The sequence below is a fragment of the Rhineura floridana genome, chromosome 20 (assembly GCF_030035675.1).
Source record: "Rhineura floridana isolate rRhiFlo1 chromosome 20, rRhiFlo1.hap2, whole genome shotgun sequence".
In the NCBI taxonomy this organism is placed as follows: domain Eukaryota; kingdom Metazoa; phylum Chordata; class Lepidosauria; order Squamata; family Rhineuridae; genus Rhineura; species Rhineura floridana.
Window position 1 is genome coordinate 7258579 of NC_084499.1, and position 481869 is coordinate 7740447.

Sequence of the window (481869 nt, forward strand, 5' to 3'; positions counted from 1 at the left end):
GATCTTCAGATATTAAATGGTCTTAGCCATATATCAGGTAGTGAGGAATTCACTTACATTTCAAAAAATGGATGCAGTGCAATCGATTATGTTATTATATCAAAAAAACTACTAAGAACAAATAATATCTTTAAAGTGGGAAATAAGCACAATAGTGATCATCTACCTCTCATTTTTCTACATTATATGCCAGAGAAGTTTAGATTAAAAGCTGAGTATAATTCAATTTTAAATTCCAATTATTTAATTCATAAAAAGACAATCTGGACCCCGAGCCTAACCACAAAGATGGGAAAATTTTTTAATACGCCCTGGGCTCTTAATATTCGTGACCAGATAATAAAAGAAGAGAATGTAAGCACACTTTTTAAAGATTATGATTTATTATTGTTGCATACAAATTCTATCTTACTGCCCAAAACTACGAAAAGTAAACCTAATTTAAATCTAAGAGGTAAAGTCAACTGGTTCGATAAAGAGTGTTTTGAATTAAAACATCAATTACGAGAAATTTACCAGCATTATTGGTATAAAAATTGTAAATCTCTTCCTGCAGAATATTATGATATAAAAAACAAATATAAGTTGACCTTGGCCAATAAGAAAAGACTGGCTATACAGGAGGACTGGAAAGCACTTATCGTGGCGGCTAGGTCACAAAATTCAAAAAATTTCTGGCAAATCATATCTAAGTCACGTCAAGTTATAGCCCATGTACTATTACTCCCCAAAAGTGGGAACAGTTTTTTATGGAACTTTATTCAACTGACTGTCCCAACTATTATAATACCAATCTACCATCTGACTTCTCTGATTTGCCTCAATGGTCCCCAGTTACCCATGATGAAATTAGAGAACTAATAGCAGCTTTAAAACCTGCTAAGGCACCTGGTCCGGATAATTTACCTCCTGAGCTTCTAAAAAAATTTCCCGATTGGTGGGCCCCTCTGCTAGCGAATGTTTTCACTAAAATTAACAACACTGGCCACATCCCTGATGTCTGGCGGAAAGCAATAGTGGTCCCAATTTTTAAAAAAGGAGCAAAAGAGGATCCATCTAATTATCGACCAATTAGTTTACTTTCTATAATTGGAAAACTCTATTCATCCCATCTAAAATCAAAATTATATAAATGGATGGAAGATAAAAACATACTTGGAGACGAACAGGCTGGTTTTAGAGTAGGGCGCTCCGTTCTGGACCATAGTTTGCTGCTAAGTTTTCTCGCGGAAAAATACAGAAATTGTAGAGGTAACGGACTGTACGTAGCATTTGTGGACTTAAGGGCCGCGTTCGACTCCATTTCAAGAGAACATCTATGGAGAAAACTTGAAAAAATCCAAATAGATAAACGGTTACTTTTCTTAATTTACAATTTACATTGCCAAAACTCAATGCAGGTGCGTTGTGGTCTGGATGGCAGTTTAACAACTTCAATTCCTATAACTAAAGGGGTAAGAGAGGGATGCATTTTAGCTCCCCTGTTGTTTACACTCTACCTCAACGATTTAAATGCGTCATGTTTAGCCGCCGAGTTTCATCCCCCCAAAATTGGGGAACAACCCTGTCCTCTTCTTTTATATGCCGATGGCGCTGTTCTTTTATCTCTCTCCAAGGTTGGACTCAAACGCTTAATAAGAGCCTTTATGACCTATTGCACACATAATTTTTTAACAATTAATTATTCTAAAACAAATATTTTAGTGTTTTCAACTAAGAAAACCACAGGTTTTTGGAAAGTAAATGGCCAACAAATAGCCCTGGTTTCCCAATATAAGTATTTGGGCATAATTTTTAATTCGTCCCTGAGTTGGACTGCGCATATAAAAGCCATGGTAGCTAAGGCAAGGATCTCAGTAAATCATCTACTTCCCTATTTCTTTTATAAAGGGGGAAAATTTGTTCCAGCAGCCATTAAGGTTTTTAAATTAAAAATTATTTCCCAGCTGTTATATGGCATACCAATATGGATCCATGCGTTTAACGCTACAGTGGAGGCAGTACTCACCATCTTCCTTCGCCGCCTGCTGGGTGTGCTAAGATGTGTACCGGCGGCAGCTCTCAGGTTGGAGGCGGGCATTCCGTCCATTGAATCCCAGGCGTGGTTGATAGCTTCAAATTTCTGGATTAGAATATCTTATGACCAGCCTCCGGGTTATTTAAATCAAATGTGGAGTGACTCATATGCGGCAAGCTGGAATAAAAATATTGGGTTAAAATTTTCCTCCATAGGGCTATCAACAGTTTATCTATCTTCTCAAACCCCTACTATGGCCAAACTAGAAATTGGAACACGCCTCAAAGATATTGATTTTCAAAATAACATCTCAATGGCTACAAAAACCTGTTCACCATTATATTTTAATTTAAATCCAGTGCCGTTCCGTTATGCTTCATACTTAGATTTTCTTATACTCCCAAAATTGCGTCTGGCTTTCACGAAAGCGAGATTCAATTCTCTTTATTCATCGCTTCTCTTAGGGAGATATCAAGGTATATCATATGAAAAGCGTATATGCCCCTGTGGGTCTGGAAAAACTGAAACGCTTTACCATGTAATATTTGACTGTTCTTTATATGATATTATACGTGTTGAAATTTTATCAAGAACTATAGAAAATACATTTACAATGTCTCCTAGAAACAAGTTACGTTATTTATTATCTGGTTGGAACAAACAAATTACCTTGACAGTGGCAAAATTCATATATATGGCCCAATTACAACGTTAGGAAGCTTAAACGTTTTAGATTATTTGAAAGAACATCACTTATGAACTATTTTAACTCTGTTTTAATGTAATTGTTTTGTATAAGGATTTGTAACATTGTTTGCCTGTAACAGATTGGGTCTACGACCGTAAATAAACTGATGATGATGATGATACCATAGCCACTAGGAGGATATTTCTGTCTGTGAATCAAATAATCTAGTGACCTAATTTCCCCCTTCTTCTTTTTAAAAATTTGTCCTTTCTAAGGATCATGTTATTTATTAACTATGATGTAAATCCCACCAGTGCTAGAAGGAACCTCAGGGTTCTAAACTGCTACTATTTTTGGAAGATCCAGATTCCCCCCCCCCGGAGCTATTAATCACCTTACAGATGGTTTAAAGCCACCAGTGTATTCAGATTCAAATAAAAACAAACATGAGCATTGCAGGAACAAATTAAATGGGGCCCAGCTGAGTTGTCAGCAAGAACACTGATCCATCATGATTGTCTGCATGAGGTCCACTTGGCAAGAATTTGGACAATGATTTCAAGTGCCATGAATGTCAGTGCCTTATCCTGGCACCTACTATGCAGATCATATGGCTGAGAGGAGAAACCTGTTGCCTTCCAGAGATACTGTTGGGCTCCAACTCCCATCAGCCCCAGACAGCATGGCCAACGGTCAGGGATGATGGAAGATGTGGTCCAACAACATCTGGGGGACCCCCACAAGTTTCCCACCCGTGTCATATAGACTCTAACTTGGTGTATGAAAAAACATCACACAAATGCACGCAGACCCCCCACTGTTGCCAGCAGTTTCCAGAATTACTGTGTAAGACTCTTAGAATGTTGTAAATGTTGTTTATTAATTAGAGCTGTCTTATTTCAATTATATAAAAGGTCCTCTTCTTAATGAGAACAAGGGGCAATGTCGTTTTCTGAACAAATAAGGCATGATTGTTGCAGGGCCAAGGGGATGCTTGATTTGCCACATGGTATTCACTTGTAATCATGGTATGTGGCAATCATATTCCTGGTTTCAGAATCCAAAAATATATAGGGCTCAAACGGCAATTTTGTCCGACCACCCGCTGCAAGCACCGCCATGCACACCTCACAGTCCTCACTCTAGCAGCAGGAGGCCAGAAAAAATTGCCATTTGAGCTCTATGTATGGCAGGAGCTCCATAACTTGGAGGCCACCATGGAAAATGCTGTCTCTCTCATGGCCACCAACCAAACTGTGTTTACAGACAGGCCTACAACCAGGGTCTCTAAAGTAGAGCTTAATGCCTCAGCATGTTTGTATGGATGTAGGCAGGGAAGGGTGGTCACTAGGGCAAAGTAGGGTAGAATCCTACCATGATTTTTTTCTGCATACCAAAATCCAAAGCTGTGCTCCATAGAATCATATGCACACATTTCTTATCATTCAGACTGTCTCTCTCTCTCTCTCATTCTCTCTCTCTCAGCACAACTGAAAAATCATAGGTATATCTAAGTATTTCATGTTGACCTCTAGAACTGTAAAAGTTCTAGATGACCAACCTTTCTCTTCTCTTCTCTTAAAATATCTGATGCTTGATGTTGTGTCTGAGAATTGCTTAAGCGTCCGCTGTATTTTGGCAGGGAAGGAGGATGGGTAGAAAACCAGAATAAGATGACTCCTCCTCCAGTGACCCCTGACTCTGCCTCCCGTTAGCTGCCCTGCCCACTGCCTCCCCAGCTCCATTAGTTTCCAGCCACCACTGGATGGAGGCAAGGGGAACTTTTGGCCATGCAGATGTTAGACTCCAACTCCCATCAGCCCTGACTATTGGTCATGTTTGCTGAGGCTGATGGGAATGAGTCCAGCATTAACTGGCGGGCTATAGGCTCCTCACCCCAGTTTAAAAACCCTGTGATCACATCAGGGAGGGGTAGGTCCTATTTTCAGGGACCTTCCCCTGGTAAATTGGTACCTCCTAAATTAAGTGCGTGCTAGGGATGGGCAAAACTGCCAGTTTTAGTTTCTGTCTGTTTCTTATTTTCCCAAACAGCTCTTCACATTTCCACATCACTTTAAAGAAAAATTTGATTTCATGAAAATTCATCAGCATTTATGCTGATTTTCTGCAAATATACACATTTTTGCATGCAGTTTGGCTTAACATATATAGTTTTGCAAACCTATTCTCCCTAATATAATGCATTTAAAAGATTATTTTCACTAATATGTAATTTATATGCAACTTAACCCTAGTACATGCATTTTTGAACACAGTACTTAGCTAGAGGATTACATTGCAAACTTGGGAGAAGTGTGAATGTTGAAGGCTGGCTGCATTTCAGTTTGCATCTTGATTTGGACAGTGTGAAGTGATGATGATTATGAGATAGGTTGACCTTTAAATCTGAACTGAATTTCTCCCCTGTCCCTATAGTGTGCCCCCTGCTGGATTTCTAGATCCCTCTTTACCCTCCCCTTTAAGAAACACCAAGTTAAAATTGGTCCTCTTAGTTCCTCACGTTTCCAATCTTAAATTCAGTTCTCCACATTTCTGCATTTTGTGCCATTTTCAAAAAGATGTTATAATTCTTCAGCATTGTAGTTCAAATTTCTCTGAACCCACACATTTTTTTCTGTGCAGTTTTGACGAATGTACACCTTTTTGCAAGCAATTTCTCCTAATATTTTTGTATGCTACTTTCACTAGTACAGAGGTTCTCAAACGGAGGTCTGGAGACTGCTTGTGGTCCATGAACTTCATTCAGGCGGTCTGCGGGATATCTGTGGAGAATGGTGGGAGCAGAGCCTGTGAACCACAAGTGCAGCCGCTTCTCCATCCTCAGAACCCGGCAGTCTGCCCAGAAGGTGAGCAGGACGGACCGGAAGTGATGGGGGAAGAGGCACTTGAAAGGAGTGGAGAGGATTAGCAGCGAAGGTAATGGGAGGCTAGAATAAAAAGGGTTATTACTGATGGAATTAAAAATCATACAGCATCTAGCACAGCGCATTACGATTGCTACAATGGGCAGAAAAACTATGAAGTGGTCAGCCAAGACCTTCAGCAGTTTTGAAGTGGTCTGTGGGGGAAAAAGTTGGGGAACCTCTGCATTACTATATTCATTTCCCCTGACATATGCATTTTCAGTCGGTGCAGCTTGAGGAAGTTGACAAGATGCTTGGACTGGTGCGTGCAACCACATCGGTACTAGACCCTTGCCCCTCTTGGCTAGTTAAAGCTAGCCGGGCTGGAACTGCCGGCTGGGCCAAGGAGGTGATCAATGCCTCCTTAAGTGAGGGAGTTGTCCCTTGCTGTCTTAAGGAGGCTGTAGTGAGACCTCTCTTGAAGAGGTCGTCCTTGGACCCAGATAATTTGAACAACTATCGACCGGTAGCGAATGTTCCATTTCTGGGCAAGGTCTTGGAACGGGTGGTTGCCAGCCAGCTCCAGGCGCTCTTGGATGAAACCGATTATCTAGATCCATTTCAATCTGGTTTTAGGCCCGGTTTTGGCACAGAAACAGCCTTGGTCGCCCAGTATGATGACCTCTGTCGGGAGAGGGACAGGGGGAGTGTAACTCTATTGATTCTCCTTGATCTCTCAGCGGCTTTTGATACCATCGACCATGGTATCCTTCTGGAGAGACTTGCGGAGTTGGGAGTTGGGGGTACTGCTTGGCAGTGGCTTCGCTCCTACTTGGCGGATCGTCTCCAGAAGGTAGTGCTTGGGGAGCATTGCCCGATACCCTGGACTCTCCATTGTGGAGTCCCACAGGGATTGGTTCTGTCCCCCATGCTTTTCAACATCTACATGAAGCCTCTGGGTACGGTCATCCGGAGTTTTGGAGTGCGCTGCCACCAGTACGCTGATGACACGCAGCTCTACTACTCCTTTTCATCTTCCTCAGGTGAGGCTGTTGATGTGCTGAACCGTTGCCTAGCCGCGATAATGGACTGGATGGGAGCTAATAAACTGAAACTCAATCCAGATAAGACTGAGACGCTGTTGGTGAGTGCCTTTTCCACACAGATGGAGGATGTTCATCCTGTTCTAGATGGGGTTACACTCCCCCTGAAGGAACAGGTTCGTAGTTTGGGGGTTCTTTTCGATCCTTCCTTGTCACTCGAGGCTCAGGTAGCCTCGGTGGCTCGGAATGCGTTCTACCATCTTCGTCTGGTAGCTCAACTACGCCCCTATCTTGGCGGTGACGACCTCGCCTCAGTTGTTCATGCTCTAGTGACCTCTAGATTGGACTGCTGTAATGCACTCTACGTGGGGCTGCCCTTGAAGACAGTTCGGAAGCTGCAGCTAGTGCAAAACGCAGCAGCCAGATTATTGACAAGGACCAGTCGGTCCTCACATATTACACCTGTTCTGGCCCATTTGCACTGGCTGCCAATTTGTTTCCGGGCCAGATTCAAGGTGCTGGTACTGACCTATAAAGCCCTACACGGTGTGGGCCCGCAATACCTGATGGAACGCCTCTCCCGCTATGAACCTACCCGTGCACTTCGTTCGACATCTAAGGCCCTCCTCCGAGTACCGAGTCATCGAGAAGCTCGGAGGGTAATGACAAGATCCAGGGCCTTTTCTGTGGTGGCCCCCGAATTGTGGAACAGTCTCCCCGAGGAGGTACGCCTGGCGCCTACGTTGTTATCTTTTCGGCGCCAGGCTAAAACCTTCCTATTTTCCCAGGCATTTTAAATGCATTTTAAATACATTTTAAATATATTTAATATATTTTTAAGTATTTTGATGTGTTAATTGCTTTAGTTGTTTTTGATATTGTTTAACGCACTTGTATTTTATATTGTACTTTTATATGTTGTACACCGCCCAGGGAGCCATTGGTTATGGGCGGTCTATAAATGAAACTAAATAAATAAATAAATAAATAAATAAATAATTTTTGGAAACATTGGTTGGTTGGAGAACTGCATCGCACCATTCGGGTAAGTGCAAATTTCAAAGCTGTGAAAAAGGCAAACTCCGTGCTAGGGATAATTAGGAAAGGTATTGAAAACAAAACAGCCGATATCACAGTGCCGTTGTATAAATCTATGGTGCGGCCGCATTTGGAATACTGTGTACAGTTCTGGTCGCCTCATCTCAAAAAGGATATTATAGAGTTGGAAAAGGTTCAGAAGAGGGCAACCAGAATGATCAAGGGGATGGAGCGACTCCCTTACGAGGAAAGGTTGCAGCATTTGGGGCTTTTTAGTTTAGAGAAAATGCGGGTCAGAGGAGACATGATAGAAGTGTATAAAATTATGCATGGCATTGAGAAAGTGGATAGAGAAAAGTTCTTCTCCCTCTCATAATTCTAGAACTCGTGGACATTCAAAGAAGCTGAATGTTGGAAGATTCAGGACAGACAAAAGGAAGTACTTCTTTACTCAGCGCATAGTTAAACTATGGAATTTGCTCCCACAAGATGCAGTAATGGCCACCAGCTTGGACGGCTTTAAAAGAAGATTAGACAAATTCATGGAGGACAGGGCTATCAATGGCTACTAGCCATGATGGCTGTGCTCTGCCCACCCTTGTCAGAGGCTTCTGAAAACCAGTTGCTGGAAGCCTCAGGAGGGGAGAGTGTTCTTGCACTCAGGCCCTGCTTGCGGGCTTCCCCCAGGCACCCGGTTGGCCACTGTGAGAACAGGATGCTGGACTAGATGGGCCACTGGCCTGATCCAGCAGGCTCTTCTTGTGTTCTTTTTATGTTCAAAGGATGGCTGTGTTTTGGTTCTCATATTATTTCGGAAAGGACGAATTTAATAAATTCGTCTTGAAATGCGAACCAAATTGAATTTCTCCTCGATGTTATCCACCAGACAGCAACACCTGTCCTCTCCACCCAAGGTAGGGAGTGGGACAGTTTTAGTGCTATGAGTGTCTGGGGCCTCTTTATTTGACAAATCACACTTGTGATTATTGTGAGTGATTTGTGATCACTTGTGAGTAAAATCATTTTAGTCTTTAGCGATGCCATAATGTTGAATTCGACCAACATTGATCCAAGAAAGCTAACGGGAGGTTTTCACAAATGTGTGTGGTTATTCCTGCAATTGGATATATATAACGCGTACAGCAAGAATGGATCATTCAAATTCTGGGCTCATTAGAGCAGGGGCCACCAATGTAATGCCTGTGGGCGATCAGGAAAAATCCCATAAAAATCCTCAATGCACAAGAAGCTGTGTGCCCTTCCTGTTTGCTCCTACATTGAACACTCTGTCTTAGACATGGCCACATTTCATTGCATCCCAGAACTGGACACCAGCCTTCCCTTCTGTTCTGAAGAGAGGAGAGGTGCAAAGAGTTTTTCTGTGACTGAGCATGGCAACTGCTGATGCAGGTAGCCACCTCTCATATTTTAGGTGTGGCAGCCATTTTATATGTTATGCCACACACGCAGCCATTTTGTGACTGATGCTCATGGCATTTTCTCAAAATTCCACAAGTGTCCACTGGCCCTAAAACATTGGTGATCCCTATAAAGAGTTGCCTGGAATTCCTTGGAGTCTTTTCCATCTCTTCTTTCGTCAGAATCTGTGCTTGTTAATGTTCCAAACAGGCATAGGGTGGCCTAGCCAGAATCCATTACAGCCAGGCCATGAGAGGACAACCCTAACTGCTGGGTTTCAGTTTTCATACATCAGTTTTGTTGGTCCCAGGAGCACTTTAAAAAATCTAAACAAAGATCAGGGTCTTTGAGCATGCACAGATCACTTTTCTTTCACTTCTGAAGACCTACAGTCAGCTTCTCCCACCCCGCAAAAATCTAGTACTAGAACAGTCTGCTGCAGCTGAAGGTGTGACATTTAGAATGGTTTGACTTAGAATAATAGAATAGTAGTGGGCTCTCCGACACTGGAGGCATTCAAGAGGCATCTGTCGGGAATGCTTTGATTTGGATTCCTGCATTGCGCATGGGGTTGGACTTGATGGCCTTATAGGCTCCTTCCAACTCTACTATTCTATGATTCTAAGTACTCAAGAAAAAGAAGAAAAAATAGCCACTATGACTGTGAGTATAGCGAGTGCTTTAAAAGAGTAAAGGGTAACATAGGGAAGATATTTTTTCAGATCACTTTCTTTATTTCACCCTTTAGCAATAAGCACCCAATCCTGCTGACTGCAGCATAAATGAACTCCTACTTCTTACTGCCGGCAAAAACAAACAACAAGCAAAGCATGCTTCTTTATCGCTGGCTGGATAGAAAATACAATTGGAACTGAAACTGAAAATAGAGCAAAGGGAAACCCAAAGTTCCAATATTTAACTCTTCAGGGGTCATGTTACTATGTGTTTTTTTCAGGATCACTTAAGTAATTATACGGTGAGCATGAAAAATCCACCCTCTGTCAGGGAAAGTCTTGAGCGAGCAGACTTTGGCGGACTCTTTCAGATGAGGCTTTTGTTGTGCACTCACCCTGCCTTATTCAGTGAAATTTTCAGAGGGTCCTATTCTTGAATTGCTCCTTTTTTATGGTGATAAGCTGTCGTTCTTTAAGTGGAGACTATCATTGATTAGCCACATTCACATCAAACATTTATTCCACTGTCACAGACCTGCTATTCCATTCCTGGGAAGAGGGATGTTTTTTTACACGTCAGACCATTTAATTATTTATTTATTTATTATTTAATTTGTATCCCGCCCTTCCTCCCAGCAGGAGCCCAGGGCGACAAACAAAGTGCGAAAAACACTTTCAAACATCATAAAAACAGATCTTAAAATACATTAAAACAAAACAGCGTTAAAAACATTTTTTAAAAAAAACTTTGAAAAAGGGTTAAAACATTATTAAAAAACATATTAAGCAATTCTAACACAAATGCAAACTAATAAGAATAAATTGCCGCCCTTGGCTCCTACTGGGAGGAAGGGCAGGATATAATAATAATAATAATAATAATAATAATAATAAATGTATGGTGTGAATGTGGCCATTATCTGTCATGTCACAAATTAATTTTTCCCTAAAAACATCTGGGGGGGGGAGCTTGGGGGGTGCACCCATCCCTCCCGGCTGTAGGTCTGTCCAACCCCCCACTGGCATGTGGCCCTCAGAAAGTTGCCCAGAAGGCAGTATCGCCTTTGAGCTGAAAAAGAATTTGATAACATGGGCCCCTGAGCATATGATGAGTGGTGGCAACACCTGCAATCAGCCCAAATAACAGAAACAAGACATGTGCTGTGCTGATCTTGTTTTAGCAGGGAGAAAGCAACAGCCTTAAGACAATTGATATAGTTAGATAATCATTTTAAATATGCTTGATTTACTTTGCAATCTTAGTGAAGTTTCCTATAATAAATCATTTTCTTTCGCTTATGTTTCTGTGAATATGTGAAATACCGCAACACTTTGCAACACTAAAAAAACTCCAAAAACAATTGTGGAATAATGGTACTGACTATTCTGCAGAATAGTTCCCAATGGACAGGAGGAGCATCTCATTTTGCACAAGATAAAACAGTGGGAGGTGAAATATATTCTAGCAAAATTGTAGGTGTGCTTTTAATTGACCATGCCCACCTTTCCTTAAGTGGAATGATTTAAGCATAGCAGGCTGAAAACATACATCTTGGGCAGGCCACGTTCATTGTTTCCAGCAGCTAGGGTCATTGCTTAAGTAGCAACATAATGTAATCAGTCTGATTTTACATCAAACTGCAGTTTCAGAGTCGCTGTTAATGCACCCAAAATAGAAATATAACATAACCTCCAGTTTGAAACACAAAAGGCTGTCTTCATCATCATATGACACTGACCAATAAAAAGGCTTTGAAATTAATAAAAATAAATTTGACACATATCTAGGATGAATAATGAGAGAAATATATTTTTCTAGGTTAGATTCTCTGTAATAGTAGTAACACAGGAAAGAAGCAAAATAAGAAGAACATCAACAAACATACAAAAATGTAATTCTCCGTCTTTGGAGATGGCAGGTGTTGCCACCACTCACCATATGCTCAGAGACACATGTTACCAAATTCTTCCAAGCTACACAGGAAATGGCTTGGACTGTGAAAGACCAACCTAAATTGTGTTTGCATTTTTACAAATTTATAGAGCAGTATAATATCTCAGAGAGGAGGTCAGGTCTCCTGCTGTCCTGGTGCATTCACTATAGCTGCCCAATTTCCCTGCTTTTTAAAGTTTGATAGAAATATCTGTGGGCTATAGATACATTCTTAAACTGCAGGGTTTTTTTTGCCTATTAGTGAATAAGGCCCAGATCTCAACAGACACATTTATAAGGCCAGTTCTGTGTGTGTGTGTGTGTGTATGTGATTGAGATAAGTAACAATGCTGTTTTCTCTCGGAGAGGGAAGCTTTCTGTATACACAAGTCAGGGATGCAAATCAACCAAAACAGCAAGGATTGGAGGGCCCTGAGAGGGCATTTTTGTGTGGCAGTAGGGAAAAAAAAGAATCCTCTTTGCAGCACCTCCTCTCTACCCAGTTTCTTTCCCCTTCTGTTTTGGTTGTGGACGTTTCAACCTAACCACCCATTAATGTTCTGTGGCAGTGAGAATCAATCCTCCATTGATTGAAGCTTATCTACAAAAGAGGACTCTGTGACCCAGCAAAAGGCCTCACAGAATCACACCTGCCTGACGGATCTCGCAGGCAAATGGTACCTTGATGCCACCTCGCTGCTCTGGGCCTCCTGGAAAGATGGCATGACTTGGGTGGCCAAGTGTCCTACTTCACAGAGGACAGTCCTCCGTTTAAAGAGTCTTCTACTTGGAGGGTTGTCGGATGACAAGGTTGCTTGGTCAAAATCAACATAACCCTGAGAGGGTCAGAGTCTTGAAGTTGCCTCTCAACAGTTCGCACCCAGAGCAGCCTTCACCAGCTGGCTGCCCTCCAGGTGTTTGGACGAGCTGTGCTGGCTGGAGGTGAGGGGAGTTGTTGTCAAAAACAGAAAGGGGGCACCTTTGTCAGCCAAAGGGCTGCATTTCCTCCTGGGCAGCCTTCCAGGGCAACGTGCCCGTGGTGGGCCAGAGGCAAAAGCAGGCAGGAGACTGAATGCTAACTTTACCTTTGTACAGTAGGGCATTTTGTACATTTGTACACACGCTGACAGACCCCTCTCTGTCCTCCATCCAGGCAAGCAAGAAGCATGACCAGAGTTCAAGGACATATTCTGGCCAGGCTAAGAGGCTCAAGGAGGGGGTGAAGCAGGGTTGGTGAGGGGCGTCACCTGAGGAGAGTCCCAAGGGCCAAACAGACCTGGAGGGCCGCATTCAGCCCCTTGGCTTGAGGCTCCTCTGTCCTGCACTCAATCCACACATCAGAGCAGAACCTGGATAAGTTGGCAACGGTTGCCAAATGGTCCCTCTGAAAATTAAGTGGTGTTCTTCAGTACAAAAACTCATCAGGTGACCTTGAGCTAGTCACTATCTCTCAGTGCAACCCACCTCACAGGGCTGTTGTTAGGGTGGCCATGTGTCTTACTTTACAGAGGACGGTCCTCTGTTTAAAGAGCTATTCCATCCAAGTTCAGTTTAAAGATAACAAACCTCAAGAAGAGGCCTTTAAGCTGTCCGTCACTAATTAGCTCCCGGACAGTAAACTGAGGTCATCTGGTCACAGCTTTCCCCACCAGGGTAAGACATATTTCTATTTAATCATTGTAGCAATGATTTCTATATGCACATCTATGCACATGCATTATGTAAATGTACTGCCTTCAAGTCGATTCCGACTTATGGCGACCCTATGAATAGGGTTTTCATGTGGCTGAGAGGCAGTGACTGGCCCAAGGTCACTCAGTGAGCTTCATGGCTATGTGGGGATTTGAACCCTGGTCTCCCAGGTCATAGTCCAACACCTTAACCACTACACCACACTTCAAATCGATCCCCTCTTTTTGAGGGGTGACGCACAAGTGGCCACCCTAATGAGAGCTGTCTTAAAATATCTGAGGGCCGTCATGCGGAATACGGAGAAGACTCTGGCTCAGGAGGGCAGGCCTAAGACCAATGGGTAGAAACGGCAGGGAAGTCAATTTCCATTAAAAGTTAGGAGAGGCTCCCTGAGAGCAAGGAATGTTTGGCAAAGGAGGTGGTGGGCAATCCTTTGCTGGAGGCATTTAACCAGAGGCTTGGACGGTCATCTGTCAGGGATGCTGTTGCCGTGTCCTGCATTGTAGATCCTGCATTGAACAGCGGTGGGACTAGATAATGTCTAGGGTCCCAAGATAAAAAAAAAAAAGCTTCAAATGGCCTGACCTTTCTGCATCAGAATCTGTTAGCCACACACTCCATCTCTCTGTCTTCCTGTGCCTCTTTTCCTCTTTCGTGAATAGAGGATTTCATCCATCTAAAGGCAGCAACACAACACCGCCTCTCACATGCACCTTCACGGCAAGATCCTCAGTAATACTTTCTTTAAAAAAATTGTTGTTGCTTTTCTCGGTGGTGGCTGAGGGAGTAAACATGTGAATTTTCAAACGTTTTTCTGTGTGTAGAATCTGTTTGGATTTGAACAGGAAGCCATGGAGAAAAGGCGTGTAGGTCCAAATATTAATGAAGGGTTTTTCTTTCAGTTATAAAGGCCTCCATTCAAAGGATTTCAAAGGAGAAAAAATATTACTCCTATGGGACCCGGTGTTTTATCTGCCAAGACCAAGGATCTCATATGAACTTTATATATATATATTTAAAGTGTCGGGCCGAAAGGCAGAACCTGAGGTGGCAAAGAAAGTTTCTGAAATGGAAATACACTGTGAATTTAGGCCCCAGTTATTATATTTTTTTGAACAGAAGAAATTTAGAAGTGCCTAAGGCAAGTCTTTTGGGCCAGGGATGGCTAACCTGTGGCCCTCCAGATGTTGTTGGACTCCAGCTTCCATCAGCCCCAGCCAGGATGGCCAGTGTTGAGGGATGCTGGGAGCTGTAGTCCTGCAATGTCTGGAAGGTAGGGGGGGGGTTGATTCAGTTTGCATTTAAAACCGAGTCTATCAAATTCACACTGCCTGAAAGAATATGAGAACCAAAACACAGTCATCCTTCAAAATTCTCATTTATCTGAATTTTGCGATGCAGTTCTCCAACCAATGTTTACAAAAATGCATTATATTAGGGGAAAGTATAGTTTTTATCGTTTGTATTGTATTATTATGATGTATTTTATTGTAACCGAGATGTACGTCGCCTAGAGTGGCCATTGGCCAGATAGGCGACACATAAATTAAAGTATTAGTATTAGTATTATTAAAGTGTACATAAAAATGCATATATTAGTGAGCATATCATACAGACATGCATTCTATTAGGAAAAAATGGTTGCAAAGAAGTGTGCATTATACAAAAATGTGTTTATTAGGAATTTGCACTAAAAGGCTCAAGAATTTTCATGAGGATTTTTTGAAAACAAACTCACAAATTGCTGCAGGAATGTGGAGAACTGGATTTAAGGCTCGATGGAGCCTCTGTAAGTGAGGTGGGGTGGGGCATTGCATTGGCAGTAGCAACAGCAAACAGAAAAATCCCACCCCCGAAAATGTCTGGGGGTGTAACGCCACCACCTGTTTTCCATACAACAAGCATCCCAGGCCAGGCCACAAAAATCTGGAACAATATGCTTCTAAGTCTGGAGACCATTCCTTGACTGGCACTCTGAGTTTCTTCATATGACAGTTAGTGCCTGTCAGACCCGACCAAGTGAAGCTAAGAGTTTTGCCAAGGGACCACGCCAGGAGTCTCAGAAGCAAACCAGAACACGCTACAGCCAGGAAGAATAGTTTTGCTCAGACAAAGCCCTAGACCAAACGGGAAGCCCTTCATAGCCCTTCCTGTCCAGAAGGGCCCAATGGCTGTCAGTCAGGGTAGGTGGGGCCAATCCAGAACCCCTGAATGCTTCAGAGCCCAGACAGACGCTCCACACTGGTGACTCATCACATGTGTAATATTTGCAAGATTTGAAATGAACCAGAAATGCTGGTTAGAAGGAACAAACTTTACTTCACAGCGTGTTGCTGCAGAACCAAGAGCTCTACTTTCGTTTTCCTACTGGTTCCACCCCCAACTGATTCCCCATACAACTACTTCTAATTCAAACCATTGGTCTATCTAGCTCAGTATAGTCCACACTGACTGGCAGTGTTTCAGGCACAGTTTTCCTCCAGCCCTACCTGGCGATGCCGGGGATTGAACCCAGGACCTTCTGCATGCAGAGCAGATGCTCTACCACTGAGCTACAGCCCTTTGAACTGCTTGGTAATGGTGTGGTATGGGTGCAACAGTTTTTGATGTGCTATGTTAACAGTAGAATATATACAATAGAATACATTCACCTACAATGGTAAATGCACAAGATCTATGCACATTTTACACTGAACGCCTAGAGCAGGGGGCCCAATGTGGTGCCCTCCAGTTGTTGTTGGACTCCACTTCCCATCAGCCTCACCCAGCATGGCCAATGGTCAGGGAAGAGGGTAACTGTAGTCCAGCAATGTTTGGAGGACACCACATTGGTTGCCCCTTGCATATAGGCTGGGAGTGGGGACAGCACACACTATCCTGCCCCCTCATCCATAAGTTTAATGTAAAATATGAACGGTTCCTATCCAATATACTATTCTGAAATAGTGGTATGGGGACTCTTTGACCCTCCTGATGTTGCTGAACTATAACTCCCATCAGTTCTAGTAAGCATGGTCAATGGCCAGGGATGATGGGAGTTGTAGTTCAGCAACATAAGGAGGGCCAAAGGTTCCCCACACCTGTTCTAGAGCAGGGGTTCCGAAACTGGGGTACATGGATCACCAATGGTCCACAAGTTTAATCCAGGTGGTCCATGGCGTGTCTGCGGATATGACTGAAGAGGGGAGACAGCACATCCATCACACTGAATATTCATATTGATTTTTAATTGTATTGGTATTAGTTCCTTTATTTCTTATGTTGTATAACAATGTGAATTACAATTGTTACAACAGGCAGAAAAATCATGAAGTGGTCTGCCAAGAACCTTAGCAATTTTCAAGTGGTCTGCGGGGAAATAAAATTTGGGGACCTCTGATCTAAAGAATGCCTACCTCCACTGCAGCTCATACATTGGCAAGAGCTCACACATGGGTATGTTGGACGCAGCTCCATATTGAGGCCTCCCATTGGTCCACCTAGTTCAGTTTAGTCTACACTGACTGGCGGTGGATCTCCAGAAAACAAGGGTCTCTCCCAGCCTTTCCTGGATAAAGGGATGGAAAGATCTATTAATTTCGGTTCTCTCAGTTTCTAATTTTTCCAATCTTAAATTCAGTTCTCCACATTTCTGCAGCAATTTGGGCTGCTACTCAGGGCTGGATTAAGCTGAGGAGGGCCCCTAGGCTGATTGGTGTTTGGGGGCCCCTTCTCCTCATAGGCAGGTCCGCCGAAACAGCCACAGGAGGGATTGCAGGACAGGAGCTTCTGAGCTGCCTGCCGTCCCGTCCCATCCCTTCCCCCCGATTCACCTACCTTTCTGCTTTTTTTGCGGCTGTGCGCATTGTGTACACAGGTTTGCCATCAATCAAGATGGCGGCCGAGGTTTCCCTAAGGGGCTGAAGCCTCTGCCGCCATCTTGGTTGATGGCAGCAATGCGCGCGTGTAGCACACATGCGTGCCATCAACCAAGATGGCGGCAGAGGATTCAGCCCCTTAGGGAAACCTCGGCCGCCACCTTGATTGATGGCAAACCGCAAAAAACAGTGGAGAAAAAGGTAAGTGAAGCGTGGGGATGGCGGGTGATTCGGAAGCTCTTGCACGGGCCCCCAAGAGCTCCGGGCCCCTAGGCTTCAGCCTACTAAGCCTAATGGATAATCCGGCTCTGCTGCTACTGGGAGAAAGGGTGGGATATAAATAAATAAATGTGTGATTTTTTTAAAAATCCTCATGAAAATTCTCCAGCATTTTAGTGTGAATTTCTCCTAATAAGCACATTTTTGTAGGCAGTATTGAGAAATGTATACATTTTTGCAAGCAATTTCTTGTCCTATAATGCATTTTTGTATGTTATTTTCACTCATATGTTCATTTTGATGCACATGTTCCCCTAACATTGTAAACACTGTTTGATTGGAGAACTGCACTGAAAATTTGAACAAGTGCAAATTTTTAAGGATGGCTGTGTCGCAGTTCTCATATCGTTTCAGAAAGTGCAAATTTGATAGATTTTGCTTGAAATGCAGTTACTGTAAACCGCTTTGGCTATGGGGCAGTATATAAGTACAATGAATAAATACATAAACCTGAATCGAATTTCTTCCACATCCCTGCCTGGAGATGCCAGGGACTGAACCTGGCACCTTCTGCATGCAAAGCAGATGCTCTTTCACTGAGCTGTGGCTCTGCAGCTATGCTTCTCCAGATCTCTTGGGGGAAACCATGACAGCTGACCAGTTTCAGTTCAAACAGATACATGTTTGCCTTTACACGACTCTCGCCAGGAATCCTGAGTCAGAAAGTGGCTACCGTCATCTACACACTACATCCTTGTTTGTCAGGTAGGGGAAAGATTGGACAAACTGCTGTTTCCTGAAGAAAAATAACAAAAATGCAAGTGCCGTCTTGGCCCTTTTCATGCCTGACTCAAGAGACTTGTTAGAAATGCAGGCTAGCATTTAAAATTTAAATTTAAATTTAAAACTAGCAACTTGTTCTAGTGAGGGTTTTTTCCTTCTTGTTTTAAGAGAAAATTTAAAGAGTTGACTTTGGGAAATGTTGATTTTTATTTTCAGACCAAAGAAGGGGTATGAAAATTTATGTATTTATTTATTTATTTATTAAATTTATTAGTCGCCCATCTGGCTGGTTGTCCAGCCACTCTGGGCGACGTACAAAATAAAAACATACAAATAGATTAAAACATTAAAAATCTCAACAATAATAATAAAACCTAACCCACCCCAAAAGCTTGCCTGAACAGCCAGGTCTTCAAGGCCCGGTGGAAGCTCATTATAGAGGGGGCATGGCAGAGATCATTTGGGAGGGAATTCCACAAAGTGGGGGCCACAATTGAAAAATGGCCACCTTTGTCAAGCAAGCTTTTTTTTTTTGCTGACCCACCCGACAGAGGCAACTGACTTTGCTCATTGCTGTCCTGGGCTCCTACTGGGAGGAAAGGCGAGATATAAATTTAGTAAATAAATAAATTTAATGTTATACATATGCAGACTAACTCAGCGTTCTGATCTGTGTGCTCCAGTGTGTGTATTTACCTAAGAAGCAGGCTTTTACCCTGTGTTTAAATCACTGAGACGTAAGACGTAGTAAAATAAGAAAAAGCTATTTTATTTATAGAAATACATACCTAGTTCTTACTAACTAAGTTGGAGGTGCAATGCCCAGACTTGCGTATTGCCCTCATGGTTCAGGAAAGAGAACAAAGACAGAGAAGTCTCCTCTCTCCTCGGACAGTCAAAGAAGAAGACAAAGGAAGAAGGGGCAGGTCAGCTTTCCTGAGCGGCATTTAAGTTTACAAGGGAAGGAAGTTAGGCAGAGAAGAGCACAGATAAAGGTAGGCCAGCCTAGCCAGCTGGAGGACTCTCACTCCATCTTCCCTCTGGAAAAAAACAAAAGAACCCAAACAGGAGCCCACTTCCAACACTAAAGAAATGCTTCTTAACACAACTGGCAATTTTTGACACCTTCCTAGAATAATTCATCCTGTTTGTGTTTTTTTAATGGAAAGGCCTCCACAGTCAAAACTAGATTAATCAGAGGTAAGGGTCAGATGAGCTACAGTGACAAGGCAGCTTGTCTGGCTGGGAGTCCAGATGTCCAGACAGAACAGCGAAGACGTTTGGTACTACAGCTGTGCCAAACATCTAAAATAAAAATAAAAATATTTAGTCCATTTATTAAGTGAGTGAGGGTGAAATTATTACCAATTAATTAATTAATATTATTAATGTATGAATCCCCTTTCACACAAATATCAAAGTGCTTTACAAACTAGCCATAAAAACAACTGAAAACAGTTTTTAAAACAGTACACCCTTCCCCTTCCCCAAGGCAGAGACCTTTTCACCCAACTGGAAAAAAATTGTTGACACTTGTTGAAACAAAGGACTGTATCCAATATTAATCCTGCTCAGGGTAGACCCATTGAAATTAATGGACATGACTAACTTGGGTCCATTTACCAATTTAATTTAAATTGATCTACTCTAAATAGAGCCTAGTAGGATATAACCCACTGTTTTCAGTTGTCTCTGGAAAGTAAAAATAGTGGGCACCTATTATGTCACTTCCTGAAATGATACACTCTGTTATGAGGTCCCTTGACCTAGGGATGGAAGGATCTGTCAGTTTTGGTTCTTTCAGTTCCTCTGTTTGGACATATGAACAGCCTGTATTCATTTATACCAGCGATATTCAACGCTAGTCCTACTCAGAGTAGGCCCATTGAAGTTAATGAGCATGACTAACTTAAGTTCATTAATTTCAATGGGTCTGGACTAGGGTCTTGTTGGAGGCTGGGCCTGGCAACCAAGAGGTCTTTTGTATCTTTAAAAGTTGTGCAGGGGGAAGGATGAATTCCACCTTGTGGTTTTTCCCATTACAGGGTTGCAAGAACACCTGCACTTGGCTGACTTTCTCTTCTCCTAAAGATACAGGATCAGTCTCAGGCCCTGAACCTGGCAACCCTAGTCTGGACTTAGTTGAATAACACCCTACATTACGTCAGAATTAATAGAATACTCCTATTGTCAATGGCAGCTGGCAAAGTTTCTCCCCCCCCCCGTTATATTTGACCAAAAGAAAAGAAAAGAGAGAAAACGAAAATAAAAGGAATACTTCCAGAGGGTGTCTACGGCCAGCTAGCAAGGAAGAAAGGATGGTGTGCTGCACCCCATTGCTCAAGAAATTGGGGAAGGGCCCATAGCTCATTAGTAGAGCCTCTGCTTTGCATGCAGAAGGTCCCAGGTTCAATCGCCGGCATCTCCAGGCAGGGCTGGGAGAGACTCTTTGCCTGAAGCCCTAGAGAGCCCCTGCCAGTCAATGTAGACCAGTGGTTCTCAATCTTTTTTGGTTCACGGCGCACTGTAAAACATATAAAAAATTTCTGGTGCACTTCTTGTACAAAATTAAAAAATATATCAATATATTTTAAACTATGAATAAAAATAACTTAATAATAATATACTTTTTTCATAATATTTGCGGCACACCTAGCCACCTCTTGCGGCGCACCGGTGTGCCCCAGCGCACCGTTTGAGCATCACTGGTATAGACGATACTGAGCTAGACGGACCAATGGTCTGACTCAGTATAAGGCAGCTTCCCATGTTCCTAAAGAGTTTGCCGTTCAGACTGCACCTATAATGTATGTGCCACTCTCCTTTACCGATGCATGGGTATGGGCACACGCACATCTACTGAGGCTGCCCCCCCCCAGGCCCCAGTTGGGTTTTGGAGTCCAACTGGGAACAAAAATATTATTTGCAACCACCTTGGTGGGGGAGATTTGCAGACAAGGATCATTAGGCAGAGAAAGGGTTAAGGGAGGAACCTCCCCCTTGGCTGACTCTCCAGGGGTTGCAGGCCAGCGGTGGGAATGGCCAAAGGTGCCAATGGGGCGGGCCCCACACACTCTCATGAGCACACTTGCAGGACTGAGACTCACAGACAGGCAGGCACACAGCCAGTCCCTTCCTCTGCTGATCAGCCGTGATATGGGAATGAAAACTGTCCCCTCCCTGCCCAATGGATGATCAATATGAAGAAGGGGGAAGGGGTGATTTTCATCCCCAGCCCCTTCCACATGTTCCCTAGTAAATCCCCTCCTGCATACCATGATTACAGTTCTTTGAGAAATGCTTGACTGGGAGTTCTCACCTTTCCCTTCTCACATCTTCTTCCTCTCTCAGGTGTTTGTTTATATAGCTCAGGGGTGGGGAAACGCAAGCCCAAGGGCCAAGTACAGACCTCTAGCCCTCTTTCTCTGGCCCTTGGGACTCTCCCAAGGCCACATCTGTATACATCTCCCTCACCAGCCCTGCTTCACCCTCCTTGAGTGTTTTTGTCTGGCTGGCAGTAGTGTAGCGGCAAATTCAGAAGTGCTGGGTCCCTTCATCTTAGCCACAGCCACACCCCCTTCTCCCCCTTTTTTGTTGCTGAGTTGAGAATGAGATCCTTGTTAATGTGTTATCCCATAGCAACAGACCTTCCTAGGAGAGGAAAAAATACTTTAGGGTGTGTTTGTTAACTTCTTCTTGTGGGTCTCTCCTTCTACTCTTGTTCCAGACCTTTATATTATCCTTCCAGTTGTACAATGAAGGGAAAACTTTTTAACTGGTTGCTATATAAATGATTAATTAAGCAACTACATACTAATTTTGGAAAGCAATTGGCTTTTTTTTTTTACTGGTGTGGAGCTTAGAATACTGTAACCATTTATATTTCTGCAACCATTCTTGTCAGAAATTACATCTCTCACTCTTCAGGTATGAATGAAGTTTAACCTGTTGAATCATCTGACCCTTTTTTGAGAGATTCCCCAAAATACAAGACTCAAATGCTTGACTTTACCTATTGCTACAGTTCTCTTTTACCTGTGGACTGTGTTCTGATTCTTCATGAATGTTCATCGCATTCATTACTTTGATAATGACAGTGAGCTCCTGAGCTTGGCTTCGATGCTGGCTTAGGCATCTCAGTTTTAGAGTCCACCCGAAAAAAACAAACTTACAAACATAATACAATACGGGTTTAGAGAAAAACAGAGAGAAAATAAATTATTTTCGCCGGGCCTGGCAACCAAGAGGTCTTCTGTATCTTTAAAAGTTGTGCAAGGGGAAGGGAGAATTCCACCTTCTGGTTTTTCCCATTACAGTGTTGCAAGAACACCTGCACTTGGCTGACTCTCTCTTCTCCTAAAGATACAGGATCAGTCTCAGGCCCTGAGCCTGGCAACCCTAGCTCATGTCACTATACAGGCTGTTTTTACCCTGGATCACTCAAGTAACTATAGGGTGATTGTGATCATTAAAAAGTCACCCTCAGTCAGAAGTTTGCTCTTGAGTGAGTGAACTTTTGGGGGCTCTTCCAGATGAGACACTTGTTGCACACTCGCTCTACCTTATTCACTGAGTTTTTGGATGGTCCTGTTGTTAGATTGCTCCTGTTTTATAAAACAAGCTGTCATTCTTTGAATGGAGGCGGTCATTGTCTACCATGCCAAAAATTAAAAAGATAATTAAAAAAAAAAATCCTAGTGGAGGGCGAAGCACAATTCTGGGGGGGTGCGGTGCACCTATTTGCCTCACCCTGCCTACAGGTCTGGCCTGCCCTTCCACTGCCATGTGACCTCCAGAAGGTTGCCCCAATGGAAATGCAGCCCCTGGTCTGAAAAAAGGTCTCCCTACAGCTGGTATAGCACAGTGGGGAGGAGAGCCCGGCTGGGAGTCCAGAGTCTGTGAGTTCAAATCCCCACTTGTTTCTCCTGGGTGTCAAGGGCCAGCTAAAGATCACCACCTCAGGGGTTACGTGCCCTGCCACCAGTGCAGCTGTGGGCAAGCTCCAGAGTCCCAAGGGAGCCCAGTTGCCCCCTAGCTGGCAGTTGTGGACAAGGAAGGGGCTGGCTTGTGCAGCTGGGGCAAGCTGAGCAGGCCCTCGCCAGCTGGGGAGGACTAGCCTCAGAGGGAGGCAATGGTAAACCCCCTCTGAATACCGCTTTCCATGAACACCCTATTCACAGGGTCGCCATAAGTTGGGATCAACTTGAAGGCAGTCCATTTCCATTTCACCCTAATGTAGTGCTAACCAAACCAGTGTGAAAAGCCGCAAAAACCCAAGCCTCCATTGGACGGAGCCACAGAGAAGCTGCTTTTCCTTGAATGCCAACCCTGTGCCCCCTCCTATCCCCAGTGTCCACATCCATAATTCCCAGCCACACAGTATCACACTACTGAACAGCCATTCTTCAGCCTGCTTCTGAAGCAGCTCTTGCTGGGTGTTGCTTGTGCTATTACAACCTTCATTTGGCTCATCACACAAGGTTATTTTGGAAGGGACCAATATCCTCTGTTTATATGGCCCTTAATTCTCTGTTGTTAAAGCCAAAACACATTCATTCACATTTACAAGCATAATTGGAAAGCTCAGCAGCACTGCGATGGGGGTGGGTAATATTCAAAGAAGAATGGAAAAGAGCAGACTTCAGGGTTGGGTATGGAGACCTTTTCTCAAAAAAGAGTTTTCAAAGTCCCCATTTATTATAAGAGTGTCAGTTGTGCTTCCAAAAGCTTCTCCCCCCTCTGCCTCTTGAACAATAGCCAGAGCATCGGAGGAAGAAACTGTTTCAGAAAAGCAGGCTGCTGGCATGCAAATGGGTTCAAACAAAGCTGCTTCTTTCAGAGACCAGATGTTGACCCATTCATACCGGGGTAGTCAAGCTGTGTCTCTGGTCAATACCACTTCAGACTGCAGGTGGGGAAGCGGGCAATCCATGCTAGGTGGTGGGCAAAATAGTTTGGAGGGAGCCAGGGGGGCAGAGGAAGTTTCTTATCCTGCCCAGAGCTGGCTGGCACCCACAGATGGGTACATCCGGCTTCTCTCATAGGAACTTAGGACGCTCAGCTGTCTTCTCCATTGGCCCATCTAGCTCAGGACTGGCCCACGCTGATGGCAGCGTCCCTCCCGGGTTTCAGGCAGTCTCTCCCAGCCCTATCTGGAAATGTTGGGAATCGGGAACTGACCCTGGGACCTTCTGCATGCAGGGCAGATGCTCTACCCCTGAGCTACGGCCCTTCCCTTCAGGTTCTCATTTTTCCAATTTTCCATTCAGTTCTGCACATTTTAACTTCACTTTGCATTTTTTTAAAAAAAAAAGTCCATGAAAATCCATCAGTATTTCAGTGCCGTTTTCTCCTAATAGACATATTTTTGTATGCAGTTTTGTCTAATATACACAATTTTGCAAAGCTGTTTTCCCAATATAATGCTTTTTTATGTCATTTTCATTTATGTATGTGTCACCCCAGCATATGCATTTTTGTACGCTTTACTCGGTTGGAGAACTGCATTGCAAAATTTGGAGACATGCAAATTTTGAAGGGTGGCCATGTTTCGGTTTGTGTATTGTTGTGAGAAGCACCAATTAGGTAGATGCACCTTTAAATGCAACCTGAATCAAATGTCTCCCCAAACCTGACTGGCACCAAATGCTGCCCCCCCGTCCCATCCAAAGTGGTGCACAGTTGAGCTTGGCTGCCATTATAAAGCAATACTGCTGCCAAAAGACATCTGGAGGCCCAGCAGGGAGGACGATGAATGGTGGCATGGCTAGGTCAGGCTGGAAAGGCCCTTCCAAGCCTCAGGGATCCTCATGCCCAGCTAGCCAAGTGCTAGCACTGGACCATTGGTCCACTTGGCTCAGTAGCCATTGACTGACATCACCTCTCCAGAGTTTCACATCATTTCCAGATGACTTGTTTGTTGAGCATTTCTTTCTGCACAGTTTGCAGGACGGTCAGATGACACTGGCTATTTATTGAGAATTTGTTCAGATTTGTTTGCAGGGAACTTATACAACGTTGCATCAAGCAATGAACATAAGAACATAAGAACATAAGAAGAGCCTGCTGGATCAGGCCAGTGGCCCATCTAGTCCAGCATCCTGTTCTCACAGTGGCCTACCGGGTGTCTGGGGGAAGCCCGCAAGCAGGACCCGAGTGCAAGAACACTCTCCCCTCCTGAGGCTTCCGGCAACTGGTTTTCAGAAGCATGCTGCCTCTGACTAGGGTGGCAGACCACAGCCATCATGGCTAGTAGCCATTGATAGCCCTGTCCTCCATGAATTTGTCTAATCTTCTTTTAAAGCCATCCAAGCTGGTGGCCATCACTGCATCTTGTGGGAGCAAATTCCATAGTTTAACTATGCGCTGAGTAAAGAAGTCCTTCCTTTTGTCTGTCCTGAATCTTCCAACATTCAGCTTCTTTGAATGTCCACGAGTTCTAGTATTATGAGAGAGGGAGAAGAACTTTTCTCTATCCACTTTCTCAATGCCATGCATAATTTTATACACTTCTATCATGTCTCCTCTGACCCGCCTTTTCTCTAAACTAAAAAGCCCCAAATGCTGCAACCTTTCCTCGTAAGGGAGTCGCTCCATCCCCTTGATCATTCTGGTTGCCCTCTTCTGAACCTTTTCCAACTCTATAATATCCTTTCTAAGATGAGGCGACCAGAACTGTACACAGTATTCCAAATGCGGCCACACCATAGATTTATACAACGGCATTATGATATCGGCTGTTTTATTTTCAATACCTTTCCTAATTATTGCTAGCATGGAATTTGCCTTTTTCACAGCTGCCGCACACTGGGTCGACATTTTCATCGTGCTGTCCACCACAACCCGAGGTCTCTCTCCTGGTCGGTCACCGCCAGTTCAGACCCCATGAGCGTATATGTGAAATTAAGATTTTTTGCTCCAATATGCATAATTTTACACTTGTTTATATTGAATTGCATTTGCCATTTTTCTGCCCATTCACTCAGTTTGGAGAGATCTTTTTGGAGCTCTTCGCAATCCCTTTTTGTTTTAACAACCCTGAACAATTTAGTGTCGTCAGCAAACTTGGCCACTTCACTGCTCACTCCTAATTCTAGGTCATTAATGAACAAGTTGAAAAGTACAGGTCCCAATACCGATCCTTGAGGGACTCCACTTTCTATAGCCCTCCATTGGGAGAACTGTCCGTTTATTCCTACTCTCTGCTTTCTGCTTCTTAACCAATTCCTCATCCACAAGAGGACCTCTCCTCTTATTCCATGACTGCTAAGCTTCCTCAGAAGCCTTTGGTGAGGTACCTTGTCAAACGCTTTTTGAAAGTCTAAGTACACTATGTCCACTGGATCACCTCTATCTATATGCTTGTTGACACTCTCAAAGAATTCTAATAGGTTACTGAGACAGGACTTTCCCTTGCAGAAGCCATGCTGGCTCTGCTTCAGCAAGGCTTGTTCTTCTATGTGCTTAGTTAATCTAGCTTTAATAATACTTTCTACCAGTTTTCCAGGGACAGAAGTTAAGCTAACTGGCCTGTAATTTCCGGGATCCCCTCTGGATCCCTTTTTGAAGATTGGCGTTACATTTGCCACTTTCCAGTCCTCAGGCACGGAGGAGGACCCGAGGGACAAGTTACATATTTTAGTTAGCAGATCAGCAATTTCACCTTTGAGTTCTTTTAGAACTCTCGGGTGGATGCCATCCGGGCCTGGTGATTTGTCAGTTTTTATATTGTCCATTAAGCTTAGAACTTCCTCTCTCGTTACCACTATTTGTCTTAGTTCCTCAGAATCCCTTCCTGCAAATGTTAGTTCAGGTTCAGGGATCTGCCCTATATCTTCCACTGTGAAGACAGATGCAAAGAATTCATTTAGCTTCTCTGCAATCTCCTTATCGTTCTTTAGGACACCTTTGACTCCCTTATCATCCAAGGGTCCAATTGTCTCCCTAGATGGTCTCCTGCTTTGAATGTATTTATAGAATTTTTTGTTGTTGGTTTTTATGTTCTTAGCAATGTGCTCCTCAAATTCTTTTTTAGCATCCCTTATTGTCTTCTTGCATTTCTTTTGCCAGAGTTTGTGTTCTTTTTTATTTTCTTCATTCGGACAAGACTTCCATTTTCTGAAGGAAGACTTTTTGCCTCTAAGAGCTTCCTTGACTTTGCTCGTTAACCATGCTGGCATCTTCTTGGCCCTGGCAGTACCTTTTCTGATCTGTGGTATGCACTCCAGTTGAGCTTCTAATATAGTGTTTTTAAACAACTTCCAAGCATTTTCGAGTGATGTGACCCCCTGGACTTTGTTTTTCAGCTTTCTTTTTACCAATCCCCTCATTTTTGTGAAGTTTCCTCTTTTGAAGTCAAATGTGACCGTGTTGGATTTTCGTGGCAATTGGCCAGTTACATGTATGTTTAATTTAATAGCACTGTGGTCACTGCTCCCAATCGGTTCAACAACACTTACATCTCGCACCAGGTCCCGGTCCCCACTGAGGATTAAATCCAGGGTTGCCGTCCCTCTGGTCGGTTCCATGACCAACTGATCTAGGGAATAGTCATTTAGAATATCTAGAAACTTTGCTTCTTTGTCATGACTGGAACACATATGCAGCCAGTCTATGTCCGGGTAGTTGAAGTCACCCATTACTACCACATTTCCTAGTTTGGATGCTTCCTCAATTTCATATCTCATCTCAAGGTCTCCCTGAGCATTTTGATCAGGGGGACGATAGATCGTTCCCAGTATTAAGTCCCTCCTGGGGCACGGTATCACCACCCACAACGATTCTGTGGAGGAGTCTGCCTCTTTTGGGGTTTCGAGCTTGCTGGATTCAATGCCTTCTTTCACGTATAGAGCGACTCCGCCACCAATACGTCCTTCCCTGTCCTTCCAATATAGTTTATATCCAGGGATAACTGTATCCCACTGGTTTTCTCCATTCCACCAGGTCTCCGTTATGCTCACTATATCAATGCTCTCCTCTAAGACCAAGCACTCCAGTTCTCCCATCTTGGTTCGCAGGCTCCTAGCATTAGCGTACAGGCACTTGTAAGCAGTGTCTCTCTTCAAGTGTCTTTGGCACTTGTGGTTAGGCCTGTGGTAATTTTGCTCTTCTGAATTTATATCCTGTGCCCCTGCTCTCACAATGCCTACTTCTAGGCCTACCCCTTTTAAAATTTCATCAATGGTTATCTCACAATTTCCAATACATTTTCCCCATCATTGCAAAAAGTCACATATGGCACGAGGGAGGGAGGAGATGTCAGGGACTGAACCTGAGACATTCTGCATACAAAGCATGTGTTCTGCCACAGAACTACAGCCCTTCTCAGTCAGGACCAAAAAGTAAGTCAGAACTGGAGGCAAACAGGACCAAAGAACAGAGCCAGAATATAACGCAGAAGTCAGAATTAAAAAATAACTCCAAGACTACAATAACTTGCTAGAGTCCAAGAAGACTCAAGCATGGCTCAGCTGGAATAGGAAGCCCTCCTGTGCAAGGGAGATCAAGTAGCCCTCTTGGATGAGCTGAGTCAGTCCAGAGCTTGAAGGTACTTTACTGACAAGGCTGCCAACTGCAGTTCTGTGGTGCACCACATGGGACAGCTGCACACAGCTCCACTGGCTCCAGACAGGCTCATATGATGGAATGTTTTTCATACGATCCCTGCACATAGAAAACTAGCACATCAGGGAGGAGGGTTCTACCCTAGTTCTATCAACATGTTACTTTTTTATGCATTCTTTTTGATATCAAGAAGCATTTGTTCATGGTGAATCACCACTTGCAGTTTGAATTGGTATAGCTCAGACAGGTGATGGTTCATATCACTGAATGCTCTTCCATAAAACAATCCCTGCACACAGAGGTCTAGCACACTACCACATGGCACTTGAGCCACTAGCTAAGCTAGAGAGGTCTCAAAGACGGCACCATGTTTCTACTTGTTTTATCCTTTTACTTAAAGTTCTTGTGAACTTTATGGCAAGTTGGCTGCATTTTCATTTTCTGGTATTATATGTTTTTATCTGATCCCTTGTTCATCTCTTTAGAGCAAGGGTGGAGAGTCTGTGGCCTGCAAACTGTTGCTGGACTTCAACTTCCATCACCTCTGTCTATTGGCCATGATGTCCAGGGCTAATAGGAGTTGAAGTCCTGCAAATTGCTTAGAGGGTTTTTGTTAAATAAATAAAAAAATAAACAAACAAACAAATAAATAAAACCCATCCTTCTTTAGAGCCATAGTAAGTCCTCTCAAATGGTTTCCACACTATGGGTTGTATCCAGGGATGGGGAAGAAATTCAGTTCACATTTAAAGCTGAATCTATCAAATTCACATTTTCTGAAATAATATGCGAACCAAAACATGGCCATCCTTTGAAATTTGCACTTTTCTGAATTTTGCAAAGCAGTTCTCCAACCAGTGTTTCCAGAAATGCATATATTAGGGGAAATGTGCATAAAAATGAAAATATTAGTGAAAATAACTTGCAAAATGCATTCTGTTAGAAATTGCTTGCAAAAATGTGAACATTAGTCAAAACTGCATATGTAAATGTGTTAGAAGAAATTGGCACTAAAATGCTGAAGAATTTTCATGATTTGTTTTAAATAAATCGCAAATTGATGCCGAAATGTGGAGAACTGAATTTCAGCTTGGAAAAATGAGAAACTGAGAGAACTGAAAGTGACAGATCTTCTCATCCCTGAAATGGAAATGGGCTGCCTTCAAGTCGATCCCGACTTATGGAGCCCCTATGAATACGGTTTTCATGGTAAGTGGTGTTCAGAGGGGTTTACCATTGCCTTCCTCTGAGGCTGAGAGGCAGTGACTGGCCCAAGGTCTCCCAGTGAGCTTCATGGCTGTGTGGGGATTTGAACCCTGGTCTCCCAGGTCGTAGTCCAACACTCTAACCACTATACCACACTGGCTCTCTTCCCATCCCTAGTTGTAGCCAATTAAGTTCTACTCAGAGCAGACCCACTGACCTAAGTTAACCATGTTCATTCATTTCAATGAGTCTCGTCTAACACTGGAAACAATCCTATGAGTGAGCGGGAGGAGTGGAGTTGGGAAGATATCATGATTTATAGTGTTTTGCTATTCAGCTTCTCCATTCACCATTTGCTATTTCATAAACTGCTAGATTGGTACACTTGGGTCCTGAATGGGTCCTCTTGAGGAGGAAGCAATGGTCTAAAACTTAGACTCTAAAATCTTGCAAGCTTTTTCCTAGAGTCCTGGTCCTCAATTCTGCAAAGACTAGCTCTACTCATTTGCAGGGAAGGGCCATAGCTTGGTGGTAGTTTCCATCTTTTGTATGCAGAAGATCCCAAGTTATCTCTCTAGCATGGGGTGGGGAATCTTTTCCCTTTTAGGGCCACATGGCAGTGGTGGGTGCGGCCGGAGGCAAAAGCAACAGCTGGAGCAACGAATACAAATTCTGCCTTTATACAGTAGGCTATTTTCCACACATACTCACAAACCCCTTTCTATCCTCCATCCAGGCAAGCATGGTCATAGTTCAAGGACATGTTCCAGCCAGGCAAAAACGGTTGGCTGTGAAGCAGGATTGTTCAGGGGTGTGGCTTGGGCCGACAGAGGGCCAGACAGAGAGGTCTGGAGGGCCACATTCAGTTGCTGGGCCTAAGGTTCCCTACCCCTGCTCTAGCAGATCTGAGGAATACTTCTACCAGGGGAGCTAGAGCACCACTGTGAGTAGACAAACTAATGGTCCAACTTGCTATAAAGCAGCAAATTACAGGATGTCAGGAACGAAACTTTGGAAACATGTTGCTTTCCAACCTATTTTCCGTGAAGCGAACAATTCTTCCACATAACATTTCATATCCCCCCTCAAACAGCCTTTTTCCCCCTCAAGACTTCCAGAAGCCTAGAGCAGCTGGAAAACAGACGCTTGCAACTTGTTTATTCACCATCCATCCGAATTTGCTTGCACAAGGCTTACTTGGAGGTTAGACTATGTTTAGTCTTTATGGAGAATTTGTTCTGATTTGGTTACGGGGCAATTATATTGGAGAAAGTGGACAGAGAAAAGTTCTTCTCCCTCTTTCTTAACACTAGAACTTGAGGACATCCAATGAGGCTGAATGTTGGAAGATTCAGGACAGACAAAAGGAAGTCCTTCACGCAGTGCGTAGTTATATAGTCACTCCCACAGGAGGCAGAGATGGCCACCAATGTGGATGGCATTAAAAGAGGATTAGACAAGTTCATGGAGGAGAAGGCTATAGATGGCCACTACCCCACGGTCAGAGGCATGATGCTTCTGAATACCAGCGGCTGGAAACCACAGGAGGGAGAGTGCTCTGGCTTGCAGGCTTCCCACAGGGCATCTGGTTGCCCACGGTGAGAATAGGATGCTGGATTAAGTGGACCATATTTGGCATGATGCATCAGGATCTGCTTGTGTCCTTACTATATTGAGTATTCATCCTGATTTGCTTGTGGGGTGTCTGCATCTCTCTGCATTAAGCATTTGTTCACCTCACACTTTCCAAACGTCTGAAAAATCTGATTCTTTTTTCAGAGGGGATTCCTTGTGCTAAGACAACAGAGGGCTTGAATCCACGTTAATGTCACAAACCTAAAGTTCCAGTAGGCACTTAGATCCCTCCCACAAAATACTGACGGTCTGAAGGCGCCCTCAGATTTAAATTTTTTTTTTTAAACAGTGCAATTTGGAATCTGGAGCCATTTGAGTGTAAGCCGAAAGCCTCCCTTGTAATGGAATGCTGTTTGAGACTGTTAAGATCCCGTTACCCCTCATCATGGCACACGGCCAAGTCAAACTTCTGGGTCCAGGCTAGCTCATTCTCACTGCAGCACGTTTAAAGAGTCTTTCTTTCTTTTCTCTTCCCCCCTCCTCCGTTTCCTCTTAGGCGCTCTTTTAGTTTAATATGTTAATTTGGCACGTAAGAGCCTCTGCCCATGATATCCTCTTCCTTAGGAGAGACGCCAGGCCAGCACACTGTAGACTTTCTGTTCCAGCCTTGGTCCGGCTTGCTTTAATTAAAAAGCTCCCTTGTTGAGCCCTTCAATTAATTGGGTGAAGCTGCACCTATTGCAAAGGAGTGGAAGTGCCTACCATGATGGAGGGAATGCCGCCGTGGGGTGGGGGTGGGGGAGAGGAAGGATCCAAGGCAACAGAGACTACATGCTCCTAGTACAGTATTGGAGTTGGGGCTTGTAGATGTGGGTCTGTTTAAAAAATTGAACTGTGAATGTTTGCCTCTAAATCTGCAAGCCACGCTTGGCCTGGTACATAGGAAGCTGCCTTATGCCAAGTCAGTTCAGACTGGCAGCAGCTCTTCAGGGCTTTAGGCAGGGTCTCTCCCAGCCCTCCATCTGGGATTGAACCTGGGACCTTCTGCATGCAAGCAGGGCCAGCCACAGGCATGCTGGGGCCCTTGGGCTCCAGCCTGCCCTGGGTCCTGGCACCCGCACGCATGCACACACGCATGCCCCACCTATCTACCTATTTACCAGGTGGGTGGAGGAGTGGAAGGTCAGGCGGGTGAGCGAGTGAGCGGGTAGGGGACAGGATGGTGGGGGTGGGTGAGCAGTGGCGTGAGCGAGCAGGGGGAGAGGGTGAGCAAGCAAGCAGGCAGAGGGAGGGCGAGCGGGCAGAGGGAGGGCAAGCGAGCGAGTGGGCAGGGGTGGAGGGTGAACGAGCAAGCCGGTAGGCAGAAGAGCGAGCGAGAGGGCGTGGGTGTGCCGGCAAGCAGGCGGGCAGCTTCCTCTCTGCAATCCACAGCAGTGGAAGAGGAGCGCTACTCCCCCACCATAATTTGGGGGCCTTCAGGGGTCCCTGTGAACCACGGGGCCCTCAGCTAGGGCCCCACCTGGCCACCCTTTGAAGCCGGCCCTGCATGGTTTACTGAAGGCCTGATCCTTGGCTGGGGTTTCACAGACCAGAAGGGAGGGTAAGGTAATAACCAAGGCTGAAGGGAAACAGTAACAAGTGGTGGCAGCGGTGAAGAGGAGAAGATAACATTGTAAGTATCCAGAGCAACCCCGAGTTATGAGTTATCTGCATTGATACAAGGGGTTGGGAACAGCATAGGCACGCAGTCACGAATGTAACCAGATAGAGAGACTCAGGCAAGGTCTCTGGGAACATTGGTTGTAGAACGTGACTGGTGGTGCTGCCTAGCAGGGAGATCTATTGAGATCTGTGCTAGAGCGGGGAGAGAAACCATAAAAAAGGACAGTCCGGACTGGTGGAGTCCCTGGTGGTGCCTAAGGAAAGGTGGTAGCCATGAGCAGGTAGGAACCTGACAGGGAGAGCCAGGGAAGGACGTCACAGCCCCCGAATTATGGAATAGTCTCCCCGATGAGGTTCGCCTGGCGCCTATACTTTTATCTTTTCGGCGCCAGGTGAAAACCTTTTCTCCCAGGCATTTTAATCTATCTTCTAAGCTTTTAATGTATATTTGGTTGTTTATTGTTTTAATATTTACGCTCTACTGTTTTTGTGATTTTATTGTATTTTATCCTATGTTGTGCACCGCTCTGAGAGCCTTCGGGCTGTGGGCGGTATATAAATCGAATAAAATAATAATAATAAATAATAATAATAATAATTTATTTATTTATTTATTTAATTAAGCTTATATACCGCCCGACTAGCAACAGCTCTCTGGGCGGTGAACATTAAAAATACAATAAAAATAACACAAAACTGTACACAAAACTGTACAGTCTAAAATCAGAATATAATAATTTAGAATTAACAGGAATTAAAATGCCTCAGAGAAGAGAAAGGTTTTAACCTGGCGCCGAAAAGATGATAGTGTCGGCGCCAGGCGCACCTCCTCGAGGAAACCATTCCATAGTTCGGGGGCCACCACTGAGAAGGCCCTAGATCTTGTCACCACTCTCCGGGCTTCCCTATGAGTCAGAACCCGGAGGAGGGCCTTCGTAGTAGACCGTAGTGTACGGGCCGGTTCATATCGGGAGAGGCGTTCCGACAGATATCGTGGTCCCGCACCATATAAGGCTTTATAGGTAAGTACCAACACTTTGAATCTGGCCCGGAAGCATATTGGAAGCCAGTGCAAACGGGCTAGCACAGGTGTTATATGCTCAGACCGCTTAGTTCTTGTTAGCAGTCTGGCCGCCGCATTTTGCACTAGCTGTAGCTTCCGAATCGTCTTCAAAGGTAGCCCTACGTAAAGCGCATTGCAGTAGTCCAGACGCGAGGTTACCATAGCATGTACCACTGATGAGAGGTCCTCCTTACTCAGATAGGGACGTAGCTGGGCTACCAACCGAAGTTGGTAGAACGCATTCCGGGCCACCGAGGCTACATGAGCCTCAAGTGTGAGGGAAGAGTCTAAGATGACTCCCAGACTACGCACCTGTTCCTTTAGGGGGAGTGTAACCCCATCCAGGACAGGGTATATATCCACCATAATAATAATAATAATAATAATAATAATAATAATAGGAACATAAGCAGCTGCCTTATACTGAGTCAGACCATAGGTCCATCTAGCTGAGTATTGTCAGCATGGGCTGAGAGTAGCTCTCCAGAGCTTCAGGCAGGAGTGTTTACCAGCTTTACCAGGAGATGCCAGGAACTGAACCCTGGGACTTCCTGCATGCAAAGCAGAAGCTGTACCACTGAGCTACAGCTAGGGGTGGGGGAGAAATTCAAGATTGGAAAAATTAGAAACTGAGAGAACCGAAATTGTCAGATCCTTCCATCTATGCTATGGCCCTTTCCCAAATTTGGAATAATTTGGAACTGGTATAACTGTAGCGGACTAGGAGTTAAGAATTGCCATATTCCACTTCTCCAAATCTGGGCAGCATAATTGCACTGTTTATGCCGATCTTAAAATGATTTTTTTGTTTTAGTTTTCAACAGGCGCAACTCATCTGCATTCCAATCCATGGAGCACAAGTCTTACACATGCTGTTGGGAAGAGAAGGGAATCTAGGGTGGCAGTTGAACTTCTGCTACAACACAGCAGGGGGTGTTCTGTATGGCCAATTATTGGCTGGAAATCCAAACCAGTCTCCACCCCGCCTCTAACTTGCAATAGTGGACTATGCTGCAGGGCTATTGAGAGCCAGTTTTTTCCCTCAGCCATAGTGCTCCCCATCCTACCTGCAATATAGTGTTAATGGACCGCCTTAGCATTGGCAGGGCAACTTTTACATGTTTAAAAAGTAATGCAAAAACACACATTTTCACACAAACGTAGGCCTAAATTAGAATGAACAGGAATACCTGCCATTCTTCCTGTTGTTGTTTTGGCAAAGGGCTTCTTAAGGGGAAGGGGTTGCTTTCTATGGATAGCTCATCCTTATCCCTGGGGGAGAAGGCGGAGGGGAAGCTTCAAATGGAACCCACAGTTCCGTCTCTGAACAATTTATTTATTATTTACTCTACCCTTTTCCTGTCTATAGAGATCAAAGCTTCTCTTACATATCAATCCTAGCTGTGAAACCCCTCACTGGCTATGACAAGAGAGAAGTGGGGGGGAGGCCCTCATTTCTTATAAAATGATTGGGCAGAATACTGCCTGTGCATTTTACCCTGTATCTCTAGTTCTAGAAGGGCTAGACTTGCCTTTCAAAAAATCCAAAGCTGGGAATCTGTGTCCTCTGCTAGAAACAAAGACTGAAAGAACTGGGCATATTTAGCCTTGAGAAGACTATGATAGCACTCTTCAAGTACTTGGAAGGTTGCCACACAGAGGAGGGCCAGGATATCTTCTCGATCGTCCCAGAGTGCAGGACATGGAATAATGGGCTCAAGTTAGAGGAAGCCAGATTTCAGGTGAATATCAGGAAAACCTCATAATTGTTAGAGTGGTACCACAATGGCACCAATGACCTAGGGAGGTGGTGGGCTCTCAAACCCTGGAGGCCTTCGAGGGGCAGCTGGACAACCACGTGTTGGGAATGCTTTAAGTTGGATTCCTTCATTGAGCAGGGGGTTGGACTGGATGGCCTCATAGGCACCTTCCAAGTCTACTATTCTATGATTTTATGACCAATGGACATTCAGTATCATTGCCAGATGCCAGACAAAACCTGGCCAACTGAACCTTATGGCAAACTACAGATTATGTTAAAATCCCTGTTTTGGAGACCTTTTTAAAAAAGAAAGAAAAGAAAAGCAGCTTTGAGGAGGGGACCAAGCCAGAGACCTTTAATCTCTTTCATCTTAAAGAGGCTTTAAAGCCTTCATAGAATCATAGAATAGTAGAGTTGGAAGGGGCCTATAAGGTCATTGAGTCCAACCCTCTGCCTAATGCAGAAATCCAAATCAAGCCAAGGAAGGGGTGGAGTCTGGGATAAGTGATCTGGCCTTGGGAGTATAAATGCCTTCAGTCTACTCTACGACCTTCCTGCAACTTGTTGCTCATGTTTGGAGAACTCTTATCAAGCATTCCTCCTGATTAGCTTGCACAAAGCTTACAGGGAGGTTAGATTTATATCTGGTCTCTATTAAGCATTTGTTCTGGTTTGTTGGGTGTCTTCCTGTTAGTAATTTATTCATTCCATATTTTACAATGCACTTCCCTGTCACTTTCCTAACAGCAAAAAAGCCACTTTCTTTTTTAAACACATTTGTTGCGCTAGGACAACCGAGCATTTAATTGCACAAACCTCAGTTTCGTGGTATGCATGAATCCCTCCAGAAAAATAATGAAAGTCTAGGGATGGAAGGAGCTGTCAATTGTTGTTCTCTCTATGTCTCATTTTCCAGTATTAAATTCAGTTCTCCACGTTTTACAGCAATTTGCAATATATTTTTAAATCCTCATGAAAACTGGTCAGCATTTTAGTCCAAATTTCTACTGCTAAACACATTTTATACAGTTTTGACTAATGTAAACATTTTTGCAAGTTTTTCCTAATATAATGCATTTTGTGTGTGATTTTAACCAATATATTCATTTTTATGCACACTTTCCCCTAATTTATGCATTTTTGTAAACCTTGGTTGGCAAACTGTATAGCAAAATTTGGATAAGTGCAAATTTTGTAGAATATCTGTGTTTCAATTTGCATATTGTTTCAGAAAGTGCAAATTTGATAGATTCGGTTTAAATGAGACATGAATTTAATTCCCCCATCCCTTCTTGCACTCCTACGTTCAGTTTTCCACATTTCCGCACCACTTCATGTTTTTCTTTTTTAAAAAACTCTCATCAAAATCATCAGCATTTTAGTGCAAATTTCTTCTAAAAGACACATTTTTGTGTGCAGTTTTGCCTAATATATACATTTTTGCAAAGTAATTTCCCCTAACGCATTTTTGTATATTTTCACCCTATGCATTTTTATGTGCATTATTTGTACACATTACTTGCATTGCAAAAATTGGGAAATGCAACTTGCAAAGGATGGCTGTGTTTCGGCCTGCATATTGCTTCATAAAGTGCAAATTAGGTAAATTCACCCTTAAATGTGAACTGAATCAAATTTCCCCTCCATCCCTCCTGACTATTCCAGGTGGGGGGCAGGATAGAAACGAGGGGAGTGGGGGGAATGGAACAGGAGAAGCCCTTCACACTGCAGCATTTTGTTGCAGATCCCACTTGTCTATTGTATTGCAGATCCAACAGAGATGGTTAGTACATCTCATGTTGTGGGAAATATGGGTTTCTGTACATTTAGCTCTGTAGTGACCTGAGCTGGCAAATGATGGCTGCTGAGACCTGAAGTAGGTTTTGTGTTTTCATGAAAGCATCTTTCATCCTGGATTCTAGATTTGGCAGGGCAGGGGCCACTCGTTGGCACCAGTGGCTTGGAAGCCAAAACTGATCTGGGGTTAGGTTAGCATCACCTGAGGTTACTTATAACACATGTGATTTGTCTGCCTCGTACCAAGAGAGTCCATCAGGGTTGTTTCTGGAGTTTACTTGGTGAATAAAATTAACCGAGGCTGCGGTGTGTGGGGGGGAAGATGCCAGCTGTAGCCTCCCTTCTTCTCTCTTCCCCCACTCCCCCCAAGTTTGCAAATGGTGCTGAGATGACCTGGTGATTCTAGCCTGATTTTTTTTTTTTTTGGAAACATGTTTTAATCTACAAGGTGGGGAACAATTTTCAGCCCAAGGGCTGTGTTCCCTTATGGGCCACTTTCTGGGGGACACTTGCCCATGGTAGGCAGGACCAGATCTTTGTCTCCCTCACATTCTGCAGGCCACGTTTGTCAGATGTCACAATGGCATAAGGTGACCTGTTCTTGCCTACGTGGTTTGAAATCAAACTGTGAAGGCAAAGATAAAGCTCTGTGCTTGGTAAGCACTGACAATCAGCTGAAGGTTAGGGCTTGCAAATCAGCTTGCAAGGCCCCATGAACAGGACCCAGACCAGTGGGGTGTAGTGGTTAGAGTGATAGACCTCAGAGACCCAGGTTCAGATCCCTGCTTAGCCATGAAGCTCACTGGGTGACCATGGGCCAGTCTCTCAGCCTAACCTACCTCATGGGGTTGTTGTGAGGTTGAAATGGGGAGAACAATGCACACCACTGTAACCTCCTTGGAGGAGGTAAAAAGTGGGATGAAATAAATAAGTAAATAAATAAGATTTCTGAATGGCTAGCAATGAGTTCCCTTAGGAACACATCACTGGACTTAGGGATAGAAAGATCTGTCAAGTCTGATTATCTCATGTTCTCATTTTTTCCAGTCTCAAATTTGTTTCTCTAAATTTTTGCAATATGTGGGTTTAAAAAAAAAAAACTACTAGGGGCTCTGCCTCTGCTTGCTTTGCTTGCCAACCCCACCTACAGTTGCCAAAGCCTCCCTTCCCCCCAGGTCATCAAAGCCTCACTTCCCACTTCCCCCTCATGGGTCACTGTTGTGAGACAGTCAACTCAGAAGGAACAGGGAAGGGGGAGGCATGAGTTTCAAGCACCTCCGCAGTCAGAAGGAGCAGAGTTGGAGATTGTTGTGTCTGAGCGGGATAGTGGAGGAGGGGAACAGCCTGCTTTTCAGCCAGTTCCCATGAGTAACGTTCTTGCAGAGGAGCAGAGCGCGCCGCCCCCAGTCGATGCACAGGATCAGTGGGAGGAAGCTTCAGAGTTGGAACCAGCTCCTCCTTTCCCAAGCAGTTCCCATGAGGAATCCAGTGTGGCACCGCCCGCTGACCTCGAGCCTGTTGCTCGAGAGCAGGTGTCTTCCGATGAGCAGTTGGAGGCGCGCCCCCTATCCCCCCGTTCCCACCGCCGCGAGAAACGGACAGGGCAGAGACAGGAATTACGAAGGAGTCAGAGATTACGTTCAAAGACATGTCCTATATAAGCCAGCCGTCTTCAGTGGGGGGTGGTTGCGTCAACTTCCTTCACATGTTGCAGAGCATGTCTAAAGTATAGTTAGGGACTTTAGTGAGTTAGTGTAGGTCTTCCTATGAAGCGCAATGCTTTTGATGTATCTATTACTCTAATAAAACGAGATTTACTCGCACACACGCAACCGCCTCATTCTTTCGGCTCTGGATGGGACAGTCACCAAAACTACTCCATTCCTGCCATGGGTTGCTGACGCTCCCCCTCCCCGCCACAGGTCTCTGAAGCTGCCCCCTCCCTATATGGGTCACCAAACATCCCCCCTCCCCACACAGGACACCAAACATCCCTGCTCACCCCACAGGTTGTCAAACGGCCCCCTCCCCCAGTGGGTTGCCAATGTTCCCCCTCCCCCCATGGATCTCCAACACTCACCTGCCCCCTGTGGGTCATCAATGCTCTCCTGCCCCCCACAGGCTGCCAACACTCCCCCATCTAACACCCCACGGGTCGCCACACTCTGCTGTTTCTGTGGGTCACCAAGTCTTCCCCATCCCCCCACGGGTCACCAAAGCTCCCTAAACTACCCCCCAGGCACTAAACTGCCCCTCACCACTTACCTTGTTGCTGCTGCTGCCCTGACACCCCTCTTGCCACCACTGATTACGTCACCATCTGGTTTTTTTGTAAGAAGCTTTCCCAGCATGCCTGCATGTCACACTGCGTCATGTCGTGATGGTGTGCCATCTTACAAAAATATAGTATATAGAGACAAATATAAGATATAAGGTTTTTTTTAATCCTCACGAAAACTGAATCTCTCCCCCCCCCATCTGGGCTATTGATACTTGTTTTGTCTTGCCCAAGGCTCTGGCCTGGTATCGTCTCAGGGCAACTCATACTGATGGCCCAACTCACAGGAATCTGATTGGAAATCTACAACACTCCCCCCCCCAATAATACATTCAATTTGCACCTGTTGGTCTTCACCTCACATTTCAGTCAGCCATCATCATGTGGGAGGTCAGATCAAGGTAGGGTCGGGCAAGAAATTTGATTCAGTTTGCATTTAAAGCTGAATTTATCAAATTTGCACTTTCCAGAGCATTATGAGAACCAAAACATAGCCAATCCTTCAAAATTCACACTTATCTGACTTTTGCAATGCTGTTTGCCAACCAATCAGTGTTTACAAAAATGCATATGTTAGGGGGAAAAGGTAATGGTGAAGGTGTCCCCGCACTTGTAGTGCAAGTCGTTTCCGCCTCTTAGGGTGACGTCTTGCAACGTTTACTAGGCAGACCATATATATGGGGTGGGATTGCCAGTTCCTTCCCCGGCCTTTCTTTACCCCCCAGCATATGCCGGGTACTCATTTTACCGACCACGGATGGATGGAAGGCTGAGTGGACCTCGACCCCTTTTACCAGAGATTCGACTTCCTCCTTCCATTGGAATCGAACTCCGGCCGTGAGCAGAGCTTCGGCTGCGTTATCGCCGCTTACCACTCTGCGCCATGGAGGATCATGTTAGGGGAAGGTGTGCATAAAAATAAATATATTTAGTGAAAATAACATACAAAAATGCATTGTATTAGGATAAATTGCTTGCAAAAATGTGTACATTAGTCAAAACTTGATAAAATGTGTTTATCAGGATAAATTCACACTAAAATGCTGAAGAATTTTCATGAGGATTTTTTTTTAAAAAAATTGAAATTACTGCAGAAATATGGAGAAGTGAATATCAGTTTGGAAAAATTAAAAACCTTCCAGCCCTAATAGTTACCAGCCACGATAGCTATGTTCTACCTCCAGTGTCAGAGGCAGTATACCCCTGAATGCTGGGAAGTGGGGAGAGTTGCTGTTGTGCTCAGGTCCTGCTTGCTGGCTTCCCTTTAAGTATTTGGTTGGCCACTGTGAGGACACAATGCTGGACTAGATGGGCCCCCTTTGGCCTGACCCAGTAGTTCTTATGTCCTTATGCATAATTTTATGAACAGATTGACAATTGCTTTCCAGCAGAGATATTTTGTGCTTCTGCCATCTTAGATCCTTGTAGATGAAGATGCCAGGAGTTGAACCTTTGGGCTGTTGCCTGCAAAGCATGTGCTCTACCAGTGAGCTCTGGTTCAATACCAAACGAAGAAACTACACTGAGAATGAACATTCAAAACCCACCCATTTGTTCAATTAAGGGTTTATTTTTGAACAGAGGAGCCTGTGGCCTCCAGATTTTGTTGAACTCCAGCCGGGATGGCCAATGATGATGGGCGCTGAAGTTCAACAACATCTGGGGGGCACCGGGTTCTTGGTCCCTGTTTCCAAAGGTCTGTTAGAACAGAGGTGTAAGGGAAATTATATACATTTGAGGAAAATAATCATAGCTGATGGTAAAAAAAAATCCAAAAGATGTATAAAATATTGTTGAAATTTCAATAGCAGATGGAACAAGTTAAACCATCCATGATAAAGTGGGATTCTGGAAAGTATATCTCATGTGATATATGGCAAGATATTATCTGGAAGAAACAACAAATCCTTTTTCATGAAGTAGAATTATTAGAGAAGAGTCATAAAATTGTGACGTGGTGGTGCTTGACACACACACACACACACAGACATTGACATACAGAGACACACACAAAGAACAGCAAAATGTGCCATAGTACACAGAGTTCAAAGATGCTGGAAGTGCCAAGAAGATACTAGCATTTTTCCCATATGTGCATTCACGGCAGAGGTAAGATTTGAACCAATGACTTCCTGATTCATAGCCTTCTCTCTAGAGTTACTGAGTTACACTGTGTGATACCTCAGACAGCCACTGACAGTCAGAGCAGAACAGACAAATCTGAACTTGTGTGTATGTGTAAGAGTCTTTATACAACTGGTCTAACTGTAGACCTTCCAGGAATAATCAATATGGTGCTCTTCAGATGCTGCTGGGATGTAACTGCCATCAGCCCCAGCCAGCATGGCCAATGGTCAGAGATGATGGGAGACATAGTGTAAGAACATCTGGAGGGGGCACAATACAGGCTATCCCCTGGAATAGCCTATCCTTTTGCGACCATTTTTTATTTTACTTGGTATATTTGGATGATCTGGCTCAGAAAGAATGCCATGAATTGATCTGGAATTGACTAACTGCAGCAAACAGTTTAGTTGCGAAGGAACTGCATGATTCAACTGTTCCTCTGCTGAAATAATGGCTAGTGAAGGTTGGGTGTCTGGCTAAAATGGCAAAGCTAACTGAATACATCTGTCTGAGAGACAATAGACAACAATTAGAGATTTTTTGGTAAAAACAGTCCCCTGTCATTAAGTCCCCTCTGGAAGCGGGATCTAATCTGGATATTAATGTATGTAAGAGCGTTTCTCTGATCTGAGTACAGGTTGATACTGGTTTGATTTGTACATTTCAATATTTATCCTTTTTTTTTTGTTTGAAGGCCAAGTTTGTACTTTGAATTTTTGAGTAATTATTTTTTGTAAAGCATTGATACCCCATCTTTCCACCAGAAGCTCTTCAAGGTGGCTTAGAATCCCAGAGTCAACGAATTCAAATGATCAATCTAAAACCACGCACAATAACAAGCAGGCAAGAAATGACTAAACAACAGCAGTAATAACGGAACACAGAAGTTGCCTTCTACAGAGTCTGACCGTTGGTCCATCTAGCTCAATATTGTGTACACTGACTCCATGTATGGAGATGCCAGGGACTGACCCCAGACTTTCTGCATGCTCTGCCATTGAACGACGACCCTTTTCCTGTAAGTGACACAGGAAGCTACCTTCCTATGGTACACCGAACTCAGAATTTTCTACGTCGACTGCAGTGGCTCTCCAGGATTTCAGCCAGGGAGTCTTTCCCAGTTGTATCTGGAGATGCCAGGGAATGAACCATGGACTGTCTTCATGCAAGGCAGATGCTCTACCACTGAGCTCTGGTCATGATGCGATTCACTAAATGCTGGAGAGAATAAGAACGGTTTAACTGGGTGCCTAAAGGATGCAAGGGCAGGTGCTAGAGATGTATCTTTGAGGAGGGTCTGTAATCAGGGCACTGCCACAGGGCAGGCCCTGTCTTTGATGGCCACCCAGAGTTGGAAGGAACCTCAGATGTAATCTAATGCAACTCCCTGCCATTGCAGGAAATGCTGTTCTCCAGGATCCTGGATATGTTGCCATCCAGCCTCTGCTTAAAAACATCCAATGAAGGAGGATCTACTGCTTTCCATTCCCAAACATCTCCTCCCATCAGGGAGTTCTTCTTGATGGTCAATCTCTGCCTTGTTTGACAGGCAGAGTGGACAAAGTCAGTGGGCGGTCCAAAGCAGAGTTGATGGAAGGGTACTTTAAGACACAGGTAGAGACACTTGTGGGATCTATTTTGTTCTTTGACCAGAAGCTCCACCAACTGGGCCCAGGAAAATAATAATAATAATAATAAATTTAATTTCTTCGTCGCCTATCTGGCCAATGGCCACTCTAGGCGACTTACAAAATTGTTAAAATACAATTGATAAAATACAGTAATACAATATAAAAACAACACATCTGCAGCAACAATATTAAAACTGGGCAGGAGGCATTTCAGTTATAACAATTAACCCTCCCCAGATACCCCGAAGGCCTGCTGAAAGAGCCAGGTCTTTAAGGCTTTCCGAAACACATTTAAAGAAGAGGCGTGCCGGAGATCTTGTGGGAGGGAGTTCCAAAGAGTGGGGGCCGCCACTGATAATGCCCTCTCTCTTGTACCCGCCAATCTGGCTGTTTTTGTTGGCCAGACTTCTTCACACAGTGCACGGTTAAACTATGGAATTGGCACCCACAAGATGTTGTGATGGTAACCAACTTGGATGGCTTTAACAGCGATTAGACAAATTCATGGAGGATAATGAGGGGATCAGTGGCTACCAGTCATGATGGCTATATGTTCCCTCCAGGATGTGTCTCTGAATGCCAGTTGCTGGGGATCACAAGGGGAAGAGTGGTATTCCACTCATTTCCTGGCTGTGTGCTTCCCATTGGCATTTGGTTAGGAACTATGAGAACAGAATGCTGGATTAGACAGACCCCCTGGGAAAACAACCACACTCCAGTAGAACTGCCTGAAGCGAGGGTGCATTGTCCTATTCACCCTAATGGAGCAACCTTCCCTGGATACAGGAACATGCCAGAGCTCAAGAAGACAATATTGCTCAAGCAAGCCTTAACTTGAACAAAGAGTACTCTTGCAGGAGGAGCCAATGTCCAGCTTACCTGGGTAGACCTGAAGGTACTTCACAGAGAAGCTGCCATCTGCAATTCTATGTCTCACCACATGGGGGAGCAGCATATAGATCCAGCAGCTCCTGACATGCACCATTTCAGACTGCAGGTGGGGGAATCACATGAGTGAGTGTTCCTCCTCTTCCTCTACTCACTCAGTCCTTCTGCCATGTGAGGAAGGAGGGCTCTAGCCAAAACATCTTGCTGACATGTTCGTTTGCTGTGTGCTTTTTATTTTATATTTGCATGGAGGGGCATTCACTTATGTAGGGCCCTACCTGCCATTGGAAGAGATATAGCCCTGAGACAGGTTTACTGTGTTAGCTGAGCACTACGCCTGAGAGAAAGAGAGAGCTCTTGTTACTCATCCCACAGTTGAATTTGTCCAACTGTTTTTTTTTTCCACAAAAAAGAATCTGGGTTTTGGTGGCAGCAACAGCCAGTGTTTTAATAACAAAGTCTCTCTCTCTGACTTCTGTCCTAGAAATAGCATACTGTGATTAATCTATTCCTGGCTTTGTTCTCTTCATGACAAGGGGAGTTTGTCTACGGAGCTGTTTGTTTCCTGCCTTGGAAGAGGTTCCTGCAGCCAACATAACAAAAAAAGCCACACAAAGAGATCCGATTGTGGAAAGCGAGAGAGCTGAGAGGGCTGCCTTGCCCAAACTGCGTGCAAATGGTGGTCAGCTGCAATGAGTTGCGCTCACATCTCCTGCCCGTTCTGCAACGCCAAACTGCATTCCCTGTCAATCACAGGTCTGCTTCATTCAGCTGCTGCCCCAGAGGGTAGGACTAGGTCTAATGGTTTTAAGTTGCAGGAGCGTAGATTCAGATTGGACATTAGAAGGAACTTCTTGACAGTAAGGGCAGTTCGGCAATGGAACCGACTGCCTAGGGAGGTGGTGGGATCCCCTTCGCTGGATGTCTTCAAGCAGAGGCTGGACAGCTATCTGCGGGAGATGCTCTAGCTGTGGATTTCCTGCTGTGAGCAGGGGGTTGGACTCGATGGCCTACAAGGCCCCTTCCAACTCTATGATTCTATGATTCTAGGAAAGGTTTGATGCAGCATAAGAGATCACAGGCTTCCTCCATTCTTTGGCCCTCCCCCTTCTGCCTCTGTTTCTGTGATACAATCCCCGCCGAGGTGACTAGATATGGTGCTGGCCACACAACTCTGTTGCCTGTGCTTGGCCAGACAAGATCATCGACACGGCTGTTGGCGGTAGATGCAGAGCGGACAGTCTTCCCCAGCCTGGTGCTTTTCCAGATGCTGTTGGGCTCCAGCTCGCCTCGTCCCTGACCATCGGCCATGCTGGCTGGGTCTGATGGAAGTTGGAGGCCAACAGCATCTGGAGGGCTCCCACAGGTTCCTCACACCTGCCTTACGCTTTGTCTTCCAGAGCTACCTGGAAGCTGTGTTCAAGCCTGTGTTGAGTTTGGAAACTTAACAAAGGTTCTCAAAGTCAGCAACAGCTATGAAACTTTTGCATGTCTTGGCAGTTTTTGTGATCAAGCGAATTCTAACGGGAGTCCTGCTGAAGCCATTGCTTCTCTGTGTTGAAAGAGCACTCGGCCCTACCAGATTTACACACTACTTGTCATGTGGTGTCATCCAGTGCTTGGAATGAACTAGCTCATGTTAACTAATTCACTGAATTAATTCAAAAATCTCTGAATTAATTTCTGGGTGAACTGAATGTGAATTAAATTCCTTTTGCAGTGGAACTTCGGGTGATAATTAAATTTAATTTTAATTTAATAATTTATATATAATGGGATTTCATCACACTTAACTCTGTGTTTGATGTGGCTATTACATTTACCATTTATATACCTCTCTGAAAAATGATGCTGCTATTTAAGCTTAAAGACCATAATTGTTGAGAAAAATAAATAAAACAATTGTTCACGTCACTGTGTGTGTGCTTTGATATTTTCTTAGTCTTCTTAAGTATATTGTATAATATACTTAAGAGCAGCGTATAACATTGTATAGGCTGAGAAAAATGCTGAGGACCACATGAATAAATTGTGAACTGAACTAGAACAGAATTAGTTCTTTTTTTGGGGGGGGAACTGGAACTAGAACTAATTTCTTTTTAAAACAAACTTTCTGAGCACTGATATCATCATATTAAAATACTTGTTTTGAACATCTACACCAGGGTTGTGGAACCCCCTCGATCTTTGGTGCTCCTTGTGGGAAATCCAGGGCAAATCAGTGCATTAACCATGGTTAGGCACAGCAAAATTAAATTGAGATGCGATTTAGGGCATGGATAACACACACACACACACAGGTTTATTGTTAGGAAATCAGATCAGGTGGAATTCAGAACATTAAAAAACGTTCTAAATGTTGCTGACGTAAAAAGAAAGAAACAACCTTTATTTGTCACGTAAAAGGACAAAGCCCATACTATGCTCTGAGCAAAAATAAACAGGCCTAACTAGGCCATCATCCTGTTCTCACAGTAGCCAACCAATGGGAAGCCTGAAAGCAGGACCTGAGCGCAAGAGCACTCTTCCTACTTGTGATTCTCAGCAATTAGTATTCAGAGGCACACTCCCTCCGACATGGGAGATATACAAAACAAACATAAACATCCCCTCCCCAGACCAGGTATGCAAGATTAACAACTGCAACCGCTGTAGGATCACAAGATATAACTGAGAAATGAAAGTAAGGGCTTATCCACATAACGAATACACTGCTTTTACCTTCGTAATAGACTTGCACCATCCACGCTTCATGGTCGGTGATAGCTTCAAATCCTTTGTTTTCTAATCACACAAGTAAGCTGGGAAGGATTAATGACGTTGTTTCCTTGTGGCCCTGCCCTCTAATTTTACATTTTTACTCCCTCAGGTTGCTCAATTACTGGGCATGTGCAAATATTTTTGACCTTGGCAGTATTTCCATCTTCTCCTGCACCCACCGCTTCCTAAAGTTTGGCAGTTGAAAAGAAGTGGAGTCATCTGCCTCTTCCTTTTCCGGCTCGCCATCACAGTCGCCCAAACAGCTCTCCCTCCCCTCTTTATCCTAATTTGCTAGGAGGAGAGAATGTATTTTGGGAATTGATGAGAAGTGGGGTTACTGGCCACCACCTCTTCTTCCTGGTCTGTAATAGGGATTTCATCCTCTCCTTTTTTTACATTTAGTTTTTAAGTGTGGCTCCCTGGTGGTCATTAATGATCCAATTCCTTTTCTCTTTGCTATCTAGGATATCCTCCATATAATTATGTTTTGCTTTGCAGAGAATTATCAGTATTATAATCGATATTTATTCATGAATCTCCACTGGTATAGAAGTTTATTCTCAACTCTGTAATGATAGAAAGCACATTGATAAAAGTATTGATCACATTATCGATGATTTCAAAATGAATTTTTTAGAAAAAGTAATCCGAAAAATTTAAAAAAACCTGGAAACCAGGCACAGAGAGATGTTACTTCAAAATTCTCTCTGCAAAGATAGAGAATATGAGAAAGAATGATAAAATCCAATGGCAATTCTGATTAGATTACTGTGAAAACGGAGCTCATCTCTAGTCTTACTCTAGGGAACAAGTTTCAAGTTTATTAATTACAAGGCCGGAGGCCTATAACATTACAACGACCGGTACAAACAAGACAATAATTATATAAAAAAACACTGAAATATAATATGAGATTGACTATAAGCGGACTCAGTTATTATTTGGGGATAAAGCATTGAGCATTTGTAATTTTTTAAAATTAACCCTTAAGTTACGAGCAGCTATAGTAAACAACGATACGTTATAAGTTACCTCAGGGTTAGAATCAGACATTAAAATTTTTATTTTTTCCTCAGTTGTACTCATCCAATGATTATTAATCCAATTCCTGAGGAATCTATATCGAGGGTTATTATAGATTGGGCAAAAGAGCAATATGTGGGGGAGGTCTTCTGGCACAAGAGATCCACAAATACATAGCCTTTGGTCTTTAGGAACTTCTGAGAACCTGCCCTCTCTGTCAGCATTAGGCAGGGAGAAAAAGCGTAACGCTGTAAAAGCGTGTCGCAAGGCCAATGGAAAAGGAGATATAAGATAAAGTGAACATTGAGAGTCTAACTTCAATCTCCAATACCAGGGGGCTAGCTTTGAGTTGATAAGGGATAATCTATCAACTTTTTGGGAATGAAGAACGATTGTTTCTCGGAGACTATTATTATTATTAGAATTAGAAAGCAAGTTGAATTCCCCGAGAGAGATGTGGTAGTTATGGATCAAATCCCCTAAGTTGCTTTTCCACAATTTAGAGGCCAAGGGATGGTCAGAACATAATTTTAAGAGTTTTCTATCCTGAAGTACCTCTAAAGATTTCAGAAACTTCATAAGTACTAAGTGTATATGAGCAGAGAGTGGGAGAAGTCCAGTCTCTGAATGTAACATAGCAGCAGATGTTCCTTTTGGCAAGAACAGAATACGCCTGAGAAAATCATTTTGTGTAGATTCTAATAGCTTTATATTATTATTGTCCCAACCCCATACCGAAGCCCCAAATAAAATCTGTGGTACCACTTTAGCCTTAAATTTTTTTAGGGCAGGTAGGATCTGATTACCTCCAGAGGTACGGTAAAATTTTAAAATGGCTCCAATTGTTCTAGCGGCTAAGGATTTAATGTATTGTAAGTGAGTCTTCCAAGACAGAGTGTCCGAGAAGAATATTCCCAGATATTTGTAAGCTCGGATCTGGGCTAGCTGTTTACCTGCCATCTGCCAACGGTGTCCTTTATATCTCTTGCCAAAAACTAAAATGTTTGTTTTATCATAATTTATTTTTAAATTTTCTTTAGTACAATAAGATTGTAAATTGCTTAATAGCCTCCGAAGGCCAAGAGGGACTAGGGAAAGAAGGACCATGTCGTCTGCATAAAGTAAAATTGATACTTTCCTGGAGCCAATTGACGGAGAATAAAATTGCGGGCCAGAGAGGGTAGGAATAACATTATTCAAAAACAAATTGAAAAGAAGGGGGGCTAATAGACAGCCTTGTTTAACTCCCTTCTCCACCTTTATTGGTTCTGATAGGACTCCAGAGCGGCCGTCTTTTACATAAGCAAAAGTGTTGGTATGGAGAGCTCTAATAAGATGAAGCAAACGCGGGTCAATGTTCAGATCATACAGCTTAGACCACAGAAGGGTCCGGTCAACCGAATCAAATGCAGCAGCAAGATCTACAAAGGCCACATATAAATGTTTTGTAGGACCGGTAATACTCTGTCTCGCTAGAAAATAGAGAGTCAGACAGTGGTCCGTGGGTGAGGACCCTTTTCGAAAGCCAATTTGTTCAGGGTAAATTATTTGATGAAAATCAGCCCAGTCATTTAATTTATTAAGGAGAAATTTACTGTATAGTTTAGAAATTACATTCAATAAACTAATTGGGCGGTGGTTTGTGGGAGCCGATGGATCACCCTTCTTGTAAATAGGGATAATAATATTATTCCTCCAACCTTCTGGGATAACCCCCGAATCATTGATTTTAGTAAATAGGCGCGCTAGGAGTAAATAGTAAATAGGCGCGCTAGTCTTACTCGGGGAGGAAGAGAGGAAAGGAGGGCTGCAGCAAACTGTGAAAGATGGAGGACAGAGCAGTCGGACGTTGCTGGATAAACCACCAGAAACAAAATGGAATTCATGGGAGAGTTAGTGGGTGGAGAAAGGGAAGTAGCTGAAAGTGACGATTCACCCGCCCACTAAAAAGCATAGAAGCAAACCATCTGCAAAGTCATGTGGAGCAGAGTGGAGCTACATTGTTCTAAGCTTTTTGTATTATCAGTGAATTGGGTTAGTACAGATTTACAGGGGGGAAACTGTGTGATAGCTTCCGTTTGCCAGTAATGTCACGTGAATGATGTGAATTAAAAGGAGATGTGACTAGCATCAAACCTACAGTAAACCACCATGTAGATGAGCCCTAAAAGGCATGAAAAGACTAGTCAAATGGTAAAGGCAACAGGATATATTCCCCACTGTAATTCTCATTCTATTCCTAACAGGTCCCATCCCTTCTGTTGTCAGGGATGCCATGCGATGGAGAGGCAAGCTGGTACATACATAAATGGGTATGTGCTGCTGCTGAAGAGCTATCACGTTCCACAACATTAACAACATTAATAAGCATCCACCAAACTGAATCAAAAGTGCCCTTTTTCTTCCATCCTTGTGTTAGTAGTAGCCATTGATAATCTTAATCTCTAATCCTCTTTAAAGCCATCCAAAGTGGTGAGCATCACTACACCATGGGAGAGTGGCTTCCACAGTTTAACTATGCAGTGTGTAAAAAAGTGAGGCAGAAGGCAGGGAGCCCAAACAGTAGGTGGAGCCAGAGCCAATGACAGACAGAGCCAACTCATTCTAGTTCTGACCCCATCCTTCTAGTCCCTGTTGAGTTCTTCAAAGGCACACTGAGACCAAGGAAGATAAAGCTGACAGGCAGTGGCTCCCCCTGGACTGGTTGTAAGGAAGAAGGCAGGCAGGAGGGGGCTGGCTGAGGGCAGACTGAGGCTGATGGGCAGAGCTTGGAAAAGTTACTTTTTTGAACTACAACTCCCATCAGCCCAGCCCAGTGGCCATGCTGGCTGGGGCTGATGGGAGTTGTAGTTCAAAAAAGTAACTTTTCCAAGCTCTGCTGATGGGGCAGCGTCCCACTTGCTTGAGTGGACCAGCCTGCGCTGCCGCACCCTCTTTTACAAGCATCCAAGTTGGTGGCCATTGCATCATCTTTTGGAAGTGAATCCTGTAGTTTAACTATGTGCTGTGTGAAGAAGTACTTCTTATGGGGAGTTGTTCCACTGCCTTGATCATTGTGGTTGCCCTTTTCTGAACCTTTTCCAGCTCTATCATACCCTTCCTGAGGTGAGGCAACTAGAACTGTACACAATATTCCAAGTGTGGTCTCACCATAGATTTGTATAACAGCATTATGATACTGGCAGGTTTATTTTCAATTCCTTTTCTAATGATCCCTAAAATGGAATTTGCCTTTTTCACAGCTGCCGCCGCTGTGTCAATATCTTCATCAAGCAATCCATTGCAACCCCAAGGTCTTACTCTTGACCACTCACTGCCACTTCAGACTCCATGAGTGTATATGTGAAATTAGGGATTTTTTTTAGCCCTGTGTACATTACTTTACACTTGCTTACACTGAATTGCATTTGCCATTTTATGGCCCATTCACCCATTTTGGAGAGATCCTTTTGGAGCTCCATGCAATCCCTTTTTGTTTTAACCATTCTGAATGATTTGGTAACGTCAGCAATCTTGGCTACCTCGCAGCTTACCCCTAATGGGAGATCATTTATGAACAACTTAAAAAGCAAAGGTGCTAATTAGTGGAGACTGGTGGCTCTGATATCAGTGGGGTGGTGAATCTGTGCCGGGTTTTAGTCCAAACTTTCAAGGAGCTATCCAAGGTGCTGAGCAAAAGGACAACTCCTTGAAAGTTCGGACCAAAATTTGGAGTGGATTTACTGCCCCACTGACATTGGAATCACCAGCCTCCACTGGTTCCAATACCGATCCTTGGGGAAACTACTGTACTTTCTACATCCCTCCATTGCATTTATGGCTGGTGCTCATTGGGACTGGTAGGGCAGAAAGCAGGGAGGCCGACAGGAGGCGGAGTCAAAGCCAACGGCAGGCAGAGAGAGCTAATGCTAGTTTGGTCCCTATCCTCTTCCCGGCTGAGTTCTGCATGGGCAGCACAGACTGCGGAGAAGGAAGCTGACAGGCGGTGCAACCCCCTGGCCTGGTTGAAAGTAAGGTGGTGGGCAAATGGGGCTGAAGGCAGTTTGATGCTGGTGGGGCGGTGCTCCTTTCACCCAAATGGACCAGCCTCCCATTGGGAGAATGGTCCATTTATTTCTATGTGGTGATCCATAGATCAAAAAGGTGTTGCAGACAAGTGTCTACTGAAATCAAAAGTAATGCCTCTGGGTTTACCGTAACTCCAGGATGGGATGATGCAGGTGGGGGAGAGCAAAGACCAGACTGGGAAGAGGGCAGAGGAAGAGCTCCATTGACTGACAGGTCAAGTTTGTAATCAGAGGGAATGGTTTTACCCAGAAAGCAAATCCTTTTTAGTTTTCCCCAACCTGAAAATCAACTTGAAGTTGCTTAGTATAAAAGCTCCTGGATCTGTTTGTCTGCAACTGGGCAGGTTTCTTACCCAGAGGCACCAATTTCATATCTGCAATTTTCTGACCAATTCCCCATAAAATACTAGGGAAGATTGTTTTTTTACTAACTTTAAGACTGTAACAGCTGCCCTTGTGGGAAACCCACTCAGCTCCCCTTTTTGAAATTTGTCCAGATTCATGCGCTCAGAGCATCAGAAGAGCTCTTCTGGATCAGGCCAGTGCCCCATCTAATCCAGCATCGTGGCCACCAGATGCCTCTGGGAAGCTTGCAAGCAGGACCTGAGTGCGAGAGTACACTCTCTCTCTTCCTGTGGTTTCCAGCAACTGGTATTCAGAAGCATAGTGTCTCTGACAGTAGAGGTATAAGGGGCAAGCTTCCCTGCAAATATCATCCATTTCCGTACAGAAAAGTTACAGATGTTTCCTTTAAAAGCAAACATTCTTCAAATATGTCAAACACAAAAGCCATGGACCTATTATTTTTTTGTCACGTGGCTTGCTTCTTTAACTCTGGAGGGGCTAGGGTGACGGTAAATTTCATCCACTTCTGTCCAAAGGAGAAAATAAATCTCAATAGTGAAAGGAGGTTGGGTGGGAATGAAGCAGACTTGGATGAAACTGAGTCGAACTGGGCAGCCTATTCCAGAATGAGGCCACTGTTTTCCAAAGTGCTGCATCAGGCTCTGAGCCAAATCTTATGGTTGGCGCACACCCCTAGTGGAAAGAGCTGGGTATGATTAGCCTGGAGATGTTTAAGGGGAGATATTGGAGCCATCTTCCTAGGGATGCCATGCAGAAGATGAAGCAATCTTGTTATTTTTTGTTCCAGAGTGCAGGAACAGAAGCAACAGGTGGAAATGGTAAGGAAGCAGATTTCAGTGAAACTTTAGGACAGGGGTTTCCAAACTGTAGTCTGTGAGCCACCAATGGTTCACAAGCTTCATTCAGGTTGTCCATGGCATGTCTGCATTAAATATTCATATTGATGATAATGATATTACAGACCAGTGAGCCTAACATCAATCCCTGGAAAAGACTCGGCAGCAGATTATAAAGCAGTCAGTCTGTAAGCACCTTGAAAACAATGCAGTGATTGTTAGGAGCCAACATGGATTTATGAAGAACAGATTGGGGGGCATAGCTAATACCATGGAAGACAGAAACAAAATTCAAAGGGACCTTGATAGGCTGAAACATTGGGCTGAAAACAACAGAATGAAATTCAACAGGGATAAATGCAAAGTTCTACACCTAGGAAAAAGAAACCAAATGCACAGTTGTAAGATGGGGGATACTTGGCTCAGCAATATGACATGTGAGAAGGATCTTGGAATTGCCGTTGATCACAAACTGGATATGAGCCAACAGTGCGATGTGGCTGCAAAAAAGGCAAATGCTTTATTAGACTACATTAACAGAAGTATTGTTTCCAAATCACATGAAGTATTAGTTCCCCTCTATTCAGCACTGGTTAGGCCTCATCTTGAGTACTGCGTCCAGTTCTGGTCTTCGCACTTCAAGAAGGATGCAGACAAACTGGAACAGGTTCAGAGGAGGGCAACAAGGATGACCAGGAGATTAGAAACAAAGCCCTATGAAGAGAGACTGAAAGAACTAGGCATGCTTAGTCTGGAGAATAGAAGACTGAGGGGAGATATGATAGCACTCTTCAAGTACATGAAAAGTTGCCACACAGAGGAGGGCTGGGATCTCGATCGTCTCAGGGTGCAGGACACAAAATAATGGGCTCAAGTTGCAGGAAGCCAGATTTCAGCTGAACATCAGGAAAAACCTCCTAACTGTTAGAGCCATATGACAGTGGAACCAATTACCTAGAGAGGTAGTGGGCTCTCAGACACTGGAGGCATTCAAGAGGAAGCTGGACAGCCATCTGTTGGGAATGCTTTGATTTGGATTCCTGCATTGATAAGGGGGTTCGACTTGATGGCCTTATAGGCCTCTTCCAACTCTGCTATTCTATGATTCTATTATTTTTAATTAAATTTTTATAGCTTCTTTTATTGCTTTAATTTATTTTATTGTATTACAATTTAAAGTCTTTGGAATGTAAATTGTAATACAATAAAATACAACATAAGAAATAAAAGAAGCAAAAAATACAATTAAAAACCATGTAACAAAGCACATGACAATTGCTACAACAGGCAGAAAAATCATGGTGGTCTACCAAAACTGTCAGCAATTTTCAAGTGGTCTGTGGGGGAAAAAGTTTGTTTTAGGAGAAACTTCCTAACGGTAGGTGCTATTCCAACTATGGAACAATGTTCCTTGGAAGGTGACAGTTTCTCTTTCATTGGGGGTGTTTAAGCAGTAGCTGGGCAACCATCTGGCAGGGATGCTATAGTTGCATCCTGAACTGCAGGTCCTGCATTGATCAGCAGGTTGGACTGGATGACCTCCAGGAACCCTTCCAACTTTAAAATTCTATTGTTTTTCTGTTTGAAGTAAGCTACATTTGGCTGAAATCATGGAGGCTTTATTCTCGATGTGCATGTAGGTAAAAACTGCACAGGTAAAAAGCATGTCAATAAAAGCAGCATTGAAAAAACAGGCCTGTAAAGAGATGGTCGCTTGTCTCCTCAGTGCGCCAGGTAGTGGGCAGGCTGGGGAGAGCCTCCTGCCCTGGTGTTTAATGAGCAGTTCCCAGTTCTGGTTTGTTTAATGTTGGTTTTTCTGCTACCTTTACTTTGCACGGTTATTTCTGGCAGAGGGGAGACGAACCCTTCCGTGGGCATTTGGTGTGTCAATAGCTATAATTAAGGTTTCTGCGGCTCCTCCTCAGCTTGGTGATCTGTAATTTTCAGCCAACACTCCCACCTTTGTCTCCCCAATGCCTAGAGGGTGGTCTTTGTTGGGCTGGAAAAAAATACACACACAGAACAAGCACAAACCAATTCAGAAAGGTGAGCTCAAAGAAAGTTGATCAATGCATGAGTGATAAATTGGGAGTCCCCTTGCCCTTCTTGGCATCGTTGTTAATGACGCATTTTGCTGAAAATGCTTGCACCATGACTGGCTTGCTTTCTTTGCCAACTTCCACCATTTCCCCACAACTTTCCATTATTTTAACAAGTCAGGATGGAGGGGGTGGCGAGGCCAGAGAGGAGTGTGCATAAGCTGTTTATTCTTTTCACCATTAGCCTTCAGCAGAAGCACAGCATGTGGTGTTGATGTTTGCATTCCACACGGTGGAGAATTTTTTAAAACACACACACGCACGCACACGCACACATTCTGCATCCCCCCCCCTGGAAATTTACAGAAAACTGGTTGTTTAGGAATTTGAGGTGAGGATCAGCCTCCTGTGACATGTTTCAAATTCCCTTTTCTTCCCACAAAGTGGCCATAAAGAAGCAAGTGCCATTAACCATATGCCGTTTCTTTCCCTCGCTATTGAGTAACTGTCAAAGGGGGGAAAGCGTGATCGTAAGAGAACCTTGGTCACAGCTAAATGAAACAAAACCTCCCCTCCAATTGCAACAACACTCACTTGGATATTTTTCATAAAATTTCATGCACATTTTGAAATGTTTGCATTCCTATAGGAGCGGGCCCTGATTTGAAGAATATTGGCCCATGGCCCCCAAATCTCTCAGCAATACCTTCTTGAGGACCGTCCACAGCTCAGTGGAAGCTCACACACTTTGGACAACTCCAAAAGTTCTTTTTAGTGTGCGTTCACAATGGTTTGTGTTCGTGATGGTAGCAGGGCAGTTATACACAATCCCCTTTCCAACACTGTTTGCTCCTGCAAAAGTTTCAGTCATACTGCTTTCTGTTGAAATCCTGTAATTTTTCATATCTTAAATGTTCAAGGTATGTGTGTTGTCCTCTTTTGTCATGTTATAGTGCAACAGCGCCCTATCCAGATGGCAAATAATGCAGTAACATTGGGAAAGCATTGCAGAACAACTAAAAGGTAAAGGTGTCCCCGCACTTGTTCGAGTCGTTTCCGACTCTTAGGGTGACGTCTTGCAACGTTTACCAGGCAGACCGTATATATGGGGTGGGATTGCCAGTTCCGTCCCCAGCCTTTCTTTACCCCCCAGCATATGCCGGGTACTCATTTTACCGACCACGGATAGATGGAAGGCTGAGTGGACCTCAACCCCTTTTACCGGAGATTCGACTTCCTCCTTCTGTTGGAATCGAACTCCGGCCATGAGCAGAGCTTCGGCTGCGTTACCGTCGCTTACCACTCTGCGCCACTAATGAAGTGGAATTATGTGTGGATGGTCCAGCATAAATCTACCACTAACATGCACTATTCTTGCATCAATGACTTGTCGCAGAAAGAGCTTGGAAAAGTTACTTTTTTGAACTACAACTCCCATCAGCCCAATCCAGTGGCCATGCTTGCTGGGACTGATGGGAGCTGTAGTTCAAAAAAGTAACTTTTCCAAGCTAACACCTGCAAAAAACCTCACCAGTCTGGAGGGACACTTTGCATGTTGGCAGTACCAGGGTCAGTCCCTGGCATTACTAGTTTTTGAAAAAAAGGATCAGGTGGCAGGTAATGGGAAAGACCTTTGCCTGAGGCCTTGGACAGCCAGTCCTAGGGATAAATGGGCAGACAGTCTGACCTAGTCAGGCCTGGGTTAAAGGTAGGAGGGGTCTAAGGCTAATAGGAGGGAAAGATGAAAGTCGCATACACTACATATTGCAAAAATAAATAAAGGTAATCAGACAAACGATCTAAAATTAGAGATGGAAGGCTCTTCAGTTTCAGATCTCTTTCTCATTTTTCCAGTCTTTAATTCAGTTCTCCACATTTCTGCAGCAATTTGCAAATTTTTAAAAAGGCCTCAGGAAAATAGTGTGAATTTCTCCTACTAAACACATTTTTATGCAGTTTTGACTAATGTACACATTTTTGCAAGCAATTTCTCCTTATAATGCATTTTTGTATGTTGTTTTCACTAATATATTCATTTTATACACACTTTTCCATTTTGTAAACACTGTTTCATTAGAGAACTGAATCGCAAAATTCAGATAAGTATGAATTTCAATGAATGGCTGTGTTTTGGTTGTCATACTGTTTCAGAAAGTGCAAATTTAGGTTTAAATGTGAACTAAATTGACTCTTCCCCCCCAACTCTATATAGGGATATGGAATCTGTTGTCCTCCTGATGTTGCTTCTAAGGGGCCGCAGGCTCACCATCTCTGGGTATAATCCTACTATCTCTATTGGGATTGTTACTCTAGAAATCCTAATGAGCAGTGGGATAAAGGATAAGCTCATCCTTTAGCCCAAACAAGTAAACAAACAAAGATGCATAAGGAGGTAAAATAACATGTGTCTGCAGATAACAATGCAGATGAAGCAAAAGAAGGGGACAAAATCTTTCTAGCTGTATTTCAAACTACCCTTGACGTATACTCTGCCCCTATTCACCAGCACCTTGTCCCTGGCAAACCCATTACCCTATTTTCCACTCTTGGAGGTGACTCTTTGAAATGTCCACAGGGTTTTTGGGGCACCTTAAAAGCCAACAGATTTGTTGTGGCATAATCATAATAATCTTCGGGGGTAATCTGGGGGGGGGCTGCTTGCTGGTGGTCAGAGGGGCTGAAACCAGAGGTGGGCAGGACCAGAGTCAAAATTATCTGATACCACCTTCTCTCTCTCTCTCTCTCTCTCTCTCTCTCTCCTCTTACTTCCTGCACAGTGACTGAGGAGAGTCGGAGAGATCACACTTGCCAGAGGTCTCAACTTTAGAAATTAGGTCGAGGGCCACATGTGTCTCTTGGGCCTAATGTTCTCCACTCCTGCTGTAAACGGAGTATAACACTTCATGTATCTGATGGTGTGGAATCTAGTCCACAAAAATGTCTGACCCAACAAATAGTGTGTTTAAGAGTCCTCAAAATTCTCTGCTTATCTGTCTAGATGACGTTCATAACGTGTGAATTGCCACCATTGTCATTCTCCAGCTTCAGCCAGCTCCCCTTATCTCTCTAGAAGTTCAGCCTGGGACTGGAGTGGAAAGGGGGAGCATTGTGTCTTTAATGCAGATATGGCGGAGTGAAGGCATATGGACACTAATGCCTGCCACTTCACACCTTTTAAGCTCCTGAGATAGATTTTAAAGTGCTCCTCATCTTTTTGAAATCTACCCTCCTTGTAACTTAAGCCTATTAAATCTAGTCCAGCCCTCTAGGGCATCAGAAAAGAAGTCTTTGGCCTCTTCAGTGTGTCCAGTTTCCTTTGGAAGGAGTTGCTGGAGGCTCATGGTGTTTTCTCATGTTTTTCTTTAGTTACAAATATACAGGTTGAACATAGATGGAGGAGCACAGCTTAAAAGACAGTCAGGTTCTACTGCCCCATATCAAGTCTCCAGAATGCTGTTAGATGATGATTTATTATGTTCATTTGTCACTTTTTAAGCTAAGGTGTCTCAAAACAACTTACAAAAACAAGACAACAGAAATAACATAAAACCTTAAAAATCAAATTATAAAAACACAGATTAAACAAAAAGTTAAAAATGGTCATCCATAAATCTAAATATAAAGGACAACTCCTACCTACCCCACTGAAAAGATGGGCACAGTAAAGAGACCACAAACATAACTAATGACCATCCAAATAAACAAAATCTTGTTGGATAAACAAAACCTTTTTTGCTTAGGGTCTAACGATAGACAATCATGGTGCCAGGCATGTTTCCATGGGCACAGCATTCCACAAATGGGGAGCCACCACTGAAAATGCCCATCCTCACGTTGCCACCCTCTGAAGGTTCCAGGGAGGGGGCACATAGAGAAGGGCCTCAGATGATGAGTGCAGTGTCCTGGTTGGATCGTGTGGGGAAAGGTAATACTTGAGGTATTGGGGTCCTACATAAGGCTTTATAGGTTAAAATCAGCACATTGAATTGAGCATGAAACAAATTGGTAGCCAGTGCAGTTGTGTCAAGATTGCTGTTACATGCTCAGACCATCTGTCCCCATCAACAATCAAACCAATGCATTTTGTACCAGCTGCAGCCTCTGAACCGTCTTCAAAGGCAGCCCACATATAATGCATTGCAGTAATCTAACCCCGAGATTATCAGAGTGTAGACAACAGAAGTAAGACCAACTCTTCTATACAGATCCCAGATGTTCAGCCGTCTGTTACTTAACATTCAGATAGCTTCTGAACATGTCATTGTTTTTTTCAAACAATAAGCTTCTAGTCCTTACTGTTGCAGAGGAAAAATCATAATTTACACAAATCGATTTAGAGAGACTCTTGGTTTTGTGACTTTAGCATGTGTATTGAGTTCCAAATGTGTTATTCCTGCCAGAGCATTTCAACAATTCTGGCTTCAAGATGGTTACCCCAAACCCAAACGAAATTGACAACAACCATCCCTTGTCATGGTGGATACTGTAGATTCATCATGACTGGTTCTTTCTGCTCAACCAGTCCAGCGAAACCATTTCTTTCACCAAGAACCAATAAACATTTCTTCATTCAGGGCACCTCTGACTGTGAGGTCACTTCTCTGCCATGACCGTCACGCTATATTATTATTTTTAGGGTATACATTTTATATATAGCTTTTTAAATGTCTGTTTCATTCACATATTTTCCTCTGGGGAGGAAAGGTTTCCTTCACTGTAGGGTATCTAAATCTGATGGGAATTTTTTTCCATAAAAGGAAGAGACACAAATCCAGCATCTTATTTCCAATCTAAACACCAAGAAAACACACCCCTTGCACCCTGATCCCCTTTATGGCAATAGCCCCAGTTTAGTCAGGCTTGCAAAAATATTGTTCAAGCTCCTTGTTTCCTGGGAGGGGGAGGGGTGAGAGACACTCTAGGGGAAATGTAGCAGCAGGAATGGCCTACCTGTGGCCAGACGTTGGTGAACTACAACTCCTATCAGTCCCAGCCAACATGGCCAATGGTCATAAGAATACAGGAAGCTGCCGGGCTATTGGTGCTTCTCGCTCAGTATTGTCCACAGTGGCTGGCAGTGGCTCTCCAGGGTTTCAGGCAGCAGCCATTCCAAGCCTTGCCTGGAATTGCCAAGGTTTGAACCCTAAGGTCTTCTGCATGCAAAACAGATGCTCTACCACTGAGCTACGGCCCTTTCCCAAAGGTCAGGGGTGATAGGGATTGTCGTTTAGTAGGAGGGTTGCAGATTAGCCACTTCTGCTCTGCAGAGTCAATAGAGTAATCTTAAGGATGTCTACTCAGGACTTAGCCCCACTGATTTCAGTGATGCTTACTCTCAGGTAGGGATGGGGAGAAATTCAATTCAGTTCACATTTAAAACCAAATCCATCCAATTTTCAAAACGATATGAGGAAAGACACACAACCGTCCTTTGAATGTCACACTTATCCAAATGTTGTGATGCAGTTCTTCCACCAAGGAACGCTCACAAAAATGCACAGGGGAAAGCATGCATAAAAATGAATATATGTGTGAGAATAACATAAAATTATATTAGGAAAATTGCTTGTTAAAATGTGTTAATTAGTCAAACCTGCATACAAGAATTGTGTTTATTCAGAGAAATTTGCACTAAAATGCTGAGGAATTGTCATGAGGATTTTTTTTGTTTTAGGGGAAAAAAAGTAAATTGCTGCAGAAATATGATGTGATAAGTGTGAATTCCAAAGGACAGCCATTCCTAGCCACTGAGGCCACCCGGGCCTCATAGAATCATAGAATAGTAGAGTTGGAAGGGGCCTATAAGGCCATCAAGTCCAACCCCCTGCTCAGTGCAGGAATCCAAATCAAAGCATTCCCGACAGATGGCTGTCCAGCTGCCTCTTGAAGACCTCCAATGTCGGAGAGCCCATCACCTCCCTAGGTAATTGGTTCCATTGTCGTACAGCTCTAAGAGTTAGGAAGTTTCTCTTGATGTTGAGTTGAAATCTGGCTTCCTGCAACTTGAGCCCATTATTCCATGTCCTGCACTCTGGGACGATCGTGAAGAGATCATGGCCCTCCTCTGTGTGGCAACCTTTCATGTACTTGAAGAGTGCTATCATATCTCCCCTCAGTCTTCTCTTCTCCAGGCTAAACATGCCCAGTTCTTTCAGTCTCTCCTCATAGGACTTTGTTTCCAGTCCCCTGATCACCCTTGTTGTCCTCCTCTGAACCTGTTCCAGTTTGTCTGCATCCTTTGTCTGCCTCTAGTGACAGAGATGGATCCAGGCGCACCCAGACCATGAACCTGCTCCTTCAGAGGGAGCACAGCCCTATCCCAAACAGGCAATTGGCCCGTGTGTTATGACTGTTGTTTATGATGGAACTGGAAAATTCAGTAAAAGGTAGATAGTACATTTGGGGAAGGGCTGTAGCTACCTGGCATGGAGAAGGTCCCTGGTTCAGTCCTTGCAGCATCTCCAGGTAGAGCTGGGAACGACGCCGTCTGAAAACCGGAGAGCTGCTGCCAGTCACTGTAGACAATACTGAGCTAGATAGACCAATGGTCTGACTCAGTATAAGGCAGCTTCCTATGTGCCTGTGTATAAAAAAATAAGCTTTTCTAGATTCTCCCAGCGAAGTGCATTATTCAGGCTGCTGTGAGGAAAGCACCCTTAGCAGGAACCCAAAGGCACCCCTGTGTTTACCATGCATGGTGTCTCCTGGCAGAGGTGGTCAAGGAACAATGGTCCTGAGTGTTCTGGGAAAGAATGTAAAACATCTGACATCAAACGGTGGCAGGAGTTTAAACATGTCACGGCGGGCAAAGCACAAAATGGACTGCATAATTTGTCAAAAGCCTGTTGAAGGTTTCAGAGGTGGTGGGGAAGGGGCAGAGTAAGGACAAGAGGGGAGGCAAAAGCCGGCTGCTCTCTGATCTTTGCCTCCCCCCACAATCTTCTTACTCTGTAATAAGGGTCCAACGCTGGGAAGAGGCATCAACTCTGCAGAATGTGGGACAATTCCAGTTTCAAGCACAGCACCAAAAGGGAATTAGATGTTGACTTTATTATTTGTCCATAAAAAGATGAGTCTGTTGCCTTTTGTGCCTGCATAGGCATCCATGGCAATTTGAGAGGTCATAGAAGATCAGGACACCCCCACCCCCAATGCAGCCCTTCATTATACTGAAGTAACTCCAACCCTTTGATCACTGTTTTGGGTGCCTTTTTTCCGGCTCTGCAATAAACCTTTTGGGATAGGGTGTCAATCTGTGTGCATGGATGGATTATTTATTTACTTATTGCAAATGCATTTTCATAGATGCCCCAAAGACAAGGCAGCAAAGATTAATGCTTTACTAATCTGTGCTGGGTTTGAAGCCTCACCCAAGAGGTCATGAAAGGCTTCTTTTGACCAGAGCATCTCACCACCCTTTGTGGTCTGACCCCAGAATGCCACAAGCCTTTCCTGAGGAAACCGCCCCCTCAAATTTGCACTTTTTGTTTACACTGAAACTGAAAAATATGAATGGAGCGTTTATCTGATTTTGACCAAACCGTGCCAGTGTCACCTTTTTTTTGAGTGAGGGAAGAGAAGATCAATTTAGTCTCAATTCAAAGCCAAATCTATCAAATTTGCCCTTTCCAAAACAATATGAGAACACAAACACAGCCATTCTTTGAAATTTTGACATCCAAATTTTGCAGTGCAGTTTTCCAACCAAATACTATTTACAAACATGTGTATATTAGGGGAAAGTGTGCCTAAAAATGAAAACAAGAATGCATTATATTAGGAGAAAGTACTTGCAGAAATGTGTAAGTCAAAACTGCATACAAAAAGTGTGTTTAGTAATTCACACTAAAATGCTGAAGAGTTTTCATGAGGACTTTAAAACAATATTCCCAAAGTTCTGGAGGAATGTCGAGAACTGAATTTAAGATTGGAAAAATGAGACACTGAGAGAACCGAAATGGACAGATTGTTCCATCCCTAGTGAGGGTTTAGGGGCCATTAAGTGAATCTTAGCTTTTGGGGCATCTTCTGGAGCTACTTCTTGAGATGACTGGCAACTGTGATTTTCTAAGAGGGCACCCTGATGAGCCCTGATGTCACAGTACATGTTGAAGTGCAGGAGTTTTTTGTGGTGGCCCCCACAGCCACACCCCCAAGGAGAGTCCAAAGTTGCAGACAGCTATATTGTAATATAAATAATAATAAACTTTAATTTATAGGCCGCCTATCTGGCCAATGGCCACTCTAGGCGGCATACAATAAAGCACGATAAAATACATGGTAAAATATGATACAATAAAAACAATTGATCCATTATTACACACACACTCCAAAAGAGCCGCTGTGCATAGCATAATATCCAGTTTATTAGTATCAGCAAGGACTACAATCCTATACCCAGTAAGTATTATGGGAGTCAGATCCACTGAACTCACTGTTACTGACTTCTGACTAGGGATGGAAAGATCTCTCAGTTTTGGTTCTCCCAGTTTCTCATTTTTCCAATCATAGATTAATTTCCCCATCTTTCTGCAGCAATTTGCATTTTAAAAAAATATTTGAAAATTCTCATGAAAATTCTTCAGCGCTTTAATACAAACTTTTATGATTTTGACTAATGTACACATTTTTGCAAGCAATTTTCCTAATGCAATGTGTTTTATGTTATTTTCACTAATATACTCATTTTTATGCACGTTTCCCCCTGATATATGCTCTGGTAACTTCTAGGTTGGATTACTGTAATGCGCTCTACGTTGGGCTGCCCCTGAAGACAGTTCGGAAACTTCAGCTAGTGCAAAATGCAGCAGCCAGACTGCTGACAAGGACCAGCCGGTCAGCACATATAACACCTGTTCTGGCCCATTTGCACTGGCTATCCATCTGTTTCCGAGCCAGATTCAAGGTGCTGGTCATGACCTATAAAGCCTTACACGGCGTGGGACCGCAATATCTTGTGGAACGCCTCTCCCACTATGAACCTACCCGGTCACTTCACTCAGCAGCTAAGGCCCTCCTCCGGGTACCAACACATCAGGAAGCCCGGAGGACAGTTACTCAATCTAGGGCCTTTTCTGTAGTGGCCCCTGAATTGTGGAATAGCCTCCCTGAAGAAATACGCCTGGCGCCTACGCTGCTATCTTTTCACGGCCAGGTTAAGACCTGGCTATGCTCCCAGGCATTTTAATGTGTTTACTTTTATATTTCTGTGGTTTCTGTTTGTGTTTATTATTGTTCGGCTGTTTTTATTATGATATTTGTATTTTAATCTTTTTGTACACCGCCCAGAGAGCTATTCGCTATGGGCGGTTTAAAAATGGAACAAATAAATAAATAAATAAATAAATATATGCATTTTGTAAACATTGTTTGGTTTGGCACTGCAAAATTTGGATAAGTGCAGATTTCAGTAAAAGCCAACTGAACTGAATTTATCCTTCATCCCTATTTCTGATTGCATAGCTTTAACTTGTAAAACATATTGAACTTTGACAAAACATCTTCAGACCCCCTGAAATTCAACCTTTTAATATTTTAATATTAAAGAGAATTCACTATTTTAATTAGAAATACTAATGATCTTGCAAAAAAGTTTTACCATTTTAACTGCTGCTGGATGTAGAGACTCCGCCAGAGGCAAGAAGTTTCCAGCCTTAGCTTATTTCATCATTCCTTAACATCATCTCTGCTAATCTGTAACAAACATTATTTTCCTCATTCTTTGTCTTCAGGTCATACCTTGAGATCTTCTAACATATCCTTCTAATAGTGAACTCATTTGTTGAGTGCTGAACAAGTAGCATTCTGTGGCTACTAAGTGTAGTGGTTAGAGTGTTGGACTAGGACTTGGGAGACCAGGGTTCAAATCCCGACTTGGTCATGAAGTTCACTGGGTGACCTTGGGCCAGTCACTCAGCCTGTCAGCCTAACCCACCTCACTGGGTTGTTGTGAGGATAAAATGGGGAGGGGAATCATAGAATAGTAGTAGGGTTGGAAGGGGCCTACAAGGCCATCAACACTTATGTCACCTTGAGCTCCTTGAAGGAAAGGTGGGATAAAAATGCAATAATAAATCAATACATAAATAAGCATGCTCAGTCCTCATTGGGTTGTTTCCCTCCTTAGTTTTTTTAAAATATATATATTATTTATGTCTTTATTTTAGACACGTATAATGCACTATTCTTCAACCTTGGGTCCCCTAGGTGTTCTTGGACTATAACTCCCATCATCCCCAACCAGCTTAGCCAATGTCCAAGGGAGTCATGAAGGGCTCTCTGGTTCAAATCTGGTTTAAAAATAAGGAACCCTAAGTAGGGAGAGCAGAAGGGGGCCTTCAAGTTGCCCACCCACAGCAAGCACCAAGACAGCAGACAGCACAGGTCACCTGATCTCCGTGTTCCCTACTAGGGTGAGATGTGCTGTTGTATTTCTATCAAAATAGTAATTATTTTTCTCCAGATATGCATAAGAACATAAGAGCCCTGCTTGATCAGGCCAAAGGCCCATCTAGTCCAGCATCCTCTTTTCACAGTGGCCAACCAGATGCCTATGGAAAGCACCCATGGGCACAACATGAGTGCAACAGCGCTTTCCCCACCTGGCATTCCAAGGTATCCTGTCTCTGACAGTGGAGGTAAAACAGCTGGTAGCCATTGATAACCTTATCCATCATGAATTTGTCTCATTTTCTTTTAAAGCCATCCAAGTTGGTGGCCACCACTTTCCCTTGTGGGAACGAATGCCATTGTTAAGCTATATGCTACGTGAAGAAGCAATTGCACATATAAATGGTACAAGTTTCATGCAAATCAGGGCCCACATTTTTGGTGATGTATAAGTGGCCACCCTGTCCATCTGAGGGATGTTCCTGAGCTCAGAGAGATTCCAAACGGATGCAGTTTTGAGGTTGCTCAAAAAAAGGTGTGTATTTGTGGAGGTAGGGAGGGGGTGCCACCTTTCCTTGGAAATTGACTTCAGGTAGTAGAATTCCACAGCCCTTCCCAAGGAAGTCAAGGGGATCTCTCATCTCCAGCACCAGAGCAAGGACACAGCAATGTCTGTGCACAGCTTCCAAAAGAGCAATAAAAACTATCAGGAATGCAGAACGATTTCTATACAAGGAAAGGCTGAAAGGAGCGGGGCTCCTTGCTTATGAGAGTGGTGGTTATGCAGCATTTCAGAGCAAGAAAATAAAGAGTCTGAGCGGAGTTTGATTTTTTTTTACTGACTCCTGTGTTAGTCTTTTCCATCCTAAGAGAATAACATTTTTGTAAAGTTTTTCTGTTTGCTTATCTTTTTTTAAAAGTTGAATAACTGTTTACAGTGCTCTTCATAAGGCAGGTGTGGGGAATTGGATCTGGCCAGTAGATGGTGGGCCAAAGTGGGCCAATCAAGTCCAATCCTCTGCTGAATGCAGGAATCCAAATTAAAGCATCCCCGACAGGTGGCTGCACAGCTGCCTCTTTGGGCCTTAATGCTTTGATTTGGATTCCTGCATTGTGCGGGGGGTTGGACTTGATGGCCTTATAAGCCCCTTCCAACTCTACCATTCTAAGAAGGCCTACAGTGTTGGAGAGCCACCACCTCCCTAGGTCATGGGTTCCATTGTCGGACCTCTCTAAAAGTTACATAGTTTTTCCTGATGTTCAGTTGAAATCTGGCTTCCTGTAATTTGAGCCCATTATTCCGTGTCCTGCACTCTGGGATGATCGGGAAGAGATCCTGTGTGACAACCGTACTTGAAGAGTGCTATCCTATCTCCCCTCAGTGTTCTCTTCTCAAGGCTAAACATGCCCAGTTCTTCCAGTCTGTCTTCATTGGGCTTTGTTTCCAGTCCGCTGATCATCCTTGTTTCCCTCCTCTGAACCTGTTCAAGTTTGTCTTAACGTGTGGTGCTTAGAACTGGATGCAATACTCAAGATGATGCCTAACCTGTGCCAAATAGAGGGGAACTAATACTTCACGCAATTTGGAAACTATTCTTGTGTTAATGCAGCCTAAAATAGCATTTGCCTATTTTACAGCGACATTGCATTGTTGGCTCATATTCAGCAGTCATCTACTGGGAGTCTTTAGTTTTTACCAGACCTCCTCTACATAGGACTAAGTTTGTTGATTGCATGTACTGGAGGTTGGGCCCGAAGGGCAGTTTGGGGATCCTGCTGGTGTACCGCCCACTCCGCTGCACAGCAGACTCCCTGGCCGAGGTGCTGGAGGTGGTCTCGGCTGTACGGGCGTTGTCCCCAGAATTATTGGTGCTGGGTGACTTCAACGTGCATGCCGAGACCACTCTCACTGGGGCCCCTCGGGATTTCCTGGAAACCATGGCTTCCTGGGAACTGCACCTTAGTAATACTGGGCCCACCCATGTAGCCGGTCATGCTCTCGACCTTATGTTTGTCCTGAGAGGGGAGGGAAGTGCTCTGAAGTTGGGGGTTGCTTCTTCCACCCCTGTGTCATGGTCAGATCACTACCTGGTAAATATAGACTTCTCGATGCCTCACACCCTCCGCAGGGGAAAAGGACCTATTAGAATGGTCCGCCCCAGACGCCTGATGGATCCAGAAGGATTCCTGACTGCGCTTGGGGAATTGGAACCTGCTGAAGGCTGCTTGGTTGACTCCCTGGTGTTAGAGTGGAATGAAGGGATCACCAGGGCTCTGGACCGGGTGGCACCGAAACGTCCTCTCCCCCTGAACAGAACTCAGTTAGCACCATGGTACACACCACGGTTGCGTAATCTGAGACAGGAGGTGAGACGACTAGAGCGCCGGTGGCGGAAATCCCGTTCCGAAGATGTCCGGACACAGGTTAGAGCAGCAGTAACTGCCTACCAAGTGGCAATAAAGGCAGAAAAGAAGAAGTTCTTTGCTGCCTCTATTGCGTCAGCAGAGTGCTGTCCCAGGAGGTTGTTCCAGGTGGTCCGAAGCCTGGTCGGTCCAGTTGCTCAGGAACCCTTGGAGCAGTCCAAGACCTCCTGTGACAAGTTAGCAAAGCACTTTGCTGACAAAATCGAACATTTACGGAGCTCGATCCCGTACGCCGTGGATGCAGTGAGTGAATCAGAGTTGGCCAATTGCAAGCCAGTCAAGTGGGATCGGTTTCGGCCTCTCCCTTCTGAGGATGTGGACAAGGTGCTCTCGACTGTGAAGCCTACCACCTGTCTAAATGATCCTTGTCCATCGTGGCTCCTGGTGAGCTGCAAAGAGAAACTGGGCGAGGGGATCAAGACGGTGGTCAATGCATCCTTGAAGGAGGGTGTAATGCCATTAGCCCTCAAGGAGGCAATTGTAAAGCCCATCTTAAAGAAGCCCTCCTTGGATCCCCAGGTTTTGAATAACTTTCGCCCAATTTCGAATTTACCATTCTTGGGCAAGGTCATTGAGCGAGTGGTGGCTAATCAGTTGTCGACACACTTGGATGAAACGGATTATTTGGATCCATACCAATTGGGTTTCAGGACTGGACATGGAACTGAAACAGCCTTGGTCGCTCTGGTTGATGATATGAGGAGGGCATTAGATAGGGGAGAATCCACCTTTCTTGTCCTCCTTGATCTTTCAGCGGCTTTTGATACTGTTGACCACAGTATTCTTTTACATCGCCTGGAGGGATTGGGAATAGGAGGCACTGTATTACGGTGGTTCCATTCCTTTCTCTCCGATAGGCATCAACAGGTAGCATTGGGGGAGGAGGTTTCAGACCCTTGGCCTCTCAATTGTGGTGTGCCACAGGGCTCTATCCTCTCTCCCATGCTATTTAATATCTATATGAAGCCGCTGGGGACAATCATTAGGAGATTTGGGCTACAGTGTCACCAATATGTGGATGACACTCAGCTCTATCTCTCGTTTAAATCTTCGCCAGAGTTGGCTGTGGAGACCATGTCCAAGTACCTGGAATCCGTGAGTGGATGGATGGGAAGGAACAGGTTGAAGTTGAATCCCGATAAGACTGAGGTGCTGCTTGTGGGAGACAAGGGAAGGTTGGGAGATGTTGACCTGATGTTCAATGGGGTAAAATTGCCCCTAAAGGACCAGGTCCGCAGCCTTGGGGTTGTTCTTGATTCCAGGCTGTCCATGGAGCCTCAGATTTTGGCAGTGAGCCGGGCAGCCTGGTATCAATTACACCTCATTCGTAGGCTGCAACCCTACCTCCCTGTTCATCAGCTCCCACTGGTAGTGCATGCCCTGGTCACCTCTCGTTTAGACTACTGCAATGTGCTCTACGTGGGGTTACCCTTGAAAACGGTCCGGAAATTACAACTTATACAAAATGCTGCGGCTCGACTACTTACAAATTGTCGCCGCCGGGAACACATCACTCCAGTGTTATTCGATCTACACTGGCTTCCAGTTATTTTCCGGGCTCAATTCAAGGTGTTGGTACTAACCTTTAAATCCCTACACGGTTTCGGACCAGTTTACCTGATGGAGCGCCTCCAGCATCACCAATTATGCCGCCCGACAAGACCAGCCACTCAGGGCCTTCTCTCAGTCCCACCAACTAAAACAGCTAGGTTGGTGGGGACTAGAGAGAGGGCATTTTCAGTGGCGGCCCCCACTCTCTGGAACTTCCTCCCGTACGATCTTCGGCATGCCCCTTCCCTGAATGTATTCCGCAAAGCCTTGAAGACCTGGCTTTTCAGACAGGCCTTTGGGACTTCCGGGGAGGGTTAATTTTCAGGACCAACTGCCTAGTACTCTGAACTGTTATCATTCCTATTTATAGTTTCCTTGTTATATTGTATTTTATGTGTATTTTATTGTGCTGCATTTACTGCAACTGATTTGTACGTTGCCTAGAGTGGCCATTGGCCAGATAGGCGACACATAAATTAAATTATTATTATTATTATTATTATTATTATTATTATTATTATTATTATTATTATTATTATTATTATTATTATTATTATAGTATTGCTGAGCCAAGTATCCTCCATCTTATAACTGTGCACTTGGTTTCTTTTTCCTAGGTGCAGAACTTTGCACTTATCCCTGTTAAATTTCATTCTGTTGTTTTCAGCCAAATGCTCCAGTCTACCAAGATCCCTTTGAATTTTGTTCTGTCTTCCAAGGTATTAGCTATGCCTCCCAATTTTGTATCATCTGCAAATTTGATAAGTATTCCCTGCACCTCCTCATCCAAATCATTAATAAAATTGTTGAAGAGCACTGGGCCCAGAACTGAGCCTTGTGGTACCTTGCTCATTACCTCCCTCCAGTATGAGAAACACTGATAAGCATTCTTTGAGTACTGTTCTCTAGCCAACTGTGGATCCATCTGATAGTTGTGCCATCCAGACCACATTTAGCTAGCTTGCTAATCAGAATATCATGGGGCACTTTGTCAAAAGCTTTGCTGAAGTCGAGATATATTATGTCCACAGCATTCCCACAGTCTACCAGGGAGGTTACCCAATCTAAAATGAGATAAAATTAGTCTGGCAGGATTTTTTCTTGATAAATCCATGTTGTCTCCTAGTAATCACTGCATTGTTTTCAAGGTGCTTACGGACTGACTGCTTTATAATCTGCTCCAGAATTTTCCCAGTGATGAATGTCAATCTGACTGGTCTGTAGTTCCCAGCTTCCTCCTTTCTACTCGTTTTAAAGATAGGGACAACATTAGCCCTCTTTCAGTTATCTGGAACTTCACCCATCCTCCATGATTGATGATCGTGGCTGATCAGGGGATTAGAATCAAAGCCCTATGAGAAGAGACTGAAAGAACTGGCCATGTTTAGCCTTGAGAAGAGAAGACTGAGGGGATATATGATAGCGCTCTTCAAGTACTTGAAAGGTTGTCACACAGAGGAGGGCCAGGATCTTTTCTCAATCGTCCCAAAGTACAAGAAATGGAATGATGGGCTCAAGTTACAGGAAGCCACATTTCGATGGAATATCAGGAAAAACATGCTAACAGAGCGGTACGACAATGGAACCAATTACCTACAGAGGTTTTGGGCTCTCCAACAGTGGAGGCATTCAAGAGGCAGTTGGAGAGACACATGTTGGGCATTTGGATTCTTGCATTGAGCAGAGGATTGGACTTGATGGCCTTATAGGCCCCTTCCAACTCTACAATTCTGTGATTCTATGATTTTGCCAAGATAATAGACAGTGGTGCTGAGAGTTCTTCAATACTCAATACTCAAGGATGCAGTTCATCAGGCCCTGGAGATTTGAACTCATTCAAAGTGATTAGGTATTTCTTGACCGTTTGTCTATCAATCTCAAGCTCCAATCCTGCCCCTACTACATGTTTGCCAGGAGGGTCACAGCTCATTCTCAGCTTTAGCCTTCCTGATGTCATCCCTGCAATTCTGTGCTACCTGTCTGTACTCTTTCTTTGCGGTCTGGCCTTCCTTCCACTTCCTGTATGTGTCCTTTTTGTTTCAGGTCATCTCAAAGCTTTTTGTGAAGCCACATTGGCTTCTTCTACTGTCTTCCACCTTTTTTCCTTGATAAAATTGTTTGCCATTGTGCCTGTTGAATTTCCTTTTTTAGAAATATTTATATTTATTTATTATCATTATTTTTACCCCGCCCTTTTTCCAAAACTGGAACTCACGGCAGCTTCCATATAAAAGCACACATATAATTAAAAACATACAAAAGTCTAGATTAAAATCAAATCAAACAATTTACAGTATTAAAACCATTCAGAAACTCCCACCCATCTTGGACTCTTTTCCTCATTAGGGTTGCTTGCCGTGGAACCTTTCATTCCGAGTTTATTAAAACCGACTTTCCTGAAGTCCAGTGTATGTGTATGGCTACTCTCAGCTTTTGCTTCCTTTAAAATCAAGAACTCAGGTATAACATGGTCACTTTCCCCCAGAATTCCCATAATTGCCATTTCATCTACTAAGTCATCTCTGTTGGTTAGAATCAAGTCAAGGATAGCTGATCCTCTAGTTGCTTCCTCCACTTTCTGTTGGAGATACTTATCTCCAACACAAGTCAGGAATTTCTTGGAGGGACCATCTTTGGCAGAGCATACCATCATGGCTGCAGGATGTAGTCGTCCAGGGTCTCAGAGGATCTTAGACCCATTACGTTTTTGGGAATAAGATGCCAGCAGGGTCTCTATGTCTCCAACATCCTACGAACCAATCAGCATGAAAGGGGAGTGTGTTAGCCACTAAGAAGAGTCTTCTAACATACTTCCTTGTCTTTTCCTGCTGATTAGAGCTAATCAGAGTGAAAGGAGGTGAGTCAGCCATTGAGAAGACTAGGGATGTCTGTTGTTGTGGAAGAAGGCATTAATCAGGATCTAATTCTCAACCCAGCAGCAAAAAAAGGGGTAGGGCGTGGCTGTGACTATTATGAAGGGACCCTGCACTTCTGAATTTGCCACTACACTACTGCAGCATGCAGAAGGTCCCAGGTTCAATTCCTGGCATCTTCAGGTAGGGCTGGGAAAGATACTCTCTCTGAATCCCTGGAGAGCTGCTGTCAGTCAATGTAGACAATGTATTAGGAGAAATTTGCACTAAAATGCTGAAGAATTCTTATCAGGATTTTTTAAATTTAAAAATAGCAAATTGCTGCAGAAATGTGCAGAACTGAATCTAAGATTGGAAAAAGGAGAAGCTGAGAAACAGAAACTGGCAGATCCTTCCATCCCCAGTTATATGTCCCATTATTTCTTACCTGCCCTTCTCCATAAGGTCCCAGGGTGGGTTGCTGCCATATAATATTCAGTTATGAAAACAGATAAAATTATAAAAAGTAAAAGAAATAAAACCATTCCAACTAGACCAGAACAGTCTAAATTCAACAAAAGAGTTGGGCCCTACAAAACAAAATACGTTAAGTGTCAAAGGCCAGGGTGAAGAGGTGCATCTTCCACATGCAGTGAAAGCTGTACAGTTAAGATGCTAGACACACCTCTGTTGAATCCCACAGTTTTGGGGCTGCCCCAGAGAAAGCCCTCTCCCAGGTCACTACTCCCTGCACTTCTGAGAGTGGCAGACCTACCAAGAGAGCCCACTCTGATATCTTAACATCTGGAAGGGTATTTATGGAAGGAGGAGGTCATTCAGATGTTTGGGGTGCACATCATTTAGGGCTTTAAACACTAACGTGAACACCTTGAATTGGGCCTGGACACAATCTAGCAACCAGTGCCAGTTGCAGCTTGTAACTCCCTGGGATGGACCCTTCCTGCTTTTACATTTTGGACATTGTGTGGGCAAAACTGTCTGGGACCCATACAGACATGTCAGGGATCCCAGGAGGACTTCTCCAATACAGATGACATGTTTTTAATCCCACTTTTCTGTCCCAGAGACACACAGGCTGGTTTACAAAAATATGAAAGATTTTTTTAAAAAAATAAAAAGCACCAAGATGTATTCATCAAAAAATCAAAGCAATTAGAAATGGTAGGATGATAAAAAGCAAATCCATAGCTGCAGATTACAAGTTAATCATGATAGGAAAGAATTTCATAAACCAAAGAGATGAGGGAAGCATCTAAAAGCAGAATGGTGGGAGATTCAGGATGGACAAAAGGAAGAAGTTCAGCTCATCGTTGAATGGTGGAACACATTGCCACAAGTTGTGGTGATGGACACCATCTTGGTCAGCTTTGAAATAGGGTTAGACAAATTCATGGAGGAGGATAAAGCTGTCAATGACTGCCAGCCATGATGGCTATGTACTAAGTCTAGTGTCAGAGAGGAACACCATCCGGAGGGAGCTCTGGTCCTCATCATGTGAACATCCCATAAGGATGTATGCTTTGGCTTGCTTTCCCCCTCCTCCATCCCATTCCTCTTTCCTCGTGTGTCATATTGACACTGGAGGAACTAAAACTAATTTTTGTGAGATGCTCTGAGAGTCTTTTTTGATAAAGGGCATGGTATAAATGACATAAATAAATGAATAAATATAAATATCTATTTGGCCCTTGTGGGCAACAGGATGCTGAACTATAGGCCTTTTGTCTGATCCAGCAGGGCTCTTCTTCTCCTCTTTTATCCCACAGCCCTCCAAGGTGGGGAAATTCCACAATCTCAGTGTCACCACTGAAAAGGCCCTGTAAGGGCTGGTCCACAAGCAGAGTTTCAGATGTCAGTCTTCTTTACTGGTGGACAGAGGCATATAGGAATAGACATAACTTGGCTGCAGGCCTGGGAGGTCTTTAAAAGTTAAAACTAGTGCTTTTTCTGGGGGGGGGAGTAAAGAGTACTATTTAGTATTAATAAATACTAATCCCTGCCTCCATCCCCCCCCTTTCCTCTATTGCAGGTGTGGGGAACCTTTGGCCTTCCTGATGATTTGGGCTGCTGGGACTGAGCTGTAGTCCAGCACATCTGGAGAGCAGCAGGTTGGCCAAGGCTGCTCTATTGTCTCTCCACTATGAATTTTAGAGGCTAACTCCTCGTGGAAGGGGCCTTTGTACCACACCACGCACACTGAAACAACAACAACACAATGTCAAAGCCATCCCAAGATTCATATGATACCACAGCGGGTCAGTGATTTGCTATCATTTAATTTTGGAAATTTTGAAATACAATATACCCCTCTCTGCTGAAAAAATAAGTGGGATGTCATTTTTCTGGATTAGGAATCTATGTAGGTGACATTTCTGCTCCATGAACCTTTGGTACCAGTGGAGACTGGTGGCTCTAATGTCAGTGGGGCAGTGGAATCTGCTCTGAGTTTTAGTCTGAAGTTGCAAGGAGTTTTAGCACTTTGGACAGCTCCCTGAAAGTTCAGACTAAAACTCAGAGCAGATTCCACTGCCCTACTGACATGGAGCCACCTATTGCCACTGCTGGTTGGCCAATGTAAGAACAGGATGCTGGACTAAATGGGCCATTGGCCTGATCCAGCAGGGTTTTTCTTATGTTCTTATTCTTCTAATATTCCTCTCTCTCTCTCTCTCTCTCTCTCTCTCTCTCTCTCCATGTACAAGACGGCATGATGGCCACCAACTTGGATGGCTTTAAAAGAGAATTAGACAAGGATAATGGAGGATAATGGCTACTAGCCTTGATGGCTATGTTCTCCCTCCACTGTCAGAGGCCGCAGGCCTGGGAATCATCAGTTGCTGGGAATCACAAGCAGTGCTGTTGCACTCAGGTCCTGCTTGTGGACTTCCCATTGGGGCATCTGGTTGGTCACTGTCAGAACAGAATGATGGATTAGATGGACAGCTGGCCTGATCCAGCTTCAGGGTCTTCTTTTGTTCTTCCTTAGCGTCAGTAAGTATGCCTTTCTTCTGAGCCCCACCTCTGCCCTCCTCTTCTTTTTGGGGAGGTTTGTGTATGTGTCAATTTCTGACAAGGCAGGATGAGAAGCGCAGGCGTCTGCATCTCTCTTGCACATGTTGTAGTTTTTCAGAGCAGCTGTGGGCCCTGCCCTCTGCAGGCTGGACCGGATACTCATTAGCTGATTTGCTCACTGAAACTAGACACCTGGCTCCATCCGGCCAAAAAAGAGAGTCCCTGCAGCTATTTAAAAAGGACAAGGACAGTCTTGTAAGGGACACCTCTCTCGCCAGCACTGTCTCTGCCCCCTTCCCTTCTCCAGCACATTTCCCTATCACTCCAAGCATATAATCTCCTAATCCGTCTTCCCCATGGAGTGACCCATTCCAGCATCACTTGAATCTTTTTTGGGGGAGAGAACAAGCCGCTTGCAGGAATCGAATCCAGAGGACAAGACTATCTTGAGATGGGCCAAGGGTGCCTGAGCCTGCAGGGGCAATTGAGATATCTCAAGGCTTGGGTATCCTTAGGGTTTCTGTAGTTCAGGAATCGAATTCCTTTGTGAAAAAAGAAGGCAGCAGCAGCAGCGGCAGCAGCAACCACAACATACAAGAACAGGGTTGTGGTTTTGTTTTTTTAAAAAAACGCCTGTTGAGAGACCAATGACTGCACTATGATTCACCTGGATGTAGAGTAAGTGTCCATTGCAAATATGGGGATAACGAACTGTGTACAGCTATACAGGTCTACTCAGAAGTAAGTTGTATTGCGTTCAAGAGGGGGCTTACATCTCAGGTAGGAGGGTATAGGATTGCAGCCTGAGGGGTGTTTGATCAAATGGGAGAAATGTTCCAAGGCTTAAGGATTCTGAATGTCTCTTGAATGCCTGCCTAATATTCCATGATTACAGATTTAACCTAAGGCCGTTCTAGGCTGTTTGTGTGTGTTTCAAACCCTAATGGAGACAGGGGAAGAATGCTTTCCCTTGGGCAGTTCCTGCTACTTTGCCTGTATTCTTCCCCCCCACCCCAAAAGCATCACTGATTTCTTGATTGACACAGACAAGCCGATCCTGTGCCACATGCTTCATTAAGAGCTCACTCAGGACTACAGCCTTTAAAGTGATGTAAACTGATGAGCCCAATGCTTTTGACATAGGAAGCTACCTCATGCCAAATCAGGCCGGGGCTTCTTCTACCTCAGCATGTAAGTATAGCCAGCAGTGGCTGGCATTGGCTTTCTAGGCTTTCCCCAGCCCTACCTGGAGATGCCAGGAATTGAATTTAGGACTTCCTGCATGCAACAGATGCTCTGCCTACCACTCAGATATGGCCCTTCCCTGTTTACTCCCATGAGTGCTCGTGCATGTAGTTTGCTTTAGTATTTCTGGAAACTCAGAAGGAGGGCTTTCCCCTGTTTGCTTTAGACATCCGGAGGAGGGAGCAGAGAATTCATTTCCGTTGCCTGTTGTTCAAACAGTGAAATGTCCTTCTCAGGGAGGCCAAGGTGGAATGAGTGGTCTTGGTTTCTCTCTTTAGAGGGGATGAAAAACTTGCTATGCCCTGCTTTTCCCTTCTCATTACTCTTAACACAATCCATGGTGCTTAGTTTGAAATTCAAGGAGAACTAAGCATTGCATGCTCTCTCTGTCTCTTTCATTTAGCTACCTGTGTAGCTATTTCCCACCCACCCCCACAAATTCTGGGAGGTAACTGTGCAAGTGGAAGGAAAGAAAGCCATCTTTGTGGCACCTTCAGGGCTGTGGCTGCAATCATGTACAGCACACTTACCCAAAGCAAGACCCATTGAACAAACATGTCCATCATTGTGCATAGTTGTTTAGGTTGTTTTCAATTGTTTTAATTATGTTTTTTAACCTGCCCTGGGAACTCTGGGTGAAGGGCTGGTAACAACAACAACAATAAAATTTATTTCAGGATAGGATTGCAAGGAACACAGCCCATTTCATCAGATGCATGATGCATTTTTTCTAGAGTTGCAGCCTATTTCTGCACAGTGTTTATTTAAAGGGAACATTTGTGTGTATGAAAACTCTGTTCCACAACTCCTGTGCAGCTCCTCAAGTACAATCAAGCAGTTTTCAGTTGATTATGCAACTGGATGAGGATTTTTTTAAAAACGAACAAGCATGCAAGGAAGCAAACAGCAAAACCTTAAACATATCTACTCAGATGAAAGTCCCACTGGGTTCAACGAGATGTACAGTGCAATCCTATACACGTCTACTCAGAAAGAAGTCCCATTGGGTTCAGTGAATGGGTTTTAGAGGAGGGGGCTGTGCAAGGGTGGTTTGTGTGTGTGTGTGTGTGCTCGATGAGATGCCCAGGTAAGTGGCCCATCATCCTCAGTGGCGCTCTTTTTCATAATATTTCGAGATTGCAAGATGATTTGCTATATATATATATATATATATAGCTGCAATCAAGGAACGATTTTAAAGGTTATCTATATAACTTTTAAAATCTTTCCCACTTCCCCAAGAAGCGGTCAAGCGTTCTTCCTCCGTATCCACACTAGAGGGCAGCAAAGAAGAGCAGCTGTACGGAGCGACTTTTTGTTCTCCCCCCCCCTAAAAAAACGAGCTCCCCCCCCCATTACTCCAAATCTTCCTTTTTCCTCTTTCCAAAGTCCAGAAGCGAGTTCCTTGTGGCGGAAGAAACAGCAGCATCTGTAGCTGCAAAAAAGGCAGCGCGTCCAACTCAGGGGAGCCACCGGTCCCTGCATGAGCAAGGAAGGGGAGGTCGCCCTTCCCCTCCGAACTAAGGACCCCCTTTAAAAAAAAAGAGGGTTGGGGGTGGGTGGAGAAAGGCGAGGCGCGCGAGGGCTCATCCTGGGCAGGCGACCCGAGCCGAGCCAGCCCGGCCGTCCGGCGATCATGCGGGGGGCGCTTCGGTTCCCAACGTGCCGCTTCTCCGCTCTCCCCTCCCCTCTTTTCTCCTCAAGGCACCCGCCGCGCTCGGAGACTTAATGGGCTTCAGCCGTCCTCCGCCAGCGACCAGGGCACTCCGGCGAAGAAGAGCGGCGCGAGGGCGCGAGGAGGAGCGGAGAGGCGAGGACGCGCCGCCGGCGGCGCAGCTGCGGAACTGAAGAGCCCCTCTCGGAGGGAAGCGAGCGGGCCGGCGGGATCGAGGGCGAAGGATGCGCCCGCAAGGCAGCTTTCTGAGGGATCAGGGCGAAAGCATGCACTAGAACGTGATGAAGCTGGACTTGAGAGCCCTCTCCAGACTCAGAGCAGCGGCCGCAGCAGCGAGGAGCCGGCGGTGAGCAGGAAGCCCCCAAGTGGAGCTGGGAAGGGCAGCGGCCGGCGGGCGGACGAGTGTGTGTGTGTGAGAGAGACCGTGTGTGTGTGTGTGTGAGAGAGAGAGAGAGACAGAGAGAGAAAGTGTGTGAGAGAAAGAGGAAGTGACTGTGTGAGAGTGTGAAAGAAAAAGTGTGTGTGAGTGTTTTTGTGTCTGTGACAGAGAGGTGTTGTGTGTGTGTGTGTGTGTGTATGAGAGAGAGAGAGAGAGAGAGATTACAGACAGGGGTGCCATCAGGGTAAGACTTTGGGACAGAACATGTTGCCATCTAAAGAGGGTGGGCAGGCAGCGAGGCCTGGAAGACCCCCAGTCCTGGAGTCTAACATTAGCTCACTTCATCTTTGAGAACAGGTAGAGATGCAAGGTCTGAAGATGGGGAGATCTTTGTCTGTGTGCATGTGATACTGGAATTGAGCTCCCTCCTTTTGAATAGAGCAGCTTCTGGGGGTGGGCGGGGCAAGGGCTGGAAGAGTTGCTCCTCTTTGATGCTTCTGCCTCTTTTCTAGACTTAAAATTGGAATAGTCAAATCTATAGATGTAGAACCACCCAATGAAGGTGCCCCTCTTGGAATATTAAGTAGATAGACTTAAAAATTAATTAAACTTGGAACTCTCCCCACCCCTCATCATGTTAATTTATCTAATATATATATATATATATAGTTTTGAAAGCAACACACACACATATTATATATATATGTGTGTGTGTGTGTCATATAGGAGAATTTTTTAGGCACCTTGATCTGCCTTCAGGAGGAGAGGAGGGGGAGGTAGCGAAGGATTAAGCCTGCTGGCTTGTGTTTTTGGAGATGGATAGTGATTTGTTGGAGCTGAGCTTTGGGGCTTCTTCATTGTTGCTGGAAGGGGTGAGGAGAGGGACAGCAATCCTAAACGGGGATCCTGCTGCAGAGGCATCAGACAAGGTCAGCCTGTGAAGAAGGGGGCGTGGTGGAGGGGAAGGGATAAGTGGGTAAGAAAATCCTAGCTTGCAAAACCTAAAACTTCTCTCCCCCATGTGCGACTCTTGTTGGGAAGGGACAGAGTGGTTCCGTGGAGAGCATCTGCTCTGAAAGTCCCAGGTTCAGTCTGCAGGCGCGGCTGGGAATGTCCTGGAGAGCTGCTGCTAGTGAGAGTCCTGTACTCAGTACTGAGTCTGATGGACTGACTCAGTGTAAGGCGTCATTAGGAGTATCTGTAGCTCAGTGGTAGAGTGCAGAAGTCAACGTTTGGCTTTTCCTATTAAAGAGTCTGATTGGCAGGCTGGGGAAAACCTCTGCTGCCAGTCAGAGTAGGGGGCAATGCGGGATTAGATGGAACAAAACTCAGTGGTAGAGCATTTGCTTTGCATGCGGAAGGTCTCAAGTTAAATCTCCAGAAGTTGTAAGATCCTCTGCATTGGAGAGCTGTCAGTCAGAGTAGACTAAGCTCCATCAGCACCCTCCAGATGTTTTGAACTACAGCTCCCATCTTCCTTGACCATTGGCCATGCTGGACAGATTTGATGGGAGTTGTAGTCTGGCAACATCTGGATATCACCAGGTTGAAGATGTCTGCAATAGACCATAGTGGGCAGGCTGGATAGATCATGTGTTAGGTTGAAGCTGGGACCTTCTGCATGCAAAGCAGATGCTCTACTGCTAAACTATGGCCCTTCTGCTAAACATAAAGTAAGATTCCAGTCCTCATGGTCCTGAATAAAGGGCTGAATTAGGAACTTAGGAAGCTGCATTATACCGAGTCAGACCATTGGCCTGTTGAGTTCAGTATTATCTGCATGGACAGAAACACTCCAGGGCTTCAGAGAGGAGTCTTTACCCATCCCTACCTAGAGATGCTGGGATTGAATCTGGGACTTTCTGCATGCAAAGCAGGTGCTCTGCTACTGAGTGATAGCCCTTCTGTTTTGAGGGAGTGCACCTGGGAAAGACCTCTGTGTGAGACAGAGAGCACCTCTAGTTAAAGAGATCAGGTCACAGGAAAAACGTCTATCCGAGATCTTGGAGAGCAGCTGATAGTCAGAGCAGACAATGCTTGGCTTGATGCATGAGTCGTCTGACCTGGTGTAAGGCAGCTTCCAGTGGACTGTGTCCAATGTCAGAGTGGATCCATTGAAATTAGAGGACATGGCTAACTGGGGTACTTTGATTTGAATGGATCTACTCTGAGCAGGACTGACATTGGATACAACATCACGTCCACATGCGCTAGTGACATCAGCATAAGCTTCTCTTTCTTTTTATGATTGGATTTCATTTTATTTTATTCATTTTACATCTTTTATTATTCTTCCAGTTCTCCAGTAACACAAATATAATACATTAGAAATGAACAAACCATAAAATCAACGTATCTATAACATCAGTATCTAATTTTGACATACCAAACCAGGATCTTCACCTTCTGGTGTCTTGGTTCCTGTGCCACCAATGCTCTGGTGCCCTGTCGAACCAGGCTGATTAAACTCTGTGAGCCAAGGCTGCACTTGGGCTTTTAGTACTGGCCTGAAAACTGTTAGCTGACCCCACAAGCCAATCAGGGTTCACCAAGCACTATCCTATATACTAGCGGGTGGTGGGGAATCTTCTTTTTTTAAATGCCCATTTGACACATTAAGTGAGCCTGTCTGTGACCGACTAACTCTACATTAAGGTACCCGTGTGTGTGTGTGTGTTAGTTGAAAGGAAAATAAAAATACATGCACGCTGCAACATTTCCGTTTGCCCAGGCTTGGCTTCAGCATGTCTGGAAGCCTTGATAATTACTTGCCCAGCCTTTTTGCCCAGGCCTAGCTGCCGCCTTCTTTTTTCAGGAGATGGGCGTCAGCTTTTTGCAGGGGAAACACCTGCCCGGCTCTTGAGCCGGCTCTGGCAGCTGTCAAGAGAGGGGGGCAGGGAGGGGATTGAACTGGAAAAGGCATCTTAAGATTTAGCAGGGAAGGGGGCAGGGAGGGGGAACAGGTGGATGGCTGGCATTAGAGAAAACACACACACACACACAGACCATTGGCCCCTCTAGCTCAGTAATGTCCACACTGACTGACAGCGGCTCTCCAGGGATCTTCCCCAGCCCTATCTGGAGCTGCTGGGGACTGAGCCTGGGACCTTCCACATGCAAGGCAGATGCTCTGCCACTGATCTACGGCTCTTCCCCATCTTCAGAACCAGAGCTTGGAAAAGTTACTTTTTTGAACTGCAACTCCCATCAGCCCAATCCAGTGGCCATGCTGGCTGGGGCTGATGGGAGTTGTAGTTCAAAAAAACTAACTTTTCCAAGCTCTGTTCAAAACTATGTGGGCAGGTCCTCTTTGGGTGGCTGTGGTGCACCTGCATGGGGGAGGGGGACAAAGTATCAGGGAGGGATATAGGATCCACCCATTTGTGGAGAATGCTACATATATTTACATCTATTCCTCTTGATAAAGAAATAGGATCCTGAAGTTTCAAGGGGAGTCTCCTTCTGAATACAAAAGAGCCAGTGTGGTGCAGTGGTCAGAGTGTCAGGCTAGACGCTGGGAGACCGGGGGTCAATCCTCACTCAGCGTGAAGGCCACTGGATGGCCTCGGGCCGGTCACTATCTCTCAGCTTAGCCTACCTCACAGAAGAGGATAAAATGAGGGAAGAAGAACTATGCCATCTTGAGCTCCTTGGAGGAAAGGCAAGAGTGAAATGTAATAAAGTCACACTGTGTGCGTGTAGTTTTCTATGCAGAGGGAGTGTGTTTTGTTAGAAAATGCACTAAATTGTGTGTGTTTGTGTGTGTGTACCACAAACCTGTAATCTGTAGTCTTTCAGGCCAGCCATAGGTTGACCACCTCAGTGAAAACTAAGCCTTGATAAATGTGGAACAGGAACAGCAGCAAAGAGTTTATTTTTATTAAAAACCACAACAAGACCCTTGGGAGTGGAGTTCTATCTTAAGCCCCTCTCTTCATGATGTCATAAACATTCATTGGTTTCTGAAATTATATCGCTTATGAACATTTGCCCATCTTTCATCATTTTGTTGAGTCGACTCTTTGGAAAGTTTGTTCCAGTTGTGCAGGAGGGTGTCTAGACAGATGGCTAAGAATATCCGAAGGAGCCATATGGCCCATCTTGTCCAACATCCTGTTCTTGCAATGGCCAATCAGATGCCTTAATGCAGATGGCCTCCCAGCCTCTGTTTAAATTTCAATCATAAGAGTTCACGGGTTCCTTGTAGGTCATCTAGCCAACCCCTTGCTTTATGCAGGATATCCAGAGCTGGAGGATCACCAGCAGATGTTTATTTATTCCATATATTTATATGCTGCCTAATGCCAAGACAGTCTGTAATGGTTTACAAAAATAACAGATACAGTAGATACAGATACAACAAACTATGTAATATGAAAATTAAAATACCAAATTAAACAATAGGTTCCCCCCACTCCCAAAAAAACATAGCAGCATGTTTTGAAAACAACTTTAAGAGTCTGGGAACTGTTACCACTGCGCCCTCCTTCTTGCCAAGGCACATCCTGACACTAACCTATCACAGCAGAGTGAAATTTCTGGTCAAGGTAGGCACAACACAGGAAATACATGAAACATCTCCCAACAGTTTGTGTCTTTATTTTAATGTGGCTCTGGGAGACCCTGAATTTGATACAACCATCTTGGAATTTCACTGGTGGTGAAGGAGAGGATGTGCTTGGCCCTTTCCGTGACTGCTGTTTTCAGGGTCAAAACTACACCCCAGCAGCTTTTCTCCTTGGAGCAAAGGAAATGGAAAGTCTGCTCCTTTTCTCTATGGAAGGGAAAGTCACTTGGGGAACAGCAGGGGAAATGGGATGAAGATAGAATAATTTTTATTGAAAAAGTAATAATTTCCCACCTGGGCTATACGCCTGCACTTGCAGTTGCTCTGATCAAATTTGGAACCAGCCATGGATGTATTAATGCAAAAGCAGGAACTGTTGGGAGATGCACCACCTGTCTCCTGCATCGCATCTAGCTTAGTCCTTGAATGAGCTCTTGTAGACGTGCTGATCGCTCGAACCTCCAGTTGCATGGCTGTGAGTGGGTTGAAGTGTGCAGGTGGAGGATAAACCACGGGTAGGGAACCTCCAGCCTATGGGCCTAATTAGGCCTACCAGGCTTCCCCATTTGGCCTGCAAGACCATTCTGGTCAAGCCACACCCACCTGTTCCTACATGTGGTGCCATATATGAAATCAAGCATGGGGCAGGAAAGACATGGAAGGACCAAAAAGAGGGTTTGCAGGCAGCACTGATCAGCTTTGGAAGTGCCAAGAATCAGCTGATAACCACTTGTCAAGCTTGGTACACGGGGTGGTTGTGGGGAAAATAAGGATCTGGCCTGCTGCCTGTGTCTGATTCCCCACCCCTGGGATGGAAAGTTAACATCTCTCATAAAGCAGGCCTTCCAGATGTCATTGGACTTCAACTCCCATCAGCCCCAGCCAGCATGCCTAGCGGTCAGGGATGATGGGAACTGTGGTACAGCAACATCTGGAAGGTCGCAGGTTCCCCATCCCTGCTGCAAGGAGTAGTATCCCCTACTGCATGGAAGAATGTTTCTGTTTAGAAGAGGCATTCCCTCCAGAGAATGGGGGATGCTTCTTCTTAGGAGGGGGAAATCTCCAGACGTTCTTGGACTCCAACTCCCATCACGCCCAGCCAGCATGGCCAATGGTCAGGGATGAAGGGAGCTGATATGAGATAAAAATAACTTAAACACCATTGTAATAATTTGCCCCTGCTAGCTACAGGTTTGATAATTGGAAGCCATATTTGTCTTTTCCATGAAAATGGGATGAGGGTTTTTGTTTTGCCAGAGTTTCTCCCAAGCATTTCCCCCCCTTTCCTCTGAAGTTTTGGCTCTCATTCCTGTTTCAGTCTCATCTGGTACTGGCTGCCTACAACAGCAGCAACAAGGAAATGCCAGTTGGAATCTGTTCGGCATCCCCCTTTCTTACTGCCTGTTTTATTTCTGCAGAACTCAAGTCATGTTGAAACTTCCCTGAAGTGTGTTTTGTTGGCTAGAAGAGAATTTGGGAAGCAGCCCGCTTGGCAGCCTCCTTCAAATTGGGGCCTTCCCAATGTCTTGCACTACAACTCCCATCAACATCCAGCTGCCATAGCCAATGGTTGGGGATGATGGGAACTGTAGTCCCATGATATCTGGAGGGAGCTATGTTGGCTACCCCTAAGTAGACAATGCTAGACTAGACAGACCAGTGGTGTAAGGCAGCTTCCATTTGCTCACCTGATGCATCAGTGTTGCTGAAGATAAACTGATCTGGACCGGATTAGTCCTTTGGGTGGGGAGTGGATGGAGGCTCCTGGAAGAGAGGTCTGCAGCTTTTGGAAAGGGTGAACAAAGGGAGGGTATCCCAGAACAACCCACACAGGCTGCATCCATATCATACATTTAAAGTATACCACTTTAAACAGTCACGGCTTCCCCCAAAGAATCTTGGGAAGTGCAGTTTGTGAAGGGTGCTAAGAGTTGTTAGGAGACTCCCTATTCCCCTCACAGATTTACAATTCCCTCAGTGGTTCTCAGAGGGCTGTAAAACTGTAGATCTGTGAGGGGAAATAGGGGTCTCCTAGTACAATCAGCTCATTTCTACACACATTCACACATCCCTCTCTGTCCTCCCTCCATGCAAGCAAGAGGCATGATCAGAGCTGAATAGGGTTGCCAGGTTCATGGCCTGAAACTGATCCTGTATCTTTAGGAGAAGAGAGAGTCAGCCAAGTGCAGGTGTTCTTGCAACACTATAATGGGAAAAAACACAAGGTGGAATTCTCCCCTCCCCCTGCACAACTTTTAAAGATATAGAAGACCTGTTGGAGGCTGGGCCTGGCAGCCAAGAGGTCTTCTGTATCTTTAAAAGTTGTGCAGGGGGAAGGGAGAATTCCACCTTGTGGTTTTTCTCATTACACTGTTGCAAGAACACCTGCACTTGGCTGACTTTCTCTTCTCCTAAAGATACAGGATCAGTCTCAGGCCCTGAACTTGGCAATCCTACCTGATAGTGGGAGAATCCAGTCCACCAATGGCTGATTTCTGACCATTTATGTTACAGGTTTCACTTGTTAACCTTTTTTCCCTTGTCTGTAGCTGGTGGCCTATTGTTGCAAATGTCTGTTTTTATATATTTTGAAACTGAAGTAATTTTTATTTTTCTCTTTTTTAGGGGATTCCCTTGTCTCTGGACCATTTTCTATCTTACCTGTTTCCTAGGATTCACACAGGGAAGTCCTGAAGGTAAATTTCACTTGTGAGGGTCCTTCCCCCACCCCTGCCATGTCCCCTGTCCTTGGTAGGGGATGGAGAGTGAGCATTGGGGAGGGAAAGCTTAGTCTGGTCTCTTTACCACTGATTTATAAAACAAATTGTTGGTTGCCTTTCTGCTGGAAGCACTCAAGGGAAATACAAAACTGTAAAGGAGAGGTAAACACAATGTGACCCTCCAGATGTCTTGCACTACAACTCCCATCAGTTCCCAGCCACCGTAGCCAATGGCCAGGGATGATGGCAGCTGTAGTTCAACAAATACCCGGAAGGCCACAGGTTAGCCGTCCTTGCCTAATTATTTAATACAGGAGCCACCAACCTTTCTAGGCCCCTGGGCACATTTGGATTTTTGAGCACATGCCATGGACTCCATCCCCTCCTCCAGATCAACCCTCCCCGCTGAGAGACGGAAAGAGAGAAAGAACAACCAGAAAAGCTTTGATTGCTATAAATGTCAGATCCCATAGAATTCACCTACGAATTTTTAATTTTTTTTTTTAAAATTGTGTTTTTAAATTGTTTTTTTGTATTTTAAAAGTTGTATGTTTGTTTTTAATGTTTTTAAAGAGAGCTTTGGCTATGGGGCGGTATATCATTGTAATAAATAAATAAATAAGCGTTGAAAAACATGCAGCTGAAAGAGGAAGCGGGAAACAGCACCGCTCTTCCAACTTCATCCTTCGGCTCTATGTACTTTTCAAGGGAGAAAAAAGGCGGCCACTCTTATCCCCTCATGACGAAGGGGGCAGTGAGTAAGGGAGGAGCTCAGACGCTTCTTGGGTACCAGGTGAAGACCTCAGGGGTCCCTTGGTGCTCGTGGGCACCATTTTGGCAGCCCCTGATCTAATGGAATGTCTAATCTCATAATGGATCTTGTTGTGCTGCTATTTACCACGGAATAGCTGCTACTCAAAAGCACTGCTTGTGCCTTACTCATGTGTAGAAGAATATGTGTGTAGAGAATGGAGCATGGCCACCCTTTTAGCTTTGCCCTGATATCATATGTCAGTTTCTCCCACACCCATTTATTGCACACGAAGAAAATCCAGGATGCGAGTTCCTGTTTGTGAGTAGCGGCTCCGCGTTATCAGGGCGCTTGCACGATCAGGTGTCCCAGTAACATGGACCTCCTGCTCATGTGTTGATCTTCTTTCCCGCATAACTGCAGTCAACACGCCAGCACCTGTGTGTAAAGATGTGACATCAGGGGCAGGACTTGAAGTGCCGCCATGCTCCTTTCTCACGTGACTCATAGAATCGTAGGACAGTAGAGTTGGAAGAGGCCTACAAGGTCACTGAGTCCAGCCCCCTGGACTTGGGCAAAAGAAAATGTGTATCATCGCTATACATGGTTGTGGGTGAAGTGGCCGTTTGTGCATGGCCAAAACAGAGGAGATGCTTCACCCCAAAAGAGGGTGAACGAGAGCACACATTTGCATACAATTTGTATATGCTAATTATTTTATTATTATATTTATTTATTTCCTGCTCTTCACCAGCAGGTCCAGGGGTGGATTACAACCATTTGAAATTCAATATTAAAAGTAGTTAAAACAAATTACAGTCACTGGAATAGGGTGGGTCCTGAAAACACATATCTCAGGTATCATAATGTGTATGGGTTGCACTCAGTGTTAGTTCTATTGAGAGTAGACTTGTTGAAATTAATATACATGACCAACTTAGGTTCATTAATTTCTGTGGGCTTACTCTGAGTAGAACTTAATTGAATACAACCATATCACACATTCTCTATAGATGTGTGTGTATGCGAATCTCTTTATGGGTAAACTGGAACAGGAGATCCTCAAAAAGGCCATCAACAAACCACTTACATGGTGGCGATACATTGACGACGTCTTTATGGTCTGGACGAATGGTAAAGAGAGTTTAGAACAATTTTAAAATTACATCGACTCTATCCATCCATCTATTAAGTTTACATTTAATAGTACAAATGACAATCTGCACATCCCTTTTCTGGATGTCCTTCTCACCATTGAAAACAACAAGATAGCCACTGATCTCTACAGCAAACCCACTGATGTCCACAGCTATTTAAATTGGAAATCCTGCCATCCTAGGCATATAAAGAAGAACATGGTGTATAGCTTAGCTCTAAGAATCAAACTTATTTGCAACACTGAAGATAAATACCAGAGAAGGATCAGTGAACTTAAAGAACACCTTCTTCTGAGAGGATATCCTCCACATATTATTGATTGCAACATCCACCAAGCCTCCATTTTGTCCAGATAAAACCTCCTCCATCATACTGAGGTGTCAAAGAGCAGAGAGCAACGGATTCCATTTGTGGTAGATTTCCATCCAGCATCTCCTAACTACCACCAAGCAATCAGGGATAGCTACCCATTGCTGGCAAACTCTGAACATCTTGCTAGAACCGTCAGCAGGCCTCCTGTTGTAGCATTTCGCCAGCCTCCTAATTAGCACAGACTATTGGTGAGAGCAGTGCTTAAGCCACCTGTCACCAATCCAGGGTCTCATCCTTGTCACTCCAAATGCTGTATCACCTGTGTGTACCTCAGGGAGACAGCCACTTTCACAAGCACTAGGTCAGGCAGGACCTATTACATCAAACAGAACATCACCTGCAGGTCCTGCAATATAACTTATGTCATTGAATGCAAAAGAGCAGGATGTCATATCCAATACGTAGGAAAAACCACAACTGACCTACGCATGCGCTTCAGGAACCACAAGTCGGCAATCTTGACAAAAAAAGTGGAGCAACCAGTTGCAAAACATTTCAACATTGAGGACCACAGCCTGTTGGACTTTTCTATAACAGCTCTAGAGATGCCAACAGATCCAGCAGCATTGACCAAAAGGGAGAACTCTTGGATATACTCTCTGGACGCATTGGCACCACATGGCCTGAACCTGGAGGACAGTACCAGCATCACTTAGCTTCTGCAAATGAAGCCCCTCTGAGCATTCCATCCTCAAAGCTCTATAACTGCCACCTTGGTACTATAACAGCATTTGTATGTTAGCAGTTGATGAAGGCAGAAGCTGAAACATTTTGTTAGTAAAATAAAAACCTCTGTTTTGTTATCAAACTTACGTGCATATATTTTGAGGTGATTAAGGGATCCAGAGCAAGCTTGGGTGTGGTTTTGTTTGTTGCTTTCAAAACTGTATATATGTGTGTATGTGTGTGTGTATGGATAGACAGACAGACAGACAGATAGATATGGTTGAGCCGGTGAAGGACCGGGCGGGGAGTTGGACTCAGAAGGTCCCCCAGCTCTGGACTCTGACAGCTCAACCCCAGCAGCTCCAGATATCCCTGTGGAGAGTCAACCTGACCAGCCAGTTGTTTCCCAGCCAGACTTTCTCCTCTCCCTGTGCCCACGTCACCCACAGGCAGCCCTCCTCCCTCTAGGGTGAAGGTGCAATGATGATGGGGGCTCCGCCTTTGCCTTGCGCCAGGAGGGAAATGCAGCAGGAAATTCAATAGACATAATTGAGATGGAGTCTTTGTCTGCACGTGTGTTCCCAACAGTGACAGTTAGCACAATCAAGTAAGGTGCCCACCCAGCCTTAATTAAGCCGAGAGAGGGGAGCAAGTAGGTGCTGAGTCAATGTCTTAATGCAGCGAAGTTGTGTCTAGGTAGACCAAGAGAAATGCTGAATTCTGAGTAAGCCATAGAGTCATGAAGTGCACTGAATTGAAACTTTCTTTTACTACAATAAAAGAAAAAAAATTCAGCCATGTCTGAGTTCTTCGAGTTCAGGCAGGACAGTTGACTCAGCCACCACCTCCTCCACCCGGCGACCCCATGACTGACATGGAAGCGAGCAGCGGGCCAGGAGCGGACTATCAAAGAGCCTTTGAGACTGTGCTAGATGATGTCCAGAAACACTGAGCTGAGACCCAGACCCTCTGAACGGAGAATCAGACCTTGCATCTGCACGTGACTCAGCTTGGGAATCAAGTGTCAGCCTTGAAGCAGAGGGATACCCCAGCCCTGCCAGTGTCTGCACCCCGTGTCAAGATGCCCGTGGGTTTGCCCCTGCGTTACAGTGGGAAGAAAGAGCAGCTTGCCACATTCGTTGTTCAGTGTGAGCTTTACATCTGCGTGTGGCAGTTGGATTTCCCCAATGACTCCTTGAAAGTGGCCTTTGTCATCAGCCTCCTGGAAGAGGAGGCTGCCCAGTGGGCAACACCTCTGTTGCTTTGGAATGACCCCATGCTAGCCCAGTATGATAACTTTGTTGAGGCCATGGTGGAAATCGTTCGGGACTCCCAACGGAAGGCCACTGTGGCCCGCCAACTGGGAACCCTGCGTCAGGGCAAGAACTCTGTCAGGACTTATACCAACACTTTTTGCATCCTGGCCCAAGAGATGGACTGGAATGAGTCCACTTTGATGTACCAATATACCATATTGTACCATAACAGCCTCAGCAGCAAGTTCTTCTATGAATTGGCACAAACTCTGCTACCAGACACATTATCAGAGCTCGTCCAGCTGTGCCTGCAGATAGACAGCAGACTGGAAGGTCGTCATCTAGAACACAAGGCTGAGGTGGCCCTCGCCTTGCCTCACACTCCACTCCCTTGCACGTGCTTCTCACCCAGCATGGGAACCTCCACCCAGTCAGGGGTGGAATCTATGCAGATAGGGAGAGTGTAGCTGCACTGACAGAGGCAGAGAAAGAGAAGCATTGCAGAGAGGGGTTGTGTCTCTATTGTGGGAAGGCAGGACACCTCGCAATGGTAAGTCAGGGACCCCAAGTTGGCTCTATCCTGCCAAAGTCCGCTTTATACCTGCCAATCCATCTAGGCTTGTCCTCAGTCCAAAGCGTCCAAGTGTTTGCCATGGTTGATTCAGGGGCATCCAGTAACTTTATGGACTTGGACTTTTCTGAATGACACGGCATCCCAGTCACCATGTTCGAGACTCCCATGTCCATGGAAACCATAGACAGACAGTCCCTGATGTCAGGAGCAGTCACCCAGGCAACTGCAGGTTGTGGGTCGAGCTACCTGGGCATGTAGAGTGACTGTCCTTCTACCTGGCTGCCCTGTGCAATTCCTGGTGATTCTGGGGATGATCTGGTTGATGCAACATGTTCCTACAATCTCTTGAGGGGAATCAACTATGATGTTGCAGTCTGACTATTGCAAACGGCACTGCCAGCCTACTGAGGCAGCAGTGACAGCATCAGTGGCTGTCCTGCCCTCACCCAAAGGGGCTCCCCTGCCTGCAAATTACCAAGATTATCAGGATGTCTTTGAGAAGAAGGAGGCTGACCAGTTGCCACCCCACAAGTCCTACGACTGTGCCATAGACTTGCTCCCTGGGGCCCAAGTTCCCTCTGGGTGCATATATTCATTGTCCAAGCCAGAGTTGGCTGCTTTAAGAGACTTCCTGGATGCAAGGGTTCATTCAACTCTCAAAGTCTCCTGCTGGGGCTCCTTTACTATTTGTAAAAAAAAAAAACTGGGGAATTTCATCCTTGTCATGACTACTGGGAGCTGAAGAAAATCACTTTCCCCAACAGCTATCCCCTCCCCCTTATCAACGAGATGCTAGAGTGGCTATGCATGACAAAGATCTACACTAAGCTGGGCCTTCGCGGAGCCTCTAACCTGGTCCGGATCTGGGAAGGGGATGAGTGGAAAATAGCTTTTAAGATGGGGTATGGTCATTTTGAGTACCAGGTCATGCCTTTCAGACTATCACATGCTCCAGCGGTCTTCTAGCATTTTATGAACGACATCTTTTGGGAGTACCTAGATCGCTTCATGATTGTTTATCTGGATGACATCCTCATTTACTTGGACTCTCCAGTGCAGCAGGAGATGCACGTGAGAGCTATGTTGCAGTGGCTAAGGGAGCATCACCTGTATGCTAAGCTGGAGAAGTGTGGGTTTGACCTAACTACTTTGGACTTCCTAGGTTATTGTATCAGCCGGCAGAGGTGGAGATGGACCCAGGAAAGGTGTGCTGCATCCTCTCCTGGCACCTCCCCCAGACTATAAAGGACTTGCAGCGGTTCCTTGGGTTTGCCAACTACTATAGATGGTTCATTGCAGCTTTCTCTAACTTGACAGCCCCCCTGACGGACTGCTTCAAGGGCCCTGGGCTGTTTCAGTGGTCCAAGGCAGCCCAGCTAGCCTTCGAGTGCCTGAAAGAGTTATTCTCCCCAGAACCAATATTGCAGCATGCCAATGCCCACGACCTTTCGTGGTGAAATCAGATGCCTCAGACATGGGCATCAGAGCAGTGTTGTTACAACCCACTGAAAAAGGGGATGGACTGCTGCCCTGTGCCTATTTTGCCTGAAAACTGACTAGCTTGGAGAAGGAGCTATAGCCATTCGAGACCCGTTCGAGACCTGCTGAAACCACTTGGAAGGAGCCCGCCACGAGGTGGAAGTTGCACTGACCATCAGAACCTTGAGAACCTACAAACGGCGTGTAAGCTGAACCAACGGAAAATGCACTGGGCCCACTTCTTTGCCAGGTTTCATTTCCACATCAATTACGTCCCCCAGGCTCAAGACCGCAGGGCAGGGCCGATGCCCTTTCATGCGAGTCTGAGTACAGTGAAACCCCACCTGAGCTCCCACTACACCACATCAGACCCCTAGACAAGCTGGTGGTGGTGGCCTGTCCTGATCTGGGGATCGAGGAGCTGCACGCTGCTCAGGAGCAAGACCCTTTCACTCAGAAGCGGATGTGTGAGCTATAGCAGGCCCCTCAGGACTGCACTCTGGGCTTCTCCAAGAGGGAGGTTGCTCTACCATTATGAAGCCCTGTACATGCCCTCCGGGGAGATTGGAGCCAAAGTCCTACAGCAATGCCACGGTGCCATGACCATGGGGCATTTTGGGATATTCAAAACACTGCAGGCCATCACATGCCATTTTTGGTACTCAAGAATAAAGCATGATGTCGAGAGATACGTTCAATCCTGTCCCACTTGCATAAGAGCCAAGCACGTCCCTGGGTGACTGGCCGAGCTGCTGGAGCCACTCCCCATGCTGAAGGAACTCTGGCAGATGGTAACCCTGGACTTTATCACGGATCTACCTGCCTCTTGGAAAAACTACTGTTCTGGTGGTCGTGGACACCTTCAACAAGATGGCCCATTTCATTCTATGTGCTGGTGTACCAACAGTCCAAGAGAGTGCACAGTTGTTTATTCAACACATTTTCTGGTTTCGCGGTCTCCCAACCAGTCCGGTCTCAGATTATAGCCCCTAGTTCACGGCCCGGTTCTGGCGCATCCTGTTGCAGTTGCTACAGATTGAATTACAACTGCCTTTATCACACCACCCCCAGACGTATGGGCAAACAGAGAAAGTGAACGCCACCCATGAGCAGTATCTCCACTGTTAATGTCAATTATCATCAGGATAATTGGGTGCCTTTATTGCCCCTGGCTGAGTTTGCCTATAATAATTCTGTGCATGCCTCTACCCAGCAGACTCCCTTTTTTGCCACGTTTGGCTACCACCCTCGCACTTTCCCCACTCCTAACTCCACCTTGGCAGTACTTGCAGTGGCAGAGTTTGTGCAAGAGTTGCAGGTGATGCAGCAGCTGTTGCAAGAGCAATTGGCAAGGGCTAAAGCCACCTGTAAGAGAGTTGCCAACCAGCACCATCAGCCTGGCCCCGAGATACAGGTGGGAGACAGAGTATGGCTATCTACACGTTATTTGCCAATGAATGCACCTTGTCACAAAGTAGAGGCTAGGAGGGTAGGGCCGTCTGAAGCAGAGGCACAGATTAACCCTGTCGCATTCCATCTGTGCTTGCCCACCTCCATGAAGATTCACCCAGTGTTTGACCATTTGTTGCTAACACCAGAAGAGCCACCGAATCCCTACTGGGCACCCAATGCCACCAGTAATGGTCGACGGGCAAGAGGAATATATGGTGGAGCAGATCCTCAGCTCCTGTTGGCTTTGGGGAAAGTTGCAGTATTTGATCCACTGGAGGAGTTTTAGACCAGAGGAAAGATCTTGGGAGGTGGCGTCAGACGTCCATGTGCCTGAGGTGGAGAGAGAGTTCCATGAAGGATACACTGGCAAATCCAAGCCTCCGTGGTGGGGGGAGAGTTGGCACTGAGGGTTGGATGATGTTGTGAGCCCTGCTGGGAGGGGATGGACAGATGAGAACGAAGCGAAGGAGGAGGACCTAGATTGCGATGTTCAAAGCCGCCAAAGGGCCGAGTGAGGAGTGGGACCCAGAAGGCACCCCAGCTCTGGACGTGGACAGTTCAACCCCGGCAAGCCCAGATACCCCTGTGGAGAGTCAACCTGACCAGCCGGTTGTTTCCCAGGCTTACGCTTCTGTTCTCCCTGCACCCGCATCACCAGCAGACAGCCCCCCTCCCTCAGAGGGAGAAGGCAGGACGGTGACGGAGCTTCTGCCTTGCGCCAGGAGGCAAATGTGGTGGGAGATTCAAGAGACACAGTTGAGGCGGCGTCTTTGCTTGTGATAGTTGGCACACGAAAGTAGGGTGCCCACCCAGCCTTACTTAAGCTGAGGCAGGGAAGTAGTTGCTGAGTGAACGACTTAATGCCGTAAAGTAGTGCCCAGTTAGTCCTAGAGAGATGCTGAGGTCATGAAGCACACTGAATTGAAACTGTCTCTTATTAGAATATAAGAAAAAAACACAGCCGTGTCTGAGTCTGAGTTCTTCAAGTTCGGGCAGGACAAGACTAAGGAGGAGGAAGTGGACAGGCAGGGCTGCCTCCTGGACTGGATGTAAGGTGGGGGGCTGGGTGAGGACGGACCAAGGTTCGTCAGGCCATGCCCCACTTGCCCAAAAAGACCAGCCTCCACTGCCTCAAGGAGATCTCCACACTCCCAATGACCATTGGTTCTGAGTACCCTGCCCCAGGCCTGGAAGGTCGTCCCCGCCACTAGCTGCCTGGATTCCTGGCTGGCTTTCAGACAGTCCCCCTCATCTCTCCGAAGGGCCACAAGGGCAGAGGAGCCCCAGAGGCAGATAGGAGCTTCAGAGCCACCACCAAAGTGCCCAGCTAGCTGCATGTGAGGCTACTCAAGAGGACGGGGAAGCGCATGGAAGGACCCAGATCAGGGCCTGATGGAGAGCCAGGAAGGGGTGGACCCTCCACCTATTTAAGATCCAGCCTGAGGTGTTTCATGGTTAAGCAACAGTTCCCTTTTAAGCTGTTCTTTCTCCACGTTTCTCCACATTTCTGCAGAGATTTGTCATTTTAAAAAAATTAATGAAAATTCTCCAGCATTTTAGAGCCAACATCTACTAATGAACACATTTTTGCAGGCAGTTTCGACTAATATACACATTTTTGCAAGGATGGCATGGCTTGTTCTACGAGAACATGCTCCACTGTGCCATGTTGTTCTGTGTGCTTGCTAGTCTTCCCTTATTGTTGATGACGATGCCATTGAGAGCTTTCCACTTGGCTGACAGCCCAGCGATGTCATAACGGGTTTCATCTGTTGTTGGCAGTTCCCTGGTGCCAGAGAATAGTTGACCTTCTGGATGGCAGTGAAGCCATTTGTGGGCCTAGGTTGTTGTTGTTAAGAACATAAGAACATAAGAAGAGCCTGCTGGATCAGGCCAGTGGCCCATTTAGTCCAGCATCCTGTTCTCACAGTGGCCAACCAGGTGCCTGGGGGAAGCCCGCAAGCAGGACCCGAGTGCAAGAACACTCTCCCCTCCTGAGGCTTCCAGCAACTGGTTTTCAGAAGCATGCTGCCTCTGACTAGGGGGGCAGAGCACAGCCATCACGGCTAGTAGCCATTGATAGCCCTGTCCTCCATGAATTTGTCTAATCTTCTTTTAAAGCCATCCAAGCTGGTGGCCATTACTGCATCTTGTGGGAGCAAATTCCATAGTTTAACTATGCGCTGAGTAAAGAAGTACTTCCTTTTGTCTGTCCTGAATCTTCCAACATTCAGCTTCTTTGAATGTCCACGAGTTCTAGTATTATGAGAGCGGGAGAAGAACTTTTCTCTATCCACTTTCTCAATGCCATGCATAATTTTATACACTTCTATCATGTCTCCTCTGACCCGCCTTTTCTCTAAACTAAAAAGCCCCAAATGCTGCAACCTTTCCTCGTAAGGGAGTCGCTCCATCCCCTTGATCATTCTGGTTGCCCTCTTCTGAACCTTTTCCAACTCTATAATATCCTTTTTGAGATGAGGCGACCAGAACTGTACACAGTATTCCAAATGCTGCCTCACTATAGATTTATACAACGGCATTATGATATCGGCTGTTTTATTTTCAATACCTTTCCTAATTATCCCTAGCATGGAATTTGCTGTTGTTGTTTTTTAAAAAAACACCCCTCCCCCAACCACACTACACTGACACAATTAACTTCGGTTGGCTTATGTATTTTCCCGGGGTAGGGAAACTGCAAAGATTTTGCAAGGCATGGGGTTTAGGCTGGGGGTCCCACCCACAGAACCAGTCAGGTGCAAGATTGGCAGCCAGGTGGACCACTTGTGAGATAATGACAGAGGCTACAGAGATGAGAGAGATCAAAGTTGATTGACCAGTGAGGACACATAGTGAGCTTCATGGCCGAGGGTAGAAGGGACTTCTCCAATAAAATAAAACCCAGATTTGCATAAAATTTGCACATGCGGATCTATACGCATAGATGCAAATTTAGAAATAATTGTTATCATTTAAACAGAAATACAGAACAGATCTGATGATCTTCCTGTGCAAGGAGAGTTTTAAGCCTCTTGATAGGTTGCTCGAGCCTCTGAAACAGGCCTGCTGATTTGAGTCTCCCCCCTTCTCCTCCTCAGGGCTGGCTCCAGCTTTAAGAGGGCCCTTGGTAGACAGTCTTGCAGTGGGCCATCTGTTACACCAGTGGGCCCTGGTGGGATTATCTAGTACTGGTAGGCAGCAGCGCTGGGATTTGATCTGGGTGCCTGGGTCTGAGCTGCTTTTTTATTTCCCATAACACCCCTGCCATAGTGTTGCTCTGGTGCATTGTGGGAAATATAAGTGGTGGCTGAGAGACACAGGTGCCTGGTGTGGTGGGGGTATCTAGGTAAGCATTGCCACAATGGTGGACCTTGCCTGGGTAATGGAGCCTTAGTAGTTACCCAAGGGTGCTCTAGACTGATGCTGGACTTCCCTGACTATTTCTGGCAACTTGGAGAACTAACACTGATTTATTAATTTTAGTTTTGTCCGTCCTCCAAGTAGTCGGGATAGCCTACACCTCCCCCCCGAATATTTTCCTCACAACATCCCTGTGAAGTAAATTAGGGTGAGAGAAAGAGTGTTTCCCAACAGGAGCGTACTGTGAGGTTGTCCTTATGCATGCAAATTTTTTGCAGCAGCCACTCAACATCGTTATCTTGAAAATGCCAGCCCATATTGTTTCTCAATTTACCTTTTCTGGGGGAGAATCAAATAAGTTTTTTTTTTAAAAAACCCTGTTGCTGTTGACCTGTTTGTGATATCTCAGTGGGTTGCTGACAATATTAAGCCCTGTCTAGATGCACCCAAAGTGTGTTGCCCAAGCGAGCATTGTGGTTTGAAGCCAGGTTTCAACCCCAAGCCTTGCTCCGCCTAGGATGACATTCTAATCAAGGGGGTTGCCAAAGGTTTTGGGTCTGTGAGCAGATTTGCCATCCAGAGAATACGCATATGCCACAACCAAGCATAACACTGCGAACTATTTTGGGGTGGGGAGCCTCAGGCCCAGGGGCCAAATGCGGCCCCCCCAGGCTTCTTTTTTTGGCCCTTGGGAATCTCCCCAGGCTATACCCCCTCTCAGCCTTGCTTCACATCAGCCTTGAATGTTTTTGCCTGACTAGAATGTATCCTTGGACTCTGATAATGCTTCTTGGTTGCCTGGATGGAGAACAGGGAGGAGTGTATGTGAGTGTGTGAAGAAACTACCCTACTGTAGAAAGGTAAAATTTATATGAATTGCTCCGCCCACTTGTGCCTCTGGCCCCACCCCCCTGCTGCATGTGGCCCCAGGAAGGTTGCCCAGAGGTGAATGTGGGCCTTTAGCAGAAAAAGGTTCCCAATCCCTGAATTATTCTTTTGGCTACAATAATTCTTTCAAGCCTGATCTCAGCAGGGGAAGGGGACCAGGTAAAGCCTCTGTGGAACATGCTCTAACCCTTAGGCCATACTACATCCGTTGTATGTGGCTTTATTCTGCATCTTTTCCATCAAAAGTGTATGTGAGGGGTAATGACACCGTTGTTGCTCCTTATCTCCCTGGAGATTTTTTCCATCTATAGTTTTTAGGGTTTTCACATTATTACAATAAAAGAGTAAAATCCCTTATTCCCTCCCCACCCACCCCTCCCAGCTCCCCTCCCTCCCTCGGTGCTCATGCCCCCTCCTTTTGGTTACACCATTTTCATTTCTGATGTTCAGTTGTTTGGCATGTTATGCAGCGTTTGGTAAAATAAATGAGTGTCAATGTTCTTCTGGGGTCCCAGATTAACAACAGCTAAGATGGAGAAGTGTCCATCCCTGCATTGCATTGTGCCTCCCACTTCACAGAGTAAAATCCCTGGAGTTAATAAAAGTGTGACAGTGGCCTTTGAAGTGTTTTGAGATCCATACTCCTGCTTCCAAACACGTAGAAAACAAGAGGTGCAGAGACAGAAAGTGAGAGTTCCTTGAAGCTGAGTCTGCTTATCAATTTTTGCAAAGGAGAGAGAATGGCAGAACCTGTGCCGTTAGCAATTTTTTAAAAAAATGTCATTTCCCTCCTCCTTGTCCAATTTATTACTTCCCTCACGTAAGAGATGAACATCTGGCGGAGTCGCTGAAGCAAACTTTTTTTTTTAGTCTGCGTTGTATGCAAAAGTTGCCAAAGGGAAAACCAAATATTTAGCAGTCGCTTGCTTGCTTGCTCTTTTTTTGGGGGATAGCCATGTTAATTTACTGTAGTTTTCACTGATGTTTCCCCAACAGAACTATAGAATGCTGACAAGTTTCTAGTTTGGCATTAGGCCTGTGAAACAAATGCTCAGCCTCACATGAGAGTAATAATAATAGTAATAATCATGATCAACATCATCCCACTCCTCTTCTTGTAGAGAACTTGGGGTGGTTCATGTCAATGAAAAACACAATACAACAAATGTGGCAATAACCCATGGTGGCTGATGGCTCCATGTCAGTGGGACAGTGAAATCCTCTCTGGGTTTTAGTCCAAATGTTCAACAAGATGTCCAAGATGCTTCAAGAAGCAAGGGCCACCAACACAATGCTCATGGGCACCACTGTGCTTGCCAGTACCTTTTATGATGTGCATGAAAGGTCTCCATAAATATTGCCTCAAAAATCCATAATGCATGAGAGATTGTTTGCTGTTCCTGCTCTGTGAGTGTTTGCACTGGCTTAATCTATTCTACACCCCCTCCAATGGCAGCTATTTTGAGTATGCCACCCCCCCCCCTTGTGGCTATTTTGTGACTGGCACCTACAGAGCTTTCTCAAAATTCCAAATGTGCTCTCTGGCCCAAAAAGGTTGGTGACCTGTATTATAAAACATAACCAATTAAAATGATTTAATCTAACACAGCAATGAATCAAAGTTATTTTTTTAAAGAAATCACCAGTTAAAAGCCCACTTGAAATTAAAACACACACACACCATAGTTTAATTTCTGTTTAAAAGGCAGTAACAAGGGAGCCAGATGACTCTCAGCTGGGTGGGTTGTCTAGAGCTGTAGAGCCACCATGGAGAAGTCCCTGCCTCTTGTGTGTGCCTGCCTCAGAGCTAGGATGAAGATACAGTGAGTTGGGCCTCTGTAGCCAATGCCAAAGCTTATGGAGTTCTATGTTAGGAGGGGGGCATTCCTTAACCTAACCAGATTTAAAATTGTTTAGGGCAGGGGTAGGCAAACTTTTATTTATTGAGGGCTGCATTCCTTTGGGGTAATTGGTCCGGGGTAATGCCTTAGTTGGTATGGCCAGAGATAAAATTGGGTGGACCCCCTGACTGCTTGCAGAGGGCTTTGGAAATTTAGTCCGAGGGCCACATTTTGCCCAGCCTTGGTTTAGGGCTTAAGGACAAGGCCAGCACTTTTGATTTCAAACAGGCAGCTGATTCAGTCTCCTCCTTTTTTTGGGGGGGGGGTTATGTTTGGAAGTGATGTGAGGGAGATGGAAGGGGATGTGTGGAAAGGATTGCTGGCTGTTAATATAGTTTTGTCTGCAATATTATTTATGTTTGTGGGAAGTTATATGGGTAAGGTGCCATAGGTCAGTAGCAGAGCATCTGCTTTGCGTGCAGAAGGTCCCATGTTCAACCCCCTGCCTGAAACCTTGAAGAGCTGCTGCCAGTCAGTGTAAACAATGCTGGGCTAGATGGACCAGTGGTTCTGGATCAGTATTAGGTAGCTTCCTATGTTCCTATGCAACAAAAAGAAAGAAGCTAAAACAAAAAAGGCCTCCAAGCAACTGGCACCGTATTTAAGAGCACAAGCATATGTAAAAATGTTTTATAACAAAGGCACATGAAATTTATAACAATCCACAAAGCAACCCTCGAAACAGCAGCAAAAAGCTTTGGCAGCACAACTGACAGCAAACAGCATCCTTCTAGCTGAATAAATAGGTAGCTGATACAGCTGGAGGAAGATCGATGTTCCTACTGTTAAGCTCCAGAAAAAATTCTGGCTGCCTCATTTTGGACCAGCTGAAGTCTCCAAGCTGTTTGTAAAGGCAAACGTGCAGGAACCCTTCCATGTTACATGCTGTTGTAGCACAGCGATGGGAATCTATGGCCCTCCAGGTGTTGCAGGACTCCCATCAGCCCCACCCAGCACGGCCAATGGCTACGGATGATGGGATTTGTAGTCTAGCAATGTCTGGAGGGCCACTGCAGCAGAACACCGTCTCCATAGGACAAATACGAGCGGCTGCCTTTTTTTAAGAGAGAGGTTGGCAGATCACTGCATTCTCTGAGGGAACAATACTCTCAAGGAGAGAGTCACTGATCCATGAGCAAACACGCCTATTAATAAATCACACTGGTGGCAGCCATCAGTCATATCCTCTTCAGCGTAAGCAGATGAGTGAAGATTTTCATGCTCCTTCCACTTGACCCTGAAACGGATCTGCAATTTTCTCCGCTGTGGAGTCTGTTTTTCTTGGAAGGAAATGAAAGCTTACAACTCCCAACTGTTCCCTTTGTGAGTGGGAGGTAGTGGGAATCTAATTGCCTTTTGCCTGCTTTTGAAAAAAAAGCACTGCAACAGTTTTGCAAAATTAGGGAATGGTGCTCTTTCCTCTCTCTTCTCTGGCCCGAGGAGATGACAAGATGTCAGCCTGACTGAAATTGGCGGCTTCTTCTCATTTGTGCTTGTAGCTTTTTCTTGCTGGCTCTGGAAATATAGAAGATTTAATGAAATATGTAAGAGTGGGGGAGCTCTCTTTTTGGAAAAGCCCATAAAAATAGCCTTTTCCACTTTCGTTTCATAAGCTGTAACGTCAACCTGTGCAAATGCAGTGGCTTAGGTGCTAGTGGAGGGGGGAGGAAGAGATTGGAACATGTGACACCAATATTATACTACTTGCACTGGAGAGTGGGAGAGATCAGGCACTGATAATTCAGGTGCAATGCCAAGCACATTTAGGATCAGAAGTAAACTTCGAATCAGAATGGGACCTTGGAGGTCATCTAGTCCAGGAGCAGGGAACCTGTGGCTCTCCAGAAGTTGTTGGACTCCATCTCCCATCATCCCTGAGCATTGGCCATGTTGGCTGGGGGCTGATGCAAGCTGGACTCCAACATCATCTGGAGAGCCACAGGTTCCTCACCTTGATCTGGCCAACCCCTTGTTCAATGGCCATGGTAGATAGGACTGATTGGAGACGGAGTCCAAGGGTTTTAGCCAAATACTCAGAGTAGACCCATTGAAATTGATGGTCTTAAGTTAGTCATGCCCATTAATTTCAGTGGGTCTACACTGAGGTGGACTAGCACTGGATACAATTGTAAGAACAACATCTGGAGGGTAGCGTGTTGCCTTCCTCTGCTATAAATGTTGTGTGTAGAACTTGCCTTGATCCTGACCACTTTATGTTCACGTTGTCCTTCCTCCATTTTTTTCCAGATGTGGACGTTCTTCAGAGACTCGGCATGGGACCAAGGCTGCCGGGCTCTTCATCACGCTCTGTTCCTCAGGGAATTATTCCCTTCAAGTCAGGGGTCATCCTCACCCAGCGAGTGCGCATTGAAGTGCCCGTCAGCACAGTTATTCCTGCTGCCTTTGGCACAGACCTGGCTTTCGTACTGAGTTTGTGCTCCCATCGAGTCAACAGTGCTTTTTTGTTCACTGTCAAGGGCAAGAAGAAAAAACTGCAACTGGGGGTGCAGTTCATCCCTGGGAAGGTTATAGTTTATGTTGGCCACAAGCACTCTGTCTATTTTGATTATAATATCCATGATGGACGATGGCACCATTTGGCCATCAACCTCCAAGGCCAGGCGGTCACCCTATTTACATCTTGTGGGAAGCAAAGTATGTATGCGGATTTGCATCACAAAAAAGTTGAGGCATTGGATCCGGAAGGGTCCTTCCTCTTAGGGAAGCTCAATCAGCGCTCAGTACAGTTTGAAGGTGCCCTTTGCCAATTCGATATTTATCCTTCCGCCAAGGCAGCTCATAATTACTGTAAGTACCTGAAAAAACAATGCAGGCAAGCGGATACTTACCGGCCGAATCTTCCACCTCTGGTCCCACTACTGCCCAAAGACCCAAGAGCTTCTGAAATGACACCATCACAGCTGGACCTTTTGCTCGTGGGTTTGAAGAACATGACCACTGTGCTTCCTCCATCATCACTCTTGAAGGCCACCACACCTCAGAGGAACAGGAGACTAGTGGCAGCATCCACCACCATTGTGCCATCAAAGCCACCAGCTCTGTCGCTGACCACCAAAGCTGCCATGACCATTGTGGCATCGTCTCCCACTCTGCCCAACACTGAAGCACAGCTGCCAGCCCACACACTCCATCAGGCTACCACAGAAGGCCGTCTGCTCTCCAGAGTAGCTCATCGGACTACTACCTTAGCCCTTGGGGTGTCTCGCTCTGCTTCCAGTTTGGGTTTGGAGAAATCTCATTCGCTTACCAGGAAGAATGTTCTTCCCACCTTTCCAAACCAAACCACGAGCTCCACTGTAGTGGTGAATAAGAAGGAGGTGAGGAAAGAGACCAAAAAGGTGACCAGCCAAACCCAAACCATCAAGTCCTCTCCAGCAGTGAGCACCACAAAGCCAACGATGAACAAGGCAAAGAGTTCACCGAATAGACTCCATCCTGTTACCCTAAAGCGCAAGATGGAAAGTGTCACCAAGAGCCCTGCACCAAAGAAGTTAACAACTCTGCCTGCACTGAAGAAACTGGATTTGACCACTGCTACTGTCCCATACACCAAGCCAACTCTTGGAGTTCTTTATCCTGTTCTCAGAGCAAATGTGCAGCATGTTAATTTAACAATGCTGGCTGTCACAGACGGGTATCAGTTGTTTGACTCAGTTGGGCCCACTCTCTTTCCATTTGTTATGGGGCTTCCTGGATTGAAAGGAGACCAAGGTCTTCCGGTAAGTCAAATGTTTTTGATTATGCAGTTTGTTTGGGAAGGGCTGTAGCTCAGTGGTAGAGTATTTGTCTTGCATGCAGAATAGAGATGGACAAATCTGTCAGTTTCAATTTCTCTGCAACCAATAATATAATTTGGTTGGAGAATTGCATCACAAAATTCAGAATATCAAAGGTTGATTGTGTTTTGGTTTCCGAACAGCCCCAGGAAGCATGGCCAGGCCAGAGATGATGGGAGTTGTAGTTTGGCAACATCTGGAGTACCAAAGGTCTCCATACCGGGTGTATTGGTTTGAGAAATAGTTTCCTATTAAAATGCAAATAAAATAAAATTTATTTATTTATTTATTTAATATATTTGTATGCCGCTTTTCATCACCAGGTGATCTCAAAGAGGCTTCCATATAAAGAACAAAATAATATAATATAAACAATTCAGAACATAATAATAAAAAAACTACAACAGTAATAACACCACCAGAAAATATCATAAAACAGGCTGAAATCACAAATCAGTGTCTTCACTCAGTTGGATATTGCTGAACAGAATATCCACACCACTGAGTTTACGTGTTTGTCCAAAAGTCTTCTCTGAAATCACAATCTGATTAACAAATCCAATCAAAGGTAGTTATTCCTTCCACATTTCATTGCAATAAAACACTATGTATCCCTGCTGTAGAAGATCCCAGATTCAATTCCTGGCATTTCAGGTAGTGCAGGGAGAGAACCTTGCCTGAACCGCTGAAGAGCCATGGCCAGTCAGTGTATCCAGTACTGAGGTAGCTCAACCAATGATCTCCCTCAGTATAAGGCAGCTTTCTATGTTTGTATAGCTTCTTTGAGCCACAGAGCGCATGCCTTACATGCAGAAGGCCCCAGTTCCAATCCCTGCCTGACACCCTGGACAGCTGCTGCTAGTCAGAGTACACAATACTAAGTTAGAGGGACCAATGGTCTCACTTGGTATAAGGCAGCTTCCTATGTCTGGGCAATGAGGTGCTGGAGAACAGGTGTGATGTCTATGTTCATCTTTGCTATAAAATTGCCACTTCTTCCTGGTTATATATGTCTCCAAAATGAGAATAATGTTTTAGACACTGAGCCAGTCTGCACACGACCAGCAGATTGCATGGTAATACTGTTCCTGGCCTGTACCACTTCAGATAGATAGTGCGTGCGCATATGTGTATGCACATTTGAATGCTCCCTCAGAGAAGAAATCTTTGCAAAGTGGGGGGGTGGGGGAGCTCAGTAGCAGTGCACATGCTTTACGTGCAAAAGGTCTCTGGTTCAACCGTAACATCTCTGGATAGAGCTGAGAAAGATCCCTGCCTGACGCCTTGGAACAGGGATAGGAAAACTTGCCTTATACCAAGTCAGACTGCTGGTCAATCTAGCTTAGCACTGGTGATATTGACTGCCAGGGGTTCTCCAGGGTTTCAGACAGAAGCCTTTCCCAGCCCTACCAGGAGATGCTGGGGATTGAACCGGAGACCTTTTGCATACAAATCATGTGCACTGCTACTGAGCTCTCGTCCTTCCCCTAAAAATAAAGTAAGATTTCAGTCCTCAAGGTTCCAAATAAAGGGTTGAATTAAATAGGAATTTAGGAAGCTGCTTTATGTCAAGTAATACCATTGGTCTGTTGAGGTCAGTATTGCCTACAGTACACTGACCAGCAGTGGCTCTCCAGGGTTTCAGATGCGGAGTATCTTCCAGCCTGACCTGGAGATGCCAGGCATTGAACCCGGGACCTTCTGAATGCAAAGGTGGTTCTCTACCCCTGAGTTCTAGCCTTTCCAGAGGGTACAGATATACTGAGCAAGCGCTGCATCAGTTTGGTCTACTGTTAGTAAAAGTTTGCCTGTCTGTAAGGCACATCCATTAAAAGCATTCTCTAAATGGTTAATATTCCTCTTTTTTTATGAGGGAACCTGCCTTCCCATTTCATTATTTCATCTCTTTTCTTTTTTGCACGGCCAGGGCTTTTCCATGTGTTCTGTTCTGGGCTTAGCAAAGTAAATCATGCTTCTGTTTCAGTAACTAACAACGGGTTGTTGTTTTTTTTAAAAAAAACCTCCTTAAAATAACTGCGTTCTGAGGAATTTTATGGCATCCCTGGTTTTCTCAGGGCAGAAATGAATGGCTTTGCCAAGACCTTCTTGGTTGTCTGTGATATGCTAGGGCTGAGGTTCTGTCTAGGAGAGGCTGAAGTATCATCTGGATGGAAGGGAGCCAATGTGACAAACCCATTTTCCTAGATCTAAAACAGGGATGGGGGACCTTGAGCCTAGGGACCAAATGTGGCCCTGCAAACCTCAGTGTCTGGCCCTTAAGACTCTCCCCAGCCACATACCTTCACTCCAAGCCACACTGCCTCACTGGCCTTACTTTATACCCTCCTTGAGTGTATAGGAACGAGCCTACTGGACAAAAGTCAAATTCACTGGTCACTTTTGCCTCTAGCCTCATCTACCACTGGCATGTGGCCCCTAGAAGATTTCCCAGAAAGGAATGTGCCCCCCCAGCCTGAAAAGGTTCCCCACCTCTGAGCTAAAAGCTAGTGTAGTAGTGTGACCCACAGTGGGAGATTTTGGACAAATAGGCTTACTAGTGACTACAATACTGCTGTTGACTTGTCCTTTGTGAGTAGTATAGAGGGGTATTCCTCCAATTGTGAGTAGGAAAATTGACCCCAAGTGTCAGGGGTGGGATGTAGAAGGAAATGTGTGGGAAATCATCTAGTCCAGCCCTTGGCTTGATGCAGGGAATCCAGAGGTAGAGCTCCTCCAAGATATAGTGCCTTTCCTATAGCTGCCTGATGACCTCCAGTGAGAGGAGAGTCAATCACCTTTCTAGGTAATTGGTTCCATTATCAAACTGATTTAACTGTCAAAAAGTTCTTCCTCCTGTTAAAGTATGAGATGGATCATGCTGTAACTTAAACACACTAGATCTAGCTGGCCTCTGTCAGTGACAGGGAACAAAACTTTGCCCTTTTTTGTGTGATGGGAAATGGTGTTAATCCAAGCTGATCTCTTCAAGGTTTGCTGCAAGGTTGGCAAGTGCCATCTCCCCCTTTGTTTTTTGTGTGGGGGGGTGTTTTTTGGAGAAAGGTAGGGTGCTGGCTGTACTTACGAGTGGGGAAGGGCCATAGCTCAGTGACCTCTGTCTTGCACAGAGGTCTTTCTCAGTCATGCTTGCTCAGAACAGGACCATAACTCAGTAGCAGAGGCTCTGCTTTGCATGCAGAAGTCTTCACGTTCAATCCTTGACATCTCCAGGTAGGACTGGGAATGTGGCCTGTCTGAGCCACTGCCAGTCAGTGAAGACAGTACTGAGCTAGATGGATCATAGGTTTTGCTCGGTACAAGGAACCACTCTCTCTCTCTCTCTCTCTCTCTCTGTCTCTCTCTGTCTCTCTCTCTCTATCCCCGTTACTTTCGATCTGTGTTGTGTTCTGAACCTAATCCTCCCCCAATCTCAAAGCTACTATTTGTGTGATTGGAAAAACAATACATGTTTATGTACCATTCCTATATTTTTCCTTGCAACAAAGCTAATAGCAGTTAAGTGTGTCTGTGTGTTCATGCATGTGTGTGTGAAATTTCAGGGCAGAAGAAGGTATGTGTATGTATATTAACTCCCTCATCTAGCATCATTGCTTAGTGGAGACTGGTTTGTTAGGGGGTTTGCCCCACCAACCTCAGCCTGCCCTTAGCCAACCCCAGCCGGCCTGCCTTCTTACTTACAACCACCCTAGGGGATGGCAGCGCTGTCTGTCAGCTTCTTCCCCCTTAGTCTCAGTGCTGCCCCTTGTAGAAGTCAGCAGGGAGGAGGCAGAGGAAGGCAAAAGTACAGTCAGTTGGCTCCGCCTGTAATTGACTCTGACTCTGCCCACTCTTGGCTTCTCCAATATCTGCTGGCCAACACAAGACTGGTCTGATTATAATATTGGGGGGCAGGATATGAACAAAGTGTTGACCCCACTTACTGACAGAGCTTGGAAAAGTTACTTTTTTGAACTACAACTCCCATCAGCCCAATCCAGTGGCCATGCTGGCTGGGGCTGATGGGAGATGTAGTTCAAGAAAGTAACTTTTCCAAGCTCTGCTTACTGATGATAGTGGCAGCACTCCCTGCGCCCTTGGAGCTACTTTGAAACAAGCCCAAGCATTTGGAAGAGCTGTTTGTAGATCTCCAACATTGCACCAATTCTTGCCCGCACTGACTACACCGTCCAAGTCAGATATTCTCCAAAAGTTCACTGATGGTTCCATTTAATTATTTAATTTATTCAAAGCATTTATATCCTGCTGTCCAGTCAGAAAAGCCCCCAGAATGGTTTGCACATGAATAAAAACCACACCGTCCCTGCCCTCAGGCTTGTGATCTAAAAATATGCAACACCAAAGGAAAAAGGGATGGGGAGGGGAGAGGAAAACAAGGAAATGCAGACAACAAATTCTTGATGTTATGCTTTACCTAAGGAAGTCCTTTTGGAGACCTCCCTCCTTTCTCTGAATGAAGGTTGATTCTGACTGCTGCTTCAATGTGAAATTTTAGGCAAAACGATGAGTGCGAGGGGTTCTCTGAGACTGTGCTGGTGGACCAGGATATGGCCTATGAATCATGGATATTTTTTTAATTGAATTGTGGCAATTTCTCCATAGCTTGTGGAAAGTTCAGGCTCTGCATCTTGAGCAGAGAGAGAGTGCAATGCAGCCCCCATCTAGCAGATCGTAAAATGAGCCCAGTGGTGAGGAAAAGGTTATACAGTCATGTCTGAGTGGCTTCCTTGACCTCTGTGGTGACTAATTTTGTGAGATCTCTCTCTCTGTAGTACTTTGTTGGACGTGCGCAGAACAGACAGCAAGATGACATCTTGAGAAATGTAACTTCTTAACATTTATGCAGCCAGACAAATGCATTTTCAGAATACAGATGCTGATAATAAATAGCCCTCCAGTCGAGTAACCGCTCTGGCATGGCTTTCAGGCTCTCGGGCGGGCATTTCTGATGAGATCAGGCTCACTGCAGCCTAAGCCATTCCCCCAATCCTTATGTGCTCTTATCTCATCCTGCCCATCTCTCTTTGATCAAGTAAAATTCAGGCTGAGAATTTGTGCTCTCCATAATAAACCCTCCCAGTTGTGGTTTATTTTTGAAAATGGCAGCTAGCAAAGCCAGAGGAGAAAATAGTGAGTGAAGCTGAAAGTGGCTTAGAAAATGGTGGTTAAAGGAGAGTATGCTTTTGGTTGCACAAGGACCCAAGCTCCATTCCCAGCATTTCCTAGGAAGGCTGCGAATGTCCCCTATCCGAAACCTCAGAGAACTGCTGCCCATCAGTGTAGACAATACTGTGCTAAATGATCTGACTCGGTAAGTGGCAGCTCTCTGTGCTCGTCTTTAAATCAGCTCTTTATTAGAACCACGAGGAGCACAACCTTAGTTTATTGTTGGAGGGAAAGCATCTGCTTTGTATGCAGAATGTCCTAAGTTCAGTCCTTGGCACCTCTAGTTAGGGCTGGGTGAAAACCATCCCTGAAACCCTGGAGAACTGCTACCAGTCAGTGTAGACAATACTGAGCTATATGGACCTAAGTTTCTACCAGCTGCAGCCTCTGGATTGTCTTCATGGCTAGCCCTATGCCGAGTGCTTTGCAGTAGTCCAAATGAGAGGCTGTCAGAGCATGGATCAATGAAGCCAGGCCATCCCAATTAAATAATGTCCATAGCTAACGAACTAGCCAGAGTTGGGCATATATGCTCCTTGGCACTGAAGCCACCTGGGCTTCAAGTCACAGCTTGCAACTGAGGAGTATCCTCCAAGCTACATATCTCTTTCTTCAGGAGGAATGCAATTCCATCAAGGACAGATTGTCTTCCTAGTTCCCAAACCTGGAAACTGCCTATCCACAGGCTCTCCATCTTACCAGCTTAGTTTACTGGCCTTCGTCCAGCCCATCACTGCCTCCAGACACTGGTCCGGCACTTGTATAGATTCTCCTGTTTCAGGTGGAATGGAAAGACAGAGCTTGGTCTCATCCACACATTGGTGACACTGCACTCCAGATCCCTGGATGATACCTCCTAGTGGTTTCATATAGATATTAAATAGCATGGGGAACAAGATGGAGCCCCGAAGGACCCCAAAGCATAAATGTTATGGGGCCACTGATTTACAGCTCCTTGGTTCACCCTTAAGAGAGTCTTTAAAAAAAAAAAGAGTGTATAGCCTGGAAGACCAAGAATCTGGTGTCTATACTGATTATTTAGAACCACTACCCTTTCTGTTTCCTGGCCTTCAGCGCACGCTGTCCTAGCTCCCCTCTCCCCTCCTGGGCCATCCCTGAACAGCTCCAAGACCCTTTTGTCTTTGGGGCATATGAGGCTTTCCTCCCAGCCAAACCAACCTCTCACTTCCCTTACAGTCGATGGGCAGATTATCAACATTCTATGACTAAAGGTTCCTTCTCATAAATGAAAATGTTTATGAGAATTCTGTGACATCGCAGCAGCTAATCCAGCGGCTACAGGGAGGCTCAGCAGGTGATACGCAGCCTAGTTTTTTTTTTTTTAATGTAGTGTATCAAAGATCTTTAGGGTGGTTCCTTTAGAGTGCATGCCTTTTTCGGTTTCCTTCCTGCTCTACAGTACCCAAACTCATTCAATTAGAAGAGTGGAATCTGTTTTGGACAAGCACATCTCCCAGCGGCAAAATACATTTTAGAATAATTTGGTGGAAGTAATCATTTGCTAATCCCACAGAGGGAAACAATGAGAAGTGTGTGTGTGTGTGTGTTTGTGAGAGAGAGAGAGTTTGTTGAACATATATTAAAACACTTTTTCCTGGCATTGCCTTCAACTTTGAGGTTGTCAAGGCAGGTTGCTTTTCTCTGGCCTGGAGATGGAAAACAGATCAAGAATGCCATTGCTTCTGACCAGTTCTCTCCCCCCCTCATTTCCCCCCCCACTCCCTTTTCCCCTTTTAGATAGTGATCAGGGATTGTAAACTTCCCCCCTTTGAATTGCACATGCTCTCCTCCTGACATGAGACATCACACGTGCTCTTTACTCCGAGTAAGCTGTCCTCAAAGTTGAGCTGTGGGTGTTGTGAGTCAGTTTCAGATTTCTTAAAAGATATTTATGTATTGCATTTCTGAGCGGTGTACGTAAAAACAAAACAAACAGAAAATGAAAATCATCATAAAATCAAACACTACCTTAAAATGCCTGCTGGAAAAAAGGAGGACCTTGTGGTGAGCCTGAAGTTCAACAAGGAGATGATAGATATGTGGCTTCTTGAAAGTTCTATGTTAAAAGTCTCTAGCTTTCATGGCTCCAGACAACAACACGGAAACATCTCCCATCTCCAACCCATGATTCCCCACCATCTTTTTAAATCCTAATAATATCAAACGCAGGTATCAGTTGCCAATCACTTTGGAAATGAAGGAGAGCCACCTTAAATAAAGTAGTGACTTTCACATATTTAGGGGACTCCTGCAGTAGGCAGTGGAATAGAAAATCGTAAATTAAACGTTTTTTTTTAAAAAAGAATAAAATATGAATGAAAAAACCATACAAGGTTTGCAGAAGTAGGAAAAACTCCTGGAAGTCTCCCCTTCTCTCTGAAAAGGCCAGAACAGCACCGCTAGGCTCTAGTTTCAAGCAGTTGACTTAGCCTCTGCTGTGATGCTCATCTTTTAGTGGTAACTTGTCTTTCTTAATGTGCTATTGGGACAGCATTTAGGAAATTTGCATTGTACATTGGTTGTTTTTTATCTTTTTACATTTTTTGACTTTTAATTTTAATTTATTTTGTCCGTATTTTATCTTGTTAAGTTGCTTGGAGACTTCTTGTGTATGTATAAAGTGACTAACATATGTAATAAATAAAAATAATGAGCTTTAGTGCACTTTTAGGGCAGTTTCCAAATGAAGTCATATTTAGAGTGCTAATTGAAAGGGTCTGTTCTGAGTATGAATTAATTGAATATCACCCTGAGCTTTTTTTTTTTATAAGCCACTCTGGCAATCTGTTGAAGGTGTGTGTGTGTATATATAAAATGAATAAATATGTTGTCAGTGGCTGTTTTGCTCCATATGGTGGTTCATATGGTGGCAGGATTACTCCATAAGGTGGCAGGATTACTGTCCTTGTCTCTTGAGTTATTTGATGGTGCCGCCACCCGTCTCAGTTAGGATGAGGTGTTTGGATCTTGCAGTGCAATTATGTAACCACTTCTGTATTTCGCTGTTTTTGTTTTCAATTTTTTAAAAAAATCCTAATTATACAGTGGCTATTGGTGCAGTTGCATAATAATCATGTTATTTATGGGGCTGTGATTTGACATAACAGTCAGCTGAAATAATGCCAAGGTCAGTTGTTTTTGTCGGGAACTGAGTCTTTATAGAAGTATACAGGTGGTTCTGTAATGCTGATAAAGGAGAGTTCATTCATCTCAGGTGGAGAAGCAATAAAGCAAAAAGGTTTTGGTGAATGGCAATTACTGCACTTCATGAAATCTTTGGGCATGAAATTCCATCAGACCCTCTTTTGAATTATGTAAGAGACCAGATAAGATCAAACCATCAAAATGAAGTATCATACCAGCCTCCGCCTTCCCTCAGCCAGCCCCCATCTGCTTGCCTCCTTACTCACAGAGCACTGGCCAACAGCTCCCTCCTCCTCCTCCTCTTCCTCCTCCTGAGTCTCAATGTTGCCCTTGTAAAATTCAGCAGGGAGGAGAGGGTGAGAAGGAAACTAGCATGGGCTCTGCCTGTCATTGCCTGTGGTTGCACAGCTTTGGCTCCACCTACTGTTGGCCTCCCTGCCTTCTGCCCTCCCAGTCTCAATAGGCACCAGCCACCACCGAGTAAAAAGATATTCAGCTGTGAGCCCAGCAGATGAACAGGAAGTGGAAGAGCTGGCAGTGAGGATATCAGCCTCTCAGTATTGACTGGGCCCTTGCTTGGGATAACAGCTCCCTAGAGAGCTTCAGCTTCTTCCAGGGGTGTAGTCATCTGGGGTCTTGGGGTGTCTTAGACCCTTTACTTTTTTGAGAGCGGGGTCCCAGTAGGGTCCCTATGTCTCCAGTGTCCTATGAGCCAATTGGCATGGAAGGGGAGTGTGTTAGCCACTGAGAAGAGTATTCTAACATGTGCTTCCTTAGTTTTTCCTGCGGATTGGAGCCAATCAGAGTGAAAGGGTGTGAGTCAGCCGCTGAGAAGATTCTTCTCAGTAGCTAACACTCTCCCCTTTCATGCTTAATTGGCTTCTAGGGATGTCTGCTGTTGTGGGAGAAGGCATGAACAGGGATCTCATTCTCAACCCAGCAGCAACAAAAAGGGTGTGGGGTTGTGACTATTATGAAGGGACCCTGCACTTCTGAATTTGCCACTTCACTACTGGCTTCTTCTAGATTAGGGGCAGGGAACATTTCTCAGACCAAGGGCCACATTTCCACCTGAATAATCTTCTGGGGGCCACATGCCAGTGATGGCTGGGGTCAGAGGCTAAAGTGGGCAGAGTAACAGATTTAAAATTTACCTTTGTACAGTAGTCTAGTTTCTACACACACTCACACACTTTTCTGTATCTTCCATTCTGGGAAGCAAGAAGCGTTGCCAGACTTCCAGGACACATCCCAGCCAGGCAAAAGCACTCAAGGAGGGGGTGAAGCAGACCAGTAGGGGGTGTGAAGCGTTCCAAGGGCCACATGCTGGGAGGGGCGCAATTGGCCCCTGGGCCTGAGGTTCCTTGTCCCTCTTCTATATCTCTTTTGCTCCACATTTTCTCCAGTACAAGCACTAGATGTTGGTTATGTGCAGGCCTATAGAATCAAGGAGGCTAGTAGTGCAACCCAAAGAGGTTCTGGAGCTGGACCTTGATACCACTTAGCCCAGGTCCAGCATCCAAGGGCTTTCCAAAAGCATGCCCTGCTGAACCATGCCCCCCAGGGACTCCACCCCATGCTGTTGAGTCTGTGCAAGACTGCCCAGCAAGAGAGAGAGAGAGAGAGCAGAATGTTGATGGAGCACAAGGCTGTAGGCCAGAGGAGTGCCTCATTAAGGATCTCCATTTTTCCAACAAGGGGCTGGAGCCTGGAAGGGCAGGGATCACTAATCCTTTTAGGCCCCTGGGAGCATTTGGATTTTTGAGTGAGTTCTGACCACTCCCCCCTCGCCAGATCAGCCCCCCTTGAAATAAAGAAAGAAACAACAACAACAACACACAAACACAAACACAAACTGCTTTTGCAAGGGAATTGTATAAAAGTCAAATCCTGTAGAATCATTTGGAGCCTTGGAAAGCACATAGAGCTGAAAGAGGAAATTGGAATGAGTGTCAGTCTTCTAACTTTCTTCTTCAACCCTATGTACTTTTCAAGGGAGAAAAAGGCAAGCATCATCACCACCTCATGATCAAGGGGACAGTGAGTGGAGGGGGCTCGGAGGCTTTGTGGATGCCATGGGGGAAAATGGCAACCCCTAATATAAGAGCCCAGTGATCTGCTAGCTCATATTGGGACAAGTTGTCTCTACCATGGGATCTGTCCAGGGTTCTGAAGGACCATTCTTGTTGCTTGACTCAGTTTCTTGACCTGTTAAGATGATACTATAACCATCTCTGCCTTTTGGTCCCTTGCTTCAGCCTGACTCTACCATGGGGCCATCTTTGCTTGGAGGCCCAAGGTGCAGGGCCTTTTTTGCTGTGGCCATGGCACTGTGGTGTGCCTTCCCATGGCTCCCCCCGATTTCTCCAGAAGTGGTGTCTGGTACCCATTCAGACTGGTAGGGAGGAAGGCAAGGATTCCCTATCTGCCTTTCAGAGCAAATTATAGGCAGAGCCAATGAATTCTAGTTTTGCCCCCATCCTGATCCTTGCTGAGTTCTAACAGGGTAACACTGGGATGGAGGAGGAGGAGGACAGCCAGGGCCATCCTCTGGACTGGTTGTAAATAGGAATGCAGGCAGGTGGGGGTGGCTAAGGGCAGACCGAGATTGGCGGGGCAGTGTCCCATTTGCCCGAACAGACCAGCATCCACTGCTGTCTGGAGGTATGTCCTTTTGTTGTGTGCTTTCAGAAGCTGAGTGGGCTAGCACTCTTCTCTTACATCACTGTTTGCTTATTTATTGGCTTTCCTTTTGATGTAGTTCTGGTTTCTAATCACTTAGCAATATTTATGATCAGCTGTGACTTGATGGTTGCCATGTTAATGTTGTCCAACACTTTGGAAATTTATTTTGAAAGGTAGTATAGAATGTTTGCTAGAATGTAAACTAATTATAAGCAATATGTTTTGTTTTGATGATACTGCTTGATTTGGTTTGTATACTTTTACTTTTTAAGTTGCTGAAAAGCTTAATAGCATGAAGTGGTATATAAACAAAATGAATAATTAGCAATGATGATTTGGATTCTGACTTAGTCATGCTTAGAGTAGACCCATTGGTTTGCTCTAAGCATGACTAAGTCTGGATCCAACCTGTAATTAGTCTGCCTTCCTATCACTTTCTTTCAGTTTCATTTAAAATCATGATGGAAATGTATCTTGGCCTACCAGTACGCAGTGGAGGCTGGTCTATTGGGACAAGTGGGGAACTGCCCACTAATCTCGGTCTGCCCTCAGCCAGCCCACACTTGCCTGTGCTTCATCAGTCCAGGTTTGTGGCACTGCCTGTCAGCTTCCTCCCTTTTAGGGCTTATCCACATCAGAACTTGACTTTGTACTAAATACACTATTTTTATCTCCATTTTCTATTTGCATCATCCACAGTAAGGGCCCAATGCCAACTGTAAACATGGTTTTTTCTATTCACACTGAGGGGAACGATCAATCATGCAGTTTCCTAATGACCACACCCTCTAATTTAACATTTCCACTCACTCTGGTTACCTAGCAACCGAGCATGCTCAGTTTGTTCTACCAGCTAGTTTCATTAAAAAAAAAACAACAACCCAGAAGTGCGATTATTTGTATTTTCACTGGTACTTTTGCACACAAGTTACGGGGAAAAGAAAAATAAGGCACTGTTTGCAACAATATAAAAAAGGCTTGCAGAATGGAAGGGAGCAGCTGTAAGTTGCTGTTCAGCACACAGGAAATGAAATGAAGGAAGGGAGGAGGAGGAGGGAGTGGGCATGGAGAGGGGAACGTTTGACACACCCATCTAAAAGCATCAGAACACAGTGTCTGCAAGCACTAGAGATACAGAGTGAAGATCTTTTTTCCTTCCCTTTTTGTATTATCAGAGGATTGGGTTGGTACGGATTTACAGGGGGAAACTGTGTGTTAGCTTGTGTTTACCAGTAACGTCATGTGAACCATACAAATTAAAAGAGGATGTGAGTAGCACCAAATACACACTAAGCCACCATGTATATGAGCCCTTAGGTCTGCCCTTGTAGAACTCAGTAGGGAGGAGTATGGGGACAAAACCGGAATGAGTCAGCTCGGCCTGTCATTGGCTCCAGTGCCACCTACTGTGGGACTCCCTGCCTTCCACATTACCAGTCTCAATGGGCACCAGCTGCCGTGAATAACAGTATCTAGAATTTCCCAAAGAAGCGAATGGCTGCATGTGAAACACATTTGATGACCTGTATATATTTCATTAAAGAAATATTCACAGCATCTTTTGTTTCCTGCAGTTTAATGATGTAGCCTTTCCTCCATCTCCTTTTCATGACATACAGTCAAATACCTGCAAATTAAGCATCTAAATGTGTGGCTAACTAAACCTTCTTAAAATTCAGCCCTCTCACAACAAGCCGGCAACACCCCACCCTTGCTGCTGCCACAACGAGAGAGTAGATTTTTGCAACAATAAAAAGCGAAAATTGCCAAGTTGGACAAAGGTGGGTTTCACTGAGCATCTGGTTCCAAAGACCTGGGGTCACCACAGAGTATTATAGATACTGTTCCATATGCTTGGTGGCTTGTATTTATAGACAGGAAGCTGCACAGCTTTGCTCTGACTGAGGTTTCCTAAATAATGTTATTGGCAAGTGAGTGAGCTTTTCTAAGAGTGGAATTTACCAGGTTTGGAAATGGGGCTTGGGGTCCAGATCCCATTCCTCTAAGGAGTGCTACCTACTCCTCCCAAGTTGCCACACATCTCTCCCTGCCTCTTTACTCTGGGCTCTGGAGTTGCAAAAGCATTTATATATATGCAGTGGGTGTTATTTAAGCTCTTCAGACACGATACAGCAAGCGAATATATACAACATGTGATTGTATGACTATATGTGGAGATGATGGCTGTCTTGGAAGTATATACATTTTCCAAGCTGTGAATTTTCTGCTGTGTATATAGAGAGTTACTGGATGCACACATAGTTGACTAGCTTCAGTCCTGCTTAGTTTTGAACAATTCCATTTGTATTGTAAGGAAGGCACATGTGTCAGGAGAAATGGGCATGTATCCAGGTTCCTAACCTTGCATTTTAGCAATACAAGGTGTGTGCATGTGTGTGAAGGTTTGTGACAAGCTCAGTTTAATCCTTTTCAGTTGATACAATCTTCCCTTCTCTAGTGCATGCTGGAGGTGGGGCTGGTAAGTAGGCAGTGTGGAGAAAAGAAAAGGCTGAAATCCTAGCTCTGCTTACCTGGGACTAAGACCTAGAGGAACCCAGGGAGCGGCCTTATACTGAGTCAGGCTATTGGTACCTCTGGCTCACTGTTGCCTACGCTGACTCTCTGGCAGTGGCTCTCCCATCTCTACCAGGAAATGCCAGGGGTTGAATCTGGGACCTTCTGCATGAAAAGCAGGTGCTCCACCACTGAGTTAGGGCCCCTCTTCTATTTAATTCAATAGAACAGGGATAGGGAACCTCAGTCCAAGGGCTAAATGTGGCCCTTCCTGCCACTCTTTCTGGCCCTTGGAACTCTCCCCAGGCCACGCCCCTCACTGGCTCTGTTTCACCCCCTCCTTGAGAGTTTTTGCCTGGCTGGAATGTCTCCTTGAACTCTGATCATGCGTCTTGCTTCTCTAGATGGAGGATAGAGAGGGGCATGTGAGTGTTAGAAACCAGCCTACTGGACAATATTAAACATTTACATTTGCTGCTCCACCCACCTTTGCCTCTGGCCCCTCCCACCATTGGTATGTAGCCCCTTGAAGGTTGCTGAGATGGAAATGTGGTCCTTGGCCTGAGAAAGGTTCCCCACCCCTGGTGTAGAAGACGCTGGGGCTTGACAGTGAGCTGTTATGCCAAGTAAGGGATACTGAGAGGCTGATGTCCTTGCTGGCCCTTGGGATTCTTCTCAGGCCACTTGCCCTCTCCAGCCACACCCCCTCCTGACCCTGCTGCGCACCTTCCTTGAGTGTTTTTGCCTGGCTGGAATGTGCCCTTGAACTCTGCTCATGGCTCTGGCTTCCCTGGATGGAGGATATAAAGGGGCGAGGGAGTGTGTGTGGAAAAGAGCCAACTGGACAAAGGTCAAGCTGGCATCTGTTGCTCTGCCCACTTTTGCCTCTGGGTAGATCACAGGAATATAACCCAAATGTGAGGTAAACGTTGGGGGTTCCGTCCTGAAAAGGCCACCGTGTGCAACAGTTTTAACAGAGGGAGAAGAAAAAGTCCATAAAAGCGACCTCAAAAGAAACCTTAATCCTTTCATTTTTATCCCAAGAACCAGACTGTGATTTGTTCTGCTTTGTTTGACTTCCTGAATCAGGGGCTGAAAATGGCCCTCCAGACCTCTCTGTCTGGCCCATGGGGCTCTGCTCAGGCCATGCGCTTTACCAGCTCTGCTCCACATCATCCTTGAGTGCTTTTTGCCTGGCTGGAACCTGTCCTTGAACTGTGAGAATGCCTCTTGCTTGCCAGGATGGAGGGTGGAGAGGGGTATGTGCATGGTGTGTGGAAATCTGTGGTGTCTGTGTGGTTGGACTGTCACCTGCATCAGAAAGGTACAAGTTGCATCTGTTAAGGTAAAGGTAAAGGTGTCCCCACACTTGTAGTGCGAGTCGTTTCCGACTCTTAGGGTGACGTCTTGCGACATTTACAAGGCAGACCGTATATATGGGGTGGGATTGCCAGTTCCTTCCCCGGCCTTTCTTTACCCCCCAGCATATGCCGGGTACTCATTTTACCAACCACGGATGGATGGAAGGCTGAGTGGACCTTGACTCTTTTTACCAGAGATTCGACTTCCTCCTTCCGTTGGAATCTAACTCCCGCCGTGAGCAGATCTTCGGCCCTGGAATGGTGCCCAGAGAGGAATATGGTCCTTGAGCTGAAAAAAAAAAGCTTTCCCAGGAGCCCTGTTCTCCTGCTTTTCAACTACTCTAGGATGGATGAGTCTTTAGCTTCGGAAGGCGCTGAAGACCTGAGTTTTGGCCCTGTGTCATGAGAATGACAGCTTTCCTTTCCTGGGAAAGACTGTCATGGCTGCTCAGAGCATTGGCCTATGGCCAGCTAAGCCCTCTTGTTAATATTTGGCCCCATATACACCTGCTGTCTTGCTGGAGCTTCATCCGCATTTAGAGCCGAGGTCTACTTTTGGTAAAAGCTGTGCGGTCTCCAGAGCTCTTGAGGAGTCAGGGCCGGCTTCCAAGCATTCTTCAGCCTTCTGGTCTCTCTCATTCCCATTTCTCCCATACAAAGCAGGCAAAAAACATCATTCATAACAAACTACTAGAACATAAATCCTCAAGGAGACACCTTCGTTTATTCTTAAATGTTGCTGCTGCCAAAAGGGAATGGGGGAAATGGAAGAATAATTAGAAAGTCTGGTAATTTTCTGAAGATGTTAGATATGCTGGTCCAGCTGGAAACACTCAATTGGAAGAATGTAACAGTTTCAGCTCTGCATCCTTAGACACTTAGATGTGTAATATTTTTTTTTTAAAAAACTTCCTTTGAACTGCCTTCACAGCTTGGGACCGGTTTGGGGAAAGTGCTCAGAGGCAGAACACTTTTTCCATGCAGAAGATCCCGGATTCAACCCCTGGTATCTCCAGGAAGGGCTGAGAATGTCCCTTGCCTGAATTCCTGGAGGGTCACTGCCAGACCGTGTAGACACTAGTGAGCTCCAGTGGTCTGACTTTGCATAAGGCAGCTTCCTAAGTACTTCAAAGGTTGCCTTACCCCAAATATGCCCACTGGATCACTTCAGTCTGTGGAACCGGCACTTTTATAAGTGCCACATTTAGTTTATTCTGCACTTGCAAGGAATTGATACTTCAGTGGGGCAGTGCCTAACCTTTGGAACTCCCTGCCCATTGATATTAGACTGGTGACTTTGCAGTATTGCGTTCAGCACCTGCTAACAACTTTATTGTTTGGGCCACCCTACCCAGACATGTAAATTTGACATGTATTTTAATTTGTTGTTGTTATGTGCCTTCCAGTCGATTACGACTTATGGTGACCCTATGAATCAGCAGCCTCCAGTAGCATCTGTCATAAACCGCCCTGTTCAGATCGTGTAAGTTCAGGTCTGTGGCTTCCTTTATGGAATCAATCCATCTCTTGTTTGGCCTTCCTCTTTTTCTACTCCCTTCTGTTTTTCCCAGCATTATTGTCTTTCCTAGTGAATCATAACTGCTGGTTTTGTTTATATTTTTTTAAAATATCAACATTTATTTGCTATTGTTAATGTTTGATTTTATTGTTATTGTTAATGTGTATTTTATATAACCTGTTTAGAGGCCTTGATGATTAAGTGGCATATAAATAATTTTTAATAAATAGGATTTATAAATAGATAGTTACCCAGGAAATGAATGTTGTGTTGAGATGGATGGAAGTGGGGAGAGTGCTGTTGTGCTCAGGTGCTGTTTTTGGGTTTCACATAGACATCTGTTTGGCCACTGTGAGAACAGGATACTGGACTAGATAGGCCTTGGGCCTGATCCAGCAGGGATGTGCTTATGGATTGTTCCCCAATAACATAAATCACAAAAGTATCTGTTCTCACATTTCATTTCTCTGCATGCTTTGTATGGGGACAGAAACAGAGACAGCTCTGTGTGTGTGTGTGATTGTGTGTGTGTGAGAGAGGTATGTGCAACGTATTGAAAGTCTGAAGGTATCCTAGCAATTCTTTTTTGCTATAGCACAATAAATTTGTTCACCTTTAAGGTGCCACTTCGTTGTTCTTTGTTGCAACAGATTAACATAGCTGTGTGTGTGCGTTACGTGCCTTCAAGTCGATTACGACATATGGCGACCCTATGAATCAGCAGCCTCCAGTAGCATCTGTTACAAACCACCCTGTTCAGATCTTGTAAGTTCAGGTCTGTGGCTTCCTTTATGGAGTTAATCCATCTCCTGCTTGGCCTTCCTCTTTTTCTACTCCCTTCTGTTTTTCCCAGCATTATTGTCTTTTCTAGTGAATTGTGTCTTCTCATGATCTGTCCAAAGTTTCATCATTTTAGCTTCTAGTGATAGTTCTAGTTTAATTTGTTCTAACACCCAATTATTTGTCTTTTTCGCGGTCCATGGTATCTGCAAAGCTCTCCTCCAACACATTTCAAATGAGTTGATTTTCCCTCTATCCACTTTTTTCACTGTTCAACTTTCACATTCATACATATTCTGTCCATATTCTGTCCTTACAGTAGCCTCTTGTCATAGGTTGTGCATCAGAACAATCAGATGCTGTGGCACTCCCATTTCTTTTAAAGCATTCCATGGTTTTTTGTGATCTACTCAGTCAAAAGCTTTGCTGTAATCTATAAAGCACAGGGTGATTTTCTTCTGAAATTCCTTGGTCCGTTCCATTATCCAACGTATGTTTGTAATATGATCTCTGGTACCTCTTCCCTTTCTAAATCCAGCTTGGACGTCTGGCATTTCTCGCTCCATATATGGTAAGAGCCTTTGTTGTAGAATCTTGGGCATTACTTTACTTGCATGGGATATTAAGGCAATAGTTCAGTAATTACTGCATTCCCTGGGATCCCCTTTCTTTGAAATTGGGATGTACATTGAATGCTTCCAGTCTGTGGGCCACTGTTTTATTTGTGTTTTTGTCAAAATCTGGACAGATTCAGTCTCAGTAACTTGTAGCAACTCTGTTGGTGTGCTATCTATTCCTGGTGACTTGTTTCTGCCAAATATTTTAAGAGTAGCTTCCACCTCACCTTTTAAAATGTCTGGTTCTTCATCATACGGTTCCTCCATGAATGAATCTGTCATCCTTGCATCTCTTTTATATAGTTCCTCAGTGTATTGCTTCCATCTTCCTTTTATTTTATCTCAGTCAGTGTGTTCCCCTGTTGATTATTCAACATCCCTACTCTTAGTTTAAATTTCCCTTTAATTTCTCTAATCTTTTGTGATAGGGCTCTTGTTCTACCCTTTTTGTTGTCCTCTTCTATTTATATATAATAACTATTGTAATAGTTCTCTTTGTCCCTACGTACTAGTTGCTGTATTATTGCACTTAGGGTTCTAACCATGTTTCCATCTTCTTTTGCTGTTGCTTTCCTTCTCTCTTTAACCATTTTAAGAGTTTCATCAGTCATCCATTGAGGTCCTTCTCTGTTTTTAACTAGAGTATTGTCTTTTTGCATTCTTCCCTGAAAATGTCTCTAACTTCACTCCATAGTTCTTCTGGTTCTCTATCAACTAAGTTTAAAGCCTCAAATCTGTTCCTTATTTGATCTTTATATTCTTCTAGGATGTTATTTAAATTGTATTTTGGCATTATGATTGCTTTGTTGTTCTTCTTTAGCTTTACTCTAAAATAAAGATATGTGGGTTGTGTGTGTGTGAAGAAACTACCCTACTGTAGAAAGGTAAATTTTAAATTTGTTGCTCCATAGACTTTTGCTTCTGGGTCCTCCCACCACTGCCTTGTGCCCTTGGAAGGCTGCCCAGAAAGGGAATGCGGCCCTCAGGATGAATAAGTGAATGTTTGTATGTTGATACAATGTTTTAGTGTATCAAGTTTATTTATAACTTTCCTAGCCTAAAGGAGTCTCAACGCAACTTACAAGAAAAATAAAATACAAAATTGTGTATTAAAATATCCACCAGAACATACAAATATACTAAAAATGTTCATCCAAAATCATCAAAACAAGAATACCCCCCTGCCCCCCCCCAACACTAGGTACAGGGAAGAAATTTGATTCAGTTTGCATTTACAGCTGAATTTATCAGATCTACACTTTCTGAAACAATGTGTGAGAATCGAATCACAGCCATCCTTAATTTATTATTACAAAAACTAGAAAGCGAGAGAATCGAAATTGACAGATCTTTCCATCCCTCCCCAACACCAGAATCAATGTCAGAAACAGCCACTGAAAGACAGGCCATGAGGTACTGCCCAAATGCCTGGGACATTTAAAAACATTAAAATGTGAATTCTCTGTTTCTTTTTAGGGCCCTCCCGGTCTACCCGGTTTACTAGGACCACCTGGCAAGCGAGGCCCACGGGTAAGTCAAGGGTCTATGGAAGTGGGGGAGGACTGCGGGTGAATTTGTAATGAACCGTCAAGGTCAAGAGGACTTTACAATTTTCAGTTACAGAGCACATTTTGTACGGTTGAATACTGTACATCAGAAGGGGAGAACCTCTGGCCCATGGGCCAAACTTGATCCACAAGTTTGGGGAAGCCACACCCACCTGCCCTACACCTGAAGACATGCAGGGGCAGGTCAGGGCAGAGCTTCAAAGGAACAATTAGGAGCCTAAAATGGGTTCCTGATTGTTCCTTTGCTGGAGCAAGGCACACTTCTGACCATCCATAAGCCCATCAACAGAACTGCTTCTGCCTCCCAGCATTGCTCTTTGAAGTCTGTCGCGAACTTCAAAGCCCACTCCTAGCCTCCTTGAACTTCTCCTTTTGACCTCTGAAATTTGAGCTGGAAAGTGCAGGATCACAAAATATAGGGCTAGCAACACTCTTGCGCAGAGGTTCACAAGCTTGGGAACCCTGCGCAAGGGATCTGACAGGGGGGTGGGACAATTTACCTGACAATTGTGTGATGTCATATGATTGCCAGGTGAGTTGCCCTGCCTACATATCATGATTGGCCTGCAGGGTGGGGCCAGATAAAGATCTGGCTTCTGGAGCCAAAAGGTTCCTCACCTCTACTGTACAGCAAGGCTGAGGAACTGATCGCCTCCAGATGTTGATGGCCTCCAACTTCCATTATGCCTGGTCATTGGCTAGGCTGGCTGGGGGCTGATGGGAGTTGGAGTTCAAGAGCATCTGGAAAGCCACTGGCTCCTCAGGCCAGCTGTGTATGGTCAGAAAGGACAAGAGCAGGCTGGAGAGGTGTTGGGGCAGGCCACTTGGGAGCGGGTGGGTGATTTCAGGTTGGTTTAGTCTTTGCCATCCTAGTGCCCACTGGATGTTTTGGACTATAGCTCTCATCAGTCCTAGCCAGCACAGCTGGTGGTAGCTGTAGTCCAAAACATTTGAAAAGCCCCAGGTTGTTTAGGAACATCAGAACATTGGAAACTGCCTTATACTGAGTCAGACCATTGTTTCATCTAGCTTAGTATTGACTACACTGACTGGCAGGAGCTCTCCAGGGATTTAGACTAGAGGCCTCTCCCAGCTCTACCTGAGGATTGAACTTGAGACGTTCTGCATGCATGCAAACCAGTTGCTCTACCACTGAGCTATGACCCTTCCTGAGGCATAAATTCATCAGGCATGGCTCATGCTTTAAACCAGTGGGTCACAAATCTTTCCCTCATGGACCACCTGGAAATTGCTGAGGGTCTTGGCAGACCACTTAATGATTTTTTTCTGCCTGTTGCAGCAATTGTAATGGGCTGTGCTAAGATGCTATGATTTTTAATTGTATTTTAGCTGCTTTTTTATTCAAACTGTAAAAGCAATACAAATACAATTTAAAATCAATATGAATATTTAATGTGGACATGCTGTGGACCACCTGATTGAAAAGTCTGGACCACTGGTGGCCCATGGAACACAGTTTAGGAACCCTTGCTTTAAACAGTATGGAGTATTTTTCTGGTTCTGGAATTGCAAGTCACAGCAATCCTTCTGTTGCCATAGACAGGATATCCAAATGCCTTGGATCCAAAGATTCCATGATGTGAGATTCTGCTTATGAGGAGTGTGGCTGTGTGTATGCTGATCTTCCCCTAATCATTACTTGCCCACACCCTGAAAAGCTGGTTGGGGGGATCCCCAAAGCCAGACTGTGAAGGGAACTGAGGACAGAGGTGGCAGGAGTTGGTAATATCCCAACACCCTTCATATGAACAGACGTTTAGAACAAACTTTGAACCCAAGCCAGTAATGATTAGCGATGACCGATGACAAAACATAACAGCAGTTTTACATGACCGAGCTACACACAGGGAGCTGCCTTATACTGACTTGAAGCACAAAGGTAAAGTTTACATCCACTGCTCCACCCACTTTTTCTCTGGCCCTGCCCACCACTGGCATGTGGCTCCCAGAAGGTTGCCCAGAAGGGAATGTGGCCCCGTAGGTTGAAAAAGTTTCCCCACCCTGATGTATAAGAATTGGGGAATCCTTGCGCAGCAGTTTTACAGTCAAAATGAAGCCACTGAAATTCTCTGAAGGAATCCTTTCTTTGGGGAGACATAATCTTGCTCGCCTTAATATGGCTTGGGGCTGTTTTCAGTTCTGGAAATGTGTGGAGCAATCTGACAGGTGAGTTTGAGCATGTGCAAAGTGACTTCCACACATCTAATTAGGCCCCTGTAAAGCGTTTTTCAGGCAGTCTTGTGCCAAGATTCTCCTGTTCTTTGTAAAACTTAGCCAGTGTTGATGGATTTGTGATTTCCAATCTACACCTGCAAAATCCATATAGAAACATGTGCAGAAGTTGAAAAATCTCCAAAGCCTTTTTAGGACAGTCCCCTAAGAGTTGAAAACATCTGCTGTACAAGTCCTGTACGGAGCAAGACCATGTTGTGCCTACTTCTCACAAATAACAGAATTGCAGAGTAGGAAGGGACCTTCGAGATAATCTAGTCCAGAGGTGGGGAACCTCCAGCCTGTGGGCCAATTTTGGCTTATCGGGACATTTCCCTTAAACCATACCTACCAGCTGACATCCCTTGTGATATCAACTGCTAGGTGGGAGGGTACAGCTAAAACTTGCCTTGGCTGTGCATGCCTGTTCCTAGCAGGGGCCAGGGGCATGCAGCCAAAGCAGCAGGATTTAACCCCCTCCCTGTCATCAGCTGATGAGCAGGCATTAAATCCTGCTCAGTTTGGGTGATTCAGGAAGAGGTATGCATGGAACGCCCTAAACTTTCATTTTAGCAGCACTTTACAGCTTCGGGATTTCAGAGCACCTTGTACCTGAGGCAATTGCGATGTCAGGTGACTGACAGCTGGATGGCTGAACCCACCTGTCTAATTTGGCACACAAGGCCAATCCTGATAAGGATGTGGCCCATGAAGCCAAAAAAGTTCCCCACCCCTGATCTAGGCCAACCCCTTCATCAGTGCAGGATCTATAGTGCAGGATGCAGCTGCAGCGTCCCTACAGATAATCGTCCAACCATTGTTTAAATATCTGCAGTCATGGAGACCCCACCATCTCCTGAGGCGGGCTGTTCCACTGACAAGTAACTCTTGTCGCTAGTATGAAGCACTTCAGCTCTCAGAGAGATAGAATCCATTGCTCAGTGTCAGAGTAGGTTTGTTTGTTTATTATTTCATTTATAAACCCCCTTTTCTCCAAGGAACTCAGAGTGCCATACATCTTTCTCACTTAATCACTCGTTAGCAAATTATTTAGACTTTCTTGACAGAGCCCACATTAGAAGAGCCTTTACTTCTCTGCGCTTTCAAGTTACGCCGTCGGCCTATTTGGAAGGCAGATATTGAGGCATACCAGGGGCTCAGCGTCTATGCATCTTTGGATACATGGCAATACAGGACATTACACACTATATACTCCATTGCCCACTCTATGACAATCCTAGGCAGACATTTTTATCCCCTTTTTTAAACCTTTTAATGTCTTATTCAGATAGGGAAAAGATAATTATGCTTTTATTGGATGAATGTAATTATGTATCACTAGCGGTTGCCAATTTCGCCATGGCAGCACAAAAAACGAGAGATTCCTTGTTGAGAGAATCTCCCCCATGAATGAGTCATCCAAAGAAATGTAAATTATAAGGTGGTTTGTATCAATGTATGTACGTATGTTTTGACATGTATTCTTGCACATGGCCCATGGCTAAGCATGCAATAAAGATCATTATTATTATACATCTTTCTCCCCCTCCTCATTTTATCCTACAACAAGCCTATGAGGTAAGTTAGGCTGAGAGGTAGCGACTGGCCCAAGGTCACCTAGTGAGCTTCATGGCCAAGTGGGGATCTGAACCTGGTCTCCCAGGTCGTAGTTCAACACCCTAAAGAGTGGCTTACGTCGCCTAGAGTGGCTATCTGCCAGATAGGTGACACACAAATTAAATATTATTATTATTATTATAAACCAGGGATTCCTAAACTGTGGTCTGTGCACCACCTGTGGTCCATCAGTTTCATTCAGGTGCTCAGTGTCATGTATGTGTGACGTGTGAAGTATTAGTTCCCCTCTATTCAGCACTGGTTAGGCCTCATCTTGAGTACTGCGTCCAGTTCTGGTCTCCACACTTCAAGGAGGATGTAGACAAACAGGAATAGGTTCAGAGGAGGGCAACAAGGATGATCAGGGGATTGGAAACCAAGCCCTATGAGGAGAGACTGAAAGAACTGGGCATGTTTAGCCTGGAGAAGAGAAGAGTGAGGGGAGATATGATAGCACTCTTCAAGTACATGAAAGGTTGTCGCACAGCGGATGGCTGGGATCTCTTCTCGATCGTCCCAGAGTGCAGGACACGGAATAATGGGCTCAAGTTGCAGGAAGCCAGTTTTCGACTGGATATCAGGAAAAAACTTCCTAACTGTTAGAGCCATACGACAGAGAGGTGGTAGGCTCTCCAACACTGGAGGCCTTCGAGAGGCAGCTGGACAGCCATCTGTCGGGAATGCTTTGATTTGGATTCCTGCATTGAACAGGGGGTTGGACTTGATGGCCTTATAGGCCCCTTCCAACTCTACTGTTCTCTGATTCTCTGATTCTGTGCATTAAATATTTAATGTTTAATTGTATTTTTATTGCTTCTTTTATTTCTTATATTGTATTTTATTATATTATAATTTGAATTCTATGGAATGCAAATTGCAATACAATATAAGAAATAAAAGAAACAATAAAATGTCGTTAACAATCATACAGTGCCTGGCACAGTACATTGCAGCTGCTACAACAGGCAGAAAAAAATAATTAAGAGTCCACAAAGACAATCAGCAATTTTCAAGCAGTCTGTGGAGGAAAAATGAGAGCTGCTGCTCTAACCACTTCACCACACTGCCTCTCAAAGATGCATGTTTTACATGCAGAAATTCATTGGCTTGATCCCTCACATCTCCAGTTAAAGGCCCTCAGTCTGGGAAAGACTCTGTGTACAACTCTGGAGCTGCCTGCCCCAACTTGACGCTCTCTAGATCTTATTGGATGGCAGCTCCCTTCATCCCTGACCATTGGTCATCCTGGCCATTGGGGCTGATGAGAGGTCTCCATCCAAAACGCCTAGAGGCACCACATCAGGGAAGACTTCTGTAAAGAAAAAATGTTCTTAAACCTTTAAAAAATGTTTTTAAAGATGTTTTGTTTTATATATTTTAAAGTCTGTTTTTATGATTTTTGAAAGTGTTTTGGTGCTTTTGTTTGCTGCCCTGAGCTACTGGGAGGAAGGGTGGGATATAAATCTAATAATTGCTGCCCTGGGCTCCTGCTGGGAGGAAGGACGGGATATTTATATATCAGAGCTTTGAAAAGTTACTTTTTTGAACTACAACTCCCAATCCAGTGGCCATGCTGGCTGGGGCTGATGGGAGTTGTAGTTCAAAAAAGTAACTTTTCAAAGCTCTGATATATATGTATATATGTGTGTGTGTGTGTGTGTGCAGAACTTCGAAAAGTTACTTTTTTGAACTACAACTCCCATCAGGCCAATCCACTGGCCATGCTGGTTGGTACTGATGGCAGTTGTAGTTCAAAAAAAGTAACTTTTCGAAACTCTGATATATATGTATATATGTGTGTGTGTGTGTGCAGAGCTTTGAAAAGTTACTTTTTTGAACTACAACTCCCATCAGGCCAATCCACTGGCCATGCTGGTTGGTACTGATGGCAGTTGTAGTTCAAAAAAAGTAACTTTTCAAAGCTCTGATATATATGTATATATGTGTGTGTGTGTGTGTGCAGAGCTTCGAAAAGTTACTTTTTTGAACTACAACTCCCGTCAGGCCAATCCACTGGCCATGCTGGTTGGTACTGATGGCAGTTGTAGTTCAAAAAAAGTAAGTTTTTGAAGCTCTGGATAGATAGATAGATAGATAGATAGATAGATAGACAGATAGACAGATAGAAATAAATAAAAGAGCTGACACTGCCTGTCAGGACAGGAGTAGGCCAAGGGGGCCTGGGGGATGAATGTGGCCCTCCAGCCTTCTCTGTATGGCCCTTAGAACTCTTTCCAGGCCACTCCCCCATCCGAAGGCTACACCCCTCAATAGCCTGCCCTTAAATGCTTTTGCTTGGCTGGAATGTGACCATGAACGGTGATAATGCCTCTTGCTTGCCTGGATGAGAGAGAGGTGTGGGGGATGTAGGTGTACGTAGAAACCTCTGGGTTCTTCTATACCAGGGTAAGTGTCGCACCCAGTGGTGGCTGGTCCACTTGGGCAAATAGGGTGCTGTCTCACCAGCCTCAGTCTGCCTCCACCAGCCCTCACCTGCCTGCCTTCTTTCTTACATCCAGCCCAGGGAGTGACCTTGGCTACCAGCTTCCTCCTCCTTAGTTTCAGTGTTGCCCCTTGTAGCACTCAGGATGGGGAGAAAACTAGGATTGGTTGGCTCCGCCTGTCATTGGCTCTGGCTCCACCTATTGTTGGGCTCCCTGCCTTGCGCCCTACCAGTCCCAATGGGCACCAACCAGCACTGGTTGCTCCTGTTGCTTGACCCACCTTTGCTTGTGGCACAGTCCTGGGAAGGCTCCCCATACGGGATTGTGGCCCTTGGGCTGAAAACGGTTCCTCACCTAGGGTACATGAAGGTTGGCAAGATGGATTTTGTCTCCATGGAAGAGCTCAGGAGTTGCATGCAAATGGTCCTGCATTTTCCTTCCAGGACAAAGGCTCACAGGGAGTGACACTTTCTTGTTTAAAATACTCGGACGTGGCATCTTTCCCCCTCACTGCTTCTACATCTTTTAAATGGAAACACATCTTAGGAACATAGGAAGCTGCCTTGGACCGGGTCAGACCACTGGTCCATCGAGCTCAGTACTGTATATCCTGAATGGCAGCAGCTCTCTGGGGTTTCAGGCAGGAGCTTTCCCAGCTCTGTCAGGAGACGCCGGGACTGGACCTGGGATTTTTCTACCACTCTCTACAGCCCTTCCCCTAGCAACAAAGTAAGACTCCAGTCCTCGTGGTTCCAAATGAAGAGTTGATTTAAATAAGAACATAGAGAGTTGCCTTCTACTGAGACAGACCATCTAGCTTAGTACTGCCAACGCTGACTTTGAGCAGCTCTGTTTCTCTCCCAGCCTTGCCTGGAGATGCCAAGCTAAGAAACAGGAAGCCAAGTACAGGGAGATAGGATAGCACTCTCCAAGTACTTGAAAGATCATCACACAGAGGAGGGCCGGGATCTCTTCTCGATCGTCCCAGAGTGCAGGACATGGAATAATGGGCTCAAGTGACAGGAAGCCAGATTTCGACTGGACTTCAGGAAAAACTTCCTAACTGTTTGAGCAGTGTGACAATGGAACCAATTCCCTAGGGAGGTGATGCGCTCTCCAACATTGGAGGCATTCAAGAGACAGCTGGACAGCCACCTGTCAGGTATGCTTTAATTTGGATTCCTGCATTGAGCAGGGGGTTGGACTTGATGGTCTTAGAGGCCCCTTCCAGCTCTACTTGTCTATGATTCTATGATTCAAGGCTGCAATCCTAATCCCACTTACCTGGGGTAAGACTCATAGGAATATAAGGAGCTACCTTATACTGAGTCGGACTATTGGTCCATCTAACTCAACATTGTCTAAACTAGCTGTCAGCAGCTCTCCAAGGTTTCAGATGGGGTTCTATCCCAGCCCTACCTGGAGATGCCAGTTGATTGAACCTGGGACCTTCTGCATGCCAAGCAGATGCTCTGCCGCTGAGCTATGTCCCTTCCTCAAGCCTCTTCTATCAAGGCTTAATTGAGGGAGGGAAGACTCAAGCTGCGGGTCACCCCTTTCTCCCCCCCTACCTTTTGGGGCCAGGAAGCCAAGGCTCTTGATTATTTCTCAGGGGATGCATATATGGAGACTGGAGCTTGCTCCCTTTTGCAAGTGAAACTGGAAAGGCCTTTCTCTGAGTGGCCGGCGGAGTGGGGAGAGGGGGCAAGGAAAGAAAGTGTTTAAAGAAACAATTTGTTTGGCTTCCCTTCAAATGTGTTGCTCCTACTCCAGCAAACCAAAGGTCAGAGTGGAATCTATAGGTCAAGAGCAGAAAAGCTGCTGTTTGCTTCTCTCCTCCTCCTCCCCTCCCCTCCCCTCACTAGCCCTGTCCACCCCCAAAATCCCCAGACATGAGTTGCAAATGATCATCTGAACATTTCTTGACTAAGAATTCAGCATGCGTTGCGGAAAGCAAATTGCATGCAGTTAACATTTCTTTTTTCATGTAAGGAAAAACGCAGCAAGCTATATATATTAAGAAGGTATGCTGGTGGCAAAGGAGAAGAGGGGATTTTGGGGAGGGGGAGGGGTGTCCTGCAGCTCCTGCTGCTGTGCACATTTGCCGGCTGGTGCCCTCTGGGTTTCCCACAGAAGTGGCTTCCCTCCCCCGCCTCACGTGAATGACATTCCATCCAGATTCCGAGACCGGCCACCTTTGGGAACTCCCCTCCTGCTGCCCCCCCGTTTCGAGAACACATTGCAGGATTGTTCTCAGGGTTTATTGTTGTTGGTTCTCTGGCATGAAACGGCATCCCAAGGGAAAAACTTTCCGTGGTAGCCGAGAGGACGTGAATGGGGAGACTATTTTTCTGGCTTAGCTTATTTTCTTTAGGCAGTAGGACCTCTGTGTGTGTGTCTGCCTTTAAACATCATGGCTTCCCCCCCGAAATCCCGGGAAGTGTAGTTTGTTAAGGGTGCTGGGAGTTGCTATTCCCCATCATAGAGCTACAACTGCCAGAGTTCCCTGGGAAGAGGAGGAGGAGAAGAGGGCTTCCTGAACCACTTGAGCCTTTCTTGAGCACTAGGGCTTCCTCAGCTCTGGGGTGTTTCTGTGTCCTTGGTCATAGCTGCTTCTGCACTTGTTCTTAGTTCTTTTGCTTGTTGTACAGTTTTTGGTTCCCAGCTCCTGGATCACCTTAGACAGCCCAGCCCTGTCAGCCTGTGGTTTTATCTACACTGTGGAGGAATCATTTTCACTCCAAGGGCCACATGCCCTTCCAGGGGCCACATGCCAGTGATGGGTCAGGGTCAGGAAGAAAAATGAGTAGAGCAACACATGTTAATTTCTCCATCCAGGCAAGCAAGAGTTCAAGGCCACCTTCTGGTCAGGCGAAAATACATAAGGAGCTTGCAAAGTAGGGCCTGTGAGGGGGTGTGGCTTGGAGAAAAAGGGCATGGCTGCATAGGGTGTGTGACCTGGAGAGTCCTGAGGGCCAGATAGAGAGGCCTTGAGGGCCACATTTGGCCTCAAGGCCTGAGATTCCCTATCCTCAATGTACAGATTCTGTAGAATGAAGTGGCAGAGTACTGAAGTGGTAGAATTAGACTGCAGATGATGGGAGGTCACATTTCCTTTCAATGGCACTCTTACTTTAAAAAAAGTTCCTTTCAGGGACAAGCTTAATACAGGGAGAGCTAGAATGTGTATCTCTGATATGCTAAGGTTTCATTTGCAAGGAGGATTCTCTTTCTCCATTTAAAAAAGTGGGGGTACATTAAAAAAATGTACCCCTTGATCTACAGTCTGAAATGGTACATTCCCTTGTACAGTCTCGGGAAAGAGCTGCAGCTTAACAACAGAGCTCCTGCCTTGCATGCAAAAGGCCCCAAGTTCATCTCCCAGCATCTCCAGGTAGGGCTGAGAGAGACTCCTGCCTGAAACCCTGGAGATTTACTGCCAGTCAGTTTAGGTAATACTGAGCTAGATGGACCAAGGGACTCGGCAGCTTCCTGTGTTCCGCTGCATACGTAGAACAGGCCATGCTTGAGTGTGGTGAACTGAGGGCGGAGCTATACTGAACAAAGGCGGAGTTATGCAAATAGGACTGAGTGTGATTTTCAGTGGCTCCCACTGGAGAGCCAGTGTGGTGTAGTGGACCATTAGAGTGTCAGACTGAGACCTGGGAGACCAGGGTTCAAATCCCTGCTAAGCCATGCAACTCACTGGGTGACCTTGGGCCAGTCACTGTCTCTCAGCCTAGCCTCCAGGGTTGTTGTGAGGATAAAATCAGGAGGGGGGGAATGATACCATGTTTGTATGCCACCTTGAGCTCCTTGGACGAAAGGTGGGATATAAATGCTTCAATGTGACCAAGAAATGGAATTAAGGGTGGAGCTAAATGATAGCTTGTAGTTATGCAAATCACTATGTGAATGCCTATAAACAAATGACCATCTTTCACTTCTGTGGGGAAAAAATTAAATGTTGAATTTGAACACTGACTATGTTTGGATAAACATATCTTGGCTTAATTAGCTGAGATGTAAAGAGATACTGACTGGCTTCTCCCTTTGCATGAGCCAGGAAAAGTCAGGAACTCTTCAGTCAACCATAGCTTCCTGGCATGTCCAAATTGGGAAACTATGGTTAATGACTTCTGAACAAGCCAGGACATTAAACCAGTTTTAAACTGTGACTTGGACCCAGAGCTTGGAAGATTACTTTTCAAAAGTAATAAATTACCGTTACAATTACATGGCCCAAAAAAGTAGTAATTACCGTTACAATTACAATTGCTCTGAAAGTAACTTGATTACTTAATTTTTTCGCAAAAGTAATCACTACAATTACATTTCAGTTACTTAAAAAATGCCTACAAGGTGCTGGCCTTGGCTGCTGCACATCTAAGTAGCCTAAAACAACATTAAAAATAAACACACACATACAGAGGTAGTAGAATAATTCTTTTTATCCGTAAGATAGCAACGGTGGTCTCTCCGCTGGTAAGGGAGGTGGGGAGGGAGGCAGAGGCCACTACTCAGATATTTGCATGTCAAACCAAGTGCAACCCCCCCTCCTCAGCCAGCAAGCATTATCTCTCACTTAACCACCTCCCGGACCCTGCCCTGCCACCAACTAAGGGATACTCACCCAAGCAAACATATTCCCCTGAGATGCAAAAAAGTTAAAATACTGCAAATGCAGCACAGTAGCCCAGTTTGAGGCACATGATTTTCATCCACAAATCAGAGGAGCAGAAGACTTCCCCTGCTTCCTCTCCCCAAGGAATGCCTAAAGTAATGCTGGAAATATTACAATTACTTCACAAAAGTAATAAAATTACTCCTAGTTTTATTACAATCAAAATGTAAAGGAATTACCCACTCATTCCTCAAAAAGTAATGAATTACAAGTAATTCGTTACTTATAACGAATTACTTCCAACCTCTGCTTGGACCCAACCTTAAACTTTAGCGAATGGAAGATTTCCTAGCTTCACTTGCTAGCCAGAAGGAAAGACCAACAGCAGGGGCTGTAAGACTTGTACATATCTTGGTTTATTAAGCTGCAATATGATCTTCTGAGTGCAGCCTCTCTTTGCAGTGTATGTGAGCGTATGTGTGTCTGTATGTGTGTATCCCAGAACTTTCGTAAAGCTCAGGTCCTTTAGCAGGCAGCTAGCATTATATTCTGATCCAGAACAGGATTGCTTCTGGGGAAAACGGAAGGCAGGACTATGCCAATGTAGTGGTGTTGAAAATTGAAAAAGGGTGCAGGGCGAATTTTAATGTTGACTTCCTTATTTTTTCAGGGTCCTCCTGGCCCCCATGGGAATCCTGGTCAGCCTGGTCCACCTGGCCCTAAGGTAAGGAAGATGTGGCTATGGGTATGGGCTATTAGGCATTTTGACTAATGGCAGATACTATGTCTGGCTACCAGACACTAGAGGGTCACAGCAGGGGAGATTTATCACCATCCTGTTGAGCTTGTGTGGTCTCAGCCTGGCTGCTATCAGAAAGGCAGAATCCATTCTAGATGGACTAATGGTCTTAGCCAGCTCTGCAATTGCAATATTTATTCCAAGGGTGATTATGTGACAAAAGATCAGGGAAGGTGTTAAAACACCTGGAAGGACTGCAAATTCTGCACAAGTTGCAGAGAAATTAGAAGCAATTAATTTCCTTTCTCCTTACAGACCAGTTGATGTCTTCAACACTCTTGCTGTTCTGGGGAGGGGGGAAGAGATTTCCACTAAACTGGCCTGTTGCCTCTGTCTGATTAAGAATTAGGTGCGAGAGATGTGTTGGCAGGCGACAGCTGTTCTGAATTTAAAAGTGCTGTTATGCAGTCTGAAAGAGTGAGGCCGTAAAACAAAACAAAACAATCTCAACCCCAACCACTACATTGTAGCCCGTTCTGTAATGTATGTTCTTGATGATGACTTCCAGATTGTGCTCCTTTGAGCAGTTTTTTAAAATTATTATTTTAAAAAGCTCCACCTGAGATCTCTAGAAATCAAGATGAGTGCGTGTTAACCTGCTTGGTATCAGTAAGTCAGCTGAGACTGGGCTAATGGGACACTGTCCCACCAACCTCAGTCTGCCCTCAGCCAGTCCCCACTTGCCTACCTTCGTAGTTACAACTATCCCAGGTGGGGGCACTGGCTGTTTTATCAGTTCCTCCTCCTTAGTCTCAGTGTTGCCCTTGTAGAACTCAGCAGAAGACAAAACTAGGACTAGTTGGCTCTGCCTGTCATTGGCTCTGGCGCCATCTTCCATTGGCCTCCCTGCCTTCTGCCTTACTGGTCCCAATGGACACCAGCCTCCACTGTTGGTAATCGTTCTCAGAAGTAAGAGAGCTAGCATGAGAACCGTATTCTCTCTCATGGCTGATATAATTACCTGTGTGTGTGTATATGTGGACAATTTGTATTGCCTTTTTTTATTCCATGTGGACTAGAGGTATGCAGACTAGCCAAGAGGGCACCACCCACATAGAAGAGAGAGGTATCAGCAGGTTTAGGGAAACCCATAGGTTTGCAGATGAACAACAAAATTTTTTTGAAGAGGGGAACCCCCAAAACTTTCTAATGAGAAATGAACATGCTCAGTGGTCATGGAATGCTGACTGACTGTTGTGGGGGAGCAGAAAACTGAGGAGTAGGGGAAATGGAATAGCATATCCTGGAAGAGGGCATGGCTGGCTGAACCTCTGAACAGGAGCACGCTACACTGCAGCATTGTATTGCAAGTCCCACTTGTTTTGACTTAGTAATAAACAAATCAACAAAGAAGGAAGACAGCCCTGTTTTAGACAAAGTTTTATTATTTAAAAAATTAGCAAACACATTTCGAAGAAAGAGAGGAAGTAAGGAAACATAAAAGAGGGGGAATAGAGAAGCCACACTTTAAACTAGGGTTGCCAGGTTCAGGGCCTGAGACTGATCCTGTATCTTTAGGAGAAGAGAAAGTCAGCCAAGTACAGGTGTTCTTGCAACATTGTAATAGGAAAAACCACAAGGTGGAATTCTCCTTTCCCCCTGCACAACTTTTAAAAATACAGAAGACCTCTTGGTTGCCAGGGCCAGCCTCCAAGAGGTCTTCTGTATCTTTAAAAGTTGTGCAGCGGGAAGGGAGAACTCCACCTTGTGGTTTTTCCCATTACACTGTTGCTGACTTTCTCTTCTCCTAAAGATACAGGATCAGTCTCAGGCCCTGAGCCTGGCAACCCTACTTTAAACACATACAGGCCCCATCTGCACTATACATTTAAAGCAGTGTTGTACCACTTTAAACAGGCATGCCTTCTCTCAAGGAATCCTGTGAGCTGTAGTTTCTTAAGGGTGCTGAGAGTTGTTAGGAGACTCCTATTTTGCTCAGACAGCTGCAGTTCTCAGAGAGTCAGTCCCTCTGCCCAGAGAGCTCTGGGAATTGTAGCTCTGGAAGGGGAAGAGGGTCTCTTAACAACTTTCAGCACCCTTATCAAACTACAGTTCCTGGGTGTTCTGTGGGGAAAGCCATGACTGTTTAAAGTGGTATAATACTGTTTTAAATGATAGTGTAGATGGGGCGAAATACAAACACACATGCAATTTCTAAATCAGATAGTTTGGGGGAAAGGACTGATTTAAATTAATTTTTCTCCATTAGATGTGGATGAATAGTGGTTGAGGAGAAGCATACATATAACCTGCTGAATTAAGAAGGTGCGGTTCAGTGCTTAATTGAGAATGTGTGCTTAATTAGTTTTGATAGCAAGTGAGAGGGGCATGGCTGCCATGGATGTGCTTCCAGGCTGAAATTCTCCGGAATGTCTAGTCACACTTGGGTGGTTTTGTGAATTTGTTGCTGCATCGTTGTGGGCATCTTAGGTGATGGACCATGGAACAGACAGGTCAAACTATTGATTTTTGGAGCCTTCTTTTTACTTTTTTTTTTGAGCAGGGTCTGAATTGTGTAGCACTGTCTGCAGGGGCTCTGAATGTGAAGGGCTATGGCTCAGTAGCAGTCCCAGATTCAATCCCCAGAATCTCCAAGCAGGGAAAACAGTCCCTGCTAGAAACCCTTTAGACCTGCTGCCAGTCAGTGTAAGCAATTCTGAGCTTTGAATCAGTGGTCTTCAAAGGTTTGCAGAGGGACCAAAAAGGTTTCCAGACTCGAGACCCACCTCTGACTCCCAACCCGCAACATGGGACCCACTTTCACATGTTCACGTGTGATGTGATGTAACATGGTGTCATATGGTTGACAGGAGGGTTGCCCTACCCGCTTGTCAACGTTGGCCTACAGGGTGGGAGCAAAAAATGAGCTAGTGGGAGAGGTATTAGGTATGCTTCTAACTGGATAGTTCCCAGGAAACCAGTTTTGTATTAGGCCAAGGGTGTGGACGTGTATATTTTGTTTCTGTTTTTGTTAGGTAGCTTGTATCCTGTTTTTCTGTGCAAAATGAACCTGAAGTGGCTCAGGTAGGGTAGGGATGTGGGATAAATGCAATTCAGTCCAAATTTAAAGGTGAACCTACTTAATTTGCATTTTCCGGAACACAATGTGTAAATTGAAATGCAGCCATCCTTTGAAATTTGCACTTCTCTGAATTTTGCAATGCAGTTCTCCCACCAAGTAATGTGTGCAAAAATGCACATACTGGGGTGAAGTATGCATAAATATATATATATTTGTGAAAATAACATACAAAAATGAATTATGTTCAGGGAAATTGCTTTGCAAAAATGTATATACTAGGCAAAATTGCTTACAAAAATATTTGGATAAATTTGCACTAAAATGCTGATAAATTGTCATGAGGATGTTTTTTTTAAAGCAAAGTGATTTGGAAATGTAGAGAACTGAACTTAAGACTGGAAATATGAGAAGGTAGCATATGAAGAACCCTGCTGGATCGAGCCAACAGCCCATCCAGTCCAGTACCCTGTTCTTACAGTAGCCAAACAGATGCCTATACCTGAGTAAAACAGCGCTCTCCCCACAGGTGATTCTCATCAACTGATATTTAGAATCATACTGCCTCCAACAATGAAGGTAGAACACAGACATCAGGGCTACAGCCTTAGCCTCCATGAATCTGCCTAATCTTCTTTTAAAGCCATCCTAGTTGGTGACCATCACTACTTCATAAGAGAGCGAATTCCATAGTTTAACTATGTCCGCTTTTTAAAGAATTATTCATGGATTGTAGGAATTTCGGTAGTATTGCTTTTTAAATGTTTTAATCTTTCTTGCTGTTTTCTTTTTAATATCTGGTCTGTGACCGTAATAAAACCATTCATTCAGTTTAACTATGTGCTGTCACGGTGTGAAGAAGTACCGCCTTTTGTTTGTCCAGAATCTTCCAACATTCAGCTTCATTGATTGCCCATGAGTTCTAGTATTCTGAGAGAAGAAAAGCTTTTTTGTATGCATTTTCTCCACACTGTGCATAATTTTATGCACCTGTTATGTCTCCTCTTACTCACCTTTTCTCTAAACTAAAAAGCCCCAAATATTGTAACCTTTCCTCATAGGGGAGTTGGTTCTCTCCTTGATCATGTTAGTTGCACTTTTTTGAACCCTTTTCATCTCTACTGAGAGAAACCAAAATTGACAGATTTGTCCATCCCTAGTCGTGGTTCTATGGAACTACAAACACACCCAGCCTTTACATCAATTTTCACTTTTATATAAGCTCTCTTTAAAGGAGAGGAATGTTCAGGATCGCTACCCAGTGTCAGTACTTGAGATAAAGGAACTTTCTCCCAGTGTAAAAAATAATAAAGCATCAGGAATAGACTTCATCCCGTCAGAATTTTTGAAATCTAATATTCGCTTGTGGGCTTCTCTGCTGAACAGTTGTCTTTACTTATGTTGGTTCCTCGGGGAGAGTGCCTGAGGGCTGGTGTACTGTGGAAATTGTGGTACAGTTTTCCAACCAACCAACATTTACAAAAATGCATGCATTGGGGAAAAGCGTGCATAAAAAGGAATATATTTGTGAAAATAAGAGACAAAATTATAGTAGGGACAATTGCTTGCAAAGCTTTGCACATTAGTCAAAACAGTATACAAAATATGTTTATTATGAGCAATTTGCATTAAATTGCTGATGAATTTGCACGAGGAATAAAAAATAGGAAATTTCTGCAGAGATGTGGATGACTGAATTTAAGATAGGAAAAATGAAAATGGAGAGAACCGAAATTGACAGATCCTCCCCTCCCCAGTCCATGTCTTTAAAAAAGGTTCCAAAGATGATCCTGTAATCTATGCTAATTACAGATAGCAAGATGATTGGGCAAAGTTTATGCAATAACATCTTAATAATAATTATATAAACTGACTGTTTAGAAGCTACTTTGTCGAACAGACAAGCAGGGTTTGGACAGGGTAGATCCATGTCCCATTCAGAGTGGGATCCACGAGGCTGAGACGCAGGTGTAATTAATTCTTGTTTTATTAGAGTAACAGATACGTCAAAAGCAGTACGTTTCATAGAGAGCACTCACTAGAATTCCCTAGCTGCACTCTGGACATGCTCTGCAACGTATAAAGAAAGTTGACTCAGCAGCTCCTTCCCTGGAGCCGCATGTTTAAGTAGGGAAAGTCCTTGATCTTAATCTCTGACTCCTTCTCAAGTCCTGCCTCTGACCAGTCTGTTTTTCACGATGACGAGCACGGGGTGATGGGGGGTGGGCGTCCAATGGCTCGTCCGAAAGGGCCTCGGCAACAGGCTCGATGTCAGGGGGAGGTTGCTCTCCTGGCACCTCCCGAGAACCACTAAGCAGAGGGGGAGGGTGCGCACCCTCCGGAGCAACTTCCAACAGCTCCTCGTCTTGGTCTAGGGGTGGGGCACGCTCGTCTTCAGAGAGAGCACCATCCATGGGAACTGACCCTGGCTCCAACTCACACTCACATCCCCTATCCTGCGGAGACTCAACAACTCCTGGATCTACCGCTCCTTCTGACAGCTGGGGACCCTGAAACTCATGCCTTCCCTCTTCCTGGCCCCCGTGGAGGAGCTGAGTTCCAACAATCCACCACAAATCAATTGATTTTGTTCTAAATTGTGTGGCTGACAAATGTGAGTGTATATATATGTGTGTGTGAATCTGGAAGTCTTCTTGAGTTTGCTTTTGTGAGATGTGCCTCACCTCCTAGAGTTTAAGGACATTTCGGTGCCACTCCCCGCTCTTAAATGGATCTGGCAATTTGCTCCGTCCTAGGCCTGAAGTGAGGATGCCTCAGAAAGGAACTATGATAACAGCTGCATGCAAAGTGGAATTATCTGCATGACTTCATTTTCCTGCTTGGCAAAGTTGGTTGGTCTTCATTCAAAATTTGGGCAGTGATACCTGTATTGAATCAAAAGTGCTCTCTGCAGTCTTTCTCCAAGAATTCTTCCCCAGCTAACAGATCTCCACTTGGCCTGGATTTTGTGTGTGTGTGGCTATTACTGAGAAAAATTGGAGCATTGTGGGAATTGGAAGGAAGTGTGAAGAAGCTCCCCCAAATTTTATAACATTTTTGTTCTCCCGTGTGGTTAGGTAGTTGAGGATACAATTTCCACTTTGCCAAGGGGGCCAGAGGTGAAATTGAGTTACAGAAACATAGCGTTGGCACTATAGGCATTCCTCAGTGTGCTTGCTTGATGGAAGCAGTGATTAATTAATTAACTTTAAAAAGGAGGGAAATAGGGCAGCTATAGTGAATGCACCAGGGGAGCAAGAGACCTGACCTCCTTTCTGAAATATTGTACTGCCCTACAAATTTGTCAAAATGCAAACACAATTTGGGTTGGTCTTTCACAGTCCAATCCAATTCCTGTGTAGGTTGGAAGAATTTGGTAACATGTGTCTCCACTGCTGGGGGCAGTATATGCCTCTGAATGCCAGTTCATTCCCCCAATCACTGCCCATATTATCAGTGGCTACTAGTCATGACTACGACTCCCAACAGCCCTAACCAGCACATGGGAATGGTAGTCCAAAACATCTGGAGGGCACCAGGTTGGAGAAGGGTAGCATAGCACTTCTTGCGAGCCTCCCCAGCTGGGCAGGGTCTGCATCATTTCTGTGCCCTAAACGACAGAGCTTACCCAAGAGTAGTGAAGGATGGATCAGAATGTTTTTGGTCTGTGTCAATTTCACATGTGTTTATCTGCAATTCCATTCCACCCAGTTCCTGCATTAATCTGCAATTTAAATAAAATAAAATAAAATTTCATATGTACAAATTAATTTGTATTTCTTTATTGTAAAGTACATATTTATTTATTTAATTAATTAATTTATATCCCACCCTTCCTCCCAGCAGGAGCCCAGGGCGGCAAACAAAAGCACTAAAAACACTTTAAAACATCATAAAGTCAGACTTTAAAATACATTAAAACAATACATCTTTAAAAACATTTTTAAAAAGGTTTTGAAGACATCTTAATAAAAAAAAAGGTTAAAACATATTAAAAAGCAATTCCAACACAAACTCAGCCTGGGATAAGGTCTCGACTTAAAAGGCATGTTGAAAGAGGAAGGTCCTCAACAGGCTCCGAAAAGATAACAGAGGTGGTGCCTGTCTAATATTTAAGGGTAGGGAGTTCCACAGGGTAGGTGCCGCCACACTAAAGGTCCATTTCCTATGTTGTGCAGAATGGACCTCCTGATAAGATGGTATCTGCAGGAGGCCCTCACCTGTAGAGCACAGTGATTTACTGGGCATATAAGGGATAAGACGGTCTTTCAGGTATCCTGGTCCCAAGCTATATAGGGCTTTGTACACCAAAACTAGAACCTTGAACTTGGTCCAGTAGCAAATGGGCAGCCAGTGCAATTCAGTAGCAGGGTGACATGTTGGCGATACCTTGCTCTAGTCTCGTCGCTGCATTTTGCACCAGCTGCAGCTTCCAGACCAACCTCAAGGACAACCCCACATAGAGCGCATTACAGTAATCCAGTCTGGAGGTTACCAGTGTGTGGACAACAGTGATCAGGCTGTCCTGGTCCAGAAACGGCCGCAGCTGTCTTACCAGCCGAAGCTGGTAAAAGGCACTCCTAGCCACTGAGGTCACCTGGGCCTTTAGCGACAAAGATGGATGTAGGAGCACCCCCAGACTACGGACCTGCTCTTTCAGAGGGAGTACGACCTCATCCAAAGCAGGCAACTGACCAATTATCTGAACTTGAGAACCACCAATCCACAGCGCCTCCGTCTTGCTAGGATTCAGACTCAGTTTATTGGCCCTCATCCAGCCCGCCACTGAGTCTAGACAGCGGTCCAGGGCTTGCACGGCCTCTCTCAATTCAGATATTACAGAGAAATAGAGCTGGGTATCATCAGAGTGCTGCTAATACCTTGCCCCAAATCTCCTGATGACCACTCCCAAGGGCTTCATATAGATGTTAAACAGCATGGAGGACAAGATGGTACCCTGTGGCACCCCACAGCACAACTGCCAGGGGGCTGAAAGACAATCACCAAATGCTATTCTCTAAAAATGACCCTGGAGATAGGATCAGAACCACTGTAAAACAGTTCCTCCAATACCTATCTCACCAAGTCGGCCCAGAAGGATACCATGGTCAACAGTATCAAAAGCCGCTGAGAGATCAAGTAAGAATAACAGGGTCGCACTCCCCCTGCCCTCCCAATAAAGGTCAACCAAGGTCAATTCAGTCCCATAAGCAGGCCTGAACCCAGACTGGAATGGGTCAAGATAATCTGTTTCATCCAAGAGTACTTGCAATTGCTGCACCACAACAGATATTTGAATTAGGGATGGCTGAACTTACCCCATGAGAAATTGTAATTCTCTCATTAATCAATTAATCCCTTGGCAGAAACTAGGGTAAAACCTCTCTGTTTTTCTGAGATCTTGTAATTGTATGATTTTTGTGCATGCAATACTGCAAGTGAAAAAGACATTGAACAAGGGAAGGAGAGGACAGAGTGGATCCTAATCGACATCTCATGACTGTTTTTACTGTTGGTGTCTCTATCTTTGCCTCCTCCCCATTGCTATTTCTTATATAATAGGGTAGCTTCATTTAAGATTGATCTCTGTTCTTGGCTGCAAGACTGCAGAGGCCACCCGTCTTGAAAGTACACCAAGGAATGAATCTTTCTGAGAGAGAGGGGGGAAGGCGTGAAGCCACAGGAAGGTCAGTGTGGTGCAAACTCACCAGCAGGAGTGCCCAATTAGCTCTGTTGGTGGATTTTCACCGTGCCACCTTGCCCCTCCCCCTTTGAGCTGTTGATTTTTAAAAAATTGTGTGGCAACCATTTCCCCACCTCCCCCCTACATTTTCTCTCTTCTGTCCATCTCATCTGCTTAAATTTGTTGGAAGCAAACTGATCTAAATAGCAGTAAGAACTCAACAAATGTGGTCCTGCTATTGCTGTGCTTTTGGACCTATCCTGACCTCCAGCTGAAGAACAGTGTTGGGGAAGAAGCATCTCCTTTGCGATAGTCTTGTTGATCTCTACTCAGCAAACGAGTTCTGTTGATGTTGTGCTAAACTTCATTCCTTGTGTTTCAGGGCCGAAAAGGTGATCCTGGATTGTCTCCTGGAAAAGCATGGAACGGTCAGAAGGTAAAGCTGCATGTATTATTGAACTTTGTAAATAACTCACAGGCCTTTTTAAATATATACCTGTATATTTATTTGTTGCTTACTACAAAAAAGGGTTTCTTTTGGTCTCAAAGCGACTTACGGTACTGTTTTTTTTTTAAAACAGGTTTCAATACCAAAATTTAAAATACATCAAAAGATTTTTTAAAAATTATTAACAAATAGTGCTCATCCTGCAGTAATATCACAAGGACACATTCTATCCCAAACAACAAAGAAGATGGACACCAATTAAGAGCAAAATACCTGAGTGAATAGGAACATTTTCACCTGGCGCCTAAAGATTGATACTGATGGCGCATCTCTCTGGGGAGAGCATTCCATAGTCAAGAAGCCACTGCTGAAAAGGCCTGTTTATGTGTTGGCACCTCTGCATTTCCCTCAGGGGAAGAAGGGCCTTTTGTTCTAGTAAGCGGTATATACATTTAAAAAAAATAAAATAATTGTCACTCAGACCAATGGTGGGAAACATTTTTTCCTTTTCCTTTTAGAATAATTTATAAACATTCATTTTGGAATAATTTATGTATTTTAGTTACTTAGCAAGATTTATATGCCGCATAATAATAATAATAATAGTGATGATATTTCTTAACCAATTTATAAAAAATGGCATAAAATATTCATTAAAGAATAGCAATAAAAGCAGACATTAAAAACAGAAGACATCATAAAATGACCAAAATCAGAGCTCGGAAAAGTTACTTTTTTGAACTACAACTCCCATCAGCCCAATCCAGTGGCCATGCTGGCTGGGGCTGATGGGAGTTGTAGTTTAAAAAAGTAACTTTTCCAAGCTTTGACAAAATATAGATAAAAATAATCAGATTTTAAGAACAAACGTACATAATAAAATGACGTTGGGTAAGTTTTTAGCAGGTGCCAAAAGACATACTATGAAGGTGCCTGCCTAATATCAATAGGGAGGGAGTTCCAGGTAACAGATGCTGCCATACTGAAAGATTGATTTCTCACAAGTGTTGGATAAACATTATGTGGCACTTGTAAAAGGGCCAGTTACGTAGATCCACATAATGTACTCTGCTGGGGCTGCATGCTGGCAGTGGTCAGGGCTATCCTTTCTCCCTTTTTCTCCCTCTCTCTTTCCAACAGTTTTATTTCTTTCCCTTTTCACCCCCTTTCCTGCTTCCCAGGCAGAGAGGTGACCTCCCTTGGTATTCAACCCCAAGTCTCTCCTTAGAGGAAAGTTGATCCCCCCATTTCCCTCTCCCTCTCTTTCTTTTTCTGGCACACTTTCCTCAGATACTATTTCCAGACTAACCCTTCTGTTCCTCCAAGGACCATCCCTCCACTTCCCCCTTTCCAGGCTCACATTATCCTGTCGTCCTTCCTATCCTTCTCTCTGTGTCATCCAGCAATCAGGGCTGGATTTACGTACAAGCTAAGCAAGCTACAGCTTAGGGCCTCACATTACGAGGGGCCTTGCATTAGAAAGAAAGAGAGAAAGAAAAAAGTTTGCAACGTTGCCACCGGGAAATCATAAACATCATACAAAATGAAGATAATTTTTGGTAGGTATCGAATATCATTGTTGCAGCTTGCTTGCTGACAACAGTAAACAATTCTATAGAACGTTGTACACATGCGGGATTTTGGATTCTTGCAGAAAACAGCCCGCGTGTCGGTGTCAACTGAGCTAACCCTATAAGTAATGCACATGCTTGCTTAAGAGGGACGGTCCTCACTCATGTTATAGCTTAGGGCCACAACAAGTTTAAATCCGGCCCTGCCAGCGATCTCTTTCAATGGCCCACTCTGTGGTCATCTAGAGAGCCAGATGATGCTTTCTGTCTCCTGAAATTAGGCCATGTGTTCCCCACCCGAGACTGAAACACAGATGGTCTCCAAACATCCACTCACTGGCTTGCCAGGGTCAAACTATGCCCAGCAGCAGCCTACAGATTCTGCACCCCCTCCAGTTCTCAGGGAATTGAAGAGAAGATAAAAAACAGCAGTAGTCTTTGGAATTGATTTGAACAGATTCCTGTTTTTTCTTGCAATATCCAAACCTCCATGCAAGCTAATGAAGACTCTGCCTCCCTCCTGAGCCCTCCGAATGTGTTAGAGCAGTCTTCCTCAACTTGGTGCTCTCCAGATGTTATTGGACTACAGCTCCCATCATCCTTAACCATTGACTGGGGCTGATGGGAGTTGGATTCCAGCAACATCTGGAGGGCACCAGGTTGGGGAAGGCTGTGCTGCAAAGGGAGAAGGAGTTGGTGGCAACTTGGACTAGTGGCTGGCTGGTATGATATTTATAGACTCCAGCTTAAACTATTGCTTTGGGTTGTGCATGGGATGGAATTCTCCTGACAATCTCTTGGGTTAATTTACAATTAGCTCTGCATGCAGAATTCCTCCCTCTCCATTATGGGCGCAACCACACCATACATTTAAAACACTCTTATCCCACTTTTATGACTTCTCCCAAAGAATCCTGGGAATTGTACTTTGGTAAGGGGGCTGGGAACGGTAGCTCTGCGACGGGTCTACTAACCACTCGCAGCACCCTTAACAAGTTCCTGGGATACAGTGAGGGAAGCCATGACTGCTTAAAGTGGTATGATCCGGCTTTAAAGGTATGGTGTGAATGTAACATATGTCTTCATGTTTGTCTTCACAACCATGAGACCCAGAGACATTTGTTTTTAAAATGAAAACTCACATTCTAAAGGTCTCTGAAGGCCAGGCCAAAAAAACCCAGTTATACTTCTGGTTACAGGGTGATGGGGGTTTGCCTGGATTGACGGGGCTTCCTGGACCACGTGGTAGGAAGGTAAGAGCTTTTTATTCTTAATATTGGGCACAATCCACAGAGAGCGTCTCACAAGATAAACCCATGGTGAGGTACATGGTGTTTTGGCACTAAGGTCCACTCCAGTTAGATGCCAGAAAGTGGCTGCAGGAAAGTGGTCATTCGATGGCTTACCAACAGTGTTGGTTCCAGATCTGGAAGAACCCCTGGGCAAGACACCATCCGAGGGTTCTCCTACCTCCCTGAGTCTACATCCTCCCTGCCTTTATCATCAGTTCCTCCTACTCCTCTTCTCTACCACAGATTCCACCTTGTAGCTCATCAGTAGGGATGTGCTAGAATTCTGCCCAATTTGGATTTGGTATCATATTTTCCATTAATTTGCTTATTCTCTTATCATTGTGGATTGGATTTTGATGTAGTGATTTTCTGCTGCAATTTTTTTAAAAAATCTGCCTCCAAAATTTCAGTATTTCCTTTAAAATTATCAATACTTCCTTACGAAAGTTGATATTAATATTCTTTGTGAGGGGAAAATGGATTGATAAAATCAGCAGCTAGCAGACAAAGAACAAAATCAATTAACTTATAGGCAAAACCCCCTTGCGTTCAAGAATGTACCTAACAGATATTTCTATCAAACTTCAAAAAGCAGGGGAATTGGGCAGCTATATTGAATGCACCAGGGGAGCAGAAGACCTGGACTCCTCTCTGAGATATTGTACTGCCCTACAAATTTGTCAAAATGCAAACACAATTTAGGTTAGTCTTTCACAGTCCAATCCACTTCCTGTGTAGTTTGGAAGAATTTGGTAACATGTGCCTCTGAGCATATGGTGAGTGGTGGCAACACCTGCAATCACCCCAAACAACAGAAACAAGACATGTGCTATTTTGTTTTAGCAGGGAGGAAGCATCAATATTAAGACAGTTGATACAGTTCAGATAGTCACTTTGAATATGTTTGATTTACTTTGCAATTTTAGTCAAAGTTTCCTGTAGTAAATCATTTTCTTTTGCTTCTGTTTCTGTGAATATGTGACGTACAGCAACACTTTGCATAATTTACACTAAAAAAACCTCCAAAAACAATTGTGGAATAATGGCACTGACTGTTCTGCAGAATAGTCTCTAGTGGACATGAGGAGTATGTCAATTTGCACAAGATGCAAATGGCACAACACATGCCTGTGGGACTCTCCTGTTTACCCTAAAGGAGGACAGGACAAAGCACAGGTCGTTCCAATACAAGTAGAAAGAAAGAAGCAAAAAGCAGTAGAGACTATGGACTGGAAGGACACTCCAGTGGTTGTGACCTGCAAGGTGAGTGCAGTGTTTGTTTTCTTGCCTAAGAACAACGTGGTGTCATGTGCAACAAGTGCAAGTTGGGGGGGAAAATGAGAAGCCTGGAACCGTGGGTGGCCACACTGTAGAGCAGCCTTTCGCAATCAGTGTGCCTCCAGATGTTGTTGGACCACAATTCCCATCTTTCCTGACCATTGGCAATGACGCTGAGGCTGATGGGAGTTGTGGTCCAACAACATCTGGAGGCACACTGGTTGGGAAAGTCTGCTGTAGAGTATAAGAGAAGAGAAAGAGTTCTTAGATAGAACACTGGAACAGCAACAGCAAAGAGAAGTACAGGAGATGGAAGAACATCAGCATGTCAAAGCAGAAGAGGAGACTGTTGTGGAGAGCAACAATGAAGTGGAGGAAACTCCGTGGAAAAGGGTGACAGGAGCAGAAGAGTTAGGAGACACAGTTCACGGGTGGAACTATGGAACCGCTTTCAGGCACTTGAGGATGAGACTGGAGGACAGCCTGCAGGGGAAGAATTACAGGAGACCCACACGACAGCGAGCGAGAGGCTGAAGCTCAATCAAGCAGAGGCAATGAAACCACACCCCACAACAATAAGAAGAGAAGAGTAGTAGTAGTGGGAGGCTCCCTACTGTGTGGGACTGTATGCCAAGAAGATCCATGGACTTACCAGGTGTGCTGTCTACCAGGAGGATGGATTAGAAATGTGACGGAAGGGTTGCCATCGCTTATAAAGCCCACCGACAGGGAACAAATGACACTGCCAAACGGAGCTATGAAGAAATTACATCAGACTTTGAAGCTCTGGGAAGGAAACTCAAGGACTTTGGGGACCAGATAGTTTTTTCATCCATCCTTCCAGTAGTTAGAAGAGGAGTAGAAAGAGAAAGAAAAATATTCTGTGTGAATGAATGGCTACGAAGGTGGTGCCGATGTGAGAGATTTGGATTCAGGGACCATGAGCTATGCTTCCTAGAAGATGGACTGCTGGCAAGTGATGGATTACACCTCACAAGGACTGGGAAGAATGTGTTTGGCCACAGCATGGAGAAATTCATCAGGAGAGCTTTAAACTGAATCCTAAGGGGGAGGGAGATGTAAACTTGGCAGTAACAACTAACATAGGCTTGTGCACAGTAAAAGGAACTGAGGGAACGGCTCTAATGGGGCCCAGTAATAGTCTTCATAAAAATGTAGTAAGGAAGCCAGGCTATAAATCACATGGTCTTCAATGTCTGTATACTAATGCCCAGAATATGGGAAACAAATAGGACGAACTTGAACTCTTAATACACGAGAATAAACATGACTTGACTGAAATAGAGCAATTGAATGATATAACATGTTCAAAAAGAACAGAAGGAATAGAAAGGGAGGCAGAGTCAAGCTATATGTTAAAAATATATATCCCTGCACAGAAATATAGGAGAATGAGCTTGGTAGCTGCACTTAGTGTATCTGCACTAATGGGGGAAGGAATAAAAGGAACATGGTGGTTGGATTCTACTACTGATCACCCAATCAAGGAGAAGACAAGGACGAAACCTTTGAAAAGCAAATAGCCAATGTTTCGAGGAGGTAAGATGTAGTAGTAATGGGGGACTTCTATTACCCCAATATCTGTTGGGAGACAAATTCTGCCAAACACAGCCCCTCAAAGAAAATGGAGGAAGCAACTAGAGGATCAGCTATCCTGGACTTGATTCTAACCAATAGAGATGACTTGGTGGATGAAGTGGTAGTTATAGGAACTCTGGGGGAAAGTGACCAAGCTATACTTGAGTTCTTGATTGTAAAGGAAGCAAAAGCTGAGAGTAGCCTTACATGTAACCTGGACTTCAGGAAAGCCGATTTTAATAAACTCAGAACAATGGTAAGTAAGGTTCTGTGGCAGGCAACCCTAATGAGAAAAGGAGTCTAAGATAGGTGAGAGTTTCTAAAAGGAAATTCTAAAGGCACAATGGCAAACAATTCCATCAAGGAAAAAGGGAGGAAGACAGAAGAAGCCAATGTGGCTTCACAGAAAGCTTAGAGATTATATGAAAAAAAAAGGACACATACAGGAAGTGGAAAGAAGGCCAGGCCACAAAGGAAGAGTATAGACAGGTAGCACGGAATTGCAGGGATGGTGTCAGGAAGGCTAAAGCTGAGAATGAGCTGAGGTTAGGAAGAGATGTCAAAAGCAACAAAAAAGCTTTCTTCAGCTACATCCATAGTAAAAGACAGAGACAGGAAATTGTGATGCAGCTACTCAGTGAGGATGGCAACATGGTAACAGTTGACAAATAAAAGGCAGAAGTGCTCAATTCCTACTTTGACTCAGTCTTCTCCCAAAAGAGGGTCTATGACCATCCTGGCAAACTTGAAGTTGAAGGTGCAGGATTTCAGCTTGAAAGTGATAAACAAATGGTCAAGGAATACCTAATCACTTTGAACGAGTTCAATTCTGCAGGTCCCGATGAACTGCATCCTAGAATATTGAAGAAATGTCCGAAGAACTCTCGGAACCACTAAATGTAAACTTTTAGTCACAGACCAGTACATAGACATCATAAATAAATCAAAACCATATCAAATACATAAAATCAGGGTTGAATAAAAGATTAAAAGATTGCAATCAGTACAGGCTTCCTATATAAAATCATTTATCATTGATTTCCGGCATACAATGGAGCAGCATAGAAACTAGCCGCTCTTGCTGTAACCTGTGGTTTCATGTCTGCCAACAAATGCTTAAGATGAAACTCATCAGATTTACCCAGAATGTAAAATTGGAGTGGTAAAAAATAAGGAAGATCCCTATAAAAAGTATCATACAGTAAAATGGGACCCAAAGTTTCTGCTTCTCCCATTCCATTCATGGTGGGGTATCCTTCTGTACCTTTCATCCAGGAGGGTGCAGATTGGCAGAACATTGAACCCGGCTGCTGTGAAAGCTCTTCTGTATTTAGGGATACTCAGATTTGTCAAGTAATGCATGGGCACCAATGCTTTCCCGTTGTCACTGAACTTGGGGTGCCTCACAGCAAGGCTCAAACGATTTTGTAATTCTGTATTCCAGATTTGCTGTTGGATAGGTTTTGCTTTTACATGCCCAAGAGCAAGAAGAGCACATGGAGTAAATCCCAGATTTTGCAGTTTCTCAAATAGCAAACTTTTCCATCTTGACTGGTATATGGCGATTAATGTCAGTGGGGCCAAGCCCACAGGAGAAAAAAAAATCAGCTTCAACCAATAGCGAATCCTGAGAATCCATGCATGGGCTTTGATAGAAATTAGCCCTGCTTCTAAATGAAGCAATACACTGGGCATACAGCTTGGAACTCCAAGCACAGCTCTCAGAAACTTAGTCTGTGTGACTTCAAAGGGAGCAAAACTATCATATGCTCATAACTGGGCGCCATATAACATCTTTGAGATAGCCTTTGCTATGAATACCTGAAAGGCTGAAGGGGCATATTGGCCCCCCTTCATGTAGAAAAAGCGGAGCAGAGCCTTAACACTCCTCTGAGCATTCCAGTAGCATTTTTTAACTGTGCTCTCCAGGAGCCCGATGCATGGAAGGTTACACCCAGATAAGTGTAGGATGTAACCTGTTCAGTAAGATGATTGTTAATCTGCCATTTATGCTTTATCCTCTTCCTGGTGAAGACTGTACTTGGACTTCATGTAATTAATCACCAGACATTCCTTATTGCAATAAGAGTCCAAAGCTTTTAGAAGGCATCTTAGACCTATACTTGTCAGGGAAAGAAGCACCACGTCATCAGCATACAGGAGAGTTGACAGGCATTTATTTGTCAATCTCGGTGGATGGGAATTAACTTCCCCATAACTTTTAAATAAAGTGGAGACAAGTATACACCCTTGTTTAACTCCATTAAAAGTTGGAATAGCATTAGATAACTGGCCAGCATGATTGCAACTAATCAGCAGAGGAGTATTTTCATATAATTTGCGAATGTTAACAAGCGTCTATCAATGTTGGTATCCTGAAATTTTCCCCATAATCTATCCCTCTGAATTAAATCAAAAGCTGGTTTGAAATCAATGAAAGCTGCATAGAGATCTTCCTCCTTGGATAATGCATATTTTCCAATAAGATCATAGAATCATAGAATAGTAGAGTTGGAAGGGGCCTATAAGGCCATCAAGTCCAACCCCCTGCTCAATGCAGGAATCCAAATCAAAGCCTTCCCGACAGATGGCTGTCCAGCTGCCTCTTGAACATCCTCCAGATGTTGGAGGACAAGGCTCTGATCTATAGTAGATCATCCTGGCCTGAAACTAGCCTGTTAGTCTTCCAGTATATTTTCTTGTTTCAGCCAATTTAATAACTTCTCATGTAAATGGCTAGCATATAGTTTACTGATAATACTTAACAGGCTGATGGGTCTGTAGTTTGCAGGGTCCACTCTTCTCCCTTTTTTGTATATTGGGATGATAATAGCAATCCCAAATCTGCAAGCCTCGCTGAGCGATCAATGCAAGTGAACAGGGTCGCTAGAACTGGAGCCCACCACTCTATATTGGCTTTAAGCAGCTCAGGTGAGATATTATCCCTTCCAGGAGCTTTGCCAAGTTTAAGGCTAGAAATAAGGTTGGTGATTTCAGGTATAGAAACTGGGGGCCACTCAGGCAAGCTGTTAAAAGAAATCAGCGATGTTTGTTGGGAGGCCTGTCCATATGGATAGCACGGAAGTGCGACTCTCAAGCCTAAACAGGAATATGGTACTCCAAGCCAATTGATGTATTTTGCCAGCCCCTCAATCTCACTCTCCAAAACGATGCTGAATCATTTGACCTTGATGCCTCTATTAGGCATAGCCATGATTCTCTTTGGGCTTGTTTCTTTCTTTTTCTTAACCAGGGCTTTAGTCCTCCTTTTTAAAAAAATAATATTTGTATACCGCTTAATATACAAAATCCCTAAGCAGTTTACATAAAATACCATAACATCATAAAAAAGAATATACATACAACATTATACACAGAAACATATCAGTAAAGACAGAGAATCCATCAATAAAAATGGTTAAACATCAATAAATAATAAACCAGCAGTGTGATTAATCTTAGGAGCCTATGTAACTGCATAGCAATAATGTACAAGGCTGATGGGGACTTCATGCAGAGGGAGCTTTTACACTGCAGGGGCCAGTCAAATGACACAGTTGTTTGATGTCATAGTGAATGAGATATTCCCTGCGCCACTGTCACTTGAAAAGGTTGGCACATAGATGGTCTCCATGCTGGCGGCTTCACTGAACCCAATGAAGGATGATCATCATTGGGACCTGGTTCAGGCATTGGTCGATTTTCCCGGCGCAAGTCGCCAGCTTTGTGAACCATCACCGACAGGTTCGTGTTGTCGGCTCCAGCTGCCATTGCCGCCTGCTTCTTTGTCCGTTGAGATGATGTGCCTCAAAACGCTGTGACTGCTGCTTCGCCTCATGAAGCCGCCTGGGAACTGTGCACAGAGACATGCTACTCAAACGCTTCCTTGGGCTTTTTTGTACAAACCATTCCATTGGGGGAGCTGTCAGATTCATTTTCCTATAAAGCCTGTGTTTTTCGGTTAGGAAATTTTTCAATATAATGCATTCTTGGTCAAACCAACTTTTAGATTTATTTAGAGAGGGACGCTGTCTTACTGTCTGTTTAACGCTTCAGACAATTTTGGAAAGAGAGAATCAGTTCTTAGAATAAAGCTACAACTATTTCAGGGAAATCCGCAGCTAACGTAGCATCACGGCGACAAAAACTTCTCTCCAAGTGCAACATCTCGGCTAATAGACCATCTGATGAATTGCATCCTAGAGTATTGAAGGAACTGGCTGAAGAAATCTTGGAGCCACTGTATATTTGCGAAATCATGGTGGATGGGTGAAGTGCCGGAGGACTGGAGGAGGGCTAATGTTGTCCCTATCTTCAAAAAAGGCAAAAGGGGAGGAACCTGGGAACTACAGATCAGTCAGCTGACATCAATTCCTAGGAAAATTCTGGAGCAGATTATAAAGTGGTCAGTCTGTACGCACCTTGAAAACAATGCAGTGATTAGTAGAGGCCAACATGGATTTATGAAGAACAAATCCTGTCAGACTAATCATCTCATTTTTTGATCGGGTAACCTCCCTGGTAGACTGTGGGAATGCTGTGGACATATATCTCAACTTCAGCAAAGCATTTGACAAAGTGCCCCATAATATTCTGATTAGCAAGCTAGCTGAATGTGGGCTGGATGGAACAACTATCAGGTGGATCCACAGTTGGCTCCAGAATTGTACTCTACTTATCAATGGTTCCTTCTCAAACTGGGTGGAGGTAACTAGTGGGGTACCGCAGGGCTCTGTCCTGGGCCCAGTGCTCTTCAACATTTTTATTAATGACTTGGATGAGGAGGTACAAGGAGTGCTTATCAAATCTGCAGATGATACAAAATTGGGAAGGATAGCTAATACCTTTGAAGACAAACAAAATTCAAAGGGATCTTGATAGTAAGGAGCATTGGGCTGAAAACAACAGAATGAAATTTTAACAGGGATAAATGCAAAGTTCTACAACTAGGCAAAAAAACCCCCAAATGCACAGTTATAAGATGAGGGATACTTGGCTCAGCAAATACTACATGTGAGAAGAATATTAGAATTGTTGTTGATCACAAGTTGAATATGAGCCAACGGAGTGATGTGGCTGCAAAAAAGGCAAAAGCTATTTTAGGCTGCATTAACAGCAGTATAGTTTCCAAACTGCATGAAGTATTAGTTTCCCTCTATTCGGCAGTGGTTAATTCTAATCTTGAGTACTGCATCCAGTTCTGGACACTGCACTTTAAGAAGGATGCAGGCAAACTGGAACAGGTTCAAAGGAGGGCCAAAAAGAAGAACAGGGGACTGGAAACAAAGCCCTATGAGGAGAGACTGAAAGAACTGGGCATGTTTAGCCTGGAAAAGACAAGACTGAGGAGAGATCTGATAGCACTCTTTAAGTACTTGAAAGGTTGCCACAAAGAAGAGGGCCAGGGTCTCTTCTAGATCATCCCAGAATGTAGGACACGGAATAATGGGCTCAAGCTGCAGGCAGCCAGATTTTGACTGAACATCAGGAAAAACTCCTAATTGTTAGAGTGATCTGGCAATGGAACCAATTACCTAGGGTGGTGGTGGGCTCTCCAACATTGGAGGTATTCAAGAGGCAGCTGGACAGGCACCTGTCGGGTATGCTTTAATTTGGATTCCTGCATTGAGTAGGGGGTTGGACTTGATAGCCTTATAGACCTCTTCCAACTCTATGATTCTAAGATAAAACAGTGGGAGGTGAAATATATTCTAGAAAATTTCTGTGTTTTTAATAGACCATGCCCACCCTTCCTTAAATGGAGTGGTTTAAGTATAGCAGCCTGAACACATGCATCTTGGTCAGGCCACATTTGTTGTTTCCAACAGCTAGAGGCATTGCTTAAGTAGTAACATAGTGTAATCAGTCTGATTTTACATCAAACTGCAGTTTCAGATTCAACTGTTAATGTGCCCAAAATAGAAACAGAATATAACCCCCAGTTTAAAACACAAAAGACTGTCTTCACTATCATATCACATTGATCAATAAAAAGGCTTTGAAATAAATGAAAATAAATTTGACACAGGTTTCTAGGATGAATAATGAGTGAAATATAATTATCTAGGTTAGATTTTCTGTAGAAACAGTAGTAACACAGGAAAGAACCAAAGTAAGAAGAGCACCAACAAACATATAAGTAATATAATTCTCTGTTTTTGGAGATGTAGTCCTGATTGCAGGTGTTGCCACCACTCACCATACACTGAGAGGCACATGTTACCAAATTCTTCCAAGCTACACAGGAAGTGGATTGGACTGTGAAAGACCAACCCAAATGGTGTTTGCATTTTGATCAATTTGTAGGGCAGTCCAATATCTCAGAGAGGAGGTCAGGTTTCCTGCTCCCCTGGTGCATTTACTATAGCTGCCCAATTTCCCTCCTTTTTAATTTTTGGTAGAAATATCTGTTGACTATAGGTATGTTTTTAAACCACAAGGATTTTGTTTGCCTATTAGTGAATTTATCTGCTTTTTAATCCAGGAGGTAAGAAATGGGATCTTGTGCAAGTTTGCTGAGAATGGATTGATCATTTGCATGTTTATTGAATTCAATGGAATTTACTCCCCTGCAATCATGCTTAGCATAGGTGAAACTGTCCATGAGGGAGGAGGAGAAGGGGGAGGGAGGGCTGGAATGGGCAGGGGAGGAGGAAGAAGGAAGAGGGGACAGGAGGAAGGGAGGAGGAGGAGAGAGGAGAGGGGGAGGGGAAAGGAGGGGAGGGAGGGGAGAGAGATGGAGGGGAGGGGAAGGAGGGGGAGAGGGAGAGGAATGGCAGGTTTGATCATTTGCATGCTTATTGAGTTCAGTGGGATTTACTCTTGTGCAATCATGCTTAGGACAGGTGAAACTAACTTGGGGGAGGGGATAGGAGGGGAAAGGGGGAGAGAAGAGGAGGGGTAGTTGGGAAGGGGGAGAGGAGAAGTGGGAGGAGATTGCTTGGGTGGGCACTGGGCAGAGGGAAATCCCCTTTCCTTTCCAAAAGGAAAACATTGTTAACAGTATCATTAGTTTTGGGCTTTCCCCCATCTTTTTATTCTACAGCAGAAATGTGTAGTCTCCCACTCAAATTTGAACCAAATTGTCCCTGGCCACATCCACACCAGGCCTTTATTTCACTTTAGACAGCCATGGCTTCCCCCAAAGAATCCTGGGAAGTGTAGTTTGTAAAGGGTGCTGAGAGTTTTTAGGAGATGCCCTCACAGAGCTACAATCCCCAGAAGAGGGGCTGACTGTTAAACCACTCTGCCCACTGGAGCTCTGTCAGGGGAATAGGAGTCTCCTAACTACTGTTAGCACCCTTCATAAACTACACTTCCCAGGGTTCTTTGGGGAAAGCCATAACTATTTAAAGTGGAATAAATGTCTGGTGTGGGTGTGGCCCCCAGATTAACCAAGCAAAACAGCTGGCTTTTATAATGCTGACGGTTCTATCATGCCTGTGCTATCATAGACTCCAATGTTAAATTTCTTAAATTAATTAAAAATTTGCCATGCATTTTTTAAACTTCTAAACTGCAGAAGATGAAGGTCAGAGTTTAGTGATAGGATTACAGGTACTCTGTGAACATGGCTGCTTTTCAATTAATTTCAACAAATTATGAGACTATTGACAGAAAAAAGTCCAACAGATTTCTGCCTTTCCCCCCTCTTGTTTTGCACTTTGAACTCTGGATTCTCTCAGAGTTTTTTGTGTATCACCATGAACACTTAGAGGGTTGTTAAGCAAGCATTTCTGAGTTCAGGACTATAAGTTTTATAAGATTTTGTTTTGAAATGAACTTTTGGAAAGCAGCAAAATGGCATGGGGGTATTTTCAATTTAACATGGTAAAATGTGAAAAATCCATGCAGGCTATAGTAATACTGACCTATTAGGTTGATGGAATGCTTTTGAACCGTAGCGGTTCAACCGTAGCACATTTCTGCTGTAATTTGCCTTTAAAAAAAAACTTCATCTGCATTTTAGTGCAGATTTCCCCTATTAAACACATTTTTTGTGTGAAGCTTTGACTCATGTATGGAGTTTTGCAAGCGATTTCTTCTAATATAATTGGTAATGTAGTGGCAAATTCAGAAGTGCATGGTCCCTTCATGCTAGTTACAGCCACACCCCCTTTCCACCTTCCCTCTCCTCCCTTGCTCTCCAACTTGTCTCTGAGTCCACACTCCACTACAACAGACATCCCTAAGAGCCAATCAGCATGAAGGAGAGGCTGTGTGTTAGCTTCTGGCAGAGCGTTACTTTTTTGAACTACAACTCCCATCAGCCCAATCCAGTGGCTGTGCTGGCTGGGGCTGATGGGAGTTGTAGTTCAAAAAAGTAACTTTTCCAAGCTCTGCTTCTGAGAAGAGACTTCTCAGTGGCTGACTCACAAAGAACGAACTTGAATCCATACTGACCTGTTAGTTGACAGAATGCTTTTGAACCAGCACCGGCCAATGGATTCCATTGCTACTTACCAGGCAGATAGAATTTAAGAACTTAAGAAGAGCCCTGCTGGATCAGGCCAAAGGAAGCCCATCTAGTCCAGCATCCTCTCCTCACAGTGTCCAAGTAGATGGCTCTTCTGGGAAGCCAACAAGTAGGACCTGGGTGCCACAGCACTTCCCCCACTCGTGATTCCCAGCAACTGGCATTCAGAGGCATACTGCCTCTGATGATGGAAGCAGAATACAGCCACTGTGGCCAGTATATAGCTTTATACTCCAGATCCACCTTCAAAGCAACCGTAACGCAAGGAAAAACAAGATGAAGGTTCCAGCTTCATGTTAAGGGCAAAAACTGGCATTCCCATTTCAGCTGAACACTCATAAGGATATCAGAAGAGGCCTGCTGCGTCAGGCCCGTGGCCCATCTAGTCTAGCTTCCTGGTCTCCTAGTGGCCAACCAGATGCCCCAATGGGAAGCCTGCAAGTGGGATCTGAGTGCAACGGCACTCTTTCCAATTGTGATTCCCAGCAATATTATTTGGGGCATGGGGCATGTGGCCCTTGGGCTGCAAAAGGTTCCCTGCTCCTGTCTTATGGGAAGTCCACAAACAGGACATGAGGTTATAATTTTTAATTTGTCAATAAGGCCTAGATTGAACTTCATCTGTTATTACCACCACGGGTATTTGCCCTTCATCTTCTGCAGTGAAGATAGACCAAAAAAAATATATTCTCTGCTATCTCCCTCTTCTCCTTTTGTCCTGGCTCCTAACCAGAAAAGCAGACTCAGGACTCAAAGGCTGGGTTTTTTAATGAGCTTTATTCCAGAAGTCAGTACAGGAAAACAGCATCAGGCATTCTAGGCATTCATCAGGATACAGAACACTAACAGACTAGGCATCTCTCTGAAACAGGCTAGGCATCTCTCCTGATACAAACTACGCAAATGGAAGCATCAGCACACTACATATATCAGGATACAAACTTGCAGAGGCAATGGCAGACTGTTGTTGCTAAGACTTAATTTTATCCATCCATCCTAAACATAAGAGAGGTGAGCAGGCACATTCTTGTCTGAGCATTCTCTGGTACTTTCTTGCTTTTGCTGCAAGGCTTGGGCTTTTCCTAGAAGCAGAGAGCATTTTCTGAAGCTGACTCTTCTAATCTCCTGGACCTTGGCGAAGTGTAAATTCAGGCTCTGACACACTGCTTTCATTTTCCTCTCTCTGGAAGACTCTAGGTTGTTTGTTAAGTGTTATCTGTTCAAATGCTAAGTCTGGGTTGGGTGCCAGTAACCTCGTCAGTCGTCAGAGACAATGGTGGTGGTGATGGGCTACATTAACTTCACTGAACTCAGAGTTGCCAGATGCCTCTCAAACTTTCTTCCCCAGGATTTCCCTCACCCCTTTTCCCAACATCTGCAACCCACTCTTTATCCTCCCAATTTTGCCATAGGTTCTCCTTGGGGCCCATGACACCTTTAGCATACCTTTAATTCCTTGTGCCCAGTGATCCAACCACTTTCCTAGTCTATTTTCTGCTTCTGATTCATTTGAAGCATTTGTGGATCTTGGTGGTTTAAGTGATACGCTCCTCAAATTCCTTTTTGCACCCCTTATTGTCTGCTTGCATTTCTTTTTCCAAAGTTTGCTTTCCATTTAATTCTCCTCATTTGGGCAAGGCTTCCATTTTTTTTTTGAAGGAATCCTTCTTGTCTTTAATAGCAGTCTTGATGCTGCTCATTAGCCATGCTGACATCCTCATAAAATAAAAGACCAATCTAACAGTTACTAAAGTTGGGTAAGTTTAGCCCAATCCATCCCTAGAAGAGCCCACGGCTGATGCCTGCCCTCGTTCCTTCTCTCCCTCCCCCCCTTTAAAAAAACACCACACTCCTATTAGTTAGTTCCAGGCTGCTGCAGTCTTTGTTTTTGCCTCAAGTTTCAGGGAGTTTTGAGGATAAAATGATCATTGCCACAAAAACCTGGCACGCTATACCCCCTACTGCAGATTTCCATGCACTGGGTTATATCCAGTGTTAGTCATCCTCAGAGTAAACCCATTGAAATTAATGGACATTTCTAATTTACGTTCATTAATTTAAGTGGGTGTATTCTGAGTAAAACTTAGTTGGCTACAACTCAATGTATTGATTACAAGAGCAAATGTGCATTTGGAACCCCACAGTGGAAGAAGCTGCTTGGGGGTGGAATTTGAAGAGAAGGAGCTGGCAGGGAGTGTATTAAGCTGACTCCTCCCCTCCATTGCAGTTTCTCTGTTGCACACTACTCCCTTTTGATGTGGCAAAGGAGCAGATTGTGTTACTCTTATCCACTTTTCTTATAGATTTGCCTTTTATTTTATTAGCTTATTTGTTACAAGAAGCAAGAAGGTGCCAACATGGCTAATGAGCAGAGTCAAGGTCTCTATTAGAGGCAAGGAGACTTTCTTCAGAAAATGGAAGTCCTGCCCAAATTTTATTTATTCCATTTATATCCTACCCTTCCTCCCAAAGAAGTACAGGGTGACAAATACATAAGTGATAAAACAACACAATTAAAAAAATAAAAATAAAACATATTTAAAACATTAAACATCTGAAGATGCTAAAATCAATTAAGCATCTACAAACATGCAGAACAGTCAGATAATCTCACAGCTAATAATTTCAAGTTTGCTAGGAACAGTATCTTTCAAACATCAAATACCTTCATGAACAGGAACATTTAAAAATTCCTCCTGAATGTCAATAATAAGGGAAACATGACACACCTCACCAAGAAGGGCATTCCACAAATGGGAAGCCACCACTGAGGAGGCCTTGTCATGGGTCAGTGCCAACTGGGCAGCTCCCAGGAGGACAATAAAAAGGAAGGCAAACTTTGGCAAAGGAAATTCAAGGCGACAATAAGGGGTTTATGTGCAACATGTCCTTTTGCTCACAATTCTGTGATTTCAAAGCTATGTCAGGACCAATGGTGCAGGCTCAATAAAACACTGCTTCCCCAACTTTAGAAGGCAGAATGTAGAATCTGTGTATACACCGTACCTTTGAAGCCTATTCAAAGCACACCCCCTCCCAAGAATTCTGGGATCTGTAGTTTGCCCTTCACAAATATACAATTCGCAGAACCCTTAACAAATTATGGATCCCAGGATTCTTTGAGGGGAAACAATGTACTTTGAATGTGCTTTAATGTGTGTACGCAACCTTGTTCCTGTAGAAACACAAGCCAGAACAAGTTTTATTTTAAGACTGGGGGGCGAGAGAGGTTATTAAACAGATGCTTTCGATGGAGGCTGTATTTTGTTAGCCTCCTAAATTTAAAAAGAGGGAGAGAGAGAGAGAGAAAGCTGTTGGAAAAATATTTGGAAAATAAAAAATAAGGCTGCAGATCCTCCATTGGCAAAACCCCATTGAAAACACCTTGGGCTGCAGACAAGCTGCTCTGTTTGCCTGCTTGTTTTTAGGAGAACAGCCAATATCCTGGAAGCCACTTTGAGTGAAGGATATAGACACAGAGAAAAGAAAGATATAAAGAAAGAGAAAGTCCTTCAGTAGAGGGGTGAAGGAGGACCTAATCCACCACAGAGAGTTTGGGAAGAACCGAGATGACTAGTAACAGAGCTGGCATCTTCGGCTGGCATTGTAGCTCAGTGGCAGAGCATCTGCCTTATCATAGAGTAATAGAATAGTAGAGTTGGAAGGGGCCTATAAGGCCATCAAGTCCAACCCCCAGCTCAATGCAGGAATCCAAATCAAAGCCTTTCCGACAGATGGCTGTCCAGCTGCCTCTTGAATGCCTCCAGTGTCAGAGAGCCCACTATTTCTCTAGGTAATTGGTTCCATTGTCATATGGCTGTAGCGGTTAGGATGTTTTTCCTGATGTTCAGTGGAAATCGGGCTTCCTGCAACTTGAGCCCATTATTCCGTGTCCTGCACTCTGGGACGATCGAGAAGAGATCATGGCCCTCCTCTTTGTGGCAACCTTCCATGTACTTGAAGAGTGCTATCATATCTCCCCTCAGTCTTCTCTTCTCCAGGCTAAACATGCCCAGTTCTTTCAGTCTCTCCTCATAGGGCTTTGTTTCCAGTCCTCTGATCATCGTTGCCCTCCTAACCTGTTCCAGTTTGTCTGTATCATTCTTGAAGTGTGGAGACCAGAACTGGGCACAGGCCTAACCAGTGCTGAATAGAGGGGAACTAATACTTCACGCAGTTTGGAAACTATACCTCTGTTAATGCAGCCTAAAATAGCATTTGCCTTTTTTGCAGCCACATCACACTGTTGGCTCATATTCAGCTTGTGATCAACAACAATTCCAAGATCCTTCTCACATGTCGTATTGCTGAGCCAAGTATCCCCCATCTTATAACTATGCATTTGGTTTCTTTTTCCTAGGTGTAGAACTTTGCATTTATCCCTGTTGAATTTCATTCTGTTGTTTTCAGCCCAATGCTCCAGTCTATCAAGGTCCCTTTGAATTTTGTTTCCGTCTTCCACGGTATTAGCTGTCCCCCCCAATTTTGTATCATCTGCAAATTTGTTGAGCATGCTCTGTACCTCTTCATCCAAGACGTTAATAAAAATATTGAAGAGCACTGGGCCCAGGACTGAACCCTGTGTTACCCCACTCATTACTTCTGCCCAGTTTGAGAAGGAACCATTGATAAGCACTCTTTGAGTACGATTCTGCAGCCAACTGTGCATCCACCTGATAGTTGTTCCATCCAGCCCACATTTAGCTAACTTGCTAATCAGAATATCATGGGGCACTTTGTCAAAAGCTTTGCTGAAGTTGAGATATATTATGTCCACAGCATTCCCACAGTCTACAAGGGAGGTTACCTGATCAAAAAATGTGATAAGATTAGTTTGGCAGGATTTGTTCTTCATAAATCCATGTTGGTTTCTACTAATCACTGCATTGTTTTCAAGGTTCTTACAGATTGACTGCTTTATAATCTGCTCCAGAGTTTTTCCAGGGATTGATGTTAGGCTGACTGGTCTGTAGTTCCCTGGTTCCTCCTTTTTGCCCTTTTTGAAGATAGGGACAGCATTAGCTCCCCTCCAGTCATGTAGCACCTCACCAGTCCTCCACAATTTCGCAAAGATAATAGACAGTGGTTCTGAGAGTTGTTCACCCAGTTCCTTCAGTACTCTAGGATGCAGTTTATAGGGCCCTGCCGATTTGAACTCATTCAAAGTAATTAGGTATTTGTTGACCGTTTGTCTATCAGTCTCAAGCTCCAATCCTGCCCCTTCCACTTCATGTTTCCCGGGAGGGTCATAGACCCTTTTTTGGGAGAAGACTGAGTCAAAGTAGGAACTGAGCACTTCTGCCTTTTCTTTGTCATCTTTTGTCATATTGCCATCCTCATTGAGTAGCTGTGCCACCATTTCTTTTCTCTGTCTTTTAGTATGGATGTACCGAAGAAAGCTTTTTTGTTGCTTTTAGCATCTCTCGCTAACCTCAGCTCATGCTCAGCTTTAGCCTTCCTGACACCATCCTTGCAATTCCATGACACCTCTCCTTTGTGGCCTGGCCTTCTTTCCATTCTCTGTATGTGTTCTTTTTTGTTGAGGTCATCTCTAAGCTTTTTGTGAAGCCACATTGGCTTCTTCTGCTGTTTCCCCCCTTTTTTCCTTGTTGGAATTGCTTGCCATTGCCCTTTTAGAATTTCCTTTTTTAGAAACTCCCACCCATCTTGGTCTCCTTCTCTCATTAGGGTGGCTTGCCATGGAACTGTACTTACAATTGTTCTGAGTTTATTAAAATCAGCTTTCCTGAAGTCCAGGGTGCGCGTATGGCTACTTGTTTTTCTGGGATTGTTTTGTGTGATTGCTGATGTTTTTGGATTGTAAATCTGTACTGGCCTTGGGTAGGTTTTTTTTTCAACTCCAATTTCTTTTATTAACTATTTTGAGATTTCTGATTGTCCTGTGTTGTTCTTCTGTAAGCCACCTTTGAGAGAGACCTTTGCCCTTAAAGGCAGTCTGAAAGTATTCTTAAACACATTAATAAAATATGATTCCCTAGTGGTAAGAGCATGTGGTGGACTTGTATCTGGGTTTTGCCATCTCTTATCTCTTTTGTGTTGTCAGAACTGTAAAGCACTTTTTTGGACCTTGAACAGCAGCTGGACGGTTTTCAACTCCCGATTAAACAGGGCTGCATTTGGTAGTTGCCTTTTGTGTTTGGCAGGTGTGCAGAACTTGCCGTTGTTGTTCTCCTTTTGTTTGCTGTCCTTTTGTTTGCCATCCTTTTCCATTTTCTCTGCAAAGCCTGCTAGCCTGTGGCTCTGACTGTTGATGGGCTGTATTAGACTGCCACTGCAGTTGACTTGAGCACTCTGACCAAAGTGACAGGAGATTTCAGCTTCAAACGATGGCCCCACTTGTGATTTAAGGCCCTGGAATTGTCCAGCAGCATCTGGAGAGGAGAACAAACTCAGACGCTTGTTTTCCTCCTGCCATTTCAGTTCTGTTTGAAGAGGCTTGCGGTAGAGGAGACCCTTGTGGATACCTATCAGCACGGCCTAAAGCCTGATTATTTTTTCCTGCCCCTTCCTGACAGGGTTTCTCCTCCGCAGCAGTAACTGCGGGCTACTATGGAATGTTTTACATTGATAATGCAAGCAGATTGTAGAGTAGGCAGGTTTGTGCTAAGCCACAGTGGGAGACAGGAAAGAAAAAAGGATAAAAGCTAGGTTTGCCACTAAATTCCTATACAATTCAGAGTTCAACGTGGGGTTCTATTAAGACAGAATCATGCTCCACAAGAAGGATGGGGGATGGGAGTTGGAGTTCAACAACATCTGGTGGGCCAGAGGTGCACTAAGATCCCTGCTCTAAAATATAGGTTTCTGTCAAGGCAGAATTGTGCTCTGAAATTTGGTGACAGGTTTGGCAGACTCTATGTTGCTTGAATGCATTTATGTATGTTATTTTTACTAATATATTAATTTTAATGCACACATTCCCCCAATTTATACACTTCTGTCAACATTCTTTGATTGGAGAACTGCATTGCAAAATTTGGATAAGTGCAAATTTCAAGGGATGACTGTGTTTTGGTTTTGATATTGTTTCAGAAAGTGCCAGTTTTATAGATTCAGCTTTAAATGTGAGCTGAATTGAATTTCTCTCCCATCCCTAGCCACAGGCTACCGATCCTTGGTCTACTTGCTAGCATTTTAAAAGCATAATTTTTAAAAAATAATAATTTACCTGTATTTTTAATCTTTTGTACAGGGACAGAAAGGATACCCAGGCCCAGCAGGTCATCCCGGAGACCAGGTGAGTGTCTTTCTTTCTTTCTTTCTTTCTTTCTTTCTTTCTTTCTTTCTTTCTTTCTTTCTTTCTTTCTTTCTTTCTTTCTTTCTTTCTTTCTTTCTTTCTTTCTTTCTTTCTTTCTTTCTTTCTTTCTTTCTTTCTTTCTTTCTTTCTTTCTTTCTTTCTTTCTTTCTTTCTTTCTTTCTTTCTTGAGTGACCTAAAAACTTGTGATGGCTGCCTATCCTGTGGCATCCAATGGATTGGCTCAGAAATAAGCCAAGTGCCTTTTCCATAAATCAGAAAATAGCTCAGCTTATTTTTGAGCCCAGCCCAGCTACCTGTTGAAATGATCGATTAATCTGAGGTGGGAGATTTAAAAAGGCTGCAACCCTGAAAGCAGCCGACTGAGGGCAAAGACCCTCTTGCCTCAAGGATTTTGATTTGAGCAGAGAACAATTTGGGAGGCTTCTGAAGTTCATTGTTCCTTTGAACAGTGGCAGCTGGTGGCTTCATGTCAGTGGTGCAGTGGAATCCACTCTGGGTTTTATTCCATACTTTTACAGAGCTGTCCAGGGTGCTTGAAAGGTCAGACTAAAACCTCTAGGAGATTCCATTGCCCCACTTACAGAGGCATGACTGGCTTTGAGGAAAACATTACTGAGCCCCCAAAACCTCTTCCTAGGAGTGTGCCCTGCAAACTTTACTGACATGTCTACTCAAAACCCATCTTTCTTTAGAAGCTTGTGTCCTTCCATCTGAAGGTCATTTGAAAACCACTCCAATATCCAACAATTTGTTGTGATAGCACTGATTTCTTTTGTTTGGTTTAGTACGATTTATATTCCCTTTTTAAATCATCAGGTCATCAAAGCAGTTTTGCAACTTTTCAAAATGCATGTTTAATAACTTCTTAAATCTGCCTCCTTCAAATTCTCAATACCTTAGTCCTCACTATAAGGTATAGTTTTGCTATAGCTTGCTCCTCTCCTGCATCTGATCACTATCACTAGCATTTTGTAATGGATTTAAAGAGAAAGCCACACTGTTAGCTGTCTTGGCCCCAAATCACTATTCCCAAACATAATTGCCCAACCTCAAAGGGTTGTCTCCCTTAGGCATTGCCCTTTGGCAGTTGCCTTGAAGCAACTGTTTTCCAGGGCTGCAGAGCTCTTTTAGTGATCCAGGGACCAAAGCAAAGAGGAGCCACAAGCTGTCCACTGGGAGGTGTGGTATGGCAATTGCCTGGATCACATGCTGGTTTGGTGGCCCTCTAGATGTTGCTGGGCTACAACTCTCATCATTCCTGTGTATTGGCCAGGGCTGATGGGAGCTGGAGTCTAAAAAATTCTGAAAGGCTTCAGTTTCTTTGTCCCTGATGTATGCATATCATGTATATATTCACTGAACGTCTTTGCAACTGGATTCCATGTACACTCCTGTGCTAGCTCACTGGATTGATCAAAGCGCTTGGGGAATCTGCCTTGAATGCAGAAGGTTCCCTGTTCATTCCCCAGCATCTCCAGCTAGGGTTGGGAGAGAACCTCATTTGAAACCCTGGAGAGCTGCTGCCAGTCAGTGGAGACAGTACTGAGCTATATGGACTGTTGGTCTGACTTGGTATAAGGCTGCCTACTGTGACCCTTTTGTCCCTATCAGCTTGGCATTCACCATGTTGAGAAAGATGAATTAAACTGCATTGTTAAAATTCCACAAGTTGTGAAGCTAGATTTAATTCTTCCCATTCCTTGCCTCCCTGTCCCTTCCTTTTTCTATTTTTTTACAGGGTGGACGAGGCTCCGACGGGAACCCAGGTGCCAAAGGTTATCCTGGCAGGCAGGTGCAGTAAATCTTACCATGCTGTGTACAGCATAGGGGCTTGGTGGGCAGGCAGCTAGATGACCATGGTGTCCTGCAATTAATAAGGGATTCAGGCACAGTCACACTGGGTTTGCATACTAGTGGTGCAGTTAGGTAATTCCAGACTCTGGACCTCTTCCAGGGTCCCCCCTCTGTAGGTCAGGGATGTGAAATCCATGATCCTCAGATGATGATGTTGGCCCAAGGTGTGGTCTGAAGGCACATGAGGCCACCGCCTTTCTGAAGCTACGCAGGTCTGCATCTGGTCAGTCCCTGGATGGGAGACCACTTGGGAACTACATGTGTGCTGCCTTGGGTTCTATGATGAAAGAAAGGAGGGATATAAATGTAATAAATAAATAAATGTTGGACTCTGACTGCCATCAGCTCCAGGCAGCGTGGTCAGTGGTCAGGGATTTTGGCAGTTGTAGCCCACCTATCATTGGGGGATAAATTTAACTCTATTTGCCTTTGGAACCTACTTTCCAAAACACTGCCATCTTTCAAAACTACATTTTTTTCTGAATTTAGCAGTGTAGTTCTTCAGCCAAATGTGTATAAAATGCATATATTGGGGTAAAGTGTCCATAAAAATGCACATTTCAGTGAAAATGACCGCTGATCACCTCTGTGAAAACTAGGTGGAGGAAACATGTCTAAGCAAGATTTTTGTTAAGGCAGGGATGCATAGCCTGTAGTTCTCCAGATGTTGGTGGACTGCAACTTCCATTATCCCTGATCGTTGGTCATGGTGGCTCAGGCTGATGGAAGTTGGAATTCAACGACATCTGGAGGGCTACAGGTTCTCCATCCTCCTGTGGAGACTTGCATAGTCACATCTAACATGATGTAGACACTTTTCTTTCTTTTTTTATTGGAGAAATTCTGATACGTGCCACAAGACTTTGTTGTTTTGGCATGTTGAACCATCTTGCAAATAAATAATGCTAAATGTACATAAGGAAAGGAATAAATGTACGAAGATGACCCCTTATCCCTGTATGGCTCAACATTTTTTTTACAAAATACAGCAACATAAGCCATGATATGACAGGGCATTCAATAGGGATGCTTCCTCCTTGTAGGTCTCCACCTTTCCCATTTGTTGGAGGAGACATTCTGTCTAAGTTGAAGGTGTGCATACCTTTTTTCACCAACAAAAGTTTATTCATAGGGGGAAAATAGCTCTATTTCTTAATCTCTGGGACCAATATAGTACAGCTATTCACACCAGTTTTGGGTATGTTTACTTTCCTGATTTGGTGTTTTCATTACTAGTCACTTCTCTTGGCTACTCTTGGCTTTGCAGCGCAATGGAAAAGGTGGAGGCACTGTCTTTTCTTGGGTTCATGCCTCGAGGCAAACTTGTTAACTTTGGCCTGATGGAACAAACAAACAGCTTCAGACAATTCTGCTTCAGCCAGAAGGAGCACAATTTGTTGGGATCCGGGTTTCTCTTTCAGAACTTCCTGAATTCGAGGTGATGGAACATAAGAACATAAGAAGAGCCTGCTGGATCAGGCCAGTGGCCCATCTAGTCCAGCATCCTGTCCTCACAGTGGCCAACCAGGTGCCTGGGGGAAGCCCACGAGCAGGACCCGAGTGCAAGAACACTCTCCCCTCCTGAGGCTTCCGGCAACTGGTTTTCAGAAGCATGCTGCCTCTGACTAGGGTGGCACAGCACAGCCATCATGGCTAGTAGCCATTGATAGCCCTGTCCTCCATGAATTTGGGGATGGAGGGAGACTGTTCAGCTTTGTTTGTGCAGCAAATAAATTTAATCTGGCAACTATTAGAATTCTTTGAGAGTGTCAACAAGCATATAGATAGAGGTGATCCAGTGGACATAGTGTACTTAGACTTTCAAAAAGCGTTTGACAAGGTACCTCACCAAAGGCTTCTGAGGAAGCTTAGCAGTCATGGAATAAGAGGAGAGGTCCTCTTGTGGATAAGAAATTGGTTAAGAAGCAGAAAGCAGAGAGTAGGAATAAACGGACAGTTCTCCCAGTGGAGGGCTGTAGAAAGTGGAGTCCCTCAAGGATCGGTATTGGGACCTGTACTTTTCAACTTGTTCATTAATGACCTAGAATTAGGAGTGAGCAGTGAAGTGGCCAAGTTTGCTGATGACACTAAATTGTTCAGGGTTGTTAAAACAAAAAGGGATTGTGAAGAGCTCCAAAAAGACCTCTCCAAACTGAGTAAATGGGCAGAAAAATGGCAAATGCAATTCAATATAAACAAGTGTAAAATTATGCATATTGGAGCAAAAAATCTTAATTTCACATATACGCTCATGGGGTCTGAACTGGCGGTGACCGACCAGGAGAGAGACCTCGGGGTTGTAGTGGACAGCACGATGAAAATGTCGACCCAGTGTGCGGCAGCTGTGAAAAAGGCAAATTCCATGCTAGCGATAATTAGGAAAGGTATTGAAAATAAAACAGCCGATATCATAATGCCATTGTATAAATCTATGGTGCGGCCGCATTTGGAATACTGTGTACAGTTCTGGTCGCCTCATCTCAAAAAGGATATTCTAGAGTTGGAAAAGGTTCAGAAGAGGGCAACCAGAATGATCAAGGGGATGGAGCGACTCCCTTACGAGGAAAGTTTGCAGCATTTGGGGCTTTTTAGTTTAGAGAAAAGGCGGGTCAGAGGAGACATGATAGAAGTGTATAAAATGATGCATGGCATTGAGAAAGTGGATAGAGAAAAGTTCTTCTCCCTCTCTCATAATACTAGAACTCGTGGACATTCAAAGAAGCTGAATGTTGGAAGATTCAGGACAGACAAAAGGAAGTACTTCTTTACTCAGCGCATAGTTAAACTATGGAATTTGCTCCCACAAGATGCAGTAATGGCCACCAGCTTGGATGGCTTTAAAAGAAGATTAGACAAATTCATGGAGGACAGGGCTATCAATGGCTACTAGCCATGATGGCTGTGCTCTGCCCCCCTAGTCAGAGGCAGCATGCTTCTGAAACCCAGTTGCCGGAAGCCTCAGGAGGGGAGAGTGTTCTTGCACTCGGGTCCTGCTTGCGGGCTTCCCCCAGGCACCTGGTTGGCCACTGTGAGAACAGGATGCTGGACTAGATGGGCCACTGGCCTGATCCAGCAGGCTTTTCTTATGTTCTTATGTTCTTTAACTGGCAAAGAATGAATAACCACGGAAGTCTATTACAGGGATAGGGGAGAAATTAGTTTCAGTTTGCATTTTAATGCAAACCCATCTAATTCACATGTCATGAGCGCAAGCACAAAGTGAAACAGAACTATCCTTTCTAATTTGCTATTCTCCAAATATTGCAATGCAGTTTGCCACTAAAAAATGTGTATATAAAGGGAAAGTGTGCACATGTGTGTATTTATTAATTAACTTTATATCCCACTCTTCGTTCGAAAGGAGCCCAGGGTGACAGTAATTGCCGCCCTGGACTCCTGCTGGGAGGAAGGGCAGGATATAAATCTAATAATAATAATAATAATAATAATAATAGCATTGGAGGCAATATGAGTGACAGTAATATGCAAAGGAAATTGCATTAAATAAGGGAGTGGCTTGCAGAAATGTGCCTGTTACTCAAAATTGTGTACATTAGGAGAAATATGCACAGAAATGCCTACACTCATTCATAATTTCTTTAAAAAACACAAATATTCACAAACTGATGCAGAACTTATTGGTGGGAAAAGTAGAAACAGAGACATTGAAATTAATAGAATTTCCGATTCCTCAGATTCAAATATGAATATTTTTTTCCAACAACGAGGACTGACAACTTTAAAGTTGCCAAACTAGTGGCCCTTGATTCTTATTCATCTTTTCAGTTTCTTTTCCTTACCCAACCCCCCAAAGAACACAAAGTCTGAGATTCTCAAAAGTTTCTAGTCCTAATGAATTCTGTGAGTCAAACTACATGTTAATTCAGAATGTATAGTGTGCAATGTATAGTGTGCAATTTTTAATTGATTACAAGTGCAGGGGAATGGATGGCTGGTTCTTATAAGGAAGATGAGGTTTATTCCCTTACTCTACAGCTCTAATTGGGTCTAAAATCACCCCCAACATGTCTGTGAAGCTAAGGTCACCACCATGATGCTCTCTATATGTTGTTGCTCTATGACTCCCCTCCGCCGCAGCCAACTTGGCCAGGGATGAGGGGATGATGGGAGTTGTAGTCCAGCAACATCTAGAAGGCACCACAATTTTGTAACCCACAAACATGTCCAATAAAAGAGTATTACTAAAAGCCATTTGAAGGAGAGAGGTTTTAAAATAATTGCTATGTTTGGTTTTATTTATTTATTTATTCTGTTATTATGTTATGTATATTGTTGAGATTTATTGTTTACTTATGTTTATTTAAAATGTGATGTATTGTTTTTCCTTTTAATTGTACCAAATATGAATTGTATATTATATGTTGTATATTGATTTTTATGTTGTAAACTGCCCAGAGAGCTTCGGCTATGGGGCGGTATAGAAATTTAATAAATAACAACAACAACAACAATAATAAAAGCCATTCAGAATGCCAAGACTGTGCCTGGAAATACACTGGTAGCCAGTGTAACTGGTACAGCAGTGATAGCCAACCTGGTGCCCTCCAGTTGTTCTGGACAACTATTCCCATCATTCCTGTCCATTGGCTATGCTGGCTGGGGTGGATGGCAGTTGTAGTCCATAATACCTGTACTGATGGTACAGAATCGGTGTACTGTGTTTAGACCACCTAGCCTATATTGGGGCCCTGGTAGCTGTCACTCATGTTCTGCATCAGCTGAATGCTGGTTCTTCCAGCTTAGGGTCAGTCAATAGGAAGCTATGTGGGTGAAGCCATGCCAGAGCCTTGGAACCCTTTACTGTCCAGAGAACACTCTCACCATGTTTGTTTATTTGATTTATATCCCGTTCTCCCTCCCAGCAGGAGCCCAGGGCTGCTGTTGAACAGCCTTATCTAACCTGGTGCCCTTCTGATGTTTTGGACTACAACTCCTATCAGTCCCAGGCAGATATCGGGCAACAACACACAGGCCTCTGGTTTCGTGGTTCTAATCTTGTTAATTCCCATCACCCCCAAGTCCTGTGTGAAGACAGCTGCCCTCCTCCACTGCCTCGCTCACAGCAGCTGGCTTTCATAAGTAGTCTGCCTCTGAACCTGGAGGTTCCATTCTACTATCACAGCTAATCCCAGTCCATGGAACTAGCCTACCTCAATCATCCATTTGTTCTGACTTATCTTCAAGGGGATGCCCACCTTGTTCAATCCTCGCATAGGTTTGAAGGTTTAGTTCTTGCTTGCCTGGTATTCCTGTGATCAGGAAAGCCTCCTCATCCCTCAGAAAAAAATAATCTGTTAGAACAGGGCTGAAAGTTGCTAGTACTGAAAATCCAGGTTGGTCCAGGGATGGGACTGGGAGGGACCAAATTTAAGTCTGGGTTTCAGTTACTTGATGATAAATGCATCTGACCACTTCTTAATGTATTAGCCAAGAGGTCAAAATGTTGCGTGTGCTTGTGTGATTTATTACAATCTGATGTCAGCCAGCCTTTGCTGCCATTTCCCAATTCATCCCCCCCCTCTGTTGCAGCTGAATTGTTTGAGAATGGAGTTGGAATTATTTCCTGGTCCTGTTTTAAAATACAAATACAAATTTCTGTGGAGTCATCTCCCTATAACAATAAGGGCATTTGTTTCTGAAAGCTTATTGTGATGATTCTTCTCTAAATTCCTTTCTAGCTATCTCTTGGACTGGTTCCTAAATCGCAACAGAAGCCTCTGCTTTGGCACTGTTTGCCAAAGTTTTTTAAAAAAGAAAGTTCTAACTTCTCCACATTTATCTGTCTTGTTTTTGTTTTCCCCTCTTGTGTTTCAGGGTTTACCTGGACCTATAGGGGAGCCTGGTCCAAAAGGCAGCCGGGTAAGTGAGAGAGAATTACTTGTTTCTACATTTCTGTTGGCTAGGACAAAGAGGGAACTGACCACCAGAGGTGGCTGGGGCCCACTGGGATTGGCAGGGCAGTTGGCAGAAAGGCATCTTGGCAGAAATGGTAGGCAGAGGCTGAGCCAACGATAGGCAGAGCCAGCTAATTGTAGTTTTGTCACCATCCTTCCCTCCTGGCTGAGTTCTGCAATGGCAACACTGAGGTTGAAGAGTAGGAAGCTGACAGGCAGGATCATCCGCCGGACTGGCTGTAAGTAAGAAGGTGGGCAGGTGAGGGGTTGGCTGAGAGCAGGCTGAGGTTTGTGGGGCAGTGCCCCATTCATTCTAATGGACTTGCCTCCATTCCTATAACTTTTGAAAATAATGAAAAACAAATGCTAAGGAGCTCCTTCTGTAAAGTGGGCCAGATTGCAATGGATCCACTGCACTACTTAGGCCAGCAGCCCTGGGGGCGAAGTACAGAGAGTGCAGGCTAAAAGGCTCTGGGTTTAAAAGTCTGGGTAAGAAAAGTTCCAAATCAGAAATGTTTGGATACCAATCTTTGTTCCTTACACTGACCTTTGCCAACCTGGTGTCCTCCAGATGTTTCTAACTGCAACTCTCATCAGCCCCAGCTAGCAGAGGCCATGATCAAAGATGTCGGGAGTTGTCCATTAACTTCTGGAGGGCTGCATGTTCCCCACTCCTGGCCTAACTGCATGCTGTGCATGCATAAACTTCTCACTGATGTCCTGTTGCTTTTTTTTTTTTAATAGAAAAGCAGTGTTGGGAGGTGACAATCCAGAATTAAGGGTTGAGGGGTGCTTAATCCTTTCCCTACATGTTTCTGCTCTGGATCACCATCTCCTTTCTAAGCTACTTTTCCCCTCTGCGGCTCCAGGTGCCTGCTTTTTATCTTTGCAGAAACACACCTAGAATCCCTCGGGTGGGAGAGTGTAATATAGAGCAAAGGAGCTGGTGGCAAGAAAAGGAATAAACACATTTCCTTTTCTGTTTTGTCTAAGTTTCTAGGCCTCATGACACCAGAGAGAATTTTTTAAAAGGGCAAAGAGAATGTGTTGGAAATGCCCAAGCTATTTCTGCATTTTTTATGTTTTTATCCTACCAAACCTTCAAAGAGCTCAGGCAGCACATTTGCCCTTCCTTTAATCCTTTCAGCAACCCTGCAAGGTAGGTTAGTCAGAGAGTGATGTCACCAGGATTAACGAGGAACATTCATGGCTGAGTGGAAATTTGAACTCTGATCTCCTAGTCAGAGCCCCATTCTGTAACCACTATGCCATCAGCCAGGCAAAAAAGGTGCTTCGTTCTTCAGAGCTGTGCATCCCTCCTGACTGCTGTCCTGCAATGAGGAACAGCTGGAACTGATCTGCTTGCCCTGGCCCCAGCCTGCCAGCAGTTGCTGCAAAAGGAAGCAGTCAAAGGCTGCTTGCCAGGCTTGTGTGCCGTGAGCGATTGGTCTGTGTCTCAGCAGCAAACTTTGTCTTTCCCCAAGCCAGCCGTGCCTGTCCCGTCTGGGGACCTTCTGCTTCCAGGCATCCATGGACCATTGCGAGGGTGTTTGTCTGCTTTGAATTCCATATGTCAGGGGTTGATCCAGACCTGGTCTGCCCTGCAGCTGGTGCCTTCCTAGTCCTGGCCTGTCTTTGACTCCCTGTCCTTGGGTTTTTGCAAATGTAGTGCCACAGCAATTGCTCATGGTTGAACTCTGGCTTCTGGGCAGACTGGAATGCACTGGCTGGGTCCCTCGGGAGGTGCAGGAAGGAAGGTCACACAGCAGACGCTTCTCCTCTCCTCCTGCCCTCCCCGGCTCTGTCTAATCAACTCCTCCAACAGTGTGGCTTTGAGGTAGTCGTGTGGCCACCATCTTCAGCAGAGACAGGTCTTCATGCAACACGTAACTGACTTGCAGAATAAGTGGATGGCTGTTGGCTTTGGCCTACAACTAAGCAGCAAATGAGGTGACAGAATGCTGGGGTTAAGAGAGAACATTTGTGAGCACTCCACAGTGGACCCCTCCTCACCCCGCACATAGAAAATGAGCATAGTAGGGACAAAGGTTCTGCCCGCCTGCTCCCTACTGTGCTAGTTTTCTATTTACAGAAAGTTTTTTTTAAAAAAACCCTAACATAGTCAAACATTCAAAAATGTGACCCCCCTACTCACCTGTGGTAGCATTAGTCACGTATTATGCAATATTAATAGCAGCAGTAGTAATAATATTAAATAAAGTATTATACTAATTAGGATGTGCTAAAATTTCTGCCCTTTTTGGATTTGGTACCGAATTTTCCATTAATTCACTTATTCTCTCTTGTTATGGATCAGATTTGTATGTACCGATTTTCCTTGGTTATTTTCAAAAATGGTGTTTTTTTAAAAAATCTGCCTCTAAAATATTGATATAAAGAACACTTTTATCAATATTTCCTTTGAAATTATAGATATTTTCTTTTAAAAATAAATATTAATATCAATATTTTTTGTGAGGGGAATAAACAGATTGGTAAAAGCCGAGGCTGGTGGACAAAGAATAAACCTGAATTGATACAAGCCTGTTAGGTTGATGGAATGCTTTCGAACTGGTCAATGGATCCCATCCTTAATGCTAGTATTATTTATTATTTAATAAATCTATAAAATGATGGAACTCTTTACAAAGCAGCGCACAAAATGCAGAGTCAAACAATACAAAACTCATTGAAAACGTTCTAAAAAATTCAAAATTTAACATAACGTTAAGGAGCCTGCACAAAGATGACACCAAGAGCCCAGCATAAAACTAAATTACATTATAAACAAATAATGTAGAATGCAGTCTTTATAGCTCAATTTATATCATCTGTTAGGGAAGAAGTGGGACTTCGAGGCCCGTTTCAAACCATCCAGAAGGAGCTTGCCTAATCTCAAGTGGAACTGAATTCTGCAACTGTGGGGCAACCTCCAAGAAGACCTTGTTTTGTGAAACAGCCAGCCTGATTGTCCTCATAGGCGAGCATTTAAGCAGAGTCTCTGAAGAAGATTGCAAAGCAGGGATGGGGAACCTCAGGTCTGGGGTCAAATATGGCCTTCCAGCCCTCTCTCTATGGCCCTTGGGACTCTCCCGAGGCCACACCCCTCACCAGCCCTTCTTCACACCCTCCTTGAGCATTTTTGCCAGGCTGGAATGTATCCTTAAACTCTTGCTTGTCTGAATGGAGACTAGTGAGGGGTGTGCAAGCGTGTGTAGAAAGTAGCCTACTGTACAAAGGCAACATTCACATTTGTTGCTCTGCCCAGTTTTACCTGTTGCCCTGCCCTCTACTAGCATGTGACCCCATGAAGATTGACCAGAAGGTCAATGTGGCCCTTGAGCTGAAAAAGATTTCCCACCCCTGTTTTAAAGTATGGGCAGGCTGTCCTAAGTGAAGGCTGTCCTTCAAGTACAGTCTCCATTCTATTATGTATGTAGGATCTAGTTTTTAGATGGTTTGAAGGGGTTAGACAAATTCATGGATCTATCACAGGGGTGGGGAATCTTTTTCATCTTGGGGACCACGTTCCTTTGTGAGGAGCCTTCGGGGGGCCTCCGGCCAGTATCGGGTGGGGCTAGAAGCAAAGGTTGGGGGATACAAATTTTGCCTTTGCGCAGTCCAGCCATGCAAAAACCAGAGGTTTCTACACATGCACCTCTCTATCCACCATAAAGGTACACAACATGCATTATCACTGTTGAGGGATGCATTTGAGCCACTCAAAAGCACTTGAGGAGGGCACAGAGCAGGGCCAGTGAAGAGTGAAGCCTGAGGAGAGTCCAGAGGGCCAGGCAGTGAGGCCTAGAGGTCTGTATTGGGACCCTGGGCCTGAGGCTCCCCACCCTGGTTTATCAGGATAATGTGATGGAACCTCCATGTGCAAAGGCAGTCTACCCCTCAATGCCAGTTGCTGGGGGCAAACAATGCAGGGAAGGCGGTTGTCTTGGTGCCCTGCTTTTGGGCTTTGGCCATTGCTGGGAAAAGGATCCTGGGCTGGATGGACTTTCCTCTAGCAGAATGCTATGTTTTATAAGCAGGGAGCTACCCTAGGGCTGGTTTTTGACATTTCCACTTCTAGCAGCCAGCCAACATCATGAAGCCACATGCAAAGGTGGAGCATTGGTGTTGGAACAGGGCTTTGCTCTCTCGCTTGGGTTGGCTTGTCTAGCTGAGCGTTGAGATTTTGAGAAGTCAGGCGGTGGCTGCTGATGTTGCCGCTTCTTTGCTCTTCTGTCCTCCTCTCTTTTTATTTGAAAGAAGCAAGCTCCAGTTAACCACCTCCTACTCTCCCCTGCAATTATAAATCATTGTGACGCTGCGAGCCAATAAATCCGCCCCCCTGACTTGTCATGTGCTCTTGCAGTAAATGCTACCAGCTGGCTCCCATCACCAGGAAAATTGCATGCGATAAACAAAAGTTGACCCCGTCGGCAGTTTTCATTCTTGTAGGAGGGAGGGAGGTGGGGGAAGGGGTTGATCAGCTGTTTAATATCCTATAATGATGGGCTGTTCTGTAACAGAGCCCACTTTCCCAGCTGTCCTTTTTTTTGGTCAAGTCTGATGGGGAAAATGAACACATTTCCACACTGAAGGAGTGAGAGGGAGTTGTTTCAGCAGTTAGTTTCTAAAACAGAGAGGTGAGTTTAATGGGAGGCTGCCGGGAAACCTAGTGTATTCTGCACCATGCCATTGACACAATACTAGTGAGTTCATGATAGATTTATTCTGTACTGTCCACACATCATTCAGCATTCTTCTGCGATGCTTCCCCAAAGTTACTGCATTATATTGCCATCTAGATTGGCACTCTTGTGATCTAGCGCACCAATAGTGGTACAAAAGCCCCTAACTTCCCAGAACATTTGTGACATAAAAAGTTACTGGATTTCAGCAGATAGTTACAGGACATCTACTGATTGGAGGTTTTGCAGGTGGATTCAGTATTGAAAGTGGGATTGTGTATAACTGCCCCAATACCATCATAAGCACAAATTGTCATGAATGCACAATAAATAGGACATTTGTAGTGGCCCTCAGTGGTGATGGAAGGTGAATCTGTGCATGCCCAGAAGCACCTTTGCTTTATTTATTCATCCCTCCCTCTAATACCAGACTTGAGTGCTGAGTGTCAACTATCAGAGCCAAAAATGGGGCCCCTGAGAAACAAGGGGGGTATTAGCTTGCTTGAGGGGGACCCTGGGGTTTGTCATAGTAAAACAAATGTTTATAAAACTTACGGGGGCAACCCACTCCCCAAATTAGCCCAATGAGCATGCTCAGTTGACACTAAATGTAATATGACAGTAGGTAAAGAGAAACAAAATGGGCAGAGTGGGGAGGAGTAGAATGCTCAGTTTGCAGGGATGCTTGGCTGAAACCCTAAATAGGAGCACTCCCCTCCCCCCCCTTTTTAGGAAGGAGAACACTACAACATTTTGCTGCAGCTTCCACTTGTATTCATATAACTGTCACAGTATTTTTTAAAAAAAATCAAACAGCAATGTTGAACAAAAAATGGCACACAAACAACAACAATAAAAGCAGCTTAGCACTCCCCAAGCCCACCTGCCCTCCCTCAAATGTCCCAAACCCAAAATAGCTCAAAATGGAAGATCAGTAATCAAAAGCTTTCTGGGAAATGGAAGGCTTTAGCTTTCAGAAAGACAGCAAGGAGGAAACTGTGCATGTATGGCCCTTGGAAGGGAATTCCTGGTCTCAGGGGCTGTGACTGAGAAGGCCTAGTTTCCTTGTGGAGGCTAAACTCATCTCCTTGTAAAATCTAATATAATCTAGAGCAGGGTGTCACAAAGAGGTTTATATGAAAGCTAATCCCTCAAATATATGGTATCTAGGTTATGTGGGTCTTTGAAGGTCAAAACCACAACTTTGAATTGGTCCCAGAAAGAGATTCATAGCCAGTACATATGTCTCAAACTTTGGGCAGCTGTGACTGGTGCTAGTGGATGTTTTCAAAGGTAGCTCCATGTAGAGCTCATTACAGTACTCTTAGTCTATAAAGTTATCATTGGCACGTCTTCTGGAATGGTGCTGCAATTCACATTTAGCCTTGCATGCCCAAAAAGCTTGTGGACCTTTCCTGTCCTAGGATCAGGATTCTGAATGGCATATGGAGGTTTTAATCTTCTTTCAGAATATGTGAATAAGGTCGAGGTTCGGTGAAAGAGAAGGCCCTGGGATGGTTGGCAGGTCTGGAAGAGGGCAAAGATCAAGGCTGAGGAGCCAAGCAGGAATCCATAACCCAGCAAGAAGATCAGATCTGAAATTAACACAGGCATGGGGGGGGTGGAGGGTAGGAGTCAGCCTGCAACTTTGGAGGGGAGAGAAGGTGAGGCATAGGGTTATAGGGCCCCTGGAATCCCAGGATTGCATGTGCTATAATAATAATGATAATAATTTTATTATTATTTATTAAATTTATATCCCGCCCTTTCCCCCAGAAGGAACTCATAATGAGAGATGCACCTAACTGCAGAGCAAAAAAGGCATCTAAACCTCTGTCCAGCTCAGGGATGGGAAATGAGCCCTATGGGGAGGTTTAATCCTCAGTGTCTCCAGGGGAGGGCTGAGAATGTCCCATGTCTGATACCCAAGAGGGCTGCTACCTGGCTGTGTAGATGATACTGAACAAGATGAGCCAGGGGTCCGACTTGGTATAAGGCAGCTTTATATATTCCTAATATGTACCCGTCCAGATGTTTTTGGACTGCAGTTCCCATAATCTCTGGGTTGTAGCCGACTAAGCCCTACTCAGAATAGACCCATTGAAATTAATGGACCTTAGGGGTCATCTACATGATGGTTTACTGTGTGTTCGGTGCTGCTCATAACTCCTTTAAATTTGCATGGTTCACTTACCATTACTGGTAAACAGAAACTATCATGCAGTTCTTCCTGCCCCCCCCCATCAGTACCGTATATTCCGGCGTATAAGACGACTGGGCGTATAAGACGACCCCCAACTTTTCCAGTTAAAATATAGAGTTTGGGATATACTCGCCGTATAAGACTACTCCTGCTTAACCAAACAAAAAGCAGAGCTTTGCTTAACTCAAAATTTCTTCTCCCTTTGATAACCACATCTACACAGTTCCACCTCCATACTCAAAATGAAACTGAGCCTGGAAGTGTGCAACAACCCCACACATACCTTGCTAATTCGATTATCAATGCCAGGATGTCTGTCTTATCGACTACTCTCCTGCTCCCCCCCCCCCCACACACACACCAGGCATCATGAAAGACCCAGTCCTGGGCTCAGAAAGAAAATAAATATCTGGTCCTCTTCAAAGTATTGATAAGCCTCTTGTTTTAATTGAAATAATAATTATAAATTCTTGTTCTTATCACTAATGGGAGTTAATTATCTTGCATATGCTGCTGTTGCTTCTATGGCTGTAACGGAGTGAGGTTAAAGATAAGTGAAATGCAAATAGGAAAACAACAACACAAAAGGCAGTAACACTTTCCTAAATGTAATACCATACCAACCACAACAAGATTCCTATAAGGCAAAAAACTAAGCATCTCACAACCAGTCAGGATTCCTAACCAAAAACCAAAAATATGATAAATGAAGAAATATTTATATAAGCATAACTATCAAATATATTTATTATTTACACAAACTGCAAAGATATTTATAGTGCAATCCTAAATTTATTTATTCAGAAGCAAGTCCCAGCGTATTCAATGGGGCTTACTCAAACAGGGACAGAAATGCAACCTCAAGTGATAAGCAACTTCATTCACACAACCCAAAATTCCAAATCATGCCACTTTACACTGTTTTGCAACTGTTTATACTTGTTTTTATGGTTATTGGATTTTAAATGGCTTTATTTCTTGTTGTGAGCTGCCTTGGTTTGCAACCCTACCTCACAGGGGTGTTGGAAAGACTCCATACACACACGCACACACTGCAGATGTATAAATACATACAGCCCATATAATAGTTTATTGTCAAACCAATTGGTCATTGCAGAAAAATCAGTATTAGTTTTTTAAAAATCAGTATTAGTTTCCTACAGAATAAAAACTGCAATACCTAAGTAAGCCCTGCCTACTTGCTTTAAAATAGGACTGGGGGGGGGGCAGAAAGAGAACACAAACACAATTCTTTTTTACATTCACTCCAAAGTCCCATTGATTTTCAGCACATTCATAATCATGTCTACTCAAAAGTAATTCCTACTGAATTCAATAGGATTTACTCTGGACATATGGGATTAGCACTGTTTTTACCCCCAAAAGCAACTATTGGGAAGGTTTTCAAAACACTGCCCAGGATCTGACTCCTACACACAACAGGGGGAAAAACTGAAATGTATATACCTACCCAATTTATGAGATTTTCAGATAAACAGGAGGGGAAACCACAATTTTCTGGCCTCGCAATGAGGTTTTGCAGACACTGCCACCAAACAAACACTTCACTGATTGGCTGAAATCCTGAACGGGCGGGGTTAAAGCTACGAAGTGCTATACAGTAGTTTAAAAAAAGATTTAACCGGGGGGTGGGTGCCTGACGTTTTTATATATATCTCGAGAACCGCACCACCTAGAAACTTAAATTTTTTTTTAAATGAAAGCTGAGAATCCGGGCCACCTAAGGGGCTAGCCGGGCGCCGGGTGGCATGCTTAGAATCCGGGTAAAACCTGGCTATCCGGGCAATATGGCAACCCTAATAAGACGACACCCGGCGTATAAGACGACCCCCAACTTTGGAGAAGATTTTCCAGGGTTAAAAAGTCGTCTTATACGCCGGAATATACGGTACTAATATGATAATATGAAAAGTGGAGAAAAAAAGTCTCCACTCTGTTTCTCTAGTGATTGCAGACGCTTTGCTCCTATGCTTTCAGGTGGGTGTGTTAATCTTCTCCACACCCACTCTCTCATTTTGTTTCCTGTGGGCTGACAAGCAACTTCTGGCTGCTCTCCTCCATACTACTGGCCTTTTTATGTAGCTGCAAACTGCTTTTATTTTATTTTCCCCCTAACTTGTGTGCAAACACATAACACTGCTCAAACAAAGATTTGTATTTCAGCTGTATTCTACCAACCATAGGCAGGGAAAACACAGATATTCATAATTCCAGGGTTTTTTTTAAAGGAACCTACTGCAGCTGATAGAACAGACTGAACATGCTCAGTCATCTAGCAACCAGAAGGAGTGGAAATGTATAATTAGAGGGCGGGGCCACAAGGAAACAACAAAACTAACCCTTCCCAGAGGAATGTCTACTTGTGTGAATGGGAAAAACCAATTGGCAGCTACCCTTGAGCAGGAACTGTGGATGCTGCAAATCCATAATGAAGGTAAAAGTGGTGTATTTGCTATGAAGAAATGCTTCCACGTAGATGAGCCCTTAGTTAGTCATGTCCATTAATTTCAGTGGGTCTACTCTGAATAAGGCTAATGTCGGATACAACCCCCTGACCATTGGCCATGCTGGCTGGGGCTGATGGATGTTGGAGTCCAACAACCTCTGAAGGGCCACAGGGTTTCCCTTTTCTGTTCTAAGAAGAGGCATTCCCTGCTCTCTGAAGGGAATACCTCTTCTAAACAGCTCCATTCTTCCATTTTTTGCATGTAGTGGGAAATGCTGGGAAAACCTGTGGCCCTCCGGAGGTTGTTGAACTCCAGCTCCCATCATCCCTATGACTATTGACCATGCTGCCTGGGGTTGATGGGTTTTGGAGTCGACTAACATCTGGAGGGCCATAGATGTTCCCCATCCTTGCTCTAGCTGCTAGTTTTCCTAGGTTCCTTAAGGTCCTTAGATATTTTTCCTTGATGATGTTGTGACACAAATGCTACCAGCAATATATATATATATTTAAAAGCTGTCTTTGCTAACCTGGATCCAAGCTCCGTTTCTCCCAGGTGCACTCTGAACCAGCACAGGGAAGGTCCCAGCAGGCTGGCGCCTCCTTCCCCGGAGTCCTCGCGATCCCTGGTGTGAGGGTATGTGCCCTTGGACTACATCGTGGAAGCCAGCACCATGCAGTCCATGGGCATATACACTTGCCTCAAGGTTTATTTCATCACGACTGCCCTGGACCAGCGCTGGAGGATGCTCTACTTGTTCCCAAAGGAGAGGACTTGACCTCCACCCCACTCCTTCAGAGGAGACAAAATGCTCTTTTTTCTCTCCTTCCATAGGGGTACATTGGCTCTCCAGGATTATTTGGGCTGCCTGGTGCCGATGGAGAACGAGTGAGTCTTTGCCTCCTTTGTGCGGTAACTGTTGTATGTGTCTTCTTTCTCACATAATCCTTGCTAGCTGTCTGTCTCATTGGCTGTCTTAGTCTTTTCTTTGAGCCCCTGCAGGGCTGGCCCAAGACATTTTTCTGTTTCCCCCCTCCCCCCTGGAAGTTAAGGTGCATTGTACCCAAGATCAGCCATACTCTTGTAGCATCCAAGGCCAGAAATCACACAAGCACCTTTCCCCTTCTCTGGCATTTAATAATACTAATTTAGCAATAATCTATTTATGTTTTATATTTTGCTTTATGTTTTGTAAGTCACCTAGAGGCTCTTTAGTAAGAGGCAACTAATAAATTGGATTAATAATAATAATATTTATTATTGTTAATATCTATTATTTATTTATTTTAATTATATAGTTTTAAAAAATCAAATAAATCAAACAACCCTTTCATGACACCCAAAAGCAGCTGCCTGAGGCAGCTACCTCCCTCTGTCTAATAGTAGGGCTGGCCCTGTTGCCTCCTGCTCTCACCCTCCCCTAGTATCTCATCCTCTGTTTTCTCAGCTATAAAGAAAATGAGGAAGAGTCAATTGTCCTGTCTCATTTGCTCCTTAATACAGTAGTTTGTTTTTTTTAATGATAATGACACAGCAGACCGATAGGCAGCCGAACCACAGCAGGAAATGTTTCTTAATGGGAGCTTTCTGTTGTTGTTAATTGCAATGCACATGCTGTGGTGTGTGTGTGTGTGAGAGAGAGAGAGAGAGAGAGAGTGTTTTGGAGATGGGATTAAAACATTTCTTTTTGGGTGGGGGGAGAAACTTATTAGTCATGGCAGCTGCCATTTCCCTCTTACAAACCCCATAGACCTCTGGCCCAATTGGGAATTCCCTTTTGCAGCTAAGCCCAGCCCAAAGCAGGACTTGATGTTAGCACGATCAGCTGATTGGTGCTGATAGCAAGCCCCACTGGAATTGGCAGCACAACAGAATTTCCGATCAGAAACTCCCTAGTGCAGCCAGTCCCTGCTTGGAGATGGGTTTACCTTTGAAGTCTAGCTTCTCATGTACAAGATATGGCACTGTGTAGCACTTCACTTTCTTTGAAAGCCCCCCACTTCAGCCCTAAAGTTCTGCCATTGTGGCACCCCGAACAGACTATCTTCTTCCAAAGAAGGCTCTTGTTTTCCATCCTGGCGTTCTGTTTTTAACCTGCCCTCTTTCAGAGAAGGATAAAACCACATGTGTATATTACATTAAGAGAATTGGGTGGGCCCTCAAATATATATATCTTGGGTGTCAAAAGCCAGCTTAAAGAAGTGCGTCTTCAACATACAATGATACAACTATGCTAGACAATGAAGCTGCCAGATGCAGCTCTGTGGGAGGGAATTCCACAACTGTCACCTTTAAACCTTGGAGGGCTGCGCTACCAAGAGCCCACCCCCACCGATATTAACACTCGAGGGGATCTGTAAGGAAGGAGGCAGTTAGCAACTGACTTGAGTTGTATGGCCAAACAGGGATTTATGAAATTTAGTCTCCCAAGTCCTAGGCCACATCCACACCATACATTTAAAGCATAGCAAATGATGAGAAATTATGGGAGTTGTAGTCGAACAACGTCTGGAGGGCCACAGGTTACTTGTCCTTGCTCTAGTTCCTATCTCCTGGACTGCTCACCAGAGCTTTCAAACCCATGTCTAACATGAGTCACGCCCATACCATAAATTTAAAGCACTGCCATTTAAACAGTCATGGCTTCCCTCAAATAATTTTGGGAACTGTAGTTTGTTGAGGGTGCTGAGAGTTCACAGGAGACCCCTCTTCCCTTCACAGAGCTACAATTCCCAGATTGGTTTTCACAATAAACCCATCTTTCCAGGGAATCTAGTCTTAGCAGCTCTTAATCAACAAGATTGCGTTGGCCCAGAATGGGGGAGAAATTCAATTCAGCTTACATTTAAAGCCAAATCTATCCAATTCACAGTTTGAAAACTGAAACACAGCTATTCTTTGAAATCACACTTACCCGTATTTTACAATGTACTTTGCCAATCAGAAATTGTTTACAAAAAGCATCAAGGGGAAAGTGTGCATAAAAATGAATATATTAGTGAAAATAACACAAAAATGCATTATATTAGGATAAATTTTGCAAAACTGTGTACATTAAACTGCCTATTAGGAGAACATCACTAAAATGCTGAGGAAATTTTATGGGGATTTTAAAAAAGAAATGTACAGATTGCTGCAGAAATGTGGAGAACTCAATTTAAGATTGGAAAGGTGAGAAACGGAGGGAACTGAAATTGACACATCCTTATGTACTAGTTTTGGCATTCCTAAATGAAGCCTCCTGTTCACCCTTCATGTCATTAGCAAAATTGTACATCTCAGCGAGAAGGAGGCAGATCCTGCAAGTGTTTGTGTGTCAGCATGGATGAGGAGGAATTTGCAAACGCCTTGGAGCCACTGATTTAATGCTTGTGTAACTAAATAAGAAACATAAACAGAATTTCTTGAATGAGCGTCTTGGCTTCAGCCTTCATTTGGTTCCAGACCAGTAGCTTAATTATTCGTTCTGCAAAGCTGTGCCTCTGCTTCCTGGCCCTGGGTGGGGATGGGGCCTTGTGTGCATGTGCGTCTGTTTCTGTCTGTATGTTCCGCAGCTGAGGCAGGAAGGGTTAGTGGGCTAAACTCACACCTTCCCCACATTCCCTTGCTCTCGCAGCTGATGACGAGCGGTGGATGTTTTGGCCTGCAACAATCATGCAGTTGTTATAGATGTCTTTTTTTAAAAAACCCACATTATCTCCTTTTTTCTATTTTAATTAGGACTTCTTCCAGCCTCCACCAGACTTTAATAATTTATCTCCCTCTCTTGTTTGTTTTCCAGGGAATCCCCGGAGTTCCTGGGAAGAAGGGCAAGATGGGTAGGCCGGTAAAGTTTTTCTTCGTCTATTATGCAGACTTTGTTTAAAAAATAAGAAAAAGATGGGAGCAGGGCAGGGAAGGTTGGGGGTGGGAATTTTAAACTATTGAATATAGCTTTTTTGGGGGGAGGTTGTGTGTGTGTGTTTGATACCTCATTTAATGGCCAGGGGGAGGGGGGAATGTAACATCTTGTATGCTTTTATAAAGGGTCTCTCAATACTCTCCAACTGTGAAGGCTGATCCATTAGGGCAAGTGGGGCAGTGCCAGCACCTGTCTGCTTCCTCCCTCATAGTCTCAGTGTTTCCCTCGTAGAACTCAGCAGGGAGGAGGATGGGGGCAAAACTAGGATTGGTTGGCTGTGCCTGTCATTGGCTCTGGCCCCACCTACTGTTGGACTTCCTTGTCTTCCACCCTACCAGTCCCAATGGGCACCAGCCAGCACTATCCAGCTATCCGTATTTAGTTGGGACAGTCCAACGTTTCTGGTCCCTGTTGCAAGTTAAGCAGTGTTCCTGATTTGTCCCTATTTTGCCTCTTGCAATGATTTTAGGAATGTCTGTTTTTAAAAAAATGGTTCCTGAGCAGTGTGTACACACATGTGGTTTCCTTCAAGTTTACAGCCCCATTACAAGTCTCAAGAGCAGTAGACGGTACTTCTGAATCTGGCCTGTGGGCCTAATTAGTCCTGCCCTAAGAAATCAGGCTCTGGACAGGTAAAGTTGCGGCAACAGATTTGATAGGAAGACTCGAGAGTGCACTTAGCCTCAGCTTGAATTCAAGATGCTACGTCAGTATGATTTATGACCTGTGTTCAGTACTCATCTCTATGTGGGGTGGGATAGGATTTCTTATTCTTGTTGTTAGCTAAAGCCTTTAGAATCTTCTGTTTTATTGTATTCTAATTCTGTGTATTTGGTTTTAAATTGTCGGATGAGCTGTTTAATATTTGAATAGTTATTATGAAATAATGATGGTGATTATGATGTTGGGTTTGTGTAGATAGAACTGGGAGCACATTTAAATTGTGCTCCTGAATCTTCTTTTGGAGCATGGCTTGCATCATGTGATTGACACATGGGTGGCCCCATCCACCAATCAAAATGGCCCACAGAGGATTGGCCACTTCCAGCCGGTCTTCAGGCCCCAGGTGTTATTGGACTACAACTCCCATCATCCCCAGCCTGCATGGCCATTGATCAGAGATGATGAAAGTAATTGTCCTGCCAGAAGCCAAGAGGTGCAGATGTATACAGTTCCGTGAGGTTTTCTCTTTTTATTAAGGCTACAGTTATGTCAAAAGCTTTCCGACTCATTCACCTAACTGTGCTTTCTAGGAACTAATCTCCTCTCTAACTCTGACTAAGCATGCCTTTGCAGCCATAGACGATGACGCAGCAACTTCCCCCCCTTCAGCGTCCACTTAAATAGGTTTCTCTTTTGTGCAAAGACGATGGCTCCTCCTTAACCCCAACTGTTGCTCTTTGTGCCTCAGAAGCCGGCAGGAACAGGTTGAAGGGGGCTGGACTTCAGCTTCCCCCTCCGAATGATCTGTTCAGGCGTGGGAAGCAGCTGGGCGCCTGACTGGGGATCAGCAAGTTGTCAAGGCGGCGCTTCAGGGGTGGGCGAGGGGGGAGTGTTCAAAGGAGCAGCCTCTGACTGCCCAGGCTGCGCTTCTGTGGGGGGGGGTGGCAGGTTACTGGGTGCGCTGCAAGCCCTCTTCCCTCAAGTCATTCTCCCCAGTCCTCAAAGCCAGAATCCCTCTCCTCGAAGCCCTCCCCCCAGTCCTGGGTCCTAACCGTAATAGTCCAACAACATATGGGGACCCAAGGTTGCGGAAGGGTGCACTAGAAGTTGCATCTCGATTCTAGATGCAAATGCAGGTGCATAAAGTGTCAGTTTATTTATTACATATATTTATATATTGCTATGCAGCATTTTTACCATCATGGCCCTCAAAGTGTTCAACGTGTGAGTTTGAGTTATATTTTTGCTTAAGATGAGATACGAACAGGGGTGGTTAGTGGCTCCATGTCAGTGGGGCAGTGGAATCCACTCTGGGTTTTAATCAGCACCTTGGGCAGCTCTTTAAACTTCGGACTAAAACCCAGAATGGATTTCACTGCTTCACTGACATGGAGCCACCAGCTGCCACTGGATACAGACGAGCCTTTTTGCCATGCATGCAGCCCCTTCATTCCTCTCTTTGTGGCAGGAGCAAACAAGTTAGGACATCTTCAGATAGCTATAGTTTCCCCTGTCATCCCAACCAGGAAACCCAGGTCAAAAGCTTCAGAACAAGCCATGTCCTGCTCTCTGTCCTGTTGTAGAGTTGTAGATTAGCAGGTACCCAAGACAGGACTTTTTCAGTGCAGGCCTTGCACGTTTGTAACTCCTTCCTTCAGAAATAGGTATGTCCCCATAGCTTCTGGTCTTTAAAAGATCTTTAAAGTTGCTATTCTTCCATTTGACATTTGGTTGATTTTAAGAACTTGGTTGCTTGAGCAAAATCCCCAGTCCAGGAATGGGCACCTTGTGGCTTTCCAGTTGGTGGACTACAACTCCTATAATCCCTGACAGAGATGTAAGAAGGCATTGTTTTCTGTTCCACCCTGTGTTTGTCACAGGCAGCACTGTTTCCGTTCTGCTGCAGTTGGTCTTCCACCAAAAATTACATTATTCATCTCATTGTCGGCTGGGGCAAAGTTATACAATTTATGTAATTATGTAATTCATTTCAGCGCAAAGGAGAAGTAATGTCGGGGGGAAATGTACTCCATTACATATCATTTGCAGATGGAAAGCAACAACAACAGCAAATACTGATTGTATTTGCTAAATTGATTTCTGTTCCAGACATGGGACAAAAAAGCGAACATGGACAGTTTCCAATGTTTCTGTTTTTCGCGGCAATTCTTAATCCTTGACCATCAGCCATGGTGGCTGACGCTGATGGGAGCTAGAGTCCAACAACATCTGCATGGCCATAGGACAGCCATATTCCTGAACTAGAGGTTGGTTCAGCTGCCCTTCTGTCAGGTTGCAGAAGAGGAGATGGGATTTTGCTACCCATAGGAAAATCCCACTGGGAAGTGAATAATACATTCTGAGATCTGTTGTGAGATCCTCCCTCCCCACCATTAGAACACTTGATGGAGAGACAGTTGTCCAGAATGAAAGGTTGACCTGATTACATAATCTGATCAACTTTTTGGGGTTCTGTGTTCAGTATGGGGTTGCGCACTTTCATCTGCCGTGCTTGCATTTTGCTGTTGTGACAACTGTGCTGACTGAATGCATCCTTTCCTGAAATTTGAGAAATTCTGCACAGTCCCTTGTCGTGATTTCAGTGTATTTTTTCTTTTCTTTAAAAGGCCACTACCCATTGGTTGTATTGCTCAGCCTTCAGCTCTTCTGTCTTCGTTTCCACATAGCACACTTTTTTGTATGGTTTTCCAAGCCCATGAAGCATCTTCCTTTACAAAAGGTTCACTTGTTGAATAATGCATCCTTCTTTCCTCTCCATTTACTTCCTCCTTCTGTTCCTCCCCACTCTATTGCACCACTCTGCCATGCTGCAGAAATATGTGCTACATAGAATCGTAGAGTTGGAAGGGGCCTGTAAGGCCATCGAGTCCAACCCCCTGCTCAATGCAGGAATCCAGCTGAAAACACCCGACAGGTGCCTATCCAGCTGCCTCTTGAATGCCTCCAATGTTGGAGAGCCCACCACCTCCCTCGTTGGTAATTGGTTCCATTGTCGTACTGCTCTTAACAGTTAGGAAGTTTTTCCTGACGTTCAGTTGAAATCTGGCTACCTTGGATTTAGGGCAACGGAGCACAATTGCCAGTCCTCATGTGCTTCATAATCTATAGCAGAGATGGGGGGGCTTCAGGCCTAGGGGCCAAATGCACCCCTCCAAGCCTCTCTGGCCCACACCACACTCCTACCCCAGCCACATCCCCTCTCCACAGGCCACGCCCCTCACAATCCCTGCTTCTCACCCCCTTGAGTGTTTTTGCCCAGCTGGAATGTGTCTTTAAACTCTGATCATTCCTCTTGCTTCCATGGATGGAGACTAGAGAGGAGCGTGAGTGTGTGTTCAAGCTAGCCTATGGTCTAAAGGCAAAATTTACCTTAATTGCTCTGTCCACCTTTGCCTCTGTCCCCTACCTACCACTTGCATGTGGCTCTCGGAAGGTTGCGCAGAAGAGAATGCGGCCCTCAGGCTGAAAAGTGCCCCCCATCCCTGTTCTATGGAATTAAAAAAAATGCATTGGGGCTGTAGACGAGCCAGGAAAATAATTGCATCTGCCAGAGTTAGTGACTCCTGGTTACATCAGAGGCGATCATAACTGTAAAGGAAAGGAAAGGAAAAAAATGGAGAAAAATTCTGACTCAAAAGTAAACTAAACAAAGCAATGGTTGTTAGGTATGGGGGTCTGGTCAGAGTTTTTGACAGAGTTTCACATACAGTGTGCCTGCACGCTCAATGTTTTCCAGCTGTGGTTTTGGCTTGTGCAATCTTTGATTGAAAAGCGTCTTTTCTTCTTCCTCTCCCTCCCCCTTTCAATAGCATTCATTTTTATTTTTACAAACGGGCTTGTGTTTTTGCTCTGGGAATGGTGGGAGTCTCTTTTGCAAATGTATATTCTTGCTTAGGTCAGGATCTTCCCTTTTTTTTAAATTTCCGTTTATTAAACCATCCACGATTGCAGTGTAAAGTCATAGCATGCAATTACAGTAATCCGTGACAAATATTTTAAATTGGTCTTAAGTATGCTTGATCTTACTTAATTTCAGCAGTGAGCCTTCTGTGGAAGAGCACACAATACATGTGCTCTTTTTCTCCCCTGGGTTGAGCTTAGGAGGAAGCCCATTTTTCTCTCTCCTGATTTGTAGCAGAAGCCAGATTCCCACAGCACTGATTGGCCAGTACTTGTGTCAGTCATGAATGCTGACTTGCCCCCTTTGGGAGCAGTTATTAAAATGTAAAACAAATAAACACTCAATGGAAAAATAAAACAAAATATGAAACAACTCTGTGAGCAGATAATCATGCCAGGTGTTTGATGGCGGTGGTGAATTTTGGGGAAGGGCTGGAGCTCAGTAGTAGAGCATCTAGTTTGCATGCAGGTCCTAAGTTCAATCCCTGGGATCTCCAGGTAGGCCTGGGAGAGATTCCTGCCAGTCAGTGTTGACAGTACTGAGCTAGACGGACCGTTAACCTGACTCGGTATAAGGCAGCTCCTTGTGTTCCCAAACTGTACATGTAATCTGATCCTTATTTAATTCTCTGAGGAGCTCAGTGTGATGAATGTGGTACCCTTCAACAATCCTGTGAGGTAGGGCAGGCTGAGACAACAAGTCTTTGTCCTCTTTTATGTGACAGGGATTTGGTGCTGTCTTGTCCCACCTCAGTCTTCTTCAAGGAAAACATAGCAGAGGTCTCTTCAATGCATTCTTGATAGGGAAGGGCCATAACTCTGTGGCAGAGCATCTGCTTTGCACATAGAAGATCCCAGGTGAAATTCCCAGCATCTCCAGGTAGGACTGGGAATGTCCCGTCTGAAATCATAGAGAGCCACTGCTAGTCAGTGTCGACAGTACTGAGCTGATCAATAGTCTGTCTTAGTGTAAGGCATCTTATATTTGGGAGCACTGGGTCAGAGGTTGTCTTCATGGGAGCAAATATCAGAGGAAAGAGAGTTTACCCCAGCAAAATTATTTGCCCCTTTCCTGCTTGAAAGTAGCTTGGTTTGAGAAGGAAAGGGCCTTAGCTCAGTACCAGAGCACTTGCTTTGCATGCGAAGGTCCAAGATTCTGTCCCTGGCATCTCTAGTTAATAGGATCAGAACAAGGGTGTGTGTATTAAAGTTCTTAAAAGACTCAGGGCACCGGCACATAGAATGCAAATCTGCATTATATTTGTATATGCTAATTTATATGTATATATGCATATGCCTATAAGGACAGCCATTATATTTTTTGTACTGTGACTACTCTGCTGAAACAAAGAGCTTCCCAGGGTAGAGATGGGTGAGAAATTCAATTCAGTTTGCATTTAAAGGCAAACTTCCCTAATTCATGCTTTCCAAAGCAATGCAGAAACCAAAACACAGCCATACTTTGAAATTTGCAGGTATCTGAATTTTGCAATGCACTGCTCTAGCCAAGTAGTATGTACAAAAATGCATCTCCTGGAGTGTGCATAAAAATGCATATATTGTTGAAAATAACATACAAAAATGTATTAATTATCGGAAATAGATATGCAAAATATTAAGCTAAATTGCATACAAACTTGTGTATATTAGGAGAAGACACTACAATGCAGGTGAATTCAGGAGGACTTAAAAAAAATCAAACTGACATGGAAATGTGGAAACTGAACTGAAAATTGGACAATTGAGAAATGGAGGGAATCAGAAATTGACAGATTTGCCCATCCCTGCTTATCTTTGGGGGGGAGCATCTTTTTCTTAAGATGGCAGGGTTCGAAACTTCCTGTTTTTGGAGAAATTCAGAGTAAAATGCTGATAAAGTTTCTGATGTGGAAATGTGAAGAACTGAACTTAAGATTGGAAGAATGAGAAATTGAGAGACCGAAATGGACAGGTTTGCCCCTCCCTGTCTCAGGGTGAGGGCAGCATTTGACTATACCTGTAGCTTTCCCCCACTACCAAACAGCTATTTGGCAGTGCTCTGTGCTGCCTCACCCCTATAACTGCCCACCGCACCACTGGTGTGACACCAGACTCGGCAGTGAGACCCAGGGCTGGGCAGAGAGGATCCAGGGCATGGGCCCTTGGCTAGATGGATTAATGCTCTGCAGCCTTCCTAACTTCATAAATCTTTGAGGGTTTTTTTTTTTTTAAAAACACCTCAGTCTGATGCAAATGTGGAGTAAAACCGTTTAGAATGTCAAGGTTCTTATATACCCAGCAAGTACAAAAAAAAAAAGGACCATAGGTAAAGAAAGAAAACGAAGGATGTTTATAATTTTACCTCCCCTATTGGAGCCCAGAGCTTGGAAGATTACTTTTAAAAAGTAATAAGTTACAGTTACATGGCTCCAAAAAGTAGTAATTACCGTTATAATTACAATTGCTCTGAAAGTAACTGATTACTTTACTTTTACTCAAAAGTAATTGCTACAATTACATATTAGTTACTTTTTAAAAACAAAATTGCCTACAAGGTGCTGGCCTTGGCTGCTGCACATCTAAGTAGCCTAAAACAATATTAGAAATAAGCACACACACAGAGAGGGTAGTAGAATAATTTTTTTATCCGTAAGATTAACAGAATGGCATAATAGAATCTCACATCCCCTCACTCCACCCTCAGCAATGATACCCCAACACACATATTTTTTGTATATATATATTGCCTCTAGCTCTTTTCTCCTTCCACTCCTGTCAATTTTTAAACAATTGTTTTTTCCATGCCGTCTTGCTCTCCACCTCCTCCCTCGTCGCCTCCTAAGCACCCACAGAGCATGAAGGAAGAACAATGCTGCACAGAAGCCCAATTTGAAGCACATGATTTTTATTCACAAATCAGAGGAGCAGAAGACTTCCCCTGCTCCCCCCCCAAGTAATGCGCAAAAGTAATGCTGGAAACATTACAATTACTCCACAAAAGTAATGAAGTTACTACTCGTTCTATTACCGGCAAAATGTAATGAAGTTACCCACTCATTACTCAAAGAGTAATAAGTTACAAGTAATTCGTTACTTGTAACTAGTTACTTCCAAGCTCTGTTGGAGACAGTGCACCTTTGACCAGGGAGTCAAATGTGGAGAAGGCCCTGGACTAGATGAGCCTTTGGCCTGATCTTCTTCTGTCTTAAATTGGAAACTGAGCCTTGCCTTTGGGTTGGCATCTGCGGTGGGATACATCACCATCCTCAGTGCCACTCCTAGGGATTATTTATTCCATTTCGGCTTATCAGTATTTTTGCTTTGCAACAGATCTCTTGAAATGCTGTCGAACATCTCTTTCTTTCTCTGGAGCCATGTATACACAAGCAAAGGGAAGGATCTGAAGGCCAGATGTTTATATGTCCTGTCTCTTCATTGCTGTAAAGCCTCAATAGATGGAGGAGCGGGCTCTTTGTTTGTTTCATTGTACGTTGGGCCTCCTGGAATGATGTAAGAATGTAAAAAGATTAAAATAGACATGCTGGACATGAGTCAGAGCTTGAAACTTTTCCAGGACAGTTCAGCTCAGCAGGGACGTGAGAGGAACATGATGACTTGGTCTTGGAAATGGGACTTTGACGAGGGTTCCCCCCACCACACCACACCCGCCCGCCCCCCCGGTCTCATGCTCCGCTGTTTCCCAATGCACCAGAACCACAGCAGATAGGAAAAATGTGTGGGCAAAGCAGCGGGGGTGGGGCAGCAGTAGCAACAGCGTGTCAGTGTGAATACTATTTATCTTCCCATTTCTTGTGCAATAGGAAATCCTGGGTGATCTTCAACAGTTTCATTTGGGATAGTGCTAGACTCTTAGGATATCATCGTAAAACAAGAGAAGTACTGTCAACAACAACCAGAAACAAGCCATTAAAAAAAAAGATCATGTACAAAAAAGGCCTGGAGAGAAGCAATAGCCCACATAGGCTCACCACTTTAGCAGAATCACTGCAGGCTCCAAAACTCAATAAACTCTGAGCACATTATTCTGTAAACTGTATAGTGAAGTTGCCAAATGCATCTCTGTGGGGAGGGAGTTCCACAACTTAGGGGCTGTCCTCTCCCAGACCACCACCCCTTGAATTTCTGAGGGTAGTGGAACTACTAAGAGGGCACCCTCTGCTGATCTTAATACCCAAGAGGGTCTGTAGGGTCTAGTAGAATATATGCCTTGCATGCAGAGGGTCCTAGATTCTACCCTCAGCAGCTCCAGATAAGGCTGGGAGAGAGACCCCTGCCTGAATACCTGGAGATTCCCTGCCAGCCAGTGTAGACAGTACTGAGCTAGGTGGACCAGGCAGGGGTCTGACTGGTATAGGTCTTCATAAGACTTATGTGTTCTGTGTAGGGTAGGGATGTGTTAGTATTGCCCCCAATTCAGGTTTGGTGCTGAATTTTCCAGTAATTTGTTTATTCTCTGTTGCTGCAAATTGGATTTTTATATAGCGATTTTCTGTGGCTATTTTCAAAAATGGATTTTTTTAAAAAAAAAACCCACCTTGCCTCTAAAATAACAATATTAAGAACAATAATTTTATTGATATTTCCTTTAAAAATATTATTTCCTTTAAAAATATTGAAGTTATCAATTTTTTTGTGAGGGGAAATAATTGGATCAGTGGAAACAGCAGTTAGCAGACAAAGAACAAACCCGAATTGATACCGGCCTGTTAGATCAACGGAATGCTTTTGAGCTGGCGTCAGCCAATGGATCCCATCCCTAATGGAGGGTGACCATGTGTCTGCTTTACAGAAGACCATCTTCTATTTGAAGGGCTGTCTGATCCAAGTCTGGTATGAAAATAAAGAATCCTAAAAAGGTTACAATGTTTGGGGCTTTTTAGTTTAGAAAAAAGGTAAGGAGATGCATGATAGATTTGCACAAAACAGTGCATGGCGTGGAGAAAGTGGACAGAGGAAAGTTTTTCTCCCTATCTCATAACCCTAGAACTTATAGACATCCAATGAAGCTGAGTGTTGGAAGATTCAGGACAAGCAAAAGAAAGTACGTCACACCGTACATAGTTATACTATGGAATTTGTTCCCACAAGAGGCAATGATGACCACCAACTTGAATGGCTTTAAAATAAGATTAGACAAAATAATGGAGGAGAAGTCTAGCAGTAGCTACTAGCCACAGTGACTGTGCTGTCTCTCCATCGTTGGAGGCAGCAGGCCTCTGAATACCAGTTGTTGGAAATCACAAGTGGGGAGAGTCCTGTTGTGCTCAGGTCCTGCTTGCAGGTTTCCCATGGGCATCTGCTTGGCCGCTGTGAAAGCAGGATCCTGGACTAGGTGGGCCTCTGGAGAGCTCTTCTTACGGACTTAAGAGCGGAGGGCAGGAGAGAAGTGTCCCATCTGCATCAGCGCAGCTGCATAGCAAGCGGAGAAGGCATGTGGGTCATCTAATCACAGGGTTCCCCACCAGGGCAAGAGGCATCGCATTTCTATTTAAATAACAGACATTATTTGTCTAAATTTGCATCTAGATGCATATATTAACATATGCAGAATTTATGCAAATCTCAGTCCTCTTTGCTCCTCTTTTATTTTTGATGGTTCTTCTTTTGTTTTGGAGATTGTAAGTCGTCACCGGAGTTCTGTGTGGGCAGCAAAACAGTTTTGAGGGTTCATGAAGGTGTTTATTTCATCACTTTGGCTCATTCCCACTAATCTGAGGATACCAACCTGAACACCTAGAGCAGTAGAGGGAATTTGGGAAGATGCCATGAGATCCGTGGCATAGAGAACCTAACTGGTGCTGTATGGATTAGCTTTGACATCTGTGATGATGAAAAGCGGGGGGGGGACTCAGGACCAGGGGCCAATTATGGCCCTCTGGGCCCGTCTATATGAACTTTGGGGCTTTCCCCAGGCCACATCTCCCTTGCTAGAACTCCTTTCTCCAAGCCACACCTGGGGGATGTTTGTATATGTGCATGTATGCCTGACTTCCTATATGCAGCAGTGAGTGCTTTTAAATCTTCCACTGATCATTTAGGAATTTAGATCTGTGAAGCATCAGCCCTTAAGTGAGAATCATGTTGCATGCCAAGTTAAGCCATATAAACAAATGATTACAAAGATGAATTGGGAGGAAACAGTCCCCAACTCTGCAAGTCCGTAGCTCTGGGGAGGCCAAACTTGTAATAGTAAACTGAACCAAGCACCTTTAATTTCTCTTCCAATTCTGAAAAGGCTTTGTTTCGTTTATATGTTAAGCAGCTGGTCTCTAGCCCTGGTGAGGGGAACCTTTTTCAGCCCAAGGGCCACATTCTCTCATTGGGAACCTTCTGGGGGCCACATTCAAGTGATAGGTGGGCCCAGAGACAAAGATGGATGGAGCAATGGATGTGATTCTTACTTTTATACAGTAGGCTGCATCCTGAAATTCATTCATACAAAAGTCAAGAGACTTCTGTGCAGCCACCCACACATCCCTCCATCCAGGCATGCAAGAGGCATTGTCACAGTTCAAAGACATGTTCCACCTAGGCAGAAGTACTTGAGGAGGGCAGGGAGTGGGGCTGGTGAGGGGTGTGGCATAGAGAGAGTGCTGAATGCCAGACATAGGAGCCTCAAGGGCCATATTTGGCCCCTTGGCCTGAGGGGAGATTTTATTTTGGACAGAGTGAAAGAGGATCTCTCTTCCAACTTCCTCCTTCAGCTCTATGTTCTTTTCAAGGGAGAAAAAGGTAACCACCCTCACCACCTCATGAGCAAAGGGTCTGTGTGTGTGTGCGTGCGCACATGCGCGCACTTGAAGAGGACAGGGCTTGGAGGCTTTGTAGGTGGCAAGGGGAGACCTCAAGGGTGCCATGGTGCTCATGGCTGCCATAATGGCAATCTCTGTTTACCGGAGGCCGAGGAGAAAGCCATCAGAGCAATCTCTAGGGCAAACTATACAATACATTAGCTGCATATGTTGAAGCAAATGGAAAGTTCTTTCCCCTCCCTTTGCCAAATGCAAATTGTAGATGTCCCGATCCATGCTGGGACCTTGGTAGAGGGGAAAGGGTTAAAGACCCTCTAACCCAATGCTAAGGTCCTGATCTGCACTGGCAGTGATGTAGCTGGGGCTGGACACAAGGGCCAAAGCGCAGCCCCCCTGACCACCCAGAGAGCAGGGGATGATGTGGGCTGCCGTAAACAGACCTGGTGTCAGCAGCTGGCATATGCCAGGGCTGACTGAGGCTGATGTAGGTCACTGCAGCAACCGCTCATTTTTCTTTCTTTTTTTTTTAAACATCTTGCACATGGGGTGGCCACTTGGGCCTCTGCTAGAGATGGAAAGACCTGTCAGTTTCAGTTATCTCACTTTCTCATTTTTTAAATCTTAAATTCACTTCTCCTCATTTCTTGCTTTTTTTTAAAAAAAATCCTCATGAAAATTCTTCAGCATTTTAGTGCAAATTTCTTCTAATTTTTAGCAAGTAGTTTATCCTGTTATAATGCATTTTTGTATGTTATTTTTACCAATGTTTTCATTTTGTGCACACTTTCCACTAATATATGCATTTTTGTAAACATTGCTTGGTTGAACAACTGCATCACAAAATTCAGATAAATGTGAATGTTGAAGGATGGCTGTGTTTTGGTTCTCATATTGTTGCAGAAAGTGCAAATCTGATTGATTCGACTTTAAATGTGAACAGAATCAAATTTCTCTCCCATCCCTAGCCTGTGCGTAGTTAAAGATGATCATTTCATTCTATTTTTCCTTTAAAAACATACTATCCTTTTGGACAACAAAATGGTGCTTATTCCCAAGTACAGTAGGGCCCCGCTTATACGGCGGGTTAGGGACCAGGCTCCTGCCGTAAAGCGGAAATCGCTGTAAAGTGGAACCCCATTGATTATAATGGGGCGCGTTGCACGAAAATGACGCAAAATGCCACAAAATCACAAAAACGGCTTTAAAACGGGGAATTTCCCACAGCCGCATTAGCGGAATGGTGGAATGCAAAGTGCTGGTAAGCGGGGCCCTACTGTAAATGGTTTTAGTCTCATGGCAGCCGAAGCATAAAGTGAGTTTAAAATAAAAAACTGCATGTGTTCAGATGATCTCTCTCTCTTTAAATCAGGGTTGGCAAACTTTTTGTTTCTTTTTTATCCTTAGCATATCAGAAATGTAGAAGCAGTTGTAAAACTTGCCTGCCACTAAATCTGGCTTTACCCACAAACGCTAGGATAGATGGACCACTGTTCTGACCCAGAATAAGATAGCTTAATTTGAATGTGTTCATATTAATTCCCTCTATTTAGACTGAGTGCCGAACTCTTACAAGTTTTAAAAACAAAGAAATGTGATAAATAGCTGTGTTTGGGGCAAGAGGACGTGAATTGATCTTGTGTATGGCCACTGTTGGTTTCAGCTTGGGCAAAATCTCCTTTGAGCTTTTGTCCCACTCCCAAACCCCATCTGGCTGTGTACCATTCCATCCTGACTGTCCCCATTCAGTCTGGTGAGGAGAATGAGACTTCTACTCACAGAGAAGGCAGTCCAAGATTTATATGGCCAACATAAGCTTTGGGAGCTGGTTGTTTATTTTATTCATTCCCTCTCTCTCTTGATTTCTGAACTTGATTTCTCTCCCCCCCCCCAGTTAAAAATTGGTTTGAATTGCAAATTCTGTGCCTGTGGGGAGTGTTCGTTGGGCACTGACTCACCTGGCTGGAGCCAGCTGGCCCAGCTGAGGCTTTCTCAGACAAGACGAGAGGGTTGGGTGGCTCAAACAGCACCAGGACAGAGCCAAAAGGAAAATAAAAATCCTATTTTTGGAAAAGGAGCCAAATGGATGGAAGGTCTTGCCAGGATTTTTGAAGGTATCTGCCAGATAACTCTTTTTTACTCTAGCGGAGAAAAGAGTTTTAACTAGACCTGGATAGCTGGGGCTCTGCCACATGTTTTAGTGGAAGATCATAGCCCATATTTATTTATTTATTTATTTATTACACTTGTATACCGCCCCATAGCCGAAGCTTTCTGGGCGGTTTACAGCAATCAAAAACATTAAAACAAATATACAATTTAAAACACATATTTTAAAAACAATTTAAAACACAATTTTAAAATTTAGAACAATATAAAAACAATTTAAAACACATGCTAAAATGCCTGGGAGAAGAGGAAAGTCTTGACCTGGCACCAAAAAGATAACAGTGTTGGCGCCAGGCGCACCTCGTCAGAATGATCATTCCATAATTTGGGGGCCACCACTGAGAAGGCCCTCTCCCTTGTTGCCACCCTCTGAGCTTCCCTTGGAATAGGCACCCGGAGGAGGGCCTTTGATCTTGAACGTAGTTGTTGTCATTCGTGTGGTGTTTTTGCATTGGACACACAGGGTCCACACCACAAATTGTGGTCGTCCACGTGCACCCCTACTTGATGAAAAACAGGCAGTATTTTGCATGGATGCCAAGTTTATCTATGGCTGTTGCTTATGGAAGCTAAGTGGAACCTCCGTGTTTAGAGGTAGTCAACCTCTGCTAACCACATATTGGAAACAAGCAACAGGAATTGTCCTACTCCATGATGTGCTGTTTTGTATATGCTTCTGCATCACAGAGTGCTGGATTACAGGCGGGTCCCGCTTATATGGCAGGTTCCGTTCCGGACCCCCACCGTAAAGCGGAAATCGCCATAAAGCAGAACTCCATTGAGTATAATGGGGCGCGTTGTGCGAAACTAACGTGAAAATGCAGCAAAATGCCGCAAAAGTGGCAAAATCGGCTTTAAAACCGGGAATGAAAGCCGCCGCATTAGCGGAACGCTGGGAAGCGAAGTGCTGGAAAGGGGGGCGCTACTGTATTTTGGCCTTTGCTTTTGAAATTTAAACTGTGAGAGATCATTTCAAGAAATGGCAAAACTTGCATTTGAATTGAAACATAGTGCCCAGATCATGTGACGGAATAGTTCCATTCCATTCTGCACTATTCTCTGCTGGTCAGACCACATTTGGAGTCATATGTCCTTTTCTGGGCACCACATTTTAAGAAGGCCACTGATCAAGTGGGGCATGTCCAGAGGTGGGCGGCGGGTACAAATGTCTGAGAATTTTGATGAAAACAGAAAAGGAAGTGAAAATTGCTGCAGTTCGTCTGGGGTCAGGAATGTAAATCAGTCAAGTGAATACAGTAGGTCATCAATCACATAGCAGCTGTTTTTTAAGTCTGCAAATGATATGTAATTCATTACTTTTGTCATTGTTGTGAGGTTTCCTTTACATTGAAATGAATGTAAGTTACATAAATAGTTACATAAGATACATAACTTACATAACGTATGTAAATTAGTGAACAGCTAGACTAATAACATAGTATTTGATGGAAACTAAACTGCAGCAGAACGGACACAGTGCTGACTTGTGATGAATACAGGTCAGAACAGAAATCGCTGCTGTCTTGCATCCCTTCCGGCTGGAATAGCGAGACATCTGGAGACTGTCCTGTGAGGAATGGTTGGAAGAGTTGGGTATGTTTAGCTGGGATTAAAAAAAAAAATCAAAGGGAAACCTGATAGTAGTCTTCATCTGGAGGCACATAAAGGGCTCCCTCCCCCGAGAGAAGAATGGTGCGCTGTCTTGGGAAGCTTCTCCAGTTCTCACACCCTCTCCTAAGCGAAAAGGTCTTGCTCTTGAGCACAATGCAGTTCTTCGAACCATGGATCTGGACAGGCGGCCGCCACCATTTTCTCCAGGGGTATAATGAAACATAGTGGGGACCAAGGTTGGACTTCTTTATACTTTGGCTTGCGGGATAAGGCGTCAGCTGGGCAGTTCTGCACCTGTGGAATGTAGTTAATGTGGACATTGAAGCTAGCGAAGAACTGGGCCCGGTGCACTTGCCGCTGGTTCATCTTGCGGGCCGTCTGGAGGCTCTCTAAGTTCTGATGGTTGGTGCAGACCTCCACTTTGTGCCGAGCTCCGTCCAGGAGGTGCCGCCAGGTCTCGAATGCATTGTAGATGGCGAGTAACTCCTTCTACCAGACGGTGTAGTTTCTTTCCGCAATAGTTAGCTTTCAAGAGAAGTGAGCTTAGGGTCATAACCCCTTTTTGGTCTGGTTGTAATAACATCGCTCCTATGGCTACGTCCGATGCATCATTCTCCACCACAAAAGGGCATTGGGGGTCTGCATGCTGGAGTATTGGCTCTGAGGAGAACAGCAGCTTTAAATCCTCAAACACTCATTGAGCCACTTCGGTCCATCGGAAGGGGCCAGGTCCTTTTAGGCAGTCAGTGAGTGGGGCAGTCAAGTTGGAGAAGGCTGTGATGAAGTGTCGATAATAGTTAGCAAACCCCAGAAACTGCTGCAGGTCTTTCTTGGGTTTGGGGGGGGTGCCAGGAGAGCACGCAGTGCACCTTCCCCAGATCCATTTTGACTCCTGTGGGGGTGATATGGTAACCCAGAAAGTCCAGGGTGGTCAAGCTGAAAGCACACTTCTCCAGCTTGGCATACAGGTGATGCTCTCTCAGTCTCTGCAGCACTGTCAGCACATGCAACTCATGCTGTTCTGAGGAGTCACAGTAAATAAGGATGTCATCTAAATAAACTATCATAAAGCAGTCCAGGTAGTCCTGGAAGATGTCATTAATGAAATTTTGGAAGACAGCTGGGGTGTTCGATAACCTGAACGGCATGACCAGGTACTCAAAGTGGCCATACCAGGTCTTGAAGGCAGTTTTCCACTCATCCTCCCCTCTGATTCTGACAAGGTTGTAAACTCCACGTAGGTCTAGCTTACTATAGATCTTAGCCGCACGCAGGCGCTCCAGCATCTTGTTGATGAGAGTCAAGGGGTAGCTGTTAAGGTTGGTGATCTTGTTAAGCTCCCTGTAGTCATGACAAGGATGCAGCTCCCCACTTTTCTTCTTGACAAACAGCAGTGGGGCCCCGGTGGGTGACTTGGATGGTCGAATGAACTCTCGCTGCAAGTTGGTGTCCAGGAACTCCCACAGCGCCGCCAACTCCAGCTCTGACAGGGAATAAATGTGCCCTGAGGAGATGCTAGTCTCCAGGACCGAGTCTATAGCACAGTTGTAAGGAGGGGGGCAGCGGGTCCGCTTCCTTTTTATCAAAAACTTCCTGAAAGTCTTTGTATTTGTTAGGCAGGTGGGTCTCCTCGAGCAGGGATATAGCAGCCAGTGTTGCTGGAACTGCCGCTCACAGCAATCTGACTGGAAGGTCACCGTAGCCTTTCTCCAAGAGTTGACAGGATTGTGCTGGGCCAGCCCATATCATATCAGGCCCAGGTTTCTGCGGTGGCCAGGAATGCTTTTGCACAGTTAAGACTAGTGCACCAACTGCGCCCATTCCTGGAGCCGTCTGATCTGGCTATGGTGATACATGCCTTAGTTGCATCCCGCTTAGACTACTGTAATGCGCTCTACGTGGGGCTGCCTTTGAAGACTGTTCGGAAACTTCAGCTGGTGCAACGAGCTGCAGCCAGAATGTTAACTGGGGCTGGTTACAGGGACCATACAACTCCCCTGCTGCAACAGCTCCACTGGGTGCCAGTCTGTTTCCGGACACAATTCAAAGTGCTGGTTATGACCTATAAAGCCCTATACGGCTTAGGTCCAAGCTATTTGTCAGACCGTATCTCCCTATATGAACCTGCCCGGGCCCTGAGATCTTCAGGAGAGACCCTTCTCACGATCCCAACACCTTCACAAGTGCGACTGGTGGGGACACGAGATAGGGCGTTTTCGGTGGCTGCCCCTAGGCTCTGGAACTCCCTCCCTAGGGAGGCAAGAATGGCCTCCTCTGTGCAGTCTTTCCGCCGACAGCTAAAGACTTTTTTCTTCCGGCAGGCCTTTGGAACTGAAGGTTTTAAGGGTAGTGACTGAAGAGGATGCTGTATGTTATTGTTTTACTTGTATGCTTCTAAACTGGGTTGCAGTATTTTAAGAGTATATCTAATTGGTTTTAACATCTTAATAGTTTAATCCTGTTTTAATGCTGATTTTATATGTTTATATGTTTTATATTTTTATAGGCTCTTAATGATATGTACTTATTTTTATCTGGAAGCCGCCTTGAGTTCCAGTTTGGAAAAAGGGCGGGGTATAAATAAAGATAATAATAATAATAATAATATCATTCCCAGTACCACTGGGAATTGAGGCAAATCAGCTAGGTAGAATGACACCCTTTCTGGTATCTCCACTGCCAGCTGAGTTACCGCCCTTGACGTCAGGGGCCACCCAGCGTCTCGAGCTTAATGATTGGCATGCTGTGCCTCTTGGCAAAGCTCAAGTCCATAAAGTTGCTGGATGCGCCTGAATCTACCATAGCAAACACCTGAACATATTGCCCAGTGGGCAAGCCTAGGTGGACTGGCAAATGTAGGGCAGACTTCAGTGGGAGAGGCTTAACTTGAGGTCACTGAATCACGTTCGATCCCAGCTTGTGGACCTCTACAAGAGCTGGGATTTGATTTCCTCCACTGGGCCCTTTTCCAATTTGGAGGGGCATGCCTTAGCCAGGTACAATATAGACATAGCCCCTCCCTCCGATGCTTCTCTTTCTCCGCCTCTGTCAGGTGTGGCCACGCCCCTATCTGCAAGGGCTCTACCTCTGGTGGCGTCGAGGTTCCCGTGCTGGGGGAGATGTGGGTGCAGGGGAGTGGTAAGGGAGGCAAGGATCAAACCGTCTGAGCTTTGCGCTCCTGGTGTTGACCTTCAGATTAGTGGCTGGCTCGGCATTACTTACAACTAAATTCTGCCAAAGTTCAGTTGATCCCTATGTAATGGGTTGGGGGCTTGGCTGTGTGCTGATTTATGGCCTGCAGATGATGTTATGTTAGTGGCCTTCAATTTTAGGGCTTTTATTCATGATTTTTAGATTTGATTGATCGATTTCATTTTACAATTATGGCAGGTGCATATTATATGGTCTTTTTTTGTTCTGACCAGTGGTCAATACAAAATAAATTTCAACTATGATTTCATCAGTAGAGGATTGGGAAGAATCCAAACTGTTGTAATCCAACAACAACAACAATAATAGTAAAACCATTTGCACAAATATTTAAACATCCATAATTAAAATAAGCTATAAAGCAGTCCCACTAAAACAACACAACAATTACAACAGGAGACTAGGGATGGGATCTGTTGGCTGGTGCTGGTTTGAAAGCATTCCAACAACCTAACAGGCTGGCATCGATTTGAGTTTGCTTTTTGTCTGACCCGTATGTTTTTTCACTTGGAAAAAATATTGACATTAGTATCAATATTCTTAAAGCAAATATCAATATTTTTAAAGGAAAGATTGATAAATTATCATTCTTACAATCAATGTTTTAGAGGCAGGTTTTTGTTAAAAAAGTCCATTTTCAAAAATAGCTGCACAATTTCTGTACATTAAAATCTGATCCTCAATGATTGAGAATAAGCAAATTAATGGAAAATTTGGTACCAAACCCGAATTGGGTGGAATTCTAGCACATCCCTACAGGAGACTCAGTTCTGCTCTCCTAACTATCTTGCCAACTTCAGGTCTGTATCAAACAAATCAGTTTTGACCCTCTTATCAGCCTTTCCCAACCTGTGTGCCTCCAGATGTTGTTGGACCACAACTCCCATCAGCTTCAGCCAGCATTGCCAATGGCTGAGGCTGATGGGAGTTGTGGTCCAACAACATCTGGAGGCACACCGGTTGGGAAAGGCTGCTCTATATCAAGGGTGGGGATCCTCAGGCCTGGGCTGAATGCAGCCCTCCAGGCCGTTCTACATGGCCGTCACAATTCCTGTTCTGTGCCCCTCTCAAGGTGCTTTTTTCTAGCTGGAACATGTCATTGAACTATGATAATGACCTTTTTTTTGGAGGTGTTTGTATGTAGAAATCCCTGATTTTTGCATGGCTGGAATGTAGTTACTGTATGAAGGCAACAGCCACACCCATTACTCCACTAGTTTTGCCTCTGCCCCCCCCACCACAGGTATGTGGCCCCTGGAAGGTTGACCATGAAAGCCTTTGGACTGAAAAAGGCTACCCACCCCTGCTGTATATTAACAACAATACAGCCAGAGAATTACCCCCCCCCCAATTCTCTTAACACCTCCCCAATGCCTCAGATGGGGACATGTGGTATTGCTTTTTTCTAGATGAGAGGGAAAAAATCTGTTTGGTTATTGGATGAAAATTGGAGTTGGAACTGAAACATGTGGCTGGACAACCAGCCAGATGGGCGACTAAAAAATTTAATAAATAAATAAATAAAAATGTCAACTATGATGTGTTTTAGAAAGAAGAAGGATGTCTTATGTTGCAAACTGGTACCTTAATGTTACACCCTTAAATTCATCCTGATGGAAAAATTATCCCACAAAGTCTAAATTTAAAAATAATAATTGATGTGTGTGTGAGAGAGAGACAGTGAGTTTAAAATTCAGAACTGGATGTGAAATGAAGGCTGTAGGTGTTCATACAGACATTAGGGATGGAACAATCTTTAAATTTTGGTTCAGATTCTCTCAGATTCTCATTTTTCCAGTGTTAAATTCGGTTCTCAACATTTCTGCAAGTTTGCAATTAAAAAAAAATCCTCATGAAAATTTTTCAGTATTTTCATGTGACTTTCCCCTAATAAACACATTCTTGTATACAGTTTTGACTAATGGACATATTTTTGCAAGCGATTTCTCCTAATATATTTTTGTTATTTTCACTAATATATTCATTTTTATGCACACATTCTCCGAATATATGCATTTTTGTAAACTTTGGCTGGAGAAATGTAAAATTCAGAGAAATGTGAATTTCAAAGGATGGCTGTGTTTCAGTTCTCCTATTGTTTCAGAAAGTGCGAATTTGATAGATTCAGCTTTAAACGTAAACTGCATTGAATTTCTCCCCCATTCCTAGTTGGAGTTTCCCTCCCTCTCTTCTTTTAACACTGAAAGTGTTCTTTCTTTAAAGATGCTTTTTCAAAAACCAATGTTTCTTCTTGCACATTAGAGAAGCTGTTCCTTCCGTTATTTTTTTTTCTTTTTAAAAAGAAGCCTTCTGTAGGGGGAGTAGGATGAATAGATATTTGTGTGCAGATGCCAACTAGCGGCTTATTACCATCTCTCCCTGCAACTCCTTGGCCACTGCTGTCTTGGAACACACCCGTGCCCAGTCGGGAAGCTGCATAACTTTCCTGTTTGTGATGTTGCTCAGAAATCTGAAGAAGCCAAATACAAAAGATCAGCGGTGGGTGTCTTCTCCCTAGTATGCATTACACTCTGCAGGAGAAGGGCAAACGTTACTTAACTGAAATGTCAGGAATGTTAGCTGCATGGATTATAATTTTTATAGAAAAGCTGGCCATAAATACTGTAAATAAACAAGAGATGAGTTTGGGGCATAGAGATGGGGGAGAAATTGTATTTATTTATTTATTTGATTTATACCCCACCCTTCCAGCAGGAGCCCAGGGCAGCATTCTGCGGTTGTTTGCATTTTAATGCAAAGCAACCTGATTTGTGCTTCCTGAAACAGTATAGGCAACTGTCCTTCAAAATGCGCACTTCTCCAGATTTTGCAATCCACCTTCCCAACCAAACAATGTGTACAGAAATGAGTATATTAAGGGAAGTGTGCATAAAATATGTTTTTAATAATGTTTTTAACCCTTTTTAAACTTTTTTAAAATGTTTTTCACGCTGTTTTGTTTTAATGTATTTTAAGATCTGTTTTTATGATGTTTTAAAGTGTTTTTAGCACTTTGTTTGCCACCCTGGGCTCCTGCTGGGAGGAAGGGCGGGATACAAATTAAATAAAAAATAAATAAAATAAAATAAAAATGCATGAATTTGTGAAAATAACATTAAAAAGCATCATATTAGGGGAAATTGCTTGCAGTAATGCACATATTAAGCAAAACTGTACAAAAATGTGTATATTAGATGAAATACATATTAAAATACTGTTGCTCACTAATGCAGAAACGTGGAGAACTGGACTTATTAGAAAAATAGAGAGAAACCAATACTGATATTTTGTCCATCCCTATTTGTCCATTTTTATATGCAGTTTTGACTAATGTACACATTTTTGCCAGCAGTGTTCTCTAATGTAGTGGATATTATATGCACTTTTTACTAATATATTAATTTTTATGCACATGTATTTTTGTAAACATAGTTTGGCTAGAGAACTGCATCACAAAATTCAGAAAAGTGCAAATTTTGAAGGATGGCTGTGTTTTGGTCCTCATATTATGTTTCAGAAAGTGTGAATTTGATAGATTTGGATTTAAATGCGAACTGAACCAAATCTTTTCCTCATTCTTAATTCTCATATGTGGAGGAAATTGGTTTCTCATCTGCAGGATTTGTTAGGGGACTTCAATCTTGTCTTGAGGAAAATGTTAAGGCTTTAGAGCTACTGATCAAACTGGGGGAAACTGGGTTTATTCTCTCCTGAAAAGTCGAGGGACTGGAAATGAGTTTGTTCTTCAGGTTTAATTTTTACATTCTTGGTGGGAAAGACCGCAAGGATTCACATTGAAATTGTGTATTTGTTTCATCTAACGGGGTTAACTTGTGTGCCCATTCATACTACTGGGTGCTAACTATTGATAGGCGTCTTCAAGACTCTTAGGCTCCATCTCCTGCCCTATACTTTTAAAGTAGTGTCATACCACTTTAACCAGTCATGGCTTCTCCCAAAAGAATCTTGGGAAATGTAGTTTGTTAAGGGTGCTAAGAATTATTAGAAGATCCCTCTGCTGCTAGCAGGGCTACAATTTCAGAGTGGCTTTACAGTAAAACCTTCTCAGGAAGTCTGTGAATTATAGCTCTGTGAGTTCTAACAACTCTCAGCACCTTTAACAAACTACAGGTCCCAGGTATTCTGTGGGGAAAACCATGACTGGTTAAAGTGGTATGATACTGGTTTAAAGGTATAGTGAGGATGGGGCCTTACTCTCCTTTCTTAGATTATTTGGACAAGACAGTGCTTCAAACAGAGGATGCCTTCAAATAAAACTCTGGGAGAGGGCTGTAGCTTAGTTGTAGAGCATCTGGTTTGCATGCAGAAGGACCCTGGTTCAATCCCTGGCATCTTCATGTAGGGCTGGGAGAGAACCTCACCAGAAATGCTGGGGAGCTGCTGCCAGTCAATGTGGACATTATGGAGCTAGATGAACCCAAGATCTGATTTGGAATAAGGCAGCTTTCTCTGTAGAGGACTGGCCTCTATGAAGTAGGACACACAGCCACCCTGTTCACTCATGATGATCATTTAGCTTATGAATGTTGAATTTGTAGCCTCTTTTGGAAAGAATAAGATACTTTCACTCCTTGTGATCTGGAACTTGCAGTTAAAGCAGCATGGATGAGGCTAGTCAGGAAAAAACCCAAGAACCATTGATTATAGAATGATTTTGTAGCTCCTTGAAAGGTTGGACTAAAACCTGGACCAGATTCCCTGCCCCACTGACATCGGAGTCACCGTTCTCCACTGGTCCCAGGTGCCACAATGCTAAAAGCTTGAGTCGCAATTAATGAATTAATTACAGTTGCCATACATTAATCTCTTCACCTATAATGCTTTTAATGTTGCCAGAGGAAATCACTTCTATAAGGCCTTTAACGAAAAAACTTGCCGGGTAGTTTTATTGAATTTTAAACCAAGGCTCTGTGGCTCCTTGTAAATGGAAAAAAGAGGTAGGAGGTTTAATTGGCTTTTTGGCAGGAACTAAGGTCATTGGCAAAGATGGCATCCCATCTGAACACTTAATAAATACATTGGATCCAATTGCCAAGCCTTTTGATGCTGTAAGTCTCACTACTAAAATCCCAACCAGCTAGACTGTGAGTGTTCATTTCTTAGAAAGGGGACTAAATCCAGTCCAGCAATTAGATGGGCTATCAGTTTGATAGACACTGCAGATACAATTATATGCCAACTGTCTGCTTGGTAAATGTGAGGACTGGGCTCTGGCAACTGATATCATCCTTGAGGAACAAGCGGGATTTAGGACAGGTTTGTTCAACAATGGATAGTGCATTTACTCTTGCCCATCTGATTAACAAATATGAAAAAGCAAGAAGAAAAGGTTTCTTGTATACAGCCTGCGTCAGCTCTTGAAGGTTGCATTTGGTGCTATAGAGGGGGACAAGTTATATGGGCAAAATGTCAGCAGCCATCAGAGTTTGGCTAGAACTCTGCATACGGATCCCCGTTTTGAAGATTTGAACTGCCCTCTCTGGCCTACTGTTCAATGTTTTACTCATTTAGAGTATTTTTACCCACTTTTAAGCCAAAAAGCATCCCAGAGTGGCTTATAGAGATCAATTGAAATGACACATTCCCTGCCCACATGCTTGCAATTTTTAAAAAAAACCCAGCTCAAAAGGAAAATAGCACAGGCAGGGAAAAGGAGGAAAAAACAAACTCAGGCACCAATTTCATAAGCAGTAGTTCTTCTAATGTTTTTAAAGCCCTTAACAATGTAGGCGCCAAATGTCTGAAAGACCCCCTCCTTCCCTACAGACCTTCTCAGGTGTTGAGATCAGCATGGAGGCTGATCTTGGTAGTTCTGTCACCCTCACAAGCTTGGAGGTGGTGGCCTGGGAGAGGGCATTCTTTGTGGCAGCCCCTAAGTTGTGGAACACCCTCTCCACAGAGACGTGCCTGGCAACTTCACTATACAGTTTGCCGAAATGCATTTCATTTCGCCTGGTCTTCGACACCTGAGATGTATATTTTTCAGACGCACGCTATTTTTGTGATTGTAAGTTGTTTTAAAATTGTTTTTAAGGATATATTTCAAATTGGTGTGACCTGCCCTGGGACCTCAGGGTGAAAGGCAGGTAATAAATTATATTAATAATAATAATGAACAGCTTAAATTAAAAAAACACACACAGAAGGAACCCAATGGAACTGGTCTTTTAGCAGAGCTGATTAGGGTTGCCAGGTCCATGGCCTGAGACTGATCGTGTATCTTTAGGAGAAGAGAAAGTCAGCCAAGTGCAGGTGTTCTTGCAACCCTGTAATGGGAAAAACCACAAGGTGGAATTCTCCCTCCCCCCTCCACAACTTTTAAAGATATAGAAGACCTGTTGGAGGCTGGGCCTGGCAACCACTTATGTATCTTTAAAAGTTGTGCAGGGGGGAGGGAGAATTCTACCTTGTGGTTTTTCCCATTACAGGGTTGCAAGGACACCTGCACTTGGCTGACTTTCTCTTCTCCTAAAGATACAGGATCAGTCTCAGGCCAAGAACCTGGCAATCCTAGAGCTGATGGAATGGCCTGCTTCCCTTCTTTTTGACTCTTGCAGAAGTATTTATGACAGCAGATAACTTTGCAGGGCAGCTGTGTCTTTTTTAAAAAAATCTTTAGCTAAAAGACCAAAGGTCACCTTTTGCTTTTAAACTAGTGCAGGGCAGCCTTTTAGCAGAGTAAACGAATACAGAACGCAGAATACAGCCTTCTTGTGCAGCTGAGAGCTTGTAGAGTCATCCTCCATACAACAATAGGGACGTTACAACACACCTGTACCTCTTTTTTACTCTGGGAAACAGGTTTGCTGTCTTCTGTGGAGGATTTAATGTCTAGTGAGGTCAAGACATCTCTAAATGGCAGCATTCTTTCCTCGCAACCTAGAGATGCAAAATTCTTCTCTGCTTTGCAAACATTTGGGGAAACTTTCTTTCCGTCCTGACTTTTCCCAAAGAAAAGTTCTCTTGATGAGCTGAAGCATCGGCTTCTTGGGCTGCCTGAATGGAGTCTCCTTCATGGGAACATAGGAAGCTGCTTTATACTGAGTCAGACCATCAGTCCAACTTGCTAAGTATTTTCTACACTGACTGGCAACAACTCTACAGGGTTTGAGACAGGAGTATTTCCAAGCCATACCTGGAAATGCTGGCAATTGAAGCTGGGATCTTCTGTGTACAAATGTGCTCTGTCATTGAGCTATGCATCTTCTCCTAGAAATAAAGTAAGATGCCAGTCCTCATGGTCTTGAATAAATGGTTGAATTAAATAGGAATACAGGAAGCTGTTTCATTTCGAGTCAGACCCTTTGCTTGGTGAGACTCAGGCTGCATCTGCACCATACTTTTCATAGAATCATAGAATAGTTGAGTTGGAAGGAGCCTATAAGGTCATCGAGTCCAACTCCCTGCTCACTGCATGAATCCGAATTAAAATATACCTGTCCAGCTGCCTCTTGAATGGCTCCAGTGTTGGAGAGCCCACCACCTCCCTACGTAATTGGTTCCATTGTCATACTGCTCTGTTAGGAGGTTTTTCCTGATTTTCGGTCAAAATCTGGCTTCCTATAACTTGAGCCCATTATTCCGCGTTCTGCACTCTGGGATAATTGAGAGAACACTATTATACCACTTTAAACAGTCATGGCTTTCCCTAAAGAATCTTGGGGAGTGTAGTTTGTTAAAAGAGCTGAGTGTTGGGAGACCCCATTTCCCTCACAGAGAATAATAATGAACAGCTCACAGTTTTCAGGGTTCCCTACCAAACTGACAGATCTTTCTTTCCTTATTCATAGATCATCAGTGGTAACTGGTGAACACAGAATGGTTCCTTCTCTTGACAGCTTTCCTGGCTTGCTATACTGAGCAAAAAGAGACAAGACGTTTTTACATCTTGTGTTTATCACCTACCAGGGCCGGCCCCAGACATGCCAGGACCCTTGGGCACCAGTCTGCCCTGGGCCCTGGCACATGCACGCACGCCCCACCTACCTACCTACCTACCTACCAGGCAGGCGGAGGAGTGGAAGGTCGGATGGGAGGTTGGGTGAGCAAGGGAGCTGGCGGGGGCAGAGGGCGAGGGAGGGAGCGAGCAGGGGGGGAGCGAGCAGGGGGGAGTGGGAGGGAGTGGGCAAGGGAGCGAGCGGGCGGGCAGTTCCCTTCCTGAGATCCACGGGAGGCTCCCACCATAACGAGGGGCCCTTGGGATGGTGGGCAAGTGAGCAGGCAGCTCCCTCCCTGCGATCCACTGTAGCCTGCCGCGGAAGGGGTGTGCTATTCCCCCATCATAACGAGGGGCCTTTGGGACAGCTGGCGGGATGGCGAGTGGGCGGGCCATTCCCTCCCTGCAATTCATGGCAGGCTGCCATGGAAGGGGTGTTCTACTCCCCCACCAAAATGGGGGCCCTCCAGGGGCCCCTGTGGTCTGCGGGACCCTGGCCAGGGCCCCACCTGGCCGCCCTTTAGAGCCCTCCCTGCCACCTACATATCCATGGCATTGTCCTGCTTTGTAACCAAAGGGTTTTTTCTCTCTCTCTCCTGTACCCCCACCCCCCTCTCCTCAGGGCTTTCCTGGTGATTTTGGAGAACGAGGACCTCCGGGCATTGATGGCAACCCAGTAAGTTCACCAAAATTCTTTTCTGCTTTTTTTCTTTTTGGTAAGCCTTGGCCGGCTTGCTGGTTGGATTGGCCACTTGGAAGTGGCTGGCCTCCCTGGTTGTTTTAAGTTTCCTGTTGAAACTATTACCATTTTATACAGTGTGCTAAATGCTTCAGTCAAACATCTAAAAGTGAGAGGTCAATGAGGGTCGCTATCCTCCCACTCTCTCCTCCTTTTCTGTAGTCCTGTGCCGTGCTTTGCTTGCTGGAGTAAGGATGAACAATAGCCAATGGTAATTGGGGGGGGGTGTTGTTGTTTTTTAACACCCTCCTTCCTGCTGCTTGCTTCTTATGACCCTTAATGGTAAACTTTATTCTTTTGATTGTAAGTTGTTTTAACTGATTTTAATATTGTGGATTGTTTCCAGCGCTAGCCTCCTTAGAGTAGTGAGTAGACCCCTTGAAAATCATGGACCTAAGTTAGTCATGGTCATTAACTGCAGTAGGTATACTCTGAGTAAGACTTATTTGGACACAACTTTGTATTTTAACACTAGGAAAATAGGAAGCCTCCTTATACTGAGTCAGACTGTTGGTCTATCATGCTCAGGACTGCCTACACTGACTGGCAGTAGCTGTCCACGATTTCAACCATGGAGTCTCTCCCAGCCCTACCTGGAGATATCAGGGATTGAACCAGGGACCTTCTGCATGCAAGGCAGATGCTCTGTCACTGAGCGATGTTCCTTCCCCATTTTTTTTCCTGTGGAGGGCAGAAATCAACATTGCTGTAACCTACCATGAGGAACCTGCTGGAACCTTAGGGTGTGGTCATGTAAGAAATCTAAATAACAACAGCAACAGTAATCATCTCTTGCATCATATTGGTACAGTGAGAAGCTAGCCATGTCACGCTATTTTTTGGCACACTCAGAGGGGAGCCCCAGAGAAAGGGCTGTAGCTTGCTGACAGACCATATGTTTGGCGTACAAAAGGTCCTCAGCAACTCCAGTTAAAGCAGAGGTAGACCAGTGTGGCGCCCTCCAGGTATTGTTGGACTATAACCAGGGCTGGCCCCAGGTATGCTGGGGCCCTTGGGCACCAGCCTGCCCCAGGCCCCTCCGCTCCCCCTCTGTGATCTGCGGCAGCAGCTGCGGATCACAGGACAGGAGCTTCCGAGCCGCCCGCCGTCCCCCCGCTTCACCTACCTTTCTCTCTGTTTTTTGCGGCTAGTTGCACTGCATGCGCAGGGCTACCATCAGTCAAGATGGCGGCCGAGGTTTCTCTAAGGGGCTGAAGCCTCTGCCGCCATCTTGGTTGATGGCACGCACGCGCGTGCATTGCTACCATCAATCAAGATGGCGGCAGAGGCTTCAGCCCCTTAGGGAAACCTCGGCCATTATCTTGATTGATGGCAACCCTGTGCAAACAGTGCGCGCAGCCGCAAAAAACAGCAGAGAGAAAGGTAGGTGAAGCGGGGGGATGGCGGGCGGCTCGGAAGCTCCTCCTGTCCTGCGATCTGCGGCTGCTGCCGCGGATCGCGGAAGGGGAGCGGAGGGGCCCCTCAGGGGCCCCTATAGCTCCAGGGGCCCTTGGGCCAGTGCCCCACCTGGCTGCCCTTTAGAACCGGCCCTGACTATAACTCCCATCCTTCCTCATCATTGGTCATGTGGGTTGAGGCTAAAGGGAGCTGTATGTATATATTGATTGACTGATGGATTCATTTATTTATTTTTTACTGCATTTCTATGCAGAAGTGCTATAGCTCACTAGCTCTGCACAGAGAAGGTTCCAGGTTCAATCCTTGGCATCTCCAGGTAGGGCTGGGAGAGACTCTGAAATCCTGGAGAATTGCTGCCTGTCAGTGTAGATCAGGGATCAAATCCTGTATACTAATACTGACTTCATTCTCGAGTGTAGATCCTTATATAGCTAAAACTGCACCATCTGCACACAAGTGGAAGATATTAGCAGGCTTGGGGGAATCCAAGGTTTGCAGAAGTACATTTTTTTATTTTAAGGAAAAAAATCTTAAGCGGGCCAAACCCCCAAATTAGGGATGTGGTAGAATTCTGCCCAATTCGTATCTGGCACAGAATTTCCCATTAATTTGATTATTCTCAATAGTTGACGGTTGCATTTTAATGTAGTGAATTTCCGTGGCTATTTTTAAAAACTGACTTTAAAAAAAAAATCCACCTCTAAAACATTGATCATAAGAATGACAATTCATCGATATTTCCATTAAAAATATTAATGTTTCCATCAAAATGTCAATATTTTTAAAGGAAAAATATTGATATCTCCTTTACAAATATCAATATTTTTTTCTGAGTGAAAAAAAATACACAGATCAGTAAAAGCAATGGCTATCAGATAAAGAACAAACTCAAATTGATGCCAGCCTGTTAGTGGATGGAATGCTTTAAAACTGGCACCCGCCAACGGATCCCATCCCTACCCTGAACAGATCAATCAAATGCTAAGCATGCTCAGTCAGCACAGAATACTGAGAGTCTCAAAACGTGGTGGTAAGGAGGGCCGGGAGGAGGAATGGAATGGGGTACATTGGAAGAGGGAATGGCTTGGTTGACTGGACTGGAACCTTGAACAGGAGCATGCCACAGCACTTTGTTGCAGGCCCCTCTTATTGCTGATTGGCATCTGGTTGGTGGCCACTGAGAATAGGATGCTGGACTAGATGGGTCTTCAGTGTGGTCCAGCAAGGGCTCTTCTTATGTTCTCACTGAGAAGTAAATTTGTTCAGGCAAAGGAGTGGAAAGATATTGTGGTACCTGGCAGCAACTGGGTATTTAAAAAAAAAAAAAACCCTTATACAATTAAAATGTATTATATTATTATTGAAATACAACTAAATAGCTTTCACACATGATATTAGGCTACCTGTACATTTGTAGTGATTCCCCACCTTATGATCTGGTTGTTTTGCAATGTTTCCCCACTCCCTTTGATTGATTGATTGATTGATTTAAAAAGTTTATATCCCGCTTCAGTTCCAAGGAATTCTAAGCAGCAAACAATAGCATAATAAAACAACATAGTACAGTATAACATACCAAACAAGTTATAAAACATTATAAGAAATATACAGTATATCACACATTACAATTCAAAAGCTAACCGAAATAAAAAGGTCTTAACTTGGCGACGGAAGCTAAACAGAGAAGGGGAAGAACGAATTTCCTGCAGAAGAGCATTCCAAAGAGTTGGTGCCCCCACTGAGAACAATGTTGATCCCATTACAACACAGTTTCTGGCTACAGAGCTGACCCTTACGTAGTGTATCCACCTTTATAGAAGCAGGCTTAGAATGCCCCTTTCATTTTTTTTCCTTTTTCTTTTAAACTAAACTGCATTATCACCTGAAAACATGTCTTGGACCGACAGATTGAGTTTTGCAGCCCGTCCTAATGTTTGCTGTTAACTCTCCTTAACCTCAGAATTGTCCATTTGGGTTGGTTTTGCTTGGTGTACAAATGTGCGTGTGTATATTTTAAGTGGAACAGCTGCCTGGCAGTTGTTAAGGTTTTCAGAGCAGAGATAAAGTGCAGAAAGAACGCCTGCTTTAGACACAGCAGAGGCCTGTCATTCTGGCTGCTTGTGTGAGAATTAAAGGGTAGGAGTTGAGAACAATTAGAAGGGCTCTCATGGATCAGAGCAAAGGTCCGTCTACTCTGGGATCTTCTTTCCCACAGTGGCCAGCCACCAGCTGCCTCTGGGAAACCCACAAGGAGGACATGAAGGCTTTCAACACGAGGATTGTGTGGCCTGCCTCTGCTATGTGTGTGGCACTTGTTCAGAATCCTTACGTCTTAAGTAGGGATGGAGGAAAAATTGCATTTGGTTGAAACTGAAATAGAATTGAAACTTTATTTTTACCCCGCCCTTTTTCCAAACTGGAACTCAGGGCAGCTTACAAATAGAACTACATGTAGTTAACAACATAGAAAAACATACAGTTAAAATACAATTAAACTATGCACAACCTTAAAACCGTAAAAGGCACTTAAAAATCTAAAAACAATTTAAAATAATACAAATAATAATATAAAACAATAAAACAAGCCTTGTAAAGTCCAATCCTAAACACCTTCTATCCCAAAAGCCTGTTGGAATAAAAAAGTCTTTACTTGCCGACGGAAGGATGGCAAGGAGGGGGCCATTCGTGCCTCCCTAGGAAGGGAGTTCCAGAACCTAGGAGCAGCCACTGAGAAGGCCCTATCTCGTGTCCCCACCAATCGCACTTGCGAGGGTGTTGGCACTGAGAGAAGGGCCTCTCCTGAAGATCTCAGGACCCGGGCAGGGAGATACGGTCTGACAAATAGCCTGGACCTGGGCCGTATAGGTATTTGGTTCATGTTTGATGCTGAATTTATCAAATTTGCACTTTCTAAACCAAAACACAGCCATCTTCAAAATCACACTTGCCCAAATATTGTAATAAAGTTCTAACCAAATAATGTATACCAAAATGCATACACTAGGGCGAAACGTGCTTAAAAATGTATTCGTGAAAATAACATGCAAGATGCATTGTATTAAGGGAAATGGTTTGCAAAAATGCGTACATTAGTCAAAACTGCATGCAACAACGTGTTTATTAGGAGAAATCTGCCCTAAAATGCTGAAGAATTTTAATGAGGATTTTTTTAAAAATTCACAAATTGCAGCAGAAATGTAGAGAACTGAATCTAAGACTGGAAAATGAGAAACTGAGAGGACCGAAACTGACAAGAGCTTTCCATTCCTGTTCTTAATTAATTAATTACAGTAGGATGGGAAACCTTTTTCAGCTGGAGGGCCGCATTCCCTTCAGGGCAACCTTTTGAGGACTACATGAAAATGATGGGCAGGGCCAGAGACAAAAGGGGAAGAGCAATAAATGCAAATTTTGGTTTTCTACAGTAGCCTGGTTGCCACACCCACTCGTACACCGTTCTCTATCTTCCATCAAGGCAAGCAAGAGGCGTTATCAGAGTTCAAGGCTCATTTTCCAGCCAAGCAAAGATAGCCAAGAAAGGCATGAAGGAAGGTCTGGTGAGGAGCATGGCTTGGGGAAGAGGAGATGTGGCTAGGGAGAGTCCTGAGGGCCAGATATAGTTGTATGGAGGGGTTCAGTTCACCCCCAGGCTTGAGGTTCCGCATCCCTGATTTAAGGAATTTCTATACTGCCTTCCATCAATATAGATTCCAGGGAATTTTTGCAAGGGGGTACCAGGGTTGAGCTGTAGGCAGCTGGTGGAACCAGAAATTGTGCCATGGATCAGAGCCAAGGAGGTCACACCAGAAGTCTGGCTGGGAAACAAAACCAAGCATCAGAGTGAGCCAGTGTCAGGGCAGAGAGTGGACAGGAGTCTGAGATGAGTCATGGAACGGATCACCAGCCAGTGGTCAGGACTATAAGGCGAATCAGCAGACAGGGCTGAGGAACGAGCAAGAAAGTCAAGACTGAAGATTACAGGAACATACCAAAGCTCAGGAAGACCATTTTGTTCAAGAGAGGCTCTACTGGAACAGGAAGCCCTTTTGTCCAGGAGGATCCAGTGGCCAGTCTGGTGGGCGGAGGCCATTCTGGATCTGAAGGTCCTTCCCTGAGAAGTTGCTAACTGTAGTTCAAAGGTTCACCACATGAGTTGCACACGGAACTGGGAAAGGCTACTGAGTGTCTAGGGTAGGGATGAGGAATGTTTTTCAGCCCAAGGGCCTCATGTCCTCGTGAGCAGCCTTCTGGGACCCTGCATACCTCTGGTGGGTGTGGCCAGAAGTAAAGCTGGGTAGGGCAATGGATGGGACACTTCTCTTTACATCACAGGCTACATTCGAGCCATGCAAAAGTCCACACACATGTACACACTTGCATCCTTCATTCTGGCAAGCAATAGGCATAATCACAGTTTAAGGACACATTCCAGCCAGGCAGAGAAGGCACAAAGCAGGGCTGGTGAGAGATGTGGCCTGGAGGGGGGGCATCAACTGGGGAGAGTCCCAAGGGCCAGACAGAGAGGCCCAGAGGGCCATAGTTGGCCTCCAGGCCTAAGGTTCACCACTCCTGGTTTAGGCCCATTCCCAGCCTAAACTGGAAGCAGTTATAGCCATTCCTATTAAAGAGAGACTATGGAACCACTCCAATACCCAGGGGTCCCTAACTGCTCAGGGAGATGCTCTGGTGGATCACCATGCCCAGGACAACATTGCATGGAGCAATGGGTTCTTGGTTCTAGTACTGCCAGTTCAATTTAAAATGTCAGCTCCCAAACACCCACTCCAGGGGATGGGGCTGCCTGGTGCTAGGGTGGCCGGGGGGGAAAAGATAACAGAGTTCCTGCATCTTAGATAATTGTGTAGAAGAGGTTCAAAAGGTTTGAGCTTCTCACGCGCATCCATGTCAGAATTCTTAAACAATTGTCTGTGAGTTTGTATGCTGTACTCAGTTCATTATAAAATAAGATGCATTAATTTTCTCACATTCCTGGAATTTATGTAAGTAGTTGGCGTGTGGTTGTCCACACTGCCAACATTTATCTTGTGATATTTAATTTTGCAAGGGGATAAATGCTGCTAGAATCTTAAACTGGGGTAGGGCAGCCATCCCTGACCTGGTGCTTTTCAAATGTTGTTGGACTCCCAACTCCCATCAGCCCCAGCCAGCACAGCCAATGGTCAGGGATTATGAGAGTTGTAGGCCAGAATATCTGGAGGGCATCAGGATGGGAATTTGATGCTTAGCCACTCCATAGGAAGTAGCAATTAAGTGTCTCTTTGAAATGTCTCCAGTCATCTGGTCTAGTTGTCTATAGGTCCTGTTTGTTTCCTAAGGGCCTCATTCTAAAATGGGGGGGGGATCTGTGGCCCTCCAGATGTTGCTGGACTCCAGCTCCCATCATCCCTGAGCATGGGTTGTGCTGGCCAGGGGTGAGGGGATCTGGGGGTGCAACAACATTTAGACTGTAATGCACTACACACTTCCCTGGGAGTGAGTTCCATTGAACCCAATGGAGCTTACTTCTGAGTAGACATGTATTGGATTGCAACCTTAGAGGGCCATAGGTTCCCCATCCATGTTCTAAAAGATGAATCTAAAAGGAGCTCTAGGTCACTTTTTGAAAGCTGTCTGGGATAACTGGAGAATCCAGTGTCCTGCAGTGTTAATTCCCCAGCAGAAGAGATTCTTTTCCTTTAATCTTTTTAGATCCTGTCCCCCGGGCCCTGCTCATGGCGCTTAGTGTTCAAAATGAAAAGAGGAACTTGGTGGGGTCAAGGAAAGTGTCACAGACGGAACAAATACCAGCAAAGGAGGCTCATGGAACATATTCTGAGTCTGCTGGGAGGAATGTATACCAAAACCACATTCGTGGATCCCAGGTTTCTGTCCTACCACCCCCTTACAGAATTCAGTATGCACATTGGGATCTCTTCTTCAGCCACTGTATGTGTGGCTTGTATCCATCTCAGATTGGCTTGTGGGAATCTCCTTTCTTTTTTCTTTTCTTTTTTGGTCAGCATCATGAGAACTGTTTAGACAGCTTTTATAAGTTGCGCCTTCAACAAAATGGAGCAGTGTGGAGGTCCTCTCGTTCCCTGTGCCAGCCAGCCAGCTGTTTTGGATTGCAGCCTTAGTCAGCATTCTGTGGCCACTGAGCATAGGTTTAACCAATTCCTTCATGGGGAAAGGTTGCAACATTTGGGCCTTTTTAGTTTAGGGGTTTAGTTTAGTTTTAGTTTAGTTTAGAGGTGTATAACATTTTGCAGGATGTTAAGGAAGAGAGTAGGGAGAAGTGGATAAGAATACCCTCCCACACATAGTTTGCAGTTTTTTTCTCTAAACTTTGGGTTTTCCAAAAACCTCTTGATGCCTCCCTCTTGTCCATGGAGGGTGTCATTTTTGGCTGTATAGGGACTCTGACTTGAAGAACTGAATTCACTGTTAGGGCTTATCCGCATGGGAGCATAACTTAATGCTAAAGACACTGTTTTTACCTCTGTCTTCTGTTTGCACTGTTCACAGTAAGGGCTCAGTGCCAGCTGCAAACACGGTGTTTTCTAGTCACACTTGAGGGGAAGCATCACTCATGCAGTTTCCTAAAGACCACACCCTCTAATTCAACATTTCCATTCCCTCTGGTTTCCTGGCAACCGAGCATGCTCTATTTGTTCTACCAGTAAGTTTCATTTAAAACAACAACAACCTGGAAGTGCAATTTTTTTTAATTTTCACTAGTACAATACAGCTGAAATACAAATTTTGTTTGAGCAGTGTTATGCTTTTGTGCACCAGTTAGGAGGAAAAAGAAAATAAAGGCACCATTTGCAGCTATATAAAATGCATTGCAGAATGGGGTGTTGTGCCCCAGGCGCACCAGGAGTTAGTCCAGGGAGAAGAGTCAGATGAGGACGAAGTCCCTGGGAGCGTTGAAGGAAGGGAGAGCACAGTCAGCCAGCAGACTCCATCAGCCAGTCCCCCATCGAGGCAATTCCTGCTCTGCCTGCGAGCCCCTCGCCTGAACTGTTGGGAAGCGGCCCCTCATGCGCGCCAACCACGTCCCCACAGGAATCCCTGCCTGGCACTTCAAATGCTTCCTAGCCAACCAGCTTCCTGCTTCCTGAGGTCGAGCCATCGCCTGTTGAAGCCCCGCTGTCAGACAGGCTGGCGGAGGCTCGCCCCCTCTCACCCCATGTGAGATGGCATGAGAAAAGGGTCCTTGAGAGGGTGGAACTTTGGAGGAGCCAGTTAAGGGCGAAGAACTTCCCTACTTAAGCAGGTGCCCGCCCAGGCTCCAGTGCTGATTCAACTGCACACACTGCAGACTATCCAGGTAGCTTAGCTAGGGAAAGCAGTGAGTTAGAGTAGACAGGTTTATGAAGTGCACTGCTTTGGACGTAAGCATCACTCTAATAAAATGAGAATTAAATCAAGCCTCATCTCCGTCTCGTGTCTCAAGCTCTGGGCAGGCAGGGGGAGAGCAGCTCTAAGTTGCAGGAAATAAAATGAAGGAAGGAGTGGGCATGGAGAAGGGAACAATTGATACACCCACCCAAAAGCATTGGAGCAAAGCATCTGCAAGCCCTAGAGATATGGAGTGAAGACATTTTTTTCCTTCGCTTTTCGGATTATCAGAGGATTGGGTTAGTACAGATTTACAGGGGGGAAACTGTGATAGCTTCTGTTTGCCTGTAACATCATGTGAACCATGCAGACTTAAAGGTGATTTGAGCAGGACCAAACACACAGCAAAACCCTGTGTAGATGAGCCCTGAGTGTGTATCAGCCTTTGTCATGGCTGGAGCTGATGGGAGATGTGGTCCAAAATATCTGGAGGATACCACCAGGTTGGCAAAAACTGGTATGTATGATGATTTCCTATCGTTATACTAAAATAGAACCCCAATGAGTCAGTGTAGACCCACTGAAATGAATGTACCTAAATGAGCTGTGTCCATCAATTTCAGTGGGTCTTCTCTGAGTAGGACTGACATTGAATATTTCCTGTTGAACTTATATATAAGTTAGCCATGTCCATCAGTATCAATGGGTCTACTCTGAATACAACTGACACTGGAATCAACCCATGGTCTTAGGGAGGCCCCTTTTCATGAATGGCCTTCTGACGTGGAAACCCACAAGCTTCATGCAAAACGTGGGCCTGTTTATGGTACCATCTTTTCTTCGAAGCAAGACGATGTTATTTGATTCAATATTATCATCAGAGAGACAGCACACACGCAGCACTGTTCTGCAAAAGAGGGGAGCAGTCAGGAGTCTCACAAGGAATGTGTGTGTGGTCGTGTTGGTGGTGGGGCTGCTACTGCTGCTTCCGCACGCAACCCAGCATTTGCCACTTGAGATGGCAACCTCACTCTGATTAATGCCAGGGCTAGCCCTCATGGCCACAATGTGGTACATGACCATGCTGAAGAGCAAGAGATGGGGAACCTCAGGTCTGGGGACCTAATGTGCCCCCCAGGACTCTCCCCAGGCTGCATACCCTCCTGAGCCACTCTTTTCTGCAGCCCTGCTCTGCACTCTCCTTGAGTGTTTTTGCCTGGCTGGAACGTGTCCTTGAACTCTGGCCACGCTTGCTTTCCTGGATGGAGGACAGAGTGAGATGTGTGAGTGAGTGCAGAAACGAGCCTGGTATACAAAGGTAAAATTTACATTCTTTGCTCCATTTGCTTTTCACTTTGAACACAGCCACTTTTGCCTGCCCACCACTGGCATGGTGGTGGTCCAGAAGGGAATGTGGCCCTCAGGCTGAAAAAGATTTCCCACTTCTGTCACTCCAGTGGGCCCCTCCTAAGCCCCATCTGGCTCCTTATTATCTGTTTCTGAGCATGGGGGGGAGCATTCAGTTCCCTAGCCCATCCTGCACTCCATTCCTTCACTCTCAGATGTGAATCTGTCACAATTGCTCCAGCTGGGATGTCTCTGTTTGTCACAGAGCTTCTTTTGGCCAGGCTGAGTTGTACATTGGGCCTAAACTCACTGACCAAAACTCAGGTCTGTAGTCTTTGGCTATTTGTCCTCTCTCCGCCTCAGTTCTGCCTTCTGTAAAATGGGAGCGGTAGTGATAAGGCTGTTTTTGAGGTGGGCAAGATGCTGCGCTCTGAGTGTTGGTTTTGCAGTCAGAAAAGAGTAACGGGTCTGTGGAAATTTTTCTTTCTGTCCCACTACTCTCCTCCTGCTTCCCTTCCCCCTTCCAAAAGTGCACAGTGAAATACTTCTTCTCTCCTGCCTTGGGAGGGGAAACTGGTCTCGTTTGCCCTCAGCTGCATGAGAAGAACAAGCAGCCTTGTGTCTTGGGTGGAGCTCCTTTTCATTTACAAGCTAGCTGAAGATGGAAGATCTAGATTGCCCAGTGAGGGCGCAAGTGGGGGCGCCTCTCGCCCCTTTCCCTCAAGCCCTTGCCACACAGAGGCGCTTCTTCCTCTCCCTTTTTTCCGAGGAGGGGAGTCTCCATTTTGTCGACAGAGGCCAATAACTGTCTTGCTCTTTCTTTCCTTTAGGGAGACGTGGGAGCCCTGGGCCCTCCTGGAGTCGACGGGCTGATCGTAAGTACAGAAAAGACAGGAGGGCTTTTCCTTTGGCGCTCTGGGCGCCTTGTTGTTTATTTATTTATTTATTTATATGATTCTTACTACGGCTATATTTAACTCCTTCCAAGGCACCGTTCAGCACACGTAAATGTATGTGTTGATTTAATCTGCTGCCTTCGGGAGGGTTTTGTTCAAGGGGGAAGGAAGTATGAAAGTTCCAATGTCAACACAACAGGAGAAACAGCTCTACTGGGTTACACTTTTTGAGATTCCAACTTTTCTAAGGCTTAGGTTTCACCGGTCAATCTGTGCCTGGGTCCTAGCACATCAGACTGAAGGTTGGCAGGTGGTGGTAGGGAGCCTCACATGACTGAATTTTCCTCCATTCACAACAATTCCCTCCATGCAGAAAATAACTTGACAGGAGTCTTGTCTGCCTGATGTGATCATTTTCTACATGCAGGGATTTAATATTCTTTTATTCGGGGGTCTCTATGGAAGATAATTCTGACATACAATTCACTACTGGCTGAAAATGCTCCATCTCAGACACAAATACAGTATCATGAGCTCTTTTGGTGAATGGTGAGATGGAAATCTGATAGTTAGGATATAAGATCCCAGGTTCAGTCTTTCACAGCTCCAGCTGAGGGATCAGTTAAAGATAGCAGGTCTAAGAGATCAGGAAAGGGCCGTAGCTCAGTGGCAGAGCATCTGCTTTGCAGGCAGAAAGTCCCAGGTTCAATCCCTGGCATGTTTTTTTAAAAAAGGTATCACGTAGTAATTTAATGGGAAAGCTGCTGCCAGTCAGAGTAGATAATCCTGGGCTGGGGGACCAAACAGTGTTACCTGGTGTAAGGGGTCTTCCTTATCCTAAATGGCAATCTAATCTTTGTTTGGGTCTTGGAGAACCATTGCTAGTCTGAGCAGACAACACAGGCTGGATGGAGCAATGGTTTGACTCAGACCACATTGACACCATACATTTATTCCATTATGATTCCATTTTAAACAGTCATGGCTTTCCCCACAGAATCCTGGAAGTGTAGTTTGCTGGGGTGCTGAGAGTTGTTAGGAGACCCCTATTTCCCTCATGGAGCTACAATTCCCTGAGTTCTGTGTGAAGAAAGACTGTTTGTTAAACTGCTTTGGCAATTGTAGCTCTGTGAGGAGAGTCAAGTCTTCTCTCAGCACCCTTCACAAACTACTCTTCTCGGGATTCTCTGGGGGAGCGGAATAATAGTGGAACACATGTATGATGTCAATGTGGCCTCAGTACATGGTAACTTCACATGTTCAACTTGTAAGTACCAGTTGCTGGGGATTCACAAATGAGAGAGTGCTGTTGTGCTCATAGTGTATTATTGGCTTCCCACAAGCATCTGGTTGGCCACTGTGAGGAAAGGATGCTGGACTAGATGTCTATATTCTAGCATGGATCTTATTCCCTGATATGGGGAACCAGATAATGTGGGGCAGCTTTTTCTATCATGCCCTGTTTCTGAGCTTCCATGGACCATTTGACTGGCCAGTGATAGTGTCAGACTATATGAACCTAGTTTTGATGCAGCCATGTGGGTTCCAAAAGGTCATCAACTCTACTCCCTTTTCCTCAAGGAAGAACCATCCAAGATACCACCAAACGTAATCTAGGCCAGAGATGGGGGAACTTGTGGCCCTCCAGATGTTAGTGAACTGCATTGCCCATAATTCATGACTGCTGACCACACTGGCTGGGGCTGATAGTAGTTCATTTATTTTATTTAATTTATAAAATTATTTATATACTCACCCTCTCTCAAAACATCAGGGGAAATTTTTTTTAAAAGCAATACAAAGTAATCATTAAAATGAGTGGCTCCTGGAGTCCCAGCACCAGCTGAAGGGCTTCAGGTTCCTTGTTGACAGATAACAGCAGTGGTAGCCAACCTGGTGACCTCCAGACTACTGTTCCCACCATTACTGACCATTGGCTATGCTGGCTGAGGCTGATGGGAGTTGGGAATCCAACATCAGCTGGAGGGTACCATGTTAGCTGCTCCTGGTTTACAGGGTGCCTCAAGTTGAAGAGTCAGTGCATGGCAGAAGAGCTGCCTGCAGAGTAATAATTCAACCTTGCAAGTAATTTTTTTAAAGTTGCTAGTCCACAACCTCCCCCACTCTCATCTATCACTCTATAAAAGCTACCTTTACCTGGCTGTGAACTGAACTACCCAGAGGTGACTGAAAACTGGTGATTGAGTGGCGTAGTGCTTCTACAGGTGGAGGTTCTTTATAGCCATCACGACTTGTCTGTTGACAAGAGTTCTCCTCCTCCTCCTCCACAAATGTGTCTAAAGCTAAGCTAGAGACACGGAACCTGTAGCCCTACAGATGTCGCTGGACTGAACCTCCCATCATACCCTGACCATTGGCCATGCTGCCTGGGACTGATGAAAGTTGGAGTCCAAGGACACCTGGAGGACCCCAGCTTACCCATCCCTACAATAATGTCTTCTAAGCCTGTGGCCACTGTCTCCTCTTCTTCTGCCAGTCAATTTCATGGGATGGCCCCTGGTTTCTGATATTATGAGAAAGGCATGAAAACGTCTCTCAATTTGCTTTCTCTCCACACATCCATATTTTTTTGTAAACCTCTGTTATGCCTCCTCCACCATAACCTTATTTAAAAAAGAAAAGCCCTCAAATGTTATGGTTTTTCTTTTTAGGGGAAAGGGCTCCAGATTCTTGATCCCTTGGATTGCCCCTTTCTGCACATTTTCCAGCTTTTTTGAGATAAGCAGCATCCTCCCCGGCCCAAACAAGCATAGTGACTGTGAGCAGTGATGTTCCATTTGTAGCTGTTCACACGCAGTGGCCATGGGAAAGGCGTCTTCTCTGTGTCCCAGCTCCCATCAGCCCCACCCAACAGGGCCAATGGACAGGGATGAGGGGAGTTGCAGTTCAGCTACATCCAGAGGGGACCAGATTCTGTTTCCCAGATCTAAACCTTTTTTAGAGTTTTTTTTTAATACTATTGCATTTACACCCCACCTTTCTTCCAAGGAGCTCAGGATGATATGATAGCGCTCTTGTCACATAGAGGAGGGACGAGATCTCTTCTCGATCGTCCCAGAGTGCAGGACATGGAATAATGGGCTCAAGTTGCAGGAAGCCAGATTTCGACTGGACATCAGGAAAAAACTTCCTAACTGTTAGAGCCATACGACAATGGAACCAATTACCTAGAGTGGTAGCGGGCTCTCCGACACTGGAGGCCTTCAAGAGGCAGCTGGACAGCCATCTGTCGCGAATGCTTTGATTTGGATTCCTTAACTGAGCAGGAAGTTGGACTTGATGGCCTTATAGGCCCCTTCCAACTCTACTATTCTATGATTCTATGAAGTGCATGGCTCTCCCCCTCCCCATTTCATCCTCACAACCACCCTGTGAGGTGGGTTAGGCTGAGAGGTGCCAACTGGCCCAGATCACCCAGTGAGCTTCATGGCTGAGTGAGGACTTGAACCCAGGTCTCCAGGGCCCTAGTCTGACACACTACTACACCATCTTGGATTATGGAGAGACATTTGTGCTGATGCTCATCACAACACCCCTTTTGGTTGACTTTGCCCATTTCCTCCTCTTGATTCTGGGCATCCCGGGGACCAAGGATCCTGATTATCTCTTTTCCATGCTGGCATTCAGGGTCACTCCTTGAAGTCCAGAGCAAGCCGCGAGTGGTAACCAGAGCTGGCTACATCCGTCCTAGCTAAGTGATCCAGGCCTGCTTCATGAAGCGAACCTTTTCTTGCAAGAAGCCTCTATGAGGCTGCACGGCATGAAAAGGGGATCTGTTCTTGTGAAGCCACAGCTCAAAGCTCACACGATGCTTTTGGCCACATGACCTCTTGGTACATAAATATGCCATTAGCGGAACCAGTGGCTCCTCTGTTTGTTTATCCAGGGCAGATGAGAGCTCAGACACAGAGTTAACTTGCTCCCTTCTAAGGGGGAAACGCAATAAGGAGATTGCTTTGACACAGACCTGTTTAAAAGCCTCTGTTGAACTCTGGCACTTATCCACAACAATGGGGAGAACCCATAGCTCAGTGGCAAATCACATGTTTTGTGTGCAGAAGGTCCCTGGTTCAGTCTCCAGCATCTCCAGGTAGATTGGCAAAGTCCCCCATCTGAAGCCCTAGAGTGCTTCTGCCTGTCAGTGTAGGCAATACTGAAGTAGATAGTCCACTGTATGTATTCTGATTTAAATCAGCCTTTTATTCAGAACCATGAGGACTGGAACCTTACTTCATTGTTAAGGAAAGGTCTATAGCTCAGTGGCAGAGCATGTGCTTCACATACAGAATGTCCCAGGTTCAGTCTCTGACATCTCCAGGTACAGCTGTGAAGAATGCCTGCCAGAAACCCTGGAGAGCCACTGCCAGTCAGTGTAGACAATACTGAGCTAGGTTCACCAATGGTTTGACTCAGTATAAGGCCACTTCCTATATTCCATGAAAAATTCTTGACATCTCTGCATAAAACAGGAACCTGCGGCCTCCAGGTCTTGATGGACACCAGCTCCTATCAGCCCCAGCCAGCCTGGCCCATGGGTCAGAGATGATGCAAGCTGTAAATTCAGCAACATCTGCCAGTCAGAGTTGGCACTAAATGGAGCAATTGTCTGTCTCAGTAGAGGTGTTCAGATGAAACCCCTTTTATGTGTAAATAAAATTGTACAGGAGACAGGGATTGCCAGCCCTGCCCCAGCTAACACCCCCAAGCCCCAACATTCAAATGTTCGTTGCAGCACTTGAAGGGGGGCACCTATTTGCACACAGCTATATGATTGTAGGCTCTCGCAAGAATCCCAGCTGCACAGGGATATTGACTGCGTGCAGAGCCTATCTGTGTACAACTATATGTTTCTTTCAGATGTCAGCGCTTAGGTTGGAAGAAGGCATGGAGGTCAATTGAGATGGGATTCCCAGAAGTCCCAAGTCTAATTCCCGGCATCTCCATCCAGGGCTGGGAAGGGCTTCTCTGTCCTGAAACCCTGAAGAGTTGCTGCCAGTCAGTGTAGACCAGTTTTCTTCAACCTCGGGTCGCCAGAAGTCTTTGGACTACAACTCCCATCATCCCTGCTCACTGGCCATGCTGCCTGAGGCTGATGGGAGTAGATAACACTAAGCTAGATGAGCCAAGCCAGCATAATGTAACAGTCAGAATGTTGAACCAGGGAGACCAGGGTTCAAATCTCCACTTGGCCCTGAAGCTCACTGGGTGATCTTGGGTGAGTCATCAGCCTACTCTACCTCATAGGGTTGTTGTGAGGATAAAAGGAGGGGGAGGACTATGTACACCAAGCTTGAGCTCCTTGGCAGAAAGGTGGGATATAAATGTTGTTGTTGTGTAGTACAATAATAATAATAATTATTATTATAATTTGACTCATTGTAAGGCAATTGCATGTATCCCTGTGGAATAAATATCAAATGCACCAGTACATTCAGACATTAAGCTAAACATCTTTTAACATATTATTCTAGATTTTTAGCCTGAATCCAGGCTGAATTAAATTGCTGTTTGAGCCAAGTCTCCTATTCCACTCCTCCTTCCAACCATGAGTTTTTGCCATTTAAATAAAGAGGGATTAAATATCAAAGGCATAGGATAGGTAAATGTGGGTTGAGTTGAATGCCAGATGCGTTATCATCATCAAATGAAGATTTCACCGTGGATTGATTCAGAACACATTCTCAATACACTCTAGTTTAGTTCTGTGAACTGTACATTTTTTTAAAGTAAGTTTCTAGTGCTCATTGCTTGACTGTTCCTATTCCATTAAACTGCTTAGCAGCAAAGCTTGGAGAGCCTTCGGAGGAGGCAGAGGGCTTTTTTGTCCACATTCATTCCTCAGCTTAACCTCTCTCTCCCTCCCTCCCTCCCTCCCTCTCTCTCTCTCTCTCTCTCTCTCTCTCTCTCTCTCTCTCTTTTACCAGGGTGATATGGGTGCTGTTGGACCAATAGGTTTTCCAGGACCAAATGGATTAAAGGTGAGTGTCTTCTGACAGGGAAGGCCCAAAGCTCAGTGGTGCAGAACGCATGCTTTGAATGCAGAAGGTCCCAGCTTCAATCTTTGGCATCGCTATTTAAAAACCGTCTTGGATAGCTGAGCTGGTAAAAATGCTGGAGAGCCACAATCAGTCAGAGTAGACTAGCCTTGCCAAACTGGGCTGCATTCAGCTGTGGGGTTGATTCTGTTATTTTTCTGATTATAATGCTAGCACTTCTGTTCCTTTCACACTGCAGTACCTGTTGTATTAGGGAACTGTGTTTTTTCTCATCAATATACCTCCATGTCATGCTAAATTTAATTCACACCAGTGAGTGTAGTGTGACACAACAAAAGCATACATCATTGGATGTGTTATCCCCTCCACCCTTTACGTGCATGCAGTCTTCTCTATGCCGAAATACTGCCCCAATTATATTAGATGAATGGAGGTGGCGTAATCCCAAGAAAACCACAGGAAAAATTAAAAAGCCAAACTCCCACAATTTTCCAGGTTAATAGAGTTGCAAATGGGTTTTTTTCTAGAAGCACTTACCAGATAAATAAGTGCTAAACTTCTACTAAATTTCCAGAAGTGGCTTTTAAGTCATGTGAAGGATCACATAAAATGTGAAAACTAACAGGTAAGGACATGTCGGGAAAATGGAATAAAGTGCTGTCTGAATGCAGCCCTAGTGCCCTCCAGAAGTTTTGGCTGGGGCTGATGGGAGGTGTAGGTCAAAACCTCTGGAGGGCACCAGATTGGGGAAGGCTGGAGTAGAAAATGCTAGATAAGGTGGATCATAGCTGAGCAGTAGAACACTAGCTTTGCGTGCAGACGTTCCCTGGAATCTCCAGGTGCAGGTGATGGGGAAATGTTTGGAGAGCGGTTGTTGGTCAGAGTAGACAATATAAAGTTGCCTGCCAAAGTATAAGGCAGCGTCATATGTCCCCTCCCCCTCCAAATCATTTGAGCTTTGTTTTCCTTTATGAAGTTCTTCTTTCTTTGAGGCTCCCCTGAACCCAGCATGAAGAATTTGTTCTGTAACAGAAGTGTGTGGTAGGAGCTGCAAGTTGAAGCACAAATCTTTATACTGGAGATAAAAAGAATAGAATAGGGCATATGTCTCCCACTTGCAAGAGCCACATGTAGGGAAGCATAATTAAAGCAGTGCCAGTCTAAATGACGCAGCACAAAAGGAAAAAAAAGGAAGAGGAGGGAAGAGGAAAATGAGCAAAGTCAAGCACCAGTACTAGAGGTTACATAATAGTTCTTATAATAACCTGCTGGAATGGAAACAGCTTAGGGAGAGGAGGAGCCAAATGGAGCTGGTCTTTCAGTAAAGTCAATAGAGTGGGCTGTTTCCCATCTTTTTGGTACAAACTGATGGTATGGCTGCTGCCAAATGACAGCTCGAGGAGGGGTTCGGCCTGATGGACCAACTAGTGTTTTGCTTAGTGGCCCTCACTGGGAAAGACATTCCATAACATTAGTGTCACAACTGAAAAGGCCCTGCTCACAGCCTTGATTTGAACCCAAATTGCTGTTATATGCATTGTTGGCAGTTGGTAAGGGTCTAACTAAACCCACGTTGTTGGGGTTATATTAAGTTCTGCTCATAGTAGATCCATTGAAATCAATGTACTTAAGTTAGTCATGTCTATAAATTTCAATGGGTCTCCCCTGAGTAGGACTAACATGGAATGTCTCCAACTTAGTTTTGCTCAGAGTAGACCCACTGACATTAATGTATCTAAATTTGTCATGTCTGTGCATTGCAACTCTTGAGTAGGACTAACACTAGTTACAACCCTATGTTTTTGCCATATGTGTGGCGAAGGGCTGTAGTTCAGTGGCAGAGCATCTTCTTTGAAGGTCCCAGGTTCAGTCTCCAGCATCTCCAGGTAGAGAGATGCTTGAACTTTGGAGAGCCACTGCCAGTCAGTGTAGACAATACTGAGCTAGATGGACCAATAGCCTGACTCAGTATAAGGCAGCTTCCTATGTCCCCTACGTGTGCCTTTGTCTGAATATCCCAAAGCAAATGGGTTCCCGGGGTGGGCTGGGGTGCAAAGAGCCTCCTTAGATTCCAGAAGGGCCCAGGTTCAGCCTCCTTCTCTTCCATGCAGTTAGTGGTCGTAACAGTTGGAAAAAAGGACTATGCTCCAGTTCACTCCGATCTTTCTTTCCGTCTCTTTCTCTCTCTCTCTTTGTTAGGGGCTGATGGGAAATCCTGGAGAGCGTGGACTGAAAGGTGATAAGGTGATCTGAATATTCCCTTATTGCACTGTTGTTATCTCTTTGCATGCAAGACCCCATTTTCTCCACACATGTATCCCTTGTTTCTTAGAGTTCCCTTTGTTTTCTCTTCACTCCTTACCCGCCTCGCTGTTCTAGGGGTGGTATTCAATGCTAGTCTTACTCAGAGTGGACCCATTGAAGGTAATAGACATGACTCACTTAGGTTCATTCATGTCAGTGGATCTACTCTGAGTAGGGTTTAATTGGACACAACCCTGTAAGCCTGGTTCTATAACGTACTGAAAAACATCCATTCCCACAGATTTAAATCTCTCCAGATTGGTCCCATCTTGTTTCCTGAGAAATTCCCAGAGTTAAGGGGATGGATCTGTAGCACTTACAATCTAATATGGTCTAGGCTGTTTGGGAATTTTGGGTGGCAAAAACCGGTACAGTTGTCTAGGGGAGAAACTAGGGGTTGTATCCAGAATAGGCCCATGGGCAGCTGATGGCTCTGTGTCAGTGGAGCAGTAGTTTTAGTCTCAACTTTCAAGGAGTTTTAGTTTGAACTAAAACCCAGAACAGATCCCACTCCCCACTGACATAGACACCGGCTGCCACTGGGCATGTTATGTTATGTTATGTTAATGTTTATTTGTACCCCGCCTTTTGGCCAAAAGGCCCTCAAGGCGGCTTACAGAAAAAGTAAACACAAATATAAAAATACATCCACAAGGCAATGCATCAATAAAGCAATACATCAATAAGCAATACATTGTACAAACAATTAAATTAAATAGCAAATAACATTATATTAAGAAACAAAAATATCCAGGAAAGGCATTCTGTCTCGCCTGAACTTACACCTATTTCAAGGGGCGGTACACTTACTTAGGTCTACTCTGAGTATAAGTTAGTTGAATATTGTTTTTTGTTGGTGAATGAAGTGGCAGTTCCAGGAACTCTGGAGGAAACTGACAACACTGTACTTCAGTTCCTGATTTTAAAGGAAGCAAAAGCTGAGAGTAGCCGTATGCATACCCCGGACTTCAGGAAAGCCAATTTTAATAAACTCAGAACAATGGTAAGTAAGGTTCTGTTGCAAGTAACCCTAAAGAGAAAAGGAGTCCAAGATGGGTGGGAGTTTCTAAAAGGAAATTCTAAAGGCACAATGGAAGCAATTCCAACAAGGAAAAAAGGGGGGAAACAGCAGAAGAAGCCAATGTGGCTTCACAAAAAGCTTAGAGATGACCTGAAACCAAAAAGGACACATACAGGAAGTGGAAGCAAGGCCAGACTACAAAGGAAAAGTATAGACAGGTAGCATGGAATTGCAGGAAGGCTAAAGCTGAGAATGAGCTGAGGTTAGCGAGAGATGCCAAAAGCAACAAAACAAGCTTTCTTCAGGTACATCCATAGTAAAAGACACTGAAAAGAAATGGTGCTAGAGCTACTCAGTGAGGATGGCAAAATGATAACAGATGACAAAGAAAAGGCAGAAGTCCTCAATTCCTACTTTGGCTCAGTCTTCTCCCAAAGAGGGTCTGTGACCCTCCTGGGAAACATGAAGTGGAAGAGGCAGGATTACAGATTGATAGACAAATGGCCAAGGAATGCCTAATCACTTTGAACAAGTTCAGATCTGCAGGGCCCGATGAACTGAATCCTAGAGTATCGCAGGAACTGGCTGAAGAACTCTCGGAACCACTGTCTATTATCTTTGCAAAATGGTTAAGGATGGGTGAAGTGCCAGATGACTGGAGAAGGGCTAACGTCCCTATCTTCAAAAAAGACAAATAGGAGGAACCTGGGAACTACAGAGCTGTCAGCCCGACATCAATCCCAAGGAAAATTCTGGAGCAGATTATAAAGTGGTCAGTCTGTAAGCACCTTGAAAACAATGCAGTGATTACTGGAAGCCAACGTGGATTTATCAAGAACAAATCCTACCAGACTAATCATTTTTTGATCGGGTAATCTCCCTGGTAGACTGTGGGAATGCTGTGGACATAGTATATGTTGACTTCAGCAAAGCTTTTGACAAAGTGCGCTGTGATATTCTGATTAGCAAGCTAGCTAAATGTGGGCTGGATGGAACAACTATCAGATAGATCCACAGTTGTCTACAGAATCGTACTGAAAGAGTACTTATTAATGGTTCCTTCTCAAACTGGGGGGAGGTAACGAGCGAGGTACCTCAGGGCTCTGTCCTGGGCCCAGTGCTCTTCAACATTCTTATTAATGACTTGGATGAGCAGGGAATGCTTATCAAATTTGCAGAAGATACAAAATTGGAAGGGATACCTAGTACCTTGGAAGACAGAAACAAAATTCAAAGGGATCTTGATAGGCTGGAGCATTGGACTGAAAACAACAGAATGAAATTTAACAGGGATAAGTGCAAAGTTCTACACCTAGGAAAAAGAAACCAAATGCACAGTTAAAAGATGGGGGATACATGGCTTAGCAATACTACATGTGAGAAGGATCTTTGGATTGCTGTTGATCACAAGCTGAATATGAGCCAACAGTGTGATGTGGCTGCAAAAAAGGCTAATGCTATTTTAGGCTGCATTAACAGAAGTATAGTTTCCAAATCACGTGAAGTGTTGGTTCCCCTCTATTTGACAATGGTTAGGCCTCATTTTGAGTACAGCATCCAGTTCTGGACACAACACCAGAAGAAGGATGCAGACAAACTGGAACGGATTCAACAATCAGGGGACTGGAAACAAAGCCCTATGATGAGAGACTGAAAAAACTGGGCATGTTTAGCCTTGAGAAGAGAAGACTGAGGGGAGATATGATAGCACTCTTCAAGTACTTGAAAGGTTGTCCCATAGAGGAGGTCGGGGACCTCTTCTCAATTGTCCCAGAGTGCAGGACATGGAATAATTGGATCCAGGAAGCCAGATTTCAACTGAACATCAGGAAAAACTTCCTAACTGTTAGAGCTGTACGACAATGGAACCAATTACCTAGGAAAGTGTTGGGCTCTCCGACACTGGAGGCATTCAAGAGGCAGTTGTACAGCCACCTTTTGGTTATGCTTTAATTTGGATTCCAGGTGGTTGTACTCAGTGCTCTCACAGGCCACTTCCAACTTTATGATTCCATAAATACAACCCTTGGGGTTTATCTCCACAGCTAGATCTCTTGTGATCAAGCAAACTTGTTATCTGCCAAGAGTAGAGATGTCAGAGAATTCCTTCGGCAATGGGATCGGAAATTGCCACAGTTTGCATGTTTGTCGGAGGTCAAGAATGGAAATCACGCAAGCATATATCAGTGGTATTTGCTGTCATTGGTAGTTTTAGTGTACGAACATTATGTAAATAATTACATCATTTTCTGCATAGTGAGACAAACAACATAGGCTTTAGCGGAAGCTGAACTGCAGTGGAATGGAAACAGGGCTGATTGCGATGAATAGAGGATGGGGCAGAAATCGCTGCCTTGTTACATCTCCTAGTAAATAGCTTTAGTGTTGTACAGGAGGGGTTCCTACACTGTGGTCTGCGGACTCAGATGGTCTGTGGTATGTCTGTAAAAATACAATTATAAATCATACATCTAGCAGAGTGCATTACATTTATTACAGCAGGCAGAAAAATAATTTTCAAGTGGTCCATGAGGGGAAAAAAGTATGGGAGCCACTGTTGCATATTTCACTATATAGACTGCCCTTTGCAAGTCTAATTTTGATTACCTCTTCCCAGTGAAATATACACTGGATGAGATCCAATGTTAGTCACATTCAGAATAGACCCATTGGAATCAATGGACTTAAGTCTATTAATTTCAATGGGTCTACTTTAAGTATGATCTAGTTGCCACTCATTGTTTTTAAGCTATGGTCGAGCTCATATTTGTTTTAACTTTTTTGTTGGAATGGATGTTTTATTTCTTTCTTTACTCAAGTAGTTGTGTATTGCTTTTCATTGAGGAGATCACAAAGTGGTTTCCTAAAATCCAACAATTAAAATTAAATAATGCAGCTTAAAAATAGCAGAATTTGTACATTTTAAATAACAAACACTGAAATATAACAAAATATCCTATAATATCAAAACATCAAAAAACTTACAGAAAGGGATAGCATTAAAATTTAAAAATCAATAGTTCAGAGCAACTAATCAGATCCTCTGTAACAGGCATGGGGAACTGTTGGCCCTCCAGATGTTGCTGAACTGCAACTCCCATCATTCCTAGCCGTTGGCCGTGCTTGCTGGGACTCATAGGAGTTGTAGTTCAGCAACATTTGGAGGGCCATAGATACCATACACCAGGAGGGGATGATGCCCACAGCACTCTCTCAAAAATCCAGATGTGCCTGTGGACCTAAAAAGGTTGGAGACCCCTTGGTTAGCTTAGACAGTCTGCAGCAGAGGTGCGACGCCCCAATTTAGAGAACAAATGTGGCCCTTTAGGATGTTCCTTAGGTGACACCCCTCTCCAGGCCACATCGAGCTGTGCTCAGTTGCTTCCGTTCGTGCTTTTGCTTGGCTGGACTGTGTCCTTGCACTAAGATCATGCCACATGTTTGCATGGATGGCGGGTGGTGAGGTATGCTTGTGCATTCAGAAATCTCTGACTTTTGTGTGGCTGGAATGTACCTTCTGTACAAAAATAAGAATCCCATCTGGGGATGAAGGAGAAATTTGATTCATTTCACATTTAGAGCCAAATTTATCAACTTCTGAAACTGAGCACCCAAACAGAGCCATCCTTCAAAATTCACACTTAATCTGAATTTTTAAAGCCATTCTCCAACCAGTATTTACAAAAATGCATATATTAGGGGGAAATGTGCATAAAGATGAATATATTAGTAAAAATAGTAATAAAATGCGTTATATTTCAAGTAATTGCTTGCAAAAATGTGTACATTAGCCAAAACTGCCTTCAAAAATGTGTTTAGTAGGAAAAAATTACACTGAAAAGCTGGAGAATTTTCATGAGGATTTAAAAAAATTGCAGATTGCTGCAAAACTGAATTTCAGATTGGAAAAACGAGAAATTGGGAGAACTGAAATATGTCCATCCCTACTCCCATCTGTTCTTTTGCCCATTTCAGCTTCTAGCTCCACCCACCACAGGCATGTGGCCCCTTCCTCCCCCCGAAGGAATCCTCCATGCCCTGGGTTTTCTACCTGAATGATCTGAATCATTGAAATGGAAATTCTAAGTTTGCTGAGTTCCAGACATTTCCATGGGAAAAAAGGATCCCAGGGGCAAAACAGTATCTGAAGCCCAAAATGCTGGCTCAGAAGGAGCAACGGCATGGCAATCAAAGCTTCCTCTCTGCTGCCAGGAGCCGGCAACCTTTTCTGAATTATTCACTCAAATCAGATGAGAGCAGCATCGCTGGACCTAACTGATTCCATCTGCTGCTTCTTGCTGAGTTGCAAAGGTCTGCAAGAAGGAATTACGGGTTTTGAGGGCATCCCACATCCTGCTTGGCACGAGTTGATGTCTCTCCTTCCATTGGACCACTGTAGATGCAGTGCTTTGCTTCGGTGTGTCTGCTGCGTCTTGGCTCTGCAGAGAATCTCTTGCTTTTCCCTGTTGTGCACATTTCCAATTCATTTTATTCCAATTTATCCCCTTGTGCAAGAGACTGTAAGACTGAACTCGTGTTTTAGAATGGCAGGCTTTTCGGATCTCTATGTTCACCCAGAGAGTTACTTGACACATATGTTTGTATAGGAGCTGCTGCAGGGTGGAGCAACCTGTGGCCCTTCAGTTTTTGATGGACCCCAGTTGCCATCAGCCCCAGCCAGTATGGCCAATGATCAAGGATGATGGGAAGTTGTAGCCCAACAACATCTGGAGGGCCACAAGTTTCCCACCCCTGCTGTCTTGATATTATTATTGTTACTATTATTGTTGTTGTTTAATAATAATAATAATAATAGTAATAATAATAATAATAATATCCCACCCTTCCTCCCAGCAGGAGCTCTTGTATGCAAGAGATGGAGGGTTGCCTCTATTTAGAAGAGGCATTCCTTCCAAGAGAGGGGAATCCCTCTTATAGCAGGGATAGGGAACATGTGGCTTTCCAGATGTTGTTGGATCTGCATCACCCAGCATGGCCATTGGCCAGGGATGATGGAGAGTTGTAGTCCAGCAACATTTGGAGGGCTGCAGGTTCCTGATCCTTGGTTTAAATGTAATTAATAGTAAATAGTATTAATATTGTTATTAATAAGTTGCAATGTGAAGCTAAATAAAATAATTTTATTTTATTATTACATTGCTATCCCACCTTTCCTTTCCTCCAAGGAGCTCAAGGTAGCATACAAACATGGTTCTCCCTCTCCTCACAATAACCCTGTGAGGCAGGTTAGGCTGAGAGAGTGTGACTGCCCCAAGGTCACCCAGTAAGCTTCATGGCCAATCAGGGATTTGAACCCTGGTCTCCCAGGTCCCAGTCTAACCACACTGGCTTTTATAAGTTAGTATGTTACTAAAAAGGAGAAGGGGACAGTAAAGAAGCACTCTGTAGGGGTGTATGTACACATACAGTACACACACACACACTTGAATTTCCACATGGATTTTACAGGGTTTCCCCTTAACAATCTGTGAATGCTCTGTCCTCCAGTGCTTTGCCCAGCCTCATGTCCCCCTCAGCATCTGTGCCTAAGGCCCTCTGACTAATGGTAGGGCCAGCCATGAGGCCACCATTTGATGCTGCGCTTATCCAGTGGTCCACAGGAATGTATGAACAGCTTCTTTTAGCAGGGTTAGCTTTGGGTGGCAGAGCTAACAGGTGTGAGCTTTCATTATGCATTTTTGTTTAATCAGGCTTTATTGGCTATTTTACGAGGTTATTAAATCGCAACCCATCTTGCACACCAGGGTTGGGGTGGCCTAGCAATCCTAATAAAAATAATAAGTTGTCAGCAGAGTAACTATTTCCTTCCGTTGTGTATATTTTTTAGAATAATTTCCAGTACGTTGCCTAATTCTTTTGAAATAGCTGATCCAAAAATAATCATAAAAATATGCTTTGTGAGGGAGGGATACATACATTTACACAGAATAAGCACCTTTCATGGGGATATTCTAAAGCCTAGTCTATGTAGCCTACACATGCAGCCCAGGGCTCCTTTCTGGAGGAATAATAAATAAATAAAACAAATTCAGCAAAATGTGAGCTGATCAAATCCCAAGATGGTAAATGGGAGGCACCAATTCAGGTTGCAGGTGGGGGAAGCCCTTTTTGAATTCTCCGCCATAGGAACCCCCCTCCCCACAAACTCTCCCTGCAAGTAAAAAATCAGAATTTTTGGTCCAAGCCACCCCCTGTTATGCTTTCTACTTGCAAGGAAGAGCGTTCTGGTCTTTTCATCAGGGAGGATCCCACTATATATCAAGGGTTCCCAAATTGTGGTCCGTGGACCACCAGTGGTCCATGGGCTTCATTCCGGTGGTCTGTGGTGTTCTGTAAAAAATACAATTAAAGACTATGGTGCATCTAGCATGGCACATTATAATTGCTACAACAGGCAGAAAAATAATTAAGTGGTCTGCCAAGACTCAGCAATTTTCATGTAGTCTTTGAGAAAGAAAGTTTGGGAACCCCTATTATATACTAGCAGCAAACTCATTCTCCATACATAGCCAAGATGCCACCTGTTCTCACAGTGGTCATCCAGATGCCCCAATAGGACGCCCGCAAGCAGAACCTGGATGCAACAGCACTTCAGCTGCCTGTGATACTGGAGGTAATGCAGCTATCATGACTAGTAGCAACTGATAAACTTATCCTTCATGGAAGCTGAGGAATATCTCCTCTTATTTCCCCAGCAGTCAGACACCAACTTGGATGGTAGCAGTTTCGACAAATTCACAAAGAATAAAGCTACCAATGGCTACTAGCCATGATGGCTATGTCCTGTCACCACGCTCAGAGGCAGTATATCTCTGAATCACAAGCAGGGTGAGTGCTGCTGTTGCACTCAGGTCCTGCTTACAGGCTTTCCATTGGGGCATCTGGTTGGCCACTGTGAGAGCAGGAAGCTGCACGAGACAGAACTTTGGTCTGATCCAGCAAGGTTCTTCTTATGTTCTGTATCTCATGTCCATCAAGCACACCCAGTATTTGGGGTTTTCCCCTCCATGTACGGTTCTCTGCAGAGGTTTATTGTACTTCTGAAAACCTTGAGGTTCATCTAATCCTGACACCTTTTCCCTATTTGCCCTGGCTTTTAGAAGTGTTTCCCGTTCTTTCTAGGAAGCTTCAGAACAAGTGGAAATGCTTTTTTATTTTATTTTTTGCTTTCTTTCCTGCTTTTCTGTGTCTAGGGGAATATCAGTTTTCCCCTCAGCTATCTGAAAACAAAACGGTCAGCTTTTGTCTAAAAGATTGTTTCTCCTGTTATATAACCAACCAATCATTGCAGTTTTCAGGAGAGGACCTTCTACAGATACAATCTCATCAGGAGGTCCATACCATACTATATAGGAATCAGATTTTAGTGTGGTAGCACCTACCCTTTGGAATGCCATCCTGTTACAGATTGTCTCTATTGACTTTTTTGCTCCTGTTGAAGAACTTCCTTTTTTCAATAGAGCCTTTTAAGTGGAGACTTTTATCCCAGTTGAGATAATATAATGCACTTGAATTTTTTAAAAAAAAAATATTGTTAAGATGCTATGACATTTTTATGGGAAGCAATAGTTGAATCAATCAGTCATGAGTTGGATTTGGCACATTAGTCAGAAAGAAATTATATTCAATCGCTTTCCGGAACGGTTGCTGCACACGGTTGGATCTGTTGCGCTTAAAACTCCTCTCTATACTTATCTGAGAGTAACTCCATCAAACCAAGTGGGGCATACTTCTGAGTAGACCTGTGTAGGAGTGGGAATTCTAATCTGAGGTAGCCATGGGGAAGAAAATTGAAGTAGGGTGGCCTGTATTCCCGATTATTTATTAGTTGATTTATATATTGCTTAAATACCCAATTACAATTCAATCATAACATTAAAACATCCTTAATTAAAACATATAATGCAACAAACCAGTTTAAAATGACAAGACAGTGAAAAACAAACCAACGAACAATGAAATCAGATGTTCAAGTGCATGGGAATGCTTGCTAAACAAGTATGTCTTCAGGAGCCAGCGGAATGCCAATACTGAAGGAGCCTCTCTTATTTCAGTAGGGAGGACATTCCAGAACACTGGTGCCACCACAGAAAAATCCCACCTTCGCTTTTCTTTCTGGCCCTGCCCACTGCTGGTATGATGATTCCTGAGGGAATGCAACCCTTAACGGAAGAAAGATTCCCCACTGCTGTGCTAAACCATAACTTACTTATGACATCCAAATACATCCAGTGTGTCCCATCAGCACATTGTTAAACACATCTCATTTTTCTCTGTTTTGAGTTCTTTCCTCTTCCAATTAAGATTTTGAAACTACCCACCCACTCAAACATTCTTCTCAACAATGAATGGGAGCAAGCACCCCTCTGCAGCTGCCATTCCTTGACTTGGAGGTTGTAAGGGGAGAATCTTGTGATGAGTTGTGGCCTTTTGTTGGTGTTGAAAAATGCCCGTCTCAGAAATCCCATATTCTGCTCTGATCTTTTGCCCCCAATCCTGTCTCTAACACAGCCTGAAAAGTGACATTTCCTCTGTTGCAATGAAACCTAACACTTTTCCACTAACCTGGGCACATGTTTTGCCCTTGATATGAGGCCTGTTGTAACTCTTTGGTGATGTGTATTCAGGGTGATCAGGGAGTGTCAGGTGTACCAGGAGATGTTGGATTCCAAGGAGACAAGGTAACTGATTTTTCTTTTATAAATCATGAGGTAGTTGATATGCCAGACTTTTCCTTGGTGCTACAAACCCACTTTCCTTCAAATTAATTTTTGATTATTTCTTTAATTGCTGAAAACCCTCCTTTATTCCCTATTGGCCATGCCAAAGCTATGAACTGTACTGTTCCACAATTGATACTATGATTATTTCAAATTGTTTCTAATATGTTTTCCTGAATTGTTACCCCCATACCATAAATTTAAAGCACTGCCATTTAAAGAGTCATGGCTTCCCCCAAAGAATTTTGGGAACTGTAGTTTGTTGAGGGTGCTGAGAGTTCACAGGAGACCCCTCTTCCCTTCACAGAGCTACAATTCCCAGATTGGTTTTCACAATAAATCCATCTTCCCAGGGAATCTAGTCTTAGCAGCTCTTAATCAACAAGATTGCGTTGGCCCAGAATGGGGGAGAAATTCAATTCAGCTTACATTTAAAGCCAAATCTATCCAATTCACAGTTTGAAAACTGAAACACAGCTATTCTTTGAAATCACACTTACCCGTATTTTACAATGTACTTTGCCAATCAGAAATTGTTTACAAAAAGCATCAAGGGGAAAGTGTGCATAAAAATGAATATATTAGTGAAAATAACACAAAAATGCATTATATTAGGATAAATTTTGCAAAACTATGTACATTAAACTGCCTACAAAAATGTGTTTATTAGGAGAACATCACTAAAATTTTAGCATGTGTTTTTATTTTTATTTTTTTTAAAGTGTTTTTAAATTTGTATATTGGTTTTTAATGTTTTTAATTGTTGTAAACTGCCCAGAGAGCTTCGGCTATGGGGCGGTATACAAATGTAGTAAATAATAATAATAATAATAATAATAATAATAATAATAATAATAATAATAATAATAAATTGTCCATCTGATATGTCATGAGCCACTTTGGGCACAATTATGTGGGAAAGTGGCATACAAATATAGATGCTCTTCATCAATAAGAATGCTGCACATTGATCACTGAGAACTTTTTGTAGTCCCCCATATCCAGGGAACAAGCCTTTAGTGCGGCAGGCCCTGTCCTTTGGAACTCCCTGCCAATAGACATTTGACAGGAGTCATCCCTGTTTTCTTACAGATGTATTTTAAAAACATTTTTTTCAGATAGGCCATTGGAATGTGATCTTTTTTTACCAACCAGTATTTATTGATATCATTGATGTTTTTACTGTTGTTATTGTAAGCATTGCATTTTTCTGTTGTACATCACCTTGTTATATTATACTGCTTTTCATTCAGTGAATACAAAGCAGTTGCCAATCAAAATTACAATGATAAAACATTATAAAACATTCAGCAAACGTTTTAACACCAACCACATACTGAAGGTACTGAAGAACTGATATTAGTGGCTGGGGATCATCATGGCCAAGATGTCTGGAACTGGAAAACTACCTGGTGCCCAAGGCTGTTCCAGAAGGATCTGCTGTGCTTGTCAGGCTGAGCATGTCAGGCTGAGCATGTAAAGAGGCAAGCACGAATGTGCAAGCCCCACCCATTGATAGTGCTGCACATGTTGGGCATCCTCACTAGCCAATGCATGATCACCTTTGATCTGAAGGGAATTGCCTTATTTACACGTAGGACTAGGGCAGCCAATGTGGTACCCTCCAGATGTTGCTGGACTATGACTCCCATCAATCCTGACCACTGGACAGACTGCCTTGGGCTGTCCTCTAAAAACTTCGTTTGTTTTTCAGGGTAGCCAAGGTTTGCCTGGGATGCCAGGTGCCCGAGGAAAGCCAGGATCTGCTGTAAGTAACTGCTCCTGTTGCTACTTCTCCCTGTAAAGGTTTCTGTCAATTGTTTGCTGTTCAGAATCAGTGTGGTGTAATGGTTAGAGCGTCCTTCCCCAGCCTTGGGTTCCCAGTTGTTTTGGGACTACAACTCCCATCATCTCTGAGCATTGGCCATTCTGGCCGGGGGTGATGTAGTCCAGCAACACCTGGGACCCAACATTGGGAAAGGCTGGTTTAGTCCATTAGACTAATTGAGGTCCTCGGAGGAAAGGTAAGGCTATAAATGTAATTTGATTAATAATAAAGCAGGGCACAATCATTACATGAAGTTTAGAATTGCAGTGACAGGCTCCACCTGCAACTTGTACAACTTGATTGCTCCTTGTGTGTAAATATGCTCTGTAAGTGCAATTTACACACTCCAGAAATGCCAGGTATAAGTTGTATAACAAGCTCTGTGCACAAGGAATCATCTTGTTTAGGGGTAGAGAACCTCAGGACCAGGGGGCAAATATGGCCCTCCAGGCTATATCTGGCCCTTGGGACACTCCCCATGCCATACTTCCAATACTCCACCCCTCACCAGCCCAGCTTTGCCCTCTCCTTGAGTGCTTTTGCCTGGCTGGAATGTGTCCTTGAATTATAGTAATGCCTCATAGTTGCCTAGGTGGAAAAATGTGTCTGTAGAAATGTCTGAATTTTGCATGGCTTGAAAGTAGCTTACTGTACAAAGGCAAAAGTCACATCTGTCGCTCCACCCATTTTTTTGCCTTTGGCCACACCCACCACTGGTATTTGGCCCCCCAGAAGATTGCCCATGAGGCAACGTGGCCCACAGGCTGAACATTTTTCCCCACACCTGATCAATGTGGGTCGCAGGCCAGCAATTATTGCAGTCTCAACTCCTCCCCCCAAGATGGAATCTTGTGGAATTTGATCCTTGTGAATATTGACATGAGTTGAGCCAATCTGAAACTCCCAAGTGTTAATATGCAGACTGTAGCTTAGTTACCCACCAGCTTGTGATCTTCCTGAATGCTTCAGAAATGTTATCAGCTGTATAATATATGTCTAAAGAAAATGCATCTTAAAAATACTATTCTGAATACATGTGCATTTGAGAAAAATGCTTATTTGAAGTGTGTATTGAAAGACACATTTTTTATTTTAAAATAAATAAATAATGTTCAGATTCATGTGGCAATGGGATGGAATGGATTTAAGAGTGGACCCACGTTAAAGTGACACAGACTAGAAACAGACTGAGTCACTCATCCCTTTCCCCCATGTGTTGATAGCCCCCTTTTTAAAGAAATTCTGAACTGGACTAATACCTTGATGAGAGGAAAAAAGTTTGCAGGGCTGATGCTGTCCTTAACCAGGTGTGGGGAACTTTTGGCTTTCCAGATATTGCTGAACTACAACTCCCATCATCCCTGGCCATTGGCCATGCTTGCTGGGGCTGATGGGAGTTGTAGTAGCAATTTCTGGAGGGCCAAAGATTCTCCACTCCTGCCCTTAACAGAGACGTCAGCAATCCACCATCCAGCTTTCTTAAGGCCCAGTCATCACTGAGGTAGTCCAAGTTCAATCTGAGCTACATGGCATCAGACTGCAAGTTGGGACTCATGTCCTTACATGAACTCAGGTCTGAAAGCATGAGAAGCCGTCACCTTGCTGAAGCTAAGCAGGTCTGGATCTGGTCAGTCCCTGGATGGGAGACTAGAGATGGAGCAAAAATTTGATTCAGTTTACATTTAAAGGTGAAGCTACTAAATTTGCACTTTCCAAAACAATATGTGAACGGAAACATTGCCATCCTTTGAAATGTGCACTTCTCAGAATTTTGCAATGCAGCTCTCTAGCCAAGTAACATGTACAAAAATGCATATACCGGGATAAAGTGTGCATAAAATGCATATATTGAGTGAAAATAATTTACGAGAAATGCATTATATATGGGGAAATTGTTTTGAAAAAAATTGCAAGGCGAAATTTGCATTAAAATGCTGATGAATTTTCTTGAGAACTTTTTAAAAATGCAAACTGATGGGGAAGTGAGAAGATCTGAAAAGACTGAAAAAATGAAAAACCAAGAGAAACTGAAATGGCTAGATTCACCCATCCCTAAGGGAAACCACGTGGGAACCAGATGAATGCCACTTTGGATTCCATGATGGAAGAAAGGCGGGATATAAATGTTAGAAAAGAAAAATAAAGTAAAATGTGATAAAATACTTCCTCATGAAAAACATATTTTCTCAGCAAGCCAGGCAGAAAGCTGGCCTAGCCTGACATGCTAGTTTTCTAGAAGAAGGGATACATTGTGGTTTTTTTGTATGATGGAACATTCAAATAGGTGAGCCACACACCCTTTCCCCACATTCTGGTGCGATACAGCCTAAGCACAGGTTGGCTACCTCACCCTTACATGGCCCTCTTGTGAGTCACTTTGTTCTTTTTGGTTTTCTTCAGGGGAAGGTCGGAGAGAAAGGTCCAGTTGGTATTCCAGGACCTCCTGGCCCCGAGGTATGAGTTCAAAGCAACTTCTTCCTTTGGAAGCCCATTGACATTTTTTGTCGGGTTGTTCTTAAACCTTCTTCTGTTATAAGTTGGTCTTCTTTCTCTTCCTGTAGACTCACGGTTGCTTGGCAAAGTGCTTCATATCTCAAAATTTGGCCACTTCTTTGAATCCCATAATTAAAATAAAACTAAATAACAACAGAACATACGAAGAGACCTGGAGCTGGCCAATGGCTCATCGAGTCCATTATCCTGTTCTCACAGTGAACCACCAGATGCCCATATGGGAAGTCTGCAAGCAGGACTTACATGCAATAGCGCTGTCTCCACATTTGGCTCCCAGCACCTGTCTCCAATGGTGCAGGGAGAACATAGCCATAGCGGCTAGTAACCCTTGATAGCCTTATCCTCCATGAATCCAGGTATTCCCAAACTGTGGTCTGTGGACCACTAGTGGTTGCGAACTTCCTTCAGGGGGTCGACGACACATCCACATTAAATACGCACATATGATTTTTAACTGTATATTTATTGCTTCTTTATAAAAATAAAATAAAAATCATATAGCATCTAGCACAGTGCATTACAGTTGGTACAACAGGCAGAAAAATTTTTAAGTGCTCTGCCAAGACCTTCAGCAATGTTCAAGTGATCTGTGGAGAAAAGAGTTTGGGAACCATTGGTCTAATGCTTTTTTAAAGACATCTAAGTTAGTTGCCATTAAGACCTCTTGTGGGAGTGAATTCCACAGTTTAACTATGTGCTGTGTAAAAAGTGGTTTAATTTAGCGAATATCTGAAATAACTTACCATCTAGACAGTGTTGCAGGGGAAAAGGGAATGCAACCAAGATTTCTTTCACAGCAGGAGCAATGACATCATCTGCTGGAATGCATGGGTAATTGAGGGACTCTCCTTGCTCTGGCAAAAGAATGAGGTAACGATGAGGCTTTCAAGTTTGTTTGTGAATGGTTAACAAAGAGGAAGCCCGAGAATGCGGAACATAATCAAGCAGAGACAAGAAATTCCTTTCCTTTTCTTTGATGGGGTCCCTTGCTTTATGCTAGCAATTTAAATGGTAGCACTATTTTGCGCAATTGTTTGCATTTCTGATTAAAAGCTTAAAAGGTTGCATTTCCGCTGGCTAAAGATCTTTTGTTAAAGCTCAATGGATTTTACAAGGCCTTTTGTATCTCAGTGGTAGAGCATCTGCTTTGTATGGAGAAGGTCCTAGGTTCAGCCCTCAGCGTCTACAGGTGGACTGGAAAAGACTCATCCCTGAAACACAGGAGAGCCACAGCCAGTCAGTAGACAATACTGAGCTAGATAGCTGTCAGAAGTAAGCACTTCTGAGTTCAATGGGCCTAATTCCCTGGAAACTGTGTATAAAACTGCAGAATGCAGTTAGGTATTAGGTATTGCTGCTCTTTTTGGGGGGTGGGGGAAGGTTTATAGACCCACATACATACATTGCATTTTTGGACTCTTCTTGGGGGCAATAGAGGCTGGTCCATTTGGGCGCACAGCCAGCCCCCACCTGCCCACCCTCCTAGTTAAAACGAGCCCATGGGGTGGCACTGCCTGTCCGCTTCCTGCTCCTTAGTTTTAATGTTACCCTTGTTGGACTCAGCAGGGAGGTTTGGGACAGAACTAGCACTAGCTGGCTCTACCTATCATTGGTTCTGGCTCTACCTGCTGTTGGTAACCTTTTTCCCACTCCCACCAGCCCCGATAGGCACCAGCCACTGCTGCTTGGGGGTGTGGCTTTGGTGGCTGTCATGATGAGCTCCTGCCTTTCAAAATATGCTACTAAACCACTGTTCTGGATTGAATGAGTAAATTGGTATCTCGTAGCACCTTAAGAAGACTAATACCGTTTATTGTAGCATAAGGTTTCATGAGCTAGGGCCTTCTTTGCCCAATGAAATTGGCAGCATTCCATGGAATACTTCTGCCATGAGCCCCCCTTTTGGATTTGCTGTCAGAGATATGGCATTGCTGCCCCTCTTGAACATGTATGAGGGGCATCAGAGGAGTCTGGTGGAGGACTTTAGCGACTCATTTAGCAAGAAGGAGTGCAAGATAGGCAAGGCTGGTGCACAGAAGAAGAAGGAAAGGGGTTTACCCAGGAAAGCTGCCATTACATCATGACCCGCCATATTAGTCAGCCCTCAGTTAGTTCTTAATATGGTCGTATCAAGAATAGTCTGATAGATACCAGAAGTCCATTAGAAATCCAACAAGGGAGGAAAAATAAAGGTTATTTAAGTAACAGGACACAGTCTTGGTGGCTATATTAGCATCCCATAAACATGTCAGAGAGGAAAGGCAGAAAATGGAGATGTTTAAAAGAGAAGTGGTTTATATTATAAAATTATGTGCAGTAAAACAGTTTGTGCCCTAGTCAAAATAAGGGTTTTAAAAACTTGTGGCAAGGTTCTAGATGAGTTTCAATTAATTATAGTTTTTGAACTATTGTCATGTGAAGTTTACTACATTTTCTCTTTCTCATCCACAGACTCTCTGTAATTTGTAGCCATATGCAGTGGTGCAGTGGTTGAGAATTGTCTGGTCTTCTTTAATTTAAGGACCATATGCGTATCTAGCGCTTTTTTGGTAAAAAAATAAGGTCCTGGTACTCATATATAGATAAAAGTGCAGTAGGTGCCAGCACAGAATGGTTGTCATAGGCAGCCAAAAAAGAGGTGCTGGTACTCTGTACCGGTGAGTACAGTCACAAAAAAATCACTGTGTGAGCACTATCTCCTTAAAGAAGGCTAAGTTAAGCCCAGCTCCTTTTGTTATTTTTGCAATATGCTTGCCGGTGCAAAGGCCCTTTCCCTCCCATGGCTACTTGCTACATTGCACCAGTAATACTCAAGATTAGGGAAGAGGCCATGCCTCAGTGGTAGAGCATCTGCTTTGCATTCAGACCCTCCCAGGTTCAATCCGTGGCATCTCTAGGTAAGGTGGAGAGAAAACCCTTGTATGAAATCCTATAGAGTATAGATAATGGCGGGCTAGATGGATCATTAGTCTCACCCAATGTAAAGCAGCTTCCTATGGATAGTCTGGATGTTTCCCATGTCAGAGTTCTGGTGGCAATGGAGCTCTGGTGTAGGAAGAGCTCATGCGATCTGGGCTACATACATGGCCATACGATATTTATGTTCCTGGTGCAATGATGCTTCCTGTGGCAAGCATCACCTTAATGGCAATGTAAGGAATGAGATATACAGTCTGATCCTATGCATATTTATTTTAGGAGTAAGGAACCAGCAGAGCTTGGAAAAGTTACTTTTTTGAACTACAACTCCCATCAGCCTAATCCAGTGGCCATGTTGACTGGGGCTGATGGGAGTTGTAGTTCAAAAAAGTAACTTTTCCAAGCGCTGGACCAGTGGCCCTCTAGATATTGCTGGACTCCCATCTCCCATTATCCACGCTAGCTGGAGGGCCGTAGGTTCTCTACCCCTACTTTAAAGTAAGCCCCACTGGGTTCAGTGTAGGGATGGGGAAGAAATTAGATGCTGTTCATTTCGGAAGCCACATCAGTCAAATTTGCACTTTCATAAAAAATATGAGAACCAAAACACAGCCGTTCTTTGAAATCCGCACTTTTCTGAACTTTGCGATGGAGTTCTCCAACCAATGTTTACAAAAACGCATATATTAGGGGGAAAGTGTGCATGAAATTAATATATTAGTGAAACTTAGATATAAAATGCATTATATTAGGTGAAATTGCTTGCAAAAATGTGTACATTAGTCAAAACTACGCATGAAAATGTGTTTGTTGGGAGAAATTTGCACTAAAATGCTGAAAAACTTTCATGTGGATTTTTTTTTAAAAAATCACAAATTGCAGAACTGAATTTAAGGCTGGAAAAATGGAGGTTGGTCAATAAAGATGAATGGCCCTCTGCCCTAGTGCCCCCATTTTGCCCTCCGCCAGTCCCCCCACTCCTGCTTTGTTACTTACAGCCAGACCAGAGAGTGGCACTAGCTGTTTGCTTCCTCCCCCTTAGTCTCCGTATTGCCCTTGTGGAACTCAGCAGGGAGGTAGAAGATCGGGACAAAACTAGCATGAGTTGGCCCTGCCTGTCATTTGCTCTGTTGGGCTCCCTGCCTTCTGATCTACCAGTTCCAATCGGCACCATCCACCACTGATGCTTTTGAATACCCATTGCTGGGAATTACAGATGGAAGAGAGTGCTGTTGCCCTCAGGTCCTGTTTATGGGCTTCCCAGAGGCATCTTCTTATCCACTGTGAGAGTCGGCTACTGAACTGGATGGGGCTTTGGCCTCATCCAGCAGGCCTCTTACGTTCTTATGCCTTTGTGCCTTTGATGGAGAGCAGATCTGCCATTAGCCTGGGTGGGTTTGCAGTTGCTGGAGGGCAGATCTGGTAACAGTTATTAGCCCAGATTAAACCTCTGCATTCAAAGGCAGAATGCAACTGAATGCCAGGTGCTGGTATATGTGACAAAGACAGCGGGACAGCTGTTGCTTTCAGACAGTGCTTATAGGCTTCCCAGATACATACAGTATTTTCGGCCACAGTGGGATGCAGGATGGTGAACTAGGCGAACCCTCAGTCTGATTTGGCTGTGCTCTTAGTACGTTCTTGAAGAATGGTTTGAAATATTGGCCGATACCAGTCTTTCCACCCTCATCAATGTTCTGGTATTTTGCTGGGGCTGGAACAGCTCTCCATTGAGTTGTATCGCTTTGTAATCTCTCTTCTTTGTTAATATTGGACTGGACTATAGTTTTCTTTGTTTCCTTAGCTGAATGAATTGTGGGCGGGAAACGGGTTGGTATTAAAAGTCAAGTGCTCCAGCTAATGAGCATGTCGTCACCTCTTCTTTCGCAATGCCAAGTCCACTTCCCTCCCTTTCTTTTTTGGGGGTCAGGCTTCCAATGCCTTGATTTATTTCCTCAAGGAAACACGACTAGCTGCTGACTCTAAATTCAGAAAGAATTAAATGGAGGCTGACTTACTCGTGTTGTGCCAAAGAAACTTTTGCTGACATAAGCACATCTTCTGCTTAGAGAAAGGGGAAAGTGAGTTTTGATGACTAACAAGGATGCTTAATGTTAAGGAACAACTTTCACAAGATATCATTCACACAATTAGCAGTTTTTAAAAGTAAATTGCAGGGGTGGGAGTGGGGGTGGGAGGTCTGGTCTCATTTGGGTTTGTGGTGGTGGGGGTAGGGTTTTTTTTAGCCCTTTCCCCCTTACTGTGATCCTGATGTGGATCAGGCCCTGAACCTGCTATTTGTTCCAGGGGAAAGGTTCTTCCTTCCCCCACAATGCAAACAGGAACATAAGAGTTAGACCCTTGGTTCATCTATTTTAGTATTGTCCACACTGATCGGCAGCAGTTCTCCACAGTTTCAGACAGAGGACATTCTCAGCCCTACCTGGAAATGCCATTGGGGATTGAACCAGGGATCCTGCAAGCACAGCAAATGCTCTACCGCTAAACCACAGCCCTTCTCCAATTAGCTGGTGTGCCCCTCCCTAATCCAGTTGTGACCGCAGTAGGGGACAAAGGATTAAATCCCCTCTATCACCTGTGTGCCAATCTGAATAAGCACTCCATGCCCGTAATTTCCTTTTTAAAAGCCATTCTTGAAATGGTGCATTGTGTGAATAGTATTGCGTCTAGTTTGGACCTAAGAGGACTGTCCTGGCTGTGGACCAGAGAAGCAGACTCAGAACTTGGAGACTGGGTTTTGCACAGGGTTTTATTCCAGATGTTAGCACAGGAAGGTAGCATCAAACCATACTAGACATACATCAGGATACAGAACACCAGCAGGCGCATCTAGGCTTATGGAACAACAGAAAGTTATTGTAACAAAGCTCTCACCCGAAGACACTCCATATAAAAGAGAGGAGGATGGGCATTCTACTTGCATGAACTAAACCTAGCCCTTTCCAATATTTGAAGCAGGACGGGGGCTTCTCCTGGGAAAAGAGGATGGTTTCTCAAGTTGTCTTCTCCTGTCTATATGACCTTTGGGAAACTGTCAGCTCTCACTCTGTGAGAGATTCCCCTTCCTTATCTGTTTGGAATTGTCCAGCAGATTCATTAAGGTCGGCTGCTCATTGAATAAGTCTGGGCTAGGTGCCAGCAATGAAGACAGACTACATTCCTCACCCTATGTCACAGACAAGGGGGTGGTGCTAAGGCCTTCCTTAGTAGAAACACTAACAGGACCACGGCACAGGGCTGACAAGGGTTTGAGGAAGCCTTTCTTCTGTGCTCTCACCCAACCCTTCTCCAGCATCTGCAATCCCCGCCCCATTCTCCCAATCCTGCCAAATGTTCTCCATGAGGTCCATGACAAGGACTGTCCTAGTAAATTTTGCTAACAATATGTATACAGGCCCCATCAGCACTATACTGTTAAAGCAGTATCATAGCACTTTAAACAGTCATGGCTTCTCCCAAAGCATCCTGGGAACTGTAGTTTGTTAAGGGTGCTAAGAGTTGCTAGGAGACCCCTTTTCCCTTCTCAGAGCTCCCACTCTGGAATTGTAGCTTTTGTGAGAGGAATAGGGATTTCCTAACAACTTTCAGCACCCTTAACATACTACAGTTCCCAGGATGCTTTGGGGGAAACTGGCTTTTTAAAGTGCTTTAAATGTATAGTGCAGGTGTGGCCACGATAAGTAAAAGATTCTTTTGATTAGCTATTAGGTTCAGGGCTACTGTGTAGCAACTGCATGCAGCCACCTAGGGCAAGTATGGACCTGCAGCAATCCTGACTTGGTTCAGGCCTGAGGCAGCCTAGAGGCTCAGTTTGGACCTATAATAGAACTGATAATTTTAACCTGAGGCTCGGTTTGGTCCTGTAGTAAATCTGACTCAGTTTGGTCCTGAGTCTCAGTTCGGTCCTGTAGTAGACCTGATTCAGTTTGGGCCTGAGACTCAAGTTGGCTCAGCGTGGACCTTCAGTAATCCTGACTCAATTTGGTCAAAGCAGATGTGAACCCTGGCCTAGCACACATGAAACCCTTCTTGCTTTTGAAAATCAAATCTTCCTTTGGATATTTTGGTCCCCCAGATTTCAAGCAGGCAACAGGATGACTCCCTACTCCAAAGGCCTGGCATGTGAAGCTTTGGCTCAGGGACCTCCTCACTTACATCCTTTCTGTCTGATGCTCTTTAGGGCTTTCCAGGTGACATTGGCCCACCAGGACAGAATGGCCCTGAAGGCATGAAGGTGAGCGGTGCTGAAAAAACCCAGACATTGTCTTTTCTTGGCAAGACCCAATGAAAACAAAACAACTAAAAAAATAGGTGGCCGGTGGGGAGGGGAGAGAAAAACCCTAGAGATCCCTGTGGACGATAGTTCTGGCCAAAGCTCTGATTTTTAGGGCTTGTTTATATTGAGATGGCTCCAAGAGGAATGGAGTAAATTTCTTTTCCTCTCTCTGTCTCCCCCCCCCCCATCTGCGGCAGAATTGACATTGGATGCCGTCCCATGGCAACATGTGCTGGCAAACAACTTTCACTCTGTGCTTCAATGGGCCCTCAATAGTTTGTGTGTTTCAGTTTTCTGAGCTTTTCCTCCCACCCTCTTCTTATCTGTTGCAGGGAAAACCGGGAGCGCGGGGATTGCCTGGTCCCAGGGGACTACCTGGCCAAGAGGTAAGAAATGAGCAAAAGACGCTAATGCAGAACTAGTGGACATCCAACGAAGCTGAATGCTGGAAGATTCAGGACAGATAAAAGAAAGGACTTCTTCATACAACACATAGTTAAGCTATGGAACTCACTCCCAGAGGAGGCCACCAGCTTGGAGGGCTTTAAAAGATCATTAGACAAATTCATGGAGGATAAATGTATCAAAGGCTACCAGCCACGATGGGTATGTACTGCCTGCACAGTCAGAGGCAGTATGCTTCTGAATGCCAGCTGCGGGAAACTGCAGGAGGGGAGAGTGCTCTTGTCCTGCTTGTGGGTTTCCCACAGGCATCTGGTTGGCCATTATAAGAACAGGATGCTAGACTAGATGGCCCATTGGCCTGATCCAGCAGGCTCTTTTTATGTTCTTCTGTTCTTATGTTAACTCTGTCTGAAACCTTGAGAGCACTGCCAGTCAGTGTAGGCGGTACTGAGCAGGGCCTCTGAGAGGAATTTTATCAGGGGGTACAAAGTTTCTTTTGGGCCCCTTCCCTTCTCCATTAGTCATTCTGTTTTTATCCACTACGGTTTTATGCCATGAGCCTGTAAGGTCAAAAAGGGTATGGAAGACGAGAGAGGGGTGGAGTGGAGCGCTCTGTTGATTTTCTGCATTTAAGGCCTTATGCTGTTATACTCCCTCCACGATAAATATAAATAAATATAAATAAAATAAAAGAGGATCAGAGATAAGAAAGCACATTTGATTTGAACATTTTTGTTTATGCTACAATACAGATAAGGAGAAAGAATTCACATTGAAATAAGTTAGATAAACTTACTACTTACTTAAAAAAAAGCTTTCCTAGCCTTTTTTTGTGAAAAATTTTGAATCACAGCATGAAAATTAATTGTTCTGGCAATGTTTGATTCAATACTTAGCCTGGCCAAATCCACAAGACCTTCCTGAGACATTGTAGACCTTAAATAATTCTTAATTAGCTTAAGTTTGCTAATTGACCTCTCTCCAGAAGCTACTGTTGCTGGAATTGTTAATAGTATTCTTAAGCTAACACAAACATTTGGAAACAGGTCACCAAGTCTGTACTCTGTTAACAAGTTCAACGGATCTAATGGCTTTAACTGTGCATTTACAAAATTTGCTTTATGTACTGAGGGTAAATGTTGCATCTCTTTTCCAAAATCATCACCATTAAGGTCAGCAGGATATTGCTCTGATAAAGATAAAGCTTTTCTCTCCACATCACTTTCGGACATGCTGAGATGTTTCCACAAGAAATCAAATTTTTCTGCCAACTGCTTAACAGCATTGAAGCGGACAGTTAATCCTGCTATAACATTGTCTATCAAAACGTAAAACACACACTTTCTGAAGTAGGCCTCTTCTGGAGTATCATCTGTGTCATTCATTTCTTCCAAGTTAGCATCAGGTGTGCTGTCGTCATGCGGCCTTGCCCTCTTGCGCCTAACTCCATCACATCTATGGGAGAGTTTTATTTCTATATTTAGGTTTGACGCAATCAATTTGGCTTCATTCCACATGCATTTCCAGTTCTTTAGAAGTTTTGTCAGCTGTATAAGGAGAGTTTCTATGTTTGCTACTTCAACATCCAGTGTGGCATCTCTAGCTTGGATGATCTTGTTGCAAATATCTATGCCAGCTAATATTTTGCACCACACGGCTGACATTAACACACAGGCAAAAGATGTCACATATAATAAAACTCCATGGACTTCATTTCTTGTTTTGGCCGTCAAATTTAGTTTTACGAGGTCTTCCAGTGCTAATTTAACGCCAGGCAAGTGAGCTGCAAAAGGCTTTATACATTCAACACGATCTGACCATCTTGTTTCAGACATACCATGAAGAGAACAACCAATACGGTTTTGTAGTAATTCCCACCGCTTAGCACTGGAACTGAACAGGTGGTACACAGTTTGAATTGTTCTGAAAAAGGTTATTGCTTCAGGTATGCATTCAGCATAATCATTTCCACATAAGTTGAGTGTGTGACAACCGCAAGGTGAAAAAATTGCTGTTGAGCATTGTTCTTGTATTTTTGCTTGTGCGCCGTTGTATTTTCCAGCCATATTTGCCCCATTATCGTAGCCTTGAGCTCTACAATCACTGAGAGGAATAGCATGTTCTTTCAATGTATCAGTTATCAACTGAGCAATTTCTTCCCCTCTTTTGTTGCTACAATCTGCAAATTTGAGAAATCTTTCTTGAATCTCATACTGCATTTCTTTTAAAAGTACGTATCTCAAAATAAATGTTGTTTGTTCAATATGGGAAGAATCTCGTGTGGAATCTACTATTATTGCAAAGTACTTTGCAGATTGCCTCTCAAGCAAAATGTGTTGTTTCACAAGATTCGAGCATTCTGCAATACATTCATTTTGTGAGTCGGGACAGATTTATTTATTTATTTATTTATTTCATTTTTAAACCGCCCATAGCGAATAGCTCTCTGGGCGCTGAACAAAACAAGATTAAAATACAATATTACAATAAAATTACAATAAAATCAGCAACAAGTTAAACGGAAAAAAAATTAAATGGAACACATTGAACATTAAAATGCCTGGGAGTATAGCCAGGTCTTAACCTGGCGCCTAAAAGAAAGTACCGAAGGCGCCAGGCGTATTTCCACAGGTAGGCTGTTCCACAGTTCGGGGGCCACCACAGAAAAGGCCCTAGATCTAATAACAATCCTCCGGGCATCCTGATGAGTTGGTACCCGGAGGAGGGCCTTCGATATTGAACGAAGTGAACGGGTAGGTTCATAGCGGGAGAGGCGTTCCACAAGGTATTGTGGTCCCACACCGTGTAAGGCTTTATAGGTCAAAACCAGCACCTTGAATCTGGCTCGGAAACAAATAGGCAGCCAGTGCAGGCGGGCCAGGACAGGTGTTATATGCGCAGACCAGCGGGTCCTCGTTAACAACCTGGCTGCCGCATTTTGCACTAGCTGAAGTTTCCGAACAGTCTTCAAGGGCAGCCCTACGTAGAGCGCATTACAGTAGTCCAGTCTAGAGGTTACCAGAGCGTGAACAACTGAGGCGAGATCGTCACTGTCCAGATAGGGGCGTAGTTGGGCTACTAAGCGAAGATGGTAAAACGCATTCCGTGCCACCGAGGCCACTTGAGCCTCAAGCGACAAGGAAGGATCAAAAAGGACCCCCAAGCTACGAACCTGTTCCTTCAAGGGGAGTGTAACCTCATCTAGAACAGGATGAACATCCACCATCTGGGCAGGTAAAGAGCTCACCAACAGTGTCTCAGTCTTGTCTGGATTAAGTTTCAGTTTATTAGCTCTCATCCAGTCCATTATCGCGGTCAGGCAACGGTTCAGCACATCAACAGCCTCACCTGAAGAAGGTGAAAAGGAGAAGTAGAGTTGCGTGTCATCAGCGTACTGATGGCAACGCACTCCAAAACTCCTGATGACGTCACCCAGAGGCTACATGTAGATGTTAAAGAGCATGGGGGACAAGACCGACCCTTGAGGGACTCCACAATGGAGAGTCCAGGGTGTCGAGCAATGTTCCCCAAACACTACCTTCTGGCGACGATCCGCTAAGTAGGAGCAGAGCCACTGCCAAGCAGTGCCCCCAACTCCCAACTCCGTGAGCCTCCCCAGAAGCATACCATGGTCGATGGTATCAAACGCCGCTGAGAGATCAAGGAGAATCAACAGGGTCACACTCCCCCTGTCCCTCTCCCGACAAAGGTCATCATACAGGGCGACCAAGGCTGTTTCAGTGCCAAAACCAGGCCTAAAACCGGATTGAAACGGATCCAGATAATTGGTTTCATCCAAGAGCGCCTGGAGCTGGCCGGCGACCACCCGCTCCAGGACCTTGCCCAAAAAAGGGACATTCGCCACCGGTCTATAGTTGTTCAAAATATCTGGGTCCAAAGAAGGTTTCTTTAGAAGGGGTCTCACTACTGCCTCCTTGAGACTACCAGGGACTACTCCCTCTCTCAAGGAGGCGTTTATCACCTCTTTGGCCCAGCCGGTGGTTACAGCCCTGCTGGCCTTCACCAGCCAAGATGGGCAAGGATCAAGGGCAGACGTGGTCGCCCGCACCATTCCAAGCACCTTGTCCACTTCCTCGAGCTGCACCAACTGAAACTCATCCAACAATGAAGGACAAGACCGCGCTCTGGACACTTCAATGGAGTCATCTGTCATAATCTGTTATAAAGATAATGAACTTGAAGCCGCTCACTCCTTTTCTGTGACTCCTCTACACTTAGCACATGCTCCTGAAGGATGGGGTCCCACCTGGAGAGCAGTTCAATGAGTCCTAAAAAGTTTCCATTGTTTGAATCACCAATTCGATGGGATGAACCAGCAAATGCTAGACCACGTTCTCCCAAGAAGAGTACAACATTGATGATGCGCTTTAAAAGGTTGTACCATTTCACAGCTTCAGTTTTGATTGACGCTTCTAAGATGATGTCAACTCCTGTCTCAGACAGCAGGCGCCTTTCTAGTTCTCGCCAAGCTAGGTAACATTCTCTGTGACTATTGCCTTTTTCATGTTTTGGGATCCTGTAGGAAAGTTTCCGCCACTTCCTATTAGAATCCCAGCCTTCAGCAGATACCAGTGCAGACTTAGATGCAGAAATGCTAGTCTTGACTGTCTTGTGCCAAAATAATCGACATGGAAAGCAATATAAAGCTTGTTTCTGTTGACTCCAGACAAGCCAGTCTCTTACATGTGGTTCCCCATTAGTGCTTTGAAATTTCAGTATGCTTTCTGGGAACACTTGATTGCAGGTGTCTTTTGGGAATGTTTTAGGCAGAGGGATGTGACCATTCGTAACATACTTTTCTATTTCCTTTTGAGATGGAAATTCGGTTGTGATACATCCAATGTCAAGGCCTACATTATGATCTCTCATCTTCCAAATTCACTTCCACATGCGTCTGTATGTCTGTTTCTTTCTGTTTTCCGTTTTCATTTTCTGCATCTGCCCCTTCATCAAAATACTGTGCATGATTACCCAGATCAACTGCTCCTTGTTTGGGGATGAGGTTTCCAACAGTTTCTTCTCGCTCCAGTTCTGTAGGTGAGTTCAATGAAAGTTTTTTTGAAGCCGCACTTAATCCAAATTGAAAGAGTGTTTGTTGACCCCCTTTTTCATTTTCCTCTCGTTCTTTCTTGTCTTTTCTTTTCTGGGCTCCTGATTTGTGAGAATACATTTTGGAGAGATGATTTTCTCATCGTGATAGGGTTTAAAGGTTCACACAGCTTACCTTATATGAGCCATCAAACTGCATTTTTCCTTTCATACTAAAGGGGAAGGGTTAATCTAGCTTCCTAATGACCACGCCCTCTTAAGGTCAAAGTATCTCTTCCTCTTGTTACCTTGGCCACTGAGCATGCTCAGTTTCTTCCAGAGTAAGTTTCATAAAAAATGAAAAAAATCTTCACGTTTGATTATTTGTATTTTCAGAATCCAACAGAAATACAAATATTTGTTTGAACAATGTTATGCTTTTTTGCACAAGTTAGGGGGGGAAGAAAAAAAAGCACCATTTGTAGCAGGCTTGCAGAATGGGAGCCAGCATGAAATGACATAACAAAGGGAGGAAAAGGGAGCTCCCCTCCTTTGGCTCCTGGGCCCCCTTTTTGACCCCGGGCCCAGGTAAGATGTACCCCCTGCACCCCCCTCTCATGGGCCCTGGTACTGAGTAAGATAGACCCAATATTCTGACTTGGTATAAGGCAGCTTCCTATGTCCCTATGAAAATAAAACTGCTGATACCATAATGCCATTATACAAATCTATGGTGCAAACACATTTGGGATACCGTGTACAGTTCTGGTTGCCTCATCTCAAAAAGGATATTGTAGAGTTAGAAAGGGTGCAGAAAAGGGCAACCAAAATGATCAAGAAGATGGAGTAAATCCTCTGTGAAGAAAAGTTACAACATTTGGGGCTTTTTAGCTTAGAGAAAAGGTGAGTAAGAGGCTACATGATAGAAATGTATAAAATTAGACATGGAATGCAGAAAGTGAACAGAGAAAAGTTTTTCTCCCTCTCATAACACTACAGTTTAATGAATCTGAATGTTGGGAGATTCAGGACAAACAAAGTACTTCTTCACACAATGCACAGTTAAACTACGGAATTCGCTCCCACAAGAGGCAGTGATGGCCACCAAGTTGGATGGCTTTAAAGATTAGACAAATTCATGTCTACTAGCCTTGATGGCTATGCTCTGAATGCTAATTGCTAGAAACTGAAGGAGAGGAGAGTGATCTTGCACTCAGGCCTTCTTGCGGGCTTCCCACAAGCATCTGGTTGGCCACTGTGAGGACAGGATGCTAGACTCGATGGGCCACTGGCCTGATCCAGCAAGCTGTTTTTGTTCTGATGGACTATAACTCCCAAAATATCTGGAAGGCATTGGGTTGGTGATGGCTGTGCTGATGCCTTTCCTCCTAGGACTCCAACTTCAAGCAAACCCCTTTATTTCATAGAGTTGTAGAGCTGGATTGTCAGCTTTGTAGGTCGTCTAGTCTAATCCCCCTCACTTCCCACTCAATGCAAGAAATCAAGAACTAGAGCATCCCCGAAAGGCAGCCAACCCATGGCCAGCCTCTGTTTAAAGATCTCCAGTGTGAGAGAGAGCCTAACAGAAATCTACTGTAACTGAAACCCATTATATCCAGTCCTGCTCCCTGGGTCAGCAAACAAGTCTTGGCTCTCTTCTACATGCCAGCGCTTCAGATTTTGGAAGAGTGCTGTCATGTCCCCCTTCAGGGCCCTTCAGACCACTTATTTATTAAGCATTCATCCTGATTTGCTTGCATAAAGCTTACATGGAGGCTACATGGAGGTCTGGTCTTCGTTGAACATTCTGCTTTGGTTGCATAACAATGAGCATTCAGCCTGATTTGCTGGCAGGGTCTAGATTTGTCAAATTCGGTTCTCTCAGGTTCTCATTTTTTCTAATCTTAAATTCAGTTCACAGTAATTTGCAATTTTTTAAAAAAATCCTAGTGCTTTCTCATAATATAATGTATTCTTGTATGTTATTTTAGTGATAATCATTTTTATGCACATTTTCCCTAATATAATGCATTTGTGAGGCCATCGTTTCGTTGGACAACTGCATTGCAAAATCTGGATAAAAGCTAATTTAGCTTTAAATGAGAACCGAATCAAATTTCTCCCCCAAACCTAATATTCATTCATCCTACACTTTCCATTGCATTTCCTTGTTGCTTTCCAAACCACAAAAAGTTTGTATTCTTTTTAAGAAAAGTAGATAGGTTGTGCTACGGTGATAGAGCCCATTAGTCCACTTTAAATGTGCAAAGCTAAAGTTCTGATATGTGCTTGAACCCCTCCCGCAAAAATACTGAAGGACTGGAGAAGCACCCCAGTCTTCTCTTCTTGAGGTCAAACATCCCCAGGAAACAAGCTAGCTAATTGTGGGCTGGATGGAACAACTATCAGGTGGATCGACAGTTGACTACAAAATTGTACTCAGATAGTGCTTTCTGAATGGTTCCTTCTCAAACTGGGGGGAGGTAACGAGTGGGGTACTACAGGGCTCGGTCCTGAGCCCAGTGCTCTTCAATATTTTTATTAATGACTTGGATGAGGAGGTGCAGGGAATGCTTATCAAATCTGCAGATGATATCAAATTGTGAGGGATAGCTTAATACCTTGGAAGACAGAAACAAAATTCAAAGGGATCTTGGTAGGCTGGAGCATTGGACTGAAAAGAACAGAATGAAATTTAAGAGGGATCATTTCATTCATCATTGGCGATCACTTGTGGCTGAGTAAGATTGTTTTCCAAGATAAGGTCTTTAACAGTGGGTCTGTAAGCGACTGGAGGCCAATTCTGGATCCACACAGCCTCCCACAGTGAGGACATAGGTTTCCAGATGGAAGGTGGTTGCGATGAGGATTTGTTTGACGTGCCTTCTGCTTAGCTCGTTTGTCCCGTTCGCCCTGTATTCGTGCTTCTTCAAAGTCCACAGCACCTTTGATAATAGCCGACCTCCATTTGGGACATTCATGGGCCAAGACTTCCCAGTTGTCGATGTTCATGTTACATTTTTTAAGATTTACTTTAAGAACATCTTTAAACCTCTTTTGCTGTCCACGGATGTTCCTTTTTCCATCCTTAAGTTGGGAGTAAAGTAGCTGCTTTAGAAGATGGTGATTAGGCTTTCGAACAACATGGCCGGTCCAGCGAAGTTGATGTTGAAGGATCATTGTTTCAAGACTGGTAGTCTTTGGGTCTTCTAAAATGCTAACATTAGTCTGTCTGTCTTCCCAAGTAATTTGCAGAATTTCCGGAGGCAGCGTTGGTGGAATCTTTCAAGAAGTTGGGAGTGGCGTTTATAAATGGTCCATGTTTCACAGGCATACAGTAAGGTCGGTAGTACAATGGCTTTGTAAATAAGCATTTTGGTCTCCCTGCGAGTATCCTGATCCTCGAACACTTCGGGAGAATGCAGCACTTGCAGAGCTCAGACAATGTTGAATTTCAGCATCGATGTCAGCTTTTACAGAGAGATGGCTGCCAAGATAGGGGAAGTGATCAACGTTCTCCAGTGTCACACCATTAAGCTGGATTGATGATGCTACAGAGGGACTAGTTCACACCTGTTGATAAATCACTTTGGTTTTTTTAATATTAAGTGAGAGTCCAAGTTTTCCATATGCTTCTGCAAAGACATTTAGGATAGTTTGAAGATCTTTCTCTGAATGTGCAAAGACTATCATCGGCATATTGAAGTTCTACGACAGAGGTTGACATCACCTTACTTTTTGCTTTTAGCCTACTGAGATTAAAAAGTGTTGCATCTGTTCGATATATGATTTCCACACCAGTAGGAAGTTTCTCCTCAATAAGGTGTAGAATCATAGCAATGAAAATAGCAAATAAGGTAGGAGCAATGACGTATCCCTGTTTACGCCTGATCCGACTCTGAATAGATCGCTCTGAAAGCAATTGTTCAAAATTGTTGCTGTCATGTTGTCATGAAGGAGTTGCAAAATATTCACAAACGTATCAGGGCAGTTTTCAGAAGGATGGTCCAGAGAGTGGTTCAATTCACACTGTCAAAGGCCTTAGTCAGATCAATGAATGCCGTATATAAAGGTCGATTCTGCTCCCTGCATTTTTCTTGAAGCTGTCATGCAGTGAAGATCATGTCCACTGTCCCCCTGAAAAGGCGGAAACCATTTTGGGATTCGAGGAAGACATCCTCTGAGATCGGCAGGAGGCGATTTGCGAGGATCCTTACAAGGATTTTACCTGCAGTAGCAAGAAGAGAGATACCTTGATAGTTCCTGCAATCTGTTGTATCACCCTTCTTAAAACGGGTGATAATTATGGTGTCCCTAAAGTCTTCTGGGATCTCCTCCCTCATCCAGATTTTTTCGATGAGCTTATGAAGTTGTTGTGTAAATTCAGGCCCACCTTCTTTAAAGACTTCAGCAGGAATCCCATCAGGTCTACTAGCTTTGTTGTTCTTCGTTTGATTGATGGCTTTACTGACTTCATCCAAATTAGGGGATGCTGCATGCTCGTCTCTAGTTAGTTGTTGAATTTGCGAGAAGACCTCATCAGCCACGATAGAGTTATGATTGAGGTCGTGGTAATGCTCTTTCCAGCACAGTAATAGACTCTTTATCCTTAAGACGTTGGTACCATCCATTGAACGTAAGGGATTTGTACTGTAATTTGTTGGAATGTAGATGGCATTTGTGGCATTAAAAAAGCCCCATGCATCGTGAGCATCTGCAAAGTGCTGGATTTCTTGAGCTTTCTTTATCCACCAGGCATTGTTAAGTCCTCTAGTTCTTCTTTGGACCTCAGCCTTTGCACTGGCATAGATGTTTTTCTTAGCAGCACAGTTAATGTCTTTCTGCCATATCTGGAAGGCTTTCCTTTTCTTGTCAATGATATGTTCAATCTCACTATCATTTTCATCAAACCAATCCTGATGTTTCTTAGTTTGGTATCCAATAGTTTGTTCACATGCTGCAATAATGGATGTCTTCAGTTTAATCCAGTGTTCCTCAACATTTTCAGGGAATTCCGTATGTAGATGTTTCTTGAGAGTTGTTTGAAAGCAGGCTCGCTTAACAGGATTTTGAAGGGCATGGATGTTCATTTTACGCCTTGGTTTTCTTCCGTGGAGCCTACTTTGAGGAACAATATTAATGGCCATAGTGGATCAAATTAATCGGTGATCTATCCAGCAGTCATCAGCACTTGTCATGGCCCTAGTGAGGAGTACATCAAGGCAATCTCTGGCACGGACAATTATGTAATCCAGGAGATGCCAGTGCTTCGACCGAGGGTGCTTCCATGATGTTTTAAATTTATTTTTCTGATGGAAGAGTGTGTTTGTAATAACCAGATTATGCTCTGCACATTTAGTCAGAAGTAGAATTCCATTCAGGTTGCTATTGCCAACACCTTCTTTCCCACTGGTTTCTGGCCATAAATCGAAATCACTCCCAACTCTTGCATTGAAATCACCCAAGAGGATAATTTTATCCTCCTTAGGTATCTCTGATAAGATGGTGTCCAGCTGGTTATAAAAATTTTCCTGGATGTCTTCATCAGTATCTAATGTTGGTGCATAAGCACAATAGTTTGCTGAAAAGAACAGAATGAAATTTAAGAGGGATAAGTGCAAAGGTCTACACCTAGTAAAAAGAAACGAAATGCACAATTTTAAGATGGGGGATACTTGGCTCAGCAATACTACATGTGAGAAGGATCTTGGGATTGTTGTTGGATGAATATGAGTCAATATGAGCCAACAGTGTGATGTGGCTGCAAAAAAGGCAAATGCTATTTCAAGCTGCATTAATAGATGTATAGTTTCCAAATCACTTGAAGTATTAGTTCCCCTCTACTCAGCACTGGTTAGGCCTCATCTTGAGTACTGTGTCCAGTTCTGGACACCACACTTGAAGAAGGATGCAGACAAACTGGAACAAGTTCAGAGGAGGGCAACAAGGATGATCAGGGGACTGGAAACAAAGCCCTATGAAGAGAGTGAAAGAACTGGGCATGTTCAGCTGTGAGAAAAGAACTGAGGGAAAATATAGCACTGATCAAGTATTTGAAAGGTTGCCACACAGAGGAGGGCAAGGATCTCTTCTGTATTGTCCCAGAGGGCAGGACACGGAATAATGGGCTTGAGTTACAGGAAGCCATATTTCGACTGAACATAGGAAAAACTTCATAACTGTTAGAGTGGTACAACAATTGGAACCAAAGGCAGGTGGTGGGCTCTCCAACACTAGAGGCCTTCATGAGCTAGCTGCATAGCCACCTGTCGGGTATGCTTTAATTTGGATTCCTGCATTGAGCAGGGGGTGGACTCAATGGTCTTATATGCCCCTTCCAACTCTACATTTCTATAATTCTATGATTCCTTCAACCTTTCCTCATAGGACTGGCTTTTCCATACAGCTGGCCATCTTCCTTGTCTTCCTTTGATTGCATTCCATTTTCATTACACCCCTATGGTTCTATTAATGCAGCTTAAAACTGCATTTACCTTTTAAAAATTTCCATCTGCATCACATTGCTGGCTCGTATTCAGCTGGTGATAGACCACAATTCCAAGATCCTGCTCGTGTGTGCTGCTGTTCTCCCCCAGGTAAACACTTTGCAATCATTGCAAGTGACTTGCATCTGGGCGGTTGGTGCAACATTTCCATGTATCATTTAAAACAACAAAGAGAGGATTTTCCCCCATCTAGAACAATTCCTTTACTTTTATCCCCTGCAACGTATTAACAAACTGATGACTAAAACCCATGTTTTGACATGTCTGCCATATTTCTTTTGTGTCCCAGGGTGATGAAGGGCCAGTGGGACCACCTGGCATCCCAGGGGCAGAGGTAAGAGGGATGAAGGGGGTTGTGCTTGTTTTGGTGAGTATGAAGAGGTTTTCTGTTTCCTTTTGCTTTGCTAACCTCTAATCAGGGCTCAATTTCGGTTAGTGTTCCACCACCAGGGCTTAGCATCCAGAATATACTTTTAATGGCTCAGGCCTGGAACATGTGGAGAAATAATAAAAAGAGGACCCTAAGCATGAGCAGATGCCTTTAACTTACCACCTCACCAAGCAGGTTTGAGTCCTTCCTTTGTTTAGGTACCCAGTAGCCCTATTCAGGTGACCAGTGAGCGTGGAGAGAGATTGGGATTCCATAGTTTGGTTACCAAACCAAAACTTGTGGATGCCGAGACCCTACCTCTTCCCCTGTCCCTGACCTCACACTGCACCTCTGCCTGATATTGGGGCCAATCTCATCCTTCCCATCTACAAGTTTGGAGCTAGAGGGAGGTGAAAACATAGCTGAAGGCTCCCCTGGCAAGTGTAGGAATGATTCCCCACCCAGTACCACCGCTGCCTCCCTCAAACATGGATAGCTTAGTCAAAACTAGGCTCTTATGATATGTCAGTCTAAAGGACCATCACCTCCCTTTAGAGTCCAATCTCATGCTTGGCTTCCCAGTGGTATCTCTACAGTGGGTATGTGAGACAGGACCTTCTCAGTCGTGGAGCCCACTTTGTGGAATTCCTGATCCCAGAATATTCACTTGGCTTCCCCCTGTTTTCCTTCAGAGGCCAGGTCAAGATCCGATTATTTCAGTGTGCTCAGGTGGTAACTATCTGTTTGATGTTTATTTTTTGCTCATTTTTAATATTTTTAATATTTAATATTTTTAAATATTTTAAATTTAACATTTTAAACTTAATATGATCTTAATTTATAAATCTCAATGGCAATTTTATTAATGTTTTATAATTGTACTATATATATATATATTTTCCACACTTGCTCATATTTTAATTGTGATTTTATTTGTTGTACACCGCCCTGAGAGCTTTCTGCTATAGGGCGGTCTAGAAATGTAATTAAATAAATAAATAAAATAAATTGATGTTTTATTTGTAATTATATCAAATTTTTAAAAAACTTTTAATGTATTTCATAACTGATTGTTAAATTGCCTTGAGAGTCAACATGAATGGAAAGATGGGGTCAAATTAAGTAGTACAGTAGATCCTCGCTATAATGCAGCTCACTGAACCACAATTCAGATATACTGCAGGTATAACAATGAATAAAATACTGTTAATAGAATGTGGCTTTTGTTGTAATGTGGAAGCCCCATAATGCGGTCTAGTCCTGTCTCCTCCGACCCCTGCATTATAGCAAGGGTTCTATGGTACATAAACCTTCATGAGGGAGATATTTTAATTCCCTTGAGTCAGGTCCCTTGCTTTTGTGGCCTTCCCTCAGTTCCTGACTGATCTTAAGGGTTTCACAAAGGCGTCTTTAAGGCCATGCAGACCAATGTTGAATTTGGTGATCTGGTTTTCCACTTACAACGCTATCTTGAATTCTCTCCAACTCAAGTTAAGGCAGCTATGGAGGTTCTAGCCCAGATGATGATGATGATGATGTTGATACTGTTTTTGTTAGCATTTGTTAATCACTTTTTTTCACAAAAAGTGAAACAAAGCGACTTACAAAGTCCAAAGCAAATTTCACACCATACATTTAAAGTGCATGACTTGTCCCAAATAATCTGGGAACTGGTTTTCTCCTCACAGAACTACAAATTCTCAGCACCCTTAACAAAATACAGTTCCCATGATTCTTTGAGGTAAATCATGTGCTTTAAATGTGTGGTGTGGCCCTTCCCCTGTAAAAAGAACAATTGTGTTTATACTGATTTCTGTCCTCCTTCCTTAGGCTTCATTCATTGTTGTTTTTCCCCCCGCTCTTGACAGCGTTTTCTGCACTTGTGTCTTTTTTTTCAGGGTCCACTTGGCAGGAAAGGATTTCCTGGTAAACCAGGCCCTGATGGCTTAAAGGTAAAAAGAAAAGGCTTTACTTTAAATGTAAAAAAGGAGATGCTGGGGTAAAATGTGGCTGTTAAAATTCAGGCAGTCCAATTGCTTCGGTTTTGACATACAGTGGATGTGGAAAGTCTCCCCCCCCAATCCTTTTTACTGTTCTTTCCTCTTTTGCTCTGGAAATTCCAATTCAGTGTGGTTTCTGTGGCAGAAAGAATGATGGTGCATGTTTTTGGAAACCACAGAGTTTTATTATTAACCAACATAGTCCTCTTTAAAATCTCTCCCCCCTTTCCCCCCTTCCCCCCTTCCCCCCCTCCCCCCCTCCCCCCTTCCCCCCTTCTTTTTCTTTTTGTTTCCATAAACCCCTCTTGGAGTTTCTGTTTGAAAACAGCAAGAACCACCCATCTCTCTCTCTCTCTCTCTTCTCTGCCTAATTGGCTGCAGAATAGTTCCAGGGCATGCTTCTCTCCCTTCTCTTCCCATTCCTTCTAGAGATTAAAAAATGTAACTCTTGAAACTGAAGAACAAGGCATCCCCTCTGTAGCCATGTAATCTGGCATCTGAGAGAATGCAGCTGCTTTGCCCCAACACTTTTTCCTTCCCTCCCCCTGCAACATCCTGTGTAAATGCTGTGCTAATTGGATGCTTTTCTGCAGCCAGGGCATCCATTCCCTTTTCACCTTTTCTTGCTTATGTGCAGCTCTTTCTCTTCCTCTTCATTGTTTTTGTTAGTGGAAACTGGGTGCGAGGTGCTGTTACAGGAGCAAGACTGAACCTGCCCAGAAGCGTCTATTTTGCTGAGCCTTAAAGCTCTTTTATGCTGTATGGCTCAGTTCGGACATCGCATCAAGGCATGATGGAGGAAGCTTCACAGTGGTTTAGTTTGGTGTCTGAATTGACAGACCATTGTTTGTGATCAGCCAACAAACAGAATTAAGAAACTATGGTCTGCAGAGTTAGTATACGATTTGTGCTGAGTAAGTTTCAGTGGGAAGTCTGAACTGGCAAACCAGAGTTAACAGCTTTTGCTTTGCCTCCAGGGGAAAACGAGAGAAGCCAAGCAGCATTCTCCATATAATGGGAAGCTCAAACCATGTTTCGTTGTGATGCCCGAAATTGAACCTCTCATATTTTTGTGTGGCAGTGAAAATTGTAATTTGCGAAAAGAAAATGCATGTCCTTTACCCCTGTGGTGTGTGCAATTTGCTGTGGATCCCTGGCACTCATCCATCACTGTTTTGCAAAGGCAAGGGTCAGCCTGAGGCCACATTCCCTCTTTGGGAACCTTCCAGAGGCCACATGCTAGTGCTGGTGTGGCCAGAACCAGAAGTGGGCAGAGCAATGGGTATGATAGTAGATGGCATCCAAGCCACTCAGAAGCTAGAGGTTTCTACAGCAACTGCCCACCTCTCCATCTTCTATCCAGGGAAACAAGAGGCATTCTTGAATGAGAGGGCAGGGCTCACAGAGATTACAGTATAGACAGTGTCAAAAGGGAAGCGACAGAGCAAGGGTGGGAAATGAAGGGAAGGGATGGAGAAACAGTGGAAGAATATTATTGCAACTGAATGTTCTTATCATAGAATCATAGAATAGTACAGTTGGAAGGGGCCTATAAGGCCATCAAGTCCAACCCCCTGCTCAATGCAGGAATCCAAATCAAAGCATTCCTGACAGATGGCTGTCCAGCTGCCTCTTGAACGCCTCCAGTGTCGAAGAGCCCACTACCTCTCTAGGTAATTGGTTCCATTGTCATATGGCTCTAACAGTTAGGAAGTTTTTCCTGATGTCCAGCAACTTGAGCCCATTATTCCGTGTCCTGCACTCTGGGAATATTGAGAAGAGATCCTGGCCCTCCTCTGCAACCTTTCATATACTTGAACAGTGCTATCATATCTCCCCTCCGTCTTCTCTTCTCCAGGCTAAACATGCCGAGCTCTTTCAGTCTCTCCTCATAGGGCTTTGTTTCCAATCCCCTGATCATCCTTGTTGCACTCCTTTGAATTTGTTTGTTTGTCTGCATCCTTCTTGAAGCGCGGAGATCAGAGCTGGACGCAGTACTCAAGATGAGGCCTAACCAGTGCTGAATAGAGGGGAACTAATACTTCACATGATTTGGAAACTATACTTCTGTTAATGCAGCCTAATATAGCATTTGCCTATTTTGAAGCCACATTGCACTGTTGGCTCATATTCAGCTTGTGATCAACGACAATTCCAAGATCCTTCTCACATGTTGTATGGCTGAGCCAAGTATCCCCCATCTGATAACTGTGCATTTGGTTTCTTTTTCCTAGGTGTAGAACTTTGCATTTATCCCTGCTGAATTTCATTCTTTTGTTTGCAGCCCAATGTTCCAGCCTATCAAGGTCCCTTTGAATTTGTCTTCCACGGTATTAGCTGTGCCCCCCAATTTTGTATCATCTGCAAATTTGATAAGCATGCTCTGTACCTCTTCATCCAAGTCGTTAATACAAATATCGAAGAGTACTGGGCCCAGGACCGAGCCCTGTGGTACCCCACTCGTTACTTCCGCCCAGTTTGAGAAGGAACCATTGATAAGCACTCTTTGAGTACGATTCTGGAGCCAACTGTGGATCCACCTGATAGTTGTTCCATTTAGCCCACATTTAGCTAGCTTGCTAATCAGAATATCATGGGGCACTTTGTCAAAAGCTTTGCTGAAGTTTAGATATATTATGTCCACAGCATTCCCACAGTCTACAACACAGGTTACCCAATCAAAAAACAAGATAAGATTAGTTTGGCAGGATTTGTTCTTCAAAAATCCATGTTGGCTCCTAGTAATCACTTTATTGTTTTCAAGGTGCTTACAGATTGACTGCTTTATAATCTGCTCCAGAGTTTTTCCAGGGATTGATGTTAGGCTGACTGGTCTGTAGTTCCCCGGTTCCTCCTTTTTGCCCTTTTTGAAGATAGGAACAACATTCTTAGAGTTAGTTACAGTTGAGAAGCCTTCCCCAGCCTGCTACCCTCCAGATGTTTTGGCCTAATGATTAGGGATGATGGGAGCCATAGTCCAACAACATCTGGAAGGCACCAGGTTGGGAAATGTTGCAATAGAGTATGGGGAAGTAGGAAGTCTAGTGAATGAAGAATTCTACTTTGAGTGGGTCCATCAGCAAGCCTCTCTGTCATAAGAGTCTTGGGCATGTCACTGCTTCATGGCTTCATTTTTCTCAGAGAATTATTTTGAGGGCAGGCTAATAAGTTTGGCAAACACTTTGCAAAATTGCATGTGCTCTGTGAATGGCAGGTGTAATCATATTCCGGTACTTCTCTTTGTCTTGATTCAGGGTGAACCAGGGAATCTAGGTCGCCCAGGAAAAGTTGGTGATCAGGTAAATACTTTCTGTTTGGTTTGCTTACTTCCGTGTCTCTCTTGTGTGATGTTGTCATCCTCATGGTCTGATATTGTGTTGTTTGCTAGTAATAGCTTTGATGGCTGCAGCTGTGGCTTTCTAGGGTACCTGCCTTTCTGGATTTGAAAACATCTTGTTAGAGCAGCTACTCCCAAGGTATACAAGACAGAATTATAAAAGTGCATTTGCCTGAACAGCACACTGTGGTCACTCATGATGCAGTGTGGCCATGAGTAAAACATGTATGCGCAAAGTTACCCAAGGCCTTTAATGAGAAATTTAAAATATCGAAGGAACAGCAACACAAAAGGTACCATGTGAAGTCCGAATAGGCAGGTGGGTTTTTTTTTAGTGATCCCATTAAAGGCTCAGAAGATGAAATTCCTTTTGTAGGTTCTGTGCATCTCTAGTTATAATTGCAGTCATTGTGTTTTAACCTAACAGGCTTTAAACATTAGGATTTTTCTGCGTGGGTCTGCCTTTTGAGGTTGTTTGAAAGGGTCAGCTAGTGCCAAAGAAGGTAGTGGCTGCATTCAGACATCGTGCTAAACCATAGTTTATGATAATGAGAAGTCGCAGCTCCCCTTTCCTCCTTTTGCTTTTCCTTCTAACCACAGTTTAGCATGTCGTCTGAATCCTAAACCATGGCTGTTAACTATGGCTTGTCTCAGCAAGCCAGTGTCAGGTAGTGATGTGCATAATTGCTGCTTTGCAGTGAAGTGTCAGGAAGCAGCTGCCTCGTGTGGTGAATTCCTGAACTGTGGGTGGTAGCTTCTAGTAAAGAACCTGCCACATCTGGACTGACTCCACTCACACCCAGGCTGGCCATTGGATCCTTCTAGGCAGGAAGGAATAGAAAGAGTTTTCTGTTGCAACAGAACTTTGGTTCAGCCATAAAGTCTGCCAAACCTCTAGTCGGTCTTCCATTTCTGGTGTTGCTTTTTGGTCCTGCCTCCTGTCTTGCCCTCCGACCCTGTCTCCTGGTATGTCTTCTGACCTTGACTGCTATATAGTCCAGACTCCTAGTTTGCACTCTCATACTTATTGCTTGTTGATCCTGACTCCTGGCTTGCTTTCCGGTCCTGCCTTCTGGATTGCCCTTTAGCAGGGGTTGGAGAACTTCAGGGCCAGGAGCCAGATGTGGCCCTCCACCCACCTTTATCTGGCCCTTAGAACTCTTCCCAGGCCACACCCTTCACTAGGAATGGGGGAGACATTCAATTCAGTTTGAATGTAAAGATGAACTTACATAATTTGCAGTCTTCAAAACAAGAACAAGACGTCATATACAGTCGTCATTCTGAATTTGCACTTCTCCAAATTTTGCAATACATTTATCCCACCAAGTTATGTGTACAAAAATGCATAAGACTAGTGTAAAGTGTGCACGTAAACCCGTTTTCATGAACATAACATACAAAAATAGTGTATATTAGGCAAAACTGCGTACAAAAAGGTGTATGTTAGGAGAAAATAGTACTAAAATGCTGATGAATAACTTTTTTTAAAAATTGCAAATTGATGTGGAACTGTAGAGAATTGAACTTAAGATTGGATAAATGAGAAACCAAAATTGACGTATTCGGCCATCTCTACCCTTCTCTGGCCCTGTTTCACACCCCACGTGTTTCTCCTTGGTTAGAATATGTCCTTGAACTCTGATAATGTCTCTCATCTGAATGGATGATAGACAGTGGTGTGCGAGAGTGTGTAGGAACTATGCTACTGTACAAACTACTGTGCAGAGATAAAGTTGACATTTGTTGCTCCACCCACCACTAGCATCTGGCCCTTGGAAGGTTGCCCAGATAGCACCTTCATTTTTTTATAAGTTCTCTTGAGGCTTCCAATCCTGAACTTGAAAGCCTACGATAAGCCCCCTCTGTCCTCAAAATTCACGGTGGGAAACACCAAGAGGTGAATAAATTAAAGCCAACAGTTGTGATCTCCTTCTGCCATTGGAAGTAAAAACGGGGAGATTGGATTATTTCCCAGACAGATTCAGATCAAATTGGCATGCAGCTCTCTGGCAGAGAATGTAAATATTGACTGATACCAGCCTGCCCAAATGAAATCAAGTACCCAGACAATATTTTAAGAGGAGGAAAGCATAGTTCTCTGTAGGCCTGAGGGAGAACCACAGACATAAAAGCCATCAAGCTCACATCTTCATGCATGTTTGACATCACCAGTCTGACCAATTGCCGTGTAGCCTCAGAGCCTCCAACATGTTCATCTTGTTCTTGTGTGACCACAAGGAGCGGCCTGTGGTGGCTTTGGTGAGACCAACTGTAGGTGACTCAGTCATTGGTTGAAAGATCTGTGGCCTGTCCTGCAAGCCTTCTTTCTCAGCCATTTTTTTCTTAGCTGTACAACTATTTCATTGGCTTTCACATTTTTTCCGTACTTATGGGGAAAAAACTTTCCTCCATCGATCTGCAGAGAGCCAAAAGCCTGCACTTTTGTGTAGGATGATTCTCTAGCTGAGGCCATGTGTTTATTAATTTTATTCATTTATGGAAGATGAGGCTATCAGTGGCTACTAACTCTGATAGCTGTGTTCTATCTCCACTGTAGGAAGCAGTGTGCTTCTGAATTCTAGTTGCTGGAAACTATAGAAGGGGAAAGTGCTGGTCCGCTCAAGTCCTGCTTGGGACATCTGGTTGGCCACTGTGAGAGTAGGATGCTAGACTAGATGGGCCATTGGCCTGATCCAGCAGGTTTCTTTTTATGTTCTTATGAGCTCAAGGCAGTAGACATAGGGTTTTTCAGATGGTTTCCTATCCAGGTACCCACATCTGTTTGTTCCAGCAACGGTGGCAAGATCACATACCTGGCAGCCTCGAGTGGTGCTGGGAGAAGAGAGGAAGCTTATACAAGGCCAAGCTATGGGCACCTCCAGATTGTCAGCATTTTGTGGGAGGGATTGCCAGGAAGGAAGTGCTGTTCCGCCCAAGCACAACAAATCCACTTCAAAAAAAGAAAATGACCTTTTGTGGTTAGGAAAACGATGGGGAAAAGTGTGGAAGGAAGACATGAGTAATGGCCAATGCTAGCCACACTCAGAGTAGATCTGTTGAAATTAATGGACCTAAGCTAGCCATGCCCATTCATTTCAGTGGGTCTTTTCTGTGTAATACTGGCATTGGATACAAGCCCAATGATTAATGGGAAGACGTATAAACACCCCAGAAACAAATCAGAATGAATGCTCAATTTGTCCATTTGCTCCAAGTTGTTTGCTTTGATTGGCAACCACTCTGCAGGGTCTTAGGACAAGAGGTCTAACATTGGCTCTTAGTCATGATGACTACATGGAGTTTCCATGTTCAGGAGCAGTCCTGCTTTGCAGATTTTATTTATTTATTTATTTATTGTGCTTTTATACCGCCCTTTAGCAATAAGCTCTCAGGGCGGTCTACAACAATAAAAACAGGTTAAAATACAAGTGAGTATAAATAAAATGCACTATAAAACATATGTGAAAACAAGATTGCAACAAAAAAAATTAAAATTAACATTTGAAATTTAAAATTTAAATTTAAAAAGCCTGGGCAAAGAGGTAGGTCTTTACCTGGCGCCGAAAAGATAACAAAGAAGGCGCCAGGCGTATCTTGTGAGGGAGGTCATTCCATAATTCAGGGGCCACTGATCCCAGATCAGTTGCTGGGATGGGGAAAGAGCAATAACAGGAGATAGCGATTGCCATCATGTGTTCCTTGGGATTTCCCCAGTGATATTTAAGCAGAGACAGCCCGCCAAACTGGCGGGGATGCTGTGGTTGCGTCCTGCGTCATAGATCCTGTGTTAGACAGTGGGTTGGACTAGATGTCCTGCAAGACCCCTTCCAGTTCTGTAACTACAGTTCTATGATCTGTTCAACCCCTGTACTCAGAGTACACCCACTGAAATTAATGTACCTATGTCCATCAATTTCAGTGTGTCTGCTTTGAGTAGGGATGGGAGAGAAATTTGATTCAGTTTGCATTTAAAGTCAAATCTATCAAATTTGCACTTTCTGAAACATCACGTGAACCAAACACAGCCAACCTTTGAAATTCACACATCCAAATTTTGCAATGCAGTTCTCCAACCAAGCAACGTTTGCAAAAAAATGCATTATGCTGTGAGAAATTGCTTGCAAACATGTGCATTATTGAAAACTGCATACAAAAGTGTATTTATTGGGAGAAATTCGCACTAAAATGCAGAAGCATTTTTGTGAGAATTTGTTTTTGAACAATTGCATAGTTCTGCAGAAATGTAGAGAACAGAATTTAAGATTGGAAAAATGAGAAACTGAAAGAATCGAAACGGACAGATCCTTCCCTCCCTGACACGGGGTAAGATTAATAACATTGGATAGAGTACGTCCCAAGATGCTGCACCAGGTGGACACTTAGCCTGATCCAGAAGGCTTCTCTTCTCTTATGTTCACTTGACTCACAGGCCTCAACCCTCCACAGATAGCATTGCGTTGCAAATAAGAATACTTAAGCACCACCTGGTTAAACCTTGAATGAAAGACACAATGGAAGATGCAACACCATTTGTGCCTGTTACTCCTCCCCCCCAGCCCACTCCAGATATGCTCTGAGTAAGAAACGTAGGTCCCCTGTGTACTTCAGAAAACACAGCTGGCTTCTGCTGATTGCCACTGGCCCAGAACATGAAAGCCAGGCTGTATTATTTCAGGGCCCAATTCTGAACGCGGCAGACTTAAATAGGGAAGGTCTTCGAGCGTAACCTCTCACTCCTGCGCACACACGCCCTCTGGCCCCGTCCGCTTCTCCAGACGTCGTGTGCGAGGTGAAGGGGGGCGAACATCCAAAGCCTCGTCGGACAGAAGAGGTTCCTTATCGGCAGGTTGGGGAGCAGCGGGCGGGAAAGCGTCGGGCGTCTCTAGGACCCTGCTTGTTGAAGGAGGAGTTACTGCTTTCTCAGGAGCATCCTTTAATGGTCCCGGGGGTGTGCTTGGAGGCTGAGGGCTGTCTCCTCGGAGGGCAGGGCTATCCGTGGGAACTGACGGGGCGGCAATCTCGCTCTCCTCCTCAAGGTCGGGACTAGCCTCAACAACAACTGGAACGTCCAGGCTTTCTAACTGCTGTGGCACCTGAAACTCATGCCTTCTTCCTCCCCCTCCTCATGAGAGGGCCTGGGCTCAACAGCCATAGAGACAGATGGAGGGACTCCAGGAGGCGGCCAGCAGGGGGCCAGTTGCAAAAAAAGTAATGGGGATGCATCCCAGAGTGTCCCCCCAGGAAAACATACCTGGCTTTGACTAATGTTCATAGTTTTGTAAGCCATTTCTCATCATATAATGCTTTGCATGTTTTTTAACTCATATTTTCATTTTTATGCACACTTTCCTCTAATACATACATTTTTGTAAACATTGGTTGGCAAACTGCATCTCAAAATTCGGATAAGTGCAAATGTCAAAGGATGGCTGTGTTTCGGTTCTCATATTGTTTCAGAAAGTGTCAGTTTGAGAAATTCAGCTTGAAATCGAAATACTCATCCCTACTCAGTATACACATTTCTTTAAAAGTGTTGTATGCTAAAATAACAATTTTCATACCTTTTTATCCTTTTTTTCAGAAGAAGTGGTATCACAAAATTTGGAAGTCTACAAGCTCAGTAGCCCTCTTCTGCTGTTGTTCCCCAGCAACTGGTATTCAGAGGCAGGTTGCCCCTCATCTTTGGGGTAGCATATAGCTATAATAACTATTTATATATTTAAAAGCATTTATAAACCACTTAATACTTAAAGATCTCTGAGCAGTTTACTTCATAAAATAATCAACAATTGCATTAGAAACAAAAATACAATATAAAACCAGTAAAACGGTAGTATGAAAGCATATAAAAAGAGGAATTCAAGGAATTCAAATTAATAAAAAAAAGATACAATCGAATGGGTCTGTGAAAGTCTGGGGCAAAAAGATATGTCTTTCCAAGATATCTGAAGCAACTGGTGGTTACAACAGAACCATTGATTGTTCTGTTTTCCATGAATTCATCTAATCCCATTTTAAAGTTGTCTTAAGTTTGTAGCTGTTACTTCATCTTATGGCAGTGAATGCCAGAGTTTAACTGTGCACTCTGTGAAGAAGAACCTCCCTTTGTCTTTCAGTTTCATTGGATGACCCCATTGGCTTTTGGTATTAGGAAAGAGAGAGAACAACTTTGTCTTCTCCACTTTCTCTACAATACTCACAATGTTATACATGTCCCCCCTTGCCCATTTTTTTAAATGAACTAAATAGCTTCGAATGTTGTAACCTTTCTTGATGGTGGAGTTTCTCCAATCTCCTGATCATCTTGGTTGCCTTTTTCTGCCCCTTTCCTGGCTCTACAATATTCTGTTTGCAGTGTGGTGATCAGAATGATACACAACATTCCAAGTTGCACCACAGATTTGTATAAAGGCATCATTACATTGTCAGTTTTATTTTTGATCTCTTTCCTAGTGACCCCTAGCATGGAATAGCATGTAGAAAAGGAACAGGGAATATCTGTGCCTCCAGATGTTGTTAGACTCCAATTCCTATCAGCCCAAACAAGCATGACCAATGGTCAAGGATGATAGGGATTGTGGTCCACTGACATCTGGAGGTGTCCCAATCCCAGATGAAAATCCCAAATTCAATCCCTGCGATCTCCAGTATACAAATAAGAATGATTTGTGGTAAGAGCAAAATTGGGAATGACTTCTATCTAAGACCTTGGAAAATAGATAACCCTTTGGTTTGGTTCAGTATAAGCCTGCTCCTTCCGCCTTCCTTTGATAAAGACTGTTGGAAAAATCAAGCATCTGTGTATGACCAGTACTGGAATAAGGCAATTTACGGATATTGATGGGTTCAGTGGAAGAGCATCTGCTTTGCAGAAGGTCCCAAATTCAATCCATGGCATTGCCTAAGACTGGGAGAGATCCCTGTCTGAAATCCTGAAGACAATACTGAGCTAGATGGACCAATGGTCTGACTTGATATATAGCAGCCTCCTCTGTTCTTTTGGGGAAGAGACATTACTCAGTGCTAGAGCATCTGTTTTGTATGCAGAAGGTACCAGCTCAGTCTTTGGTACCTGGGGAAGACTACTGTGTGAAACTTTGGAGAGCTGCTGCCAATCACTGTAGACAATATTGGGCTAGATGGACCAATGGTCTCACTTGGTATAAGGCATCTTCCTCTTTTCATATAGCTTCTATGAGCAATGGCCCAGTGACAGAACACATGCTGTGCATGCAGAAGGTCCCACATTCAATCCCTGGTATCTCCTGGAAAGACTCCTGTACAAAGTCCTGGAGAACTGCTGCCAGTCAGTGTAGACAATACTGAGCTAGATAGACCAGTGATCTGACTTAATATAAGGCAGTTTCCTGTGCCCTTCTTTCTGAATGACTGCTGAAGGCATACCTAATATTTTCTTCTCCTGCCTATCAGTGTGACTTTGAAGATGGGCCTAAGAACATGACAGCAGCATCTTTCCCTGCACCATGTTTTATATTGCAGCCCTTAGCTCAGATTGAACAGAAGAAAGATGTAGCAGAGGAAAATCATAAACATAGCCCTCTCTCCCTCTCCCTTTGTCCTACTGTCGTGGCAGTGCCTGTAATTTGTTCCTGGTCTGTTGTGTGTTGTGGCTCCTGCAGGCGCCAACCTTCAAAGCCCCAACTGTGGTTTTAAAGCAGGACCAGCTGGTTGAGTTGCAGAGGACATAGTCTGGGAGCAATTGTGTCCCTGCTGGTAGCCAGTAAGAGGTTCTGGGCAGTTTCTAAGGGATCCTGGGCTAATTCATCCCGCAAGGAACTTTCTCTCTCTCTGTTTATGGGTGTGAAGGAAGCAAACCAGAAAACCAATTTGGCTGTTTTTCTTTTTTCTTCTCTTCAGGGTCTGATGGGGTTCATTGGTCCAGTAGGGGAGCCTGGAATAGTCGGGGAGAAGGTAAGAATGGGCTACTAGATGGATCAGTTGGTAATATGGATGTTTAGGGTACCTGCTGTCAAAAGGCATTTTAAAAAAGTAGTTTGCCCTCTGCATGGAGGTGAAGTCCAAATCCTACAACCGTATGCCGCTGAATACCAGTAGCTGGGGAACATGACTAGTGAGAGTGCTGTTGTGCTCAAGTCCTGCTTGTGGGCTTCTCAGAAGAGGAATCTGGTTGACCACTATAAGAACAGGATGCTGGACAAGGTGGGCTCTTCTTATGTTTACTCAAGCTTTCACTGCTGGCTTTTGGCTTGCGGGGAGTGGGGACATAGGCCAAGATGCCCTCAGTTGGCCCAGCTCCTCCTTACCCCTCTCTCTGGGTTTATCCAGTGCAGCACTAAGTAACATGTTCTGTTATTGCAAGGATTTATGCTTGCATGACGGAACTTTCCTGCTCTCCTCTCCCCCCCCCCCATGAAAATGGAAATGGACTGCCTTCAAGTCGATCCCTACTCATGGCGACCCTATGACTAGGGTTTTCATGGTAAGCAGTATTCAGAGGGGGTTTACCATTTTATTTATTTATTCGACTTATTAGTCGCTTATCTGGCTAAATTGTCAGCCACTCTAAGCGACGTACAAAGCAGAACATGCAAACATCAAAACATTAAGAGACTAACAATAAAAACTAACAATAACGGAAAAGCTAAAAAAACAGGAACAGCAAACCAAAACCCAAAAAGCCTCCCTCTGAGGCTGAGAGGCAGTGACTGGGCCACGGTCACCCAGTGAGCTTCATGGCTGTGTGGGTATTTGAACCCTGGTCTCCCAGGTCGTACTCGAATGCTCAAACCACTACACCACACTGGCTCTCCCCCATACATCCCCTAAATCTGTTCTGAGAGTTCCCCCAACCCTCTGGAGCAGATTTGGGGAAGGGTGCAGGGCAAACACAGAAGGGGGACTTCTGTTGCACAAGTGTAAATCTTTGTGCTAATGGAACAAGTTACTTAGAGTAAGGATGCTACATGTTGTTATACTCCACCTTTCCTTCAGTGATCTCAAGGTCATGTACATCTCCCTCCGCATTTTATCCTCACAACAACTCTGTGAGAATGACTAGGATGAGTGACTGTGACTGGTCCAAGATCACCTAGTAAGCTTTCATGGCTAAGTGGTGATTTGAAACCTGGTGTTGCAGGTCCTAGTCCAACACCTTCACCACTACACCACATTCACTCATTGGGTGTCAGTGTTCCACCTTCAGTTTTTCCCCATCATTCCTCATTTGTTACACTTGGGCCGGACAGAGAGTGCAGGTGAGTGAGCAGGCAGTGGTGGGAAAGGGGAGCAGCAGCAGGGACCAGGGGCTTCTGGTCAACAGTGAATCCCTTCTGCTGGAACATAGGCCTCAAGAGGTGCCCAGCTTTGCTGACTCCTGACTCCAGTCCTGTGAGCTTATTATCCAGAAAATCCAATTGAAGGGACCTCTGCAGAATGTAAACTTAAGATCTGTTGATGCAATAAGGAAGGCATTTGCAGCTTTAAGATTTCAAAGTAGGCCCACAGCATATTTAGATGGGAGATATGTTAAAATCTGTAAAATGTCATTAATGCATTTCTGGCAAAGGAGAGATGGAAAGTACTGTTTGTTATGTCCTTCATAGTTTCCTTTATAATTCTCTTAGAGAGAGATTTCTCAAAGGGATTCTTCAGAGAGATTCCTTCTTGAACAATAGGGAGAAAATTTGTTATTTGCTAATGGGATGGGAATAAATATATTAAGTTGTATCCAGCTTTGCTCAGAATAGACCCACTGAAATCAGTGGACTTAAGTTAGTTGTGTTCATTAATTGCAGTGGATCTACTCTGAATAAGTCTAGCATTGGATACGATCCAAGACATATAATGTGTCTGTGTTTGCTGTAGTAGCTCAACAGATCAGACAAAACTGTATTGCTCAAAATGGGGTTCAGCATGTTGGGGACCACCTATGCTAAAAAGTACCTAAACCTAAATGTTTGTATACTTGTGATGACCAATGTTTATAGCAAATAAATTAGACTGATGCAAAGTTAAGCAATTCAGTCAAATGGAAGTGCATTTAAGTCTCATTGATATTAGGGGTTTGTGGCAGTATTATGCAGATGCATACTTGGACCTGTTGGAATAAATGGGACTTGAAAATATTTTTGGCGTTGGGGAGCAGAATACGTTTACACATATTCAGTTCTCAACCATGACCAGATCCATTTAGTGAAAAGAATACTGGAGTGTGTGGGTGACATCTCAGCGTTACCACAGATTGGGGATAACTTAACATTTTTTCTAGCTGTGCCAATGCTCAGAGGATGTTTCCCATTTCTCCAGCCCCCCATCTTAGAGCCTAACCAGGACTGTAATGTAGGGATGGGTGTTTAAAGCCAAATCTATCAAATTTACACCTTCTGAAACAATATGAGAACCAAAACACAACCATACTTCAAAATTCGTATGTATCCAAATTTTGCAATTTAGTTCTCTAATCAGATAATGTTTACAAAAATGCATATATTTGGGGAAGGTATGCATAAAAATGAATATATTAGTGAAAACAACATACAATGCATTATATTAGGAGACATTGATTGCAAAAATGTGTACATTAGTCAAAACTGCATACAAAAAGGTGTATTAGGAGAGATTCATACTAAAATGCTCATGAATTTTCATGAGCTTTTTTTACAATAAATTTGCAAATTGCCACAGAAATGTGGAAAATTGAATTTAAGTTTGGAAAAGAGAAACTGAGAGAATAAAAATTGACAAATCCTGCCCTCCCTACTCTCAAGAAAACTTGCAATGGAATGTATAAAAGGTTGACAACTAAATTTAAAAGACACATGCACATATCAAATATTAGAATTGTAGAACCGTACCTCCCTTTTTTGTTTATTACATTGATGTTTTATGGCTGAGATCCAGTGTAGCATGAGCAGGCATCCACTTGCACAACAGGGCTGCCCTTGTCCCATCCCCTGCAGATCTGCTCCAGAGAGTTGGGAAACCTTTCAGATAAGATTTTGGCAGGGGGGCTGTAGTGGGTAGAAGACCAGTCACAAGGCCCATTGCACAAAGTGAGTAGACATCACTGGATGTCCCACTTTGTTTGTATTTAGTGGGTTGTAATGGACCAAAGTTGGAATTAACAGACCTAAGTTAGTCATGTGCGTTCATTTCAATGGATTTACTCTGAGCAGGACTAACATTGGATATAATGCATTATATTTTATATCCTGCCTTTCTTCCAAAGAGCTCTTGGTGGTATTATATGGATTTCCTTCTATTGTCACCATTTTTATCTTCACAACTCCTCCTTGTGAGGTAGGTCAGGTTGAGAAGGAGCAACTAGGGTCCCATGTTACCCAGCCTTTCTTCCAGTGGGTTTCCCAAGTGTCTCCCATCCAGACCCTGACCAGATCTGGACCTGCTTAGCTTCAACTAGGTTGCTGCACCCATGTGTTGACCTTTGCAACCTCCTCTGCTGTTCCTTGCTGCATCGTTTCTTAACAGAGTGACTCATTTTTCCTTCTGTGTTCAACTGTGTCTCCCTTAGGGGGATCGGGGTACAGTCGGACCTCCAGGACCACCAGGCATCAAGGGGTCGATGGTAAGGAGTAAGTCTGCATTCTCTCGTGCCTTTTCTGCCTGAGAAACCACAATCGTCCCCTGTCTCTTGCTGCCACTTGGCCAGCATTTTCTGCTCCCTGACTAACCTCAGCTGTGCATTTTTCTCTCCTCTCCCCACCCCAGCTTGGGGTCACAGAGGATGCTTGACCTATGCCAAGATATAATATCTTAGCACTCATGTCCCTGAGCAGGATTAAGTGTGCTGACCACCCAGAATTCCCTGCCTTCTTTAAAAATTTTTTTTAAAAGCTTGTGAAAACCATTCCCCTGATTTGCCAAGCAGCCTTTGAGGCTTTCACAGCAAAGATGACCTTTAAGGCCATTAACCATTTAGGGCCTGTAGAGACCCCAAAGTGATCAAGCGTCCAGACTGAGGTTTTCTCTGAGGTGGCCAACATGTGTCTGGGCTTGTATGCTAACCTCTGTATGTTCATGTTCATTGAAAGGGACTTTTCCACTTCTCTTCTTAAAATTTGTTCATGTGGATTGGGGGAACATAGGAAATGGCCTTATCTTGAGTCACACCATTGCTCCATCTAGGTCAGTAGTATCTACACTGACAGGCAGCAGCTCTCCAGGATTTCAGACGGGATATTCTCAGCCGTACCTGAAGATGCTGGGGATTGAATAGTGGGACCTTTCTGCATGCAACGCAGGTGCTCTCCCACTGAGCTGTGGCCCTTTCCCTAAAAGTAAAATAAGATTCCAGTATCATGGTTCTGAATAAGGGGACTGAATTAAATAGGAACATAGAGAGTTGCCTTATACTGAAACAAAACCATTGGCCAGTGTAGCTCAGTATTATCTACACTGACTAGCAACAGCTGTCTAGGACTGCCTTTTCCAACATTTGGGTCCCCAGATGTTGCTCCACTGCTGCTCCCATCAGCCCCAGCCAGCATGGCCAATGGCCAGGAATTATGGGAATTGTAGTCCAGCAACATCTGGGGATCCAAAGGTTGGGAAAGGCTGCTCTAGGATTTAAGATCAGAGTCCCTCCTGGCTCTACCTGGAGATGCTGGGGACTGAACCTGAAACATTCTGCCACTGAGATATGGTTCCTTCCTCAAACCCTTGCAAATGATGTAGAATCTGTTGCAGGATGGGCTACACATGGAGAGGGAGAGTTAGCAGAAATCACCCCATTAAATTAACAGAGAAGCAACTTAGGATCCAAGTCTACAGCAGAACCCTATGCATGGCTACTCAGATGTAAGTTTCACTGTGTTCAGTAGTGCTTACTCTTACAGATAAGTAGGTATAGAATTACAGTCTGATGGATTTATTGTGCCATGGGACTCTTTGTTGTTTTTGCTCTAACAACTCCCCCTCCAGAAGTTGCCTTCGTGCAAAATAAATAAACTGGAAAATCCCTGCATATAGAAAGTACTGTAAGCATATCAAGGAGAGGACTAGGCTGAAATCTGTTTCCATGGCATGCTAGTTTTCTATGTACAGGGGGGAAATTTTGTGAAGAAGCATTCAGTGATGCAAGCTACCGGTGTTACCATACAAATACAGGTTTAGCACTTTAGTGAGACTTAGGTCAAATATTTGAAATTAACAACAATAAAAACTATGCTGTTGTTAATTATCCAGCATTATTGATTACTTATTCACACTTCTCAATACAGAAATGGCCTCAAGGATAGTTTCTAAACCATGGGCTTTTAGGGGAAGGGTTGTAGCTCAGTGATACAGCACCTGGTTTTCATCTTAAAGGCCCCCGCTTCAATCCCCATCATCTCCAGGTAGTTCTGGGAAAGGCGCCAGTCTGAAACTCTGAACAGCTATTGCTGATCAGTGTTCTGAGCGCTATGGACCAGTGACCTGTCTCTGTATAAAGCAACTTCCAATGTTCCTATGTAACAAGGGCCCAAAGGGTGATGCTTAAAACGTCTGCCTATAGTACCAGAGCATTCAGCACTAAGGGTGTTTTGAAATTTCTTCCAGGTACATTGTTTCACATGTCCCACTTAAAAATGGTGTGCAGTGGGGGGTTGGTGGGGTGGAGTGATACCCATTTTATTGCCAGTTCACATATCAGGCTATCACAAAAACCAAGAGCTGGGATTGACTGTTGCTGAATATGTATATTAGTCAAACACCTGGGCTCCTGCCACCCTGGCCTCCTGCTGGGAGGAGGGGCGGGATATAAATCAACTAAATAAATAAATAAATAAAAACACATACAAAAATGTCACACATTCACCACTCTATAAAGCAGCATGAAGATGACTGAATTGCATTTGGATATGAAAGTGGCTAAATTTTGCAGGGTTTCATACATGCTCTTCTTTGTTCTGTAGGGGCATCCTGGAATACCAGGAGGAATGGGTGAGCTGGGACCCTCTGGACAGTCAGTAAGTAAGGCCTGTGTTTCTTGCAGCTACACAAAGTCCCCATATGTCTTTTATAATCCTACACATTTTGTTCAAGGGAGAAGAAGTTGTCTTCCAGTAAGAATGTTGGAGAAATTTGATTCTGTTTGCATCTTATGGAGAAACTACCTAATTCACACTTCTCAAGCCAATACACAAACCAAAACACAGCTATCCTTTGAAATTTACATTTCTCTGAATTTTGTGATGCAGATCTCCAACCAAAAAAGTGTTCAAAAATGCTTATATTAGGGGAACCTTTGCATAAAAGTGCATATATTGATGAAAAAAGCATACAAAAATGTGTTATATTAGAGACAATTGCTTGGGAAAATGTGTATGTTAGAACTGCATACAAAAATGTGCTTATTGGGAGAAATTTACATCAAAATGTTAATGAATTTTCATGAGGATTTTTAAAAAAGAACATAGCAAATTGCTGCAGAAATATGGAAAACAATTTAAACTTGGAACAATGAGAAATTGAGAGAACTGAAACTGACAGAGTAGTACAACTGTATGAACGGAGCAAAAGATAGACCTGTTACATCTGACTAGTAGTTTACATTCCAGCTGTGCAAGAGCTGAAGGTTTCTACATCCACTCCACACACTCACTGATCTCTCCATCCAGGCAGATGGAGAAACTATCACACTTGAAAGGCACATTCCAGCCAGATAAAAGCACTCAAGCAGGATGCAGATTAGGGACAGTAAGGGGAGTGGCCTGGGGAGCATCCCTAGAGCCAGATAGAGAGGCCTGGAGGGCCACATTCAGCCCATGGGCCATAGGGCCCCCACCCCTACTTTATTTTATAGTGAATTTCCAATTTAATTTAATTTAATTAATTTAATTTATTGGATTTCTTAGTCGCCCATCTGGCTGGCCATCCAGCCACTCTGGGCGATGTACAAAATGAACAAAATAACACAAAATGGCACACCAATACAATAACATTAAAATCTAAAAGCGATAATGATAAAATCTAACCCACCCCAAAGGCCTGCCTGAAGAGCCAGGTCTTCACAGCCCGGCGGAAACTCATTGTAGAGGGGGCCTGGTGGGGATCATTTGGAAGGGAGTTCCATAGGGTGGGGGCCACAATTGAAAAAGCCCAAATTCAAATACCTGTATATTCATGCAAATTAGGTCTTGCTTCTTTCTTTTTTTTTAATGGATCTCAAGCCACTTGGGGTCCTGATGTGAGTTTATGTTGAGTAAGTAATATTTTTATCATTTTTACAAGGGTCCTGCTGGAGTTCGTGGACCCCCAGGAACGAGAGGGTCAAAAGGTCGTCGGGTAAGTTCTTGCTAAATTTGTAAAGTTTTCTATTGAGAATGTTTCTGCTTAACATTCCAAAGAATTGAAATGCGACATCGTGTGCAGTAAAAACAATACTAATAATGGCCAAAAATGGCACTATGGGCTTTTTATGTGTGTGTACGTGGCAGTTGGGTGGAACTGCTGATTTGTTTGTTCATTCATAAAATTGTTTGTATCCTGTCTTTTAGCCCTCAAAAGCCCCTCCCCCCATAGCAACTTACAACGTTAAAATCATAGGGCAGGTGTGGGGAACATTTAACCCTCCAGATGTTGCTGAACTACAATTTTCATCAGCTCTAGCAAGCATAGCCAATTGCCAGGGATGATGGGAGTTGTAGTTCAGCAATATCTGGAGACCAAAGGTTCCCCGCACTTCATGTTTCAAGGTGAACCTTTTGTAGAGATTTCCTCACAGGTTTTATTTTAAATGGGGCATCCCCTTGTTGATGTCCTTTAGCAATCATCATGTGCCTTCATCCATTTTTTTTCTGGTAATGCAGAACATTTGATTTTTTATGAAAGGTCTGGAACAACAACACATAAAACTAAGGTGTCGGTTTGCCTTTGAGCTTCTTTGTGCTTTTAACGCTGATGTTTTAGGTGGCTGTGGTTTTTAATTGGATGATAATATTCTTAGGGGCTATCCTTTAACCAAACCTCCCCTCTTCTGCTTACGCCTCATCTGATTGCACCTGTTACATCTTGTTTCAGTTCACCATGACGACCAGGTGTGTTTTTACTTTCATTTATACACTTAGTGGTGCACAAAGAGCTCTTTGCTCAGGATCTCCAAACAGTGAATGTGGACAAGTTCCTGCATCACCTCTTTTTTTGCTGCCCATGGTAATTATTTTCTGCTGGCACCCACAACACTTTTATCAAGATATAATTACTGACACCTCATTTTTTTACCATAGAAAGCATATATATGGAGTTATGGAGGGATCCTGGTATATCTTTTTAACAAACAATCATAATAAACAGTTCAAGAAACATTACATGTAGGTCATTTTATACGTTTGTTGTTGTTATGTGCCTCCAAGTTGATTACGACTTATGGTGACCCTATTAATCAGTGACCTCCAAGAGCATCTGTCACAAACCACCCTGTTTAGATCTTGTAAGTTCAGGTCTGTGGCTTCCTTTATGGAGTCAATCCATCTCTTGTTTGGCCTTCCTCTTTTTCTACTCCCTTCTGTTTTTTTCCAGCATTACTGTCTTTTCTAGTGAATCACATCTTCTCATTATGTGTCCAAAGTATGATAACCTCAGTTTCATTGTTTTAGCTTCTAATGATAGTTCTGATTTAGTTTCTTCTAACACCCAATTATTTGTCTTTTTCGCAGCCCATGGTATCTGCAACACTCTCCTCCAACACCACATTTCAAATGAGTTGATTTTTCTCTTATCCACTTTTTTCACTGTCCAACTTTCACATCCATACACAGAGATCGGAAATACCATGGTCTGAATGATCTTGACTTTAGTGTTCAGTGATACATCTTTGGATTTGAAGACCTTTTCTAGTTCTCTCATAGCTGCCCTCCTCCGTTAGCCTTCTTCTAATTTTTTGACTATTGTCTCCATTTTGGTTAATGATTGTGCCAAGGTATTGATAATCCTTGACAAGTTCAATGTCCTCATTGTCAACTTTACTTTAGTCTTCTTAACATTTAGCTGTAGTCCTGCTTTTGTGCTTTCCTCTTTAACTTTCAACAGCATTCATTTCAAATCATGGTTTCTGCTAGTAGTATGGTATTATCTGCATATCTTAAATTATTGATATTTCTCCCTACAGTTTTCACACCTCCTTCATCTTGGTCCAATCCCACTTTCTGTATGATACGTTCTGTGTATAGATTAAACAAATAGGGTGATAAGATACACCCCTGTCTCACACCTTTTCCAATGGGGAACCAATCTGTTTCTCCATATTCTGTCCTTATAGTAGCCTCTTGTCCAGAGTATAGGTTGCACCTCAGGACAATCAGATGCTGTGGCACCCCTATGTCTTTTAAAGCATTCCATAGTTTTTCATGTTCTACACAATCCAAGGCTTTGCTGTAATCTATGAAGCACAGGGTGATTTTCTTCTGAAATTCCTTGATCCTTTCCATTTTCCAACGTATGCTTGCGATATGATCTCTGGTACCTCTTCCTTTTCTAAATCCAGCTTGGACATCTGGCATTTCTCGCTCCATATGGTAAGAGCCTTTGCTGTAGAAACTTGAGCATTACTTACTTGCATGGGATATTACGGCAATTGTTCAATAATTACTACATAGGAATTGGGATATATATTGAACGCTTCCAGTCTTTCGGCCATTGTTTAGTTTTCCATATTTGTTGACAAATTTTTGTCAAAATTTGGATAGATTCAGTCTCAGTAACTTGTAGCAATTTTACTGGTATGAACTAGTAATATTGAAAATCAGAGTAAAGCTCAAGAACAACAACAAAGCAATCATAATGCCAAAATACAATTTTGATAACATCCCAGAAGAATATAAAGATCAAATAAGGAACAGGTTTGAGGCTTTAAATTTAGTTGATAGAGAGCCAGAAGAACAATGGATTGAAGTCAGAGACATTATCAGGAAGAATACAAAAAGACAATCCCTCTAATTAAAAAGAGAGAAAGACCTCAATGGATGACTGATGAAACTCTTAAAATGGTTAAAGAGAGAAGGAAGGCAAAAGCAAAAGGAGACAGAAACACAGTCAGAACCCTAAATGAAAGAATATGGCAACTAGTACATAGGGACAAAGAGAACTATTATAATAGTTATTGTACAGAAATAGAAGAGAACAACAAAAAAGGTAGAACAAGAGGCCTATTCAAAAAGATTAGAGAAATGAAAGGGAAATTTAAACCAAGTGTAGGGATGTTGAATAATCAACAGGGGAACACACTGACTGAGTGAGATAAAGTAAAAGGAAGATGGAAGCAATACACTGAATAACTCTATAAAAGAGATGCAAGGATGACAGATTTATTCACAGAGGAACCGTATGATGAAGAACCAGAAATTTTAGAATGTGAGGTGAAAGCTGCTCTTAAAATATTTGGAAGAAACAAATCACCAGATAGGCCGTGGTTTTCCATTGTGTGATGCAAATTACAGTGTGTATGTATCACCTGTATGTCCCTGTACTGCAAGGGTAGTCAATACGATGTCGTTCATGTTGGATTACGACTTCCATCAGCTCCAGCCAACATGGCCAATGATTACGGATGGTGGAAGATGTAGTCCAACAACATCTGAATGGCACAACATTTGGTATCCTTGCAATACAGGAACAGAAATTAGATTTATTTCATACGAAATCAGGATTATTCTGGCTGCATTTCCTGCTTGTTCTTCCCTGATGTTGTACCAGGCAACAGCTCCCACCAAAATCCTCTGAGGCAAGAGAGTAGAGATGAGCAGCTGGATCTCAGCCTGTGAGGGAAGCAGTCTTTCTTAAAATGTTTATAACAGTAGCTGGGTTTCAGGGACAAATTGCAGAAACAATCACAGCAAGACCCAAACCAGGAGAGCAAGGAACAAGTTGAGGTGGATTATACAGTATAAACTAGGACTGGAGAATCTGTGGACGTCTAGATGTTGCTGCAGTACAGTTGTCATCATTCTTGACATTTGGCAATGCTGGTTGAAGCTGATGAGAATTGGAGTCCAACAATGTCTGGAAGACCACATTGTTCCCCAGCTTTGGTATAAATGGATTGGCCCTGAAAACAGCTAGCAGCTTGATGTTACAGTTAATTGGGCAGGCTAGGCAAATTGACTGACAGGTACAGGATCAGCCATTAATGGGACATGTGAGTGGAAGTCAGGTGATCATGCCAACTAGTCAGCCAGTCTGAATATAGGTTGTCCCTAGGAGTTGAGCTCATATAATTGCACCAGCCTCACACTTTACGGATGACAAAGCCTTCTTACGGATGATTCACCTGCTTACATTCAGGGTGGGGAATCTGTATAAGTTCATGATCATCCAGAACCACACACAGCAGTGGAGTGGGTGATGGTGGTTCTCAGAGTGATGAATCACTGGTTGTAAGGGCTACAAGAGCTTCTATAAAAACACACACAAATAATATAACAGATTGCAAGGCCTTAGCTCCTTTGCCATTAAAATATGCCTTACAAGAGATCAGTTGCAGATTAGAAGTGCCAACAGAATTTTAGGCTGTAAGCCTATCCATACTTCCTTGAGCTCAATAGGATATATTTCCAAGTAAACATGCACAGGATTGGGCTTGTTGTTTGAGCAGTTGTCTGGCTTGTCAATGAATTAAGTAAATTATATTAAAATTAATTTGCAAGGGCTCGGTATACATGGCACTCTGAACAGGTACAGATCCAAGTTTTGGAGGGGCCTTGAGCAAGACACCTCCATGGGCTCCCTCAGTGAACCTACCTCCTCACCACTATTATCACCTCCTCCTCCTCATTGTTACCCCCTGCTTGCTTGCTAAGCAGAGAGCAGGTGAGCAGGCAGTGGCATCTACTGACCCTTCTTCTTACAGCCATTCTTGCCTGGACCAGAGTAGAGACAGGTGCAGTTAGGTTGCAGTGATGAAGAGCAGGTCCAGGCTCATGTCAGTGGGCCCCCTGCTGGGGGTAGGCTTTTGGCAGATGTCAACCATGCCAACCCTTGATGCCAGTGCCTATTTCTGTGGATACTGTAGGAAAGGGCATGGTTTCTCTTAGGGTGCTCAGTAACTTTGTTTGGAAATCTGGAATAGAGATCTACATTACATTAGCACATCAGGGCCAATGTGGCTTCTAAGTGAACAATTTCCAAATGTCATGAAGGATTGTGGGAAGATCCAGACTGAAAAGATTCAGACCTTGAATTCAGCTGAGCACTGCCTTTTTTTCAATTGCCTGTGGTTCTTGTTGTGTGAGAGAGCAAGCCACAGTGGTTTCAGCCCTCAGTGCCAAATATCTGCTAGTTTTGGATACCAACTAGTAGGAAAGTCATCTTTAGGTTTCCCATTTATCAGATTTGGCACAAAGGGAGGAAGGGGCTGGCTTGCATGTCCCAAAGCAGTCATGCCTTCAAATTGCAGCCTGAGCTGTTAAATCTGCAAGCGGAGCTTTTGTTGATATCAGTCTATCCATTTTAACATTGATATGAGCGTCCAGCCCTTCCGTGAGTCAATAAAGATTAGAATTTAGAAACAGAGCATTATATTACAGATTTCTATTCACCCTTAAAAGATGACAGAATGAAGCATATTTATAGCTTTCATTTTAAGTCTGTATTTAAGAGTTTGATTGGAACAAATGCAAATCTGCCATGGCTTTTCTGTCATCCTGGATCTGAAAATAGAGATGAAAAGGAGCGGATATGCAAGGTCAGATGGGTGTGTGTTGTGGAATAGGTACAAAAATCCTGAGATGCTTAAGTAGCTGCACAAACAACAGCTGGGAACTTTTTGATTTTAAGACAAGATGTTAAAGAATTACCTGGAATTACAGGAAGGAATTATGTAAAATATTTCTGTCCTGTTCTTTAGCCAAAAAGACTCCAAGAGTGACTTCTAAAAATCACTAGTAAGACAGTCCCTCAGTCTTTCAATTTAAGAAGACATGACACACATGAAAAAAGGGATGGGAAGCGGGGAGGGGGATAAACAAACTCAGGCACAGTTCTTAAAGTTATAGTTCTTACAGCATAGCGATATAGTTGTCTTCACAGATTCTGGCTGTGAAGGAGAGCAACCCGTCGCTGGAAGACCTCTCCACCCACAATCAGAACTAGGAGCAGAGTAGATAATTGTGTCCAGGCCAACAAGGCAGGGCTGCTCCTCCTACACAGTTTTTTTCATCAGACAACTGACTTGATGGCGGTTGGACTCCTCTCATTTGTTTATGTGCAGTGAATCAAATTTATAGTCCATCTTTCAGTCTCAACGGCTGCCAAGGCAGTCTATAAAACACTTAACAACTCTCAAGGCTATATATAATGAACATGTATTAAAAGCAACTCACAAAAAAACAATTCAGTGTCAAAACAGCAGAAAGTTGTGATGGTGCATCCTTCTCCCCCCCCCCCCAAGATGTTCCATTTCTGCTGTATCCCCTTTATATGAGGGAACTTTAGTACAGTCTCTGGCTCTTCCTCATTTCCTTTAAAGTGCTGCTAGTGCAGCTGTGAAGAACCTTTGGCCCTCCAGATATTGCTGCCATCATTCTTGGCCACTGGACATGCTTGCTAGGGATGATGGGAGTTGTAGTTCAGCAACATCTAGAGAGCAAAAGGTGCCCCACACCAGTGCTAGAGTAACCAAACAGGAAGTGGCAATTAGAACAGTAAAAGTGACAGATGCGGCTCCCTGCAGCTTCCTCCTCTTCCCTCAGCCAATCCGGGAGGGAGCAGGTCAGCTTTGAGAACTTTAAGTAGCCAATCAGAGCACTGCTCATCCTCAGCTAGTTGGAAATTGAGCAAGTTATTGGATTTCTGGTATGGCATAACTAGGGACGGGCAAATCTCTCTAGTTCAGTTTCTTGCAGTTACTCATATTTCCACATCAGCTTGAGATTTTTTTTTAAAAGAAGTTCTCATGAAAGTTAATGAATATTTACATACAATTTTCTCCTAATATATACATTGCAATTTTGCCCAATATACAATTTTTTGCAACCAGTTCCACCTAATATTATGCATTTTTGTATATTATTTCCACAATTATCCACATTTTATGCAAATGTTACCCTAGTGAATGCATTTTTGTACACGTTACTTGACTAGAGAACTGCACCAGAATTTGCAAATTTCAAAGTACGGCTGCATTTCGGTTTGCATATTGTTTCAGGAATTGTGAACTAAGTAAGTTTGCTTTTAAATGCAAACTGAACCGAATTTCTTTACCACCCTTACTCATAAGCAAGTTGCCCTGTTTATAGATTTATAGGAAAGATGGATGCCTTTAAGCTTGGCTGTTGGAGGGTCTTATTCCCTATCACAGTTTTTAGCACAGCGAAGCTGCTAGTGGGTTTTGTCTCCTTATTTCTAAAGGCTGCGGAGAGCAACTGACATCCATTTTTTGCATGAGGAGAGCAAATGACACCCAGACAGCTGTCACCGTTGAGTGAAAATGAACTGAAAATAATTTTAGAGCAGTCTGCCCTAGGCTAGAACCAGAACTAATCTCCACTTATTGGTGTGTACCTTTTCGGCGCTCTGTGTCACACAGGAGCCACTGAGCCAAAAGGAAGCATCTCCCAGAACAGGATGCTGAAAGGAAGAGCTGGGAACAGCAGCCTGCCCCCCCTCAATTCCCGCCCCCCTCGAAGCCAAGCCTGTGCTTACAGCAGCTAGTTTCTCTGCAACTGTGGCATTTGGCTATTCCTTTGCCAAAAGGCTCAAGATTGTGCTGGATTCCCCATGTTCATCTTCCATTCCAACTAAACCCAAGCAAAGCAGGCAGCTGGAGAGGGATGGTGCCAGTGGCGGAGCTTTTTGGCTGCCCTCACCCCTGCCAGACCCACATAATTTTAGAAAGCTGCTCCCCCCCCCCACAATTCTATTTTAATGAGGTGGAAATTAGACAGTTAAAGACTTTAGAAAGAACAGTGGGAGTTTTCACTTTAGGAGAGTGAAAAACTGGGATCCTAAATGAGTTAGCTCTTTTCATACTCTGCTCTGAGTGGTCAGATCCACTTTGGTTGGAGCAGATAGAAGCATTTTTGGAGGCTCTGCAGCTAAACATAAGGTCACTGCTTATGAAAATCAAGGGCGAATGGATGTATGAAGGACCAAATGACAGGTGACATTATTCCCATGTTTCAACAATCATCCTTAACCTGATTTTCAGTGTAACAGTCTCTTGGTCTTCCCATCATGCTTAACCTGCCTTTTGGTCAGTCATTTAAATAAGCCCACAGCAGTTACTAGCCTGCCAAGAAATTATACTAGCCAGCTAGGGAGGGAGGAAGGCCTCTGCCACTCTTCCATAGGAACATAGGACACTGCCAACCTGGAGATGCCAGGGATTGAATTTTGGACTTTCTGCATGCAAAGCAGAGCCTCTACCAGTGAGCTACAGCCCTTCCTCACTTTTATTGTGGCTGCTTGTATTGTGGGAATTGGAAGTCCTAATCTGGAATGTGATCCTGGTGTGGATATGGGTTCCTGCACTGATTTTCTGGTTGCTTCCCTGCCCCCCCAAGTGCTGATGATTACAGCTCCCATCATCCCCAGCCACAGGCATTTTCTGACCAACCTTTCTTACATTACACTCTATAAGCATTGCTCAGTAGCTTTTCATTACTAGTCTTGGTGTCTGTATGACCATTGCAGCTCCCATAGAGCCAGGGAAGGATGCCACAGAGACAGTATGCCACTAAATGCCAGCTTTTGGGATCAACAACAGGAGTTTGTGGGCTTCCCAGAGGCCATCATGGGAAGCAGGATGCTGGATTAGGGGTGCTTCCAGACATGGGGTTAATTTGCAAATAGGTTGTTGAGATATCACAAACGGTTTATTGGCAATCAGTTTTTTTAAAAAAATTATTGGACTTCCCCTGGAAAGGGTTAAAAGGGTGGAAAATAGATATTGGCTTTCCATAGGCATCTGGTTGACCACTAGGAGGATGCTGTACTAGATGGGCCATTGGCCTGTGTCAGGTCCCTTCCTGTCAGGACCCCACCTTTGGCGCCACCTGCTAGGATCCCGCTTGTGGTCACCGCCTTGTCACGGTCCCACCTCAGGGTCCTGGTCTTTAAATGGTTCTCACTGGCTCTAGCAAAGATCTCTCAAGATCCCACATCTAGGCAGCACCACCAGACACTCCCTGTAATTCAATATTGCCTTGAGACTGTGCCTTAGTCTCCTCCTGCCCATTGCTACTTTGTGCCAGGGTTCACTTGCAGGCCACAACCCCCCTGTATCTTTGTGCCTATAAAGAATACAGCCCTGGGTTGCTCTGGATACCTGATGATGTTACACTATCTCTTCACCGCTGCCACCATTGATACTGTTTCCCAACCTTGGTATAAGCCCTGCCCACCCTTCTGGTCTGTGTAAACCCAACCAAGGGTCAGGCGTTAGGTAAACCAAGAAATATTTATTTATATACACAGGAATAACAAGATTACTTAAAGGTATAGTTAACAAGCATATGGTTTCATCAGATGCGTTTCTCTTTATGTTTCTAGTTGTCAATAACCTGCCTCACTACCCGCCTAATCCAATCCAACCCACAAAACCAACTCCAACCTCCCTCAGAACTCCCACCAACAGAATCCCGACAGCTCTGTCTTCTTATTTATACCTTCAGACACTCAAACGCTCAGCCAATCATAATACAACATTCTCCAGCCTTCCAGTCCATGTACTCCCCCCTCTCACTCAGTCTACATACCATATATACTCTAATAAACCCATACTTACAATATTTACAGTATTATAAATACAAGGGCATTACAGCCTGATCCAGCAGGGCTCTTCTTAAAAGTCTGCATGTATAAAGAGCAACAATCAAACAATAAACACCAGCCTGGAAGCAGCCTAGTTAGGCTAGTTGGGTCTTTGATATGATCCAGTAAGGCTTTTGTATTCTTATGATGAACCATAAGCTGGGGTGGGGAACATTTTTCAGTCTGAGGGCCACATTCCCTTCTGGGTAACTTTCCAAGGGCCGTATGCCAGTGGTCCGTGTGGCCACAGGCAAAAGTGGGTGTAGCAACACAGATAAATTTTACCTTTGTACAATAGGCTAGTTTCTGCATGCATTCACACACTCTACCTTCTATGACCACATCTCCTGGTAATGAAAGGTACTGTGGTGAAACTGGGGTGTGTGTGTCCAGGTTTGAAGTGACCCCCCTGGGAAAGTCCCTTCTGGTCAGCCCTTCAATATATGCATGAGTTTCCCATGGGCTGGCCTGCTGGTGGCAGTGGCAGCAGTACTGTGATTTGTGTTTATTTTCATTACCCACAATGTCTTGTCCAGTTGTAATTACGGTGATTAGAATGGCAGCAGGTGGCTTTGAGACCCATCAGCCTGGTGAAGGGGATGGGCCAGTAGGAACCCATCCAAGGAGTTGGGGTCTGGGCAGCTACCTGAGGTTTCTAGGTGCTGATGCTGACCTGGGTCACAGCCATTCGCTTTGAGCAGCAGATACGAAGTTTTGTAGACTATCATGACAGGGCAATTGTATTCTAAAAGACAGGGTGTGTCTGTATGTGTGTGCACGTATATATGTGTGTGAAATATGCAGGGTTAGTGCCAGAAAATCAAGGATCAAGACATGGTCTATCTATTTTTATTATTATTGTAATTAATTAATTACTATACTGCTTAATGCTAAAATAGGCTTCCAATTGGTTTACAGGTATAAATTAAAATATAAGCACCCATAATTAAAAGACACAATATAACAAACTGTTACTAATGACAACAATAATATTTGTTAGTTGCTTTTTTTCCAGAAAGATTAAAAGCAACTTGCAAAAACAACATTCAAAACTAGTGTAAAAACAAGAGGAAAGCAACCAAAGGTGAACACTTGGATGAAACGCCTCACTGTGGAGAGCATTGCATAAGCAGTGAATCGCCACTGAGAAGGCTTGTTGTTGGGTCGCCTCACTTCGCTCAGAGGGGGCACGTGGAAAAGGAGTCCAGGTTGGCTCCTGTGGGGAACATATTGGTTCATGTTTAAAACATTAAAATATAAACATCCATAGTTAATTCACATATACATAAAACAATTCCATTAAAACAAGACAGTAATTAAACAGGAGGGTCTGATTGAAAGATTAAGGGAATGCGTGCGTAAACAGGCGCATATTCAAACATTGGCAGAATGACAGTGCAGGTGGGGCCCCTTGTTTTTCAGCAAGGAGTGAATGCACTGGTGCCACCAGTGCAAAGCCCCGCCAAGCCAGTAGACTTTAATTAATAGTACCCCACGACGGTGGCAAAATCATTCCTGGACGAGCAACATGTATTGAACACCCAAACAGCTCCTCCCTAATCATCCTCGCTCCAATCACCTCATGTGAACAAGCCTTTAATTTTATTGTCATTCCTTTCTCTTTTTTTGGTTTTGTTAAATTTCTGAGGAGTGGCAATGAGCCCCTAGCAGTAATTTCAGATCCTGTCCTTCTCAGCATGCCCTGTGTTTCTGATCCCACATCCAAGAGCATAATTTAAATCAGAATGGAAAGACATTAATGCAGCTTTTTGCCAGATGCTTGTGGATTCTGTCAATCCATGTTTAGGTGCTTCGTTCGTAATTTTAGTTTTGAAAGCGAAACTAATGGCTAATCTGGTTTTGATTGAGAAGAACAATAGAGATTTATGGGGGTCTCCTTGGACTGAGAAAACACCATGTCAACTTCGGGGGGGGGAGACCTTGTAGATAAATATTCTTCCTGTTACAAATATACAATTTTGTTCCCAATTTTTTGAGCCTCCCCCACCAAAAAATAGTTTTTTTTAAACTGAGATAGAAAGCCTGCTTTTTGTTCCGTTCTTCACAAAAAAAATATTTTGAGTCCCAGATTTTCAGCAAAATGATTTAAACTAAGGATTAATTTTAAACACATGCCAAAGACTGGTCATGCCATCTACTTGTGCATCAAAGTCTCTGTGAAATTAAGTCCATGTGCTTGAAGAATGTCACCAGCCATGCTAGGTTGCCGGATCAGGTTCCCCATTTGGATTTAAATCTGGGCCACTGCAGGATCTAGGTCACAGAACTTGTGGCCTCCATATGAAGAATGTCTGGACCTCCATTTGTTCTTGGGCTGCAGCTGCCATGATCATCCCTGACTGTCATTGGCTGTACTGCCTAGGGCTGATGACAGTTGGAGTCCAATAACATCTGGAGGGCCACAGGTTCCCCACCCCTGGGCTAGGTGATGCTGGAATATGTGTGCACGTTTGTTGTAGAACTGGTACAGGCCAAATCCAGGAATTGAGAGACTTTTGTAGTTCCCTACCCTGATAACTCCATTTGGCCTCCTTTCTTGTGGTCTTTTGGCAGACCCTATTTTTTTTTTAAATCTACTAAGCATTTTATTGACTGTAGTGTTGGCTCCCATTTTTATAATTTGATAGTTTGAATCAGATGTGGGTTTTAATACATGCTATTTATCCCACAGTTGTATTATGCTTTTGATGTTTTCATTTTGAGCCTTTTCGTGTGATGGATAGGATGGCCTGGTGTTCTACTTTACAGAGGAAAGTCCTTTATTTGCAGAAAGGTCAGAGGACAATCCTCTCTTTGGAAGATCTCTCTGACTGGCTGTCCAGTCCAATTCTGGTTTGAAGATAAAGGGTTGTAGCCAACTAAGTTCTACTCAGAGTAGACTCATTGAAATTAAGAAACATACGTTAGTCATGTTCACAATTTTTCATTGGGTTTCCTCTGGGTAGGACTAAAGATACTATCCAGTATGTTTTAGCTATCAAATGTCTGGATAAACAGGAATAGTGGGGGTTTTTTAAAGTTCCTTCTGGGCATTAAGAATGAGGAAGACAGATGTACCTCACCAAGGAGGACATTCCACAAATGGGGAACGACCACTGAGAAGACCTTGTCACTGGTCAAGGCTAACTGGGCAGGACCCAGTGATGGCACCACTGGCAGGGCCTCACTTGCCAACTGTAGGGCCTGAGATATTTGAAACTGGTGAAAGTGATGTTTCAGGTACTTGGATCCCAAGCCATTTAGAGTTTTGTACATTAGTACTAACACCTTGAATTGGGCCTGGTAGCTCACTGGAAGCCAGTGCATTGCTTTAGGACCAGAGTCCTATCGGATTGCCTCAGTTATCAACCTAGCATGAGCTGCAGCCCCCAGACCATTTTCAAGGGCAGACCCACGTCGAGTGCATTACAGTAGAGATCACCAGAGCATGGACAACTGAGTCCACGCTATCCCGGCCCAGGAATGGCCATAGCTGGTGAACCATCCAAAGCTGGGCATATGCACTCCTAGGGTTTCCAGGTCCATGGCCTCAGACTGATCCTGTATCTTTAGGAGAAGAGAAGGTCAGCCAAGTGCAGGTGTTCTTGCAACTCTGTAATGGGAAAAACCACAAGGTGGAATTCTCCCTCCCTCCTCCACAACTTTTAAAGATACAGAAGACCTCTTGGAGGCTGGGCCTGGCAACCAAGACTACTTATGTATCTTTAAAAGTTGTGCAGGGGGGAGGGAGGATTCCATCTTGTGGTTTTTCCCATTACAGAGTTGCAAGAACACCTGCACTTGGCTGACTTTCTCTTCTCCTAAAGATACAGGATCAGTCTCAGGCCAAGAAGCTGGCAACCCTAACTCCTAGTCACTGAAGATGGAAACCAGAATGATGTGACTATCCCTAGCTCCAGCTACTATAATCCTAAGAAGGGAGAGCAGGAAGTCACTACAATCCTCAGCAGGAAGTGCTGTGAGCACCTGGAGAGGACACTGCACAGGCCCAAAAGGCACCCAACCACAGTCTTCCCCAATATGATGAAATGCATTTCTATAATAATGATGATGATGATGATGATATATTGCTCAATGCCAAAATAGGCTTCTTGGCTTTTTACAAAGTCAAATAAAATATGCTGCTTCTTCCAGTTGTTCTGAAACTACGTAGAAAGAGAGAAAGAAAACATTTCTAAAAGGCAGGAAAAATATGGAGGAAAAGAACAAGGAAGGAACTCTGATGGGACGGAGGAATGCAGCAGCTACAGGAGGTGTTGGGAGGAGTTTTACAAAGCTTTGACTGATTGGTCCAAATTGGCCTGCCTCTGGAATATTCTACCTGGGAGAGGGGAACAGACTGTGATTGGATTAGCTTGGTTGAATCTGTGAGGTGGGCTGCCCTGCTGGGCCACTGATGGCAAAGTGCTGCTGTGTAGAAGTTGCAGTGTTCCGAAAGCAGCTGCTGTAGCCAAGTTGGCATCAGTAGACCTCCTCAGGGTGTTTGACCTCTTGTGTTGTGTGGTTTCACCAGTATCCTTTACTACAGATTACTCAATATTTGAACTAAGGCTGAGCCAAAATTCTCCCCTACTTTTCTTTTTTTTTTTTTTTCAATAATTTTTATTCAGATTTTCATAAAACATACAAGACAAAATCATAAAACATTCAAAGACAAAAAACAAAATCAAAAATAGTTAAACAAAAAGAAAAAAAGAAAAAAAAAACAAAAATAAAAAATAAAGAGTAAAATATTGACTTCCCATTTGTCAAAGATCAAATCAGTTATAAGTCTATAATATATAACAATCCTGTCTCTTAAGTCATATTATAAAATCACTTTCCTCCAGTAGTTATCTTACTTAATCATCAAATCTCATAAACATTACTTTATTCTTTCCACAAAAAGTCAAAGAGAGGTTTCAATTCTTTAAGAAATATATCTATCAATTTTTTTTCCAGATAAGCATATCGATTAATCCATCTCATTACTAATTATGATAATCTTATTGTCATAACCATAGTCAAAATAAACATTTCAATTAATCCATCACATCAGAATCTGTTAGGTTCAGTAATTTCAGTAGCCATTGTTCTATTATCTCTAGTAGTTCCATTTTCCATCTTCCATCTTCAGTAGTCTTGTTAAGTCCAGTAATTTCAATATCCAATCTTCCATTATCAGTATTCCATAATAATCTTGCTGTCAAAGCCATAGTCATATAGTAAGAGTCTGATGGGAATTACCTCTATCCCAAATATTTTCTTGCCATCCATTCTGAATAGGTTGCTGAAATACTGCTGTATAATCATATCTCTGTTCTTTTTTTCAAAATACACTGGGTCATCTCTTAAAATTTTTTCCATTGTCACATGGCTGCAGTTAATTCCATAGATTTTCTCTATATTGGGCTCCATCACATCATTCCAGTCCAAAAGATAATCCATGCCATTGATAACTTTATCTCTAGAATCTTCATTAATTTCTTCAGAGATAACATTGAGTTCCAAACAATAGATTTTATTTCTAAAGTCCATAGACTCCAAATCTTGTTCCTGTTCCACGTTTGTTCCAATCTCCGGGATCTCCTCTCTCACAGGGACCCCTATTCCAGTCTCCAGGGTCTCCTCTCTCACAGGGACCCCTGTTCCAATCTCCGGGGTCTCCTCTCTCACAGGGACCCCTTCCAGGGTCACCTCTCTCACAGGGACCCTTATATCTTTAATCTCCTGCTTCATTTTACTCAATTCAATTTTCGTTATCTCAATCTCATCCATTATTTTCTGAAACATAGTTATTTCCAGATTCTCAGCCACTTTCTTAATTGCCATTTTAAAAGAAAAATATAGGAAAACCACTTCTTATTTCAGCAACAATTGGGTTAATACTCCAAACTTGGTGACATCACAGTATAAACAGAGCAGACAGCCTTATCTCTCCAATAGTTAAGTAAACAAAATGCAGTTCCCAGGATCGAAACAATTAATGGCAATCGTCAAGAAACAGATTCGTCAAAATAAAATAGACCAAAAAGAGAGTAGTCTCAAAACAGTATAATATTTTTCAAAATAAAAATCTGGAATAGAAATCCCTCTTCTGTGTATATCTTTAGAATGCAAATCCAGGACAGCTTTTTGCAACAAAAACAGAGATAAGCTATTAATTAGTGCGTAGCAGAGAGAAGTTATGGCTCCCCAGTGAGATGTCAAAAACTGATCAATCTGGCAAATCTCTTTTAAACAGCAACAATTTAAGTCAAGTAAAAGAAAAATATAGAAAGAAGGGTGCTTGCCTGTTAGTGCGTTCTCTCTTAGAAGATAAGATGAACGTTCGCTTTAACAGATAGAGCTTGCTGTTGAAAATCCGTCCCACCTTCGTCGGCTGGACCTCGTCCCATAAATTAATGAGATCTGGTCGTCCCAACAAAAATAGGCTTTGAGGTTAATCTCTTCGTTTCTCCCTACCCGGGAGAAGTTTAATCAGTCAAAAAAAAAAGAAAAAACTGACTGATATATCTGAATAAGCTTCTTTTGAGGCAGGAGCCCGTCTCAAAAGCAGGCACAGGCTAAGTCACCCTTCCCGGAAGTCAATTCTCCCCTACTTTTCTCAAAAATATTCTTCCGCTGCAAAAATGGCAGGTTAGCTTTCTGCTGCCTTCTTACGGAGGGATATGTGTTAGGAGGAGAATTTCTTCAACATTTTTTGAGAGGGGTTGCCACTTACCCTATGGGATCTTGCCAGGACGTGTGGCTGATGAGAAGCTGTGGAAAGACCGCTGTACTGCTTCCCATGAGCCATACTTCCCAGACTGCCATGAGAGTGACACAATGCAATCAGATGTGACGTCACTCCTAGGACATAGTCGGAAGCTACCTAGAGAGCCTTGCGCTGCTTGTGAGCAGAGTGTGATCCAAAATTATCTTGAATATATACTCCTAGTTACAGATGGTGCTTCCTGATTGGCTTCCATTCTGAACACGAGACTTTTCAAAGGAAGACTGGCCACATGGCTTTAGATCTAGGATAACTAGTCTAAGGCTGGACTAGATTACTCATATGGACCTTTTGGTGTCTAGTATTCTATCCATGTGAAACAGGTCTCCATGTTGGGCTTCCTTGTAGGATAGATTCAGGCACCACTTGGCTTCGGACAAGCCTCAGAACTCATAGTGCAGAAATCATAGTTGCACCTGTGACCTGATCTACAACAGAGATGAGAGCTGCTGACACTCTGTGTCACTCTTCCTTGCAACTTGAATACAAACAGTGTATGACATGACACCAACACACTTTGTGTCACCTTACTAGCTTATGCTGTGAGTAGGGATGCAAGAAGGCATAATTTTCCATTCTGCCACATAATTTATTGCATGCAACATTGTTCCATTTGCTGCAGTTCATCTTCCACCAAAGCCTACATTATTCATTTCACTGTCTGCTATGGAGAAATTATGTAAATTACATAATTTATGTAATTAATTACATACATTACATTGTCTTTATGTTATTCCACCCCATTCCTTTCAATGCAAAGGAAGTTCATTGCAAATGAGGGGGGGGGACATAATCAATCACATATTGTTCGTGGATGGGCAACAGCAACAACAGTGAATAGCAATTGTATCTGCTGGATTGATTTCCATTCTCGACATGGGATGAATTAGTGCACATCTGCAATTTCTGCTCCTGTTTCCACTTTTGTTGGCATTCTCCAGCATCTCTAGCTGTGAAGGTGTGAAGCATGATAGCATCGCTCATTGTTTGTACCAAACATTGCAAAGGAGAGGTTGATTGCGGGCATCCCATGGTGGCATTTTGTTGGCCATAGTGAGAACAGATTGTTGGACTAGATGGTCTTTAGACCTGAGCTAGTAGGGCTCTTTCTGATACTCTTAGAAATACAGAATGGGATGGTGGATCCATGTCTGTTTTGGACCTTAGTGTACGATAGACCACTTCCTGATTGCAGATTTGGCTCTTGGCGTATCATTTCCTGATAGCAACATTCTTTGTGCATCCCACTGCGTGGTAATAATGCCTGGAACTTGTTGTGGAATAAGAGGAAAGGGGTCATCTGAATCTGACTGGAGGGAATTGAAATGGCTGTGTTGTTTGCTTGGAAAGGCAAATAATGCATTCCTAATAAATATATGAAAAAGATCATGAATAGGGCAGGGGAAAGGATGGTGGGAACTACGCGTATCATATGTACGATGAATACATTCCATCGGAGTTCAGTACCATAGTTATGCCAATTCCCAACACGGAGTTGCACTGGGACCTGCAGGCTCTTTCTTACCCTGTATGACAAATTGCTGGATTCCATAATATGTGAGAAGCAGCTTTTTGTCAGTCTCCTAGGGATGGCTCTTCACCCTGAAACACAAGTCCTGTTCCCAAAGCACTACGAAGGGGTAAAAAAGGTAAAGGTGTCCCCGCACTTGTAGTGCGAGTCGTTTCCGACTCTTAGGGTGACGTCTTGTGATGTTTACTAGGCAGACCGTATATATGGGGTGGGATTGCCAGTTCCGTCCCTGTCCTTTCTTTACCCCCCAGCCTATGCCGGGTACTCATTTTATCGACCACGGATGGATGGAAGGCCGAGTGGACCTCGACTGCTAAATGAAGGCACCGCTTTGTGCTCCACTTTTCAGGACTGTGTGTGTTGTGGAGCAGTACCTTTTGTGGCACAGGAGACAGACATTCTGCCGTTCAACAGCTGAAGCCCATTCATTAGAACTGTCTGTCAGTTAAACAAACAATAAATAAAGCGATGGATCTCTACATTTATAACTGCCTCCTGCCCACCAGGATGGAGCCTGCAATCTTTCAGCTATTTGGGCTCCTGCTGTGATCTGCCACCACAGATTGGCAAAGCATAACAGCAGTTCCTGCCTTGCTTTTTGTTAAAAGAAAAAGTTGACAGGCTTTTGCTTGCTTTAGTAATTGGCTGCCTTTCCCTCTGCACATCTCATGCAATTACTGCTGCTTTGTGTAGTTTCTCTCTCTCTCATACTGTATTTGCTTTGGTCAGTGTTGGCTCACAGTCCTGCTGGCTCTAAGTCTGCATCTTGATGATCAAGTTTGGCCCTGATTTTCTTTCCTCATTCCCCCATTCCATTTCCTTGCCAGGCCAACTCTCTTCTTCACTCCTTCTCTCTGTATGTTACAATCAACCACTAGAAAAGTAAAGAGCTGGCAAAAAGATATATAGGACTTTATATGGCTGGATATGAGATCAAGGATAGATTCTTCTACAGTGCAGACTATGAGGAAAAAAGGAGGGATGGCAATCTCAAATCTAATGCTATATTATGAAGCAGCATATCTGGCATGGATAAAGTTATGGTTTGATAAACAGGAACAGCATTTGTATTACTTCGAACAACTTCACAATGAATATCCCTTAGCAAATAAGATGTGGTCCTAGAGGAGTGAGAGAGGAAATAGGATAAAAGAGCATTTGATTCAAATTCAGTTATTAAAGACATGGGATAAATATAAAAATAAATTGAGTCCTGGAATATCTAAATTCTCTTCAGTATTAAGACACCACAACTTTAAGGGGACTTTCCAGAGTACGAACTATCCTAATTGGGAACATAACAGTATTTTTACTTTTGGTCAACTAATTCAAAATAGTCAAATTATATCTCAGTTGGAGATCTCGGATATATCAGGGAGGTGGTACCCATCCTGGATTCAGCATTTTCAAGTGAGACTTTTTTAGAGTTCATCCTGTTAGGCTCAAGACTGGAACTGAGGCAGGATACTAAATGGGAAAGTATAATTCAAAAAACTAAGGGACTACTCTCAGAGATCTATAAACTATTACTAGATATGAAAACTATCAGCATTAAAAGTTAAAGAAAGATGGGAGAGAGAACTAGGACTAAATATTTCCCAGCAATTGTGGTGTAAACCTTTAATATTGAACTAGTCTCCTTAAGTCTTAGCATTCAAGAGCCACAATGTAAACTGTTATTTAGATGGTATTTAATACCAGCCAGGTTAAACAAGATATACGCTGGGAATCATTTCAAATGTTGGAAATGTAAATCGGTTAATGCTAATTTAATACATATGTGATAGGATTGTGTTTTTGCTAAAGATTACTGGAAGCAAATATTATATTGTATATCAGAAATTATTGGTATTGTAGTTAGGTCCACTCCAGTGCTGGTAATACTTAATTGTCTAGAGTTGGATATTAGTAGCAATTTAAAATTGATGACTTTTAATCTCTTGATTGCTGCAAAAATAGTTTGGACTAGGAAATGGAAAGCACAAATCAGACTCTCAGTTTGGGAATGGAAATTCAATTGCTTGGATATTGCTGGTATGGACAAACTCACAAGCTTGATTTGGACAAGACAGGAAAGGGTAATCCTACAGCATTATTGAACCAATGGACCCCATTTGTAAATTATTGGAACAGATATACAAATTTGAGGTTGGATCATTATTTCTGTAAACTTTTCTTTCTTGCTTTTATTTTTTTTTATGATGTTACAAAAATGAGAATGGATCATTGTTTTCTGTCTTTAGAAGAATAGCAATTTAAAAACAAACAATCAAGCAAAAAACAATCACTGAACTGCCTACTTAAGAGCTTGCGTGAGTGGTTAGCTTGAATCGCGGTGCTGTGTATGGGAGGAGGAAGTGGTACCAGGGATTTATGTTCCCAAGTGCCCATACCCCACTGTTCATAGAAGTTGTGACCAGCAGTGACATCACCAGCTGTCAAAACAAATGCCATGTGCTCAATCACGTGACTGGAACTGACATGTTTTGTGCAAGGCCAGAAGTGACATGTATTGCAATGGCTAGAAGTGACATATTTTGCCCATGGCCAGATACGATGTGTATTATCAATGGCCAGATATGACAGGACAGGAAATGAACCCTGTTAGAAAAACCATTTCCAACCCCCATGATTGGCTGAAGAGTATCATGCGACCGCTCTGTGAAAACATCAGGCCGCTGTGGACCAATAGGAAGATGCTTAATTTTTCCCGAGACTGTCTATGCACAGTTACTATGGGGGTTGAGGGGCCATCCTTGCTCTTCCAGACAGTCTGGAGGATGGGATGGCTCCTATCCCTGGGTGAGGTAATCAGAAGTTTAGACCCTGCCTGTCGCACCAATGGGAGGTACCAACCCAAGAAGCTGAATGACCTTCAAGAACCCCTGGGAAGAGAAATTCACAGTAAGAATTTCCATTTATTTTATTCAGAGGTTTCATTGAGAGATGAAAGAAAATTTTTATAACTTCTGTTTCTTATGACACTTACAATGTGACTTACATATGGCAGGTCAGTGTCTCTCAGTATCTTTTCAACAACTTTAACAGATTTCTGTTAACAGCCTACTTTGGTTACCTGATTTAATGTATTTAATCTATTAATGTTAGAACAAGACAATTCAAACTGTAAGCTGTTAAGATAACAGTGTGAAGCACACTTTTAACAGATTTTCCCACATATAATTCTCAGCTTTCTACAGAGGACAGACTTTGTCCAGATCAGACATTCATGTGATGCTTGTGCTGGAGCTTGAATTGTACATCTGATACAAGTTCATACATATTTTGCATTAAACAGTGCTTCAAAATGTCATAGACAGCTGCTCTGACGATGCATCTCATTGCTGCCCTCTGTTTTCTTGATAAAATATTGTCCATTTCACCACCAAGAACGCTTCTAAGAATGAGATGGCTAGGCTGATTAGTTGTCAGATCTGCAAAATCCTAAAAAGAGTTAGGAAAAAACTAAACACATACTTTTTTTTTGTTTAATTGATTACACTGTGGTCCACAAATAACCACCCCCAAATACCTGTATTTGAATGTTTCTTATTGATGCCATCTTCCACAGGGATTTGGTGCTGGCTGGTAACTAGTTTCTTGAGTGGATACAGATCCCTAGAAAAGTAAGGGCATGTTTTAATTTTTTCCCCTTTGAGCAGTCCTTCCTTATTTTGCAGCCCAAACAGCTTCCCCAGTTAACTTACCTCATTACAGAGTTATCTGCTGAAATTGCATCCATCATGTTATTCCACATTTGGCTGAGCTCATTCTCTTCCTCTTTTAACAGCTTAGTTGGTGAGAAACATTCATCATTAGAACTGGTGCTAATATAGCATTTTCTGGGGTTTGGTCTTGGCAACGGTAGTGGGGTAGTCACCTCTGTAGGCCTCAAAGGCTTGCTGTCTGTCTCCATGTTCTCTCCATAGAATGTGTCTGGGCATGCAAAATGGATTCCCATGCAAAATCTGCCAGTCCTCTCCCGACTAGTAGGCTCAATATAGGGCAGGGGTCTTCTGATTGTCCAGCAGTAGGGTGATGTGTCCATAGAGCGGTCACATGACTCTGTCGGGGCAATCCAGAGAGAGGGTGGGAATGGACCCCTTTGGGCTCCATTTTTGGCACACTATTTAAAGTTGACAATGAGGACATTGAACTTGTCAAGGATTATCAATACCTCAGCACAGTCATTAACCAAAATGGAGACAATGGTCAAGAAATTAGAAGAAGGCTAGAACTGGGGAGGGCAGGTATGAGAGAACTAGAAAAGGTCCTCATATGCAAAGATGTAAAGTCAGGATCATTCAGACCATGATATTCCTAATCTCTATGTATGGATATGAAAGTTGGACAGTGAAAAAAACTGATAAGAGAAAAATCAACTCATTTGAAATGTAATGTTGGAGGAGAGCTTTGCCAGATACCATGGACCTAGAAAAAGACCAATAATTGGGTGTTAGAACAAATTAAACCAGAACTATCACTAGAAGCTAAAATGATGAAATTAAGGTTATCATACTTTGGACACATAATGAGAAGATGTGATTCGCTTGAAAAGACAACAATGCTGGGGAAAACAGAAGGGAGTAGAAAAAGAGGAAGACCAAACGAGATGCATTGATTCCATAAAAGAAGCCACAGACCTGAACTTAAAAAATCTGAACAGGGTGGTTTATAGCAGCTTCAGCCCCTTAGGGAACCCTCGGCCACCATCTTGGTCAATGGGAGCCCTGTGTGCACAGTGCGCACAGCCACAAAAGACAGGAGAGACAGGTAGGTGGGGTTTGTGTGTGTGTGCCGGGGCCCAGGACAGGCTGGTGCCCAAGGGCCCTGGTATGCCTGCTGCCGGCTGTGAATGTCAGGGTCCATTTCCGACACTCCATTTTGCTACGGGTACTAAAACCTCTTCCTATTGGTCCACAGCTGCCTGATGTTTTCATAGAGGAGTCGCATGATAATCTTCAGCCAATCACAGGGGTTCGGAAATGGTTCCCTAACAGGTTCATATCCAGCCATGTCATATCCAGCCATTTGCAATACACATCATATTCAGCCACAGGCAAAATACGTCACTTCCGGCTATGCACAAAGCACATCACTTCCAGTCACGTGACATTTGTTTTGGCATTTGTTTTGACAGCTGGTGATGTCATTGCCGGTCACATGGTGTTTGCTTTGATGATGTAATCAAGCACATGATGCTCATGTGACCATATTTGGACAGCAACTAGGGCTGCCCTACTACCAGTGGTGTGCTGGAGCCGACTGTTAAATTTTCAGGAATTTTGCGAGCCTGTTGTTGGTGGAAATACAGACCACAGTTTGGGAGCCCTGATGTATAGGTTGCGCTGTAAGGGGATATACAGCACGGTAGCGTGTCGAGGCGGCAAGAACAATAAAGGGTAGCGGCTGCGCTTCCGCAATGTACCATCTCTTCAGATATCTGGGAGCACCATTTCTCCCTTCAGTTTGCAAAATATAGGGATAATTCCTGTTGGTTTTCACCCTTGTCTGATTTTAATACTCTACCAGATTGGCCCCCGGTAGAGCAAGCAGAGGTTACTCTCCTGATTAGAAATCTTAAAAGCGGAAAGGCCCCAGGAATTGATACAATACTACCAGAAATGTTAAAATCTAATATTGAATGGTGGGCACCATTGCTTTCATCTCTTTTCACTGAGATAAATTTGACTGGAAAAATTCCTGCATCTTGGCTAGAGGCGGTGGTTACTCCTCTATACAAAAAAGGGGATAGGGGTGACCCAGCCAATTATAGGCCCATTAGTCTTCTATCTGTTGTGGGTAAGATCTATGCGAGTCTCTTAAATGTTAGACTTCAATCCTGGTTAGAAGAGGAAGAAATCTTGGGCCACGAACAGGCAGGCTTCCGTAAAAAGAGATCCACCATTGACCACTGCCTAGTACTAAGGTTCTTGGCGGAAAAATACATGAGTGGCACCAACAGGGGCCTCTTTGTTGCCTTTATGGATCTCAAGACGGCGTTCGACTCAGTTCCAAGAGATCTATTATGGGCTAAACTAAATAAGACCTCGATAGATAAGCGTCTCTTATTTTTAATCAGTCGGCTCTACCAATGTACTTCGCTCCGGGTGCGATATGGGACAAATGGTAGTTTGACTAGACCTATCTCAGCAAATATCGGAGTACGACAAGGGTGTGTCTTGGTCCCTGCCCTATTCAATCTCTTTCTTAATGACCTGAGTACCCAGTGTTGTACTGGAAATTTACATTCCCCTAAAATTGCAGAGGTGAGATGTCCTCTGTTGCTGTACTCAGATGATAAGGTTTTGTTGTCCTTCTCGGAAATTGGTCTTAAATGCCTTCTCCGTGTTTTTATGATTTATTGTGAAAAAAATCTCCTTACCATTAACTTTATAAAATCCAAGATAATGGTCTTCTCTCGTAGGCAGTCGAAACAACATTGGAAAATAAAAGGTCAATTGATTGAACAGGTTAGGCAATTTAAATATCTAGGTATTACATTCTGCTCTTCCCTTTTTTGGTCTCCCCATATTCGGGCCGCAGTCCTTGCAGCACATAACATCTCTAAAGCCACCACTAGATTTTTTCATACCAGAGGTGGCCGATATATTCCTGCTGCCTTAAAAATTTTCAAAGTTAAAATACTTCCACAACTTTTATATGGCATTCCGATCTGGGTAACAAACTTCAACGTAAAAGTTGAATTGGTGCTCTCGAACTTTTTACGGGCCATATTCGGTTTGCCAAGTTGTCCCTCTCCAGCTGGACTTCGTCTCGAAGCGGGAATCACCTCAGTTGAGTGTACAGCTTGGCTACAAGCATTTAGATTTTGGGTCAAGATGGCTTACACTGGTCCCTCTTTGGAGTACCCTCATTTAATATGGAAGGATCCTTTTGAAAGTTCTTGGTCCACAATCTTTAATGAAAAGTTAAATTGTCTAGGTATGTCACTAGAGCTTTTGGCTACCTGGGATTCCGAGGTAGCCAAATATATTATTGCCCAACGGATAGAAGATCTAGATCGCTAGTACCTACAGTCCAAGGCGCGTACATCTTGTTCTCCTTTGTATTTCGGCCTGAGTTTTCGTTTTCCATTTCAAGCGACATATTTAGAAGACTTAACCTTTCCGCAGTATAGATTTCTGTTCTCCCGAGCGAGATTTAATTGTCTACCTTCTGCACTTTTAACGGGTCAATTTCAAGGTATCCCTTTGGAAAACCGCTATTGTATTTGTAAGGTGAAACTGCCCGAAACTATTGGTCATGTGTTCCTTGTATGCGAGTTATATCGAGATGCAAGAGCAAAATTTATTCTGCCACTTATTACAGAGTTTCTTGACAGACCCACAGAATGGATAATACAACATCTTTTGTCAGATAAAGTTAAAGCTACAACTGAACAAGTTGCAAAATTTCTTTATATAGCCCAGTCCATACGAAAAAGGCAGGTTTCCATCCTTGGATTTTAGCAAGTAAATTTTGTAAATAATGTATTGCTCTTAAAATGTATAAAAGTGACGATTTTATTTGTTCTATTTTAATTTGTATTGTGGGTCTATGACTGTATAATAAAGAGTTGAAAAAGTTGGGTAGCGGCTGAAGGGGGCTAGGTTTGAATGTTGTGGGCTGCGGATGGAGGCGGTGGGAATTGCATTATGGAATGGGTTTTTTTTAATCATTCTGTTCTGAAGACTTGAAAGGGAGATTGTAACCTGCTAAGTATGTACATGTTTTTATCTTAAAAGATAAAAAAGCATATTATGTGGAGAGCAGAACTTACTAGATGTGGGCTGAAAAGCCTCTGGTCTCTGCCATAGACTTACAGGGTTTTGACAAGTCCCTATCCGTACTTGCTTAGTTCAAATCAAAACGCCCTCAACTGCTAATTTCTCCTCACACTGAGAGGGAGAAGCTCGAGCAGCAGGAGGAGACGCTGCGAGCACTACTCTCAGCCTCATTCGAAGCGCGCACTCGCTGGCTGTTGACCTGACACACATGCATGCAGGTACACAGATGCATGCATGCACTGTCTCTTGTGGGTGCGCAAATGATGGGTGCTGGAGGAGGAGGAGAGCTGTGTTTGTGACGCCCTGGTGGTAGAACTGCTGAGCTGCTCTCTCTCTCTCTGTCTCTCTCTCTCTCTGTCTCTCTCTCTCTCTCTCTCTCTTTCTCTCTCTCTGTGAGAGAAAAGGCAGGGAGAAAGAAAAGGAGACAACCGGGGTGGGAAAGGTGGTGGCAGCAGCGACTGTGTTCCATGAGGCGGAGGAGAGATGCTACTGAACAGGAAGTGGTGCCACTGAACGAAGAGCCACTCCATGCCTGCAGAGAAGCGAAAGGGCAAAACTTCGGGTTTTGGTCATTGAGAGGTGGCACCAGTGATCTAATTTCCCACTTTACCCCCCTTCCCATCTTACAATCCACCGGGAACTGCGCGCAGAAGCCGTATCTCCGTTAATGTAAAGCTTCTTCCCGCATCCGGCCATTTCCACCTTGTGAGGAAGAGACATGGCTCTCATTTTATCCTTCTTTACCCCTTCTCACTGAAAAACTCCCTCTCCCTTGATTCCCCACCCCCCTTTCCTGTCTTTGGAAGCGACACCCTTCCCGGTACAGATCTCGCCCACCCCGCCCCCTCCAATTCTCAGTGCAGCCTAGCCGTTCCTTGTGGTGATTACTCAGTGTTTGCCGACCCCCTTCTCCGCATCCTCACTAGTACTCCTGGACGATCCCCATCATAACTCCTTTGCTTCTAAGCCATCCCGTGAGTTACTAGCTTGTATGGAAACGGATTGCCCCTTTCCCATGCCTTTAAGCATTGTGTCTTGGGTTTGGAGTAAGTGCCGCTGGGCAACATTTGGTTTTTTGGGAAACCACTGAAGTGTCTCCAATAAGGATAGACTTATTTGTAGGTATCCGGGATGGAAGGAGGAGGGGAATTGAGGCGTTCCTGTTGGTTGAAAGGGGTGGTGGTGTAGAGATGAAGGCATGGGAAACAGGTGTGATTTTTTTATTTCATCCACCCTAAGTAACAACAAAGCAATCATAATGCCAAAATACAATTTTGATAACATCCCAGAAGAATATAAAGATCAAATAAGGAACAGGTTTGAGGCTTTAAACTTAGTTGACAGAGAACCAGAAGAATTATGGACTGAAGTCAGAGACATTATCAGGGAAGAATACAAAAAGACAATACCTCTTGTTAAAAAGAGAGAAAGACCTCAATGGATGACTGAAGAAACTCTTAAAATGGTTAAAGAGAGAAGGAAAGCAAAAGCAAAAGGAGATAGAAACACAGTCAGAACCCTAAATGCAATTATACAACGACTAGTACATAGGGACAAAGAAAACTATTACAATAGTTATTGTATAGAAATAGAAAAGGACAACAAAATGGGAAGAACAAGAGCCAAAAGATTAGAGAAATGAAAGGGAAATTTAACTATGAGTAGGGATGTTGAATAATCAACAGGGGAACACAGTGACTGACTGAGATAAAATAAAAGGAAGATGGAAGCAATACACTGAAGAACTCTATAAAAGAGATACCCGGATGACAGATTCATTCACGGAGGAACCATATGATGAAGAACCAGAAATTTTAGAATGTGAGGTGAAAGCTGCTCTTAAAATTCTTGGAAGAAACAAATCACCAGGAATAGATGGCATACCAATAGAGTTGCTACAAGCTACTGAGACTGAATCTGTCCAAATTTTGACAAAAATCTGTCAAGAAATATGGAAAACTAAGCATGGCCCACAGACTGGAAGCGTTCAATATGTATCCCACTTCCAAAGAAAGGGGATCCCAGAGAATGCAGTAATTACCGAACTATTGCCTTAATATCCCATGCAAGTAAAGTAATGCTCAAGATTCTACAAGAAAGGCTCTTACCATATATGGAGCGAGAAATGCCAGACGTCCAAGCTGGATTTAGAAAGGGAAGAGGCACCAGAGATCATATCACAAACATATGTTGGATAATGGAACGGACCAAGGAATTTCAGAAGAAAATCACGCTGTGCTTTATAGACTACAGCAAAGCCTTTGACTGTGTAGATCATGAAAAACTATGGAATGCTTTAGAAGAAATGCGGGTGCCACAGCATCTGATTGTCTTGATGCGCAACCTATACTCTAGACAAGAGGCTACTGTAAGGACAGAATATGGAGAAACCAATTGGTTCCCCTTCGGAAAGGGTGTGAGACAGGGTTATATTTTATCACCCTATTTGTTTAATCTGTACGCAGAACATATCATACGGAAAGCGGCATTGGACCAAGATGAAGGAGGTGTGAAAACTGGAGGGAGAAACATCAATAATTTAAGATATGCAGACTATACCATACTCTTAGCAGAAACCAGTAATGATTTGAAACGAATGCTGATGAAAGTTAAAGAGGAAAGCACAAAAGCAGGACTATAGCTGAACATCAAGAAGACTAAATTAAAGACAACAGAGGATTTATGTAACTTTACAGTTGACAATGAGGACATTGAATTTGTCAAGGATTATCAATACCTCAGCATAGTCATTAACCAAAATGGAGACAATAGTCAAGAAATCAGAAGAAGGGTAGGACTGGGTAGGGCAGCTGTGAGAGAACTAGAAAAGGTCCTCAAATGCAAAGATGGATCGCTGAACACCAAAGTCAGGATCATTCAGACCATGGTGTTCCCGATCTCTATGTATGGATGTGAAAGTTGGACAGTGAAAAAGGCAGATAAGAGAAAAATCAACTCATTTGAAATGTGGTGCTGGAGGAGAGCTTTGCGCATACCATGGACTGCGAAGAAGACAAATAATTGGGTGTTAGAACAAATTAAACCAGAACTATCACTAGAAGCTAAAATGATGAAACTGAGGTTATCATACTTTGGACACATCATGAGAAGACCTGATTCACTAGAAAAAACATTAATGCTGGGGAAAACAGCAGGGAGTAGAAGAAGAGGAAGGCCAAACAAGAGATGGATTGATTCCATAAAGGAAGCCACAGACCTGAACTTACAAGATCTGAGCAGGGTGGTTCATGACAGATGCTCTTAGAGGTCGCTGATTCATAGGGTCGCCATAAGTCATAATCGATTTGAAGGCACATAACAACAACAACAACAACAAGTAACCAGTACAAGAATCACCTGGTTTCTCCAAACCCATTTGAAAGCTAACCTGTAAAAAAGTGGTGCATTTGTCCACAATACTTTTCACGAAATGAGCTCCTAAGTTTTAAAAGAGGAAGGAAGCTTTGCTTTCATAGAATGTAACAAAATATTGGCAGAATGGTTCTGAATATGCTCTTAAAATAAATATTATGAGCAAGCTCCATAATCAGGAAGCAAGTTCTACTGGAAAAACTCAGCAGATTTCTCATTAAAACTTTTTTAAAATGAAAAGAGGGTAGGAGAGTTTAAAGAAAAACATTCAGGCCACACCCCTGTCAAGTTGTTGTCACATTCTTTTCTGCTGGCCAGTCTATACGCTTGAGTCAGGAATTAAAGGTGATGTGGCAAAATGTTTTGATAGGTAGATTGTTCTCTCCTGGTCAAAACAAGGCTTTACTCTTAGCTTATTAGATGGAGGCTGATCATGTGCCCCTTCCCAAGGAAAATTATGAAATTTACACTTGCTTTTGGCTCCTGGTGGTTTTTGGTCATTAACAAAAGCCCAGTTATAAATAATAGATTTGTTTTCTTTAGTTTTAAATAGTTACTATCTAGATGGAATTCTTTCAGACTTATTTTCTAGGATGCTGAGTTCACTTGAAAAGAAACATGTTCCTATCCACATGATTTGTGTAGTACTGGCTGTTCAGTCGGCCAGATAGGCAACTCACAAATAAAATTTTATTATTATTATTATTATTAAGTTTACGTTGTATGTAATACTAAGCCTTGTAAAATACAAATGTATGTGATTGATCTCTTTTTTTAAAAAAAGTGTTGGCACTAATATTATTGGAAGTGGCTTATTTGAGGGACGTAGTCTGCCAGTTTAGAACTTTTCCACACTTGATCGTAGGATTAATAACAATGTTTGTGTATAATTTTAAATTTGCCTTTTCTCTAGCCCTCCTTATTCTGTGACAGGTTAAAGTTGTGCATGTTGTTAGTGGCTGTGAACATAAGAGATGAAAATCCAGTTGTCTTAGATCAGCTATTCAAACCTGTTGTGATACAACTCATTCCAAATCTGTTTCAGATAATAGGACTGGTACAACTAGAAAACTAACCTGTCAAATTGTCTGGCCAGGGCTCCGTCATTTGAGAACTTACTTTGATGGTTATCTTACCACATGTAGTTCTAAAATATCTGCATTTCTGATTTGAACATTGGAAACTTCAGCTTCCTTGGATGGCTTCTCAAAATAATCCCATAGTTTATTACTATGGAGCTTGATTTAAGTTTTGTCTTTAATGAAGTATAATGCCTTTAATTCCTCTCTTTAGGCACCTTATACATTTGAATCAACATACCTTATTCTGAGTGCAGGTAGAACATATGTTGTGGTTGTTGGGTATGCTATGGAAGTAATTCTGGTGACCTAACTACCTTTGTACCATGTTTGTGCATATTTGAACCATTAAAAAAAAGTTTTGCTTTGGCAACACAAAAATTGTTTCTTGGAGGAAGTCTTGGAGGAGAGTGTCCAATTGAGCTTCTGTCTACCTGAACCATGCTGTGACTTTCTTTCCATTAGTGCCAGAGTGGAAAAGGACTTCAACTGGCATTGACACACAAACTCATTCACTTGCACTGTCTCTCAGTGCTCAGTTGTTTATGCTGTACAACTCATAACCTTCACATGACTTGGTGATATAATTGCCTGTGCTACAGACAAGCATCATATATCCAGTTAAAGGGACATATGTTGTGAAAATGAACATTATGTAGTGAAAAGTTTAGTGTAGCTGAAGTGATCCGGATAGGCATTAGAAAAGTGTTTCAAAGGAGATTTTACAATTACATCAAATTATAAAATTAATTAACAATATAGTGATCCAGATTGCATGTCATGGTAAGCCATGATTAATGGTTTACCATGATTGTACCTAAATGGTCTGAACTGGGCATCATGGCTTGTTTCATTCCTAAAAAACATGATCTGTGGCAAGATTTGTTCTTGACTCACTGATTGTGCTCTGTTGAAGTGAAACAAACCATGATCTCTGGTTCAAATGTAGGGTAAAGCCAGGGATTGTTTGTGTCCTCTGCATGCTAGCAGGGAGGACTGAAAGACTCCTCTTAGGTGTGAGCAGAGTGTAAACCATTAACCATGGTTTACTGTGATGTGTGATCTTGTGTAGTGTTTTTCAAGTGTTCAGAGAGTCTTACAACAATATGAAAAGGCTAAAGGCATAATTATCTGTATATTGTAGGTGGGCTGATACTGAGGGTGGCTTGCCTAATTTTTCTTAATAAGTTCACATATGAAATGAGTATATGGTTTGATGCTACTAGTGATAGGAAGTACATTCGACTTAGAATAATAACTAGATAACATATAATAATAATAATAATAATAATAATATTTAATTTGTTTGTCGCCTATCTGGCAATTAGCCACTCTAGGCAACGTACATTAAAAAAGATAAAATACAATAATTTCAGATGCAATCACATTAAAACAATAGATAGAAATACTGGACAGTCATCAATACATATAAAAGCAATTAAATTAACAACATACGATAGATGACAGACTCATGACTATTTACCCATCCCAAGGACCTCAAAGGCTTGTTGGAATAGCCACGTCTTCAGGGCCTTGCGGAATACATCTAGGGAAGGGGCATGTCGAAGATCACATGGGAGGGAGTTCCAGAGAGTGGGGGCCACCACAGAAAAGGCCTTCTCCCTAGTACCCACCAACCTAGCTGTTTTGGTTGGCAGGATTGAGAGAAGGCCTTGTGTGGCTGATCTAGTTGGGCGGCATAATTGGTGGTGGTGGAGGCGCTCTTTCAGGTAAGCTGGGCCGAAACCGTACAGGGTTTTAAAGGTTAAAACCAACACCTTGAATCGGGCCCGGAAAACAACCGGCAGCCAGTGTAGATCAGATAATACTGGCGTGATGTGGTCCCATTGGCGGCTGTTGGTAAGTAAGCGTGCCGCTGCATTCTGTATAAGTTGTAATTTCTGGGTCGTTTTCAAGGGTAACCCCACGTAGAACGCATTACAGTAGTCCAATCGAGAGGTGACCAGGGCATGCACCACAAGCGGGAGCTGTTGAACAGGGAGGTAGGGTTGCAGCCTACATATAAGGTGTAATTGATACCAAGCTGCCCGGCTCACAGCCGAAATCTGAGCCTCCATGGACAGCTTGGAATCAAGAACAACCCCGAGGCTGCGGACCTGGTCCTGTAGGGGCAACTTCACCCCACCAAACACCAGGTCAACATCTCCTAACCCTCCCTTGTCTCCCACAAGTAGTACCTCGGTCTTATCAGGGTTCAACTTCAGCCTGTTCCTGCCCATCCATCCACTCACGGATTCCAGGCACTTGGACATGGTCTCCACAGCCCTCTCCGGTGAAGATTTAAATGAGAGATAGAGCTGAGTGTCATCCGCATATTGGTGACACTGCAGCCCAAATCTCCTGATGATCTCTCCCAGCGGCTTTACATAGATGTTAAATAGCATGGGAGAGAAGATAGAACCCTGTGGCACACCACAATTGAGAGGCCAAGGGTCTGAAACCTCATCACCCAATGCTACCTGTTGGCGCCTATCAGAGAGAAAGGATTGGAACCACCGTAAAACCGTGCCTCGCAATCCCAAACTCTCCAGGCGATCTAAAAGGATACCGTGGTCGACGGTATCAAAAGCCGCTGAGAGATCCAGGAGGACAAGGAAGGTGAATTCTCCCCTATCCAGTGCCCTCCTCATATCATCAACCAGAGCGACCAAGGCTGTTTCAGTTCCATGTCCAGTCCTGAAACCCGATTGGTATGGATCTAGATAATCCGTTTCATCCAGGTGTGTCTGCAACTGATTTGCCACCACTCTCTCAATGACCTTGCCCAAGAATTGTAAGTTCGAAATTGGGCGGAAGTTGTTTAAGATCTGGGGATCCAAGGAGGACTTCTTTAAGATGGGTTTAATAATAGCCTCCTTGAGGGCTAGTGGCATAACACCCTCTTGCAAGGATGCATTAACCATTGCCTTGATCCCCTCACCCAATCTCTCTTTGCAGCTCATAAGGAGCCACGATGGGCAAGGATCATTTAGACAGGTGGTAGGCCTTACAGATGAGAGCACCTTGTCCACATCCTCAGCAGGAAGAGGCCGAAATCGATCCCATTTGACCGGTTTGCAACTGGTTAACTCTAGCTCACTCACTGTATCCACGGCGCACGGAATTGAGCTCCTCAGGTGTTCGATTTTATCAGCAAAGTGCTTTGCCAATTTGTCACAGGAGGCCTTAGACTGTTCCAAGGGTTCCAGAGCAACTGGACCGACCAGGCTTCGGACCACCTGGAACAACCTCCTGGGACAGCACTCAGCTGATGATTCCTTTTAAGGGGATCACTTTTGCAATATACAGTTTGTAGGAGCCAGCATTTTGTATCGTTCTCTCCAAACATTCAGTCATGGATTTGCTTGAGAGAATTATTCTGTGACTGAAATTATTGTGTGGCTGGAAAATGCAATGTGTGAATTATATCAGTATGGAGCAGAAAACTACAGTCCAAGCTAAGACTGTGTTAAGTAAGACTGTGTTTCTGAAGCCCATACTAAAATTCAAGATTTAAAAAATGGGGGGAAAAGTATCATTTAAGTGAAATTTTAAAACATTGAATTGATTTGAACGATTTTGGGGATTTTGTAGATAATAATGTAGAATCAAACAATGTTCCAATCCCTGCAACTATACAAAAAGCTAAAAAGATAGTTAGCACTATTGCATCAGTAGTGCTGAAGCTGAAAGAGGTTTCATTTTAATGAATATAATTTGTACGAGGGTGAAAAATAGTTTCACAGTAGATCATATATCAGATTTAATGACAATAAATTTATTGAGAAAAGAGTTAGCGGATTGGGATGCAACTCCCAATCACGGTTGAATTGCAACCATAGATTGGCTATGGATACAAGAGTTCGGCAAAAATCAACGAAAGCGTTCTGTGAGAATCAATTGGCCATATGGAATTTACAATAAAGAGTATTGTATATTTTATTATAATTTGTAAATTGTGTGCTACACATCCTTTATATCAGTAAAATTTATAATAAACTTATGTACGTATATATGCATACTTTTCCCCCCCGGAGAGCCAGTTGTTAAACATTTACCAGCACACCACTGCCTAATGCTCCATTAAGACCAGATACAATCTAGCCACTCTATAAGCTTTGTGTAAGCAAACCAGGATGATGGTTATCTGGAGGAGAACATAAGAAGAAAATGCTGGGACAAGCCAGAGGCCCATCTACTCTAGCATCCTGTGATCACAGAGGCCAGCCAGAGATGCCTGTAGGAAGCCCACATGGAGGACCTGAGCAGAAGGGCACTCCCCCACCCCCCACGGTTTCTACCAAATGGTATTCAGAAGCAACTGCCTCAGACTGTGGAGGCAGAGCACAGGCATTTTGTCTATTAGGCTCTGATACTGTTAACCTCCGTGAATTTGTTTAATCCTCTTTAAAGGCCCTCTGCAGCTTAACTAGGTGCTGTGTGAAGAAATACTTTCTTTTATTCGTCCTGAATCTTCGAGCATTCAGTTTCATTGGATGTCCACAAGTTCTAATGTTATGAGAGAGGAAGAAAACTTCTCTCCATTCTCTCCATGCCGTGCATAATTTTATTAACTTGTCTCATGTCGCCTCTTACTTGCCTGTTCTCTAAACTGAAAAGCCTCAATTGCTGCAACCTTTCCTCATAGGGGAGTTGACCTTATATAAAGTATAATATAAATAATATAATATATATATATTATATAATTATATAATAATATAATATAAAATATATAAAAGTCATTTTGAAAGATTCTTGCAACAAGCATATTTTAATGCTCCTAAGCCCTCCTCTCCTTTAAGATGTCCAATTGAAGGGTTAGACTGCTTCTATCATTCGTAGCATGAGGGAGACACCTGCTGTTCATTCCTCATGTACTGTACATATTTACTCTTCTCCCTCCCCCCTTTTTATTGTATATTTATATACAGTATGTTCATGTGTGTTTGTGGTTTTTTTCCCCCAGGGTGCTCGAGGTTCTGATGGACCAGTGGGTGAACCAGGATCACGAGGTGCCAAGGTGAGCCCTCCCCCCCATAGCTCTAGTTATGATCAGATTGTTCTTGTGCAAACTCTGAACTTTGTCCATTGCAGTGTGGAATAACAGAAAGCAGGCATTTTTTTCTTTAAATGTCTTATATCTATGCAAGGCAGATATTCAGCCAGGTTTAGTTGGATTTGTGTGACTCATTCAGTTCATGACATGCATTATGAGTTGTAAGATCTCAGGTTCTGCCTGCTAATATTAATGGTTCCTTAGTGGTGAAAACCAGTGTGGTGTAGTGGTTAAGGTGTTGAAGTATGACATGGGAGACCAGGGATCAAATCCCCACACAGCCTTGAAGCGCAGTGGGTGACCTTGGGCCAGTCACTGCCTCTCAGCCTCAGACGAAGGCAATGGTAAACCACCTCTGAATACCGCTTACTATGAAAACCCTATTCCTAGGGGCACCATAAGTCAGAATTGACTTGAAGGCAGTCCATTTCCATTTCAGTGGTGAAAGAAATATAGCTTACAGATACTGAAAAGATACTGAAAAGCACTCCCTACTGTTCGATACTTCACTAATATTCACTAACAGGCAAAAAGTCCTTGCGGTTTAAGAATATACCTATAGCCAACATATTTCTATCAAACTTTAAAAAGCAGGGAAATTGGGCAAGCTATAGTGAATGCACTAGGGGAACAGGAGACCTGACCTCCTCTCTGAGGCATTGTACTGCCCCACAAATTTGTAAAAATGCAGACACAATTTCACAGTCCAATCCACATCCTGTGTAGCTTGGAAGAATTTGGTAACATGTGCTTCTTTTTAATCCAGGAGATAAGAAATGGGATTCTGTGCAAGTTTGCTGAGCGTGATCATTTGCATGATGGTATATTGCTTTTATGTTGTAAACCGCCCAGAGCGCTTCGGCTATGGGGCGGTATAAAAGTGTAATAAATAAATAAATAATATTGAGTTCAATGGGATTTACTCCCCTGCAGTCATGCTTAGGATACATGAAACTGATCACGGAGGAGGAGGAGTTGAGGGAGGGAGGGCTGGAGTGGGCAGAGGAGAAGGAAGAAGGGAGGAGGCAGGGAGGGGAGGGGGAAGGAGGAAGGGAAAAGCACATCTGATTATTTACATCCTTATTGAGTTCAATGGGATTTTCTACTGTGTAATCATGCTTTGTTAGACAAAACTGACCATGGCGGAGGAGAAGGTGGGAGGGGAGGGAGAGGGGAGGGGATTGGAAGGGGAGGGAAGAGGGGTGGGAGGAGCAAAGGAAGGGGGAGAGAAGGGGCAAGAGGGATGGGATAGAAGGGAGGAGGGAGGGAGGGCAAGTTTGATCATTTGCATGCTTTTTGAATTCAATGGGTTTTTTTCCTGTACAATCATGCTTAAGATAGGTGAAACTGACCTGGGGGAGGGGGAGGGGGAGAAAAGGGGAGGAAGGGGAAGGGGACAGGAGGGAGGGGGGAGATTGGGTGGGCAGGCACTGAGCAGAGGAAAAGCCCCTTTCCTTTCCAAAAGGAAAACATTGTGAACAGTATCGTTGTTTTTCAGGGTTTTCCCTACCTTTTTATTCTACAGCAGGGACATGTAGCGTCCCAACCAAATTTAAACTAAAGCTGTCACTGGCCACATCCACACCAGACATTTATTCCACTTTAAACAGTCATGGCATCCCCCAAAGAATCCTGGGAAGTGTAGTTTGTGAAGGGTGCTGAGAGTTGCTAGGAGATGCCCTATTCCTCTCATAGAGCTACAATCCCCAGTAGAGGGGCTGACTGTTAAACCACTCTGCCCACTGCAGCTCTGTTGGGAATAGGAGTCTCCTAACAAGTCTCAGCACCCTTCACAAACTACACTTCCCAGAATTATTTGGGAGAAGCTATGACTGTTTAAAATGGAATAAATATCTGGGGTGGGTGTGGCCCCCTGATTAGCCAAGCCAAACAGCTGTGAGTCTGGCTTTTAGAACCCTGACCATTGGTTCTTACTGAGCATGCCTGTGCTATCATAGACTCCAATGTTAAATTTCTTAAATTAATTAAAAATCAGCAAGGCATTTTTTAAAACTTTTAAACTGCAGAAGATGAAGATCAGGAGCATGGGGTAAGGTCAGGAATAGGTTTACAGGTACTCTGTGAACATGGTTGATTTTTAATTAATTTCAACAAATTATGAGAACACTGAAAGAAAAAGTCCAACAGGAGTCTGGATTTTTTTCTCTTGTTTTACAGTTTGAACTCTCGATTCTCTCTGAGTGTTTTGTGTATAGCCATGAAAACTTAGAGGGTTGTTCAGCAAGCATTTCTGAGTTCAGGACTATAAGTATTGTAAGGTTTTGTTTTGAAATGAGCTTATGGGAAGCAGCAGCATGGGGGTATTTTCAATTTAACATTGCGGAATGTAAAAAATCGGTGGTAGCTATATTATACAGCCACTCTCATGGCTGTATAATTTGTCAAAGTGCATAATTACATAGTTCAGAATATGAATTTGTCCAGCTCTTAATGCTCAGAAGAATAAAAATTTGAGCTTCATTTCTCAGATAAATTCTTTTTCTGTTGCTCAGAATGTATGTTTGTGTTCTCAATGAAGTCGTGGACACTTTACCACAGCTCAGACAGACAAGCATTTTCTAAGAGTCTTCTAAGAGTCTTCCAAGCAAATTTGAAGATTCTGACCCAATTCGGAATGAGGCTGAAGGGGGTTCACCCATCGCTACTTCAAATATTTCAGAGCACTTTTTTATGCTGTGTATGATTACATTTATATCCCACTTTTTCTCCAAGGTGACTTTCAAGGTTCTTCGCCCTCTCCATTCTATCCTCACAGCAACTTTGTGAGGTAGGTTACGATGAGACAGGGTCACCCCAGGAGCTTCATGACTGAGAGGGGATTTGAACCCTGGTCTCCTAAGTCCTAGTCTGACACTGTAACCACTACACCATACTGGATCACATGCGGTTTATATGTGGTGCTATATTTGGACAATGAATATAACTTCTGATGGGTAACTGATTATGAGTAGGGATGGAAGGATCTGTGTTGGTTCTCTTAGTTTCTCATTCTTAAGTTCAGTTCTCCACACTTCTGCACCAATTTGTGTGAGTTGCTTTTTAAATCCTCATGAAAATTCTTCAGCATTTTAGCGCGAATTTCTTCCAAAAAACACATTTTTGTGTGCAGCTTTGATTCATGTACACATTTTTGCAAGCAATTCCTCCTAAAATAGGGCATTTTTGTATGTTAGTTTCACTGTTACATTCCTTTTTATGCACACTTTCCCCTAATAGATGCACGTTTGTAACCATTGGTTGGAGAACTGCATTGCAAAATTCTGAGAAGCGCAAATTTGGAAGGATGGCTGAGTTTCAGTTCTCATGTTGTTTCTGGAAGTCCGGATTTGATAGGTTCAGCTTCAAACACAAACTGAATCAAGTTTCTCCACCATCCCTCATTGTGCGTAGTCCTGGTCATGAGGCTGAAAGACTATGCCCATGAAAAAACTAGAAGTTAAAGGCAACCAACCTCTTGTGATCTGGGGAGTTGGCCAAAAACCTGGACCAGTGCTTATGCACCAAGGCTGGCAAAAATAGGTTTGCCAAATCTCCAGGCTTGACCTGACACTTGCAGGTTTTGGCATCCTCCTTAAATCAGGGGAAATCTCAAACTGAGGAGCCAGAAACATGAAAGAACATGATTTTCCACAGGACCCTTCAGATCAGAAATACAGGGTTGTACCGAACTAAGTTCCTCAGAGTAGACCCATTAAAATTAATGGTCCTAAGTTAGTCGGTCCATTCCCTTCAATGGGTCTACTCTGAGTATTATTTTTTATTAAATATCCTGTCTTTCCTCCCAGAAAGAGCTCGGCGTAACAACCCCCCCCAAATAAAATCTTAAAAACAAAAAGTCTCTAAAAACATCTTTAAAAATAAATCTTTAAAACATCTTTTTAAAAAAATCTAAAAACAGTTCCAACACAGATGTAGACTGGGATAAAGTCTGTACTTAAAAGGCTTGTTGAAAGAGGAAAGTCTTCAATAGGCTCTGAAAAGATAACAGAGATGGCGCCTGTCTAATATTTAAGGGGAGGGAATTCCAAAGGGTAGGTGCCATAACACTAAAGGTTCACTTCCTAGGTTGTGTGGAGCAGACCTCCTGATGAGATGGTATCTGCTGGAAGCTCTCACCTGCAGAGTGCAGTGATCAACTGGGTATATGAGGGGTAAGACGATCTTTCAGATATCCTGGTCCCAAGCTCTATAGGGCTTTATACACCAAAACCAGCACCTTGAACTCAACCCAGTAGCTATTGGGCAGCCAGTGCAATTCTTTCAACACAGGGTAACATATTGGCGATATCCTGTACCAGTGAGCAGTTGCACTGCTGCATTTTCAGACTCCATGGACGTGTATGGTCAGAGAAAGCTGTGGGAGGCTCTGGACCAGCTGGAGGACGCGACCTGCTATCTCTGGCTGTAACATTGGCAGGAGTGGGTGCGGGAGGAGAGGAGGTGGCAGTTCTTCGGCAAACTCCTCCTGGAGATTCTGCTTTTGAAAAGGTCGAGCTATGCTTCCTTGACCGTGACGGAGTACATCGAAGCAGCACTCCAAAAGTATCCAAGCGTCGACTGGCTGCTGATGACAATCCAGGAGAAGGCCCTAGTTCCAGAAAGCGAGTGGGACTTGGCAGCGGCCCTCCAACACCCGAGAGCTCCATCTACACCCCCTCCGACTACGCTCTAGAGTTTGAAATCAAGAGCGAATCTGGATGCGCAGAGGTGGGAGAAGGATTGCTGGAAGAGGAGGAAATCTAAGTATTATCCCGTTCCTGGTTTCTGCAACATGGATGCTCACAAAGAGATCGTCGACCGGATTGCCAGACTAACCTCCAGGGCAGCCCCACATAGAGCACAGTACAGTACAGTACACATTCCCATTTAAAGGGGGGGTCCCTTGTAAGACCATGAAGCCCAGAGTCTACAATTACCCAATCACACGTCTGTTTTATGCATTTATTTAAAAACGATTTGTATTGTGCCTTTCTGCTACCAAACCTTTGAGACAATTGACAAAACAAGAATAAAATAATGATACAATTCAAATGAATCCCATCTTCTAAAAAAAATCAAATGTTCCATCCAGTTTAAAGAAGTAGCAGCGATGTTAGGATAACAATGACAGAAAAATCTATTGACTTTACCAGGAGGATCCTCTTTGCCATTCTTTTGCCAAAGTGAGGAACAATAGAGTGCCCAGAGCTTGGAAGTAATTCATTACGAGTAACGAATTTTAAAGAATTATTCACCCTTTTTATGGTAGCTGCCAGACAGGTCTTAACTCAAAATTGGAAGACAGCTGCTGCCCTGACACTGGAGGCTTGGTATGAAAAAATATGGACCACTGCACTTATGGAAAAACTCTCTAAGCAACTTAAGGCTCTAAAATACAGATGACTTTGAGGGAACTTGGTACACTTTTATTCAACATATTAGAAGCAACGTGTCTAGGACACCTCCATCAACTCATGGCTATCTCTGGAGTAACCTGATGAGTCAATGAACATGACAATAACTAAAGCCTGCAATTCACCACAATACTTACACATAACTTGTTAAATATCTTACCTCTTTGTGAATGGTATATATATATATATACATGGAATGTCTGGGGGGAGGGGAAAAGTTATGGTTTTTTTGAGTAAGATTGTATTTATTATTAAAATACACAAATAAAACTATTAAAATAAATAAAAAAGAACTTAAGAGACATAACGTATGTAAACAGAAAATGCACATATCAAAAGTAATCCACCGGAATAAATGTTATCACTTCTCCTGCAATTAAAAATGTAGTCTTGCCCAGCATATAGTGAAACTATGGAATTTGCTACCACAAGAAGGAGTGATGGGCACCAACTTGAATGGCTTTAAAAGAGCATTAGACAAATTCCCTCTAGGATGCACACCTTAACGTGGTGAGGGGGTTTGAGAGCGTTGAAGAAGCTGAGAGCAATGCCGTCAGGAGTCTAGACCAAGAGGCTAGACTCCTAGCAGGAGCACCCAAGGCGGAATGGTCAAAGCTGAGACACCAGACTAAGGTGCATCCAAACTCAGAGGAAGGCAATGGTAAACCACCTCTGAATATCTCTTACCATGAAAACCCTATGAACAGAGTATCCAAAATGGAACACGAGGTAGTGCTGAAAGATGAGACCCCCAGGTCAGAAGGCCGGGCCTGGCAACCAAGAGGTCTTCTGTATCTTTAAAAGTTGTGCAGAGGGGAGGGAGAATTCCACCTTGTGGTTTTTCCCATTACAGTGTTGCAAGAACACCTGCACTTGGCTGACTTTCTCTTCTCCTAAAGATACAGGATCAGTCTCAGGCCAAGAACCTGGCAACCCTAAGTCCAATACATGTCTACTCAGAAGTAATCTTTATTGGATTCAATGGGACTTACTTCCAGTTACTCAAGTACACACTCGCCTGGGAGTAAGTCCCATTAAACCCAATGGAATGTACTTCTGAGTAGACATGTCTTGGATTGCAGGTTAGTCCTTGTATTATAGGCATCAGATTTTACTTGCCTTAACCAGATTGATGCATCTTTGTACTATAAAGTGTCATTTTTCTCTCTCCTCCCCCCCCAAATTAGTACAGCTTCAAGGCTTCAACCAGTCCTTATCTTGCCTAATTAGTGAAATCCTCTACCCAATTTGATTTACCTGGGAGTAAGCACCATTAAACATAAAGAGACTTACTTCTGAATAGACCTGTATATATTGTACTGCATGTTAACTAGACAATCATTTTTAATGTGCCTTTTGGAACTCTGTATTTGCCATGGGAAAGGGGATTTTGTAATTTGCGCAAAAGAACTTCCAGGGAGTACCTCCCTCAGAAGATGAAGATGCATCCTGGTTATTAGGAAGAAAGGAGGGGCAGGAAAGAAAACTGGAATCAGCTGCTCTTGGACCCTGACTGCTTGCTCCTGCAACTTCTGCCTGCCCCTTGCTCACCCCGAAGCTGCAGCTGTGGGGAGGCTTTTGGCTCTTGTCTCTGCTGGTAAAAGAGGGGAGGTGGGGAGGGAGGCAAAGGCCACCGCTCAGAGCTTTGTGTGCCAAACACACACACACACCGTCATCTCTCACCTTCACAGTTCTTCATGTCCATTCTGCCTCTGCCTCCTTGCCCTCCAGCTCCTGACAGTACGTGTGGTACTCCAGATGTGGCTGGACTCCAACTCTCATCAGTCCCAGCCAGCATGGCCAATGCTTAGGGATCATGGGAGCTGTATTCCAGCAACTTCTGGAGGGCCAATCTTGCTTAAGGAAGAGCAGGCAGGAGTTTCTGGTTCTGTTGACCAGGCCAAGGCTAGAAGGCCCAGCTCCAGGTATGTATAAGGAGAGCAAGGGGCTGGACTCGATGGACCTATAGGGCCCTTCAAACTCTATGATTCCGTGCAAGGTTTAATCAATCAGGAAGCCTCTTACTGCCTATGTACCATAAAGATTGATGTTGGGCATCCCTGTTTCCTGCTGTGTAAGAAGAGAACTCTGATAACTGAACATGTTTGGCTTGTGAACTTCCTAGAGGCATCTTGTTGGCCACTGTGGGGATGCTGGACTGATCCAGCAAGACGCTTCTTATGCTCACGCACAGTCCCAGATAGCTCACCAGGAAGCCCAGCTTCAGATTCCAGGTCACAAGCCTTCTCCCAAACTTACATTTTTCTCTATGGAGGGATCCCCCATACAGTTATGGAGGAGCATCTGTAATCTGTGGTACAGCTCATGGCTCTCTAGACCTTTTTGGTCCAATTTCCATCATCCCTAGCCAGAATGCTTGGCTGGGGCTGATGAGATCTGGAGTCCAATAAAACCTTATTGGCCCCAAGTGCCCACCTCTTACTGATTTAATATCTCAGTAAGTCTGTGTCAGGATCTTTAGACACAGATATGCTATATGCATATGACTAATGAAACTGGCATTTACCAGATGATTAAGGAGTTTAGTAGGAGTACCTGCGGTTGTGCCCAGTGATGGAACATTTGATTAATCTGCAGATGCTTTAGGATGGATGCATTCCTTTTAGAACTCATATAACCCGTTTTAAAACGGCTGCATTTGTTGCCAATTTGTTTCCAACCCCAATTCAAGGTGTTCTTGGTAGTGTTTTAAGCCCTCCACAACTTAGGCCCCATGTATCTGCAAGACTTCCTCGTTCCCTACACATCCTCTTGGGTGTTAAGATCAGCAGAGGGGGCCCTCTTAGTAGTTCTATGGCACTCAGAATTTCGGGGTGGTGGTGGCCCAGGAGAGAGCATTATCTGTGGCAGCTCCTAAGTTGTGGAACTCCCCACAGAGGTACATCTGGCACCTTCCCTATACAGCTTTCGTCATATGCTGAAGATGCACCTCTTTAACCTCACCTTTGACATTTGAGATATCTATATTTTGGAACCCACTTCAGTTGTGATTGTGATTTATTTTAAACTGTTTTTAATGTATTTTACATTGTTGTGACCCGCCCTGGGACCTTATGGTCAAGGGCAGTTAATAAATCTGACGATGATGATGGATTCAGGCAATTCCCAAGACTGCCTTTTTTATTTGCAGCCAAATAAAGCATAAACTGGTTCATTTGAAGAGATTTTATGTGCAATTGATTTCACAGGCACCGCTTGACTGAACAATCTAGGGCTTTTCATCATTGCACAGATGGTGACATCTGTACCCATCCCTTGGCATTAGGATCAGATCAAATAGCTAGGATTAAGCAAAAGTGGGTGAAAAGAGGGATGAGAGTGGATTCAGTTCAGTTTCTCCTCTCCTTTCCAGGTCTTCTGCTCTCCTCAATATTTTGTGTCTCCCTCACCCCCTAGAATGCTTGGCAGTATTTAGGAATATTTGGCAATCAGTTCACTTCAAATGAAAGAATATTGCACACTTTCTAGATGAACTAAAGGCCACTTCTGCTACAGTGGGGAAAAATGAGGGGCCCAAGGAGCAGAGTTATTTAGGCCTATTTTCCACAAATTACAGGAGACAACTGGTAAATCTGTTTCTGGGTAGTAGAATCCAAGACTGTAAGTAGAAGTTACCATAGGAAGCTGCCTTCTACCCAGTCACCCCATTGGTCCATCTAGGACAGTATTGTTGATACTGGCTGGCAGCAGCTCTCTAGGCTTTCAGACAGGAGTCCTTTCCAGCACTACCAAGAACTGAACCTGGGATCTTTTGTATGCAAAACATGTGCTCTACTACTGAGCTAGAGTCCATTCCTAGGTTTGGGTGGGGGGTTCACATGGTTGAATGCTCCTGTGTACAATTTTTAAAAATCCCTCCACAAAGGAAAGCGAAGGACAAAAATTGTAGCTTAGCCTTCTCCAAGATGCTTGTGCACAGGGAACGTTTGTATATGGTATGAGTAGTGATGTTGTTGGAGTACAACTCTAATAATCTCTGACCATTGGCTGTGTTGGCTGGGACTGATGAGAGTTGTCCAAAACCTCTGAAGGTTGACCAACCCTCCAGATTCCATCACATCAGCACCCCCACCTGTAGGCTGAAGTAGTTTAGGGACAGGCATAAGCTGACAATTTCATTTGCTGTTTGTGAGAATTAAGCCTTAAATTTAAACGTCTTTGGTGCAAGCTTCTTGTTCTCACCTTCAAAGCCCTTCCCTGTCTCTGCCCTCGTTTCCTGACATTTCCTTTCTTATGACCTTTGCTGATCAATCTCTACCACCCTCAGCTGACCAGAGGCCTCCTGCTCCTGGAAACAACTCTGCCCATTTCCCCTTGCTGACGCTTACTCCAGGAACTGTCTCTCAAATCACCTCTGTGCATTCGTCTCTCCCCTCGTTTCCTTTGTCCTCAAAACACACATTTTTCAGGAAGCATTGGACCATCTCTTTAGACTCTATTGTAACCAAGCCAAAGTATGTGCACTTGAAGTAATCACATGTTACTGCCTACCCATGCCTCCATTTCCCTGTTCTTCTGATTCCCTGTGTCTGTTTTAGATGGTAAGCCTCGTGGGAGCACAGACTTGCCTGTTCTCTCATAAGTCACCATGAATGTATATAGCACTGAAAGATCATCTCACCCCTTATATACCAGTCAGTATGCTCTACAAGTGAGGCCCTGTTGCAGATACCATCTTATTAGAAGGTCCATCTGACACAATATAGGAATCAAGCCTTTAGTGTTCTGGTACTTACCATTTGGAATTCCCTCCCATTAAATGTCAGACAGGCACTATTTCTGTTGTCTTTTTGGTGCTTGCTGAAGACGTTCAACAAGCCTTTTAAGTAGAAACCTTATCCCAGTCTGAATTGGTATTGGAATTGTTTTTAGGTGGTGTTAGATATTTTAAAGATCCTCCGTGGCGCAGAGTGGTAAGCAGTGGTAACGCAGCCGAAAGCTCTCCTCACGGCCGGAGTTCGATTCCAACGGAAGGAGGAAGTCGAATCTCCGGTAAAAGGGGTCGAGATCCACTCAGCCTTCCATCCATCCATGGTCGGTAAAATGAGTACCCGGCATATGCTGGGGGGTAAAGAAAGGCTGGGGAAGGAACTGGCAATCTCACCCCATATATACGGTCTGCCTAGTAAACGTCGCAAGACGTCACCCTAAGAGTCGGAAACGACTCGCACTGCAAGTGTGGAGACACCTTTACCTTTTAGATATTTTAATTGTTTTATTGCTTGTGGATGTGCCACACTGGGTTCCTTTAAGGTGAAGTGCAGGATATTATTATCATCATCATGGCAGAATGTTAACCCTGTTTTCACACTTTTTTTTCTTAACAGGGCCTTCCAGGGCATCCAGGGAAACAGGGACCAGATGGGCAGCAGGTGTGTCAGTTATCATTTGAAGTGATCTGAAAGAGACGTGCACATTAATTTTATTAGCATTTCTGCAAAATGGGATTTGGGCTGTATGCAAAGTCTTCACAGAACCCAGGCATAGTTTTACTGGAGCTCCCTGAACTATACTGTCACTGAAAAAGAAAATTAGCAATAGCAACAAAATGATTTCACTTCACACTGCATTTGACAATAATTTATGGGCCACAATCCAAAGCAGATTTAGTCCTGTTGATTTTCTTGGGCTTAAATGCTTGAAAGGTACACAGACAACTTAAGCAGAGTAGTCATGCCACAGTGGAACTGTACTCCTCCGACTGAGACAGACATTCAAACTTCCCTGTAAGGTCATACTTGGGAGAAAATGATCCGGCCAGTTTTCAGCATAATCCATCTGTACACGGTGCTGATTGGCAACATATTATTATCCCCGTTCCCTGTAAAAAATTCATCAGTGTTTTTGTACTTTGAAACCAGCTCTGAAAGAGGTGCTCTGTGATGTCACAAGTGTCAGCTGAACACACTTTTACTTGGATAAACTTGTAAGAAGCTGGGGGGTGAAGCAGACAGCTCATCAGAATCTGGAGGGGGATTGAAAAGGAGGAGATGAGGCCTGGATTTGGAGACAAGCACTTGTTATTTGGGGCTCTTCTGGACTGTTGCTATTTTTGAATGGGATTCAGACACATACCGGCCAATCCAGGTTGTGCAATTATAGCTGATTAGGGAGTCTCTGCAACAAACTTGGTTCCTCTGAAAGATTAGACTTTTTGCTATAAGGAAAGTGATGGGCAAATGTGGGATGCTACTTGCTTTGACACAACATTATTTAACCTCTCCACAAACAAATCAGAATGACTGCTTCTAGGGACCACAAAATGTACTTGTGATAAAAATATGTGCATATTCTGGGAGGCACTAGGTACTTAAAATATAGGGGTGGGGGTATAGGCCTAAGACACAAAGTTGCCTCTAGGCAAATTAAAATGGCAGGTGGCTGGGGTCCCATCAGCGATGTGTTTTGCATGACACCCAACCACTTCGTAAGCCAGCCTTCACCATCTTGGTGCCCTCTAGCTGTTTTGAACTATAACTCCCATCAGCCCTGGCTATAAGCAAATGGGTGTGGGGTCTTGTTATTTTGTGTGGTTTTTTAAAAAAAAAATAATGGTTTTTAAAAAGGGAGGGACAGGCAGTTTGCTTCTGAACTCCGCTGTCAGAGGCAGTGTGAGTCCCAAATTCCAGTTTGCTGAAAACCACAGGAGGAAAGAGCACTATTGCACTCAGATCATGCTTTTGTGCTTTCCAGAAGAGGCATCTGGCTGGCCACTGAAAACAGGATGTTAGACTAGATGAGCCTTTGCCATGATCCATCAGGGCTGTTACTATGTTCTTAGGAGATCCACAGCCCAATGCAAAACAGTCAGGGCTCTGGCCCCATGGGCCAGCCTCTAACACAAGGATGAGGAACCTGTAGTCTGCCAGCTGTAGCTGGACTGCAACTCTGCTCATCCCTGACCATTTGCCATGTTGGTGAGGCTGATGGTGAGCAACATCTGGAGGGCCACAGATGTTCCCCAGCCCTGCCTTAACAACAACCCACCTGGTATAGCATCTCCCCCCTTGTGCTTTTCCCTACCAGCCTACTGGGACATGCTTTATTTGGATTTAAGTTCATGACTGTAACTGTGTGTTTGCAGGGAAAGATTGGAGAGATGGGAGAGGCAGGATCTCGTGGCTTTCCTGTAAGTTCTTACTGAATCCTGCTGCTTTATAGCCAACTTTTTTCCTTATTGTTTTTAATTGCTGTTTTTTAATGCATACGTAAGAAAAAATTGCACTAAAATGCTGATTAATTTTCATGAGCTTTTTTTTTTAATCGCAAATTGCTACAGAAATGTGGAGAACTGAATTTAAGATTGTAAAAATGAAAAATTGAGAGAACTGAAACTGATAAAATTCTTCCATCCCTATTTTATGGTAGGTGGACAGTAAGGGGAGTCCCATTTTAATGCCTTCAGACAATGCATAATTAATTTATGGAAATTTGATGTGGTGGTGGCCACTAGCTTAGACAGCTTTAAAATGGGCTTATCAGTGGCTACTCATCGTCATGGTTATATTTCTTACCTTTTATTTATCGTAAATTTACTACCTGCCTTTCACCCAATTGGCGTAGGGTGGGTTACATAAAAATACCAGAATCTAAAATCACGGTAAGAGAAGTAGCACATATGTTTAAATATGGAAACTCCAAGTTCAGAGGCAGTGTACCTCTGAATACCAGTTGCTGGGGTAAACATCAGGAGAGTGCTATTGTTTTCGTGCCCTGATTGTGGGCTTCCCAGAGGTATCCGATTGGCCAGTACAAGAAACAAGGATGGTGCTGGAAACACAAATGATGAAACAAATTTGTTTTCTGTTGCTCCAGATGATAGGGCCCAGACCAGTGGGTTCAGTGGCAGCTGATGGCTCCATGTGAGTGGGGCAGTGGAGTCTGCTCCGGGTTTTAGTCGACTTTCAAGGAGTTGTCTAAGGAGCATCTTGGACAGCTCCTTGAAAATTTAGACTAAAACCTGGAGCAGATTCCACAGCCCCACTGACATGGAGCCATCAGCCGCCACTGAGTGGGTTCAAATTACAAGAAAGGGGTTTTCAGCTAAAAGGTAGGAAGAGCTCCTTATTGTACGAGCTGCTTGACAGCCCTTGCAGCCACTAAATTGAGGTGGGGAACCTTTGGCCCTCCAGATGTTGTTTTACTCCAGCTCTCATTAGCTCCAGCCAACCTTTCTAATGGTCAGGGATGAAGGGAGTTGTTGTCTAACAACATCTGGAGGGCCACAGATTCCATATCCTTGCACTAGAGGATTCTGGGTTATTTATTTATTTACTTAGTAATAGAACTATCTACGTGCCCTAGGAGAATATTTAATAAGTTAAATGAAATGGCTTTATTGGTCAACCCTTTTCACTGGATTCTGTCGGTTGGTTGCCATTCTAAGAAGTGAAACACTGGGGCAATCTCTCATTTCCAGTTTTGAATCACCTTCCTGCTCCTTTTATGACGTATTTGCAAGGTGCCAATGATGCACTAGGGAGGTGTTAAAAGTCGCACTCCAGCTTGGAACTCTGAACTCTTCATTGTCTTGTTTTATTCCAGGGTATCCAAGGACCTTCCGGACCTCAAGGAGCAAAAGGGCCTCCCGGAGACCCGGCAAGTACCCAGTACAACCCCTTTCATCCTGTTATCCTAGTCAGTCCCCTTCTGGACCCCATTTGCCCTTCTTTCTCTGTCCTTAATCTCTTTCTTTTGGAACAACTTTGGAGAGAGGCCATAGTTAGGAATATAGGAAGCTGTCTTATGCCAAATCAGACTATTAGTCCATCTAGTTCAATACTGCCTACACTGACTGGCAGTGGCTGTCCAGGATTTCAGGTGGGTCTTTTCCAGGCTTACCTGGAGATGCTGAGGACTGAACCAGGGACTTTCTGCTAGTGCTCTGCCACTGAAGTTAATGTTCTTTCTGTAGAAATAGATTCCAGTCCTCATGGTTCCAAATAAAGGGCTGAATTAAACAGGATCATTGGAAGTTTTCATGTTGTCTACACTGACTGGCAGGGGCTCTCCAGGATTTCAGATAGCGTGTTTTCCAGGTCTACCTGGACATGCCACTAATTGAACATGAGGACTTTTGCATGCAAAGCATGTGCTCTGGCACTGAGCTGCAGCCCCTCCCATTTCAGTAGTCAAGCACACTTTGTGTGAAGGAGAGATCTTGTTAAAATTCCCAGAATCTCCGCTTAAAAGATCTGAGGTTGTAGTGCCAGGATAGACCCTGCCCAGGAGCTGCAGCTCATCAGAGTAGACAATATTGAGCCAGATGGATGAATAGTCTGACTCACAATAAGACTAGTAGCCGCTGGACTTTGTAGAATGTAGTTGGATACAACAGATCCCAGAAGCTTAAAGGTTTTTTTCTTATCTGTCCCAATTTAGAAGGCTGTAATTTAGGGCACACATAGACCCAAACACTTTGGCTCCTACTAACATATTTTTCTGTCTCTTAAAACTTGTGGTGTGAACTTTACTTATTCATAGTGTCTTGCTTCCAGAAGAAAGGAACCCCTCCTCAGACATACTTAGAGGTGGGTGGAGTGAGCTGAGAGGTGTGGAGTTCCTTTGAGATCCAATTTAATATAATTATTTCTGGAAGAGGAACTGTTTGCAACTTCCAAAAGGGAATAGAACAAGTCACGCAAGCAGCAGAAAGAAGTCTGTGAGCATTCCTACAAGAGGGCTTTTTCAATTGTGGCCCCCACCCTGTGGAACTCCCTCCCAAATGATCTCCGCCATGCCCCTTCTGTGATGAGTTTCCACCGGGCCTTGAAGACCTGGCTCTTCAGGCAGGCTTTTGGGGTGGGCTAGATTTTATCTTCATTGTTTTTAGATTTTCAGTGTCTAGGTATTATATTTATTTTATTTTTTTTATTTTATTCAATTTCTATACCACCCGCAGCCAACGGCTCTCTGGGTGGTGTACAACATACATATAAAAATACAGTAATATAATAAAATCACGTAGTAAATACAAACATACCACAAGAATATGTCTATGGTGTACGTCGCCCAGAGTGGCTGGACAGCCAGCCAGATGGGCGACTAATAAATTCTATAAATAAATAAATAAATGTATAGAATTTCCACCAGCAGCCAGCAATGTGTATCTACACATCAGGTGTGGGGAACCTTCAGCCCTCCAGGTGTTGCTGAGCTACAACTCCCATCAGCCCAAGTGAGCACGGCCAGTAGCCAGGGATGATGGGAGTTGTAGTTCCTGTAGACAGGCTCTGGCGTGCTTTTGGGGAGAGAGTTGTATAACAGCAAAGCTACCAACACAATGCTCTGTTTAGAACATCCATGTTCAGAGGCAGTCTCCCTCTGAATACCAGTTGCTGGGATGTGGGGGAGGGAGATGAAACAGTGGGCGATAGCTGCTGCCTTTGTGTTCTGCTTGCGAGGAACAGAATGCTCAAGTAGATGAACCTTTGTTCTAATCCAGCAGGGCTCTTCGGAATGGTCTTATGACAGCCAAGCTGCTGATCTACCTAACGTGGCTTTCCTACATACAAAATATAATATTAACTACAGCAGACTAAGATATGATGATGGCCACTTTAAAAAGGAGGTTGCCATTATTATTTGTGTGCCACTTTTGCATATACTGTAAATACGCTCAAAGCAGCTCACAGCAGAACAAAAATACAAATCACTACATCAGTATCAAATACTAAATCATTTCAAAGCATAACAATCAAATAGCTCTGTTTGATTACATCAACGTTATAGTATTTACAATCATAATAAAACAAACTGTCAATGAATCAAAACATATCAATTAATGACAAACATAATAAGCATTCCAATACAAAAATGCAAGAAAATAAGTCTGCCATCCCAGCTCAGAAGTTACAGTCTCTGCTAGTTGCTGTTGCTGCCAGGAAAAGGTTCACAGAGGCGCCTCCTTTTATCCCTGTTCCCAAACACCAGCGAGAGCCTTCCTAAGGAACTGCCCAGAGCTGGCTCAGGTGTTGGTGGCCTAGAAATCAGGATTAGCATCATTAGACACATCCATGCAGGAGAAATGGCTATTCACCATGGTAGCTAGATGGAACCTCCATATTCAAAGGCAGTCTACCTCTGCATACTAGTTGCTGGGGGGCAAAAGAGGAGGAGAGCTGTTGCCTGCACACCTGGTTTATGGTCATTCCAGGGAGCATGGGCTGGTCTTTGTTGGGAACAGGATGCTGGTCTACTCTAGATGGACCTTTCATCTGATCCAACAGGACATCTTTTGTATGTTCTTACCTTTATGTGTCTGTCTTTCAGGGACCTCAGGGAGTGCAAGGCCTACCTGGACCTTTGGGAGAAATTGGACATAAGGTAGAGTGTAATCCTCACCACCACCACCTCTTTCATCTTTGCAGGTCCTTTTGTGTCCTCTGCCATCCAGCAAGGCTTTTCATAATCAGAGAAGGAAACCAGAGAAACTTCAGATAGAAGCACTTGCTGGGTATGGGAAGAGAACTGCATTTTCTCAGCAATAGACATCATTGTGGTTTATTGCTGGGAAAATGCAATCTCCTTGCACTGGAGATATCTGCTGGGGAAATCTCATTTGGGCCTCCACAATGATTCTTACAACATATTAATTGACTGAAAAGGCACTATAAATTATTAGGGTGACTGCATTAAACTAAAGGGACAGCGATGGAAGAGAGGAGGACTGGGCTTGATAAAGGCAGGGCTCAAAAAGTACATTGTTGTTGTTATGTGCCTTCAAGTTGATTACGACTTATGGCGAGGCGACCCTATGAATCGGTGACCTCCAATAGCATCTATTATAAACCACCCTGTTCAGATCTTGTAAGTTCAGTCCTATGGCTTCCTTTATGGAATCAATCTATCTCTTGTTTGGCCTTCCTCTTTTTCTACTCCCTTCTGTTTTTCCCAGCATTATTGTCTTTTCTAGTGAATCACGTCTTCTCATTATGTGTCCAAAGTATGATAACCTTAGTTTCATCATTTTAGCTTCTAATTTGTTCTAACACCCAATTATTTGTCTTTTTCATGGTCCATGATATCTGCAAAGCTCTCCTGCAACACCACATTTCAAATGAGTTGATTTTTCTCTTATTCGCTTTTTTCACTGTCCAACTTTCACATCCATACATAGAGATCAGGAATAGCATGTTCTGAATGATCCTGACTTTAGTGTTCAGTGACATATCTTTGTATTTGAGGACCTTTTCTAGTTCTCTCATAGCTGCCCTCCCTAGTGCTAGCCGCCTTCTGATTTCTTGACTGTTGTCTTCATTTTGGTTAATGACTGTACCGAGGTATTGATAATCCTTGACAAGTTCAATGTCCTCATTGTCAACTTTAAAGTTACATAAATCTTCTGTTGTCATAACTTTAGTCTTCTTGACTTTAAGCTGTACTCCTGCTTTTGTGCTTTCCTTTTTAACTTTCAACATCATTTGTTTCAAATCATTACTGGTTTCTGCTAGTAGTATGGTATCATCTGCATATCTTAAATTATTGATATCTCTCCCTCCAGTTTTCACACTTCCTTTGTCTTGGTCCAGTCCTGTTTTCCGTATGATATGTTCTGCACCCTTTCCAATGGGGAACCGATCGGTTTCTCCATATTCTGTCCTTACAGCAGCCTCTTGTCTAGAGTATAGGTTGCACATCAGGACAATCAGATGCTGTGGCACCCCCATTTCTTTTAAAAAGTACATTGCTAGTGAGTAATTCATTTTATAATTGCATTTTCATTTGCTACACATACATGGGTCCTTGATTCTTCAGTCTTCTGGTGTTGGGTTTGCACCATGTAAGTAGAGAGCTTTTGTTTGGATCCTGTTGAATCATTGCAGAAAGAGAGTGAGTTATTTTGCTCAACCCAGATGCTGGGAGAGAATGCCTGCATGATTTCACTGGGAAAAGATGGTGATTTGTTTGCGTCCTGCCAATGGTATGTGTCTGAATTATCTCACCCTCACTGATAGGGGTGAAACAGATGACATCAAATTGTGTTACAATGATCTTGAGGCAATCTAGTTCTGTTTTGTCAAGATGAACTGACAAAAGCCTTAACTCATATGTGAACAGACATCTCATGTCTGCTTCCTGTCTCGGAAAAAAAGTTTAACACCTCATGTAGGAGTCATAAAGCAAATGATTAAGGAGAAAGATGGCACCAACCGACATGCAAATGAGTTGAGTTCGTGGTGACTCAGATTTACTGAAGAAATTGGTCTGGAAGCAGTAATGAGAGAGGTTTATAAAATTATGCATGAGGTAAAGAAAGTGGATAGAGTGAAGTTATTTTCCCTTTCTTGTTATACTAAAAGCCAGAGGACATGCAGTGAAACTGATTGGCAAGAGTTTCAGGACTATACCAAATCAGACCATTGTCCATGTAGCTCAGTATTGTCTACACACTCGCTGGTAGTGGCTCTCCAGGATTTCAGGCGTGGACTCTCTCAGCCCTTCCTGGCGACACCAGAGATTGAATCTGGGGCCTTCTGAATGCAAAGCAGATGCTTCACTACTGAGCTGCAGTCCTTTGCCTTGATTAATTTATGAAATTTGCCGCCCCAGGATGTGGTGATGACCTCAGGCTAGATGGATTTGAAAGAGGCTTGCACAAAGTCTGTGTGCTACCTCCAGGATCAGAGGCATCATGCTTCTGAATACCAGAAACTGGAGAACAACAGTGGGAACAGGCTGCAGGCCTTTGGTCTGGTCCATCCGGGCTCTTCTTACAGTAATCAGAAGGGTAAAAGTTATGATGGAATAGAGGAGGAGTGGGGAACCTGTGGCTCTCCAGATGTTGTTGGACTGTAGCTCTCACTAGCCCCAGCCAGCACAGCCCATGGTCAGGAGTCCAGCAATGTTTGAAGGGTCACGGGTTCCCTCTCCCTGGATAACAGAGAAGGAGGCTTCTCTCCAGGCACAGAAAGCAAAAAAATCAGGAGGGAAAGGTTTCAAAAGGGGTTGACAGGTGAATATGCCCAGGACAGGAAGGCAGTATGTAATGGAGAAAAAAGACCTGCTCTTTAGCTCTGTTACTTCTACAGCCAATTTAGGGGGAAGTAATTACACCATCACTCCTCTTTCCCGCAGCTACTCTGTTATAGAAACTCTTATCTTTGATCTAGTTCTCCATTTAGTTAAAAATGGCTTTTTACTTCTTTTTTCCCCTCCCCCAGGGACCTCCTGGCTCAGTGGGACAGCATGGACTTCTGGGTGAACCAGGCATGAAGGTAAACGGGAGGGAAATGCACACCTCTTTATGCAAAGTCTGTGTTGGATCAAAGAGAGAATGGTGGGGTTTTGTTTCTGTGTGTTGGGTTTTCTTGTTGACAAAATAGATGAAGGCAAAAGATGGGGGAGATGGAGAGGGCCAGCTATAAGTGGCAATGTTGGCCCACCAAATGTCTGGTTCTGAATCTGGGCTGGTACTAATTAAGGGCCCCTCCAGACTGGTGTTTTGTTGCAGGTGATACTGTAATATTACATTAGCAGTGGATTTATTCTGCTTTATTAGCTGTTCTACAATGGTTTCTCTTGTGCTACAGCACAACAAAAGCAGAACGTGTGTGGTATAAAAAGTTACATGATTTCAGCTGGAAGTTACAGGATATGCACCAACTGGAAGCAAGACAGTGTGTCTTCCCTCCAATTTTTGCAGGCACAAATAGTATTGAAAGTGGGGTCCCATATAACTGCCTTGGTAGCATCATGGGCGCAAATAATGTCTGTCTGTCTGTTTTATATCCTGCCCTTCTTCCCAAAGGAGCCCAAGGTGGCAAACAACAACTGATAAAACAAAAAAAACCCTTCAAAATAAACATGAATGCACAATAAAATGGACACCTGGAGGGCTCTTGGCCTGCATCTGCCATGTGGGAAGGGTTTGCTCATTAACAAGGAAAAAAAGAAACCATGCTTTGCTCCCTTAAAACACATCTTGCTCCCAAGCTTTTTGTTAGGCTCAAGGTTGGGAGAGAACCTTAGACGACAAGCAGGCTCTCAGGGTACTGGTAGCTAGCAGAGAGGAGAAACTGGCCTTTCTGAACAGTAAGATTACTGGCCAGATAGAGGGACAGCAGGAGCTCTGGGAGCTTTTCAGATTTGCCGGCAGTATCCAATTGGCCAAGCTTTCCAAGCCCAAAGGATTCTGGGCTGTTTTGTGAACATACCAAAAATGTAGGTTTGTGCAATTAAAGTGGATTAAAGTGCTCGGTTGCCCTAATGCAACAAATCAACTTAAAATGATGAACAGACTTTTTGTGGTAAGGAAAGTGATGGGGAAATGCACTGAAAAGTGTGGGATGAAATGAATGATTAATCACCCCACAAGTAAATCAGGATGAATGCTATTTTTTGTATAACCACCCCATAAATAAATCGGAACGAATGCTCAATAAACATTGGATGTAATCTAACCACCGTAAGCTTTGTGCAAGCAAATCAGGATGAATGCTGAACAAACAGGGTATCTGGAGGAGCCCAAGGTTCTTAGCTGTGTGTGTGGCTGCCTCTAACCCAGGGATTAATGTTGTTGGACACCAACTCCCATCAGCATCAACTGGCATGGCCAGTGGCTGGGATTGTTGGGAGTTGGAGTCCAACAATACCTGGAGGACCACAGCTTCCCCATCTCTGCTTTAACCAGTGATCCAGAGAGCAAGGGGCCAGTGTCTGTTTTGCCGGGCTTCAAGAGAGCTTCGGCTATGGGGCGGTATATAAATGTTAAAAATAAAAATAAATAAATAAACCCAGTACCCCTTCTAGTGCAGTGAGCCAAATTATCAGTGTACCACTTGGTGAACCTCGCAAAATTAAGCGGTTTAGCTTCTCCCCTCCCCTCCTAAGCTCTTAAAAGAAGAGCAGGCCCCCCACCCTTTCCCCCCCAGCTGATAAATCTCTCTGCCCTTGTTGCATATAAGGTGGAGAACTTAACTTTGGGATTAAAATTCAGTTTCCTTGTTGCTTCCCCCCCCCCGCGCTGCCTCTTTTCTCACCCTACAGTTGCGTTTGCTTGGCAAACCTTCTAAAGACAGCACGAGAGCTGCTGTGTCTTTGGACCCTCTGGGGTTCCTCTAAGATTTGAGCTCTTGGCAACCTTCTTAACTTTCCCCAGGAACAAAAACTCAGATTTATGTGTCTCAATCAGCAGCCTTTCCAATCAGCTGGGCTCGTAGGGAACAAGATCCTGTTGTGAGCAGAAAGGGAGAAATGGATGGTTGTATCTCCTGGAAGGGTCTCACCATTCAATTCAGTTACAAGAATGCTGGTATGTCACAAGGATGTGATTATTTGTGCTTCTCCTCTTCCTCCTCCATATTTCCTTAAGTCCTAGTACAACAAATCCACTTACCAAAAAAACACAAAAACCCACCAGACTTGTTGTGGTTTGGAAAGTGATGGGGACATGCATTGATATGTTTGGGATGAATAAATAACTGATGGGAAGATGTGACCCAATGCACAGAGCATGTGAAACAAACAGGACAAACTTGAACTCTTAATACAGGAGGGTAATTACGACTTGATAGGTATAACTGAAACTTGGTGGGATGACTCCCATGACTGGAATACAGCAATTGAAGGATATAACTTGTTCAAAAAGAACAGAAGAAATAAAAAGGGAAGTGGAGTTGCGCTTTATGTTAAAAATATATATCCCTGCACAGAAATACAGAAAGATGAGCTTAGTAGCTCCACCGATAGTATCTGGATTAAAATTAATGAGGCAAGTAATAAATGGAATGTGGAGTCTACTACCAACCACCCAATCAAGGAGAAGACGAGAATGCAATGTTTGAAAAGCAAATTGCCAATGTTTCGAGGAGGCATGATGTAGGAGTAATGGGGGACTTCAATTATCCTGATATCTGTTGGGAGACAAATTCTGCCAAACATGGCCCCTCCAAGAAATTTCTGACTTGTGTTGGAGATAACTTCCTCCTACAGAAAGTGGAGGAAGCAACTAGAAGATCAGCTGTTCTGGACTTGATTCTAACCAACAGAGATTATTTGGTGGATGAAGTGGCTGTTACAGGAACTCTGGGGTAAAGTGACCACACTATACTTGGATTCTTGATTTTAACAGAAGCAAAAGCTGAGAGTAGTCATACGTGCCAGGAAAGCTGACTTTAATAAACTCAGAACAATTGTAAGTACAGTTCCATGGCAAGCGACCTTAATGAGAAAAGGAGTCCAAGATGGGTGGGAGTTTCTAAAAAAGGAAATTCTAAAAGCGCAATGGCAAGCAATTCCAACAAGGAAAAATGGGGGGAAACAGCAGAAGAAGCCAATGTGGCTTCACAAAAAGCTTAGAGATGACCTGAAAACAAAAAAGGACACATATAGGAAGTGGAAAGAAGGCCAGGCCACAAAGGAAGAGTACAGGCAGATATCATGGAATTGCAGGGATGGAGTTAGGAAGGCTAAAGCTGAGAATGAGCTGAGGTTAGCGAGAGATGCTAAAAGCAACAAAAAAAGCTTTCTTCAGGTACGTCCATAGTAAAAGACAGAGAAAGGAAATGGTGGCACAGCTACTCAGTGAGGATGGCAAAATGATTACAGTTGGCAAAGAAAAGGCAGAAAAGCTCAATTCCTACTTGGGCTCAGTCTTCTCCCAAAAAAGGGTCTATGACCCACCCGGGAAACATGAAGTAGAAGGGGCAGGATTGGAACTTGAGATTGATAGACAAAGGGTCAAGGAATACCTAATCACTTTGAACAAGTTCAAATCAGCAGGGCCCGATAAACTGCATCCTAGAGTATTGAAGGAAGTGGCTGAAGAACTCTCAGAACCTCTGTCTATTATCTTTACGAAATCGTGGAGGACTGGTGAAGTGCCAGATGACTGGAGGATGGCTAATGTTGTCCCTATCTTCAAAAAGGGCAAAAAGGAGGAACCGGGGAACTACAGACCAGTCAGCCTAACATCAATCCCTGGATAAACTCTGAAGCAGATTATAAAGCAGTCATTCTGTAAGCACCTTGAAAACAATGCAGTGATTACTAGGAGACAACATGGATTTATGAAGAACAAATCCTGCCAAACTAATCTTATCTCGTTTTTTGATCGGGTAACCTCCCTTATAGACTGTGGGAATGCTGTGGACATAATATATCTCGACTTCAGCAAAGCTTTTGACAAAGTGCCCCATGATATTCTGATTAGCAAGCTAGCTAAATGTGGGCTGGATGGAACAATTATCAGGTGGATCCACAGTTGGCTCCAGAATTGTACTCAAAGAGTGCTAATCAATGGTTCCTTCTCAAACTGGGCGGTAGTAACGAGTGGGGTAACACAGCGCTCAGTCATGAGCCCAGTGCTCTTCAACATTTGTATTAACGACTTGGATGAGGAGGTACAGAGCATGCTTATCAAATTTGCAGATGATACAAAATTGGGGGGCACAGCTAATACCATGGAAGACAAATTCAAAGGGACCTTGATAGGCTGGAACATTGGGCTGACAACAGAATGAAATTCAACAGGGATAAATGCAAAGTTCTACACTTAGGAAAAAGAAACCAAATGCACAGTTATAAGTACTTGTCTCAGCAATATGATGTGAGAAGGATCTTGGAATTGTCATTGATCACAAGCTGAATATGAGCCAACAGTGCGATGTGGCTGCAAAAAAGGCTAATGCTATATTAGGCTGCATTAACAGAAGTATAGTTTCCAAATTGCGTGAAGTATTAGTTCCCCTCTATTCAGCACTTGTTAGGCCTCATCTTGAGTACTGCGTCCAGTTCCGGTCTCTGCACTTCAAGAAGGATGCAGACAAACTGGAACAGGTTCAGAGGAGGGCAACAAGGATGATCAGGGGACTGGAAACAAAGTCCTATGAGGAGAGACTGAAAGAGCTGAGCATGTTTAGCCTGGAGAAGAGAAGACTGAGGGGAGATATGATAGCGCTCTTCTACATGGAAAGTTGTCACACACAGGAGTGCCGGGATCTCTTCTCGATCATCCCAGAACGAAGGACACGGAATAATGGCCTCAAGTTGCAGGAAGCCAGATTTCAACTGAACATCAGGAAAAACCTCCTAATTGTTAGAGCCATACGATGATGGAACCACTTACCTAGAGAGGTAGTGGGCTCTCCGACACTGGAGGCATTCAAGAGGCAGCTGGACAGCCATCTTTCGGGAATGCTTTGATTTGGATTCCTGCATTGAGCAGGGGGTTAGACTCGATGGCCTTATAGGTCCCTTCCAACTCTACTATTCTATGATTCTGTGGTTCATCACCTGGTATTTGGCAATGACTTCTATAACTACATTATGTGTGGTGTGAAGTAGGGATGGAAAGATCCGTCACTTTTGGTTCTCTGTCTCATTTTTCTAATGTTCAATTCTCCACACTTCTGCACCAATTTGCTATTTTTATAATCCTCATGAAAATTATGCAGCATGTTAGCACAAATGTCTCCAAATAAATACATTTTTGTAAGAAATTTCAACAGATGTACACATTTTTGCAAGCAATTCCTCCTAATATAGGGCATTTTTGTATGTTAGTTTCACTGTTACGTTCCTTTTTATGCACACTTTCCCCTAATAGATGCACTCCAATAGATGGAGAACTGCATTGCAAAATTCTGAGAAGCGCAAATTTGGAAGGATGGCTGAGTTTCAGTTCTCATGTTGTTTCTGGAAGTCCGGATTTGATAGGTTCAGCTTCAAACACAAACTGAATCAAGTTTCTCCACCATCCCTCATTGTGCGTAGTCCTGGTCATGAGGCTGAAAGACTATGCCCATGAAAAAACTAGAAGTTAAAGGCAACCAACCTCTTGTGATCTGGGGAGTTGGCCAAAAACCTGGACCAGTGCTTATGCACCAAGGCTGGCAAAAACAGGTTTGCCAAATCTCCAGGCTTGACCTGACACTTGCAGGTTTTGGCATCCTCCTTAAGTCAGGGGAAATCTCAAACTGAGGAGCCAGAAACATGAAAGAACATTGTGCGTAGTCCTGGTCATGAGGCTGAAAAGCTACGCTCATGATAAAACTTAGAAGCCATGGGCAACTAACCTATCGTGATGTGGGGAATTGGCCAAAAACGAGGCCAATTGTTATGCAATCTCAGCAAATTCATGCTAGTTCAACTGCTGAACAGGGAATGCGCCAAGGCTGGCAAAAATAGTGCTTTCAAGGGAAATGGCAAATAGGTTGGTCAGATCTCCAGGCTTGACCTGAAGCTTCCTCCTTAGAATTAAATCAGATGAAATGTCAGGCTAAGGAGCCAGAAACATGGAAGAACATACTTTTCCACAGGACAAATTGATACACACTTCCCCCTAACGTATGCGTTTCTGTAAACATGGTTTGGTTGGCAAACTGCATTGCAAAGTTTGAGTAAATGTGAATTTTGAAGGTTCTGTTCGGTTGTCATATTGTTTTGGAAAGTGTGAATTTGATAGTTTCAGCTTGAAACGCGAACTGAATTGAATTTCTCACCCATTCCTCCTGTGAAGCAATACTTCTCATCTGCCCCCATGTCTGTCTAGGACCAGAGAGATTCAGGTTCAAATCCCCATTCAGCCACGAAGCCCTCTGCGTGACCTTAGGCCAGCCACTCTCTCTGTTGTTAACCTAACCTGCCTCACAGGGTTGTTGGTGAGGATAAAATGGGATGGGGCAGAACCATGTACACCACCCTGAGCTCCATGGAGGAAATGCCAGGATCTAAGTGTGCTAAATAAGCAAATGAATGCATCAGTTGTTTTCTTTGGGTTGGCTTTCAGTTCTTGCTTTTTGAGAGAGGAGGAAACTTCTTGATTTGCTTTCTTCATACTGGGATTATCAGGTACCAGGTTTGGATATGGAGAATAAGGCTGTCAATGGCTCCTTACCCTGTTCTATGTTCTGCCTCCATGGTCGGAGGCAGTACGCTTCTGAATACAGTACCAGTTGCTAGAAACCACAGGAGGAGAGAATTGTCTTGCGCTGGGCTTCTGCTTGAGAGGTTCTCATAGGTATCTTCTTGGCCACTGTGAAAACAGGATGCTGGACTAGATGGGCCTCTGGCCTAATCCAGCAGGGCTCTTTGTATGTTTTTGTGTTGTACCTGACGTATTCAAGCTTTTCACTTTCTTGGGGTTCCCAGGGAATACACTGTCAGGGGAAGGAGCCAGAATCAAGCACTGAGGCTATCTTTGGTTTGGCTTCATGCATCAGCTTTTCCTACTCCCATGTTGTTCAGGCTGTACCCTTGACCTATCAGGCATAGCCAAGCTCCTCCTTCACCCAGGTGTTGCCAGGCTTCACCCCTTGTTTCCTTGGCTCCTCCTCCTCAAGCCTCAAGGTCTAAAGCTCTGAGGAGCTTGCAACCGTACTTTAGTCAGTTTCCTAATTTTGTAAACCTATAACACGTTCAAAGATGCCTTCAGCATCTGCCTCCCCTCTCTTCTCTTTATGCTTTTAGGGTGATATTGGGCCACTTGGAATTCCAGGAGAGCAAGGCCTCATTGGTCAACGGGTAAGTATAAATGCCATTTTCCGGGATGCATAATATGAAAGAGGCTCCTTATAATCCAAATAAAATATGTAATGTTGGGCTGAAATGCCCTCCCATTTTGCAGCTCTGAATGCTTTGGGGACCGTACCAGCCTGCTTGTACCTTGCAATCCACTTCAAAGCCTTGCTTAGGTGACAGAATCCTTCCCTTAGTGAACTCCAAGCATGTTTTGAGCTGCTGCCAGTCAGTGGAGATGATAATGACCTAGATAGACCAATAGTCTGGCTCAGCATAAAGGCAGTTTCCTATGTTCCTGTGTCACACCACAGCAGGGGTCCACTCTTGGTTGCTGGAAGCCAAGACATGGTCCAAACTGGCATTGCTCAGCTGTCATAAGCAGAGCTTGCAGGGGAGCCAGAGGAAGGGATGCATGAATAGGATCAAGTTCCAGCAAAGGCAAAGCAAGACACCTGGAGTATGTTGCTGCTGTCCCTTCACTCCAAGTTGCTCTGTCATGGCTGGCAGTCAGGTTCTGAGACAGACAGAGTAGGATCCAGTCAGCCAAGGGAAGAAGACATAGGAAGCTGCCTTTTACTGGATCAAACCATTGGTCCATCAAGCGAGACCGGCAGTGGCTCCTCAGGGTTTCAGAAACGGGACATTCCCAGCCCTCCCAGGAGATGCCAGGGGTGGAACCTGAGACCTTCTGCTTGGAAAACAGATGCTCTACCACTGAGCCACAGCCCTTCCCAAGATGTGGATGAAGATGAACTGATGGTCAGGTTCCAGTCAGGGCTGTAGCGTGAGGTGGCTGCCTCAAACACATGATGCTGGGGGGGGGTATAGAGTGACAACAAGCCGTTGGAGGACAGAGCTGTGTGTCCTCTGCACTCCCTAAGCTAGCCTGCTGCCCTCAGATAGAGGACTGTCCCGTCATCAGGGCTGAAGTAAAAATCAACTGCTTTGCCTGCTCTTTGATTGGATTTCTTTCATAGGTTTTATAGGTTATTGTCTGGCTTTGATGGTAATACATTGTTCTTTTTTTCCTTATATGCCATGTTTTACGCTTTTAAAATTTTGCAAGTCTCTTGGAGTCAAGTGATTGATAGCACAAATACAAACAACAACAGCCAGCCGTGTTGGTGTAGAATAGATACATGGAAGCAGAGACACAATATTGTCTTTTAACTCAGGCAGCAAAATATCTTAGGCTGGCCCTGGTCCCAGGGTAAGCAGATAAGAACACCGGAGGAGAATTTTTCTATAAGGCCAGCAGGGCTTCTATTGGTTCCCCTCCTGGGCTGATTGGCTGCAGATTCATTATCATGGAGGGGGACTCTGAGCAGCAGCAAGGCTGAAGCCAGTCAGACCCTCCACCTGTAAGCTGGCACCCCATGCTGGCACAGCAAATAAGGTACCTTGTGCCTCACTGCTAGATTCCCTGATTTGAGCCTATTCAGACTGATGGGCTTCTTTAGGACTAAGGGGCCCAGATAAGTCAGGATTGTTCAGCCTAGGTGGTGGTGTTGCAATGCAGCAATGGATTAGCCAGCTTTGAAGGAGAGGCAGAATGCTAATGGTGGAAGATATAAGGTGTGCATATCTCCTGTGTCTTACAGAGCTTGGGACCCCATTCAGCTTCTGATGTTGTGTTATCAGCGCTGTTTTTGGTAAAAAAAAAAAATGACAAGTCAGTACTCATGCCTTGATAAAAGTGCTGTGTGTGCCAGTACAAAATGGTTGCCATGGGCAGCCCAAAAAGAGATGCTGGTACTCTGTACCATTGAGTACCAACACAAAAAAAGCACAGAGTGTGATTATTTCAAGCACTGACAAGTGACGATCTACTTGTGTTTCATTTATAGGGTGATCCGGGCCTTGAAGGAGAGAGTGGCCCCCTAGGGCCAGATGGGCTGAAGGTAAAATCTTAACTCTTCTGTGACTTTTCCCCAAGAAAGGGTCTGTCTAGCTGAATCTCACTTTCCCCAGATCTTCTTTCTCTTGAATGAGTCTGAAAACACTCCCTTCTTAAATATTTGGATCCTCAAGAATGTATATCTGTTGCTTTGTTTTCCAGACCAGACGCCACAATTGTAGGAGCCAAGTCCTTCTATTCCAGGAAAAAGTCACTTTAGAAAGCCTTGCCCCCAAAATTGAAAGAAAAGCCTCTTGCAGCTTATTGTGTCACTCCAGCAATATGATTTGCTGCTCTTCTCTGCTTCCATCTGTCATTGAATGTTGGAGCCAAACAGTCCTTTCTTACAAGATAATCCTTTTTTTTTCTTCATTCTCTCGCTTGTGTTTTGTGTCTCTGCAAGCTTATTGAATGGTTCCTTTCCAGCCCACAGCTAAATGATCTGGCTGCTTTTTGCTTCTCAGACGTTTCACCAAAGCCTGGCCTACTGTGCATGTAAAAGAATTAAGAGGTAGAATCCTGGAGTGGTAGAAGGGACAGTACCACTTCAGATGGCAGATAGGGGTGTACCATTTGTCAACGTCTTCTGCAAATAGAAAATTAGAATCTCATGAAAAGAGAGGGTTGTATCCAGTGAAGACATTGCACAACAACTTCCACTCGTGCAGGGGAGCTTTCTGTCCCTCTTCTCCTGCATGCCTCCCACACCTCCCCAAATGTGCTCTGGGAGTTCCCCCAACCCTCTAGAGCAAATTAGGGAGGGTATGGGAATTTAAGGGAGAGAAGAGGAGGATAGTTCCATTGCATGAGTAGAAGTCATTCAATCTGGAAATTCTATCCCTGCTGCACTAGTTCTGTACTTGCAGGAAGCTTTTACATTCTGTCACTTCACTTTGCTGCATCTATAGACCAGGCCCTACCCTTTGGCTATGAGAGGCATGATTCTGTCTTTACTGAGAGGGGAACTGATGGCATGTCCTCCTCAGATCATCAAAGTAGAGCTGACAAAAATTTGCTCTGGGAACCCTGGATGAAAACCCAAGATTTGCACGAATGTTTCAAGTTAGCAACTTAGCCCCTGCCTCTTGTAAATGGGGTTGTTAGATCAGCCTTGTATGTAAGCCCACAATAAATAGATAGATCAATAAATGTAATAGCCTGCTGAGAAGCTAGCAGCTTGTATCTTAATGTCCCGTCCCCCCCGCTCAGCATGAAAATGCGGGCTAGTAGCAGGCTAATAAAAAAGGATTACTACCAAGCAAGCTGGCAGAGAAGGGATGGATCACTCCAACCCTCTTCCATGTTCCGGATACTCTACCGTGCTGTTTGTGGAGGGGAAGTTTTTTATTTCTATAAAAAATAATAAAATAAACATTAACATAACATAACATTTCTCTGAATCTAGCACAAGAAAGTAAGTGGTTAGAGGAGGAGGGATGGAGCAATCTGTCCTTGCTTCACCAGTCCACTCACTCATCTGCATGGGATTTCTGCTCACCTGCAGCTACCAGGCAAGCTGTTGAATATAAACCTGCATTACATCTTCCAGGGACAGAAGTTGTTGCCAATACAGCAAGGGAGAGGAGAACCTCTGGCTGGGGGCCCAAATGCAGCCCACCACGCCTCTCTATCTAGTCCTCTGGACTTTCACCTCCTACTTAGTCACACCCTCCTTGAATGCTTTTCCTTGTCTGAAATGTGTCCTTGAACTCTGATCATGACTCTTATTTGCCTGGATGGAGGACAGAACCTGGGGTGTGTGTGAGTGTCTATAGAAACTAGCCTAATGTACAAAGGTAAGATGTACACTAATTGCTCCACCCATTGTGGCTCCTGGAACATTGTCCAGAAGGGAGTGCGGCCCTTGGGCTGAAAAAGATTCCCTGTCCCTGCCATTCAAGACTGGCTGAAACCCCAAGCCCCTTTTGACCAATGAAGAAAAACACAAGATTAATTAACTCCCCTGCTGGTATCTGTATTCATTTCCCCCTCTGCTCACAAGATACTGTAAATTTGTAACAGCCAAATGGGATTTGGTCATAGAGCTGTTGGGACAGCTTTTCAAAGGAGCTGCAGGATCTGGCAATGTGGTTTATTAGGAATTAACAGCCTTGTACCTGGTGTTGCTTGGGAACGCCAAGAACAAAAATCAGCAGAGTTTTGAAATCAGTGGTTAAAATCAGTGCGGTTTTGAAAGGTTCAGTCCGCCATCTTGATTCAAAATGGTGTCCAATTTTATCCAGTACTTGTAGACTGGATAGTGCTGTGCAGTGCATAGAGCAATAATCGCCACTGTAAGACTTGAGAAGCAAGTAAACAGTTGTACAGATGGGGCACAGAAGAGACTGCAGCATGCCTTCCTAGGGTATGCATGGCAGAACTGGGATATGAATGTGGGTCTCTCAATAGCAAGTCCACCCTTTCATTTACTGCCCCATACTTTTGATGGGGGGCATACGAACCTAGGAAGAGTCCTGCTGGGTCAGACCACACTTCCTATTTCCAACAAAGAGCAGTCAGATACACTTAGCAGAGCACGAAGACAACAACCTTGGCTTGTTGTTCTCCCCTGCCCTCTGCACCAAGCAACTGGTATTCAGAGGTACACTGCTTCTGAACCTGGAGCTTTCATTAACTATCATCGCTATGAATTTGTCCGCTCCCCTTTGAAAGCCAATGACCATCACCACAGCTTGCAAATTCCATAACTCAAACAGCAATCCTAGCTCCTGGCTGGCAGTGATGGGACTTGATGGAACAGTGCATCCAAAGCCACATCCAGAACCCTGGCCCTTGGGCCAAACAGGGTGGAAGGTGAGGGCCAGGAAAAAATGCCCTTTTGCTCTGCCAGCTCCCCTTGTATGCAAGATATATTTCATATTTCAGAGTGTGGGGATAAACAGAAAAACAACTCACCCATTTCACTCTTCCAGGGAGACAAAGGAGAACCAGGTCCAGAAGGAGGAAAAGGAGACAAGGGGCAGGAAGGCATAAAAGGAAAAGAAGGACCATCTGGATATCCTGGGCCCACAGGCATCCGAGTGAGTTCTCCTAATCATTTTACTCTGCTATTTAACCATGCTAGCATCTTTTTTGTGTGGACAGGGAGACTTGTTTTGTTCCTCTTCTACCCTGTCATATGGGTTTTTATCTGACTTTCAGTTTTGGTGATTTCACATACCCTCCAAGGTTCCCAATGGGATTTGATCCTCTTGTGTACTTGTGTCGCAAATGAGATGCTTCTGTAAGTCCACTCATCCAAATTGCAGCTCTGCAACACTCAGTGCCAATAACAAACTACAGGTCCCCAAATTCTATGGAGAAAGCCATGACTGTTTAAAGTGGTATGGCACCGCTTTAAATGTGTAGTGCAAATGAAATCTAAGTTAGTCATCTCCGTTATTTTCAGTGAGTCTTCTCTGAGTTTTGTTCTTGTTATGTGCCTTCAAGACGATCACGACTTATGGTGACCCTATGAATCATCGACCTCCAATAGCATCTATTATAAACCACCCTGTTCAGATTTTGTAAGTTCAGGCCTGTGGCTTCCTTTATAGAATCAATTCATCTCTTGTTTGGCCTTCCTCTTTTTCTACTCCCTTCTGTTTTTCCCAGCATTATTGTCTTTTCTAGTGAATCATGTCGTCTCATTATGCGTCCAAAGTATGATAACCTCAGTTTCATCATTTTAGCTTCTAGTGACAGTTCTGGTTTAATTTGTTCTAACACCCAATTATTTGTCTTTTTCGCAGTCCATGGTATTTGCAAAGCTCTCCTCCAACACCACATTTCAAATGAGTTGATTTTTCTCTTATCCACTTTTTTCATTGTCCAACTTTCACATCCATACATAGAGATCGGGAATACCATGGTCTGAATGATCCTGACTTTAGTGTTCAGTGACCCATCTTTGCATTTGAGGACCTTTTCTGGTTCTCTCACAGCTGCCCTCCCCAGTCCTAGCCTTCTTCTGATTTCTTGACTATTGTCTCCATTTTGGTTAATGACTGCGCCAAGGTACTAATCCTTGACAAGTTCAATGTCCTCGTTGTCAACTTTAAAGTTACATAAATCTTCTTTTGTCGTTACTTTAGTCTTCTGGACGTTCAGTTGTAGTCCTGATTTTGTGCTTTCCTCTTTAACTTTCATCAGCTTTTTAACACCATCCTGTTGGGGAGTGATATCCCTGATTCATGGAAAAAATCAAAGATTGTGGTACTTTTGAAGCCAGATAGGGACCTCCAGCAGGTAGGCTCTTATCGCCCTATTGCACTTATTAACCAAGATGCCAAAATACTGTCCTCTGTGATGGTTAAGCTCATGAACAGGTTTATAGGGCATTATATAAGCTCAGACCAAATGGGGTTCGTACCCAAATGAAATATTGCTGACCCCATTCATAGAACTTTTAATATTATACAAAAAATAATAAAAACACAAACTCTTGGTAGCCTTAGTCTCGCTGAATACCTGCAAGGCATTCAATAGAGTGGAATGGGGATTCCTCAAAATGCTATTGCAAAAAATGAATTTTGGGAATCAGTTTCTCCATCTAATTAACCAGTTATACTCAGAGATCGGCAGTGATTTATATAAATGGCATGGGATCTTCCCACATAAAACTTTGCAGAGGGACAAAGCAAGGATGCCCCTTATATCCATTGTTATTTGCTCTTGTGATTTAAACTCTTGCCATAGCAATTCAGAGTAACACAGAGATAGGAGGTGTCCCAGCTGGAGGCTGGGAGCACAAAATAAATCTTTTTGTGGATGATGTACTCCTAATGCTTACTCTTCCCCACAGGGCAATTCATGCTATTCATGACACCCTTAAAAAATTCCAAATTGCAGCTGAGCTACAAATCCGTTGTTCCAAATCAAAGATGCTCTGCTTCCACATCACTGAGCAAGACAGAGAACACCTTGCAAAGCTCTCAGGCTTTTGCTTGTGCCCAGGAGGGTTCCAATACCTGGGGGGTCATCATAACAGGATCCTGCCCAACTCCGACACTGCAATTATTGCAGAGTAACTACGGCCGTAATTGAAGACTTGGATAGACAGAAACACCTGGGAATGTCATGGCTGTGCAGAATAGCCACTGTTAAAATAGCTATCCTGCCCAAGCTTCTATTTCTCTTTCAGGTGCTCCCTATTGCAATCCCCAAGCAATAGTTTCAAAGATGGCAAAAAATTAGGGAAATTTATCACTAATGGCAAGCACAGCAGCCTAAGTTCTTTGGCAGTTTTTAGACTTAGGGAGTTATTATGACTCATTTCAGCTCAAACAACTGCTCCATATTATTTGTAATACTAAAGATATAAAATGGATAGCAATGGAGACAGAAAAATCTTCCCCGACAATTTGGGTGTTGCCCTTCTTAATAGTGTCATGTTTGAAGCTCAAAGAAATAGAAAATCCATTTCTCCAAACAACTCCCCTAGTCTGGAAACAATGGGAGAAGATTTTAGCCCCTCACTTTCTCCTCTCGCCCCTTTTCTAGACTTACCAGAATTCAGAAATACTGATAAATATGCCCAATACAAGGGGTGGGAGGAGAAAGGCTTATATAGAATATGGGACCTATTTGTGAGCGGTCAGCCTATAACGGAAGCGGTGTTGCGAGACAAACTGGGGAATCTTCTGTTTAACTGGTTCCACCTTGTCCGAGTACACTCATTAGCCTACAGACTTAACGGAAACAAAGAAGTCCACTGCTCCCTTACTGTAGACGAACATCTTTGCTCCCACCAGATCTTGACCCGGAAGATATGACAGCACTCCTTTATCGAGCATTAATTGATGCTATCATGGGAGATGCCAATGGTTTGGGAATGAAGTGGGAAGATGAACTTGGGACAGAGGTAGATAACCAGCAATGGTCAGCTAAGATCGAAGAGGCAACTCTTAAAAGTATTCCTACAGTGGCATTGCACCCCCTTAAAACTTTCATATCAGCTCAACCCTCTTACCGCTCTGCTGGAGAGGCTGTGACACAGTAGGTTCATTCTACCATGTGTGGTGGGATTGCGCACCAATCAAAAGATTCTGGTCAATGGTATTTAGCACAATCTCTGACATCACTGGTCGGTTAATGATTCCTACACCAACATTTGCCCTATTGTCTCTTACTGACCATTTTGACTAGCCAGTAATCCATAAGAGCCTAGTGGTTCTGCTCTTGGCAGCCTCTTGCATGGAAATTATTTTCAGTGGAAAAAAGCTGAGAATCTCACCATGAAACGGTGGTTGGATAGAGTATGGGACATAGCTCCCTCTGAAAAATTAATGCACCATAGCCGTGCTATCAGCGACCAGTCATGCAGAGATAAATTTGACGACACACGGCACCCCTTTTTGGCATATGTCAGTAGAACTTTGCCTACTTTCTTCCCACTCACTCTTTCTGTCTCTTTGTGGTGCAGTTATGTATTCAAGTCTGAGAACTAGATTTCTGTGACTATGAAGTAATGCGAGACAAAGGAGACATCATTCATCACTAACTGTAATTGCTCAGGAGAGTAAAATATAAATCTCCTAATATTTTGTACCTAGGTAATCGTACTCTGTGACCTTGCTTCTGTTTGCTCATTTTTATTTTAAAAAATTAATAAAAATATTTTTTAAAAACAAGGAAGTACACCAGTAGTGCTTACTGAAATGTCAAAAATCCAGAGGAGAGGTTGGCTGAGTAGGATCTTTAATTATGACCTTCCCAATTATTATCAGAAGCCATAATTATGCAAAACTGTCAAATGCAGATTAGCTTAGTTTGCACAAATTGCAAAATTTAGCTTTTTGGGGGGGGAGCAGGGTTTGCATTAATCTGGTGCAGGATTTTCTTCTGCTTCTTTAAAGTTGTTATTAATGTGGTGCGGAGTATATCCATAACCTTGATAATAGCTTTATAGTATCTTAATTTGGTGAGCAGGAAGGGGTCATACCAGGCACATGATTGCCCATCTTGCAGCAGAGGCTGCTCTCCTGTCTTGTAGACTCTACAAAAAGGGGGAAAAAACCCAAACCTTTTAGTCATTTGACAAGCAGCAATATAAGCAATTACTGCTTTAAGACACTCATGTAAGCAGTATCAAGTTATATAGCTGCAATCAGTAGGCTAGACTGGATTCTATGGCTGCCCTCTGTTAAATTGCGCAGAGGAATTGCAACCCTTTTTTTAAAGCAAAATGAAGTGCATGATGGAGCCAATACATTTTTGCCTGCTTGTCATCACTTTCCTCTGTAATTCTTTCTTGCGGTGTTACAGTGCTGTCTCAAGTACTGGCTTACTCAGGGCTCATAATAACTGGTGGGGATGGGGATGGCTTTCAGTCTTAAAAATAATGTTTGTAAACTCAGCTGCCTGCCTCTGCTTCATACCGCCTACAGACCTTCCCTCCCCTTTTCTCCATCCATCCTATGCCCTCCACCTGCTTCCCCACTCCAGCTTTGTCAAGCACTGCAGTTTTCCTTGTGTGCTGTTTTTGCACAGGGCAGCTGTCTAATAGCAGGGTCTTGTTTGTTTTTTCTGAAGACGTTTGAAGGTTGCTTTTCCAATGAAGAACATTCCTGCTGGATGAGGCCAGAGGCCCATGCAGTATCCTGTTCTCACAGGGGCAACAGCACTCTCTCCACTTACGACCCCCAGTAGCTGCTGTTCAACTATTTAAAGCAGTGCACAGACATCATGACTAGTAGCCACTGATAGCCTTCTCCTCCAAGTTGGTTGACATCACTGCCTGTTGTAAGAGTGAATTCCATAGTATAACTATGTGCTGTGTGAAGAAGTTTTTCCTTTTGTCTGTCCTGAATTTTCCAGCATTCAGCTTCATTGGATGCCCCCATATTCTTGTATTATGAGAAGGGGAGATAAAACTTTTTTATCTGTTTCCTTCACACCATGTATAATATTACACATCTCTATCATGTCGGTCTTTACTTGCCTTTTTTTCTAAACTAAAAATGCCCAAATGTTGTTACCTTTCCTCATAGGGGAGTCGGTGCTCCGTCCCTTGAACATTTTGGTTGCCCTTTTCTGCACCTTTCCAGCTCTACAACATCCTTTTTTGAGGTCAGGTGACCAGAACAGAACACAGTATTCCAAGTGCAGTTGGACCATAGATTTGTATAATGGCATTATGATGCTGGCAGTTTTCTTTCCCAAGGGCTCAAGTTTTGACTGAACATCAGGAAAAACTTCCTAACTATTAGAGCGTTATGCCAGTGGAACCAATTACCTAGGAAAGTGTTGGGCTCTCCAGCACTGGAGGCAGCTGGACAGCCACCTGTCGGATATGTTTTAAGTTGGATTCCTGCATTGAGCAGGGGGTTGGACTTGATGGCCTTATAGGTCCCTTCTAACTCTATGGTTCTATGATGGGACCTGTAGTCCAGCAACCTCCAGAGTGCCATTGGTTCTCCACCCTAGTGTAGACAGTACTGAGCTGGATGAACAAATGGTCTGACTCAATCTAAGGCAGCTTCCTAGATCTAGCCTCACATCAAAGCCATTCTGCGCCCTAAAATGTGCTTTTATTTTTATTTATATTTGAGGTGTCTTATTTCTGAAGGTGCAGAGAATCTGGAGCCAGAAACTGTAGCTGAGCAACAGAGTATCTGCTTTGCATGCAGAAGGTCCCAGGTTCAATGCATGACATTTCCAGGTAGGGCTGGGAATGCCCCCCGTCTGAAATCCTGGAGGGCCACTGCTAGTCGGTGTTGGCATTAGACAGCACTGAGCTGTATGGACCAATGCTCTAAGTCAGCATAAAGCAGCTTCCTATGTTCAGGGCTGCCGAGAGCAGATTTGGGCCCTGGTGAAAAAAATGTTTCAGCCCCCCCCCCCAGCAAGGATGGACCAGCTAAACATCTTTACACTTTAATCTTTTATATCATTATTATTTTCTTTGAAATTCACCGATTTTACAGTGGATGTCAAAAACAATAGACAAATAATGACACTACCGAGAAAGACAAAAACATATGCGACATAGTTGGGCCCCGGGCCCCCTTCTGGACCACCTGGCCCCAGTAATTTATATCAGCTCCCCCCCACTCTCATCGGCCCTGCCTATCTTCCCATGTGGCACAACCGTGGCTCCTTCTCTTGTCCTTGAAGTAGCTCTATTGTTACTGCAATTCTCTTTGACAAAAATAGCAAACTAACATTTGGTCACTCCAAGGAGAAGACACAGAAGAGGTGGTGGTGGTTGGCCCAGCTGAAGTATGGGAGAGAGATAAGCACGCAGGAAGAGGCAATCAGGATTTGATGCATAGGGTTGTATCCAATCCTACTCAGAGTTAGACCCATTGAAATTGATGACCATGACTAAGTTAGAACCATTGATTTAAATGGTTCTACTCTGTGTGGGACTTAGTTGAATATAATCCATTGGTTTTACATGTATCATTGCTCGGGAGGGGGAGAAATTCAGTTCAGTTTCCATTTAAAGGCAAATCTACTAAATTTCCACTTTCTGAAACAATTGAACTGAAACGCAGCCACTGTTCACTTCTCTGAATTTTGCAGTGCAGTTATCCAGCCAAGAAATTTGTACAAAAATGCACACACTAGGTAAAGATTGTATATGTGTGCATTTAATAGTGAAAACAGAATAGAAAATGCATTTTGTTAGGGGAAGTTGTTTGGAAAAAATATGTATATTAGACAAAATTGCATTAAAATGTGTATGAGAAATTCACAGTAAAATGCTGATGCATTTTCACAACTGATGTGGAAATGTGGAGAACTGAAGACTGGAAATATGAGTAACTGGGAGAAACTGAAATTGACATATTTGCCCATCCCTAATGCTTACAGGGGGGAGTGTGAAGGCCAAGCACATCCCACATACACTCCTGTTCACACTTAGGTGTGTCTGCATCCTAACTACAGCCCATGTTAGCATACTGTCAAAATCACTGCCTCTCATTCAGCCATCCTCCTGTGGCTAATATGAACCAAAGGTTCCATTATATCTGTCAGCACCTTGCCAGCTAGTGAGTGCAACAGACCATGAGCTAATTTTAACCCATGTAGATGTTCCTCTGGTAGATGTTCCTCTGGTAGATGTTCCTCTATAAAATCTCCCTCTCTCCCCACTGCTGCAAGGGACCAATCATTTCACTTTCCTCCTTCATCATGCAACCAGTGAGCCAGAAGCAGCAGAAGGAGTCAGGCCAACTGGCAAAAGCCCGACTGATTGCTCTCTGTTGCTGAATGCCGTGGCTTTTCATAGTATGCTGTCCTTTGTGTATGCTGTGAATACAAAACAGCAGGCATCTTATAATTCTGGGAAAGTAATTGCAGATCCTTCCTCTAGGAAACACACCTTAACGCGGTGAGGGGGTTTGAGAGTGTCGAAGAAGCTGAGAGCAATGCCTTCAGGAGTCTAGACCAAGAGGCTAGAGTCTTAGCAGAGTCACCCAAGGTAGAATGATCAAAGCTGAGACACCAGACTAAGATGCATCCAAACTCAGGGGAAGGCAATGGTAAACCACCTCTGAATGTCTCTTACCACGAACACCCTATGAACAGAGTATCCAAAATGCAACATGAGATAGTGCTGGAAGATGAGACCCCCAGGGCAGAAGGCACTCACCGAGTTACTGGGGAAGAACAAAGGGCAAGTACAAGTAGCGCTGTGACTAATGACATAGCTGGGCCAAAACCAAAAGGAAGCCCAGAGGCTGATGCGCACAGATGCGAAAGGAGAGTCCAGAATTGTACGATGCACACAATAGGAACATGGACTGTGAGAAGCATGAACCAGGGAAAGTTAGAAATTGTCAAACAAGAAATGGAATGTATCAACTACAATACTTGGTGTGAGTGAATTAAAATGGATGAGAATAGGAGGCAACTACAAAATATTTTATGCAGGAAATGATAAATTAAGAAGAAATGGGGTTGCTTTATTAGTGAGAAGCGATGTAGCAAAAGCAATTAGGAGCTATAATGCAAGGTCTGAGCGAGTGTTATCAATGAGATTTAATAGGAAACCTACTAATATAACCATCATGCAAGTCTGTGCTCCAACGGCAAATGCAGAAGAAGAGGAATTTGAGAGATTTTGTGCAGAAGTACAGGAAGAAATTGATCACACACCAAAGCAAGATGTGCTGATAATCATGGAGGTTTGGAATGCAAAAGTATGGAACAGAGAAGAACTAGAAATTGTGGGAAAATAGGGCTTAGGTGATAGAAATGAAGCAGGAGAGAGAATTACTGAATTCTGTAAAGCCAATAATTTGTTTCTTGCAACCACATTTTCTGAGCAACCGAAAAGAAGACTGTACACGTGGACATCACCAGATGGTCAATATAGGAATAAAATTGATGATATAATTGGTAGCAGAAGATGGAGAAGTTCCATACCTTCTGTGAAAACAAGACCAGGAGCAGACTGCGGTACAGATCATGAACTGGTAATAGTGAAAATCAGAGTAAAGCTAAAGAACACAGGAATCATAATACCAAAATACAATTTAAATAACATCCCAGAAGAATATAAAGATCAAATAAGGAACAGCTTTGAGGCTTTAAACTTAGCTAAGAGAGAACCAGAAGAACTATGGATTGAAGTCAGGGAAGAATGCAAAAACACAACACCTCTAGTTAAAAAGAAAGACCTCAATGGATGACTGATGATACTCTTAAAATGGTTAAAGAGAGAAGGAAGGCAAAAGCAAAAGGAGATAGAAACACAGTCAGAACCCTAAATGAAATAATATGGTGACTAGTACGTAGGGACAAAGAGAACTATTACAATAGTTATTGTATACAAACAGAAGAGGACAACAAAAAAGGTAGAACAAGAGCTCTGCTCCAAAAGATTGGAGAAATTAAAGGGAAATTTAAACCAAGAGTAGGGATATTGAATTATTATTTATTATTTATTTAGTATATTTGTATGCTGCTTTCATCACCAGGTGACATCAAAGTGGCTTCCATAACAAGAACAAAACAATATAATAAAAACAATTCAGAACATAATAATAATAATGATGATAAAGTACAACAGGATCAATAAATAACACCACAAAATATCACAAAACAGGCTGAAATCTCAATCTAGTCTGCAAACGAGAGAGAGAAAGAGAGAGATACAGTAAAGTCCCATCATTGTATAACATTGAATAATCAACAGGGGAGCACACTGTCTGACTGAAGAACTCTGTAAAAGAGATGCAAGAATGCAGAGTCATTCACGGAGGAACCGTATGATGAAGAATCAGAAATTTTAGAATGTGAGGTGAAAGCTGCTCTTAAAATACTTGGAAGAAACATATCACCAGGAACAGCTGGCATACCAATAGATTTGCTACAAGTTACTGAGACTGAATCTGTCCAAATTTTAACACAAATTTCTCAACAAATATGAAAAACTAAACAATGGCCCACAGACTGGAAGTGTTCAGTATACATCCCAATTCCAAAGAAAGGGAATTCCAGGGAATGCAGTAATTATTGAACTGCAAACCTTTCATAGCAACATAGGAAGCTGCCTTATACATATATATCAGGATGGAGAACCTCCCCCAGCCCTTCTGGGGGCCACATGCCAATGGTGAGTGGGGCCAGAGGCGAGAATTGGCGTAGCAATGAATGCAAATTCTACCTTTCTACAGTAGACTAGGTTTTCAGGGGTACAAAAGTGTCATTTTTGGTACCTGCCAAAAGGTGAGCAGAGAGGGGGCCATGCAGGCCTCCCATTGGGAGGGCCTTTTAAAGATTAGGTACTACAACCAAGAAGGCTCTGTCCCATGTGGCTACATGACATACCTCTGACAATGGAGGATCATACTACCAGAGCTCCTAATGTTCACCTCAGTGCACAGGCTGGCTCATATGGGAGTAGAAAGTGCTTGCCTCCCTATAACCTCAGATCAGGAGTTTTAGTTAGCCCATATAGGATAAAAGCAGGTGTTGTCAGTGTTCCATTGGAATGAGATCTTTCCAGGAAATGACTCTTCTGTGCAAGTCATGGGATGACATTTTCAGAAAACGCCAGTGAATAATTTCAATGCTGCCAAAAAAATCTTCTGATAGGAGCAGGGAGACCAAAATCCCCCTCATTTCACTTGGACTAGGAACCCTGTACATCAGGGATGTGGTGGGAGTGAGAGGCTTGTAGTTCTCTAGTTAGCCGGCATCATCTCTGACCATTGACCCTGCTGGCTGGGAAAAATTGGAGTCCAGCAACATCTGGAGGTCCCCGGTCCCCAACCCTGCTTAATGTGATCAGTTATTTGGTGATCCCTGAACTGTAGCTTTGGAGCATTTTTGGAAGATTGATCATCAAAAGGAGTCCATGACAGCAAAAATTAGCATGAAGCATTATCGCCACGGCAACTGACTCCCCCTTGCCACCTTCCAGTCCTTCTCTAGCAGTGCCTCAGTTTCTTTAAACGTTCAGCTGTCATCTTTGATCTTATGAAGATTTTGTCTTGTTGACAGCATTGATCTCATTTTTGGTTTGCTTACATCAGTACTTGTGACTCAGCCCACGCAGTCCATCGTGGTCTGCTGATTGCAACCTAATCCTCCTCCCCTCAATTAGCATCCTGCAACAATTTATGGAGTTCCTCCAAGGCATTCTGCTGGACAGATCAGAAAACAAAAAATTGGGACTATGAAAGATCTCACTCCCATAAGCAATGGAAGAAGAAAATGGGCTTTGATGCTTCCTTTGTTGTGAATGGGCTGGTCTTTTCACTCCTGAGATCTCAATCCAGGAAGGGGGGGGGAAAGCTGTTCCCAGCTGGTATTTATTTTTGCATTAATAGGAGCTGAAACAAGCCAGAATATGAAATGAATTCCTGTTCTCTCTCTTGATTCAGACTTGAAGGACTTTCTTTCTCCCCCACACTTCAGAGTTACTCAAGATGCCTTTCTTGGAATAAATCACCTGGAGTTAAGGTAGAGAAGGTAGCATGGCTCAGTGGGTAGAGCATGCAGGAGATCCCAGATTCAATCCCCGGCATCTCCAGGGCAGGCGCAGAGAGACTCCTGCCTGAAACATTGGTACATGTTGCAGTCAGTATGGACAATTCTGTGCTTGATGGTTCAAACTGTTTGTATAAGGCAGCTTCCTATGTTCTACCCTCTCTTGCATGGAGAGGAGTTGCTTGCCTCTTTAAAGAAGGTGCTGATCATACCCCTGTTAAAGAAATCCTTCTCTCCTTCTATGCTGATCTAAGACAGCCTTTCCCAACTAGTGGGGCACCAGATGTTGTTGGACCACAACTCCCATCAGCCTCAGCCAGCATTGCCAATGGTCAGGAAAGATGGGAATTGCGGTCCAACGACACCTGGTGGCCCACTAGTTGGAAAAGGCTGATCTAAGAACTGAAGGAATAACCCTGATGGATCATGATGTGGCATCATATTTTCACAGCAACTAACCAGATACCTCTGGGAAGGAGGACGTGATGGCATTAGCCTTCTCCTGCTTTTGTTCCCCAGCAACTGGCATCCAGGGGCAAGCTGCCTCTTGTCCTGTTGGTAGCACATAGCCATGACTAGTAGCCATTAATAGCCTTTTCCTGCTTCATGAATTTGTCTAATCCCCTTTTAAACTGTCCAAATTGGTGTCTACCACCACATCTTGTGGCAGTGAATTCCACAGTTTAACTATGTGCTGTATGAAGAAGTCCTTTCTTTTGTTTGTCCTGAGTCTATTAACATTCAGCTTCATTGGATGACTCAATTGGGTTCTAGCATTTTGAGAGAAGGAGCAGTTTTTCTCCCTCTCTCAGAATACTAGAACACGGTGGGGTTATCCAGTGGAGCTGAACATTGGGAGATTTCAGGGCAGACAAAAGGAAGGACCCTCGACTTTTTCTGCACAGTGCATAATTTATTGCACCTCTATCATGTTGCCCTCTCTCACTTTCCCCTAACTTATAAAAGCTCAAACCTTTTGACACAGGGGAACTGCTCCAGCCCCCTTGTTGGGTTGGTCGCCCTTTTCTGTACCTTTCTCAGCTTTACGGTATCCTTTCTGAAACATGTATACTCCTTCCTGCTCAGAAAGATCCAGTAATCAGTCTGGATGGATGAAAGCTTCTTCACTAATAAAGCTTTCCAATGGTTCACTGCACTGGGAAGCCACACACAGTTCCCCACAGCTCCTGATACAGGGGAACATCATTATAATGAACATGGCATCAGGGAAAATGGCACTGGGCGCTACCTGCAAGCAGGGAAGGAAAGAGACTCAGCTGACCCTATACCACAATGCAAAGTGATAAATGTGATGTTTCTTCAGTGTGCTGTGAAGTTTAAGAGGACTATGCAGTCTTTAGGGATAGGTGAATCTGTCCATTTCAGTTTCTCATTTTTCATATCTTGAATTCGGTTCTCCACATTTCAATGTCCATTTGCAAATTTGTTTAAAACAAGAGAAAGAAGTCCTCATAGATATTCATCAGCGTCTTTGTGCAAATTTCTCCTAATATACATATTTTCAAATGCAGTTTTACCTAATATGCACATTTTTACAAAGCAATGTTCTCTAATATAATGCATTTTTGTATGTTGTTTTCATTAACATATGCATTTTATGTATGTTGCTTGGCTGGAGAACTGTATTGCCAAACTCGGAGAAGTGCAAATTTCAAAGGATGACTGCGTTTCAGTTCACATGTTGTTTTGGGAAGTGTGATTTAGGTACAGTAGGGCCCCGCTTATACGGCGGGTTCCATTCTGAACCCCCGCCGTAAAGCAGAAATCGCTGTAAAGCGGAACCCCATTGATTTTAATGGGGCGCGTTGTGCGAAAATGACGCAAAAATGATGCAAAATGCCACAAAAGTGGCTTTAAAAGAGGGGAGGAAAGCCGCCGCATTAGCGGAGCGCCGGTAAGCAGGGCCCTACTGTAGATTTGCCTTTAAAAGTGAACTGAAACAAATTTCTACCTCATGCATAGCAGTCATAGCCACATGGACCCTCCCTCTTTTCAGCTGATTTTTTGTTTCTTATGCTTGTTCATAAGTTCTCCCCCCCCCGAAAAGAAAACAACCCACCACTGCTTAGGGCAGGGAAAGATTGCATGTGAAATGTGTTTCTGATAAACCTGAAACATTTATGTCTTCAAGTGGCCAGCTGTAATAATCCCGCTAATTAGCTGGATCCTTTCAGACTTTGTGGACAAAGGCTCCTCTTGATCAGTTTTTATTAAGCAGAAGGTCTCATACAAAAAGCTGTGAAACAGTAGGAAGTGACTGGGTGTTGGGGTCCTCCCCATATAGGTTTATGTGAACCAGCTGCAATGCAAAGCCATATAGGTGAGGTTACGAGGACAGCTCCAGTCTGTTTCTTTTTTTGCTGGGGCTATATAATCAGCCTTTGGTACAACATCTGTGCATCCTGGTTTTTTGTGGTGAGGGGCGTTGTATTCCAACATACTCTGGTTTTTCTAATTTATTATATTTGTAAATGCATCTTGATTTGCTTCCTGGAATATTCCAAAGTCACCAAGTTATTGTAAAAAGCTGTCAAGAATAGCTGGATTCTACAACCTGCAATTAATTACACAAGTACAGAAAGCAAACTTAAATATGTTTGCAATCATAATAATCTTTTATTTCTGAATTGCGTTAAGAATATAAGGGTATACAAAGAGCTATGCTGCATCAGGCCAAAGCCCATCTATTCCAACATCTGTTCCTCAATGGCTAACCAGATGCCTCTGGGAAGCCCACAAGCAGGTCATGAGCACAACAGCACTCCCCTTACTTGTGATTCCTAGAAACTAGTATGTGACCTTCGGAGGGTTGGCCAATCTTCAATACAACCCTCAGGCTGAACAAAAGTTAATCTGTCCTGCTCTAGACAGTAAAGAAGAGGCAGTGTGTAGTAGTGATTAGAGGGCTGGGCTGTGACATGGGAGACCAGGGTTAGAAAACCCTTCAGCCATGAAGTCCACTGGGCATTTCATTATCTCTCATTATTTTGCATATATGCCACCTTGAGCTCCTTGGGTGGGATATAAATGTACTCATGAATAATGATGATGATGGCTTCCCAGTCCTCGGGTGACTTCACCCACCCAGGTGGGTCACTGGCTCACCTCAACAGGAACAGCTATAAAAGCTCTGTGATCTGTCTGGGACCTAGCTTGGCTAACCATCTTTATCGGCTCTTCAGTTGTTCTCTGGTTTTCACCTCCAGGCTCTGACTTCTGGCGTTGACCCCTATTCTTCACTCTTCCTTCCTGACTCACTCTCACTTGACAGATATCTACACCTTAGTTCCAACATGGCCCAAAGCAACAGTACTTTCTTCATTGAATTGATAATATAGTCTCCTGTGGTTTTATGCTATTGGTGGGTTAAATGGGGTGATTTAGGAAAGGGATGTTGCTCTTGAGAATAATCTGATTTGAAGAGGAAGCCTGGAACCGAATTTATTTTCTCAACCGGAACAATGACCTGAAGTACACACTGAGATTGTATACAAGGCTTTTCAAAGAATAAGTCTTATCAAAGTGGTTTTAAAGCCACAGTGTTCCCTTTTCTTGGCCAGCTGATTTGAATCTAACAAAAATGAACTTTGCAAGTGAATGAGAGTGCCCATCACAGTAGGTTTTTTGCTGATGACAAAAAAAGGTCAAAAGCATTTATGGTTACATTATATCCCACCTATCTTCTAAGATACTCAGGTTGGTGTAACATAGTTTTCCTCCTCCCCATTTTATCCTCACAACAACCCTGTGAGGTAGGCTAGGCTGAGAGACAGTGGGTGGTATGCAGTGCTTGTCCTACTCAGAATAGACCCATTGACATTCATGGACACAACTAAGACTTAAGTTGAATACAATCCATTGACTGGCCCAAGTTCACATGTTACACTTAATGGCTGAGTGGGGATTTGAACCCTGGTCTCCCAGGTCCTAGTCTGACATTCTAACCACTGCACCACACTTGGTAATCAGATCCCAAGAGCTGGTGAAAACGGCTAGCCTCTATTTTTCTACATGCACTGTTTCTCCTCCTGCCCTCCCTTAAGGAAGAAATTCCAAACTGTCAGAAAGGTTAGCAAGCTCTATTGTGGGGCATTAACCCAGTCAGAAGAGGTTGAAAATTTACCTTAATGTTTTCCATATATCAGCTGTGGAGGCATATTATTTGTCTTTTGTAAGCTGCTTAGGGGTCCTTTGTTCTACTAAGCAGTGTATAAATTTTGCTAAACAATAAACAAAGTCACTTTTTGCTCCTAACATCCAGTAAGAGTATAAGAGTGACAGGGAAGTATGCTTATGAAATTCTCCCCATCCAAATTTCTCTTTGGATTTTAAGAGGTTAAAATGATCTGTTCTTATTTATTTGCTGCATTTATGTCCCCTACGGATGGAAAGATCTGTCAATTTTAGTTCTCTCAGTATCTTGCTTTTCTAATCTTAAATTCAGTTCTCAACATTTCTGGAGCAATTTGCCATTTTTTAAAAAAATCTCATGAAAATTCTTCAGTATTTTAGTGTGAATTTTTCCTAATGCATTTTTCTATGCAGTTTTGACTAATGTACACATTTTTGCAGGCAATTTATCTTAATAGAATACATTTTTGTATGTTATTCATTTCATTTATTTAAATTGCAGGGCCATAGGCCAACACAAGGTTAGAAAATATAACATATACAACAGACTTACCAAGTTAAAATTTATATTTGAATTTATAGGATTCTATAAAGCAATTTAAAGCATCTTGAATCAACGAATATCTGTGCTGGTTATACAGCATCTAAATTTTAGATTCTGAAACAGGCTTGAGCATCAACTATTATTGATATTCAGAATAAAATTAGCTCATAGTTTCAAAGCTGCTAACACAAACAGGGATACCTTATGAGTCACCTCCAAATTTGAGTCGGACATTAAGGAAATTACTTTCCCCGCTTCTGTAAGATCTTCAAAATCATCTAAAAGCTTCTTAAGGAACTTAGTTCTGGGGTCCTGATAAATTGTGCAATGAAGCAAAATATGTAGGATATCCTCCTGCTTGTTGTGTATGTTATTTTCAATATATATTAATTTTGTGCACACTTTCCCCTAATATATGCATTTTATAAATGTTACTTGGTGGGAGAACTGCATCACAAATTTCAAATAAGTGTGACTTTTGAAGGATGGCCGTGTTTGGGTCCTCATATTGTTTCGGAAAGTGCAAATTTGATAAATTTAGATGATAACAATCAAATTCCTCACCCATTCCTAATGTCACCTTTCTGCCAAAGTATCCAAGGCATTTTACAGGTTATATGTTTTGTTTGAAATAGCTTACAATGCAAGACAGCACTCTTTTCTGGTGACCTAATTTAGCAGAAGGAGAAGCTTTGTAGTCGTTACTCTTATAAGATAATTAGGAGTCAGAAACCGTTACCAACCTACTGCAGGCCACCAGATACCCTCCAGTAGATCCCAGTCTATGTTTTGCTCCTCCCTGATTTAAAAGAGATGATGCTAAAGGGAAAGGAATGGGGAGGAAAGAGGAACATAAATAAATTCAGGTGCCAACTCTTTCATACTGTTTATGCACCAGTTATAAAGTTATAACCACCAGGTGAAATGACTGCTGATGGAGCAGTTCTGGGAGAGGAGGAGCCAGATGGGAGATGGTCCCAGCCAGGCTGATGGAAGGTGCCTTGCTGCCTCACTTCTCCCCCTGAAACAGTCAGGTGAAATGGCTGCTAAGGGAGGAGCCAGACCAATAGAGGACCATAAGGAATGTGCTGTTCCCCAGTTTTGATTCCCAGACTTAGTAGAGATCACTGTACAAGTACAAAATTCTCAAGATTTTCATCAACAGGCATTATACTAAGTTCTGATTTCATCGTTTTAACTGACTTTTAGCTTTATTTTATTGAGTTACTTATATGCTGCGTAGAGACATTTTTAATTAAGTGGTAAATAAAGTGTTGAAATAAGAACTCCTGTTTTGGTAGAAATGAAAGTCCTAATTAGACAAGTCTTTGGATGGTATTTTGCTAACTGTTGTTGCAATTATCAAGTCCCAATTATATCAGTGAGAATTAATCCTCTCCCTTCTCATATTTTTTCTACTTTTGCCCATTGTGCCCCCCATCCCACATCTTACCCTTTCTTGTCTATACGCTTTGTAAGCTGTCTGGAACTGTAGAGGGTTTTCTGTTCTACACAGGAGAAATCTAAAGCTCTACAGTATTCTGTTCGGAATGAAAATAAATTATGTCTGTATATGCACTTGAGCCTATGGGGCCCCTGCAGATGACCTGTTTATTAAGTGTTCATCTGATGTGCTTGCACACAACATATGTGGTGGTTAGAATACGCCCAGCCTTTACTGTGCATTTGTTCTGCCTGATTTGTTTTCAAGGAAGTTGTACAACAATTATTATTCATCCTGCATTCATCCTGATTTATTTACAGGGTGTATATATGTCTTCCCATTAGTTTCTCATTCATCCCACACTTTTCAGTGCATTTTCCCCATCACTTTCCAAACAGCAAAAAGTCCAATTCTTTGACAAAAAAAATCCAAACAAAGTAGATTTGTTGCGCTAGGGCAACAGAGCCCTTTAATCCACTCTCATTGTTCAAACCTAAAGTCCCAGTATGTACTTGAATCCCTCCCACAAAATAGCAACAGTCTGAAGGCATCCTAAATGTGGGTTTCCTCAGTATCAATTTTGCTCTGATCTAGAGTCAAAGCATTCAGAGAAAGAGTTGATGTTAATATGGGACAACAGAGTGGTAGAAAAAAGCTTGATGAAAACTCAAATTCCTTGTTGCCAAAATGTTGTGCAAGCTCATTCTTTCATCTGTTCTCCAACAGCTGTTCAATTCTGTCCCACCAATTCCTTGGCCCACTGCCCCTGGGCTGTAGAGACTCATCCCCTTGGCTTTTGTGTTCCAAGTGATGAAATAGAGATGAGTCATCGCACATCCCTGGGAAAATACCTAATAGCTTCCCCCCTTTTCCCTTTCCCCCCCTTTGCTTCATGCCATCCATGCACAGGTGCGTCCAGTACAAGAAATTACCAGTTCTCTGCACCAATTATGTCATTATCCTGCCAATTAAGGAACATGTGCAATCCAGCCCCTCCAGGTTTCACTATAAAATAAAGGAAGCAAGGAAACAATTTATTAACAACCCCCCCCCCCGAAACAGAAGCTGACTATTAAGGAGAAATTCATCACTTGATCCGCTGCCACTCTGAACAGGAAGTAAAAACAAGCTGCGAGGAGGAAACTTTTAGTTAAAGACACAGTAATACTTAAAAGCCTCAATAGTGGTTTGTTGCAATTGCACTCTATTGTAAAACAAAAGTTACAAAACGTGGGAGGACAACATTTAAAAAGTGTGAATTTGGTGACAACATTGTATGGATTCTCTGTAAAAGATGAGTGAACAAACTATAGCAATTTCAGAGTAGAAGCACCAGATGCAGAAGAGGACAGGACAGAAGAAGGAATCTAGGCTCTCTTCTCAGCCCAAGAGTGCTGTGACTGGGAATGGAATGGGGTTAATTTTTTTTCAGATATCAATATTTTGCCTTTGAGGGATCTTGCGATCAATAAACCCTAGAATAAAAGATCCAACTAGCTATCCAAAACAGGGTTGTTTTTTAAAAAATCAAATAAGAAAGCTACACTTAAAGGCATAGCAGTAGCAATGCTGGGCACCGCAGATAAGATACCCTTGGTATCTATTTGAGAGGAATTACTGATTTTGTAAAAGGAACCCACAAGCAACTTGTGACGCAAGACATGTGAAAGAATCACAAATGGAGAGAGTGCTGTTGTGCTCATGTCCTGCTTGTGGGCTTTCCAGAGACATCCGGCTGGCCAACATGAGGACAGGATGCCTTTGGCCAGATTCAGCAGCCAGGATCTTCTTATGTTCTTAGTAAGAGCAGTAGAGGGTCATGGGAAAAGGGGGCCAGCAGAAACAAGCCCATCTACTGAGACTCTGATCTACTTCAGGAGGTGTTGAATAATAATAATGGGATTCTCTCTCTCTTTCTCTAACTGTCTTCTTCCAGGGACCAGAAGGAAAACCAGGCCGGCAAGGGGAAAAGGGGAAAACTGGGCTAAAGGTACAAATGCGTCTGTTCTTCTTATTCCTATTGATCTCTCATGTTTGCTTCCATTTTTGACCTAGTTTATTTGTTTATTTATGTATTACATTTCTACCCCTCCCTTCCTCCCAGAAGGAGCCCAGGGTGGTAAACAAAGAAAACACTAAAACATCTTAAAACAACTCAAAAACAAAAAATCTAAACAAAACATCTTAAAAACATCTTCTAAAAAAATATTTACAAACATCTTAAAAATCAGTTCCAAAACAGACACAGACTGGGATAAGGTCTCTACTTAAAAGGCTTGTTGAAAGAGGAAGGTCTTCAGTAGGCACCAAAAAGATAACAGAGATGGCGCCTGTCTATTATTTAAGGGAAGGAAATTCCAAAGGTGCCACCTTTGTTCCAAAGGTACAACTAGTGTTGTAGTGCCACAACATTAAAGGTCTGCTTCCTACGTTGTGCAGAAGGAACCTCCTGATAAGATGGTATCTGCAGGAGGCCCACACCTGCAGAGCACAGTGATTGACTGGGTATATAAGGGGAAAGATAGTCCCAAGCTGCATAAGGCTTTGTACACCAAAACCAGAACCTTGGAACTTAGCCCAGCAACTAATGGGCAGCCAGTGCTATTTTTTCAGAAGCTGAAGCTGGTAAAAGGTATTCCTAACCACTGAGGTCACCTGGGCCTCTAGTGACAAAGATGGATCCAGGAGCACCCCCAGACTATGATCCTGCTCTTTCAGAGGGAGTACGACTCCATCCAAAGTAGGCAATTGACCAATTATCCTCACTCAGGAACCAACAACCCACAAAGCCTCCATCTTGCTAGGATTCAGTCAGCCCTCATCCAGTGAACCACCAAGTCCAGTCACTAGTCCAGGGTTTGCATGGACTCTCCTGATTGAGATATTACAGAGAAATGGAGCTGGGTATCACCAGCGTATTGCTGACACTTCCACTCATATATCCTGATGACCGCTCCCAACAGTTTCATATGGATGTTAAACAGCATTGGGGACAGGATGGTACTCTGCATCACCCCACAGCACAAGTGCTAGGGGGGCAAAAGACAATCACCCAACCTTATTCTTTGAAACTGACCCCAGAGATAGGATTGAACCACTGTAAAACTGCCTCCACTACCCATCTCACCACGTCGGCTCCGAAGGATACCATGGTCAATGATATCAAAAGCCATTGAGAGATCAAGTAAGAATAACAGGGTTGCATTCCCCCTGTCTTTCTCCCAGTAAAGGTCATCCATTAGAGCGACCAAGGCCAATTCAGTCTCATAACCAGGCCTCAGCCTAGATTGGAACGGGTCAAGATAATCTGTTTCATCCAAGAGTACCTGAAGTTGCTGCACCACAACCCTCTCAATCACCTTCCTTAAAAGAGGGTATTTACGACTGGGTGGTGTCACAAACCAATGGGTCCAGGGTGGGATTTTTCAGGGGGGCTGGGACCACTGCCTCCTGCAAAGGAGGGACCACACCCTGGATCCATTTGATCATACCTGCTCAGCAAGCTTTAATAAGCTAAGAAGGGCAAGGGCATCGCTGCAAGCACCTTGTCCATTAGACAGCATCAGCTGAAACTGATCCCCCCAAGTTGTAGCAGATGTAACACTGAGCACATCACTGGGGACTACAGTAGAGGTGGATGGGGTGTCAAGATTGCTATGAAGGCAAGCAACTTTATCCTTGAAGTGCCTTGCTGACAATTCACAGTGGGCTTCCAAAGTGTCTAGTATGCAATTTCCTGGAGTTGATGTTATGAACAATATGAAGAAGCTCCACTGGACAGTTACTGGAGGATTTTCTTCACCATCCTCACCGCCATACAGTAGGAATGGTTATGTTGTTTTACTAGTGCCTGATCACCCTCACACCATGTCCTTTGCCACTTGCGCTCTAGCCATTGTCCGGCCTGTTTCATTGCCCATAGTTCACTGGTGTACCAAGGTGCAAAACAGGCTCCACAATGCCAGAGGCTCTGTAGCCTGACTCATCTCGTTGTTCCACAGGGTGACAAAGGTTTCTACAGGGTCGCTTACTCTATCTAGTAGAAATTCTCCCAGGGCATCCAGGAATCCAGTGGATCCCATTAGTCTCTGGGGTTGGAACATCTTAATCCTTCCACCCCCTGCAGGGAAGGATCGGAGCCATAAGTCAAAACTTCACCAGGGAGTGGTTCTCAGTTCTCACTGAGATGATAACCCTTATCACTTCAGGTAGTAGCAGGGGGGTTAACCTGATGGTTCCATGAGGAAACATTCCCTGAACATAGAAAAAGACTGTAGATCAATAGCAGAATAGCTGTGTTTTCATGCAGACGGTCCCAGGTTCAATACCTGGCATCTGCAGGTAGGGCTGGGACTGTCCCCTGCCTAAAACCCTGGAAAGCTGCTGCCAGTCGGTGTAGATCATGTTGATCTAGATCAAGGATAGGGAACCTGTGGCCCTCTAGATGCTGTTAGACTCCAGGTCCCATCATCTCTCACCACTGCCCATGCTGGCTGGAGCTGATGGGAGCTGGAATTGAACCACAGGCTCTCTGTCCCTGATCCAGATGGACCAATAGTCTGGCTCAGTATGATGCACCTTCCTATATTCCTAAAACTGGCATGAGAAGGATTTTTGGCAAGCCTCCTTCTTAACATACCAGTTGTTTTTTTAATGTGCAAGAATTGCTCTGGTTTTGTTTTGCTTGGATGAGTGTTCTGAGTTGTGAGTCCCTGCCTGTATTCTGGAGCAGTAAGCCCAGAGCATGAGAACTGGGTCTTGCTTTCTGTCACTGACATTTATGCTTGTCTTCAGGGCAGCAAAGGTCATCAAGGGCAACTTGGAGAGACCGGCCCGCCAGGGAAGATGGGTTCCAAGGGGACTCAAGGCCCAAAAGGATCCAGAGGTACCCTGGGATCTATGGTGAGAACAGAGTGTCAGCTCATTGAATGTAACTCTGGTGCAGTTTTCCACTACTACATCAGGGGGGAAATGGGTGGGAGGGCTTATAGGGCAAGAGCAGCAATGGGGAGGTTGGGAATATGGTGGACAGGTGGAAAAGACAATAGGGCTCCTTCACCTTTAACAGGTGTGTAGAATAGGGAGGTTCTACAAGTGTAGCTTGTATGATACACGTTTGGGTGGTGGCAAAAAACTGGTCTTTTGGCACAAAACAGCAGAAAACGTTGGCTGAGAATTTAAGGGGATAGCAGACTTTGGGGTTCATGGTGAATACTCCTGTAGCAATATTTTAGCCTCCTTCTTAGGATCATTGGGGAAGGAGTAAAATCTCAGAAAGGGAAGGTAGAATGAAAGGCTGGAAAGGTATTTTCTGCTTGGCTTGAGAGCTTTTGCTATTTCTTCCACGTGTCCCCACCAGTCAGGCTTTACCCCTGGACCACCAGATACAGCCAGGCTCTCCCTTTGACCCTTGACAGTTCCTGACCCCTTGACCTGTGAATCGCCACCTCTAATCTTCTCCTTGGCTCGTTTCCTTGCATCTTAGCAGAATAGAGGGAACTGGATACATGTAGGATCAATGTCAGAGCACATACTTTGCATGAAGAAGGTCTCAGGTTCACACATACCCTCCATCCCTAGATAGAATCATAGAATAGAACAGCAAAGTTGGAAGGGGCCTATAAGGCCATCAGTCCAAACCCCTGCTCAATTCAGGAATCCAAATCAAAGCATTCCCGACAGATGGCTGTCCAGCTGCCTCTTGAATTTCTCCAGTGTCGGAGAGCCCACTACCTCTCCAGGTAATTGGTTCCATTGTCATATGTCTGTAACAGTTAGGAAGTTTCTCCTGATCTCTAGTCGAAATCTGGCTTCCTGCAACTTGAGCCCATTATTCTGTGTCCTTCACTCTGGGATGATCGAGAAGAGATCCCGGCCCTCCTGTGTGTGACAATCTTTCATGTACTTGAAGAGTACTATCATATCTCCCCTCAGTCTTCTCTTCTCCAGGCTAAACATGCCCATTTCTTTCAGTCTCTCCGCATAGAACTTTGTTTCCAGTCCCCTGATTATCCTTGTTGCCCTTCTCTGAACCTGTTCCAGTTTGTCTGCATCCTTCTTGAAGTGCGGAGACCAGAACTGTGGACGCAGTATTCAAGATGAGGCCTAACCAGTGCTGAATAGAGGGGGACTTCCCACAATTTGGAAACTATACTTCTGTTAATGCAGCCTAAAATAGCATTAGCCTTTTTTGCAGCCACATCGCACTGTTGGCTCATATTCAGCTTGTGATCAACGACAATTCCAAGATCCTTCTCACATGTCATATTGCTGAGCCAAGTATCCCCCATCTTATAACAGTGCATTTGGTTTCTTTTTCCTAAGTGTAAAACTTTGCATTTATCCCTGTTGAATTTCATTCTGTTGTTTTCAGCCCAATGCTCCAGCCTATCGAGGTCCCTTTGAATTTTGTTTCTGTCTTCCATGGTATTAGCTATGCCCCCCAATTTTGTATCATCTGCAAATTTGATAAGCATGCTCTGTACCTCCTCATCCAAGTCATTAATACAAATGTTGAAGAGCACTGGGCCCATGACTGAGCCCTGTGGTACCCCACTTGTTACTTCTGCACAGTTTGAGAAGGAACCTTTGATCTTTGAGTACAATTCTGGAGCCAACTGTGGATCCACCTGATAGTTGTTCCATCCAGCCCACATTTAGCTATCTTGCTAATCGGAATATCATGGGGTACTTTGTCAAAAGCTTTGCTGAAGTCAAGATATATTATGTCCACAGCATTCCCACAGTCTACAAGAGAGGTTACCCAATCAAAAAATGAGATAAGATTAGTTTGACAGGATTTGTTCTTCATAAATCCATGTTGGCTCCTAGTAATCACTGCATTGTTTACAGATTGACTGCTTTATAATCTGCTCCAGAGTTTATCCAGGGATTGGTGTTAGGCTGACTGGTCTGTAGTTCCTCGGTTCCTCCTTTTTGCCTTTTTTGAAGATAGGGACAACATTAGCTCTCCTCCTGCACTTCACCAGTCCTCCACGATTTCGTAAAGATAATAGACAGAGGTTCTGAGAGTTCTTCAGCCACTTCCTTCAATACTCTAGGATGCAGTTTATCAGTCCCTGACGATTTGAACTCGTTCAAAGTGATTAGGTATTTCTTGACCCTTTGTCTATCAATCTCAAGTTCCAATCCTGCCCCTTCTACTTCATGTTTCCCGGGTGGGTCATAGACCCTTTTTTGGGAGAAGACTGAGCCCAAGTAGGAATTGAGCTTTTCTGCCTTTTCTTTGCCAACTGTAATCATTTTGCCATCCTCACTGAGTAGCTGTGCGACCATTTCCTTTGTCTGTCTTTTACTATGGATGTTTCTGAAGAAAGCTTTTTTGTTGCTTTTAGCATCTCTCGCTAACCTCAGCTCATTCTCAGCTTTAGCCTTCCTGACACCATCCCTGCAATTCTGTGATACCTGCCTGTACTCTACCTTTGTGGCCTAGCCTTCTTTCCACTTCCTATATGTGTCCTTTTTTGTTTTCAGGTCATCTTTAAGCTTTTTGTGAAGCCACATTGGCTTCTTCTGCTGTTTCCCCCCATTTTTCCTTGTTGGAATTGCTTGCCATTGCGCTTTTAGAATTTCCTTTTTTAGAAACTCCCACCCTTCTTGGACTCCTTTTCTCATTAAGGTCGCTTGCCATGGAACTGTACTTACAATTGTTCTCCCCCTCCCTTTTTATTCCTTCTGTTCTTTTTGAACAAGTTATATCCTTCAATATTCCAGTCATGGGAGTCATCCCACCAAGTTTCAGTTATACCTATCAAGTCGTAATTACCCTCCTGTATTAAGAGATCAAGTTTGTCCTGTTTGTTTCCCATGCTGTGCCCATTAGTATAGAGACATCGAAGACCATGGGATTTATGGCTTGGCTTCCTTACTACATTTTTCTGAGGACTGTTACTGGGCCCTATCAGAGCTGATCTCTCTGTTCCCGTTACTGTGCACAAGCCTTCATCAGTCATTACCACCAAGTTTACGTCTCCCTCCCCCTTAGGATTCAGCTTAAAGCCGTCCTGATGAACTTCTCCATTCTGTGGCCAAGCACATTCTTCCCAGCCCTTGTGAAATGCAACCCATCACTTGCCAGCAGTCCATCTTCCAGGAAGCATAGCCCGTGGTCCCAGAATCCAAATCTCTCACGTCGGCACCACCTTCGTAGCCATTCATTCACACAGAGTATTTTTGTTTCCCTTTCTACTCCTAAGTACTGGAAGGATGGATGAAAAAACTATTTGGGCCCCAAAGTCATTGAGTTTCCTTCCTAGAGCTTCAAAGTCTGATGTGATTTCTTCAAACCTCTGTTTGGCAGTATAATTTGTTCCCACATGGATGAGGAGAAAGGGATATACCTGTCAGTGGGCTTGATGAGTGATGGCAACCCTTCTGTCACATGTCTCATCCGTCCTCCTGGTAGACAGCATACCTGGCGAGTCCACGGATCTTCTCGGCATACTTAGGTGTCAATCATTTTTAAACTAGTTTGAACTTTTTTAGCTATATGTGTGTATAGTTTTAATATTGGAAATAGTTTAATCTTATTTTAATGTAGACTTTGTATGTTTTTAATTATATGTATTTTTTATCTGGAAGCCGCCATGAGTCCCAGTTTTGGAAAAACGGCGGGGTATAAATAAAGACAATAATAATAAAATAATAATAATAATAATAATAATAATAATAATAATAAAATAATAATAATAATAATAATAATAATAATAATAATAATAATAATAATAATAATAATAATAATCCCACGCAGTAGGGAGTCTCCCACTACTAGTACTCTTCTCTTCTTGTTGTGGGATGTGGTTTCATTGCCCCATCTTGATTGAGCTTCAGCCTCTTGCTTGTTGTCGCACGGGGTCTCCTGTAATTCTTCCACCACAGGCTGTCTTCCAGTCTCATCCTCGAGTGGTTGAAAGCGGTTCCATAGTTCCGCTAGCTCTTCTGCTCCTGTCACCCTTTCCCACGGAGTTTCCTCCACTTTGTTGCTCCTCTCCAAAGCAGACGCCTCTTCTGCTACCACATGCTGTTGCTCTTCCACCTCCACTTCTCTTTGCTGCTGTTGTTCCAGCGTTCTGTCTAAGAGCTCTTATAGTCCTCAGTGTGGCCACCGCCATTCCAGGCCTCTCACTTTTTCTTCCAACAGTGCCACGAGCTTGCACTTGTTGCATGTGTACTGTTCTCAGGCAAGAAAACAAACATGGCACACACCTTGCAGGTCACAACCACTGGAGTATCCTTCCCGTTCATAACTTTCTTCTACCTTTTGTTTCTGACTGCTTGTTTTGGAGTGGCCTGTGCTTTGTCCTGTCCTACTTCAGGGTAAACCTTAGAGTCCCACTGTGTGCGGTGTGCTGTACAAGGAGAATTATTTTTTTATTTTTATTTTAGGGACCTCCCCTGTCTAACTCCTTTGTCAAACTCCTATTTGCTCTCCCTGTTCACTCACTGTGTTCGCTCGCTCTCTGAAAGCTGGCTTGCTTATATCACCTCACCTGTGGACCAACTGAGACAGCTCCCCTGCTCTGCACTGCTCAGTTAGGAGTCAGGAAACAGAATGATAGGGTTGAGAACACCCCTCTCTGGAGCTTTGGATCAGGGGAACTCAACATGGTGCCCTCAAAATGTTGTTGGACTACAATTCCCATTAGCCCTAGCCTAGGGATGGAAAGATGAGTCAGTTTTGGTTCTCTCAGTTTGTCTTTTTTCCCCTCAGCCTTAAATTGATTAAATTCACTTCTTCAGCAATTTGCATTTCTTTTTTAAAATCCTCATGGAAATTCTTCAGTATAAACACATTTTATATGCAGTTTTGAATAATGCAGTTTTGTATGCAGTTTTGAATAATGTACACATTTTTGCAAGCTATTTCTCCTATTATTTATTTATTTATTATTTGGTTTATATCCCGCCCTTCCTTCCAGCAGGAGCCCAATGCACTTTTGTATGTTTTTCCCCCTAATATATTCATTTCTGTCCACGCTTTGCCTAATATATGCATGCTTGTAGACATTGGTTGCTTTGAAATCTGCGATGCAGATTTCAAAAGATGACAGTGTTTCAGTTCTCACATTGTTTTGGAAAATGCAAATTTGATAGATTCACCTTTAAATGCAAAGTGAATCAGATTTCTCCCCCATCTCTAGCCCTAGCCCTTGTCCATTCTAGCTGGGACTGATGGAACATTTTGAGGGCACGGCATTGTGTTGGGTACCCTGCCTTAGGGTGCCTCTGCCAATCTGGATATGGCAATTTTAGGTGTCTATGATGGAGACCTTGTCAATGGACGCGGAGAGTAACTGAGAAGAGGAGGGCTTGGGAGAAAGGCCTGAGGGCTTCCATCCTGGATGTACTATGTTTGAGATGACAAGATTCGCAAATAGGAATGTTTTAAACTCTCCAACAATTGTTTTTTTACACTGCATTTAATACTGCTTCTGTTTGTTGTTTTTAACAGATGTTAGTATTGTGTTGTAGCTATATTTGATGGATGTGTTTAATTTGTTCTTTTAATTGTAAATTTAAGCCGCTGTATGTGTGTACTCCTTCGTGTGCATGTGCACATGTATCTGTTTTTGTTAAAACTGCTGATTTTATTCCGATAATTTTATTGTCTACTGTTTTATAGTCTTTTGTTGCTATTTTAATGAATATTTGAGACCATTTTACATAAACAGCTTAGAAATGCCTTCATTAAGCAGTCTCTGTCTGTATCTCTTTCTCGTCAGACTGTTTAGTTGTAGATATTGGACAGGGAGAGATTTGGGGCTGATGGATAGAACTGGAGATTTCGGGGGGGGCTTAGCATAAAGGAGATACTGGAAACAGCAGAGATTTGATGAAGGGAAAAGTTTGGAGAGAGAATAGCAGGAAAGCAAAGACAGATCCCAAAGGAACCCTCAGTAGGTGGAGGAAGTAGACAAAGATATTTCCTCCTGTGGAAACATTGAACAAATGACTGGATCAGCAGGAACCAGAAAACCTGGGCAAGGGCAGAGCTGACCTTCTTTTGTTCCCACAGGGTGCTCCAGGCCGGATGGGGGCACAAGGGGAGCCTGGCTTAAAGGGCTATCAGGTAAGCTGTTGTTTTGGACTACTGTGTCATAGGATCTACCTTTTTCAGCTCTACCCCAGTAGTGTGAGCTTTAATTTTCTTTATTTCTGCAGCCAGGGTTTGTTTTCGAGCTGGCCTTTCCTGCAATAATGTTGGGGTTCCTTCCTTTCTCTCTCTGGATGGGGGTCAACTGGTGCCCCATCTTTCTACCACCAGAGTCCCCCGAAAAACCATGTACCTGCAAGGAGGCCAGGGAGGAGGGGAGACGGATAGGTGGTGGCACCAGCTGTGAATCTCTGTGATGGTGATGCAAGAGGGCAGAGTAGCCTTCTCGCAGCTTGTCCACTTCTGTGTAGGCAGTTGGTTCTTCCAGCACTTCCTCTCCACCTATGGGAGCCCTAAGGGGTATATGTGCATTAGCTGTGTATTAACAGCGGTTTAGCTTTGCTCTGATTCCTTGGAGAGCTCCTGCCAGTCAGAGCTGTCTGATATAAGGCAGTTTCCTGATATAAGGCAGCTTCATATGTACCTGTATCAGCAAGCCTAATTTTGACATGGATTTTCATTCTCTTGCAGGGACACACAGGAGTGCCAGGCCCAACTGGACCACCTGGGCCCAAAGGTGAAAAGGTAAATGGGCAGGATCTATGCAGCACAGCAAAGGAAGCAGGGTTGGTTCTGAAGTGAGCTACAGGGTAGATCTTTCTGAGACTGTGCTGTACATAGTCTGTGCTGAGAGAACCCTGAGCAAATCATGTCAATTTTGCTAATGATGAGGTGGTGGTAAAAGATAAGCAGAATATAAAAGCCTCACACCTGAATCCTGTGGAGGGAGCCTGTGGCCCTCCAAATGTTTGCTGTGCTAGCTGGGACAGATGTGATCTGGAATCCAAAATCATCCGTTCATTTCCTGCCTCAGCCGGCAGTCCAGCCCAGCAGCGTCTCCACAGTCTCCTCAGCTGCCTTGCCTCACTTAGTCCACCACACATATGTTCCCCGCCATTGCCCTAACTCCAACCAATTTTGTTTTAGGACCAAATCAGCCTTGGCTCCCTTGTTGAATGGCCTTTATTGGGAAAGGGACATGGAAAGTGTGACTCTGTTGCTCTTACTCAGTTTCTCAATGGCTTTTGATGCCACTGGTCATATCTTCCTGGACCCTCTCTGTGGGTTGGGAGTTGGAAGCACTGTGCTGCAATAATTGTGCTTCTATCAACAGGATCAGTTGCAAAGAGAAGCACTGGGTGACTTGTCCCCCTAGCAATTGAGCTGTAGGGTACCATCTTATCCCCAATACTATTTAACATCCACATGAAGCCTTTGGGAGCTCTTATTAGTGATTTGGAGTGTTGTATCATCTGTATGCTGATGATGCCCAGTTCTTTTACTCTGTTATATCCAAATAAGGAGTGGCCATGCAGGCTCTGGACCAGTGTCTGAATGCAGTGATGGGCTGGATGAGGACCAATAAACTGAGCTAAAACCCTGATGAGACAGAAGCCCTGTGGTTGAGTGGTATGCATGTCCAGAACATAGGTCAGTTACATGGAGTGGTATTATGTTGCAGCTTCTTGGGATCAGTTTCAGTTGATGTGGCCTTATGATGGGGGCTTGGACTTGATGGCCTTATAGGCCCCTTCCAACTCTACTATTCTGTGATTCTATGATGTGGACCAGGTGCTTGCAATGATGTGACCAGCACCGTAACCCCTCAAGCCTTGCCCTTCTTGGCTTGTTAAGACTTACCAAGAGGGTGTGACCAAGTGGATCCTGGTTGCGGTCAATGTGTCTTTGTGGGAGGGAATGGTCCCAGCCACCCTGAAAGAGGTGGTGATCCAGCCACTCCCAGAAAAGCCCACCCTGAACCCATTGGTTTATGACATCTAACGCCTGGTTGCAAATACCCCCTTTTTAGGGAAGATAATCAAGGGTTGTGGCGCAGCAATTGAAAGTACACTTGGATGAAACAGATTATCTTGACCAATTCCAATCTGGGTTCAGGCCTGGTTATGGGACTGAATTGGTCACCCTGATGGATGACCCTTATATTGGGAGAAGGATGGGGGAGTGAGACCCTGTTATTCCTACTTGATCTCTCAGCAGCTTTTGATACCATTGAACATGATATCCTCCTAAACTGACTTGGTGAAATGGGTATTCAGTGGTTCCAATCCTATCTGCAGAGCCAGTTTCAGAGAATAGCATTGGGTGATTGTCTTTTGTCCCCCTAGCAAATGTGCTGTGGGGTGCTGTGGGGTGCTGCAGGGTTCCATCTTGTCTCCAATTCTATTTAGCATCTGTATGAGACCATTGGGAGCGGTCATCAGGAGATCTGGGGTGAGGTGTTGTTAGTAAGACTTCTCTGTGTTTCACATTCACACATTCGAGGAGTCTTGTGAATTAGGATCTTTAGACATCAGCAATAGTGCATCTTGGCAGATTTACCCAGTAACTTACATTCACACAGGTCTTAAACATGAGGGTATTTATTAAGCGTACACACACAGAGTCAAAACGTATACATTTAACACAAATGGAGAATAGCTCAGTACCAGTACATATCTATTGACATCAGTAGGGATAGCTCAGTAACAACATGCATGAAGAAATTACCCAAATAAACCTAATCATAACTAAACTCACATACCCAACACGCACATATAGTATATGAAGGAGCAAGCACAAAAGGCATAAGGGGAGATGGGGGGAGTTGAGTTCAGCACAACTGAGGAAAGCACACTAGCCTGACCTCTCTCTCTGGGCTCACTTTGCAGACTAGCCTCAGTCATGTGCAGCTGGGTAGGGAGGACCAAAATATGGCTTATGAAGCACAGTCAACGATAGGCAGAGGGAGCAAATGTGGAGGCTACAATTTGTAGGGAAAGGACATCCAGAAGACAGATTACAGAGCACAGTATTTCCCAGCCCTGTTGGGCAATCTGTAAGTAGAAATGGAGCACGTAGAAACTCCTGGGTCAGGCAGGGAAATAGCAAATGCAGCAGGCAGGCCCTGAAATGGCTTCTTGGATCTCTGCTTCAGCTAGCCAGGTTCAGGGAAAGGAAGGAAAAATAGTGGAGCCCTGAAAAGAGCTTTTGAAGCAGCTTCAGCAAGCAGTTTCTCTGTTTCAGCAGGCAGGGGTCCAGAGATGATGAAGGAAAAGATCCCTGGGTTCTGGCTAGCTAAGTGATTCAGCAGGCAATTTCAGGTAGAGTGATATTCAGCAGTGGAAGTGAATGACCAGACCCCAGAAGAGCAATTCAGCAGGTGATTTTATAGTGGAACTGGGCAACCAGAACCCGGAACAGAAAATGGCTCTAAGAGTCCAGTTTTTATACCTTTCTGGACAAAAGCCTCAAAGGAGAGTGCAGAATTTTTCCATCAGGTCTCAAGCAGCCTCTTTGCAAATGAACCAAACCAAAGCCATTTTAAAAATCACATAGGCCATTTGGGGGTGGAGTGTCTCTCAGGTTTATATCCTTGTACCCAGTCTGCCGACAGTGTCATAGGTACGCTCTATTCTTCTGTAACATTTGAATCGGGAAAGGCCACGCAAGCCATGGACAAGTACCTGGACTTGGTGGTTGGCTGGATGAGGACCAATAAACTGACTCTTAATCCTAGCAAGATGGAGCCACTATGGGTAGGTGGTTTCCAAGTCCAGATAACTGGTCAATCGCCTGCTTTGGATGGGGTCATGCTCCCTCTGAAAGAGCAGGTTTGTAGTCTGGGGGTGCTCCTGGATTCATCTTTGTCACTAGAGGCCCAGGTGACCTCGTTGGCCAGGTGTGTCTTTTACCAGCTTCAGTTGGTAAGACAGCTATGGCTGTTTCTGGACCAGGGTAGCCTGACCAATGTTGTCCATGAATTGTCCCTGAACCTCCAAGCTAGATTACGGAAATGCACTCTATGTGGGGCTTCCCTTGAGATTGGTCTGGAAGATGCAGCTGGTGCAAAATGCAGCTGTGTGCCTGCTTACTGAGGCAGGATATCACCAACATGGTATCCAGCTGCTGAAAGATTTGCACTGGCTGCCTTTTAGCTACCGGGCCAAGTTCAAGGTGCTGGTTTTGGTGTACAAAGCGCTATGCAGCTTAGGACCATCTTTCCCCTTGTATACCCAGTCAATCATTGCACTCTGCAGGTGAGGGCCTCCTGCAGATACCGTCTTAGCAGGAGGTCTGTTCCGCACAACATAGGAAGCGGACCTTTAGTGTAGTGGCACCTACCCTTTGGAATTCCTTCCCCTTAAATATTAGATATGCATGTTATCTTTTTGGCACCTACAGAAGACCTTTCTCTTTCAACAAGCCTTTTAAGTAGTGACCTTATCCCAGCCTGCAGTGTGTTCAAATTGCTGTTAAAGATTTTTTTAATGGTTTTTTTTTTAAGATCTTTTTAAGATGTTTTATTTTTAAGATTTTTTAGAGTTTTGTCCCTTGTTTGATGCTCTGGGCCCCTTCTGGCAGGAAAGGTGGTATAGAAATTTAAACAACAACAACAATAAGAATACCCAATGCTAGTCCTACTCAGAGTAGGCCCCTTGATATTAATAGAGTGTCTAACTTAGGTTCATTAATTTTAATGGGCCTACTCCAAGTAGGACTTAGTTGAATACAACCCGAAGTCTGGGGGTGTTCTTGATCCATCATTATAACTGGAGGTACGAGTGGCCTTAATGGCTAGGAGTGTCTTTTACCAGGGCTGGTACACCAACTGCAACCATTCCGGGCTGGAGATAGCATAGTATGATGACCTATGCATTGGTAAAGTCAGCACTGGATAACTGCAATGTGCTCTATAGGGACTCTGTAAGGCTGGTTTGGAAGCTGCAGCAGATGCACAAATGCAACAGCTAGGTTGCTAAGTGGAGCATCTCACTGAGCACGAGTAACTCTTGTGCTGAAGAAATAGCACTGGCTGCTAATTTGCTGTCAAGCTGAGGTTAAGGTGTTGTTACTGGCTTGCGAAGCCCTACACAGTTTGAGGCCAGGCTATGTAGGAGAGCCCCTTTCCCCCATATAGATCAGCCCAGCCACTTCGACCATCAGAGGAGACCCTCCTGGTTATTCTGCGCCCTGCAGAAATACATCTCATGGCCATGTGAAGGAAAGCCTTCTCAGTGGTGGTACACAGTTTGAAGAATGGTCTCCCCTCAGAGATCTGGTAGGTGCCAACTCTGTTGCCATTTCGCCAATTACTTAAGACTTATTTATTTGCGCAGGCATTCCCGGGCCTCTTATAAGTTAATAACATTTTTACTGCTTTGTAGATATTTAGAGAGAAAGAGAATTGTCTTATTATGCTGTGAACCACCTTACTATTGTTGTAATTAATGGCAGTATCTAAATGAATCAAATACATCTTTTTTTTAAGTAGGGGGACATCTGTCTCTGCAGATGTTGCTGGGACTTCAACTTCCATCAGCCCCAGCCAGCATGGCCAACTGCCAGGGATGATGGGAGTTGAGGAAAGTCATGAAAATCTGGCAGATCTGTAGAAATTATGCCATTAGCAGAACTGGAATGGATTTCCAGAAAGACACCACTAACCCTCCTGCCTCAATTCAGGAAGCAGAACCTTTTATCACATATAATCTAAAAAGATACCTTTTATATGATGAGGACATGAACTGCGTCAGGCTTTCATTAAGTCTAAAAATCCACACACTGTTTGTGATTATGACCTGCACTCTACTAATTCACCACTCAGAACATTTATGCCAAGATTTGAAATGTAATCTGCTATTGTTATCCAACTCAGCAGGCTTCATATAGCCCAATCCTTGACCATCTGTTAGAGATCTGAAATTGTTTATAAAAAGACACTGTCATCTGAGTACAATTCATACGTTAGTTCAGTCTGTGATGCTTAGCCTGTCTTTTGAGAGTCAGTTCCTAATATGAATTCAGCTGAGGGAGATGGTGATGCATGGGTAGATGGTATTCTGCCTTTATTCCTTTATTTCCATGTAAAGATATGGCTGGACCAAAAGGGGGATTGAAGGCATGCTGAACAGCAACGACAATAGCTGATTTTGGCACTTGCAAAACTCCACGGGCAGGGCTTTGCACAGGGGCTCTACAGACTATCCAGGGGTGCCTGCAAGCCCCCTTTCATCTTTACCAGCCTGTAAGGCAGATGGGTGTGGCATGGCCAAAACAGCCTCACTGGACAAATGGGGAGGTCTGGTACACCTAATTAGGCCTAAGGGCCAGAGTTTCCCCGCTGTTGTTGCCGTCTAGAAATTTTGGCATTTTTAGAGCTCTCCATCCTTTCTTACAGAGCTTTTAGAGTGATTTTAGCATTGCATTGAAATCTCTGGATGTTTGTGTATATCCAACTCTAAAGGGAGAGTAGGTTTGTTCTGGAGAGTGCCTTGCCTGTTGCTTGTCTTCTGATGCTACATAAATCTCGCAAAAAGTCTGTTTTCTACTCCTTTGTGCTCCATGTTTCTTCTTCCAAGGATGAGATGTTCTTTCTTGGCAAATCTCTCCTTGCAACCCTCCCACCTGCCCCCACCTTCCACTAGAGTGACTCAGTCATTATTTCACTGCTCCTTCTTTTCTTTATTTCTCTCTCTCTCCCTCCCCTCCCCCCCCAAGCCAGGTCAAAAGCTTTTGCTTAGTCAGCTTAGTGATAACCAGTTCAGACTAGAGAGGTGACTCATTTTAATGACTTGCTGTTCGGAAGGAGGGGGGTGGAGAACAGTTCACAGCTGCCTTTTGATTTTCACTCATGCTCTAGAGCAGCCTTTCCCAACCATTGGGTCCCCAGATGTTGTAGTCTGTGACGTCCTTCCCCAGCACCACCTGTGAAGCTCTCACTTGGGGCTACCAGCAGACAGGAATGTCAGGTTTATTCTTACCCTTTACAGCTCTAGCACAGATCTCACTAGATCCCACTGCTAGGCAGCACCACCAGTCACTTTCTGTAACCCAAACTCCCAGAGACTTTGCCTCAGTCTCTCTATAGCTTGTTATTTTGTGACTGTGTGCCTATGCTGTTCCCAACCCCCTTGTATCTTTATATTTAAAGCATACAACTCTGGGTTGCTCTGGATACGTGACTTGTTACAATCTCTCTCTTCACTGCTGCCACCATTAGATACAGTTTCTGTTCAGCCTTGGTAATTACCTTGCCCTCCCTTCTGGTCTGTATATTTCCCCAGCCAAGGATCAGGCCTTTGGTAAACCAAGTAAGAATTTATTAAATATCAGAAATAACAAGATTACTTAAGGAATGTTTCACAAGCGTATGGTTTCATCTATATTGTTAGGTACTTGACTTTTTACTAATTGCCTCAGAACTCCGACTCACTCTCCACACCACCAAACTTCAAAACCTCCAACCTCTCTCTTAACCTCTCAAACACCCCGTCAGTTCACCACCCAGATTCAGCTGTCATTCTTCCATTTATACTCCCAGCCATTCAAACGCTCAGGCAATCATCCAGCATTCTACTGCTCATGTACTCCCCCCTCCTCTTTCACTCCACTTACCATATGTGTTCTATATAAACAGCACTTACCATATTTACACTATAAGCAGGAACATCACATAGTCCAACAACATCTGGGGACTCAAAGGTTGGGAAAGGCTGCTCTAGAGTCTAGATGGAGCTGGTCATGTGGATATTGGTTTTTATAGCAATGCCTTGCAACAATTCCCAGGAAGGGAAAGAGAGGAAATAAAATTTATTTCAGATCCTGTCTGAAGAAAACTAGGTACCTTTTTTCAGACCTTCTCCACACATGTGCTAAATAACTGGTATGCACATCTGTTCAGTGTGATAGGAACATAGGAAGCTGCTTTATGCTGAGTCAGACTACTGGTCCATCTAGCTCAGTATTGCCGACACTGATTGGCGACAGCTCTCCAGGGTTTCAGGGAGGGGTCTCTCCCAACCCTATCTGGAGTTGCAGCTGGGGATTGAACATGGGACCTTCTGCATGCAAAGCATGGTCTCAGCCACTCAGCTGTAGCCCTTCCCTGCACGCACGCACACACACACACACATATATATTTCACACAATTTGGCACCCTGTGCAGTCAGGGGTCCCAGTCATGTGGAACACCAATGTATGTATATATGGACACACACAGGCACCCCCTTGCAGATTTCACACTCAATGCACATACGTCAAGGAAGCAGCGCCAGTGTGACGCTTCCCCATGCATTTAGCATGTGTGTGGATGAAGTCTCAAGAGGGCTGTGGAGGACAACTTGCCCTCTGTTACTGATCTAATCTGTGTCATTAAGCAATTTTGAAACATGTTTATCCTAACCTTTCTTCAAGAAGCTCAGGGTGGGGGCAGTGATTCTCCCAGCAATTATTTTTCCAACAACCCTGCCAGGATAGGTTAAGCTGAGAGACAGCAAATGTCTCAAGAGCACCCAGTCAATTTGCATGTGAGAGAAGGGATTATTTTGAACCCAGCTCTTCCCCCAGTGTGTTATCAATGACACTACACTGGCACTCCCAAGAGTATATGTTGTAAGGTGGAATGTTCCCATAGGGTGCAGCGATGGCCACCAACTTGGATGGCTTTAACAGAGGAGTAGGCAAATTCATGGGAGATAAGGCTATTATCTTGCTACTAGCCATGGTGCCCATGTTCTCCCTCCACTGTCGGAGGCAGTATGCCTCTGAAAACCAGTTGTTGGGAATCACAAGTGGGGAGAGTGCTCTTGCACTGAGGTCCTGCTTGTGGGTTTCTCATAGGCATGATAGAGACGTATAATATGCATGGTATGGAGAAGTGGATAGAGAGAAGGTTTTCTCCCTCTCATAATATTAGTAGTTTGAGCCATCCAATGAAGTTGAATCTTGGAAGATTCGACACATACCTCCCCCAAACGAGGGGGGGGGCTTCTTCACACAGTGCTTAGTTGAAATATGGAATTTGCTCCTTCAAGATGTAGGAATGGCCACCAACTTGGATGGCTTTAACAGAGGATTAGACAAATTCATGGAGGATGAGGCTATGAACGGCTACTAGCCATGATGGCCATGTTCTACCTCCCCAGCTGGAGGCAGTATGCCAGTTGCTGGGAATCGCAAGTAAGGAGAGGGCTGTTGAACTCAGGTCTTGCTTGCGGGCTTCCCAAGGGCCGCTTATTGGACAGGATGCTGGTCTAGATGGACCTTTGGCCTGATCCAGCAGGGCTCTTATGTTTTTAATGAAATGACTATCCTCAGGAAAAAAAAAGGGAGGTTCCATTAGGGAAGAAGAAGAAAAAGTTTAATGATGTGTTAAAACCAGCCTCCCACAAAGCAGTTCTTGGCTAGATGACCTCCATAACGTTGGCATGGACCTCCAGGGTGCATCCCGTTTAAATTACCCGTCTCCATTGAGTCCATTTACAGTTCCTCAAAGTGGCCTTGTAGAGCTGAGGGTGGCCAGCTGGAAGACTTTTAAAAATTACAAACTAATGTTTCCCGCCCCAGGAAAGGCAGCCAAGAGTGAGTTCATTTCAAACTATGTTGCTTTAAAATCCTGAGTTAGTTTTTCCCCAAGCTTTTGCCCTTTCTCTAAGCCATAGAGGTATTGCTCCCACATTGATCTGTCCAGCTTTTAGAGCTTCCTCAGAGGCCATGCCTCACTCTGCCATCATCAGGAGTAGTCAAGCAAGTGAACATTTGAGATGGGGCCTTCTTGGTAGTGGTGCCAAAACTTTGGAATGCCCTCATTGTGGAGATTCCACCTGGCACCCTCCGTTTTGTCTTCCAGGCACATTTTTGTTCAAACATGCTGGCTTTCTGGTTCTGCTACTTAATTATGTTAATTGTTGTTTTCAGTGGTCATTTGTTTTGAATTCTGTGGGTTTTAATATTGTATGTTTAATCTTTAATATATGGCTGTGCTGTTTCTCTTTTTATAAGACATTCTCTGTTATTGTTGGTAAAAGACAGAGTATATAAATATTAATAAGAATAACTGGGCTGCCTTTTGTTCTAGCCAAAATTAGAACTTCTTAATGGTAAGAGCTGTTCAACTGTGAAACTGCCTGCCTCAGGATGTGGTAGTCTGTCTGTTGCTGGATGTATTTAAGCAGAGGCAGGATGGCCATCTGTTAGGGATGCTGTAGTTACAAGATTCCTTTACCAAGTGGGAGTGGTTGTGTATTGGACTAAATGACCTCCAAGATCCCTTCTAGTTCTAAAATGCTGTGCTTCTACTCGCATTATAAATCATGGGCTGTTTTAACACTAATGCGTATTGCTTGCAGGGAGAACAAGGCGATGATGGCAAGATGGAGGGGCCTCCTGGACCACCTGGAGACAGAGTAAGCAATCTGCTCTGCCTAGTGTTAGTTTATAATATGAGATGTCCCACAAGTCAGGCTTAACCCTGTGATTTAGGCTGGTTATACATATCCAACAAACTGAGGTGATAAGAGTGCTGCACTGGTAGGAGTTCCCACTGGAGGTCACTTGTCTTCGTTTGGACCTCAGCTTAGTTTGAGACTTAAGCAAGACTATACAACCGAGCACTGCTCCACTTGGCCACGGAAGGTAAAGGATGCGAGGGCCACTGCTCCCTGGATTTATTCGTTTTTTTAAAAAGCGTAGATCTTCTTCTACACTATTTTCATCCTATAGGGTTCCTGAGGCAGCTCATAATAAATATACATTCATAATGTTATAATGAAACACAGTGGGTTGTATCCAGCTAAGTTCTACTTACAACTTTGGAACTGGAATTAATGAACCTCAGTTAGTAACGTTTATCCATTTCAATAGGTCTACTCTGAGCAGGACAAACATTGGATAGAACTCCATAGGAACAAACTGACCATAGGAAGACAGGCCATTGGTCCATCTAACTTGTCTACACTGACTGGTACTGGACTTCTAGGGTTGCAGACAGGATTATCTCCCAGCCCTACCTGGATATCAGGGGATTGAACCTGGCTTCTGAATGCAAAGCAGATGCTCTGCTACTGAGCTATGCCCCTTTCGTCTGGAATACATAAAACTGTAAACCAAGGAAATACAAAAACACAAAGTTAGAAAGAAGCACTTGTTATTTATTTATTAAACTTATTATTACATTTATATCCCACCTTTGCTCCAAAGACCTAAATGTGGTGTCCGTTATTCTCCCCCCCCCCATTTTATCCTCCCTGCAACCGTGTGAGGTAAGTTAGGCAGAGAGACAGTGTCTGACCCAAAGTCTTTCAGGGAGCTTCATGGCTGACTGGGGATTTGAATCCTGGTAAGAGAGATAAAGCACACACACACACACACAAACTTTGGTTTTCCAAGGGATCTGGGTAAAAGCCAGATACAGCAGAATCAATCTGAGCTTTGAATAGCTGAATGAGGAAGTGGCAAAGAGTGTCGCTCTTCCAGCTTCCTCCTTCACATCTATGTACTTTTCAAGGAAGAAAAAGGTAACCACTCCCACCACCCCATAAAGAAGTGGGGGGGGTGTCCAGAGGCTTTTAGGTGCCAGGAGAAGTCCTCAAGGGTGGGCATCATGTTGGCAACTCCTGCCTTTAGAATTCACATTCTTCAGGCAAGGGGGTGGAGCTTAGGAAGGGTAGATGGATGGACACTTCTCCATCCAGCCTCCATCAGTTCTTCTCCAGTCTTTGTCAGTGCAAGTTGCTTACTCTGAGCTTTCCATGGTACTGAAACTGCCAGCCTACTTTGCTACCCCTTGCCTCTTGGGTACCTGCTACGAGCAGATCAGAGCAGCAGTACAGAGTACTTTTAACCTGTTTTGGGAAGGAGAAAAAGGATGGGGCCAATAGAGCCTCCCCTGACAGAGATTCCTATAACCAGAGTCCATCAATGAAAAGCCCCCGCTTCTTTCTGGTGACAGCTCTAAGCTATTCTCTGACAAATGTGGGAGATGAAGCAGGCACTTGGAGGTGTAAGGTTGCAGTTCACATCTCTCTTGCATTTTTTTATGTTCATTTTCTAGGGTCCAGTTGGTGACAGAGGAGATCGTGGGGAGGCTGGAGATCCTGGTTATCCTGTGAGTCCTCCTCCAAATACCTGGTTAGGAAATTAACCATCTTGGGAAAAGTTCTCTCCTCTCTTTAACATTCTATGACACAGGGGGATTTGTGATTTATTTTTTAAATTTGTTAGTCGCTTTTCTACACAAATATGTGCACTGAAAGTGACTTATAACAATTAATAAAAATAAAAGTAAAGTAAAAAGTTAATATATAGTAAAAAAAAGTATATAAGGCTGTAGAGCAACTCTTCTTAGGAAGGCTACACAACAAAAGCCTTCCAAAGTTGAGTACCAAATGCCTGGGGAAGAGAAATGTTTTTGCCTGGCGCCTCAAGGTACCTCCCTGGGAAGAGTGTTCCACAAACGGGGTGCCGCCACTGAGTTTTGCCACTCTCTGCACCTCCTTTGGAGGGGCACACAAAGAAGGGCCTCTGATGCCGAGGACAGGGTTCTGGTTGGTACATCTAGGGAGAGGCAGTCCTTGAGGTAATGGGGTCCTGAGCCATATCAGGCTTTATAGATCAAAACCAGCACCCAGAAACTAATTGGTAGCCAGTGCAGTTGCACCAAAATTGGTGTTTTCCCTCTAACTGTCTTGTCCCGGTGAGCAGTCTGGCTACTGAATTCTGCACCAGCTGCAGTTCCAAACTATCTTCAAAGGCAGCCCTTTAAATCACAGATGGGTTGATGTAATGTGATTGAGAGACTTGCCCCCAGAGTTTTAGGGATGTGCAGGCTTGGATTTATCTCAGGGACCCAGGTAGACATAAGTTTGGTAGGCGTCAAGGGAAGCAACCTAGACAAAATAATGACGAGTCTGCAGGAAGGACAGGAGCCAAAAATGGGAAGCAAAGATGGGAAAGCAGAACAAAGTTCTGATTTGATGGCCAGCCAGTTTTAAGTTTAGGGTTCGGGTTAGTTTATTTAAATGCTGCTTTAAACTGCCCAAAATAACATGATCAGATACCTAGGGTTGAATCCAACAGAATCATTGCGCAAGTGGAACAATTTCCTCTCATGCAATGGAGCTTCCCTCTGTGTGTCTCCCACACCAAGCCCCAAATCTTCTGTCAAGAGTTGGAGGAACCCTCAGGTAGGGAAGTACTAGAATTCTGTCCACTTTGGATTTGGTACTGAATTTTCAATGAATTCGACTGTTCTCTAGAGTTGCAGGTCGGATTTTTATGTAGCAAATTTCCACAGCTATTTTTGAAAATGATTTTTTTAAAAAAACATCTGTCTCTAAAATATTGATATTAAGAATGATATTTTTATTGATATTTCCTTTAATTTGTCAATATTTCATTTGCAGGGGGGAACCAATCAGTAAAAGCAGTGGCTAGTGGACAAATAATAAACTCAAATCAATACTGGCCTGTTAGGGTGATGGAATGATTTCCAAGTGGCGCCCATCCCTACCCTCAGGGCAGATTTTTTTGAGGGGGGAGATATGGGGGGTACCCAGGCAAGTAGAGGAAAGGGAAGTTCTGTTGCATGAGTGGATGTCATTCCTCTTGCACAATTACTCCATTGAATTCAACCCATAACATTTTGGGGGGGGCAAAACAGTTATGTTGCAAGGCATATCAGTGTGTTCAAATAAGAGAAAAAACAACCATTCAATCAACACAGGATAGATTCATTATTGCAATGAAATCATCTGAACACAATGCCAGCGGTGGTTGGTGCCCATTGGGACTGGCAGGGCAGAAAGCAGGGAGCCCAACAGTAGGTGGAACCAGAGCCAGTGACAGGCAGAGCCAGCAAATTCTACTTCTGTCCCCGTCTTCTCCCTGCTCAGTTCTGCAAGGTCAGTGCTGAGACTAAGGAGGAGGAAGCTGTCAGGCAGTGCTGTCCCCCCCCTTGAGCTGGATGTAAATAACAAGGCAGGCAGGTGGGGGCAACTGAACTTGGAGTTCCCCTTTTGCCCAAATGGACCAACCTCTACAAAGAGAAAGCGAAGTTAGTAGGCCAAAAAATAAATCCACACTACTAGTTTTGCTGCACTCCACAGCAGGCTGGGCTGAACACAGTTCCAAGCTTTTGGGGACTGGTTCTGGATAGTCCACAGCTGGCTCTCTCGACTCTCCTCCACAGAAGGCTGGCAGCAGCGAAAGGGGGAGTAATGGGAAGGGCAATGATTGGAAGCCACCTTCCCCAACCTCTGGCTGCTAGTACTGCTTGTACTGCACCTTTAGCTGGAAGTATTATTTTGCCCTGAAATAAGAGCGAAACGTAACTGGGAGTTTTGTGTCGGGCTTTCAGCCATTCAGGAGCAGGTGAGGGAGCCATCCAGTTTCTTTGTTTTGCTTATTGATGTATTTATTTACTAATTTGTATACCATCGAATATCTGACATTCTCTGGCAGTGAGCAGTACAATTTAAAAGCCATATGATTTTTTAAAAAGTAAGCAAAGCAATCACAATTTGGAAGCAAAAACAAAAAACCCACCACCAGTCCATATGAAACAGCATTAAAAAAAAAAACTGGACATCGCCACTGAAGGGAATACATTTAACTATAGGAATTGGCAACTTGGAGCAACATCACCTGGATTTTATGGGTCGGATAAGGGAAAAAACAGAGTTGAACAAAAATGGACAGATTATGTTCTTCCCCAAATATTCAATTCCAGATTATTAATTTTAAGCCAAAAATTTAAGAATTGAATATATAAACTTAGTAAGTTGATTTAAATCCAGGGGTAGCCAATGTGTTGCCCTCCAGATGTTTTGGACTACAACTCCCAGCAGCCCCAGCCAGCATGGCTAATAGTCAGAGGTTATGTGAGTTGTCATCCAAAACATCTGAAGGGCACCAGGGCAGGGAATGCTGTTATAGCCCCTGCACCACACTGCCTCTCTTCCTCATCTGTACTAACTGTCCAGTGGCTTCCAAGTGTATCACAAAGAGTTGATTTTGATCTTCCTCTGTTTCATGCCTCCACCCTCTCTCACCTGCCAGCCCTTCTCTCTGGAACTCACTGCCTCCTGGACAAACATGGAGCCCAGACTGGTGTCAATAGACTGGATCAAGTACTTCTAGGGTTTTTATGTCTGTCTGATAGGTCTAGGGGAATCACTGAATGAGTCTGAGGAGGGGAGCCTCAGGCCCGGGAGCCAAATGCAGGCCTCTGTGTCTGGCTTCCAGAACTCATCCCAGACCACATCCCTGACTGGCCCTGCTCCTCACCTTCCTTGAGTGCTAGTGCCTCTTGCTTGTCAGGAAAGAGGACAGAGAGGAAGGTGCAAGTGCATTAGAAACTAGCCTACTGTACAAGGGTTAAGCAGAGCATTTGTTGCTCTGCCCACTTTTGCCTCTGTCCCCACCCACCACTAGTATGTGGCCCTTGGATGCTTGTCCAGAAGGCAATGTAGTTATTGGGCTGAGAAGGTTCCCCCAGACACACACGCATTAGTTCATCCTACTTGCTTAAGATATATCAGACTCATCACTTCGCTTCTGGACTGAAAAAAGTCTCTTGGATGAGAAATTAATTTAGATCCTGCCTCTCACTTCCTTTCAGGGCCCAGAAGGCCTCAATGGAGAGAGAGGAAAACCTGGACAGCAAGGCTTACCAGTAAGAAATCCCCCCCCAAGGTGTTCTGTGCATGGAGAAGGGTGTGTGGGAAGGGAGGGAGAGAAAGCACATGCAAAAATGAGTAAAGGAACCAGGAGGTGTGTCCTCCTTGGGCCATTGGATTGCCTTCAGCAATGCAATCCTGTGCATGGTTATTTTGGACTATGTCTCATCACGTTCATTGGGGATTACCATCTAGTTAGTATGTTCCTGTTTGCAGCCTAAGGGTTGTTATCAACTAACTCCTGCTCAGAGGAGACCCACTGAAATTAATGGACCTAAGTTAGTCATGACTATTAATTGCAATGGATCTACCCTCAGTAGGACTAGCATTGAATACCACCCTAAATGTCTTAAACGGAATCAGGCATTGGTTTCCAAACCTTCCAAGAAGAGATGCTATGCACTTCAAAACACTTATAAAGAGGTCTGTGTTTGTTTTATTTAAAGGTCCCACAGGAAATTGTTTTAAACCCAGTCAAGTCATTGGTCCATCTAGCATAGTATTGCCTACACTGACTGGCAGCAGCTGTCTGAGGTTTCAGTGAGACTGCAGTCTTTACTAGGCTTGCCTAGAGACTCTAAGGATTGAGTCTTCTACCACTGAGCCACGGCCACTCACCTTCCAGAGCAAACCAAATCTTCCACACAAGGTGCAAAAGCTTATTCTTCTCAGAGATTGGCTAGTGCTTCCCCAAGGATGGTAAACTCTGTTCTTTGTGCCAAGCAATTTCTTCAAGCAATTTTGTTTCCTCTGTCTCTTTTCTTCTCTTAGGGACACCCAGGACCACCAGGCCAACCGGGGCTGAAAGGTTCCAAGGGCAATCTGGTAGGTTTAGGAAGACACTTTGCCATTCCTCCTGGCACAGTTACCTAAGTTGGAGCAGGCACATCAGGTGGCCAGGGAGTCGTGAGGTGCTAGGGGGCTGGAAAGCAGTGGGCCCAGGAATGATATAGCTCTAGTGCTCCTAGAGATGGTGAGACTGTGTCTGGGTTGTGCTGCTTCTGACTTCTGGTGGGGACTTGCATGATTGGATGCTACTGAGTGAATGAAATGAAAATACAAAAAAGAAAACCCTGCATGTAGTAAATTAGCATGTCAAGGAGAAGAGTTCTTGCTTAACCTTCTTCCTGACATGCTAGCTGTCTATGCACAAGAGAATTTTTTTTTGTATGAGGAAATATTCACCTACATGGGCCTGACATGTACAGCCAAACACAGATTAACCACCATGGTTTTTTTAAAAAAAAGGTTCATAGTAGTGTCTCCTGAGTAGAGTTGGGGGAGAATTTCTCTGAATTCAAATCTAGTACCAGATTCCCAGGGAGTTCGCACATTTGCCATCTATTGTGAACCAACCCTTATACTGCATGTTTCTGCAGCTGTTCCCCATGTTAAAAAATGCAGCGAAACGAATGTCTATATTTTGCTATTTGATTTACTAAAGTGACAGTTAAACTGACTAGTGTGATCTTTGCTTTTTGGGAGGGGGAGGATCAAATACTAGCTAGCAGGAGCATGGAGGCAGAGAGAGAGAGAGAAGAGACCGACAATGCCAGAGTTGCTGCATGCAGCAGAGAAGAAGTGCCTGGTCTGTGCTTTGCTAGAGTGAAACTGACCAGGCAGGCAGGGATTTCTCCTCGGTACCATTCAGACAGAAGGCAAAGGGGAAGTGGGGGAGTGGGTGTAAAATCCAAGACGATGTCCTGTCGCAAGCAGGGGAATGTGCAGCACTTATCACAGAGGGAAATTATCACACCTAAGTTGGAAAAGGTGCTGTATCAGAAAGAGAAGAATATGTGGGTTGGGAAAAGGGGAGTGTTAGAAAGTTGGGGTGCGCTGGTGCGCATGGAGTGAAATTGACCAGGAAAGATTTGAGAGGAGGGGGGTGGCTAAAGTGAAGTGTCTTTGAGAATTTGGAAAAAAGGAGGGTTAGGACCAGGTGGTGTTGTGTGGCTGGCTGACTGGGAGGATGGAGGGGGGAGACAAGAAGAGAGAAATATAGGTGTTACATAATGAAATGAAATGGGCTGCCTTCAAGTCGATCCTGACTTATGGTGACCCTATGAATAGGGTTTTCATGGTAAGCGGTACTCCCTCTGAGGCTAGTCCTCCCCAGTTGACTGGGGCCTGCTCAGCTTGCCACAGCTGCACAAGCCAGCCCCTTCCTTGTCAGCAACTGCCAGCTGGGGGGCAACTGGGCTCCTTGGGACTCTGCAGCTTGCCCACGGCTGCACAGGTGGCAAGGCACGTAACCCCTGAGCCACTCACTGTGGGGTGATCTTTAGCTGGCCCTTTACACCCAAGTGACACGAGTGGGGATTTGAACTCACAGTCTGATGTAAAATTGCAGATGGCATAGAGATCAGGGAAGAGGCTGTGAAGCCAGTTGAGACGAGGGGAAGAATCTAGCTGGGGGTGGGAGTAAAGGTGAGGGGGGAGGGGAATTGCAGCAGGGACTTGGAGATTGGAAAGGCTGGCCCAAAGTTGTTGTTCACTTGAGAGCCAGCAGCAGCAGCTGCTACCACACAGGGAAGAAAGCTGGCTGGAGTCGCAGGGTGGTGGATCCTTAATAGGAAGCACATGGAAGGAATGCCTGGGCCAGGGATGGAGCAGCAAGGCTGGTGTGGGGAACTGGGAGAAGTGGAAGAGGAGGAGACAGCGCATTATTATTATTATTATTATTATTATTATATTATCTTTATCTTTATTTTTACTCCGCCCTTTTCCCAGAGCTGGAACTCAGGGCAGCTTACAAATAAAAACCAATACATATAATAAAAACATACAAAAACCTGCATTTAAAATTGAATTAAACTGTATACAACATTGAAGGGGAGAGAGATCCATCATGAGTTAGAGAAGCCCACCTTGGTAACGGAGACAGAACAGGACAGGAGAGGAAAGAAATATCAGTGTGTGCAGGTAGTTGATCAAGCTGGAGCATTTTGCTCAACTTCACCCTGGGCAAGGTCTGCCTGCCCTTCCTCAAGTGCACAGAATGGCTTTGTATGCATGTGTGGGTCGGTGCTGCCAATCTTGCTTTCTCCAAAATGGGTGGGGGAGGGAGACGGGTGTGTTGGGGGGCAGTGTGGGAAATTTTGTGCATATAGGTAACATTGCAAAATAATGTACCACCATTTGTTTTGCAAAGTGGAGCTCACATACAGTTTGCAAAGCAGGGATGGCAGGCAGTTACAGCAATAAATATCAGAATACAAACAAACACAAACAATAACTGCCTAGCAGTTCTGTGAAATTAGATCCAAACCGACGCTATCAATCGGCCTCCATCCCTACTCCTGTGTCAAGGACACTTGGCCTTACTGAGCATGTGCGACACTGACTCTGAAGAGCCACAAGGGCCCACTGGCTGCCTGGCAACAGGTTCCCCGAGAAGAACAAGGGCTGTGAGTGATATGAAGGCTTTCCAGGTGGGAGTAGGGATAGGGAAGAAATTAATTCAGTTTGCATGGTAATGTGAAACTACCTAATGTGCCCTTCCCAAGCCAATATGTGAGCCAAAGCACATGTATCCATCAAAATTTGCCCTTCTCCCAATTTTGCAGGGCAGTTTTTCAACAAAAAATGTGTGTGGAAAGGTGTATATTAGTGTGCAGAAAATTCCACAAATAATTTACAAAAATGCATTTATAATGCATTATCAGGGGAAATTGTATGCAAAAATCCATATTAAAGGCAAAATTGCGTACAAAAACATGTAGATTAAGTGAAACACACATCAAAGTGATGTGGTAATGGAGAGAACTGAACCTGGTAGCTGAAGCCAAAACTATAGCGGGGTCAGTGGTGGTGGAGGGCTAGTGCTTGGAGCTATCCACACACCCCCAAAGAGAACTGGACTAGTCCTTAAAAAAGATCAGCCATGCAAAGCCAAACAACATGACGAACTTCATATCACATTTGGGCTACAGGTGTGCCATTTTCCACTGGCACAGGGTGTATAGATTTGGCACTTGGGTATCCATACCAAAGTATGAAATGTGAAGTGGGAATACTTTCACCATTGCTATTACCTATTTCCTCTCCCTCCCTCCCCCCCCTCTCTCTGGATTGGCTGGAACCCTTACACTTTTGTGCTTTCCACATTCAACAGCCCTTCTCTGCTTTCCTGTGTCGCCAAAGGCTATATCCCTCCTACCCTTTCCTCCTTCCCTCACTCAGAATCAGTGGCATTTTGTTCCATCCTGACAAAAGATTTGGGTGGATCCTTCTCTGGCCTCTGCTTTCTGGTTCCATCATCATAGTTATCATTACCTTCACCCACCTTTCCCCCAAGGAGCTCAAGGTGTCGTAACATGGCTCCCTCCCTCCCCATTTTATACTCCCAACAGCCCTATGAGAGACAATGACTGGCGCAAGGTCTCCCAGTGAGCTTTGTGGGGATCTGAACCCTGTCTCCCAGATCATAGTCAAATACTCTAACCATTATACCACACTGGCTCAGAAGCTTTGTTTACTGAAAGCTGAGGGCACAACTGCCCCCATGCTGCTGCCCAGCTCCTCCCTGGGACTTCCTAGTGTATGGAAGGATTGTTCTCCAGGCAAGCTCCAAAGGTTTCTCAACGGTAGATGAGAGAAGAAAGAAGGAACGAATGAGGGATCTGCCACCCACCGTAGCCCTCTCAAGCCTCGCCCTTCTTAATGAGCATCAAGCAACATCCCTCCTCCTACCACCAGCAGTTCTTGTTTTGCATACTTGGCCTGGATTCCAGAGACTGCAGATGTGGAAAAGATACACAGAAGGCCTTCCGACTATAAAAGCAAATGTGCTAGAGCAGAACGGCTTCAAAAAGTCCCTGTGGAGGGCCTTATGTAGGAGTCAGTAGTTTTTTCCTATGTATTTTTCAAGCCCAGAATGGCATTACGCATTTGTGGAGAGAGAGAGAGAGAGAGAGAGAGAGAGAGAGAGAGAGGTTGTAAGTGAAAAGGCAAGGAGACTGAGGTTGGTTGGACAGCACCCAATTCTCCTCAGTGTAGCAACCTCCCCTGTAATATAGGTGTTCCTTTTGGTACCAAGGTCCCAAGTCAAGTTATCCAGCATCTGCATTACAGACATTTTGGCATGGTGCGCCTTCCATATTCTGCTCTCCCTATGACAAACCATAGTCTGCATTGTTTGTTTGTTTATCATTACAGTTCTTTTCAGCCTTTTTTTTCAAAGGATCTCAAAGTGGTGTACATAGTTCTCCTCACAACAACCCTGTGAAGCAGGTTAGGCCAAGAGACAGTGACTGGCCCAAAGTCATTTAGTGAACTTCATGGGATTTGAACTCTGGTCTCCCAGGGCCTAGTCCAACACTCTAACCCAGCCTTTCCCAACCGGTGTGCCTCCCGATGTTGTTGGACCACAACTCCCATCTTTCCTGGCCATTGGCAATGCTGGCTGAGGCTGATGGGAGTTGTGGTCCAACAACATCTGGAGGCCCACTAGTTGGGAAAGGCTGCTCTGTACCTAACCTACCTCACAAGCCCTGGAATGTGCAATGGAGAGGGAATCTCTGGCCAAGTTTGCTTGATCATTGCTTGCTCGATGGCCTTAACCCAGTCATTCACTCTCTATACCAGCCTTTCCCAACTAGTGGGCCACCAGATGTTGTTGGAGCACAACTCCCATCTTTCCTGGCCATTGGCAATGCTGGCTGAGGCTGATGGGCGTTGTGGTCCAGCAGCATCTGGAGGCACACTGGTTGGGAAAGGCTGCTGTAACCCCTACGCCACTCTTATGCACCATCAGATGTGTAAAGTGCTATCCTCAGTTGCTGGTAGGAATGAAAGGATGTGTAAATGTTGGTTCTTTCAGTATCTCATTTTTCTAATTTTAAATTATGTTCTCCACATTTCTGCAGAAGTTTTTTAAAAATTCTTTTAATAAACAAATTTTGTATGCGATTTTTGACTGAAGTACATATTTTTGCAAGCAATTTATCCTAATATAAAACACTTCCTTAATATATGCATTTTTGTAAACATTGTTTGGTTGGAGAACTGCATTGCAAAATTCAGATTATGACGTTTGAAGGATTATTATTACCCGCCCTTCGTCCAGAGGTCCCAGGACAGGTTACAACAATATAGCATTAAAAACAACCTAAAATCACAAAATAGGATGGTCCTAAAAATATACACCTCAGGTGTCCAAGGCCAGAGTAAACAGGGGTGTCAAAGAAGAAAGCTGTGTTTCTCACATTATTTTGGAAAGTGCAAATTTGATAGATTTGGCCTTAAATGCAAACTGTATCAAATTTCTCCCCAATCCCTTGTTGCAGGTAGATATATATGCATGGTGGTAGGTGTGTGTATAAACTTTGGTCAGAGAGAAATGAAATGCAGAAAAGCAAGATCAATTACCTAGAGAGGTAGTGGGCTCTCCGACACTGGAGGCAGCTGGACAGCCATCTGTCGGGAAGGCTTTGATTTGGATTCCTGCATTGAGCAGGGGGTTGGACTTGATGGCCTTATAGGCCCCTTCCAACTCTACTATTCTATGATTCTAAGACTGTGATGATGTGGGCATTTGCTAAGTGTAGAGAAGGCCCACTGCTCTCCAGCAACACCACAATTCTCACATAGCATGGAGCACCTGAGAGGTTCAGCGTCAAAGTGAGAGAATTCTGACAGACTGCCTTTTTCCAGATTAAGGGGACCCATTGAGGATGTCTTGCTAAGAATCCGTACACACAAATATCCAGAGCTGGCTCTCAGCAGGAATACTGAAGCGTGGAAGGAAAATTCTGCATTTGATGATCTTTGAGGCCGTGCCCTATGAGAGACTCCTGGTACTTTAGTGATGCTTGACTGACTTGTCTTTTCTTTTACTTTTTAAGGGCCAGAAAGGAAAGAAAGGCCTCCAAGGTGTCCCGGGCAGCAGAGGCTCACCGGTAGGTGATAAATATTAACCATGTGTATTCAATCTTTATTTGTTTGCAGGGCCAAAGGCCAACGCAAATTAAAACAATACATATACAATACTTTAAAATCAAATGGAGACATTTAAAAGGGAAGCATTTAAGTGGGGATCTCATGTAAGAGAACTTGCGTATGTAATATCTCGAAGGGCAATGTAATTAACCCTAAGTTTTCTTGCTGCTATTACAAAAAGAGCTACTTTGTGGGTTACTTCCAAATTATGATCTGACATTAAAAAAGTAATTTTTTCATCGAGTGAATCAAGCTGAGGGATTTCTAACCATTTGCTAAGAAATCTATTTCTGGGCTGGGTATAAATTGGACAATAGAGCAAAACGTGGGGAAGGTCTTCCGCCGAGGGTGAGCCACAGACACAATTCCTTTGGTCCTTAGGGACACCGGCTAATCAACCTTCCCTGTCCGCATTTGGTAAGGAGAAAAAACGTAGGGCTGTAAACACCCGTCTAAGGACAAGGGGTATTGGTTGAAGGAGATAAGTAGAGCAGTGGGGGTCAAGCTTAAATCGCCAGTACCAAGGAGATACCTTTGAGTTGATGGAGGATAGCCTATCCTGGTTCATAGAGTGGAGGAATATGTATTCACGTAGAGATTTATTATTTGGCATTGCATTGAAATCCTGCTCTAAAAGGTGGTAAGTTGATACCAATTTAGTTAATTTAGAGCGCCATAAAATAGAGGCAAATGGGTGGTCAAAACATAATTGTAATAATGTCCTGGGCTGGGGCCCATTGAGTGTTCTCAAGAATTTCAGAAGGGTAAAATGTATGTGAGCCATCAGTGGGGGGGAGCCCGTCTCAATTCGAGTCATCGCAGCAGAGGTTCCCACAGGGAGAGATAACAAGCGCCTGAGAAAACTATTTTGTATAGTTTCCAGGACTGTTACGATATTATAATCCCAGCCCCATACGGCTACTCCATATAGGATTTGTGGGATCACCTTTGCTTTAAAGATCTTTAAAGTAGGGTGGATCTGACCGCCCCCGACAGATCGATAAAATTTTAAAATTGTCCCTATTGTCTTAACCACGTGCGATTTAATATATTGTCGGTGATATTGCCAGGAAAGGGTATCCGAAAAATAAATACCCAGGTACTTAAATTCTTGGGGTTGTTCTAACTGATGATCAGCTATATGCCAGCGATGTTCTTTGAATCTTTTCCCAAAAACTAAAACTTTGGTTTTATCATAATTAATGTTGAGTTTTTCCTTATAACAATAGGACAGTAGGGATCTCAACATCTTTCTAAGTCCGATTGGAACTAGGGAAAGAAGGACCATGTCGTCGGCATAGAGAAGTGTCGGTATTTTCCTTTGGCCAATAGAGGGGGAGAAAAATTGAGGTCCGGATAAAAAAGGAATGATATCATTTAAAAACAAATTAAAGAGCAGGGGAGCTAAGAGGCATCCTTGTTTGATGCCTCTTTCCACAGGTATCGGATCAGATAGGGCTCCAGAATGGGGAGCTCTAACTATAGCAAAGGTGTTAGTATATAAAATACGAATAAGGTATGGCAAGCGGGGGTTGATGTTCAGATGATACAGTTTATGCCATAGAGCATTCCTATCGATCGAGTCGAACGCTGCAGCCAAATCAACAAATGCTGCGTACAGATGTCAGGTAGGACCGGCGATGGACTGTTTTGCCAGGAAATGGAGTGTTAGGCAATGATCGATTGGAGAGGAGCCTTTACGGAAACCGACTTGCTCAGGGTATAAAATCTGTTGTGTCTGGACCCAAACTTCTAGTTTATTAAGAAGGAATTTAGCATAAAGTTTGGATACAACGTTCAACAGGCTGATTGGTTGGAAGTTAGCGGGGTTGGAAGAGTCACCCTTTTTGTAGATGGGGATGATTATGTTACATCTCCAACCGTCGGGGATAGTGCCAGAGTCATTTATTCTGGTGAATAAACGAGCCAAAAAAGGGGCCCACCATTCGGGAAATTGTTTAATAGCTTCTGGTAAAAGGAAGTCCTCTCCCGGGGATTTCCCATTTTTAAGTGAATCTATCAGAAGTTTAATTTCTTGGGGTGAAACTGGGGGCCATGACGGCATGATGGAAATATCTGACATGGGTAAAATGCTACGGGGAGACAAAGGTGAGGAATAGAGGTGTAAAAAATGTGAATACCAGGTTGAGATTGGGATCAAAACTTGGTTGGAGGTGTTGCTGAGGCCAAGTCCCGACTGTACTAAAGACCAAAACTGACGTTCTTGGTTTTCAGTAATCATCTTTGTTAATAGCTGCCAACGAGAATCGGCAAAGGCTGATTTTTTTTCCCTCAAGAGGGATCTATAAAGGGCCTTATTTGATTTAAAGGCAGAAAGGGATTGAGGGAACAGGAACTTGAGAGACAAGTGTAGAAGTTTCTTAAGATTTTTTTTGCGTCTCTGCATTGTTTATCAAACCAGGCGCATAAGTGGTTTTTTTTTGGTTGCCTTTGCTTTTGTGGGTCATATGAGGCCTAAGTAAGGATAGGACTGTTTGAAATGCCGATATGGGGTCCTGGGTTTCATTCAGGACCTCCTGGCGGATTAATTGGAATGTGTCACTCTGAAATAGGAGTGCGAGAGATGCACGCCTCCTATCTGTCCAATAGACTCTTTTTTCAATATCCACTGGCTCCATAGGAGAGGGATAGTAGAGTCTGGTCGTGGGAGCTCTAATTCTAAGTAAGAGAGGAAAATGGTCACTCTCAGTCCTGGGATTAACATTAAAATCAATGATGTCCTTCAGCAGCGTCTGAGAGACCAGAATGTAATCCATCAGACTTGCACCGCGTGATGTCCGGAAAGTAAATGAGCCCATAGATAGATTGTATGTAGAGCCATTTAAAATTTACAACAGATGTGCTGAAGCAAATTCTATTAGGAAAGAGCCTTGTTTATTTGATTTTGGGTCTTGAAGGGGCTTATGTGGAGACAGGGAGTAAGTAAAAGGGTCCTGATTGGAAGTATTGGTATTAAATGGCCAGGAGTTACCTATTTTTTATTTATTTATTTTATTTATTTTATTACATTTCTAGACCGCCCTATAGCAGAAAGCTCTCAGGGCGGTGTACAACAAATAAAATCACAATTAAAATATGAGCAAGTGTGGAAAAAATATATATATATAGTACAATTATAAAACATTAATAAAATTGCCATTGAGATTTATAAATTAAGATCATATTAAGTTTAGAATGTTAAATTAATATATTTAAAAATTTACAAAATTTAAAAAGTTTAAAAAGCCTGGGCGGAAAGGTAAGTTTTTACCTGGCGCCGAAAAGATAACAGAGAAGGCGCCAGGCGTATCTCGTCTGGGAGGGCATTCCATAGTTCGGGGGCCACCACCGAGAAGGCCCTAGATCTAGTTGTTGATCTCCAGGCCTCTTTATGGGTTGGGACCCGGAGAAGGGCCTTCGACGTCGAGCGTAGTGAACGGGTAGGTACATAGCGAGAGAGGCGCTCCATCAGGTATTGCGGTCCGATGCCGTTTAGGGCTTTATAGGTAAGAACCAACACTTTGAATCTGGCCCGGAAACATATCGGTAGCCGGTGCAGCTGCGCCAGGACAGGTGTTATATGGTCAAATTTCTTTGTCCCAGTGAGAACTCTGGCCGCAGCATTTTGCACTAGCTGAAGTTTCCGAACCGTCTTCATAGGTAGCCCCACGTAGAGTGCATTACAGTAGTCCAATCTAGAGGTTACCATAGCATGGATAACTGAGGCAAGATGCTCCTTGCTCAGATAGGGTCGTAGTTGGGCTACCAGCCGGAGCTGGTACAATGCATTCCATGCCACCGAGGCTACCTGAGCCTCAAGTGACAGGAGCGGATCTAATAAGACCCCCAAACTACGTACCTGTTCCTTTAGGGGGAGTGTAACCCCATCTAGGACAGGTCGAACGTCAACCATCTGGGCAGAGGGTCCTCCCACCAACAGCATCTCAGTCTTGTTAGGATTGAGTTTCAGTTTATTAGCTCTCATCCAGCCCATTATCGCGGCCAGGCAGCGGTCTAGTACATCAACAGCCTCACCTGACGAAGATGAAAAGGAGTAGTAGAGCTGCGTATCATCTGCATATTGCTGGAAACGCACTCCAAAACTCCTGATGACCTCACCCAGCGGCTTCATATAGATATTAAAAAGCATGGGGGACAGAACTGAACCCTGCGAGACCCCATATTGGAGTACCCAGGGACTCGAGTAATGTTCCCCCAGCATCACCTTCTGGAGACGATTCCCGAGATAGGAGCAGAGCCACCGCCAAGCAGTGCCTCCCACTCCTAAATCCGTAAGTCGCTCCAGAAGGATACCATGGTCGATGGTATCAAACGCCGCTGAGAGATCAAGGATCTATTCTGGCATTGAAGTCTCCACATAGGAGAATTTTATCATTTGGGAACCGTGACTCTATGAAGGAGAGGGCCTCATCTAACCTATCCCATTGATTGGATAGGTGATATGAGGGGGGTAAGTAGATGTTGATACATATCACTGGACCGACCCATAGTCCCTGTAGCCTTAGGGCCTGCATAAAGCTTGGAAGTGTTAGCGGGAGCTGGGTAATTACCACTGCCAAGGCAGAGGAGGCAAAGATAGTTAGACCACCACTGGGTCGGCCGATCCTGGAATGCTTGGTCTCCGGGTTTGAGTAGGATAAATACGTACTTTGTCTTACTGTTTTTTCATAGCCCCATCCCTCAGTTAAGTGATGCCTCTGTACTTAGGAAGGCACCTCATAGCAAGTCAGGCTGTGGGTCCATCTAACTCAGTACTGTCTACATTGACTGGCAGCAGCTCTCTAGGGTTTTCAGACAGGGGACATTGCCAGCCCTACCTGGAGATGCCAGGGATTGAACCTGGGACCTTCTGCATGCAAAGCAGATGCTCTGCCTACCACTCAGCTACAGCCCTTCCCCTGAATTTTCTTTAAGGAATTCTCATCGGTCTTTGTGTAGGAGAATTGTGGAAAAGTACAAAGAGTCTGGGTATGCAACCTTTAACTCTCCACATCCTTTTCCTTTGGCCATCAAGAACTCCCCACAGAGGGGTAAAACTTCGTAGACCAGACTTCCCCAACTTGCTGCCCTCCAGATGTTGCGGATTCGAACTCCCATCAGCCCCAGAAAGCATGGCCAACAGTCAGGGCTGATGGGCGTTGTAGTCCAACATCTAGAGAGCATCAGGTTGGGGAAGGCTGGCCTAGGCTGTGCTGCTCAGCTGATTCAGCATCAAGAGCAAACCCCTGCAAGCTTTTAACTGCTACACTTTTGGCTTGCTGTGATCCACTTTCAGAGCATTGACACAGCCGGCCAGCCAGCGTACTTTCTCCACCTGCTTACATGTCCCCACTGTTCAGGATCTTCAATCACAAATGCCTTTATATTTGTAGGGTCTTGTAGGGTTACCCGGTCCTAGAGGAGTGGTTGGAAGGCAAGGTCAAGAGGGCACACCTGGAATCGATGGGATTCCTGGCAAAGATGGTGGTACTGGGCAAAAGGTAAGTGCGAGAGTTCATAGGTCAACCCCTGTACTCTCACTGTCGTCTGTGGGAGGACAGCTTGTATGCTACTGCAGTTACTATTAGCATGCTGTGCATGACCAGCACCAGGCAGGGAAATCGGAGCCAGAGTCAACACTGTAGTCAGAACTGAAAGGAGCTGATAACCCAGCAAAGTTCCAGAGGAGACTGAAGGATTTATATCAGGAGTGGGGAAACCTGTAACTCTCCAGATGTTGGGCTCCAATTCCTATCAGCCCTAGACAGCATGGCCAATAGTTAAGGATGGTGGGAGCTGTAGTCCTGCGACATCCAAAGGGTCAAAGGTTCCCTACCCCTGATTGATACAGTCACTGCCATTATCTGCTCCTCTGCTGCGTTGTTCCCTGCAGCTGGGTCTTCCTTCCCCTGCTAAGTACATCCTTCCTCCCAAATGGACCCCTACCAATAAGGCTGTCTCACAGTCAAATGGGTTCTCTGCTTGTGACTTTGAGCTTCCTGTGTGGGCTACCATCATCTTTACTCCTGAGACCCAGGGGGAGGGGACAAAGAGAATCAGGGATCAAGGCAGGGTTCTGGATGGGATCATTTGGGGGCCCAGGCAGGGCATCTCTGAAAGAGGGCTCTTCAAGCTGCCTCTTGACTGGCATGGCTTTCTCCACGTCTTCAGTGAGAGCAGGGTGGAAGCCTCTTTCTCCTCTAAAGAGGTCTCTCCGGGGTCTGTGTCATCCCAGATGCTAGCAATTACTACCATAACTACAAGTTGTAAACACAGTAGTGGAGCTCCTACTACTTTGATTACTAGCACTAGTAGTAATGCTATTACGAAATTTGTCACTTTGAGTTGTCTCCAGTGCCTACTCAGTCTCTAGTTCAACTCAGAGTAGGCCCACTGAAATTAATGCACATGGCTCACTTAGGTTCATCAATTTCAACAGGGTCTATTCTGAGTAGAATTAAATACTACTCTTTACCCCTTCCTCTTCACGTCTCTGTGCAGGACTACTGTAATTCAAGCATGCTATTAATTACCTTTTTACAAGGTAGATAAAAAAAAGATGAAATACATTTGAAGGCCATACTGGACATACTCAGTTGTTCCCCTTCCTGAAAAAGTTAAATCATACAAGATGTCCTGAGTTTTATCAAGGTCTTTTTTGGTACTAGCATAGCATAGCAAGTTTTTATTCATTCATTCAAACTGCAGTCCTATACCTGGGAGCAAGCCCCTTGAACTCAGTGGGTCTTGACAGGCATAGAATTGCGTTGTAAGAATATCTGTATCCTGCCCTTCTTTTGTAACAGTCATACTCAGGGCAGCATCCTGTCATCATGCTCTGTTTCCTCCATTTCCCAACTCACATAATTGGCTGTTTGTGACAAGTGAATGTGTGCCACAATGATGTCACATTATTCTGCATGTCACCAAGAAGAAAGACAAAGAGAATCATCCTATGCTTCTGGTAACAGGCATGTTTCTGGTAATATCTAGTTTCACCTTCTGAATTCAGTTATCTATTTTGCTTTACTCACTATGGACAGCAGTGAAATGGGAGCTAAGCTTCAATTCATTGTAAGAAATTAATGTAATAATATACCGCTGTAGTACATTCTGCTAAACCAGGTGTGGGGAACTTTTGGCCCTCCAGATGTTGCTGAATTACATCTCCTATCAGCCCCAGCAAGCATGGCCAATGACCAGGGATGATGGGAGCTGTAGTTCATCAAGTTCCAGAGGGCTAAAGGTTCCCCACATCTGTGCTCAACGAGCTTCTGAGGTTTCCGGGAGAGAGGGGTTGGGGGCTTCTAGAAGATGCTCTATGGATAGGATCAGGCCCACAGGACACCTATCGGACATCAGGGCTGAAAGAGTTCAATTACAGGTTCTACTACACTCCCCAGCCCCCCACTACATCGATTGTTTTCATGGTTTGATGTATTGCCTATGTTACTCAACTATAAATGAGAAAGTGCAAAGTAAATGAAATAACAATAAAAGCATTTTTCTAAAAAACCCCTCTCCCCTCTTCCCAATTAGGGAGAACAAGGTGAAGATGGAGAGGAAGGAACACGAGGAATGCTGGGAAAAAGAGGGAACACTGGTGTCCTTGGTCTTCCAGGAGCTCAGGGCCCCCCAGGATTTAAGGTTGGTTTCTCTTCAACCCCACCTTTGTCATGAGCCCCATGGTTCCACCAGGGTCTGGCTTGCAGCGGCAGTTTCAGAGAGCGGTGGAGGGAGCAGAAGATTGCATTGTCATGGCAATCTGGGATGGAGGTCAGAGGTCAGAATCACAGAATAGTAGAGCTGGAAGGAGTTATAAAGCCATCAAGTCCAACCCCCTACTCAATGCAGGAATCCAAGTTAGCATATCTGACAGGTGGCTGTCCAGTTGCCTCTTAAATGCCACCAGGTTCTGCTCCTTTGGATCTAGCTAGCTGTTAGGGAAGCAGACTTGCCAGCTCTCCCCTCCACCCCTTCTGCGGAGAGGAGAGCCTCACTGGGGAGGAATTTGGTCAGCCTGGGGGCGTGGCTGCACAGGAGGGAAAGCTGGAGCCCAGGGACACTGTCCTGTCACCAAGAACACGGCACTGCCGCTGTCGATCTGGAGATCCACCTCAGAGAAGCATGCACCCGCAAGCACACCATTCCCATAAAGGAAGAGAGTCCAATGAGTAAACACACCTTGCCTCGCCTTTAGAAGCTTGGCAGGAGAGGTGTGACAACTTGATGGGACATCTTGGTTGCTTCTGTCTAATCCTGAACTTCTGGTCCAGTTCTTGAACTCTTGTATTGTGTTCCTTGTATCCTGTGCCTGCTGCTGAACCTGTACTGTTGCTTGCTTGAATAAAGATTTCTCTTACTTTTCAAGTAAGAGCCTCTGTCATTGTGTCTTGGGATGGGAACCAGGACACCCTTTGCTGTAATACAGTTACTTACAACCAGAGGAGGGATGGCCCATATTGGCAAAAGAGACAACAGTTCCCTTAAGAAGCTCCCAGTCTTCTTAACATCAGAGCTCCCTTTCCTTTTGCAACAACTCACTCACTGCCTGTCTTTCTGCTTGCGGCCTGCATTGCTGTAGCCTGGCCCTGCTCCTATAATTCTCCAGAAAGGGGGAGGGGAAAGCAGCATTTTCCAAGCAATTTCCCAAAGAAAAACAGTGTCCAGGCAGGGTGACAAGACCCACTGATCCTCCAAACAGCTTTCTTTTCTTGAGATTGGAAGCAGCCAATTAGGATAGTCATTTGCTGCAATTTGCCTAAAACAATCACAATATAAAATCCATAAAATGCTTATCCAGCAATATGTTAATAAGAACCTGGTCCTACCCACCCCACTAAAAGATGAGCACTCAGTGTAGGAGGTTTGCTGGAACAACCAAGTTTTAAGCTAGCGTCGACAACACATTGCAGGTAGTACCAGCCTAATCTCAGTGGAGAGTTCCATAATCTCGGCACCATCACACTGAATGCACTGTTTCTGGTGCAGCTTCCCTTAGCCCACCCTTAGCAGACTCCCTTCTCAATTGGTGCCCAATCTGGGGTGTGTGTGAGAGAGAGACAGAGTGAGCGAGAATGTGCATCTGCTCTATAACCCACCCAGCCCACAGACAACTCAGAGGATTGGCTTAACCCCATCCTCCTCCATCTCCTGCCTCAAAGAAAGCTTGCATCTTAGTTGGTGAGAGCTAAGAGATGCAAGGATACTACATTCATGGGAAATTATGTCCACCGCTACCTGCCACCAAGTCCCATAGCAAAAAGCTTCCAATTGGCAGAATCACAGAATAGTGTTTTATATTTTCCCCTTTGTTCCCCTTTTAGGGATGTAAGGAGTTTCCTTACTGAGTCAAACCATTAGTCTGTCCAGCCAGTATTGTCTGTACTGATTGGAAGCAGAGCTCCAGGTTTCAGGCAGGAGTCTTTCTTGGGCCTACCTGGAGAAGCCTGGGATTGAACCTGAGAACTTCTGAATGCAAACATGTTTTCTACTACTAAGCTATTGTCCTTTACCTAAAAATAAAGTTAAGATTCCAGTCCTCATTGTTCTGCATAAAAGGCTGAACTGAATAGGAGCATAAGGAACTGCCTTATACCATGTCAGACCATTGATCCATCCAGTTCCGTTTTCTCTACGCTGACTGGCAGCAGCTCTCCAAGGCTTCAGACAGGTGTTTCTCATCCGTATCTGGAGATGCTGAGTATTGAATCTGCGACCTTCTGCATTCAAAACATGTGCTCTACCATTGAGCTACCGTCCTTCCCTAAGATATCTAGTCTTTCCTTGTCCTGAAAGCCAGTGGTTTTCAAGCTTTGCAGCCTCTATAATAGACTATTTCTGTCTGCTTCCTTTCTTAACTCCTTTTAAAAATGAGATTCTGAATAGACCGGTGGTGGAGAGACTGGGCGGCTGGGTGAATATGGAAACCATTATCCTTCGGTTAATATGAGGCTCTTCTGTTGTCAGTTGCTGCCCCCTAATGACTGCAGCTAGAATAACAGGCTGACAATCAACAGTGACCAAAGAGCCTTATATGCCAGTTGGCACATGCCTATTCTCCCAACTGTCTTGGCTTACCACAGAAAGTGCCTGCATTCTGGCAAACCACTTCTCGGGGTATGGCAAGATTAGAGACAACACTTTCACTACAATATAAGAACAAATAGCATAAAATAAATAATTATCATTATTAGGCCAACCAAAAGATCGCAAAATGGTCTGCAAGCTTTTTAGGGTCCTCAAGAACCCTTTATCAAGTAGATGGTAAAGAAAGGAGGGGTGGAGAAAAGTTGGCTGATGGTTTCATTTGGAAGTTGGGACTGAGTTAGCCTTGTAGATGCTGAATTCAAATGGAACCAGCAGTGTTGGAATCCTTGGAATTCTTTTAGCAGCTGAGATGGGGCATTCCACCACTGTGCACCTCCTTTCCTCCATCAGGGTAGGTGCTTCAAGTCATATAGATACAGCCACTAAACTATCAGGAATAGTATAGTTCCTGATAGTATAGTATAGTAGAATATAGTAGAGTATAGTATAGTTCTTTGGCTCCAGAATCGTACTGGGGTACCACAGGGCTCAGTCCTGGGCCCAGTGCTCTTCAACATTTTTATTAACGATTTGGATGAGGTACAGAGCATGCTTATCAAATTTGCAGATGATACAAAATTGGGGGGGGGGCACAGCTAATACCGTGGAAGACAGAAACAAAATTCAAAGGGACGTTGATAGGCTGAAGCATGGTGCTGAAAACAACAGAATGAAATTCAACAGGAATAAATGCAAAGTTCTACACTTAGGAAAAAGAAACCAAATGCACTGTTATAAGATGGGGGATACTTGGCTCAGCCATACGACATGTGAGAAGGATCTTGGAATTGTCGTTGATCACAAGCTGAATATGAGCCAACAGTGCGATGTGGCTGCAAAAAAGGCAAATGCTATTTTAGGCTGCATTAACAGAAGTATAGTTTCCAAATCATGTGAAGTACTAGTTCCCCTCTATTCAGCACTGGTTAGGCCTCATCTTGAATACTGCATCCAGTTCTGGTCTCCACACTTCAAGAAGGATGCAGACAAACTGGAACAGATTCAGAGGAGGGCAACAGGGATGATCAGGGGACTGGAAACCAAGCCCTATGAGGAGAGACTGAAAGAACTGGGCATGTTTAGCCTGGAGATGAGAAGACTGAGGGGAGATATGATAGCACTCTTCAAGTACATGAAAGGTTGTCACAGAGAGGAGGGCCGGGATCTCTTCGCGATCGTCCCAGAGTGCAGGACACGGAATAATGGGCTCAAGTTGCAGGAAGCCAGATTTCAACTGGACATCAGGAAAAACTTCCTAACTGCGACTTCCGGGAAGGGTGACTTCGCTTGTGCCTGCTTTTGAGACGGGCTCCCGCCTCAAAAGAAGCTTATTCAGATATAAATCAGTCAGAACATTTTTTTTTTTGACTGATGAAATTTCTCCCGGGCAGGGAGAAACGTAGAGATCAACCTCAAAAGCCTGTTTTTGTTGGGAGGACTGGATTTCATTAATTTATGAGAAAAGGTCCAGCCAGCAATGCCAGACGGACTTCCGAACAAGCTCTATCTGATTAATGCGACACGTTTATCTTTTCTTCAAAGAGAAAACGGACTAACAGGCAAGCACCCTTCTTTCTATTATTTTTTTTACTTGGTTTAAATTGTTGCAGCAAAAAGAGATTTGTCAAATGAATCAGCTTTAAAGAACTTCTGGGTGAGCTATAACTCTTCTCTGTTATTCACGAAATTAACAGCTTCTCTCTGTTTCTATTGCAAAAAGCTGTCCTGGAAGTGCATTCTAAAGATATAAACAGAAGAGGGATTTCTATTCCGAGGAACATTATATTGTCTGGGACTATTCTCTTTTTGGTCTATTTTATTTTGACGAATCTGCTTCTTCACGACGCCACTAACTGTTTTGATGCTGGGAACTAAATTTGTTTTGTATTCTTGAACATAGAGAGATAAGGCAGGCTGCTCTGTTTATACTGTGATGTCATCAAGCCTGGAATATTAACTCAATTGTTGCTGAAATAAGAAGTGGTTCTTCTTTATTTTTGTTTTGTTTTGTTTTCGTGGTTTTAAAAATGGCAATCAAGAAAGTGGCTGAGAATCTGGAAGTAATTATGTTTCAGAAAATAATGGATGAGATTGAGATAACGAAACAAACCCTGCGACAGGGCAGTAAGGAGCTGAAAATGGAACTGAGCAAAATGACGCAGGAGCTTAAAGAAATAGGGGATCCTGTGAGAGAGGAGAATGAGGTCAGAGATGAGAAAAGAAAAAATAAAGGGAAGATACAAGCCCTGGAGATTGGAACAAATGTGGAATTGGAAAAAGATCTGGAGTTTATGGATATTAGAAATAAAATCTACTGTTTGGAATTTAACGTTATCTCTGAAGAAATTAATGAAGATATTAGAGATAAAGTTATCAATGGCTTGGATAATCTTCTGGACTGGAATGACGTGATGGAGCTTGATATAGAGAAAATCTATGGAATTAACTGCAGCCATGTGACAATGGAAAAACTCTCAAGAGATGAGCCAGTGCATTTTGTAAAAAAGAAGAACAGAGATATGACTTTACAACAATATTTCAGCAACTTATTCAGAATTGATGGCAAGAAAATATTTGGGATAGAGGAAATTCCCATCAGACTCTTATTATATGACTATGGCTATGACAGCAAGATTATTATGGAATACTGATAATGGAAGATTGGACACTGAAATTACTGGACTTAACAGGACTATTGAAGATGGAAGATGGAATTAATATGGATAATGGAATAATGGCTATTGAAATTATTGGACCTAACAGATTTGATGAGATGGATTAATCGATATGTTTATTTGGACTATGGTTATGACAATAAGATTATTATTATTATTAACGAGATGGATTAATCGACATGTTTATTTGGAGAAAAATTGATAGATATATTTCTTAAAGAATTGAAACCTCTCTTTGACTTTTTGTGGAAAGAATAAAGTAATGTTTATGAGATTTGATGATTAATTAAGATAACTACTGGAGGAAAGTGATCTTATAATATAATTTAAGAGACAGGATTGTTATATATTGTAGACCTATAACTGATTTGATCTGCGACAAATGGGAAGTCAACATTTTATTTTTTTTGTTTAATCATTTTTGTTTTGTTTTGTTTTTTGTCTTTGAATGTTTTATGATTTTGTTTTGTATGTTTTATGAAAATTTGAATAAAAATTATTGTAAAAAAAAAAAAAAAGGAAAAACTTCCTAACTGCTAGAGCCATACGACAATGGAACCAATTGCCTAGAGAGGTAGTGGGCTCTCTGACACTGGAGGCATTCAAGAGGCAGCTGGACAGCCATCTGTTGGGAATGCTTTGATTTAGATTCCTGCATTGAGCAGGGGGTTGGACTCGATGGTCTTATCTACTTCCAACTCTACTATTCTATGATTCTAGGAACCCAGTCAACTCTGCCATGGTGGTATAAAGACAGCAGTTTCCATTGAATTTTCCACTGAATTATATTGATAATCTTTTTGTTGTTGTTGTTACTTTTAGGGAGAAAGGGGATTGCCTGGGCAGGCTGGTCCATTGGGGAAACGAGGGCCCCAAGGTGGGATGGGGCTCCCTGGAACATCTGGTGAGCCAGGTCCAAAGGGGCAGCCGGTAAGTAGATGTGTCATTCTGCTTAAGATTTCTTACTCTTGGGCCAAGGAAGAAAAATGATAATCAGCCTTACGCCAAGTCAAACCATTGATCCGTCTAGTTCAGTGTTGACTACCATGGCTGGCAGTGGCTTTACAGGACAGGGTCTTTTCCAGACCGACCTGGAGATGCTGGGGATTGAACCTAAGACTTTCTGCATGCAAAGCATACCCCTGTCACTGAGCCACAGAGCTATTGCCCTTCCCTTTGAGAACCACTGTGGCATAGTGGCTAGAGTATTAGACTAGGACCAACAAGAGAAAGGTTCAGATCCTTGCTCAATCAAAGAGGTTGCTGGATGACCTTGGGCAGTCACTATCCCTCTGTCTAACCTCCCTCACAAGTTTGTCATAAGGATAGAATTGGGGGGGGGGGGAGACTACATTTGCTGTCTTGAGCTTCTTGGAGGGAAGGTGGGATATAAATAAATAGGCAAACATAACTGATGATGGTGCAGCATCATATGTACACAGTGCTTTACAGCACAATCCTATGCATGTCTACTCAAAAGTAAGCCCCACTAAGTTCACTGGGGCTTGCTCCCAGATAGGGATGGAAGTTCTCCAAATTTCTACAGTAATCTGCAAATTTTTAAAAAAATCCCCATGAAAATTAATCACCGTTTGGTGTGAATGTGTCCCAATAAACACATGTGGTTTTGACTAATGTACACATTTTTGCAAGCAGTTTTTCCTAATATAATGTATTTTTATATGTTATTTTCACTAATATATTACTTTTTATGCACCCTTAACATATGCATTTTCGTAAACGTTTGTTACTTGGAGAATTGCAGTGCAGTGCACATTTCAAAGGACGGCTGTGTTTCAGTTCCCATATTGTTTTGGAAAGTGCACATTTGATATTTTCAGCTTTAAATGTGAACTGAATTGAATTTCTCCTCCATCCCTACCCCGAGGTAAGTGCATGTAGGATTGCAGCAATGTTCTGAATTTTGTGGGGAATCTCTCCAAGTACTAGAGACTCCCTGCTTCAGAAGATCGCCATCCAACTCGTGAAGAGTTGGAGCAGCAGGGGCAGCAAGACTAGTGCTCTTATCGCCACAGCCTCCCCTCACATCTTATGACAAAGACAGAATGCCTGAAGAGAGCTTCAGTCTCATGCTTAAAGTATGCTAAGTAAGTAATGACTAACATTTATATCAGTTGGTCTGCTCTAAGCGTACTAGGTCTGGCACCAACCCTATCTGTCTTCAGTTTTCAAGAAATTCGGTTCTAGTACCCAGTGATGGCTGGTGCCCATTGGGACTGATAGGTCGGAAAGCAGGGAGACCAACAGTAGGCTGATGCAGAGTCGATGACAGACGGAGCCACCTCCTGATTGGTTGGAAGTAGGAAGGCAGTCAAGTGGGATTTGGATGAGGGTAGACGGAGGTTGGCAGGGCACTGCCCCAGTTGCCCTAGTGGAGCAGCCTCCACTGCTATTACCTATGGCCTGAATTGTGATAAAGGGTGTTCTTCCCCCACTGCAGATGTTAGTTGCTAATGCTCGGATGTTTATGTTGCCATCAACACCATTTTGTACGTTGTCATAATTTTACATGCACTTAAGTTTTCATACAATTTTTGCAGCCTGTACATTTTGCATTTCTGACCTCATTGTTTAGTTTCCCCCCCCTCTGCACCCATATATACCAACTCAGGATAACACTCCATGCATCTGGTGAAGTGGTCTCTAGTCCAGAAAAGCTTGTGCAATAACAAATTTGTTCATTTTTAAGGTGACACAAGATGACTACCCCCTGAAAATAATTTCCTTTTCAGTTTTCTTTTCCCCCTTTTCTTTTCAAAAAGAGTGCTTTAAAATGTGGGGTTTTTTTTTAGCTTTGCTACTTTGATTGTCTTCATTTATGGATCCTCTGAAAGCTACTCACAACTTCTTAGCTTCCAAGCAGGCCTTGTCTTGCCAAAGCATGTCTCAAGAACATGGCAAGGAAAGTTTCCCAACCGCCAAAGGCTGTTAAGACTCTAGAATGGCCTTGCTACAGAAGTGGTGGAAATCCCAGCGTTTGAGTCATTTACAGCCAGGCCAAACAAGCCCATTTGGAATCATCTCTGGAGCACAGCTGAGACTGAAGACTGCACAGACCATAAAAGGGTTTTTCCACTGTTGCTATTTCTGTGACTCACTGAGGGTCTCTTTGGCCCTCGTTTCCCCTCAAATGTTCCAGGAGACTTTCCCATTTTCTTGTGCAAAGGTCAGGCAATGTAAAACCGTTTCTTGCGGATATAGAATGTGGGGTGTGTTTTGCTTGGAAATGTTTGTCTTCTTTGCCCTTAATACTGCCTTCTGGCAGCTCTCTCTGTGTCACAGATCTTCCAAACACAGGCGCAAAGTCGATTCAGAAATCAAAGATTGGGGTGGGGTTCTCCAGTGGGTGTTGATTGATTTTTGTCATTGTGATGTGATTGGAAACGGAATCAAATGCAAGTAGACTGTCTGAATTTTGTTGCGCTGTTCTGAAATCTCTCCCCCTTGCATTCTCGCCCCGTTCTCTAGGTTCACATTTTTTGAGAGGGTGGATGGGGGATTTCACCAATATTTTCAGGTCACACAAAATCTGCTTCCAGGATTGTGGGTGCCTATGTCTGTAAGTCGTGGCTTCTTTCTTTCTTTATTTAAAGTTTTGCCATCACCGCAGACAAAGCACCCTTGGCCGTCATGCCACCATTTTATTCCCCCCCCCTGAATGTTTCAGACAAAACTTCATTCAGGTACATTGTGCCGGGGTAAGGGGAAGCTGCTACCAAAAATATCAGCCCCCTCTGGTGGCCACCATTCCTCCCTCACACACGCACACACAATCAAACACAATGATCTGGAATGATTGATTGATTGATTATTTAATTTCTATCCCACCCTTCCTCCCAGCAGGAGCCCAGGACGGCAAACAAAAGCAGTAAAACACTTGAAAACATCATAAAAACAGACCTTAAAATACATTAAAATAAAACAACTTTATAAACATTCTTTTAAAAAGCTTTAAAAACATCTTAAATAAAAAGGGTTAAATAACATTGTTTAGGGGGAGGGGAAGGTTTTAAAAAACGTATTAAAAACAATTCCAACACAGACTGGGATAGGTCTTAACTTAAAAGGCTTGTTGAAAGAGGAAAGTCTTCAATAGGTGCTGAAAAGATAACAGAGATGGCGCCTGCCTAATATTTAAGGGGAGGGAATTCCACAGGGTAGGTGCCACCACACTAAAGGTCCGTTTCCTATGTTGTGCATCCTGACAAGATGGTATCTGCAGGAGGCCCTCACCTCCAAAGCGCAGTGATCGACTGGGTAAGGGGTAAGATGGACTTTCAGGTATCCTGGTCCCAAGCTGTATAGGGCTTGTACACCAGAACTAGAACCTTGAACTTGGCCTGGTAGCAAATGGGCAGCCAGTGCAATTCTTTCAGCAGCAGAGTGACATGCTGACGATACCATGCCCCAGTGAGCAGTTTCACTGCCGCATTTTGCACCAGCTGCAACTTCCGGACCAACCTCAAGGGCAGCCCCACATAGAGCCTGGAGGTTACCAGTGCGTGGACAACAGTAGTCAGGCTATCCCGGTCCAGAAATGGCCACAGCTGTCTTACCAGCCGAAGCTGATAAAAGGCACTCCTAGCCACTAAGGTCACCTGGGCCTCTAGCGACAAAGATGGATCCAGGAGCACCCCCAGACTACGAATCTGCTCTTTCAGAGGGAGTACGACCCCATCCAAAGCAGGCAACTGACCAATCATCCAAACTCAGGAACCACCAACCCACAGCACCTCCATCTTCCTAGGATTCAGGCTCAGTTTATTGGCCCTGATCCAGCCCACTACCAAGTCCAGGCAGTGGTCCAGGGCTTGCACGGCCTCTCTCGATTCAGATGTTGTGGAGAAATAGAGCTGGGTATCGTCAGCATACTGCTGACACCTCACCCCAAATCTCCTGATGACTGCTCCCAAGGGCTTCATATAGATGTTAAACAGCATGGGGACAAGATGGTACCCTGCGGCACCCCACAGCACAGCTGCCAGGAGGCCGAAAGACAGTCATCCAATGCTGTTCTCTGAAAGCGATGTTGGAGATAGGATCAGAACCACTGTAAAACAGTTCCTCCAATACCCATCTCACCAAGTCGGCCCAGAAGGATACCATGGTCAACAGTATCAAAAGCCGCTGAGAGATCAAGTAAGAATAACAGGGTCGCACTCCCCCTGTCCTCCCGATAAAGGTCATCCATCAGGGCAACCAAGTCCCATAACCAGGCCTGAACCCAGACTGGGATGGATCAAGATAATCTGTTTCATCCAAGAGTACTTGAAGTTGCTGCACCACAACCCGCTCAATCACCTTCCCTAAAAAGGGGGTATTTGCAACCCGTCACAACCAATGGGTCCAGGGTGGGCTTTTCAGGAGTGGCTGAATCACCGCCTCTTTCAAGGTGTCTGGAACCACTCCCTCCCACAATGATGCGTTCACCACACTCTCGATCCACTCAGTCAGACCCCCTCGGCAAGCTTTAATAAGCCAAGAAGGGCAAGGGTAGAGAGGACACGTTGCTGGCCGCATCATCACAAGCACCTTGTCTATGTCATCAGGCCGCATCAACTGAAACCGTTCCCAAGAAGTTGCAGCAGATGTTGCACTGGACACCTCACTGGGGACTACAGTAGATGTGGAGGGGGCATCTAGACTGCTACGGAGGCGAGCAACTTTACCCTCAAAGTGCCTTGCAAACAATTCACAGTGGGCCTCCGAAGGGTCTAAAACTCCATTTCCTGCAGTTGATGTCAACAGACTCCTGACAATACAGAAAAGCTCCACTGGATGGCTACTTGAGGATACAATGGAGGCAGAGAAGTGGGCCTTCTTCACCGCCCTCACCACCACACAGTAGGCACGGTTATGATGTTTTACTAGTGCTCGATCAGCCCCACACCACGTCTTTCACTACTTGTGCTCTAGCCGTCATCTAGCTCGGGCAAACCAGGCTCCACAATGCCAGAGAGGGCGCTTGGGGGCAACCGTGTCAAAAGCCCGACGCGCCTCGCTGTTCCACAGCGTGACAAGGGCTTCAACATGGTCACCTGTTCTATCTACTGGGAACTCTCCCAGGACATTCAGGAATCCTGTGGATTCCATTAGTCTCCGGGGGCAGACCATCTTAATCGGTCCACAACCACTGCAGGGAAGGATCAGAGCCATAAGTCTAAACTTCAGCAGGAAGTGGCCTGACCATGACAATGGGGTGACATCCACCCTCCCTATCTCCAGACCACCCCTTCCTCCATCTGGAGCAAAAACTAAGTTGTGGGTGTGCCCTGCCCTATGTGTCGGACCAGTGACAACTTGAGACAACCCCATGGTCGTCATGGAGGCCATGAAGTCCCGAGCCAGAACACTAGAGGCAGCCTCAGCATGGACATTGAAATCACCCAGCACTATCGTTCTGGGCTCCTCCAACACCACAGCTGAGACGGCCTCTGCCAGCTCAGTCAGAGAAGCTGCCGGGCAGCAGGGTGGATGGTACACCAGCACCAACCCTTGTTTACGGTCTCCTCGGCCCAACACCAGGTGCAGGCCCTCACAGCCAGATCCAAGACAGAGTGGTTTCCTGGTGACAGAGATGGAAGTTTTGTAGACCACAGCAACTCCTCCCCCCCATCCCTGCAGCCTGTGCTGGTGTTGTACCAAGTATCTAGGTGGGCAAAGCTGGGTCAGATCAACTCCTTCCAGCTCACCCACCCAGGTCTCAGTAATGCACACCAAATCGACACCTTCATTCACAATCAAATCATGGATGAGAGTGGTCTTATTGTGTACCGATCTGGCATTAAACAACAACACACACAGGCCAATGGGCACAGCAGATGAGCAACGAGGGACCCACCCATGAGGGGAGTGGCAGCAAGGAACAAGGTGCAGATAGCCTTGCCCTCGTCTTCTACGGTAATTCACCACATCCCCGTGGCTATATTTCCCTCTACCCATGATCACTGAAATTGGGGTGGCATCACCCATGTTCCTCCGTACTAAGACACCTCCTAAAAACCTGATATGGACCCAACACGAGCCCACCAACAAAGCCTGCCGGAGCCAATTATCCCAGAAGGCCTCTGCGAGAATTGGGAACAGTCATACCCATTCAAACTTTTTCACACTGGGCCCATCTACTCTCCCTCCTGTCTCACACCCAGGGAGGGCCAGCCTTCTGCCAGTTACAGACTCTCACTCGGAAGGCATCTGGTGACTTTCTCCTGCACCCCACCCCACCACCAATGTCCTCTAGATTGGGTTAACAGAAAATTAAAACAAACAAACAAGGTAATAGAAGGGGGTAGCACCCTCGGGGCTCCCTAAGGGACTCTCCAAGGGGCAACTCCCTTTGGTGTTGCCCCTTCAGTGGCGACCGCGCCGGCAGCAGACCCAAGGGCAGCTGGGCTTTTATGCCTCCTGACCCAGCTAGCAGCTGATGCAAGAGGCTGCAAGATTAACTGCAGCCTCTCTCTGGAGCAAGGGCCAGGCAGGGGGTCCCAGTCCTTGCAGCACTTACCAGGGACTTCAGTTGTCTTTTTTTTTTTCAATTAATTTTTATTCCAATTTTCAAAACCAAAACAATACAAAAAGAAAACAACACAAATCAATAACTAGTACAATACAAAAAGAATATATATATATATATATAAAAAAGAAAGAATATTGACTTCCGATTTGTCATAGTTCAGCTATAAATCTATAATATATAACAAACCTATCTCTTAATAGATTATAAAATCACCTTCCTCCAACGGTTATCTTAGTTGGTTTCAAATCTCATTAACATCATATCATTTTAATCTTCCACAAAAAGTCAAAGAGAAGTTTCCAATCCTTGAGATATATTTTTCTAAATAAACATGCCAATTAATCCAACTCATCAAATCTACTAAGTCCAGTAATTTTAAATCGCTCTTCTGTCATTATCCATATTGGGTCCATCTTCCATCTTCCATCTTTACGCACCCAAAAATCTTGCTGTCATAGTCATATAATAAAAGTCTGATAGGAATTTCCTCCATCACAGATATTTTCTTGCCATCAAATCCAAACGTATCACTGAAGTATTGTTGCAAAGCCGCATCTCTGTTCCTCTTTTCCACATGATACACTAGTACATCTCTTGAAGGTTTTTCCATTGACACAAAACAGGGATTAATTCTGTTAACTTTCTCCATTTCAAGTTCCATCAAATCCTTCCAGTCCAAGAATTTTTTTGAACCGATAATATCTTTATCTCCAATCTCTTCAATTCCTTCAGGGACAGCGCTGAATTCCAAACTGTAATATTTGTCTCCAGGATCCATCACAGCCAGGAAATCCAAATCTTTTTTCATGTCCATAATTAAGCCAATCTCCATAGTTTGAACCTTGCCTTTAATTTCTCTTTCATCCTTTTTTTGTTTTCCAGATCTATCTTTATTCTCCTTTCTCATAGAATCCTGAGTTTCTTTCAGCTCCTGTCTCATTTCGTGAAATTCAATTCTCCATGCTTGTCTATTATTTCTCAGTTCTTGTTTTATTGAGTTAATCCCATTCATTATTTTCTGAAACATGTCTAGAGATAAAGTCCCTTCTTGTACATCCATGATCTTCTTAATTGTCATTCTTAAAGCCAAAGGAACAAAACTCCTTCAATTTTCAATGTCCCAAACAAAGAGCAGCTTATTTCTTTAACCAGTTACAAAGGAGTTAATCTTTCCAGCAAACTAACGTCACACGCTAGACAGCCCTTATCTCTTATCTGCCCAGAAGTGTAAGAACGGCTTTAGTTCACAGCGTCGAAATAGCTAGTAGCAGACAGAATGAGCAGATTCGTCAAAAAGAAAAAAAAAAGTAGATCAAGAAAAATAGTCCCAGTCTTATCTCTTTCAATCAGAAATCTCTCATCCGTTTAATCTTTAGAATGCTATTTTCCATGTCAGCTTTTTGCAATAAAAAAAAAGATACGCTATTTATATTTTCTTCCCCCTTAGTTCCGTGAATAAAAAAAGGAAAGTCTTACCTCACCTAGGTTATCTCAATTGCTGTTACTTTGACAAATCTCTTTAGCTGTATAGATAAGAAAATGATGAATGTAGACAGGAGGATGTTTGCCTGTTAATCCGTATAAAAAAAACGGGTCACTTATCCAGCTGAGCTAGCATAAAAATCCTCGCTCTGTCTGAGCTGCTGGAAGACAGACAATTCTGACGAATTCCAGACTCCAACAATCAAAACAAAGCTATGTGGGAAATCTCACGTTTCTTCTTTAACCGGAAGAAATTATTCCCAGTCAGAAAAGAGCCTTCTGACTGAATTTAAACTGGATAAGTTTCATCCATGACGGAACTCGTCTCAGAGGCTGCACAGGCGTAGGGATCCTCCTGGGAAGTCCCGGGACTTCAGTTGTCTTGAGAGACAGCACCCCAAAGCAGCGAGCAGCAAGTACCAGATGCTCAGATACGCACTCCCAGGGCAGGTCTTCTTCAGTCCCCTAGTGCTGCAGCTGAATGGTGCTACATCCGGAGCATTGTGGGATAAATAAAATGGTGGCCTGGCTGTTGTTGCCACAACCTGTGGGAGCAGTAAAAGAAAAATACAAGAGGTGGCTGCCCCCACTGTGAACGGCAAGCTCCCTCCTGAACCTGATGCTGAATTTTGGATCCCTACCACCACCAAAAATAATCAGCAAAATAGCACCAATTGCGGTATCTCAACTTCATATCTTGTGAAGCAGCAACCATTTATTTGTTATTTTGATTGATTGATTGATTGATTGATTGATTGATTGATATCCTGTAGGAGCCCATCACTTGCTGCAGACGTCTTGTAAAGACTAACCCTTTTGCCCAGGCTTTCCTTAGACCCAGATTCCTTAATGGCAATTCTTTTTGTATTGTACGTGTAGCGTATACACTGCATAGAGCAAGGGTTCCCAAACTGTGGTTCATGGACCACCAGTGGTCCGGGAGCTTCATTCAGGTGGTCCACGGTTAATCATGTTAAATAATCATACTTATTTTTCTTTTCATTGCTTCTTTTAATTTCTGTGTTGTATTTTATTGTATTACAGTTTTAATTTTAATACAATAAAATACAGTATAAGAAATGAAAGAAGGAATAAATATGTACAAATAAAAATCATACAGGATCTAGCACAGCATGTTGGATTTGCTACAGCAGGCAGAAAAAGCAAGTGGTCTGCCGAGACCCTCAGCAATTTTCAAGTGATTTGGGGTGGGGGTAGAGATTTGGGAACCACTGGCTTAGAGGTATTTTTAAAATATTAAGGAATTTAGCAATGCTTTTAAATAAAATAAATAAAACTCTCTTCTCCCCCCCTCCCATTTGAGTAGAAAGTTCTCTAGTAAGAATTTTCAACACACAATGTGCAGGATATGCATTTTTTTATATTGCAGCTTGTTCCATAGCTGTTAATTGACGCTCCGTTGTGTTTTGGACTTCTTCAGACAACCTTGTTTCCTATTGTGTGGTGATACCAAAGCCTATGCATGCTGGCGAAAAATGTACATGGATTTAGGAAGGCTGCAGTTTTGAAAACGTCATGTAATATGTACTGCAGAAAAAATTGTGAATCTAAAAACAAGAAAAAATTGTGAATCTAAAAGCTTTGCTCATCTGCATCACACATAGGCTAAATGGACCCTCCAGGTTCAGAAGCAGTATACCAGGAAATACCAGCTGCTGGAAGTATTTCCTGAAGAAACTCATTGGATGATTTGGGCAGAACTAGTTGCTGAAATAGACGGATACCTTGGCTTGATTCAGCTGGGCTCTTCTCATGTTCTTAACCATCTCTGTGGTCCTGGACCAGGCTGTACAGAATCAATACCTAAAGAAATCTTTCTTTCCCACCTCTTGCTCAATTTGCAGAGACTGTTGGACCAATAACCAGATGGATTGTGACTCTTCCTCCTCCCTAAACGCACCTTGGCTCATGGTTACCCTTCTTTTGCCCTTTAAACACGAGCTTCTCAAGTTTTGCAGTAGTTTAAACTGGACACTTCCTTTCATCTCTGTTTTATTTTTTAAACTTCCAGGGAGACTTTGGTGAATCAGGATTTCCAGGGATTGCTGGGCTGTTTGGGCCAAAGGTGAGATCACTGTGCATTTAGATAACATGCCACTAAAGCTGACATTTCCACTGAGGAGCCTTGTAAATGTTTCCTTCGCCTGAGTAGGAGCTGCTTTTCTCTGAGCAGCGCTGTGCAACTAGCATAGTATCTACCTGTCCCAGCCACCTAGGCAGAAGCCAGTTTGTTTGTTTAGTTATATTTATATCCCACCTTTCCTCCAAGAAGCTCAAAGTGGTGTACATGGCTCTCCCCCTCTCCATTTCATCCTCACAACAACCTTGTGAGGTAGTTTAGGCTGAGAAGCAACGACTGGCCCAAGGTCACTGAGTGAGCTTCATGGCTGAGTGGGGATTCAGACCCTGGTCTCCCAGGTCCTAGTCCAACACTCTAACCGCTACACCACACTGGCTCTCAATGGAAACAGACTGCCTTCAAGTCGATTCCAACTTCTGGCGACCCTATGAACAGAGTTTGCATGGGAAGCGGTATTCAGAGGAGGTTTACCATTGCTTTCCTCTGAGGCTGAGAGGCAGTGACTGGCCCAAGGTCACCCAGCGAGCTTCATGGTTGTGTGGGGATTCGAACCCTGGTCTCCCAGGTCGCTACGCCACACTGGCTGGCTGCGCACCTCACAATCCCAATCACGGCATTGCAACGTCACCAGGAGGAGAGGTGCCGATCTACAGGAGAGATCCACAAGATGTGATTGGCTTGTTTAAAAGATACCCCAGCTGAGCCACTCATAAGAAAAGGGCTCAGACCTGGCTAGGGTAATGCTTAAAGGTCTCCTTAGACAGGCAAGCTACTGGGAACATGTTCATGAAAGAGCTAATACGGAGTAGCAGCAAACTGATTTTTTAGATGCTATTTTGGAATTCTTGGATTTGACCGATACTAACAGACTCCAGAAAAGGACCACATTACTTGTAGAATGCAACACCTGTGGTATGGTGTGGACACAGCTCTCCCAGTGCATTCAAAGCCTGGTTACACCCCAGGACTTAATCATGATGGTTGCTTTTTTCTTATACCTTGCCCTTCCTCTCATGAGAGCTGAGGGCGACTAACTATAAAAATGTAGAATTAAAAGCCAAAGTAGAACTACAATACTAAATACTCTTATCACAGTTAGCTAGGGATGGGATACGTTGGCCAGGGCCAGTTGGAAAGCATTCCCGCAACCTAACATGCTGGCATCAATTCAAGTTTTTTCTTTATCCGCTAGCTGCTGCTTTTACTTTTGAAGGAAATAGATATTTTGAAGAAAATGTTGATATTTTTAAAGGAAATTTCAAAAAATTATCATTCTTTCAATCAATGTTTAGAGAGGCAGATCTTTTTTAAGAAGTCTATTTTCACAAATAGTCACGGAAATTCACTACATTAAATCTGATCCTCAACGATTAAGCGAATTAATAGAAAATATGGTGAAAAATGGAAATGAACTGCCTTCAAGTCGATCCCGACTTATGGGCAACCCTATGAATAGAGTTTTCATGGTAAGCGGTATTCAGAGGCGGTTTACCATTGTCTCCCTCTGAGGCTGAGAGGCAGTGACTGGCCCAAGGTCACCCAGTGAGCTTCATGGCTGTGTGGGGATTCGAACCCTGGTATCCCAGTCCAACACTCTAATCACTACACCACACTGACTCCCAGAAAATATGGTACCAAATCCAAATTTGGTGGAATTCTACCACATCCCTATAATCAACATTACATTATACAAATGGCGGCGCTCCTGTGATGTTCTGGAACAAACAGAGCTTAAATTCTCACCAGAATATACATAGAGTGGGGGACAGTCTGATTTCTACAGAGAAAGTCCAATAGCTGGGGTGTTGGCACTAAGAAGGCCCTGTCTCTTGTGGTGAACACTGCCACCCTTCCTGAGCTATATTCCCTGGGAGTACCACAAGCAGTGTCTCCCCTGCAGATCACCACACTTGGGTTTTGTCTGGTACCATTCAAGTGCTTGGGCCCTTAACCTGTTCAGAGCTTTGTGCAGCAGTACCAACGCCTTGAATAGGCCCTGTCAGCTTACTTGCACCCAGTGCAGTGCTTTCAACATTAGTAGAATCTGACCCTATCTTGCTATTGCATGCATCATACAGGCAGCAGTATTCTGCACCATTTATAGCTTCTAGACTGTTTTCAAAGGAAACTCCATGTAAAGGGCATTGAAGCAATCCCACCGGGAGGTTACGGGGACATAGATTGCTACCTTAAGTAGCAGCCCTTGAAACTGACTTTTAAGGATTTTGGAGAATTTCTGTCCCAGAGGGACTTGTTCATGTGGTGAAATTTCACGTGCTTTCATTAAGAGGTTAACCTTTAAGACATTGTGAAAGCCCCACCCCCCTTCTCACTTATAAATTATTTACCATTTATGTTTTTTGCCACAGAAATCCATATCTCTGTGGATGCATGGAATCATTTCTGAGGTGGCCAAGTGTCCTACTCTACAGAGGACAGTGCTCTGTTTCAAAGGGTGTCAGAGGACAGTTCCTTCTTTGAAGGCATCGTCTATATGAAGGACTGTCTGGTCAAAAGAAAAAAATGGGAAGGGACAGCAGTAGGGGCCATCAACAGTTAGCATCTGGATAGTAGACTGAACATACTGATGCATAGGTCACCTGCTGACAGACTTTTCCACTAAAGTAGAGAAAAAAGCCAGTGTGGTATAGTGATTAGAGTGTGAGAATTGGGATCAAATCCCTGCTTGTCCATGTCCATTGCCTTTTTAGCCTAACCAACCTCACAGGGTTGTTGTGAGAATAAAATTGGGAGGGGGAGAGCTATGTTGGTACACCACCTTGAGCTCCTTGGAGGAAAGGTGGACTATTAATGTCATAATAAATACAACAGAGTGAAGTGTATTTAAATTATTGTATATTTCTGAATTTGTATGTATTGATGTCAGTTATCATATGCAAATTTTATGCCCTCTTTCATCTTTTTTTGGTGATGCATTTCCTCTTTTTGGGCAACACAGAAGTGGGCACTCCAGTCATTTCTGGAATTCACACCCAACTTTTATATCTACAGGGACCCCCTGGAGATCTCGGGTTCAAAGGAATCCAGGGCCCAAAAGGTCCACAGGGCCTCATGGTGAGTTGTAGAAACCTAATTCCATTCCATACTTTAGGGGGTCTCTTCTTCTAAGCAACAAATAGCAACAGCTGCGATTGAAATTAAGTATTGGTCCCAGACTGACTAGCATGCTATGGCAGCTACAGTGTAGAGGGCTGCCCGATAGGGAGTTTCCCTGCTGTAGCTACTTTCTCTGTGAAATTTCCCATCTGTCAGAATATGCTGGTCACCCTCTTTGTAGCCAACCTCTTCCGAAATGCCATGCACAATGGCTGTTCTGGGGTGACAAGGGAGGCGCCTCCCCCATAAGGGAGGCAAGAGTGCCTCCTTTGGAGGTCCCGTGGCAATTTAGGGTTATATCCAACACTAGTCCTATTCATAGTAGACCCATTGAAAATAATGGGCATAGCTAACTAGAGTTCGGAGAGAAATTCAATTCAGTTCACATTTAAAGCTGACTATACAAAATTCACACTTTCTAACCAAGCTATGAGAACCTAAACACAGCCATCCTTCAGAATTCACACATATCTGAATTTTACAATGCAGTTCTCCAACCAAAACAACGTTTACAAACATGTATATATTAAGGGAAGTGTGCAAAAAATAAATACAGTAGTGAAAATAACATACAAAAATGCATTCTATTCAGAGAAATTGCTTGCAAAACTGTGTACATTAGTCTAAATTATAGGCAAAAATGGATTTTGTAGGAGAAATTTATGAGGATTCTTTTTTAATTACAAATTGCTGCAGAACTGAATTCAAGATTGGGAAAATGAAAATTGAGAGAACCAAAATTAACAGATCTTTCCATCCCGATGATTAACTTAGATCCATTAATTTTAATGGGTCTACTCTGAGCAGAACTCAGCCAGAGAAACCCAGATTCCTCCCACCAGGCAACCCCACTCCAGACAGAGCTATCCAAGCACAGACTGGAGATGGAGGACCTCAAGATGCCACTTTTCTGCAGTTTATTACACACATGATGTTTTGGGCTGTAAGGGCAAATATGTGATTATCTGTGGTGGTTGTAGGGGGAACCCTAGAACCCTCCCTCAGCTGCTATGGTGAAGCAGGGAGAAAGGGTATGGAGTCAAAGTGGCCGTTTTCTCAGCTGACATTCAAAATGCCAGTCTTTTCCAAGGGGGGGGGAAGACTTTGGGTTGGATCTGGAGTTAGTCATGCTTAGCACAGACCTTGGGACAATCCCATTGATTACAATGGGTCTAAGCATGACTTAGTCTGGATCCAGAGTCATTGACAGTGCAATCCTATATGTGTCTGTACAACAATAAGCCCCACTGAGTCTTGTGGCGCTTACTGCCAGGTATAGGGTTGTACCTTGAGATTCTTTTCACTGCATTTGTCTGAACCTAATCCTTCTATCTCCCTGCCATTCCTGGCATGGGTAGGTACTGATGCTGGTCCATTAGGGTGAATAGGGCACTGCGTCAGCCACGTTAGTCTGTCCCCAGCCAGCCCTCGCCTGCCTGCCTTACTTACAACCAGCCCAGGGATGGCCCTAGCTGTCAGCTTCCTTCTACTCCTTAGTGTCCGTTTTGCCCTTCAAGAACTTACCAAGAAGGATGTGGGCAGGACTAGCATTAACTGGCTCCACCTGTCATTAGCTGTGGCTCCACCTACATTTGGGCTCTCTGCTTCCCACCCTACCAGTCCCAATGGGCACCAGCCATCACTGCTCCCACCAGCATGAATGCACCGCAAACGTGGATCTGTCCGGTGGCAAAATGGGCACTTTCGTATCCCTAGCCGTTCATCTTTGGTCCACGGCCCCACTAAGCAGCTCTGCCACCACTTCCAGTACCTTGCAATTAAACGGGAGACTCTACAAGCCAGCGTGATCCTGGCTGTCTCTGATATATCTCTCCCGCTGCACGGCTCCATCTTAACCTGTCTTTAAAATGGGGATTTTAAAAAGGACTACTTCCAGAGGGCTATTGTGTGGAGTAGAAAGTGCTGGCTGTTTAATACATTCACAACTATTTCTGTGCTCTGTAGGGGAAAGAAGGAGTTATTGGCCCGCTTGGGATTCAGGGTCCAACAGGAAGCCTCGTAAGTGTCCCCTTTGCTTGTTATGGCCTCTGTTAGGAATATTGTAATCAGGGGTTGGGGGTTCCTACATCAGTTCCTTCCATCTTTTAGAGAATGTCCTTCGCTGGGTTTTGTGATACAACACTATCCTGGCACTCTTGCCTGATTCCTCTTGGGTAACTTAACCCTGGAAATGCTGAGCTGTAAGGGACTCTGTCAGACCCAGACTTAGTGGAGTGTGGTCCATTAGAGTGAATGGGGTGCTGCCCCACCAACCTCAGTCTGCCCTCTGCCTACCCACCTACTTACAACTAGTCCAGGAGGTGGCCCCGGCTGGTTAGTTTCCTCCTCTTCCTTCATATTGTCGTTGTAGAACTGAGCAGGGAGGAGGGGTGGTGGTCTAAAACTAGAACTAATTGGTTCTGCCTTTTATTGACTCCAGCTCCACCTACAATTGGTCAGCCTGCCTTCCACCCTACCAGCCCCAGAGGGCAAGAGCCACCACTGGATTTAAAGCCATTTTCCTGCACTTCCCACTTTCTCAGCTGACCGTTCTGTCCTTTCAATGGGCATGTTGCATAGGCTGCCCCTCCTTCGGGTCCCACCCCCTGGGGTTGCTGTATCTTCTCCAATTCTGATAAGATTCGGGAGCCACTATGGTTGCATCTTACATTATAGGAGGTCTGCAGTTAGAACCTCCAGCATCATTTCAAGTTGTGTCCTAAGCTGGAGGTTATTGATATGGATGTCCAGTGTGTGTGTGCATCTCCTCTGTGTTAGAGCCTCAGGATCCTGAGAAAGTTATCACTGCCCAGGTGAAATGTGGAGCGTGTCCAAATGTCCCTAAATTGGACTGGGATCCACAAATTCAGATTTTTTTAAAAAAGCATCCCTTCAGAATACAGAACTGCAAGTTTGGGGAAGGGCCAAAGCGCAGGAGTAGAGCATCTGCCTTGTATGCAAAAGGTACCAGTTTCAATCCCTGGCATGTCCAGATGGGGCTGAGAGAGACTCATTGGGCGAGTTGCTGCCAGTCAGTGGAATGCTACTGAGCTAGATGGAGCAATGGGCTGATTCAGTACAAGGCAGCTTCCTATGTTCCTAAATATAAATGCTCTTTCATCTGCCTGTAGTAAACTATGTGCAGATTCTCTCTCCGCACACAACTCCCCACATATAGAAAACAAACACCTTAAGGAGTAGGCAAAGCTAAGCTAGAAGCCTTCTCCCTGATGCGCTAATTTTCCATATGCAGGAAGCCCTACAGATAAAGGTTGATGATGTACAATGCATGTGTAATTTCAACCCCACTCATGCACGTACCACTTGGTGTCAATATATCATTCACCTTTATTGCTAACTACACAGAGAACTTCAGTTACTTGGCAGTATAGAAGTGTAAATAAAAATAAATTAATCATATCTGAACAGGCAGATGTTTTGGATTGCAGCGTAACATGCATGTATGTGTGCTTTCCTCCTTGTTCCTATAGGGCCCCAAAGGAGACAAAGGCAGTCATGGTGAAATGGTGAGTGCTTCTTCACTCTGTTAGGGCTATGTTCTGAACCAGGTAATTATGAACATTTGATATGGCTAAATCCAGTCTGGTTTTCTGCTGCAAGAGGAGGGAAACAAGGGGGAAGCCTCTCCCATCCTGCCTACTGGTCCTCTGCTAATTATTTCAGCCTCCTGCAGCAGGTTTTTGGTTTTAAAATAAGCCAGATGGAAAATTAATGGAACTACAATTAATGTGTTACAGTTAACCTGCGCATCCATGTGGAGGAGGTCAATAGCTTTCACTTCCTTATTTTGTTAACCACGGCTTGTTCTGTTGCCCTGACCCAGCAAACTGCAGTTTGTTTAACTTAACTGTGGTCTGTTTGAAACATGCCAACCATGGGTTGTGAGGCGGTATTATTTCAACAAGATTAACCACAGGTTAGGGTTTGGACATAACATTAAACTGTGGTTAATCTAAAACAAAAGCTGCACTTAACAGTATGCTCATGGAGATTACCTCTGGGTGTTGCAGTTTGGTGCCCACATATAATCTTAACTTCACAGCAGCCCTAAATAAAGCTGAAATGAATTGCAGTTAGGGGGGATGGAAGGTGAACTTTTTCAGCACCCAGAAGCAGAGGGATGACAAAGGAGAGTGGTTTTCAAGTAGACTCAATCAGTCCCTGCTTCCAGGGACAGCAGGAGTTGATCTAACCAAGGCATGCCTCCAATGGTGGCCAGTGCCCCCCCCTCCGGGCAAGCAAACTTAAAGGGGTGGTGCTCTGGCTTGGAGCCATGCAACCTCTCCAGTGGCTTCACATTTGTGTTCTCTGCCTAGGACAGCAAAACCTCCTCCAGTTTTCAAAGTCTTCCTCAGAGAGGTATAGAAAACAGTAAATGTCAGAAACTTGGGGAATGTTGACATTTCCCAGTAATTCTTAAGGTACTCAGAAGTCAGCAGAAAAGAAACAGAAAATACTGACAGTAAATCTCATAGCAACCAGGTGCTCTGGTACATTATCAGATTTCAGGCACACAACCTTTTCTCATGTTTACCAGTACATCTCAACAACCACTAGGTACCTTCAATGAATGAGCCATTTTTCACACCTTCTTTTTATTTCTATGTTCCAGGGATTGCAAGGTCCTAAGGTAAGTATGTCAGACCATTGCTGACAGGATTGCTGCGTCCATCCAAACAATGCAAGCCTCTCTGAAGCAAAGCAGTCAAATGTCATATTTGCATATGTTCTAGGGGGTGTCGCCTCTGCTCAGCCCTGCCTACCCTCACCAAACTTCCCCCACCCCTCACCAACCCCAACTCTCCCCCATGGTAACCCCTTAGACCTTCCCTTGTCACCTCCTACAACTGCTAAGCCCCTCCCTTTCCCCCTTTAGACCTCGCTAAGCCCCTCCCTTCCCCACTGTAGACCTTTAGACCGCATGGCCACACAAATGGCCGGGGGAGCCAAGCGAGTAGGCCGTGGTGAAGGTGGCCTGGGCAAGCCACAGAGCCAGCTCCTGGGAGACCTTGTATCTACCATGAGGTCTCCCATAATGTGGGTCGGCCAGGCTAATGTATATTTGTGGATGTTTACTTGGTCTCCTCTCCCACTCAGTCATACTGCAGTTTGCAGCACTCATTCGCTCACTTGCCACCCACGCAACCCCCCCTCAGATATCCACACTCCCCACCCCAGCCCTCTTGCCTCAGGTGTGGCACTGCCTGCCTCCCACCACCCAGGCTGCAGCCACTGCTGCGTAGCCTGCCCTCTCATTCATTACCCCCCCAGTCACTCACAGGTCCTACCCCCAGCCTGCTTGCCTCAGCTGTTACGCCATCACACAGGACACTTGGTCAGCCATCTTTGTGTCTTGCCTCCGTGCCGCTGTGCCCTGCCCCCGACATCACATTGCATGGCACCATAACATCTTACTTTTTTATTACATTGTGTGTATAAAATCCTAGTCCCCTGCCCAATTCCGAAATACTTCCCTCTTTCATTTACTGTAGCTTTCCTCCCCTGGGGTGGTGGATGCTAGGCTTTGTGGGCTCCCCCTCTGGCTATTCCTCTAAGTCTTTATCTACTGATACGGGTGAAGCCGCCACTCGCTCCCATCCCCATCCTTTCACCACGCCAGCCAATTCCTGGCCAGGCCATCTGCGTAAAACACTAAACGTAGTTTAGGTTTTAGAGACTGGTTAGCACAAGCCATGGTTTGGCATTATGTGTAAGCAGCTGCAGTCAATCCTTCTACTAGGCCACCTGAGCCCAGCCCACTTTTCCTGCCATAATCAGTGACCTTATGCGGCCCTCCCTGACCCCAGTAGGCTTTCCTGCCACATATTTCATTTCTATTTTCCTTGTTCAGTTGGTGTGTTGGGATCCCCATGCCGTCTTAGGTTTTAATATAGTGGGTGTGGGGACCTCCAGCCCGGGGGCCTAGCACAGGTCCCAATTTGACCCATAAGGCCATTTTTCTCAAGCCATTCTCACCTGCCCCATGCCTGATAGCATATGTGACATGAGGTGTGGGAAAGGTAAGGACATAGCTCCAAAGGAATAAGCAGGGGCTTAAACTGAACCCCTGATTGTCCCTTTGCAAAGTGGGGCTTGCTGACCGTGCCAATCAGCTGACTGATGTTGACGGCAACCCCTACGTGCTGGACTACTAAGGACAAATATCTGTTTGCAGGCCTGATTTGAATCCATACTGCACCTGCAAACAGACTTCAAAATCGCTCGCTGTAACCACCATCAGCTGATTGGCAGTTACATGAGCCTCTTTGAAGGTGTCAGCTGATATCATAATGACGAACCGTCCACCCATTTCAAATGCCACCAATAGCCAGTCCAAACAAAAGGCCTTGCAGTTCCTCTGAAATGACTCTGGTTTTGCCTTTTCTCAGGAGAAGGGAATCAGAAAGGCAGCTGCAGCCAAACACACTTCTGTATGTGTCTTCCTGTTTGAAGGAATGTTTCACGCTTAGCTAATCACTCCGATGCTTGTCTTCCCAGGGTACCCCAGGGCCTCGAGGAGCCCCTGGACCTCCGGTATGTATTTAGAAAATTGTCCATACTGTCTTTCCAGTGCAGCCTAATTCTCCCTGAGGAGGTCAACCTATGTCTGGGCTGTACAGACTGCAGCTGTGGCTCACATAATTGAAAAGTTTTCCATAAAAAGAGAAATCTCTCCATATAGATAGCTAGCATATCAAAGAGAGGGATTCTAGCCTAGCCTTAGCCTGACATACTAGTTTTCCATGTGCAGGGGATTTGTCTTGTATGGAGAAACATTCAGTCACAAAACTGTAATGCCACTTGCTTGGGGACCCTAAAGGAGGGTGACTAGGCTGTCTGTATCTTGAGATCTTCAGGTGAGGCTTTTCCATAATTCACCATGGAGAGAGCCTTGCTTGGCATAGAGATGTAGCGCAGAGTCCACTCTGTGATGGCACCAGATCTGTACACTGCCCTCCCCTCACAGGTAAGACTGTCACTGGTGTTATCATTTTGGCATCAGGTTAAGACTTAATTGCCCAGGCATTTTAAGATTTATTAAGCTGATTATTTTTCATCTGCTCTGTTCTTTTGCTTTTACATTCTTTAATTGTTTGATGGTATATTATAGTATATATTAATATATAATAACAATATATAAAATTTAATTTGTTAGTCGCCTATCTGTCCAATTTTTGGACACTCTAGGCGACTTACAGCAGCAACAAAGTACAATATACAATACAATAAATACACTACACAATACAATAATACAACCATATTCATCAATTAAAACTAACATCAAAACATCAGTTAAAACATTACAAACTAATCTAGCTCGAAGTTCCTGTAGGCCTGCCTGAAGAGCCAGGTCTTTAACGCTCGTCGAAAACTCATCAGGGAGGAGGCATGTCGAAGATCGTACGGGAGGGAATTCCAGAGGGTGGGAGCCACTACCGAGAACGCCCTCTCTCTGGTCCTCACCAGCCGAGCTGTTTTGGCCAGTGGGACCGAGAGGAGATCCTGCGTGGCTGATCTTGTAAGGCGGCTCAATTGGTGATACTGGAGGCGGTCCTTTAGATAAACCGGGCCAAAACCGTATAGGGTTTTAAAGGTCAATACCAACACCTTGAATTGGGCCCGTTAAACCACTGGTAGCCAGTGAAGATGTGTTCCCAGTGACGGCTATGCGTAATCAAGCGTGCTGCCGCATTCTGCACTAGCTGAAGTTTCCGGACCGTCTTCAAGGGTAACCCCACGTAGAGCGCATTACAATAGTCTAAGCAAGAGGAAACCAGGGCATGTATCACTCGCGGGAGAAGCTGTACAGGAAGGTAGGGTCGCAGCCTCTGTATCAGATGTAATTGATACCAAGCTGCCCGGCTCACTGCCGAAACTTGAGCTTCCATGGACAGCTGGGAGTCAAGAATGACCCCAAGGCTGCGGACCTGATCCTTCAGGGGTAATCTCACCCCATTAAACACCAAGTCGATGTCTCCCAACCTTCTCTTATCACCCACGAGTAACACCTCGGTCTTATCAGGATTTAGCTTCAGCCTATTCTCGCCCATCCATCCACTAATGGACTCCAGGCACTTGGACATGGTCTCCACAGCCACCTCTGGTGAGGACTTAAATGAGAGATAGAGCTGAGTGTCATCCGCATATTGGTGACACTGCAGCCCAAAACTCCTAATGATGGCTCCCAGCGGCTTCACATAGATGTTAAATAGCATGGGGGAGAGGATAGAACCCTGTGGCACTCCACAAGCGAGAGGCCAAGGGTCTGAAGCCTCATCCCCCAATGCTACCCGATGGTACCTGCCTGAGAGATAGGAATGGAACCACCGTAGAACAGTGCCCCCCATCCCTAATCCCTCTAGGCGGCTTAACAAGATACTGTGGTCGACGGTATCAAAAGCCGCTGAGAGATCCAGGAGGACGAGGAAGGTGTATTCTCCCCTATCCAACACCCTCCTCATATCATCTACCAGGGCGACCAAGGCTGTTTCAGTTCCATGTCCAGTCCTGAAGCCCGATTGGAATGGATCTAAATAATCCGCTTCATCCAAGTGCGTCTGTAATTGTTTAGCCACCACTCGCTCGATCACCTTGCCCAAGAATGGCAAATTAGAGACTGGATGAAAGTTCTTCAACTCTTGGGGATCCAAGGAGGGCTTTTTCAAGATGGGCCGTATCACTGCCTCCTTGAGGGCTGATGGCATTGCACCCTCTTCCAAGGATGCATTTACCACCGCCTTGATCCCTTCGCCCAGTTTCTCCTTGCAGCTCACAATGAGCCACGAGGGGCAAGGATTGAGCAGACAAGCGGTTGGCTTCACAGTAGAGAACACCTTGTCCACTTCCTCAGCGAGAAGAGGCTGAAACTGCTCCCATCGGACCGGAATGCAACTGGCCGATTCTGGCCCACTACTTGTATCCATGGCGTGCGGAATCGTGTACTTCAGACGCTCGATTTTATCGGCAAAGTGCTTAGCAAATATGTCACAGGAGGCTTTAGAATGTTCCATGGGTTCCTGCGCAACTGGACCGACCAGGCTTTGGACCACTTGGAACAACCTCCTGGGACAACATTCTGCCGACGCAATAGAGGCAGCAAAGAAATCCCTCTTTGCTGCCTTTGTTGCCACATGGTAGGCCGCTGTTGCTACTCTAACCAGTGTCCGATCGTCTTCAGTGTGAGACTTCCGCCACCGGCGCTCTAGTCGTCTCACCTCCTGTCTCAGACCTCGCAACCGAGGTGTGTACCAAGGTGCTGTCTGAGTTCTATTCAGGGGGAGAGGGCGTTTCGGAGCCACTTGGTCTACCGCCCTGGTAATCTCCCTATTCCAATCCACCACCAGGGTTTCAACCGAGTGACCTTCTGACAGCTCCATATCTCCCAGCGCATTCAGGAATCCCTGTTTTCTTTATGACGAAGTGGATTGCTTTTCGTTTGCGTTCTGTATCCTGCCCTGGTATCTGTGTTGATGAAAGGAGGTCATTAGTATTTTTAATAAATAAATAGCTAAGTACTGTAACCTAGACATAGGTTGGCCACCTAAGGGAGTATATGTTCTGGACTTCTGAGAATCACATGTTGCCAGTACATTGGGATATAAAGTTAGTTCAGAGTAAATCCAGACCATACATTTAAAGTGCATCCAATGCACATTTAAAGCATATGACTTCTCCCAAAGAATCCTGAAAACTGGTTTTCCCCTCACAGAGCTACAAATTCCCAGCACCCTTAACAAACTACAGTTCCCACAATACTTTGAGGCAAGTCATGTGTTTTGAATGTGTGTTGGATATGCTTTAAATGTATAGTGTGAATTCAACTACAGTTTAATCATTGAAAATGTTTCGGTTCTAAACCCTGCTGGGGGGATTAATAATATTGCTGCTGCCCCTTCTACTTTTTTGGGGGGGGTGGAGACACCCAGAGAGCAGGGTTTGTCTAGTCCATTGCACTTCCATGCAAACTGCAGTATGGGGAGAGGAATTTGGTTAACTGGAAAGTGTAAAGCTTTGTTCCTAGTCCTCATGGTTATCTGGATGCATTGTGAAATACTCCACATAGCTTGGCCCTGTCTTGTGTGGGATTTGGTTTTCTGGGAATCTGGAATTCCATTTAAGCCACAGATGAGGAAACTGTGGCCCTCCAGTTGTTGCTGGATTGCAACTCCCATCATCCCTGAGCATTTGCTAGGCTGGCTGGGGCTGATGGGAATTGGAATCCAACAACATCTGGAGGGGCATAGGTTCCCCATCTCCGATTTAAGCAAGCACAGAAAACAAGCTTGTTGAACTCATGGCAAACTATTGAAAATCTACAATAGTCTTCCCCAACTTGGTACCCTCCATATGTTGTTGGACCCCAACTCCCATCAGCCCTACCCAGCATGGCCAATGATCAGGGAATGATTGGGGCTGTAGTCCAGTATCAGCTGGAGGGTGCCAGGCTGGGGGAGACAAGATGTACACACAGCATCTCCTTGATGGTGTGGAAAGGTGTACCACTGTAAAAATTATTTATTTATTTAAAATATTTCTATCCCATCCTTCTACCGCACTCAGGGCGGCTTACAAAAATAAAATCAAACACGTACATAATAAAATTGTAAACAATAAAATGAAATTGCCAGCAGAGTGGGTGGTCTGCTGACCATGGCGGTGATGCAATTATAACTCATGATTTTAATTAGTTGGAAAAGATGGGGTAGGAGGAAACACTAAAGTAAGAGGAAAGAAGAAATAAATAGAAAGAGGAAAGAGGAATAAATGGCAGAGATGGCATAGAGATGGTTGGCAACGGAAGTGTGGCTTGTTCAAAAAAGACTCCCCAAAGAAACTGATCTTGAGGGTTGAAGGATGAGATGGGGTGGAAGCTATGGCTGAAGTTATGGAGTGAGTAGAGAGCAAAGAGGATTAGAACCTTGAAAAAAATGATGTTTCCCAACTGTGCATCTCCACTTCTCTTCCTTATACTCCTCCTGCCACAAAAAAGTCATCTAAGCAATTCAGAATGAAGTCACAAATAAGTGAACACAACAGAAATGTTAGAGTAGGGAGCAGCAAATTGTGTTGATTTGCAAATCATATTTGAACCTGGAATCTGCAGACTTGCTCTAAAATTTGGGGACATTTTGGAAGTGGGATGTGTACCAATCACAGGAGAAAAAGAAATGGCTCATTCAGTCAGTCCCCATTTTCAGTGCATTAAATTATGTACTAAAAACAGTAATCAGAACGATGTCCCAGGGGACATGCTTGGCACATCTGAGCTATCATCTTCTTTTCTTGACTTTGCAGGGTCCACCAGGAATCCCAGCTACATTTGTAAGTTCTGAGATGTCATTCTGCTTATGGTTTTGCTTGTTTTGGGACAAAACTGTGTCAACTATAGTAATTATTAGGTCACCACAATTTTGTTTTGTTTTAAAATGTTGTCCCATATTGCAGACGTCATCATCTGTTAGAGCAGGGATGGGGAACACTTTTCTTCCCAAGGGCCACATTTCTATGAGAACCCAACATTTTCATGAGGATTCTTTTTAAAAAGCTCACACACTGCTGCAGAAATGTGGAGAGCTGAATTTAAGATTTTTTAAAAATGAGAAATGGAGAGAACCAAAATTAACTGATCCTTCCATCCCTACAGATGAGTAAGGTTAATCCTTCCCTCCCCAGCATAATCTCTGTAAAATCGCACAAACTCCCATGCACGCAGCAAATGGCATTAGGTGAAGCTCCCACTCAGTAGCAGAATAATTATCATCATCGTCATTAATGGCACACGTAGTTTTGCTCTTAATCCCAAATTTCAAGAATCTCAGGAGACAGAGGTGATTCCTGGTCCATCTTTCTCCTTCGACTCTTACCATGTTTGCTTGCTTTATTTTTTTCCCTTTCTTTGTCCCCCAGCAGCAAGATGGGTTCAGTGCAGCCTCACAAACAGCGATGAGCTCCAACACTATGTTCAAGTCTGAGGTATGTTCTGGACAGCTCATAAATCCTTTGAGAGAGCCTCACTCAAATGTCTCCTGTACAGTCTCCATTGAGAGGAACAGGACTTGGAATCTTAGAGCTGGAAGAGACCATGGGGGTCATGTAGTCCCGTTGCTCAATACAGGATCTACAAATGTACCTGTATATTAAAAACAAATATGCATTAAACCATAAAATATAATAATAAAAGCTGGATTCTGCCATTAACCTGAAAACCTTTCAAGTATGTAACCCAGAATTTGCCAGCCTGGGGACTGATGGGAGTTGTCAAAGCATCTGGAGGGCACCAGGTGGACAAAGGCTGATGTACCCAAAACAGCTCTTTTGGAGCTGTAACAGCTTACTTACTTATTGGCAGACATTCCATCTGAAAGTCTGTCCCCCCCTTTCATACCAAATCATGTTTGTAGTATAACAACATCCTACATTTAAACTTTTCCACATAAAAATGCAGTTTCTTCACACAGTCCTTCAAAAGTCTTCCTATAATTGTGTCTTTTCTAGGCTAAACAGAATTGCAAGAAAGTCCATCAGTACCTTTGGGTGCCTCCAGACTGGGGGAGATAGCCAGCTAAATTATACTCAGAGTAGACCCATTGAAATTAAATGAATCTAAGTTAGTCATCTCCAGTAACTTCAATGGGTCTACTCCAAGTAGGATTGGCATTAGATGGGGTTGTTGTTGGGGGGGTTGCTAGTGTATTCTGCAACATTTTTATTGCATGCAGCAAATAGCATTAGGAGAAGCTCCCACTCAGTAGCAGAATAATTATCATCATCGTCATTAATGGCACACGTAGTTTTGCTCTTAATCCCTAATTTCAAGAATCTCAGGAGACAGAGGTGATTCCTGGTCCATCTTTCTCCTTTAACTCTTACCATGTTTGCTTGCTTTATTTTTCTGTTTTGTGCATGCCACAATTTTATTATTGACACAATAATAGCACCTTAGTGGTGGATTCATACTGGGCCATTCACACATCATTCCGCTTTATTAGTTGTTCTGTGATGCTTCCCCGATGTTATTGCATTATTGCCATGTGGAGGGGCACCCTTGCACTATAACATAACAAAAGTGAGACCCCCTGCCCCCCAAAAATATGTGGTATGAAAAGTTCAGCAGGAAGTCACAGGGCATGCACAGCGGCAGGTGGGCTCAGTGGTGCAAACAATATTGGAAGCAGAATTGTGTATAACAGCCCTGATACTGTGATGAGCAGAAATAATCACAAAGGCACAATAAAAAGGATGTCTGGAGGAGGGCCTTACTTTCTCTTTCCTCTCCCCCCCCCCCAGAGCTATCAACATTCAGACCTTCTAGTGTTGGATCAGGGAGGGGAGATATTTAAGACTCTGCACTACCTCAGCACTCTCATCCAGAGCATCAAGAGACCCCTTGGGACCAAAGAGAACCCTGCCCGCATCTGTAGAGACCTCATGAACTGTGAACAGAAAATGCAGGATGGTAAGTATTAATCCAGCAGACAAAATTCACCCCATGTGCAACATCCGCCACAATATGTCACTGGAGTAGGAGATGTGGTTTGCGTGTGTGTGATTTGCGTTCCGTATCAAAGTTCTCATGAACAAAGACTCTATTCCACTCTCATTCGCAGTATAGTCATAATAACATCAAGGGGATTCTCTGGATGGTAATATCATGAAGAAACATTGTCACGAGTAGGTGGCCCTCACTTGCTACTTCTAATGCAAGATTTGTGAGAAATCAATATTTTAGTGCGACAGCAGCTATTCTCTGGAACTTCTTGCCTATTGGTATTAGGCAGGTGGTTTCACTTGTACTGGTTTTAATACCTCCTAAAAAATTTTAGATTTCAGTGCTAGTACTATTCAGAATTAGACCCAATGAAGTTAATAAGACATTACTAAGTTTCATTAATTTCAGTAGGTCTTCTCTAAATTGGATTTAGCAGAATACAACTCTTTTTAGTTTAGGGAAGCCTACTCAGACTTCCAATTTTAGAATGTACATGTGCTTTCAACATCTATTTTTATTGATATTTTAAAATGAATATTCTATACTTTGTATGCAAATGGATTTTTTTTAAATTAAGCGATGTATAAATCTTGCTAAATAAGTAATGTCAAGTTCCTTTTCTCCTTCTCCTTCAGGCACATATTGGATTGACCCGAATCTTGGCTGTTCTTCAGATAGCATTCAGGTCACCTGTAACTTCACCCAAGGGGGACAGACTTGCCTCAGTCCCATCACTGCCTCAAAGGTATGCATCAGCAGGCAGAAAGTCTGTGCTTTCCAGCAGATCCACAAAGGGTTCTGGTTCTTAATTATTTAGCAACAACAAAAGAGGCTTTTTATTGCTGTTTTCTTATGAATATTTTATACTGTTTTACGTAAATTGAATATACAGTAGAGCCCCACTCATACAGCAGGTTACGTTCCAGGCCCCCTCCAAAAAGCGAAAACCGCCGGAAAGTGGGGCCCCACTTTCCAGCCGCCACGCTCCAGCTGACAGTGATCAGCTGTATCGTGCGAGCTCCCCACGCTCCAGCTGACAGTGATCAGCTGTATCGTGCGAGCTCCCCACGCTCCAGCTGACAGTGATCAGCTGTATCGTGCGAGCTCCCCACGCTCCAGCTGACAGTGATCAGCTGTATCGTGCGAGCTCCCCACGCTCCAGCTGACAGTGATCAGCTGTATCGTGCGAGCTCCCCACGCTCCAGCTGACAGTGATCAGCTGTATCGTGCGAGCTCCCCACGCTCCAGCTGACAGTGATCAGCTGTATCGTGCGAGCTCCCCACGCTCCAGCTGACAGTGATCAGCTGTATCGTGCGAGCTCCCCACGCTCCAGCTGACAGTGATCAGCTGTATCGTGCGAGCTCCCCACGCTCCAGCTGACAGTGATCAGCTGTATCGTGCGAGCTCCCCACGCTCCAGCTGACAGTGATCAGCTGTATCGTGCGAGCTCCCCACGCTCCAGCTGACAGTGATCAGCTGTATCGTGCGAGCTCCCCACGCTCCAGCTGACAGTGATCAGCTGTATCGTGCGAGCTCCCCACGCTCCAGCTGACAGTGATCAGCTGTATCGTGCGAGCTCCCCACGCTCCAGCTGACAGTGATCAACTGGAGTGCGGGGAGCTCACGTGCTACAGCTGATCGCTGTCAGCTGGAGCTCCGCAGCCGGAGCTCCTCACACTACAGCTGATCGCCCTGCTGGTGCCGCCGTATTAGTGGAACACCGAAAAGCGGGGCAAAAAACCTTGCGGTTTAAGAACGTACCTAAAACCAACAGATATTTCTATCAAACTTTAAAAAGCAGAGAAATTGGGCAGCTATAGTGAATTGGGCAGCTCTCCTCTCTGAGTTATTGTACTGCCCTACAAGTTTGTCAAAATGCAAACATAATTTGGATTGGTCTTTCACAGTCCAATCCGCTTCCTGTGTAGCTACCCCAGCCCCCACTATCCTGTCTGCCATCAGTCCATCCATCCAACCATCACTCTCCTCTCCTTCCGCCTACAGCTGTCCATCTCTCCATCCTCCTGCCATTCACCCACCCAGTCTGCTTCTTCCTCCCCTTCCCCTCCCCCTCCCTTCATTGCTGGTCCCGGCTGGCCCGTATGTTGCCTGGAGTTCGTGCCTCCACCACCTCCAGTGCAGCCACCTGCTGCTGCCAACTGCTTGCTATGCCCCTTCCTGCCAAATGCAGCTTACACACACACACGCACACACACACGGCATCAGGACTGGAGAGAATTAGCAAGCAAAGTAGGCCAATCAGTTCAACTATATTCAATGGTGAAAATCTGGGGTCGGGAAAAGCAGTGGAAGTTTGCAGGTTTCAGGACCGGTCCATAAAGATAGCAGACCTGCAAATTATCAGGGAGTCCAATGCCAATTCCAATTTCATCAAAATCCTCACCCATCCCTACTTGGGGCCCTGCAACCTGCGAGTGGTCAAACATCTTGGATGCATTGGATGAATGAAGCAAAGCCCTAAAAAAGACTGGAGTCTTAGTTCCAGTCTTCACTGTGAACTCCCATTCGCCCCTTCTCCAGCTGGACTTCAACATTGGAAGAGTGCAACTGAATTTCCTCCATCTCCTGAGCTCCGAGGTCATTCAGAACATCACCATCCACTGCATGAACACCTCCGTATGGGAGGAAGGACTGCCGGAGGCAGATGCACATTTCAAGGCCTGGAACGGACAGATCTTTCAAGCGGGCGGACAGCTAAAACCTGAAGTGGTGGTGAATGATTGCAAGGTATGGAAAACCTTCCAAAATTGCCCATGAAGCACCTCAGGAGTAGGAGGGCTGGAGAGAGACTGTGTAATCACCATTAACTTTTTTTCTGCTGCATATTTTAGGGGAGATTTTTCTATTTTACAGGTTGGCCTTTATCATCTGAGGTTACTTTGTTAACCAGAGTGCTGGATAGTTCTGTGAAGCAACAGCACCACCTACTGCCAGTCTGAATAAACTGAACGCTGCTCAGATTAACTCTAAATTAGGGAGAGAGGGACCTGTGGTCCTCCAGACATTGTTGGACTACAACTCCCATCATCCTTGACTATTGGCCACACTTGTTGAGGCTGATGTGAGTTTGAGTCCAGGAACATCCAGAGGGCCAAAGGTTCACCACCCCTGAACTAAAACATTTCACTGAAGCACTTACTAACCATGATGGTGGAGAAAGAATAGGGGTGCTTGCAGCAGTGTCACCCTTCCCCAAGGAGCTAATAGCAACTTGGGGGGGGATTTAGATGGCATAGAGGAGGCTTAAACCCACCTTTCCTTCCCAAAGAGAGAGCCATTGATTAAAATCCCATGCCAAGAGAGAGCCATAGTGGCATAGTGGTTATAGAATGGGATCAGGATGAGGAAGGCCATGGTTGAAATCCTTCCTCAGCCTTACTCAGCTCAGTGGGTCACTCACACACTCACCCTAAAACTACCTCACAGGATTGTTGTGAGAATATTTTGCAGGGGGAGACAGCCATGTACAATTCTGATCTCCTTGGCAAAAGATTAGGATAAAATGATCCATTTCCACCTTAGAGGAAGCTGCCAAGTTTGGTGAGTGTTGTGCAAGTCATTCTTTGTATGCCACTTTCCCACAGAATTGTTCCCACAACATATCAAACGAGAATAAATATATATTTTTAAAAAATACTAAGTACAATTAAAAATAATCATAATGTCAATAAAAATAAATAAATCCATTTGTTGTTGTTATGTGCCTTCAGGTAAGTGTGAATTTCAAATCATTGTGTTTCAGTTCTCATATTGTCTCAAAAGTGCAAATGTTGTTATGTGCCTTCAAGTCTATCTCAACTTATGGTGACCCTATGAATCAGGGACCTCCAAGAGCATCTGTTGTGAACCACCCTGTTCAGATCTTGTAAGTTCAGGTCTGTGGCTTCCTTTATGGAATCAATCCATCTCTTGTTTGGCCTTCCTCTGTTCCTTCTGTTTTCCCCCAGCATTATTGTCTTTTCTAGTGAATCGTGTCTTCTCATTATGTGTCCAAAGTATGATAACCTCAGTTTCATCATTTCAGCTTCTAGTGATAGTTCTGGTATAATTTGTTCTGACACCCAATTATTTGTCTTTTTCGCAGTCCATGGTATCTGCAAAGCTCTCCTCCAACACCACATTTCAAATGAGTTGATTTTTCTCTTCTGCCCTTTTTTCACTGTCCAACTTTCACATCCATACGTAGAGATTGGGAATACCATGGTCTGAATGATCCTGACTTTAGTGTTCAGTAAAACATCTTTGCATTTGAGGACCTTTTCTAGTTCTCTCCCAGCTGCCCTCCCCAGTCCTACCCTTCTTCTGATTTCTTGACTATTGTCTCCATTTTGGTTAATGACTGTGCCGAGGTATTGATAATCCTTGACAAGTTCAATGTCCTCATTGTCAACTGTAAAGTTGCATAAATCTTCTGTTGTCATTACTTTAGTCTTCTTGGCGTTCAGCTGTAGTCCTGCTTTTGTGCTTTCCTCTTTAACTTTCAACAGCATTCGTTTCAAATCATTACTGGTTTCTGCTAGTAGTATGGTGTCGTCTGCATATCTTAAATTATTGATATTTCTCCCTCCAATTTTCACATCTCCTTCATCTTGGTCCAATCCCGCTTTCCATGTGGTATGTTCTGCATACAGATTAAACAAATAGGGTGATAAAATACACCCCTGTCTCACACCCTTCCGATTGGGAACCAATTGGTTTCTCCCTATTCTGTCCTTACAGTAGTCTCTTTATAGGTTGTTCTTCAGGACAATCAGATGCAGTGGCACTCCCATTTCTTTTAAAGCATTCCATAGTTTTTCATGATCTACACAGTCAAAGGCTTTGCTGTAATCTATAAAGCACAGGGTGATTTTCTTCTGAAATTCCTTGGTCCGTTCCATTATCCAACATACGTTTGCGATATGATCTCTGGTGCCTCTTCCCTTTCTAAATCCAGCTTGGACATCTGGCATTTCTCGCTCCATATATGGTAAGAGCCTTTGTTGTAGAATTTTGAGCATTACCTTACTTGCATGGGATATTAAGGCAATAGTTGGATAATTACTGCATTCCCTGGGATCCCCTTTCTTTGGAATTGGGATATATATTGAACTCTTCCAATCTGTGGGCCATTGTTTAGTTTTCCATATTTCTTGACAAATGTTTTTCAAAATTTGGACAGATTCAGTCTCAGTAGCTTGTAACAACTCTGCTGGTATGTCATCTGTTCCTGGTGATTTGTTTCTTCCAAGTATTTTTAGAGCAGCTTTCACCTCACATTCTAAAATTTCTGATTCTTCATCAAATGGTTCCTCCATGAATGAATCTGCCATCCTGTCATCTCTTTTATATAAGAGTTCTTCAGTGTATTGCTTCCATCTTCCAGTCAGTCAGTGTGTTCCCCTGGTGATTATTCAACATCCCTACTCTTGGTTTAAATTTCCCTTTCATTTCTCTAATCTTTTGGAATAGGGCTCTTGTTCTACCCTTTTTGTTCTCTTCTATTTCAATAACTATTGTAATAGTTCCCTTTGTCCCTACGTACTAGTCGCTGTATTGTTGCATTTAGGGTTCTGGCTGTGTTTCTATCGCCTTTTGCTTTTGCTTTCCTTCTCTCTTTAACCATTTTAAGAGTTTCTTCAGTCATCCATTGAGGTCTTTCTTTCTTTCTAACTAGAGGTATTGTCTTTTTGCATTCTTCCCTGACTTCAGTCCATAGTTCTTCTGGTTGTCTGTCAACTAAGTTTAAAGCCTCAAATCTGTTCCTCATTTGATTTTTATATTCTCTGGGATGTTATTTAAGTTGTATTTTGGCATTATGATTGTTTTTTTTTGTTGGTCTTTAGCTTTACTCTGATTTTCGATACGACCAGTGCATGATCTGTACTGCAGTCTGCTCCTGGTCTTGTTTTTGCAGAAAGTATGGAACTTCTCCATCTTCTGCTACCAATTATATAGTCAAATTGGTTCCTATATTGACCATCTGGTGATGTCCATGTCTACAGTCGTCTTTTCTGTTGCTCAAAAAATGTGTTTGCAAGAAACAAATTATTAGCTTCACAGAATTCAATAAGTCTTTCTCCTGTTTCATTTCTGTCTCCTAGGCCCCATTTCCCCACAATTCCTTCTCTGTTCCCTGCTTTTGCATTCAATTCTCCCATGATTATCAGCACATCTTGTTTTGGTGTATGATCAATTTCTTCTTGTACTTCTGCATAAAATCTCTCCAATTCCTCTTCTGCGTTTGACGTCAGAGCATAGACTTGTATGATGGTTATGTTAATTGGTTTCCCGTTTAATCTCATTGATATCACTTGCTCAGACCTTGCATTGTAGCTCCTAATTGCTTTTGCTACATCACTTCTCACTATTAAAGCAACCCCATTTCTTCTTATTTTCTCATTTCCTGCATAAAATATTTTGTAGTTGCCTGATTGAAAAAGTCCCATTCCCGTCCATTTTAATTCACTCACGCCAAGTATTGTAATGTTGATGCGTTCCATTTCTTTCTTGACCATTTCTAACTTTCCCTGGTTCATGCTTCTCACATTCCATGTTCCTATTGTGTGCGTCGTACAACTCCGGACTCTCCTTTCGCATCTGTACGCATCAGCCTCTGGGCTTCCATTTGGCTTTGACCCAGCTGCATCATTAGTCACAGCACTACTCGTACTTGTCCTTTGTTCTTCCCCAGTAGCTCGGTGAGTGCCTTCTGCCCTGGGGGTCTCATCTTCCAGCACTATCTCATGTTGCATTTTGGATACTCTATTCATAGGGTTTTTGTGGTAAGAGGTATTCAGAGGTGGTTTACCACTGCCTTCCTCTGAGTTTGGATGCACCTTAGTCTGGTGTCTCAGCTTTGACCATTGTGCCTTGGGTGCCCCTGCTAGGAGTCTAGCCTCTTGGTCTAGACTCCTGACGGCATTCCTGTCAGCTTCTTCAGCACTCTCAGACCCCCTCACCACGTCAAGATGTGCATCCTAAAGGGGGGGGGTCAATAAAAACAAAAGATAAATCCATACACATTACATAAAACAATGCAAATAAACTAACCTAATTTAACAGCTTAAAACTAAAGTGGAGAGAGAATAATTCCAAAATATTTACCAACATTTACCAAAATAAATGTCACTATATAAATATTTACCAAAATAAATGTCACTATATAAATCTGGGGATGGGGTGGGAAGTCACTATTCCAAAAATACATTCTAAAGAAGGCTCATCAAAATTAACTTGCATGCAGTTCTTGCATGCACCTCTCACGTGTGGCTGAAGATGTATTCCTGCTTGCAGAGGAAATGCTGTTGCGCCAAAGGGTCCAACATAGTTGGGAAGTCTTAGCTTTCTCTTTCTCTGTTCTGCCTTTCTTTGCACTCAGATTCAAGATGGACAGTGGCACCGGACGCTCTTCACATTCCGGACGCAGGACCTGCACCAGCTGCCGATTGCCAACATCTACAACCTTCCACCCTCTGAACCAGGGAAGCAGTATCTCCTTGAGGTTGGGCCCGTGTGTTTCCTCTAAAAGGTGGCCTCTGTAGTGCTTCAAGGTTTTTTGGCTTCTTTTATTTTGAAGATGCTGCCTCTTTGAGCAGGGCCCATTTGCCGCCCCCCTCCACGAGCCTCGAGAGCTGGGCCTTTTGCATTTGGACCGTGTCAGATCATAAGAAACCTGTGGCCCATCAGACTCTTGTTCTCTGGCATGGGGAGAGGAGAAGGCTTCAGTAAAGACACAACTCAGTCAGTGGAGCTTTGGATGCTGAAGTGAAGGCCAGTTGACCCAAACCACAAAAGATTCTTCTCCCCACTTCAGCCACAGAAACCTTATGCAATATCTCGCAGAGAAACCCAGATCATCCCGCCCAGCCGCCATTTGGATGTGGCGTTCCAGGAATGTGATGATAACAGGCAGGGCTTTTTGGAATGAGACAGGAAAGGAGTCTTGGAAAGACAGCTTTGCAAATTTGTCTTCCTCTGCTTGTTGTTCTGAAACAGGAAGCATTTTGAAGTGCAATATCAGAGAGAGAGAGAGAGAAATCTATCTAAATATATATTTTATTTAAGGCAAAAAAAAATTAAAAATAAAACCGAGTAAGATCCTTCTTCCCTTTGGGAGAGAAAACATCCCTTTTTAGGTGTATGAGAAGGGAAGATTCAGTGCAAGAATGAGATGAGAAGAGATTGGTGCTAAACAGAAAAAAAAATTAAAAAGAGAGGAGGGATGGGTTTGTTTAATTTGATTCTACCTCTCACTGTGAAATACCTGGTGCTCTTTTATTTTTAAAGAAGAAGTGTGTTGTTTTATATATGTGACTAAAACTATTTAAGGTTCTAAGAGGTGCTAGTGTCTCATCACAGACCCCGCCAAACCCTTAACATTGGTGTGTTCCCTTTAGAACGAGAAGCAGGAAAGAGAGGGGCTTGTGATCGTCAGCACAACAACTACAAGTCGACTTTGTAATTTAAAGGTGCATTAAATATTCTACAGGGGTTTTGTATGTTCTTTGGAATCCAGGTTTTGTTGACCAGTCATTCGTCTTAGGTGTGTTTCAAATAAAAGTGTACCTTTAGGAAATGGTTTTTAGAGCATAACCTAAGCTTTATGAGAAACTCGTTTGTCTGCTTTTAGATGCGTGCGTCTGTCCGTGTGCATGTATGTTTCTCTCTGTGTGTTTGTTCCTGTACAACTGTTACTCACCAAAACATTAGGCTGCAAGATAACATGTCAAGAGGGAGAGAGGAATGAGAAAGAATGCTAATTTGTATTAGCTTTCATTCCATAAATAGTTTTACTATATTTCTGTGTTAACTCTGGGTCTATTGTCCACGCCAGTCCTTCTGTCTATGGTGACTCCTGGTTTTGAACACCCAGCGGGAGTAAATGGGGTCCATCCGTCAAGGCAGACGTCAGAGGCAGTTTGTCGCTTTGTCACCCGCTCAGCCTTGGATGGATTTTGTTTTTTCGAGATTTATTTTTTACTCTTTGTAGAAACCTAGACTCTATATGTAAATTTGGAGTTTAAAAAAAGAAAGAAAGAGGAGGATTAATATTATGGTAATCATTTTATTCTATATAAGGAATGTAATGTTAATGTAGTCAGGGCTGTAGTGTAATGAATGCTTTGGTGCCTGTTTTTTTTAATTTGCCATGTTTCGTAAAATATATGTATGTCTTCATCTGTGTGTATTCTTTTGTGTGTGTGTGTGTGTGTGTGTGTGTGTGTGTGTGTGTGTGGTGGGGGGACTGTCTTCAGTTTTGCTTTTCCCTGAGCTAAAACATAAGATTCCAGTCCCCCACGTATCTCCATCCTTTCCTTCTGATCTTGATGCGTGTCTCAGGACAGCTCAGCCTAACAGAGTAGGGCAGGTGGGGAACTGAGGGCAGCACTCCCTTCTGGGCAACCAATGTTAATTTTACCTAGGTACCATAGGCTAGTTTTTACACACCCTTCTCTGTATTCTCCATCGAGGCAGGTTCAGAGTTCAAGGACACATTCCAGCCAGACAAAAACACTGTGGTGAGGGGGCGGGGGAGAGCAAGACCAGTGAGGGGATGTGGCCTGGAAAGAGTGCCAAGGGGCAGAAGGCCACCGCCGGAGTAGGTTTTTTCACTCAGACCATCCCTCAGCTCCAAATGGGTCTTAATTGGTAAATGATCATAGTCCCTTCTCCAGCTTAGTTTCTCCTTGTTACTGGCACGTCCATGGTCCCCTTTCCCAGCTCTCTCATTTCCTTCCTGTCAGTCATGCGATTGACACTTCCTTTCTCTTTGAAATAAATATTTAAAACTGAGGTAGTGAAATGGAAGCTTTTTGCGTGGTGTTTTTGTTTATTAACAAGAAGATGAGGGAAGGAACGGAAGGAATTGCCATAGGCCTGGCTACTCCAGAACTTTTAACATCAAGGCTCAAGCCTGGAAGATGTGAAGCAAGAACCATGGTTGGAGACTCAGAGCATGTATTAAGTACATTTCTTTCACTAACCATCCATTAAAACAGGGGTTGTTTTCAACTAACCTTAACTCAGACCAGTCCCACTGCAATTGATGGTCATGATTAACTTAGGTTCATTCATTTCAATGGGTTTACTCTGAGTAAACATTTGTTGAATAAAACTCCAGGGCTGGCGAACCTGTGGCTTTCCTGAGGTTGTGGACTTCAACTCCCATCAGGCCCAGCCAACATGGCCAGTGGAGTCCCGAGTCACTTTCAGTGGAACCAATTATTAAAAGTGACAAAACAGAAGGTCTATTACAACATTTGGACATACTGCCACCTGTACGGTAATAGATTTATTAGACCTCTCAGGGAAAATACTCAAAAGGGTCTCTAAGGATCGACCAGGAAACCACCTCATAAGGGGATAAATTATGCATTCTCTAACCTCTAGGTGAGGAACCTTTTCAACATGAGGGCCACATGCCAGTGGTGGGTGAGGGCTGAGCCAAAGGTAGATGAAGCAGTGAATGTAAATTGTACCTTTGTACAGTAGGTATACACATCCCTCTGTATCCCCCATTGAAGCAAGCAAGAGGCATTATCAAGGACCCCATTCCAGCCAGGCAAAAGTGGCTCAAGGATGATGCAAAACGAAGAGAGTGGCTGGGGGGAGTCCTGAGGGCCAGACAGAGAGGCCTGAGGTTAACCTTGTGCTAACACCTTGATAAAATTGACTGTAGAGATGCATGAGAGATTGTTGCAAGCTTTAATATGTTGCAAGGACAACATCTCTTCTTGAAGGGAAATTTGACAGGTAGCTGAGTCAAAGTTCCACCTGTTGGTTCTTATGCTGCCCTCTGGAGCAACAGATAGGACTAGAACCTTGCAGTTGAGAAGGCAGGGAAGCAGATAAACATGAGGAGAAACTTCCTAATAGTAAGGGCTGTTCAGCTGTGGAACAGACTGTCTTGGGTGGCGGCACGCTCTTCTTCACTGGAGGAGCTGGATAGGATGCTGAATAACTTCAGGGACGGGGAAAAATGCAGTTCACATTTAAAAGTGAACCTACCTAACTTGCACTTCTCAAAACCCTATGCGAAGTGAAACATAGCCATTCTTCAAAATTCACACGTTTCCAAATTCTGCATTGCAAAATTTACCCCAGCCAAGTAATGTGTACAAAAATGCAATTAATAGGGTAAAGTGTGCATAAAAAATGCATTTTTTTAAAAAAAAATATTTATTAGATTGATATCCCGCCCTTCCTTTCAATAGGAGCCCAGGTTATTAATGGAAATAGTATACAAAAATGCAGGGAAGCCTGCTTTGCAAAAATGTGTCTGTTAGGCAATTGCATACAAATGCGTATATTAGGAGAAATTTGCACAAAAATGCTTATGAATTTTCATGAGGACTTTAAAAAATGCAAATTGGAAGTGTGGAGAACAGCTTCAGGCTGGAAAAATGAGTAATGGAGAGAAACAGAAATGGACAGATTTGCCCCTCCTTAGGCCTCTCTCCAGGTAATGGGCCACCGAGTAAAAATGCTTTTAATGCATCTAGTATCCCTCCCTTGTTGATTGGTGTGAGCAACAAGCTGGCCTCTAAAAGAGTAAACTGTGCCTTGCATCTCACATATTCCTGATGCTTTCATGAATGGAGTCAATAAAACAACATATGGCATGAATCCACAGGGCCCCAGAGGAGAGGCGGGGGAGAGTGGCAATAGCTGGTTTCCATTGACAAAATCAAATGCCCATCCAGAGCATTGCATGCTTGCAAAATTAATGATGTAGCTTGTTCTGACAGCACAGTGGGTAGCACTTTTGCTAAATATTGCGGGGAAGAAGTCAGTAGCAGTGGGATGGGGAGGGAAGTAAAGCTCAGGCTTTCGTTATCCCCCCTTTTTGATGTTCAGAAGGCAGCAAGCAAATGATCTCATGCTTTCCATGGAACTGTACCGCATCATGGGGAATAATTGGATCAGTCCTCTTTAAATTACTTTCTTTAAATTTGGAAATAATCTTGGGAGTGCAAACGATGGGTGCTCATGGTTCAATATTCCTTTGCTTAACATGGAAACTATTTTGAAAACATGTCTTTGTGAAGAAAAGAGGATGCTACTGTGACAGCCAGTCTGGGGAAGCTTTCTCCAGGATAAGCCTATGAAGCCTACTTACATTGAGTTGGAATGGTCATTGCTCTGTCTAGCTCAGTTCATGTGACTAGACACCAGAAAGGACGGGGGCCCTGCACTTTTCATTGTTGTACAGTCAGCAAGCTATATTTGCTGGCATTCCCTGTTCTGCACAGGTGCAGACACCTTGTCCCCCGACTGTCCTAAGCTCAGTATAGGGATGGTCAGATCTGTCACTTTCAGTTTATCTCATTATTCCAAGCTTAAGTTCAGTTCTCCACATTTCCACATCAGTTGGCTTTATCAGCAAATTTCTCATGATATACACATTTTTGTATACAATCTTGCCTAATATACACATTTTTGCAAGCCTTCATATAATGCATTTTGTGTTTTCACTAATATATGAATTTTTATGCACACTATTTCTGTCCCATCCCTAAGATAGATAGATAGAGAGTATAGTATTAAGAATTCAACTTAATTCACCTCAAAAGTATAGACATTCTTAAATATACTAAATATATGAACGGGTGTAGTCATCCAGGGTCCTTTACTTTTTTGGGAGCCTGGTCCCAGCATGATCCCTATGTCTCCAGCATCCTACGAGCCAATCAGCATGAAAAGGGATTGTGTTAACCACTGAGAAGGGTCTTCTAACTCGCTTCTTTATCTCTTCCTGCTGATTGGAGCCAATCAGAGTGAAAGGAGTTCCCATTAATTCCTATTTCAAAAAGCCAAGGTGTGAAGAGTGAGGATTCTGTAATTGCAGAAGAAGAGACACTGAGTCCTGATTATAGCATCTCATCTACATCATCAAGAGGTTTGGCGGCAGCAGAACATAAGTTAATTCAAGCAATATTGACAGTGAGAAAGGACAGTCAAATGGTGACAGTGATAGAAAAGCAGAAAGCAACATTCAAGCCTGGCCAGATTATAGTCTTAGAAGGGAGCATGGTTGTGAAGGGACTCCATACTTTTGAATTTGCCACTAAAACTAGCTTGTCTTTCCAAATTATAGTCTAGAACTGCATCTACATTCCTGTTAACATGTAGGTTACTCAGTATAGTAACATTAATTAGATTATTTCTATCATATGCCAAATATTAAAAATTCAGGAGTGAAGAAATAATACCTCCATTTCTACCGCAGTTTATTTCCTAGTTCCTCTCTGTTACAGGAGAAGAGAATTTATCTTCCACAGCCCCCACCCCACCATGCTTAGTATTGCTAGCTTTGACTATGAATGGATCTCCAAAGTTTCAGCTACTGTCCCTTCATCTGCTTGCTGCTTGATCATTTTGCCTGGAGATGCCGGGAACTAAACCTTCTGCATGCAATGCAAATTCTCTACCACTAAGCTGAGGCCCCCTCATCAAATGAAGATGTCTTATGCATTAAGGCAGGCATTGGTCTATCTAGTCTAGTGTTGTCACTAGTCTGACAGGCAGCCACTTTCCAGACTCTCAGTCAGGAGAGTTTTTGTTAGTTACATATACACAACACAGATAAAAAAATAAGGAAATTATAAACACTACCACCATTTAGTTCACGTGTGGCTCTTGGGCTTAATACAATTAAAATATTCTTTAGAGTGAATAATCTTATTTACAAAGTTTATAACAAAATCATCTTAATTTTCATGGTAACCTGGGGGGCGGGGGAGAAGACACAACAAAAGTCTACAATTATAGGGATAAATTGGAGAAAGCAACTATTTTCAGAACATTATTTTGTTGTTATTGTTGGCCTGTTTCTTATGAATTCCATATTTTCAAGGCTGCCAAATATGGGGGTTAATGCATATCTTTCTGATTTGTATTTAATGATGGCACACTATACTAGATAAAAAATCCCTTGGTTTATCTATGTCTGTCATTAACGTAACTTCATTAACATTGGTTACTGCAATCTTCCATACATCCCTATACTGTAGTGCTATATTTAATTCTTCCAATGATTTACATTTTTGTGCTATAGATAATTTAGCTGCTGTTGTAAGAAATATAAGCAGATCTACGTACAATCTACAAAGATAGTCACATTAACTGAAGTGTCAGAATTTAGGATATAGGATGAATTGCATTGAGTAGCTTTCGATGAACAAGGTAGGGGCTACAATTATAGCTGAACAGACTACGAAGCATTGCAGCTAGGTTTTTACAATTGCCCATTCTTCCTCCAACTTGGAATTAATACAGACAATATATATATTTGCTAGATAGGGCTGAAGAACATTAGGGATGACTCCTACTGATTCTGACAGGCAGGGTCTTCAAGTTCTTGGTCTTCTCTCCAGGGAGAGGTGTCATCCCTCTCTCCAGACCTGTGGCCTCTGAAGGGTGGGCCTTTTATTCCTTATATTTCACTTTTTCTCCTCTCCTCTTCTTTACCCTATTAATTGCATTTTTGTACACATTACTTGACTGGAGTAAATTTTGCAATGCAGAATTTGGAGAAGTGTGAATTTTGAAGGATAGCTATGTTTCACTTCGCATAGGGTTTTGAGAAGTGCAAATTAGGTAGATTCACTTTTAAATGTGAACTGAATTTCTCCCGGTCCCTGAAGTTATTCAGCACTGGGGTCAGTAATCTTTTACTGTTTACTGTTGGCTCTCTGCATCGCTCCCCATTTGTGCTATTCCCCTGGGCAGTCTCAATTTTCAATTCCACTGTTTGTCCGTTTCCCTACCGTTATATCCATGGGTCTGGGAGGAGCACAGGAGAAATCCCTCACCTGGCTAGGCTTTCTGAGCCATTTTTTGGTGGTTCCTCACTGAAGGATCTTGGCAAACCACGGCATGCCCTGAAGACTACAGCTGCCATTTTCTGAGGGCTTTTTGGAGCCACGTTCTCACAACACCCATACTGAGTGGGATTGCGGCCTCAGGCTCCACCCACCCAACAACTGAAGGGCGACCTTGAGGCACCTGGACCCCATTCGGGTAATTTGCAGCAGTGAGGGGGTTGAGTGGTGCTCACATAGAAGATGAGGTGCCATTTTGCAGCTTTCCGCTCTTGTCCGCACAGCGCAGGCTGGCTGCGGCCACCATTTTACGGCCTCTTCTGTCTCATTAGCAATCTCCTGCCAAGGCCCCAGCGATGTGAGAGACATGTCAGACTCTAATGAGCCCAAGGCTCAGGGAGTCACTACCAGCCAGCACTGCCTCCGACCCCACTGGATGGGGGGGTGAGTATTCAATCGTCTGGCAAGTGTATGGACGTTTCCCCCCCTCACTCCCAGTTCCCCAAGTTTATGTCCTGGGTTAAGGGGTTCATTTCTTCAGAGATTAACAGGCTCTTAAGTGCAAAAGAGGCAGGCACTCAAGCCAAGCACTTACATGAAGGACAACAGAGGCAGAGATCTCACTCACGCCACCAAAGAGAGGGGCGTTCTGAGAGCTCATGGTCCCATCATGCTTCTGCCAGATCCCCCCCTCTCCCCTGCTCACGTATAGGAGTGATTCCCCAACGTTGTGCTCTGACATATCGAAGACAGGCAGGGGTGTCATGGTGACCCAGGATATCCAGCCTGTGGGTGACAGTGCTCCAGGAGACCACACTCCCTTTCAGCAGGGGTCCTCTTTGCCAGATATCCACCCTATACCCATCCTACCCAAGCTCAATCTCTCACAGCGGGAGCTTCCTTCTTCCCTGAGCACTAGGGCTTTGGCTGGGGAGCATCCATCCAAACAGAGTGTGGTGGGACAGGGGACGTTGTCTGATTCTGTCGTTTCACTGCATGCTCCTGATAGGGAAGAGAGTGAGTTGCCAGAGGAGGAGCTAGAGGTGAGCCAACCTCAACTCAGGCTGTTCTCTTCAGACGTTTTTCAGCCATTGCTCATAAAAGCTTGTAGAGTACTACAGTTGTCTGAGGCTGAAGGGGGGGGTCATGCTCCCACTCTGTCTGGATCTGCGGGGTCTAGAAAGCATTTTCTCTCCATGGACACAAAGCCCGTGCTTGCCCCTTTCCTCAAGCTTTCAGTGATGTGTGGGACGCAGAGTGGGCATTTCCTAGTAAATCTAAGCTGCCCACCAAATGGGCAAATGTCTTTGCTGATCAAATATGTCACGTCTGCATTTTCCTGCAGTAGACACCCTGTAGCTGCTCTTGCCAGTTCTGCAGTGATTCCCCACTGAGGAGGAGGGGGGTGAAAGACCCGTGTGATGAGAAGGTTGAGGGGACCCTTCCACAGGAGTTTTGAGGCCTTCAGGGCTGCTGCTACCTCACCAGTGTTCTCTAGGGCAGCTTTCTTCATGTGGGGGGAAGAAATGGGTACAAGGGAGGATATACCCAACTTTGTCAAAGACAGTCTAAAATAGACAGCATACGCCTCAGCACTTCAGTTTGTGGCACACTCCATGGCAGCCTCAACTATGGCGTGTTTTAACATTTGGCTCAGACAATGGGCAGTGGATACCAGGTCTCAGACGCGGCTCACAGCTCTTCCTTTTTTCAGATCTAAACTATTTGGGGAACCCCTGGAGGCTCACCTGGTGGAGACCAGAGACAAGAAGAAAGCACTCCCGATAGCTAAGAAGACCAGGCAGAATCAGCTTTTTCATTCATCTAGGCAGCTCCCCGGGTATAGCGGCCAGCCTTCCTACAGGCCTTGTTGGACCCAACAGGATAGAAGTGGTGTACACTCCCTCAGGTAGATCTGGGGGCACACCATTCACCTCTGGAAAATTTCAGAAGGGCACCCAAAAGACCCCTTCAGCCTGACTCGCACACTCACCCAGGGTGGGGGCCAGGCTGGTGGAGTTTGCCTACCAGTGGAGGGACATCATCTTGGACAAATGGGCACTACAGACAGGATATGCTCTACTCTAGAGGTCCAACATGACTTCTTCATTCCCACATGACTTCTTCATTCCCACACCACAATCCTGAAAACCAGAGAAAGACCCAAGGTGCTTAGAGGCCATTCACCAGTTGCTGGACATTCAGGCGATCGAGCTCGTGGCTCCCTAGGAGAGGAAATTGGGTATACTCAGGGTCTTTTTTGTAGCCAAAAAGAATGGCGACACCAGGGCCATCCTAGATCTAAAATGGCTCAACAGGAGGGTGTCCAAAAAACATTTCAAAATGGACATCCTAAGATCCACAACCGCAGCACTAAGGAAGGGAGAGTGGCCGACCTCTGTGGATCTCTCTGAAGCCTAGCTGCATATCCCAATTCAGCAGCACCACAGGCAGTTTCTCTGGGTACCTGGGTGTTGCTCTTCAGCCTCTCCTTAGAGCTGAGGGTGTTCATCAAGGTGCTGGTGGCCTTGGTGGCCTACATTCAGACAATGGGGACCTGTGTTCATCCCTATTTGGATGACATTCTGGTGAGAGCCCCATCAGAGAGTCAGTCCCAGACAGACATGAATCTAACAGTGGCCTGGCTACAGTGGCTGGGCTTCATGGTAAACACGGAGAAGAGCGTGCTGACGCCATCTCAGGCGATCATACACCTCAGGGTACAGTTGGACATGCAACTCTTTTGAATGAGTCTCACAGTGGAAAGGGTACTGAAGCTCACCCAACTGCTCAGCAAAGTGGTCTCAGCATCCCATATGGATCTGATGGTTCTGGCTTGCCACCAAGGTCTCATGGTGTTGTCATACAATGTGGTCGTTTGGGCTCAATTCCACTCAAGGACGCTCCAACAACTTCTCCTACCCTTCCAGGTGCAGGTGCAGACATTTGGTGACAGTTCTTCCTCAAGTCCTTCCTCAAGTGAGGGCAGATGGCAGCTGCAAGAGGGTCAGTCTGGAGGACCCACATTGGATAATCTTGACGTTGGATGCAAGTGTTTTTTTTGGGGGGGGGACCTGGGTCTACATGTAGCACAAGGGACCTGGTCAGAATGGGAATGGGAGCTCAGCATAAATATTCTGGAGCTACAGGTGATGAGGCTCAGCCTGAGGTCATTCGCGTCAGAGAGCTAAGGAGCACATGGCCTAATACACACTCACAACACATGTGCAGAGGCATATGTGAACAAACAAGGGGGCACACACTAGAGGGGATTGCTCTTCAAAGAGGACCACCTGTTCAAGTGGGCAGAACAACACCTGGCCTCCCTGAAAGCCAAATACCTGTTGGGCATGAACAATTTTGTGACCAACTGGCTCAGTCGGACAGCAATCAAGGAGGTGGAGTGGCAGCTGAACCCAGCAGTGTTTCACCAGTTATTGCAATGGTGGGGAGATCCAGTACTGGATCTATTTATAGGCTGGAGCATTGGGCTGAAAACAACAGAATGAAATTCAACAGGAATAAATGCAAAGTTCTACACTTAGGAAAAAGAAACCAGATGCACAGTTATCAGATGGGGGATACTTGGCTCAGCAATAAGACATGTGAGAAGGATCTTGGAATTGTCGTTGATCACAAGCTGAATGTGAGCCAACAGTGTGATGTTGCTGCAAAAAAGGCAAATGCTATTTTAGGCTGCAGAAGTATACAGAAGTATAGTTTCCAAATTGCGTGAACTACTAGTTTCCCTCTATTCAGCACTGGTTAGGCCTCATCTTGAATACTGCATCCAGTTCTGGTCTCCGCACTTCAAGAAGGATGCAGACAAATTGGGACAGGTTCAGAAGAGGGCAACAAGGATGATCAGGGGACTGGAAACCAAGCCCTATGAGGAGAGACTGAAAGAACTGGGTATGTTTAGCCTGGAGAAGAGAAGACTGAGGGGAGATATGATAGCACTCTTCAAGTACAGTAGGGCCCCACTCATATGGCGGGTTACATTCCAGACCCCCGCTTGCAAAGTGAAAACTGCTGTAAAGCGGAACTCATTGAATAGAATGGCGTGCCATGCCTGAAAACCACCATAAAAGCGGAACAAGCGCCATATGAGTGGGGCTTTAGGTGTTGGACTACGACCTGGGAGACCAGGGTTCGAATCCCCACATAGCCATGAAGCTCACTGGGTGACCTTGGGCCAGTCACTGCCTCTCAGCCTCATGAAAACCCTGTTCATAGGGTTACCATAAGTCGGAATCGACTTGAAGGCAGTACATTTACATTTTTTATCCTCTTTTTTTTAATTATTCTGAAATGTCCAGCCTAACAGTTGCTGCTGCTGCTATTTCAAGTGACAGAAGAACGAAAACCTTAGGAACAGTCACTGCTAATGGTGGGTCTCACCACTGCAAAACTGTTGTGGAATTTCTCTTCTCTCTGGAGAAATTTGGTTAAATGTTTCACCCCAGTTTCTCTGCCCCCCTATAACAGTGGAGAACGTTGAGAGGTTATGTGCGCATGACATTAATTTTTACACAGGTGCTGAAAACATTGTTGGGTGAACATGTGTGCTTCTCAAAGGTAGGGCAATTCCTTGATTAGGCCAACTAAAATGTATCAAAACAAGTGTGCAAGCTTTTGAGTTCTACAGAACTCTTCGGGCTAGATGGTAAAAAACACTTCATCAGGCCAGGTGGAATTTGCTCCTTCAAGGTGTCGTAATGGCCACCAACTTGGATTGCTTTAATAGAGGGTTAGACAAATTTATGGAGGATAAGGCTATCAGCTACTAGCTATGATGGCTATGCTCTACCTTCAGTGTCAGAGGCAGGGTGCCTCTGAATACCAGTTGTTGGGATTCACAGGTGGGGAGAGTCCTCTTGTGCTCAGGTCCTACTTGTGGGCTTCCCATTGGGGCATCTGGTTGGCCACTGTGAGAACAGGATGCTGGACTAGATGGGCCACCAGGGCTCTTCTTATGTCCTTATGGTCTTAAATATGAGGTGGGGAAAGTCCCCTTCTCTTGGGGTGCACGGAGAATACTGTATTGAGAGCCAAAAAGCACAGGATTTGAAAACAACGTGATGCTTGTATACATCTAGTAGAGGCTCCAGTCATATGTTCCTTCCCTGTTCTTTTCTTCATGTACACAACATCTCTCACCAGGTGGCAGTAAATGGCTGGAAAACCCATCCAGAGTCTGAAGAGGTCATGTCTCCCTGTTCTTTGTTTTCCAATTTTCTGCTGTTTCCCAGGACAGTTCGACATTGGCACAATGATTCTATTCGTTACTTCACAGACATTTATAAAATTGTGCCTGGTATGGCAAGAGTGGAGTTTTTCTCTCATGTAATGCTACAACCCAGTGGGATCGCCCAAAGAAGCTGAATGTCGGAAGATTCTGGAGAGACAAAAGGAAGGACTTTCCTCGGTTAGTGGTTGCTTCCCGATAGGATGGGGGAGAAATTCAGTTCAGTTCACATTTGAAGCTGAATCTATCAAATTTGCACTTTTCACATTCCTTCAAATCTATCAAATTTGCACTTTTCAAATTTCAAGTTCTCATATGAGAACCAAAACACAGTCATCCTTCAAAATTGCACTTCTCTGAATTTTGCAGTGCAGTTCTCCAACCAATGTTTACAAAAATGCATATATTATGGAGAAGTGTGCGTAAAAATGAACATATCAGTGAAAATAACAAAAATGCATCATCTTAGGGGAATTTTTTTTCAAAAATGTATACATTCATCAAACATGCATAGAAAAATATTTTAAAATAAATTTTTCATAAGGATTTAAAAAGCAAAATCCACAAATTCCTGCAGAAATACAGAGAACTGAATTTCAGTTCACATGATCTGTTTACTGAGCATTCATCCAGATTTCTTTGCAGGAAGGTTAGACAACGTTGCAGCAAGGGTTATCCCACAATTTCCTCTGCACCATCACAGTACTTTCCTCATTAGAAAATGTCTGATGGGAGGCGTTGTCACCCAAGACCACTAGTCAACTTTCATTGCCCAATCTGAATTTGCTGGTATGCAGGGGAGACTGGTGGCTCTGATGTCAGTAGGGCAGTGGACTTTCAAAGAAGTTCAGACTAAAACCCAAAGCCAATTCACTGCCCCACTGACATTGGAGCCACCAGTCTCCGCTACTGGTATGTGATTGAATCCCACCTGCATTCCTACAAGATGCAGTAATGGCCACCAGCTTGGATGGCTTTAAAAGATTAGACAAATTCATGGAGGACAGGGCTATCAATGGCTACTAGCCGTGATGGCTGTGCTCTGCCACCCTAGTCAGAGGCAGCATGCTTCTGAAAACCAGTTGCCGGAAGCCTCAGGAGGGGAGAGTGTTCTTGCACTCGGGTCCTGCTTGTGGGCTTCCCCCAGGCACCTGGTTGGCCACTGTGAGAACAGGATGCTGGACTAGATGGGCGACTGGCCTGATCCAGCAGGCTCTTCCTATGTTCTTATGAAACAGCAACAGTCTGGAAGCATCCTATGGCATTTTCTCCCCAAGATGTTGTGATGGCGGCCAACCTGGATAGCTTTAAAAGGGGACTAGACACTTTCATGGAGCTATTAGTGGTTACCAGTCATGATGGCTGGCTATATTATCTCCAGTATCGGAGGTAGTAGTTGTTGCAGTCAAGTCCTGCTTGTGGGCTTCCCAGAAGAGGCATCTGGTTGGCCACTATGAGAACAGAGTTCTGGACTGGATGGGCCTTGAGCCCATCAGCATGCTCTTATGTTCTCTTTTCTGTTCCCTGCTCTGCAATGTGATAGGTTTGGGGTGTGGTGTCAATAATATATTGAGAACCAAAATACACAAGATTTGATCCATAGCAACTCTTCTTATGTTCTGGTGACTGTGCCAAATTCTCTGTTATCTAATCTGCCCACTCAACTTTGCCCGCTGTCAACTGCCTTTGGTTTTGTTATATCCCATGCTCACACTAGAGAACGCTAGCTCCAAATGGCAATAGGCTCAGCAATAGGAAGATCTTTCCCGTCAGGTGTCACTGGTTCATACAAAGCCTTTAACCTGCTCCCCAAGTCCCTGCCCACTTGGTCAAGAGTGGTGAGAATGATTTCTTGTTTCTTGCTTGAAACATACATCGAGCTGAAGGAGGAAGTTGGAAAAGTGAAATTATTTTCCACTTCCAGTATTCTATGCACTTTTACAGCTCAGATTAATTCTGCTAGATACACCTTTTACCCAGTTCTTTTTATGTCTTGTGGGGGCTGATCTGGGGAGGGGAAAGAGGATGTTGCACCTACAGCACTCACCTAAAAATCCAAACATGGCCATGGGTTGGCAACCCAAATATATACAATTCAGTCCATTCATCCCATAGTCCATAGCTAAGTTAATTTAGTACTCAATTGCAAATGACCTGAACATCATCAGCCTTTAAATGGGCCTTACAAACCTACTAATTGGGGGGAGTGGTTAAGGTTTGTTATAGCTGTTTTTAAGTGACTGAGCTGTCTCTAAAAAATATTTTAGCGCTCTGTTTTATTTCTTTGAATCAAAGTCTTTTCTTAATGCTGTAGTTTTATCTGACTGCAACACAACATAACTGGTTTGAGTGTGTGTGTGTGTGTGTGTGTGTGTATTTACACATTAATAAATAAAATCCACAAATTATTTAAACAATTACTTCCTGTGAAGCTGAATTGAATTTATTTATTTATTGTCATTGTTTTTACCCCGCCCTTTTTCTAAAACTGGAACTCACGGCGGCTTCCAGATAAAAGAACACATATAATTAAAAACATACAAAAGTCTAGATTAAAATAGAATTAAACTATTTACAGTATTAAAACCATTCATACATACAATTAAAATAATTGAAGTTACTGTCTTAGAGTTGTATCAAATATTAGTAGAGAGTACCCATGGAAATTAAAGGATGTGACTGACTTAGGGCCATTAGTTTCAGTGGATCTACACTGAGTAGAACTTACATGGATACAATCTTTAATTACTTGACATAAGTCTTCAGCTTTTGTTCTTACACTTCATAAGTTCTTTCCATACTTAGAAGCACAACATTTTTGTTCTTTGCTTTTCTCTTCTCCTTGTGGTGGGATACCACAGAGCTCTATATTTAGGTCTGGCTTGTCAGCCTTTTGCAAAGCTACAAGGAAAAGGCTAATGTATCACACAGAGGCCGCATACGCACCATACATTTAAAGCACATTCCCACCTCCAAGAATCCTGGGAACTGTGATTTACTACATTTATATACTATTAAATACATTTATATACTAGGGAAGGAGCATAGCTCAGTAAGGAGCATCTGCCTTGCGTGCAGAAGGGCCCAGGTTCAGTCCCCAATGGCATCTCCAGGTCAGGCTGGGAGAGACTCCTGTCTGATATCCAATCTGCCAATCAGGGTGGACAATACAGAGCTAGATGGGCCAATTGACTGACTTGGTATAATAGAGCTTCCTACATTCCAGAAGGTACATCACCTGGCACTTACGGGGGGGGGGTGTAGAGCATCTGCTTTCTATGCAGAAGGTCCCAGGCTCAGTCCCCGATATATCCAGGAAGAGCTGCCTGGAACCCTGGAGAGCTGCTGCCAGTCAGTGTAGACAACACTGAGCTAGATGGGCCACTATCTGACTTCCTATGCTCCTATGTGCCTTTCTCCCAAAGCACTCAAGGCATTTTACAGTTCAAGATAATAATGGTTTGCAATCCAAGAGGCAAATTCAAATGTCCCTTTGAGCACTGAGAGGTTGCTGCTGCAACACCCTAATTACGGAGAGGAAGATAGGGGACCCTTAACAGAAACTGTAAAAGCTGTTTGATAGCAGGCAAACTGCCGCAGAAGGGGGAGAAATTTGATTCTGTGTGCATTTAAACCCAAATCTACGAGCTTTCGAAAGAATATGAGAACCAAAACATAGACATCCTTCAAAAGTCGCACTTATCCAAATTTTATGATGCAGTTCTCCAACCAAAGTCTACAAAAATGAGGATTTTTTAAAAAGCAAATTGCTGCAGAAATGTGAGGACAGAATTTAAGATTGGAAAAATGAGAAACTGAGAGAACTGAAATGGACTGATCCTTCCACGCAGGAGCTGGTGGGTTCTTATTTGCTGGATAATGTTTCAGTTGTATCCTGCATTGAGCAGGGGGATGGATGAGAGCACAGCACTTCAAACCTTCTAACTCAGGACCCATTTGCAATGGCTGAAAACTATTCAGGCCCGCCAGTCACAAAATGGTGGCGTGGGGGGTAGAGCCAGTTACAAAATGGATGCAAATGGAAGCAGAATTTGGTATAATCAGCTGGCAGGTCCTGACATCTCACTTTCTGCTGGTATCTAATCCATCTAGATCAGCTCCATCAAGCCTCTTCTCCCTCAGCTGTCACCATTCCATCAGGCTGCCTCACTGGGAAGGATGGGGAGCAGAGTTCATTCCATCAGGCTCTGCTGAAAGACCAGCTCCATCAGGCACCTTCTACCTCTGAACTGTCTATGCCAGCTAGTCATTTTAAGATCTGCTGGTTAAGGTTTAGTGCCTGAGTTTGCTTTTTTCCTTTTCTCTCCCTGCTCCTTTTATACTCTCTCTCTCTGTCTCTCTCTGTGTGTGTTTCAGAGCGTTTAGGCTAAAGATGAGTGGGGCACAAATGCTCTAAATAAAGAAAATTTCTAAATTCTTTGCCACAGTGTTTTATCTTGTTGCAAAGCTCAGCTTTCCTCAAGCTATGTACACTTTACTCAGGATACAAGGAGTTGCTGGTGCTGGGATGGAAGGACCTGTCAATTTCAGTTCTCTCTGTTTCTCACTATTCCAGTCTGAAATACAGTTTCCCATATTTTTACAGCAATTTGTGATTTTTAAAAAATCCCCATGAAAATTCTCCAGCATTTTAGTGTGAATTTCTCCCAAAAATACATTTTTGTATGCAGTTTTGACTATTGTAGACATTTTGCAAGCAATTTCTCCCTAGAATGCCGTTTTGTATATTTTTTTTCTAATATGTTCATGTTAATGCACACTTTCCCCTAATATATGCATTTTTGTAGACATTGTCTATGACCTGGGAAGAGTGCTGAGGGCCAGGAAGAGCCACGTAGGGTATTTCTGACCAACCTTTTAACAAGATCCCTGGGACGGCTTACTGTCTGTTGGCAGAGTTCATATTATAACCTTTGGTCCTAGTAGGTTGGCAGAGCTTTTGCATAACTGCTGCTAACCACGCCTTTAGTAGGCTTGCTCTTGGAAGCTGGCAAGGGCATACCTGTCTCAGCTGAAATCGGTCCAGGCTTTGCATATCTAAACAACAGCAAAGTCACCCAGGCACACCCTGGACTGTCTTGGTGCTTATCACAGGGACATTTTCCTTCTTAGGCGAGCAGAGGCCTGCTTCAAAGGCAAGCAGAGTTGTGGGTGTCTCCCTAAATCTTTGCTGCTGACCTCAACGCTCACCATATGTTGACTCGAAAGCTCCACCATGACATTTCTGAGCCAGAGTTTATCAGCAAACTTGAGTCCCTTCTATTTGGCCTCAGTCTGATATGAAGTGTGGGCTGTTTTCTGTGCTGCGGGTGTTAAATCAGGATTACGTAGGCCACATCCACATCAGACATTTATTCCACTTAAACAGGCATGGCTTCCCACAAAGAATCCCGGGAAGTGTAGTTTGTGAAGGGTGCTGAGAGGTGTTAGGAGATGCCCTATTCCCCTCACAAGGCTACAATCACCAGTATTCTCTGGGAAGAGGGGCTGACTGTTAAACCACTCTGGCCATTGCACAACTATCTGCCTGTTGGACAGAAGACATGAGTGTGCTCTCAGTGCGATGAGTTTCTGGCTCTCCAGGAACAAGTTTATTTCCTTGAGGCCAGAGTGGCTGACCTGGTGAAGCTGAGAGAGGCAAAGTGGTTTGTAGATGAGGCCTTCAGGGACATTACAGCTGTGTCCCACTCCCAGGATGATAACTCTCCTGCTTTCTTGGAGAATGAGGGCCTCGGGGAAGGAGAGTGTCACTCTGAGGAAGAGGGAAATAATCCCTTAGAAGGGACCCATTCCTTGGGGAACAAGCAGATATCCTCTAGTGCCAAGGATACTTCTTGGAGGGGGGGGATCCTGGCAGTGGGCGATTCATGAGGTGTGTGGTGGGCATGCAGACTGCAGGGTGATTTGCCTGCCTGCTGTGAAGGTTGCAGATGTCACTAGGGTTGCCAGATGTCCAGTTATCGGCTGGATTCTCCAGTTTTGGGGGGTTCCCTCCGGGTCTCCAGGTAAGTCACCTTAATCTCTGGACTTTCAGCTTCAATTAAAAAATTTTTTTCTAGGTGGTCTGGTTCCCAAGATATACATCAAAACATTAACTGCCTCCCCACGACTTTTAAATCAAACAGATCTGTTATAGCAGCTCCTAGTTCTAACCCTGCCCTTTCAGGATTGCAGCCAATAAATGAAGCCAGAGTTGTGATTTGTTGACCCAGGCAGTGCCTAGACTTCATTGCAACGTCAGAAAATTGTGGTTTTGAGATTTTCAGTTTGTTTGAGTAAGTAAGAATATGGCTTAAAGTTTTTTTCTCTTGTGTGCAAGAGTCAGACCCTGGGCTGTTGAAGAGGGCAGTGCTTTGAAAACCTTCGCAATATGAAAGTATTTAATCCAATACTTGCTTTTCTGGGAGTAAAGGAATGCTGATCCCATGTACCTGGGGTAAACCCCATTGAATTCATTAGGACTTACTTTTGAGTAGACATGGTTAGGATTGTGCTGTAAATTAATGGGACTGTTGAGTAAACATAGCAAAGAATCTTTAAAGGTTGTGCAGGGGGAGGGAGGATTCCACCTTGTGGTTTTTCTCATTACAGTGTTGGAATAACACCTGCACTTGGCTGACTTTCTCTTCTCCTAAAGATACAGGATCAGTCTCAGGCCCTGAAACTGGCAACCCTAATATGAGGTGTATTTTTACACCTGCAAGTGTGTGTGTGTGTGGGGGGGAGTCTTTCCAACAACCCTGTGAGGTAAGGTTGGGGATTGGAGACCAAGGCAGCTCACAATAAGAAATAAATTCCTTTAAAAACCAATAACCATAAAACAAATATAAACAGTTGCAAAACAGCTTAAAGTGGCATGATTCTGAATTTTGGGTTGGGTGAATGACATTTATTTATTTATTTTTATTTATTTATTATTTGATTTATATCCCGCCCTTTCTCCCAATAGGAGCCCAGGGCGGCAAACAAAAGCACAAAAAACACTTTAAAAATAATAAAAACAGTCTTTAAAATATATTAAAACAAAACATCTGTAAAAACATTTTTTAAAGCTTTAAAAACTTTTTTTTTATAAAAGAAAATGTTTAAAAATATATTAAAAAGCAATTCCAACACAGACACAGACTGGGATAAGGTCTCAACTTAAAAAGCTTGTTCCTTATCACTTGAGGCTGCAGTTTTCCCTGGTTGAGTAAGCCCATTGAATACATTGGGACTTGCTTCTGAGTAAACAAACATTGGATTGCACTATAAATATCTTTACAGGTTGTGTAAATAATGAACATATTTGATAGTCATGCTTATATAAATATTTTGTCATACTGTGTCCCAATAAGTATCCGATTTCACACTATGGTTGTACAATACTTCCTTTACATTTTAAGTATGCCTTGGGGTGGTCATGGTTCTCCATTGTTTTCATCCTGAGGGGCAGATAGGCTGAGAGATGGTGAGTAGCCCATGGTCACCCACTACACTTTATAGTTCATTTCCATTTTGAAAAATTAATTAAAACAATTTACATGCAGCAAAATTTATTAAGTGGATCCAGACAATACATTTAAAGCACATTCAACTTGTATTTAAAGTGCATGACCTAAAGAATCCTGGGAAGTGTCGTTTCCCTCTCACAGTTATAGTCTCACCACTCTTAACAAACTGCAGTTCTCATGATTCTGTGGTGGGATTCATTGTGCTTCAAATGGGTGTTGAATGTGCTTTAAATGAATGGTGTGGATCTGCCCTAGGTATGATATGCATTCAAGAGTGAATTGAAAAGAACAATGTTAAAAGATACTTTTTTAAACAGGGGAAGGGTTGTAGCTTATTGGTACGGCATATGCTTTGCATGGAAAGGTCCAGAATTCAATTTCTGGAAAAGACTATTGCCTGGAATCCTGGAGAGCCAATGCTAGTCCATGTCATCAGTACCGAGCTATGTGGTACCAAATGGCCTGAATCAGTATAAGGCAGATTCCTTTGTTCCTGAAAGTGGTTAGAGACTCAAGGACCACCATGACTCCAAAATTTATTTATATATTTTGTTTCCAACAATTATATACTGCTTTATTGTAAAAAAAATCTCAAAGCGGTTTACAGAAAGAATTAAAACAATAAAATTATTGGCAAAAACAGTTAAAGACATGTATTTAAAAACATTCAAAATAATAAAACCAACAATGAGTTAAAAACATTTAAAAACACAATAGCGTCTACATGCCTGGATAGGCTCGCCTAACCAAAAATGATTTTAGCAGGTGCTGAAAAAAGGCGTCTGCCTAAAGGCAAGGAGTTCCAAAGCATAGGTGCTGCCAACTTTGTTGTTGATTTTGTTATGTGCCTTCAAGTCGATTTTGACTTACAGCAACCCTATGAATCAGTGACCTCCAACAGGGTCATGAACCACCCTGTTCAGTTCTTGTAAGTTCAGGTCTGTGGCTTCCTTTATGGAATCAATCCATCTCTTGTTTGGTCTTCCTCTTTTTCTACTCCCTTCAGTTTTTCCCAGCATTATTGTCTTTTCTAATGAATCATGTCTTCTCATTATGTGTCCAAAGTATGATATGTGTCGAAAGTCAGAGGAAGGCAATGGTAAACCACCTCTGAATACCTCTTACCATGAAAACCCTATGAACAGAGTATCCAAAATGCTGCCACTTTACAGGACTGATTTCTTACAAGAGCAGAACAAGTACTATGTGGCACCCATAACATGGAAAGCACAGCTTGAATTTGGCCTGGTAGCAAATCAGCAACCAATGCAGATTTCAGAGCAGAGGTGTAATGTGCTGATAGGATCTCACTCTTGTGAGAACCAGTGTGGTGTAGTGGTTAAGGTGTTGGACTACGACCTGGGAGACCAGGATTCGAATCCCCACATAGCCATGAAGCTCACTGGGTGACCTTGGGCCAGTCACTGCCTCTCAGCCTCATGAAAACCCTATTGATAGGGCCACCATAAGTCAGAATTGACTTGAAGGCAGTACATTTACATTTAGGATCTCACTCATGTCATCAATCATGCCGCAGCATTCTTCATTAACTGACTGGCTGCCAGGATTTTTTAAAGTTTTGGTTTTCTATTATGAATCCTGACTGGTTGTGGGATGCTAAGTTGTCTGCCTTACTCATAGGAATCTTGTTGTGGTTAGTATGGTATTGCATTTAGGAAAGCATCACTGTCTGTTTTTCATTTTCTGTTTGCATTTCATTTACCTTTAACCTCACTCCCTTACATCCATAGAAGCAACAGCAGTGGTTGCATGTGCTCAGCTCAACCCCCTAAAACCCATTGATGATGCACCTTGTTGGTTGTATGGCAGTTTGTTTCTTGCCCAATAGTGGTAAAAAAGAATTCACATATTTGAAACTATGGCTGCAATTGTTGTTCCCAAGCTGCTGCCTGTGAAGGCAGACCAAACCATGTGTGTTTTCTCTCAGTCAATTATTACTCACTGGAATTGGGTTTGCAGTCAAAGTGAGTTTATAGCAGCTCACAGGGTAGACAGAAAGGGTAGAGAATCTTCTTACTCTTACTAATTTCTCAGACTTCCTTCTGAAGTGAAGGGTCAAATCTGTAAAGACGTCTGGAGCAGCCACGTTAAAAGATAAGGGCAGGGCATTCCAGGCAGGGGGTTGCCAACCCTGCTTGGATATGGATGTCTTTGCAGAGGATCCCTAGTCAAGGTTTACCAACAGCACAATCCAAACTATATCTACTCAGAAGTAAGTCCTGTTGAGTTCTATGGGGCTTAGTCCCTTAGTAAGTGTGTTTAGAATTGCAGCCTTCAGGGGCATCTGTCTTTACTCCCGAATGCTCCCATCTAGCAATCTCCACAACACTAGGCTCCTTTCTTCCTACCCAGATTAAATGTTCTCTACCCAGGCTCCAACTTTTAGCTAAGATTTCTATCTTAGTTTCCAATCAGATATTATTTTTAATTGTATGCTCCAAGCAACTGTGATTGATGCTTAATGTATCATGCTTAATGACTTCACTCGGGCCCGCCCCATGACATCACTCAGGGCCACCCCTGAAATCTCAGGTTTTGGGATGCTTCTGACTTGGCAACCCTAGATGTCACTCATGTATATAGTTTGGTAGATAGTGCTGGGGAGCAGTCAGTGGTCATGATACATGTGGGCATCAATGGGGAAATGCAGTTGTGAGGTCCTGGAAGCAAAATTTAGGTAAAGTGACCCCATATATGCTCATGGGGTCTGAACTGGTAGTGACTGACCAGGAAGGAGACCTTGGGGTCTTAATGGATAGCTCAATGAAAATGACAACCCAGTGTGTGCAGCAGCTGTGAAAAAAAGGCAAATTCCATGCTAGGGATCATTAGGAAAGGTATTGAAATTAAAACTGCTGATTACATAATGCTATTATATAAAGCTACGGAGCGGCCAAATAGATTTATATAACAGCATTATGTGTACAGTTCTGGTCACCTCACCTCAATAATATTGCAGAGTTGGAAAAGTTTCAGAAAAGGGTAACCAAGGCTGTAACGCACTAGTCACCCACAGCAAAGTATTCCCATTATCCACACCTTTAGGGGGAACGGGTTGATCTGCCAAGTTGCGAAATCTCTTTGAAGCTGATTTTTTTTTTTAAAAATGCACTCAAGCTAATCACACCAGGTTTTACAGTGAAAAGGAGTGGGGTCTGACTCGTATCGTGTACCCTCATTTTCAGGAGAGGTGGAGACGCACAGGAACCAGCAGAACTGTAAGTGTGCCTCTCCCCAAGATGATCAAGGGAATGGACCAACTATGATTAAAGTTGGCAGCATTTGAGGCTTTTTAGTTTAGAGAAATGAGAGCAAGAGAAGTGACATGATAGAAGCTTATAAAATTATGCCTGGCCTGGAGAGAGTGGATTGAGAGAAGTCTCTCTCGTAACACTAGGACCTGTGAACTTCCAATGAAGCTGAAGATTCAGGACGCAGAAAAGAAAGCACAGTGCATAGTTAAACTGTGGAATTTGCTCTCACACGAGGCAGTGACACCCACCAACTTGGATGGGTTTAAAAGGGGATTAGACAAATTAGACAAAGCTATCAAATGGCTACTAGCCATGTGGCTATGTTGTCCCCCCACAGTTGGAGGCAATATGCTTCCGAATACCAGTTGCTGGAAACTGCAAGAGAGGAATGCTCTTGTGTTCAGGTCCTGCTTTTGGGCTTCTACACAGAGGCATTTGGTTGCCCACTGTGAGAACAGGATGCTGGAATAGATGGGCTCTTGATCTGATCCAGCAGGCTCTTGGTATGTTCACGCCCATTCACCCCTTTCACATACACAGTGAAAGTTCTAGCCACATACAAGGGTGGGGTGTGGGGTTAGGGATTTGGTGGGATATTTTAGGGAAGGTTTAGCTGAGTGGGACAACTGGGGCAACCAAACACCCATTTAAATTTGGCTTACTTAGCGACCTGAGTGGGGTATTCCTGACTTAGGCATTCTTGCCTTGCCATTTTTTAAAAATGCACCAGTAGATCATATAGGGGTGCTAGTAAAAGAAAAAGAGGTAAATCCTGACAGATATTGGTAACACTGATAAGTGCGCATTTTTGGGTGGAGAAGGGATTTGAATCTGTGAGCTCAAAATCCAGGGATTGGGAGGAAAGGCAGTAATTACTTGAACCAACTAGTGCAGCCTTTCCCAACCAGTGTGCCTCCAGATGTTGTTGGACCACAACTCCCATCAGCCTCAGCCAGCATTGCCAATGGCTGAGGCTGATGGGAGTTGTGGTCCAACAACATCTGGAGGCATACTGGTTGGGAAAGGCTGAACTAGTGGACTATCCTGTGTGTGTGTGTGTGCGTGCCAGGCAGCCCTTTGTTGTTATCAGCTCCCATTTGGCGAGTGTGTGGGTTTTAAAAGATACGCACTTCAATGCATGCCCAAGAAGTCTTCAGATTGTGCTGCTTTAGATTACAAAGGAAGAAGCAGGGAGGCAATGCCACGATGAAGAAACATTCTCTGGGGAAGCTCAGAGAGAGAGTATCTGCTTTGCCTGCAGAAGATCCCAGGTTCAGTCCCCAGGAAGGGCTGGGAAAGACTTCTGGCCTGAAATCCTGAAGTGTACAATAGTAAGTTCCAGCAACTACTGGTCTGACTCAGTATAAGGCCACTTCCTATCTTCCTCTGCTTCTGTGAAGGGTCCCTGTTTGTTTTGCAAACATTTAATTGTATTGTCGCCTGACTTAGCAATGCTAAGCTGACTGGGCCATCACCAGTTACTGTGGCTCTGAAGGGTCATTTTGCATACATTTAAGCTTTTCTGGCCAGTGGGCCAGATCCTTATCTCCTTACCCTGGAGGGCCACATTTGTCAGGTGACACTGTGCTTTGAAGCCCTGACTATTCTGCTCTGTAAATCCTGCTGCTTTTGCAGAATGCAGAATCAAACCCTGCTGCCACCACCACCACCAGCGGCTGATGCCAGCTGACTGACAGGTAGGTGTGGTGGTCTTTTAAACAATGGCCTCACTTGCCGAATTTAACCCCCAAAGATTCTTCACCCCTGACTTAAGCTCTGACTGAATTGTCACAAACTGTACATTCCCTTGCTATTTTGCTACAACCTTTACACTCTCCCCATTGCCGCCACCCCCCCTTCCATCCATGTTCCAGACCATTAATGCTGTGACAAATCTTGTTAAACTTACAACAGAAGAAGCTGCCTTGGTCCATCTAGCTCAGTATTGTCCATACTAACTGACAGCAGCTCTCTAGGGGATCCTGGAGGCAATCCTACCCAAAGGATTGAGCATGGGACCTTGTGCATGCAAAACAGATGCTCTGTCCACTGAACTACACTCCTTCTCCTTAAACTCTGGTCCACCTAGCTCAGTGTTGACAGCTGCTCTCCAGGATTCCAAGCAGGTAGTCCCTCCTAGCACCACCTGGCACCTTCTGCATGTAAGCAGATGCGCCAAGCTCCTTGGTTATTTTGGAGGCAGAGTGGTAAGCGGCGGTAACGCAGTCGAAGCTCTGCTCACGGCTGGAGTTCGATTCCAACGAAAGGAGGAAGTCGAATCTCCGGTAAAAGGGGTCGAGGTCCACTCAGCCTTCCATCCATCCGTGGTCGGTAAAATGAGTACCCAGCATACGCTGGGGGGTAAAGAAAGGCCGGGGACGGAACTGGCAATCCCACCCCATATATATGGTCTGCCTAATAAATGTCGCAAGACGTCACCCTAAGAGTCGGAAACGACTCGCACTACAAGTGCGGGGACACCTTTACCTTAAACCTCCAAAGAGAGAGGTTGGTGGCACATTAGTTTTATTCTTGAGAAACAAAGGCTAAAGGTGCTCATGAAATTCTCTCCATCTGAATTTATCCCTGGGTGGTTCTAATGGTGCCATTTCCCTCTTCTGGATTCACTGGAGAATCCTCTGCAGTGCTTATGCACAGCATATTAATTAGCCTAAAATTCTTATTTGTTCAAAGAGTCTTCCTTGATTATTGAGAACCAACATTTTTAGTGTTATTACTGCATTAAAATGATGTATTGGTTATAAATTATATGAAGAGACTAGTTCGGTTTAAAAAAGTTAACTGAATTAGTTCAAAATTCTCTGAGCTAAGCCTGAAAGTAGTTCCCATAATTGCCAAGTGAAATGAATGTGAATTAAGTAGTACTTTGAAAAAGTTTATTCTCTTACATTTTTAAAACTCTTTAGACTGTTGCGGCTTTTAAGCTTAAAGATCGTAACAGTGTAATGTTCTGAATGCTGACAAACAATTGTCAAGGAACATTGGGATGAACCTGAATTGAACTATGAACTGAATTACGTTGTTTTGTAAAGGGATGGACATGAACTGGTATTAGTTCCTTTTTGGACATTTTCAACTAGAACTGGAACTAGTTCCTTTTTAAAAATGACCTTTCCAAGCTCTGTTAGTATATACTGCAAAAGTTGTAAGAATGCCTTTGCATTCTGTATTCATGGAGGATAAGGCTATCAGTGGCTACTAGCCATGATGGCTGTGCTCTGCCACCATAGTCAGAGGCAATATGCTTCTGAAAAGCCGTCACCGGAAGGGGAGAGTGGTCTTGCACTCAGCTCCTGCTTGCAGGCTTTCCATGGACATCTGGTTGGCCACCATGAGGACAGGATGCTGGACTAGATGGGCCACTGGCCTGATCCAGCAGGCTCTTCTTATGTTCTTACAAGTCACAAGCAGGGGCAAGTGTTGGTTTGGGGCTTCCCATTGGGCCACTGTGAGAACAGGAAGATTGGCCTGATCCAGTACAGCTCTTCTGATGTTCTTATGTAGCTTTGAGACTTTTTTTTTTATAGAAAGTGACAAAATATAAGTAGCATTATTATTATATTTCCCCTATCTCTTATTTTTGTCAATGTGGTTGTGTGTACTGACAAACTACAGGGCACATGAAGGAATCTTAATGTATTTGTTTCCTCATCTGATTGTTTGTTAATTTGTGCTGTGCATTTCTTTGTTTCATCCTTGAACACTCAGCTTGCCTCCAGACGGTTAGCATTTTGCACAAGGGCCTCAATTGCATACCATAAATTGTGGTTTGCACAATTAATAAAGTGGACTAAAGCACTTTTGGTACATCAAATACACTTTTAAAAGAAAAAAATGAATTTTGTGGTTAGGAAAGTGATAGGGAAATGCACTGAAAAATGTGGAAAGGATAGGAAGATATATCACTATCCCTGCAAACAAATCAGAAAAAATGCTTGATAAAAGCCAGGCATTGTCTAACATCCGCGGAAGCTTTATGCAAGCAAATCAGGTTGAATGCTCAATAAACAAGTCCGGAGTATTTGAGTTTGGTATATATAGCAGCGGTGTACAGAAATGAATAGCCTGGTAAGACTGGTGGTTGAAAGTATAAGGTTTATTACTAGTTAGGTTTATTGCTATTGGGAAATAAAGCCATTATGAGTACAGACACCCATGTGTTCATTATAGAGTCATGACGTTAGCATTCACATACTCTAACACTAACTAGAAGAAAGAGGAAGGAAGTAAAGCCTAAGGAAAGCAATCTATGCATCAACAAGTGGTGACTAAAGAAGGAATCAGTGAGAGGATTGGTTGCCCTGCTGTCTCTTGCCTCCCCACTGGTTCAGGTTACGTTACATGTGTTGATGCTTTTCTTTCAACATGGAAGAACCCTTCATGCACAGATAAGGGGCTCCAAAAAACATGAGAAACAGAACAAATCTTCTAAGGAGGAGGAAGAAACAGCTGCCCCCACCTCCTGCTCTGGCTGCGGTGAGCTGGCAGACAATGGCAGTGGCTCTAGTAGTGGCGCAGAGGGTGGGGTAAAGCCATCTTTCAAGGCCAGAGTCATTGCTGCTTATTTAAATAGGGTGGGCCAGAGCTGCATGGTTGCACAGATGCTGCTGCAACAGGTGCTGCTGCCAGTCCAGTTCTGCCACTGCAACCGCCGCCCCCCTCGCTGCTGCCCCATCCAGGTAAGCAGCAGTGATGTCAGGGTTAGGAGGGTGGCTTCACTTTGCCTAGACATGTGAAGGCCCAGAATTTTTTTTTAAAGTGTCTTTCCTTTTTCCCCAACCCACCTTGTTTGTTTTTTTGAAAAAATGGGGGGAAACCAACAACAAAAAAGCCATGGATTTTTTCTGGGTTTCCCCCCCTGGGCCTTCACATCTCTATTTCTGCCACATGTGCTGCTCTATCAGATCTGGTTTCCCTTGACCCTGCCATCAGTGACCCTTAGGATTGCTCTCCCTTTCTCTGCCTGATGTCTTTCTGCATTAGTCACTGTTTCAGATTTGACTCCTGCTTGGTAGGAGCTTTCAAAACACCTTTAGATGCAATGTTCATTATTATTATTATTATTATTATTATTATTATTATTATTATTATTATTATTATTAATTAAATTTATATACCGCCCCATAGCTGAAGCTCTCTGGGCAGTGCACAACAAACAACCAATACATAATTAAAAACCATATATTAAACAGCTTTAAAATAGATTCATTATACCATAAATCAA

General features: G+C 43.9%; 1 protein-coding gene across 2 annotated transcripts; it reads left to right on the forward strand.

The window, feature by feature from the left end:
- Positions 1-78749: 78749 nt before the first annotated feature.
- Positions 78750-455499, forward strand: COL27A1 (collagen type XXVII alpha 1 chain). Of its 2 annotated transcripts, none has more exons than XM_061603994.1 (61): positions 78750-79385; positions 86611-86681; positions 102813-104305; positions 123661-123714; positions 135340-135393; positions 144553-144606; positions 147389-147442; positions 166048-166092; positions 167853-167906; positions 173804-173848; positions 184074-184127; positions 187021-187065; positions 214043-214096; positions 225100-225144; positions 231111-231164; positions 233382-233426; positions 243156-243209; positions 244963-245016; positions 247477-247530; positions 254711-254764; positions 255139-255192; positions 267056-267100; positions 269035-269088; positions 272391-272435; positions 280355-280408; positions 283989-284042; positions 286372-286425; positions 287690-287743; positions 322716-322769; positions 333568-333612; positions 335325-335369; positions 336785-336838; positions 339512-339565; positions 342403-342456; positions 349649-349702; positions 351547-351600; positions 354530-354637; positions 373620-373673; positions 376478-376585; positions 382719-382772; positions 383328-383381; positions 392984-393040; positions 394687-394740; positions 398254-398307; positions 399083-399136; positions 405157-405210; positions 410644-410751; positions 412790-412897; positions 418837-418944; positions 429066-429119; positions 432147-432209; positions 434217-434270; positions 435743-435778; positions 436885-436902; positions 438771-438806; positions 443568-443594; positions 444180-444245; positions 445560-445728; positions 446397-446506; positions 448304-448510; positions 453144-455499. In XM_061603994.1, the coding sequence occupies exons 1-61, from the start codon at positions 79321-79323 to the stop codon at positions 453288-453290; spliced, it is 5292 nt and encodes a 1763-aa protein (XP_061459978.1). In that variant the 5' UTR covers positions 78750-79320; the 3' UTR covers positions 453291-455499. The 2 variants fall into 2 exon arrangements, with proteins under 2 accessions (XP_061459978.1, XP_061459979.1); XM_061603995.1 differs by having other exon boundaries at positions 444183-444245.
- Positions 455500-481869: the final 26370 nt, after the last annotated feature.

What these genes read in the sequence shown, in the direction of transcription:
- COL27A1 (XM_061603994.1), top strand. Translation starts at nt 79,321, where the DNA reads ATGAAGCTGGACTTGAGAGCCCTCTCCAGACTCAGAGCAGCGGCCGCA. An exon ending in TTGGATTCCAAGGAGACAAG is followed by an intron (nt 243,210 to 244,962) that starts GTAACTGATTTT and finishes TTTGTTTTTCAG; the next exon opens with GGTAGCCAAGGTTTGCCTGG. An exon ending in TGGGTGAACCAGGCATGAAG is followed by an intron (nt 342,457 to 349,648) that starts GTAAACGGGAGG and finishes TTATGCTTTTAG; the next exon opens with GGTGATATTGGGCCACTTGG.